The sequence below is a fragment of the Puma concolor genome, chromosome C1 (genome assembly GCF_028749965.1).
Source record: "Puma concolor isolate L17-30 chromosome C1, mPumCon1.1.hap2, whole genome shotgun sequence".
Taxonomy (NCBI): domain Eukaryota; kingdom Metazoa; phylum Chordata; class Mammalia; order Carnivora; family Felidae; genus Puma; species Puma concolor.
This window is the reverse complement of record NC_141674.1, coordinates 3,724,895-4,275,268: the sequence shown is the minus strand read 5'-3', so window position 1 is coordinate 4,275,268 and position 550,374 is coordinate 3,724,895. Positions and strand designations below refer to the sequence as shown.

General features: G+C 57.4%; 13 protein-coding genes and 3 long non-coding RNA genes across 57 annotated transcripts in view; 11 read left to right on the top strand and 5 right to left on the bottom strand.

Annotated features, from left to right (window-relative positions):
- The window catches only part of PLEKHG5 (pleckstrin homology and RhoGEF domain containing G5), a 36,175-nt gene extending 9,373 nt beyond the window's left edge, over window positions 1-26,802 (top strand). For 4 of the 9 annotated variants that reach the window (XM_086715526.1, XM_086715529.1, XM_086715530.1 and 1 more), the window contains exons 3-22: window positions 15,373-15,502; window positions 16,690-16,792; window positions 17,173-17,230; window positions 17,598-17,689; window positions 18,112-18,248; window positions 18,530-18,675; window positions 19,163-19,357; window positions 19,435-19,632; window positions 19,921-20,016; window positions 20,614-20,664; window positions 20,791-20,940; window positions 21,245-21,355; window positions 21,488-21,637; window positions 21,728-21,865; window positions 22,043-22,162; window positions 23,812-23,944; window positions 24,044-24,159; window positions 24,242-24,429; window positions 25,251-26,027; window positions 26,314-26,802. In XM_086715526.1, coding sequence (XP_086571652.1) covers window positions 15,373-15,502; window positions 16,690-16,792; window positions 17,173-17,230; window positions 17,598-17,689; window positions 18,112-18,248; window positions 18,530-18,675; window positions 19,163-19,357; window positions 19,435-19,632; window positions 19,921-20,016; window positions 20,614-20,664; window positions 20,791-20,940; window positions 21,245-21,355; window positions 21,488-21,637; window positions 21,728-21,865; window positions 22,043-22,162; window positions 23,812-23,944; window positions 24,044-24,159; window positions 24,242-24,429; window positions 25,251-26,027; window positions 26,314-26,323 — 3,099 coding nt within the window. In that variant the 3' untranslated portion in view covers window positions 26,324-26,802. Of the gene's footprint in view, window positions 1-3,954; window positions 4,247-5,087; window positions 5,197-9,473; window positions 9,622-13,955; window positions 14,302-15,372; window positions 15,503-16,689; window positions 16,793-17,172; window positions 17,231-17,597; window positions 17,690-18,111; window positions 18,249-18,529; window positions 18,676-19,162; window positions 19,358-19,434; window positions 19,633-19,920; window positions 20,017-20,613; window positions 20,665-20,790; window positions 20,941-21,244; window positions 21,356-21,487; window positions 21,638-21,727; window positions 21,866-22,042; window positions 22,163-23,811; window positions 23,945-24,043; window positions 24,160-24,241; window positions 24,430-25,250; window positions 26,032-26,313 lie in introns of those variants that run through there. The other 5 variants (XM_086715532.1, XM_086715531.1, XM_086715527.1 and 2 more) reach the window with 5 other exon arrangements.
- Window positions 2,071-9,823, bottom strand: LOC147577740 (uncharacterized). 3 transcript variants are annotated; one of them, XR_015254406.1, is made up of 4 exons: window positions 9,767-9,823; window positions 7,425-7,543; window positions 3,528-3,705; window positions 2,071-2,377 (listed from the first exon to the last, which is right to left on the bottom strand). It is a non-coding gene; the product is annotated as an uncharacterized LOC147577740 (long non-coding RNA). The 3 variants fall into 3 exon arrangements; XR_015254407.1 differs by lacking the exons at window positions 7,425-7,543; window positions 9,767-9,823 and adding an exon at window positions 4,933-4,989; XR_015254408.1 differs by lacking the exons at window positions 7,425-7,543; window positions 9,767-9,823 and adding an exon at window positions 4,193-4,898.
- Window positions 26,803-26,867: 65 nt separating the features above from the next.
- Window positions 26,868-32,044, top strand: TNFRSF25 (TNF receptor superfamily member 25). Of its 2 annotated transcripts, none has more exons than XM_086715539.1 (10): window positions 26,868-27,601; window positions 28,149-28,269; window positions 28,463-28,597; window positions 28,964-29,131; window positions 29,231-29,309; window positions 30,057-30,112; window positions 30,208-30,315; window positions 30,528-30,562; window positions 31,055-31,229; window positions 31,421-32,044. In XM_086715539.1, exons 1-10 carry the CDS (start codon window positions 27,560-27,562, stop codon window positions 31,750-31,752), a joined length of 1,251 nt encoding a protein of 416 aa, XP_086571665.1. In that variant the 5' UTR covers window positions 26,868-27,559; the 3' UTR covers window positions 31,753-32,044. The 2 variants fall into 2 exon arrangements, with proteins under 2 accessions (XP_086571665.1, XP_086571664.1); XM_086715538.1 differs by having other exon boundaries at window positions 30,525-30,562.
- Window positions 32,045-32,266: 222 nt separating this feature from the next.
- On the bottom strand, window positions 32,267-64,140 carry ESPN (espin). 4 transcript variants are annotated; one of them, XM_086715535.1, is made up of 15 exons: window positions 63,674-64,126; window positions 60,553-60,746; window positions 49,651-49,837; window positions 49,333-49,515; window positions 49,051-49,182; window positions 46,343-46,544; window positions 45,165-45,436; window positions 42,381-42,542; window positions 42,092-42,290; window positions 40,734-40,760; window positions 39,414-39,559; window positions 39,076-39,339; window positions 34,563-34,642; window positions 34,454-34,465; window positions 32,267-33,178 (listed from the first exon to the last, which is right to left on the bottom strand). In XM_086715535.1, the coding sequence occupies exons 1-15, from the start codon at window positions 63,965-63,967 to the stop codon at window positions 33,031-33,033; spliced, it is 2,502 nt and encodes an 833-aa protein (XP_086571661.1). In that variant the 5' UTR covers window positions 63,968-64,126; the 3' UTR covers window positions 32,267-33,030. The 4 variants fall into 4 exon arrangements, with proteins under 4 accessions (XP_086571661.1, XP_086571662.1, XP_086571660.1 ...); XM_086715536.1 differs by lacking the exon at window positions 40,734-40,760 and having other exon boundaries at window positions 63,674-64,125; XM_086715534.1 differs by lacking the exon at window positions 40,734-40,760 and having other exon boundaries at window positions 42,092-42,542.
- A 6,085-nt stretch (window positions 64,141-70,225) lies between these two features.
- On the top strand, window positions 70,226-71,989 carry HES2 (hes family bHLH transcription factor 2). Its single transcript, XM_086715524.1, has 4 exons — window positions 70,226-70,288; window positions 70,375-70,470; window positions 70,739-70,838; window positions 70,925-71,989. Exons 1-4 carry the CDS (start codon window positions 70,244-70,246, stop codon window positions 71,167-71,169), a joined length of 486 nt encoding a protein of 161 aa, XP_086571650.1. The 5' UTR covers window positions 70,226-70,243; the 3' UTR covers window positions 71,170-71,989.
- Window positions 71,990-92,531: 20,542 nt separating this feature from the next.
- Window positions 92,532-195,274, top strand: ACOT7 (acyl-CoA thioesterase 7). 5 transcript variants are annotated; one of them, XM_086715521.1, is made up of 9 exons: window positions 92,532-92,686; window positions 125,909-126,026; window positions 132,486-132,642; window positions 137,425-137,516; window positions 143,114-143,228; window positions 150,773-150,859; window positions 167,100-167,216; window positions 178,478-178,662; window positions 194,899-195,274. In XM_086715521.1, the coding sequence occupies exons 1-9, from the start codon at window positions 92,556-92,558 to the stop codon at window positions 194,995-194,997; spliced, it is 1,101 nt and encodes a 366-aa protein (XP_086571647.1). In that variant the 5' UTR covers window positions 92,532-92,555; the 3' UTR covers window positions 194,998-195,274. The 5 variants fall into 5 exon arrangements, with proteins under 5 accessions (XP_086571647.1, XP_086571648.1, XP_086571649.1 ...); XM_086715522.1 differs by lacking the exon at window positions 92,532-92,686 and adding an exon at window positions 98,947-99,017; XM_086715523.1 differs by lacking the exon at window positions 92,532-92,686 and adding an exon at window positions 107,141-107,298.
- A 2,984-nt stretch (window positions 195,275-198,258) lies between these two features.
- On the top strand, window positions 198,259-207,371 carry GPR153 (G protein-coupled receptor 153). Of its 2 annotated transcripts, none has more exons than XM_086715519.1 (6): window positions 198,259-198,500; window positions 202,498-202,965; window positions 203,409-203,838; window positions 205,316-205,508; window positions 205,837-206,021; window positions 206,175-207,371. In XM_086715519.1, the coding sequence occupies exons 2-6, from the start codon at window positions 202,610-202,612 to the stop codon at window positions 206,832-206,834; spliced, it is 1,824 nt and encodes a 607-aa protein (XP_086571645.1). In that variant the 5' UTR covers window positions 198,259-198,500; window positions 202,498-202,609; the 3' UTR covers window positions 206,835-207,371. The 2 variants fall into 2 exon arrangements, with proteins under 2 accessions (XP_086571645.1, XP_086571646.1); XM_086715520.1 differs by lacking the exon at window positions 198,259-198,500 and adding an exon at window positions 199,952-202,406.
- A 2,844-nt stretch (window positions 207,372-210,215) lies between these two features.
- On the bottom strand, window positions 210,216-212,996 carry HES3 (hes family bHLH transcription factor 3). Its single transcript, XM_086715235.1, has 5 exons — window positions 212,061-212,996; window positions 211,639-211,714; window positions 211,436-211,531; window positions 211,253-211,334; window positions 210,216-210,873 (listed from the first exon to the last, which is right to left on the bottom strand). The coding sequence occupies exons 2-5, from the start codon at window positions 211,696-211,698 to the stop codon at window positions 210,500-210,502; spliced, it is 612 nt and encodes a 203-aa protein (XP_086571361.1). The 5' UTR covers window positions 211,699-211,714; window positions 212,061-212,996; the 3' UTR covers window positions 210,216-210,499.
- A 6,737-nt stretch (window positions 212,997-219,733) lies between these two features.
- On the top strand, window positions 219,734-228,956 carry ICMT (isoprenylcysteine carboxyl methyltransferase). Its single transcript, XM_086715518.1, has 5 exons — window positions 219,734-220,036; window positions 220,920-221,008; window positions 221,899-222,068; window positions 222,847-223,064; window positions 225,531-228,956. The coding sequence occupies exons 1-5, from the start codon at window positions 219,842-219,844 to the stop codon at window positions 225,711-225,713; spliced, it is 855 nt and encodes a 284-aa protein (XP_086571644.1). The 5' UTR covers window positions 219,734-219,841; the 3' UTR covers window positions 225,714-228,956.
- A 321-nt stretch (window positions 228,957-229,277) lies between these two features.
- On the bottom strand, window positions 229,278-242,918 carry RNF207 (ring finger protein 207). 4 transcript variants are annotated; one of them, XM_086715517.1, is made up of 17 exons: window positions 241,854-242,831; window positions 241,094-241,226; window positions 239,923-240,067; window positions 239,746-239,827; window positions 239,593-239,668; window positions 239,393-239,518; window positions 238,934-238,980; window positions 238,610-238,682; window positions 238,464-238,532; window positions 237,937-238,005; window positions 237,745-237,842; window positions 236,846-237,093; window positions 236,581-236,810; window positions 236,270-236,321; window positions 235,826-235,943; window positions 231,310-231,390; window positions 229,278-230,491 (listed from the first exon to the last, which is right to left on the bottom strand). In XM_086715517.1, exons 1-17 carry the CDS (start codon window positions 242,042-242,044, stop codon window positions 230,323-230,325), a joined length of 2,007 nt encoding a protein of 668 aa, XP_086571643.1. In that variant the 5' UTR covers window positions 242,045-242,831; the 3' UTR covers window positions 229,278-230,322. The 4 variants fall into 4 exon arrangements, 3 of the variants coding, with proteins under 3 accessions (XP_086571643.1, XP_025768141.1, XP_086571642.1); XM_025912356.2 differs by having other exon boundaries at window positions 236,581-236,766; window positions 236,907-237,093; window positions 241,854-242,826; XR_015254404.1 differs by lacking the exon at window positions 229,278-230,491 and having other exon boundaries at window positions 236,263-236,321; window positions 236,581-236,766; window positions 236,907-237,093; window positions 241,854-242,918.
- Window positions 242,919-246,053: 3,135 nt separating this feature from the next.
- Window positions 246,054-253,717, top strand: RPL22 (ribosomal protein L22). The gene is made up of 4 exons (XM_025929232.2): window positions 246,054-246,160; window positions 247,965-248,069; window positions 250,467-250,591; window positions 253,516-253,717. The coding sequence occupies exons 1-4, from the start codon at window positions 246,149-246,151 to the stop codon at window positions 253,658-253,660; spliced, it is 387 nt and encodes a 128-aa protein (XP_025785017.1). The 5' UTR covers window positions 246,054-246,148; the 3' UTR covers window positions 253,661-253,717.
- Window positions 253,718-260,037: 6,320 nt separating this feature from the next.
- Window positions 260,038-321,244, top strand: CHD5 (chromodomain helicase DNA binding protein 5). 5 transcript variants are annotated; one of them, XM_086715495.1, is made up of 42 exons: window positions 260,038-260,212; window positions 269,882-270,006; window positions 275,216-275,395; window positions 277,942-278,060; window positions 278,586-278,824; window positions 280,494-280,618; window positions 281,823-281,946; window positions 282,471-282,637; window positions 282,781-283,002; window positions 284,136-284,342; window positions 284,557-284,768; window positions 287,099-287,230; window positions 287,313-287,418; window positions 288,470-288,661; window positions 288,756-288,956; window positions 292,252-292,389; window positions 292,510-292,631; window positions 293,464-293,637; window positions 294,087-294,228; window positions 295,218-295,349; window positions 297,572-297,689; window positions 298,946-299,070; window positions 300,141-300,372; window positions 300,539-300,649; window positions 300,990-301,162; window positions 301,987-302,161; window positions 302,536-302,628; window positions 302,845-302,933; window positions 303,214-303,347; window positions 303,750-303,894; window positions 304,279-304,438; window positions 306,249-306,328; window positions 306,582-306,699; window positions 314,429-314,518; window positions 315,304-315,441; window positions 315,710-315,818; window positions 318,027-318,159; window positions 318,548-318,743; window positions 319,497-319,660; window positions 319,783-319,897; window positions 319,998-320,051; window positions 320,914-320,983. In XM_086715495.1, exons 1-41 carry the CDS (start codon window positions 260,134-260,136, stop codon window positions 320,003-320,005), a joined length of 5,844 nt encoding a protein of 1,947 aa, XP_086571621.1. In that variant the 5' UTR covers window positions 260,038-260,133; the 3' UTR covers window positions 320,006-320,051; window positions 320,914-320,983. The 5 variants fall into 5 exon arrangements, with proteins under 5 accessions (XP_086571621.1, XP_086571620.1, XP_086571619.1 ...); XM_086715494.1 differs by having other exon boundaries at window positions 284,554-284,768; XM_086715493.1 differs by lacking the exon at window positions 319,783-319,897 and having other exon boundaries at window positions 320,914-321,244.
- Window positions 321,245-324,941: 3,697 nt separating this feature from the next.
- KCNAB2 (potassium voltage-gated channel subfamily A regulatory beta subunit 2) lies at window positions 324,942-410,950 on the bottom strand. 11 transcript variants are annotated; one of them, XM_086715509.1, is made up of 18 exons: window positions 387,453-387,467; window positions 386,338-386,427; window positions 376,527-376,655; window positions 375,320-375,361; window positions 350,372-350,415; window positions 349,529-349,566; window positions 342,768-342,847; window positions 339,998-340,042; window positions 338,003-338,047; window positions 337,253-337,296; window positions 336,259-336,345; window positions 335,459-335,503; window positions 332,452-332,537; window positions 330,557-330,677; window positions 330,290-330,384; window positions 329,226-329,346; window positions 328,805-328,893; window positions 324,942-327,706 (listed from the first exon to the last, which is right to left on the bottom strand). In XM_086715509.1, the coding sequence occupies exons 3-18, from the start codon at window positions 376,601-376,603 to the stop codon at window positions 327,617-327,619; spliced, it is 1,149 nt and encodes a 382-aa protein (XP_086571635.1). In that variant the 5' UTR covers window positions 376,604-376,655; window positions 386,338-386,427; window positions 387,453-387,467; the 3' UTR covers window positions 324,942-327,616. The 11 variants fall into 11 exon arrangements, with proteins under 11 accessions (XP_086571635.1, XP_086571633.1, XP_086571634.1 ...); XM_086715507.1 differs by lacking the exons at window positions 386,338-386,427; window positions 387,453-387,467 and adding an exon at window positions 410,836-410,950; XM_086715508.1 differs by lacking the exon at window positions 386,338-386,427 and having other exon boundaries at window positions 387,453-387,550.
- A 214-nt stretch (window positions 410,951-411,164) lies between these two features.
- Window positions 411,165-522,580, top strand: NPHP4 (nephrocystin 4). Of its 6 annotated transcripts, none has more exons than XM_086715500.1 (31): window positions 411,165-411,388; window positions 412,232-412,299; window positions 418,098-418,270; window positions 428,006-428,158; window positions 436,131-436,303; window positions 437,420-437,484; window positions 440,684-440,839; window positions 451,788-451,924; window positions 453,811-453,992; window positions 454,679-454,805; window positions 467,858-468,040; window positions 471,760-471,898; window positions 478,433-478,494; window positions 480,430-480,537; window positions 481,938-482,086; window positions 482,234-482,425; window positions 482,859-483,046; window positions 495,941-496,101; window positions 499,991-500,168; window positions 506,153-506,278; window positions 508,560-508,771; window positions 512,744-512,970; window positions 513,093-513,264; window positions 514,073-514,156; window positions 517,559-517,715; window positions 518,479-518,564; window positions 519,121-519,206; window positions 520,049-520,220; window positions 520,818-520,997; window positions 521,237-521,380; window positions 521,973-522,580. In XM_086715500.1, the coding sequence occupies exons 3-31, from the start codon at window positions 418,136-418,138 to the stop codon at window positions 522,111-522,113; spliced, it is 4,275 nt and encodes a 1,424-aa protein (XP_086571626.1). In that variant the 5' UTR covers window positions 411,165-411,388; window positions 412,232-412,299; window positions 418,098-418,135; the 3' UTR covers window positions 522,114-522,580. The 6 variants fall into 6 exon arrangements, with proteins under 6 accessions (XP_086571626.1, XP_086571627.1, XP_086571623.1 ...); XM_086715501.1 differs by having other exon boundaries at window positions 481,935-482,086; window positions 508,563-508,771; XM_086715497.1 differs by having other exon boundaries at window positions 481,935-482,086.
- Window positions 483,078-493,320, top strand: LOC147577736 (uncharacterized). The gene is made up of 2 exons (XR_015254403.1): window positions 483,078-484,682; window positions 491,446-493,320. It is a non-coding gene; the product is annotated as an uncharacterized LOC147577736 (long non-coding RNA).
- Window positions 522,581-544,695: 22,115 nt separating the features above from the next.
- LOC147577735 (uncharacterized) lies at window positions 544,696-548,561 on the top strand. Its single transcript, XR_015254402.1, has 2 exons — window positions 544,696-546,332; window positions 546,964-548,561. It is a non-coding gene; the product is annotated as an uncharacterized LOC147577735 (long non-coding RNA).
- Window positions 548,562-550,374: the final 1,813 nt, after the last annotated feature.

The window sequence follows — 550,374 nt, the reverse complement described above, 5'->3', positions numbered from 1 at the left end:
TTCCTGCACTGCAGTCCTTGTGGCCACCCTGAGGTGACAGGACCTGTGGCCCCATGTCACAGATGAGGAAGCTGAGACCCAGGAAGAGAAAGGACGCCCCGCCCCCCCTTCCCCCCCCCCCCCCCGCCCCCCAGCTCAGGCTGTGCTCCAGTGCCCAGCTGGCCCCCTTCCTGGAGCACTGGATCACTCTTCAGGCCTGGGCATGGGTCAGGGACACTTTGGGACTTGGTGAGAGTGAGGGTGCCATGGGAATGACAGAGGGAAGAAGGGACAAATTGGTCCTGAAGCGCCAGGCCTTGGGAGCCAGCAGCAGGGCAGAACAAGAGGGAGAATGATAAATATCGTCGCCGGGCACCTCTGTCCATTATGCGCCGGGCTTTGTGCCACATGCTCTCTGTGCCTTATGTGCTGTTTGTGGCAGCTCTGTTGGGCCGGCCTGCCTGCCCCCTTTTCCAGATGAAGATACCAAGGTTCAGAGAGGTCCTGTGACTTGGCTCAGGCCCCACAGCTCATGAGAGACCAAGCCAGGGCTCAAACCCAAGCGTGGCCCCTTCCAGCACGCATTTGAGTGACCATGGTAATGACTGCCAGCTCTTACTGTGTCAAGCTGGGGAGCTGAGGACTTGCTGTCTCCTCCTTCTGGCCTTCTGAGATCTGTCCTGTCGTTATTATTTATAGATGAGGAAACTGAGGCTCAGGGAGCTAATGGCTCACCCAAGGACACATGGCCAGGATACAGTAGAGCTGGGATTCGAACCCAGAGCCCAGCTCTGTGTAATGTCAGAACCTGTGTTCCTAACCACCGTGTAGCTCAGCTCTGCCAGCTGCAGGAAATTAAAAATGCCACCCTCCCACCCCCCCCCCCAGCTCCCTCTCCCACCCCCCCCAGCTCCCTCTCCCACCCCCCCCAGCTCCCTCTCCCACCCCCCCCCCAGCTCCCTCTCCCACCCCCCCCCAGCTCCCTCTCCCACCCCCCCCCAGCTCCCTCTCCCACCCCCCCCCCAGCTCCCTCTCCCACCCCCCCCCACCAGCTCCCTCTCCCACCCCCCTCCGCCCAGACACATGCTCATACATTCTGCACAGGAAGACCAGGTTAGAAGGAACACGGAGGACTGTTCTGGGGGCGGAGACAGGAGGGGGAGGCTTTCAGTTGCCGTGGTCACCGGGCAGGGGGGTGGCTGTGATGTCAGACACAATCTGCTGGCACGGATGGTGCCTGGCATTGGGGCTCTGGTGTTGGCTGGTTGCCTCTTTCCCAGATGGGGGCTCCTGGCAACAAACTGGCCTCAGCTACCCCCAACATACATCCTGCCAGGGGCCTGCAGAGCCCTGGGGCCCCTCCTTGGGTAGTTGCTCCTGGGGCAAGTCCCCGAGCTGCTGCAGGCAGGGGCAAGGGTAGGAGGGCTCGGACCACGTAGAGGTGAGGCCTGTGAGTTGAGAGCTGGTCTCAGCAAGTGGAGGCCCTCTGCAGCCTCCTGGTCCTAGCTCCAGCCCAGCCCCGCCCCGGCCTGCCTGGAACTCGGCATGACTGCCATGGGCCAGAGGGTCACCCAGACTGCCGTGGGAGACACGAGGCCCTGGCACTCGTAGGACCCACTTTAGGACAAATGGCACAGACTCACTTTGGGGCCAGGGATGCCTGAGTGATCAGAGAGGCAGGGGGGCCAGTCTTGCCAAGGGGTCGAGCAGGCTGAAGCAGAGAGCGAGAGAAGAGGCAAATGACATCCTGCTTTGCTGAGGAAGAGGAACAAAGAATGTCCTTGATGGTGACAATCACCACCACCGACCAAACGCACTTGTGCCCTAGGTGGGGTGTCGGGCCCTGATGCTTGTGTCACTGAACCCTCGAGAGCTCAGGAGGAAAGTGTTATTCTCGCATGACGTGAGGGAAATGAGGCTCAGAGAGGAAAGAGCTTTTGCCCACCTTGCACAGCATGGCCGGCAGAGCTGTTTCCGGAGGGGGATCAAGGGCCTCATTCTTGTTCTTCCCCAGCCACGCTCAGAAGGCTAGCAGGATAGGACTAGCTTTTTATTTATTTATTTATTTTATTTTTAAAATTTTTTTGATGTTTTTATTTATTTCTGAGACAGAGACAGAGCATGAGCAGGGGAGGGGCAGAGAGAGAGGGAGACACAGAATCCGAAGCAGGCTCCAGGCTCTGAGTTATTGGCACAGAGCCCGACGTGGGGCTCGAACTCACGAGCTGTGAGATCATGACCTGAGCTGAAGTCAGATGCCCAACCAACTGAGCCACCCAGGTGCCCCAGGACTAGCTTTTTAAAGGAGATGATGTCATTCATTCGTTCACCAAATGAGCTTGTAGCGTCTGCTGTGCAGGGCCCACTTCTAGGCCCAGGACCTCCTGGAGCGGACATCCTAGGAGGGGAGAAGTCAGCACTTGGGTTTGACAAGCCTGTCTCCAGGCTTTTTAAATTTCAGCCTGTCGTGGGTGCTGGGGCTTCTGAGATGAAGCAGCTGCCCCGCGCCTACCTCCTGCCCTGGAGGTTCCGGGGCACAGGCTCCTGGAGGAGGCTGCTGGCGTCCTGAGGAACGAGGAGGTGTGGAGATGGAGGGAAGCTGAGTGAGCAGAGGGGCAGGAGCCCCCCGAAGTCAGGGCCTCGGAGATCACAGGAGAGAAGTTGTACCCCTGCCCCTGCTCTGGATGAGGATGTGTAGAGTGGCTCCAAGGTCAAAGCCTACTCCTTTCCAGCTGTGTGACCCTGGGCAAGTCACTATACCTCTCTGATCTCCGTTTCTTCATCTGCAGACTGAGGCTTCTTGAGTTGTAGGTAGGATTAAACAGGGCTCAGATGTGAAGTGCTTGGCGTGGAGTGTGGCATGATGTAGGTTCAAGAGAATGCTAGCTGTTCATCCACCATGGAAGGGAAGAGAAACCCCTAGGCTTTGGGCGTGCCCTCCTTCCCCTCCCTGAGATCTGAGACCTCCCCAGATTCCAGCCCAGACCCCAGCCAACCCCACCCAGCATGGCAAATGTTTATGGCACATCTGTCCTGTCCCCGGGGCAGGTGGAGCTTGGAGTCTTGGGAGGGGTGGAGATGAAGGGAGTGTTTGTTCCCTCTCTCAAGGGGGGCCTGGTGATGATATAGTGAGTATCCAGCCCTCCTGCAGAGTAACCACAGGACAGATGGTGTCCGGACTCCCCAACTCCTCGCCGGGCCCCCTTGAGCTGGGTGATCTGGTCAAAGTCTGCAGGGCACTCCAGGTCACAAGGGGACATGGTAGAGGGCTTTCGCTGGCCCAGGGGACATTGGACCATCACTTCAGAGGGAACTGAAGACTCAAGGGTATTTATCCTGGAGATGGGACCCTCAGGGCATCATTCTCAAAGGTGATGCTTCTAGCAGCCACCACTCATGTATTCAGCACCTACTGTGTGCCAGGCCCTGCTTTCTATGCCTCCCCAAAGGGATCTCCTCTTGTCTTCACACCCTCCCTATGCCATAGGGACCACCCCATCTCCACATGAGCGATAGGATCCCATGAAGCAGGGGGGTAAGTGACTCACCAAGGCAAGGCCAGGACTTAAACCAGATCTGTCTGTCCTCAGAGCCTCCCATTTCTAAGGAGCTATCAGGAGGAAAGGGAGGTGACTTTTTCTGCTTGGCTCCAAGGGCCCAGGCAGGATGGGAAGTTTCCAACAGCTGAAGCTGCTCCCCAGTGTACAGGTTGTGAGCACCCCATTCCTAGAAGTATTCAAGCAGAGTGGACGTTGGATTTGATGACCTTAGAGTTCCCTGCCGGTTTAACAACAGGTTGTGAGGTGGCAGGGATGAGTCAGGGGGAGGTGTGTCTAGGGGAGTGGTGGCCAGCTGAAGACCAGCGGACACAGGGCAGAGGAAGGGGCGGATTTGAGATCCTTGTGGGGAAAGAATGGGCAGGATGTAGTGAATAATGGGAGAGGGAGTCACCTATTCTCCAGGGTGGTGCTCTGGGAGCGAGAGGTGGGAGGCCAGGGTGCCCTTGAGAATGGCCAGACTCTGGGGATTTCTGGGGGTGACTTTTAGATGCTGGTCAGCTGTAGGCAGGTGGCAGTCCAGTCTGCAGCTGGAGGAAGCGGCAGAACCAGAGTAGCAGGGCAAACGGAAGTCCTGGGCTTTGGCTAAGTCATTCTGGGGGCAGCGGGTGACGGCATGGGGCGCCAGGCCCGAGAGGCAGGGACGGAGGATCCACCATGTGTGATGTGGCCAAGATGAGCCGTCCTGGAGTGGACCCAGCCCCAGTGAGGTCAGTGCTGCCAAAGAGGGCAGAGCCTGCTAGGAAAGAGAACCGGCAGCCTAGAGGCCTTGGCCTGGTGACGGGCTTGTGGGAGGGGGTTCTAGGTTTGGAAAAACGCTGGTGGGCCTGAGCCCAAGATCGGCCCCAGGCCCACCCCGTAGTGATAGTTAGGGAAGGGGGTTGGTGTGCTGGGGCCAGTTCCTCTCGCAATACTCCTGTATCCTCGCCGGTATCGTCGTGCACTCCCCGCAACCCCCGTGCCCAGCGCGGAGTTATTCTGAACTTAGGCAGCCGGGAGAGGGAAGCTGGGAAGCACCAAAGGGCCGAATGGCCCCCTTTTCAGCCATGCCAGGCACGGGCTAGGGAAAAGGAGGGGGCACAGAGATAGGCGGGCCCGTTTCTCAGGCGCCGTGGACGGCACAGTTCAGAATCCAGCGGAAGCGAGCCTGGCTTGGGGCGATGCCCGGCCGGGCTCGGCCTGCGGGTCTCTGCGCCTGGACCCCCCGGGGCCTCCCTCTCTCAGGCCGGGACTGCTTCCCGCCGCGGGCCCTCGCCGGGGACCGGCGACCCCCCGTCTTCAAGCCCAGGTTAAAGCCTAGGGACTTGGAACTTCCCGCACATTTGTGAAGAGCCAGCCCCCTCGGGGACAGTGACGACCCCTCCCTCCCGGACCCGCAGCCCGGCCCCTAGATTACCCCCCAGCGCCGGCCGCGCTTCCTTCCCGGGCTCCCCGCGCTCCCCCTCGCCAGCCGGGCGCGCCGATGGTACGTCCCGGCCCGCCCAGGTGGTAGCGCCCGCGCCGGCCTACCGTAATTCCCCTACGTCCCGCGCCCCACGCCGGCTCAGAGCCGACTGAGCCCGCCCCGCGGCCCCGGTCCCCTTGGCTCTGCGCGCCCCTCGGGGCTTTGGCAGCCTTGGCCCGAGCCCCAGCCACAGGGGAGGAGACCCATGTCCCTAAGGTGAGTCTCAAGGGGAAGCTGGGGACGAGACGGGGCTGGGATCGGGACGGCTGTGGTTCCGGCGTCCAGGACTCCCCCCGAATTAATGGACAGAACCGGGAGTAAAGGGACCGACGCAGTCCCAGGGCTGCGGGGGGCGGGGGTGGGTATCGATGGGCTCCACTGGCTCTACCTCCATTTACTGAGGGTGGAATGGGCTCAAGCTCCCGCCCCCACCCCAGTGATTCTAGGGTGGGGTTGGCTCGGCGCTAGGGCAGTGTGGAGCCAATGGGGACCCCTCTCCGGTGTGAGGATTGTTGACTGGGCGAGAGGATCCTGGAGTGGGGCTTGGCGCGGGGTGGCTGGGAGGCTCGGGCGACCCTGCCCAATCTGGGCGTCCGAGAGTTGGTCCGAGGCGGAAAGTCGTTTCGAGGCCGGCAGGGGGCGCGCGAGTCTGAGCCTCAGGCAGCCTGGGCCGGCCGGGACCCGATTGGGGGAGGGGAGAGGGAGAAGACCCACGAACCTGGAGAGGCCTTGGCTTGCCTTGATGAAAGACGAAGAAATGGAGACCGAGGGGGTCCTGGGCCCTACAAATTCCCCAGTAACCTTCCCCAGGTTTGTGGGGCTGTAGGAGGATTTTACCGTTCTTCTGCCCTTTGACCAGGGTCCAGGCACATATTAAGGCCCAGGAGCCATCCCTAGGTAGAATATTCTAGAGAACTGGCCAGTGCCCTCTTTGCACAGATGGGCAAGGGCAGGGGTAGGTGGGACCCAGAAGCAGGTCTTCTGTAGCCCAGGCATGTGCCTTCTTCCTCATTCCCTCCCAGGGAGACTTTTATACAGTGCTGGAGAGAGAGGTATCAGGAGAAGGCACTGGCTTCGATGCTGGCATCTGAGGCTCCAGGACCTGGCACATTCGTGCAGGGACTGGGCAGGAGGTGAGGTTCACTGACCACAGCCTCTGCCTCTGTCCCTAAAACTGGGTCCCACCTGGACTGCTCCCTGGGGTGGTAGGGGCCTTGCTGACTTCTGGGGCCCACGTGGTTAGCCGGGCCTGCAGAGAGGTTCCCTGCATCCATCCAGCACAGGGCAGGGCCTCAGGGCAGGCTCTGCCTCCAGGTGGGCCCCAGAATCCAAGGACAAGGGGTGAGGCCCAGGCCTAGGGGAAGGGAGGGGCTGGGTGGGCTGTTTGGAGAGCAGCCTGGCAGAGTTGGCCCCACCCTGGCCGACCTGCTCAAACATGCAGCCTCCACCCTTGGATTTCCAAGGAGCTAGATGGGGCCTTGGGGCCAGTAGGCTCCCAGGGGAGCTCAGCCCGGATGGGGAGCCCCTGGGCAGTGGTGTCCCTCTAGCCAAGGTGCTCCAGGCTGGTTGTTGTGGGCAGAACATGGAGCTGGCCCCAGATCTATGGTCTCTCCTCCTAGACAGGGAGCTCCTCTGTCTCACCAAAGACCAGGCCGGGTCCCCCACCTGCTGTGGGGGTGGACTGCCCACAGTCCCCTGCTTTTCTGGGTTTGGGAGATGGTGCTGCCGCGGGGGAGCGGAAGGGGGGCTTCTGCCTTGGAGACTCCATTATTCATCAGCCCCAGCATCTGGTTTCTGGGTATCAGTTTCAACAAGCCAGTCCTGACTCATGAGCCTGGAGCTGGGGCTGGGCTGGAGAGGGGCCCCCTCCCCAGGGAACCAGGGCCGAGGACTCCTTTGTCCTGGGCATGGGCTATTTCAGCTCCCTCCTCTAGAGGAAGTGGGGACCCAGGAGTCTGTTGAGGCCTTCTCCCTCTCCTGGTGCGAGGGCCAGGGGCTCCTTTCCTCCCCTGACTCTGCAGCTTCCTTGACCCTCCTTCCCTCTCGGCCCTGGGGCACCAGGGCCCTGGCCTTCTGAGGAGCAGGCCCTCTGCCGTGGCTGGAGGAAGCAAGCAGCAGCATGACTGGGGAATGGCCAGGGCCTGGTCACTCAGGTGACCTCCGGTGACCTACCTGGCCCAGCCCCCGAGGTTTCTGCTTGATGTGACCTGCTAACCCCAGGCCAGTAGGATCCCCCTGAACTGGCTTTGGGACCTGCCCTGTTCCCAAGCCGGTAGAACTCAAGGCCCTGCTGTTAAACCACCACTTAGCTGGTCTCCATGCCCCCCACCCTGCCTGAGGCCCCTGGATAGTGGTCCAAAGCACAGGCATTCTTCTGTAGAAGACCTTTCTACAGAAGACCTTTGCACCTTTCCCCACTTTGCACCCGGGGCAAGCCACTTCACTTTTCCAAGCCTCAGTGTCCCCATCTGTTAAGTGGAGATGGTAACCATGCCTCTTCCTTTGAGAGTAGTGAGCAGGATACTGGCACAGGCCTGGCATTTGGGAGCGCTCAGCTGTCAGCCTGTAGGGCAGCAAGAACAGAGAATTTTTGGTAGAAACCACCGCCCAGGCCAGCAGGCCCGAGGTCACATTTGCTAGCAAAAAGCAGCAATCCTACGGTCAGGCAGCGGGGAGGGTTTTGTCGACCACTGGCAGCAGGAAGGGACACCCTGGCAGAGATCTTCCCTGCCCTCGTGGCCTTCTCTGGCATGAAGACCCTTCCTCTGCTTTCATCCATTTGTTCTCCTAGTCTACACTGAGCACCTGCTGGGTGGAGGGCGCCGTGTGGGCCAGACAGCTAAGGACCCTGGCCTCTGGAGAGGATATTCAAGTGGGGAGGGGTGGTCATCAAGAAGTGAACAAGGAAGTCAAACAATTTCAGGTAGTTTGAAATGCTTAGGAGGAAAGTTTAGTTCAAGAGGATTGGAAGTGAGACATGTATGTAAGGGGCTACTTATTTTGAGAGGAGGTTAAAGCCTTGTTGAGGAGGTGGCATTGAAGCCGGGATCCAGTGCCAGCCATGGCAAGATCAGGGGCACAGGGTTCCAGACAGAGAACACAGAGGTGCGGGTGCTGAGCTTGGTGAGTCGTGGGGATGGACGAGGCAGGAGACCACCATGAGGGACCTGCCGGGAGGTGAGGTCGGGGCTAGCCATATTGGGATTTTATTCTAAATTCCTGGAAGGTTTTAAGGGAGGAGCGAGGTGTCCAGGTTTTAGTTTTCAAAAGATCTATCTGCCTGTGGTGTGGACAGTGGATGGCTTGGGCTTTGGGAGTGGAGGTGGTCCTTGAAACTTCCTGATTGGAGTAAACTGCTGCCTCCTCACAGCCATCTTCAGAGACCCTGCCCTGTCCCCCCCCCCCCCCCATGGAGGAGGAGCTGTGTAGGGGATGGGTAGGGTGATGACATCATGTCCCCCCTGCAGCACCAGAGGTACTGAGATGGGGTCCCAAGGAGGCCATTCCAGAACAACAGAGTCAGGACTGGGTTTCAGTCCTGCCTGCAGTAGACTTTTGAGTCACTCCATAGTAGTGCCCGCCCCCCACCTCTTGGGAGTGAGTGTAATCTACAGCGGGGACCCCACCATCACCCCCCCCCCCCCAATCCTGGTCCCTCTAATCTAGTGCTCTGAAGAACGCCTCCCTGGCCGTGGGGCTGGTGGAAGGGACCCAGACCCAGCCTGGAGCAGCAGAGATCTGGGGGGAAAGCCGAGTTGGGCTCCCAGGTTTTCCCGATGCTCCGTCTCACCCAACTCCTGGGGGCTCCGGAAGATGTACCATCACTGCCCTTTGCACCCACGTGCCTGCCTATCGCTTGCCGCCTCCACCAGTGGTCGCCTGGAGCCCTCCGCTCCTCTGCCTTCACCGCTGGCCCGGGCAGTGGGAGCAGGGTCCCCCAGGCCCAGGCTCTGAGGCTGGGGTCTCCAGGACTGTGCCCGGGCGCCAGGGTGACGCTCCGGAGGGGCTCTGAGCGCTGGATGTGTGGCCCGGCCAGTTGGAGGTCAGAGCAGAGACAGGTGTCCCCGTTCTGCCCCCCACCCCCTTCTGCCACCAGCTTTCGGAGGGCTCCCTTGGGAGAGGGAGAAAGGGTCCCGGAGCTGAGGTTCTGAGGCGGGGTCTCCAGGACTGAAGGGAGGGGCCTTTGGGCCCCAGACGTCGGCGTTGGGGGTGGGGTGGAGGGCCGGGCGGAGCGGGGCGCCCGCGGGGCTGGGCGCGGGGTCGGGGCTCCGCAGCCGGGGCGGGCCCGGCCCGGGCGCCCTCGTCCTGGGAGCTCCCCGAGGCCCAGAGCAGGTCCGACGGGGACGCCCGAGCCCCGAACCTTTGCTCCGGGGGCGGGGCTGGGGTCGCAGCCGAGCCGCCCCGGGATGGCCGAGGCGGGCGGGGGCCCCGGGGTCCCGGCGCGCTCGGCCGGGGGCGGGCGCGGCCGCACAATGGCAGGAAGCGGAGCCCCGCGCTTTGTCCGGCGGGCGGCGCAGACCGCCGCTTCCTCCGGCCGCCATGGGGACGGGCCCCGGCGTCTCCGGGCGCCGCGCGGCCTCCAGGCCGGGCCCCGGGCTGCCCTGTCCGGCGGAGGGTCGCGCCCGCGACGGCGAAGGCCAGGTACGGGGTGTGGGCGGCGGGGCGGGGGTGCGCGCGACCGCCCGCCCCTGGGGATGTTTCCCCACCCTGCGACCGAAGGGCCCCGGGCGGCGAGGTGGCCCGCCAGCCCTTAGCCTTTTGTGTCTGGGGCTGCCTCCCGACTCACCTGTGGGTGCCAGGCCCTGCGCTGGGGCCCCAGCTCCCTGTCCTTCCTCCGTCCAGGCCCTGCCCACCCTCCCCCCATCCCCGCTCCAGCCTGTGGCTGGTGTGTGAGTGGGGAAGTCTGACTTCTGGTGCCCCATCCCCACCGTGCTCCCCAACGGGCCCCCTCTGTTATTCGTAAAGCTGGGGTCCATTCGCTGCCTTTGGAGGTGCTGGGTGATCCGGCTGTTCCCTCCGGTGGGCTCTCCTCTCGGTGGGTTGAGTCCCGGGAACTTTTTTCCTTGGACCCTGCTGCCCCTCCCCCACTGGCAGGGGTGGTGCCGCTCTCAGAGGGTGGCCGTGGTGGGCAACAAGGAGGTGGAGAATAGGCACCTCGGTCTGAGAGAAGGTCCAAGAGTCTGGCTTTGGGAAGGGGCTGCCCTGTTTTAGCGCAGGGGAGACCCTCGCTCCCAGAGGGAGCTGCGGACGTCCAGCAGTTTGGGGATGGAGGTACGAGAAGGGGCGGGGGAGCAGAGTCAGAGCAAGGGGCCTCTGCCCACCCCAGTCTGAGCCTCCCAGTTGGGCTTGTGGTTCTCTCTGGGGGCTCCTGGAAGCCGTCATCAACCAGACTCGTTGAATTAAGTAAAGAAACACCCACCTGGTTCAGATCCTGGGCCTGACCTCCACATGCCCCTGCTGTCCCTGAGCCTGGGGGCTGCTGGGGGGATGGAAGCAGAAGAGGTCACCACGGTGGAGGGGCACTGGCTCCCGTCACCATTAGTAGTGGTAGTAGTTACGGGTAGTAATGGCAGGAGGAGCAGTGGTGGTGTTCACCAGAGCCCAGCGCAGAGCGGGGAAGTGAGTCCTCCTGAGCGCCTCAGGGAGACCAGTGCCTCCACAGGGCGGGCGCCCAGTAGGTGCTCAATAAATGTTTGTGGAATGCTGAATCTGCTATCGGGAGTGACTCTGTGTACAATCTGCCGCCCGCACGTTAGATTGGTTTAAAAACAGGATTGTGGCAGAGAGCCAGGGACTTGGGCTGGAGGGGTCCCGGAGGCCCCCCGCAGGACCCTTCGAACCTAGCATGGCCCCTGCCATGTCACCTCCCACCCACTATGAGACTAGGGCCTGGGTAACCCGCAGGTCCGCAGTCCCACCGCTCTGTGCCTGGGCGCCAGCAAAATGAAGCCAGCGGGGAAATCACAAGAGGCCTGGAAGGGGTGGGAGGGGCCATCTGTGCCAGGCCGGCTGCCAGGCTGGATGCAGAGGCGGGGGATGGCCGCCTGGCTGGCAGACTGCGGGGCTCCTCGGGAGGAAGGGGCTGAAGTGGGGTGGGTGCCTTGCCCGGAGTCATTGTCAAGAGGAGATGCTTGCAGCTGGTGGGGGGAGGGGCGGGGGGGAGGGGGGTCCAGAATCTGCAAAGCCAGGGCTGATGTCTGTCAGCCGGGCAGGCAGAGCCATGGTGGAGGATAGCGGTTTTCACACTGTTTGGGAGTAGGTGAAGTGAAGGTAGAAGCAGCTGCGCTGGCTGAGGGGCGCCCCTCACCCCCGCCCAAAGCCCCACGGACACACTTGAAGACCGCTGAGAAGGGTGTGGGAGTTGGGCGCATGTGGCGCTCAGGCTGCCTTCGGGAGTCTGGGCCATCATGTCCACGCCCCGCCGCTCACCCAGGGCCCAGCCCTCGAAACGTCAGACCCCCTGGAGCCAGAGGAGTCCCCAGTCTGCCCCCTGCTGGCTGTCGTTTCTCTGCCCACGTTTTTGGGTGTTCTTGTTTTGTTTTGTTTTCTCTCTGACGGAGGCCTAGGAGGACACAGGAGCCCAAACAGGCAGCATCAAACTATGACTGCTTCCCTCTTCTCTCTATAGCACTCCCCCACTGGCTGCCCGACTGCTGCCCCCGGGCCAGCTTCCCCCGCTCCTCTCTCCCTTCTTAGCCACCCAAGAGATAGACGGTATGAATATGCTGGACATCTAGGCGCTGGAGCTACACACGCTGGGTTCAAGTCCTGGCTCCGCTGGCTGTGTGACGCCCAACAAGTTACTCGAAACCTCCCTGAGTCCCACTTGCCTCCTCTGTAAAATAGGGGCAGTCGTAGCTCCTGCCTCCTCGGGTGAGGGGCCCTCTGTGCGGCCCCAGGCACACGGTGACCCCGAGTTACAGCGATCAGACTTGTTCTTCCTCCCTTTGATTACTTTCTCTGCTGTCTGTCCTCACCCTGTCTGTCACCTTGAAAATCTCTGATGGGGCTCTCCCCAGACAAAACTCTTCAGTGACCCTGCATCACCCTGATTAGTAGACCGAACAAGTATTCCACTGAGTGGCTAGGACCTGAGCTAGGGCAGTGAGTCGGATAGACTAAAATCACTGTCCTTGCAGGGCTGGCGAGCTGGAGAGACACCAAAGTGAAACAGGCTGGTCCACCGCGGAAAGGACGCCGAGGGGACAGAGAGTGTGGAGGGGCATTGACTTTAAAGCGTTGTTGTTTCTTAAGTTTATTTTTTTATTTTTGAGAGAGAGAGAGAGAGAGTGCAAGAGCATTCCAGCCGAGGGAGTGGCAGATGGTCAGGGCTCGGAGGCAGCGAGTCAGGGTCACCAGGGGGCGGTGGGTGGAGCAGGGTGAGCCAGGACAGGAGGGCAGGGCAGGAGGGCCCCTGCAGTCACCATACGGGACTCTGCCCTTTCCTGGAGTGGGATGGGAAGCCGTCGAGGGTTCTGAGGAGGTGAATGTGACTCCTGGTTGAACAGGGGCCACTCTGGCTGCTCACGGAGATGATGCTCAGGGCAGGTGGAAGCAGGGAGACCGGTTATGAGGTCACTGTTGGAATCCCACTGGGAGGTGACCGGGACGGCCACCAGGGGGCAGCAGTGGGCTAGTGAGCCTGGCCGGGTTGAAGCCACAGCTATTGAAGGGAGAGCCGCAAGCGTCGTGTCATCGTCCCATCGACTGGATGGGGGTGTAACAGAACGGTCAGAGGTGACCCCAGGGATTTGGGCCTAACGTATTCATTCCCTGGAGCTGCGGTGACAGTGAACCCCGATTGCGTGGGAAGTTTATTCTCCACATACGGAGAGCCACACAGTGTAGTCTAAGCCGGTTGCCTCGTTCCCACGTGTCCCTGTTTCTGTCTCTCCGCTTCTTGTGTGAGGACCCCAGTCACAGGATTACCCCATACGCCACTTGGTGACAGACTCCAGCATGACCTCATCTTAACTAAAGGCATCTGCAATAACCCTATTTCTAAATAAGGTCACACCCTGAGGGACCCGGGGTTAGGCCTTGACCTGTCTGAGGGACGCAATTCAGCCCATACTCCCACACAGCTGGAAGGCACTGCCATTGACTGAGGTGCAGGGAGCTGCAGGGGGCAGTCCGGCAGCACACCAGAGGACGTGGGCAGTGGGAGGCGCTTCTCGGAACCCAAGGGGGGCATGGAGAAGGTTGGTCTGGTGTCCTGGGTGAGGACCTGACTGAAGATTTACCTCCGGGAGCCCCCGGCACGTAGATGGCTTTTTGGGTCACGAGACTGGCTGAGTCCCCAGGGGTATGGGATGCGGATAAACGTGAGCAGGAGGCAGGCAAGGGAGCCGAAAGCTGCGGGGGAAGCCGCAGAACATGGGGTCCTGGGGCCCGCGGAGGAGGCGGTGTGCAAGAGACCACCTGTGGCAGTGCTGGGTCCTACGCGTGGACTTAGAAACATGGTGGGGGGGAGGGAGTGCTCTTGGGTGTTGGTTAAGTGTCCAACTTCAGCTCAGGTCATGATCTCACGGTGTGTGGGTTTGAGCCCCGCGTCAGGCTCTGCGCCTGCTTGGGATTCTCTCTCAATCTCTCTCTCTCTCCCCCCACCCCAAATAAATAAATAAACTAAAAAAAAAAAAAAAAAAAAACAGTTATTAAAAAAAAGAAAACATGGTGGGGGCCCGAGATGGGAGAGGGTCTGAGAGAGATGGGGAGAATTAGAAAATCTTCAGTTGCAACCGTCGTAGTCATGTTTGATTTAGGCAGACGTCACCAGTGGATGTGAAAACCCTGGAGTGTGAGATTGCCAGGAACAGGATGTCTCGAAGTTATGTCCCCACGGGCTACTTATTCATTACAAAGAGGAAAAGGGCCTTTACGCCGTACCGCGAGGCCCCCAAGGGATCCAGCCGCACTGACGGGCACACTGAGGAGGGCACAGTCCACTCTCTAGGACATCTAGAAACCTCTCTCTCGTGTCGTTGCCCCAAATGCTCAGCCTGAAACCATCCAAGGACCTCCAGAAAGATCCCCGTGGAGGGGCTTTCTCCCAGACTGCTGGCTTGAATGCTTCAAAAACGTCAGTGTGATGAAAGAAAAAACAAAAAGGACAGAGAACTCTTTCTTAAAGGGATAAACGGATACAAACGAACGCATGCGCGAATCTTGAATTGGCTCCCGTATGGGGAAAGAAGCTATAAAGGCCATTGTTCAGAGAGCGGACCTTAGACGGATCATATACGAGCGTTCAGTTTCCCGAGGGTGCCCATTGTTTTGGGGGTTTGTAGGAGAACGCCCACGCCCTTCTGTGCCAGGGGAGAGGTAGGTGACAGAGAAGGCCAGTGTGACAAAATGCTCGTGACGGGGGAAGGTAGAAGGGTGTGTGGATGTCATTGTACCGTTCTTACAGTTTTCTGTAGGTTTGAAACATTTAAAAATGGAAAGCCAGGGAAAATAAGGTAACGAGTACTGGGAGGGAAAAGTAGGAAGTGGTCAGGATGGAGACCTGTTTCACCGGGCTTCGCAGAAAGGGAACGGGGAAAAGGGAGGCGCAGATGGGAAAGAACCTGTCTTGAGCCAATAGATGGGGAGCCTGACACTATAGGGGAGGGGAGGGCTCGCTGGGAGGTGGCTGGGACCGGAGCACGGTGACGCCCCCAGTGTGGGGCAGGTGGGTGGACGTGTTGGGCTGGGGTGGGGGCAGGGGACAAGGAAAGTAGGAAGCGGAGGGGTCAGAGGTAGGCTGTGGGAGCCGGAGGGCAGAGGAGAAAATGGGACAGTTATCCACAGGGATGGGGGAGAACGTGTACAGGGTGATACGGAAAATACAGTAAATACTGGTGTGTGCGGGGGGAAGGGTACTGCCTGATCACCCAGACTGCCAGCACCTGTCCCTAACTCCCCCAGAACCCCCTTCGTCCCATGCGAGTTTGGCCATGCAGGGGCCAGACAGGTCACAGAACTTAGAGCAGAGGGTCTGGAGGGGAGGACAGGAAGGGCTTGCCGGTTCCAACACTGAGCTGGCAGAAGCAAATGGCAGCCTTGAGCATTTTGGGGTGCCCTTCCTGCCTGCACCCCAGGAAGAGACCCTGGTAGCAACAGCCTCGTGGTTCCTTACAGGAAGTCTCCCCTCCACGATCTGTTCCTCGAGGGCAGGGATCTGCTTTTCTCTGCACCCCTCAGAATGGAACCACGGTGGAGTTTGGGAAAGGTCTGCAGAGTGAATTCATCAGCACAGGGCACCCTGTGGGGAATGGGTGGTTGGAAAGTGAAGAGCAGCCCTCGGACGGACCACAACCCCACTTGTGCACTGCAGTGGTCGGGCCACAGGCCCGCCTGCCTGACCCTCTATGGGGGCCCGGCCCGACCCACCTTTCCCTCCTTCCCCACAAGGTATGCCACCACGCTGACTGCCAGCAGCTGCACCGCCGGGGGCCCCTCAACCTCTGCGAGGCCTGTGACAGCAAGTTCCACAGCGCCATGCATTATGATGGGCACGTCCGCTTCGACCTGCCTCCCCAAGGTGAGCGTGGGTAGGGACTCCAGCTGGGCACGGAGGGTTCCCAGAGCAGCTCTGAACTCCCTGTTTAGGGGCATGGTGTCTTGGTAGCTGTTGGAGCTGTGACGGGCCATCAGAAGGACAAGAGTTGGGGCACCTGGGTGGCTCAGTTGGTTAAGCGGCCGACTTGACTCAGGTCATGACCTCACGGCCTGTGAGTTTGAGCCCCGCGTCCGGCTCTGTGCTGATGGCTCAGAGCCTGGCGCCTGCTTCGGATTCTGTGCCTCCCTCTCTCTCCACACCTCCCCTGCTCGCACTCTCTCTCTCTCTCTCTAAAATAAATAAACATAAGAAGAAGAAGAACAAGAGTTAACTGTAAATCATGAAACCCAAGTATATTGTGGCTCCTTTGTGCTACAAGGTTTTAAACAAGAGAAAAGGTTGGGGGACTGTGCCCCATGTTGAGAGCAGGCCTGTCTCTTCCGGGTTCTGGGTCCTTGTTGTTGGGTCTGCACATCCCATACCTGCTCCTGCCTTTCGCCCCGGGCCAGCATGGAAAAGGCCCCTTTCTTTTCCTCAGGGTAGGGGACTGCTGGGCAAATCCTCTAGCCAGGCTGCTGGCGAGCAGGGGCCGTGGGGGTGGGTGTGGGCAGGTCAGAAGGAGCTTGTGGAAAGGAACCAGAAACCCTCCTGCTGAGTGGGGACCTGGCCCAGGCCTAGCACCAACTGGCTGTGCTGGGGTGACTTACAGGCATCTGAGCCTGGCCAGAAATGCCAACCCTGTGTCTCCATTTTTAGCTGGTCAGATGGACAGAAGGACTCTCCCCCTCTGCCAAGGCCCCCTGGGACTCCGGGTGTGTTCACAGTGGTGGGGGGGTTGTGTGGAGAGGAGGCCTGAGAGAAGGAGCCATAGACTTTGGTTCCTTCCTACAAAAATCCCAGAGGCAGAGCTTCCTTATCCCTATTTTATAGAAGGGTAAACTGAGGCCACAGGTTTGGGGGCAGGGCATCACCTGGGGTGTCATCCCAGGGAGCTTGTGTCTTTTTGAGTCTAGGGATGGATGGGTGATCCGCAGTGACTGAGCCCCTCTCTGCACAGACCTGAAGGGCCCTAGTTTGTTGGGGGTGGGGGGTTCCCAGGACTGGTAGCAGGCTAAGAAGGCAGCCAGGGAGGGAATAGGCATGACCTTTCCTCCCACTTTACCCCAAAGGCTCTGTTCTGGCCAGAAACGTGTCTACCCGGTCATGCCCCCCACGCACCAGCCCTGCAGCGGACTTGGAGGAGGAAGAGGAAAGCTCTCTGGATGGCAAAGGGTAGGTGGGCAAAGCGGACACCTGAGGAATCCCAAGGCTGGACCTCAGATCAGAGATCCAGGGACGAGAGGCTTCAGAACACCCGACTGGAGACCCCTCCATGTCCCTGTGGATGCCCTGATTCCTGGAGGAAGCTGCCCAGCCTGGGCCAGCCTCCAGCCTGGCGCAGGCAGACTCCTGTCTAGGTACCACTGGGTGTGGCTCCTGGGTTGGCCACCAGAGGGCACTCAGCCCCTTGTGGGCCCTGGCCTGCCTGAGCTGCACCTGAGTTAGTTATCTGATCGCCTGGGGTGAGCAAAGAGTGGGCAGCCGGGGCCTGTTCACATCCCGCCCTGGTGAGGGCCTACCCGTGCCTCCAGCCTCTGCCCTCTGTCCTGCAGGGACCGGAAGAGCACAGGCCTGAAACTCTCCAAGAAGGCAAGGAGGAGACACACAGATGTAAGGAGCCCCCGGGCTGTCAGGGGGGCTCCTGTCAGCCCCTGCCCTTCCTGGGCCCTTTCCTTTCCATCCCCAAGACTGGGCCTGTCTGCTCTGAGCTCCAGGACCAGGAACGGGGCCTGGAGTGAGTGGGTCCCTCCCTGCCCACCCTGCCCTGCCGCCCCCACTACTATCCACCTTAGCTGGATGGGAGATACCACAGGAACACCTCCCTTGGGCAAGAGGGACACTGGGCACCTCCTTGGGACCGAGGCAGGCTGGGGAGATCCCTGGGTTCATTCCCATGCTGGGGTTCCCATCCTGCACCCTGGTAGGCGGGGAGGCGCCGAGACAAGGGGTGCAGAAGCTGAGACCCACACCCTTTCAGGACCCCAGCAAGGAGTGCTTCACCCTGAAGTTTGACCTGAATGTAGACATTGAGACAGAGATCGTACCAGCCATGAAGAAGAAGTCGCTGGGGTAGGGTTTGGTGGGGCCGAGGCAGGGGGAGTGGGGCCGGGGGTGTGGGTGGCTCCTTGCAGGCATAACTGTGTGTGTCTGTGTGGTGGCCGGTGAGTGAGCGGACCCACCCATGGATTCCAACACGTGTGCGCATGGCCCGGTTCCTGGATGTGGACCAGCATGTGACAGTGTCCACCCTGGTGGCAGACACGGAAGCGGGAGGGCATGGGAGCACTGGCTTGTGTGTCGACCCATGTGGGAGCGTGCAAACCTCTGTAGGCAGCTGTGTGTGCACGCACACCTGTATGTCCTCGTACCTGTGTGTGATCCTGCGGGTGGCTCCCTTTCCCACTGGTAAGGTGGGGTGGAACTGGGGCTGGGCATAGGGTGGGGGTTCGTGTGCCTGCCCCCTAACAGCCACCCCTCCCATCCTGGGGCAGGGAGGTGCTGCTGCCGGTATTTGAAAGGAAGGGCATCACGCTGGGCAAGGTGGATATCTACCTGGACCAATCCAACACGCCCCTGTCCCTCACCTTTGAGGCCTACAGGTTCGGGGGACACTACCTGCGGGTCAAAGGTGAGCAGTTAACCTGGCAGGTGGGGTGGCTGGGGCCTGACTGGGCCTCCCGGAGATGGCTGCTTCTTCCCAGGCTCAGATTCCCATTGGCCATGGCCCTGAGCTGGCTCATTACCATACAGGTGTCTCTGCTGGGCCCTGGCAATGGGTGCTGGCAGGGCGGGGCCTCACGGGAGGGCAGCTAGGCCTTGGTTGGGATCTAGGAGAGAGAGGTCTTGGGTTCCCTTCTCCACCGGGCCTGGATGCTGAGGACCTCTCCTTGCCCCCTACTGCTGCCCCAGCCAAACCGGGGGACGAGGGGAAGGTGGAACAGGGAGTAAAGGACTCCAAATCCCTGAGTCTGCCAATCCTGCGGCCAGCCAGGGCCGGGCCCCCCTCCTTGGAGCGCGTGGAACCCCAGAGCCGCCGGGAGAGCCTGGATATCCTGGTGAGGGGCTGTGTCAGGGCTGGGGGCGGGGAGGGACCTTAGAGGGAAGGTCAGCTGGGTCCCTCACCTCTTGGGATTTAATTTCCCCTTCTGGAAAATAGGGGTGGCTCTGAAGATAGGGAGCCCCAAGATAATGGGTCTTGTCTCTGAGAGTCTGCTAATGCCTGAGGAGTGTGTGTGTGTGTGTGTGTGTGTGTGTGTGTGTGTGTGTGTATCCATCTGGAGCTGTGCTTATAAGCTGTGCATCTAAGTGTGCCTGTGACTGTGTGGTGCTTGGGGCTGGGGGCTGGGCGGTGGTCCAGCTACACCTGTGCCTGGATCTTCAGCCCCCAGAGCATCTACGGGTCTTAGAAGAGGTGGCATCCCAGGGCGGGGGTGCAGAGACCCTCCCACGTCTCAGCTTCCCTGAGGTCCAGGAAACCCACCGTGGGGTAGGGGGGTGTGAGGGTCAAGGGGGCCCTGGCCTTGATCGCCCTCTCCCGGCCAGGCCCCTGGCCGCCGCCGAAAGAACATGTCGGAGTTCCTGGGGGAGACGAGCATCCCTGGGCAGGAGGCCCCCACGCCTTCCAGCTGCTCTCTGCCCAGTGGTAGCAGTGGTGGCAGCGACAGCTGGAAGAACCGGGCGGCCAGTCGCTTCAGTGGCTTCTTCAGCTCAGGCCCCAGCACCAGCGCTTTGGGCCGGGTATGTGGTCCCGTGGGCCCTGGGGCAGGGTGGCTGGCGGGCCCGTCCCCTGACACCAGCCGTGGGTCTCCTTCCAGGAGGTAGACAGGATGGAGCAGCTGGAGGGCAAGCTGCACGCCTACAGCCTCTTCGGGCTGCCGCGGCTGCCCCGCAGGCTGCGCTTCGACCACGACTCGTGGGAGGAGGAGGGGGACGAGGAGGAGGAGGAGGAGGAGGAGGAGGACGCCTGTCTGCGGCTGGAAGACAGCTGGCGGGAGCTCATTGATGGGCCTGAGGTGGGTACAGCCGCGGCCCTTCCTCCCTTCCCTTCAGGGAAAGGGGACACTTCCAAGGACCCAGTGACAAGGTGCTCTACAAGGTGTTCCCCACCAGGCTGTGGGGAAACTGAGGCGAGGAACACGCGGTGTGCCGCTTGGCTGTTTTAGTGGTGGAGGAGGGTGCAGAACTTGGGGGACCTCATGTTTCCACGGGGAAAAGGAGGTTGCCTGCAAGGTGGCTCACCCCCTCCCGGGTCATCCGGGCACACTCTGGGACTCCTGGCCAACCTCCTGCACTTCCCGCAGAAGCTGTCCCGGAGGCAGTGCCACCAGCAGGAGGCGGTGTGGGAGCTCCTGCACACAGAAGCCTCCTACATTAAGAAACTGAGGGTGATCACCAACGTGAGTGTGGGTCCGCACCCTGCCTCCCCGCCCCCCAGGGCCTCCCTCTGGGGGCCCCTGAACAGAGTTTGGGGCTTTGCAGAAGAACAGGGGAAAGAAAGCTTTGGGCAAGTTTGCCAAGTTAGCTGAGCACTAGGCTCACTCTTGCACTCGTTCATTCAGCCACTGTCTCTGAACACCTGCTGTGTGCCAGGTGCCCAGCAGCCCACACCCGGCCTGTGGAAGTGGAGTGTGAGTGTGTGTGTGTGTACTTCACCCTGGGGAGAGCACCTATCTTTGGCTTGGGGTTCAGGAAGAACTCCTTAGCTGAAACTTGGGGCCGAGCCAGGACAGAGCTGGAGGAGAGAGTTCCAGGTGTCACTGCAAGGCCAGTCTCCCTGAGCTTTCCCTCCAGGTGGGGACGAGGCAGGATGAACCCCCGGTGGGCCGTGGAGGTCGGGCCTTTTCTGAAGGGGTGAACCGTCTCTGTCCCAAGCTGCTTCAGGGCTTCCTGGGAGGGGTAAGGGGTAGAGGGGAGCCTAACAGCCTGAGGGCGGGGGGTGGGGGGGGCGTCGGGACTGGGACGCCCCCCAGCTGCAGCGCCCCCTGCCCCCACAGCTGTTCCTCTGCTGCCTCCTGAACCTGCAAGAATCGGGGCTGCTGTGTGAGGTGAGGTGTGGCCCCCGGGGGGCAGGGCCTGCCGCTGGGGGCGGGGCGAGGGCGGGACACAAGGATGGAGCCGGAGGGGCGGGGCCCGGCCGGGGGCGGGGCCGAGCGCACCTCCCGCCCCTTCAGGTGGAGGCCGAGCGCTTGTTCAGCAACATCCCCGAGATTGTGCGGCTGCACCGCGGACTGTGGGGCAGCGTGATGGTGCCGGTGCTGGAGAAGGCGCGGCGCACGCGGGCGCTGCTGCAGCCCGGGGACTTCCTCAGAGGCTTCAAGATGGTACGGGCCGGGCCGGACACGGGGTGGGGGACACCGCGGCAGGGCTAGGGCGCCGATCCCGTCTGCCCACCACCCCGGCCTCCCCCCGACCCTGGCGCCACGTGACCCCTAGTGGTCGGAGGCAAGGAATTCCGAGTTGGTCGCCCGGGTTTGAACCCCACCTGGCCATCTGCCCTTTCTGTCTGGCGGAAGTTCAGCCTGGAGTGGTCGCGAAAGTGCGGTGAGGGAGGGCTCGTGAGGCTCCCGGCGCAGGGCCTGGCCGCGGAGAGCGCGCAGTAACCGTGCCTGTTCCGTCCCGGGCCAGTTCGGCTCCCTCTTCAAGCCCTACATCCGATACTGCATGGAGGAGGAGGGCTGCATGGAGTACATGCGTGGCCTGCTGCGCGACAACGACCTCTTCCGGGCATACGTCACGGTGAGGAAGGGCCGGGGCGCAGGACAGTTGGGCCCACCCGGGCAGCAGGTGCACGGGGTGGGGGGGGGGCGGGCGTGGCCTGGGGCCCGGGGGTGGGGCGCGCCCTGAGCCGAGTCCCCGCTTGCGCCGTAGTGGGCCGAGAAGCATCAGCAGTGCCAGCGGCTGAAGCTGAGCGACATGCTGGCCAAGCCCCACCAGCGGCTCACCAAGTACCCGCTGCTGCTCAAGTCAGTGTTGAGGAAGACCGACGAGCCGCGCGCCAAGGAGGCCGTCGTCACCATGGTAACCGGGGAGGCGCGCGGGGTCCCTCCGCAGCTCGAGGCCGCCCCCAGACCCTGGCCCTGAACCTGCCATCGCCTGCCCGCCCTGCAGATCGACTCGGTGGAGCGCTTCATCCACCACGTGAACGCGTGCATGCGGCAGCGGCAAGAGCGGCAGCGGCTGGCGGCCGTGGTGAGCCGCATCGACGCCTACGAGGTGGTGGAGGGCAGCAACGACGAGGTGGACAAGGTGGGAGGCTGCCTGTGAGGGGGACCCTGGCCCCGCGGGAATGGAGGAGGGGCCACCCTGGCAGACAGGCGCCTAGGCCGGGAATCTTTCGCGCGGACTTCCAGCGGAGAAGGGGAGTCAGACCGTGACCTCCCTACACATGCCCCCCCCCCCCCCCGCCCCGCCCCCAATCACCAGCTCCTGAAGGAATTTCTGCATCTGGACCTGACAGCACCCATCCCTGGCGCCTCCCCCGAGGAGACACGACAGCTGCTGCTGGAGGGGAGCCTGAGGATGAAGGAGGGGAAGGACAGCAAGGTGAGTCTAGGGACCACCTCACGCCCGGGGCCCCTTCTGCACCCCCTCTTCCCCTGTGCGTTTGGACCACCCTTTCCTGGGGACCTTCTGGGCCCTATTTAGTGATTCTCAGCTGCCCTGGCAGTTGGGTGGCAATTCAAGAAGGGATGACTTTGTGGTCACACGAGGGCTGATGATCTGCCTGCCGTTTACTCTTTACAGATATGGCAGCAACCACACAGCCCATGGGGTGCTGGTCTTGCCCACTTGCTGGTGCCATGTGGGTTCCTGGTGGGAGGGAGGGGGCCCATTCCAAGAGCAGGCCAGGAACAACCCGGAGCCTCGCTCCTGAGCTATTAATCCCAGGTGCTTAACCCAGAGCCTGCAAATTGTGGTTTTAAAATCACTTCCCTCTTTCTCTTTAATGTAAACCTTTTTTTTTTTTTATAACTAAGGTACAGTTTATTGTAATAACACCTATAAACAAAAATAACAGACACATAGTATTGTTTTTGAGAGCAAAGTGAACTAATCTCTGAAAATACTTACAATCTAAACTACTACCATAGGAAATTCTAGAAAGTATAAAAATACACAAGCAGAAGTCCATTAGCCATCACAATGATATCATCACATGTCCTGTAGCCTCTGGAAAGCTCTGCTTTTTCACTTCTGAGGGGATCCAAGTGAAAATACAAATAATATCTTAATATTATCATAAACATAATTTTTTTAAAGGAATTATTTGGTACACCTGAGTGGCTCAGTCGGTTGAGCGTCTGACTCTTGATTTCAGCTCAGATCTTGATCCCTGAGTTGTGAGACCGAGCCCTGCACGGGACTCTGTGCTGACCCTAGAGCCTGCTTGGGATCCTCTCTCTTACTCTGCCCCTTCTTGTTTTCTCTCACACAGGCACACACTTTTTCTCTAAAATAATAATTAATATAAAAAAATAATTTGTTTTTATTACATTTCTTTATTTTTGAGAGGCAGAGAGAAATGGAGCGTAAGCGGGAGAGGGTCAGAGAGAGAAGGAGACATAGAATCCGAAGCAGGTTCCAGGCTCCGACCTGTTGGCACAGAGCCCGATGCGGGGCTCGAACCCACAGACCACGAGATCGTGACCTGAGCTGAAGTCGGACGCTCAACCGACTGAGCCACCCAGGCACCCCTTAAAAAGAATAATTTTTATATTGTGGACTATCTAAAAGTGAACACTTTCAGCACTGCTGCCCTGGACCCCTTAATTGTTGGCTGACAGTCACTTAAGCCTCAAAATCTTCAGGCATGCTTTGAACCACCCAAATGGAAGCAGTCTTTGAGCCTCGTTCAGTTATTCTCTATCATTTGAGAATATTATAATTTCTTGTGGTTTACCAATTTCTGGAATTATTTTTAAATTATAATGTAAACCTTTAATTGAAAGAAATGACAAGTATGTTAGCTCCACCTTGCTCTTCATCTTAATTGTATTCCCAGATTCATGGGGGGCAGGGAGCAGGGAAGGCGTTTGACCAAACCCGGGTGCCCCCAGCAACATCACCAAAGTGCAGGCAGGAAGGGGCCCAGCCCAGGAGAGGGCGTCGCGGCAGATAGGCTGAGGTCCCAAGACCCTGGCCCTGATCCCGGGCCTGGCCTGCTCCCCTTGCTCCCCCCACCCCCACTCCAGATGGACGTGTACTGCTTCCTCTTCACGGACCTACTCTTGGTGACCAAGGCGGTGAAGAAGGCCGAGAGGACCAAGGTCATCCGGCCGCCACTGCTGGTGGACAAGATTGTGTGCCGGGAGCTTCGAGACCCCGGTGAGGAGGCCGGCCCTGCTCCCGGTGGGGTGGGGAGGGGGCCGTGATGGGCAGGGGCTGTGGTCCTAGCTGGCACTGATGGGAGCCCCTCCTCACCAGGCTCCTTTCTCCTCATCTACCTGAACGAGTTCCACAGCGCTGTGGGGGCCTACACGTTCCAGGCCAGCGGCCAGGCTCTGTGCCGTGGCTGGGTGGACGCCATTTACAACGCCCAGGTGAGAGCCGAGTGGTGGGCGGGTGGGTGGCCAGGGTGGCCCGTCGGGGGGAGCCGCTCACCACCCCCTCCCCCACCTGCAGAACCAACTGCAGCAGCTGCGCACCCAGGAGCAGCCAGGCAGCCAGCCGCACCTGCAGAGCCTGGAAGAGGAGGAGGACGAAGAGGACGAGGACGAGGACGAGGAGGAAGCGGGGGAGAGTAGCGCTTCTGCCGCCAGCTCCCCCACCATCCTGCGCAGGAGCAGCAACAGTCTCAACTCCCAGCACTGGTATGCTCGCCCGGGGCCGCTCAGCGGGCCAGAGCAGGGCAAGTGCTGCGGCCCAGCCCTCCTGACCCCGAGCAGGGCCCTCTTGACGCCGAGCAGGGCCCTCTTGACCCTGAGCAGGGCCCTCCTGACCCCAGGGCCGCTGACCCTGAGCGGGGCCCTCCTGACCCCAGGGCTGCTGACACCGGGTAGGGCCCAGACTCCCCACCTTCCTCCGAATGGCTTCGTGCTGTGACCACAACATGAGGGAGAGGGCTCTGTCTCCCACCAGAGTCCCGGCGGGGATGGCAAAAGGTTTTGAACTTGAGCGCTGACTCTGATCCCCCAGTGCCAGTGGGGTGGAGCTGAGCGGAAGATCCTTTTTTTTTTTTTTTTTTAATTGTTTATTCTTGAGAGAGAGAGTGTGAGCGAGCAAGTGGGGGAGAGGCAGAGAGAGATGAAGACAGAGAATCCCAAGCAGGCTCCGCACTGCCAGTGCAGAGCCCGACACGGGGCTCAGACTCACGAGCCATGAGATCATGACCTCAGCCGAGATCAAGAGTCAGACGCTCAACCAACTGACCCACCCGGGCGCCCCTGAGCTGAGGATTGTTGCACTGTGTCCAGCTGGAGGGAGGAGTGTGATGGTGACAGACATCATCATGGGTATCTGTGTTGTGGGCCCAGGGTTGGGAGCTCTGGCTCACGGGCCACATGCTTTTGCCATCTCTGAGCCTCAAGTCGGGAGGGCGGAGGCTGTGGACCTCTGCGTTGCCAAGCACTGGCTGTACCAGGCCATCTGGGCTTCCTGAGGCTGGGCTGACTGTCCTCTCCCGGCCCCACAGTGCCTCAGATGGCTCCACGGAGACCCTGGCCATGGTTGTGGTGGAGCCTGGGGAGCCGCTGTCCTCTCCCGAGTTCGAGGGTGGCCCCTTCAGCTCCCAGTCGGACGAGACCTCTCTCAGCACCACTGCCTCATCTGTCACGCCCACCAGCGAGCTGCTGCCCCTGGGGCCCGTGGACGGCCGCTCCTGCTCCATGGACTCTGCCTACGGCACCCTCTCCCCCACCTCCCTGCAAGACTTTGTGGCCCCAGCCCCTGTGGTGGAGCCAGCGCCCCGGCCCCCAGAGTTACCACAGGCCCCTTCACCCCCACCCTCACCCCGTCTCCGCCGCCGCACCCCTGTCCAGCTGCTGCCCCGCCCGCCCCACCTGCTCAAGTCCAAATCTGAGGCTAGCCTCCTCCAGCTGCTATCAGGGGCCACTGCCCATGGAGCGCCCCCGGCCCCCAGCCGCAGTCTGTCAGAACTCTGCTTGGCCGTTACGGTCTCTGGCACAAGGACTCAGGGCTCCCCTCAGGAAGCCGGGCCCAGCTGGGTTCACCGGGGGGCACCTAGCCCTGGCAGTGGCCCCAAGCTATCAGAGCTGGAGGGCAGAACCAGCTGCCCAGCTGGGGCGCCCGAAAGACCCACCAGGAGGAGCAGAGAGCTGTCCTTGGGGGCCTCACCCAGGGTGCAGCCCGAGCCCCACCCAGGGATCTCTGCCCAGCACCGGAAGCTGACGCTGGCCCAACTGTACCGAATCAGGACCACCCTGCTGCTTAACTCCACGCTCACTGCCTCGTGAGTGGCCTGGGGTAGAGGGCTTGTGGCCCAGTGTGTTGGCCTTGGGGGCACTGAGCCCCGGGATGGGTAGGGGCACTGTCATGGCTGGGAGCAGATGGCATTAGGAGGTGGGGATGGGAGAAGGGAGCCCGAGACCTGCTTCAGAGCCTGAATGGCAGTGTCTACAGTGGGTGGTGCGGAAGGGGCCTTAAGGAGTCTGGTGGGGCAGGGAGGGTGACCAGAGCCCCCTCTGGAAGTGGCATCAGCCAAGGAAGGACTGTCTGTCCCTTCCCTTCTCTTGCAGGGAGGTCTGAGCAGAGGGAGGCCCCCGAGGGTGCCACTGACCGAGAGACAGCAAACAGCATGCCTCCTGGGGCATCCGGGTCCCTGCTCCGGCTGCTGCCCGCACAGTAGCCAGAGCGCCGGGCAGGACCCCCGATTTGCACTTTGCCAGACTGGATGGAAGTGGAGGAGGGCTCAGCAGAGCTCCAGGCCCAGGCCGCAGTACTTCCTCAGGACTCCCCCCAAGGCCACCCCCACTAACCTGTCCACCCGACCCCCGCAGGGTCCCTTGTTCGCTGCTCCCTGAAGTCACCAGCTCCAATCCTGGGGTGGGCTCCAGGGCGGCCTTTCCCACCTCCACCCTCATCCGGCCCCAAACGGGATGTTTGCTCTCCTGTCCTTGCCTCCCTCTCTCCCAGGCCCACTGGCCACCCCAGGCTCGGGTTGGGCTCTGTGTAAAGTTGCATATTTATTGAGCTTTTGATTCTTTTATAAAGACTTGTATATACTACCAGAAGAAGTTCTTTGCTTTTGGAACCAGCCCCTTTCCTGACTCAGGTGCACTTGAGCCGGGGGGCAGGGGCCTCTCACTCCTGTCGCCCTCTGTCTGTGGTAGGGCACCCCCGGAGGAGACTGAGGAGAAGCATTAGTGAATTAACAGGGCAGAGGTGACCAGACCAGCACCCCCAAGATCACCCCCCATCCCCTGCCTCAGCCACGAGGGCTACCCAGGAGCCCCCCATGAAGTTCTCCCTCCCACAAGGTGCCTCACGGGCCCTGCCCTGGGTGGTCCCCGTAAACTTATGCCAGGGCGGGCGATGCGTCTCAGGCTCTACTGAGAATGCCCGCTGGGACTCCCCTGCAGGGGCGGGGCCCCTGTACCCACACCCAGGCGGTATTGGGGAGGCTGGGTCTCCCAGCTGCGTCGCTGTCGCTGTGGCCCAACCTCTCATGGCTGAGGGAGGGCTCTGAGGCCCGAAGGAGGGAAGTCACTTCACCTGGAAGTTGTAGTCTCAGGGCCGGGGCCAGAACCCAGGCAGGGGGGACCTGGATGCTGCCCTGTCCTGTGTACGCCTTGCTGCCCCCAGGCCACCTCAGGTGAGCTCAGGTGCGCAGGGGCAGGCTGCGTGGGCTGGGGGCCCCGCCCTGGCCCCCACCCCTGAGGCGGGCTCCCCCGGGGCTGGCTTGGGGCAGAGCGGGCGGAGCGGGGGAAGCCCCCGGGCTGGCGCACGCCTGTCATCCGAGGGCCCAGCAAGGCGCCAGGAGCCATGGAGTTGCGGCTGGGGGGCTGCACGGCAGCGGTGGCTGCGGTGAGTGGGAGCACGGTGGAGGGGGGCGGGCAGCCTGGAGCCTGACCTCAGGCCTGGGTCGCTGCGCTAAGAACGATGGGGCCCCACTTCGCGGGGAAGTGTGCCAGCACCACCACCAACCCCTCTCCACTTAGACACTCCGCTAGTTAGAGCCTCAGCCGGGCGGGGCCCTTCCGCTGAGAGGAAACCCCCGCCCCGGGGGCCAGAAGGGTCTAGGGGCCCCAGGCAGAGAAGGATCCGGGTCCTCCACCTTACACAAACCAGGAGTGGGGACGGGGCCCCCCGGTGCCTGCCCTGGTGCCCTGGCAGAGGGAAACGTGTGGGGGGAGCCGGCTGGAGACCTCGCTCTGCCTCTCCCGAGCCTGCTCTGTGCACGGGGGGAGGGAAGCTCGTCTTACCCCACATCCATGGGGCACCTCCCGCCCAAGAACCTGAGAAGAGGGCCTCTCTGAGGGCAAACGCGGTGGGGGGCTCGGAAGGGGGGGGGGAGGCCGGGGAGGGCCCGCATGGCCAGCCCCGTCACAACCAACAGCCACCTGTCTTCCAGGTCCTGCTCCTTGCGCTGCTGGGCGCCCAGGGCCAGGGCGGCACACCCAGTCCAAAGTGTGACTGTGCCTCCAACTTCCAGAAGAGGAGCGGTCTGTTCTGTTGCAAGGGCTGTCCAGCCGGTGAGCAGCCGAAGGGGTGGGAGGGATGTGGAGGGGAAGTGAGGGCAGACAGAGGGAGATGGGGTTCAGGCGGGGTCAGGAGACAGGGGAGGTGGGCAGGGGTGGGGAGGAAGTAGGGAGCCAGAGATAGGAGAGGAGGGAGGGGAAAGAGGGAGCCCCCTTTGACTGTCTGACCCGGGTCTGGTTTCCACAGGGCACTACCTGAAGGCCCCCTGCCCAAAGCCTTGCGGTGCCTCTACCTGCCTCCCGTGCCCCCGCGGCACTTTCCTGGCCCGGGAGAACCACCATGAGACCCGCTGTACCCGCTGCCAGGCCTGTGATGAAGAGGGTGAGGGGCCTAGTGCTCAGTGGGGGACTCCTGAGGACAGGCCATGGCCAGGCTGTTTCTGAAGGAGGTGGCTGGCTTGGGCTTAACCTCTGGTGTGACAGCCCTGTGTCCACCCATCCCAGGCCCCTCCCCCCTCGATCCCACCCTAGGATTCCCTTGCCCCCTCACTTCCTGCTGACCCTCCCATCTCCATATATGCCTCAACCTCTGATCTGGGGCGATCTCCATGCTCCTCTCCCTTTGGGGGTGGCCCCGTCTTGGGCTGCCCCCATCTCCATTCTCCAGGGGATCTGCCCGGGGTCCCCGCGGGGGGTCTCCGGCCCTGATGGCCTCCACTCTCCCCATCTCCCTGAACACTCTTGCCAGTTTCCCAGGTGGCCCTGACGAACTGTTCAGCAGTGGCAGATGCCCACTGTGGCTGTGACCCGGGCTGGTTCCCCGAGTGCTTGGTCAAGTCCTGCAGGGACGGCTCCCCCTTCCGCTGCCACCCGTGCTCAGACTGCAGGGCCCTGCACCGCCACACACGGGTGCCCTGTGAGTACTCCCGCTCTGGGCTGTCTACCCCTCCACACCCCCCCTCTCCCTAACTCCCCCTCTCCCTTCCTGACACACAAGCCATCTCCTGGACTGCAGGTTCCGTCAGAGACACCGACTGTGGGACCTGCCTGCCTGGCTTCTATGAATATGGCAACAGCTGTGTGTCCTGCCCCACGTAATGTCCTGGCTGCCCTGGGACAGGGAGGGGGTTCTGGGAGCAGAGCGGGGATCCCGGGAAGGTGGAGGGAGCTCGGTCCCGTGGTGGGTGGGTGCCATTTCAGGCAGACATTGGATACTGAAGGGAAATCTGCATTCACCTTATGCCAGATAAATAAGGGGTTGTGTCCTTTAGTAATCTTTCCAGCTGTAGGTTAAGGAAGCATAGGGTTTGGCCGTTTATAGAGAGTCAAGTTGATACAATTTCAAAACTATGATCTGCCACTCATTCTCTGGGAGATCTTGGGCAAGTGACGTCACCACTCCGATCTGTGGCTTCTCCATGTGACGATGTTAGCAGGTTCTCCCCCCCGACCCCCGGGGCACAGGTTAAAGGGTAAAGCACTTTATCCATTCATTTGCTCTGCAAGTGTTTATTAAGCATCTACTATTTTCCAGAGATGTTCTAGGTGCTGGGGATCCAACAGGGAACAATGTAGGCAAATCCTGGTCCTCATGGAGCTGACATTCTAGTAACCCTCAATCTAGTCTAGAAAAAGCTCCATAAATAGCGGTTGCTGCTCTTGTTTCTGGGGACACCAGTGAAGTTTCAGCAGTCCTTTGGGAACATTCCAGGGTACTGTGGCGCCCAGGGAAGAGACCTGGGGAGGGCAGGGCCTCCAGGATGGAGAGGACGGGTAACCTCTCCTGGTGTCTACTCCCTCACGCCCCCCACCCCACTCCACCCCACCCCCTCTTCTTGCAGGAGCACCCTCGGGAGCTGTCCTGAGCCCTGTGTGACTGTCTGTGGCTGGAGGCAGAGTAGGTGGTGTGCTGGGAATTTGGGCAGGATTATTGGGATGGTTGGGGAGGCTGGGGTGTGGCTCCTATCCACCACTCACCCGCTGTTCTTTCAGTGTTCTGGGTGCAGGTGCTCCTGGCTGGCCTGGTGGTCCCGCTCCTGCTCGGTGCCACCCTGACCTACACATACCACCGCTGCCAGCCTTGCAAGCCCACGGTTCCTAGTAAGTACACGCACGCACTCGCACGCACATTTCTAGGGGCATCGGGTCAGCATGGGTAGCCCAGAGCCCACTCACCCCTGATGCAGAGGGGGGAAACTGAGGGAGAGAGTGCTGGGGGCAGGGGTGGCACAGGAACCCAAGAGGAGCTGGACCAGCACCCAGGTCTAGGAGTCTTGCCTGGTTGCTGATGAGATGCTCTTGTCTCTCAGCAGATGAAGCTGGGTTGGAGGCCCTGACTCCCCTGCAGGTAAGAATATTAGTAATATTCAGGGAAGAGAGTGAGCAAGAACCCAGGCCTCAGCCTTCTGGAGCTGAGAGGCTGGGCTGCATTATAACTCTTGGTCCCCCACACGGGGCACGGTGGCTGGCAGGCACAGAGTAGGCCTAATGAACGCATGTGAATTCCCTGAGTAGTTGGTGAATGAGAGTAGCAAGGCACCTGTCTCTAAGTGGCTTTCAGTCTGGTGGGATCCAGACAGGTAAACAGAAGACAGTTCAGTGGGATGTCACCATAGGGAGGCCTCCGGCAGGGTTGGGGCCATAGGGGAGGGCAGCCAGGATAGAGTTATTTCAGGCAGAGGAAATAGTTCTTCTGGGCCACCCAGTGAGAGATGAGGGGGGACTTCGGGAGGCAGCCTTGAAGAATGTTTGCTGACTGATCCAGGGAATGGCCACTCCCAGCCAGAGACCCCAGGAAGGGGTGACCCCAGGCTGACCTGGGGCCTCTCTTGGCTTCCAGGCCACCCACCTCTCACCCAGGGACAGCACCCTTCTAGCTCCAGCCAGCAGTATCGAGAAGGTCCGTGCCACGCATTTGGTAGGCAATGGCTGGGCCCTTGGCTCCCCTCAGATCCAGGAGGCGCCCTGCGCAGAGGTGACGTGGTCCTGGGACCAGCTGCGCAGCAGAGCCCTCGGTAAGAGACCTCACTGGCCTTGACCCCATTCTCCTGAGCCTGAGATGAGAAGTAATGGTTTCCTGAGGCACCACCTGCCCACTTCCCGTCCCAGACGGACGGGTGCACCCCCCTGGTCCCCCGCTCTGCCCGTGGTCCCGCCTCTGGCCTCCGTTCTTGTTCCCCACCGACTCTCTCTGGCCCGTCCCCAGACCCGCCGCCGCCCATGCCCACGCCTTCGCCAGCGCCCCCTGCGGGCTCCGCGGCAGCCACGCTCCAACCGGGCCCGCAGCTCTACGACGTAATGGACGCGGTGCCCGCGCGACGCTGGAAGGAGTTCGTGCGCACACTGGGGCTGCGCGAAGCGGAGATCGAGGCCGTGGAGGTGGAGGTCGGCCGCTTCCGCGACCAGCAGTACGAGATGCTCAAGCGCTGGCGTCAGCAACAGCCCGCCGGCTTGGGCGCCGTCTACGCGGCGCTGGAGCGCATGGGGCTGGACGGCTGCGCCGAGGACCTGCGCAGCCGCCTGCAGCGCGGCCCGTGACGCGGGGGACGCGGGGGGGGGGGGGGCCCACACCGGGCGCCTCTGGGCTCTGGCGGCCCTTGCAGAAGCCCTAAGTACGGTTACTTAATGCGTGTAGACATCTTATGTCACTTAAGCTCCTGGCATGGCCCTGCGTAGCAGCGCCAGCCGCCCTCCCTGCCGCGCGCCCCCTGGGGTTCTGGTTGAGGCCAAGCGGCATCGACGGATATCGGGAGGGGGCAGGAGATGGCTCAGCAGTGTCTCGGCCCGACTTTGGCCGAGGCCTGGGTATTAAATCTGTGAAGAAAAGCTACTGCTTGGTGCTTCCGAGGGGCTGTGGTGTTAAGTGGCCCCGGCTTCGTTTCCTGGGGGGCGTCGTCGAAAGGCCCGGAAGTCCTAGCGCCCCAGGGTCGGGGACCCACGGTGGAACCCAGTGTGGCCCCTGGCGCCCAGGCCGCCCCCGCGCCCCGCTCCCGCCCGGCCGCGGCCTAGTTACCCGACGGAGAGAGGAAGTCGTGGCGACAGCGCGAGAGAGTGCACGTCAGCCGCGGCGGCTGAGAGAGCTTTAATGGGGGTGCGGGGACGGGGAGGAAGCAGGTGGAGACACAAGCGCAGGGACCCTTGCCTCGCACTCACGCCACCAGCGTCGTGAAAGGGTCTGGGAATCGTGGGACCCGGGGGGAGGGGGGCGCGGACTTCACCAGGGGGAGGGGGAGGGGGGAGGCAGAGGTTGGGCCCCCGGAGCGGCAACTCGGTCCCGACGGGCAGGTTGCCGGTTTCATCGTTTCTGGTAAACAAATGACTGAGAGGAAACCCTCGGCGGGGATGGGAAATGCGGGCCGGGTGCAGATCTGGGTCACGACGGGAGGAAAACCCCTTCCCCGAGCGCGGGGCCTGCCTCCGCCCAGGATGCGCCCGCCGCGTGGGTTCCGGGGTGCGGGGGAGGGGGCTGCGGCCGGGCGCGCGCCCCGCAGGAAAACAAGGTCGCCACCCACGGGGCTGGGGAGCGCTCTGCGCGACCTCCACCGAACATGCAAATATATGTAAATAGGCATGCAAATAAGCAGCATCTTTTTGCGTCAACAGCTTGCTTGGGCACTTTTCCTGGGCGACGGCGGCGGGCGCGTTCCAGCGGCGCCCCGGGCTGGGCATGCGGGGGCCGGAGCGGGGTCAGGGAGAGGTTCCAGCGCGGGAGGGGAAAGGCAGCGCGGCTCCCAGCCCTTTCGGCCGGAGCCGGGCAGGCCGGGGCGGAGACTGGGGCCCCCAGAGCTCACGAGGCTGCGAGCAGGAGGGCGGCACCTAGTACTTAGCGATGTCCCCCTTCTTCAGGATGATCTGTCGCTGCCAGGGCGCCAGCTTGCTCTCGTCGTAGCCCAGCGTCCGCAGCTTCTCCGACTGCTCTTTCTCTCGCTGCAACTCCTCCTGCTTCTGTCGCTCCTCCTCTTTCCTAGGCATGGGGTGGGGGGCAGAGCCGCGGGCAAGCGTGAGACGGTGGGCCAGGCGCCGTAAGGGGCAAGTAAGGCGTTACTGGGGGCAGGGGCTGGGTGGCCAGGGCAATGGGTTCTAGGGGCAGAAGGGCTGGGGGACTGGGGACTGGGGTCGGGTCAGGAGCCACAAGGATAGGGTGGGAACAGGGAGGGGCTTGATTGGGGGTAGACTGGAGTCACGGGGGCACACATAGGAGCTGGGTGAGGGAGAGGCTGCGGCTCAGTTATTTCTGGCTGGGGTATTACTGGAAACAGGGGTGCTGGGTCAGGAGTGTGGCAGAGAGTGATCGGGGAGTGTCCTGGGGGCAGGACCCAAGTAGGAGGGACCACATTAGTGGGAGGCAGTGGTGGCTAATTAGGGACGGTTATTATAAAATAGGGGCTAGAGGGGCGCCCGGGTGGCTCAGTCGGTTAAGTGTCCGACTTCGGCTCAGGTCACGATCTCGCGGTCCGTGAGTTCGAGCCCCGCGTAGGGCTCTGTGCTGACAGCTCAGAGCCTGGAGCCTGTTTCAGATTCTGTGTCTCCCTCTCTCTCTGACCCTCCCCCGTTCATGCTCTGTCTCTGTCCCAAAAATAAATAAAAACGTTAAAAAAAATAAAAAATAAATAAATAAAATAGGGGCTAGAGCTGTGCTGCTGACAAGGCAGCCACTAAACTCAGGTGGTTACTAAGCATCTGAAGTGTCAGAACTGAGATGCAGGATACGTGTAAAATGCGCACGGCATCACGAAGACTGCTTTTTAAAAGACTAACGCATCTCGCTAATGACTTTTACACTGCTTATGTACTGAAATAGTATTTGGATATTTTGGGCTAAGTAAAATGTAAATGTTAAATTCACCTTTACCTTTTTATTTTTTCAAAGTGCCTACTAGAAAACTTTACACAGTGGCTCGTGTTATATTTCTGTAAGCACTGGGCTAGATTACTGGGCAGAAACCACGCTTCGAGGGACAGAGGTCAAGGTTATTGATACTGAAGTTTGGTTATAACTGAAGGCTAGGTTAGTGGGAGACAAGGGGCTCGGTAATCCAGGCCGAGGTTATCAGAGCATAAGATCTAGACTTTGGGGCAGGGGCTAAGTTGCTGGGGGAGAAGAGTCTGGTGGCATTAGTGGGGGCAGAGAGATTGTGCTACAAACCAGACAAGGGGGTGTGCTCAAGATGGGGCTGGAAGAAGGGGCAAAAGGACTGTGCCTAAGCCAGGCAGGGGCAGCAGGTTGGCCCACACTCACCGCTTCTGCTCCCTAGAGGAAAAAGAGACAGCATTATTTGGTGCCACCACCTCAGGGGCATGATCAAGACACCCTACCAGGCCCTGAAGCTTCCGGTCCCCCGGCTCACCTCTCCTCTTCTAGCTTCTTCCGCAGGAGGTCTCGCCTCCAGGCAGGCATGCTGGCCAGCCGGGCCTCCTCCTCTTCCTCCTGAAACACAAGCACAGAACTTCAGGACCAGCATGCGCTGGGAGGTGGGGTTTGGGGGAGGTGCACCCCCAACCCCGGGGGACCCGCACTAGTCAGGGACAATGGGATACAGACGTCCTTCTACAGAGCAAATAGATGAAGGTGCCTGGCCACAACCCCCTTAGAGGGGGCCTCCTGTGCCCTACCCCCTCATAACTCAGGCCCCCTGTGTTCTAGAGGTGGTGCCAGACAGGTCAGAGCTAAGGTGCAGGAGAGGAGCAGAGAATGAGATTTCCCACTAGGGCAGGCTGATGGATGGCTCCAGGGCCCTGACCTCGACTCTCTGGGCAGACCCATACTTGGGCCCCCACAGATCCAGCCAGCTCGGAGGGGCTCAAGCTGGCCTCCACTGCGAAGGACCTTCTGGCCTATGCACGTCCTGTTCCCAAGTGGAGTAGACACTACCTCTACAACTGTGTGGCTGCATCGACTTGGCAGGGGCGGAGGCGGGCATCCAACACAGGCAGCTTACAGCAAAGAGTTTTATTACGTGGATGTTACACAGGAGAACACGTCACACGGAACACTACACATGTGGCTCCCTTGACCTCAAAGAAGTAGCTGTGAATTCCAGTGCAAAACCAAAGAGAGGAGAGCCACACTGCCCCAGGGGGGACCCACGGTCCCTCACTCAGAGGGGCGGCTTCTTCTACCTGCCTACCATGCAGAGCCGGGCGAGACTGTAGGCCCAGAGGGGAACACCTGGTTTGCCCTGTGCCCTGCCCACTGCAGCCACTGCCCCACATCTGGTCATAGTGGGCTTCAAAGGCTCTGGCAGCCTGGTCCTGGATACTCCGGGTTTTCCAAGGCCACCCTGCTGGCTTCTGGGTTTTTCCTGTGGGCTTCTGGCCTCCAGAGGGCATCAGACGGGCATCCAAGCCTGGGTTAAGATGCTTGAGGGGGAAACTCTGATTTCTGCTGCTCAGATGTCAAAAAGCTCTGCCTCCTTCTCCTTCCAGAAGGAGAAGCTGCGGTCGATGTAGCGGCAGATGTCCTCGTTGCTGAACTCGCCCATCTCAGACACCAGCTCCAGGGGGTCTTCGACAGGGGCTTCGGAACCAGGAGGGTCCCACGTCGGGGGAGGCGCGGCTGGCGGAGGGGGGCTGGGGGGCTGCGGCGCAGGAGCTGGGGCCTCGGGCTGCCCCTCTGGCCAGTCCACCGTTTGACCCGGAGGGACCTTTTCTGCCGGCTCCCCCTCCTCCTCTTCCTCTTCTTTTTTCTCTTCTTGCTCCTTCTCCGCTTCTTCTTCCCGGGCTGGCTCAGCCTCCGGGCTGTCTCCAAAGAACTGGCGCCTGAGGTCCTCGAAGCCGTCGCTCCAGGTTCGTCGGCCAGCCTCCACCTCCTCGAGCACCACGCGGTGGAAGAGGCGGATGAGCTCCCACGGGTGGCTGCCCAGCCGGTCGAACATCTCGTAGCACAGCAGGTGGCGGAACTTGCGCTCCTCGCGGCTCAGGCCCATCTCCAGCAGCTGGAAGTAGCCGAGCATGAAGAGGTCGAGCGTGAGGCTGTCGTAGCGCGGGGGCGCGCCGCCGTCCAGGGGCGGCAGAAAGTGTTCGGGCCAGTACAGGCCGTGAGCCAGGCCCGAGCCACACGAAGGGCGTACCGGCACCTGCCGCAGCAGGCTCCGCCAGTGGCCCAGCAGCTTGCCCACCACCTGCCGCTGCTTCAGCAGGCGCAGCAGCCGCGCATCCGGGCCGTCGCCGGCCGGCGGCTGGAGAGCGTCGGCGGCCTCGGGGCCCGGGCCCGTGCCGGCGGCCACCACGCGGGGCAGCAGTCTACGCAGGCGCGCCTGGGCGTGGCGCCGGGGGCCTCGGAAGGTCCACTTGCGCCAGTGCTCCAGGAAGAGGTAGACGATGCGCTCCTTGCGCATATCTATGTAGTCCTGGACGCCGCGCAGCTCGGTGGAGAGCGACGGCTGGCGCGCCAGCTGCTGGGGCTCGGGCAGCGCCGCCTGGTGGTCCGGCGCGTCGGGCGGGCCCAGCGCGCCCACGGAGTCCCAGGGGGCCGGCAAGCCGTTGGCGACCGGGGCGCTTGGCTCCCCGGCGCCGGCAGCCACGTAGTCCTCCTCGAGGATGGGCTCTCGGCCCGAGGCGGCGGCGGGAAGCGAGAGCTTGCGGCGCGAGCCGCGCGCGGGCGCCGAGCCCTGGGCGCGTAGCTCGTAGACGGCGCGGAGATGCTGCACGGAGACGCCGCACTCGAGGATCTCGCGCGCCACGGCCTCGCGACACCAGCTGAGCGAGTGCGAGCGGCCGAGGCAGAGCGGACCCGGCCGCCAGGGCGCGTCGGGCAGCGGTGCCAGCGGCTGGCCGGTGTCGGCGGCCAGCAGCTCGGCCAGGTGCGCGGGCCGGCCGCCCAGCGCGGCCAGCAGCGTGGCCATGCTCTTGAGCAGCGTGGAGATCTTGCTGCACCAGGCAGGCAGACTGGCTGCGCGGCCTTGCATGCGGCGCGGATCGACGGTGAAGCGCGGCGCGGAAAGGGCGGCCGAAATCGGCAGCAGCTGCTCCAACTCCAGCTCCAGCTGCTCCAGGCGCGCCTCCAGCTTCTGCGCCTTGTGCAACACCTGCAGGTTCTCGATTTGCTGCTCGATGCGGAGGATGTCGGCTTCGGTCATGAGCTCGCCGAAGGGCCCGAGGATGGCGTTGTGCGCGCTGGAGTACCTCCAGCCCTCGCGGGGGTAGCAGCATGAGCTGGCGGACGTCAGCTAAGGCGGGGAAGACAAGAGAGGGGAGGGAGGCGCGTCTCCCTCTGGCCCGGCTCCCGCAGCGGCCGCCGGGGGGCGCCCTTTGCATGTCCTGGGTGGTGTAATGGCTCCGCGGGGCTCTGTTGGCAGGGATGGGCCACGCCCGGCCGGCGGGTGATTACACTGGGGCGAGACTTCGGCCCAGGCCGCTACTCCGGGCGCTGGGCAGTGTCCACTTTGGTCGCTGGCGGGGTCGTTGGGCGCTGTTGCAGAGACTGAGCGGGCAGAGGGAGTCTCCACACCTGGCTTGGTTGCTCATTACACCACCGAAGGAACATGCAAAAGGCGTTGAAGCTGCGACGCCAGGCTGCCCTTTCCCACCCCATCTCAGGGCTGCTGTTTGGAGGCCACATCCCAGAGGGACCTCGCGCATACTGATGACTTCTTGTCAGCTGTCCCCGCAGCCTGAGCCCTCCCTGTGCACGCTGTCAGTGTTTTACTGCTGAACCAGCTTGAAGCCTCAGCTCTCACCCCTTGTCCCCGGCACCAGGGATGATAATCAATTTTATGAGCTAGGTGTGCCAGGAACTTCTGAGAGTTTCGTTCATTCCTCACTTTAGTGCTGGGCTTCTGCAGCCTGGGCTGGGGGGGGGGGGGTCGTCCTCACATCCTCCCGGTTCATCTTGACCCACTACAATCAATCCATTCCCTCACAGACACACAGGATGATGCTAATTCCCTCACTTAACCCCTCTCCCAGGCTCCCTACTGCTGCAGGAGAAAGTCCATTTTCTTCAAGGCCAGGACTTGGTGATCTGCCCCCACTGATCTCTCCAGCTCCACCCCTGTACTGACAGGACAGTCACTGAGCCTGCTCTTTGCCCCACTCTGTTCCCAGCCCACCTCTTGCTCATCTTCCAAGTCCACCTTGGACTTCACTTCCTCCTTCATAACACTGGCCCCACCCCAAATAGGACGGTGGGTGCAGGGCAGCCCCAGGCCTCTGCATGCCCCATCCCAGTGAGGGCAGTGTTGTTAACAGCCCCGTCCCTGGCTTCCCTGCTCACTCAGGCTCTCATGTTACCTTGTTTTGTATTCTTGGGGGCACTTATCTCTCTACTAAGATGCTGTGTTTGCTTGTTGGTTGACCCCCTCCCGCCCCACTCCCCAAAGCCACCTTTGAAAAGGCCTTGAGATATTCATCGCGAATCCCTAGAGGCTACAACAGCGCACAGAACACAGCACCCAGGAAACACGTGCTGAGCCGGTCAGTGGCAAACCACCCTGCCAGCCAGACGGTCAATCATCTGACAGATAAGAAAACTGAGGCTGGATGAGGCTCGGTCTCGAAGGCTGGAAAGTGGCGGTGCAGGAAAGGGCCCACTGCAGTCTGACTGTTGGCCACGCAGAGGGCGGTCCCTGGACCAGCAGGTCAGTCTCACCAGGAGCTTCCCAGACACGCAGAGTCTCAGCCCCACCCACAGCTCCTGAATCAGATTCGGCATTTTTACAAGATCCCGGGCGACGTGAAGCACGTTCGCGTTTGATGAGCTTTGCCCGTCTCACGGAAGGACAGTCCCCAGGGCAGGGGAGGTCCTCCAACCCTGCTTCCCGCCCCCCAAGGACAACGGGAGCCGCCTGAGGTGGAAAGGCCCCCGCAGGCCGGCGGCGATGTGGGGGATGGGCCCGGGCGCAGAAGCCCCGCCCCACCCACCTTCCGTCTCTGCTCCTCCTCCTCCTGCATCTTCAGCTGCAGCTTCCGCACCATCACCTGGCGCTTCCACTCGGGGATGGGCCGGCCCTGCTCATCGTGCGTGGGGATGAGCGCCTCCACGTCGAGCTGCACGCCTGGCGCCGGGGTGGCGGGCGGCGCCGGCGCCACGCTGCCGTTGAGCAGTGGCTGGGGCCCCACGGCCGGCGGGGTGGGGCTGCGGGCCCGGGACAGCGCGGGCGACGCCTGCGGCAGCGGCGCTTCGGGCTGCGGGGAGAAGCGGCGAGGCTGAGTGACCGGCAGGCACGGGGGCGGGGCGGGGTACCTGTCGAGCCGCCTACCTGGGAGATCGGCTGCCCGCTGCCCGAGAACACCGTGGTCAGCCCCTTGCTCTGCGGCGTCGGCTTCAGACTCTTGCCGGCCTTGATCTCCGCCAGTAGCTCCGAGTTGTCACCCGTCGGGGACATCATGTTGAAAGACTTGGTGCCTGCACGGAGGCAGGAGAGGAGGTGCTGGCCAAGCGGGGGGGTGGGGGGGGTGCGAGGTCTGCATCCCCGCCGCCCCTAGCCTGCCCCTCTGCCTCCCCCTCCCCAAGTCGGGAGGGGCCGGGACCCAGATGACAGCTCTCCAGATCCCAGGCCCTGGGGGCGGCTCTTGGGTACCCCAGAGGCGGGCTCCCCGCTGACAGCTCACAGAGCCCCACCATCTTCCCGGCCCTACTCACGGGGCATGGGGGCCCTGCCTGGAGGCCCCTGGGAGTTCATGCTGGCTTTTGGGCCGGCCCTGGGGACTCCAGCGAATGTCTCCACCCAGGACACTGACTGACCTGCTCTAAGACACTACCTGTCTAAGGCCAGCCACCCGACCTTTGTCCTGGGTTCCCTGGCTCTGCCAGCCAGGGTGGAGTCTCCCTCCAGCCCTCTCTGCATCAGCAAAGCTCAGTGACCCTTGGACTGAGTTGCCTGGGGCCTCCGTGGCTATATGGGCTCAGGACCCTGGATACCAGAACCAAGCCAGTCCCCTCCCCACCTCCCACACAGACAGACAGACAGACATGGACGCAGACACACTGGTTGCATGCCCGTTGTGTAGCAAAGCGCTGCTCAGCTCTGGGGGACCTAGGAAAGCGGAGCCTTTACTAAGGATACGGGGTGAAGTCACCCAGGAAGAAGGGCCAGGTGAAAAGCATGCAAATAGGCAGGTGCACGGAGTTTGCATTTTCTGACAAGGCCCACGGAGGCGGCTGGGGTTTGGGAAGGGCTGTCTTTAGAGACCCAGGGAGGGGTGAGAGCTGGGTGAGGGGAACAAAACAGGCCAACAGCTCTTGGGTTCCCCAGGTTGGGGATCCCTGAGCGAGCAGCAGGAAGGGTAAAAGGGAAAGCTGCCAGGCAGGCACTGGCAACAGGCTCATTTATTTGGGCAAAACTGAAAGCCATGGGTAGAATTTATGGGTGTGTGTGTGGGTGTGGTGGAGGTAGGAAGGTAGCTGTGGGGCCAGTGGCCCCACCTGTAGTGTGGAGGACCCCTGGCCTGCCGGCCCTTGGCCCTGCCCCCTCCTTTTTTTTTTTTTTAAAGCCCCAGGTCCTTGGCCTTGCTTCCCCTGAGCGTGCCTTGCTCCCCGCCCCGCACCTCAGCCAGGAGCCCCGCACGCAGCTACTCACTCTTCCTGTGTCTCAGGACTCTCACTTCTAGGGATTGAGAGGAGAGAAGTGACAGCAAAGTTAGGACAAGGAGGAGGCCGGGGTGAGGCTAGGACAGTGGGGGGGGGGGGGTGTGTGGATAGAGAAGGGAGGGCAGGAAGAGGGGAGGGAGACATGCAGAGGAGGGGAGACAGGAGAGGAGGAATTTTCCAGCTCATCTGACCCTGGCTCAGGCTGCTCTGGGGCTCCACAAGGGTGGTCCACCCAGTTCCGGGCTTTACTGCTGTCCCTGAGGACTGGGTAGGGCTGCCACTGGCCCTGGTTCCCCCAGCAAGGGCCTCAAACTTGGCATTGGGTTGGGATAGGGCACCCAGCCCAGGCTCTGCTGAGAAGGGGTTTCTGGAGAAGCCCAAAGTCTATTTTTCTTCCGTTCCTAGCATCAGCCTTGCTCCAGAAAGAAAAAGCTAACCCCAGAGCTAGGGCCCTTTCTGGAGGCTCAGCTGGTGGTGGACAGGCTACGATGGGCCCTGGTCAGCAGGGGCTGAGGCTCCATAGGGATCTGAAGGGAACCCAGGCTGGCCCTACCCTGGACCCGGTTATACCCTTGCACTCCTAGTGAGGGACATGAAGCTTTGGGTGTCACTAAACATGGTCCCTGCACTGAGTGGCTGGGTGAAGAAGGCAGGCGTGTGTGCGCGCACACACACACACACACGCACACACACGAGGCACCACCTCCTGGGCCTTGCAGGAGCCCTGGCATGCGAGAGACTGCCCCACCTCACAGAAGAGAAGCCAGGCATCTTGTTCACCAGCCTAGACCTTAAAAGGATGCCCATGGGGGTCATCAGGAGGGAAAGGGCAGAGCATGATGGGTCACTGGCCTCGTCCCCATAGCCAGGTGGTAGCTGGCCTGGGGCCTCTGGGGTATCTGGCCAGGAAGAGCCCCTGAAGCATCTGAGAAAAGCTAGCTAGCTTGGAGGAACAAGAGATAGGGGTGAGGAGCAGAAGAGAAGCTCAGGATAGAGAAGGGGCAGGACGAAGGTTGGCCCCTGCCTCTTTGAATCCAGTTCTACTTAGAGCTGCCCGGTTAGCACCAGCCCATTAGAAACAGCAGCCGCCAGAGCTGGGAGGCCTTCCCTGCTGCATGGGACGTGGGCCCAGAGAGGTCACTGAGGTGCGCTAGATCACACTGAGGCAACCCAGAGCCTCCTCTTCGGGTTAGGTCCTCACTGGGGTGGGGGCTTGCCGCAGGAAGAACGAGTCGGAAAAGAGGGAGCACCGCGGCGGCAGCAGCAGCTGGGGAACGAGCGATGTCTAGGCTTCCCTCCCCTTCAGGGCTGGCACCGCCCCCCACCCCTCAACCCGCCCCTACTCACTGCCAGTGGACGAGGAGGAGCGACGCTGCCCGCAGCCAGGGCCAGCGCCCTCGAAGGGCAGAGGTGGAGCCGGCGGCGGCGAGCTATGGGCCTCCGGCAGGGGCGGCGGCGGCGGCGGGGGCGGCGGGGGCAGCTCCCTGGACGCCTTGGGGTCCGCGGCGCAGCCGTTATGCACGTGGTTCCCGGGGAGCAGCGCCGCCTGCGGGGGAGCGGAGGGGCTGGCGAGTGAGAAGCGGGCGGCCGGGCCGGGTCCCGGGCGGCCGGCGGGCGCGGGCTGGCAGGCACGCACCTCCTCGCTGTGCGCCATGCCCGGGCGTGTGGCCAGCGGCTCCCCGGGACAGCGGCCCAGCTGGCGGTAGTAGTCCCCCGTGCTGGGCTGCTTGCTGAAAGCGCGGGGCTTGCGGCTGGAGTCCTGCCTCCGCAGCCCGTTGTGGCCGTCGCGGGAGCTCAGCTGCGGGAAGACAGCGGCGGAGGGGCTTCAGGCGCTGGTCCCCGGGGCCTCCCACGCCCCGCCCCCCCAGCTCTTCACTTTCCCGGGGCTCATGGCCAGCGGCCGTCGAGGGGTGCAGGCAGCCGGGTTCCCAGGCCCTCCGGTCCTCCGAGCGGGGATGGGGCGAGGGTCCCGGGGAAGGGCAGGCTCGGTCGCCCCCCCAGGGAGGGGTTCTGGGCGCAGGCCAAGGGCAACAAGGGCCCCCAGTGAGGCTAGAAGGGGCGGGACCAGGGGCGGGTTGACCCAGCCCAGTCGCCAGGGGGAGCCGGAGAAGGGGCAGCTCGCAGTTTAAGCCAGCGCGAAGGCCTCTGCCTCACCCCACGCCTGGCTACCCGGCCGTCCCGCGCGTCCCCAAGGCTCTGCCGAACCCTCTCTTTCAGGGACCCCGACCCCGAGGGAGCCCTCTCAGAGCCCTTGTCCTGTTAGGCTCCTGGTTGCCCAAGGCTCTGAGCCGCGCGGTCCCGGGGCTGCTCCTACCTGCGCCAGTGCCGGTGGCCCCCGCTGTGCACCTGGCGGCGGGGGCGGCATGGACCCGACACCTGCGCCACCTGATCCTTCCTCTCGGGTTACAGCCCAGCCCTTGCCCGCCCGCGCCCAAGAGCGCCTATGAGCTCTGTCGCCCTGACATCACCCAGGGCCAGCCAATCCCGCGCCGACCCACTCCCAGCAAGGGGAGATGCCACGGGGGGCTCCACCTGCGTCGCCACGACCGGCCACAGCGCCTCGCCTGCCCCGTAAGCCAGATGTGGCCCCGCCCCTGCTCCGCTCTCCCTCCGCTAGGTGTCGAGCACCCCAGCCCTCGCCCCCCTCCTCCAACTTGTCCCCTCCATACCCCGTGGACGGAGTGCGGGAGCCACCCGAGCAGTGGAGCCCCGGGTGTTTGGTACCCCCGGGTTCCGGGTCACGCCCCCGCCCTTCCCCTCCCGCATCTGGAAACCATCGACATCCGCGTAAGCGACACCGACACCCGCGCCTAAGCCTCGGGTTTCAGGGGCGGCAAGGCGGGCTCGGATGACAGCGCGGTGGCCCGCCCCATCGCAGCTGCCCCCTGCTAAGCCTAGCCCAGGGAAAAGGACATGGGGCGGCGGGGCCAAAGGCCGAGTCCCTGTGCGGGGGCTGTCCCCTGATCCACCCCCCCCCCCACCCCCCGCCCGTGCGTCCCCGCGGTGGCCCCGGACCTCCCAGCCCCACCCGAACCGGCTCTCGTTGCAGGAAACCCGACACCACAGGATTTGTTTTCTGGGCCAGCCCGCCCCTCGGCGCCCCCTGCAGCCCCAAGGCGCGGACGCCGCGACCCTGCTCCCGCTGCGGTCAAGCAACGGCCAGGCCCAGGGGGCGGAGGCGGGGGCGCCAGGCGCAGTGGGCACACAAAGGGCCCTTTGTGGAGCTGCCTGTCGCCTGCGGCCCTGCACGCACACAGCGGGCAGGGGCACGGGACCTCAAGATCCTGGGGCTCAGGGGAGTGGAGGGGGCACAGGCTGTGCTTTGGCCAGAGCCCGCACGGCGGGCCAGGAAAGTCCGCCCGCCCTTGGCCCTCTGCAGTCCTCTCCTGGGCCCTCTCCACCTCACAGAGATGAAAGGGGAACCCGACTGACAGCCTGGCCGTAGATGGCATGAGGGGAGGGTGGAGTCGCTGTGGAAATTGCCCCTCCCCTCCCCCACCCAGTGGCCTTGTGACCTGGGACACCTGTGGGCAAATTGGTTACTCAGCTTGCCTCTGGAGTGGTTTGCCTTGGGCTTGAGGGAGAACTACAGGTCAGGGCTCCCACAGGACGCTCCGGAGCCTAGACCCCATACTCAGCCACCTGTGGTCTCAGGCTGCCCTCCATGTCCCAGACCAGCGGGCTCTGCCCTGTTGGCCAGCACCCCGGGGGCCCCCTGGGGGGCTCCCCGACTAGCATTCTCAGCCACCGAGACTAGCCCTCTGGCTCCAGAGCCTCAGCCAGGACCCCAGAGGCCCTGACATCCTGGGCACCTCACACTCAATGTGCCCACACTGGACACAGCCCCCCTCCCCACAGGCTGGCTTCTCCCCAACACCTCGCATCTCAGGACTGCCTCTTCCATCAGCACTCAAGCCTCAGACTGGGTAGCCAACCTCAGCTTTACCCTCCCTCAGCCCCCACTGAGTGCGGAGTCCCTCTCTCCCTTCCTCCACCCTCCTCCTGGCCCTCACCTTCCCTGCCCCCTCATCTCCCACCTGGAAGACAGCCCCTTGGGAGCCATTCCCCACCTGAGCCTGGGGCTCTGGGCACAGGTAGGTCTGCGGAGGGGGCAGTCTCTGCCAATTCCGTGACCGCCCCACCACGCTGTGCAAGAGGTCGGGGAGGACCCAGCTCCCTGAGAGGCCCGGCTGTCTGATTATATGTTCCTTCGCCCATCACCAGTTCCCGAGAGGGTAGTGGCTTCGTCTGACTCATCTCCCTGTCCCCAGTGCCCAGCCCTGAGTCCCCCACGGGGCTAGCCAGGAGTTTATACTCTTGAATAGGCCCGGGGCCCCCCCTGCCCTGTGTCCATGAGCCAGGCAGTCTCTTGGCCTCAGCCCAGCGCTGGGAGGCAGGCAGCTGGGAGAAGGTTCACTACCTCCTTCTTGAAGGCCTCCTTCTCCACATGGCGGAGTTTGCTCTTGGTCTGCACGTAGATGTCCGCGGCATGTGGCTCCACAGGGGGCTTGGGAGCCGGGTAGCCTGGTGGGGGTGGGGGCAGTTGGGTGCTTGGGGGTGGGGGCGGCGGAGGGAAGCTGGGTGGTGGTGGTGGTGGTGTGGTTCTCCCCATCTTGCCCTGGGGTCGGCCCAGCTCGGGGCTCAGCATGTCCATGTAGCTTTGTATGTCTGCAGCTCTGGAGCTGGCAAGGCCTGGGGAGGGAGGGAAGGCGGGGTGTGGGAGTTTGCAGAGTCCCCAAGACTGAGACCCCCTTCCACCCAGAAGCAACGCGCCAAGGGGTGAGGTGGGCTTAGGGATACGGCTTCTACGGCTCACTGGGAGCCCCAGCAGCGCAGGGCCCAACCGGAGGGTGAAGGCGTAGCTCCTGAGCTCAGACCTGACAGGGCCGGGCGGCAGGAGTCCGCATGGCCATGCCCCAAACTGCAGGGCCACCCCACCATCTCTGCGGCCACCACCTGGCAGCAGGAAGCAGGTATCACAGGTGGATGGCCACCTAGGCTCAGCGTGTGGTCAGCGCGTGAATACTCGCGTGCCCGCCTCTGCCTAACATTTGCACGTTGGTGTGTGCAGGTGTGCAAGCATCTGCGCATTTCTTTTGTATTTACAAATGTGTTTGCATCGGTCTGTGGACGTGGGGTGTGCGTGTGTTAACGTGCACACGTGCCCGGATATGGGGAACGGAGGGTTGTGTGTCTGTGCTGTAGTGTAGGTGCGTGCGTGCATCTGCATGGTGTGTGTGTGCGCATCCCTGTGTGCTGTGCAGACACATGTGCCCTCTTGAGGGCGCACAGGTGTGTGTCACATCTGGGGAACATCTGTGTGTGTGAGCGAGTGAGTCATCTGCAGGGGGCGCGTGGGGTTTGTCCCAGGGAGAGTACATGTGGGTGCACAGGTGTGCTTGGGAGCAGCACACACCAGGACAAGTGTCACCGGCCTCTCACCAGGACCAGCAGCCCTTCCTGGTGACCTGGGCAGCCTCCGGCGTCAGCTGTGGGCAGAGTGGGCCTGGGGCTGGCCCTCAGGGCCCGGTGGTCTGTCCCAGTCTGCGCCCCCTCCTCCCTCCTCCCTCCTCCCTCCTCCCGGCCTGGCCCGCTCACCACGTGGGGGGCGCCGGCCCTTGATGCTGGAGTGGCTGGAGGAGCAGGAGTCGTAGTTGGAGAGGGTGCTGGTGGGTGAGCTGAGGTCAAAGTTCAGCGGCTGGACCGACACGGTGGTATCGGGTGAAGACATGCCCGAGTCGGGCTGTTTGGTCTCCAGCTCAGCAGACGGATCCCGGGACAGCACGCGGTGCTCCACACTCTGAACAGGAGGGAAGGCAATGAGGTCGACAATGAAGACTGGTGCGCTCGGGCCAGGGTCCTGCTCCGGCATGTCCTTGCTGTGTGGCCCGGGCCGAGCCGCTTCCCTTTCTGGGCTCCCACCCCATAATGAGAATGTCTGTCGGGTTCTTCCCAGGCTAAGATTCAAGCCCAGCCCCCTCGCAGCAGGACCCGGGGTTCTTGGGAAACTCCCACCCCGGCCCCTCTTTGCTCAAGGGGGTGGAGAGATGGCCGGAAGAGGGGGCCCTGGTCTGGACCCCAAGGGCAAGACTGCCATGGCACCAGCCAGAGGGGTGGGCTCCAGTGTATCTGCGGGGAGGGGCTCAGGAGCTGCAGCTGATGGGAACACCTGGGGCAGGTGGGTTAGGGGAGGCAGGTGGGGCCCCACAACTTGCAGGGAAGACTGATTCCCCATTACCCAGCCAGCAGCCCTGGTCTCTCCCTGCCCTACTGGGGCAAATCCCAATACCAGCCCAGCCTGTCTCCTGATGGGGCCCTTGGAGAAAGGGCAGGGCCTGGGGTGGCCCGGCTGAGTCTGGAGGGCAGCCGGGCTCAGGGCTCAGGCCACAGGCATGCTGTCCCCACCACTGTCTATGCCCTGCCCATGGGCCTGACCCTCCCATGGGATGGGAGCGGGCTGGGGTGGGGGCTCGCTTACATTGCCCATGCTGGCCTTGCTGCTGGCAAGCCTGCTGGCTGGCTCCGTCTGCTGCCTCCTGCCCAGGCCTGCTCCTCCCTGCCCCGCGCCCCCTCCCCTGCCTGAGAAGTGTCACAGGCCCCCTGGGAGCGGGAGGCAAGCCTCGCACCAGGTAACAGCTCAGCAGCCCTGCTCATTGGCCCTGTAATTAGGGGCTCTGTGGGAGTGTTTGCCTTTTCTGGGCCAGCATTCTGCATGGCTTGGATCTGTCTCTGCTGCAGCTGGGCCTGTCTGGGTGAGGGGGCCGAGGGGCCCACAGCCCACCCAGTTCAGCGGGGCCGGGACGGGCCGGGCCCTGCTGCCTCTTCCATGAGCCAAGGGGAAGCATAGGGGCTGGGCTTCTGGTAGGGGGAAGATGAAAATGCTCTTTTCTTGGCCATCAGCAGTGGGCAATGGGGGTGCCCAGTCCTGACCCCACAGATAGCAGAGGTTAAGGGCCCAGGCTCTGCAGCCCGGAACGCTGGCTTCAATTTTCACCTCTCCCACCTACTAGCCAAGTGACTTGGGGCAAGTCACTTATCCTTCCTGTCGGTGGGGATAACAGTATCTCCTGCCCCATTAAGGTATGAGGAAGATTTTAACAGTTAGTGAAGGGCCAGGGTATGGTAGCCAGTACATGCTACACAATGTCAGCTGTTAGCATTAATTTACTGTGGAGGCTGAGATTATGCTAGAAAGTGCTGGCAGGCTGCGTGCCAGAGTGAGGATTCAAGGGATGGTGTTTATTGCTTATTTATTGCTTACTTAGAGACAGAAGGGCTGAGGCTTTGTGCCTCCTCCCACCCCACCCTCCAAACAGAATCGTACCCTCTCTCAGTGGGAAAGAGCCACCTGTGGTGCAGAAATGCCCCTCACAGCATCCACCCCTGTTTGTATACCCTGGTGACAGACCGTTACGCTCTCTGGGCGGCCCTTTTGGGGGGACATTCTTCCTTGGGTCCAGCTGCAGTTTCCGACTGCTGGGCCCAGCTGTGCTCTGGAGTACCCAGCACCAGGGTGCCCCTGTGTGCTTGCAGACAGGGCAGACGGTGCTGTGGGCAAAAGGCCATCCCACCTTCTCCCCTCCAGACCTCATTTCCTAGTCCCTCTTCTGGCCAGGCTGCCCCCTGGAGCTGAAAGGCACCTGGGAGGCCCACCCTCTGTCTTCCCTCCTGTCCCAAAGGCATTACACCAGATGAGGCAGTGCCCTGAACTTGGAACCAACCACACCTGAGCTCAAGTCCCAGTAGGTTACTTCCCAGCTGCACAACCATAATAAAATAATTTAAACAGAAGTTTCGTTATGAAGCAGCCATGAAGTGAGCAAACATACACTGTCGTGGTCGAGAGCAGTGGCTCCAGGCCATGCCTCTCAGACTCCACCACTTAACAGCTGTGTGACCTTGGGTGAGATGGGGACATTAACACCACCCACCTTAGAGGTGGTGGAGAGTTAAATGAGCTACTACTTGTGGGCTGTGGGCAGGTGAATGGACTTGACCATTCCCATTGGTATGTAAGTGTCTTGCGATTTCTCCAAGCCTTCCTTCTTACCAGGAGGACGCTGGTCCTCTTCCCCTTGACCCTTTTCCTTCACCCCGTCCCTCCTCAATGGTCAGTGGCTCTGGGCTGGGAAGGGTAATGGTCTAGGACACTTCCTCATTGTGTGACCTCGGACAAGGGACAAGGGGCTTCATGTCTGCGAACCTCAGCTTCCTCCACGGTAAAGGGGTAACAACACCTATCTCTGGGGGCAGGGAGAGGCGGGGTGGGGGACGAGATTAAGCAGGGGGCAGCGCCAAGGTCGTACCAGGTTCTCCACGGTGCGCAGGTAGCGGGTGCAGTGGCTGTGGCCATTATAGTCCGAGAGGTCGGCCGCCGTGTACCCGTCACGGTCGCGGACGTCCAGCTCCGCGCCGTTCACTACCAGGATCTGGCAGCACTGCGGGGGGTCGAGTACTGACGACCCCGGTCGCCAGCCCGGACCCCCCGCCCCCCCTCACCGCCCCGCGCCGGGGCAGGGTTGTGCTGAGAGCTCGGCGCCAGCAGAGGGCGCCCGTCCCACCCCCGTCCGCTCCGGCCCCGTCCCCACCTCCAGCTCCCCGTTTTCAGCGGCGTCGTGCAGAGGGGTCCCGCCCCACAGGTCGGCCGTGATCTCGCCGCCGTGCAGCAGGAGCCAGCTGAGCACTTTGGCGTGGCCGCGGCTGGCCGCGAAGTGCATGGCCGTGGCGCCGTCATTGTCCTGCTCCGAGAGGCTCACGTCGGTGCAGCTCACCTGGGCGGGAGGGGGCGGGGGAAAGACGGGCGGGGGCTGGGCGCCGGGCCCCTCCAGGCCCCGCCCCCGTCGGTGCCGGCGGCGGGGCGTGCAGACCCCGCCCTTCCCCGGGCCCCGCCCCGCCCCGGAGCTCACCAGCCACACGATGACCGGGCAGTGGCCCATCTGCGCCGCGGCATGCAGCGGGGTCATGCCGTCTTGGGCTCTCACGTGCGGGTCCGCGCCGCACTCCTGCACCAGGTACTGCGTCACCTCCAGGTGGCCCTCCTGGCACGCCAGGTACAGGGGCGTGGCACCGTTCTTGGTTTGCGCATTCACTCCCCTGTGGAGACACAGCACCCACCTCGGGCTCTCAGCGCCCACCTGCCTCCAGAGCTTCTTAACGCCCCTCGCCCTCTTTTGGGGAGCTCTGGAGGGCCGGGGGCGTGGGTTGGAGGAGGTTTAGTTACCGGGTCGCGCTGTACCTGGCTCCCTCTGGACTCGGTCCTGTGCCAGCCTCCCTCAGGGGGGCCCCCTCTGGCCTGGCCACTCCCCTCCAGCAGCCTCCCTGCTTCCGTGTACATCTGACCGAGTTAGTCCCTGTCCTCAGTAAATAGCTCAACCTCTTCACCAAGGTCTACAAGGATGTGGTGAGCTGGCCTCTTCTTACCTTTTCAGCCACACAGAACCACTGTCACCGTGAGCCCCCAAGTCCCCAAACCTTCTGTCTTACCTTTATGCCTTTGATCAAGTCCCTCTCTATCTGGAATGCACTTCCTTCCTCCTCCCTAGGACTCAGTCCAGATCCCTCCTCAGTGAGGCCTGCCCTGATTTCCCCAGGCAGAGCCTGCCTTTCCTACCTCTGTGCCCTGTACGGCCCTGGGCTCACTCCACGGACTGCCTATCATGCTTGATTGAACGTAACTGATTTTGGCCTCTGCCTCCCCTGGAAGACTTAATTCCCAGAGGGCAGAGTAGTAGGGTTGCCAGGTAAAACACAAGATGCCCTGTTAATTCTGAGTTGCGAAACAAGAAATCATCTTCTAGCATAAGTATGTCCCAAACAAAGCATGGGGCATACTTATACTAACACATTATTTGCCATGTATCTAAAGTTAAACTGGATATCCTGTTGTTAATCTGGCAACTGTACAGGAGGCCACCATTCACCAAGCACCTCTGGTGTGCTATATATTGGTGGGCGGGCTGGACTTCAAGCTGTATGACAAAGCTGTCATCATCAAGACAGTATGGGACCGGCACAATAACAGACACTCAGATCAATGGAACAGAATAGAGAACCCAGAAATGGACCCACAGACGTATGGTCAACTAATCTTCGACAAAGGAGGAAAGACTATTCAATGGAATAAAGAGTCTCTTCAGCAAGGAAGAGGGAAAGCCTGACAACTACATGCAGAAGAATGAACCTGGACCACCTTCTTACACCATACACAAAAATAAACTCAAAATGGATGAAGGACCTAAATGTACGACAGGAAGCCATCAAAATCCTCGAGGAGACAGCAGGTCAACCTCTTTGACCTTGGCCGCAGCAACTTCTTACTCAACACGATATTGGTGGGCAGGTTCTCATCGAATGCCCCAGCTTAGGTCCTATTGTCATTCCCGTTTTGCAGAGGGGCAATTGAGGCTCAGGGGCTTTGACTTGCCAAAGGTCACATAACTGGTAAATGGCATTGGAGCGTATGTTTGTGATGCAGAGCCTGATGCATGCAGTAGGTACACAGGGAGTGACGAGGCCGCTCCCTGTGCTCACTCCTGGGCTTCCCTGAGGCTCAGCTTGCGGGTGTCATTGCTCCTCGTGCCCGTTCCCCCAGCTGCTGAAGAAGAGTCCTAACCGGGGAACTGGGAGTCAACCCCATGAGGTGGAGTGCTGCTGGGAAACAGGGAAGCTGGCCCTGCCACTGACGGAGTCGGGGTGTGGACAGCCCAGATCACAGTTACCACAGTTGGGCACTAGGTGGAGCCACAACCCAGGACCAGACACAGGAGCTGTGTGCCCACCGCCCTCCCCAGCAAGTCTCAGAAGCTCCCTAGGGGCTGAGCCCCCCTGTGCTGGGTCAGCCCTCTGGGCCCCAGGAAGTGCAGTTCTTACCTGACTTCACATCTTCCCGCCCATCTGCCTCCCCGATCTATCTGCTGGCGACATCAGTCACACACTCCGCCAGTGTCTGTCCACGCCCTCCCTCCCTCATCCAAGTGCTCGCCCAGCTGTCCGTCAACATGGGCACCAGGCCACCCAGTCCTCTTCTCTCTGCCCTCTCACCCACCCTGTCATGACATGACTTGGTCCCTTTCCCAGCTGACTTCTCCCTGTCCCTAAAACCCTGGTCCCTGTCCACTTCCCGGACCCCTGACCCCAGGCCACCTGCAGCCCCACACTGGGCGCCTCCCTGCTCTCTCCTCACTCCTGACACGGGCACCTCCTCCCTAGACACAGAGCTGCCATTTTCTAGGGCTGATGCGGAGTGTGGCACTTCACACATTTGGGGTGGGACAGAGACCATGCCTGGCTGCCCTCCATGACCCAACCCGTGCCAGGGCAACGGTGCTCACGAGCCGACAGGGCACACGGCGACAGAGACTCACCCACACGCCTCTCCCCAGGAACAGTCTGGCTTGCGGCCACCAGCCTCCACGCCCCAGTGCCATCGTCACCCCCCACACATGCATTCACATACTGATGTGACAGTAACGGCCTGTTTAATATTTCATGACCGACACTCAGTGGCCTGAATTATTCACCCCGTAACCAAGGCACAGTGAGTGCTGGGGTCCTGGGGACCAGAGGCTGAGGGGGCCACCACCCAGGACCCACTGAGGCCTCTCTGGGGAGGTCTGAGGCAATGGCGACACCATGGGGCGCCAGATACACCAGGAGCCCTGCCCTCCCAGCACCCCCTGCTTGGCAGGTGTCCACCATCCAGGGGTGGCCAGCCAGCCTGGGAAGGTCTGAGAAGGTCTGAGAAGCTGGCACAGGGCAGGACCTGAGCAGGAGGGGGCAGTCCTGCGCACAACCTCCTGCCAGGCCAGTGGCTGACACTCCCCGCTGGAGTCCCTGGGCCAGAGTAAACACTCAATAAACGTTCCTGCCTACCAGCCTTCCAATTAGCATTTCAGCCTCTCCCGTCCTGGAGCCACAGCCTCCAGCCCAGGAGGCCCCAGCACAATGAGGCAGATATGCTGATGGGCGAGGGTGAGGGCAAGGGCGGGGAAAGGGGGTCCCTGGCCTTGTCACCTACTTCGGCCTGGAGGCAAGAAGGGCGGGGGCACCCTCATGCTCACTGGGGGAAGTCAGAAAAATATGGAGGAGCACAAGGAGCAAACTTAATTAATTTCAGTGGAATATATCATAGTAGCGACGATAATCGGTACCAGTGAAAGCAGGTCTGTTTCAGGCACCGTGATGAGCACAGAGCTTTCTCACCACGTCCTCTCAGCGACGGATGGGGGAGGTGCTGGCTTTGTTCCCATTTTCCAGATACTGCGCAAAGAAGCCTAGGACCGCTCGATGAGAGACAGGCAGAGAAAGACCTGGGCACAAGAGGGACTTAGGGGGACGCCTGGGTGGCTCAGTCGATTAAGCGTGTGACTTCGGCCCCCCCATCAGGCACGGAGCCTGATTGGGATTCTCTCTCTCCCCCTCTCTCTGCCCCTCCCCCACTCACACTGTCTCTTTTTCAAAATAAATAAATAAACTTTAAAAAATTTAAAAAAAAAAAAAGAGGAACTGGGGTATGAACCCCCCCAAGCTGTGTCAGCGTCTTGCCTCTTGTCTCTTTGATCTCAAAGAGGGGCAGTAATCGCCCAGGAAACATGCTTGGAGACCCCTCAGCACAGGCCTGTCACCTGGCATGAGCCTGAAACCATTGTTATATTTTGGGATTCCCTCCTCCCTGTACCTCTGTGGGGACACGGCTGGGCTGGGGTGTCCGGGCTCAGCCCAGCACAGGTCAGGCCAGGCATTGTTTCTGTTGTGGAGGGTCACCCAGAGGACAGGGCCAGGGTCCTGCGGGGGTACTTCTGGCCTCAGGATCCCACCTGCTCTAACCCATCGGGTTCTAGCCAAAGTGACACGAAGGGTAACCATTCCAGTCCCGGCCCCTGCCCTTGGCCCTGGCCCCCAGCCACCACCCTGACTCTGTAGCTCACTGGGTAGGACCCTAGTGGGTTATTAAGCTCCTGAGCCTCAGTTTCCAAATACGGCAAATGGGCATCATAATTGTCCGGCATCTCCTTGCCTCTTATGAGGGAATGGAAGAGGAAGCTTTGGAAGGTTGCACATTTCCTTGGAGGGAAGGCGGCTCTTTGCCTCCTGGTGTGGCAGCCGTATCCTGACCAGCCAACCCCCTCCCCCACCCACTGGGTCTCAACTGTCACTCCCTGTGACCAACCCCAGGGGTTTCCCCATGCTCCTCTGACTTGGCCATTCCCTAGCACGTGCCCCTCCTCCCTCTCCGGAACACCTGCTCCTCCTGGCTTCCTGTACCAGCAGCCGACTCTCACGCCAAGCCTCCTAAGTCTTCTTTGCTGGGCCCTGGCCTTCACCTGACCTCCAAATGTGGGGATACCCCAAGGCCTCCTTTATGAACACAGTCTCCCCACCGGTAAGGTCATCCACTTCCCAGGGTCAAAGGCCACCTGCACCCCCATGCTGCTCCTCTCTCTAGCTTGGACCTGGAGTCTCTATCTGGCCTTCACCTCCGCCCACCGGTCCTTGTGTGCATTGCCCAGGCCTCTGGAACTTTACGTGCCTAGAGCAGATCTCTTGCCTTTCTCCCTCAAACCCTCCCCGACCTGCCAACCCCATTTTGGCAAAGGACACCACACTACCCTCCCTTGAGCCCAAGCTCTAGGAGTCTTTGGAGACCCCCAACCCTTGACCTCTTTATACGCCTGAAACTCCCTAGCAACAATCACACGAACCATATTTTTCTCCCTCTTTGGAAAAAAGAGGACACGAGTGAACTGCGACAACACAGGAAACGTGGAATGCTTGCCGGAAATCTCCGACCAGGACCGGTGCCGGCTTGCTGTTGCCACTGCTGTGGGCAGCAAGGAGCGACCCGCCCACAGAACCAGATTCAGGTCAAAGAACAGCATTTCCGGTGGCCAACAATTTCTGCTCCAAGGGAGGTCGGGAAGGAGCTGATCCTATGAGGATCAGGGGTAAGGCCGCCTTGGATAAAATCATGGATCCTTTGGTGGCTCTACGTCTCTTAGCCTCCACTCACGCCTCCTGGCTCATTTGAAAAGATCCCAAATTAGGCTTGATGCAGGGAAGAAATGCAGTGATGATTTCAGGGAGGTTCTAGGACAGCTTTACGCCCAATCCATCCGGGCTGAATACCCTTCCCTGCAACTCCCCCAGCCTCCCAGGCCTTCCTTCTGGTCCTCAGCAAAGCCAAACTTGATCCCACCTCAACACCTGCCTCTGCTGGTTCTTCTCCCTGTGATGCTGCCACGCCGGGTTTCTGCAGGCCGGCCCTTCTTTTTATCCAGGTCTCCGATGAGCTCTCACCTGCTCTAGGAGGGCTTCCTTGACTCCCTCAATTTAAAAAAAAAATTTTTTTTTCCAACGTTTATTTATTTTTTGGGGGACAGAGAGAGACAGAGCATGAACGGGGGAGGGGCAGAGAGAGAGGGAGACACAGAATCGGAAGCAGGCTCCAGGCTCCGAGCCGTCAGCCCAGAGCCCGACGCGGGGCTCGAACTCGCGGACCGCGAGATCGCGAGATCCCGCGAGATCGCGACCTGGCTGAAGTCGGACGCTTAACCGACTGCGCCACCCAGGCGCCCTTGACTCCCTCAATTTATTTCTTGTGTGTGTGTGTGTGTGTGTGTGTGTGTGTGTGTGTGTTGAGATTTTTGTCTTTAAGTAATCTCTTCCCAACGTGGGGGCTCAAACTCACAACCGAGATCAAGAGTCACACACTCCACCAACTGAACCAGCCAGGTGCCCCTTGACCCCTGAATTTAAAGAAAACCCCATTGGTTTCTACCAAACTACCCTGTTTTGCTTCATGGCACTGGTCACTGGAGACGTCTTGTGTGCCTATTTGGTTCACTCCAGGGACACATGTCACCAGGCTGCCACATGCCAGGATGGGGCAGCGCCACGCAAAGAGCAGACCCCTGCTGTCAGAGTTTGGTTCCCCTGCAGCTCCCAGATGGCAAGCCAACACACATGCAAATAAATTTCTGTGAATGAGGCACGTGCTGTCCACCTGTCCCCTTGTTTGCCCTGGAGCCTCCCGGAAAGTCGGCTCCAAGAAGCTGCGAGGGCTCATGACACCCCAAGCTCTGACGGTGTGCCTAGTTGCTCGTTGTTAACTGTGGGGGTGAGTGAGACGGGCAGTCAGACAGGGAGCTCTGTGATGTCCCCTCGCACAGGGCCTCAGCTGGTCTGTTTGCCAGGTGGGCCCAGGGAGGCCCAGCTCGGGGTGCCATCTGAGGTCACTCAGTGAGCTGCACGCGGGGCCGGACAAGCCCCAGGGCTTCCGGCCTCCTCATGCTTTCGACCAATGTTTAGTGCGCATCAGGCACTGGGCCTCCAGGATGGGGAAGACAAGGTCCGCTCTCCCTGGCTAGGGAGCTGCGGCAAGAGAATGCCCCAAGATGCACAGAATGTAATATCAGGTGGTTACGAGGGTGCGAGGGAAAATAAAGCAGGCGAGGAATGTGCTGCTGGTCAAGTGACAACCTAAAGGAGGCCGTGGGCAGGCCTTGCGGAGGAGTGGGGGTGGAGGAGAGACTCCAAGTTAGGGAGAGGGTTCCAGGCGGCAGGAACAGACGGTGCAAGGCTGGAGCGTACCAGCCTGGTGGAGGAGCAGCAAGGAGGCCCGGGAGGTGGAACGGGGTGTGGAGGGGGGAGCGGCTGGCGGTGGGGCGTGCGGGCTGGGCCAGGGTGAGGAGGGCCCCTGGGCCGTTGTGGGGAAATGGCCTTCTCTATCAGTGATCAGGGAGACTGTGGCCAGTCCGGGCATCTGACTTGCATTCCCGAAGGCAGAAGAGCTGGACAGCAAGAGGGCCAGGGTGGGGAGACCTGAGAGATTAGGGACTGGACCAGGAGTGGGAGACAGACCTGGAAAGGGGATGTGGTTTGATCAAGGCCATACAGGGAACCGGGGAAATGGTGGGGCCTCGGCTGCTCAATTAGCCTCTCATGACTAACGCCATGTCTGATTCTGTCAACACTGTGTAGCAGGGACATTTGTTTAATTCACTGATGTATCCCTGGCACGTTAAAATATTACCTCGCACGGGGGCCCTGGGTGGCTCAGTCGGTTGAGCATCCAACTCTTGATTTAGGCTTAGGTCATGACCTCATGGTTCGTGGGATCGAGCCCTGTGTTGGGCTCCATGCTGAACATGGACTTTGCTTAGGATCCTCTGTCTCTCTCTCTCTCTCTTTCTCCGTCTGCCCCTCTCCTCCACTTGCATTCCCTCTCACTCTAGAAAGAAAGAGAGAGAGGGAGAAAGAGGGAGAGGGAGGGGGGAAAGGGAGGGAGAAGGAAGGAAGGAAGGAAAGAAAGAAAGAAAGAAAGAGGGAGGGAAGGAAGTAAGGAGGGAAGGAGAAAGAGAAAGAAAGAAAGAAAGAAAGAAAGAAAGAAAGAAAGAAAGAAAGAAAGAAGTAAGGAGGGAAGGAGAAAGAGAAAGAAAGAAAGAAAGAAAGAAAGAAAGAAAGAAAGAAAGAAAGAAAGAAAAAGAAAGAAAGAGAAAGAGGAATGAAGGGAGGGAGGAAGGAAGGAAGAAAAGAAAGAAAGAAAGAAAGAAAGAAAGAAAGAAAGAAAGAAAGAAAGAGAGAGAAAGAAAGAAAGAAAGAGAGGGAGGGAGGAAGGAAGGAAGGAAGGAAAGAAGAAAGGAAAGAAGGAAGGAAGGAAAGGATATTGCCCGGCACAGAGTAGATACTCAAAGAACATTAGCTGAATAACTCAAATGCTCTGCCACTGAGCTCAATCTGAATCTCAATCTACCCCTGAATAACTCAATCTGTAAACTGGGCTGTTTATAGAGCTATTGCCTGGGGTGGTTATAAGGCTCAGACTACCTGTGGGGGGGGGGGGGGGGGTGCTAGGCACTTAGTAACCACTCAGCAGGCCGGAGCTCATCCGGGTTTATCCTGACCCCTGGCCAGGGCACTTCCAGTCTCTGCCCCGGGGCAGGGGAGGCCTCAGGCAAAGGAGATACGTGCAAGGAGGTGGAATTGATGCAAATCTTTGGACAGACTGACTTTCCCGTTTGCTACGTCTGGCAGAGCACGGGGCCCCAAAGGAAGGAAGAGCCCAGAGCCCCGCCACCCTCCACTATTCTCCCCAGCCTCAAAACTCAAGCCCAAGGGTCCGAGTTGAGCCTGGGGCTCCCCTCCAGCTGCACAGACCCCAGGTGAGCAGATGGTTGAGGCCAAGCAAGCACGAGGTAGTTCCTGGGCCCCAGCACCCCGCTGGCAAGGTGGTCAGGAGCTCTGAGGCGATATATTGTCTGCCCCGACCGGAGGCCTGGATAGCTGGTTCCCCTCTACCAACCACTAGTGCTCCTGGCCAGGAGGGTCGGTGCTCCTGGCCATCGCCCTCAGACCCAGTTCCTGCCAGCCTCCATGCTGCCAGCTTAGGGACCCTCCTTCTGCGGGGAGGATCCCCACGGGAAAACAGCCCCAGAGGCCACTGTAGCAATTCCTCCACCTCTGGAAGAATTCGCCCAATGGATTGGGATACCCTGGAGGAGAGGCAGGTGGGCGCGGGGTGTCCCTGCAATCTGAAGCCTTTTCTAACACCCTAAGGTGCAGCCTGGCTCTAGCAAGGCCTCCCCCGAGGCTGTCCAGCCCGCCCGCTTCCCCGCAGCTCGGCACGGCCATGGCCCGCTGCTGCCCACAGCCTCCTTGGGCGGGATCGAGTTTCTCACCGGTAGGTCTGGGAGCCCTTCCTCCCTCACCAACCGCCAGGGAGAGCTGAGCCCTTGTGAATAATTCACTGTGCTTCACAGCAGGCCCGGGAGGCTCACGAGAGTGAAAAGCGTGGAGTCACAGCCTCCACAGCCAGGATGCCCCGGTCCCAGGTTAAGCCCTGTGGCTTGGGGGACAGCCTGGGCCTCTGCCCTCTCCATGCCCCGCCTTGGAGAGCAGGAGTCTCTATCCCCGAGATAGGAATCTAAATGGGCACTGACCTCCAACCCCCAGCAGGCCTCCCAATTCCCAGCCGCCCCCTCCTGCCTGAGGCAAGCACATAAAAGCATTTTCTTATCAGCCAGGTCACACGCTGCGGTGGGGAACGGACCCAAGTCCTCTGAACGCCTCTGTGAGATTCGTAGAGGCCTCTGAGGGGCTGACGGCTCATCAGCCCAGGCCACCTGGCCTCCGAGTTGGCCCCAGGACCCAATCACAGCCAGCATCTGGCATGGCCTGGGACAGGTCAGCGTTCCCAAGGCCCGGAGCCCGCGATGGTGCTCCATGGCCCGGCCAGTCTTCCCGAGGCTGGGATCGCAGCCCATGGAGGGCTCCAGCTCATCCCAGGCCCCAGGCTTTTCGGTGAGGAGGGGTTCAGGGGCCAGCCTGGGGCTCCACCCCTACCCCTCCCGCCCACGTTCCTCACCAGCGCTGCCAGGGCTGGGCTTGGAGCCCTCTCTCAGTTTACATCATTTGGGCTAAGTTGGCATTGCCATTAGCCTGGCTTTTGGGGGCCCATTACGTGTGCCGAAGGAGGCTTATGGGTGCAGAAGGGTGGCCACGGCCCACTCGTCCCCTTCTAGGGCCTCAGTGTCCTCTGTGTCACGTGACAGGGTAGAACAGAAGTGTCGGGACCAGGTCCCCCAGGGGTATTGCTGATGGTGCCAGGTGGGGAGCACTCAAGGGTCTCTGGGGCCCTCCCCTAAATCCCAAGGACTCTGATGTGACCCAAGCCTTAGCTTGTCCAGAGCAGAGAATTCATGCCGAAGTGACACCAAGCGGCCTCTGGCAGGGACGGCGGTGGGAAGTCCCGGCCGTGCACCTGCTGGGCTCCCACCCACCAAACCAGGCCATGCCTGCTTAGCAAGGCAACTGCAGGCTGAGCTGGGGGTCTTAGGACTGCCCAACGTCGCTCTGACGGGGCCATGGGGCCGGGCAGCCCTCCTGCCTCCTCTCTGGCAGCCAGCCGCCCTGCAGGCTCCCTCGGGTGTGGAACCAGTGGTAAGGATCGGCCCTCTGACTTCAGGGCTCATCTCCTCCTGAGACTCGGTCCTCTGTCAGTGCTTACACCCCAGGCACCCACTTGGACTGACAAAGGTCACTGAGCAGAGCCCCCATTTGTCAGGTCCCTGGGGCCACTGTTGTCCCACTCCCCTGAGACAATCCTCTAGGACCCTTGCTTCCCTCCAGATCCACCTAATACTGGCTCCCTCCCTTCCCCCAGGGACTTCCCAGGACTCCCCTGCTCTGCACTGAGCCCCATTCTTCCTCATGCTCCCACCCCACCCTGGGGAGCTCCCAGCTCACTGCTCAGCAGCTCTCTCAGACCTGCCATTCAGGCTGAGGACCCTGGGAGGATTGGGGGCCCCACCTCCCGTGGTGGTGGGAATGGGCTGAGGGGCCACAGGAAGTGACAGGTTGCTCTGCGGACAGCCTAATCAGGGGGCAGGAGGAGGCTCCTCCTCCTTCTTGAGTAGCGGTCTAGGAAGCTCTCCCATATCTTCACCCCTGTCCCCCATCCCCCCATTAGAATAGTCTCGCAAACTGGCACAGGCCAGAGCTCAAGAGAGCCACACGCGTAGGCTCCCTGGAGAGGAGCATGTGACCTTGGCCCACGTGCCCAGCCCCCCAGGGGCAGCTGTGCTGGGGGACACCTGCTTGCAAAGCTCTGGGGCAAGTGGCTGTGGGCGGCCCGCCAGGAAAGGAAACATTGCAGCCTGGGTAGGAGCTGTCTCCGGCCTGGCCCTCCGGCCACTGGAGTGGCCCAGAAGCGGTCACTCCCCTGGAACGCTGGAGGGGCGGATTCCAGGCAGTCCCTGGAGGCCTCGCCCACCCGCAGCACCCAGAAGACGGGCGAGGAGGGTTGTCCTTACTCAGGATAGTGCCCGATGAGGAGCCTCAGGGAGGGGAAGTCTCCTTTGGCGGCAGCATAGTGGATGGCCAGGGCGCCCGTGTCTGTGGTCGCGGTGGCCTCCCCACCGCCATGGCGCAGGAGCCATTCCACCAACTCGGGGTGGCCGAAGCGGGCGGCCAGGTGCAGGACTGTGGCACCAGAATTGTCTCTGTCCTGTGGGAGAAGAGCGCATTAGTCCCTATGCCTTGTCCTGCCCCACATCCCGCCGGCCACAGGGGCCCTTCTGTCCTCGGGCACCTAACCGGCCCCAGTTCATAAGTGGCACCCATACGGGCCGGGCTTCCTGAGGCTGCAGGTCACGGCTGGGAACTGCTTGCATATAGTAGACTTTCAGGACAGAGCACTCTCATCCTCCCTGCAGGAGAAACTGTCCCCCAGATGCTCTGGGGACACCTGAAGGAATGAGCAAGGGTGGCTGAGGCAGGAAGGGTGGGCTGTTGGGGCTCCACCAAGCTAGCATCAGGACTGTGGGGGGCAGCCCCTGCATCTAACCCTTGGTCCCTCCCTCTTCCTCTCCCCAAGTGTCACATGAGAAAAGGCCTCCAGCTTGGTGTACCTTCAATACCCCAACATCAGTGCAGAGAACTGCCCCCCCCCCCGGCCCCCCAGCAGACTCCCTGCTCCCGGCCCAGGGAACAGGCTGCGTTCTTGCTCTGTGGAGGAGGAAGCTTCTGGGTACTGGTGGCAGGGCCTGGACAGTCAGCCAACAGTGGTAGGTGTGGGCTCGAGGCAGCCCCTGGGAGGGGCTTGGGTAGGACACCTTCCCGGGCACCCCCGAGGGGGCAGGCTGATGATCATGGCCCGGAAGTACTAAATGTGTCATCCATGAACACCCATGTGTGTGCGTCTCTGTGGCAGGAGGGGGTTGGCAGGTGCCGCTGATGTTCACCTGGGCTGGAGGAGGAGAATCACAGAGAACCCAGAAGTCTGGACTCAAAGGCCGGCGAGTTTGGGAGCGTGGGCACTGGTTCGAGAACAGCACGAGCTCCCAGCACCAAGCACGTGGGATGATGGAGAAGCAGACAGGGAGGGGGTGCAGAAGCAGTGAGAGGTGGGCATGGTTTACTAGGATCAAGGAAGGGAAGCCCCTCTGCCCAGAGAGAGGCCCCGTGGGGACAGTTGTGGCCAAGGAGGCTTGAGGAAGGTATCTCAGAGGCTCTTATAAAACAGGCACAAGGAAAAGAGGGCACAGAGGGGACAGGGGCCACCACCAGTAAGTCACCAGTCAGCTTCTGGGGGTGGCTGTGGGTCTAGGAAGGAGGCAGGAGGAAGGTGAGCGGGACCAGGTGGCACAGAGGCGGCTGAGCACAACACTGAGAGCCCTCTGTGTGCTGGACCGCCCAGGCAGGGGCTGAAGATTGCTTCAGTCTGTCCCCCTGAGCCCGGACCTCTGCATGGGGAGGGGTGGGGGTGGACAGTAGGGAGAGAACCCGGGCCTATGGGCTCTGGCCTGTCCCCAAGCCTCCAACAGCTGTGTAGGCCCCAGGAGCCTCATGTGCTGCGGCCCACACCCTAAAGCTGCTTATCTCTCTGGGCTGAGGAGGGCCAGGGATCGAGGTCATCCTCCCCCCCCCACACACACACTTCCGTCCCCAGCACCCAAGCTGGCTGGGGCTCGAGGGAGGGAGACTTGATAAGCCAGGCACAAGGCCACTTGTTCCTCTACCTCCTCTGCAGTGGCCAGGGAGGCTTCCGGCCAAGGTTGGACCCTGGGATGAGGGAGGCGTGCCACCTCCCAAAAAAGTGGGTGTGGACCATGTGCCAGGAAGTCCTGATAACAGAGCCAGCCAGCAGATAAGCAATCCGTCCATCTCCCAGGAAGGGTAGGAAGGGGGGTCTTGCCATCCTGAAGTGGGGGGGCGGGGGGTTTGGTCATCCTTAGGGCACAACCAGCCAGCTCTGGGTCACCCCTGCCTTCTCTCCTTCTTACATTCAGTTAACCCAGTGGTCTTGCTAAGTGGGAAATCAGTTCTGGGTCCTCTCTCCAGTGGCTTTTCCCCACAACTAGAATATCATCCAGATTCCTAGCCCCGGCCTATGGTGGCTTCTCCCAGCACCCTCCCCTGCCCCCCCTGCCCCAAACATGCCCTCCTCCTGGCTGTTTCTGCAACAGGATAAGAATGTGTGTGCCTGAGGGCTTTGCACTCCTTGTTCCTTGCACTTAGAACTCTCTGATCGGCACCTGGTCACCTCCTTCTCATCATCCAGGACTCCCTGCAGAGGCCACTCACTCCTAGCCACCTCGCCCAAGCAGCTAGCTCCCTGACACCCCACTGCATGGCCCATTGCCCCCATGGACTGACAGTTCCAGGAGATCAGGAGCGTGACTGAATCCCCACGCCCGGTACCTGCTGGATGCTCTAATGCCAGCAGGAGCGAAATGCAGAGATACACTTAGGGCCCGGAGCTGCCTCCTCCTCCAGCCCAGGAGGGGCCAGGCTTATATCCGCCTGAGGGCCACTGAGTGAGACCAACCAGGTGGGGTCTTGGGGCAGGAAGACTCAGGCTGGGCTGGAGAAGCAACTCGAAGCTGGAAGGGAGGAAGGCGCTGGTGTCCCGGGGTCAGCTAAGGCCCTGGGGAGGCCCCATTTACCACGCCCATCACCCCTCCCCCACGCCCTGGCCTTGGGGACACCTGCATCTCTGCCTGGGGTGGCCTGCCGGGGGGGGGGGGGGCACTTTGCCCACCCTCTTCCAGACCTGCTCCCAGGAGACCCGGGCTTCTGATTCCGTGCCCCACCTACACTCCAGAACTCCCCTGGATCAGTGCTTTGCTCTCCTCCCCATCCTCCCCAGCCCTGTCCCAGATTATATACTGGCCCAGGTAAGCCCAATTCCCTCTGGCTCCCCATTACCCAGTGCTCTTCTAGGCAGTGGCCCTGGCTTACCGGGGCGTCTTCCCGGCGCGCTCTCCATCTGGGGAGCCCATCCCACCCCAAGCCCTCTGGAAGGAGCTCGGGAGCAAGCTCAGTCGGTAGGTGCCCAATCTCACCCACCCTGGAGCCAAGGCGGCTCTGGGCCAGAGCTCCCCCCCCTGGGGAGGAAGCCCCCAGGGCGCCCAGGGAGCCGCGCGGACCCACCTGCACTCCGCAGCCGCCCTCCGAGAGCAGCCACTGCAGGCAGGCGAGGTGGCCGGTGGCGGCGGCGTCGTGGGCCGGCGTGGCTCCGTTGCGCGCGCGGGCCGTGGCGGGCAGGGCGGCCTCCTCCACCAGGAAGCGCAGACAGTGCAGCTTGCCCGCGCGGGCAGCGTGGTGCACCGGCAGCGCGTCCAGCGGGTCCCGCTGCGAGGGTCTCAGCTGGCCGGCGGCGTGCAGGGACCTCAGCACTTCCATTTCGCCCTGCCGCGCCGCCTGCAGCGCCAGCGCCAGGGCCATGGTGCCGCCCGCGGCGCCGCGACCCGCTCAGCGCGTTCCCCCGGACGCCATGCACCGGTCCTGCCCGCGGCGCGGCCGTCGGGGCCCTGCGGCTCCGGGGGGGGCGGAGCGGCTGCCGGCCGGGTCTCGGCCCGCACTGCCTCGCCCGCTCCGCTCCGCCTCCGCCTCCGCCGCCGCCGCGCTCTGGGGCTGCGGGGCCCCCAGCGGGCGCCCGGCGTAAGGCTGGGGCCCGCCCCCCGCGCCGCCTCGCCCCGCCTCCGCCGCGCCGTCCCGCGGGCTGGCGACAAAGGCCAGTGCGCCCGGGGACTTCTCTCCTGATTTGGCTCACGTATAAATAGAGACCCCCGGAGGGCGGCCAAACTGGGTTCGAATCTGAGAGCCGTCCAGGCGCTGGCGAACAGAGCCCCCAAACGAATTAATTCATCAACCCAGTGCACACTACCTGCTGTTCCAAGCGCTGGAGACACAAGCCAGCAAATAATTACCACCATTCCAGAGAGTGACGAGTGTCGCCAGCACGGAAATATGGGGTTAGAGAGCGAGTTGTAGGGGCTACGTGGGTGGTCAGGGAAAGGTCCGTCTGAAGAGGTATGGTGGGCTGGGTTTTGAATGATAAGAAGGGTCATTCCAGGCAGGGATGGCTGCCAGGGCAAAGATCCTGCAGCAGGAACAGGCCATACGAGTCCTTGGGGGGCTCTGGGTCTGTTTCAAAGTGGGTGCAACAGGTGCTGGGCCCTCCAGGCCCCAAGAATTGTCCTCAGAGCCTCCTGGAGGCAGAAGAAAGAAGAGGAAGGGGCACGAATGCCCGGTACATTCAGGTTTCTGGGTCTGGAGGCTGTGGGCTTAGAGAGCCCCAGAGCCTCTGTCTGGGGTGTGTGTCGGGGGGTGGGGGCGGGTGGTCAACTGTGAGCTTGGGGGCCTGGGGCTGCCAAATAGGGAGAAAGGAAAGTAGGAATGCAAGGGCTGGGGGCAGTGGGGAGATCAGCAGAGCAGTCACCTGGGGAGCAGGGCCAGGACACTTCCCTGAGGGCTCAGGAAAGTTCCAGGAGGCAGGGGGCCAGAACACACGTGTGCCAAACCAGCCTGCCTGCATAGCCGGAAGCCTTTCGTGGGAGCTGGAGGGAGGCGTAGCCCCCTGGACAGGAGGACAAGCTGCCAGAAGGCGGGGGCTGCATAGTTGTGGGAGCGCAGTCAGCACGTCTTGTGAAGTTGAAACAGCCTGTGCCCTTCTTTTCCCAGCCCTCACCCCCCACCCCCTCCCCCTCCTCCACCCCCCACTGGAGCCCTGTGAGGGTTTGTTTCACCCAGCACCTAGCTAGGACCAGCTCAGGGATGCCCCGAGCTGCAGACATGCCGTAGAATGAACCTGCTTCCAGGAACAGTGGGAGTCCTCATGTGGGACTCTGGGGCTGACACCTGGTGGCGCTGTGCACCATTACCTGCAGGGCTCCCAGGTGCCGCGGGAAACCAGAGCTGCTGGGGCCTGAGTGGCCTGGTGGGTTTCCACTCGTTTCCGAACGGCCAGGACGACCTCACTCCCTCCGTGGGACCTGCGACAACTGGGGCCTGGGACCCCTACCCAGTGGTTTGCAGACAAGGGGAGGGAGGGGGGCGTCTTATCCTGCTTCAGCTGACTCGATGCCCACTAGAGCTGCCTTTCTCTAGCACAGCCAGTGGCAGGCACACCGTGGGGCCTGCAAGTGGCAGGGGGTGCTGTGAAGAGAGAGAGCTAAAACGGCTGGTCTTTGGGGCCCCCCGCCCCGAACCTCCTCCGTGACTAAAAATCCCTACCGTTCATGTTCTTCACTCCCAAGGTGGCTCCCCTGGTGCTGGACACCCTCACGTCTCACACGGTTTTGTCATTTGGGGGCCAGATGGGGGTGACGTGCTGTCGCCATAGCAGCAAGGCAGAGGAGACACCCTGAGCCTCTCTCACCGTGGACAGGGACAGCTCCATAAAGGTCGCCTGTGAGCAGCCGTGCTTGCTGGCCATCTCCTCAGACCCCTCTCAGAACACCGCCCAAACTCAGGCTGAGACCCAGGCCTTCCCTGTCCTTTCCGGGCTCCACCAGGTCCCGCCCGGCAGCCCCAGGGAGCCCACGCCAACAGGAACACATTTGTGGAAGCCCTTCTGCTTCCCAGGCACTATGCTAAGCTCCGCCTGCATATCAACTTTAACACAGAGACATTGATAGTTAGAAGGGACGAATCTTACCCTCAAATTGGTTTTTTATTTTTTAATTTTTTTAATGTTTATTTATTTTTGAGACAGAGAGAGACAGAGCATGAACGGGGGAGGGGCAGAGAGAGAGGGAGACACAGAATGGGAAGCAGGCTCCAGGCTCCGAGCCATCAGCCCAGAGCCCGACGCGGGGCTCGAACTCACGGACCGCGAGATCGTGACCTGAGCTGAAGTCGGACGCTTAACCGACTGAGCCACCCAGGCGCCCCTCAAATTGGTTTTAACATAAACGCATCAGAACAGAGATGCACTCGCCCCCACAGGTCTTTGGCTCCCTCCAGCGCAGGGCTCAGTTACACTGCTTTCAGGCGCCACCTGTCCCTCTTCTGCGCAAGAGAAGTTCAAGTTCCTCCCTGTTACCCGGCAGCTGGAGGGGACAGAGTATGACAGACTCTGGAATGCCGCCTGCCTGAGCCCCACCTATTCTCTAAGCTTCAGGGAAACCGGCAAGTGCATTTTCTGAAAAAGCTGGAGGGAGTTATGTGATATTCCTTTGCTTAACAAGCAAAACAAAAGCGATGGGTTTGGGGAGTAGATGCCCCAGCAGGATCTTGCAAGGGGCTGGGAGTCTTCCTGGGGAATTGGGGGGCACCGACAAAGCGCCAGGCACGGAAGACCACCTCAGAACCTCTGCTCAGAATTTGAGGAGGCAGAGGGGGGCCAAGCCAGCCAGAGAGCGGGGTCCCTCCCCGGTTGCCTTAGGATTGTCTCTGGTCTCCAGGCCCCAGAGAGGCCTCCCTCCTTGGTCACAGGTGAGGGAATGAGCTGCAGCTGCAAGTTCTCATTCTGGAAGGTGCTGTTAAAAAAAATTTTTTTTTTCAACGTTTATTTATTTTGGGACAGAGAGAGACAGAGCATGAACGGGGGAGGGGCAGAGAGAGAGGGAGACACAGAATCGGAAACAGTCTCCAGGCTCTGAACCATCAGCCCAGAGCCCGACGCGGGGCTCGAACTCACGGACCGCAAGATCGTGACCTGGCTGAAGTCGGACGCTTAACCGACTGCGCCACCCAGGCGCCCCTGGAAGGTACTGTTAAAAGCCAGTCCGGGAGCCTCCGAACAGCCCTATAGCTCCCACTGCTGTGATGCTGGGAGAGTTCTGTGGGGAGAACCCGCCAGGAACTTCCTTGGTAGAGATGGCCAAGCTGATCAAATGCTTGGGTTTGGGCATTTGGGTCCAGAAAACGTTCTAAGGCTGCCTTCTTAACAGCAGGATCTGCTTTGGGTGATAACAGGTGGAAGCATATATTTACCTGTGATGGGGTTCTCCTTCCCTTTTTATTTTTTTATTTTTTTTAAATTTTTTTTCAACATTTATTTATTTTTGGGACAGAGAGAGACAGAGCATGAACGGGGGAGGGGCAGAGAGAGAGGGAGACACAGAATCGGAAACAGGCTCCAGGCTCCGAGCCATTAGCCCAGAGCCTGACGCGGGGCTCGAACTCACGGACCGCGAGATCGTGACCTGGCTGAAGTCGGACGCTTAACCGACTGCGCCACCCAGGCGCCCCCCCCTTTTTATTTTTTTAAAGCAATTTGGTAGGGATTCTTTAATGTTTATTTATTTATGAGGTGGGGGGACAGAGAATCTCAAGAAGCCTCTGCACCGTGAGTGCGGAGCCCGATGTGGGGCTCCAGCCACTAACCATGAGATCACGACCTGAGCCAAAAGCAACAGTCGGACGCTCCGATGACTGACCACCCAGGCACCCCTGCTCTTCCCTTTTTAATTTCAGATGAATTTTCACTTAGTTTCCCTATTTTGTGGTTTGAGCTGTGTGTGTAGTGTGCCCATCTTGTGCACCCCATGGTTTTTGTGGGCCACACTTTGTTTGGCAGACAGGAGGGGTGATATAAATGGCCATGGCGAAAGGTGGTCATTTCACCTTCACCTGTATACCTAATCTCCACAGCGACACTTATGAGAGAGGTACAATCACTATCCCCATTTTACAGCTGGGGAAACTGAGGCACCAGGAGATTATTGTTGTTGTTTTTTCTTTTTTATGTATCTTGCCTGGGGTGACACAAATGCTCAGAGCACCTCCACTGTGCCCTCCAGATGTCAGCTCCCTCCCCACCAGGAGGCTTTTTCTCATCCCCCTTCTGGGCTCAGGCCAATCACCCACCCTGTTCACACCTCTCCCCCAGCCCAAGGGCAGGGAGCCAGGGCAGAGTGTGACCCCACTGTACCCTCCCCTAAAGCCTGCACCCCCATACTCTGCCTACTCAGTTGTCTTACTTGTTCCCCTGTTCATAAATAACTCCTGGCTCTAGGTAACCAGCGAAACCTCCAGAATCCTTTGGTTGAAGGGAACGGTGGGCCAACCTGGCCAAAGTCCATCACAGCAATGGGAGAATGGAGAAAAAAAACCTTAAAATCTGGAGTAGCTGAAAAGGGAGTTTGCTCCCCCACCTTCAGTCTTCCAGTGATCCACAGGCATGGAGGGGGGTGTTCTAGGAGCAATCTTCCTACTCTGTCCGCCCAGGAGCTACTGTCAGGGTCTGTCAGCAAAGATACAAATGTTGGGGTGGGGTGGGCTTGTGGGCACAGAGCTGAGTCAGGCAGTGTGTGTGTGGAGGGGTGCGTGGGGGGGGGTGGGACACGTGAGGCGTCAGTGATCCACTAAATGATCCACAAAATCATTTTCTGAGCCCTTAAAGAACAATTCATTAACTTGGAAGGGGCTGGTCCATAGATACCCTGGGCTCAATGATGCCAGGAGGACAGGGGCTCAGGCATTCCCAGGCCTTGCTGGGAATTTTGTTCTCATAATTACGACTGCTATGGAGGTTAATGGAGGGGGGGGGGCTAACAGGTGCTTGGCACACAGCACGTGGTCCATGAATGGTGACCAGTTGGTCCTTTGAGTGTCACAGATGAGGATGGGTGACCTGAGCTCCCCGGTCACCCCGACTGCTCCAGGCCCCTTCCTGATAGCCAAGTCGGTCTTCTCAGGCCCTGCTGGGGGGGATGGGCGGGGGGACTTGGAGCGAGCAGCGGGGGTAGGGGACAGAGACGGGGTTTGGGCAGCGAGGGAGGACATCCGTCTAGTACCCTGGACAGCGCCTATCGGTCCAGCCCGGGCGTACCTCTTCTTGGCCCTTGGTCTGTGGGTCTCGCCCCCCACTCGCCCACAGGTCGGCCGGCAGTCCCAGTCCGCAAGGCTGTCCGTTGCCCCGAGCAGATGGGCGGGGGACGCCCAGCCAGTTTGGCACAGCAACAGCCACGCGGCGCGGAGGCGGGCCCGGCGGACCCCCGGGGCCGAGGCGGACAGCGGGCAGGGGGCACCCAGGACCGCCCCGCCCCGCTCGTCACGTGAACTCCGACCGTCCCGCGGGTAGGAACCCGCCGCTGGAGCCAATTGAAATGAAAACGAGCCCAGGGCTCCTGGATTGCCTCGTCTTCTCCGGGCCTCAGTTTACCCATCCAAATCCGAGCACGGGAGAACCCAATGATCCCTAACTTGGTGAGCCGCTGGAAGATTCTGTGAGGTCGTTAGAGCGAGGGCAGGCCTCCAGCGACCGGCCAGTTCCCAGAGGCTAGCTGACACTTTACTCTGGGCCTCGGTTTCCCCTTCCAGCTCAGCCCTTCAGTCGGCAGAGCTACTCGTGGGGGGAGTCCCTCCCCTTGTTTCGAAACCTACGTGGGAACTCCTGCCGCCGCTAGGTCCCCCGCCCCGGCGTGGGGCGGGGCTCACAGGAGGTGCTGGGCGCGAATGAAGGAGCAAACTCAGGACCACGAAGGTTCCGATGGCGCCCACATACCCCCTGCAGGTGCTCGGGTGCGCCCCCCGCCCGCGACCGCGCCGCAGATGGGATGCGAAGGCCGCACGAGGGCAGCACCTTGGGGGGTCACCCGCTCGCTCCTACCCTGCGAAGGAACAAAGACGGGAGGTGGGACCCCGGGCCGCCAGACTCCTTGGGGCGGGGCGGGGCGGGGCGGGCGACACCGCCTCCTTAAAGCCTGGCGGCGGGCTCGGTGCGCCACCCTCCCGGGACTGCCCCCGCTGCGCGCCGCTTCTCCGCAGAGCATGGGGCTGCCTCGGAGGGCGGGGGACCCGGCGGAGCTGCGCAAGGTAGGGGCTGGGGACTGAGGGCTGGGCGGTCGGGGCGGGGACCTTGATGCGACCCGCCTGACCTCGGCCTGGGCGCCCTTCCGCAGAGCCTGAAGCCGCTGCTGGAGAAGCGCCGCCGCGCGCGCATCAACGCGAGCCTGAGGCAACTCAAGGGGCTCATCCTGCCGCTGCTGGGCAGGGAGGTGGGTGCCGGGGCTCTCGGGGGCCGGGGGTGGGGACTCCCGGGGCGCAGAGCGAGGAGGGCGGGTGGGCCGAGGGGCCCTTGTCCCCGGAGCCGGCGAGGGGCCTCCGCGCGGCGCCCGAGGCCGAGCCCGAGCGTGGCTGGCGCCGAGGGGCCGACCCACCCCCGGCCACGCGCGCCCCACACCCCGGCGCTCACGGCAGTCGGCCGGAGATGTGTCTCGTTTGTCCGTGTCTCTCTCTGCTCCTCTCCCTCGTGGCCGGGCGCAGAGCTCCCACTGCTCGAAGCTGGAGAAGGCGGACATCCTGGAAATGACCGTGCGCTTCCTGCAGGAGCTGCCCGCGTCCTCCGGCCCGGCGGCAGCGCCCGGTGAGTGACCCACCCCGCCCCGCCCCGCCCCGCCGCAGCCCTGCCCCACGCCCCACCGCGTGCCTCACGCCTCTCTCCGTCCGCAGCGCCCTCCGACGGCTACGGTGAGGGCTACCGCGCCTGCCTGGCGCGTCTGGCCCGTGTGCTGCCCGCCTGCCGCGTCCTGGAGCCCGCCGTGAGCGCTCGCCTGCTGGAGCACCTGCGGCGGAGGGCGGCCGGCACCACCCCCGACGGGGGGCGCGCTGGGGACTCCTGCGGCCCTTCCGCGCCTTCCCCGCCGGCCGCGCCCGCGCCCCCTGAACCTCCCCGCGGCCTCTGGAGGCCCTGGTAGCCCCCTAGCCAGTCCACGGACCCTGCTGGCTGCAAGAGACCTGGGGCGCTGGGCAGACAGAGGAAACCCGTGGTGCCAGCTGCTGTTCCCGTCACGAGGTAGCAGCCCAGCATCCACAGGCTGGAACCTGGATGTTTGTGATCTGTGTGGCGACTGAAGGCCATGCGGGCTCAGCTTAAGGCAATCAGTGGAGCAGCCCAGCCTCACCCCAACTTGGGTGCGTCTAGGTGGAGGCGAAGGGGGCAGGTGGCTGCAGAGGGAGGAAGGATCCCCCCACTGCAGCGACTGGAGGTGGGCCCTGGTACCAGGCCAGCCATGCTTGGGCAGCTGGCACCAGCCCAAAGACTGGGCCAGGAGCTCACGTCTATTCTGACTGGTCACTGCCCTCCCAGTTGGGCCTGGCTCCTTAACAGCTCAGCTTTGGAACCTCTGGACACACAATAGCAATGGCCTGAGGGGCTCTAAGGGCCGGGCAGCCATCACCTCTGCTCCTGGGCTCTCCTGTCCCATGCTTTCAGTTATAGAGACCGGGTGCAGCCAAGGCTCTGTGTTGCTGGGGTTGGGGGCATTGTAACAGAGCCTTGGACTTACTTCCCCAGCGTTGTTACCTCTAGGGGGTCTTGGGGTGTGAGGAAGGGGTGGGATAAGGAGGGTGCCTTGTGGCCTCAAGGAAGTTTGTCGCTTGGAGGGCCTGGGCCCAGCAGAGTCCATGCCAATGTGAGATGAGCAGGGCCTGTGTGTCACCCAGAGCGGCAGAAATTCAGGGGATAAGAACAAATAAAGGAGCGGGGAAACACCTTTCCTCATTTTCTCTTGCAAACTGCTCCCTGCTACTCCTTAGGACAAGTTACTGGAAGCAACTTGTTCTTTGGGCTTCTTTTCCCTCTGCATGGAAGCAAGGGGAGCCTGAGAAGACCCAGGGAGGGGACTGCGGTCCCCAGTCCTGCGTGCCCAGGAGGAGGGGGGGGGCAGCTGCAGCCTGCTGGGCATGTTCCTGTTTTACGAGGATTCACTGAGCATTCGAGGGAGGTTGGCAGTCCTCCCGGCCATCCCCAGTCCAACATCCCGAGCAAGGGACCAGGGCACTAGGGACAAGAGGAGCTGACTTGGCAGGCATGTTAACTAAGTCCAACTATGTCACAAACCCATGGTGGCCTGGGCACTGATTTGGGTGGGACGCTGTGGGCATTTTCGGAGGAGTCAGTGTTAAGACGACAGGTGAGGGGCGCCTGGGTGGCTCAGTCAGTTGAGTGTCCGACTTCGGCTCAGGCCATGATCCCACCATCCGTGGGTTCGAGCCCTGCATCGGGCTCTGTGCTGACAGCTCGGAGCCTGGAGCCTGCTTTGGATTCTGTGTCTCCCTCTCTCTCTCTCTGCACCTCCCCCACTCGCGCTCTCTCTCTCTCAAAAATAAAAACATTAAAAACACTTTTTTTAATTAAAAAAAAAAAGACAACAGGTGCGCCCCCAGCCAGGCGTGTTGTCCTGCCACCTGTCAGGCCCAGCTGGCTACACTGTAAGTTCCTAGAGGGCAGGGCGAGGGCTGAGTGCACCTCTGTGACCCCCAGGAACTCAGCACGTGGTGGCTGCCTAATAAACATCGCGAGCTAACGAACAGGCAGTGTGACTGGACCCCAGCTGTACGGAGTCCTTTTGCCCCGACTCCCACCCCTAGTCCCTGATGTCACTTTGCGTATCGGCTCCACCAAAACTTGTGCGTCCCGGGGACAAACGTGGGGGAGGGTGTGGAGAACGGAAAGAGCAGTTTCTGCTGGTTTTCCCTGGTCCTGAGAATGTAAGCCTGTTTTCCCGAGTCTCCAGGAGCAGGTGGATAAGGAGGGGCAGCCCACACCCACCACATGATGTCAGGTTTCCTCCTTGGGTTGAGGACTCCACGCTGGGTGCACAGTGAGCAGGGTCCTTGTTCCCAATACGTAATATCTTTTGACACAGGTTTGAAGACAGGAAGAACTGGCCGGCCAGAGGCCCCTTTCCCTCTTTGGGTCATATTTGCCACTTCTTGCTTCTGAGCCCCACCTGGGTCCTCGACCCTGTGACTCCCATTGACTTGACGCCAATCAAGCTATAAGACAAGCAGCCGGGAAGGAGGGGAGTGTAGACAGGCCTGTGACTCACGGGATCAGGCGTTCCGGGGAGCCTGGACCGGGTGGCTACCCGGGCCCTGGCAAGGAGTTGAGGCGTGCCCAGGCAGGTGAGGTTCTGGGCCTGCAGTGAGAAGCCGGTTTCCCAGTCGGAATAGGCAACAGCTGCCCACAAGTTCTCAGCTGGTCCTCTGAACTGGGCTTGTTGAAACAGGGATGATACCAGCCTCCTCCACAGGACCCCTTCAGGCTCCTCCCCAGGTGTTCCTAAAGGTGAACGAAGGGCAGTGCAGCCTTTTTCTACGTGGGGGAGGCTGCCTCACTCAGGGGGGCATTTAATGATCTTTAACGAGGCCCACATCGTGCCCGGTGACCAGCACTTATGACGTCCTCTCTGCTATGATCCCATGACTGAATCTAACTGTCTGGTTATCACGCTTGGTTGGACAAAAGTCTCCTGTGTCTCTCATAAACCACTGGGTGAAATGATCCAATGGCCCAAGGATAACCAGAGCACTGAGCTGTCTGGGAAACTCAGGCTGGGGCCAAACCCCCCACATCCCCCCTCCCCGGCACCAGTTACTTTGGAGAGGTCAAATCTCATTTCCATGAGGGAAGATAAAGAGCACGTTGCCAAGGAGGGATCCTCTAATAAACATTTACAAATTGCTCTGCTCTGCCTGTGAAGCCCAGACTCTTCCAATGAGTCTCCCACTGGTTTATCTGTAACAGGATCAGAATGAACATAGCCTGCGGGGAATGTCTGGAAAAAATCTACGGCTCTGCAGAACCTCCCCCAACCCCATGCTTTGGGGTGACCACTCTGGAGACAGCAGCAAGACAGAGGGGGGCTTCCCCATCATGGGCAACTATCTCCTATTTGAAACATCCATATGTGGCCATATTTTAAAATTTTTTTTAATGTTTATTTATTTTTGGGAGAGGGAGAGGCAGAGAGAGAGGGAGGCACAGAATCCAAAGCAGGCTCCAGGCTCTGAGCTGTCAGCACAGAGCTCGACTAGGGACTTGAACTCATAGACTGAGAGATCATGACCTGAGTTGAAGTCGGAGGCTTAACCAACTGAGCCATGCAGGAGTCCCTTTATGTGGCTATATATATATATATATATATATATATATATATATATATATTTTAAATATAATTTATTGTCAAATTGGTTTCCATACAACACCCAGTGCTCATCCCAACAAGTGCCCTCCTTCCTGCCCATCACCCACTTTCCCCTCTCCCCCACCCCCCCCATCTACCCTTAGTTTGTTCTCAGTCCTCAAGAGTCTCTTATAGTTTGCCTCCCTCCCTCTCTGTAACTTTTTTTCTCCCTTCCCCTCCCCCGTGGTCTTTGTTAAGTTTCTCAAGATCCACATATGAGTGAAAGCATATGGTATCTGTCTTTCTCTGCCTGGCTTATTTGACTTAGCATAATACCCTCCAGTTCCATCCACGTTGCTGCAAATTATGCGGCCTTTAAAAAAAAAAAAAACACAAAACATACTAGGTTGCTATAGACATCCCAGAAAAGAACTAACCCAGCCAATGGTGTTTTTTCCCTTGGTTTTACTTCTGGCCTGGCCGCTTACCAGTGTGGCTGTGTCTCTGGGGTACTGACTGCATGTGTGTGTGCGTGTGTGTGTGTGTGTGTGTGTGTGTGCATGTGTATCCCTCTGCACAGCCAAGTGACCGCCCTACAGGGAGCTGCCAGGGCATGTGATGTGCGAGAGAAGGCTGCCACCCACTGAGAGTTCCCAGTGAGCAACCAGTTTCGCTCTGGGTTTTGAGAGGCCCTGGCAAAGCCCCAGGCACTTTCAGCGGCGTGAGAAAGGCACTTAATGGGCACACCCAGTGTACAGATGGTGTCTTGTCACCTGAGATCCACTGGGGGGCAGTAGGGAGCAGGGGCCCCAGGGGCTGGTCACAGCTTTGTGAGGCTGGGTTCCCTGGTGAAGGAAGGAGATTCCCAGCCGTGTATGTGCTCACTGCTTGTTCTGTTGCGGAGGGTGGGCCCAGACCACCTGCCTTGGTGCTTGGCATACTACGAGCCTCAGGGAGAATGGGACCAAGTTATTAAAGAACAAAGAACCATTCTAGACCTCAGAAATCAGAGGCAGACCCAGGTTTTGTGGGGCTACATTCCAATATAAAATTGTAAATACAGGCTTAGTATGAAAATACTCAGTGAAAAAATAAATCACATCAGACGAGTGGCTCTTGCAGACTGATGTCTATGCTTTTGGTTTCTCTTCAAGCAATTTGTCAGACACACTTCCACAGAAAACCTTCCTGGTGACAACCCAGGCCTTTCCTCCGTTCCAGAACATTCTACTAGGTTATGCCCTTCCTTGGGAGCAGATCCAAGCTTGAGCTTCATCAGCTTCCTGCTAAATCCAGAGTAGACAGTCTGGTCAAATGTAAGAGTCCAGAATGCTCGATGACAATAACACGGTAAATGTCTTCCATTCACTGCATCCATTCATTATGGGCTATTATGTTACAAGCTATATATTTACACGAACATTTACAGTATTTACGGCATTTTTTTTCCTTTACACCTTTCTGGGAAGCTTGTGAAATGCAGATTTCCAGCTCCCACGTCCAGGGGTTCGGATGCCCTGTGTCTGAGTCAACAGCCTCACACCATACGCACCCGAGGCCAGGTTAGTCTCCTCGGGCAACGACACCACGTCTGAGGACTGTGGGTGCCTGGGGCTGGGGGGAAGGACAGAAGATGGAGTTAGTGTTCGGTGGAGACAGAGCTCCAGGATTGCAAGATGAAGAGTCCCGGGGACGGATGGTGATGCTGGTTGGCTAATTACGTGAATGTGCTTCCATGCCACTGGACTGCACACTTAAAGACGGTTAAGAGGGTGAATTTTCTGGGTATTTTACCACCAAAAACAAGAATGAAAAGAAGCGGCATCTGAAACTGGGGCTACCCCTTGATCGAGTTTGCAGTAGGATTAATTGAGTTTGCAGAAGATCCGTCCGGTTCTCATAGGAAGTAGACTGGTCAATTAAATTAAGCTGTGATAAACAGGGCGCCTGGCTGGCTCAGTGCATAAAGCTCATGACTCTTGATCTCAGGGTTGCGAGTTTGAACCTCGCATGGGGCATCCTGGAGATGACTTAAATGAAGCTATGATGCACACTTTAGGCCTTTTAAGAGTGGCATCAATTTTTGCCACTTTGGGAATCTAGACTGTTTTGATTTACTAGCCTATCCTGCTTGGGGGCAGAGCTTTGCACTTTTTTTCTTTTCTTTCCTTTTTTTTTTTTAACCATTTTTAAAAATTGAAGTATAATTGACCTACCGTGTTCTGTTAGTTTCAGGTGCACAATACACTGATTCAACAATTCTATACGTTATACAGTGTTCCCCATGATAAGCGGACTCTTAATCCCCTTTCCTCACATCCCCCACCCACCTCCCCTCTGGCGATCACCGGTTTGTTCTCTGTATTTAAGAGCGTGTGGTTTTTTTTGTCTCTTTTATTCTTTGTTTATTCATTTGTTTTGTTTTTAAGTTATTTTTAACGTTTATTTATTTTTGAAAGAGAGAGAGAGAGAGAGAGAGAGAGAGAGACAAAGCGTGAGCAAAGGAAGGGCAGAGAGAGGGAGACACAGAATTCGAAGCAGGCTCCAGGCTCCGAGCTGTCAGCACAGAGCTCGACGTGGGGCTCGAACTCGTGAACCTCGAGATCATGACCTGAGCCAAAGTCGGACACTTAACTGAGAGACTGAGCCACCCAGGTGTGCCTCATTTGTTTTGTTTTTTTTAGATTCTACATTATGAGTGAAATCATATTTGTGTTTCTCTGAGTGACTTATTTTGCTTAGCACGATACCTTCTCGGTCCACCCATGTTGTCGCAAATGGCAAGATCTCATTCTTTCTTATGGCTGAATAATATTCCATTTATATATATATGTGATATATCTCACATCTCCTTTATCCTTCTTTGTCGTCTTTATCTATGGGCACTTGGGTTGCTTCCATATCTTTGCTATTGCAAATAATGCTGTGATAAACATGGGGGTGCCTATGTCTTTTCAAATTAGAGTTTTGTTTTCTTTGGGTAGATCCCAGTAATGGAATCACTGGGTCATAATTCTATTTTTAATTTTTTGAGGAACCTCTGTACTCTTTTCCACAGTGGCTGCACCAGTTTGCATTCCCACCAACAGGGCAAGAAGGTTCCTTTCTCTCCACATCCTCACTGACACCTGTTGTTTCTGGGGTTGTTGATTTTAGCCGATCTGACAGGTGTGGGGTGATGCCTCGTCGTTTTGATTTGCATTTCCCTGCTGATGAGTGATGTTGAGCATCTTTTCATGCGTCTGTGGTCTTCTTTGGATAGATAGCTATTCATGTCTTCTGCCCATTTTAATCGAATTATTTGGCCTTTTGGTGTTGAGTTGTATAAGTTCTTTGTATATTTTGGATATTAATCCCTTATCACATATGCTGTTTGCAAATACCTTTTCCCATCTAGTACGTTTCCGTGTCGTTTTGTTGATGGTTTCCTTAACCGAGCAAAAGCTTTTTATTTTGATGTAATGCCAATAGTTTAATTTTGCTTTTGTTTCCCTTGCCTGAGGAGAATGTCGAGAAAGATGTTACGACTGATGTCAGAGAGATTACTGCTTGTGTTTTCTTCAAGGAGTTTTATGGTTTTAAGTGTCACATTTAGGTCTTTAATCCGTTGTGAGTTTATGTGTGTGTGTGGTGAGAAAGTGGTCCAGTCTCATTTTTTTCATGTGGCCGTCCAATTTTCTCAGAGGTTTGCACTTAAAAAAAAATTATAATTAAAGGGATGCCTGGGTGGCTCAGTCAGTTAGGCGTCCAACTTCAGCTCAGGTCACGATCTTGAGATTCCCGAATTCAAGACCAGCATTGGGCTCCTTGCTGACAGTGCAGAGCCTGCTTGGGATTCTCTCTCTCCTCTCTGACCCTCCCCCACTTGTGCGTGCTCTCTCTCTCAAATAAACTTAAAAAAAAAAGGAAGAAAGGGGGCGCGGGGTGACTCAGTCAGTTGAGCGTCCGCATTCCCCTCAGGTCATGACCTCGCGGTTAGTGAGTTCGAGCCCCGCATTGGGCTCTGGGCTGACAGCTCGGAGCCTGGAGCCTGCTTTGGATTCTGTGTCTCCCTCTCTCTCTCTCTCTGTCCCTCCCCTGCTCACTCTCTGTCTGTCTCTCTCTCAAAAATAAACATTTAAAAAATTTTAAAAAAGAAAGAATTCGTTAGTAACTTAATGATAAGTTTAGTAACTTATTAGTATACATACTGTTAACAGATGCTATCCTTCAATTCCAAAATTCACACCCTACTTAAGAAAATGATGTGAGCACACACACACACACACACACACACACACGGTAGTGCTTCACTTCTAAACAAAGAATTGTGTGGGAGGGGTTTAAATTAAGGGACAGATATTTTCCCACTATGCTTTCATTAATCTTTTTTTTTTTTTCCAACGTTTTTTATTATTTATTTTTGGGACAGAGAGAGACAGAGCATGAACGGGGGAGGGGCAGAGAGAGAGGGAGACACAGAATCGGAAACAGGCTCCAGGCTCCGAGCCATCAGCCCAGAGCCTGACGCGGGGCTCGAACTCACGGACCGCGAGATCGTGACCTGGCTGAAGTCGGACGCTTAACCGACTGCGCCACCCAGGCGCCCCAATCTTTTTTTTTTTTTAATGTTTATTTATTTTTGAGAGAGAGAGAGAACACAAGCAGGGGAGGGGAGAAAGACAGGGAGAAGCAGGCTCCAGGCTCTGAGCTGTCACCCCAGAGCCCAACGTGGGGCTTGAACCCACGAACCACGAGATCATGACCTGAGCGAAGTTGGACGTTCAACCTACAGAGCCACCCGGGCCCCCCAGTCTTGGTTGTCTCTGTTTCAGGTTTTTCTTTAGTTCCAGCTTAAAAGCATACTCTGCTGAGTCCTTCACTTTCCCAATCTCGTTAATATGACTTTGTCAAGTTTGGCTCAGGCACAGAGGATTCTATAATGTGTATATAGTTGTGCAAACAAAACCACAGTGACAAACTGTCCCGTGTCTCACCAGTCTATAACCATTAAATAAACTTAAACAAACAAAAAGAATATAGAATGCTGTTTATCACGTTTGTCACTTTGATTTTGTTTGCAGCAGGGAGGGGCAGAGAGAGAGGGAGGGAGAATCCCAAGCAGGCTCCACTGTCAGCGAATTCACGTGCCCGATGTGGGGCTCGATCCCACGAACCGTGAGATCCTGGCCTGAGCTGAAACCAAGAGTCATATGCTTAAGTGACTGAGCCACCCAGATGCCCCTCATCATTCTATATTCTTTCTTTATTTTAATGTGTATTTAGTTTTGAGAGAGAGAGCGTGTGAGCAGGGGAGGGGCAGAGAGAGAGGGGGACAGAGGATCTGAAGTGGGTCCGTGCTGACAGCAACGAGCCCGATTTGGGGTTCAAACTCATGAACCGAAGGATCACGACACGAGCCGAAGTCGGACAATCAACTGATTGAGCCACCTAGGCGCCCCTCACCATTCTATATTCTCCTGACCCACACATCCCTCCTAGATTAGATGTAATTTCCTAAAGCCCAGGAAGTTTCTGATTGAGAGGTTTACACCTGACCTTCCCCTCTATGATAGGTCTTACCCTACAGACCACAGAATTAATGTGGGGGTGGTGCCAAATATCAAGTTTCTGTATTCCAATTATACTTTGGGGGACCAGAGAAATGACACATGTGTGAAATGTTCACACATGTGTGAAATGTTCAGACACTCGGTGGACCCACTGTGAGCCCGACAGGACCAGGAAGGGCTCCATTAATGACCTGGCCTCCGTTACTCACGTTCCCATTCGAAGAGGGTATGTGACGACACTTTGGATCTTCAAGGATCCTTATGAACTTGGACTCTGTGTCCAATGGCTCAGGAAATGTTCACACATGCTACCTCCCCTAGGGCACGGTTAGCCACGTAAGGGCCATTGGTTCTTGGGGGGAAATCCAGGAGGAATCAGTATTATATACATTTACTTTGTGTTGCAAAGTCCTGGGGGCCCAGCCTTCCTTCAGTCAGTGGGTTCCACGCCCAAAAATTGTCTCAGGTAATGGAAGACAGGCAAGGAATCATTGCTTTTTATTGGGGCCGATGCCATAGGCCCCAGTAAGCATTCTTTATTTCCTCTAACTATACAGACGGAGCCACGCCCATGTTGGGACGCTGGGACGCTGTTTTCATGGCTATCACAACTCTCTGTGGCCCAGGCCTCCCTGGTGGCCACCTTGTCTCTGCCACTCAGTACAATCATCCCGAGCTCCCGGCTTCTGACGGTTAAGCGCTGCCATCTGGCCTCTGCTGTTTTGGAGTCCATCATCCTTGGATGACAGTGGTCCTGCTCCTGAAATGGCGTCTTCTGCTGTTGCCCGCTGCTCCGACTCTTCGTGACGCAGGTGCACCTTCGCTGTGCCTTCCTTACGAATGTGTGTCCTCCGGGTACTCCCAAGTAGCCTTCTCATCTGGGGGCTTGTCCAGCCTTACATGGCACGTCCGTGGTAACAGGGCCCCTCCTCTGAGCCTTTCAGGCACGGCCGGCCTCCCTTAGAGTGGGCCATCACCTCGTCATGCCACCGAGAGCCACCTTAGCCGCATGACCGCACCATCTCAAGGGGTAAATGCCGGTGTGATACAGCCAGTGTCCTGGGATGATGCTCCCAAAGCAATACATGCTCCCTTAACCAACTCTATTTTCCAACTCTTCGAGCAACCTCCGAATCCGGTCCTGTGTGTTCTCTCCAGGACCTGCAGCTCCTTGGGGGTGTGGTCCCTGTCCTCTGTCACCAGGTCCAGCACAGCCCAGCTAGGCTCTATAATAACTTAATCCTAGTTATTAACCTCATGGCCAGGTGGGGAGGCAGGCCGGGTCCTGAGGGGCTCCCGTCCCGCAGTGGTGAGGCCAGTCCCCCATCATTTCTAGTCCCCCCTCCCCCATATGACTTTACTTCCTGATATATCACCCAGCTCAGGGCATTTCTTTTCAGTAGTAAACTAGTTGGAGTGGGGTCAGTAAAAATAGACTAAAAATTCACATCTATCTGGAACCTCAGAATGTGACCTTATTTGGAAATAGGATCTTTGCTGATGGAATTAATTGAAGATGATGTCACACTGGATTAAGGTGGGCTCTACATCCAAACATTGCTAGGGGCGCCTGGGTGGCTCAGTCGGTTGAGCTTCTGGTCATGATCTCACAACTCAAGAGTTCGAGCCCTGCATTGGGCTCTGTTCTGACAGCCCAGAGCCTGAAGCCTACTTTGGATTCCGTGTCTCCCTCTCTCTGCCCCTCTACTGCTTGTGCTCTCTCTGTCTCTGTCTCTCTCTTTCTCTCTCTCGAAATAAATAAACATTAAAAAAAATGTAAATCCAAGGATCGGTGCCCTTATGAGAAGAGGAGAGGACAGGGGTGCCTGCGTGGCTCAGCTGTTTAAGTGTCCAACTCTTGATCTCAGCTCAGGTCTTGATCTCAGGGTTGTGAGTTCAAGCCCTGTGTTGGGCATGAAGCCTACTTAAAGGAAAAAGAAAAAGAGGAGAGGACAAGAGGACAGTAGGGCAGAGAGAAAATGGCCCTGTGAAGATGAGGCAGAGATTGGGGTGATGCAGCTTCAAGCCAAGGAGCACCAGGGGTCACCCGAAGCAAGAGGGGAAGGAAGGATTCTTCCCTATGGCCTTTAGAGGGAGCGTGGCCCTGCTGACATCTTAATTTGGGACTTCTGGCTTCAGAACTGTGAGAAAATAAATGTCTATTGTTTTAAGCCATTCAGTTTGTGCTACTTTGTTATAGAAGTCCTGGAAAGTTCATCCACTTGTGTTGTTAGCTCAGCCAAAGTGAGACACTCAATTTTATTTTATTTTATTTTATTTTATTTTATTTTATTTTATTTTATTTTAATGTTTATTTTTGAGAGGGGGAGGGGCAGAGAGAGAGGGAGACACAGAATCCGAAGCAGGGTCCAGGCTCCGAGCTGTCAGCACAGAGCCTGATGCAGGAATGGAACCCACAAGCTGTGAGATCATGACCTGAGCCAAAGTCGGACACTTAACCGACTGAGCCACCCACGCGCCCCTGGAAGACGTTTTAAAATCAACTTTATGGGGGCGCCTGGGTGGCGCAGTCGGTTAAGCGTCCGACTTCAGCCAGGTCACGATCTCGCAGTCCTTGAGTTCCAGCCCCGCGTCAGGCTCTGGGCTGATGGCTCGGAGCCTGGAGCCTGTTTCCGATTCTGTGTCTCCCTCTCTCTCTGCCCCTCCCCCGTTCATGCTCTGTCTCTCTCTGTCCCAAAAATAAATAAAAACGTTGGAAAAGAAAAAAAAATTTAAAAAAATAAAAATAAAATCAACTTTATGTAGATTATATCTATCAATATTTACTCTAGTAGAGATTAAAAAGAAATTTTAAAACTTTATGTGTTAATTCACTAGAAACAACAATACGTGCATTACTTGTCAGCATATGCATCTTTTCAATAATACATTTTTTCAAAACAAAACTATTTGGAGACAAGCGCGGTATGGTTTTTTATAGCTTTGCAAATCTCTTTGCTATCTGTATTACTAGAAGACAGATTCTCCTATCTCTTGCGCTCAGCGTGTTCTGATATGTTGTTCCCATGGAAGCGTATGAAAACACACACAAATATATCGTTGGGAAAAGGAGAAGTATTTAAAAAAATTTTTTTTCATATTTATTTTGGAGACAGCGCAAGCAGGGGAGGAGCAGAGAGAGGGGGACAGAGGGTCTGAAGCGGGCTCTACACTGTTAGGCTGACAGCAGCGAGCCTGATGTGGGGCTCGAACCCACAGACCACGAGATCACCACGGACCATCTGAGCCAAAGTTGGACGCTCAACCGACTGAGCCACCCAGGTGCCCCAAAGGAGGAGTATTTTAATGTTTTAATAGTCTTTTCAGAAACTTGTGGATACTTTTCTTTGCTACTACATCAAAACCCAACAGGTGCTAACTCCTTCAAGGTCAGCTGCAATGCAGAATCCAAAACCATATGGATATACTGCTTTGTCATGCTCTCTTACGTTAATTCCACTGATCTATCTGGCACTTTTTAATTAATGTATTTATTTTTAAATTTTTTGATGTTTATTTTCGAGGGAGACAGAGACAGAGCACCAGCTGTGAAGGGGCAGAGAGAGAGAGGGAGACACAGAATTAGAAGCAGGCTCCAGGCTCCGAGCTGTCAGCACAGAGCCTGATGTGGGGTTTGAACCCATGGACCGCGGGATCATGACCTGAGCCGAAGTCAGAGGCTTAACCAACTGAGCCACCCAGACGCCCCTATCTGGCACTTTTTAAAAAAGTAAGCTTTATGTCCGATGTGGGGTTTGAACTCACCACCCCGAAATCAAGACTCTCACGTTCCAGCCACTCAGCCAGCCAGGCGCCCTATCTGGCATTTTGAATGGGTCTTTTACCCACGTGTGATTATGTAACATCATGCATTAGTCATCTGAAAAATATCGCTTCCCTGAGTTATGCAGATCTTCGAAATACCGACTGATTTCATGATATAGTCTCACCACACATCAGGAAGCTTCTGAGAAAACCCTGTATATTTGTTAGACACGAGGACCGCCAGGGGTCCACGGAGCACGCACTGGGAACAGGCACAGTTAAGAAGACACGATGGGGAGATGATGTGGAACCATAAGGAACCCACAACCCGAAAGAGGGCAGGAAAAGAGGGCAAAAAGAGCAGAGGACACACAGAATGTGGGAGAATAAACGGTGCGGGGGCAGCTGAGCACTTTGACAAGGAATGTGGGGCCATGACCTCCCCGTGACCGCAAGACTACCACAGGGCAGTGATGGCCAGCAGGCTCAGAGGACTTGAGAGCCAGAGAACAGTGGTCTAGAAAGAGTGAGGAGTAAGGACACCGCTTTTGGAAACGCTGGGTCGGAAACGTAAGGAAGGCTTTGCTCATGCGATGGATGCTATGCAGTGACAAAAGCAAGCAGACCACTGCTCCCGGCAGCAGCCACGGCCACCTGTCACACTGACGTTGTACACAGCGATCGTCTGTACCAGGGAGGGGTGCCGTTTCTGGGAGAGCACAGGCGGGAGCCTTCTGGGGTGTTGGTGATGTCATCATTCGCGGTCTGGGGGGCTAATGGGTGTATTTATTTTGTGATAATCAACTGTACGATTATGATTGTGCATTTTCCTGCACGTATGCCTTATATATAAATATCTAGATGGTTTCTGGGGCGCCTGGGTGGCTCGGTAGGTTAAGCTTCCAACCCTTCATCTCAGCTCATGTCATGATCTCACGGTTTGTGAGTTCAAGCCCTGCGTCAGGCTTCTGTGCTGACACCACGGAGCCTGCTTACAATTAATTTCCCCCCCCTCTCTCCCTCTCTCTCTGCCCCTCCCCTGTTAGTGCACACGCTCTCTCAAAATATATCAGCTTAAAAAAATATCTAGACGGTTTCTGTGTGGTATCATAGGCATGATGGTGGTGCCCAGTACGCAGCCTGGCATGTATAAAATGCTCAATAAATTTTTGTTAAATGCATGACAATAATCTTCATTAACTAGTCATGCTGTCAACTACCATTTATTGAGCCCTCCCTATGCATCAGGCACTGCTCTCAATGACTTTTATGTATTAACTCACTGATACCTCATAAAAACCCTATGAGGTGTATACTGTTATTCTCATTTTGTAGATGAGGAGCCTGAAGCACAAAGAGGTCAAGGAACTTACCTGAAGCCACACAGCTAGGTGTGCCTGAAGGTGGGGCCCTGCTGCAGGGCTCTGCATCCTCCCCCCCCCCTTTCTTTTGTAATGTTTTATTTTATTTTTTGAGAGAGCATAAGCAGGGGAGGGGCAGAGAGAGAGGGAGACACAGAATCCAAAGCAGGCTCCAGGCTCCTAGCTGTCAGCACAGAGCCCTATGCCGGGCTCGAACCCATGAATGCGCGATCATGATCATCCAGGCGCCCCTGGATCCCTCCCTTTAACCTCTTCACCCAACTAGTCAGCCTTCCCAAGACCAGTTACGAAATGAACCCTCTTAAGGACACGAACACCAAATCCAACCTGTGTTACTGGACCGCTGAGGCATAAAAGCGGTTCTGTTCCCTCAGTGACCTGGGCATTTAGATGAGCATTTGGAGGGGTCACCCAAAGCCCTCGCCAGGCAAGGGTTTGGTTACACAGCAGCCGCTTCTCTGGGGAGCCTGTCACAGGCAGAGAACAGGGGGTGGGGCTGGGAGCCTGGGAGCTGTGCCCTGCAGGGTTCTTCGCGACTCACACAACCATGTGGGATCTGATTTAAGTATCTCTAGCAAATTAGGGCCCTTTGGTTCTTCAAACAGCAATTACTTGATGCATGAAACCAGCATCATTTTTCCCCCAGGGCCTTTGAGAAACTGTAATTATACCCCAGTTTTTTTAATTATCACGTGTGTGGGGGAAAAAAAATAGAATTTCTCTCACTCTGAGTGGTTTTTGTTGTAATCACAGGGTTCCTGGTATAAGTTTTAGTAAGGGGAAGTTTATTTTGATTTTTTAGCAGGATCTGAAGGCGGGTGGAGCCCAGGCTGGGGCCAGGGGCTAGGGAAGGATGCTGCGGTTTGGGGGCTCGGCCCCTAGGTGGAGCCACAGAGCTTCAGACACAGCGCCCAGGGGCCACCGGGCTTACAAAGGAAGGGAACTCCCACCTCTAAAGGCACTTTGAAGATCACCTCTCACCAACACTCTCATGCGGGCACCCGGACAAGGCTATAATTCTAGATTTACAATTTGACCTACTTACGAGTCGAAGGGATGATTTCTAAATGCTTCACTTGGAAAGTGCATCTCTTGTCTATTCTAAACCCTTGGGTGTTTTTCTTCTCCGTGTAAGGACCAATTTGTTTTTTGCTTGCCCTCTTGGATTATGGGTCCTGCTTTCAAACCGGTGGTTTATCAGGTCTGGGTTTCCTCAGAGTGGCTCACTGTGGGGTCAGAGCCCCAGGGCTTGATCTTACAGGTGTTAGGAGTGGGCTGGGTACCGGTGAGGTCTCTAAGCAGCCTCTGTAGTCCTCCCTGAGACGGAGGCCATGCTTCAGCCTTTGTAGGTTTCCTGCTGGCAACAGATGGAGGGGCTTGTCCACTCAATGCAGTAGACAAGATGCTACTGAATATAGACAAGTTGCTAGAATCACGAAGGGTCCAGCATCTCTTAGGAGGAAAAACAAATCTTTAGTAAAACAGCTAAATATTGGGGCACCTGGGTGGCCCAGTCGATTGAGTGTCTCACTTTGGCTCAGGTCATGAACTCGAGGTCCGTGAGTTCGAGCCCTGCTTCATATCCTTTTTTCTTCTCTCTCTGCCCCTCCCCTGCGTGTCCTCTCTTTCTCAAAAATAAATAAACATTAAGACAACAACAACAACAGCAGCTAGATGTCATTGACATTAGAAGGAGACAGAGGGCGCAGAGGGGCCAGGTGGCCCCTTCCAGGCTGCATCTGGTGCCTGACACCCAAAAGGACATGGTGAGCCCTGGAGAATCCAGCACTGTGCTTTTCTTGTACCGGTGCCTGCTTGAACTAATCGGGATCTTCTTCCGGAACCCCAGTTAGAGCGCTCTGGCACAAGGCAGACGGAATCCCATCTGGTCAAATCATCCCCGGAGCCCCCAGGACCTCAGGACAACTGGGCTTCACAAGCTGGTTCACGAAAACTTAAGCTGACCTTTTCTCTTGTGCCACATCCTATTCCAAGTGCCTTATGGTATCAACTTATTTCTTCCTTCCAACAACCAGCGGGGCAGTTGCTGTCGTTCCCCGTGTCTCCTAACAAATGAGCCACGGCACAGATGCATCAGGAGACAATGCGAGGCCGCACGGGGCTCATGCAGCACGGCCTGGGGCCCTTGCTCCTAAGCCTACATCCCTCTCTCTCTGATTGGCCTCCCTCCTCTGTCTGCAACTCATCTCCCACCCAGTCACAGAAGGTCCCTTGACTCTGGCAGTCTGCTGGGGCTCCCCAAGGGTGAGCTTCACGTGACTTCTGGACAAAGGCTCGCAGAAAGGTCTCTGCGTTTACTCACAGGGCCTGCTCTCCCATGTGAAGGAGGCAACGGCAGTGACACCGATACGTGGTGCTGAGTGCACTTCCCGGGAGCCCTTCTCTGGGCGTCTATAGCCAGCCCCCAGTCCGTTACCCCGCCTCTGCCTCACCCCTTTCCAGGCGCAGGTCAGGTGAATGGTGCTCAAGGACACACGGACAGTTTCAGGGGCATGCACCCGGTGTTTCTTTGGCCCCTTCTCTTTCACAGCTCTGAGTGATAAATTCATGCTTACACCGGAGTCAAATCTTCAGTTTAAGACATGGTATTCAGGGGCACCTGGGCGGCTCAGTCAGTTAAGCGTCCGACTCTTGACTTCTGCTCAGGTCGCGATCTCACGGTTCCTGTGATGGAGCCCTACATCGGGCTCTGTGCTGGCTGTGCAGAGCCTGCTTGGGATTCTCTCTCTCTGCCTCTCCCCGACTTGTGCTGTCTCTGTCTCTCTCAAGATAAATAAATGCATATTAAAAACAAAATATCAAACTTACATTTACAGCGTAAAAAAATAACGATCCCGTATGCCATCACCCCGGTCAGGAGAAGAAACGTGAATACCGCCCCCACTCACCTCGTTCCCTGTGACCCTCCTTGATGACAACAGTCTCTTACCACCTGTTTATATTTTCCTAACAGAGTTGTTTATTTATTCTTAGCAAATTCCCGTTATGCAATACAGCGTTTTCAACTACAGTCACCACGTTACGCGTTAGATTCTGAGACCTTATTCACCTTACAGATAAAAGCTGGCACCATTTTACCAACCTCTTCCCATTTCCCCTAAGCCCCAGCCCTGGCAACCACGTTCCTACTCTCTGTTCCTAAGAGTTCAACATTTTTTTTTTTTACAGGATTCTACCTGAATCGTACCGTGCGGTATTTATATTTCTCTGTCTGGCTTATTTCACTTAGCATAATGCTCTCCAGGTTCATCTATGTTGTTGCAAATGGCAAGATTTCCTTCATTTTAAAGGCTGAATAGTATCCCATCGTGTGTGTGTGTGTGTGTGTGTGTGTGTGTGTATAAAATTATATAATTTATATATATTGAATTTTCCTGATCCTGTCCATCCATTGATGGACACTTAGGCTGTTTCAATGTGAATCATGCTACAATGAGCACTACAACGCAGATACCTTTTCGAGTGGTGGTCTCATTTCCTTTGGACATATACCCAGAAGTGGGCTTGCTGGATTATAAGGTAGCTCTCTTTTTCACTTCTTGAGGAGCTGCCATATGGTTTTCCACAGTGGCTGTACCCATTTGCATTCCTAGTAACAGTGTCAAAGGTTTCCCTTTTCTCCACATCTTCGCCAACCCTTACCCTTTTGGGACTGGCGCGAATAGAGTATTCGCTGTTTGCATGAATGGCTTGATCCTATACGTTCCTTGGGATCTTTCTTCTTTCCCCCCACATCGTGATTCGTCGTGTGCAACTGAAGTTCGTGGGTTTCCACGGCTACTCAGTATGGCGCTGATGAGCGTGCTGCAATCCACTGATCTGGTGTACTGCTGACGGGCATTTGAGTTCCAGTTTGGGGTTATCACAAACAGTGCCGCTGTGAATCCTTTTTGAAGCCCTTCTGGGTGACCTCACACTCAATACACTGGAGATGTACCCAGTAGTAGAGTTTCTGGGTCAAAGACTATGGCAGTTTCAAGCTTTAGCAATTATTTTTGGTTGTTATTCCCCAAAGAGCCCGCCTAACTCACTTTTCCACCATTGGTGTATGAGGGTCCCCATTGCTTCATATCCAATACTCCCTACTGACTTGAAAAAAATAATAAAACAGTCGCGGGGCGCCTGGGTGGCTCAGTCGGTTAAGCGGCCGGCTTCGGCTCAGGTCATGATCTCGCAGTCCGTGAGTTCGAGCCCCGCATCGGGCTCTGTGCTGACAGCTCAGAGCCTGGAGCCTGTTTCAGATTCTGTGTCTCCCTCTCTCTGACCTCCCCCGTTCGTGCTCTGTCTCTCTCTGTCTCAAAAATAAATAAACGTTAAAAAAAAAATAGATGAGTAAAATATATATTAAGTGGCATTAAGAGCTAAGGGGAAAATTAAGCCAGGGAGAGAGTAGGGACTACTGAGGAACTCAGCTTTTGACAGGTGGCCAGGGAAGGCCTTATTTAAAGGTGATATTTTAGTAAAGACCAAGGAAGTGAGGGCTGAAGCTTGGGGGTGCCTGAGGAAAGAGGCATTAGGTGTAGTCAAGGACCCTCTGAGGGGTCACGGTGGTGGGGACCACGCAAGCACGGGGAGAGCGGAGATGAGGACATCTGGACGATGCTTGGAATGCTACAGGGAGACAGGGCACATTCTAGACTTACTTTCCTTGTTTAATGTTTTCTAATGTTTATTTTTGAGGCGAGACCGAGGGTGAGCGGGGGAGGGGCAGGAAGAATCTGAAGCAGGCTCCACGCTCTGAGCTGTCAGCACAGAGCCCGATACGGGGCTCGAACTCACTAACCATGAAATCATGACCTAAGACGAAGTCAGACGCTTAACCGGCTTGCCTAGACTTGCTCTGGATGCAGAGCTGGCAGGATTTGCGGATGGGTTGGATGAGGGATGGGAGAGAAACGAGTCACAGGTGACTCCCCAGTTGTTAGCTTGAACAATTGGAAAAAAGAAACTGTAATGGGGAAGACTGGGAGAAGCAGTCTCAGCGGGAGTGGGAGCTGCCTAGAACACCACTGGGGTGATGTGAGGTCCAGGCATGAGGAGTCTAGTGAGTCTAGGAGTCTAGGCGAGAGTCTAGAATTCGGGGGAGAGTTCTGGGCATCCCACATGGCAGAACTAGCAGGGCAGACCCAGCAAAGTGGCCAGAAAAGTAGTAGCGTGGGGTGTCTTGGAAGGCAAGGAGCTCACGTTTCGAGACAGATGACTTCTGACAACAGATCACTGGATTTAACAACTTGGGAAGGAATTAGTGACCTTGACAAACTGAGCTGTACAGACAAAACCCAGGGATGGAATGGGTTCAGAAGAGGATGGGAGGGGGGTATAGAGGACAGAGGGTGTATATATAAACAGCTTTTCTGAGAAGTTTTGCCCCGAAAGACAGGGACGGAAATGGCTCAACAGCTCGAGAAAATAGGGACAAACCTGACGTGGGAAGGACGGAGGCTGTAAGGTGAAAGACCAGGGTAAATCCACCAGCGCTGTAGTGAAGCTAACTGGTAATGGCTTTGCTAAGGGATTGCCCCCCCCCCCCCCCCCCCCCCCACTGCTGACCTTGAACACTGGGCAACAGCATAAACAACTGGCAATGACATACAAGTGGTTAATCCTGGAGCACCATTTTCTCTACAGAAGCAGGACACGGCAATATCTGGGCTGAAAGGTCATGTTCCCTGGCTCCCTCTGCTACAAGAAGAGCTGTCACATGGAGAGTGTTGACGGATGCTGTCTTTGGGCCAAAGCTTAGCCACACCCTTTTCCAAAGGTACAGATGTTGTCCCAGATCTCTTTTTTTGTCTCCCTCTGGGAGGGACCAGTCTATTTAATCCTGAACCATTCAGCCCATTCCCTAGTCTAGGAATATGGTTCAGCAGGTGGTCACAGTCAGGTTTCTTGTGTCCCGGATTTGTCTCCAAATGAGATTTTTTGAGGTTTTCGAAGAACAAAAGGTATCCAACTTCATGGGAATGCTCCCACCTATACAAAAAGGGCAGGGCCCCAGTAAAGACTTGTTCCATTGCATTGACCGTCTGGGAAGACTGGAGAGACAGGACATTTGAGTAGGAAAGGTGAGAACAAAAAGGAAGGAAGGCCCTAAATTATTGATGTGTTGGGCCCCTTACATTCATTACCTCATTTCTCCTGGGGAAGGTCAGGTAAATATTACCCCCAATTAACCGGTAAGGAAACTGCCTTGCCTAAGGCTCCAAATCTGGTTTGTTGCTGCTAGGTCCCATCCTAAGAAATCTATCCCCTTTGGGACCCATCCTGGGATGACGTGGTGGTTAAATAGGCTTGGTGACCCTTGGTGCTTGCATCAATTTAACTCACGCTAGAAAACAAAATTTCTAATGCAATCGTCTTAAAACATAGATGTGATCCGGACTGTCCCCTCTATTCCAAGGACTTAGACATGAGCTGGGCTGCCTCTAGCGTCTGATAATGCGGGACTGACCAGGATGAGACAGGATTCCTTCAGAGCTATTTAGTTTAGTATAAATGGGTTTTCAAATCTCACTGAAGAGCCTATTTTGTGGGTTTTATTTGATTTTTAAAAATCTGACTACAAAAGCAATTTATGTTCACGGTTAACAAATGTGGAAAAGTCATATCTTATACGGAGTAAAAAGCTCTCTGCAATTCTGGCACACAGATGTAATCACCTTTTCCCTCTTTGGTGTGTGTTAAGCCTATTTTGCAACCCAGACTTGACCTGGGCTGTGCAACAGAACAGCTCACCATCTTTAGGGCGCCCTACCGCCGCCCGCACGCACACCTCCAAGCAAAAGCTCAGGGCTTCCAGGAAATCCTGCACGAAGCTCGAGGCGGTCTGCAGCGGACCGCGTAGGCAGATTCCCTGCCTGCAGCCGGCGGTATAGGCCATCCCGGGTCCTTGGTCGTCTGCCGCCCAGCTCGCCGGCTCCTGACTCCGGGTTCTGCGCACCCACGTGCCCTCCCAGCACAATACCCAGCAGTTCCGCCATAAATGCTCGTTTACGGGGGGTGGGGGGACTTCCAATTTCCCGTCAGGGGCTGATTCGAGAGTGCAAGCCCCGGAGGCGGACCCCCGCAGGCCTTCCTGCCGCACTCCAGCCCCAGGGCCTCCGAGCCCGGGCTCGCCCACCTCGCGGGGCGCTGTATCCGCCACCGCCCAGCGTCTGCTGCCGGGACGGCCCCTCCCCTCCCCCCCCCCCCCCCCGCGGACACGCGCGGCGCGGGGCGAGGCTGATCCACGCGGCTGCCGCGCTCGGCACCGCCCAACAGTCGCCGAACCTTCTGGAAGCGGCTCCCCACCGCGCCCCACCGCCGCCAGAACCGGACGCCCCGGGCGCCGGCGGCGGCCCGAGGGGCGGGGCGCGCAGAGGCGGGGCCTGCGCAAGAGACCGCATTCGATTCGCCGCCGGCGCCTAGGTCCCGCCCCTCCGACGCGCAGGCCCCGCCTCCACCCTCCCCCTCCATGGCGCCGCCCGGGCTCATTCATTCCGCGCCAGGCCTGCCAGACACCTGCGTTCTCTTTCAGTCGTTCGCCGACGCCGCCAGCATGTCGGGCCCCGCCGCGGAGACCCCGTCCGCCATCCAGATCTGCCGGTAAGCGGGGCGCGCGGAGCGGCGAGCAGCCCGGACGCCGAGTCAGCGCCCGGGCCTCCCCGGCCCGCCCCAGCCCGCCCTGCCCCCCGCCCCAGCCCGCGGCCGGGCCCGGCTTCTCCGACTCGCCGCCCTCCCGCCGAGGCCTGGATGCTCCTCAAGGCCCGCAGCGCCGGCGGCCTGAGGCGCATCCCGGGGACGGCGCCGCGGCCACGCAGGCCGTTTGCGGGAGGAATCCGCGCGGCGCCGTCCCCGGGCGGGGTCGATGCGCATCCCTGGCGCTCCGCCCCGCCCCGCCCGGTGCCCGAGCGCGCCGGAGCCCCTGCCGGGGTCCCGCTGAGCCCCCTAATCCGAGGGCGTTCTCCGGGCGGTGGTGCATCGCCTGCCGGATCCCCTGAGAGGTGGGGTGCAGATTACCAGCTTGCCAGGCGAGCCCCTCGGTGGGTACCCGAGTGGGCGGAGGCTGCAGAGATACAGTCCCTTTCCTGTCTGCCTCTGCTTTTTCGGGGAGTCGGTGTTAACGGAGGAGCAGAAAATACCCATCCCCTCGAAAGGTTAATTGCTCCATTGAGCCTGGTAGCATCTTACACAATGGGGGCAACGGGTTGTTCTTCGCAGCGGACCACCCCCGGCCTTCCTTCCTCCACGGGCCATGGGTAGATAGAAGCCCCCAGAGGAAGCTGGAGATCGTGAGCTGGCTCGTTTCCCACTGGAGCGGGGAGGGCAGCCTCAAGGTTACTCTTCATTACCTTGGACAGAATCGGAAGCAGGCACGCTAGTATTTGAGCGTGAGCTGAGTAAGGGCCAGTCTGGGAAGGCCTCACTAGGACTGGGGCCTGCAGCCGGGCCTAGTCTGCCTGACACACCACTAAGAATGAGCTGCTTCCTGGTTTGGGGTAGGTTCCTCAGATTTGGAGGTTGGGCATCACACCGACCTTGGGTCCCACCCACCAGGTTGGCTTCCTGTGGATGGTGACATCTCCCTGGAAAAGACAACAACTGGATGTGTAGTAAGTGTTGGATTCTTGGGGTGCCTTGACTCCACCCCTACTTCTGACGCCATCAGAAGCCTTTCCTAACCTCAAGGTCAGTTTTGAGCGTTCTTAGGGAGAGGAGATCTTTAAGGGGAACCTTGCTCTGTTCCCTTTGTTATTGGCTGTGTGGCAGTCAAGGCCCCACTAACTGTAAGTTCCTGGCAAAATGATAGAAGCAACTGACTTTGGGAAACAGGCGAGCCTGGAGTCAGGGTCTTGGATCAGGCTCTGCCTCGTATTGGCCAAGTGACCTTGGCAATCATGGTTTACGAAGGGCTTGTGTATCTCTCTTCTCATTCGGTTTGCCCAACTTACCTGGGAGAAAGGATGGCAGGGGTCTCACCGCTGTGAAGAGAGGAAGGAAACTGAGGTTCTGGGAGACCCAATGTCTCTGTAAGGTCATCCAGCCACAAGAGCCTGAGGGCAGCCCCTGCCAGGTCTTCTGTCTCCAGACCCGTGTACTTTCCACTGCGCTCACCCCAAAAAGAAGATACCGATTTCAGTCTACACGTGGAAGGCCAGGCTTTTATTTACTTCATGAGGATGATGAATAGCCAGTCTATACATATCATCTTTCTTTAACCAGCTTCTAACAGTTAATAGTTCTTGGATAGTTTTAGACGCTTCCCGTGTGTGCACAAGCATGTGTGTGTGCTTTTTGTTACCCATGGTGTGTACAGGGCTGCCTGTGGCACATTCACAATCGCATATTGTCTCTGAGTAGTCTTGGGACAGGTGGGCAGGATGCCTGGCTGAGGTGAGCCTCAGGTGCCCAGCATGACTGCCAAAGGGAGTGTGGGTGGGGCTGTGACAACGGCCGTGGTCACAAGGGCTTGGCCCACAGAAACCCCAGGATTCTGGAGAGTGGACATACGAGGGTGGGGAGCCCTTTAAGGACATCTGAGCTGACACCCCATGTTGAAAGAGGAGCCTCCTGCCCTAGGACAGCCAAGCCCATGAATTTAACAAGTTTTACTGGATGCCTCCAAAGAGCAAAGTGCCACGGAGGGACACCCACATGGAAAATTCGGTCCTCATCTTCTGGGGTCCACAGTTCAGCAGAGAAGGAGGCCCAAACCTCTACCATCCTAGATAATTAAGAGTGGTCACATGCTCTTGGTGTGGAAGGCAATGTTGAAGAGATAGGGGCCCTGAAGGCTGGGGAAGGCAGTGGTTAGAACCAGCCCTGGAGTCCGACAAGGAAAACGTAATTTGCTAACTAAACGTTAATTGGCATTACTGAAATGAATTCAGCCTCTGCCCCTTTGGAAGCTGCCTGACCTTTCCGTGTCCCCATTTTCTCATGGGTTGTTCTGAGTGTTAAAGAAAGTGTATCCAGTGCTTGGCAGAGTGGCCGGCACCTTGTAAGTAAATGAAAGCTCTTTTTTGTCCAAAAAGTGGGACACTGGCCCAAGAGGCTAAGGGGCCTGGATTCGAATCTTAGCTCTGTCCCTTGTAGGTGAGCTGCTTTCGGCTTCTGCGTGTTCCTTAACCTCGCTGGGCCTCAGCTTCCTTATTTGTGAATTGAAGATGATAATGCCTGTGTCAGGGTGGCTGTAGGGATTACAATCTTTGCCATAGTGCTGGGCAGTTATAAAAGTGACCTCGTAAAGGGCATATGAGCTCACAAAGAGAACAGTTTATCTTTGAGGGCCTGAACTTTGGACAGTCAGGCCACGGTAGGGTGCTGTCCTCCTCCCGCCTTTGATCCGGCCCTAAGATGCAGGTTCCAGGACAGCATTTAAAGTTCAGAAGAACAGGGGTACCTGGGTGGCTCAGTCGGTTGAGCGTCTGACTTTGGCTCAGGTCATGATCTCATGGTCCGTGAGTTTGAGCCCCATGTCGGGCTGTGTGCTGACAGCTCAGAGCCTGGAGCCTGCTTCAGATTCTGTGTCTCCCTCTCTCTTTGACCCTCCCCCGTTCATGCTCTCTCTCTGTCTCAAAAATAAATAAACATTAAAAAAATTTTTTTTAAGTTCAGAAGAACATTTTTCCTATGACTATTTTGGTTATTTCCTTTTTTTTTTTTTTTTAATGTTTATTTATTTTGAGAGAAAGAGGGAGAGAGAGACTATCCCAAGCAGGCCCTGCACTGTCAGCATAGAGCCCAGCATGGGGCTCCATCTTGTGGAACATGACCTGAGCCCAAATCAAGAGTCAGAAGCCTAACCAACTGAGCCACCAAGGTGTCCTCTTTTGGCTTATTTTTAACTAATGTTAATTAAATTTTGCTTAAGTTACACTTTTCCTTGTTGGACTCAAGAGTTCTAGAATGTCAGACTCAGAAGGAGCCCCAGTCCAGCTGTGTCATGTTATAGATGCGGAAAATGAGGCTCTCAGGGGTTGAAGACTTGGTCAAGGGCACACCTCGGACCGTGACCAGGAGCTGAAGGCTGTTGGTAGAGTACTCCGTGCCAGGTGTCCCCACTGCTACGATTTGTCCAACGCTTACTCAAGCTTCAGTTTATATTTGGTTGTGAGGCTTAATCATGGCATCAGTGCAGGCCCCTAGTAGAAGCCTCCGAGGCTTTGTTGAAAAAATGGCTGAAGGACATGCCATGTAACAGGTTGTTGGAGAGCAGGACTTTGTGGAGCAGTGATGGAGATGCCCAGGTCTGTGCAATATGGTGGCACAGTATACCAGTCACTGGCCATTGAGTGCGTGGGATGTGGCCAGATGTGGACGAAGTGAATTTTTAATTGCATTCGTTTAGATGTATTTATTTATTTATTTTTTTTTAAATTTTTTTTTTTTCACGTTTATTCATTTTTGGGATAGAGAGAGACAGAGCATGAACGGGGGAGGGGCAGAGAGAGAGGGAGACACAGAATTGGAAACAGGCTCCAGGCTCTGAGCCATTAGCCCAGAGCCTGACGCGGGGCTTGAACTCACGGACCGCGAGATCGTGACCTGGCTGAAGTCGGACGCTTAACCGACTGCGCCACCCAGGCGCCCCTCGTTTAGATGTATTTAAATGTAAACGTAGATAGTCTCCTGTGACTGGTGGTTACACTGTGGGACAGTGTAGTATGGAGAGGGATTTAAAAACTGGAATTTATGGCAGGCCTGTGAGAGGAAGGATTTCCTAAGGGTTTCAGAAGCTCTCTGGGAACCGCCTAGCTAATGGAGGCGGACTTTGGTTTAGACTTTGCCCAGGGCGGATAATCCAGGAATCCTCTATTTGTAGGTAAGTGTGTGAGGTCTACAAGGTATTTTGTTTGCATGCTGTTAGATACAGATCTACTAGGAAATGTATTGAGATTAGCGATTGCTTTGTTCACTGTAGTACCGACAAAGGACCTGGATTTTAGCATGTTAAGGGGTTAGAATTTTTTCCCCTTGAGCTCTGTCTTTGGGTTTACAGTGGAATTAAGGAAAACATCGAATCTGATTTAGGGAAACCACACTCTGAGCTAATATTCTGGAACATTCCATAAAACAATGCACGGTGCTGACTCCTTTCTTGCTGGGATGTGGAGGCCCTAGGAAAAGGCACAGTTCTTGCAGCTCAGAGAGCCTGTGGTTGGGTCGGCTGTTCTCACCCACCATCCAGCCTCCCTCTGTAAGGGGGCCTGGCAGCTTGGCATTGCCCTGGACGTGGCACCACAGCCCATCAGCTCCCGGGTTTCACTCAGGCCAGAAGTTGCTTTCTCCTGTTAACGTTAAGAATGAAGCTGTCAGAGGGGGCACCTGGATGGCTGAGTCACTTGCGCGTCCGACTTCAGCTCAGGTCATGATCTTGCGGTTCATGAATTTGAGCCCCACATCGAGCTTGCTGCTGTCAGCCTGGAGCCCACTTTGGATCCTCTGTCCCCCTCTCTCTGCCCCTCCCCCGCCTGCACTCTCCCCCAAATAAATTAATATTAAAGAATGGAGCCGTCAGTCATTTTACCGGCAAAACTGGGTTTATTTAGGAATTGCAGGGCAAGGAAGCTTACAGCAAAACCCTCGGCGCCTGGAGAACAAAAGAGAGGAAAGCTCTTTTATAGAGGAGAGAGGGGACTTTCGGAAGGTTGTTACGAACACAAAGTCTGTGGGCGCAAACTGGGAGTTCAAAGGATAGTGGCTTCTCACTGGCCGAGTTGTGACTGTCTCTCACTGGCTCGGCTTGTTGCCGGAGCGAGGGGAAACCCTTCTTCCTCCTGCAGGAGCGGTAAGTAGTAGCTAAAGCCATGTGGACTTGAAAGGAGCCGATTTTCCTGACTGGCCTGCAACCGATGCAGTGTGAGTGCGCCCCCTGCTGGCCCTGTGGCGCTACCCTAGAGGAGGTCTTTTACTGGTCTTCACCGGGTGGCGTGGCTTCTGCAAGGGGAGCCCAGCCTCCCGAAGACAGGGGTCGGCTTCCAGGTCCACTGTGTCTCCAGGTGTCCCAGGGAGGGGGATGAATTACATGGTCAGCCCACCTGGGGACAACCTACACCTGAGTAACTGAGGAAGCTTGTTACAAATGCACATTTTCTGTATGCAAATTACACTTAGGTAGAAAATCGACAAAAGTGCAGACTTTAAAGCATTTATGAGATATTTGGGGGAACTTGAATAGTCCTTTGAAACTTAAAATATATTAAGGAATTTCTGTTTTTTTTTAAGGTGAGATCATTGTAGTTCTGCTTTTTTTTAAATTAAAAAAACTTTTTTTTTTTTTTCTAAATTTTGACAGAGCCTGCGGAGGTGGGGAGGGCTGGGGCAGAGAGAGGGAGAGAGAATCCCAAGCAGGCTCCACACTGTCAGCACTGAGCCGGACGCGGGGCTTGAACTCATGAACCGTGAGAGCATGATCTGAGCCGAAATCAAGAGTCAGGCGCTTAGCCAACTGAGTCACCCAGACACTTTTCAAAAAGCAATCTGATGAAGTATAATGAACACATAATAAAATGCATCTCTTTTAAGTGTCCAGTTCACTGAGTTTTAGCAAATGTGCGCATCCACGTAATGACCACGACAGCTGTGACCTAGAACATTTCCATCACCCCCAAAAGTTCCCTCCTGCTCCTTCTCAGTCAGTCCCTACCCACCCCCCGATCCCTATAAACAGGGCTGCTTTCTCTCACTCTAGTTTCTGCCTTTTCTAGACTCTCATACGGATGGAATCATACGCTTAGCGCTGCGCTTGTGAGCACCACTGCTGTGCCTGCAGGGCTCGCTGCTGTTGCATCCATTACCTGCAATATGTTTCTCTCTTCACCTGTCAGCGAACATCCGGGTCTTTCCGGCTCTTGGTGATTTGTGAATACAGTTCACAAATGCAGATTTCAAAACTTCCAGGACACCATGGAGGAAACTTGAGCACACTTCCTGGGTATTAATGATACTAAGGAATTGGTGTTGTGTGTCAGGTGGGATAATTGTTTTGTAGTTCTGTTTTGTGTGTGTGTGTGTGTTTTTTTTTTTTTTTGACATTTATTTTTGAGAGAAAGAGACAGAGCATGAGCGGGAGAGGGACAGAGAGAGAGCGAGACACAGAATCCACAGAATCGGAAGCAGGCTCCAGGCTCTGAGGCTGTCAGCACAGAGCCCGGCCGGCGCAGGGTTCGAACCCGTGAGTGGTGAGATTGTGATGCGAGCTGAAGTCGGATGCTCAACCAACCGAGCCACCCAGGCGCCCCTTGTAGTTCTGTTTTTAAATGGAGTCTTTATCTTTTTTTTTTTTTAATATTTTTGAGGGAGAGAGCGTGAGTAGGGAAGGGGTGAGAGAGAGACAGGGTGAGAGAGAGACAGAGAGAGAGAATCCTAAGCAGGTTCCACACTGTCAGCATAGAGCCCCACGGTGCCAGGGCTCGAACTAACAAACTGTGAGATCATGACCTGAGCCCAAACCAGAGTCTGGACACTTAACTGATTGAGCTCCCCAACCAGCTGAGCCACCCAGGCGCCCTGCCTGTAGTCTTTATCTTTCAGAGGCAATGCTAAGATATTTACGAATGCCAAGCTGTGATGTCACTCGTGTGGAGTGGAGGAGTGGGTGGGAACATATCATTTGAAACCAGAGTTGAGGGGCACCTGGATGACTCAGTGGGTTGAGAGTCCAGCTTCAGCTCAAGTCATGAACTCACCGTTCATGAGTTCGAGCCCTGTGTCGGGCTCTCCGCACAGAGCCCACTTTGGATCCTCTGTCCTCTCTCTACCCCTTCCCCGCTCTCAAAAATAAATAAAACGTTAAAAAAAAAACTAAAAAAATATATAGTACATATTCACCAAGGCCATAACCGTTGGAGATCATCTCTTGATTGGCTACATCATTTTTACAAAAGTTTGACGGGCAGCAAAACACAAAAATACAAACACAAGTAACCTAACAATTCCAAATTGTATAATGGGTCTAAACCAGGACTATAGGTCTGAAAGTAGCCAACTGAAAATATTTATTGGTACTTACTTTGACTTAGGGGAGAAAAATTCTCCCTACTGAGGCGAAGCCACAGTTACAATGCTTCCTGGGAGTCCCTGCTGAGTGGCCCTGAGAGCAGAGTTGTGGGTCCCTCTGGAGCATGTGGGAAGAATTGGCAATGGCCTCCCCAGGACACTGGGGAGGATACGGTGCCGGTCTGAGCAGGATGCGATAGCTGGTGAACTTTTTGCAAAAATAGCAAAACTTTAAAGATGTATGAGAACAGTATCGTTCTCTCAAAAGAACTGTTTGGAAAAACAAATGTTATCCAATAAGACAGTCTGTAAGTTTGCGAGTTCAGTGGCCATGGATTTGGATAAGAACCCAGAGTCAAATAATAGCCCAGGTCAAAGACTTTTGTGACTCCTGAACCTTTTACTTCTTTAGAAAAGGCAAGTGAAAAACTAATTTGCCTCGGGATCGTGATGAGGCTGTTTCTGAAAAGGGTCATAATCAAAAGGAGAGGTTTCCTCCTTTTGCAAGGGCTTGGGGGAATGTGGACAAGAGCATTTTCTTTCGAGAGAGAGAGTAGGAGCCAACGGCGAGGAAGAGGAACCCAGGCCTGGTCGGGACATCTCAGGAAAGCTGTCTCGGCGGATGTCCTCTGCTCCAACTCTGGGAAGTCTTTGCTTTCAGGCCATCAGGTGGCGTGCCAGGCTGGTCAGGGTGTGGTGCTTTCTCTAGATGAGTCGCGTGAGTCCAGGAGTCTATTCCTTGGCGTTTGGCGGCACAAGAGCATGTTAGCAGTACCTCGGAAGGGCTTTTCTAACAAGTTGGAAGAGGCTTTGTGGAGGTGTCTCTTCCAACAGAATCTCCAGGTTGCAAGGTGTGATGCCTGAGGTCTTCATCTCCTGGAAACAGATGTTGAAAAGATTGCTGTACCAAAGCATGGCTATTTATTTTTATTTTTATTTTTATTTTTATTTTTATTTTTATGTTATGTTATTTATTTATTTGCTATTATTTTTAAATTAATTAATTAATTTTTAAATGTTTTAATTTATTTTCGAGAGAGCACCAGCGGGGGAGGGGCAGAGAGAAAGGGACAGAGGATCTGACACAGGCTTCTTGCTGAAAGCAGTGAGCCTATGTGGGGCTTGAACTCATGAACTATGAGATCATGACCTGAGCCGAAGTCGGAGGCTCAACCGGCTGAGCCACCCAGGTGCCTCTATTTTTATGTTTTTTAAAAATTTTATTTAAAAAATGTTTATTTATTTATTTTGAGAGAGAGGGAGAGAGAATCTCAAGCAGGCTCCACACCGTCAGCACAGAGCTGGTCTTGGGGCTCGAACTCACAAACTGTGAGACGGTGACCTGAGCTGAAACCAGCAAGAGTCAGATGATCAACCGACTGAGCCACCCAGGTGCCCCTAAAGAATTTTTTTTTTTGAGTAATCTCTCCCACCAACACGGGACTTGAACCCACAATGACAAGATCAAGAGTTGGACGTTCCACCGACGTGCCAGCCGGGCGCCCCATACCAAAGCATGGTTATTTTTAATAGAAGCAATTAGACCTTTAAAATGTTGGAATGTGTTTCCTTTTGTCAGCTATGGGTCAGAGGAGGCAGGGGCCAAGTGCATTAGATGTCCTGTGACTACCATAGAGGGTGAGAGTCTACAAGTTCCAAAGGGGGTAGAGCTGGGATTTAGAAGGACTGATGGCAATGTTTTCAGCCAAGGACCTGGAAGGTCCATACAGATTTTTCCAGGTGAATCTTCGTGGTGTGGTTAGCGTGTTCAGCTAACCTTGAGGACTGAGGGTAGGATGCACGATAAAAGTGTGCTAAAACTAGCCAAACAACGCAGACTTTTTGAGGCACCTGACCAGAAAAATGGGTTTCCCCATCACTACAAAGTTTGAGAGGAGTTACCCAGGTAGGGATAATGTTTCTGAACAGGATTTCAAGGTGAGATGTATGAAATGCATAGTGCGAACAGATTTCCCTGGATTGCACTCTGGACAGGTGGGTAAGTGAAGTAGGCACTTTTTGCAGCCTTATTAATTTTTCTCCGCCAATGTTGGTTCACAAACACTATCATTTTGTCAGTAGACCAATGGTTCAATGCATGTATGGAGGCAAGCAGTGGGAAGTTTAGAATTTCTGGTAGGGCCAGATTGTTAATTCGGTTTGAACCAGAGTTCTCTCTCTTTATTGAGCCAACAATGAACAGATTTCCAGTCTTGTTTTGTTTTTCCCTCTCTGGGGCCAACTGTTGGGTATCTCTTGTCGAATTTTGCAAATTATCACTTGGGACGACATCCCTTGGGACCATGACGGATTTGGCTGTCGGTTTCCTTAAGAGCATCGTTTTTGGCAGAAATCCTGCAAGGTGGTTTCCTTTGGTCTCCGGGGATGCCCAGGAGCCTCACTCATAGGCAGAGCAGCCAGCAGCGCGGCACCTGATACATTTTGGAGCCGGGAGCCATTTTTTATCCCATTCCCAGTCGAGGTAAGGGAGCCTCACTGTTAGCCAACATTCCAAAGCCATGAGCTGCCCCAAAGGCGTGCTGTTGGCATAAATGTTTGTGGTTTCACCCTTGGCCAAAATACAAGGATGGCTGAAGTGGGTCCCCTGATTTTTTCTTCAGCGGCCTCAACTAACAGGGTAGTTAGTGGCAGGAATGGCCGTGAGGGGATATTCCCGTGCCGTAGGGTCTGGTTGTTGGCTCCATACCCTGTGGGTCGATAACGGTCCCTGTGTTTTTGTGGATGAGTATTCTAAGGCATTCCATTCCCTCTCATTACACAGAGGAAAAGGGGAGGTAACAATTAGGGTAGCTGGGGCGCCTGGGTGGTTCAGTTGGTTAAGCGTCTGACCCTCGATATATCGGTTCAGGTCATGATCTCATAGTTCGTGAGTTCCAGCCTGGTATTGGGCTCGTGATCTCATAGTTTGTGGAGTTGGGCTCCACGCTGACAGTCGGAGCTTGCCTGGGATGCTCTCTGCCCCTGCCCCACTCACACTCTCTTTCCCTCTCTCTCTCAAAGTAAATAAACTTTATAAAAAAAAGAGTTAGGATATCTGAGGGCAGGGGTCTTATTAAGCTTTTCCTTAAAGTCCCCAAAGCTATGTCTCCCTGACCTTTCATTTTTTCCTTTTCACTTTTATACATATAGCAAGCTCTGTGCCCAATGTGGGGCTTGAACTCATAATCCCAAGGTCAGGAGTCACGTGCTCTACCGACTCAGCCAGCTGGGAGCCCCTGATCTTTCATTTTTTAAGTAGGGCGTATAGAGATTGAGCTGTAAGAGAGATGTTTGGAACCCAATTTTGACTAGCCAGCCAATTCCAGAAAACTTTGTAATTGGTGCTTAGTTTTAGGTTTTGGGAAGTTCAGGAAAACTGCCTGATCCAAATGGAGTTCTTGTTCTGAGATCAGGTTTCCTAGAATCAAACCAGATTGGAGCAAACTGCAGTTTTTCTTCGGGGGATTTTCTGTCCCTTTAAGGCCAAAAGTTGTAGCAGGTAGATGCTGTCTTCTTGTGAAGAGGTTTGAGAAGGGCATCGGAGAACCAAATCATCTATGTATCATATTGAGTAGAGCCTACAGAAAACTTTATATCATCCAAGTCAGCTTTTAAGATCTTTGAAAAGTAAGGACCCGCTGGAACCCTGGGGCATTTCTGTCCAAGTGTGTTTATGCTCCCAAGTGAAAGTAAAGAGAATAGTGGCTATCCTTACCAACTGGAATACCAAAGATGCACCGCATGGATCAAATACGGTGAAAAACTAGCTTTCTCTGGGAACAGATGTCACTAGCGTGCAGTGGTGGGAGGGGCAGCAGGTGCCGAGGGATGACCACGTTACTTATTGCTCAGAAGTCCTAGACGAAAGTCCTGTAGAGGGCAAGTTGGAGTCCCTCATAGCAGCCAGTGGCTTGTGTCAAGAGCCCCTGTAGCTCCTTGGAACCCAACGTTGGGAATTAGGAGGACGTTGGAAAGACCGGCTGGAGGGATGCGGTGCCCACAGTGCTTAGCGTGATAGCAGTTTTAATGTTTGTTTATTTTTTTTTTAAATTTTTTTTCAACGTTTATTTATTTTTGGGACAGAGAGAGACAGAGCATGAACGGGGGAGGGGCAGAGAGAGAGGGAGATAGAATCGGAAACAGGCTCCAGGCTCTGAGCCATCAGCCCAGAGCCTGACGCGGGGCTTGAACTCACGGACCGCGAGATCGTGACCTGGCTGAAGTCGGACGCTTAACCGACTGCGCCACCCAGGCGCCCCGATGTTTGTTTATTTTTGAGAGAGAGAGAGAGAGAGAGACACACACACACACACACACACACACACACACACACACACACACGGAGTGCGAGTGGGGGAGGGGCAGAGAGAGAGGGAGACACAGAATCTGAAGGAGGCTCCAGGCTCCGAGGCATCAGCACAGAGCCTGACGTGGGGCTCAAACTCACGAACTGCGAGATCATCACCTGAGCCGAAGTGGGACGCTCAACCGACTGAGCCACCCAGGCGCCCCAACATGATAGCAGTTTTATCCCAATGTCCTGGCCCTTTGCAAAAATAGCCGAAACTAGGAGGCTTTGGTATTGTTCAGGGACTTCATTTGCTGGAATTGAAAACTGAGAATTTTAGTGGTTTATTAGGAGACTCATCACAGGTGTAAGTGAACGGGTTTGCCAGACTAACTCAGTTGGCAGTGGACATAGTTTCCCATTCCATCCTGGTCCTTTTAACTAAAAGAAAAAAAAAAATCCCAGTTCAGCCCATTCATAAACATAGTTAAATGCTTCCTGGGTGGATTCAACATCTAAGGGAAGACCAGAATTTTCTTTAAAGACAATTTGGAGTTGATTATAATAGTCATGAACAGGTTCATCAGGCTTTTGTGTGCAAGCCTGACTTTTGTTCCAACCAACAGTTTTAGGAAAGGCTACTATACTTGCTCCCTGGAGATTTCCGGGAAGTGTTCTAGCATCTTGCCAGAGTTAGGGGTCTGTTTCTCTATTTCCCTTTCAGGATGATCCCATTGGGCTAGTTTCATCCAGAGTTTGGCCTGGCCCTCACCTCTGAGCCATGTGGACTAATTGATAGAACTCTGAGAACTAGGTTGGCAAGTGTGAATACGTGTGTTAAATTCTTCAGCAAACCCGTGGGGGGGGGGTCCTTCGTCACTTTAGGAAACTCTTTAACTATGGCTCAAAATTCAGCCTTAGTCTAGGGAATGTAAGAAATGTGGGGTTTATTTGGATCCTTATAGGATCCAAAGGAGACTTAGCTTTAAAGAGGTGCATTTTATTTTATTGTTATTTTAAAATATATTTTAAAATGTTTATTTACTTATTTTGGAGGGGGAGGGGCAGAAAGAGAGAGAAAGAGAGAAAGAGAGAGAGAGAGAGAGAGAGAGAGAGAGGAGAATCCTAAGCAGGCTCCGTGCTGTCAGCACAGCCTAGTGTGGGGCTTGAACCCACAAACCTCAGCTGAAATCAGGAGTTGGACACTCAACCAACTGAGACACCCAGGCCCAAAGAGGCATGTTTGAATAGGTTCAGGATAGGAAGAAGCAGGCAGAGAGTCAAAGGAAAATGGAAAATCGGCAAGGGAATTGGAATGGGGAAACTGAGGATGTAGAGGAGGTGAAGGTGGTACAGAAGGGAAGGAGGACGGTGGGCCTGGAGCGCAAGGTGTCTGCCGTGTGCCCTGAGACAAAGAGGACGGGGGGGAGGGGAAGGAGGCCCCAGAAGCCTTTTTGTTTACACACACACACACACACACACACACACACACACACACACACACATATATAATTTAATTAATTTATGGAAACTGCACCCAGTGTGGGGCTTGAGCTCAGAACCCAGAGATCAAGAGTCGAAGGCTCCACTGAGCCAGCCAGGTGCCCTGAAGCCTCTTTGTCTTTAACTGTTCCTTTACCTCAGTCCAGAAAGTGTGTTTTGCAAAGGCAGTTCTGGATTCCTGATAATGGTTGGAACCTTCAGAATTCCAGTCCAGATAGACATCCCATTCAGTCATGACAGTTTTAGAGCCTGGCTATCCAGTTTAGTTTTGAGAAGCGTAAGTTTGTGGAACTGAGAAGTTCCTCATAATGGCCACTGATGTTCTAAATTACTTTTGGTTAAGTTGGTCCATTTAAGGGGCGCCTGGGTGGCTCAGTCGGTTGAGCATCCTACTCCAGCTTCGGTCATGATCTCACGGTCCATGGGTTTGAGCCCCCGCGTCAGGCTCTGTGCTGACAGCTCAGAGCCTGGAGCCTGCTTCGGATTCTGTGTCTCCCTCTCTCTCTGCCCCTCCCCTGCTCGAGCTCTGTCTCTCTCTCTCTTTCTCAAAAATAAATACACATTTAAAAAAAAATTTAAGGGGCGCCTGGGTGGCGCAGTCGGTTAAGCGTCCGACTTCAGCCAGGTCACGATCTCGCGGTCCGTGAGTTCGAGCCCCGCGTCGGGCTCTGGGCTGATGGCTCAGAGCCTGGAGCCTGTTTCCGATTCTGTGTCTCCCTCTCTCTCTGCCCCTCCCCCATTCATGCTCTGTCTCTCTCTGTCCCAAAAATAAATAAATGTTGAAAAAAAAAATTAAAAAAAAAATTAAAAAAAAAAGGTGGTCCATTTAATTAGAACTGTGCACGAGGAGGGACCATAGTTTCTATTTATTTATTTATTTTATTTATTTATTATTATTCTTTTTTTAAATTTTTTTGGGGGGGACCATAGTTTTTAAACATAAAACCAAGTGTATCCCAGAAACGGGGGATGGGCGTCCCCAGTTTTGATGCCTGGGATCCTGTTTCTTTTCTCTTTTCTTTTTTTTTTTTTAGTTTTTTTTTTTTAATGTTTATTTATTTTTAAGAGAGAGAGATACAGTGGGCGAGCAGGGAGGGCCAGAGAGAGAGGAAGACACAGAATCTGAAGCAGAAAGCAGAAAGCAAACGTCCTACACAGCACAGTTCCAAACAGAAGTCCGACCAAAGTCCAAGTGAGAACTCTGAAAGGGCAAAGCCTTAAAATAGATCCTGAATACAGCCAGGAGAGCTCACACCCAAAGAGAGTGGAGCTTGAAATCCAGGAGAAAACTTGCCCTTGCACTCCAGGGTCAGCAAGAAAGCCGTGACCCGTGTTGGCTTTGGGGGCACTGGCACCTTTGTGTCCACCAGCCCCGGAGTTGTTGGGGGGTCGCCTCTGGATCCCACTTCTGATCACCAAAAAAATGGTAACCTTAGAAATAAGAAAAGTCAGCTATTTTATCAGCAAAAATGGGCTTAATTGGGAAGAGCAGAGAGTTGCAAGTTGGGACAAGCAAGCTGTGGCAAAACCAACAAAGGCAAGTCCAACAGAGGAAAGGAATATTATGGGGAGGGGGGAGGAGGTGGAGGAGGAGGAAGTTGGGAGGGGGGTTCTGAGTGAAAGTCCACTGGAGAAAAGCCAGAGCCCAGGGGGATGAGGGTTTCTCATTGGCTGGGTTGCAGGGGTGGTCAAGTTCTTGTGGAAGATGCAAGGTACAGGGTTTTCCGTGGAGGCACTTAGCTGATCCTTCTGTTGGAATCTGTAATTGTCATTGACGCCAAGTGCTGTAGCTTCCCCTTCTAGCTTCCCGACTCCACTCTGTGCCTTTTTCCTTTGTGAATGGTCACGCGGCTATCCCGCAGACAGGTGGTGGGCCTGTTGTCGCCTTCCTCCTTTGCTCAGGAGACAGCCAGGCTCTATGACTTCAGGCCAAGTCATGAATTCCTTGCGTCACTGGGGTTGCAGAGAAGCATCCTGTGAGATGCTTCCGGAAGCAGAACTGCCAGTTTGACTGTGGACTCATGGGAGGAGGGGCAGCCCCAGGAGGAGGCTCCGGGGAGAGGGACATCTGCATTCCTGTCTGGAGGGCTCTGGGTGGGGTCAGGCCCCCTGGGGAGACGGGAGTGGGGGCTGCTAAGCCTTGTGCTGAGAACTGGGTGAACTGACGACTCGCTGCAAGATGAAGCCGCTAGTCTACACCCTCCGCCTCCGCCTCCGCCTCCGCGAGCTCAGCAGGCAGGCAGCCACCTGGGAGAATCTGGGGCCCAGGAGCTCCCAGGGTCCTGGGGAGAAATGCTGGGCTTCCGTCCAGGCTGTTGAAACCAGGTCTAATCTGCTGTCTCGACCCTGTATCACTGCAAGGTAGGATGACAAGGACATTTCTGTGCCCACAGCAGCGCCTTCTTCCCGCTGGTGTCCAGCGTGCAAGGCAGACTGGGCAGCCCGCCCTGGAGCCGTGGGCCACATGACTCAGGATTTATTGTTGACGGTTTGGAGGGGCCATTGGAGCACCGGGTGTTCAGTGAACTGCTTGACTGAGCATGCCCACTAATGTGTTCATCCAAGTGGAAACCTAGCATGCTTCCCTGCCGGGGCCCTGTTGAAGCCCCCCCCAGGCTTTGTTGGAGGAGGTAGGCTTTCGGGATTGGTGGGCTCTGGGCTCTGGGCAGCTGGCACCTTTGAGGGAAGGAGGCAGGTGTGGAAATTGAAGCACCGCACGTGCCAACAGCTGTGCGCGTTCATCCCTCCCTGGGCACCTGCTGCCGAGGAGTCTGGGGCCGTGGGGGCATCTGCTGTCTCCGGGGGCAGGGGCTCAAGCTGCGGTTTTTGGACCAGAAGCTTATGCAAGGCAGCAGAGCTGTCCTCGCACGATGGGCTCATCTTCAGCAGCACAACGTTGTGCTGTTACCGTGGCCTTCCTATGTTTATTTCAAACTTTACAGAAACTTTGTTCGGTGAGTATATCACCCTCTACTTCGTACCAGCTTTATTTATCGAAACGTAATCCGTGTTCCATAGGACTCATCCACTGAAGGGTACAGTTTAGCCAGCAAAAACGGGTTTCTTTGGGAATAGCAGAGAATTACAACTCCAGACAAGCAAGCTTCTGTGAAACCACTGGCAGGTCTGGAGAACAGAGTAACCTTTATAGAAGGAAGGGGTGGGCGGCCTGGGAGGGCTGTCCTTTGGAGCAAACTGGGAGTTGGAAGTGTAGCGGCTTCCCATTGGCTGAACTCTGACAATCCCTCCTTGGCTGGGCTGTTGCTGGAGCTGGAGGAGAGCCTTTCTGGGGCCTGCCTGTGGTCAAGCAGGAGGGGTGTGGTGGGACCTTAGGATACCTCTCCTCCTGCTGGGTCTGTGGGGTGTGAGACCTCCCCCTGCTGGCCTCCCGACTCCATTACAAACGAGGCTTATGAATTTTTTTATTTAAAAAAAATTTTTTATGTTTATTTTTTTATTTTTGAGAGAGAGAGAGAGAGAGACAGATCATGAGCAGGGGAAGGACAGAGAGAGAGGGAGACACAGAATCCAAAGCAGGCTCCAGGCCCCTAGCTGTCAGCACAGAGCCTGACGCAGGGCTCGAACCCACGAACCATGCGATCATGACCTGACCCGAATAAATATTTTTTTATTTTTTATTAATTCAATTTTTATTAATTTTTACACCGCCTCCATCTATTTTTCTTTCTGGGCAAGTTCGGCTCTTCTGGACATCCCAGATAAGTGGAATCATGCAACATGGTGTTTTGTATCTGGCTTCTCTCACATAGCATGATGTTTTCATCATGTGTGTATCCATGCTTCTTTCATAATAATTCACCGTGCGGGGACATACCGCATTTTGCATGTCCATTTGCCAGCTGATGGACCTTGCCGTGTTTCCACCTTTCATCTATTATGCGTAACGTTACTATGAATGTTCCTGTCCAAGCTGTTGTGTGGACGTGTGCGTTGATGTCTCTTGAATGTATACCTAGTGTGGCTTAATAAGACAAAGGTATTTAGTCTTTATCCCTGGGTCCTGGCACAGAGTTCCTCAGACACTTGAAATTCTTCCATTGAGAGTGTATCTTTGGTATGCTGATGAGATGCGAGGTGGCCGGGAGCCTTTTAGATAGCTTCTGGATGGGGACTGGTGGCCAGCCTGGCGCAGGCTGCCTTACAGGGGTGGAATTTTCAGCCCCACCTCCTATCTGGGGATGGTGGTGGGGGGAGGGAGGCCTGGAGGTTGAGTTAATCACCAATGCCTCCATCGTGACCGCCATAAAGACCCGGAACAGTGGAGTTGGGAGAGCTTCCGGGTTGCCGAACACATGGAGGTGTCGGAAGGGCAGCGTGCCTGACCCCACCCCACACCTTGTGCTTTGCGCCTCTTCCATCTGGCTGTTCCTGAGCTGAATCCTTTACAACAAACCGGTAAATGTGAATAAAGCAAAGTTTGCCTGAGTCCTGTGAGCTGCTCCAGCAAATGATCCAACCGGAGGAGATTTTTGTGGGAACCCCAAAGTCTAGAGCCAGTTTGTCAGAAGTTCAGGCGGCCTGGGACTTGAGAGGGGCGTGGAAGCAGGGACAGCCTGGAGCCCTTGAACTTTGGATGGGGTCTGCGCTACCTCTGGGCTGTTAGCGTCAGAACTGCGTTGAATTGTAGGACACCCAGCTGGTGGTGCAGAAGAGAAGAACCCGCACCTTGGGGGTCAGAGGCCGTGTGAGTAGGAGTAGAATTGCTGGGTCATGTGCTTACTCTGTTCAACTTCCGGGGTGTTTTCCAACTGGGCTGTTTCCCCCCTTCCCCCAGCAGTGCGGGGGCGGTCCACATCCCCCTCCGTGCTGGGTATTTGCCTTTTGGATTGCAGCCGCCTATCTCCTTGTGGCTTAGATTTGAATTTCTCTGTTGAGTAACGATGCTGAGTGCTTATCAGCCATTTGTACAGCTTGGCTGTTTTGTTTATTTACCTGTTTTTCATTTGGCATATTTGTCTTTCTGTTACTGAGTTGTTAAGACTTCCTTCTGTATTCTAGAGATAAGACCCTTCTCAGATACATGGTTTGCAGAGATTTTCTCCCGTTCAGTCTTTTCACTTTGGATGTTCTGTCTTAAAGCACAAACCTTTTTTTACTTTTGCATGTTTATTTAGAGAGAGAGCACACATGCTCGTGCATGAATGGGGGAGGGGCAGAGAGAGAGAGGGAGACAGAGAATCTCAAGCAGGCCTCATGCCATCAGCACAGAACCCGATGCGGGGATCAGCCTCACGAACCGTGAGATCATGACCTGAGCCAAAGTCACGAGCCAGACGCTCAACCGACTGAGCCACCCAGGTGTCCCTCGAAGCGCAGAACTTTTGACATTTTCATGTAGTCTAGTTTCGGTTTTTTTATTTTTTGGTTGCTTGTACTCTTATCGTCGTGCCTAAGAAACCGTTGCCAGACTCAGGGTCACAGAGCCTTACCTGTATGTTTTCGTTCAGCCTCAGCCCTTCTGTTCAGAGCTTTACCTATTTTGAATCTGTGAGATAAGGGTCCAGCTTTGTTCTTTTGAGGTGGACCCACCCCTTCTTCCGAGGTCCCAGGACTTGTCGGGGTCCCGGGACTTGTCGGGGTCCCAGGCTGGTAAGTGCAGGGCTGAAGCCACCCACCTGGCCCGCACCCCCGGGTTATCCCTGACCCTGAGGACAGAAGCAAAAGTCCACCGACAGTAAAAGTTGCACCCTGTAGAATGTGGAGTGTCCATCACACACGTGGTTTCATTTCAGGACTAGGCTGTGCTTCCTGGCGGCTGTGTGGGGTCTCAGCCTGGGTCTGTGGTTCCGCTTCCCCTCCCTGAATACCAACCCCGCCCCCTTCCGGCCTTCCCCGCCCCCTTGCAGCGTCGTGCTGTGACCAGCCTGTCCCAGGCAGGTGGCAGCCTCGTGTACAGGCCTCCCGTGCGGCAGGTCCCCGTTGGGGAACTTCCTGGGCTGTGCCAGACAGGCAGAACCCCCTGGTGCCCTGAATTTCCTCCCTTAGGCTTGGGCTTGCTGTGGGGCAGGTCCAGCAGGCGTGACTGCCCATCTAGAGGGTGTTTAAGGGGCACCTGGGTGGCTCAGTCAGTCGAGTGTCCAACTTCGGCTCAGGCCATGATCTCAAAGTTTGCGAGTTTGAGTCCCACATTGGGCTCGCTGCTGTCAGGGCTGAGCCTGCTTCTGATCCTCTGTCTCCTCTCTCTCTCTCTCTGCCCCTCCCCTGTTCATGTCTCTATCAAAAATAAACATTAATAAAAAATAATAAAGGGTGTTTATGGGGCGCCTGGGTGGCTCAGTCGGTGAAACATCTAACTTAGGCTCAGCTCATGATCTCACAGTTCATGAGTTTGAGCTCCGCATTGGACTCTGTGCTGACAGCTTGGAGCCTGGAGCCTGCTTCAGATTCTGTGTCTCCCTCCCTCTCTGCCCCTCCCCTGCTTGCGCTCTGTCTCTGCCTCTCTCTCAAAAATAAATAAACATTGGGGCGCCTGGGTGGCTCAGTCGGTTGGGCATTGGGCTTTGGCTCAGGTCATGATCTCATAGTCCGTGGGTTTGAGCCCCACGTCGGGCTCTGTGCTGACAGCTCGGGGCCTGGAGCCTGCTTCGGATTCTGTGTCTCCCTCTCTCTCTGCCCCTCCCCTGCTTGTGCTCTGTTTCTCTGTCTCAAAAGCAAATAAAAACATTAAAAAAATTTTTAATTAAAAAATAATTAAAAATAAATAAATAAACATAAAAAAATAATAAAGGGTGTTTAAAAACCCTGGGAGGTGGGAAGTTGCCTGTAGCAGTCATGGCCTTGAGTGTGCCCTGTGGCCCTGTGAGACATTTAATTGGACATTGGACATAACAAGCAAATCAGAATTTTAGGGCCTTTTTTTTTTTAAGTTTATTTATTTAGTTTGAGAGAGAGAGAGAGAGAGAGAGAGAGAGAAAACAAGCTGGGGAGGGGCAGAGAGAGAGGGAGACAGAGGATCCAAAGCGGGCTCTGTGCTGAGAGCAGACAGCTGAGAGCAGACAGCCCGATGCAATGAGGGGCTTGAACTCACGAACTAAGAGATCACGACCTGAGCCAAAGTCAGATGCTTAACTAACTGAGCTGCCCAGGTGCCCCAGGGAAATTAGAATTTTCTTTTTCATGTTTATTTATTTTTGAGAGGGAGACAGAGTGTGAGTGGGAGACAGAGGGAGACACAGAATCCAAAGCAGGCTCCAGGGTCTGAGCTGTCAGCACAGAGGCGGACATGGGGCCTGAACTCATGAACTGCGAGATCATGACCTGAGCCAAAGTCAGATGTTTCACCAACTGAGCCATCCAGGCGCCCTAGCAAATCAGAATTTTAATCCAGCCGGGGAGATAACATCAGACTGGGAGGTTGAAGTATCGGGAGAAAGAACTGCTTTTGTAAGAAAACTTATTTTCTCGCCGTCTTGATGTGGAGCAAAGCCTGACATCAGCTGACAGGGGAGCGGCCCTGTGTTCAGGGGCAAAACCTGCGTTCTGAGAGCTCGCCCCGGCTCCCATCTGCACCCTGCACCCTTCAAGCTCGCTTGCGTAGCTCTCAGCCCCGGGGGCGGGGGGGGGGGTGCACAGGAATCACCCTCATTTTACAGATGGGGTAAACCGAGTGCGGGAGTGACCAGTGGACACTGAAACCCAGGTCTCGACACCGAGTTCTCTGTACCTCATCGCCTGCCCTGACCAGGGGCAAATGCTACTGTAAAGGGAGGGGGCAGGTGGTGGAGACAGCTCCAGCCCGCCCGCTGCCCCAGAAATGGCCTGTTGTTTACTTTGGCTTATGAATGGGTAGGATTAAAAGTCTAAGGTGTGATGTGTCTCCCAAACTCAGCACGATGCTGAGGGCGTCTCTGAGCCTTAGGGAACATGCGTGTCCTGATGCCGCGAGGTCAGGGCGTTGCTCCCTGGGTCTGGGAGAAGACCCTGAAGTCCTCACCCCTGTAAGATTTGTCTGATGGGTCTTAGAAGGGCACCTGGTGTGAGTGCTTTGCTGTCATTCAGGGCACGGGACTGGAAAATGCTTGGGGTTCGTTTCTGATCCCTCAACCCCTGTCCTGGCCTGCCTTGGCACACCCCAGCTGGGGTCTGTAGGGGGCGTGCTGGAGACGTACCCTGCCCCTCTCTCCACCTATTGAAAGTCCCCAGGCTTCCAATTCAGTCTCTCTTCGAGCCAGCTAAATATTTCATTACCTTGTGGGCACTTAGCAGATGGAAATTGTAGCCTTGTAACTGATCAGGGTGAGCGAGCGTGGGTGGCCATCATTCTCAGTAAATGCCACACTTTTTGTGTGTGTTTTTGGCTGTGCTGGTGCTGTGTTCCCTCAGATGTGGCTTGTGTTTGGAATCCAGAGCTTTAACGGCGACACTGCTTTCTGGTGTCCTCCCGTGTCTCAGGAAACTGAGTCCTGTTTGATTGGTGCTCTGCCTCCGTTGATGACAGGCTGAGCCCACTATGTCGTGTGCCTTATGAAAGCTGAGGTGGTAACACTCACAAGCCAGCCTGAAGCTGCCTAATTGATCCCGTGGTATCTGAAACATGTTGCCAATATTCTTTTTTTTAATTGAGCGTAGTTGTCACACTATTGTATTAGTTTCAGGTGTACAACATAGTGGATGGACATTTATATACGTGACGAAATGTTCACCCTAAGTGCCGTGACCATCTGTTACCATACGGAGTTATTACACTATTCTTGATGATATTTGTCTCTATTTATGAGTCTGTTATCTTGTTGGTTTTTTGTTTTATTTTTTTAGATTCTACGCATAAGGAAAATCATACAGTATTTGTATGATTTGTTTTGGTCGATTTCACTTCTTCCTTCATTTTTTTGTTCTTGTGGTATGTCACGTTGATTGATTTGTAGGATATTGAATCATCCTTGAGTCTCTGGATCAAATCCCACTCGATCGTGGTTATTGATCCTTTTTTTAAATTTTTATTCTTTTTTTTTAAAGTTTGTTTTGAGAGAGAGAGAGTGCATGCGAGTGGGGGAGGGGAGAGAGAAGGAGAGAGAAAGAATCCCAAGCAGGCTGTGTGTTGTCAGTGTGGAGCCCGATGTGGGGCTCGAACTCACACACCGTGAGATCTGACCTGAGCTGCGATCAAGAGTGGGACGCTCAACTGAGCCACCCAGGCGCCCCACTAAGATTCTTAATTCAATAACCAACAATTCAAACCAACAATAGTTTTTTTTACTTGATTTTTCTTTAATTGCTTCCATGTACCTACTAAATTTTACATCATTAATGCAGTAGAGTAGAATATAGTTAGTTAAAATTAAAGGGTACAGTTCGGTTAAAAAAATTTTTTTTTAACATTTATTTGTTTTTGAAAGACACAGACAGAGCATGAGCAAGGGAGGGGCAGAGAGAGAGGGAGACACAGAATCTGAAGCAGGCTCCGGGCTCCAAGCTGTCAGCACAGGGCCCGACGCGGGGCTCGAACTCACAGACTTGAGAGATCATGACCTGAGCTGAAGTTGGACGCCTAACTGACTGAGCCCCCCCAGGCACCCCGGGTAGTTAGTTTTGTAGGAAATTGCCAAACCGTCTTCCAAAGCGTCCACACTGTGTTGCGTCCCCACCAGCAGTGAGAGAGGTCCTGCTGTTCCACTCCTGACAGTGGTGTCACTGCCGTGGTTCTAATTTGCAGTCCCCTGGTGGCCTGTGATGGTGCACATCTTCCCATATGCTTATTTACCGTCTGTGTGTCTTGTTTCATGAGGTGCCCATACCTTTTGCCCGTTTTCATATTGGTTGTTATCATAGAATTTTAAGAGCTCTTCGTTTATTTTGGATACAAGTCCTTCATCAGATACGTGTTTTGTAAACGTTTCCTCCCGGTCCGTGGCTTGCCTCTTACTCTTTTTTTTTTAAGTTTTTAAAAATTATTATTATTATGTTTTTATTTTTGAGAGAGAGAGACAGGGCGAGCAGGTGAGGGGCAGAGAGAGAGGGGGACCGAGGATCAGAAGCAGGCTTCAAGCTGACAGCAGAGAGCCTGATGCGTCTCTCGACCTTTGTCAGCTTCCAGATGCCTTTGAAAGCTGAACAAAAGGGTTGCCACTTAATTCCAGAGAAATGCACACCAGACGCGACCTCGCCCATGCCCAGGGCCCCCTGAGCTAGCTGGACTTTGTTTAGTATCAGAAACACTGTGGCTGCAGCCTGCCATGTCCAGCTGTGTGTGGTTTTCTTTGGGCTACATTCCTAGAGCGCTCTTCCTCGGCCAAGTGAGTCTTTGGAGGTCTGGCCAACGCAGAAAGTTCTGGAAGTGGAGGGATGGGCCTGTTTCTCCACAGCTGTCTGCAAACAGGTGTAACAGCTTTATCGTGATACAACTCATGTCCTGTAAGTTCATTTACTCTTGAGGACAGTTCAGCGTTTTCTGGTATATTCACCAGGTTGTACAACCATCACAGTTCTTGAATTCCAGAACATTTTATTCACCCCCAAAATAAATGCTGTGCCTGTTAGCTATTACTCCCCATTCACCTCTCCCAGGCCCTGGCAACCACCAGTCTGGATTTGCCTGTTCTGGACGTTTCCTGTGAATAGAATCAGGCCTTTTGTGACTGGCTTCTTGTGCTCAGCAGCACTTGTTCAAGATTCTTCCATGTGGTAGTATACATTACTACTTGATTCCTTCTTAGAGTCAAATCATATCCCATTGCTTGGAGAGACCACTTCTTATTTATCCGTTCATCTGTGATGGGCATCTGGGTCGTTCCCACCTTTTTTGGCTACGACGAATAATATTGCTGTGAACCTTTCCGGATGTCTGGTTGTATCGTTTAAAATAGTTCTTGGTTGGGGCGCCTGGGTGGCTCAGTCAGTTGAGTGTCCGACTTTGGCTCGGGTCATGATCTCACAGTTCGTGAGTTCGAGCTCCGCGTCAGGCTCTGTGCTGACAGCTCAGAGCCTGGAGCCTGCTTCGGATTCTGTCTCCTCCTCTCTCTGCCTCTCCCCTGCTCATGCTCTGTCTCTCTCTGTCTCTCAATAATAAATAAACGTTAAAAAAAATTTTTTTTAAATAGTTCTTGGTTAATTTAGAACATGAGGAACCACCTCATGGTTATTTAACTTTGAAATTATTTACTCATAAGGCTGACAACAAACGATTCCTTTCTGTGGAAAGGCCTGTTAATGGCTCGGTTGGTGTGGCCGTGGAGGCCTGCGGAGGTGAGGTATGGTCCTTGCTGATTTGACTGAGCCATGGTGGACTTTTAGATATTTCACTTGGTTGTGTCATTTAAAAAAAATTTTTTTATGTTTATTTTTAAGAGAGAGAGACAGAGAGCGAGACAGCATGAGCAGGGGAGGGACAGAGAGAGAGGGAGACACAGAACCCGAAGCAGGCTCCAGGCCCCGAGCGGTCAGCACAGAGCCCAACGCGGGGCTCAAAGTCACAGAGTAAGAGATTCTGACCTGAGCCGAAGTTGGACGCCCAACCGACTGAGCCACCCAGGTGCCCCCGGTTGTGTCACTTCCTGCAGATTTCCCTCATTCCCTTTCTGTGTTTTGGTTTTGTTTGTTTGTTTGTTTGTTTGTTTGTTTTTAAAATCTTGGTTCTTCTGGTTTAGGTTGTATCCCTGTATCCAGATGTTAAGTAATTGATCGTGCCTGTCATTAGTGGATCATTCCAAGTCTGAAAACTGTCTTCCCTCTAATGGTGACAATAGGGTCTTAACTCAGCGGCTTGTTTCAAAGCGTTTCCCGGTCGTGGATTTGGGTGCCTCTTCCTGCATGGCCAGCCCCGCGTCACAGCACCGTGTGCTCCGTCAGCCCAGCCCAGCCCAGCGAGGGCTGACTTCTCGATCCCAGATCCCTTGTTCAGGTGCCCGCTGGTTGCAGGACCCCCCCATGTGCTCCCGTGAGGACTGTTTCTCTTGTGTATCTTCATGATCTTTCCATAACTGAAAACGAACCTGGTGGGGCAAGTTGTGCCCGGTTCTCATCTGCATGTGCGTCGTCAACTGCGTCACCTGGGTGGTGTTTTGATGATAGGTCCGAAGCGTGCAGGAGGGTGCGTCTCCCTTGGCCCCGGGCCCAGCCCCCTCCCAGGACGCCATCGTGAAGGTGCCGAGTGCCCTGTCCCCCAGGTCTACCTGATGTGGGCCTGGGCAAGCCTCTGGCCTCCTGTGTGCCTGATTTCCTCACAGGTAAAAGTTGGGGCCTGAAGTGGGTGGTTTCCAGCGACTCTTTCGACTCAATTTCCTGTGATTGTAAGGGATTGGAAAAGGTCATGGGAGTGATGGGGTGGCCACCCGTCGCCTGGTGTGGGCAGTGTGCCCAGCACACCCAGGGTTGGGACCAAGGGGGAGAGAAGCCAGCGTTGCTTAGGGAGGCTGCGATGCCTGCATTGAGGAATGGGGCCAAGTCCAAAGGGCATAGCATCCAGGCCGAGGCCCCCCTCTGGTCCCATCTGGCCACAGCTCCAGAAGGGGCTAACAGAGACCATGCTTCTGCTTCGGCGAGGTGTGTCCCTAAAAGTGTTCAGGAAAGGAGCTGACGAGGCCTGTCTTAGGGAGAGAGCCAAGCTGTAAGAACCTGTGGGATGGCTGGGAGTGGTGCTACCTGGGGTGGGGGGGGTCCCTGGTTGCGGTTGTGGAGTGGGAAGGGCTGTGGTGCCTGGACACATGGCTGTGGGATGCCCCGAGGCCAGAGTGGGCACCTTTGGCCTTGGGGCCTTTTCTCTGACCTGAAGGTGACAGATGGGTTTGACCAGACCCAGCACACAGCTCTCTTAGGGGGCACCCAGAACCCACTATGGGAGTCTGCGTCCTTAGTGGCCTCGGGGAGCAACGCTTTTGACCTCTTGGTCCAGGCGAGGCGTGGGGCAGGCTGCTGGCCGGGTGCACGCAGGGCCTAAGCACCCAGCTGACTGGAGGGGAATAGGGCGATGGAGTGGGGGCCTCTGTCCATTCTGTGTCTCCCAGGCACTGGCTCACTCCCTGATTTGACACCTATTCATGGCACTTTGCTGTGTGCCTGGCCCGGTGCCAGCTGCACCGGCCCGGTGCCGGCCCAGGGACACAGCAGTGAGCAGGATGGCCCCAGGCCATGTCCTACAGGAATAGTCCTCGGACCTCCCTGCAAATGGGGTCATTTCTACTCAGGATCAAGCACCGTCAGGGACAGCCAGGAAGCCAAAGGAGGTCTGCCCTCCCACCAGGGCCCCCGTCAGGTGGTGTGGGCGGGGAAGGCTTTTGGGGAAGGTTTTCGGCCCAGATTCTGCCCTGACTCCCCCCTCCAGGTAGACATTTTGGGTGTGGTCGGCAGGTCCCCTTATCCCTTCAGGGGCCCTCTTGCCCGAGGACAGCCTTGCCACTTCCTGCCCCGGCCGGCCGGCCTCCCTCCCTGTGGAACCAGGCTCTGTGCTGTTGGTCAGTCTGGAGTTTTCCTTCTCTCTCTCTTCGCACAAACGTGGGAAGACTGGGGACAATGGTACCTGGACCTTTAGGCGTAATTTGTCTGCCCTTCAGGGAGGCCGCTGGGAGCCGGGAGCGTGCCGGGCCTCTGCTGAGGGCTGTGTGTGAGTGAGCAGCGGGCCCAGCTTGCTCTGTCCTCGCTTTACCCCTCGAGCACAAAACCTGCCAGAGTCGCCCTGCAGGTGAGGTGGACCGGTGCCCAGGAGCCGAGCCGGGATGACAGTTTTCAGGAAGGACTCTCTCAGGTGGCTTGCGGGCAGATTCATTCATTGGTGGTGGCCATCAGCCTGCCCGATGGATGGAGGCTGTGCTCTGCCCAGTGTCCTGGCTGCGGGATTCCGGGGAAAGTGGCCTTGTGTGGAGGTGCCCTGGGACGCGGGGGTAATAATTACACATCCGGCCTCCTCTCCCAGGACTGCCACTACGCGTGCTCCTCGGCCACTCTGACAGCTTGCCTGGCACCCAGCGGGAGGGGAGACGGAAGGTCTGTCCCTGGCAGCCTGGTACCGGAGAGGGGAGGAGGCAGGTCTGTGTGGGGGTGGGGGTGCCAGCCAGGGGAGTGCCGGGGCTGGCAGAGCCAGTGGGTCACCTGGATCCTCGACCTCCAGGAGGTAGCTTCGGGGACAGGTGTCAGATGCCAGCCCCTCTGAGCAGGATGTGGAGCTCTGCACCAACTGTGACCTCTTGCTGTGAGTCTCCCTCTGGCCCGAGACCCTCCTCTCCTGTCTGTGTCTTGGGAGGCTCAGAAGGCTTGCAGGGGATCCAGGCCCGGGGCCCGGCCTCTGCTGGGAAAAGTCTGGGTGGGCGTTTGCCCTCTCCTTGGGCCCCCTAGAGGCTTCTCAGAGAGGCACCTGTGACTTCTTGATCTCAGGGACAGCAGCGGGAGGGCTCGAAGATGTACTTCTCCGCTGTCATTATTTACAAAGCAAGGTTGCTATGACAGCTGGCCTTTGGTAGAGTCTTCGGATCAGATTGGGGAGGCAGCCTCTTCCTGGTTAGATTGGGCAGCCTGGTGTGGTGGGGAGTTGGGACGGTGCTTGTGGTGGGGAAGGGTGGGTGCTCTGGCCGCCGCTAGCCGCCTTGCCTCTCGGGACCCGGGATCTGGGGCGAACCAGCGGGTATGGCTTCCCAGATGAGCAGGTACCGCAAAATCACGCGCCGCCCCCTTCTCTTAGGGGCATCCATCTGGGGGCCCTTTGAAGGGGTCCGATGTAGAGGGGACACGGCCCCTTCGTGTGGCCAGGGACAGCTGTGCCTGGCCTGATTCTTGCTGAGTCCGATGTGAGGTGGTTAGCGGAGGCTGGGACGGGAAGTCCAGTCTCTGCGTGACACCTGGGGGCCTAGGGGCCCGGCAGGGTCAGACCCTGGGTTCCCAGAAGAGTGGGGCCATGGAGCTGTGGGGCTCAGCGGTCTCCCTCCTGGCTGGAGCCCCAGGAATGATGGCAACTGTGTTTCTTTCTCTTGCCAGCCGGTTCCCTGGTTGGGCAGGGCTCTGCTGAGCGTCCTGCCTGCTCAGCCCCTGAAGGTTCTGCATTCTCAGGATCAGTGGGTGCTGGTCTGCTACCCCCTGGAGCCTTCTCCTGGTTCATTTCCCTGTCCCAGCCAAAGTGTGAGCCTGGGTGTTCGGTGTGATTGGCACCCCCCACCCCATGCCTGCTCTGGGACCGGAAAGAGCCCCAGGGACTTTTTCCTGGCCCAGCCACTTCTCCTCCCTTGCCTCTTGTAGGGGATGGGGGGTGGGTGGGGGGCTCTGGGGCTGAAGGAACTTTCCTGGAACCTTCCTCGGCAGCAAATTAGAGGGGATAAGCAGTGTCACTTGGGCTTCTGGTTGGCAGAGGCCCCCATAGAAACATGAGGTTTCACATGTGCCATGGGCAAGGCCCGTGCCCACCCTGTGGGCACCAGGAATGGCACTCCCTATTCTTCCTTGTCTCCCTGCCAAGGCGACTGTTCCCTGCGCTGAGCACAAAGGAAGCTTGAAAGCTGCCGCTGTGGGTAAGGTCAGGGCAGAAGCTCCTGGGGGTTGTTCCTGCTCAGGACACCCATCATTGCCTCTCTATTTTGAGCCTCATTTAGAAAGGATGGGCCCGGGGACCTTCTGCACAGTCTGTGAGGTGTCCTTAGCCCTGGCTGCCCCGTGTGCCCCCACCTGAACCCCCCCAGAGGCTCTGCTGGTCTTTGGTGCAGGTGAAAAATCCGGGAGACTTTATCTGTCCCGGAAATCTGGCTGTGCGCGGAGCCGGCCTTCTCCCTCAGAGAGCTATTCTGGCTTCCACTATGGGAGATGGAAGCAGGCCTCTCCAGCCCAGTAACCATGGACTCCTGTAGCACTGTTACGTTGTAGCGCTGACACGTTTGGGTGAGAATCAGGCTGACCACAGCCCCCTGTGGTGCGGGCACCCCCTGGCCTGGGCTCCCCGCCTGGGGAGGCCGCCCCGCCCGCAGGTCCTGTGGGCTCGCCTGTCACTCCCTGCTGTTTTCTGTGCATGGGGCAAAGCCCCCCTGAGTGTGAATGTGAGTGTCAGTGTCCTGCCAGGACAAATGACCACACATAGGGTGGCTTTACAATAGAAATTTATGTTCTCACAGCCCGGAGGCCACAAGCCAGAAGCCCCGGAGCCTGCTGTCGGCAGGGCCACACTCCCTCCGAGGGCCCGAGGGGAGGATCCTTCCTTGCCTCTTCCAGCTTCTGGTGGCTCCTGGCGTCCTGCATTTCTGGGCTTCTGGATGTATCACTCCAGTCTCTGCCTGCTCCCCGGCGTGTGTCCATTTCCCTCTTTTCAAAAGGGTGCTGTGCACCCTGGATTAGGGCACACCCTAAAGACCTCATCTTAACTTGATGACATTTGCAAAGACCCTGTTCTGTATTTAAAAAAAATTTTTTTTAGGGGCGCCTGGGTGGCTCAGTCGGTTAAGCGTCCAACTTCGGCTCAGGTCATGATCTCGCCGTCCGTGAGTTCAAGCCCCACATCGGGCTCTGTGCTGACAGCTCAGAGCCCGGAGCCTGCTTCCGATTCTGTGTCTCGCTCTCTCTCTGCTCCTCCCCTGCTCACACTTTGTCTCTCTCTGTCTCAAAAATAAATTAAGAAACATTAAAAAAAAAATCTTGGGGCGCCTGGGTGGCTCAGTCGTTTAAGCATCCAACTTCGGCTCAGATCATGATCTCGCGGTTTGTGAGTTCAAGCCCCGCGTCGGGCTCTGTGCTGACAGCTCAGAGCCTGGAGCCTGCTTCAGATTCTATGTCTCCCTCTCCCTCTGACCCCCCCTGTTCGTGCTCTGTCTCTCTGTCTCAAAAATAAATGAACATTAAAAAAAAATTTTTTTTTTAATGTTTATTTATTTTTGAGAGAGAGGGAGAGCGAGCACGAGCAGAGGAGGGGCAGAGGGAGAGGGAGACACAGAATCTGAAGCAGGCTCCAGGCTCTGAGCTGTCAGCACAGAGCCCGACGCGGGGCTTGAACTCACAAACCGCGAGATCATGACCTGAGTCGAAGTCGATGCTTAACCGACTGAGCCACCAGGCACCCCCACTAAGACCCGTATCTAAATACGGCCCCATTCACAGGTTCCAGCGGCTAGAGCTTGAACGTATCTTTCGGGGGACACAGTTCAACCCAGTATAAAAGCTCTATGTGGGGCTAAGGAACAGGAGGACGGGGCTTGCCTTCAAGGTGTCTGCTGTGAGGCCGGCTACACGGAATGCAATGGGCAACAAACAGGTTTACTCACGTTTGGAAACATCCGCGGGACACACTCCTACAGCTGGAATTGCTGGGTCGGAGCCCGCCTGTGCATTTGGAGTTTGGGAATGCCGGGCTGTCCTCCATGAGGTTGTGTCTACTTATTCCCGCCCCCATTCGTGGATGAGTCCCCTTTCCTCCCAGACCGTAGGTCGGATGTTGCTGGGACAGGTGGATCCAGGTAGGGTGATAGGAAGGCCCTGGCCGATGCTCTGGTTTGGCCAGGGCGGTGGCTGATGATGACACAGGAGTAGTTCCAGATGCCTGAGGGCTTCAAGTTCCTCACTGGTGAGGTGAGTCTTTATTCTTTGGATGAGAGAGGTGATTGAGGACTAGATTCCTGCTTAAGATGACTCTCCAGGCAGTGGGATGAGTGGCTGGTTAAGTGCAGGAGGAGATGGGCAGGTGCAGAGATGCCTCCCCGACCAGGTGCTGTGGTCAGTGCCGTTTGCCTCACCGGGTTTTCTTTACTTGTTTTTTTAATAGTGAAGAGGAAAGAGAAGCCCTTGTCATACCCATGGCTGCATTAAACCTGGGAAAACAGGGGCTCCTGGGTGGCTCGGTCAGTTATAAGTGTCTGATCTCACAGTTCATGAGTTCAAGCCCCGCGTTGGGCTCTGCACTGATGGTGTGGAGCCTGCTTGGGATTCTGTCTCCCTCCTTCTCTGTTCCTCTCCCGCTTGCTCTCTCTCTGTCTCTCAAAATAAATAAATTTAATAAACTTAAAAAAATGGGAAAACAAAAGCTTGAATGAGGGACCACAGTTCTCCTGGCTTGCCCTCACTTGTGCCTGGGGAGGACCAGGGCGTGGGCAGGGAGAGCCCTGGGGAAGTGAACTGGGGAGCAAGGCCCTCACAGAGTGAATGGCCTTGAGCAGTGGGGGGCCACTGGGGACCCAGGGGACTGGGGAGTGAGCTGGGCTCAGGGTAACTGCAGAGTGCTGGGTCAGGATCAGGTCCAGTGGAGGGAGGTTTGTGTCTGAGTGGCCAGCTGGCCTGGGGAATTAGGTCGGTGCCCGGTGCAGGACCCAGGGTGACCAGGAAGGGTGGGGGGCAGCAAGTGTCCCAGTGAGCTTTCGTGCCTCAAGCGTGTGGTCTGGAGCTGCTGGCATTTACTCCCAGTTGCCCAGGATCCTGGGGCAGCCCGATGTTGATGGTGTGGGGTTTCTGGGGCCCCTCAGTCTGCAACTCCAGACACTATCTCCAGCCTCCTGTCTCACAGGCTGCTTCCTTATCAGCCCCTGACTCAGTGTCCCGCCGGATGTGAGCACTTCCTCCTCTGCCCTTCTCTCCCAGGTCGCACAGCATTGCTGTGAGTCAACCAACAGTGGCGGGCACAGCTGTGCTTTACAGACAGGCAAAGCGAGGCCCGAGGGGAAAGGCTGGATTCAAGTTTCCCCAGCGCTCTAGAGCCCAGGAGCTCAGCTCTCCCTGGCCAGCCCCTGCCCTACGGCAGCCTCTGTGGTACCTGTGCTCGCAGGAGGACCAGCTTCTCTGTGTGGAAATGACCGTCTGTCCTTCACGAAATTGCAAACAATTCCAAAGGAAAGAGGTTGATAACAATAGGGTTTTTTTTAAGTTTTTAAAAACATTTAAATTTTTAATAAACATTTATTAACTTAAATAACATTTCAAGTTTTTAATAAACATTTTTTTTAAAAACACCTGCTCTTTTTTTTTTTAATTTTTTTTTTTAACGTTTATTTATTTTTGAGACAGAGAGAGACAGAGCATGAACGGGGGAGGGGCAGAGAGAGAGGGAGACACAGAATCCGAAGCAGGCTCCGGGCTCTGAGCCATCAGCCCAGAGCCCGACGCGGGGCTCGAACTCACGGACCGCGAGATCGTGACCTGGCTGAAGTCGGACGCTTAACCGACTGAGCCACCCAGGCGCCCCTTTAATAAACATTTTTTAAAGTTTATTTATTTTTGAGAGAGAGAGACAGAGCGCAAGTGGGGGAGGGGCAGAGAGAGAGGGAGCCACAGAATCCAAAGCGGGCTCCAGGCTCCGAGCTGTCAGCACAGAGCCCGACGTGGGGCCTGAACTGACAGACCGTGAGATCATGACCTGAGCTGAAGTCAGACACTCAACCAATTGAGCCACCCCGGCGCCCCACGGTGATGGTTTGATGTGTGTACATTTTGCAAAACGATCACCGCCGTGAGTTTAGTTAACACACATCACCTGACAGGTGTTTTGTCCCCGTGGCGAGAGCTCTCACTGCGGCAACTTTCGTACAGTGCAGCGCTGTTAATGTGAGTCACCGTGCTGGGCGTGATGGCCCCAGGATTTATGTCTCTTACAGTGGAACTTTGTGCCTTTGTACCTAGAGCGGTGGCTTGTTTCCAGTTCTCAGGGCAGCCGGCCCCACTGGGACTCCTGATGGGGGGGGTCCTGTCCCGGGAATTTGTCTGCCGTCCAAGGGGGTCACAGCCTGTGTCCTCATGCTCATTCAGCCCTGCCCTGCTCATTCAACCCCAGGTCTTTGGGGAGCCTGGGAAGCAGGAAGGGCAGGAGTGCTGGGAACTCCCAACAGTCATGCCGCCACCTTGCTGCCTCTGCCAAAGGTCCCCGCTGTCACCCCTTCCCTGCTGGGTGCCTGTAGCTCTCGGGGACAACTTCCTGCCCTCTGCCCTCCTCCCTCCCGTGGAAACAGGACCCGGCGGCCTCTTGCCTGGGGCTGTCGGGTCAGCAGCCCACTGTGACCAAACTCATGGAAAGTTCTTTTTCCTTCTTTGGGAGCCAGTGGTCTCTTTGGAGGACCTTCTCCTCACCCTGGGTGGTCACTGTTGATGAGTGACGTCCTTCTCAGGAGCCTCATCCTGCTTCTCTCTCCTCTGCCTAGGATCATGAGGCCGGATGATGCCAATGTGGCTGGCAATGTCCACGGTGGAACCATCCTGAAGATGATCGAGGAGGCAGGGGCCATCATCAGCACCCGGCACTGTAACAGCCAGAATGGGGTAAGTGTCTGGGGGCCGTCATGCCGGCTGCATGGAAGGTTCCAGGGCCCAGGAGGCCTGGCATCCCTCTGTATGCAGCACTGCGCCACTCTTGGGTCAGGATAGGAGTTTGCTTGGAGTCTTCCCTTCCTTCATCCCCTGGGCCTTGGGGATTTCCAGAAGCCCTGGGTAGGTTGCTTGGTTTGGGGCCCAGCGAGGGAGGACAGGGGACAGCCAGAGACTGAGAGCTGCCTTTAAACTCCTCCTCCTTAAAGTCTTGGTTTCTAAACCCCCACCCCCACCCCCAGCCCCAGCCTGGCCACACTGGGTCTGACCCCTCCTCTTCCCCATCCACCCCCTGGCGGGGGGGAGCCAGGACAAGTACCGAGCCAGCAAAGCCCTGACCGCCTGGGTTGAGGGCCGGGCTTTCTGCTTTTGGGACTCCAAGGCAGCTGGGGGCTTTGGGACATCACCTCTCACCGTCCCTCCAGCCCCAAGGGACCTGACCTTTCTTCCAGAGGCCTGCCAGCCACCTTGCTTGGGGAAGGGGTTCTGTCTTGTGCCATGCTGCCACCTGGGGGTCAGCAGAGATGCGGCACCACAGGAAGCCGTGGCCTTTGTGTCCCTGTGTCCTGTGACCTGTGTCCCCATGGGCCTCTGCCAGCCACCTGCTGTGATGATAGGAATGCTGGCGGGGGCGGGGGTGGCTCGAGGAGAATACAACAGCAGCACCTGTGGGTGCGTGTAATAAACCAGGCCGGGGTGAATGTGTTACTTACTGGGTGCACATTGACACCCAGGAGGAGCTGGGTGTGAAGGAGAAGCTCGTCTGCCTGGCTAGGACTCTGGATTTGTTCAGGAGCCCTCGGAGTTCTGGGGCAAACCCAGCAGTGTCCAGAGCACGCCCTCTGCTGGCCGTGGGGAGGGTGGGCCTGAGCCTGTGGGGCCTGGGGGTTGAGAGAGACAGTGAGGGTCCCCCGCAGGCCTGGTGGGAGAGGCTGGACACTGGGAAGGAGAACCTCAGGGTAGGGGAGAGGAGGAGGGGGGCCTTGGGAGGCCACATGGGTGGTGAGGGGCTGTGTAACTGCTGTCAGTAAGTGCTTAATGTTCTGCAAAGCTGTGAAGTGCTCCCACTCATAATCCTCGCCACGCCCCATTGTCCCCATTGCACAAGTGAGGACGTAGAGAAGAGGTCGCCTACTTGCCCGAGGCCGCATGGGGGAGTGTGGGGTAGGTCTGGACCACAGATCGGCCTCAAACCTGTGCTTTGAGCCTCTGCTTCTCCTCTTGCGCTCCCTGGAGGGAGCCTGGGCGCAGGAGGGACAGTTGTGACGCGTTGGCTTGGAGATGCCTCTGGACTGGCGGACCCAGGATAGGGGTGTAGAAGTTCCAGGTTCAGGGGGGCATGTGAGCCCCAGGCAGCTCCAGGTAGATGCTGGCACGGGTGCTGATGCTGATCTCTGAGAGGCTTCTCGGGCTCTGAGTCGGGGAGGGCACCCCCACCCCACTCGCCTCGAGACCTCATCCAGTCTGTGCCTTTAGTACCGTCATGTAGGCCCGGGGCTCTGTTTCCAGCCGGGCCTCTTGTGGCTCCACCTGGATGCTTAACTGGCCCCTTGACCTTCACAAGGCCAAAAAGACACCCTGGGCCTTTCCCCGGGCCGCTCCTCCCACAGCCTCCCTCTCCTCCGTAAATGACCGCTGCGGCATTCAGTTACTTACACCCATTGACTCCCTTCTCACTGGCGGCTGATCCTGTTGGCTCTGCCTGCTGCGTGGTTCCAGATCTGAGCGCCGGCCAGTTCCTGGGTCTCCTCTACTGTGCCTTCCTCTCAACACTCGCCGGGGCCACACTGGCCCTCCTGCGGCTGTGTGAACTGGCCAGTGTGTTCTTACCCCTGGGCCTTTGCACTGCCTCTTCCCTCTGCCAGGGCTATTCTTCCTCCAGATATCTGCATGACTCGCCCCTCCTTCCGGTCTCTGTAAATACGACCTCCATCCAGGCCTTCCCTGATGACCAGCTCCCTCCTTGCTCCCAGGTATTCCCGGAACACTGTGTTTTGCTCCTGTGTCTTTGGTATGCTCGCCCCCTTTTGCACCCCGTTAGAGTGTAAGCCCCGCGAAGGGAGGGACTTTTGTTTGTCGGGTCCCTGCCGGATGCTCAACATGTGGGCGGAGGCCTGGAAAACTGTGGACTCCCGCTGGCCGTCTGCTCATTGCCAGAAGCGTGTGTGGAGCGGTCACCCAATGAGAGCCTCCGTTTCATAGGCGCTTATGCGCCAGTGATCACCCTGGGTGCTTGACCTTCTTTTCTTTGTGGAATCTTCCCAACCATCTTCTTAACCCCACTTTGTAGGTGAGGAGCGGAGGCCTAGAAAAGTTATATGGTCTCCTGAAGGTCACATAGAGCCGCGTCCTTGAAGCTGGCATCGGCAGGGGGCGGCCTGAGTGGGTGTAGGGGCAGGTGTGGCTCACACAACAGCAGTGATAAGAGCTAACCCTTTCTGGACCCACTCGCTCACACGTTTGATCCCCACCGGCCCATGAGAGGGGCGGCTCCCCCCTCTCTCCACGTATCATCCCCTTGAGTCCTGGCAGCAGTCTGCCGGCACCTTTCTTAATGTATTTCACAAGGTCAAGAGCTAATGAGTGACAGAGCTGGGAGTTGAGCCCAGGACCCAGCGCTATTCTTTCTGGCTCTGCTTCTGAAGCTGCTCTCCTGGCCCAAAGTCCTGTGGTCACTCAGGAGCCCAGCCCCTGTGGTTTTCTGGGTATCTGAGCCCAACAGGCGGTGTGATGCCGGCCGCCTTTGGGAGTGTGGCAGAGGGCAACTTCCTGGGGGTACATGCTAATCAGACTGTTCATGGCTGCTTCCCAGGGTGGGGCTGCCTCTCCCTCTCTCAGCAGGGAGTTACAGGGGTGCGTGCAGTTTGGAGAACCTTGTACCGAATACAGGTATTCATCGGTCCGTATTCTCAATGTTTGGGTCATGCCTGTTTTTTATGGAATGCCCGAGGCGGGCCCAGTGCCCTGCTAGGTCCCTGGACAGCAGCTCCCAGTCAAGTTGCCCCTGCCCTGGGTCCAGCCTGGCATAGAGTCCCCAGGCAGCACACCTGTCTCTTAGGCTGCCCTCCCTGCCCCGGTAAGACTCCTGAGTGGCTGCCCCATAAACATTCGTTCTGTCCTTTGGAACCGAGCTTAGGATTCATAACAAGTGGCCTTCCAACCCAGAAGAGCAGATCTGAGGCCACTGTCAGGCGTCCTATGCCAGGTGTGTGTTGAAAGCATTCCTGACCGCCTTTCTGTAGCCTCCTGGGCCACTCTGCCAGTGTTCCGGTTCATGGAAGGGAACATAAATGCCCCCTGCCGAAAGTTCACTCGGCCCTGAAGCGTGTGGACTAAACGTGAGCCCATCTGCGCGTCCCCTCTGTGTCTCCCACAGACTCCTGGACCTGCTCCTCACCTGGCGCTGCAGGCCCTGCTGACCTGTGTTTGCACCTTCTGCTGTGCTCCCCCACCCCGCCCCTGCACAGTCCAGCCTGCCCTCCCCTCCACCTGGGCTGGACACACTCCATACCTGCCTCGCGTTCTTGCCTCACCTCAGATGTGCCCTCTGTGGGGAGGCCGCCTCCACCCCCACCCCATCCCATGCTGCCCTCTTCAGAGCACCTGCCACTGTGAGGCATTGCCCTGTTTGTCATCCAAACCCAGGCCGAGGGCAGGTGCTCTGACTTACTCCCCCGAATGGCGCTCGAGGCGCAGCCTGGCTCCATGCGTCAGAGCCCGCCTGGTCTGCGGTCTCAGTTGCCCTGGTTTACCCGCGGTCTAGAAGCAGGTGACCCTTCCTCTGATGCACCGTCAGATATCGGCCTAACGCTGTGTCACCTGCCCACGTCACTCACCTCCTGCAGCTGTCACATAGGCATTTTCTCATCTCACATGGTCCCAGGAAGAAGTACACTAAGAGAGAGAGAGAGAGAGAGAGAGACCATGTTCACATGGCTTCTATTACAGCATGTTGTTACAGTTGGTATTATTAGTTAGTGTGCCTAACTTAGAACTTTGTCGTAGGTGTGTATGTAGGGGAGAAACAGTATCTATAGGGTTCGGGACTACCCATGGTGTCAGGCTTCCAGTGAGGGTCTTGGAAGGAATCCCCCGTGGACGGCGGGGGTGGGGGGGGCTGTACTGTGAATGAAGGAATGTTTTTGTGGCCGTGGGAAAGCTCAGGTCCATCCGAGGCTTAGACGTGGACAGATGTGAGAGTAAGCTGCATTTCCATTAGAAATTATTAATACATATGCATGCACGTTACCCGCGTGTGAGCGTAGCCATGCCAAAGCTCAGCCACTCTCCAGTGAAGATACCTGGGTCTCGGAGACAGTGCTCGGATAACCTCAACAAGCGGCCCAGAGGCAGGGCCTTAGTTTCTGTCCTGCTCCGCTTAGCGCGTGTCTTTCCAGCTTTCTACCAGTGGGTGGTGCTGCAGCCACAGAAGTCTCCTTCCGGGTGTCCGTGAGTCTTAGGGGGCGAGGGCAGATCAGAGTAGCCCCAGCTTAGCCCCAGGACCTTTCCCATCACCCTGGTCCCCTGTCTTGCTGACACCTGCCTCTGGCACGTTTACAGGAACAGACACCGGAGGAACCCCCGACCCCCGTGTTCCTGAGACTCACCTGGGAGGGGTGAAGGTGGAGGTTCCCTGACCGTCCCTCCAAAAGAGGCAGGTCCTGTGGGTTGAGGTGGGGCAGGGAGTCTGCACGTTTGCGAGGCAGCAGGCGGGTTCTGGCTCGGGCGCCGTGGGTGGTGTTGCCAGGGCTCAAAGTGACCGTTACCTACAAGCGTGGTATGGCCCACCCTGGGACGGGGGGCGCTGTGAGGAGCAACCGGGAAAGCGAGTCCCAGAGCGGGCAGGCCCTGAGGGCCAGGCTGTCAAAGTGAGCCCCATCTCACACTCCCTGCTCCCCGCCCGGCCTGGGGGCAGCCCGACGTGTGCTCAGCGTTCCAGAAGAGATGACTGGTTTCTGGCAGGAAACGGTAGAGGGTGCAGTGAGGGTCTGAAGTCCCACTCTTCAAACACCTGCATCCTTCGTGTCGTTCTGTTAGCACCGACGAGAAGCGAGCAGTCCTCCGTGCAAGCGCCGGGAGGTGCTGAGGCCGCGCGTCACACGCTGCTGTCCTCTTGAGAAGTACTCTGGGAGCAGGCACCAAGGTGTCTGTCCCTTCGGTCTGGGCAACAGTCCCCGGTACTGAAAATGACCTAAGGGAATCCATCACAGGGCTGTTTATAAGAAGAAGTACTTAGTGGGGGGGGAGGGGGGGGTGGAGGGCGGTGCCTGGGTGGCTCCAGTCAGTGAAGCTAAGCGTCTCTTGATTTTGGCTCAGGTCATGATCTCTTGGTTCGTGAGTTTGAGCCCCGCAGAGCCTGTTTGGGGTTCTTTCTCTTTCCCTTTCTTCCTGCCCCTCCCCAACTTGCGTTCTCTCTCTCTCTCTCTCAAATAAATAAACTTAAAAAAAAAAAATAAAAACTTCATTGGAGAAGAGTGAATTTAAACAAACAAACCAACAAACAATTGGTGTTGACCCAAATCTCTAATAACAGAGGAAAGAATATTCCATTCTATCCAGCCATAAACATACTTTTGCAGTGACATGGCGGGAAATATCAATCACGGGCAGTGCCGTGCACACGAATGAGGAAGTCTGTCACGTTTGATAGAGAGCGAGCCCCACAGTAGTCTTGTCGCGTGCCCTCCGGATGGCGCTCCAGGTGTGGGTGTATTCTGTGGCCGTGATGATCCATTACCCTGGGGTGTCCTGGGTGGCTAGGGACAGGTGACCTTAGGCAGCCCTGGTGCCCTGTATACCCTTTTGAATTTTGAGTTCTGCGAAGGGGGTGCCTATCTGAAGGATAAATAAAACTTAAATAAAAGAATAGTGATTGCAGGGCCCTGGTTGTAACGCAGCCAGGTTCTTTTCCCTTGTGTTGAGTGAAAAAAGGCAGTTTGTGGACACGCGTGTTTGTTTTCGCATGACCGTATAAGACTAACCGCACACGAACCAGTGAGATTCCATTCTTAAGGAGAAGAGCCTGGGAGGGAGGATCTCAAAATAGAAACCTGGCTTCTCTTCGGATGGCTGGGAGGAGTGATCTTCCCTCTTCTGTCTACTTCGCTGTATTTCCCAAATGTTCCATGAGGAGTATATCTTTTTTTTACCTTTCATTATGCAAGTAATACACGTCTTTTGTAGAAAAATTAGAAAAAAGAAACAAGCCACTCATAACCGTCACCACTCAGAGAATCCTGTTAGCGATCGCTTTGGAGTGTTTGTTCCCCTCGGGCATTCCCGCGTCCCCTGTGGTTTTGCAGTTCGGAATGTGGCGCTGCTTTCCCAGTGGGGGGACAAAGGAAGGCCGTTTTCAGGAGCGTCTCCAGGGTGGGGACTTGCCCTGCGGGTAACCTGTCTCTGGTCCCTCTGCAGGAGCGCTGTGTGGCCGCCCTGGCCCGGGTCGAGCGCACTGACTTCCTGTCGCCCATGTGCATCGGGGAGGTGGCGCACGTCAGCGCGGAGATCACCTATACCTCCAAGCACTCCGTGGAAGTCCAGGTCAACGTGATGTCTGAAAACATCCTCACAGGTAACTTCCGCATCGCGTCTCACCAGCGGTGACAGACGGCGGCGGCCGCAGCTCACATGCATGGAGGGCTGACCCTGCAGCAGGGGCCGGTCCTGACGCTGTCCGTGAATGACCTCCCTTAATTCCCACCCTGCCATCCTCGTTTCGCAGACAGGAAGGGGTTAAGCAGCGAGCCCGGGAGCGCGTGCCTGGACCAGGATTCGAGCTCTGGCTCTGGGGTTGCAGCCACCGCCCATCCTGCCTTCCGGGGGGGTGGTGGCCTGGTGATTGCTCCTCCTCGGGCGGGGGGGGGGGGGGCTGGGAGGGCACAGGCCCTCCCCCCTCCCTTCCTAAGCCTTCCTAAGTGAAGGTGGTGCCCTGCGCCTGCCCCCGGCCCTGCGTACCAGGCTTAGGCTGAAAGCTCACTGGGCCAACCTTTGACTCTGGTTTGATCTGAATATTCTCTTTCTCAGGGTGGTAACCATGGAAACCCCTTTTCATCCTCCCACTGGGCTCTGCAGGGGAGCGTGGCTCTGGTTTGCACCCGCTGCTGCTTTTTATAACCAGGCTGCTGACGACAACGAAGGCAGGGCCTTTTGTCCCCTTGCTGCCCCCTCCCTGTCCCAGACCACCCTGTCCTCCTGCGCAGAGGACAGTCCTCGCTGGTTCTGAAGGCAGGAGCTGCCTGGGTCCTGATGCCCCCTCGCCCCTTCCTCGGCCATCCCTGCAGGGTGCTGTGCTCAGAGATCTTTAAGGGGCTCAGGCTTCTCCCTTCCCTGGGCCCAGAGCACAGTTGTCCATCTGGAACATCCCGGTGACCCCGGCAGGCCCAGCCATGGCCCAGTGAAGGGTGCAGCGCGAGGCCTGGGATCAGGGAGTGGCCAGCACCCCTGTGCCCCATGTTTGTGGCCTAAGGCCTGTTGCAACTCTGGCATTAGAGGGACCTCGGATGCATCAGGTGATGGCACAGAAAGGGGTACCTAGGTACTGTCTTCTCACAGTAGGGCCTTGGGGTGTCTGTCATCACTCCCTGTGGCCTGTCCCTCTGTGGCCCAGGCTGTCTCTCCTGGGCAGTGCTGGGCATTGTCGGGGGACGTCACTGCCTCAGCTGCTCTCTGTCCTCATGCTTCCTTGTCGATGGCAGTCCCAGCAGTGCTGCTGTTCATCGTGATGGTCAGTGTCACCGAGCCAGGGACCAAAAATGGGGGAGGGGCATGCCTTCCGGATTTCTGTCATCAAAGCCCCCTTTCTGGCATGTCCCAAGCAGTGGCCCAGGAGGAAGCCCTGGGGAACAGCATCGCTGTTGGCGAATGGGGAAGAGGCCGGGGGACAGAGGCGCTCTTGACTTTGAAAGTGGAGCTCACCTCCCTGGCATTGGACCCCCGGCATGGTGCCTCTCAAGGGACATCGTTGGTTGTCACAATTGGAGCTAAGCTACTGGCATCCAGTGTGGGGAGGCCAGGGGTACGCGGGATGGTCTCCCCCACGAAAGGGTGATGCAGTGTCCTTGCGCCGAGGCAGAGAAACCCAGCCCTGGATCGAGAACCTCTGAGGGAAACGGCCGTGTCTTCCTCTCCCCAGCACTTTCCTCGTCTCCAAGCAAATGTGGAGCTGACAACCAGGGGGCAGAGAACAAGGGAGCGAACGAACCACCAAACCCGCAGAGGCTGCCGGGGAGATTTGTGTCTGTGCAGAGATGGGAAGCTGACGGAGGGTTTTGTCTAGAACGACACGCTCTGCCTGACTTCCAAGGGGTCCCTCCCACGGGGGGGGGGGGGGGGGGGCTGGAGGCTCTCGCCTGGGGCCGCGTTGGCGGGATAGCAGCCCCCCCCCACCAGTGAGGACGCACCTCCCCGGGCCCCTGGGCCCCCGTGGCCTCGTCTCTGCTCCTTCCCTGCAGGGTGGGCACTTGGGGCCTCATCTGCCCTGTGCAGGAGGGCACTGGCGGTGAGGAGAGGGCTGCACGTGTCCAGCTTGCCGGACGGAGGGGCAGGCTTGGTGATCCCACTGTGTTCTGAGAAGACACAGGCTCGGGAGAAGCAAGGGACGGGCCCCTGGCCCAGGTGTCCCCACTCCTGACCTCAGGCCTCCCCTGTAACACGGGAAGGGGTCAGTCACGCCTGGACCCTGAGGCCGCGGTTTCTCCACACGGCTTGGTCACCTTGCCCCAGAACGTCCTGCTGCCTCCTTTCTTGTTCTGTGACTTCTGGTCTCTCTCTCATTTCTTTTCTTTCTTGCTTTCTTTTTTTTTTGGAATGTTTATTTTGAGAGAGAGAGCACACACAAGCGGGGGAGGGGCAGAGAGCGAGGGAGACACCGAATCCGAAGCAGGCTGCGTGCTCTGAGCCGTCAGCACGGAGCTGAATGTGGGGCTCGAACCCATGAACCGTGAGATCATGACCTGAGCCGAAGTCAGATGCTCAACGACGTAGCTACCCAGGCGCCCCCTCTCTCTCATTTCTGGCTCTCTTTCTCCAATTGCCACGTCTGTGCATCCCTCTCTCTGTCTTTCCGTGTTTGTATCCGTGTGTCTCTCTCTTATTCTAGGGCCCTGTGTCCCCCGAGGCCTCCCGCTCTGTCTTGACGTGTGTCTGTCTGTCCACATGGCTAGGAGGGGAGGGCAGCGCTCGGCTGCCTTGTCCGTGCACTTGTGGCACCCCCCTACAGCAGTGTGTGGCCCAGCAGACCCGGGGGATTCTGACGGCGGAGGGAACTGAGACCCCAGCAGGCAGAGGTCCCCTGTCTTGTGGGTCCCCCTCCTTCGGGGGCTGTGCAGCCTGTCAGGAGGCAGCCGAGCGAGCACTGACCGAGGCAGACAACCAGCAAACCTTCGCCTTCGAGAAGGCTCATTCATCTCCGGCAACTGTCAAAATATTAAGCTAACTGGGGTGTGATTGTTGCAAACGCTCCAGGAAATAGCTGGGAGCCCTTAAGATTTTCAAATAGGTGTTTTTAATGCTGCAACTGTCTTTTGATGGTTTTATTAAATGATGGAGAAAGTGCAATTAGCATGTTTTGCCTCATTTGCCCTGCGGTGTTCATTTAGGTCCAGAGGCGGGCCACTGCGGGTTTCCATGGAAACCAGTTTGTCAGGCCGGCTCCAGCAGAGTCAGACAGGAAATCTTTATTCCCCAAAGCAGGTTGTCAGATTTACTCTCAGTCAAAGCTCAGTGAAAATAGTTTCCATGTGATTTGTCTGTGGTTCCCGTGCCGTGCTGATGGTACCGTCGTGTCGGGGCCGGGTGTCAGGACCAAGCCCGGGCACCTCGGGCTCACCCTCCTCCTACATGACCGCGGGGCTCGGCTTGGTCCTGAGGGCTGTGTGTAGAGGAGGAGACCAGAGCCCCGGCCCCCTTTGGGAAGGCAGGTCAGAAAGAACTGAGGTGAAGGGAGCTCCAAGAGGGGCTTTAGAGAGCAGGCCTCACTGCCCCCTGTCTGCTACGCTTGCTTCCTGCAGGTGTACTGGTCTCCACGTTGGGGATCTTCCATGTTGAGAAGCTACTCTTTGAAGGCATCCTTGCCAATAGTTCCCTGAAATTACTGGGATCCCGGAGGCCTGCCTGGGTCTGAGTGGCACCGAGTTGCTGTGCGACCCTCGGTAAATCCCTTGACCCCTCTGGGCTCCGGGGTCCTCCAGTACAGGTGAGGGGGAGTGGACTAAGTGACTCTCGACTTTTCTGGTCCAGGGTTCTCAGCCCAGACAGGCCTCTGTGGTAGCCCCATCAAGGGTTCTGTTCCCTGTCGTTCCGCCCAGAGTGGGGTCAGCGGCCCACTGACTGTCTCTCAGCACTCCACTCTGAAGTTTCTGGATGGGAGCTCTGAGTCAGCAGTGAATCCAAGCGTCCAGTGTGAAGGACCGGCCCCACCCGGCTGGCTGCGCACCTGTGCCGGGGTCTGTGGCCTGGCCAGCACCCCCCACCCCCTGGCTGCTCACGTGTGCCCTGGCTCGGCGACTCCCCGAGCCTCCCGCCCATGTGCCGCTGTCCTTCTGGCCCCTGTGTGGCGGGAGCTCTTCTCAGTGGTGTTGAGGCAGGTGGATGTCCCCTTGCTGAGCGCTGTGGCGTGAAGCTTCTCAGCAGAGCGTGCTTGACCAGAAGTTCAGGATCTGCCGGACCTGTTTGCGGGAACCCGAGCTCGGCCTGGGCTGAGTCCCCTGGCTTTGTCCCCTTTTCTCCGGGAGGTGCTGAGTGAGGGCCCCACCTGAGGCTGCTCAGGCTTCTGGGCGTGTTGGGGACCAAACTTCCCTTCCATCAAATACCCTCAAGGAGGCAGTGCCTGCAGGTGGCGCCCTCTGTGTCAGCAAATGCTGGAAAGCCGGGACCCCCAGGCTCAAGGTGTGTGTGAACTGAAGCCTCTCCAGCACCCTCCAGAGGGCAGCATTGTGGTGGGGATGGTGCTGGCTTCCGGTGCTCCAGACCCCCCCCCCCCCCCCCCCCGCTCGCACCTTGTGGCTAAAAAAGGCTTTGGGTGGGCGCCTGGGTGGCTCGGTCAGTTGAGCATCAAACTTGGGCCCAGGTCATGATCTCACGGTTCGTGGGTTCGAGGCCCACATCGGGCCCTGTGCTGACAGCTCAGAGCCTGGAACCTGCTTCGGATTCTGTGTCTCCCTCTCTTTCAGCCCTCCCCTGCTCACACTCTGTCTCTCTCTCAAGAATAAATACAAACGTTAAAATTTTTTTCAAAAAGGCCTTGGGGATTAGGGGCCCGAGAGAGGTGTGTTTCAGCCCCGCCTGCCCTGTGCCCTGAACTTCCTGTGGTCTCCCTGTGTCACCACTCATGTGTCGTTTTTTTTTTTCTCTGAAGGAACTAAAAAGCTGACCAACAAGGCCACCCTGTGGTACGTGCCCCTGTCACTGAAGAACGTGGACAAGGTCCTGGAGGTGCCTCCAGTCGTGGTAAGGAGACCCCCTTCCACTTCTCTCTGGGGACAGATGGCAGAGGCCTGGTCATCGGCCACACAGACGTCCCTGGAGAGCCGCAGGGGCTGGGCGCCGGCCGGCCTGCCAACAAGAAATGCCAGTGGAGGGGGTGTCCCTGCCTGGGATCTTCCCTGATGGGAACGTGAGTGAAGGCTGGCCCCGTGCAGCCAGATGCCCTTCCTGGAGGACCCTTCCTCGTGCCCCCGACCGGAGGAGAGGTGGGGGCCAGGATGGTGTCGGGTGACGGGTCTTTCTGCCGAGAGCCAGGACCTCCAGGCTGCCTGGCCCAGGCCAGCTGCTCCCCTTCGTGGTCCCTGAGGAAACAGACGCTAAGACATCTGTTTCAGCCTCTTCTCCCTCCACTTGCCCCTGCTGGTGCCTGCCACCACCCTTGCTTCTGTCCTTGTGGCTTTGCTGCAGACAGAGGCATCTTTGCATGGAGGGAGCCCGTCGTGTTCTGGTTGTTTCTGGGCCCGCTGTGGGAGCGCTGGGGTGGCAGGCTTTGGAGGGTGAACGTGGTGCCAGTGAAGGATTTCGTTCCTTCCCTGAGGCTGCCCCTCGCCTCCTCCCGTGACCCCAGTCCCTTCGTGTTTCCAGGACACGCATGACAGCTCCTCCGTGGACACCCGCAGCTCTCGGTTCCCACACCTAAGCTCTTCTCAGAGGGAAAGGTCCTGTGGCTGCAGTTAGCATTTCCCTGCCATCACGACATACAGAGAACGACATTTTTTTAAGTTTATTTATTTTGAAAGAGAGAGAGAGAAGGCGTGCGCACATGAGCAGGGAAGGGGCAGAGAGAGAGGGGGAGAGAGAGAATCCCACGCGGGCTCTGCACTGGTAGTGTGGAGCTGAGTCTCACAACTCGTCGCTCTATCTCACGAACTGCGAGATCGTGACCTGAGCTGAAATCAAGTCTGATGCTTAGCCACCTGAGCTCCCTGGTGCCCAGAGAACAACATTTTTTCAAGTAATGGAACCGAGAACCAGATAGGTGGGGACCGGTGTCTGCTCACATAGCTCGCAGAGAAGCCGGGCGATCCTGGCTGGGTCCAGCTGTCCCTGCCCTGCTCCTGGGGACTCCCTGGCACAGGCCCTTCCCGCTTAGGGGAGGCCCGCTCTGTCTCCCCTACAGGCTTTCTCACTCCCCTGCGCCCCTGCAGGGTAAGACTGGCCTCCCACCCTCTGCCCACCAGCTCAGTGTCTAACCATACACCCTGTCTGGGCCCCCGGGGACAGTCCAGGCCCAGGTGGCACATTTGCCCGGGTGGGGATGGCCGGCCGCGGGGCTCCGGCTGCCGTGTAGTCTAGATTTTTACAAAGAAAGACACCTTGGGGCAGGGGAGCCCTCTCCGCATTGAACAGGAAGGGTGCTTAGACCTTGGCCTGGGTCAGGTTGGTGGCCAGTCCTTTGGAACTGTGAGAGAAGGGAGGCAGTGCTCCCCCCACCCCCGACAGCACTGGTGTCACCCACCCCTGCACAAGTGAGGAGAGTGTGTGGACGCTCAGGGCCGGGGTGTGGGGCCGACGGCTCCTGCTGGTCATGTCTGTATGAGTGTCCTTGGGCTGCTGGATGGAGGCCCCAGGGAGGACCCTTCCTGCCTCTTCCAGCTTCTGGCGGCTGCGGGCTCTCCTTGGCTGGTGGGAGCACCCCTCCCACCTCTGCCTCAGACTTCCCCTTCGGGTGTCTGTGTGTGCCCCGCGTAGCCGAGCCCCAGCCGGTGGCACCGGGGTCCACATGCAGTATGTCCTCATCCCTGCTGATTACACCCGCGCAGACTCCGATGCTGTGAGAGGCCACTTGTACCGGTCCCGGGGGAGGCAGGAGCTTTGACAGGACCCTGTTCAAGCCAGAACACTGCCCTTCAGTCCAGCCCCACCCCGCCGCCTCTCTCCCTTTTCCTCCGTCTCTCCCGTCCCTGCACCACTGACTGGGGGGGCTTTAAGACCGAAGTCTGGGGGCGCCTGGGTGGCGCAGTCGGTTAAGCGTCCGACTTCAGCCAGGTCACGATCTCGCGGTCCGTGAGTTCGAGCCCCGCGTCAGGCTCTGGGCTGATGGCTCAGAGCCTGGAGCCTGTTTCCGATTCTGTGTCTCCCTCTCTCTCTGCCCCTCCCCTGTTCATGCTCTGTCTCTCTCTGTCCCAAAAATAAATAAACGTTGAAAAAAAAAAAAAAATTAAAAAAAAAAAAAAAAAAAAAAAAAAGACCGAAGTCTGCGGCACAGCGACTTTTTCTCTCTAGAAATTAACAGACGTACCTGCCTCTGCCTTCACCTTTCCCACTAAGCACTTGGCGTTAAATTAGCCATATCCGCATGTAAGTACAACATAATTACTAAACTGATTTAGTTTTCAGATGCCACAGAATTTAGAAGTCTCTGGCAGACCTTTTCTGTGGCTTCAGCGCCATCTGATATGTGTTACGGGGTTGATACCGAGGGAAGATTCTGGGGCTGAGCACATAAGCTTTTGCTTCCTCTGGCTCCTCAGGGCCCCGGGGGCTGAGAGCTTTGGGTCTTCAGCCAGCAGGACGGGGTGGGTGGCGTGCCGGTTCCTGTCCCCCCAGAGGGCCAGGGCAGCTCCTCCCCAGGGAGCACTCACCCCCACATCCCGGAGGGGCCCAGAGCTTTCCCAACCCCTTTGTTAAGCCGGCTTTGATAAGACATAAATACCAACTTTGCCCTTGTAGAGGCGGAAGCGGCGAGTTCTCCAGATGGGAGAAACCACCCAGCTCCCAGCTGCAGCCGCTGCTAATATTTATGGGAGCTTTTCTTCCCCCACGTGTGAGGCCCACATATAAGCCTTCAGTTGCTTTGAAATATAGGTCTGCTGTTTTCATTGTCCTGATTGATCCTGGAAAGCTCTGTGTCTCTCTGGCGTTTATGCTTATCTGCTGGTAGCTTAGCCACAAGGCTTCCTAATACCCCCCCTGAATCTTCCTGTCAACCTTTGACAGCTGTCATTTATCCGAGAACACACATCTCTGTCTTGGTGCGTGTGTATTACATGTCTCTTTCGCATGTATATACATATTACCTACGTGTATGTCACACATATCTCACAGATACACATGTAGATGTCACAGGCACACACATACCTTAGAACACACACGCTCACGTGCTCATGGATTTACTGCATGTGCACATTTCCCTGGAAGAAGCCCAGCCGTCAGCCGCGTGCAGTGTTAAATAACTCCACCTTCTTCTCCAGGAAACAGGGACCCCAGTATCCCTGTGACAGTAGAAAGATTCCTGCGGTGGCCGGGGGGGCAGCAAGGCCCGGGAGAGACCTGGTGGGTGGTGGAGAGTGGACGCTTGGGGCTTTTTCCAGTGTCCAAATGTGCACTTAAGAGTCTTGCACAGACGGTTGGGACATTGGGGCTGAGCTGGCTTCTGCTTCATTCACATCAGCTGGGCTTGACGAGCCCTTGGGGATGGGAGTGGGGTACCAGCCCATCACTGGGATGCTCTAGTGATTTTATCCCCAGATTTAAAGCCAGCAGGGCAACGGTTGTGAGGAGGCTGCGTTTCCTCTGCCTTTGTGGCCCAAGTCTGGATGGGGCCCCGCCAGGCCCCATGTGGCTGCACATAGCCAGGATTTATTAGGCTCTGGGCGGGGGCGGGGCGGGGGTTGGCTCTTTCTTAAAATCTCTTTAGGGGCGCCTGGGTGGCTCAGTCGGTTGAGCGTCCGACTTCGGCTCAGGTCACGGTCTCGTGGTCTGTGGGTTTGAGCCCCACGTCGGGCTCTGTGCTGACAGCTCGGAGCCTGGAGCCGCTCCGGATTCTGTGTCTCCCTCTCTCTCTCTGACCCTCCCCTGTTCATGCTCTGTCTCTCTCTGTCTTAAAAATAAATAAACATTAAACAAAATTTTGTTTTTCAAATCTCTTTAAAAGGCATTTCTTGAGGACAGTTGAGTTCAACCATGGATTTTTCCAGATAGGCACAGCACAGACTCTGCTCTTAGGGCCTTTACTCTGGACAGTGGGACGGGAAGCAACAATTTACTTATGGAGGAAAAGGGTAAATTATCCACTGCAACTTAAACACTCATGGTCTGTTTCTTTTGAACAAACCACTCAGCTCCTTTCTCAGCCTCCTTTGGAGACAGGCTCTCTGAGCCTCAGATAATGGTAATTAAGCCACAGAGTGGTGTTCAGACCCTGTGTGATTTGGGGCAGAGCCACGAGCAGGAAGATCAAGAAGTTTAAAAGTAGCTTTTGAAAGAAGCTCTAAAATTGCCACCTGAGATGAATTTGCCTAAGTCAGAGAGCCTTCATGGGGGGACAGAGAAGGGAACAAGGGGCCCTGAGCTTAGTAGCCACTCCGTGGGCTCAGCCAGGAATGCTGGCTGAGGGAATGAAGGGGCAGATGTTGGAACCAACCAAAGGAGGATGGCTGGGCCACAGTCGGCACAGGGGGCCTGGGCCGTGGCGGCGGGAAGGGAGAGGGCCGGGCCCCTGGGGGAAGCAGCTGTCAGAGGGCCCGTGGACCTGGTCCGGTCTTCTCATGTCCCACAGGAAGGGCGTGTGTACCCTACAGTGGGCCGGAGGATGGGGCCCTTGCTGTCACGTCAGGGAAACCCAGCATCTCTCTCTGTGCCCAAGGAACCCCAGTTTTTGTGCCAGTTGTATATTCATGTTTATTTCTTAACTTCCTGGGTCCAAACCCCTGTGATCCATTAAGAAAGCTCCAGTGGGGCTGTCTCTGCTCTGGGGAGCATTCCTTGCAAACCTGCAGCCTCTTGGACAGGCTGGGGGTCAGCAGAGTGAGGATGTCGAGGGCACGCAGAAAACCTGCTCTCTCCTCACCCTGTTGGGGCTCCCTGGACTCTGTAGTTCAGGGTCCAGGAATGAACCCCAGGAAGGGAAGGGCAAGTGTAAAACAAAATAAGTAACTGATTGTTGACGTGATGCTGTTTTAGCAGTGGGACATTGGGAGCAGGCTAAACGCTCACGCATATGAACCGGGCCTCTCCCCTAAGTCATGTTAGGTTAGTAAGTTCTGCTAATGCAGTGAAAGGAGGAAATATTGCTACTTTGACACTTTCCACAGGGGCATGTGGGTGGCTCAGTCGGTTGAGTGTCCGAATCTTGGACTCTTGGTTTTGGCTCAGGTCACGATCTCAGGGCTCGGGAGTCTGAGCCCTGCATTGGTCTCCCTGCTGACAGTGTGGGGCCTGCTTGGGATTCTCCGTGTCCCTCGCTCTCTGCCCCTCCCCGGCTTGCTCTCTCTTTCTCAAAAGAAACATTTTTTTTAAGTATACAGTGAAAAAAAAAAAAAAGAAACTTCTCACATAGCGTGGTAGAACTATCTATATAGACGTGGGCATAACAACAATTCTAAAAAGCACATGAAGCAAACATTTGACTGAGATTTCCACCTTCTGTGTATTTTGTTGTTTATATTAGACGTGTAGTATCGGGAAAACAATAGATGGCTCCAGTTACGTAAATGTAGGCCACCACACAAGGAAGCCTTGAGCCCAGGAGGCTGAGCCAGGCCTGGCCGGGGAGGCCGAGGGGAGGCAGGCCAGGCTCACTGCTGCCGGCCTGACCGTCTCTCCGCGCTTCTCCGCAGTATTCCCGACAGGAGCAGGAGGAGGAGGGCCGGAAGCGGTACGAGGCCCAGAAGCTGGAGCGCATGGAGACCAAGTGGAGGAACGGAGACATCGTGCAGCCCGTCCCGAACCCAGGTAAAGGCTGGGGTGCGGGATGGGGGGGCGAACCGCCGCCAGCCCGTGTGGAACGTTCTCCTCTCAGGGGCAGTGCAGCCCCCACACCTGGCGCTGTCGCCTGCGACCAGGCCCTCTGGGCTCCCTGGGGCCCTGTCCCCTGTCCGCGCACCATACAGAACCCTCCCCAGCAGCACAGTCAGCAACGAGGGGACAGGATGGCTCAGCGAGGCCCCGCAGCCCGTGGAGTGTTGGGGCGGAGGCCCTGCTACCTGGGCAGAGTGGAGGTGCCTGGGCGTGGAGTTGCTCTTGTGTCCTCCCCCGCGCCCCCCATGTGCTCAGGAGCACATTTCTTATGGGATTTCCAGTTCATAAAAAACACAAATGGCAACAGCTTTTCCTACGTCGTTCCTCGCCAGCCCGCCACTCATGTGTCGCCGTGGCAAATGGCCCCCCTGGCTGTGCAGGCGAGAACGCTCTGTGGGTGCACCGGCGCCTTCTCGGGCCGCGTCCGCCTGGTCTTTTGCCCCCTTGCCCGCACGTCCAGGTGGCCAGCTTTAACAGCGTGTCCATCCAGAATCCGAACACGTGGGTCCAGGGATGGTCCCCTGCAGATGGGACTTCCCCCACCGCGTCCTGAGCAGACGGCTTCCCCGGTGCCCAGACAGTTCAGGGCAGGGTCTCTGGGGCTGTCTGTTCCCATTGGGACACGGTGAGTGCTTGGGACGTGGGTCTTCCTGGTAACCTGTGTCTCCCCTGCACACGCAGTGACCACGTTTTATCTGCGTGGAGAGCGCTCTCCAGAACATGCTGTGTGTTGTTGCCGGGTTCCGTAGGTGACACCTCAGGGCACCCCAGACACAGGTAGTGTCTGAGTTCCTGGTTTGGTCCTTGACAGCTGAGGACCTGTCCCGAGGAATCCCTCTCCTCACTCTGAGCTGTGCCCCGACTTCCACTAACCAGGACCATGGCGAGCTCCAGGGCCCGGGCCAGACAAAGTTTCCGGCCACCCACCCACTTGCCCTGGCTGCAGGCCACGTCCAGCATCGGGGTAGGGGCGCTGGTGACGGCGCAGCAGGGTACACATGAGGACGGGACCTTCTGGGCTTCGAGTTGGGCCGTTCAGCCGGCATGTCCTGGCTTCCCCAGGCGGGGTCTATTTGCACAAGAGTCTGCAAACCTTTTGGTCCCTTCCTGTGCGTCTCCCCCTTATCCTTCTCATGTTCCAGCCTCAAACCCGCCCACAGGGAAGGCTGGTGGACTGTGCGTGGGTTGGTGTCTTTATTGTTCTTTTCACCTCTGCTTTCCAGCAAACGCCAAAATGACAAATTCCTCGTCTGAAATGTTGCTGCTCTGATGAAATTCTATGAAGCGGTAACTCTAAAGATAAAAAGTAAAGAGACGGTCTGTTGATAACACAGTAACCCACAAGACAGGCCTGGGGTCCCTCCTGATGACGAAGGTCTGCCCCAGGCCCTAAGACCTCTGCTGAGGGCGTCAGACCTGGGCTCTGCTTTTGGGAGGGCAAGCGCACAGGCTGGTCAGGCACAGATACGGAGGGCGACAAATGATGTGAGGGAGGCGAGGTGGGGGTTCTTAGGAGAGGTACACACTCGGCGCTGAGGGAATTCGGGGACAGAGAAACTGGAGGGGGCTGAGCGGCAGCCCTCCCCAGAAGACACGTCCGTGTCTGGACCCTTAGTTGCAGAAAGGGTGTTTGCAAGTGTAGTCAAGTGAAGGATCTCGAGATGAGGTCGTTCTGCTTTACCCAGGTGGGCCCCAAATCCAGTCATCATCAGTGTTCTTTTTTGGTTTTGTTTTTTTTAGAGAGAGAGAGAACGTGTATGAAGGAGGGGCAGAGGGAGGAAGAGAGTGAATCTTAAGCAGGCTCCATGCTCAATACAGAGCCCGACCTGGGGCTCGATCTCCCAAACTGAGATCATGACCTGTGTCAAAGTCAAGAGTTGGACTCTCAACTGACTGAGCCACCCAGGTGCCCCGTGACCAGTGTTCTCATTAGACAGGAGGGGGAGACAGTGTCAGGCCAGCAGCAAGGGCAGGGCTGGGGAGAAGTCGGGGAGGCACGTGGGGTCTGCTCGGGCGCTCCCCTCCGTGGGTGGTTTCTGGCGAGTGCTTGGGATGGAAGCTGGGCTGAGGGCCGAGTCCGGGGCTTTGAGAACCTGAGGTCGGTCCTGGTTTCCTCCTTTGACTGTCTGGGAAACTGAATATAAAGCTCACGGTTTCCAGGTTAAAGTCCCTTTGCGCATGGGGTTATTTTCTGTTTGCTATGGTGTTTGACTGTAAATCTGGTACATAATGTTTCTCGGAATCTGTTACTCTCCAAAGATATTAACCAAAGGTGGCCTTCTGAAGCTCGAGCTTTCTTGACAGACTTTTACAAGCTTTTATTTTTTACTTTTCTGTGTTCCAATAAAAATGCATCTTTCTCACAAGATTGGCTTGGGGGGACTGGCTTTTAAATGCTTCTTCAGGAAGTCATACGTCCGTTGCTTGTGTTTTTGAATGTCATCTGTGCTTCTGACCTCAGTTTCCCGGTAGAGCTGCCCTCGGCCTGGCAGGGCTCCCAGTGCCTGGAGTAGGACGGGCTCCCCGGGACCGGCCACCACCTCCTGCGTGGCTCGGCCCGGGCTGCGTCTGGGGGCTGTGCTTGAGCCAGCAGGACAGGAGCTCAGCAGGAAGGGCCGAGCGTGTGCTCAGCGCTGGGGGTCTTTCCAACACTTGAGCCCCTTCCTGTGGGGGGACCCCCGCCACCCCACGTGTCTGCGGCTCTCTGTCACTGTTGAGACCAGACCCAGATTTCAGCCAGCTGTTGCCTAGCAACCCCCTTCCAGGGCTGACCTCATCCTTGAGACGCCTTTTCAGAAAGTCTGGGAGCTCTTTAAAACCCAGCTTTTCTTATTGTTTTCTCCATCTGACGAGAGAAAATAGAATTACCTTGAACTCTTTGCTCCACGGCCATCAGATGTCCAGCTTTGACCATGTAGGGACTGTTTGGCCATCTGGAGCCTTTTGGGGGAGCTGTGAGGTTTAGGACAAAGTCAGCCTGGCTCTGGTTGTTGGCCTGGGCCCGGGCTCTGCCTCCCTGTGGCCGGCCTGTGACCGGCCACCCCTACGGGCACGTCCTCTCCAAGCCGTCCGTGAGAGTGCTTGGTGCCCGTCTCGGATCTGACCGGGATCTGACCAGGTCCCACCATCCTGTGCCCGTGAGCACTTGCTCTGGGGAGGGAGTGAGGTGTGGGGAGGCAGGGGCCGGGCAGCGAGGGAAAGATTGTGTAGAGTCAGACTGCCCTGGTCTGAATCCCACTTCTGCCTCCACGGGGGCTTAGTCTCCCTGTGCCTCTGTTTCCTTGGCTGCAAACACAGTAAAGGGGAATTTTGTGTTTGTTTATGGCCGTGTTGATCCTCTCCTGTCACTGCCCTGGGGACCTCACTCAGGTTCCGGATGTCATCGTATAGTTGAGGTTCAAAGAATTGGCTCTGTATTAGCCAAAGTCATGGTAGCTGCTGTAGCTTCTGAACCCTAAAATCCTACTGCCTAACTTACTAGAGGTTCATTTCCTATAAAGTCCAAACCGGGTGTTCCTAATCAGGGGGTGTCCTGCAGATGGTGTGGACTCTGTCTTGGGGCTCTGCCTCTTTAACAGGTAGCTTCCGGGGTTCTCTTGGAAGGGGAAAGAGCAGGCAGGCTCACACATCTGGGATTTTGATGGTCGGGCCCGGAAGCGGCAACGCCCCTGGGCAGCCTGCGAGGGGCCATGCGTGGAGAAGGCGAGGAGAAGGGACTGCCCCGTCCTGCCTGCTGTCCGCCTGTTCATTCCTTCGCACGTGTGGGTCACCTCACCCAGAAATCCTGCCCAGCTTGCGTCAGAGAGCAGTGTCTCGGGTTGTGTGTGGCCTCTTGTTGCATTTAGATGCAGTACTTTGGGGACAGGGGCCGGGAGCCAGTGAACTAACAATGGGCCCCCTGCACTGGCACTGTCTACACAGAGGCGGGACAGCAGGTGAGGGGCGGACACGCTCACCTGTTCCCAGGGCTGAGCCTCCTGGCCAGGGGAGGGCCTGCAGGAGACCCTGGTGCTGCCCTCGGGGTGAGGGTGGGTCCTCTCAGTCCCTTTCAGCTGTCCGGAAGGGTCTTTGTGTCCACTGTCCTCCTCGGCCTCACTGGAGTGGGCACCTGCTCATCTGCGATGGGGGACGTCAGAGGTTTTCCCCTCCTGAGCTTAGTGAGCATTGGATCTGTTGACTTCCTGTCGGCTGCTTGTGACAGTCACTCTGAGAGTCCTTTCCAGCATACTTCTCAAGCTCTCTGAGCTGGACGGTGGCTTCCTTGACACTCTCTCGCATGGACACATTCGTGGGCTGAGTGGTGATGGGCTTTGATCTCTGTGCCCCTTGGTCCCCAGAAGCAATAGGCTCTTCCCACCTTGATGCCCCAGGTCTCTGGGCTCCATTCACTCTCATTTCTGCTTCCAAACTGGCTGTTTCAAGGGTTTCCTTTGGGTGGGGCCCCAATTCTGATGCCCACTTACGTATTCATTAAGGCAGCATGGGCAGCAGTAACAGCCTCCGAGTCTCTGTGGCTCCACCTTGCACTTGGCAGTCTTTTCCCGTAGGTATCACTGTGGTTCACCTGAGGCGCAGAAATGAACAGAGGAGAGGCCGCTGAGGATGACCAGGGACCGGGAACCAAACACACAAAAAAATAGACACAGGCCCACGTGCGAAGAGCTCCGTGGGTGCCAAGTTCACGGCCGAGGGAAGCAGGACTGGGGTGTGGCCGGGGGGGGGGGGTGTTGTTTTTCCCCATCAGAATTTTGGTGCTTTCGCTTATTAAAAGCTTATCGGTTCAAGTTCTGAGAACATTAAATTATTAGACATGGCCTAACTGATAACTTTTGAATGCCATTCGAGAACAGGGGGGGCATCTCTTTGACTGGATCGTGGTCATTATTCAAATGGCTTGTCATTTGAGTAAATAGACATCTGACACGACAGAGCTTTTGTGTGCAGTTCTCCATGGTTTGATGTTTTAAAACCTTCACCTGCAGACCTCTTTGCTGGCCAGAGCAGTTCCTGAGATCGGGCCAGATTTGAGACTGAATTTTCATTTGTGCTGCAAGAGTGGCTTTCGTGTCTTTTATGAGTAGGACACGAACGCGGGCAGCAGAGCAGGCCCCCTTGGCTCTCGGGGCCTTTCTGCTGTCCGCTCGCGTGCTTTGCAGAGACAGGGCTCAAGGGAGTCGGTGTTTGAGATCAGCGTGTTGTGGACCGGACAGCGCTGACTGGGGGTGTTTCTCTGATAGGCGAGGAGAGGGTCGTCATCAGTGTGCTTTGTGGTTTCTCCGGCTGTCCCCAGGCAGGGACGCTCCAGGTGTCTGAGCCCCCAAGGCTGGCTGTAGGCGTGGCCCTGGCTGGGTGCACTCGCACCAGCAGGGACCGTTACCTGAACCTCCCATAGCACAACAGGGATTTGGGGGTGTGTCTTTGCCACTTCTCAGTGAAATTAGAAACCGGGGAGGGCAGAATCCTGGACACCCCTAGGGCCTGGGAGGCCTGCACTCAAGTGGCAGCTGAGAGGAGCATCTCCTCCCTGGAGTCAAAGCCACGGGCCGTCTGCACTACGTGCAGTCCCTGTGGCACCAGGGGACACCTGGAGCGCCTTTCCTGCTGCTTTTGATGTTACCTCATCCCCCCTCTCTTGGAGTTGTCCCTGTCGTCTGTTGGTTGGTTTTGGGTAGTGTCCTTGCCCACCAGCTCATGGAGGGGCCCCTTGTGATGACAGTCTGACCCACATCCAGACGGGTCGGCTGGATGGCCAAGTCCCCAGAATGTGGCCTCTCACGTGGGAACCCTTCACTAGCTCCTGACCCCGGGACGGGATGCTGCTTCCTACCCCCCAGCAGAGCCCAAGGCAGGAGCTGGGACCTCACGCGGGAGCCGGCCCCTGCCTCTGACCACACACAGTGAGCCAGGAAGGAAGGTGGGGGGAGCAGGGCCAGTCGCGGGACCCCCTAGAGGTGAGAACCGACTGCCCCTGAGAACCAGACACCCCCCCCCCTCCAGAGTTGGAGCCACTTCATGGCTTCCCACGCAGCCGAGGGCCTCTTCCGCCTTCCACGGGGGCCTCTCAGTGGACGGCACGTGACACAAGTGCTCGGAACTTGAGTCCGAATCACTCTAAGCTGTGAGGCTCGAGGACCAGTACAAAATGTCTTGAGTTTGGAGTTAAATACTTAACTGTCTCAGTTTCCACGGGCTCCAGTTTCCCTGCCTTGTGACCCCTTCAGGCCAGCAGGTGGTTTGAATTCCGTAGGGGGGCGCCTGGGTGGTGCAGTAGGTTAAGCCTCCGACTTCAGCCAGGTCACGATCTCGCGGTCCGTGAGTTCGAGCCCCGCGTCAGGCTCTGGGCTGATGGCTCAGAGCCTGGAGCCTGTTTCCGATTCTGTGTCTCCCTCTTTCTCTGCCCCTCCCCCGTTCATGCTCTGTCTCTCTCTGTCCCAAAAATAAATAAACGTTGAATTCCGTAGGGAGGAGCGTCAGACAGTCTTGGGAGGACGGGTGGTGCTGGGGAGACACGGGCGGGCGTGCCACCAGCTCTTGCCTGCAGGGCGACATCAGCGTTGGTGCAGGCTGTTCCGTGCACAGCCCCACGTAGAGAGGACCCCTGCTCATCTGCACTGCGTCCCCGTCACTCAGTGGCCCTGTGGGCCGGCTTCCTCAACAGCTCGGCTTTGCTGGGGCGGGAAGGGGTGCCCCTCCTGAACACCAGCCATCCAGGCAAGAGACAGATGAGGGTCATCCTTGCCCAGAAGGCTCCGGAAGGTGGGAGCAGCGGCTGGGTCTGCTCAGAAGACCTTATACCCGTGTTACCCGCACGTGTTAGAGGAGGCAGTGCCGCGGTATGACAACTGCCTTCTGGGGACAGGGTTTTATCACGTCTGTTTTTAAGCGTAGCCTCTTACAGCTATTTCGGCAGCATCATCAAGGGAGGGAGGGATGCCCCCCAGGGATTTGGTGAGCTGGGGCGGTGACTGGGAGGGAGAGGCTGGCATGCCTCTGGGTGCCGAGTCTTCCTGGGCAGACTGGGGGCTGGCGGGAGTCCCAGGGTGCTCCCAGGGAGGCCGAGTCTGTGGCGTCTCCCTCAGGTTCCTGGTTTCCACCTCGCCGTTGCGTTCGGTGAGCTATAAATGTACACGCTTGCGAGGTTGCATGGTAAGTTTCTGCGACATTGTCCACGATCGTTTACAAAATGGGAGTCGGAGCCAGACCGAACACCGTCCCGATGGAGGGTGCCCACAGCCCTGGGAGCGTGTAGCTGCGAGGTGTCTGCTGACTGCCTGTGGCTCGGGACAGGGCCTTGTTGGGGACACGGGGAGTGACCTCAGGACCCACCGACAGAGCGGCTGATCAGCCTCCGAGAAAGCCTTCCCCTTCCCCGGCCGGAGCATGTTGAGAAATCACCCCCGAGCCGTCCGCTCGGCGTAGCGCTCCGTCGCGGGCGGCGATCTGTCCCCAGGCCTAATCTCTCCCCTTTGCGATTCCAGAGCCGAACACGGTCAGCTACAGCCAGTCCAGCTTGATCCACCTGGTGGGGCCTTCCGACTGCACCCTGCACGGCTTCGTGCACGGAGGTAAGAAGACAGCGGCTCCCGTTTGCACGTCCCCGTTGATCCCCCGGGAGCCAGGCTGCCGTCTGACCCAGTTTAGGCTCTTGTGTTTAATGAAGGAGAAGTTTAAACTTTTAAGAGGCTGCATAATAAATCACCGAAATACAGTCGGCGCCTGTTTTTCAAATTGGAAATGAGAGTCAGATGGATGACTGTCCTGATGGAGGGTCACTCGCCACCCCGGGACCACGTAACCGTGAGCTGTTTGGTGGACGCCTGTGGGTCGGGCCAGGGCCTTCCCGGGGACAGTGATGTCACCAGGGAGTAACAGTGTGACCCGCCAACAAAGAGTGGCTACTTGAACATGGTTTTGCCACTGAGTTGTTCTTTCTTTCTTCCTTTGGTCAGACTCCACCTTAAACAAGGCTCGGGAAGTATGGCGGGACGTAGGGAGGACTTAGCTCCAGGTTCACAGGGGGCACTTTTTACCTTAGTGAAGTGTAATTGCTTTTTGTGATTTACAGAAAACAGTAGATATACAGGCACTGACACAATGCCCTTCCTTTATGTTCTCATTTCCAATTGCCCGGAGTACCCAGCTCTTCCGTTTTCGCCTCAGAAAACTCCTATTCATCCTTCAGAGCCCACCTCACGTGGTGCCACTCTGTGCAGGGTTACACTGATACTTCCACCAGGGGAGGCCTCAGGAGCGAGGCTTGATCTTACTGTTTGTGTGGCCTCCGGGGCCTCACAGAGTCAAAGAGCCGCTTTCCAGGGACCTGTTCCGTGAACAGGAGGCACAGATTACTTTCAGGATGAGAAGCATAGGGTAATGGGCTGTGGGATTTGAGATATATTTTTTAAGTTGCTTTTTTTTTTTTTTTTTAGCTAGTCCTCTTTTTGTGTATATATACGTGTATATTTTTAATTTCATGATTGTCTTCCTCTCTCAACTAAATGCTGGCGGCGGTGCCCTTAGATGTGATTCACTTAGATCCTACCCAGCGGAAGCTGTGCTTCGCAACCAACAGTACTTTCCAGGCGCGTGCGTGTGGTGGCAGGCAGGGCATCTCCGTACTCTGAGGACAGGGCGGTCTCATAAGCCGTCTCGTCTCCTCTTCTCCACCAGCCCTCGCCTGCCTCCTGGAAGTGGGGGGCGGCCCCTCTTCCGAGCCCAGGCTCCTGTAACTGCTGAGAACGGCCTTTCAGCCTGCCTGAGCTCCATCCCGCCGGGAATTAGTGAAACTCTGTGCTAGAACTTTTGCTTGTCTCGTCCACGTGTTGGAAGTTCGGGAAAGGTGGTGTTTCCTCCATCCGCTGTCTCCTTGTTGAAAAGCCTGGGCTCTGTCTTTGCGGGCAGGAGGGTGTGAGGGAGTTGTCGGAAATCTGGAATCCCACGGGTTATCGTGTTCACCCACGGGGCCTGGGCTGCTGCGTCCGTTCGATACCGGCACGATTTTTTAAGAAGCACATCGAAGGCATGTTTGCGATGGCTTTACAGTTTTTAATGCCTATTTTGGTAGGGGTTTTGTGCCCACAAGTTAAAAAAAAACACACCTAATATTTTTATCAAATGCGATCTCTGAACGGCGTCCGGGTAACTCACCAGGAGCGAATGAACAAAATTAACACTGTGCTGGAAACACCCGCGAGAGACCTGGGATTTTATGGTGTTTTCCTTCAGAGAGAAGGCTGTCGATAGATGGTGTCTAAACTCATTTGAATCAAAGTTGCCTCTAACCTGTAATTCAGTAGGTGCCAATCGCAGGGGAAGCTCTTGCGTGGAAATGGAGGCCAATTTGGCTTTTATTCAGTCATCCTGTACCGCGTATGTGTCTTTGAGAAACCATTCCCCCGTGCCATTTTCTGTGATTTTCACACCCGAGATAGTCTTAATCTTGTGAACCCGCTCCTGTCCCGCCACTTAGAAACACACAGCACAGACGCTGGCCGCTGGCTGTGCTAAAACCGGTGGGGGGCGTAGCGGGTGTGGGAGGAGGTCCCAGATGGAATACGGGACGCCAGTCAGATGCCCAGTCTTGCGTCCCGTCCTGGGTGCGTGGACGGGACCTCTGGTGACTCACTGAGGGAGACAGGAGCAGCAGGGAGCTGGCAGGAGGCTGTGCAGAGGAACTTGGCCCAGTGTGCCGGGAAGGACCGCCGTCTGTAGCCCCGTGCTTCTGACGTCAGGGCCTCCGCACAAACGTCAGCCTGGGGTTTGGCCTCTGCCTTCCCTGGGTCCTGGGTGAGGTCTCCCCTCGCCCACTGTCAGTTGTGGCCCCTGAGGGGGCGACTTGGCAGATATCTGTGGGGGGTTTAGGGTCATGCCACAGTGAGGACCTTTTCACAGACTCGCCCGACACCCATCCTTGCTGAAAACGCCCGGTAAGAATGGGAATTGACGTTACTTTGTGACAGGATAAAACACAGGTATCTGAGCCCGAAAGTAAGCATCTTACTCTGAGGCGGAGTCATGGGCTCGATCCCATGAGCTGTGAGGTCGTGACCTGAGCCGAAGTCAGACGTTTAACAAGTGAGCCCCTCAGGCGCCCCCTATGCCTCTTTCTTCCTCTGGGCTGCTCCCTGCCTGTGGCCCTCTGTGGGCCGTTCCCCAGGAGGGGGTGTCTCTGCTCGCCACCAGCCCGACCACGACCCTAGTGGGGGGCTCCCTGGGGGGTGGCCCAGCGTCCCGCTCAGGGCAGACTGGAGGTGTCCTCCACACGAATTCTGCACTTCTGAACTTCTGGCGGCCTTGGATTTTTTTCCTTTGGCACTTTAAAAAAACTTTTAATTAACTATTTGAAACCGAGGTATTCTGTGGAAGGGGGTCCAAGACGGCCTTTAACCAAACCCAGCTGCCCCTGCCCTCGCTTCACTTGAGCAGCTGCTCTGGCTGTGCTGCTCGGATGTCTGTGGCTCCATCTCCCCGGCGCCTCTCGGCGCATCATCCTCAGACTCCGCCGGCGTGAGTACCGCCCGCGCCACGCCAGGCAGAGCGCCACGACTGCGTCGCCGTGTGGCTTTGCCACCGCGGTCCCTCCTCGTCACCTCATCTTCCACCGACTTTGAACACCCAGCTAAGCCTCCGTGCCTCTGTAAAATGCTTCTCAGTACAGTTTTGCCCGCCAGGCAGTCGTTCGGTACGCGTTTCCCTGGAGAGAGCGCCCTCCCCCCACCCAAGCCGGCCCGCCCGTTCCCTGCACCTGCTGCACGGCTCCCCGGGGCCGGGCGCTCAGACTCCTAGAGCTTCCCGTTTCCTCTTTGCTGGTTTAGGTGGAACACGTCCTCCAGTGGCTTCCTGTGAAAGGTATGTATTAGCCAGATTAAAGGTTCAGGGGCGCCTGGGCGGCTCAGTCGGTTAAGCGTCCAACTTCGGCTCGGCTCATGATCTCACGGTTTGTGAGTTCCAGCCCCGCGTCGGGCTCTGTGCTGATGGCCCAGAGCTAGGAGCCTGCTTTGGATTCTGTGTCTCCCCGCCCCCCCACGCCCCTCCCCTGCTCACACTCTGTCTCTCTCTCTCTCTCTCTCTCTCTCTCTCTCTCTCCCCCTCTCAAAATGAATAAAACATTAAAAAAAATTTTAAAGATTCAGCTGCTGGGCTGAAGGCCCCAAATGGTGGCTTCCACAAGACAGAGGACTGTTGTGTCCTGTGTAATGATGCAGTTGTGAGAGGTCAGGGGCTCGCGTGGAGGCTCCCTCTGCCTCGGTCTGCTGTCCCTGGGGTGGCCCTGTTTCTGCCGGGCGGCAGCACAATGTGGCACCAGTGTTCCGCCCAGAGGCAGTGGGGCTCCCGGGAAACTGCACCCAACACTCACGTCCGCTGGTGGGTTTAGCTGGCCAGATGCGTCTGTCGAACACTAGAGTTGCTATAGAAGAAAGGGAGAACTGATGGGGGGCACTCTCTCGGGGGCTCAGTGGTTTATCTGCAGTTTGTGTCTGGCATGCTTTCCCAGGGACTTGGAGGCATTGGTGCATCACCTTACGGCTTCTGAGGTTCCCGTTCAGAAATCCAGGGAGTCTGGCCACACCTCTGCCTGTCCCCCTTCCCCGATGCTCACTGCTCATTCTAGCCTCTGCCCAGGGCCCTTCCACCATCTTCCTGCTGTCTGCTTTCCTGAATAACAAATTGTGTGGTCTGCAGTTTCCGGGCCCCCCTCCCCATGCTGTGCTTAACAAACCCTCTGCAGCCACTGCTCTGGATGGCTTTCCCCCCCCCCACCCCCCACCGGGTCCTGAGCACCCCAAGCACCCATAGGTCTGGGGACCTCTCTGGGGAGCCGCTGCTCCTGAGATGGAATCAGATGCCTGCAGCTCTGACCCTGCCCCTGCCAGGCCCCGCCCCTGCCAGGCCCCGCCCCTGCCAGCACAGCCTTTGCAGCTGGTCTTACCCGGCAGTCTCGCCAGCTTTTGTGGGGTCGGCCCTCCGTTTGGGCTTTGGACCCTCTTCCTGCCCCCTTCAGGGGTTTTGCCCCATTGGCCAGCTCATCCTTCCCACAGTGTTGGTCTGTCCACTATCCTGAGAGGTTGTGGATTGTGGTCTCATTCTTGCTGCCTGCGGGGATCACCAGGGCACTCAAAAATGCAGATGCCCGGGCCCCACCCGTAGGACCGGAGGCCATGGGGAGGCCCAGGTGTTCCAGTTGCTGGAGCTGCCCGGTGATTCGGTTGGTCGGGACAGCCTGGGGGAGAGCACACAGCCGGGAAGGGTGAACCTTGCTTGGATCCATCGCCCAGAGTGTGTTTCCTGCCTTTGAAAACCATTCCCAGCTCTGAAACCTTCTTTTGTCTGCCCAGGTGTCCCTACGACAGCCGCCCAGCACCCTGCTTCATGCTAACTACTTAAAAGCTGGAAGAGGGAGAACATTGTTCCTGCAGCCAATTATCGTTGTCCTCTGTTTTTGAGTTTATTTATTTATTTTGAGAGGGAGAGAGAAAATCCCAGGCAGGCTCCTCACTGCCAAGGTAGACCCGGACGTGGGGCACGTGAGATCGTGACCTGAGACCGGATCGAGTCAGACGCTTAACTGACAGAGCCCCCCGGGTCCCCCTATTTTTGTCCTCTTTATTCACCCTGTGAAAGACCCCAAAGCTGGGAGAGGAAGGGAGCTTCCAGGCTCTCAGTCCGGGGGGGGTCCTAAGCTATTGGCAGTTTTTCTCTGTTCGAATCGTAGGCAGTAAGTCAAACTGCGGATGGAGCCCCAGTGTCCCTAGACCAAGCTGCCGGGTTGGGTCCCACTTGGCAGGCTGGCGTCTTTCCCACTCGCAGGACAGGCCTGTGTGCAGGCCACGTCCAGTGGGGGAGCCACGCCTTCTGCCTCACCCCGCCTGGCACCTGGTTTTGAGGGTGGGGTGGTCACTGGCTGGAATGACGCTGCCTCTTCAGCTTCAGCCATGCCTGCACCCCGGCCCCGGGTGTCGTCAGAGCAGCGAATGGACGCCCCGCATGGTAAGGGTGAGCACTGATGGGCTCCGGGAGCCAATGCTGCTGTTTCCGAGAAGAAGGGGCCAGCACGAGGGGCTTTCTGTCCTGTGCTGTCGTGAGTCTGCAAGTGAGTGTACCGCTGGGGCCCCTACCCCTAGCTCCGATGCACTCTGGCGGTCTGGGGGAGGCGGGTGCGCACTGGCTGGGCTGGGGCCCCTGATTTCTAGAGTGACCTCACTGACCTGACAAGGCTCCCAGCTCTGCAGCTGGAAAAAGAGTGAATGATGGAGTCATGACTGCCATAAAACCTTTGTCTTCAGAGTCGCTGATGTTCCATTGTCACAGTGGCCTTGGTGTCCTCAGGCCAGCTGGAGGCCGGTCATCTCTTTCCTGGCAGAGTGGTGTCCCCAGCCCACCTGTGCCCCATGCCTCCACTGCCCCTTTCAGCTTGGTTTCTCGGCAAGCCGCTTGCGCTCCGTCCCTCCTGTCTCTCTCATCGTCCTCTCTCGAACCTGCTCCCAGCACCTCCCTCCTGTTGAGGAGCCCTCTGACCTGCCAGAGCCAAAGCCAGAGAGCCCTTCTCGGCACTCACAGTTCATCCGGCCCCTCTCAAGCTCCCTCCCCAGACCCCTTCCTCCCCTCCCTGCACCCTGAGCGCTCTCTCTCTCTCTCTCTCTCTCTCTCTCTCTCTCTCGCTCTCTGGGAATCCCTCTGGGACTCACCTGGACTCCAGCTGAGTCCTCAGGACCCCCCACCCTGGGATGGCTGCCGGGGTCCCTGGGTCCCCCAGACCCTGTTCCCAGGCGTCCCCCTGTAGTGGCAGCCAGGCCATCCCCTGGGTGATCTGGCCAGAATCCCCGTGATCTCCTGTGGCCTGGCTGGCTCTCTCGCGGACTCCCCACCTCATCTATCAACCCGTCCTTTGGGCTCCACCTTCAGAACATACCAGAATGTGAGCTCTCACCTCCTCCACCGCCCTCCCCCGCCAAGTCCCCATTACCAGGGAAATGGCCTCTTGCCTGGTCTCCCGACTTCCCTGAACCACTTCTTTTCCCAATGCTGCAGCCTCGCCGAGCCTGTTACACCAGAAATCCGGTCAAGCCGAGCCTGTTCCAGACCCTGTGGTGGCTCCTGTCTCACTCCCAGCAGACGCCAGATCTTTTTATTTGTGCCGCTTCTGTCCTTATGAGGCCTTCCAGGAGGGCCCTCCCCTGTGCCTCTCCGACCCCCCTTATCTTGTCCCCCCCTCTTGCCTTGCTCTCCCCCTTCACAGTCCCAGGACACCTGGGGCACTTCCAGCTGTGGACCCTGCCCACACCGCCCACCCCCCAAACCACCCCACCGCACCCTGTGTTAGGTAGACCCCACCCCCACCTGCTGTCTGTGTTCACAGGCGCTCACCACCCACCCCTCCCGGAGCGCAGGCTCACAGGGTGGGGACTTGGCGTGACGTGCTCACGGCTGCATCCCCAGCACTGAGTGCAGGGCCTGGAGCAGAGTAGACCTGCAAGGTGCAGAATGAACTGGAAAGAACGGAGGGGCCCCTGTGCGGGAAGCAGGGCCACAGCACGGCAGCAGAGGCGGCCCCGCAGGAGGAGCGCGGGAGGGGGTGTGAGGTCCAGGGTCGCGGCAGAGCACAACGCCGACGCCGCCCGCCTGAAGCGGCAGGAGACGGATCTCGTACACGCCACACGAGCATCAGGCAGCCAAGGGGCCACGCGTGGCTCCCGGAGGTCCCAAGGCTGGGGGACCACACAGCTTAGCTGGCACCTAAGGGAGAAGGCAGAAGGGAGGGAGGTGGGTGGTACACGGGCAGGGAGAAGCCTGGTGGCCCAAGCAGAGGACATCTGGGAGACGAGGTGCGGGAGGAGGCCTCCCGCCCGGATGCTCTTACCGCTTGGTTTCCATTGGGAAACAGCACCTGTGGGAGGAATTGATTTCACTGCAAAATCCAGAATAAGGCACAGATGCTCCTTTCCAGTTTTGTGGCCTCATTTAACTGGAGCCCCTGCTGCGTGGCAGACAGTGTGTCGAGGCCTTGGCTGGGGAGAAGGGAGAAAAGAGAGGAGTGAGGCACGTTTCCGACTCTTGGGGAACCGGCCTCGTGGGGCCCCGAGGTGAGCACGCGAATGCGGGTTTGGGTCTCAGTTTCGTCATCATGCGGCCAACCGGTGTGCCGGTGACGGCCGCATTCCTCCCCGTTCTCACTTTCTAAGAATCTTTGGTTTTGCGAAAGTCGTTCTCGGCGTCCGAAGCCGCAGAGAGCAGCTTTGTGTCCAGGCAGGCGGCCGTGGGGAGCGGGGCAGGAGACCCCGGGTGCCGCTCCTGCCGTCCGGGGCTGGCGGTGGTGAGGACCCTGCTGACGCCCACCCCGGGGACGGGTCTCCTCCGGCCGCCTGGCCCTCTCAGTGGCCTCCTCCAGCCTGGGAGACGTGTGTGGCTGGCCGGCGGTCCCGCTTTTCTTCCGGAAGTGAGAGCGTTTTGCTGGAGAAACCCGGTCAGCCACACAGCGTCAGAATGCTCTCCTCTGCCAGTGCACTGGGATCTTCTGTCTCTGGTGCCAGATTAATTAACTTTCGCTTCCTGTTTCGCTGCATCACTAGGGGCGCGGATATCCCCTAACAGTGGCTTTCCTGTTCAGTATCTTGAACATGGCTCTGACCTGACAAGGCTCCCAGCTCTGCAGCCCTTCACCCCGACTTGAGTGTTTCCTTTGAGGAAACCGACCTGCACTGGTGCCTGGCCTGCAGAGATGCGACCTTGCCCTGCGTGGACTCCAGGCCTCGGCCTGCCCTTCCTGAAGTGGGGAGCACCGAGGGGATTTATGCGCAGGACCGCCACCTTATCCCCAGTCTCCCTTGGCTGTTGGGGCAGGAGTCCGCCTGCCCCACTTTCCCTGCTGCCTTGTTCAGAACAGGGAAGCGTCGACTCTCAAACGGCAGGAGGCGCATTCGCTTGTGACCTTCTCGAGTCCCCTGACACCGAGGGTGAGGGGTAAAGCATGGCCGGGCAGCCCTTTCTCCTGACTCCCTGGGTCTGGGATGCTCCTGGGCTATGTCTGAGGCCCCCGCCAGAGCTCCCGCTTTTGACATTTTGGCATCAGAAACCCATCTTTACCACCTTGTGGGTCAGTTGCCAAAAAGAATCCTTATTAATTACCTCATTGAATAGTCCCCTGGCCCTGGCCCTGGTTCACAGAGATGACCACAGGTCCATTGGGAACCTGGGAGGGAGAAGCCAGACCGTCTCAGGAGGCTGTCACCCCACGGGCTCTCAGAATAACCCCTTGCCGTTACTGGGGGTGGGCCAGTGAAAATAGGATGAACTTACTATTGTTTTCTTAATATAGGAGGCTGGCACCCACACTCCGTCAGTTGGGATTAAATATAGAAACGGGGGCATCTCAAATCGCCACCCACAGCGCAGGCAGTGGCTCTGGGCGCTGAGCTGCTCACGGCTGCTGCGGGTTTGTAGGCGAGCGTGACCCAGTCCGCCAGTCGGGCCTGGGAAAATAAATTTAAGCCTCTGTTTTTAAGCCAGCCGACACGCTGTCGATACTTGAAAAACCCTTGAGCAGTTAAATGTTAGATTCAAAAATATCTCCGGTACCCGATGTTTATCTGTATGTTGGGGGCCGAGCGGGTCTCATTCTCTGCCTTCCCGTGATTCCTGCATGGATGTGGAGTCCAAGGACAGCACGTCTACAATTTTGTTGTCATTTTTTAAATGGCGAAGCTTGGGTAATGAGGACAGCACATGACAGACTGTAATTTGCCAGAGCGATTTTCCCATCACCGGGAGCACCTCTTGTACCTAAATGGGAAGACATTGACAAGCTTTTCCAGTGGGACCCTGGGCAGAGGCACTTTGGGGAAGCCTCGGGCACTTGGGAGTTTAAGTGTTGAAGAGCGAACAGGAGGTGGTGACAGTGTCAAGGTCGGCTGGTGGCTTTGGCTTCTCTGGCCAGACTGAGGGCCCAGTAGCAAAGTTAGGGGGACACCAGTCACGAACTGGTCAGGGGGGTTTCCACTGGGGAGGGTATTGTTTGGTTTTAACAAAATGTACTTTTCTCAGTGGACACATGGCTTGTGACCTATGGCATCTTCCATCATAGATACTGAGTGTTTTGTGGAAACAGGCCTTGCAAACGTTGTCAGGACGGGATGAGGCCTTTCGTGATCTTCTCTCTGCACGGGCCACGTGACCTCATCATTTTGCCTTAGCAGCAGGTAACGAGAATGTCCCAGAACCAGCCCCGCTCAGTGCTGTGTCCAGGGCTGTTCCTCACCCCACCAGGAAGAGGGGACAGGCAGCTTGAAATCAGCATCTTATTACAATCTCGACTCTTACGAGATCAGCTCTCTTCCCTCTAAGTGGACAGCAGAAGTCACTTGACACGCAGGACCCCAAAGGACCACGGCATCCTTGCCTTGTCTGGGAGGGGCTGAAGTACGCATTTGTAAGAACAGAGACGCTGGGGGCTGCCAGGAGCCGCGGGCAGGTTGCCAGCGAGGCCTGTCTTCTCTGGCAGACCTTTCTGCCTCCAGCTCTGATGCCACGCTTCCCTCGAACGCTGTGGGCACCAGGAGACCTCTCTTTTCAAGGCCAAACCCTTGAGCTGTGGACAGAGCTTTTCCATGTAGTGAGCCCTAGAGTCTGCCTCGCCGTCCCTTCTTGACGAGCCTGCCGTGGCCTCCCTTAGAGGCATGGGTTGACGGACGTGGGCAGAGTTGGTCCAGGTGACAGCCTTCCCAGAGCTTGGACCCTACCGCCCCCCTCGGCTGTCCCCCGCAGAGCAGACCTGTCCTGCAGTGTGGGTATTGCTGCCCACCCTGACTGCCCACTGCCTCTGTGAGTCACTGTTCCCAGTACCCGGGTTGAACCCCCAATTTGGGGCACAATCTCCTAAGAGACACGCGTGCTGCCACCATGCCTGTGCCCCAATCTGGGTCCTAGAATCTGTGGACTCCATCCATGAGCGGCCTTGGCTATAAAATGCCAGCATTCTGTGTGAGGTTTGCAGCTGTCCCAGCTCAGATATGTATGCTAGCTCTTGGGGTCAGGGGGAGGCTATCTTTTTAAATGTCACCCTCAACAGACGTAGCAGGTAGTTTTGAAGACCAGCCTTATCTGACAGATCCCCTGACACAGCTGGCTCTGGACCAGATAAGCAGGCCCTTGTGGTCTCAGCAGCGAGTGACTGTGGACCAGACTGTTACCCAAATACGGACCCTACGGCTCCGACTGGAGCAGTGTCCTTGAGTTGAATGTGATCCGTAGCTGGCGATCCTTCGTTCATTCATTCATTCGTTCATTCGTTCATTCATTCATTCATTCATTCAGCACGACCCTTTCCTGAGCACTCTACACCAGGTTCCGAATTGGGCGGGGACACTGTCAGGCACGTCCCCACCTGGTGCTGGCCTCCATGTCACATGTGATACAGATGGTCTGGGGATGCAGCTTGGGGGCTGACAGGGGCATCTGGGAGCAGGAGGTCACCCAGCTGCTCCTGTCTTTCTCCGGAGTCTGTCCCAGGCTCGGAGCCTCTCCTGGTCAACACATGCTCTGGATTCTGCAATATTTTTTTTTTTTAATTTTTTTTTTTTTTTTTACATTTTATTTATTTTTGGGAGACAGAGAGAGAGAGAGAGAGAGAGAGAGAGAGCAGAAGTGGGGGAGGGGCAGAGAGAGAGGGAGACACAGAATCGGAAGCAGGCTCCAGGCTCTGAGCCATCAGCACAGAGCCCGACACGGGGCTCGAACCCACGAACCGTGAGATCATGACCGGAGACGAAGTCGGACCCTTGACCGACTGAGCCACCCAGGCGCCCCTGGATCCTGCAATATTTTGAATAACCGCGAAGTCACTTGGGGAATCTCTACCTGCAAACTGGGCCAAAGCCCAGTTTGAAGGAGCTGAGTACGTCCTTTGTCCCTCTATTCTTTTATTCTTAACGGCTTCTGCTTTTCCGGACTCATAAACAAGAAGTTGGTTGTGGGTACTTCCTGCATTCCAGACATACTTCCAGTTCAGACTCTGCCTTTCCCGCCTCCCTACCATCCTCCCCGCCCCCCAGACCCTGAAGTTGATGCCACCGCCTGGTGGCTCACGGCTGGCAGCTTTGGTCTCGAGACCTTCCACACCCACAGCCACACCCGCTAATTTACTGCCACCCCCACCTGTCACCATGGTCTTGCTCTCTCTCCGTATCCCGCCTCGGTTGGGAATGCCGCCTCAAATCTCAGGGTTGCAGGTCCTGGATCGAGAGGCAGCGCGGCGTGGCCTCTGGCACCCCGTGACCAGGGGCTGGTCCCCACTCTACCCCAAGCGAGTGCTGTGTCTTTCGAAAATTGGCGGCCATGATGTGCCTACCTCACAGGGCTGCTGTCCAGGGAGCGTCGGTGTTCATTCATTCATTCCTGCGCTCAGTATTTACGGAGGGCTTACCAGGGAGCAAAACAGAGTTGGCTCCCTCCAGGGCCGACCCAGCCCATGGGACTGCGGCGTGCTGAGCGGGGGCTGCTTGCTGCCGCCATCGTTGTTTCTTCTCTGCTCTATTCCCACCTCCCGTGCCAGACTTCGGTGTCTCCTCCTCCGTTTCCTCCCAAAAAATCCTCCTCGTCCCTGGCTCCTCAGGAGGACCCCGGCAGTGGCGCCATCTGAGAAAAGGACAGCCACACATAATACACGTTCTGTTACAGACATCTGAAATCTCCTAGTTAAAATGCCCCAGGTGCCCCCCGCCCCAGTTTCTGCCAGGACCTTGCCTCTTCACCGTTCTTGGCTCCAACTCTTCCTAGACTCCGGGATCGGCATTTTCTGAGTGTAAATTTTTGCCGGTGCCCTGGTGTTTCATGGCGTATACAGCCTCTCTCAATAATACTTCACACTGAATGAGCTTTTGTTGGCTGCTCAAGGAAAGTTTACTTATTGTACTTAGAGTAAGTCTATGGAAAAATGCCTTCTGGATTCAAAACCAGGGAGCAGGGCCCCTTGTCCAGCTGTTGGAACAGCTCTATTCTTTTTTTTTTTTTTTTTTTAATGTTTATTTGTTTTTGAGACAGAGCATGAGTGGGGAAGGGGCAGAGAGAGAGCTCCCTCTCTGGAACGAGAACCCGGAGCAGCCTCCAGGCTGTGAGCCGTCAGCACAGAGCCCGACGTGGGGCTCGAACCCACAGACCGCGAGATCATGACCTAAGCCGAAGTCGGACACCCAGCCGACTGAGCCCCCCAGGCGCCCCGGAACAGCTCAGTTCTTTGTGAGGCAAACCGACCCAGGAGAACTCGGTCTGTGGGCTCTCCCTCCGCAAAACTGAATGCACATGCACACACACACACACACACACACACACACTCCCAGACACTCCTGCCCACACATGTGTAAACTCCCGCACACGCGTGCACATACACTCTCCTCCCCCATGTGCATACGTTCCCACACGTACACGCACGTGCACGCGTGCACACCCCGAAGCCACACCATGTCAGGAGGCGGTCCGTGGGTCTCAGACCTGCTTCGGTGCCCTCTGTGGTTCGCATATGTGAGGGGATGCTGTCACTTGGACTCCACCCTTGTCCCCTGAGCAAAGTGTGTGATTCTCACTCCGTTTCCTGACATTCTGGGACATTTCACTTCTCTTTCCTTTTCTGTGTCTCTTTCAGACCTCAGATCTCTAAAAAGTCTCCAATTAGGTAGGTGTTGAGTTTCACAGACCTTTACTAGTCCTGCGTCTCGTAGTGGTAGCTGCTTTGCCGGGCAGCACGGGGCTTGTCCAGCGTGAAGATGTCGTTGCCTCTTGTTCCTGCGGTAGCCGAACCCGGGACTCAGAGGGCGCTCTGCCCTCCCAGGGTCCCCACCAGGCAGGGGTGATGGGGCAGTCAGTCCCAGGCCATCTGAACCACCATGCAGGGCCACACTCACACTGCAGTTCGGTTCACGCAGAGGCTGAGTGATTCCCCCCCACAGGGACACGGTCCATGCTGAGAAGCACCGTGACTTCCCCGGGTTCCGTGTTGTGTTTTCCCTCCTTGGAGTGCTGGGCTGGGGACGCCTGGGCTTGCCCCACCTTCGCCGAGGCCCCTGGGATGGGTAGGAAAGCCCCAGAGCCTCGGGGTGGGCTTAGGGGAGGCGCCTGTGTCTGTTTCCAGTACTAACTCTACCCAGCGGAGACTCCTTGCAAAGCAAAGTATGACCCCTTGTCTCAGACCTTCTAGCCGAGCTGCTCGAAGGCCTGAGGCTCCCTGGCCTTGCTGGAGCCCCCAGCCCCAGTCGCGTGGAGATAAAACCTGGTGCTGGCAGTTCTTTCCTCTCAAAAGAGCCATTTCCCCAGCATTCTGTCTGCAGTCTTTGGCATCGGACCAATGTGTGTCTGAGCGTCTGTTGTTCATTTGAAAAATGAGGCTACCAATCCCTTCCTGCTTGGACTAACCAGATCGATGCACCGGTTATCTCTGAAGGCACCTTTAAAATGGCAGGCCGCAGCTCAGTCTCCACTCCTCATGGTCGTTCATCATTACCATCATATAGCAGTACCTTCTTTTAAAAACTCCTGGTAATAAAAGCATTGTTTTTCATCTGGAACACTAATGTATTTTTTTAAACCTTTGTGTTCTGGAAATGCTCAAATATGTACAGACGTGGAGAGAAGAGTATACGGGACCCCAGGTTTTCCTCTCCCAGGCAGAGGGCCCCTCTCTGTCTCCCACGTTCCTTTTAAATTTTTTTTTTCAACGTTTATTTATTTTTGAGACTGAGAGAGACAGAGCATGAACAGGGGAGGGGCAGAGAGAGAGGGAGACACAGAATCGGAAACAGGCTCCAGGCTCTGAGCCATCAGCCCAGAGCCCGACGCGGGGCTCGAACTCATGGACCGCGAGATCGTGACCTGGCTGAAGTCGGACGCTTAACCGACTGCGCCATCCAGGCGCCCCTCCCACGTTCCTTTTAAGTAGCGTCGTCTGTGTTGGTGCGAGGCCTCTGGTCCAGTACGGAAGGGACTTCTATTCTTTTTAGTTATGTCATATTTTGTTTTCCCCACACAGTAAAGAGAGTTTTAATTAGTCACCAATGTTTAAAAATTGGTGGATTCTTCATAAATGTGTGGGTTTGAGTCTTGCCTAGAAACATCAGGAGGCTGGTAGCATGGGCCCCTCATTCCTGGGGGTGGGAGGCAGTAGGCGGGTCTGGGCAGCGGCCTCCTCCCCTCCCCATATCGCCTGCCTGACCCCACTGGCATCCGAGTCTGTAAGCCTTACCCTAAACACGCTTCCCCTGTGAGCCTGGCTTTCGTGAGTGGGATAGAGTCTGTTTTCTGCCTCTCTCCGGGTTTTTAGAAGGCGTTCTGTATCCTAGGGTGAATGTACATAGCCTTCTAGGATTTCTGATAGATACCACTCTGCTGCTTTTGTAGGTCAAAAATGGTTGACTCTTGGCAATCTCCTGTAGCTCAGTCTAAGACAAGACACGGTTTAAATGTTTAAATAGGGGGCGCCTGGGCGGCTCAGTGGGTTAAGCATCTGACTCTTAATTTCGGCTCAGGTCGTGATCTCAGGGTCGTGGGATCGAGCCCCCCATCGACCTCTGCACTGACGGCATGGAGCCTGCTTGGGATTCTTTCTCTCTCTCTCTCTCTTTCTGCCCCTTCCCTGCTCTCTCTCTCTCTCTCTCTCAAAATAAAAAAAAAATCAACGTTTAAGTATGAAATAAGTATGATGTATCGTACGGGGGGTGGGGCAAGAGTTGGGGATGGGGAGACTAGCGGCTGTGCAGTCATGATCCCGTCAAGTTAAAGCATGGCAGTGAGCAAATGTCTGCAGCCTGAGGTTTTGAAGACAGCTTGACCTTCTGTGAGCCTGCTTTTCTTGTTTATTTTACGTAACAGCTTTATTGAGAATTCACATGCCATACAACTCCACAGTTACAAGTCGTAGATTTTTAGTGTGTTCCCAGCTACACAATCAAACCACAGTCAATTCTAGAACATTTTCATCCCCCCAAAGAGGAGCTCCATACCCATTAACAGTCCCTCCCCGCCTCCCCCCGATCCACCAGCCCTAGGCAAACGTTAATCCGTTTTCTGCCTCTCTGGATTTGCCCATTCTGGACCTTTCTTGTAAAGGGAATACTACAACATCTGGTCTTTTGGGACGGCTTCTTTCACTCGGCATCACGTTTTCAAAGCTCCTCTGTGATGTAGTGCGGGTCCGTGCTCGGGTTATTTTTCCTGCTGGATAATATTCCATCCTGTGGATGTGCCACATTGTCTTCATCCGGTCATCAGCTGATGCACATCTGAGCTGTTGTGAGTAACGCTGTCACGGAATCCGCGTACAGCTTTTGTGAGAACGCGAGCCTTGAGTTCTCTTGGGTGCATACCTGGGAGTGGAATTGCTGTGTCGTATGGTGACTCTTGTCAGCCTTTTGAGAAACTGCTGGCTGTGTCCAAAGCAGCTACGCTCTTTCCATCCCCATCAGCGATACGCGAGGGTCCTGATTTCTCCACGTTCTCACTTGGCATCTGACTCTGGGTGCGGCCATCCTGGTGGATTTGGTAACAAAACCTTGCCGAAGGAATGTGATCTCTGTAGAGGGTAGAGAAAGGATCGTCGTTTTGTCAGCGGCCTAGGCCATCAGCTGTGGTGATTTTCAAGAGCTCCCAAGGAAGCCAGGTTTACATCATGAGCTCAACATGCCCCGATCGTGCACCCCCGGCCCGGCCCAGCGCCGGCTGCGGGCCCTGCCCGTGGGTAGCGGGAGGGCTTTGTCTCTTATGACTTGTTCCCGGGGTGGGAAGTAGCCTCCCCCCGTCTCATCTGCCATGTGGCCATTCTCCATGCAGGTGTCACCATGAAGCTCATGGACGAGGTGGCTGGGATCGTGGCCGCACGTCATTGCAAGACCAACATAGTCACCGCTTCTGTGGACGCCATTAACTTTCACGACAAGATCAGAAAAGGTAACGGGACTCTGCTGACGGAAGGCAGGTGGCCTTTGGCTGTCGGGCTCCCTCTGCCGGTTCGCTTTTGGTTCGTGCCCCGTGTCGCCAGCGCCCTGGTGTCCGCCCATTTGCCATGAGAGACAGGAAGCCAGAGTTTTGTGCTTTGTTCCTGTAGTTGCATCCGTGAGGCTAGGATTTGCTCGTTCGACTTTTCAATCTGATAGACTTATTTATAACTCGTGTTGGGGGCCCTAATCCTACTCAAGCGCACCGTGAACCCATCTTCCGAAAATGCTCTGCGAGCGGAGCCCTCTGATCATCTTATGTGCACAGTCCTGGTGACGGTTGCCAGCAGAGTTTACGCCACTGTGCACGTTTCCTCTGGCGTTGGAATAACCCTTGATGTAAGTAGTGGCGGGATCCGCGCCGAGAAGCCCAGGGACCGCAGTCCTGGGCCAGTCCGCCTGTACCACCCGGGACAGCTGGGGTTCGTCCTGTCCCCAGGCCCAGCGACTCGGCCGCCACCCAGACGGCGCCTGCTGTCTCCCTGTGCATTTGCCACCACAGGAGACAGAGCCGGCTCATCTCGCTCGTCCCGCGTTGCTGCTGCAGGTGTGGAGCGGCCGTCCCCTCCCGAGACACGGTGATTTCAGTGTGTGTTGTCTTCCGAGGTGAGGCTCCGTGCCCCAGAAATGTAGCCCTTGGCTGCAGGGCTGCGAGAGCCTGGCATTGATGCTGGGTCAGCCCTGCTGTGACTGCAGCCTCGTGGGGAGAGCTGTCGGGTCAGACCGGTCCTGGGTGGGGGTGGGGGGTGATGACAGGCACGCCGCCGAGCGAGCGAAACAGTGCTTGTCGTGCCCGCCCCCCCCCGCCCCCCACCCCAGGCCTCACTGACCCTGAAGGGCCCCGGGCCAGCACGGCCACGCTCTGTCCCGCAGAACACGGCAAGCGAGTGAACGTCCTGGAATGGGGGGGCGGGGGCGGCGCGTGCCCGCCCTGCGTGCTGGGAGCACGTTAAGCATAGCCGAGTTGGATTTGGGTGCTCCCTCTCCTCTGCAGAATCCCTTCGTAACTGGTAGGTGTTTGCCACGGAGACCCCAGCGCCCTGTTAGAATTTACCCCAGGCGAGCAGCCTTGCCTGTCTTGGCTTGTCCTCCGTGGGCCGCGGGTGTGGTGTGCGGCCGTGCCTCCCTCTCTCGAGAACTCCTCCCTGCAACCAGAACCCCATTGTTGAATGCCGCTTCAAAATCCATGGTGGAAGACACCTTTACGGGCCGTGACCTTGCTCTGTTCAGTGTCTCCTGAGTGCCCTTTGAGAACCGCCGACCAGGAAGAGAGACTTTTCTAGAGAATCAGCCAGTTTGCTCAGCATCAGCCCGCTCGGCAGATGTGGTCCACAGCTAGGGAAGCCTCCGGAGAATGAAGGCTGACCCCCCCCCCCCCCTCCCCGACCACGTCTTCACCCTCAAGCCCTTATATGACCAGGGTTAACTTTGGGGGACGGAGAATGATTGGCATCTGGTCCGTAGGAATTAGCAATTTTCAGGGAACACCGTGGGCTCTACTTGGAGCAGAGAGTGCTTTCCGAGACTCACGTAGCAACGGCTGGGGCAGCGCGTGTGTGCGTTGCCTTGACGAACACTCTCCGTTTCTAAAAAGATACGCTTATTCCAAAACGCAGAGAAAACAGTCTTCATTTTCAGAAACTGTAGTTTCTGGCAGGACATTCTCCTCTGGACTGGTTTCCTCCAGCGGGCAGAGTGAGGGGTGGGCCGCGTGGGCTCTCCCGGCTGCACCCTCGGGTGCTGAGCCCCCACAGTCCCCGTCCGGGGCCCCTGGCTGGTGTCCCAGCCCTGGCCTGGAGCCCGTGCCGCCCCTGGGGAGCGGAGAGGTCACTCTGCTTTCTCGGGTCACGTCTCATTTGGCGCGTCAAGGACTGTGGGCCAAGCCAGCAGTGATGGAGTCTGGTCTGTTTCTGTGCCAATGTCCTCCAGGGGCTGTTAGACGCTGTCACACCTTATCTGTTGTTTTCCGGAGGAACGTCCCTGTGTGAAGCTGTGGGCTCCTCTGTGGGAGAGCCCGCAGCGATGTACCCAGGCAAGGTCTCCGTCCTGACAGCTCAGGGCCACACCCGCTTCAGGGACGGAATGGGCGCACGTTGTCTTCAGTTCCATGGGGCCGAGGTCGCTGCAGGTGCGGCCACTGTCACGGGCTCCCGTCCTCCCACGTTCTTTGCTCCTTTCTTGGGGACATGCAGCGTGAGGCTGGGGGGGCCCTGCTGGTTGTAGGCAATCCAGGGGTGCCAGGAGCTCGCTGTGGGGGACCGGAGACTGACATTCCCGCTCGTTCTGCGTTGATTTTCTGATGCAAACCTGCTGAGATTCCCGTGAAGTCCAAACGTGTGGGGCTCTAGCTCAGCCTCCAAGCTCCTGCTCTCCGTGATCCAACATCTCCTCCGCCCTACCAGGAGGGGGCCGGGAGAGCCAGGCCGGCCGGCAGCGTGGGACCCAGCCCTCTGCACCACGGCCAGGGCCGGGGCGGAGTTCAGTGCTCTGCACAGCGCTGTGTGTGTCCCAGGGCTGCACCACAAGGGACCACAGACCTGAGGCTTCAAACAGCAGACGTTCACTCTCTCACAGTCTGGAGGCCCCAAGTCCCCAGTCCTGGTGTGGGCAGGGCCCCTCCGGAGGGGCTAAGAGAGGACCCTTCCAGCCTCTGGTGGCTTGTGGCTCATGGCCACATCAATGTACCCTCTGCCTCCACCATCACGTGGCCTCTCTCTTCTGCCTGTTCTCTTCTGATGACTCTTGTCTCAGGATGTGAGGCTCACCCAGAGAATCCAGGAGGATTTCATCCTGAGATCCTTGACTCTGGGGCATCTGCAAAGACCCTTATTCCCAGCAAGGTCACATTGTGAGGTTCTGAATGGACTTACCTTTTGGGGTGCCACTGTTTGGCCCGTTACAATGCTTTCTCTCCTAACAGCTTGGTTCCGGGTAGATGCTAGCTCACTTCCCCTTTCACAAAATGGTGAGGTGGGTAAAATCTGTGCCCCACAATACCCCTTTCCCCACATGAATGTGAGTCCTTCCCTTGCGAGAGACGGCGGTAAAGTCAGCACACAGCCCGGGGACCTGACACCTGAGGGCAGCCCCCCGGAACAGAATTGAGGCCCCACGCTTCTCCGGCATGGGGGCACCGAGGAGGGACCAGCGACGTTCCCATGCGTGGCAGGAGGTGGGGTCAGGCCCAAGACCCAGACGTGTGGAAATGACAAAATGGCAACACTATAGTGCAGAACATGGAACCGCCCTCCTTCTTCTTGGGCATTGAACTAACTCGTTCCTGAGTCGAGTGTGAAATGAGATCAGCATAAGGACTATTTTTTTTTTTAAGTTTATTTTATTTTGAGAGAGAGAGAGAGTAAGCAGGGAGGGGCAGAGAGAGAGGGAGAGGGAATCCCAAGCAGTCTCTGCGATGTCAGCGCAGAGCCTGACGCGGGGCTCCATCTCGTGTACCGTGAGATCAGGACCTGAGCCAAAACTAAGAGTCGGACACTTAACGGGGCTCGGCCACCCAGGTGCCCCCAAGGACCATTTTTAAAGTACTGATATTTTACAGAAAAGGCGCATGTAGGCGACGGAGTCAGTGGACATCCCAGGCCTGTGGTCACGGTGTGGCCGCTGTCCACAGCCAGCGCCCAGCCCCCGGGGCCGTGCCACCGCGCATCTCTGCGACGCACAGCCCTGGAGGACGCAGCTGTAAGAGGCCGCCCCCCCCCCCCCACCGGGAGGGGCGTCCCCCACCCTCTGAAGGTTGATCTGACGCAGTGGAGAAAAGCCCAGAATTGTCGACACGTTGCCAGCCAGGCACGCGGCCTGTTTGTGAGCTCCCTGCAGCTGCTGTAATGTCTCACCACAGAACCAGTGGCTTAGAAGGTTCGCGCCCTCTCTTACGGTTCTGGAGGTCAGGCGTCTAAAAGCGGTCCCCGGGGACTTATTTTTATAGGGTCCCTTGCTCCATTGCTGATTTTTTTTTTTGTTTAAGTTGAGACGTTAGAATGCCAAGGCAGCTGTGAAGGGAAGTAAAAGAGGAACATCGTTACCTTTGATGCCATGGTCTGGGAAGCCGTGGGCAGGAAAGCCTGAAGCTGGAGCTGCGTTGTGCAGAAGCCACGTCCCCAGACTCTTGGGTGGGAAGTGAGGGATCGCCTAGAAAATGCTTTGGGATGCAAAGCGGTTATGTAAGAAATGCCAAAGTTACTTCGCCATGTCCGTGCTTTTCTGAGAAAGCTACACTGTCGCTGCTCTTTTTGGAGCTTGAGCGCTGAGCTGTTTGAAGTGCTTGGCAGCCCCGCAGCTGTGGTAAGAGCAACTTTGTATTATTCTGTTTTCTTATCCTCTGTTTTCTTTTCCGAATCCCCGCAGACCCCGCTGCGCTGGGGCCGCAGGGGCTCTGGGAGTTGGGGCCGGGCACCTGCTGGCCCCCTTGGGCCTCGCCACTCCGGGTGGCTCAGCCCTGCTCCGGGAACAGAGGAGCTGGGGTCGCAAGGGTGATTTACGCCACGCTTGGTGGGGCATATGCTGTGCCTGCCCCACGGCCCGGGAGCTATACTTATCCCCAGTTTTCTGATCCGGAAACCGCCCGTGCAGCAGGGCTGCTCCCTTCCAGAGCCGGGAGGGCAGGCGTCCGGGCGCAGGCATCACCTCGGCGGTGCTGAGCTTCCCCCCTGGACAGTCACGTGCAGCGCCGTTCACTGTTGACGCTCCCTCAGCCGCCCAAGTGGCAGCCGGCCCACACAGCTGTGTGTGGACCTCCTGGCTTTCTCCAGCCTCTCGAAAACGTGGCTGAGCGTCCTTGCTGTCAGGGGAGTCCGGCCCCTGGCACTGGCCTTGGCCTTGGCCTTGGCCCGGGGCCCTTTTCCCACTGAACTGAGACAGAGGCAGGCACCTTAGCCTCCTGCCTCCGGTGCCAGTCGGGCTTTGCCTGGGGGGCTTTGCCTTGAGTGTGGGGGGGGGAAGCGCCCACCTGTGCGTCCCCCGCAACAATTGCTGGCCACACATGGCTCTTTGCCTCCTAATTAAAGGTAAGCAAAATGGAAAATGGTCGCACCTGCCACATTTCCAGTGCTCAGTAGCCACGTGTGGCCGGCAGCCACCGCATCAGACGGCACAGAGCAAGGACATCCCACTATCGCCGAAAGTTCTGGGCAGTGCTGGTCTCTGGACCTTCTGGACTCCATCCCCGGTGTCTGACGTTATGGGGGGAATTTCCATCAACCCTACAGTCATATAGACAGTCAGCCCAAAGCCGGGTGCCCCAGAGCCCCCTTGAGCAGGGCCCCACGACCCCGCGGCTCACTACAGATCTGGGTGCAGAGCCTCCCCGCGAGGCCGCCTGTGGTCCCAGGGTGCTCTCTGCACGCCATCTGCAGGGACACCCGCTCAGACCTCAGGGGCCTGGTTGGGGTTCCCCGGGCAGGGCCCGCCTCTTGGTGGTACGCAGGGGGCTCCGCTTTATTCTGGGAATTCACAAGAGGAATTTCACAGAAGCTCCAGCTTCAGTTCGGTATCTATCCGATGGTTGCACCGCCACACGGACGGCCGAAACGTACAAACTACAAGACAGTCGACAGTCGTGACAGTCCCGTCCCTTCGTTTTGGATACTTTTTAGCAAACTAACGCAGGTATTGACTTCCCGGGCCCTGGATGCAACAGCAAACTGACTTCCCTTCAGAAGCCCACTGGGTCTGGGGCTGTGTGGCTGCCGGGACCCTGGCCCCATTGTCTTTGGGTTTCATTTGTTTTTACTTGGAACTTCGTTCACGTTTCTAGACTCTTTGTGTTGTCGTAGAATCCTGCTTCAAACATGGAAATGTCACGTTAAGTGCTAGAAATGTACGATAAGACCCTTTCAAAATAATACGCTCTCAGCTTTATAAGTGTCACCCTCCTGATTTTATAGTCACTAACGATGCAGTGTCAGTAGCGGCCCCAAGAAACTGGATTTTACATTCAAGTCACCCAGCGTAGCGTCTGCGTGGATAGCTGTATTAATTTTCCGTGGCTGCCGTGACTGCTTCTAGAAATGTGATGGCTGGGACAGCAAACCTGCTGTGTCCCAATTCTGGAGGTCCAAGTCCAACCCGGGTCTCTGGGATAACACCACGGAGCCGGCAGGGGGCAGGCCCGTTCCTTCCGGAGGCTCCGGGAGAGAATCCGTTTCTCGCCTGTTCACCTTCCAGAGGCCTCCTGCCTTCCGTGGCCTGTGGCCCCTCCACCATCTCCACAGTCACCAGGGTAGCATTTCTCTGACCCTCTGCTCCTGCCCCCTCGTCTGCTTAGGACGACCCTTGTGAGGACATCGGGCCCCCCCGGATAGTCCAGGCTGGTCGCCACATCTCAGCATCGTTAACCTAACCACATCTGTAAAGCCCCTTTGCCACGGACGGTCACATAGTTCACAGGCTCAGGGGCTTAAGACATCTTCCGGGGCCACTGCTGCACCTGCAGTCCAAGTCGGCTCATTCCACTTGACACAGGTCATTTCTGAGCTCTGCCTATGAGCTCTGTAGACAGGACTCTCAGAGAACACAGGGGAACGACAAGGGGGTCAGCTCTTGGGGGTTTCGGGGCAGCATGAGAGGACGTGACCCTCAGTCTGTCCCAAGCCCCCCAGCTGCTGCTACCAGGTACCTCTGAGGTTTGGGAGATTAGCAATGAGGCGACAGAGGCCACGAGCTTCCAGGCAAATCTCAGCCTCTTACAGGGAGTTGGTGCTGGAACTCGGGTCCGGAGGGGACTTTGTGTACCGATGTCCCGGGACCCGGTGAGCGCCGCTGAGTCCCGGCCTCTTGGCCCAAACTTGCGTGCTGGGGATGCTGAGCTGTGGCCCAGGCCTCCCTCTGCAGGGTCCATTCATGCTGCGGTCACATCTCAGTGTCAGGTCTGGCAGAGCTGCTGACGTCCTGGAACCCGGAGAGAAAGGGCAGGGTTCTAAGGCTCAGTTACCCTGGGCTCCCCACAGGCTGAAAACGTAAAATGTCTCTTGCTGATGCAGTAGCCCGTTGTATTTATTTAGACAGTGTTAGAAGTGGCATCTTGGCCAGTGTAAATGCGCCTGCTACAGAAAAAGAAGAACGCTATTTGTTTTAACCTTGACTTCTCATCGCCACGTTGGTACAAATCTCCACCCGAGACACTAACGGCGTTGTGTGGGCTCACTCTGTGCTTGGTTTGGGGTGGCTTTTCCTGGAGGACTGTTAGGGAAGGACACTCAGACCTTACCGGAAATTTCTGTCCCGGGCTTCCATCCCCATGACATACTTAACGTGGGGAGGTGACCTCCCCGTGGCCGCATTTGCAGCCCACCATTTCCTCAACTTCCCCGAGAGACATTACTCCTGTGCCTGTTTGCAGATGAGGCCACAGCACAGTGTGGCTCCCGGCTTGCTGCCTGCCCCCGGGGACCTCCCCAGCCACTGCAGCCTGTGGGGATGGCTGGCCACCCAGGGCTCACACCGGGCCTCAGAGAGCCTGCCTTTCATGGAGACGCTTTTTGAGAACGTCTGGCCGTTCCCACTTCAGCAGCTCAGAGGACTACTCCGTGCGCCCTCCTGGCCTCCGTCCCCCAGGCCAGGAGAGCGGCCCTGACACCAGGAGCCTGTCCTAGGTGGGCTTGTGACACCCAGCACCAGCAGCAGGTGCCGTCTTCCCCCTTGACCTGGTCATGCCTGGTCTTTTTTATTTTTTTGAGGGAGAGACCACCCACGTGTGTACGCGCATACACATACACGCACACATGAGAGGGAGAGGGACAGAGGGAGAGACAGAATCTCAAGCAGGCTCTGCACTGCCAGTGTAGAGCCTGACACGGGTCTCGAACTCACAAACCATAAGATCATGACCTGAGCTGAGACCCAGAGCCAGACACTTAACTGACTGAGCCACGCAGGTGCCCCATGCCTGGTCTTTTAAATAAACAAGCCACTCTCTGGGTGGATTTGGACGTGTGACCTAGTGGAAAAGTCCCCAGGCAATGTGTCAGTGCTTTGGATGCTCGGCCTCCGCTGTCCCCTACGGAGAGCCTTTGAGCATGTGACTGCTGCGCCCAGTAGGCCCCCCTCTCTGCAGTTTCCCAGGCAAGTTGAGGTGGACAGGAGCACAGGCTGGGGTCCTTCCCGGTCTCGGGTGGTCCTGCCCCTATACTGGGGGAGAGATGGAATGAGCCAGACCTTGTGGGAAAGAGCCTCGCCGCCCCATCTCCGTGAGATCTCTGGGCATCCTGGCCTCCACTCGGGCAGCATGCCTCTGGCTTTGTGTCCAAGCCCCATGCTCGCCAGTAAACCACGTCGACATGGTGGCTCTCCAGCCTTGCCCGGCCTCCACGTGGTGAAGGGGCCTCTAGGATCCAGTGAGAAACCACCCTGCATGAGCCTCGAGGAATCGGCAGGAAGGGGGAGCCAGCCCAGGCTGAGACTTGTGCTGGGTCTCCCAGTACCCTGCACATGATGGCTGCTGTCACCAAGCTCTGGGCTGTGAGCACCCTCCCTGGGTGACCTCTGGCCACATGAGATAGGAGTGGTGGTCCCTGGAGGTGAGCGGGTCCCCTTAAGTCACACAGCCCCTGGCTGGGTGTGGTAGACCCACAGACATGTCTGGGGTGCCTCCTTTGTGCTAGGTGCACTCAGGCATAGGGCGTGACCCTCCTCCAAACATGTGCACCTATGGGGTCGTTCAGTACACGTCCTTCTGGGGCGCCTGGGTGGCTCAGTCGGTTGGGCGTCAGGCTTTGGCTCAGGTCATGATCTCACTGTCCGTAGGTTCAAGCCCCGCGTCAGGCTCTGTGCTGACAGCTCAGAGCCTGGAGCCTGCTTCCGATTCTGTGTCTTCTTCTCTCTCTGCCCCTCCCCGGCTTGAGCTCTGTCTCTGTCTCTCTCAAAAATAAATAAACATTAAAAAAAAATTTTTTTTTTCATAAAAAATAAATTAAAAAAAAAAAAGGCCTTCTGGGGCGCCCAGGTGGCTCGGTCAGTTAAGCATAGGACTCTTGATTTCGGCTCAGGTCGTGATCTCACGGTCCGTGGGATCGAGGCCCAAGCCAGGCTCTGTGCTGACAACTCGGAGCCTGCTTGGGATCTTCTCTCTTCCTCTCCCTCTGCCCCTCCCCCTGCTCACATGCACATGTGTGCACATGTTCTCTCTCTCAAAAGAAGTAAATAAACTTTAAAAAAAAAACCCATGGCCTTCAACTTGGGGACGATAGGACACTTCAGGGGTCTCCTGAACCCCTGAAATCTTAAGCAAAATCAGTCTGTTCTGTTTCTCTCTGGAGAACACATGGCAAGCACAGATTCTCAGAGGGTGGAAGGGACATATGATAGAAGGGACCCCAGGAGAGGCATCTATACCCCCCCCCCCGACCTGCCCTGCATGTGCACTGGGTGCTGAGGCTCCCATAACTCAGGCAGGGCCTGGCGAGCCTATGGGTGGCCTGTCCCTGTTGGTCACATAGGCAGCTCCGTCTAGGGCAGGAGGACTTGCCCGCTGACGCTTGACCCTGACGTGCTGCTCCCTGGTCTCAGCCCAGCACAGGTGTATGCTGAGTGCTCTGTTCACGACTCTACCCTTGTAGCTCACATAGTGCCACTTGTTACTGACCACGTGGCCTTCCTTCCCTCCCGGAAATGGCTGTACACGGCATGAAGCACTCCCTGTAAGTATGAAACTGAATGTGGCATGGAACATTCTGGTACTTTATAACATGGAATAACTGCTCCTGCTTCTGGTCTGCCCACACACTCACCTCTAACAGTCACCACGCTGTCTTGACTTGTCCGTCTTCCTGGGTCTTTAAACATGTCTTGTGGGGCCTGTCTCCTTGGAGCTAGGATGTCGGGGCTCCCCCGGGGTTGTTCAAAGGTCCCCACAGCCAGCACTTCCAGGGAGCAGGACTCAGCATTACATGCCAGACCTGGGCAGGGATTTCCTTGAACCCAGCCTGGAATGAGGCCATGCTGGGGCGTGGGGGTCGGGGAGCCCTTGTGGCTACATGTTGGTGGAGGGGAAGCCATGCATATTCCCTTCGCCTGGATGTCCCCGAGGGTTAGCGCCGCCTCATGGTCCAGAGCACCACCACTGGCGATAATAACGACTGGGCACAAGGCCAGCATGTGGCCCGTCTCGTGCTTCCCCGTAGTTACCCTGTGAGGCAAGTCAAGTCTGTTCATAGGAAAAAGACTGGGCTCCAGGAGATACAGGGCCAAGGCTAGATGGTAGGTGAGGGCCCACGAACAAGAGAGCCACTGTAGGTTAGGAAGCAGCTGCCGGGGTGGATATTCGTGACCCAAGGGGCATGGGGAGCTCAGGGAGGTTGGGCTGAAGTCGAGAGAGAGGGACACCTGGCATGGTGTCATGGGAACGTATGACTTTGGACTTTATCACAGTCAACAGGCGAAACCACGCTGGTACAGGCAGGTGGTGAGCACCTGGGGACTCTGACCAGGGACAGAGCCATGGGTGTGTTGTGGGAAGGCAGTGGCTGCGGCTCGGGGGAGAACTCTGGTCCCGTGAGCAAGCCTCACGGAGAGACGGAGAGCCTGGCAGGGCAGATGTAGTTTTGCTGGACAGAAGGGTAGGAGGGCAGGGCCCGAAGTACGCACAGTGGCTCTGGGGGATGTAGGACCCCGGTCACCGTGACGGCTGGCCCTACCAAGCACTCGAGGCTGCCACTAGACCGGCATCAGGAACGATGGCTGGGGAGCACGGAAGGGACCAGGGGAGGTAGAAGGAGGTTCTTCGGTGGCGCTTGGCCCAACACGGGGAGGCAGCCGCGTGGCACCAGTAAGGCCACAGTGTAGACGGTGTGGGTTGACTCGGCCTCGACGCTCCTGCAAGAGGGACGGAGCCAGCTCACCGTGCAGCCACCTGAAAGCAGGTTGGGGCCTTGCCCTCGGGCAGGCGTGTCCCCAGCATCCTTCCAGCAGACGCCGCCCCTCCCAGGGCACAGACCCACGCTTGGGCAGGGGGCCGGCGACCCCTCAGCTCACTGCTCACCTAGATGCCAAAAGTGAACACCTGCTCCCAAGAAAAGTGACCGCAGGGGCCGCTACTAATGAGGCGCTGTGATGTCTCGTCATCTGTACGTCCTCGTAGCATTAGAGTGATGTCGCGTAACCAGGCGTCTTCTAACGCCCCCAGTAACCCCGGTGCCTGTGCCCTCCCCACCCGACCCGGCCGCCCCGCCTGTGCCCTCCGCTGACGCGCTGTGTGCTCTGCAGGGTGCGTCATCACCATCTCCGGGCGCATGACCTTCACGAGCAACAAGTCCATGGAAATCGAGGTGTTGGTGGACGCCGACCCCGTGGTGGACAACTCGCAGAAGCGCTACCGGGCAGCCAGCGCCTTCTTCACCTACGTGTCCCTAAGCCAGGAGGGCAAGTCGCTGCCCGTGCCCCAGCTCGTGGTGAGTGACCGCCTGCCCTGCTGGGCGCCCAGGAGAGACTGAGTCAAGGGAGCCCCTTCTGGGGAGCAGGGCCCCGGTCTGGCTGCCCCCTGGCCAGGCGTCCTTGGCTGCGCCGCCCCTCAAACGTGAGGGGCTTCCCCTGTCCATGCAGACGGGGCAGGGGCGGCCTCCTCACCATCTCTTTGCCCCGGGGGTGCTCTCTTGGGGGTGAGCACGGCGCCCCGGAGCTCCTAGTGCTGTGCACACAAGCTAAAATGGGGCCGAGGACCCTCCCGAGGGACAGGTTCTCAAGCCTGTGCATCCTGCTCGACGGGGACCGGGCCAGACCCCTACGCCACGGGGCTGGGCATCGGGGCCTCATGACCTTTTCCCTGCCTCGGCCACCTGGCCAGGCTCTGCCCTGGGCACGCAGAGAGAGATGGCAGGTGTCTGGGCTGGGCTGTTGTCACGCAACCCCACACGTGGGCTGCCACCGCAGCACCGAAGGGTCCGGAGCTGGAATCCCAGCACCTTGACCAGTGCTGACCACGGGGCTGCTTGAGAGTCAGGGAGCCAGAAGCAGCAGAGGTTCAAGGTGGGTGAATGGGGAAGGTGTGTGTGTGTGGTGAGGATGCTTGGCTGGGAGATGCTCGGTAATTGCGTATCGAACAAACGAACGGACGGGCGGACGATACTCCCAGAGTTCGTGGAGGACAGTGACGGTCTTACAGTAAGCCTCACGAATTCCTTAGCAATGCCAGTCACAGTGAGTGCCCTGCCTGGAGCGTGTCCAGGCACCTGCTAGCACACCCTCTGCGCCCCGTCACCAGCTGAGGACCGTCCCCCCTCCCCCCACCCCGGGGCCAGCAAGGCTGAGGCACCTGTGGAGGGTCGTACGTTCAGTCCCGCGGCACCTGGGTTTGGGTCCAGCACACGACTTGCCGTCATTCTGGGCGGGGAGCCTCTGCTCAGGCTGCTCCTGGTTTCTCCTGGGGCCACGGTCGGGGCTTCCTGCCCTCCGTGGGGTGAGGGTGAGGGGGCGGGGTGGGGTCTCCGAGCGCCTGGCACTTTGGCGGCCCCCACAGTCCCCGCTCGGGTGGCTCCTCCAGAAGAGCAGGTACCGGAAACCTCTGTGATGGACACGCTGCAGCCAAGACCTCACTTCCTCACGTGGGCTGGGAGTCAGGCTCCCGCATGCTTCCTCACCACCTGGCTGGTGGCCTGCCTGCGGCCCGCCCAAGGCCCCGTGGGGGTGGCACTCAGGCTTGGGGGTGGGGGGGGGGCTCGCCAAAGCCGCCGTGGCGGTGAGGCCCCTGGCGTGGCCGTGTCCTCAGGAGCCTCGGCTGCCTACAGGGCCCTGCTTCACCCTCTGCCTTTGCGCCTCCAGTGAGTCAGGTGGGGTCAAGAGATGGCTCCGATGACAGAGCAGAGATGGCTGCGAAGGGGAGGGCTGCGAACCTGGCCTTGAGGGGTAAGGGAGTTTAACCGGGCTGAAAGGAAGGAAGGCAAGAGCTGGGGCGGGAGCCCCCCTCAGGCAGACGGGCCCCAGCCCCCCATTTCCAGTGGGCCTCATCAGCTGGACGCTTCCCGCTCCGCCCGGCCAGCTGGGACACGCCTTCTGCTCTGCAGGCTCCCCCTCCAGGCTGGCAGGATGGCTTCCACCCCACCTGGCCCTTGGCCCACGTGCGTGATCCCCACTCCTGGCCACTTCTGGCCTTGACCTTTGCAGCCCCGTGTCTCTGGGTCTTGGGCCACGTCTCCTCAGAACCTTGCCTGCTCCTCGTGGCCCCCAAACGCAGGCCTTGCCCGCTGCTGGCCTAGACCCGTGTCCCACCTTTTCCATGTCTCACGGTGCCTTATCCTAAATGCCGAATTCCACCGCACGCGGGCGAATACTTGACGTCTCTTCTCTCTGGCCTCCGGGCTCCGCAGGGTGGCCAGATCCAGGGACACCACATTGTGTCTCCCCGACCTGACACACGCACCAGGCCTCGGTGAAGGCTGTGCTCCCTTGACACAGGACTGCCGTGTCCAGACCATCCATCCGTGGCCCCTAAACACCAGGCCCTGACGGGTCCCCGTGCCCGTCCCCATCCTTGGGCGGCGGGGTCCAGGCCCTATGCTGCAGGCATCGCTGTGGTCACCGCTCACTCCCCGGCTGACTTTGCCAGCTCCGCGTCTCTCTGGGGTCTCCACACACGCCTCCAATGTGATTTATCCTGAATTGAACTCATTAACTTTCCCCCCAAAACCCCACTCGTCCTCACGTGTTGTGGTCCCTTTCTCAGTGAGTCTGGGAACCCGCCTGGCCCCCCCGTCCACTGTCCTGCTCGGCCCCCCACACCCAACTGTCTCCGGGCCCCATCCCTGGCTGGATCCCTGCTCAGCCTTTGGCTCACCGGCTCCTCCATTCTTGCCGCCCTCGGTCTGACACCCTAGAGCCAAGTGGATTTGTTGAAACAAAATCAGATTTTCTCCCCTTCCTGCCTAATCTGCTCGGCAGCTCCTTGGCACCCTCAGCACGGGGTCCGGTGAGGCTCTGTCCTCAGCCCCCAGACTCATTCCTGCCTCGGGGCCTTCGTACCTGCTCTCGCCCTGCCTGGATGCCTTCCATCAGACCGGTGCAGAGCCAGCTCCTTCCACGGTTTCTCAGATAGTTCCTGCTTAGGTGGCCTTCCCTCCGCACCCTAGATAAAGCCTGACCACCCCACCTCCCCCACCCCCGCCCCACGGCCCGGTGACCCTCTCCCCTCCCCACACCACCTCCGGGCGCACGGCACCATCTCGGATCCTCTGGTGCACACGCATTCGTTCGGTATCCGGCCCCGGCCTCGGCCCCGATGTGTGACTCCAGGACGCCCGGCACAGACTGGGGCTCAGGAAGGTGCCTGTGGGGGCTCGTGGGCTTGCTGGCTTCTCCAGCCACATTCCTCCACCCCGCCGGTCAGTGCCCCGCTGGACACTTGGCAAGTGCCGGTCCCTTAAACACCACAGGGGCTCCCTCCCCTCACCGCTGCGGACGCACGCGCACCGTCAGGGCACGCGCGCGGGTGTGGGCATCCTGCTGCCAGGGTTCGGGGCAGGGACCCCGGCGCACTCCTACTTCCTGGGTGCCTCCGTTTCTTCCCCTGTACAATGGCGACGGCCCCAGCGCGCGCCACAGGGGGTGGGTGAGGGTCCTGCGCGCTAGTTGATACGAGGAGCTCCACACTTGGCAGCCGCTGTTTGCCGTCCTTTCCTGGAACCCTCTGGAGCCCCCCTGGCGGGGGTCATGAGGGAAGAAGCAGGAGGGGGGCGGTCAGCATTCACTGTTGTTCCCTAGGTAGGTTCCTTCCATGGCGGCCTTGTGGACGGGGGCCTGGGGTTGGGGGGGAGGGGAGCCATTCCCCAGAGACTATCTGGATAAAAGGAACCAGGGACCCGGAGGGCTGGGGGCAGTGGCCAGCTGCCTGTCACGGGAGAGAAGGGGCGGGAACACATCTAAGGCCACCCAGCGGGTCCCAGCCAGGCCCAGCCCCAGGACCACTGGGGCCCTTTCCTCCCCTGTCAGCTGAAGGGGTGGCCAGGGGCCCGTGGGGCTCCCCAAGTGAGTAGGAGAGTAAGGACAGGCAAGGAGTCGGCCCATCTTCATCTTGCAAAGGCTCATTCTGAGCAAGTGCAAATTGACAGGGTTTTCTGGCACAGTCCGAAGTGCCAGCTAGAGCCGATTTGTAAGGCTCGCCCGCTCCTGAGCCCGGCAGCTGCTGTGGGCTTGATGGGAGGTGCTGAGGCCGCCCCTGCTGCCCCCACGCCACATGCACCCCAGAACTCAGCCCGCTGGGGAGACCAGGGCTGCAGCCGGGAGGAGGGCCTCGGTTCCCCGGAGGTCCAGTCTGCCATGGAGAGTGGCCTGCCGTCAAGGAGGCCCCCTGGGTGGGTACCCAAGACCTTCGTGGACATAGGAAACAGTCCCGGGTCTGGGCCACCCTGTGTGCGCAGAAAGCTGCCTGTGCCCTTTCTAGAAACCTGTGACGGGGGACGGGGATGTCCGTCATCGGTGGGGGACCAGCCCAGAGGAGGAGGTGCTGGTGCCCGGCAGGGTTGCAGCGGGACGGTGGGGAAAGACACTTGCTTGAACAAAGAGCACGTGACCGAATCCCCTAAGTCTGAGGGGCCAGCAGCTAGCGATGGCCGTGTCTTCCTGCCTCACGTTGATCCAGGCTGTTATCTCTTCAGAATTAAAGATGGTCTTTGATTCTTCACTGAGGCGTCCTGGGGCCCACCCCGTGGCAGGGAGGGAGCCCCGGCCTGTCCTCCAGGGCGCGCACTCGAGGCCCGCTGACACAGTGCCGTCTGTCTCCCAGAACACGCGTGTGCTCCGCACAGCCTACGTGCCTGTGCCCGTGGTGGGCGCTCGGCCTCCTCCCCTCTCTGCACCCCCCCCCCCCCCGTCAGCTATTTTTAGCTTCCATCCCCAGGGACCGGCTGACACGGAAGGCAGCGCTGCCGTTTGGAGTTTTTCTTGATGAATATTTTATTCTGGGGCGGCTGTGCTCAGCAGCTGCCGGCACTTTCCAGGCTAATCATTAAAGAGGCAGATGTGGAGTATGGAGCTGGGCTGCCGGGCTGGACGCCAGGCCCAGGCCCCACTGCTGCCCTGCCTGCCTCTGAAGGCCCATCTGTGGCCATGCACCCTGACGTCAGGGGTGGAGGGCACGCCCCAGATGGCCCTGAGCAGGGCTGGAAAGGTGGCCTGTGCAGAGAGACACCGTGGCAACCGCTAGGGTGGCTTCCTGGGGACCTGACACCAGGTTGGTCCCAGAAGTTTCTTTTTAGAAACTGGAGAACCAAATTATTTCTGTGTGGAAGGGAGGGAGCGCTGTTCTGGGGCCCCCGCCTGCCTCCCATTCTCTGGTTCAGATGCGGATGCTGCCGCCCCCAAGGGCCCCGGGGAGACAGGAGGTGTGGCTGGAGAATGTGGAGGGCGGGGTGCCAGGGGTGCTGCGTGCTGGCCTGCGGTGACCGGGGTGTGTTGACACGGGGCAGAGTGGCAGGACAAGGGGGAACCCAGCCCGGCACACAGGCAGTGCACGTTTTGAGAGAACCCTCGAATACAGCTGCTTCGTAGATCATTTGGAAAGGACTCTTTTCTCTTTAAAAAAAAAACCTATTTTTAATGTTTATTGATTTTTGAAGGAGGGGGAGAGAGAGACAGAGAATGAGCAGGGGAGGGGCAGAGAGAGGGGGAGACACAGACTCCAAAGCAGGCTCCAGGCTCTGAGCTGTCAGCACAGAGCCCGACACAGAGCTCGAACTCACGGACCACGAGATCGTGACCTGAGCCGAAGTCGGACGCTTAACCGACTGAGCCACCCAGGCGCCCCTGGAAAAGGAACCTTTTCCCCAGCGAACTGAGGCCCGACTACAGAGCCATGTCACACGGGGCGGAGGGTATGAAGCCGGTTTGCTCTGCTCCCAGAAAGCCCAAGCCACCGACTGAGCCTGGCCCGCCGCAGACGGCCTTGGCTGGTGCTGGTGGATTCTCGCCTCCCGGCTCACCAGGCTGTCACTCAGCGTGCCGGGGCCTAGACGCAGAGGCCTCCGTCGTCAGCCACTGAAGTGACAAGAAAGTATTTTCTGGGTTGAAACGGGAGGCAGCGAGGCACAGTCTGCCTGTCTGCTTTCCGAGCGAGGCTCGCCCCAGCCGGAGAACGGGGAGAACGTGTGCTCAGGCGGGAGCCATTTCTGCGCCTACTGAGCGCCCACTCTAGGGGCCGGGGGTGCCCCCCTAGGCCAGTGTCCAGGTGGGGCCAGTCCCTGTCACCTGGGAAGGTGACAGCTGGAGCTCACGGAGTGCCGACTCACTTCTGGGCTGGCGGATCCCCACACTGGGGGTCAGGCTCGGTTGTTGCCATCCTGCAGACAGGTGACCGTGACAGAGGTGGGAGGTAACTTGACCGAAGTCACATGGCTGATCTGGTCCAAGGGACCTAGTGTAGGACCTTGAACCCCAGCCACGACTGCTCCCTTTCCGCCCCCGAGCCTCCATTTCCCCACTGGAGCCATCACGGGCTGAGCAGTTACTCTGCAGGACCTCTCTGAATTGTCCCAGAGATGACCTAACTGGGAGGCTCCCGGCTCCTTTGCCCTGAAGAGGACATCCGTGTCCTGCCAGACCCCAGGCACGTGGCATGCAGGCAGGGGGCTGGGGTCCTCCCGATGGCCCCATTCCTTGAGACGAAGCATCAACAGCTAAGGAGGCTAAGGAAGCTGCCACTCCTGACCGCGGCCGGGCCTGCTCTGCACAGCCCAACGCAGCAAGGGAACACACATCACTTCCCCAGGTTGTAGGAAAGTGGGTCTTTACCCAGGGACCGTCATGGGCAGGGTCCCCAGTGGCACAGCTTGGGGGGCCCCTCAGCGTCCTGGACACTCAACGTCCTGGAATGATGTTCCCTCGCTCCCTAATTGAAGAAACTCAGATGTACTGTAGTGCGGCGGGATCGGTGCTGTTCTGGAAGGGTGTGAGAAGCCACGTTATCGAGGGAACCTGTGCTCCCTGCTGCCTCTCCCTGCCCCTCCCTGCGCAGGGGTGAGTCAGGGACTGGACTTCATGAAGCTTCTTGATCCCTTGTCTCGCTTGGTTCCGGACGCTTCACAGGGACTCTGTCTCGTGGTGGGGAAATGCCCGCATCCCCAAGCCGTTCCTGTCACCTCAGTGGTTGGTGCTGGGAAATTCCTAGTGGCCTGTGAGGACCGGGGGTGTGGGTGAGAGGGGGCAGTCCCCGCCAGCGCAGCCTTCCCCTCTGCTCTTCCTCCAACCGCCTTTACCTGTGCCGCCTGCAGATGTCCCCTGAAGCCCCACCGTGTCCCTGCCGGTCCGCCTTGGGCCCTTTGCCGGAACAGCAAGTGTTTTGGAGACCACCCTCCCATTAACATTCAACAGCCAGCTGCCCGAAAGGAAGGGCCCACGGCACCAGTGATACACCTTTTCTTGTTAAAACGCCCGTAGGTTCTACTCTGGAAACATTGGTCTCGTTGCTTTGTTGTGATGTTTTCAGATCCGGGTGACCCCTGGCTGTTTTAATTTCTCTCGAGTGTGAGAACCCAGAAGCAGGCCCTCGGAGGGCACGGTGAGGCCTGACTCCGGTGGCACCAGGAAGGCGGCTGGAGGAGGGGAGGCCCGTGGGCGACAGTGGCCGAGGTGCAGTCTCCTGGGGAAAGGGGGGGGGACCCCCCGCTGGTCAGGGCGCCCCAGGTTCCACTGCGGCCACCTTGGAACGTAAGTGAGGGGAGAGGCCTGTGAAGGTGGTTGGGACCGGACGGGGGCCAGGGCTGGAGGACCGAGGAAGGGGATTTCAGCAGGACAAGCTCGTGGCCGGTCTGTCCCGCGGGGGAACACAGACCCGCCTGCCCCTGATGGTGTAAGAAACACTGCTTCTTACTGGCACCGTGCTTTCTCCGCAAGGTGGCAAAGACCCGCTGAATCCAGGGACACTCCTGAACCCTGTACTCAAAGGTCCAGGTGAGAAGCAGGCTCTGGAGCCCCCAGTGGTAGGAAGGATGCAGAGGGGCCTCCCTGCACGCGCGCGCGGCCTCGGACTACAGTGAGTCGGAACCGCCAGCCGGAGGGAGGTGCTTCTTCGGGGACTTTATCCACGCCCAGTTGCGCTGGACGCTCCCCGTCATGCCTTTGTCACCACCGGGGGCTCCTGTTGAGCCCCTCAGGGGTCTGAGCTCTTGAGTTGGTTGGGAACGGAAGGCGTCTGACTGCGTGTCATTGGAGCAAAGCCCCTGGTTTGAATCTTTAGCACAAACACCACGCCAGTTTGGAATCAAGGCTCTTTTGTTTCACTCTTCCATTTGTTCGATCATTCGTTCATTCATTCATTCGGCAAATGCCTCCTGGGCCAGGCCCGGCCTCAGCGAATGGCAGTTGCGATCTTTATCGTTGCTGTCCGGTGGGGACAGCCGTGTCAACGCATCTGGCTCAGGAGTGAGTGCTGTGACCACCGCCACCCCCCACCCCCCCCCACCACCCCTGTGTCTTGGGTGAAGCTGAGGAGAAGCCGCCCGATATGATCGAGTCCTGCTTTGCCTCCTGTACCAGAGCCGTCACCCTTCGCTGCCTTTCCCGATGTCCCCAGCTCCCGGGCCCTCTCAGAGGGGAGTCCACGGCCACTCTGCACAGCATAGCCGTCGTTCCCGAGGCTGAGCCGTGCCGCCGGGTGAGGGGCCCTGACACAGGCAATGTCACCGTTGGAGCCATCACTGGAGGCGGTCGTGGGGAGCCCCCCACGTGGGCCATCAGGCAGGGCGGTGAGGGACTCTGCTGCCCGCCCGGCCTGCTGAGGTCGCATCTGTGGGTGCAGCCGCGCTCTGGGGACACAGCTGCTTGCCAGGCTAGGGGCCCCGGATGCCAAGTTCATCCCTGCCTGGCCACACACGGGGCCCCCCACGAGGCCATGCTGAGTGGCCCCAGTCATCAGAAGACATCCTGACTGCCTGCACAATTGTCCCCAGAACACTCCTGTCTCCCATTATGAAGACGGGAGAGGGAGCGCGCGCGGCTTCCTAATTAAGAACGTCTGTGTCCCTCAGGCTCACAGGAAGCTGTTATGTCACCACTGGAAACCCTCTTCGCACCAGACATTCGTTAATTACAAAAAGGACAAGCTATTGATTTTACCGCGAGTGGAAGTTAGTCACTCGCCCTCCGTGCCAAGTTCCAAATGTGTGTGCTCGCGGCACAGAAAATTGCAAACTGGAAAACATTTGGTCTGCGCTGTTAGGCTCCAAGAGCCACAGGCTTTCCTCCGGTGGAAAGGAGCCCGGAAGACAGCGGCTGGCAGGAGGGAGAGGACGCAGATCTGCGGCCCCTGCAGCCAGCGGGCGGGGGCCGTTGGGGCTCCCTGAGCAGAGGGGCAGGGGCACTAATGACCCCCGTGTCTCTGGCTGGGTGTGAAGTTCCAAAGGGCCTGATGCCTTTAGGTGACCCCCGGAGCCGTCCGCCCTCCTCCCCGGGCAGTGCTGGGAGTTGGCGCATTCTGTCTCTGAGGCTGTGACACGAGTACCTCCCAGGCACGTGTACAGAGAACACCCGGCCGTGTCACCTCCTCAGGTCGCTGGTCGACAGGTGTGAGAACCTTGCCCTGGGAAGCTGGGGGCCATCCCTGCAGCCCAGAGCCTGGCTTCCTCACGACCCCTCCACCGTCCCCTCCACTAGGCAGGCACCTCCCCGCACCCATGGGAGAGGATGCACTGGGTCTGAGCCTCCCCCCTCCAAGGCGCGGGCGTGTGCTCGGGCTGTGGCGCTGCTGGCCTGTGGTCCTGCGCCCTTCTCCCGGCCGGCAGCTCCACGCCCTTGAAGGCAAATGTGGTTTCCCGCAGAGGAGCTTTTTCCTTCTCCCCGCCGCCCCCAGCCCTCCATTAAAAACAGCAACAGCCAACAACTTATGTATTTATTTACTCTGCCGGATGGAGGGAGACGGGATGCAGGGAGGCGGCAGCCGGGCCGTGGGCGGGGGCCGCGCAGGCAGCCATCTGTCTCGTTCTGTCAGCTTCACACCCGGCAGGGAAGCGGTGGCCCCTCTTAGTCACTTGGCTGGGAGGGCTGTTTGTTGGAACTCACGGCCTGGGGCGGCCGACCGTCCTCTGGCCCGCGGGGCCAGGGCGGTGCCGCCACAGAATGCCGAGCACTGCCCTGCCCACGTCTGTTTGCTTCCCTCTCCCCCTCGGATGGCCGTGAGGGGACTTGACCGTCTTTATAAATCCCTGCCCTGGCTGGACACCTTCCTGGGCAGCCGGGGGACAGGGCGCAGCGCTCACGGGGCGGGGGGGGGGGGGTGCTCGATGCCTGATGTCAGCCAGACACTGCCCCTAGGCCTGGTGGGGCTCTACAGAGCCCAGAACATTCAGCACATGCTGTCATCCCGAGACCAGAAGAGAGATGAGCCCTCAGCTGGCCCCTTCCTCTGAGGCCTCGCTGAGCTGGCCGGCTGCCCGCACATCCATCACGAGTCAGCGTTCGTTCTGTCTGAGGGCAGATCCCGGCTGATGACTTCGCTGCGGAATATTGAACGTTGGTGCTGTGCACTGGCCTCTCCCTCCACCGAGTGGACGCTAGAATTTGCCGTGTTTTGTGCCAGCAGCGTGGACGGGAATCATCTGCGCTTCGGCCTCTGCCCCTCCTCAGGGCACGCATTGACTGAACTAGTGAGAGAAGCGTCCAGAGCATCTGGCACACACATTCTGGAACCCCTGATGGCCTCTTGGCTGCTGAGGGGTAAGTAGCTGCAGTGGTCGGGGGCAGTCTGGTGGAGGGCGGGCTTCAGGCCTGACCGGAGCCGGAGCTCTAGAAAGCCTTGCTAGACTGGATCATCACAGCCGCACGTCGGGCCCAGGGGGGTGAGGGGAGGCCAGCAGGGTGCCACCCTGCACGTGCACGGCCCCAGGGGTGAGCGCCCCCTTGGGATTGGTGCCGGGGCGCCTGGCTCGCCTCCCGAGCCCTGGCCCTGAGGAGGACCCAACATGATGCTCCCCTGGCTCGCGACTCTGATGTGTCTGTACAGACGTTCCCGAAGTTGACGAACTAGAGAGAGGATTCCTCGTGAGTGCAGGGGAAGCATGGGGTGAAACATGGGACGACAGCCCCAACTCCGGCTTCCCCTGAATGTGACAGAAGGGCGGCACACTGCTCGTGTCTGTGGAAATCCGGAAGATGCCCTGGCTGCTTGTGGTGCCTCGGTAAACCCGGACCCCGTCAGCCCCGTGGGTTGGCCTCACCCTCACGGGAGCGACTGGGTGTTGGAACCTGAGCCGGACAAGGGAAAGTGCACCGCACCTCCGCCATCTCCCACAAGAGCTCGAGAAGCTTCTTGGGGAGGCGCCTAGCTCCGAGGCTGGAGTGAGGGGCTGGGCCAGGAGCACACCCCTGACCCTGGGCCCCCGGCAGGCTGGCAGGCTGGCACCAGCTAAAGAAGGGGCCTTCACCCTGGGGGCCTCCAGGTTCACTCTGGGCAACGTCGGAGGGTCACAATATTCCCCATTGCCTGCCGGGGAGCCCACGGATAAGCGCCCATTGGCATGGGATGGCCTGGCCCAGGCTCAAATCGAGGCAGCAGTGCCCAGGCTCAAATCGAGGCTCTGCGGCTTACCAGGTGCCATTTGGGCAAGCCACCCACTCCCTCTGGGGTCCTCGTTGGTGAAAGAGAAACCGCAATGACTTTGGTGCTCCTTGTGGGTTGCCGTGCAGACTGTATCGAGCTGGCGTGGTGCTGGCACGTGCCGGGGCTCAGTGTAGGCCGTTCCCTAGAAGCCGCTGCCCAGAGAACTTCTGAGAACTGCCCCAGGTTGGCCCCCTGTGCACAGCCCACGTGGGAGAAGGGGTGGGAGGGCTCCACGCTTGGTCACCGCACAAGGTTCACCTGGGCAGTTGGAGGGATATTGTCACAGACGCGTGGGTTAACTCGGGTCACCACGGATATGGTTCTGGGCCAGAGGAAGGTGCCAGGTGGGGAGGCGGGCAAGGGGGCCGCAGGGAGATAGAGCCTGGGGGGGAGGGGCAGCTCCCCTCCAACGCCAGACTCAGTCCCTCAACTGACTGCGTGTGACTTGAAGTTCTTTGTGCCCAGGGAAGGGAGAAGGGGTCCCTGCAGCTGCCCTCATGGGTCTAGTTGGTTTTCTTTTTTTATCTTTAATTATAGAAAAATAAATGCAAAAGTAAAGAGAAGAAAGAACCCTTAAGTGGCTATCGACACGGGGCCAGTCTTGCTCATGTATATACCCTGCCCACCCCACCACCCAGGCCGGTGGAGGCCAATCTGAGACGGCATCATCGCCTCTGAGTATTTCAGTGTGTATCCGGTTTGTCCTTTGTCACCGGCTTATTCTTACCAGTGGACTGGACTCTGGACAGCCACTTGCCCCACAGACACCTGGCCCGGGGGCCCGGCCTTCCTTCTCACAGTTTCTGCAGGACCAGTGGCCCCAGCAGCAGGCTCTTGAGCGTAACCCCAGCATTGCCCAGTGTTAGAAGGGCCTGGAAGGGCATCCAGATGGATGCCCACCCCAGCGGCAGGTTACCCGGGCAGCTCACGGGGGCCACTGTGTTGAGGCCTTGGGTTGGAGAGGGTATGGGTGCTGCCCCTGCTCCTTGTAACCACACAGACAGGAGGGTCTAGGAGCTTCCCACTCCACAGATGAGGTGCCCGAGGTGATCCGGGGACTCTGCCCCTGCTGTTCCCCAAGGAGGCCCTTCCCGTGTGGTGGCTCACTCTGCTGAGTGGGCCCTGTCACCGCCACTCGCCTGACCAGATGGGGAGGACAGCCACAGTTGCCGTTGGCAGGTGACCCGCACACCTCCGTGGATCGGGACCCTCCCAGCAACCCCCATGTGCCTTGGCACCCACTCGGCTGCTCCCCCCACTCTGGAGTCTCCCCGGCAGCACCTGGCCCTTGAGACCCCCTCGTGCTGCTTGACTTTGTAGTGCGGCCGTGTCACTGTCACTTCTCGGCGTACCGGATAATCTGCCTCGCCTTCTGTGTGTTGCCGGCTACTCCGTCGGCTCCCGAGACAGGGTCCGTGCACCCGGCCCAGAGCAGCGCACGAGGGAGGAATGAACGCATGAATGAATGAATGAATGCGTGCTGGCTCGGCCGCTGTAGGGAAAGCGCCGGGCTTAATTCAGTGAGCAAAAGTTTCCTCTGCGCCGCTCCCGCTCGTGTGCCAGGACTTGGGTGGGAGGCATCTCCGCGCCGGACCTTCTCCTTGATTTTCTGTGAACTGTGAGGAGGGTGTTCACCTCTGGTCGTCTGCAGATCTAATTACACGCCGTACGGTTTTCACGTACCGTAGACAGTCCGGTGGGTGTTAGTGCGTTCACAGAGACACACAGCCATCACCACAATCAAGTTTAGAACATCGTCATCCCCCCAAAAGAAACAGTGCACCCCTCAGCCGTCAGCCCTCCCCCAGCCCCTGGCACCACTAACCCGTGTTCTCTGCGTGGGCGTGATTATCCTAAAGGTTTCATGGAAATGGGACGCCTACGTGAAGTGGGCGGGGCTTCTGTCGCCCTCGCGTTGGGGACGGCTAGCAGGACTTTGGTGTCCCCAGCAACCCGGTAGGGTGGGTACGGGTCCATTACGGTGTAGGGGAGTCTGCGAGCCTTATGACGGGCAAGCGGCAAGCCAGATTCAAACCAGACTGGCCGGCCCCTCGCCCTGGCTCCAGAGAGGAGGCTGGGCGGGGTTTCGGGGCAGGATGAAGAGGCCACTCCAGGAAGGGTGTGCAGTGTGGTGGGGGTCCCGATGCGGGCCAGCCCATTCCACAGGCCGGGTGGCGCTGACCAGGGTCTATCTAGGCATCCTCCGGGGCTATGGGGACAGCTCTGAAGGCGCGTGCCACATGCTGGCAGCGGGAGAGCGTAGGCAGCACCCGGCCATTCGGCCAACCCCAGGTGGTCGTGCGGCTCCTGAGGAAGAGGGGTCCTTGGCCAGATCTGTCTGGGAGGTCGCCGATTCAACAAAGTCGAACAGATTTATGTAACGTCGAGATCTTCAAAGCCGCGGCCCTGTGCGCACGGTTTATTGTGAGCCGGCAGCTAGCATTCAGCTTCCCACACCCACTTGGCCAGCAACCCTCAAGAATGCTACATCTTCCTTCCAGAGGTGGGGACGTCAAGGCTGGGGGTGGGGCACAGAGGCTATGGAGACCCCACTCCCGCTACAGATTTGCAGCTAGCGCCATTAACACAAATGGAACCATGATGCGTGTCCTCGAGGGAAGGAACCGAAGTGCATGGTGTGGACGGCCCAGAGGGAGCTACAGAAAGACGGGCGGACAGATGGACAGAGAGATGGTTGCAGAGGGTGGTGCTGCTGCCCAGGGGCTTGACCTCGGTGGGCCATTTCTGCCCACCTTCTAGGACCCCCCAGAGGATGGCTCCGTTTGCCTCCCACCCCCCCCCCCCCCGGACCTCCCCCTACTCTTCTGAGCCCTGAGAGCCCTTGGCTGGTGACCCGGGCACTTGGGGACCAAGTTCCTCACGTGAATCCCACGCCCGCCAGTTTCCAGAAACGCTGGTGGGCTAGAGAAACGGGCCCCTCACATCAGGCAGGACCTGGCTCCATCGGGCTCTGCAAACGGCCCCGGGGCCATCCCTCTCCAGCCCGCTGCCTTGCTCGTGGCCTTTGCTTTTGAGAAGTTCTTTTCTTCCCAAGCCTCTTGCCTTCTTTCCCCTGCCCCAGGGATGGGAACTCTACCAGCTGGAGGGAGGGCCTTCGGCACATGGCCCAGCCCACCGCCTCTCCATCTGCTTTCCCCCTCATCCAGTCCCCTTTCCCAGCTCCAGGACCCAAACATACTGCCCATGAGCGGGTCCTCTGCAAGGCCGGTGGGAAACCTGACCGCAGTCCCTCCCCCGCGGGAGGGGCCCAGCCGTGCCGCCCTCCCAAGCCGTGGCCTTTGGCCACCGCAGATGGATGGGAGTCACAGGATTCCTCAGCCACGCCAAGCACGTTCCACAGCGGAGGGGAGCGGGGGGAAAGGCCCCCAACTGTTTCAGCCCAGTGGCCTTGACCTTGCATTCTTGGCCTCTTTGGCTGTCCCCCATCTGGTGCAGGGATGGATGGAGGGGGGCAGAGCGGGCCACAGGCCAGCGGCCACATATCACCTGGATGCTTATTAGAAATGCGTCTCAGCCCCTGGGCCCTAGACCCACCGGGTCAGAACCCGGGTGACCTACGCACACATAGGCGTTGGAGAAGCCCCCGACCGACACATCCCGCCTGGGCTGCACAGAAGCCGGGCTCAGCTGGATGCGGCCTTGTGTTTGTGGGGTGCCTTCAGGAACAGGGACGGGGCCCCCGGCCCTCCTGTCCCCAGGAAGCTCCCCGTTAGCACTGCCTGCTCTAACGGAGAGAACATTTTGTCTCCCTGGGCTCTTTCAGGTCAGATTGCATGGCCTCAAATTTCACTTTTAAAAAAAGTCAGCCAGAGAGAAAACCAGAGCCGCAGGGGCGCCTTCCTCAATAAAGTGTCTTGGAAAAGCCACTTTCCGTGTGTGCTTTTCAAACAGGCACCGGAACCACTCCGAGGAGCACGAGCCTAGTTCTTTAAATACCCGAAAGTTCCGCTGGCTCCAAGCCACAAGGTTTTGACAGTTTACACCTGGTGACATTTAGCGAACAATTTCAGAGGCGGCTGAGGGGGAGGAAGTATTTGGCTTAACCTGACACTCCATCCTCCAGCTGATTGTTCTCTCTTTTGCCAATATACCATTTGCCTGTAAAACACTTGGGCCTAAAAATAGCTGCTGGGGCTCCAGTCGTGGATGGAGGGCACCTGCCCCATTTCTTTGCCTTTCAGACACCCTCAGGGTACCGCAAGGAAATGTCCCGGGGGCATCCGCAGAGCGCTTTAAACCTGCATTCCTGACCGGGGCTGGGCCAGAGAGAACTCTGCAGGGGGACAGATGGGGTCCCGGGAAGTGACCGCCTGAGCTGCTGCGGTGGTCTCCGCGCCTAGCGGCCAGGCCACTCTCGAGAGCGGAAGGGGGCGCCGTTCCCAATCCTGCCACGTGGGCAGGCACGAACCGAGACTTCCCGGGCAAAGCCCAGCCTCCGGCCCGTTCCCTCTGGCCGGTGAGGGGGCTCTGCCCCCCGAGGAGGGGCACGTGGCCTCTTAGGTCGCTCAGAGGAAAGAAATGCAGAGAAGGGGCTACCAGGACCCGAGGCGCCTCTTCCTGTCATCTGTGCCGTCCAGGGCTTTTGCCCACCCAACCGTCACTACTGCTCCCGGCCCAGCGAAGTGGCCATCCCGAGGTCACCCAGCCGGCACAGCGCTTGTCTCCACTTCCCTTTGGGGACTGTGAGCAGCTGGCACTCCCTGGGACTGGACCCAGCGGGGACCCCCTTCCTTCCTCACACTCGGCCCTGCTCTAGGCCTTCCCTCCCAGGTTTTATCAAGTGCATTTCCAGCTAAGGTTCATTATCAAAGAGGCACTGGGCTTGGGATTCCACCTGCCATGTGGAGGGTGGCGGGGAGGCACCCGTGACGCTGGTATCCGTACGGGGACCCCTTCCCAGGGTCTTCTCGGCCGCCTGGCAGGAAGGCGGGGCCCCGGGTCAGTGCCTGGCCCCCGGGCAGCCCCAGGCCGCCAGCAGAGCCGGGGTGGGGTGTTCGGGGGGCCCCCCCCGGGGCAGGGCCCAGGCCATGGCCTGCATTTGGGGTGCCGTGGCGTCTCTAACCTGCCTGTGTCTGTGTGTGGTCCACAGCCCGAGACCGAGGACGAGAAGAAGCGCTTTGAGGAAGGCAAAGGGCGGTACCTGCAGATGAAGGCAAAACGGCAGGGCCAGGCGGAGCCCCAGCCCTAGGCGCCCCCTCCCGCGCCAGGTCTGCGGCGGCCCCGGTGTCTAGTCACTTAGAATTTACCCCCTTGGCCAAAAACCCAATCCACATTGAGAGCTGGTGTTGTGTGAAGTGTTCGTCTTGCAGTGTTAACCTGTGCTCTCTCCTGAAAACCTACACACCAAAGCTTTATTTATACCACTCCAGTGTCGTCCCTCCCGCTGGAGGCACTCCCGAGGGGATGCTCGCGTGCACGGTGTGTACGGAATCCAGCGTCACTAATAAAGCTGCTGTTTGACTGGACCTTGGCCCCGGGTCGTCATTTGTCTCGGGGGGCTGCTTTCCTGTGGGGCACGGGGTGGGGGGCCAGAGGCTTCCATGGGCCCTCCCGCACTCCCTTCTCGCCCGGGTGCCAATACCTGCGTGTACCCCAGCCCTCGGGTTCTCCTAATGACTTGCTGGCTGGAGGGAACACCCCTTCCCTCCCAGGGCCCGGGCTCCATGTCCTGGCCGGGAGACCCCAGCCAGCAGCCCGCTTGCCCTCTATCTGGCTCATGCAGGCTGCCAGCTCTAAGCCTCGAGTGGCCTTCCCATAGATGGGGGTGGGGGTGCTTGTGAGGACCCAGGGAGGTGATGTGCAGGGAGAACGGAGCCCAGCCTGACTGGGGCACGTTCAGCAAATGGGAGCCCTGCCCCGGCCTCCCTCTGCCTCTTCTCAGTGGGAGCAGCTCTGGCTCCTTAGCCCTCTGGAGGAAGAGGCAGGGATTCTTCTAGAAGGAGCCTCCCAGCCGGTGCCAGGGCCCCTGTGCCTGTTGTGGAAACCCCCAGCTGCTCAGGCCAGGGGGTTATTGGGAAGGCTTGTGGGGTGAGGGTCTGAGCAGCAGCGTGTGTGAATGGTGTCAGCGTGTAGCTGTGTGTGTGTGTGTGTGTGTGTGTGCGCACGCGCGTGCATGCACATCTGTAGCCCTGTCTGTGCATACGTGTGTGTGCATGTGTGAGATGTGAGGCTGTGCGTGTGCATCTCGGCCAGCAGCCTGCCAGGCACTACAGGGGTCAACCCTTCACCCCCACCCGTGACTGAGAAAGACACCACCAAGCACACCTGGTGATGGGAGAATGTTCCCAACCCAGGCTCATCGTGGAAGCCTGGAGATGGGGAGAGTGGCCACCAAACAGCTGCAGCCTCACACAGGGCTCCCCGGGGCCCAGAGAGAGGGAATGCGGCTCCAGATGTGCAGAAACACCCGCCGAGAGCTTCGGAATCTGTCTCAGGCCTCAGTCGCAGCTGCCAGGGTTATTTCCTACCTGGAAGCAGGAGGGAACAGGCCACTGGAGGCCACAGCACCAATCCCTTCTGCCCCCCCCCCCCCGCCCCTGGCTCCACCCAGGCCCCATTCAGACCTCCTGAAGGCAGCGGGTGGGTGCCCTGGGCTGGGAGTGACCAGGAGGCCTCCCCTACAGGTCCAGCAGAAAGCTCAACCCAGCCCAGGCCAGCCGAACCAATGTCCGTGAAGCCAGAGCCCAAGGGACAGAGGACATCAGGGCATCTACATCCTTCTCGGTCTTGACCACTCATCTATGTGGCTTTGGGCAAGCCAGGTGCTTAAAATCCACTTCCCAGGACAGCTGGGAGGAGCCCAGGCTAGCAAAGCATTTAGCACAAGGTCCCCAGGGTGGTCATGGGAAGCCCATCTCCCACCTGCCCCCAGAGCCAGCTGAGCCCAGGGCAGGGACACTAGTACAGGCAGCAGTGGGTGAGCTGGGCTGGTGGAGGGGCACTGGGGGCCATAGGCCTGGGGTGGGCTGTCCTCTGCCAGCAGGACAGCAGTGTGGCCAAAGACTCCGGATGACTGGGTCACCTGTGTTTGTCTTAGAAATGCCACACTTGGTTACCAGCCTCCCTGTGCCAGCCTCCCACTGCCGGTGGCCTATTTATAACCAGTGCCACCTGGGCAGGGAGCTGGCCCATCCATGGAGAGCTCACTAGGGGTCCTGGCTGCCCAGAAGCCATACATGGAGTATACGGTCCAAGGCCCCCCATTCACCAGCCCCACTTCATTGTGGAGGCTTTGGATACAAACACCTTCATTTTTGTCACAGAGCACTGACCCTACGGCCTGCCCTGGGTCTCCTAACAGCTGCCCCTAACTCCCCAGCTGCTCCTGGGATATAGAGGTGGTGTAGGGGCAGGCGGTGCGGGAGCCAGCTAGAGAGTGGTGTGGGCAGCACTGGATGCATTTGGTTGGGCCCGGTTCTATCTGGACAGGTGCCCCCTTCCTCCAGACACTGGGCTGCACACTCTTGGATGCTTCCCAGGTGCATGGGAAGGACAGTGACGTGCCAAGCAGCCCAGAATGACTTCGAGGCCTTGTGCCCAAGGGTGTGTGTGGTCATGGGTGTCCTTGAAGAGACAGGCAGGGTCCTCTGTAGGGATGGGAGACCAAGACTCCAGGAGTCTCCAGAGGCCCCCATCAAGGAGACTAATAGGATTCCTTCTGGATGCCTGTGCCCCCCGCTAGAAATGCTAAGGGGGGGGGGGGGTGGCGGCGGGGAGCTCCTGAGGCGGGGACCAGGAGTGCTGAGTTGCAGGCCTGGCCTCTCCCAGCCGCCACGTCCTCCAGTTTGAGAGAACATTCCTGAGCCCATGGGGTGAAGGGCAACAACCTGGCAGACCCGTGGTCCATTCACCATCCCACGGTGGACCTCCCCAGAACCCAGGAGAAGTTTGAATCCTTAGTTGGCCCGACCTCGCCTCTCCCTACCCCAGCCCCTGATCCTGACCGACTCCCCAGTTCCTGGAAGTCGCTAGTCCTCAGGCGCCCCAGGTCCCCTCCAGCCCCACCCTTATTGTTGACCGTAGATGTGGCTTCCTCCGGGAAGGCCTCCCTGAGCCCCACGCCCGGCCGTAGGTTCTCACTGTCCGTTCCAGTCCTAGGCCCCCTGGGCCCGCCACCCCCCAGAGCTCCAGGCCTTTCCTCTCCCCGGAGGCTCGGAGGCCGAATCGGGCCAGTGGACCGACCCGAGACGGCAGCGAGAAGCCGCTGCGTAGCGCAGACGTCCCAAGAGGCGCCGCCCTCCCGAGGGGCTTTGGCGCCCGCCGCGGCAGAGGCGGGGTGCAGGGCTGGAGGGAAACCAAGGACCCACAGATGCGCAGACCGACGGACGCGGCGGTGGGCCGCGCCTCCGGGGGCGGGGCGGTCCGAGGGGCGGCGCGGAGGCATGCGCCCTGCTCCGCCCCCCGCCCCCGGCCGCCCGAGCTCTGCCAGCCGAGCGGCGGGAGCCGAGCGCGGCGGCGGCGGCGGCGGCGGCGGCGGCGGTGGCGGCGGCGCGAGGGGAGGGAGGAGCGGCGGGCCGAGCGGAACGCGCGGGCCCCGGGCGGCGCCGCCAGGATGCCCCGGCCCGCGGGCCGCTCCGCCGCCAGCCACCCCCGCGGACCCCGGCGGCCCGCGCTCGGCCCGGGAGCGCGTGAGCCTCAGCCAGAGCCGGAGGCGGGAGCAGCGAGCAGGAGCCCCGGGCGCCCGAACGCAGGGTGAGCGCCGCCGCCGGGCCCGGGGACGGCCGGGTGGGAGGACCCTGGGCATGAGGCCCCCCCGGCGGGAGAGCTCTGGGCGGGGAGGGTCTGCCTGATGTCCGTTGGTCTCACGGTCTGTCCGCGGGGCGGCGGGCATCGCTGAGGGCCATGCACCGCCCCCCCAACTTGGGGACCTTCGGGGTAACTTCCCAGGGGCCGCTTCTTCCTTCGTCCCGCCTTCCCGCCCCTCCCCCCCCCCCCCCCCCCCCCCCCGCCTCCCGGCGCCAGCCGCTTGCTGGGAGCGGTGATGGCCAGTGTAGGGGTACTGGGCCCACCCCTGCCCAGCGTAATCCGTGGGGACGGCTGGTTCCCGGGCCGTAGCTCGGACGCGCCCTCGGGCTTGGGTAGGGCCGGGGGTTCCGCTTGGGACCGGCAGGCTGGGGCGCGCCGGGCCGGGCGGGAGTATCGAAGCGCCGAGAGGCAGGAACCGCTCGCTGGTTTGGGGGGCGGGCGGGGGGGGGGGGGGGGGCGTGCCGGAGATGCGGAGGCTCCGCGCTGAGAGCCCCGCCCTGGGCAGCAGCGGGGCCGGGTGTCGCGGGCAGTTGGGCGGCAGCGCGGGCGGGGCTGAGGCCCGCGCGAGCCGGGCGGGTGCAGCGGGAGCCCGGGGAATCCTTTCAAGTTCTGGGTTCTCTTTGTTGCGCAATAGAGCCCTGGGGCCACGAGGCTTCATTGGCCCGGGACCGTGACGTCACGCCGGGGCCCCGCCCGCAGACCCTGCGGAGGGAGTCTTCTGGGCCGGCGGGGACCCGGGCGGGTCACACCTGCGACGTGCTGTGGGGGGGAGGGGAGGAAGGAGGGGTTCCAGGATCTGAGGGAGGCAGGAAGCCCCAACCTGAAATGCTGGGGGGGACGCTCTGAGTGTGTCTCGGAAGAAACTTCCCAGCAGGGGGCGGCGACCCCTGAGTGCGGACCGCACTAGCTGGAGCCCAGCCTGGGGTCTGGCCCTCAGTGTCCGCTGCTCCCTGTGAAGAATGAACAGCAGGCGTGTGATCAGTGGGTCTTTGGTCATCAGCCTGGAGGAAGGGGTCTCCCAGTTTGTACACTGTTAAGCCCCCTCTCACTGTGAATTTGGAGACCTTGGAAATGCACTCCCCACCTTCACCCCAGTGACATTTCTCCCCTGTCCCCAGGACCACCACTGTCAGGAATCCTGGGCTGCAAACCCAGCCCTCATACTTCCTCCCTGTGTTGCTCCAGCTTCTGAGCCTCAGTGTTCCCATCTGCAGTGTGGGAAGAGTAGGATCCATCCTGCAGGGACAGAGGGTTGAAAGGCAGCCTCTTTTCAAGGACCAAACATGCCTGTTTCTGCTAGGGTTCAGGTTTGGGTTTGCACTTGGGTTTGAGAGGCCAGGATTTAGCTGCCAGCCAAGGTGGGGCGGGGGGGGGGGGGGGGTTGGGTCCTGATTCACGCACATGATAGCTTGGGGCTAATGTTTTAACCCCTGTCTTTGTTTGACTACCTTTAAAATGGGGATGCTGTTGGTATTTATTACGCAAAATCTCTGGGGGTGCTAACCAGGAGTGTGCCTGTTCACGGGAAGATGCTTCCTCCCTCTCCAGGCAAGGCACGTTCTGCCCACGGAACTAGAGCCTTTCCCTGCAGTGAGAGACGGTTAGGCCAGACAAGGGGAAGGCCTGGCACCGTGAAAGGTTGTGCCAACCTGTGGCACCTTCCCCACCACCCTGCCCAGTGATCCACAGGGCCCAGGGTTACAGGGGTCGGACAGAGCCTGTGGGCATCTGAGGGAAGGCCTCCCAATATGACAGCCAGGGAGACCCAATGTGGGTGGAAATAGATGCTGGCCCACCAGGTGCATGCTGAATCCAGCTTCCTACTTGACAATGTAAAGATCACTGGTTGTCTGTGGTCTCTGGCCCCCCAGCGGCGCCCACACCCTGCCTGCTCTAGACCCCTCGGTACACCCTATGCCCTCCTCACCCCAAAGCCGGGCTGTCTCAGGTTCCGGTTGGGGTGACTGTGTCTGCCCACACAGGTCTGAGGCTTACCCACACCTCCAAGCTCAGGGTCTTGGCCCTTAAGGGACAGCCGAGCTCAGTGAGCGAAGAGGGCTGTGGTATGGACTTCTACCTGTCAAGCATTTATCGAATGCTTACTGTGTGCTTGGCTGCATTCCTTGGCATAGTGTATCTACTGTCCGAGGTAGGTACTGTCGTGTCCAGCTTACAGATGAGAAAAATGAGGCTCAACTGAGTCAAGTAATTGGCCGGAGAGCTAGAGGCAGAGTCTAGCAGCTGTTTACCCCATCCCATGTGGCCTCATGGATGCTGATATCAAAGAGCTTTGCTGGACACTGGAATGGCTGGCTGGTCGGGGGTCCGACGGGGCCACCCCGTCTCCCACAATGGGTCTGGGGTGGGGAAGAGGAGGAAGCTCTGTACGCAGAAGCCTGATGTTTGGGAGGGAATTTCCCTGGCCCCAGAACTTCCCCAACCCCGTAGGAGGCCTTTAGGAGCACTGGTATGGTCGAGGACAGTCTCCTCCCCTGGGTCACGGGTCTGGGCAGGCCCACAGCAGGGGCGGATAAGATGCATCCCTCAGAGGTCCCTCAGTGTCCAGGGGGCTCAGGCCACAGATAGACCAAAAGAACCCCGGACAAGACAGGAAAGGGCCGAGTGGTATTGCCTACCCTGCCCTGAGGGCCAGGGGCCTGCAGTGTCCTGCCCATCCCAAGCTGGAAACAGTCCCCGGGGGATGGCATGGCTGTGTCTGGTACAGCAGCTGCTCAAAAGTGCTGGGGGCAAGAGAATTGCAACCGGTAAGATTAAACAGGCGCTTGAGTAAGAAGGGCCAAGTATAGGCAGAGGACACAGTAGGCTTTCACCTAGCATTGTACTTCTCCTCATGCTGCCTGCTCCAGGCTATGGCCGCATTGTCCTGTTGTCCCGGCCTCATATCAGAGGGACCAGCCAGTGCTCCACTCGAAGAAGTAGCTTAGGGCTGCCAGGCTTGGAAGGAGGAGGGAGAGACTCTGCCTGGCCGCCTGGCAGGATGGAGAGCCTCTCCAACATGTGCGTTCTGCCCAACTTCCTGTGTCCCTGGCTCGTGTCTGTCGGCTGTCAGCCGTTCCTCGTTGGGGTCAAGGTCTGGTCCCTGGGCTGTCTACAGACCCATGCTGTCCGAGGCATCCATAGCATAATACTGATCGCCTCCCCAGAGCACCACCGTGTGCAAGACCTGCTCCCAGAGCATGAATGTGACCACCACCCAGAGCGCCCACTGGGTGTGAGACCCGGCCCAGGGCTTTAGAGATACGGCGGCTGTCCGCCCCAGCCTCACCCCAGAGGAATCATCATCGCCCCGTTCCAGAGGACATGGGGGCAGGAGCCTTGCTCAAGCCACACAGCTGGTAGGCTGGAGCTTAGTTTGCACCCCTGGCCTGCGGTAGTATGGGGGGCTGACCCAGGCAAAGCAGGTTGCCCGTTCCCAAGCTGGCCATGGAAGTGGTCGCCAGATCACCCCTGCTGCGCAGGGAGCTTCAGGGGGCTCACCCTCTAAGGCATGCCCTCATTTGGCCAAACGAAGCGGGACTGATTAAGATAAGGGCCCCTGATGTGCGCCAGGGAGGCATCGTGCGGGCTGTGTGCGGGCTGGGGACATTTATGGTGAGTGCTGGTTCCTGGGCAGGGCCAGGGCACCAGGGGACAAGAGCGCCCAGCCGGGATGAACGCAGCTGTCCTGGAAGCAAACCCAGACCCAGACCTTGGCCAGGAGCAGGTGGAAGGGAGGGTGTTTGCACTTTATTGGGCACCCCTGGCCATGTCCCCTGGGTGCCAGGGACATGGGCTGGAGGCCTCAGAGTAGAGAAGAGGCAAAGCAGCCCAGCTCAAGCCAGGACCGTACAGGTAATGGTGCATCAGGAGACCCCTCCATCCCCCACTCTAAGGAGCCAGAGGGACAGTCCCCGCGCACTCATCGGCTTCTCCCCCACTGCAGATGCTCGCGGTCCCTGGTGTCTCCGAGCCACCACGTGTGAGGGCCGCTGCTCCCAGCTGAGGCCTGGCCCCGAGGAGGATGTCTCGGCTGCCGGCCGGCGCCCGTCTGCACCATGAGTGATGAGCGGCGGCTGCCTGGCAGTGCGGTGGGCTGGCTGGCATGCGGAGGCCTCTCCCTGCTGGCCAATGCCTGGGGCATCCTGAGTGTGGGTGCCAAACAGAAGAAGTGGAAGCCGCTGGAGTTTCTGCTGTGCACGCTCGCGGCCACCCACATGCTCAACGTCGCGGTGCCCATCACCACGTACGCCGTGGTGCAGTTGCGGCGGCAGCGCCCCGACTACGAGTGGAACGAGGGCCTCTGCAAGGTCTTTGTCTCCACCTTCTACACCCTCACCCTGGCCACCTGCTTCTCCGTCACCTCCCTCTCCTACCACCGCATGTGGATGGTCCGCTGGCCGGTCAACTACCGGTGAGCTCTCGGGCGTGTGCACGTGTGCACTTCCGGACCTGGCGTCGATAGAGGGGGGCTTGTGGGCAGTGCATAGAGGCCCGAGGGGCGTCTATATCCACAAACGGCCCCAGGGTGCTGACAACCCCCCCCCCCCAGCTGTGGTGCCACACCTGTGTTGCGCTGGGGGCAGACAGGGAGGCTCCGGAGGGGCTGTTCTGGGCCCCGGCTGGCATGCACGTGTAGCTGTGCCTGGGGGTACATGGTATCCAGTACAGAAATGCTTGGTGGGGGGACGTGTGACAACACACGAGGATCCCCCGTGCAAGGGACAAGGCCCCACTTTGCCGACTGTCATGACTGTGATGTACTGGGGGGGCCGGGGTGGTCGGGGATCCTCTGCGGTCGGGGCTCCGGGAAGACCCGGTGAGTGACACCTCGCTCCTGTCCCTACTCTGTGTCAGGCTGAGCAACGCCAAGAAACAGGCAGTGCATACGGTCATGGGCATCTGGATGGTGTCCTTCATCCTGTCAGCCCTGCCTGCCGTCGGCTGGCACGACACGACTGAGCGCTTCTATACCCACGGCTGCCGCTTCATTGTGGCAGAGATCGGCCTGGGCTTCGGCGTCTGTTTCCTGCTGTTGGTGGGTGGCAGTGTGGCCATGGGTGTGGTCTGCACAGCCATCGCCCTCTTCCAGACACTGGCTGTGCAGGTGGGGCCGCGGGCCGGCCGCCGCGCCTTCACCGTGCCCACCATCGTGGTGGAGGACGCCCAGGGCAAGCGCCGCTCCTCCATTGACGGCTCTGAGCCCGCCAAAACCTCGCTGCAGATCACGGGCCTGGTGGCCACCATCGTCATCATCTACGACTGCCTCATGGGCTTCCCCGTGCTGGTGGGTGAGACTGTCAGCTGGCGGGAGCCTGTCAGGGGGACTTGGGCTCCGGGACAGCCCTGGGGTCAGGCACGCTCCAGGCGTCAGGTGGTTGAATCCTCCCACCCAATCCGTGGCAGGGGGCGGGGGGGGGAGGCATTATCATCATCATCATCCCATTTTGCAGATTTGGAAACTGAGGTTCAGAGAGGTAAAATGACCCACCTAAAGTTAAGGCAGCTGTATTAGGACTTGAGCCCAAGTCAGATGACTGCAGACCCCAGGATCTTTCTGGCACACTGTAGGGACATTTCTTACCAGAGTGAGGCCCATTCAAGCAGAGGATGTAGAACGTGGAGTAACATGACCACCTGACCCCAAGAATAAAGTCTGGATTCAACAGCCATGGCCTCGCACCCACAGGGCTCCAGCCCAGCCCCCTGAAGGGTCTGGAGTGGGACAGGAAGGGGTCTAGGGGCAAGGACCAGCCCGAGACTTTGTCCAAGCAGCTAGGCAGGGCTGTGTCCCTGGAGTCATGGCAGAACACTAGCTCCCGAAGGTGACAAGTGGGGTGGCAGCCTCATAGGGGACAAACTCAGGATGTAGTCCCAGGTAACCTGTGGGCCCACCCTCAGTGGGCCCGCTACCCCCTCCCCCAGGGGCTGGGTTCTCCTGTGTGCAGTGGGGCCCTACATCTCCAGTCTGTGCTGATGGAGAGAAGGAGCGTGTGTAGAATTGCAGAGCCACAAGGGGACAGCAGTGGAGGAAGAGCGTCCCCCCACCTTCCCTTCAGGGCATGGAAAGGGGTGCTGTTTATGGAGCTCACTCCACACTGCAGGCCTGGTATGGTGTCTGAGATCTTTACTTCACACTGTGGGGTGTTCTTGGCCCATTTCATAGATGAAGAAACTGAGCCCCAGAGAGGTTCAGCACTCTTCCGAGGGTCACACAGCTCGCATAGTGGAACCAGTGTGATGAGTGTATCATACCCACTCTGCTCTGATGGGGGACTAATTAAATGTCACTCTGGGTGGGGGAAGGAACTCTCCTGGGGGGAGAGTTCCCTGCATCCACCACCATGCAGGGGAAGAGCGAGGAGGCCACTGGCCGCGGAGGAGTGAGGATGGCAAAAGTCCCTGAACTGGGAAGCTTGGGACCTGGTTCTCCAAACCTCGGTTTCCTCTTCCCAAAAAGGGATTGGTAAAGCACACCCCCACCTCTCTCCTTGGGCAGTCATGAGGCCGACGTGAGGCAAGGCCCGCCCCGTGCTGCCCGGCGTCATGTGAAGGACCATCTGTGCACTCGGTGGGTTCTGGCCGTGCATCTGGGCAGCCAGCGGCTCTTGCCGGACACGGACTTCTACCCTCACACTCTGGCTCCTTCCGGCCCAAGAGCCCATAGCTGCGTCTGCTGCCTCTTCCTCCTGCACGTGGGAGAAGTGAGGGGCGAGGGGAGAGGGGGGTCCTGCCAGGTGCCAGGCCGAGCCCTGTGCCCACAGGTGGTGAGCTTCAGCAGCCTTCGGGCGGACGCCTCGGCGCCCTGGATGGCGCTGTGTGTGCTGTGGTGCTCCGTGGCCCAGGCGCTCCTGCTGCCCGCGTTCCTCTGGGCCTGCGACCGTTACCGCGCCGACCTCAAGGCCGTCTGGGAGAAGTGCGTGGCCCTCATGGCTAACGACGAGGACTCGGACAATGGTGAGGATGACCTGGGAGAGGCCCCAGGGAGAAGGGGGCCTGGACGAGGTCAGCAGGGTGACAGCTGTCAGGTGACCACCCCATGGCACCGAGGGGACCCCTTGCTCAAATGGCCTTGAACCCCTAAGGGACCTAAGTGTCTCCTGGGGTGTTCTCCTCTCAGGTGAGTCCCCCAGCCCCACAGCCAAAAGGTGGCAGAGCCAGGATTTGAACTCAGGACTCTGCCCTGTGTGTGTGTGTGTGTCTGAGTGTGTCTGAGGGTCCCTGGAACTCACTCTCCGATGCCCCCAGGTTTCCGTGGCCCCTAAGCTTTTGCCCCACCCTGCAGATACCAGCCTGGAGGGTGGCATCCCCCCGGACCTGGTGCTGGAGCACTCTCTCGACTACAGCTATGGAGGTGACTTTGTGGCCCTGGACAGGATGGCTAAGTATGAGCTCTCTGCCCTGGAGGGGGGCCTGCCCCAGTTCTACCCGCTGCGGCCCTTGCAGGAGGACAAGACACAGTACCTGCAGGTAGGGCACCGGGCAGGGCCCGAGACCCCCAAAATGCGGGTGTGTGTTGGGGGGGAAGTATCGTGATCTCCCCAAGGCCTTTCCTCTCTGAGCCGCGCGTCGGTCCCCGTTTTCCAGGAGGGCAGCCCGGGTTAACCCCGCCCGTCCTGACAGGTCCCGCCCACGCGACGCTTCTCACACGACGACGCCGAAGTGTGGGCCGCCGTCCCGCTGCCCGCCTTCCTGCCGCGCTGGGGCTCGGGCGAGGACCTGGCCGCCCTGGTGCTGCCCTCTGGGTCTGACCGGCGCCGCGGCAGCATGCTGGCCTTCGCCGAGGACGCGCCCCCGTTCCGCCCGCGCCGCCGCTCGGCCGAGAGCCTGCTGTCGCTGCGCCCCCCCGCCCCCGACGGCGGCCCGCGCCGCGCCCGCGACTCGCCCCCCGGCAGCCCTCGCCTCCGCCCCGGGCCCGGCGCCCGCTCCGCCTCGGCCTCGCTGCTGCCCGACGCCTTCGCGCTGACCGCCTTCGAGAGCGAGCCGCAGGCCCTGCGCCGCCCGCCCGCCCCGCAGGGGCCCCTCCTCGACGGCGCCCAGCCCGGCGAAGACGCGGCGCCCCCTGGCGGCGGCGGCGCGCAGCGGAGCCCCGGGCCGCGCCCGGCCGTGCACGCGCGCGCGGGGCCCCTGCGGACCGGCCTGAGCGCGTCGTGGGGCGAGCCCGGGGGCCTGCGCGCGGCGGGGGACGGCGGCGGCGGCAGCACCAGCAGCTTCCTGAGCTCGCCCTCCGAGTCCTCGGGCTACGTCACGCTGCACTCGGACTCGCTGGGCTCCGCGTCCTAGGGCCTACCGGCGCCTCCCCACGCGCGCCCGGCGGGCCGGGCCGCCCGCAGGGACCAAAGCACCAAAGATGCCGCGCTGACCTAGGCCGGGCTCCGGGCAGCGCCACGCGGGGCTGGCCGCGTGGCCAGCTCTCCCTGCGTGACGCCTGGCCGTGGGCCAGCTCTCCCTGCGTGACTGAGCCGCGGGCATTTCCTGGAGTGACGGCGGCTGCCCTGGACGACCGCCGGGCACGGACCAGCTGCTGGGTACCGCATCTCGGGGCAGAGCGAGCCTGGCTTGGGTAAAGGCCCTGATGCACCTCGCGCAGCCCCGGGGCAGCTGGGTTGGGGGGATGGGGGTGGCGGCCGGGAGCCCAGGGACAGGGCCACCACTAGACGGAGCAAAACCCAGCCCTGCAGGAGCCACCGGGCTACACCCTACTTTCCACTTTGCACTGTAACTGTCTCACCCCCGTGGGGGGCAGTGTACAGAGGGTCTCTAAGCACAGGGGTCTTCAAAGCCCAAACAAGCTCTCTGAGCAGGTGTTCCTGCTGACCAGTTCTGCCTCGGTTTCCCCATCTGTTTTGAGCAGGTGACCATGTTAACTCTCAGGACTGTTGGGAGAAGTCTCCTGGTCCCTGTGCCCTGGCTCCTCAATGGACAGGGTGTGAGAGCATCTAGGGCCCTCTGTGGGCCCTTTGCGGGGCGTCAGTCTTCAGTGTGTGGCCCGGTGTGGCCTCTGCACCTGAGGCCTCCCACTCTCAGTGCCCCTGGCCCCCCAGGGACACACCCCAGCTAAAGCACAGCACTTTTCCTCCACCACCCACCTTGACCACTGTTAGTGTCCCCCCACCCTCATCACCCTGCCATCATGAAAGTCATGGGTCCGTGATGAGAAAGAAATGAAGAAAGGGAAAAGGGGCTTCCTTATCCTGATGCCCCAGGGAAGGAATCCTGGCTTAGAGTCCTCCCAGGTTGTGGGCCTTAGGGTCCTCCCTCACCCATGGACAGGGCTCTTGGCTTTGCCATGGGTCTTGGGGAAGGGCCTGCTGGGTATTCTTTGGAGAAAGACCCTAGGCTCAGGCTAAGGAGAAGCCCAGGAACAGCTGTGACCTTGAGCTGAAAGGACAAGGGCAAATGCAGAGGCTGTGTCATCCCGGCCCCTGCCTCCACACAATGGCCCCTACACCTCAGCCCCAGCCCCAGCCCCTCCCCCAGCAGATTCCAGGGCCAGCACAGAGCCTGTTGGCCCTGTGTTCCCTCCTGCTCTGTCACCTGGGATTGCAACGCTGCCCCGGACCCTCTGGTGGTCAGGCCCATTTCCTCACCCCCCTGACAAGGTCTTGGCCCCAGAGGAGGCCCTGGGAGGGGCGAGGATAGGGGGCTACCTGGCTCCATCTATGCTTTGGAGGCCACTGGTCCTAGGCTGTGGGGTAACTGGGCAGGGAGGAGCCAGCCACAGGTGAGCAGGACAGAAAACCACAGTAGAGCCCCAGCCATGGGAGGGGCCACCTCTGGCCAATGCTGCTGTGCCTTCAAGGACCCACATGTCCAGTGGGGGCAGAGATCGTCAGCTAGCCACTGTGTCATCCCCCCACCCCACCCCTTGCTCAGGCCGGCCCACTTGTCACATTGGGTTTTTACTCTGTATTTCATATCCAATGGCAATACTTGCAGGGAGACATGATACCCCCAAATCCCTCCAGTTATGGTTTTTACAAAAACAAAAAGGAGGGAGGACCCCAGACGGAGGACCCTGGGGCCTGGGTCTCCCCCTCGCGCTTTGTGCAGCCGCCAGGCCTATTTGCTGCGTTGAGAAGCAGCTTGGCCCCAGGCTCGCAGGGGAGGGAGCTCTGTCCTTATACCACCACCCACCCAGAGCCAGGAATCTGTTTGTAGTTTTTTGACGACTGGGCATTTCTCTTCTGTACAGAATACAATAAAAACTTCCTATGATTTGCACCTGGCATTCCTAGGGTGGTTTCATGGAAACACCTTTCCAGAATAGAGCAGCACTGCTAGCCAGCTGTCCCCAAGTGTCTCTCCCTCTGGGTCCAGAAGTCCTCCTAGTGCGCCATCCTTTGGGCCAGTGCCCCTTTTCTATGCCAGCGTTGCAGCCCCACCCAGGGAGCCAGGATGGCCTGGACCAGCGGCAGGACAGAGCAGTGGGGTGGGCACCACAGCGCTAATAGCAGGAGAAGCACTATGAGCGCAGTTGGCAGCCTCCGCACCAGGAGTGGCTTCAGGGACGTTTAGCCTCTGTGAGGTCGGTTCGGGAGAGCAAGAAGGGCAGGGCCTGGGGGCGCCAGACCTATCGTGCCTGGTGGTGACCCGCTCCAGCCCGGGTACGAGTTTGGAGGCCGCTCCCTGGGCCCGCGGTATAAGGTCGCCACCTAGTGGCTGGCAGAGGGATTAGTGCGGCTGCTCCTGTCCCCCACTCGCCCCCAACGCAGCAGGAGGCCGAGACCCCAGGGGCCGCCGCCCCCCCCCCCCCGACCGCCATAGCCGAGACCCCCTCCCCGCCTGCGCTCCAGAGAGACTGATGGGCGGAGTGGGGGAGCCGGGCCGCTCTCTCCCCGCACTCTAACCAGAACGGGCTTAGCACACATAAGCAAAGCAGGGGTATCCCTAAATGGGAAATGTTTTATAGAAAGTCAGTATTTGTAGTTCAAAAGATGCACCCCAGTAGGCATCGTGGGAGAAATTTGGACTTCCGTGGTCTCTTTGTACCCATCTCACAGGTTCGCCACTGTCTGTATTCTGAATTTCAAGCTGGAAATGCCAGGATCCCTCCCAGGGCTTGGCGCAGGATTCTCATCCCCCAGCCCCAGGCTGCCCCTCGAACACCGGGACCCCGAGCTAGGGTCGGAGCACAGCAATGACCTCGTTTTCGGAAGAATAAACAGGCGCAGAGCGCTCGGAGGGCTGTCGAGGGTCGCGGGTTCTGTGGCGGCAACAAGAAGTCCGGCGGCCGGAACCCTCAGGAGCCGCGCGCTGCGGGATGTGGGGTGACCCGAGCGGTGGGCGGAGCATCTGGCGGCAGGGCGGGCTGCTGAGCTGGGGCAGCTCGGGGCAGGTCTTCTGAGATGGGCGGGCCTCAGAGAGCGCGCCGGCAGGGTGGGCTGTGCTGCGTGCGGAGGGGGTGGGGACCCGTGGAAGCCGAGAAGCTCCAAGGTGGGGGTGGGCTGGGGGCCCCTCGCCGGCGGGGCGGGACCCGGCGAGCTTTGTGCCGGTGGGAACCGGGCGTCCTCGGCTGGCTGAATGGGCCGGGGCGGGGCAGCGATTCTCCTCGCTGCGAGGGGTCCGCTCTGCGCCGCTGCCGACGGCGACCTTCCCACAGCGGCGAGGCTGCGGGGCGGGGGCGGGGGCGGGGGCGGGCTGCCCGCCGGGGGCCCTGGGAAAGAGGAGCAGCCTGGGACATCCCCTCCCAGCCCCGCGAGAAGGTGGGACGAGGAGAGAGCGGGTCCAGCTTGAGTAGGTGGGGCTGGGGGGGGGGGCCACAGGTCCCCCTCGAGGCTCCGTGTATTTCCTCGCGTTCGCGGGCACGCGGCACCCTCCCAGCCACCCCTGCCACGGGACCAAGACGGAAGACTGGGGTCCCGGCCATCACCGCAGGCGCGCTCTAAACAGTCTCTGCGTCCCGGGGCCAGAAGGGGGCCCCCTTGAGTCTGAGGCGGCGCCGGGACTCACCAGGGCCGCCAAACCCCCAGACTCGGCCCCGGGCTCTCGGCGCAGCGGCGAGGGGCCGGCTGCGGCCCCGGGACGCTGGAGGACGGGCCGGGGAGACCTCCAGGGAAGAGGAGCCGGGGTGGCTGGGACCTCGAGGCGCCGATGGCTGGAGCAGGGGCCCAAATGGCGGGGACGCAGGAGCCAAGCGGCGCGGGCGCCTCCGGGCTCGGGCTGGCGCTGTCCATGGTGCTGCCACCTGCGCGCTCAAGCGCCAGGGGGCAGCGCAGGCCGCCGCCGCCGTCCTCTCCGCGCACCAGAAGCTGGCTAACTTCCGGCAGACAGCTGCGGAAGCCAGACGGGAACTCGGCTCCGCTGGGGACCCGCCAGAGCCCTGGGGGGAGGGGACCGGACAGGAGAAATGTGAAGGGGAGGGAAGAATAGGAGAGGGGAGGAGGAAAGGAGAGGTGTAGAGAGAGAAAAGGAGGGGAGAAATGTGGCGGGGAAGGGAGGGGAGGGGCTAGGCAACCTGAATTTCTTTCCCAGGGTCCAGACCCTCGCTCACCCGGATTGCGACTGCACTAGCCTGCAGGGTCTTCGCAGCCTCCTGCCTCCAGCAATCTGGGGCCCTCTCCTCACCCAGCTGCCCACTGCCCCGAGCTCTCTTCTCATCCATCCCTCCTTTATCTGGCCTTGTGATATCCACGGGTCTGACGCCACAAGTGCCCCCCCTCCTCAGATCCTTGCCCTATCCCCTCCAGACTCCCTCCCACCTTGAGCCGAGTTCTGAAGGCTTTTCATGTACTTGACGCTCAGCTCCAGTATATCCGCCTTCTCCAACTTGCGTTTCCGGATCTGCAGATCCGTGGAAAGGGCTCTTAGCTGCACAGTCCGACTTGGAAGGGATGAGGTTGGGGATCGTATCACCCCCACCTCACCACATCCCCACGTCTCACCTGGTGGGAGTAGTGTTTTTCCAGCAACGACTTCAGCTGCTCCAGCGATACATTGATGCGTGCCCGTCGCTTCTTCTCCATCAGTGGCTTGGAGATCTGTAGAGGGGTGGCATTATAGGACAGGGCCAGGGTCCTCTTGCCCTTTGCCCCACCGCACCCCCGGCTTGGCAGGCCCACACCCTGAGCCCTTCAGGACCCCAGACCTTGCGGAAGCCGCCGGGTTGGCCACCGGAGCTGCCCTGGGTCCCAGGCTTAGTGCCCATGTTGTCGTATCTGCTCCTGTGGGAGGCAGTGCCGCCTTTATAGGGGCTCCTCGTTTACATGTCAATGAGGCTCTCCTGGACTCGAGGAACCCCGAGGGGGAGGAGATGAGAGGGGGATGCACTGGGAAATTCCCCACCTCTCTGTGTGACCCCCCTCTCAAAGCCCAGGCTTCAGCCTTACCTCCAGGAACCCTCCTTTCTTCCAAGGGGCCCTCCTCTTCCCCTTTCTCAGTCTTTCCCATATCCCTTTTGCCCCCACTACTTCCCGAGTCTGGGGTCCCCTCCCATGCACATCCCTCCGTGCCCTGTTCTGTCCCAGTGTTTAGTATCCCTAGGGAACGAGCCTCACTAGTCCCACTTACCTAGTGCTTGCCGTCCCTTGCCTCCAAGCATTCTGGGGGGCACCCACTGAGGAAGGTCCATGGGTCCAGCTGGTTCTGAGCCCCGCTAATGACTATGACAACACACCAGGCCACCGTGTGTCTGATGAAGATGCGGAGGCAGGGAGGACCCGCCAGCAAGGCCTTTCTGCGGGTTTCACGCTCTGGCCACGCTGGCAACGCCACATTAGTCGTCCTAATGTTGGGACAATGCAGCGATTTTCTGCCTGTGTCTGCTCAAAGCCGGGCACAGGCTGGGCTTGAGGGGGCCACACAGCGACATGTGTCCCATTAAAGCGTGCAGCCCGCCCTCGGGGCCACAGCCAGTCTCCTCCTAGCTGGGGTCTTGGACTGGGAGCATTCCTGTGCTCAGGTGTGTGTCCTGACCCCAAGTGCCCTCTGGCCCTGTTAGGCCCCAACCCACACTCTTCCAGCTGGGCTAGTTTCAGTCCTGAGTTTCCAGGCTAGACAACTCAGGCTCTGCCACTTGCCCTCACAGCCGGGGAGTTTATTCCCACCGGCCTTCTCTTGCTCCCAACAAATGAAAGGTGAGGGTGAGAAAGATCACTGGTCATATGGCGAGAGCATCGTTCTGTGCTCTTGGAGGTCTGGGACCCCCAAACACTGTTCATTATTCGGGCTGTGGTTGGAGACCCAGGGAGCTCAGAGGAAGAGACACCCACCCCAGGACCTGTTAGGCCCTACAGCAGGACTGCTGCAGTCCCGGGTTGGGCCCCAGGAGCAGGACTCCAGTAGCTGTGGCTGACAGGATGACGCCCCTGGACTCATCTCCAGTTACCTCCCTGTCCTGGGTTCGCAGGGTCCCAGGTTCAAGGTTTATAAAATGGGGCTCCGAACAATGCTGGCTCCCACGGCTACTTGCGAGGGCAAGGAAGTAGCTTCGACGCAAAAGTTCTGCAGTTGAGCCCTGCGGCAGAGGAATAAACAAATCGGCCTTTGCGAGGGACCCACCGCGAGGGAGAGGGGAGATTGTTGGGTCCCGGATGGGCCCCCTGGCTCCCTGGAGAGGGGCTATCTTCTTCCCCCACACCCGCCCCTGCCCGGAGTATTGATGGGCCCTGCCTGGGGCAGAGGCTTCTCAGGCGCCTAGCAGCGTGGAGAATCGCGCTCCGCCCTCCTTTCAAGGCCCAGGCTGCGTCGGCCGGGGTTCCGAGGTGCTCTTCCGCCCCGGCCGCAGGACCCCGGGCCAGATCGGGCCGGGCTGGGCCCGGGGCGGGCGGCGGGGACGAGGCCGGCCGGCCAGAGTTGGCACGCGCCGGGCAGCTTTGAAACACCGGGGGCTGAGCGGGCCCCACTGGCCTCCGTGCGCTCCCCCGGCTTGGGGCGGTGGCGGCTCGGTACAAAGGCGCCGCGGGGCAGGCGGGCGGCGGGGCCGGGCACAAAGGGGGCAGCCGAGTGTTAAGGGCTTTGTGCCGGCCCCACAAAGCCCGCCCGCGCCCGCCCCCTCGGGGCCAAACTCCGGGCGCCCCGCTGCGCGCGGGCTTCCAGCGGCCGCACATCTGCACGGAAGCTGGGCGCGCGCCTCGCTCCGGCGGTCGCCCTCCGCCCCCGCCCCCGCTCTCAGCCGCGCGGGCTGCGGGGCAATTTGTCCTCTAATTATGATCCCTCCCCATAAACCGCCGCCCGCGCCTTTCAACTCGGGCGCATTAGCAAACCAATGGCCCTCGGCGCAGCCCTCGCGGCCCGCCCCCTCTCCAGAGTTAGGGCCGCCATAAAGGGGCCCGCGGCCCGCCCCTGCCCGCACCCTAGCATCCGCAGCTCCTGGGGCCGTCACTCCTCTCGAGCCCGAGCAGAAGGCTCCCGGTCGCGCTAGGTGGGGCCGCTCACGTGGGTGGCTTAGTGTGTTCTTAAGCAGTGGAAAATTGACCGCAAAACGAGCTAATTCGCAATGTTCTGCTTTGGCTGCGGGCGGCGAGCCTGGTGGGGCGGCCTGGGCTGGACTCGCATCCGTCAAATTCTGCCTCCGCCCACTTAATGGGCCTCCGCCTCGCTGCCCCCTACCCCTACCCCGGCACCCCCCCCCCCCCCCATCCCGGGACAAGTCCCCGGGCTGGCGTCCCCGCGACTCCCCGCCTAGGCTGATTTTCTCTCTGCTTTCCGGGTTTCCCCACTCCCAGCGCGGCTTGCCCGCCGAGAACCGCCCTTAAGTCGGGCGAGGGTCGGGCAGGACTCAGGGCTGAAACAGATCCTGGTGAGGATTCCACCCTCCCTTTTCCCCGCGCGCGGAGAAATCCCCACTTTACGCGCAATTCGGGCTCCTGGGCGGCCACGTCCCCACTAAGACCCAGGTCCCCTCCTCCCCCACTCTGTGAGTCCTGAGCTAGACCACCCTCAGCACACTCACAGGCAGGCGGGGTGGGGGGGGGGGGCTCCGAAGGTGTGAGTAAAGGTTGGGCGGGTGCGTTTTCCGAGGTGGGGTGGGAGGGGCGGCACACCCTCCCCCCCACCCCCCCTTATCTAAGAGCAAGCAGGGCGAAGCCTCTCCGGCTGCTGGGAAGGACGTGGACTATCTTAGAAGCCGGGCTTATGCAAACTGGGATGTAGGCCACCGACTCCCTTTCCATCTTTAGCATCTGGGCTCCCCAGGGGGCCTGGAAAGGAGCACGAGTTGGGGAGACCCAGGTTGCCCTTTGCTCATTCAAGGGAAAAAAAAAAATCCTTCTGTAGTTCTGGAGACCTCGGGGGGATTCAAGGAACACTCAGTCCTCTGCTTCCTCGGGCTTGGGAATTGAAGGCAGAAAGTGGCCTGTGCCTTCGTTCTCCCTTTCCCCTTTGGTTTTCTCGACTTTGTCTAAAGAAAAACTGTTACAGAGCAACTAAGGTCTGGAAAGGAGGTAAGCAGGGGGGTTGCAGGCCCCAGGACAAGAGCCGCACCAGATAGTCCACCGACCCTCCCAGGCGATGACCCTGTGTAACCTCTCCGCCCTGGGTGAGAGCCCCTTTCCCTCCGGCAGCACCCAGGGATTGAAAGCAATGCTAGTTTACTGGGGAGTGCCGCAGAGGCCACCGCCCGCGAGGTGACTTCGGGGAAGAAATACGCCAGCCGGCCGTCTCTGCAGATGCATTTCAAAGGGGAATGAAGTGATTGCTTCGTGTAATTAACTATTGGGACACAGCAAAAGCTCTGAAATGACTCAGCCATTTGTCTCCAGATGGGGTTGGAGTGGCTGCGATTGTTTAACTCTCTTTAGCTGTGTTGGAACTCCGAATGGCCTGGCAGCCGAGGGCCCTCCAGGGGACAAAGGCTGGGACTCCGGTGAGTGCATCAACACTGAACCGGGCTGGCCCAGCTGAGGGAGAGTGAATTCCGAGAGACCCCCATTGTCCCAGGCCTTTGTGTTTCTCCCCAGCTGGCTCTAATCTTTAAATATTTACCCGGCCCTTTTGTGCACTTGTGACTTAGGCACTTCAGGTTGATGTGCTCATAAATTCACATCATTTACCCGTTTCCAGACTAGAGAGAGGAGGCTTTCATGCCTGGAGCCCAGAATGGTCAGAGGAGGGAGAAGAAAACTGTTGGAGGATCAGGGTTCCCTCCCAGGGAGATGAACAGACCCTTCCTGGCCTCCATGTGGGAAGTGGATGAGACGGAGGGCCTGTGAGTGACAAGGAGCCCCAGAGGCCCCTCCGGCAATAACTGACCAGAGACCCACCGGCAGAGGGAGGGGAGAGGCCAGTTCTCAGACCTTTTCTTACTTGGTGTCAAGCTTGGACAAGAGCCAACTTTTCATCCTGGGAAGCTGGTGTGGGTTGAGGTGTTTGGTTCACACCTCACGCTAGCACCTGCGTCTTGCGTGCTTCGCACTTGCTACATTCTCTCTTGCTCCATAAAGCAACCCCGTTTAAGAAAAAGGGTAGGGGCGCCTAGGTGGCTCAGTCGGTTAAGTGCCTGACTCTTGATTGCGGCTCAGGTCATGATCTCATGGTTCGGCTCAGGTCATGATCTCATGGTTCGCGAGATTGAGCGCCCCCCCCCCCCCCCGCCCCGCCCCGCCCCAGTCCTGCTCTTTGCTGACAGCAGGAACCTGCTTGGTATTCTCTCTCTGCCCCTCTCCCACACACTCTTTTTCAAAATAAATAATCATAAAGAAAAGAGAGAGAGAAAAAAAATTAAAAAAAAAAGAGAGAGAGGCTAATTTCATCTCAGCCTACAGTTTCACTTGGAAAAGTCAAGCTGGTTCTTAGGACTCTTTAAGCAGGAGGAAACTGCACTTAGACCCAAGATGGAAAACCACCTCAGCTGGTGGGTGAATAGCAGGATGGGGGCGGGGGGGGGGGAGGGGGATGTGTAGGGGAGACCCTGCAGAGGGACCTTCCTGCATGAGAAAGGGCTCCCTTTCGCCTTGCCTCCCAGCTCCAAGAACAAAACACATTCAAATGCTTCTTTACAAAAGAAGGCAAGTAAGGCATCCCAGGGCTGAGTAGTTTTCCTTTTATTTTCTTATATTTTTACGGGTTTGTTGTTCTCCTGCCTGGGGATGAGAGACAGATGCAGAGTGGATTTCTTTGATCAGATTGCTTTTCTCTGGTAGGAAAGCAGGACTCATTGTGTGTTTCTGTCCCTATCGCTGGTTGAATTACTGTTACTCTGTGCATCTCTGTATCTGTGTGTGTGACTTTGTTTCTCTGGGTCTATGCTAGTGTGTGCATATATTTGCTCACTTGCCTGTTTCCTCCCTTACTGCTCTGTGAGCCCTGGGTCCTGACAGATTCAGCAACTCCAGTCACTTCTAAAGATCCCCCTTCCCTCAGGTCTGGCCATACCTGGGAAGAGACTGCTTCCCCTTCCTTTCTTCCTTCTCCAAGATGAGGCTTGATGAGGTTTTGGGGTGATGGTGGGGGGTTGGAGCCCACAGCCAAGAAAGGACTCTCAAAGATGTCTTTGGTGCAAAAAAGGTGATTTTATTAAAGCACGGGACGGGACCCGTGGCAAGAAAGAGCTGCACTGGGGTTGCAAAGAGTAACTGATTTATATACCTTCAGGTTGGGAGGGGGTTAGGGACAGAGTAAGTCTCTAAGAAATTTTAGAAGAAAGGTTTCCAGGACCTTGAGGGTCTAGCTGTTGTTAGCAAAACGTCATTTATTACTGCTTAGTAAAACCTCAGTCATGAGACCCTTCAGATGTGTATCAGGAGTCATATACTTGGAGTTTAATTGCCAACATATACTTGGGGATTAAAGATAAATAAGGTTTGCAAAATAATTTTTATGTGTTTAAGGAGACTCACAGGATCCTGGGGGGGGGGGGTGTCAGGATAATGTTAAGCCAAGATTCCCTTTTGCCCCTAGCAAAGTGTCATCGTCCAGGCAGCTGAGCTCCTTGAGGGAGGTTGCTCACTCTGCCCCTTTCAAGGACTCATCACTGGGCTGTGGGCAGTAAGGGAATTCAATTTTTCATTTGCCTTTGTTTCCCACATCACCATGGCAAGCACTTAAACCCCCTTCCATCTTGGTGAGGGTGCTATTAGGGCTCCAGGAAACGGAGTCTATAGGTTTCTGGAGATTATGGAGAAGATTGCTTTTTACTTGCAGTTCACTAAGTTATCCGTAGACTGAAGGAGACTCCTGTTCTGTATGACTGGGATCTCCATCAGTCAGACATTTGCTTTCTTTCTTTTCCCCTGTTCTTGAGCAGTCAGGAGTGTCGGAGGAAGACACAGATATCCCACCTGGGGTGGGGTGGGGGTGCTGTTAGCCTGTACTTTGTCCTCAGCTTGCCCCATGTTCCCTAATCAGGGCTGATGGAGAAGGATGGTCTGAAGTGATGGGCAAAGGAGAGGGGGTTGCCTGGACTGGCTGAACTGGATTTCATGTTACTCTTTGCCCCCAAAAGGGAGCCAGTCCCGGGGGGGGGGGGGTAGATCAAGGCCCTAAGTCAGTGTGGACAGCAGATGCCAATGGCCAAAGGCACCCTGGAGATTTAATGTTTTAAAACACAAAGTTGGGGCGCTTGCGTGGCTCACTTGGTTACACATCCGACTCTTGGTTTCAGCTCAGCTCATGATCTCACGGTTTGTGAGTTCGAGCCCCATGTCCAGCTCTGTGCTGCCAGTATGGAGTCGAGTTGAGATTCTCTCTCTCTCTGCCCCTCCCCACTTATGCTCTTTCCCTCTCTCTCAAAATAAATAAATAAAACTTTTTAAAAGAGTTAAACAGACTTAAAAACAACAAAAACATTACATCTCCTTTCAATTCCCATGAACCCAGTTTAGCAAATGTCTCCTGAGCACCATTTAAACACGGTACAAGGCTTGGGAGAACACAGTCAATACCTGATGGTGAAATCAGGATCCCTGTTTCACAGGACGCTGAGACTTGGGAGTTGATTTGCCCGAGGTTACAAAGCTGGGCCACGGCAGTCCTCAGACCAGGATTCAATCCCAGGCTCTCCATCCTTCCCTGAGCTCAGCTGCTCAGACCTCAGGTCTCCTGCCAGGTCCTGCAGGGACAGACGAGAGAGTGGGGCAGCCAGAGGCTCATATGCAGGCCTGGCTGACTGCAGCTCAGTCTGGTCTCGTGCTCTCTGACCCACTACCCTGGGCTCCAGCCTCCCCGGGGGCCTGTCCCCTATCCCAACTCAGGCTTCCTTTCTCCTGCCTCTGTGTCTGCAAACTCAGTGCCAACCCTCCCTCCCTCCCTCCCCACAGACGTCCTTGCTCTCATTTCCAGCCTAACGCTGCGGGTCCCCGAGTGCCCCAAGACCTAGCTCCAGCATCTCTTCCAAGCTGCCCCCCAGCCCTCTGCCCGCCCATCCGCAGGCCCCTCCTTGGAGCCCCTCCCTCTCCTCCACTCTTACTTGGCTCCTGTCCACTCCCACCCGCCATACTCCATTCTGGTCACTTGCTCACTTGCTTTTCTCCTTCATCATCCGTCTGTGAGCTCCCCAGAAGAGGACATTAACCCTTTCAAAAAAAAGAGCAATTTCCGATTCAAAAAGTGATGTATGTTGACTGTGGGCAATGTGGAAAACACAAAAACATACAACATATAAAGAAGACAATGAATGCCACCCCGCGTCCCATCACCTGAAGGTGACCGCTGTTAAATAATTCCAATCTTTTCCCCATGCTCACACGTCTGCTTGTGCTTTTCCCCAGCGAAGCCAAAGTCGCACGGTAAACTTTTGGACTCTGCCTTTTGGAAAACGCGGTGTAGCCTCCTGCGCCTTTTCGCTATTGGCCAACATGCTCCCTCACCACGAAGTGGGCGGTCGTCCCGCGCGCGGTTGCCCAGTCCGGGGTGTTCCGGCTGCCTCCAGGGCAGGGTCCCCGCGCGGTCGCAGCCTGGGTACCTGGCGGGCCGCCCCGCTCGCGCCTGCGCGCCGAGGGGTGTCGGCTTCGCCGGGGCACCGCGCGGGGCCGTCCGCGGGCAGGGTCGCTTCAGACTGATTTCTTGGGACAGGGGCGTTCTTGAGTTTGGGGCTGCTTTCTGGCAGCCGCCGGCAGCCGCCTCTCGGCCTGGGACACAGGGGCCCCGCCCGCCGTCCGCCGCTCGGCTGGGGTCAGAGGATTTCCCCCGGGGGCTGACGGGGCGGGGTGGGGCGGGGCCGTGGGCGGGGCGCTCCCGCCAAAGCCGGGTCCCCGCCCCGCTGCGCGGCGGTATCGCGAGAGCTCTCGGGCGGCGCGGGGCTCCAGGTGGCGGCGCTTCCCAGCCGGCGTCGGCGGCGCAGTACGCAGGCGCGGCGGGCGGGTTTCCCCGGGCTACAGCCGGCGCCGTCGCCCGCTCGTCGGCCGCCCGGCGCCATGGCGGGCTGCGCGGCGCGGGCTCCGCCGGGCTCCGAGGCGCGCCTCAGCCTGGCCACCTTCCTGCTGGGCGCCTCGGTGCTCGCGCTGCCGCTGCTCACGCGCGCCGGCCTGCAGGGCCGCACCGGGCTGGCGCTCTACGTGGCTGGGCTCAACGCGCTGCTGCTGCTGCTCTACCGGCCGCCGCGCTACCAGGTGCGGGCCGGGCGGGGGTGGTCCGGGGCCGGGGCCGGGGCCGGGGCGAGGGCGGGACCCGGGTGGGTTGGGCGCAGCGCGCGGGCTCCGTCCCCCTCGGGGTCGGGGTGGGCCGGGAGCTGGGCCTGTGGGAGGGACCGCCTCCCCCGGGCGTGTTCTTTCTCCGGAAGTTCAGTTGGCAGGAGGGACCCCGCCTCACTAGGCTGGTTGGGGGGGGGGGGGCGGGGCGGGGCGTGGGTCGCGGGCCCTCTCTCTCCCGCGGAGTGGGTGGGAAGTTGCAGTTGGTGCGGTTCAGCAGCTGCGCTTGGCGTGGGGAGGAAGCGGGCCCACGAGTTCTTTTATGTCATTTAAGTTGTGGAGACACACTTAACCTGCCGCCAAGTCAGGTCAGAAGCCCCCGCAGTGTTACTCGGAGGGGGTTGGGCACAGAGCCCCGCACGTCCCCGACTAGACTTACTGCGTGGACTTGGGAGAGTCTGGCCAGTAAACGAGGTTCATGCGGTGTTCCCACTGCTCTGAATCCTAATAGCAGTAATAATAGCAATGGTAGCTCGAACTTGCAGCACTCTTAAGTGCTTTATGCGGGTACTCTTCACAGCAGTCCTAGAAGGTAGGTACCATTGTTGTCCCCGTTGTGTATAGGGGGGAAACGGAGGTCCAGAGAGGTTAAGTAACTTGTCCAAGGCCACACAACCAGGGAGCGGTGGATGCGGGATTTGAACCCCAGGCACGTCTGCCTTACCCTCTTAGTCTCTGAGCAGATCAGCTCTAAGTGTTTCCCAGTAGCCTACTTGTCCCAAGGAAGTGGGGTGTGTGCTCTTGCAGCCCGGATGTGTGCTCAGGGAACAGCCCGGTGACTGAGCTTCTTTTGGGTCCATTTCAGATAGCCATCCGAGCTTGCTTCCTTGGCTTTGTGTTCGGCTGCGGCATGTTGCTAAGTTTTAGCCAGTCTTCTTGGAGTCACTTTGGCTGGTAAGATGTATTTGGGGGAAGAGTGGTTTTGAGGCGAGGGTGGGAGGATCAGAGGGTCAGAAGTGGTATATCCTCATCCCTGTGTCTCCTCTCTGACTGGCTGAAGGCAGTTGAGGATTCTGTACGGTCTCTGATGTCCAGCTAGATCCCTATGTCTCGGACGTCAAGAACTTGTGCCCATCGGTCGCTTCTGTTGCAGGCAGAAACAGGTCTCCCTGGCACCCTCCCCATAGGCGCCTTCATCAGTAATGTGACGAGCCCTTCCCAGAAGAGGGTACAGGTCCTCAGTGACAGGAAGGGGCAAGGCTCTGGCTCATCTTCACAGGCCTTTTCCGTCTCTAATTTCTATTAGGTCACATCTAGCGCCTCCCCCACGGCCACTGTAGGATTTTCCCCTACACTATGATTTCATTCCCTTGAGCCTTCTAGTCCCTGACCTGGATATGAACCAGTGGCTTCAAGGTAAAAGGCTTTATCTCCTGTTATCAGTTCTCTAAGCCATCTAATCCTTCTTTGCTGGAGTTATTTGTTTTGCTGAATTTTTTGTATTCAACATACATCACTGCTTTGTTTTGACTGTGTTCCACTTTCATATTTTACTGTGTGTGGTATCCTTTCTAAAAGACTGAAGGGCCCATAATGCCTTCATGACCCTAGTCTGTTTGTGGGGTCTGTTACATTCAAAAGTAGTCTTTTCAAAGCCCCACCTTCTGCAGACCCGAAGAGTAACGTTACATGTGGGTGCCTGATGTCCACTCTCAGGTAGGTGACAGCAGGACCTCCTCAGAGAATTCAGGGACAGTTTGGCAGACCCAGATCTGCACTTGGACTTACGGCCAACTTGATTCCCTTGCCCCAACTTACCTCTCTTTCTTTTTGTTTTTAAATAGGTATATGTGCTCCTTGTCACTATTCCATTATTCTGAATATTTGGTCACAGCAGTCAATAACCCCAAAAGTCTGTCCTTGGATTCCTTTCTCCTGAATCACAGTCTGGAGTACACAGTAGCCGCTCTTTCTTCTTGGATAGAGTTCACACTCGAAAATATCTTTTGGCCAGGTCAGTGTGTCCCACGTTTCCCTCTGGAGGGGAGAAGGGTGGCTTCTGTGCAGGCCTGAGGGTGGTGACGTGGGCTCGCCTCCCAGGTGTAATCTCCACGAGTGACTTTCCCCAGCTCTCCGTCCTCACTAAGCTCTTTATAAAGGACAAGCACAGCTTGTGGGTTCCGCTTCCGGATTTTGAACGGAGGACATGTTGACCGTTTGCTTTAAGCCTTCCACGACGTACCGCACTACCTCATGTGAAGTCCCGACCTTCGATAGCTATAATTCTAATTTTACAGTCAGAGATTTGCATCTGTTCATTTTCTGTGACTTGAGACTTTTCGTGTCAAGATGTTATTAGCAAAAACCTCTGCACCTGAAACCTACTCTCAAATGGAACTTTCCACAGCAAATTAAGTAAAATATATGTGGTTCCCAGGATTTGGTAAAGGGCCAGAATGGGAAACATTGGATCCCTCTCTGCTTCACTTAGCTGTCCTTGTCCCCAAGGGAAGGAGGGGCATGTGACAGAGGGACACGGATGGAGAGCTCATCAGGTCTTTGCCATGATGCTCTAATTGGGTTGTTGGCACTTGAAGCAAATGAACAGCACGACTTAGGGGAATGTGTTTTGCTTATAATTAAATTTTAATGTGATGACAAATGCTAATTGCCCACTAGCATGTTTCCTAATGTTGCTGGCCTTGGAGAAATAGGTTCATTTTAAGCATCTGCAGGGGGAGCTCCATGGGCCCATGTCTTTACTTCCTGTGTGTCACACGTCTCTCCTCCAGAACTGAAGCAGATCACCTGGCTCAGTGCCTTGGGGTTGCTGATGGTGGTCTTTGGAGAATGTCTGAGGAAAGCGGCCATGTTCACAGCTGGTTCCAATTTCAATCACGTGGTGCAGAATGAAAAATCAGAGACTCATACCCTGGTGACAAGCGGAGTGTATGCTTGGTTTCGGCATCCTTCTTACGTCGGGTGGTTTTACTGGAGCATTGGAACCCAGGTACGGTATCAGAAATGACAGTGGTCGCCTTGGATGTTTTTTACATTTTAAAAAATCTAACGCCATAAGATGTACCATTTTGAAAGGTACAGTTCATTGGATCTGCAAGGTTATTGGTCTCCTTCAAATAGGTGCACGTGCCCTCTGTTGTGTTTCAGGTGGTAATGAAATAAAACCCAAAAGAACGGATTTAGTCCTTAACGGTTTTTGGGGTTTTTTTTTTGTTTTTTGTTATTTTGTTTGTTTGTTTTCACTGTGTACCTAAAATCTGGGTGTCCTAAACTTGTAAACTGCTGGCGATTCTAGGTGCTGTGACCCCATCTGCCCTACCCCTTCCCTGCTTCTTCACCTTAGATCTGGAGCGCCCTTGTGGGATGAGAACAGAGATGGGGCTTCAGGGAGAGAGAGAGCCTTCTGCTACTCAAGTGGATTCTGATTTTCATCAGAAGCTGCTCTGGTTGAGGCCTGGGTCGTGTATTAGGTTTAACGTGAGCTACCGAGGTTGGCTGTGTCTCGGGTTGCAGACTGAGCCTTGCTTCCTGACCATTGCCTCTTGAATCTGTTTTCTTGGTCCTAGAAAGACTTGGCCAGAGAATATGAACAGAGCTCAGGAAACTCCTCATCTCCTTGAGAAAATCCATTCTGGGCCCCCAAGCATTCCATTGGCAATACATGGTCCTTTGGGGACTCCCTGGTGAACCACCCCCCCCACCCATGGTGTAGAAGGGGCAGGTTACCACACAGGGTTTCTTTTCTCTTTTCTTTTCTTTTCTTTTCTTTTCTTTTCTTTTCTTTTCTTTTCTTTTCTTTTCTTTTCTTTTCTTTTCTCTTTTCTTTTCCTTTCCTTTCCTCTTTCCTTTTTTCTCTTTTCTTTTCATTTATTTTTTTAAAGTTTGTTTTGAGAGAGACCACGCATGAGCATGAGTGGGGAGGGGCTGGGAGCCAGGGAGAGAGAATCCAAAGCAGACTCCACCCTATCAGCACACAGCCTGACTCGGGGCTCAGTCTCACGAATGGTGAGTTCATGACCTGAGCCAAAATTGAGTCGGACGCTTAACTGACTGAGCCACCCAGGCGCCCCAGGATTTATTTTAAAACTTTCATTTCTGAAACTTAAGACTGCTGCATTAACGATCATACTCCCTGGGAACAAGTTGATTATAGTTGAATCGTGTAATTTACCATAAATGCTACCTATGTATTTAAGTGCTCTAGGACTAAAGAGTTTTCGTACCTCTTTGACCATAGGTCTTTTTACACTGTGGCCCGGCACACAGACATGCATGAAAACGGAACAGGTCTTTCCCAGAGCAATATTTGTTCTTACTAGTACAAAATACTCCTGTTTTCTATCTTGTTATTTGTGATGCTGTGATGCACTAAATGGATTTCGGGGCTCAGTAACAGGTTGTGGGCTGCAGTTGGGAAACCCTAGTATAGGGTGTGTTGGGAAGCCACATGTGGTTGCTGGCTGTGAGGGCACAGGCTCTGGGGCACTGACAGGGCCAGTCCTGGCTCTCATGTTGGCTGCTTGGCCTCTCTGTCCTCACACACTGAGGACAGCAGTGCCGCCCCAGAGGTTCAGTGTAGGGGCTTATTGGTCGTAAAGGGCTTAACTTGTGCCTGGAATACGGTTAAATGCCCAGTAAGTAGTGATGGGAATAAGAAGTCAAGGGCATGTGCCTGGCTCTTGGTGGAAATCGCCCACTGGGGGAAGACATGTGTCCGTAGGGGTCCATCAGAAGGGGCAGGGGTGGAGTAGTGGGTTTCCCACACAGCACAGGAAGTTCCTGAGAGCCGGGAGGTGTTCTTGGCCTGGAGGGACTGTTTGGCTGTGGATCAGTGGGGAAGACATTCTTAAGAGTGGGGAAAACACATGAGTAAGGAAGTGAGAGGCAGTCAGAGTGGGTACAGCCCAGAGAAAAGGGGCCAGAGGAGGTGGCCGAGGTGCTGCTTTTCTGGGTTGGGGCAGGGGAGTGGTTTGAAGAAAGAAGTGATTTCATAAGCTCAGGTAGCAGTGGATCTGGTACAGGGATGGGCTGGGGCGGCAGGGGGGTGGGGGGGTGCGGGGCGGGGGCCGGGGACCAGGCAGCTGCAGGCTGGAGGGGGTGCCTGGAACAGGAAGGGACAGGCTAGGAGCCCCACGGGGAGCTGCCGTCAGCCTGAGGACTGAAATCTGAGAAGTTGATGTTTTAATTTTTAGGTACCTCTCACATAAGAGGAACAACAGAAAAGCGTATGAAAGAAAACTGCCGTGATGAGCGTTTAGCTCTAATGTGAAAGCGGTGGGGTGGTTTCAGTGCGTGTGCCCTGGCCGCTGCTCTCAAAGACCCCGATAGTATTTGAGAATCTCTGGGGCCCTTCCCTTGACAGGAAGTCGTCCGCGGGTGTTCAGGAGAAGCAGTGCTGCTGACGTTCGTGGTGTCGGAACACTCTGACCCCGATCGACTTTGTGTCCCCTGTCAGGTGATGCTGTGCAACCCCATCTGTGGCGTTGGCTACGCTCTGACGGTGTGGCGATTCTTCCGAGATCGGACAGAAGAAGAGGAGATCTCATTAATTCACTTTTTTGGAGACGAGTACCTGGAGTATAAGAAGCGGGTGCCCACAGGCCTGCCTTTTATAAAAGGGGTCAAGGTGGAGCTATAACACAGCCGGAGCAGGCCAGGCTGGGCCGAGGGGCCTCCCCCCTCCACACAGCCCGGGACAGAACTGCCCCCGGCAGCCACGCCGCAGGATGGATTTTCTGAATCATTTTACGCGTCACCAGTTACTCTTCTGGAATATCACTCAAGACCAAACGGTCAGAAGGCCTTAGGACCAAAGGACCCCATACCCTAGAGCAATCTGTTCTTGGGCTCAATCAAGGTAGGACATAGATTAAAGGTGGGCAAGGAGCAAATAACAGCAATATTCACCAGTGCCCCTCCAGAAGGGCCCTGGCGAGAGCCCATGGCCCACGAGGTATTTAGTGTAACCAAGACCCCTCGGGAGAGGTGGGCTCACTCATGATGTCGAGTAAGGCTTCTTCTGCAGGAAGGGGTATGTGGGCATCAGTGCTTAGTGTTAGAAATTCGTTCAGAATCTTTAACCGAAAAACACAAACAGCACAGCTTCGACCTCCTTCTTTCTGTGCTTAAGTGCATGAGCATCTATACAGTTTTAAGATAATTCTTTATAAGGCACTTTGGCTCTTAATATATTTAATCGTATTTACATATCTATTTTTTATAAATAGCAGTATAGATTCCGAGGGGACTCACTTGGTGTTTATAGCCCCAACTTTTATCTGGCAGAATGGACACCTCCAGACAACTTGGCTGAGTGGCTTTGTGTTCACAAGGGCACCCCTGGCCAGGGAGACTGGACCCCTGTGGCTTTCCCCGGGGTCCTGGCTCCCACTCTTCTCCCCAGAGGGGGCTGTTATCAGTGACACAGGCATGTCAAAGGGGTGTCGTTTTTCCTTTAACAGAGAAATGCTCACTGAGCACGTGCTCTGTGTAAGGCGTCGTCAGACACCGGGAAGTATTGCTCTCCGTTGGTTTGGGATTTCAGTCTTTCACCATAGCTTATACTTTTCTGTTTCATTTGAAATCTCTCAACTGTTGATTTCTGTGTTCTGTTCTCAGAACTTCACCATCTCTAACATCATCTCACACTATCTTTCCCAAGGGGGTTTACGCACACACCACTGCAACATTCAAGCAAGTCAGTGTACGAGAGTCTTAAATAGAGCAAATGGTCCCGACGGAGATGTAGTCGGTATTTTTGTTTTTCAAGTTTGGGGAAAGTGGTTGGCTTTAAGTACGTAAGCTTTAGGACCCTTGTTTAATTCTGGACCAGAGAGGGCCTTGGTCTCCGCGTGGAATCCTTCCTGCAGTTCCGCAGTGGCGCTAACGGAGCCTGATTACGACGGCCGCGGCGGCCCCGGCTGGAGGGCTGCTGTGCTGCCACGCCGTGCCGGGCGGCTTCGAGGAGCCACTTAACCTTTCCGTGCCTAGACTCCCCATCCGTAGAATGGGGTCAGTACCACCTACCTCATAGGGGTGTTGTGAAAACTTAGAAGAACAACGTCAAACGTTTTTAATACTTAGATGAGAGAGAATGGCGTAAATGAAATCTATCCTGTGTCAGAGTCACACAGACGTGGACGTTGCTTAGCTGTACCAGACGCTGGAAACGTGTGTTCGGAAGAGCATTTTACCAACTCAGAAACATCACTTGTTTCTAGATTTCATGGCCTAATTAATTTTTTTGTTATTATGTATACCAAAGAGGTTTACGGGTTTGTTGATTCCTGGGATGCCGCTCGCCCGTGTGAGCGGACTCTACCATCGGCCCTCGTGAGGGCCTTGCAGCCAGGCCGGCCGAGGCCGCCGCTGGAGCACTCAGCAGCAGGTCCTTCTGGCACGAACACTCCCCAGTGGGACTCAACATGCACTTACTCTGGGAACTCCAGTTGACTCACTTCTGACTTGTTCTCCAGACCACGCTTAGCAAAGTCAGCTCCGCTCATTGGGACTGCAGAATGGAGGAGGGTGTGGCTGGGGTTTTGGCAGCCATCCCCAGCTGCTTGAGGGAAAGTGCTGTGCTGTATCTACCGGGATTGGACCCAACTTTCATTCCCACTGAGGGCTGTGAAGCTGTCTTTAATAGATGGAGAACAGCTAATGATGGCCCCCTGGCTTTGTGGACAGAAAGTCTAAAGGTGTTGGCGTTTGGTGATCTCATCTTGCCCCACCTGCTAGAATTCTCAAAGCCCACCTTCCTGCCGGGCCCCTGAGCCCAGAACGTGGGCCTGGTGTTTTGTGGCGAGGTGCTGCTGTTACATCACCTGGGCTTTAAAGAGCTCTTCCAGGGGCGGGACTAGGGGGGCGCCCTCACCCCGACTTGTACACCCAGGGCAGAAGTCAGCAGTTACTTAGGGAGAAAAGATGAACTGCTTAGGGGCAGGATTTGGCAAGTGATTGACTTTCATCTAGTACTGACATTTTCAGATTATTTTTAACTTTATAAATTTAGCAGTGACAGTGTGCATGCAGAGAATCAGGTTAATGAAGTGCAGGCTTTTGGGGTATTCCCAAAAGCTTTTGGGTAAAGGCCACGTCACCAGTTCCCTCAAATTAAGAAACTGTCAAGAGATTACTTACTTTTTCCATTGCAGGTTTTAAAGTGGAGATTCTTAAATGGAAAAAAAGGCACTGCACAGAACAAAGCTACTTTGAAGCAGCGTAAAGTGAGACGTTTTATGAGGATTTGCAGGCTGTGGCCGAGAATAGCAGCTCGCAGAAAAGAGGTAGTGAGTGGGGTGAGCCTGGCCGAAAGCGAAAGGCAGCGTACCCCACTGCCCCTTCATCTGTATGAACTGCTTCTTGAGCCTCAAAACTAAACTTGATTAGTCCCTTCCGTTTATTTAACACTCTGAGTGATGGATACGATAGGGAAGTATTCCTAAACCAATACACGTGTTCATAGCTTAGGCTCAGGAGGGCCGGCCACAGCTCCAGCTTTTTGGTAGCAGCCCCTCCGTAATAGGCACAGTGACCCCCACTGTCCCTTCTCTGCACTTTCTTACTGCCTTAGATAGTTGCAATCTCCCACCACATCTTGCTCCTGTAGTGGCTCGATGAGGTTGGTGGGAGAGGCTTGCTCTCTGCGCCCTGCTGTGAGAGCTTGACGCCTTGTCCTGGGCTTGGAGGGCCAGCCGGCAGGGGTGGTCCCAAGCGCTTGCTCTAGAGGAAGCCGTCCCATAGCTAGGAGAGTAATTTAATGGAGTAATTATTTTACTCTTCTTTTTACATGCAGAAATGTTTATTTAAATATTTTAAATTGGATTTTCTTTCACAGATACTGATTATTTCCAATTCTTAAATAAAACTGTACTTGATTTCACTATGAGCGGTAGCGTGATTGTGTGGGATGTAGGAACTCTAAGATCACGTCGTCACTGGCTAAGGAATGTCCGGGACCTACAGCATAAAACCAGATGTGTTTTGCCCCTTCAATTCAGTCTTGAATTCTAATTTGTAGCCAGTTTGTTGTGACGAGTTCCTCCTGCCTTTTAGGCTCCCATGGGTTTAGGCTTTGGAATGAGGAAATCAGTGCTCTGAACGCAGGGGCAGAACGGTGGATGTTGACGTGACATTTTCACGGATTGATGTGCTGCCCTACCTGGCACATGGAAGCCATTTGCTGTTTGTTTTTTGGTGGTTGTTTTTTTTTTTTTTTTTTTTTTTTTAAAGTTTATTTATCTATTTTGAGAGAGAGAGGGAGAGTGCAGGTGGGGAAGGGGCAGAGAGAAAGGGAAAGAGAGAACCCCAGGCATGCTCCATACCACCGAATGCACAGCCCAATGCAGGACTTGAGCTCATGAACTGCAAGATCATGACCTGAGCCAAACCAAAGTTGGACACTTAACTGACTGAGCCAGCCAGGCGCCCCATCCGTTTGCTGTTTGAACCACCACATCGAGCTGGATATTTCCTTCAAATGTGACTGTGTGGACATTTTAACTCAAAAACTTAAAATTTTAGGTCATCTGGGTTAATTTTCCTCTTTAAAGCATTTATGAAATTACGCTTGATAGAAAGGACACCATGTAGGAGTAGGAATTTCTGGAGAAAGGATTCTGAGTCGTCCTTTAGTAATACCAGTAGAAGGTGAACACGAGAGTGACCGTTGTCTGGAGAAGCAGCAGAAAGTTGTGGGGAAGTTGTACTGACCCTCTCCTGCAGCCCGTGCCACTGGCCGCCTCTCCTTTGCCCTGGCAGCTCAGTCCTCCTTGACAGGAGAAAACGGGAGTGACAGTTTTCCCTTTTGCTGAGTCAGTGCTCAGATTACCGGCTGGAACTTCCCAGCGGGGCCATGGCTCAGGACACCCTGAATTCTTGGGAGGCAGGCACGGCAGGGCTGTCTGAGCACGGCCCCTGACGGGGGCAGGGCCTGGCGCTCCCGCGAAGGAGGTGCCAGGCCAGCGAGGGGCTCGCACGGCACGTTCACGTGTTCACTCTTTCCAGGCGGACTGGGGCGTCGCCCCCAGTCCCCATGAGGAGGACTGAGACTTCATGCAGTGCAAACACAGGGAAGAGTGAAACTTAAGCCAAAGAATCTGAGATTAGGACTGGTCGGAGTGTCTGGGTTTTTCCGCTGATTGGTGATTACCCCTTAAGACATACCTGGTGGGAATAACCTTTCTTAAATATCCCAGTCTTGACCTGCGTGCTGTGAAATGCCCACCCCTCCGGACCAGTCCCGTTTGCTAAGTCGGGCGCTCTCTCTGTGTTGGGCCCTCGCCCCCATTTTTCGGTTTGGGTCTGTGAGGGTCTTTGTTTTTCAGTGGAGGCTCTTCTTTGAGGCTGTTTGGAGTCCGGCTGTTCCCTCTGGGTTCTGACATCTCTCTCTTCTCTGCGACACTCACCGGGTCATTCCTAAAGGGACACTTGGCATGAGTGCTGCCTGGCACCCCCCATTTCACTGTGTGCCAGCACCAGCATGGCTCCTGGGATGGGAAGCCTTTCTGGACGACACCAGTGGGTGAACCGGAACCTTCTCTCCTAAAGGATTCTCCTCTCGTCTCTAATGGTTTTTAGTTGCCAAACATCGGCTCAGGCTATGTCTGTGGCTCGCGACAACAGCTTTGAATGGACAGTCCTCTGACGCATCTGAGCCGAGCGTGGTGCCCAGGAGGGTGAGACTAGTTTCTGCTCTGTCACCAGCCACTCTAGACCGTGGCAGGTGCTCTGTGCCCTCCAAGCTCTCTTAGCTCTGGTCTCCTGCAGCCCTGGTCTCTGCCCCGTGCGCAGCAGGCTTAACTGAGAGCAAAATACTACAAGATCAGCTCGTGACGGTGACGGATCTGTTACCATACATTCTTCTCTTTCTCTGGCAAGGATTTTGGCAAACCCCGTGGTTCCAGTGACTAGTGATGCTCCCACTTGGAGGAGAGAACCCTCAGTTACTTTTCCTCATTCAAGTGAATCTGACTCACTTGGTGTAAATGCCTATGAGCCAGCAGCCCTCAGTGGCATGAGTGGTGCAGGCAGCAGCCGTGGCCATCTGCAATTCTGGAGTGCGGGTCACGTCTCCTCTATGAAGCCGCCATTCGGGTTCAGAACCCCTCTGACCCGTGTTTTACAAACAGACCCAGCCAAGGCTCTAGAGCTGGTCAGCGGCAAGCCTGGACCAAATGGGATAGAAAACCGGGACCTGTCTCTGAGATCAAATCGGCTGGAAAGACTCGCCTTACCTGGCCTGGGTCTCAGCACTGACGTCCTCCTCGTGTGTGTTCTGTAGGTGGTCCAGCTGTTCCCCCGCGGGCACCTGAAGCCTGTGCGGGAGAGACCGTTCCTGGGAGGCTTGAAGGCAGCAGAGCCAGTCACTGTCCTTCAGCCCCCTCTTCGGACAAGACCAAACTGAATGAGGCACTCGGGCCTGCCTAGGGCTTGGGTCTCAGCTGTTTACTGAGGGCCAGAGCTGCTCCCGGGGACGGCAGCTGTGCTGTGGTTGGGAAGAAGGCACCGCGGGGCCAGGTGGTGGGGAATGGCAGGAACGGACACCTGCGTGTCCCAGGATCCCTGGGACAATCTGGGAAGGGGGATCCGGTCTGGCTTCTCTGGGGAACTGAAAGGCCATTATGACTGGGGTGTGGCCAGGGGCTGCCGTGGTCAGAGGTGGACAGGGAGGGTCCCAAAAGGGCTGTTGGGCCCCGGAGTGATGGGAACTCTAGGCTCTAAGAAGGCCACTAGCTGTGGAACACCCTAGAAGGGCCAGAGAGGGTCAGTGACGGTGGCGTGGCCTGGGGCTGCCGTGGGGACAGTGGGCAGAGACAGTTACGTCAGCAGGATTCAGGGTATGTAGGAAATGGGGCGAAGGAAGGAAAGGAATCAGAAGGCCCCCTGGCCTTCTCACTTGGGCGGATGTGATGCCACTCCCGAGGGGTACAAACAATGGCACGTTTGGGGGAGGAAATGGGGTTCTGCCATTGTGGGATCTGAGGCCCCCATGACCTGTCCAAGTGGAGACATACCCCGCCCCAGGAGGAGGCAGCTAGAGAGGGGTCTGGAACCCAGGGGGGCCTATACTGGGGAGGGCTCGGGGGTGGTCAGTGGCACACTGGAGTTTTAAAGTGGGGGGACCAGATGGAGCCCCTTAAGCATAGGGTGTGGGATGGGGAGAGGCTCTAGGACTGAGCCCTGCGGAAAGCTGACACTTGGGCACTGAGCAGAGGTGGCAGAGCGGCCAGTCTGTAAAGGGACAGCCTGAAGGGCAGGAGGCAAACAGGTGTGGGCTGCCTCAGAAGCAAGACAGGAGCCTGGTGAAGACAGTGGCCTGCTCTTGAGCGCCAGGAGAGGCCAAGGGCTGCAGCCAGAGGTCGCGGAGGACAACAGGCCACAGGAGCGGGCTCAGTGGGGACGGGGGTGGCGGGGGCGGGTTGCGGGCACTGGGAGAGGAGGAAGCAGAGGCAGCAACGCCAGATGCTGGAAAATGGTGCCATGAAAAAGGACAGAGGCAGCCAGCCTCCCCCGCCCCCCCAAACCTCCAGGAGCTGGGCTCCAGCCTGAGCTCCTCCTTTCCCTTTGCCAAAACCCACCGCTGGCGCCACGTCCCCAGAGACAGGCGGGCAGGAGCACGTCCTTGAAGCTAGTTCCTCGCCGAAGCAGCACACAGAAGGAAACGTGCGCAAACTCTAAGAACGAGGCTCGGGACAGGCACGTGGCTTGCACAAATGGGGCAGTGGCACCCGGAACGTCTCCTCCTTCCAGAGCCCCCCACCCCCACCCGGGGATGACCACCATCCCGACTGCTAATGCCAGAGGTGGTTCTGTCTGGTTTTGACGTTTCATAAACGTCTCATAAACGGAATCACGCCGTCTGCGGAGCAAGCGACTCGGAACGGCAGCTTCGGAGCCGACGCGGCAACTGGTCCCGGGTAGACAGGGATTTCAGCGCAATTGTGCAGAGGCCAGGCTGCGTTTCGCCTCTCCGTGCGCATGTCAGAATAGTCACCGGAGAGGTGGCTTGGCAGTTCTGGAGGAACACGGTCACCGCACACTAGTTTTCCTTCTTCCTCAAACTCACGAAATCTCCAGGAAAGGGGCCAAAACAACAGGGGAAGGAGCCTCTCCAGGTTGAGGAGAGAAAAGGGTAACACCACAGTTTTGGAAGCTGGAGGGTCAGTGGTAACCTCAGCAGCCGGGAGAAACCCGAGCTTGGAACGGACGCGGGACACGCCCGACCCTACTGCCTTCACACCACGGAATCGCCTCTACCAGGGAGGACGGGACAGAAATAGGGAGGGGGCCGCCTCAAGCTCCCCACGGCCAAGCGGCCTCCCCTCCCCCACCCCAGCCCCCTGAAGGGTTGGTCTCTGCGAAGGTACCAGGGTACAACACGGGTGGGAAACGAAAACCAGGGCTGCCTGCAAATGCTCCACATAGCGGCCGCCAGGAGGGACACTGGGGAATGACAGGAAAAAAGCACTGCCCACCCTGGTCCCCCCACCCCCCTGCAGTGAAGCTCTGAGTTTCTGGCCTGCCCCCTCTGCCCCCCACCCCTAATATGAGCACACGATCAAGGATGGCCTGAGAAAAGTCCTTAAAATGGAAGACAGAGAGAGGGGCGCCTGGGTGACTCGGTTGGTTAAGCGTCTGAGGTCATGATCTCACGGCTTGTGAGTTCGAGCCCCGAGTCGGGCTGTGCACTCAGAGCCTAGAGCCTGCTTTGGATTCTGTGTCCCTCTCTCACTCTGCCCCTCCCCCCACTCTCTCTCTCTCTCTCTCAAGAATAAACATTAAAAAAAATAATAAAATAATCCAAAAATAATAAAAATAAAATAAAACAGAAGACGGAAACCTAAACAAAAACTTGGAGGAAAGAGACTTAAGGGAGAAAGAAACAACAAACACTTGTCAGCCTTGGAGGGGTAAGAGACTGTCCATAAAACAACAGAATGCTGTGTGTTGGGGGTGGGGGGGGGAAGACCATGTTACAAAACAAGGGCTCTTGGAAATGGAAAACAAATTTTAAACATTTTTATTTGTTTTTGAGAGAGCACGAGCAGGGGAGGGGCAGAGAGAGAGGGAGACACAGAATCCAAAGCAGGCTCCAGGCTCTAAACTGTCAGCACAGAGCCTGACGTGGGGCTCAAACCCACAGGCCGTGAAATCGTGACCTGAGCCGAAGTCAGACGCTTAACCGACTGAGCCACCCAGGCGCCCCCCAAAACAATGAAATTTTAAAAAGAGCTCTTGGGAATTTTCTTCAAAAATGAACTCAACAGAAGGGCTGGAAGAAAAGAAATCTCTCAGTGCAGCAGAAAGACAAAGAAGAAAGTACCCAGGAGGTACATCAGCCCAGGAAAGCCAATGGTCCAATAATAGGGATTCCAGGAAGAGAAGAAGTGAAGAAATCAACTAATTCAAGAAGACATGTCAAAACTGAAGGACATGGGGGCACCTGGGTGGCTTGGTTGGTTAGATTGGTCATGATCTCACAGTTCCTGAATTCAAATGCCACATTGGGCTCTGCACAAGGAGCTGAGCGTCTTTGGGATTCTCTCTCCGTCTCTGCCCCTCCCTGGCTTGCTCTCTCTCTCTCTCTCTCAAAATGAACAAAACAAAACAAAACAAAAAACCTGAAGCACATGAACTTACAGACTGAAAGGTCCTTCCTAATGGATGGAAGTAGACCCTCACCAGTGTGAAGTTTCAGAATGCTGGGACCAGAGAAAATTCCAGAAGCTTCGAAAGAGAATAAGTAGATCTCATCACAAAGATTAGGAGTCAGAATGCCTTCAAACTTCTCAAAGACAATCTCGGAAGCAAGGAAATACAGTGATGCCTTCAAAGGACAATCATTTCCAATCTAGAATTTCATGACTTATTTGTTTGTTTGAGAGAGGGAGACGGCAAGCACGGGCAGGGAAGAGGGGCAGAGGGAGAGAGAGAGAGAGATAAGAGAAGAGAGAAGAGAACCTCAAGCAGCCTCCACACTCAGCCAGGAGCTTGGTGAGGGGCTCAGTCCCACAACCCTGGAATCATGACCTGAGCCAAAATTGAGTCAGATGCTCAACCAACTGAGCACCCCAGGCACCCCTCCAGCCTAGAATTCGATACCCAGCAAAACCATCAGCCAAGTGCAAAGGCAGAATATAGACATTTCAGACTTGTGCTGTCCAAAATGTGTACCTCCTGTGCACCCTTTTCCAAAGAGTCACGGAAGGGTGCAGGGGCAAGGCAACGGGAGTCCCCCAGAGGGTGGTGGAGAAAGACTTCAGGCTGACCGCGGTCAGACCTACAGGGCAACCAGCCCACCCTGGAACCAGGTGATGCAAGAGACAAGCACATTGAGAACCTGCCACCAACATCCCTCTGCCACTGTAACACCTTTTGATGCCCAAGTATGGTGCTGAGAGCCTAGACTTGGCTTAACCATGTAGTGAGGCAGTTCTGCCCTCTCCTCCGTGTCCTGCTGCCTGGATCTGTTGAGGGCCCTCATTTCACCCCTAAGAAGTGTCTTCTGCTTTGGCCTGTTCCTGAGGACTAGAGGTGGGCAATGTTGTGCCTCAAAGCAGAAACTCCGAGCAGCCAACTCATTCTGTGTCTTTGAGAGATGTCCAGCACCTGGTCTGCCCAGATGCCCTGAGTAAACCCTCGTGACCTGGCCCACTGACTTCCTAAAAGGAGCTCTTCTGCACGTATGGCACCTTGTCCACACACATTCAGAAGTGTCTTGGCTCCCCTGTGAACAACCCCTGCTCTCACCTGGGCTCCAGTCGCTCCTTCACCTTGGCAATGGAGCGGACGTAGGGCGTGATCTGCTTGGTGATGCTGGTCAGGTAGGCATTCTCCTGCTTCAGCTGGAGAAGGTCACGGAGCTGGGCTGTGGGGGCCAATGCCAGAGCGTTGGGTCTTGTTGGCTTCAGGTTCTTCTTGTCAGGCTCACACCTTCTACGTATCTATCCCAACTACGTCATCGATTGCCTCTTTAATTAAAGAGCATCGTGAGACTTGTGGAGGTATTCTGTTTACTGAATCCTGACCTCACATGAATCATTTTGGGGCATTAGCAATCGTGAGGCAAAGTCAAGGGCTAAGGGGAGGAGCCTGGGAGTCTGTATCTGGTTAGTGGGTAACTGACTTCCTGCCCCTGCTAACACGTGGGTTAGCTCCAGGATGGGGGTGCACCCAGCAGCAGTTGCCTGGGACCTTCGTAGATCTCCTGCTCGTTAGCTACCCGCTGGTAGGATTCCTCCCAAATCTGAAAGAGAAAGGGAGTTGGACGTTGCACATGGTCATCAGCTGGAATTTCCACTGGTGGCATTTCTGTCCTGTAGCTACTCAGGTCCACAGGGCACCCCCAGCTAGGTCACGGGGTTCCAGGCAGCAAAGAGCCTCATTCCAGAGCCTGCCACACGAGGGCCTCATGCTGGACCAGGCCAAGCTCCTCCTCCTCTCTCCTTCCCCTGTTTGCCTGACAGGTGGGGCTGCAAGGGGCTCAGCGCCCGGGGAGGGTCTACCTCCTGGAAGACCGCTCTCATCCCCTCCAGGGAGGCGTACTCCAAGGCGATCTGCGCGTCCACCCGTGCGGACTTGTGCAGGATGTCTCCCATGATCTCCGCCTTGATGAGCGAGTGGTGTTTGGTGAGGTCCCGGTGCAGTTCCTGTACCTGGTCCTTCAAGTTCTGCATCTCTGCCTGCAGGCGCTGTGCACAGACACCTAGTGAGCGTGCCTCAGCAGAGGCACAGCCTCCAGGCCAGGTGGTCAGGACTCGATTTGGCCACTGCACTTTGGGCAGGCAGGGGTGGGGACATTCCCAGCCTGCAGGTCCCTGGCCCCACTCACCCGGTAGGAGTCCTCATAGTGGCGGCAGTGCTCCACAAAGGGTGTATCCTCACCCTCGGCCAGCAGCACCTTGGTGCTGATGGACCGGTGCAGCGTGGGCTTTTGGATTAGTGACCCCAGCATCTTTCCCGCTGGGGAAGGGCAGCTGGGCCCCATCAGCACGTTGGGGCCTGAGCTCGCTGCTAGCCTGAGGGGGAGAGAGCCAGTGTGGATGCAGATGTGGGGGGTTGGGAGGGTCTCCCCTTCTCCAGGCTCTCAGCCTCTCCCCGGGACTGCACCCCAGAACCACCTAGGAACTTTGAAAAAGTCTGCGCAAGGCGCACCCAAGACCAAGGACATCAGCATGGTGTTTTAAAAAATCCAGGGTAATGTCGATGTACAGGAAAAGGTCCATCCAGATGTGTCAGGGCTGGTGCATAATAAACTTTGTTCACTCACCCGCGGGACTCTGGGCATTTCACCTGACGCCCAGTCTCCCCTGACCGGGTCCCCAGGGTCCCTGGCACATACATCCAGCTCAGGCATTTCTCCTAAGTCCTCCTGGGTGTCTGGCTCTCCAGACTAAGGCCCGGAAGTCAGGCCTTACCCCAAGCTGCCCCTCCCCTTCAGTCCCTAGGCGCCGGGGGCCGAGTGGCGGAGGAAATGAGCGGCAATTGGGGACAGTCCCGGGTCCTCTCTGTCCTTCCCTAACCAGGCTCTGCTCTGCCAGGTCTGCCCGGGGCTTCCGGTCCCTCCGTCTGGGGAGGGCGGCAGGCAGCCTGTCCCTACCGCGACCGGGTACCTCGTGTCGCCCCCACACCCCGCCCCGGCTGCAGGGAGGGCGCCCCCAGCTGCTCACGTGTTGGGGGCGGCCCCGGCCCCCGGCGCCCGGCGTGGCCCCAGCAGCAGCAGCGGCTCCAGGCAGCGCGCGAACTCGGCGCGGTAGTCGCTGGCGATCTGGGCGGCGGGACCGGCTGGTGAGGCGGCTTCCTCGCCCCCTCCGGCCCCGCCCCGGCCCCCCCAGCCCGCGCCGCCCCGCACCGCCCCGCACCTTGCTATTCTGCGCTGGCCGGAGGCGCTGCGGCCGCGTGACGATGCCCTGCAGCCTCTCCAACAGCTCCTGCAGCGGGAGGAGGGCGCTCAGGCCCCCGGGAGCGGGGGAGGGGGGCTGGCGGGGCAGGACAGTGAGGCCCCGCGCCGCGAGGGCAAGGCTGACTTTGGCACTCACCTGGTACGTGTTGGAGTCCCTTCCCTGGGACTGTCCCAGAACCCCCACGCCACCCCAGCCCCCAAATCCACAGGCAAGTTGGGGGGAGCCGGACTTCAGTAGACACCCCACACTGTGGGCGGAGTGGAGGCTCCCGCTCCCCTCCAGGCTTCGCCGTCCTTTTAAAAGGGACTCAGCTGGCCCCTGAATGGTTTGCAGATGATGGTGCGGAGGAGGAGGAGGTCAGCCGCAGAGAGCCCTGGTCCAGACCCCGGGTGGCAGGCTGCCAGGCCTCGAGGTGGGAGTCTTGGGTGTGCAGGGTGGGCTTCTGATGGGGAGAGGGAGACCCCTCAGGAGCCAGGGGGACTCACATAGCCCAGGTCCAGGAACTCAGCCTTATTGGCCAGGCTGAGGAAGGATGAACAGTTGACCAGGTGAACCTGCGGGAGGGACACTGCTCTGTAAATGGCGGGGTGGGGGGGTGAGTGCCCAGCCCTGTACCCCCAGCTCCCCTTACCTGCAGGGTGGGCAAGAGAGTGGCCAGGTGGGAGAGCTGCTCCTTGAAGGCCTTGTCCTTCTCTTCGTATTGGCTGGGGGAGGGGCAGGCAGCCTCAACTCCTAGGGGAGTGCCACCCACCCCCACCTGGGGGGGGGGCTCAGAACAGGGAGGTTCTATCTCCCCACCAGCTCTGTGCATCCTTCCCCGGCGCCCTGAGCCACCCGGCCCTCCTCGCCCAGATGTCTTGCTCCCCAGGGTGGGGCAGGGTCTGCCTAGGTCCAGGCGGGGAGATAGGTGTATGGAGGCCAAGGGACGGGGAGTGGAGACCCCACCACCACTCACCTCTGCACCGCCTGCAGCAAGAGCGCTTTCCTCTCGGCCAGTTTGTCCTGGGAGGGATGGCCTGCTTCTGACTGGGTGCGGTCAGCCCGCCACCTCCCGGCCCAGCACTCCCCCACGCCTGGGGCCCAGCCACACACCTGGTTCCGCTGCTGTCCCTCCAACCTCCTGGCTCTTCCTGCCTGCCCCCTACTGCCTGGGAGTCCTGGTGCCCTCACCCTAAATGTCAGCAGCTCCCCCGGGGGTGGGGGGTGGGGCGGGGAGTGTTCCCTCACCACCCCGCACCTCTGGCACCAGCCTGGGGCTGGAACTCTCCTGGCCACTGTCATTAAGTAACTCCATGCGCGGCTGCCCTGCTACACCGGAAACTCCACGCGGGCGGGAGGTGGGGTGTTGTGGGTACCGGGTCGTGGCTGATGAGGATGCTCAGCCTGTGGCTGTCGGGTCCCCACTACCCCTCACCTGCATGCTGCCGAAGAGGGCATGAATGGCGGCCTCCTCCTCCGCCGCGCTGCGCCGCACCTCCTCCACCATCGCCTGCAGCTGCGCGATGGCCTCCCGTGTGGCCGTCTGCAGGGCCTTCACGGCCTGGGAACAGGGCGGCCTCAGCCCGGCAGGCGCGCACCTCCCCTGCCCCGGCGCGCTGGGCACCCCGCGCTCACCAGCACCGCCTGCTCCAGCCGCTCGCAGCCCTGCACGTAGGCTGACTCGAGGTCCACGCAGTGCGCCCGGCTCTCCCTGCGGGGACCCCGCGCGTCAGCCCCGCTCCCGGCTGCCCTCCGGCACCCCCTCGCCTCCCGCTCCCCCCTACCCACCCCTGCATGTCCCGGAAGCAGCGGATGCACAGCAGCGACTTCTTGTCGGTGGAGAACATGATGTAGGGCTCGGCGTGCAGCGCTGCGGCCGGGGCGGCGGGGACGGAGGTGAGGGCTCCGGGCAGACCCGCCCGGCCCGGCCCCGGCCCCGGCCCCCACCCGACACGCCGCACTCACTGCACTTCTGGAGCACGTCGCGGCTGCGCTGGCCCAGGGCCACGATGTCGTGGCGCGCGAACATGCGTGCCCGGTGCGTCTCATCGCGGCAGCGTGCGCACAGCGGCTGCCCACACGTGTTGCAGAAGTACGTGGTCTCTGCGTCCTAAGGACAGAGGACCGAGCGCAGCCTCAGCCTGCCCACGGGCCAAGGAGCCTGAGTCCCTGAGCACGCACGTGTCAGAGAGTGTCAGTCTGAGCCTGGGGCAGGCACGCGGCTAAATGCAGCCCTTCCGGGTAATCATGACGCTTGAATATACCCAGTTTACAGATGAGGGGTGGGGGGAGCAGAAACATTTTACCTACAACAAAATTTCGTGTTTGAAGGCTTCTCAAGCCCTCCTTGGCACCCTCAACAGTGGCCAAGTAACGGTGCCCACCCTGGCCATCTGTGTCACAACTTGGCTGGGAGAGGGAAGGAGGGCCCATTGGTTCCTTCCCCTACGCAACACCTAGGGCTGAGAGGCCAGGTCTCCCACTGTCACTGTGGCTTTGACCCCAACAATGGCTGTGTAAGCACAGACCCAACTCCTTACTTTGGCATTCAAGGCCGTTGCCTTCCATGCTGTCCCTACCTCCAACCCCTAACCTCCTGAACTGTCGGCTCTCACTTGCCCAGCACATCCCGAGCTTTTGGCCCCACAGGGCTGTCCTCCCGGGGCTTGGAATACCTTATCCAACCTTCACAAGCCAGAGTCCCTCGTGCCATTCACGTTCACAGCCCAGCCTGAAGCCTGGCCTCTGCTCCTCTTTCTTAGACTGGGGGAGGGGGGCAGGAACACCCCTCTCCAACAGCACATTGTCCTCACTTCCCCTTGGGTACAGGTAGCTTGGTCAGCTCCCCAGGTAGGAGCCCTCAAGGGCCATCCCAACTCCACCCCAAGTTTGGGGACTGGTAAGCCCTCCCCCAATGGAATGATGTTAACCTCTGCCACTATCTGGCTAGTGCCTCAGGTCACTTGTCCTGGACCTCAGTCTTCCCACCTGTAAAACGGGGCCCACATTTGGGATCCAGGGTGACTTAGGTTTTGGAAAATCCAGGGAGGGAATACTCCTCTAAGGACATGTGGGGCACTCCTCCTCTCCACCCCCAGGCACTCCCCCTCCCCCCCCCACCCCCAGGCCTCCCTGCCTGCTTGCCGCACTCCAGGTCACAGTTGGCACACTGCACCACCTCCATGCCATCCCCTGAGCTGTCCACCAGGAACTGCAGCAGCCGATCCACAGGAGGGAGCCCGCTGGGGCCCTTCACCACCGTCTGGTGTCTGTGGAGAAGCTGCAGCCAAGATCCAGATGCCCCTTCCCCATGGCTCCTTATCTCCTTTCCCACCCCCCCCCCCCACGTTTCAGGCTGGAACTAAAAATAGGAGCTGGCATCTGCTATAAATATCTCACCCAGTGCTCATTCTGACCCTGTCCCCCACTCTGCCCCATCCTGGGCGAATCATGGGGGCCCATGGGGTTGGTGACCTGGGGTTTCAGAGGTGGACACCTCCCCTCTACCCTTTCTCATCGCATTGCACAAACTTAGGGCTAGCCCTTGTAACTTGAGCCAACATAACCTGCTTCTGTTGATCTAATACTCAAGGGATCCCCCAAGTGAATTACTGTCAGTGTTAGATTGCTGTGCTGAGATCCTGCACAGCCTTCCTCTTGCCTCCTGGCTTTCTAGGGGAGGGCTTCTGCCAGTTACTCCGGGCCTCGGTTAACCTGCTCTGTACAATGGGCGGGAGCCCGCATTCTGGGGCTGAGAGGTGCGGGCTGGGGGCAGCCTCTCCCAGCGGCCTCTGCCGGGAGTCAGAGCCCTGCCCTCCCTGCACCTAGCCCCGCATCTAGACGGGGCCAGTCTCCCCGGGGGGTGGGGGGCGACCACTGGGCTTTGGGGCACTCACTGGCACAGCGGGCAGGCGAGGCGGCCGTCGGTGGCGCGGCCCCGCAGGCAGCCGGCACAAAAGTCGTGGAAGCAGTCCAGCAGGCACGGGCGCTCGAACTGTGCGTGGCACAGCGGGCACACCAGCGGGTGGCCGCTCGCGGCGTCCGGGGCCCCCAGGCCCTCCAGGGGCACGAAGATGGCTCCCGACATCTTCTGGAAAAGCTCAGGAAGGCGGCGGCGCGTGCACGGTGCGGGGAGCCGGCCGCGGAGCCCGCGCGTCCCCTCTGCCCGCGCGCGGCTCCCTCCCGTCTACCCCGCCCCGCCCCGCCCCGACGGGGCGTCCAGCGGTCGTGGGGCGGGGACCACCTAGGCCCGGGCTGGGGTCTGGAGCGCCCGGGGCGGGGAGAACCGGCAGCAGGCGTGCGGAGGGGTCGCGCCCTTTGCGCGCTCCCCGCCTCTCCAGCACCCCCTTGGTGGCCCCGGAAGGTCAGGCCGCAGGACCGAGCAATGCGTCCTACTCAACGTCTACCCTCCCCTGCCTCCACGTCGCCCACCTCGCCTCACTCCCACCCCAGGAATTCCCCTCCCGGTGTCCTCTGGGTGACCTGCAGGCGACACCCCTTCCGCGCTGGACCGCAGCACTGCTCGGGCACGGTGCTCCCGTGCACCCTTCCCAGGCCGGCCGCTGAGCCGCGACGAGGGCTCCCGCCACGGCCACGGTCACTCCGCGTCTCGCCCCGAGGGCAGAGGCGGGAACGCGGGGGCTGGAAAGGACCAAGCGGCGCGAGGGCCCGAGGCTCTGACTGGCTCCCGCCCGGTACCCGAGCCCGGAGCCCGGAACCGCAGGAGCGCCGCGCAGGGCTAGGCCGGAGGACCCCGACTGTGGGCTCCGCAGGGGTGCCGAGGCGCTCTGGCTAGGCCGGCTCTCTCCCGGACGACGGGGGCTGGGACACGAGTGGGTGTGCGGGTCCCCAGTTCCTCCACAGCCAATTGGGGGCGCCAGAGAGCAGCGGCCGCCGCTCCGCAGACAGCGCGTGGGAGGGCCTGGAATCCCAGGCGGGCCTCTGGCTGGTTGGAGTCTCTCGGCCAAGAGACTGACCTCTCAGAGCCTCTCTGCTTGGGTGAAACAGAGCCTGCCCCTCGGTGATGCGCGAGAGTTTAATGAACTGAAATGAGCCTACTAGGCTTCTAAGTAATGAAGGCCTCAAACCCCATCACCAGCCGAGTTCCCCAAAGAAGGGGTGGGTTGGGGAGGGAGAGGAGTTTCTGAGCCTTTCCGGCAGAGCTCCCTCTGCTGTTCACGGCCAGGCCGGTCCTTGTTTATCCCAGTGTTATTTTCTCCAGAGTGCGGGCCATGCTTGGGTCATTTGCTACCTTCTCTGCACATGTTATCCTGAGCTCTGGGAAGGCAGCCTCTGTCTCTGCCCCTCCTGAAATCAGAATCAAGCCCAGAGACTGACCCACAGAAGGTGCTGGATAAAATCTTATCAGTTAGGATGTAATATTTTAAAGCTAGGAGATAATATTTAAAGCTGGGTTTTGAAGGATGAATAGGAGTTTGACAATGGGAGAAAGGAAAAGAATTCTAGGTATAAACTACCTGTTCTTTCTCTCTCTCTCTCTCTTTTAAGTTATTTATCTGTTTGTTTATTTATTTAGAGACAGAGAGAGCTCGAGCAGGAGATGGGCAGAGAGAGAGAGAGAGAGAGAGAGAGAGAGAGAATTCCAAGCAGGCTCTGGGCACAGTCATCCAAGAAACCAAGAGATCATGACCAAAATCAAGAATCGGACACTCAGCTGACTGAGTCACACAGGTGCCCCTAAACGACCTGTTCTACCCCTCTCTACCCCTGGTTCTATTTGTGCTCTAAGCCACAAGAACTGTAATAACAATAGCTAATGTTGTGGACAAGATACTATTGAAAGTTCTTTTACTTGTATGAACTCATCCAGACAACAGCCTTAGAAGGTGGAAAATGTTACCCTAGTAAGTGATAGAACTGATATACAGAACTACAGGATACTTCATAAGCGAATTATGCAGGAGTTTCCTTCTGGAGGGGCTGTAGGAAATGGAAGTCCCTTCCTAATACTTGGGCTTATTTAATCCATTGATTCGTGTCTTCATCTGTTAGTAAGCAGCTGCCATAGGTCATACACATGGGAGGGACCACAGTAGCCACGGTTAGCCAAGTATAAACATGGACAAGTACAATTATGACAGACAATAATGACAGTGCTAAGTGCTCCAAAGAAAATTATCAGGATGATGTGAAGGAGGGCAGCTGGGAGGGGTGGAGCTGAGGGTACACTGGGTAATCCCGGGCAGAGACAGGCACTGAGCCCGAGACCTTGCAGGATGAGAAGCGATCAGACACAAGAAAAGCCAGAAAGAGTTCAAAGTGGAGGGAGCAGCAAGCATATGGTCTCAGAAGTTGGAATAAATGTCAAGCAAAGAAAAGTAGACCAATGTGCGTGGAGACTCAGGAACTCAGGGGTTAGGTGGGGCTGAGGACGGAGGTGGGTGTAAGGGTTACGGGGTTGGGGGGGGGAGGGGGAGGGGGAGGGGGAGGGGGGTCATGGGGGTGAGGGTGGTCCACTCCACACTCTAGACTAGAGATATCAAGGAGGTCACTGGTTGTGAGTCAGGAGTCCAGGGAGGGGTGGAAGCTGCACACAGAGACTTGGGGAGTTGTATTCAAAGGCATGATCTTGGGTCACACCAAAGGTCAAGTGCAGATAAAGATGAAGGGAGCTCTGTGTCCTGCAGCCCTTCAGTCCAGGGAAGAGGAGGGAGCAGTAAGGAGATGGAGAAGGAGTGGCCAGTGAAGTGGGAGGAGAACCAGGAGACCCTAAGTCCTGCCCACCCCCCAAGAAACGTCAGCAAGGAGGAGGGAGTGACCCACGGTGTCAGATGCTGCTAAGGAAGCAAGAAGAGGAGGACAGAAACCTGACCCCAGTCCCTAGCAGGGGGACATCACCAGTGACCTTGATGAGAGCTGTCCTGATAGCTGGGGGCCAAAAGCCTGACCAGAGTGGGTTTAACGGACAATGGGAGGACAGTCCACGGAGAGGCAACTCTTCCAAGAAAATTGGTGTGAAGAGATTGTCTTTCTCTGTCTCCCTCTCTCTCTCTGCCCTCCCCCCACTTGCACATTCTCTCTCAAAAGGAAATGAACATTAAAAAAAAAAAAAAAAAAAGAATAAAAGGGTGGGTTTGGTATGTGGTTAACTGGCACAACAGGCCTGAGTTTAAACCTAGACCAGTCACCAGTCAGTGCACTGGGTTTCCTCCAAGCCCTTGTAAGCCAGGATGGGATTTCTGCCAGGGGAGGCCACTGCAACCAGGTGGAAGGGAGAGGAGGGTGTATGCAGCTGGGTGATTACAACGAAGGACCCTAGGATGTAACTGGTGAGGACAAGAGTGGGGTGAGGGTGGGTGGAAAGCAGTCCTGTCAATGGATCTTAGTTCGGGGGTTGCAGATCCCTGCTACTCAGCTTGGGGTGCATAGACCACCACCGGCAGCAGCATCTTCTGGGAGTTTGTGGGAAATGCACAATCTCAAACCAGTGAGACCCACTGAATTGGAATCTGCATTTTGAGGAGATCCCCAGGTGATTCCTGTCTACGTGCCAGTTTGAGAAGTGTTGGCACAGAATTTTTGGAACTGGGAAACTAGAAGGCACGCGCTGGAAAGCTAGGTGGTGATGATCGGAGGGTGGACGGCTTGTATTTGAGATGGCGAAGGGGTCAAACTGGAGAGTGTACCTGACTGCAGCATGGAGGGCTAGCCCTGGGAGACACAGCCCCTGGGCACCAGCTTCAAGGCTGGGCACTTCAAGTAGGAAGAAGCCAAAGTGCTCTTGGGCATTAGGACCCCAGGACCAGAAAGGCCTCAACTCCCCAAGTTGGTGGGTTCTACTCCCATACCACTAGCTGGTGATCTATGGGTTAGTGAATTTCCTTATTTCTTTTCTCTTTCCAAAACTTTCCAAAGTAGAGCGAACCCTCTATTTCTCTTTGGGCTCATCCAGTCTAGCTCCCCCCTCCGATCATTTGCAGTGGGACAGGCCACAGGGCCTCCTTCCTCAGCACGCCCCCCCCCCCCCCCCCCGCCCAAGGCCTGCGATAGGACGGGCTTTGCATTCAGGGAAAAGCAATCGCTCCCCGATCGTACAAAACAGGGCGAAATCGTGGCGGCCGAGGGGCGTGGCCGAGCGATTGGTACGGCCTGAGGCCTGCGTGCTCTGCGCGCTGCGAGCTCTTTGCGTCTGCGTAGAGCGCCCACCTCCCTTTCTGCCTCCGCTGCCGCCATGGCGCCCGTGGTTAGTATGGCTCCGCGCGAGGCCTCGGCTCTGGGGCAAGCACGTGGGCTTCGCTGGCCCGGCTCCTGCCCGGCTCGCGCGGGACGGCGCTCTGCAGAGCCCGGCCCAGGCTGGGCTGGCAGGCCGGCGGGAGCGGGCCAGGGCCGCCCCGGGCCCAGCACGTTGTGGGCGGAGGAGGCCGCGGCCTGGGGCGCGAGAGGAGCCCCGGAGTTTGCGGAGCCCGCGGCTCGGGCTCGGGCCCCTGTCTGCGGCCAGCCGGGAGCTGGGGCGCACAGGCTACAGCCTGGGCCGGCCAGGGCCCTGGGGAGCCCGGCTGGCGTGAGGCAGCCAGGGTCTGGGCCTGGTTACCTGGGCGGAGGGCGGGGAAGAGGAAGGGGACCTGCCACTGTCGGGAGTCGCATATCCGGGTAACCTACACCCGGGACTTGGAGACGAGTGGGAATGTCCACGGAAGGTGTCAGGCCGGCTTGCTTTCAGAGCGGGGCCTGGGTTTGAGGACCCTCGTAGTGTTCACGGAGGAAGCAGTTCCTCAGGGCGCACCTGTAGAGACTTTTTTTGGTCGAGGGCAGGGCCCACCTCCATTCAGCCCCGGCCGGGCTGGGACCGGCCGTGTGGCGCCCTCGTGTCACTCGGCCTGCAGCTCGCCCTCCTCACATGTTGCCTCGAGCAAGTCGTTTTCCTGCCTCCCTTTTGTTGGGACACCGTTAACATTTTCGGCTTACCTGCTCTTTTCTGCCGGGGCAGGCTTTTAATACCTCTCTGCATTTGTATGCCTTTGATTTAAAACCTTGATGGGAGGTGTGGATCCCATTGTGGGTAGGTCTTTTACTTGCTGATTGTGTATGTCCGGGACTGGATCTTAAAGCATCCCTTTAGGTTACCAGGAAGAGACGTCTTAAAGAGAAATCCGTGGTTTTTGGAGTAGCTAAAATGTTGGACAAGTTGAACCAATCAAACGGTAGATGAAATTTTTTTAAACGTGAAGGGGGACCAGGTGTGTTCTTGGAAAAGTCTTTTTAGAGTCTGTAAAACTTTTAGAGTGGAGCTGCAAGTAGTTAGGTAAGGTCGTACAGGTGCTTTTCTTAGTGATGTTGGAGTTTGCAGAGGGAGAAGACTGAGCTTTGTGAGAGTAAACGGACTGGATCCTTGCAGGATGTGCTCAGACTGATGATTTAAATCAAAACCTAGAAATCGACAGTAGTGTTGTAATTAGAACCAAAGTTTGAGTCTTTTTCTTGTCCCTGCTGGGGTGGATGCGCTGCTGGGACGTGCAGTTCCCACTGTGGTCTTCAAGAAGGTAGGTGAGCAGTTAAACGGATCAGGACCCTAGTCTGGAGAGTTAGGACAAGTACTCATTTCGGATTCAATGTGTCTTAGATATGCAAGGCATACTTTGTACGCTTGCCCTAGTCCTGGAATAAAGTATGCACTGTTTCTTGAAACCGTATTTCTAAAGTTTTATGGTAAATAAAAGAAAATGTTCCTTTTATTGTGGTTCATAAGGTAGCAGACTTTTCATGCCCAGAGAGACGGGGGAGGCTGGAAAGGGCAAGTAAGAGTAACAGAATTTCCCCCTCAAAAGGGCATGACTCCCGGCCCCTAAGCTTACAGAGCAGCCTTCTGGGTATCACCCCTCAGGGCAGGTCTCTTGCGACCCCCGCAAGCAAGCGAGCACAGCTTCGCGGATTTTGGATTTGTGTGGGCTTTTCCATCTCAGGCATTTTCGGTTCGGTTATGTTTTTGGTGGTTGGGGGGAGGGGCATACCGGTTGTGCCTTCATCTGTGTGTCGTTTGCACACCTTAGAAAAAGCTTGTGGCGAAGGGGGGCAAAAAAAAGAAGCAAGTTCTGAAGTTTACTCTGGACTGCACCCACCCTGTAGAAGACGGAATCATGGACGCTGCCAATTTCGTAAGTGACACCCTTGCTGCCACTCAGGACAGGGAGGGACCTTCTGAGATGTTGCTGAGAAAACCTGCTGGAGCACGTTTGTGTTCTCCTGCTCGTGGGCATCTCTGGTTCTGGCTCCACACAGCCCGGAAGTTGGTCTAGTTACTTGTTTTTAAGTCTCGCTTTCTTTGGTGTGTATCGGTGGTGAGGAGTAAACATCAATGGTAGGGAACTGCCTCAGTTTCTTTTGCCTCTTTCCTTTTGTTTCCAAAAGTGGTTTTATTTACTTCCGAGTTCCCAGGAAACGGCCAACTCCACTGGATCCGGTACCCGCTTGGCACCTTGGTGTGTTGAAGCATAAGCACTGGGCCCTGATCCGCACAGAGTAAGGGGCTGTCTCCACCCGGCCTGACTGCTGGGCTATGGGTATTGGACAGATGGCAGCGTTTCTTTGGGCTTTCCTTTTTATCAGATATCAGGGCTTCAGTATTTACATTAAAATATCCTGTTTGCTGATTTGTAATTGGAGCTTGTTTTTTCTCCATATCCCGCTTTGTATTGATATTTTACCCCACATATTTGGCCCTAGAAAAATTAACCTCATTGCCATATTTTGACTGTGCAACTTGGCAGTTTACTCTTTACCTGTTCAGTAGCCTTGTCTGGGGAATTCAGACTTATTTATTTATTTATCTATCTATCTATCTATTTATTTATTTAGAATGTTTACTTATTTTTGAGAGAGAAAATGTACCTGCGAGCAGGGGAGGGGCAGAGAGGGTGTGCGTGTGTCGGGGGGAGACAGGATCCAAAGCAGGTTCTACGCTGTCAGCACAGAGCCCGACTCGGGGCTCGAAATCACAACCCGAGAGATCATGACCTGAGCCAGAGTCAGACGCTTAAGCCACTGAGCCACCCGGGCGTCCCAGAATTCAGACTTCTTGTGCAGAGGCTCTTAAATTCCCATTTGCTCTTCTCTTTGCCAAAAGATAATGTTACAACAAGAATAATTTTCAGGTGAAAAAATCTAGAGGTTCAGCCTATGGCCACTAACAACAGTGAATGCCCGTAACTTCTTGTGTGTCCCTGCCTTGTGTGATGTGATGCCTTTTGTGTCTCTGTTGCTGCGGGAAGTCCCTTAATTGGCTCCTCAGTCTCTGTGTAACACTTTTCTCTTCCCTGTGGCCACCTTTCCCTCCTAACCTTTGTGGCCTCTTCCAGCTTGTGTCTGTGTTGGCCCTTCCCTGGCATCGCTTCTCTCTCCCTGCCTTTACACTCACTTGTGTGTAATTGTTTTCTTCTAGAACCTTCTTAGGATAAAAAAACAAACGAGTCTAAGATGCAGAAATCAAGATTTCTGACTTAGTCACTCTATTCTGTCCTCAGTTAATGTACAGTGTATTGGAGTATGTATGTATGTATTTTAAAATTTATTTTTGAGAGAGTGCGTGTGTGCATGCTGGGCAGAGACAGGAGGAGACAATCCCAAGCAGGCTCCACTCCATCAGAGCAGAGCCCGATGTGGGTCTCTAACCCATGAAACATGAGATCATGACCCAGACTGACATCAAGGGTCAGACACTCAACTGACTGAGCTGTCCAGGCACCCCCCACCTTGGAGTTTTTAAATAGAGGATTGTAGGGATTTGGGGCTGGAGGGATTTCATATCATTTGTAACAGCAAGAGAACCAGAGTTGTCCCTTTTTTTTTTTTTTTTAAAGAGGTAGGCTCTAAGCCCAATGTGGGTCTTGACCCCACAACCAAGAGTTGCACACTCCACTGACTGAGCCAGCCAGGCACCCCCGGAGTCCTCCTTTTTGACCAAGACCCCTGAATTCACCCCATGGAGGTGGGTCCCAGGCTTCCAAGGGGTTTTGCCAAGAGTGCCATTTCTGGGCTCCTGGGCTGTTGCCCTTCTGCTGTGCCATGCAAACGGCCCCTGAGCTGATGTAGAGTTGTTTTGGTCTGTGTTATGTTTTGCTCCTACTACTAGGTTGAAGACTGACTTATGTCCTCTCATGGTACTGAGAGCACTGTTTTTATACTCCTTAGATTCAGAATTGTCTGTACTTTGTAACAGTTTGGCCCTAGGTTTCCTGTCTATTCTTTACTTTTGACTCATCAGTCAAGCCTTTTGTGTAGAGGCACATTTGTTTGACCTTGTGTGGAAGCAGTCACATGTGTTCATGCGGGGATGTTTTCATGTCCCACATGTAAATAAAGTTGAGTAGTGCTGTCTTCTAATTTCCATTCTTAGATTTCAGACCTCATATTAATAGCTAAATATGTGCTGTAATTTTTTTTTTTTTTTTGAAGACTGAACATAGGAGAAACAAGTCTTCATTCAGTATTAAGAGCATAAAACAAGTGGGCAAAGCTGTCGCTTCACTTATTGATCGGTTTGACGATTTCCACAGGAGCAGTTTCTTCAAGAGAGAATTAAAGTGAATGGAAAAGCCGGGAATCTTGGTGGAGGGGTTGTAACCATCGAACGGAGCAAGAGCAAGATTACGGTCACTTCTGAGGTGCCTTTTTCCAAAAGGTATGGGACAGAAAAGTGCTACCTGCCAGCCTCCCATCTCTGAGTCCCGCCCCCACACCCCCCTCCCCCCGCCCCCGTTTGTTTTTCGCTTGCATCCCTTAATTCCTGGAACAGGGTCCAGTGCAAGGAGGCACTGAATGAATGTTCCTGTGGGGGTTGAAAGCATTCAATTTTGGTAGTTTTAAAAATTTTGTTTTTCACGGGCTAACGTATTTCAAGCAATAAAGATGCTCAGACTTGCTTAGACAGTACTGAAAATGAGAATATTGCCTCCTTTCCCTGTAGATCAGTGGAGAGCTTTCGTTTTTCTTTTATTGAGGTATAGTTGACACGCAGTGTTGTACTGGGCTCAGGTGCACAGCACAGCGATAGGACAGTTCTCTACCTTCTTCGGTGTTCACGATCAGTGTGCTTTCATTTTTAATTCTACTTTTAGTTCCCTGTAAGTGCCAGTATCGTTGGCTGAGGACTCCGAGATCTCAGTTTAGACTGAAGCCATTGTGGGCCCATTTTTCTAAGTCGGAGACCCCAGTTCGCTTGCGCTGCAGTATTGTATGGTGGTTGTAAGGAATTGAACCGCTTTATACCTAGCTCCTAGGCCAGAGCCTGGCATGTTCTTAGGAGCTTTCAATCAGACTGAATCAAGTAATGGGAAATTTGAAGGTGTGTTAGGACGAATTTGGTATAATTCAGCTTTTGCATTTAGCTTTAATTATTATCAGTCAAGAGGTGACTTCCTACTCTGCCTGGTTCAGTTACTTGTGCAGAAGGAGATTTTTTTTTTTTAATGTTTGTTTATTTATTTTTGAGAAAGAGCACAAGCAGGGGAAGAGCAGAGAGACAGGGAGACACAGAATCCAAAGCAGGCTCCAGGCTCTGAGCTGTCAGCACAGAGCCTGATGTGGGGCTCGAACTCACAAACTGTGAGACTAGGACCCGAGCCAAAGTTGGACGCTTAACCGACCGAGTCACCCGGGCACCCCCAGAAGGAGGTTTGATAACACGAGAGATGGGTGCAACCATAGGGCCTCCAGGCTGTACAAAGCCTGCAACACACTGGGCTTTTGCAGAGCTCCTGGGGGTGATGCTATGATCTGTGACCTGTCCCCAACGTTTACCAGGCTGGCTGTGAGAATGGCTCCTGACACCTTTTCCATTTGCACAGATTGTTCATCCCCAGTGCAGGAGGACAGGGGCCCTGTCTTCATCGCTTTCCTTTCTGGATGGTAATAGTTTTCTTGAAGTGTTCTAGGTATTCCTAATCTAGGACTTTTTCTTGTTTCCGCACTTCTGTAGCTTTTTACCTAGTTTTCCAACATCCTATTGTAAGAAAAGGAAAAAGAAAATTTAAAAAAAAATTTTTATTTATATTGAGAGAGAGAACATGTGCGCACATGCACGGGTGGGGGAGGGGCAGAAAGAGGAGAATCCCACGCGGGCTCTGCCTTCACAGTGGAGGTCATCACCTGAGCCGAAATCAAGAGTCGGACACTAACTCAGCCACCCAGGCGGTTTAATTTAAAAATCATGAAAAATTTTAAGCCACCTGGACTTTCAAATTAAGCACCTCACCTGAATACAATATGGTAGAAACAGTAAATGGCAGAAAAGAATACTTTAAAAAATTTTTTTTTTTTCAACGTTTATTTATTTTTGGGACAGAGAGAGACAGAGCATGAACGGGGGAGGGGCAGAGAGAGAGAGGGAGACACAGAATCGGAAACAGGCTCCAGGCTCTGAGCCATCAGCCCAGAGCCTGACGCGGGGCTCAAACTCACGGACCGCGAGATCGTGACCTGGCTGAAGTCGGACGCTTAACCGACTGCGCCACCCAGGCGCCCCAGAAAAGAATACTTTTTAGATGGAACGACCAAATTGATTTATTTTTATGTAGGGGAAAGTGGATAGGATTGAACTGAGATCTTCACATCCTTGTGAAGATTGCTTTGTTGGCGTAAGTAACGCTGTTGAGCGGTACTCATCTCCTGGAGGTGGTGAGTTTGTTGGTTCGTTCCTATCTGGGTCCTTGCCGGTCTGCCTGTGTGTCTCACGTAGTCTTGTGACAGCCTGAAGAGATGGTAAGTATCAGGAGTCTCATTTCATGGAGGGGGAGAGTGGGGCTTGGAAAGGTAAATTTGCCCAGCCGGGACTTAGTTTGGTGTTCTGTTCCCTCTTCTCCTTTTGGGTTTGGGAAGATGCCCGAGGGCCTCCTAAGTAAACAAGTGAGAGAAGAAACACGATTGCAGGCTTTGGGCAGTTGGGATGTTGAGCACAGAAGCCGGTTGCTGCCTTTATAAAAATAGCCAGTTTTTTAAGCAGTTTGCTGTGGTGACTGCTTAGCTGTCCCCCAGGCCACGCCAGCAGTCAGGCTGACAGGTTGAAAGGACTGAGTGCCGTCACTTGCAGAGGCGGAGCAAGGGCAGTGGCAGGGTGGCGTCCTGTTTCCCAGGAGTTGGGTGGTGAGCATCTCCTGGCGGGAGTGAGTGTGTGTGACAAACAATCCCCGTCATCCGAACAACCTCAGAAAGAGGTTAGAATCCGTGAGGTGAGATGCGGGAAGTACTTGGAGCTCATTAGGAACCCCGTGATTTCTCCGTAAAAGGTACTAAGATCGGGTGCTTAACTGTGTCATTACTACCATGGTATCTTTCTCCAGTGGTCACTAAGAACCACTTCATAGGCGTTTTGCTGTGTTTAACCGACAACTGTGACCTCTCCTTGTCTGTCCTCATTGCCAGTGTAGATGAAATGTGGCTGATGCTTGTTTTAGAAACTTGGCTGGGTATATCGGCCTTACCTTTGCCCTTTTTGGATGCTGGGAGAACACCCTGAATGGTGATGGTTTGAATGCACAGGTTTTATACAGGTGACTGTTGGAGATGCCGGAGCCCTGTGGTGAGTTCTCAAGTGTTCTCTCTCTGCAGGTATTTGAAATATCTCACCAAAAAATATTTGAAGAAGAATAATCTACGTGATTGGTTGCGCGTAGTTGCTAACAGCAAAGAGAGTTACGAATTGCGTTACTTCCAGATAAACCAAGATGAGGAAGAGGAGGAAGATGAGGATTAAAACTCCTTTATCTGAAATATTTTGTATAAGTTCTTCAATAAAACTTGGGAACCAAAATGGTGGTTTTCCTTGTATCACTGCAGTGTGGATTGACCAGAAAATTGGAAATCATAGTAAAAGGGCTTCATTTGGGCTGCCATTCACTTATTTGTAATTAGACCTTTTTTTCCTGCTTAAAAACTTTAGTTATTGTGGCAATAATACCAAAATAGAAATAACCTCCTTTAAGGGAACTGCCCGTGAATTGACCTTGAGCAGGTGGTAAAAGGGTGTGGAGGTGTGTGCACTTCAGTTAGTCACTATTTTACTTCAAAAGGTGTGACCGTTTTACCTGGTGCTTTTCTTAAAAGATTCAGGTATACAAACATTGGGACGTCTAATCCACTGAGAGCAAAACCAGTGACTTCTCTGAGGTTCGCTTCCTGCAGGAACAGGGCAGCGTCGATAAAAATGCAAGGTTCTGGGGCATTTACTTCACCTTTTGATTACAAATTACTCGATGCACACAATTATATGTACATCCTTTTTCTTCCTGTAGAAATAGGATGTCCTTTTCCACCGCTGCGTATTCTCTTCAGGAAAGAATTTGGAGAGTGCTTATAAAAGTCCCAGGTTTTAAAAGTAAAAGTGCACAAAAATGAATTTGTAAATAAAAACTGTTCCCACAACTCTTTGCAACAAACTGTCCCTTTGGCCCCCAGCAGGGGGAGCTGGAGCTGAGCGGTGGTAGAGCTTCCAGAGATGGACCTGTGCATCTGGCCGGGATTGGAGCCTTGTCACGGGGGTGGGGCGCGAAGGAGAAGCGATTGAGAGACAGTTCGAGCCGAGGAGACGGGGAAACACGTGTGGACGTGCCAAGGGAATGGTCACTTCTGAGCCACCTAGGCCATGCCTGGATTTAATGTCCAGTCCTACAAACTTGCATTAAGCAGGACCAGACTGAAAGTGGGATTTCGTTGCCTTGTGTGCAGAGGCTGGAGATCTGAGCAAGGTTATTAAGTTGTAAAGATGTGTTGTTGCCAACTGAGAATCCAGAGTATTTGGGAGTGACTTTGAAAAGAGACCCTGATGCCTTATGGTGCCCTTCTAAAATCTAAACAATTCTGCAGAAATGTCTGCATTGTCTTAAAACTACAGTGTAAAATGTTCTTAAAGAGTTTCCCTCAGCTAATTTCTACACCTGACATTCTTGGGCTCTGCTGGTTGGGGAGCTGGAAATTAGAATCCTACCTTTGCTCCAATTTAACATTTGGTGCTCCTTGGATTGAATTTAACATGTTGCATCTTTGCAATTTCATTTGTGGTAAAGGCTCTAGCATTTTCTATTTCTATGCAAATTTCGTGAAGCAGAATTGTTTGCATGTGTGAAGGCGAGGTTTCTTTCTGATGTAACTGAGGCTTCAGCTGGGTTTTGGCCACAGTCCCTACCATGATCTGTCCCTACCGTGATCGTGATCGTTAACTGTTAGTAAGTTTATGACCTGGGTTTGCAAATTGTACTTGTTTGTTGCATTGATGTTCGCCTGTAGTGATTCTTAGTTTGGTTGTAAAAAATTAACCCTGGGCTAAAATTAGCATATATAGTTTTTTTTTTTTTCCCCAAACTGCTCCCAAATTTTAAAACTTGTAATAAAATTGAAACTCATTGGTTTTTCTATGCCTTTTTGAACTCTTGTAATTGAGTTTTGATCACATTTTATATTAAAGTGGCTAACACATGGCTACTATTACTGTGCAAGCCTTTTTTTTTTTTTTTAAGGATTGGCATGTTAATCTATTTAGCAACAGATTGTTTTTCCTGCTAATTGCTGTACCAACAATGACCTTGGTCTTCATTAAGCTTGAGAAGAAAATGTGTCCTTTATTTCCATTTTCTTTACCTCAGCTGTGCCTCGGTGAGAGTCTGGAGTTGGTCGTGACCCAACTCTCCGGGTCAGATCCAGAGCCGAGAGGATAAATTTGCAAACGACTTTTTCTGATGGAGGATATGTCCTGGGAACCTGAATCACTACGCCTGTTACGCCAGCTGTGTCCAGACCACCTTTAGACCACTTTCCTTTTCATCTCTTGACTGATGACCTACCTGCTCCATGGGAAATACAGCCCAGGAATGGGGGGGGAGGGGGGTCATGGAGAGTTTCAGGCCAAGATTTTCGTTCATAAAAGCAATGGAATAGGAAGCTGGCACAATCCTGTTCTTAGCTGATTCTGGTCACCAGTACCATTTCTGGGCTAAAGGTTGAGTATTTGGTTTTCTTTCAAAAGCGTCAGTGACACCCACCTTTTCCTGTGAGTTTCAGTGGTTAAAGGTGATTTTTTTCTGAGTAGTGTTCTCTTCCTATCTTTTTGGGAAGAACCAAGTGTTGAGATACATGGACCCTAACTTCACCAGTGGCTCCTGCCAGACGGAAACAACTTGTGCGTAAGACATGGAACAAAGTGGGGGAGTTTGATCACACCAAATACTTTTAGAGACAAACTGATCAAAATTATGGAATGTTCAGGGGGCATTTAGACCACAGCCTTTTCAGAGGATACTTGATGACCTGGGAGGTGAGCAGGATTCCAGTGAGGTGATAGACTGGCCTGTCCCCTGGTTGTCACTTTAACCTCAGGAGAGCCTAGAAATTGGCTTTGGCAACCTGGCTTTCACTTCCTTCCTCCTGCTGCCACAGTCCTTCCCGTGGCTTTGCTCCAAGCTTATCCAGCGTTGGAAGCAGAGTGTGGTGCTGGCCGCTCCCTTTGAGGGGGGGCATACGCCTAGGATGTGTGGGTCATTGGCCAGATGACAGATTCTGCAGTACCATGGGGACATGTCCTCTTGGTAACCCTGGACAGAGAGTGGGGCTGGCCAGAGTCAGAAGCTGGGGAGAGCCTGGGTGGGGTCCTGCTGGAGGTGTTGACTGCCTTGTCGGGTGCCTCTTCTTTGGGGTAATAGGTTGTAGAGGTTGCGTCCCTTTCTGGAAGGGAGGAAGGTGAGGAAGAGGCCTGGTGGGTGAGGAGGAGGTGCCGAAGGAAGCCGGTGAAGGGCTGCCTTTTAAAGGATGCCACCATGCTGCTTGTCTCGGGGAGCAAAAACCTAAGAATTTGTAATCTAGACATTTTCCTATCTTGCCTCTCTTTGGGAGGATCTGAGAATTCACATTCTTTTTTTCTAGGCTATTTCTGGCCAAGCTAAAACTGTCTGTTAATGCTGTGCTGACCGGCTGAGTTGGCTGCTACCGTACCTAGAACCCAGAAAGAACCCCTAAGATGATTTAAGTCTTAAGACAACCCCTTCCTCCGGCCGAGGGCCATGGGGCCCAGAAGTCTGCCTTATCGAGAAACACCCCCAGCAACTCTAAGTGATTTGGGTTCAGGCAGTGCAAGACTCCCGTCTTGAGAAACAGGCTCCAGGTACAAGGGAGATCTTGGTGCATTAGGGACATTTACCCTTCATTTTATTTTTATTTATTGTTTTATTAGGGCGAGAGAGCGTGCACAGGTCGGGGAGGGGCAGAGAGAGAGGGACAGAGAGAACCCCAAGCAGGCTGTGCGGTCAGCCCAGAGCCTGGCACAGGGCCGACTGAGCCACCCGGGGGCCCCTGCCATTCATTTTAGAAGACACTGCGATGCCAGTGATGCAGCTCAGCCGCTAAGAGGAGGCCGGGGCGGAACTGCATGGCTCGCGTGAGGGGTGTAGGGACAGGGGCTTCACGGGGCCGTCAGGTGGTCACGAGTAGGATATGTTGGTAAAGAACTGTCCTCAGGCAGCGCTTGAGAGCCGCCTGTATGAGGAGTCCACGCAGCCTGGGGACGGAGACTGATCGGGGTGTTTGCTGAAGGTGCCTCATAAGCAGTATAGTTAAAATGATTTTGATTTTGAATTGTCCCTCAGGTGTAATTCTAGGCTCTCATCAGCCAACAGGAGGACCTTGTCTCCTGAAACTGTCACCTTATGGATAGGCTTATTCTCAGAATTGCGGTCTTTATGGAATTGTCACCTTTTTAGGGATTGTTTTTGACATCAGACATTTGTGGTCCATTGTCACGGCTGCTAATAGTTTGACAATAATCGGAGCTCTCCTTTAAATATTCTCGGAGATTTCTAGTCAAAAATCCCTTTGTCTCTGCCATTCCAGTCTTTGCTTAGTTTTGCTTTTGGTGGGTAAGTAACTTGACCGAGCCACAGCCCTCTGCAAGATGGGATGGCCAGGGGGCTGGGGGAGGACTAGGAATGTGAGCATTTGGACTCTTTGTTGCCAAATTCGGCAGGTGGAACTGTCCTTGAATGATGTCTTGACTGTCTCAGCCTCGCCTTGGGAATGGGACCCAAGATTAGCGGTGTGTGCCCGAGGTGGGGGCTTTCTGGTGATAGGAGGTCCTGTAAGCCCACGTTTCTCTCAAGTGGGACAGAGAACCTTTGGAAGGGTCCCGACCTCCTCTGCCATCCTGGAGGGGTTGGGGGCGGGGCTGCTGAGGGGCGGACAGGTTTGATGGTGCTTCGGGCTTTTCCCTGGATAGTTAACATTCCGAAAGACTGGAGGTCTGGAAAGAGCAAGGCAGCCTTGCCAGGGAAAACGGAGGCTGGCTAAAGCATTGGCGATGTGGGGCCTCTGAGCTAGATGCTCAGTGACGTGAAATGCAGCCTTAGACCAGAGAAGCCCTTTGCTTTCTTAGCCCAACTCCCCGCTGCCTTTCCCTCTGCCCTTGCAGGCCACCTGCTCTGGGATGCTTCAACCTCCCTCTCTAGTGTGGCTTACAAGTGACCCGGCAGATGAAGGGGATCCCCAGCACCCTGCACTTTGACCCGGGAGGCTGGACAGACCCGCCTGTATCCAGGAGTAAATGATGAGGAGCTTTTCTTCAGGGCTTGCTCCCAATTCGTTTGGATCGGAAGGGGGAGGAAAAATTGCCTACACATTTTCCCAACTCCCCCGGGCCATCCATCGCCTTCTGGTCACAGCTTGGATTCATGGCTTGGGCTGTGGCCACCCCCCCCCCCCCCCCCCCCGCCGAGAGGTTTTGCATGGGGGTGCCCTCACCAGGCAGTCACAACTTTCCTGGTTCCCCAAAGGCCCCAGGGAAAAGAGCCCTTTTGTTAATGCCAGCGTGCCAGGGGTTACTGGTCAATCCCTGCCAGGATGGGGCAGGTGTTCAGTCAAGGCCAGAGGGGTTGGTGCGAGAGAGGAGACAACACTACCTCTCTCTCTTGCTTCCCAAGTCGGGCAGATCCTGTGGGTCCCTGGCAGCCACATGGGTTTCCAGTGGGTTCCCCCAAACGTGTCTGGCCTGAGGCAGCGAGATAAGGGTACCCTCCCTTTACTGGCTCTTCTAGGGTTGGAGAACTGACCATCCTAAGGGCCGCTGCAACTTTGGCCTTCTCTGAGTAGCTTTTACACCTCTGGCAGCCCAGACTGGCCGCGCTCGTTTAAAATTCCAGCCTTGCTCCCAAGGGCTTCGGCCTTCATGTTCACCTTTAACTGAGGGCTGTTGGCGGCGCCTCCTTACCGCCCAGCGACAGGTGTCGCTTCTGAGCGGGAGTTTTGGGCACAGACAACGAAGATCAGCACCACCCCCAGGGGCTCTGGAGGTGTTTAGACCGGACCTCGCCTGGAGGGGCGTTTTGGAAGAGGGCACGTGGGCGGTGGGAGCGTGGTGCCATGGGGTGAGGGAGGAGCCAGCCTGCATGCATTTTTCTGGAGGAGTCGCACCCGGTCTCCAGAGCGACCCTTCCCCAAGTGCGGAACACATTTTTCTTCCGATCTTCCTTCCAAAGGGCCGAGCCAGGTTCTCGGTGCATGTGAGTGAAAGTGCGGGAGCTCGACGCTCGCCGCCCAGGGCACCCCGCCCCTGCGCCCTTGGGGACTCGGGGGTGGGGGGGCAGGGCGCCGTCCCGGGCGGCGGCGACGGTGGTGGCGGATCTTCCAGGGGTGCGCGGGGGCGAGTTCCCCGCCTCCCAACGGGCCCGGCTCGCCCGAGTCGCCGCGGCCCGCTCGGCCGTCGGGTCCCTGGGCGCGCGGGCGCCTCGACGGCTCCCCCTGCCGGAGAGCCGGGTGCGCCCCCCTGCACCCGGGGCTCAGGACTAGTCCCCCCAACTTGTTCTCGGCTGTTAACTAGTCGCGCTGCCGGAACGATGGGATGGGGTTGCCACAGCAACAGACTGGACGTCACAATCCGGGCATGTGTGCCGCCCCCCCGCCGTGCAGCCGGCGCTGCCGCCGCCACCCTCGGCCGGCTGCGGGACTCAGGCTGCGGGGCGCGGTGGGCGGAGCGGCCCGGGCTTTGCGGGGAGCGGGGCGAGGGCGGCCGAGAGGAAGGGGGTCGAGACGGGGGGGTGGAGGTTTGGGGGGGTGGGGGGGCAGGCGGCCGCCATCTTCTCGCCGAGGCCGCTTCGCCCGCCGCGCGCGCCCATCCGGCCGCGCACGGGTTAAGGCTGGCACCGCGCCCGGCGGGAGGGGGGGCGCCCACCTCCCCTCCCCCCCGCGCCGGGCATGCGGGGCCCGCTGGGCACCGAGGAGGAGCTGCCGCGGCTGTTCGCGGACGAGATGGAGAACGAGGACGAGATGTCAGGTGAGCGGGGCGCCGGCTGCGCCCGGGGCCGGGCGGCGCGGGGCGCGGGGCCCGGCGGGGGCCCGGGGCCGGACCGGCGGCGCGCAGGAGGGGAGCCCGGGCCGCGGGGCTGCGCTCCCGCCCTGCTGGCGCCGCGCGGCCAAGGGCGCGGGGCCGGGCGAGCGCCGGGGCGCGGCGCGCGGGCGGGCCAAGGGCGGGGTGCGGTCGGGGGCCCCCGGGCCGCGGCGCGGGCCGGGCGCGGGCGGAGGAGCGCGGGGGGCTGCGCTGGGCGCCCCCGGGCGGGGAGGGGGCGCGGCGACGCCGGCTCAGCCCCGCGTGCCCTTGAAGGGGGCGGGAATCGCGCTCGGCTCCCGGCGCCGCGCACCCCGCGCTGTGGACCCGCGCCGCGCGCCTCTGGCCTCGCGGGGGCAGGCGGGACCCGGCCGCCACCCGCCTCGGCCCCCTCCCTCCCCGGGGCGCGCTGGGTGGGGCCCGGAGCGGCTCGAGGACCGGCCGTGCTGGGGGACCCGGCGAGCACCTTGGCTGGGGCGGGCTTCCCTCACCCCCCGGGCCCGCGAGGGCTCCGGGCCGGGGCGCTCGGGCACTGACTGCCGCTCCCCTTTCCCGGCCGTGGGCTGCTGGGGCCGTCGCTCCTGACACTTTGCCCGGGCCGCCGGCGCCTCCAGCCCATCCAGCTTTGGCCACGGGCCTGACGCCCAGGGCCGCCGCCCCAGCCCTGGCGGGCCCCTCTCAGGGTTCAGCATGAGCAGGGCTTGTGCGTCCGGGGTAACCTTGCTGGATCGTCCTTTAGTTAACAGCTCACCGTTTGTTTGGGACGGTTCTCCCCCTGGCACAGCTGGGCAGGGCCTCACCCTGTCAGCCAGCCTCCCTCCCTCCCTCCCTTTTGGTGGACTCTTCTCAGCTGCCCGGCGCCAAGCCCATGGCCCTTTTTGGGCTCCCGAGAGACTTGGGGGAGGCCCAGGGGCCCTCCCGAGCCCAAGAGTGTGCTGTCTGGCCCCAAGAGTGCCTTGCAGGGAGGGCGGATGGGACATTCTACACGTCGTCGTCTGGTCCCCAGACTCTTGTGTGCGGGGGGCGGGAAGGGGAGGGCCCTGCAAGCAGCAGCTCCCCCGGCTGCTAGGAGGCTTCCTGGAGAGGGGATTCCCACCAGGTGGCCCCGCCCACTGGGGGGCCTCCTCCCCACCCCCCACTTGTTGGCTTGCTTTAACACAGACTGGGCCCCTACGGGAGCCTGGCCTCACTCCGCCTTTCAGACCGCCGGCCAAGTTTGCGAAGGGCCTGCCAGCCTTAGGGGAGTGGGGGTGAGGGGGCGCCTTCCGGGCGGGGCTGCTTGGACAATCATTGTTTTGCCCCTGGGTGCAAAGAATTAGGCCCATTTTCTGGGAGGGAACACAGAGGCCCAGCACAGGCACTGAAACCCCATGGCTGCTTTCTCCCCGGGAGGCGGGCACCTCCCTAAGCTGTCCTCCTCAGTAATTCCCAGCGGTGCTTGGGGCGGGGCCCCTTTGTGGCACTGATGGGGCAGTGGACAGCTGAACTTGCACCAACAGGTCTATTTCCAGGACTTCACGGAACCCCTGGTGGGGGGTCCCCTGTTCCCTTTCCCCCCATACTCTGCCTCTTCCTGGTTGTGTTAGGGCTCAGAGCGTGGGGAGGGTTGATGGGCTCCTGCCTCACTCTGTTTGGGCCAGAGGGGTTGGGTCCCTGTCAGAGTCCCCTGCCCACCACCTGTTCTCCCTGCTTGTGCCCATTGCTCTGGGGCAGGGCGAGGTGGAGGGGTGAGGTGGTCCCCAGGGGCCCTGCAGGGAAGAGGTCCTGCTCTGGGCCCCTCTGGCCTGGGGATTGCAGCCCCGTCTTTCTGCAAGACGTGATGCCCTGAGCCTTCCCAAGCTCCCAGCTCCCTCTCTGTGTCCCTGGCCCCAGGCACCGTCCTGGTCCACTTCGTAGCCTCCTAAGCAGTCCTCCCTGCCCGCCCTCCCCTCAGCAGCCAGGGTCACCTTTGTAAGCACAGATCAGACCCAGACTCCCGCTGCTTGGGTAGATCAATGTGCTCCTGGTCTATACCACCTTCGTCTCCCCCCTCATTCCCCAGCCGCAGCCACACTGGGCTGCTGGATGCTTCTGGAACGCCACCTCCAACTCCAGACTCCGTCCTGCCCTTGAGTACTGGCTGTGACCTCTGTCTGACCTGCTCTTTTCTCTGCTCATGGCGGCCTCCTCGCTGACACGTCAGTCCCAGGATGCGCAAATGTCTCCGCGGGGAGGCCCTCCTTGGGCCTGGCCCAAGCACGGCCCCACCCCTGTCCCTCTCAGGGACCATTTTATTTTAATTTTATTTTTAATTTTAACGCTTTATTTTCTTGGCCGCACCAGGTTACTTCTGTGTCAGTGGGCTCCCCGTCTCGAGGGCGACTCCTCTGATCACCTGCCGTGCTTGGCATCCGGCACCCTGGGTGCTCAAGAGATGCCTGTGGTCTCGGCGTCTGAGGGCTGGGAGTCCCTAGCTCACGCCTGGCCTCTGGACACGGCGTCGGCTTCAGCCCGGGCCTCGCGTCTCTCCTGAAGTGCCAGCCAGTTGGCCCCCTAGCCCTCCATTACAGCTGCCCCGTGGCCCTCGGCCTGGGCTCATGGTTGTGACCCGCTCGGACCTGGGGCCGGCTGCTTCCATAACGTCACAGCTTTGGCAGGGAGGAGCCAGTGTGTGGGGCGCAGTGGCGCTAATTTTTCAAATCTGCAGCGGTTGGACGCGTCTCTTGTCAAATCTTTCTTTCCATTGTGCCTCACCTTCCCCTCCCCCTCAGCCGTGTTCTTGTTTCTCACACAGGGCTCTGCGCCACCAGTGCTCTGGCACCGAGGCAGGTGGGCGAGCCTGTGTCCAGGAGGAGGCGGGGCGGGTCCCTGCCTTTCTGGCTCGGGCCCTGGCGGCTGCCACATTCTGCCGGGAGAGCGGAGGGCTCAAGGGTCAGGTGCAGCCTGGCTCTGCTTGTTAGCTGACTGACCCCGGGCAAACTCCCCAGCCCCTGTGCCTCGGTGTCCCCACTTGTGGAATGGGGATATGGCGCTAGCTACCTCATAGAGGGTTATTGTGAGGGCTGGTGAGACAGTGCACGTGGAACATTTAGGTCACAGTGCCCAGCACATAATAGGTGCCCCATAAACTGTGACCACTGTAATTGGCACCATCCAAAGGGGGGCAGTTGACCTACCTTCCCCGAGGAAATGCTTCTGAGACTTGCACCCTCATCTAGTAAGCTGGGGAGGGGGGGGCACGGGGGCCTGGGCTGCAGGAGGGCTGGGAGTGTGAGGCCATGGTGGGGTTGGAGGGAGAGAGGGAGTGGCTCCCTGGCCTTTTCCTTTAAAGTTCCCAGCCTGCTCAACCCCAGTCAATCCCTTACAGCCAGAGGGGTGGGTTTCTCAGGGCTGGTGAGCCCAGCCTCTCCGCCAGCCAAGCAGTGTGACCACTCTGGCCGCAAAGACACTTGACTGGCCCGTGTCCCCATGCCCACAGGGCTGACCCCAGTCATGTGAGCATCTTAGGCTTCTTGGAGCCCAGGATCCAAGAAGGAGTGATGGCCATGATTCCCAAGGTTCATACTTTCCTAGCTTACTGCACCCCCCCTGGGGACATGTGGGTTTTGGGGGCCCCACGGAGCCTGTATGTAATACCATTTGCTGGGGGGAGGGAGGGAAAATGACCAGTGTGCTTTGCCCAGTGCCTTGGCCTGTGAGATAGTCACTTCCTTCCGAGTTGTCTATCATTTCTTCGGTTTATTCAGTCAACAACCCTCCTATTAATCCACCCACCCATGTGTGCACTTTCCCACCGAGCATCTGTTTATCCAACCATGAAACCAGCCAACCGGCCGTACAACCACCACTCACCAGCCAGCCATCCTGCCCACATCATCCATCCATCCTAGCCACTCTCCATCCACCACCCACCACCATCCGTCCATCCATCCATCCATCCATCCTACCCACTCTCCATCTACCCATCCACAATTCATCTGTCCATCCATCCATCCACCATCCATTCATGTATCTGTCCATCCATCCATCCATCCATCCATCCAATCCATTCTCCATGCACCATCCACCATCTATCCATCCATCCCTCCTACCCATTGTTCATCCATCCATCCATCCATCCATCCTTCCATTATCCATCCATCCTATCCATTCTCCATCCACCATCCATTCATCTGCCCATCCATCAATCCGTCTGTCCATCCATCATCTAGCCATCCATCCATCCTACCCACTCTCCATCCACCATCCACCATCTATTCATCCATCCATCCTACCCATCCATCCATCCATCCATCCATCCGCCATCCATCCGCTTGTCCATCCTTCATCCATCCGCTTGTCCATCCTTCATCCATCCATCTGCCTCCCCAACATAGATTTATTGAATATCTTCTCCGAACACAGTATGTGGTATCTAACTTTCTGGGGCTTTTGCAGGTACAACTTTTGAGACTTTCTGCCTTGCCTTTGGCTCTGTCCTTATTTCTCTCTCCCTGTCTCTTTTTCCCACTCTGTCCCCATGTCTGTCTCACTGTCTTCGCTGAGTGCTTGCCTCTGCTTCTCTCTCTCTCTGGCTATCCCTCTCTTTCCCTGTTTTGTCCGTGTCTGTCCCTGACCCTCAGGTGCGTCTCTCTATCCTCTCCCTCCTTGTCTCTCTTTCCTCCTACCTGCCTGTGCTCTGGCTTTGCATGGGGTCCTATCCCTGCTTGCCCTGGGTCCCTGTCCTCTCTTCTTTGATCTCTTCCTGTCCCCAGTCCCTTAGGGTAAAAGCTTCACCTCTTCCCCCTGCTTGCCTGCCCAGACTGCTCAGAACTGACACTCTCTTTGATGAGATGCCTGTGAGGTGATGTCTAGGTTTTGGTAAAGGTCATAAATAAATTATCAATCCTCTCTTGGACAGGAGTACTGACCCCCCCCCCCCATTATCAGCAGAGGGCCTGTGGTGTGGGGGTGCTCCAAAGACCGATGGGAACCTTGGTCTTGGTGCCCTGTCCCTTGGCTAGCCTCAGAGTGGCCTTGGGAACCCCTGGCTTGGCAATGCCCAAACTGGAGACCCGCTCTCTGCCACCCGCTTTGGGGCCCCGGGCTCCGCCTGCTGTCACTGAGCACTTACTGTGTGTCTCACGACGTCTAAGTCTCCACCCCACGAGAACGGCGCCGTGAGGCCCATCTAAGGATGAAGAAGTAGGTTCATCTGGAAAGGGATTGGGGGCAACCTGCCAGGAAGGGGTGGTAGCTGGAAACCTGCACTCCCCTGGCCACCAGCTCTTGTCCCCTGCCTGGTGGTGGGTCGGGGGTGGAGAACAGAAGGAGCCTCCTTCCCAAGCCCCAGAGACGATGGTGGATGTTGAGCTGGGTCCCCATCGCTGGCAGATTTGACTGCCTTTCTGGACCCTGGCAGTGGAGCTTTTGTCCCTGCACCCGGCTTGGGCCCCCGAATCCTTCGACCATCCTCAGATCAGATGACCTAACTTTTCCCTCCATAATCTGATCACCTTGCATTTGCAAACCTCCCCGGGGGGCTGCGTTCTTGCCCAGAGGAGGGGGCAGGAGCTGGGCAAAGCATAACCCACCGGGGGGGGGGGGGGTGAGCGTGTGGACCAGCTCTGACCCTGTGGGACCCTGAGGGACACTGTGGGACCTTCCAGACCAAGGGCTGATCTGAGTCACCTTGGTCCCAGGGTGAGGCCCGAGCTTGGCACAAAGGCCTTGCTACATAAATATGAGGAAAGTCTGAATTCTGGAGTGGGGGTGGGGGGTTGGGGGAGGCTCCGGTGCCCGGAGAGGGGCCGGGGTGAGGACCACGCATGGTGGTGGGAGCCACCCATCTGAGTTCCTTCCTGGCTGTACCACCTGCTGGCTGTGAAGCTATGTGGGTAAGTCGTGAGATCTCTGAGCCTCAGTGTCCTCATCTGCAAACGGGGGTAATGATAGTACCATCTCTCAGGGTTCCTGTGTGGAGTAGACAAATTGGTTCCAATTAGCACATGTGACCTTCCTCAAGCCCAGTGCAGGTGGCGTCAGGTGGCACGTAGTTACTTGCACTGTTACACCGGGTTACCCCCGAGAATGGCCCACCCAGCTTGCCTGGGCTGCAGCCTTAAATGGCTCAGTGAGGGCAGCCTGGGGGGCACCGGAGCATGTGCCCAGGGAACTGGTGAGAGGGCTGTGGGTGAGCTTAGGAAAAAGCAGCAGACGTACCTCTCTTTGCCCCGCTGTCTCCGCCCCGCTGCCTGTCTCCGTCTCTCTGTCTCTGGAGCAGCATCCACCCGCCCCCCCCCCCGCCCCCTCCCCTGCCCCCCAGCCTGCTCCCGACCTGGAAGCTCAGGAGGTAGCAGAGATAACAAGGCTAATGGGTCCTAATTATAGCCCAAGTTGGATCGATGGAGCCTCGGCCCTGGAGGGGCAGGGCTGGTGCGGGAGGGCACAGCCCAGCGGGGCCAGAGGGCTGTGGGGGCTGCCAGGAAGGGCAGGAAGGAGCTGGCGGGGCACGGAGTCCCGGGGCTGGTCTTTCCTGGACCCTCACCCCAGGGCGAGTGGGATCCCCCCCGAGGAGGGTACAAGGCTGGGGGCTTGGGGAGCAGCAGATGGGCCCAGGAAAGGGTGCTTGGATATAACTCGGAGGGTCTGGCTTTCGGAAGCTCGCCTGATGTTGCAGAAGAAGGAGGGCGGGGAGATGAGGCTGGGGTGAGATTGGGGTGCCGGGGAGTCATGAGGTGTTGGCGGGGAATGTCACAGAGCTCAGCCCTGGGGTGTCCTCAGGGCTACCAGAATCTGTGCAGGGAGAGGAAGGGTCTGTCAGAGATGGGGGTGGGCAGGGCGGGGCCCTGATCCTGGTGCTCCAGCTCTGGAACCTTCCTGGAGGAGGGGTTTAATCAGGCAGATGGCCCTGGGCCGTGAGGTCTTCTGGGAGTGGAGGAGGGGCTCTGTCCATGGGCAGAGGGTCTGGGGCCTTGTCCTCTGAGGCTCATTCTGGGCGTGGATTAGGGCTGGAGTGTGGGGCATCCCCCGACCCCCTGCCCTCCGTCCCGGGCAGATAACCTCCCGCAGCCACCTGTTCATCCCCTTGTCTGCTCTGCTGGCCACTTGGCCAGTCGGTGACTGTGTGCTGAGCTGGCCTTCCCGGGCTGGGGACCACCCTGCTGAGGGAACAGGGGACTCAGGGAGGTGGCAGGAGGGAGAGAGAGCCCCTCCCGATTGCATCAGCCTGAGCCTGTTACATAACTGGCGCTGGGCACTGCAAGGGTGCAGGGGTGGCTCTGCCCAGGCAGTCTCCCCGCGGCTCCAGAGGAGGTGGGGGCAGGTGGGGGTGGGCAGGTGTCGACGGACACCTGTGTCACTACCTCCAGACCCCCCACTTCAGGACGCTTCTGGGGGTCCCCGTGCGCGTTTTCAAGCGGTCTGAAAAATCCCTGCCCCTCCCCTGCCAGGGCTAAGAGGGACAAAACGGGACAGGGTCAGCTTGTGCAGCCTTGCCTCGGCCTGGCTCCACTCAAGACCTGGCCCACATCAAACCCAGCCCTGGGCTGGCCCCCCTGCTGCTCTCCCCTGTGTGCCATGGCCCCGGCCAAAGGCCCGGCAGCTATGCCCCCCCTGTGCCAGCCAGGACCACTGAGCTGGCCCTCGGGGGCGGCTGGTACAGTGACCACGAGCAGCAGCTTGAGGTCCTGCCTGGAGTCTGCCTCTCTGCACGCCCGTGTTTGCCCAGCGGGATGGGAAGGGCTCTAGGACTCGGGCCTGCCCTGCTGCCTATCCCCGCGGACTCCAGGGGCCCCGGCCACCCCAGAGGGGGGCCTTGGGGCAGATGGGTGGCCAGACAGTGGTGCAACCCCCACTTGCCCCTGGTGGGGAGGTGGTGCGTGTGGGAATGGGTCCTGTAGGGCACCGGGGTGGGAGGGCGTCCGCTTGGCCACTGGAGTCACCAGTGCCCTCTAGCCGCACCCACACGACCCTGGGGACTCTGGGGGACTGGGGTCCCAGGCAGGGGGTGAAGGGAGACCCGTGTGGAGGACAGGAGGCCGGATGTGGGTGTGTCCTGGGTGTGCACACGCGTGTCTGAGCATCTGATGTCGAGCAGCTGGTGGGGTCAAACGCCACGCCAAGCGGTCCAGGCTTCCTGGGCCGGGTGGGTGCGAGCTCTGTTTCTATTAACTTATTTCAGTGGGGACGCCCTATCGTCTTTCCCGATGAGAGTCCCCTGGGCACCTTCCTCGGGGTCATGGGGTGGCAGACCCGCCCTGTCTGAGATCCCCTGTCGTGTGTCCCGCCCCAGCCCCCGCACGGCCAGAATCCCGGGGGGCTCTTCTCTTTGCTCCCCTGGGCACACTTGGCGGTAGGGGGGCGGGTAGGAGAGCCTGACTGGGGGTGCTCAGGCCCCCGGGCTGGCATGCAGCACCCCTTTTGTGGACTCTGGACACTCCGTGGCTTCCTTCTGGATGTATCTCTACTCTGGGGGGTTCGTTTCTTGTCGCTGTTTGCTCCCAAGAGGACCCTCGCCACTGTCCCCTTCATGGCCCACGTCTGACTCTCCATCCCCCCACTGGGGACTCGGGGCTCGCTGCCCTTTTCTCGCTGCTGATCTCCTGGGTGGGAGTGAGGCCCTGGGGCCACACGTCAAGCCCCCTCCTTTTTGGCAGGGGTGGGGATGGAGGGGTGGCATGAAGCTGGAAGCCAGCTGCTTCTTCAAAGATATCCCGCTGCGCACACACCTGTCCTGCTCCCCTTTTGGCCTTTTAAGTTCACGAGGGAGGGAGGGAGGGAAGGAGGGAGGGAGGGAGGGAGGGAGGGAGGGAGGGAAGCGTGGCCGCTTGTGGAAAGCCCACGTGTGGCGGATGCAGCATCTCTCTGTGGAATTTCACGTCTTCCTGGGTGCCCAGCCGGAATGTGCTTGGCATCCTGCATGTGTGACTGGGGGTGTGTGCACCGTGTGGGGGTGCGCGTGCCGGTTCGGGCGGGAGACACGATGTGGTCTTCGAGCCTCATCAAGGGAGGGTTCTGGCTTCCTCCTTGTTGGTCTCCCTCCCAACTCCGGACACTTGTTGTGTGGCTTCACGTGGTCCTGGGGTGATGTGACCCGTGCGTCCCCACCATCCAGCATTCACAAGCCGTCTCCTGGCCACACTGTGGGCCTCTGGAGGGCGCAGGTAGGCCCCGACCCCTCCCTGGGGCCAGCTGGAGGGGGTTTGTGATTCTCTGGGTCTGCTTCTGCCCTGGAGGGGGTCGTGTCAACGAGGACTCATGATTAATCACTCACTTGTGCTCAGAACACTGTTCTATCGTATCGGGGGGGGGTTCTATCGGGGGGGGGTTCTTTACGGTCCCATTTTACAGTGAGGGGAGGAGAGGTCTGGAGAAGTGGGGACATGGGGCACAGCCTGCCTGAGGCCTGGGACTCCATGCACCAGGTGTGGGATGGTGGCTCTGAGGTCTTGGGAGGAGCCTGGGGCAGGGGCAAGGTCTGCAGGGAAGGGGTGGGTGCTGGGGAGGCCGGTGGCCGTGACCTGGCAGGTGGCCGTGACCCAGCAGGTGGGTGCCTGTGGAGCTGCCCGTCTCACTGGGCCCTGCCTCTTCTTCTGCGTCCCTGGGGGCCACCCTGAGGGAAGAGGCGGAGTAACCCCCTCCTACTTCTTACTCCTCCAGAAGAAGAAGATGGTCTTGGGGGCTTCGATGACTGCTTCCCTGAGGAGCCTGTGGGCCTTCCCAAGAAGAAGAAATCCAAGAAGCTCAAGGAGAACAGGTCCAAAGGGAAACGGAAGAAGAAGGAGGTGCGTGGGTGGGTGGTCCTGCTGGGGTCGGGGTGGCTGGGGCCCCAAGGGGGTCTTGGCTGCTCTGCCTGGGCCTGCGGAGAACCTTCCCGGGCGGTGTCCTGAGAGCTGGGTTTGAGTGCGAGGCACCAAAAGCAGTGTGTACAGAGCTTCACAGGCCGGGTCTGAAATGCCCTGTCCTCATAAACGGGATGATCCAGGGTCGTGGTCTGTATGTCCCAGAGCACTGGTGGTTTGGGGCTGGTAGGACGCCGGGATGCAGGGACCGACCCCCATCCTGGCCGCGGCCACTGCCCTCACCCCACAAGACCTGAGGCTCTGTGGACGATGTCCGGGGAGGTGGAATCTAGGATCCTGGGGCCTCGTGCTTTCTGTACATGCCCCCCCCCCCCCCCCAGCTGCTTTCATGGGCAGCAGACCTGGGTGGGAGGCCCGATGCTCTCTGTTCCTTGGTTGCAGGCTTTTAGGTTGAGTCTGCCCAGTCCCCAAGTGCAGATGAAAGACCACCAGAGGTGCCCCAGGCAGGGCTGAATTCTCTCTCTCCCTCCGGGGCACAGGGTGCAGCAGGAACCCCCCCTCCCCCAACCCCAGGCCAGGAAGGAGGCTGGAGGTGGGCAGTGTCTTTGCAGTGGTGAGGCCGGGGCAGGGCTGGGGGGGTAGTTCGGCAGCTGGAGGGGCGAGGGGCCTTCAGAGCCTGGGAAGGCTGGCGCTTGCCTCCCCCATACCCACTGCCGCTCCCTCGGGTCTCGCCCTCCCTTCTTCCTCTGGACCCGCTTTCATATGTTTGCGTTTGTCCAGGCCGGTCTCCGTCTCCCTCCGCTGTTTAGGCCTGAGCTTGGCCTCTGCCTCACCCTCTCTCTCCCTCCCTCTCCCTTCTCTCCACCTCTCCTTCTCCTTCAGCCTCATTTCCCACCCCCCTTCCCACCCCTCACTTCCTCACCCTCTCTCCTTCCTTCTGCTTCTCAAAAGGGGCGGAGGGCCGGGTGGATGGGAGGCCTGTGCATGACCAGCCGCTGCCTGGCAGGCCCCCAAGGTGACCCTTAGGTCATTGCTGCCCCCTCCCCTGTACTTCTGAGAGCCTGGCTCAGCCGGCTGTCAGATCCTAGAGTCCAGAGCAGGGTGCAGCAGCCAGAGAGCAGTGTCTTGGCAGCCATGTGCCCCCCACCCAACCACCCGCCTGCCTGGGTCCCCAGGACACGGGGAGGGGGATTTCAGCCTGTGCTCCTCGTCATCTCCAACCTGGTGGCTCCAAGATAAGTCAGTGGGTGGAGGCAGAAGAGGGGCGGCGGATTTTTTTTTTTTTTTTTTGGCCAGGGGTGGGGGGTGGGGACAGGCAGCAAGTCATGGATCCTGATTTACATAAAACAACCGGGCTGCGGCCAGAACCTGAGCATATGTAGATGAAGCTCCTTGTCAGACCCAGCGCAGGAGGGAGAAATGATTTCAACCTGTACTGCAGCGGTTACCATAGCAACCAATTATTCAGTGCTAAATTATAACTGTTTATAACACTCGTGAATGGGAAGGCTCATATTTCATTCTTTCTTTTTCCCTCTCAATCTTGAAGGACCCCAAATTGAGAATGACCAACTCTCTGAATCTTTCCTTTTGAGTGTAAATGCCTCCTTTATCGAGAGATGCGGGGCGTGTGTGTTGTGCGCTGGGCGCTGGGCGCAGAAGGAAGGGAGAGGGAGATGGAAAGCCTGGATAAAAGGCATCCGCAGAGCTGGGGAAGAGGAAGGGCGGGTGGGGACTGCCTGCTTGGGGTCCCCGGGGCCTGCATTGGTGGCCTGCTGTGCCCTCAGGGGGCCAGGGGGGTCGGGGCAGGGAGCCCTCCCACTTACCCCCAGCTTCTCACACACACAGCCTGGGCATGGTGTTTATTAAGGAAGTCAATGGATTCCGTTGGGGACTCCGAGTCCACTAAGATTCTTCCACTACCAGGTGTCTCCCCTGTAGTTATGTCTGGGGCTGCCACAGCCCAAAGGACAGCATCAAGGTCAAAGCCCTGACTATGACGGTCATACTGATGTTCGCACATCACTATGGCTTGGGGCTGAGGTTGGCTCCGGGCTTTATTAGGACATTATCGCTCCATGCCTGTGTCTCTTCCCCTGAACATGGCTTGGCCCAAAACCCCTTCTGTAAGTTCCAAGATACTGAACCGGCTGGTCTACCCCTGGTTCTCGGTCACTCCTTCCTTCTCACCACTGGCTGGTGCTGCTCATGGATCACTCCTTTTTGTATTGTTTTCAGAACCCCTTGCTGCCCTTCCTCTTGCCCGTTTCTCTGCAAGGAAAGATTTTGGGGGAAGAAACAGGAGGCCTGGGTCTTGAAGGGGCCAAACAGCTGGATGCAGAGATAGGCTGTGGATACAGGCTTCTTGTGCCAGTGGGAAACCAGTCTTCAAAGACCTGTCCTGTACCTCCACCCTCAGCCAGCACCCTGCCCCACCCTGGGCAGGCAGGAGGGCCTGGATGACATCGGGGTGCAAGTCGGGGTGGGCCCAGGCGCCATGAACTTCATTTGGTTGGGGGGATAAGGCACGGCCTGGGGAGGATGAAGGAACAGGTGGTGAGTCAGAAGAATTGGGGGACCAGAGCTTTCTTTCTGACAGAACTTTCCCCAGTGCAAGTAGACCGTGGAGGGAGAAGTCTCCCCTCTCCCTGCCACCACTGCTGTCACCCCGGGGGGTGACTAGGGCACTGATGAGTGGCATATGTGCCCTGCCTTAGCACTAACTCATTCCTCAAGGAGGATCTTGGCCCTCCTGCTGTGCCACTTAGCCCTGGAATGGACGCTGGGCCAGCCCTCTGGCAGTGCTCAGCTTGGGGCCTTGCGCCAGGCCTGGCCTCCAGGGCACACACAGACAGTGGAATCTGCTGGAGGTGCTTTCCCCCACTCCCTCCCTCCCTGCCTCCCTCCTGCCTGCTCCCTCTGGGCCCCACATTTGGAGCTGTGCTGGCCACTCCTGGACCTGGCAATGCTGGCTTCCCATCAGATGCCCAGGTCCATGCACCCTTGGATGTTGCCACAACAGCCTCTTCTGTAATTGCCACCCAGCTGCAGACACTGGCTTTGCATTTGGCTTAGCCGGGTCCTCACGTGCAGAAATGAGAAGGGTGAGGCTGGTGATGTCCTCAAGTCTGTCATCTGGCCTGCATCTCTGGCTTCCAAGTAGAGTTGGAGTCATGGGTGCTTGGATCTCTCCCATTTCAAAATGGTTACAGCCCCCTCTCACACCCTCTCCTTTGTTCCTCTTGAATCCCCCTTTCACTGATGGTGAAGCTGAGGTCAGGCCGCAGTGACTTGCCTAGTTCTGTGCTAGCGAGGGACAGTGATCCTAGGCATTCTGTGTCCTGCAACCTCCCTAGGGAGCCCCAGGACCCACGGTCAGGCCACTGGGGCCTCACCTGAGTGGGTATTAGTCATGGGTCCACCCCAGGGCAGCTTGGGGACCAGCCCCATGCCCCGCCCCCGGCAGCCCCACAGCCCCACAGCCTCTGTCCGAGGTGCTGAAATCCATGGCAGGCTCCTCCTTCCATGCTTACCTTTGCTGGGGTGAGGGCTGGGGTAGAGCCTGTCTCTCAGGTCTCTGGAAGGGTGGTCTCTTGCAACTGGCTGAACTCTACACCCATGGGGAAAATTGATGTCCTTATCTGACCTCTGCCTCTCCAAAGGACTGTGGCAGAGCTGGGAGCTGTGGTCCCAGGGCTCTGCATTGGCATCTGCCCTGGGAGCACCAGCAGCCAGGACCGGCTTTGCCCCTCGGCCCCGCATGGCGCATGGCGAGTCAGTATTCTGGGAAACACCCAGTTCCGGAAAGGCGCAGAGGCCCTGCTTGCTGTCTGGCACCCGCCAGCCAGCAGACTGACTCAGCGGCTTAATGAGCATAAAAGGTTTGGGAGCAGGGATCCCAGTGGGAGAGAGTTGGGAAGTGCAGGGAGCCCGTGGGGGAGTCCTTTCCCAGCTGTATCTTGGGAAGAGCCTTCCTCCTGGGAAAAGACTCTTAGCTCTTTACAGGGTGCCTGGAAGGGGCAGAGATCAGGTTGGGCCCTCCCAAGAGCCTCCAGACAGACCCCCTACCCTTGCTCCCCCTGCTTCCCTTCTCCCACCTGCTCTCCTTCCTCCTCTCCTTTCCGACCCCCTCCCCACCTTCTCTTAGGCCTCCCCACCCCCCCCCCCCGTGCTGTTTCTCAAGCTCATTTTTCACCTCTCCAGTTCTCTCCTCATCTTTTCCGTGCCTCTCTTTGCTCACCTTGAAAACAGTAAACAGCCAGCTCGAAAATGACAAGCCCCGCGCTGGTAATTGGAACGTCAGTGCCCAGCCTCTCCTGCAGACCCAGGCCAGGAGGGGGCTGGGAAGGGCTTTGCCAGTGCACTTGCATCTGGAAAGGCGGAGAGTAAACAGCTTTCTCAGAGTAAACAGCCTTCTCGGAGGGGCAGTGCCTTTCTGGTGGGGATGCTCTGGCTGTAAACGCCCTTATCTCCATATAAATGGGCCATTTTCTGCCTGTACAGACGGGGAAACTAAATCAAGGAAGCCAAGCTTAAGAGCTGCCTAAATTACCTTGTCTCATATCGAGGCAAAACGGCCAGGGTGGGGGTGGTGGAGAAGGTGGGCTCGTGCCATAGCAGCTTCTGGAGAGCCCACGGACAGATGAAACTGGGATGTGCGTGCTACATTAATTACAGGTTTCACCTGACGCACGCAGCTCCATAGGATGCATGCAGCTCCAACAGAGGTTGGGTGCTGGCTCACACCCCTGGCTCTTCACCCGCCCGTTTGCTGGTGCGCTTTGTATTTTGGCTCTGGACATCACGTCCTGTCCAAATTCCTGGATCCAGGCACTCTCACCAAACACTCGTTAAATCCTAAAGTCCAGAGAAACCTGATTCTGATGGACACAGAGCCTGAGCCCTCACCCCAGGGCAGTCCAAGCAGGCTACCCTGGCTTCCCCAGGAGGGGAAGTGTGGCTTCACGAGGCCTCGTCTTTCCCTGCACGCTCCACCATTTGCTGTGGCCCCAGCACTGGGGACAAGGCCCTTCCTTGCCCAGTGCTGCCCCGAGCCAGCCCCTCTGGCTGGGCTTTGGTGCTGAGCTGTGGGCAGAGGAACGCTGAATGATCCAGAAAGCAGTACTGCTGCCCGGGACTCTGGATTTTCTTGGGGCCCCTGTTGCCGTCACCACCCCCCTTTCTCTTCCAGGGGAGCAATGACGAGCTGACGGAAAATGAAGAAGATCTGGAAGAGAAGTCGGAGAGTGAGGGCAGTGACTACTCCCCTAATAAGAAGAAGAAAAAGAAACTCAAGGACAAGAAGGAGAAAAAAGCCAAGCGAAAGAGGAAAGACGATGACGAGGATGATAACGATGACGGGTGCCTGAAGGTAACCCCCGGGGCCCGGCTGCAGGGACCTGGGCTCCACCAGGACGCGCCAGCCTGGACGGGCCGCGGCTTCAAGGCGGTTCTTCTGCCTTCTGGCGCCTGTGCGAAAAGGGCCAGAGCTTCCTCCCCGCTCCCCCCCCCCCCCCCCCCCCCCCCCCCCCCCGCCTCATGGCTGTCGGGGGCGGATGGGTATGTGGGTGTGCACATGCGCGTGTACGTGTGCCTGCACGTGGAGGTTGGACACAGCGTGTGAGGAACACCGTGCCCCAAGTCCCGGGGACACAGTTGAAGTAAGGATGGCTGACGTTCAGAAGTAGCCTCCTGCTCGGGAATTTTCTGCTCCTCCGCCTGCTGGAGTAGGAGAGCGGTGTTCTCTCTTGAGCTTCCAGTTCGGAGCCTCTCCCTTGGAGCACTCTCGGAAAATAAACCGACAAACGGGGCCTCTGCCAGCAAGAAGCGGCTGGACAGCTCCACTTCGGGCAGGGGGAGCTTTGGCGCTCAGCGTGTGCTCTGGATTTCTGGCCGCCAGGGCATCCCAGAGAGGGTCCCAGTGAGCGGAGTCAGGGCGGCTGCAGGGGCGGGCCTGCAGCTCTCCCTGGGGGACAGCAGCGTCTCTGTGTGGGTGCGGAGGAATGATGTGAACCAGGCCACGGCCCCTCGGGTCTCCGAGGCCACTGCAGGGCTCCTCGGGGAGGGGAAGGGCGCTGGGCCCCCCTGCTCTGGGATAGTGGCAGAGGTCAGCGAGCCGCCCCAGACAGAGCACTCTGCTTCCTTTGTTCTCCCCTTAAGGCACCCAGACTCAGTTTGGGCTAGCCATGAGTTAAAAAAAAAAAGAAAAAAAAGTGCCCCGTAAATATCAGTGGAGTGGCTGTTGGGTGAGGCAGAAATGGTGGCTGTCAACGGCTCGAGTTAGGAAGCACCGTGGTGTCCCGACACCCAGAGGGATTTCATTAGTCGGCAGGTGTGTGGCGAGTCATCTGTGACTGATAATAGCTGAGGGCTGACAGCTTGAAAGGTGAACTTGTGGGCACGGTCCAGGGTTGTCCTGTAGCCATGTCACCCGCTCATGCCGTTCCGCTTCCTGCTGTGGGAGCAAGGTCAGAGGCGCCTCCAGGGATGGATGCGTGTCGTGGGGGCAGGTCAGCCACGGGAGGGGGTCCCACACGGGAGATTAGGAGGCCAGGAAGCAGGTTCCCCAGCCTCCCTGTTGCACTGTGCTGGAAGGCCTGCTTCTCAGCGCTCGGGTTGGAGGGAGGCTGAGCGCACGTCCCGGGGTGGCCTACTGTTGTGGGGGAGACAGCCCAGCTCGGAGGGGCTCGGGCATCGATAGGGCTTGTTGGGTCAGTGCCCAGGAGTTGAGAGGCCAGGGGACTTCCGGCTTGCGGTATTACCCAAGGCCTGTTTTCACATCTTTCGCCCTTGGTGGGGTCAGCGCCAGGCTCAGGCCACACACACCCTTGTGGCTGAGAATGAATGTCTCTGCAGCTCAGGGCTTCCTGGCCACCCCGGCCCCCTCTGGTAGCGGGGGAAGCAGGCCTGCGTCCTAGATCGTTGTCCACACGGGAGACCCAGTGGCGCCCTGGACTGGACTCCCGCCTGGGCCGGTGACTGTGGCCTGGGTGTGGCATGTGCCGACTGGCTGAGTGGGTCAGCGGGGTGCCTTGGACCAATGCAAAATGGGGCGAGGGCCCCGTTCCAAGTGGTTGTGCTAACTTGTCCCTCCTGGGAACGTTTTGCAGGCGGAAGACAGGCATAGAGGGGCGAGGTAGCTTGTCCAGCTCTCACTGCCAGGATCAGAACTGCCGTCTGAGCCTGGCTCTAGGGCCCGAGCTCACGGCCAGCACCTCCACCCCCCAGCCGACCCCCGCAGGCCCGGGTTAGGCCAGAGATCGGACCCCTGGGCTGGCTGTCTTGAGGCCGCACTGTGTGCCCTTAGGGAATCACACACCTTGGGTCTCGGTGCCCCATCTGGAAAGTGAAGCAGTGGCCAAGGGACCCTCTCCCGCGTCTGCCTTCAGCTGGGCCATTTGTCCCGTGCCCCTACCCTGGCCAGGGCACACCTTCCTGGCCCTGGAAGCAAGAGAGCAGTGGTCTGTCGTTTCATGGCGTCCATGTGTGACTCTACCAGGCGACGTCCTGAGGCGGCCTCCTTTCTTCCCGACATGCCTCAGGCAGCCCTTCAGCCCTGCTCCCTTCTCAGGGACACCTGTCCCCTTAAAACCCACCTTCAGGCTGCTGTTCCCTCCCAGTGCCCAAATTTCCAGAACATATTCCTCCCAGAGAGTGAGTTCTTTTACTGTTCCTGCCTTGGGTGTGCATATAGCCTCCCCCAGCCCCCGCCCCTCCCACTAAACCCCCAGGCTTGACCCCACACCCCCTCATGAGCTGGTGCCTGAGCCCTTCCCTCTGATCAAGGGGCAGGCGGGCTGGGGGTCGGGGGTGGGTAGGAAGGCTGTGGGTAGACACTCCTGGGACGGGGCCCCAGGGGTGGGGGTACGGGTTAGAAGGACCCTGCTCTGACCCCACCTCTGGCCTGGGTGTCCCTAGGAGCCCAAGTCCTCGGGGCAGCTCATGGCCGAGTGGGGCCTGGACGATGTGGAGTACCTGTTCTCAGAGGCCGACTACCACACACTGACCAACTACAAGGCCTTCAGTCAGTTCCTCAGGTGGGCGCGCCGCCGGCTGCCGTGGCCGGGCATCCATGGGAATGACAAGTTGGAGGACAGAGCCCCAGGCCCCTGGGGTGCTGGGTGCTTTCAGGCCGATGCCAACCCCGGGCAGAGCCATTTTACCCGGTGGTCCCGCCTTCCCCTGCTTGCCCGGAGCCCCAGGATGGCGGTCTCGGTCAATCCCGAGGGCCACAGACCTCATGGGCTCTCTCAGCTCTGGAAGAACTGGGGCTGGGCACCCAGTGGCTCACTGCGGGCTCGTCCCTCTGGTCTCTCGGGTCATACAGGGTCTGGGAACCTCATTAGAAGATGGCCGACCACATAGACAGGGAATCAGGAATGTCTGGGGCTGGACTGCTGTCGAAAGCTTTGTCCTCTTCCCTGCTTCCTGCCCAGTTTCTCAGCCTGGAACGCGGGGCTTCTTATCCCAGGCTCAGGAGAGGAAGGGCTGCCTGGGTCTCGTGGGGGGTCTCATCCCCTCCGTGGTGGAGCCCTCACCTGCCTGCCTTTCACCCCACACAGGCCGCTCATTGCCAAGAAGAACCCGAAGATCCCCATGTCCAAAATGATGACCGTCCTGGGTGCCAAGTGGCGGGAATTCAGCGCCAACAACCCTTTCAAGGGCAGCTCGGCAGCGGCTGCCGCGGCAGCAGTGGCCGCGGCCGTGGAGACAGTCACCATCGCCCCTCCGCTGGCTGTCAGCCCCCAGCAGGCACCCCAGCCTGTACCTATCCGCAAGGCCAAGACCAAGGAGGGCAAGGGTAAGGCTGTGGGTGGATGGGCACCTGGACCTGCTGGCAGGGTCCTACCCCAGACCCCATAGCCTCGGGCAGGTGGGACAGGTGGGGCAGTCTTCTTCAAGGACCCAGGGCCGTGGTTGACCTTGGACCCACTCGCCCTTTCTCTGCTGTACTGTGGCATTATAGCTTCTGCCTGCCTCCCTTTCGGGCTGGGGTGAAGCAGAGGGGATAGTGTGCTTGGAGCTTTGGGACTTTTGCACTGGCACCCTCCGACATAGTATGGAGGTAGGGAGAGGGCAGGTCCACGCTGCTGGGAGTGGGGGGGCTCTTGAGTTCTCATTTTCAGGGAGAAGGGGTCCCAAGGTTAGCCCGTTGACCCCTCTTGTCTGAGCACCCAGCCCTCGGGGTAATGCACGTGCATAGGTGTGGTTGTGGTCAGGACTGGCTGCTCTGGGAGACCTGGAAGGAGGTCCAGAAACAAAATCAGACTCAGTGCTGGGTGTCTGGGTCTCTCTGGGGGAGAATAGAGACAGCAGAAGCTCTCTGTGACTTCAAGTCCTGGGGGAGGGACCTCCCCTAGGTGGAGGATTTCTGGCCCCATTGGGGTAGAGACCCACATCTCCCCAGGGCTCTCAAAGATGGGGTCACTAGCAGCTCAGCCTTTCTGGGTACTCAGGACTTTGGTGGGCAGCTAAGGGGGCCCTGGGGCCCACCGTTTCAGCCCTAAGGAGCTTTGGTTTCTGGGATGATGTACCCCTTTTCCAGGTCTCTGCAGGGGCCTGGTGGGCAGAGTGACATGGGGTTTAGAGCCTGCCCCTGCTCTCCTCCCTCACTGTCCTCCATCCTGGGCCTCCCCAGCCTGCCTTACCTTCTCATTTCCTCTTGGGCTCCAGCCACTGAGCTATTCCCTGAGCTGCCCATTCAGAGCCTGAAAAATTGAGATAGATTTTCCGTGGCGCCACGGAGGTTACAGCTGGGCTCCTAGTCCCATCTCAGCTGTGTGATGGAGCTGGAGGAGGGTCCAGGTCAAGGCCACCTGCTGCCAAGGGCTCCATGTTCCCTGCTCAGCCGGTGGGAGAGGCTGCTGGGGGGGGGGCGGTCATGACTCCCAGGTGGCTAATTGTCCTGTGGCCAGTTCCATAAAAATAGCCTCAACCCTGCTGGCCACCAGGGAGCTAGTGTTTCCTGGGGGTGATTGGCAGAGGTGGGGCAGTGTTGAGTGGTGCCACTGTTGGCCGGGCCTGGGGACAATCTGGAGGCTGGCGGCTGGCGGCTGGGGAAAGGGCTTCCTGCCCAGCATGTCCCTCCAGGGCCCAGGTATGGACCACAGGTGGGTGGGTGTGCCCTCAGTGGCCCTGCTAACTGTGGGGGCCCACGGCTTCACTGGGGACAGCTCCTTCCTGGGGAGAGGGGAGAGGACAGGGCTGTTCCCATGATGGCCGGCATTTCTACTACTCATGGAACAGGGGCCGTGGTGGCCAGAGCAGAGACCAGGTCGGGTCCTCCTTGCTGTTTCACTTTACACAAGGACCTCACCGCTCTGAGTCCCCTGCCTTCTCATCTGGAAAGGGATGGCGGCCGAACCATCCTTCCCTTATGGAGCCCCTGGGAGGGCTGACCCAAGTCATGGCTCTGGGTGAGTGAGCCGCCGCGGCTCTGGGTTATTGGGTTATCTGCGGTCACTCTTCAGGGCCAGGAGTGAGGAAGAAGATCAAAGCCTCCAAGGACTCGAAGAAAAAGGGCAAAGGGAGAAAGGTAGCCGGGCTCAAGTTCCGCTTTGGAGGGATCAGCAACAAGAGGAAGAAAGGCTCCTCGGTGAGCGTGTGCATGAGACAAGGTGGACTGGAATGTGTGTGTGTGAGTAGGAGTGTGGGTTTGGGAGCAGGAGCGTGCGAGTGTGTAAGCATGTGAATGTGTGAGGGTGGGCCGGGATGGGTGGGTGTGAGGCATCGAGACCGCATGTACTTGGCCGTGTGTGTGGGTGTGTGAGCAGCCTTCAGATGCACTCTGCACGAGTGTGAGCGTGCTCGTGTGCTTGTGTGCCGTGAAGGCAGGGGGACTGGAATGCAGGGCTGTCAGTCCACTCTCTTGAGTCAGGACTCTGGGACGGAGAGCGCCCTGCTGAGCTGGGGGCTCACTTCCGGCTCTGCGCCATCTGGGTAGCAGGTGGGAGCATCAGCTGGCCCTTAAGAGTCCTGACGGGGCCTGCGAAGCCAGGTCTGCTGGGAGGCTGGACCCCAGGAAGGTGGCATGTAGGCAGGATCAGGTGGGCCGGAGCTCTGACCCTTCCTTGCCCTGCTGGGGCCAGCTCTGGCACCCGGTTCAGACTGACCATAAGTCCCCACCGGAGCCTCTGGCCCTCCCTTCTCTGGGAGGAGGGCATTCACACTCTCCTCTACCCCCGCAGCGCACCCATTTCCCTCACCTTGCCCCACCTCTGTAGAGGGGCAGAGTTGGAAGCCATTTCTCTGTCCCTTGGTAGAGGCAAGTGACAGGTCTTGAGTTTAGCTGCTCTAAGAGGGGAGCACGGGGCAGCAGGTGTGGCCCAGCCCAGCGCTGGTGGTCCAGCTCAGCTCAGCAAGTATCTGTGGTGGGACTTTCTCCAGAGGTGTTCACAGTCTGGAGGGTGTTTGGGAGATATAGTGGGAGAGAGCCAAAGACAGGCAGATGATACAGGCCAGACCTGGCACACAGGCTGTGCAACAGGTCCAATTAAGGAGGGATCTGGGAAGGCTCCTTGGAGGAGGTGTCCTTAGGGCTTTCCCTTGAGGGATGTATAGGAGTTCGGCAGGGTGGAAAGCAGGGCTCAGGGAGGGTGGTGGGACATCGGGTTGGCCTGGTGGGTGGGGCCTTGGGGTTCCTAGCCAGAGGGAGATGAGACGAACCACAGAGCACGCAGTGCCTCTGGAGCCTCCACCATGCCCTGCACCACCTCGTCCTCTGCCCGGGCCAGTGAGACCCTCAGGATGAGCCCCCAGGGCAGGCTGTGGGCTCACAGGGCCCTCCCCCACCCCCGCAGAGCGAGGAAGATGAGCGGGAGGAGTCGGACTTCGACAGCGCCAGCATCCACAGCTCCTCCGTGCGCTCCGAGGGCTCGGCAGCCCTGGGGAAGAAAAGCAAGAGGCGGCGCAAGAAGAGGAGGAGTAGGACTTCCTGGGGCTCCTGGTGGAAGGGGGTGCAGAGCCCCCCTTGGCTGGCAGGGGAGGGCATCCTCCTGTCTGGGCCTTTGCCGGCCTCAGCCAGACGGTTCGCCTGTGCTCCCTCGCCCACTTGGTCTCCATGGTCAGGAGAGGGGTCCCGTCCCAGTGAGGCTAAGCTAGGGACTTCTGAGCCACTCGGGGCATTTGCACTAGCAGAGGGGACACCGGAGAAGGCAGTGCTTTCTAACCTCCTGCACATCCACCCCTTCAGTCACCCACCCATCCGTCTGTCACCTTCAGTTACCCCCTTAGGCCTGGTCCCCACCCATGCCCCCTCCCTTTATCCATCTTCCGCCCACCTCTCCACCCCTTTCTTCCACATTTGTACACTCCACCTGTCCGTCCACCATCCATTCATCCAACATCTGTTAAACACCTACTGTGTACCGGTCCAGTCTGGGGTGGAGATTGGTTGGGCACTGGGAGTGGGCACCAGGCCCTCCACTACCGCCTCTGCCCCTCCCCAGTTGACGATGGTGATGGCTATGAGACGGACCACCAGGACTACTGTGAGGTGTGCCAGCAGGGCGGGGAGATCATCCTGTGCGACACCTGCCCGCGGGCCTACCACCTAGTCTGCCTCGACCCAGAGCTGGAGAAGGCTCCGGAGGGCAAGTGGAGCTGTCCTCACTGTGTAAGCCTTTGGCAGAGGCCCCGGGGGCAGGGGCGCGGGGAGGTGCAGAGTGTGGAGGGGCGCGCGCGGGAGGGAGGAGGGAGGCGCACCCTGCCGGAAGCGGGGCCTGGCCCAAGGTGTCTCCACGCGGATTGTCCCTCCAGGAAAAGGAGGGGATCCAGTGGGAGCCGAAGGACGACGAGGACGACGAGGAGGAGGGCGGCTGCGAGGAGGAGGAGGACGACCACATGGAGTTCTGCCGCGTGTGCAAAGACGGCGGCGAACTGCTCTGCTGCGACGCCTGCCCGTCCTCCTACCACCTGCATTGCCTCAACCCGCCGCTGCCCGAGATCCCAAACGGTGAATGGCTCTGCCCGCGCTGTACTGTGAGTGTTACGCCCGCCCCGCGCCGCCCTGCGCCGCCCCGCGCCGCCCCGCCAGCCAAGCCCCACCCCCTGATCTGGCCCCTCCCCGACCAAGCCCCGCCCCGGCCAGGTCCCTCCCCCCCGGCCAGGCCGTGCCCACGAAGGCCCCTCGTCCACGGGCCCAGGCCACGCCTACCCACAAGCCCTGCCTGCGGCGCTCCAGGCCACGCCCCGCCGGCGGAGCCCCGTCCACCAAAGGCTCCGCCTCTGTTGGGCCAGGCCACGCCCACCCAGTATAGCCCCGTCCGCGGAGGACCCCCCCCCTCACCCAGCTCTGCTGGCGCAGGCCCGGCCCACCTAGGCCGGCCCCGCGATGCCACAGGCCTACTAGCCAAGGCCCCGCCCCCTCCAGGTCCGCCCAGCCGGCCACCATCCCATGCTCGAGTCCCCGCCCACCACGGGTACCCCCACCCACCCACCTCCGAGGCCCGCCCACCGCCTTTTCCCACCGGAAACCCGAGCCCTTCTGAAGAAACAAGTGGCCTCCATGACCTACCATCACCCTACCGTCTGTCCGTTGTGCACCCCTTTACCGCGTACCGAGTTTTCCAGTACAGGCCTTTTGTTATTCCCAGTTTTAGATGACAAAACTGAGGCTCAGGGAGGTAAAGTGACTTGTCTAAGGCCAAACAACAGAACTGAGCACTCAGACCCTGCCAGGACTCAGGGCTGGGGGTGATGAGAGGGCAGGAGGCAGGGAGAGAAGAGCGCCTCCCACCCCGCCCCCAGTCGCTTTGTGCATTTGAAGGCCCCCCTGCTCTGAGTTGTCCCCCAGGCCCACCCCCAGTGCTGGATTCTCCACCCTCCGGATCCTGGGCTGTGCTGTGGCCAGCCCCAGTTACCCTGTGTGCATCTGGGCTTCTGGTGTGTGCGTGCGTGCGTGGGCGTGAGTGTGCACAGACTCATGTTGCCTATCTCGTGTGTGCACAGCATGTGCCCTGAGGACAGGGCAGCATTGTGGGGTCAAGGTGGTGCCTACTTGGGGGTCACTGCAACTTGTTGGAGAGAGCCTTGTGACGGCCTGATGTCACTGGAGCCTCAGGGTGGGGCCCTGTGGCTAAGCCCTGAACTTGGGGACCCTCCTCTGTCCACAGTGTCCCCCACTGAAGGGCAAAGTCCAGCGGATCCTGCACTGGAGGTGGACGGAGCCCCCGGCTCCCTTCATGGTGGGGCTGCCGGGGCCCGACGTGGAGCCTGGTGTTCCCCCACCCAAGCCCCTGGAGGGCATTCCGGAGAGGGAGTTCTTTGTCAAGTGGGCTGGACTCTCCTACTGGCACTGCTCCTGGGTGAAAGAGTTACAGGTGAGCGCCCCCGGGGAAGGTGTGGCTGTGCTGGGGCGCCGCTCCTGAGGGCGCTGGCCAGCACCCCGAGCGAGGCACGCTGCTGGGAGTCCGGGAGCGGGAGGCTGCACGTGGGGGCCGTCCTGCCTGGGACCCAGGCTGGGGGAGCTGGATTGGGGACCTGGGGGGGCCATGGCCCATCTCCCTCCCATAACCTCTGCCCCTGTGTCAGCAGCTGGAGCTGTACCACACGGTGATGTATCGCAACTACCAAAGAAAGAACGACATGGATGAGCCGCCGCCCTTTGACTACGGCTCTGGCGACGAGGACGGCAAAAGCGAGAAGAGGAAGAACAAGGACCCTCTCTATGCCAAGATGGAGGAGCGCTTCTACCGCTACGGCATCAAGCCCGAGTGGATGATGATCCACCGTATCCTGAACCACAGGTGTGTGCCCGGGGGGGTGCGGCCCCGGGTCTCACTGGAGGGGTGCCCGCAGGGCCGGGACACATGGCTCCTTCACCCTGTGGAACGGACACAGGACTGCACGCGGGTGCGGAAGGGGCAGGAGGAAGGGGTGGAGGGCCCCCACTGGCAGCGATTCGACCGCCCAGCTGGAGGGGCCGTCGTGTGCTCGCAGGTCTGTGTGCGCGCACGCGTTCTGGCTCACATGTGCGCACGTGTCCCACTCACGGTGGGAGCACGGTTCCAAAGTCTTACATATAAAGGGGCAACTTGACCAGCCCGTGGCGCTTGCACGGAGCGGGACCGTCATTGGGTCAGGATGCTTGTGCTCCTGGGCTTCTGCCAGAGCTAGTGCTTGGTACCTGGGGTAGGGTCCTGGGGACCGAGGTGGCCTGAGTGTGGGGGTGTATACACGCGTGATCTTCCTTTATAACAGCAGCTAACACAGCTGAGCGCTATCTACCTGAGAGACAGGCGTTTTATTTCTCTCTGTTATGGATGTGTGAGTAGGCACAGCAAGGTTAAGTTACTTGCCCGAAGTCACACAGCCTAGAGGGGGTGGAGCTGGGATTTGAACCTGGTGAGTTTTGACGGGAGGGCTTGCTGTCTTGGCCACTATTCCAACCTCTGTTGAATGGTCTGGAAATCCCCCAGGGACAGCGATCGGAGGCTGCAGAAATTTGGACAAAGAGATCAGGGCGGGAAGCCTGTGGACCCCCTGAGTTTGGCTTTGGTTTGCAGAGCCAGTGGGAGCTCTTGTGAGTCCTGAGCTCAGGTGCTTGAGAACTGGCAGTGGCCGACAGGTGGGCGCAGGGTGGGGGTCAAAGCCTTGTCCTTGCCTCCCTGCGTCCACCTGATGGGCTCTGCCCTGGAGGGGCTTAGGGCCCAGCCAACCACAGGCGTCCTGAGAAGCGGGAGTTGGGTACTGCAGAGGTTAAGAACCAGAGCCAGACCCAGATTCTAATCCTGGCTCCCATTTTCTGGGCCGTGTGCCCCGTGTTTCTCATGTGAAGTAGGATCTGGAGAGTACCCCGCAGGGCTGTTGTGAGGGCCGGACGAGCATGCCGGGGCTGCGAGTGCAGCCTTCAGTGAGAGGGGAAGCCCTGCCTGGAGGAGCCGCCCGCCTCTTCCCATCCCCAGTCCTCACTGAGAACAGCTCTTAAAGAGAGGGTTAGTTACTATGCGAACCTGAGCCCCCCACTGAACTGACCCACGGGTTTTTGCCTTTATTAAATTGCATTTTATTCATTTATTTTTTAAAGTTTATTTACTTATTTTGAGGGGAAGAGGGGCAGAGAGAGGGGGAGAGAGAGAATCCCAAACAGACGCGGGGCTCGATCCCATGACCTTGAGATCATGAACCAAGCCGAAATCAAGTCGGTCGCTCAACCGACTGAGCCACCCAGGTGCCCCTTAAATTGTATTTTAAAAGCATAAATGACAGTCTTGCTCCCTGTCTCCAAGGCAGGGCTGATGACTTTTCCCCACATTTATTACCCCACGCCTGAGTAACAGCTAATTATTTATTTTCAAAAATATCAGTTTCCATGGTGCCCGGGGACTGGACTTTCTCTTAATGGTTCCCAGGCTAGTTGCAGCCACAGGCTTTTTGGGGGGCCGAGACTCCCCCACCCCGCTGCACTCCCCAAGCCTGGCTGCCCGCTCAGCTCAGTTGGGTGGCAGGCCTCTAGGACCCTCCCAGCAGCCGGAGTCAAGCTGGTGTAAGGTGCTTCCCTGGCACAGCCCTCTGTGCTGCTGGCTTGGTCACCAGGTCCCTGCGTCCCCAGGGGTCTTCGGAAGAGGTCATCCCACTTGCACCCGCGGGAATCAGCCCTTGTTTACTTTGCAGAGATGGGACCAGGATGGGCATGGCTCTGGTCCTTTGAAGTTTTTTTTTTTAAGTTAGAAAACAAAGGCCTGTGGTCAGGGGAGAGGCCTGCCCAACTCAGAAATGCCGAATTCCGGTGTCCACACCCCCGGCCCGGATGGGATTCGTCACTGTGACGGGAGGATGGAAATGTGGCTGGCTCTTTGCTCCTCCGTGAGCGTGCCCTCCCACCTCTCCCTCTCCGGCTCTGCCACTCAGCCCGCGCCCTCCTCCCTGTCACCAGCCGTGTGGCCTCAGGCAAGCCGCTTCACCTCTCTGGAGTCACAGCCCTGGTGCTCTGCCCTCCCTGCTGGGCCCAGGATGTCAGGGGACTGCGGGCGCGGGCGCGGCGGGGTCTGCATCCTGAGAGAGCCCTCCTGGACTCTCCCGAGGCCACGGGCCCGGTGGCCCGCCCCTCCCCCACCACCCGTGTGCTGTGTTGCAGCTTCGACAAAAAGGGGGACGTGCACTACCTGATCAAGTGGAAAGACCTGCCCTATGACCAGTGCACCTGGGAGATCGACGACATCGACATCCCCTACTACGACAACCTGAAGCAGGCCTACTGGGGTCACAGGTGGGCTGGCCGCCGGGCTGTCCCCGGGCTGTGGCCTCCGGCGGGCTGGAGCTTTGCCCATCTGCACCCCCCTCTTCCGCAGGGAGCTGATGCTGGGTGAGGATGCCAGGCTGCCCAAGAGGCTGGTCAAGAAGGGCAAGAAGCCAAAGGAGGATAAACAGAAGCCGCCAGACACACCCATCGTGGATGTGAGCAGGGAGGCGGGTGACGGGTGGGGTTGCCAAGGCCCGCCACCCCGGGCGTGGCCACAGACGATGGCCCGTCCTACAGAGGCGGGACAAGGTGATCAAGACCCAGGACCGCCCAGGTCCCCCAGCCTGTGCGGCCCCCCCAGGGACAGAGACGGCTTCCTGTGAGATTTGCACCGTGGGTTATCTGTGCACAACCGGGTGGGGGTGGGGGGCAAATAGTCCCTGCTCAGCACACAAATTTACATTACTTTAGGTGAGCTAATTCCAAGCATTTAAGTCAACTTTAAGCTGACATGGTAATTATACACCTTTCTTACCTGTTCAGGGAGAGGAGACCCTCAACTTGCCCCACCCCCAGCTTTGAGCCCATCAGGGAGGGGAAGGGTTGACCTTTATTCCTTTAGCAAACTTCCCTGGGGTGTCTGCCAGCTGCTGGCCCTGTGGGAACAAGGACTCTGGCCCCATTTCAAAAAGTGCCCATCTCCCAGGGGCCTGTGGCGTGAACACACAGAACATAGGGGTTCGACCTGGGACGGTGGGATGCCAGGGAAAGGCAAACGGGCCTGGTCCATCTGGAGGACTTCATGGGGGAGGCGGCTCTGAGCTGTAGGATAAAAGAGACAGAGGGTGATGTTTAGGATCGAGTGGATGGAGCACCTCAGGCACGCACCAAACACATGTTGACTGAGTGCCCACCGCAGCCCAGGTACTATGTGGGGCTCAGAGGAAGCAATGGTGTACAGGATTAAGTGTGGCAACCACAACCTGGGCTCAAAGTCAGAGAATCCAGCCATCAGGAAACTGCCCCGATAGCAGAAATACAGGGCTGCTGCAGGAGGACAGGGGAACACCTGAGCCAGAGTGGGAGTCAGGGAGGGCTTCTTGAAGGAAGAGGCGTTCCAGCCAAAACATGAAGGATAAATAAGTTAGCAGGGATGAGAGAGTGGGGAGGGTATTCCAGGCAGAAGGAATGGTGTGTGCAAAGGCCCCGGGGTGGGCTCCGGTGCCCAGGATTCAGGGTGTATCTGAACCTCTGCCTCCCCTGCAGCCCACGGTCAAGTTTGACAAGCAGCCTTGGTACATTGACTCCACGGGTGGCACACTGCACCCGTACCAGCTGGAGGGCCTCAACTGGCTGCGCTTCTCCTGGGCCCAGGGCACAGACACCATCCTGGCCGACGAGATGGGCCTGGGCAAGACTGTGCAGACCATCGTCTTCCTCTACTCCCTGTACAAGGAGGTGCGCGGGCCGGGGCAGGGGCCCGGGAGTGGTGGCCGGTGCTGGCCGGGGTGGGGTGGGCAGCCTCACTGCTTCTGTCTCCCTCGGTCCCCAGGGGCACTCCAAGGGGCCCTACCTGGTCAGTGCGCCCCTGTCCACCATCATCAACTGGGAGCGGGAGTTTGAGATGTGGGCGCCCGACTTCTACGTGGTCACCTACACGGGGGACAAGGAGAGCCGCTCTGTGATCCGGGAAAATGAGTTTTCTTTCGAGGACAACGCCATTCGGAGTGGAAAGAAGGTGTTCCGCATGAAGGTGAGCACCCCTCATCCGCAGGGAGGGCCCCGGAGAGGCTCCGGGTCTGTCCCTGGGGCCGCAGGGGCCCTGCGTTCTGGCGGGGGTCCCTCAGCTCCTTTGGAGGCCTGTGGCCAGCAAAGGGCTTCTCTGCAGGCAGAGTTACCCGCGTCTTGCGGCTGCTGTCATAAAGCACCACAAGCCGGGCGGCTGACAACAGACTTACTTTCTCCTGGTTCCGGAGGCTCGGAATCTGGGGTCGAGGTGTCAGCAGGGCCACGTGCCTCTGAGGGCACCAGGGGAGGGTCCTTCCTGCCTCCTCTGGCTTCTGGCGGCTGTTGGCGTTCCTTGGCTCACAGCTTGGCTCACAACTAATCACACCTGCAAAGACCCTAGTTTCTGGAAGGGCCACATTCCGAGGTGCTGGGTGGACACGGATTTTGGGGGGAACACAGTTCCCCCTAGTACACCAGCTGGGCGACCTCTCTGTGCCTCAGATTCTTCTCAGCAGAATGAGCTCACGGACCCCGCAGGGTCATGGAGGGGCGACCGAGTGAGCCAGGCAGGGTCTGTCCCACTTGATTGTGCCCACGGGTCACCAGGGCTCTTGCTGAAGGGCAGGTTCTGATCCAGCAGCTCTGGGGTGGGGCCTGAGACTCCGCATTTCCGACGAAGTCCCAGGAGGTGTGGATGCCTCTGGTCCCCAGACTCCCCCAGAGCACTCAGAACAGTGCCTGGTGCATGGGAGGCCCTCAACGAATCTCAGCACTTACGCTGGGGGCTGGGGCTCCCCTCCCAGGATCCTGGGGGGGGGGGTTCTTACCCCAGCTTGCTGCAGCATCTTGGAGCCTCTGTGGCCCCAGGGGATGCCCAGTAACTATTTGCTGAATGAGGGGATGACTCAGATGATGGGCCTGTGGGCCAATTAGTCACAGAAAACTTCTCCTGAGCTCACACTGGGGTCCTGTGCCGTGCTGGGCACTCTATAGACTCACCTCTTTTACTTTAGTTTTTAAAATCGTGGGGGGCGCCTGGCTGGCTCAGTTGGTTAAGCGTCCGACTTTTGATCTCAGCTCGGGTCTTGATCTCAGGGTTGTGAGTTTAAGCCCCACATTGGACTCCATGCCGGGCACGGAGCCTGCTTAAAACAAATTGTGCTAAAATACACAGACATAAAATTTACTGTTGTGACCATTTTGAAGCGTGCGGTTCAGGGGCACCGAGTATCCTCCACCATCGGGCAACCATCCCCCATTATTCGTCTCCAGAACTTTCTCCTCTTGCAGAACCAAAACTCGGTCGCCATCAAGCAGTAACTCCGCCAGCCCCTGGCACCCGCCCCGTGATTACCGATCAGTGCCTCATTTGCGTAGACTAGCACAGTGTATGCTTTTTTTGTGACTGGCTTATCTCACTTAGCAAAGTGCCCTCAATCTCACCCTTGTCGTAACATGGGTCAGAATGTTCTCCCTTTTTCTTCTTCTTCTTTTTTTTAGTGTTTATTTATTTTGAGAGAGAGAGAGAGAGAGAGAGAGAGAGAGAGAGAACGCACGGGTGCGTGAGCAGGGGAGGGGCAGAGAGAGAGAGGGAGAGAATCCCAAGCAGGCTCTGCACTGTCAGCAAAGAGCCCAATTCGGGGCTTAATTCCATGAACTGTGAGATCATGGTCTGAGGCAAGATCAAGGGTCGGACACTAAAGTGACTGAGCCACCCAGGCACCCCTGGAGTGTCGTCTCTTCTTAGACCGAATAGCACTCCATTGGCGAACTGCATTTCCTTTTTCATTCATCCATCCAGACCCTTGGGTGGTTTCCACCTTTTGGCTCTTGTGAAAATGCTATAAACATGGATGTGCTGACATTTACTCCGAGTCCCTGCTTCACTTCTGTTCGGCCTTTGGGTCTGTATCCAGAAGCGGAATACTTGGATCCTGTAGTGATTCCATGTGCGTTTAATTATTTTAAGGGACAGCTTTTGCCCTCTGGATTCTCATGGCGTTCCTCACGCAGACAGGATCTCTCCTTTTTTTTTTTTTTTTTTTTACCAAAGGGGATACTGAGGCTCAGGAGGCTAATTAGCTTGACTTGGGTCTAGCTGGAAAGGGTAGGGCCGGGTGCAAACCCAGGGGCCACCTGCAGGCAGAGCCCGTGCAATGAGATGCCCCTCTGCCCCTCTCTGGCCCCTTCACAAGGGACGTCGGTCGCTGGGAGATCCGGGCTTGGATTGGCCAGGACTGGCTACCTCCTTTGTGGGGCCCAGTGGAGACTGAAGACGCAGGGCCCCTGGTTCAAATGCAAGAAACAGCGTTTTCCTTTTTTTAGTAGTCTCTCGACCTGTGGGTGGTGGTTTTTATTGGCTATTTAATGTCCTGTTTCCTCAGCACGGGGCTACTCTCAGGGGGAATGCCCCCCATGCCCGGGCTTGGCCCCCACAAGGGTGTGAGGCGTTGGTGTTTGCTGGGTGGGGACAGGGAAGCTGGGGGCTGCATCATTCCATAGATCTCCTCTTACAAAACACAAATTCGGGGCGCCTGGGTGGCGCAGTCGGTTAAGCGTCCGACTTCAACCAGGTCACTATCTCACGGTCCGTGAGTTCGAGCCCCGCGTCGGGCTCTGGGCTGATGGCTCAGAGCCTGGAGCCTGTTTCCGATTCTGTGTCTCCCTCTCTCTCTGCCCCTCCCCCGTTCATGCTCTGTCTCTCTCTGTCCCAAAAATAAATAAACGTTGAAAAAAAAAAATTAAAAAAAAAAAAAAACAACACAAATTCAACAACGTAATTATCAAGAATTTCAAGTCCGTGGGGGCACCTGGGTGGCTCAGTCGGTTGAACTTCGGCTCAGGTCATGGTTTCTCGGTTTGACAGTTTGAGCCCTGCGTCAGGCTGGCTGCTGTCCGTGTAGAGCCCGCTTCGGATCCTCCTGGCCTCCCTCTCTCTCTGCCCTCCCCCCACTCTCTTTCTCAAAAATAAAATAAAACTTAAAAGACAAAAAAGAATCTCAAATCAGCGACGGCAGAGCATTTAACCACACGTGCAGGGATCACCTCCCTGTGCGAATCCTGGTTCTGCCATCCATTGGTCTTGGGGACCAGCCAGAGATCCTGTGAGCTGTAAATGGGGACAATGACAGCGTGGGGTGGGGGGGCGGCTTGTGAGGATGAGGGGGCTTGCCAGGATGAGGGGGCTTGCCCCCGCGGCCCTTCCTGTCAGTCCCAGAGCCTCCCTGGGCCCTCCGGAGTCCTGTCCACCCCTCCTCCACGTCTCCTTATCTCTGGAGACCCTACCTGCTCCCCTCCCAGACGCTCCTCTTCCCCTCCAGAAAGAAGTGCAGATCAAATTCCACGTCCTGCTCACCTCCTACGAGCTCATCACCATCGACCAGGCCATCCTGGGCTCCATCGAGTGGGCCTGCCTTGTGGTGGACGAGGCCCACCGGCTCAAGAACAACCAGTCCAAGGTAGGCGGTGCTGGCTGCTGGCCCCTGGAGCCACCCCTTCCACCCCGGTGGAGGGGTGGGGTGGGGAGGGGTGCCGGCTGGCCGCCCCGCTCCCCCTAACTGGCCGCCTCCTCCCCGAAGTTCTTCAGGGTCTTGAACAGCTACAAGATCGATTACAAGCTGCTGCTGACGGGGACCCCGCTTCAGAACAACCTGGAGGAGCTTTTCCACCTCCTCAACTTCCTGACTCCAGAGAGGTTCAAGTGAGCCAGGGGGTGTGGCTGGGGAGGCAGGCTGGCGGGCAGCCAGGGAAGACCAGTTCAGTGCGAGCTGGAGCTCAGCTTCCTTGTCAGTAAAATGGGAGCATTAGCAGCAGCCTGCCCCAAATGACCTGTGCGGGAGGGGCCGCGGCCCTGGCGTGTGCAGGGTGCTCAGTGGACGTGAGCTGCCCCGAATACCGTGACTGTTCCCCGGCTCTGCCCCAGGAGACCCCTGGGGCATCCTCTGGGGCTGCTGTCCTTGCCCCCCATGCCCTGCCTCCTTCCTTCCCCTCCACTAACACCTAAGTGACCACCTGGGTGACAGTGATGAGGGCAGAAGGCTGGGGGTGGTGGTGGATATGGGGCGAACACGGAGCCCCTGCCAGTGGGGGGCCTGGGCTCTCCTTCCCCGGCCTCCTTGCCTTCACCTACCCCATTCCCCGGCTCGGAATGGGGGGTTCAGGGTGGAGGGTGCGGACTTCAGAATCAGGAGATACAGATTGGAGGGCAGGCTGGACCATACAACCTTGGGCCCCCATCAGCCTCAGTTTCCTTTTCTGTAACAGGGGTAAAAGTCTTAGAGACTTTGTTTCCAGGACAGCTTTGAGGAGAGGAAGTTATCCTATGTGGCCGAGCTATACTGGAGGGGTGGGGACACGGGCTTAGGTGGACACTGAAGGGACACTTAGGGCAGGGCTAAGGCTCCCAGGCCCACCAGCTAACCGGCCTGCCCTTGACCCTCTGGTCCCCCACCCCGATCCTGGCTTCCTCTGCAGAGGGCTTTGGCCTGTTCCAGTCCCCTGCTCCTGGCTCTGATCCTGGTTCTCTCTCGCAGCAATCTGGAAGGCTTCCTGGAGGAGTTTGCCGATATCTCCAAGGAAGACCAGATCAAAAAGCTCCATGACCTGCTGGGGCCGCACATGCTGAGGCGGCTCAAGGCCGATGTGTTCAAGAACATGCCGGCCAAGACCGAGCTGATCGTTCGCGTGGAGCTGAGCCAGATGCAGAAGTGAGTGGATGCTCCGCCTTCTGGGGCCCCGCCACAGAGCGGCCTGCCTCACGCCCCCTGGGCTTGCCTTCTCCCAGAAGGTCTGACTGAGCCTTCCAGCAACGCTTCCCCGGGTGATGGGAAGGCTCTGCGCCCCACACCCCTGCTCCCCCCCCGCCCAGCCCCCCCCCCCCCCCCCCCAGCTGACCCCTTGACTCACCTTTTGCACACGCTTCCTTCTTTGACCTCTTTCACTGGCCTGGGTTGGGGCTGCCTGAGGCTTTTCAATGTCCTCAGTAACTTGCTGGGTGACTCGGGGCCTGGGGCTTCACCCAGCAGGGCTCCTCTGGTCTCTGTAAGTGGTGCTCGGCCGGCAGGCAGCGCCGTCTCCCTGCAGAGCAGAGAGTGTCCTCTCAGAGGTCGGGGCGGCCCTGGTGTCCAGCCTGCCTTTGCTCCTCGCCCTGCTGCAGGAAGTACTACAAGTTCATCCTCACGCGGAACTTCGAGGCACTGAACTCCAAGGGGGGCGGGAACCAGGTGTCGCTGCTCAACATCATGATGGACCTGAAGAAGTGTTGCAACCACCCCTACCTCTTCCCCGTGGCTGCCGTGGTAGGTCCCCATGGCCGCCCTGTGGCCACTGTAGTGGGTGCCCGTGACCGTCACGGTAAGGGCCCGAGGCTGCCGCGGTAGGTTCCCTTTGCCCGTTGCGGTGCCTGTCCGTGGCTGCCGTGGCACCCTCAGCCCCCCAGCCCTCCCCGCACGTGTGGACTTACAGGTGATGTGGCCCCGTTACACCCGGTTTATGAAAACTTACCTCCGTCCATTGCTCAGGCAGGCCCTCTCCTTCCCTTGACCCCTCCTTGTGCCCACAAAGCAGTGGGGGGCATCAGGGCACCCCAGGCTGATCTGGCTGTGCTCGGTCACTGGGGGAGTCAGGAAGGCCTGCGTGGGGCCCCAGGTAGTCCTGAAGTGAGAGACTGGACCCGGGTCAGGCACCAGCTCCAACCCTGTGGTCTCAGGAAAGCCAGTGGTCCTGCTCCGAGCCTCAGCTTTATCTTCTATAAAATGGGACAGTAACAGCATCTGCCTGAAAGGGTGAGGGCCGGGTGAGAAAGTGCCCTCAGAGAGAGCCCGGCACGGCCGTTCTTGTCACCGTCACTACTGTTCTGGTTCTTGCTGAAACCCTCCGCGGTGTCTGCCTCCTGCCCCCAGACAGCCAGACACGTGCAGAGGGAGCCGTGGGGGGCCGTGCTGTGGGTGATCTGCCCCCCAGATCTCTCTCACCTCCCTGGCACGGCAGGGCCCTTGGGCTGATGTCCTGCCCAGCTGGGGTTCAGGGCTTGGCCTTGCCAGGATGCGCCCTACCGTGACCACAGAGACCAGGCATAATTCCTTCTGGGAAGGCCGGCTTAGCTTAAGACCCTGTCATCGCCTGTTGGCTGATGTCCCCGGTGTCCTGGTGGAGTGCCAGCAGGGGGAGACGGAGGGCTCTGCCTGGGAGTGCCGTGTGCCCGGAGGGGCCCCGTGGGATGAGTGGCCTGTCTGCCCGGTCCGACCCGGGAAGCCCCCCAATGCCCCACCTTCTGCCGTGTCTACAGGAGGCCCCCGTCTTGCCCAATGGCTCCTATGACGGCAGCTCCCTGGTCAAGTCCTCGGGCAAGCTCATGCTGCTACAGAAGATGCTCAAGAAACTGAGGGATGAAGGGCACCGCGTGCTCATTTTCTCCCAGGTGAGCTGACCTCCCTGCTTCCCCCCCGCAGCCCCCACTCCACATCCTGCAGAGGGCACCCCTGCCAGCTGAGGGCGCCGCCTGCTGGTGGCCCTCCAGGCCTGGTGCTCTTTCCCGGTGGACTGCACGTCAGAGGTTGTTCGTGTGCGCCCTGGCTGGGCACAGCCCAGAAAGCTGGCTGGGTGCCAAGCTCCAGGAGCTCAGGGCATGTTGGCCATAAAGCCCAGCGTCTTCCCCACCACCTGCCCCTTCTGGCCTGCCCCGCCCCAAGCAGCGGAGCCTTCCCCGGTGTCCAGGCTGGGACGACAGCCCCTGGCCCTCACCCCTGCAGCCTGACTTGTCACAGGCGGGCCCTGAGGCTGGTTTGGGCAGAGCCTGTACGGGGGCAGCTCCTCCTGAAATGGCACTCGTACCACTGCCTCTTGGGTGGTCAGAGGCAGGCTGTGCAGCCTCGGGGGTCTGCTGGTCTGTGCACCCCTTGTTCCCTCACCCCTCTGGTTGCATCTGCCCTCTGTCAGGCTCTGTGGGAGGCACGGGGCCAGTCCCTGTCCTTGAGACACGCCCAGTCTAGTGTGGGAGACGGATGTGGGCGACGGACGTAAAGAGACATTTAGTTCCGGGGTCGTCTTTGTGATGGGAGTCAGCAATGGTCCTGCGGGTCCTGGTGCTAAAAATGCTCCTGTATTCTGGGACGGAGCCAGGCCCCTTGCTCAAAGCCAGAGAGGAGGATGTGGCTCTTCTGTGTACTGAAGTCAGCTGGTGACCGCGGCTCCTGCCTGCAGCCCTGACCCCACCATGGGCCTGCAGGAGGCCCAGAGACGTTGGGGAAATCTGACCAAGCCTGGCACTGTGGACTGGCTTGGAGACTGGACCCACAATGCCCCCAACCCCCTGCCAACATAAGATATGATTCTGGGACCAAAGAGAAGGGACTGCGCAACTCCTAGAAATGGGCACAGAGGGAAAGGGACGGAGACAGAGCACCTAAAACGGGCCCACAAACCCCACTTCCAAACCTCATGACAAAACCGGATATTAGGACATCCCACAAAACAGTACGTACACTCCAAACGAAAAGAATAATAGAAAAGCCTGAAAAAGACTTCAGACAAGCATGTTTAGGATCCCCAAAATTAATGGAGTAACAACCCATAAATCAAGAAGAAATCAGTTAAGCACAAGCAGGAAGAAATGAACAAGAATAATTGGATAGGAAAAGGGTCTGCATGGAACTAAAATAAAACATTTCAACACCTTGGATAAACTCTCAGCACTGGTGAGGGCAATGCTGATGAATGGGACCTGGTGCTGAGAATCTCCCCAGAATGGAGCAGAGAGACACAAAGATCAGAAAGGAGAAAGTGCACGAAGGACACCTTGAGAGGCTCCAGTAATCATCTAACAGGAGTTGCAGAGGAAGAAATAGAGAAAATGGCGAAGAAGCTGGAATCCGTGAGAGTTTGCAGACCTGGGGGAAGACGTGAGGTCTCAGATCTGAAACGTACTCTGGAATACCAAGCAGGATAAATATAAAGAAACGAATCCCTAGGCACCTTACAGGGAAATCACAGCACTTCAGACCTAGTACCTACAAAGGAATGATGATCAGACTGTCCTTAGGCTTCTCATTGGCAACAACAGGTGGCAGGAGGCAGTCGGAAAATCTTCAGTATCCTGCGGGAATGGATCATTTTATATCCAGCTCAACTATCTCTCAAGAATGAAGGGAGATACACGGTGTAATGGGAGCCCAGAAGGGACTGCTATTCTCTTCTTATAGGGAGCAGTGAAATCAGGGAAAACCTCACAGAAGAGGTGCTGTTTGAGTTCCCTAGGCAGTAAGGGGGTGGGCTTTCCAGGAGGAGAGGCCAGGTCATTTGGGGTAGCTGAGGGTATGGTGGAAGCATTGAGACATGAAGCCCATATAGAATGCCAGGGTGAGGAGCTGGGATTTTGTGCTGTGAGGTAAGGGCAGGGCTGCTCAGAGCTGTGCTTTAGACAGATGGCTGTGGGGCTGGTGTGGGTGATGCAGTGACTCTGGGGGTCAAGGCTGGAGGCTGCATTCTTCTCCAGAGAGCCCCGAGTCAGGTCTGCCTGGGTCCCACCTCTCTCCCCACTCAACAGGCAGCTCTGTCTTCCCCAAACTCTTGGGGACCATGTCCGTGGCCCCATGGGGTTCCTTGCTCTGGGGCAGCCCCTCAGGCATATCATGTCCCCTGCAGATGACGAAGATGTTGGACCTTCTGGAGGACTTCCTGGAGTATGAGGGCTACAAGTATGAGCGGATTGATGGCGGCATCACTGGGGGCCTCCGACAAGAGGCGATCGACAGATTCAACGGTACCCTGCCTTACCCATGCATTCTTGACTGGGACCCTATATCTGCCCTTCCTCCCAGGCTGGGGTCTCAGCCAGGCCACCCGACTGATGTTCAGATTAGTTTCCCCTCACGTGGCTGCAGAAAGCAGATTGGTGTCTAAATCCTAACAGCTGTCCCTTTTAAATGCTAAAAGGAATGAATTCCATGGAACCTCTGGGGGCTGTGTGGGGTGCTGAGGGCCCAGTAGGGAACACCTGCTTGGAACTGAGACCCAGACCAGGAGAAAGAGAGGAAATTACCACCTCTGTTACTAAATGAACCTGGGGCTGAGGGTCTGGCTGGCACCTGTGGGCTTCTGATACCCCAGATAAGCCACCGGTTACCAGCAGTGTGGGACAGAAGCTGCCACCTGAAAACAGACCACGGGAGGGGTGGAGCTGAGCGCCTGCTCCCTGTGGGCTGCTTCCTAGCGACAGAGAGGAAGAAGCAGAGCCCTACGCATCCAAACTCAATGTACTCTCTTCCTGGCCCGGGAAGGAGAGACCGGAGCTTGCTGGGCAGTGAAGGAGACCTCCGGAGTGGGGGAGAGGTCAGGTGACCCAGTGGCCCTTTATAGTGGCAAGGTTTGCAGCAGTGATGATGAGCTGTTTCCCTGGGGCTTGTGGCTTTCTGCTGGCCTCCACCCTCAAAACAGGGCTGGGGCCCCACTGCCCGATCGCCCAGGGGAGGGGTTCCTGTTGTCCACTCGTGTTTGAGGTGAAGCAAGTCCAGAGTTGCAAGATCTAGACGGAGGTGGGAGTGGCCGAGGCCCCGGGAGGATCGGGAACCTGTTTGCAGCTCTCTCGGGCGCACAGGTCAGACCCCGTCACTTATGAAGGGCTCAGGTGGGCCTGAGAACCAGCTGTCCTGCGACAGTGGGAGCTGCCCGGTGGGGTGGCCGGGGCCCTGTAGTTTGGTCTTTGCTCATCTAGGCTTTGAACATAACTTCCTTCTCGCTCTGGCTCTCTCCTGTAGAGTCAGGACTCAGAGCACAGCTGGGGGCTGAGTGGGGCTCAAGGGGGCTGCTCTGTCCCCACCCTGGGCCCTGGGCCTCCTCAGGCTTACCCTGAACACAGCTGCGGCTGATGTCATCTGTGACGGGGCCACGGTGTCCCAGCACCCCCCTCCCCCTCTCCCGTCCTCTCCAGCCCTCCTATCTGCTGTCCACCTGTGCCCACCCTCACCTCTCTGGGCAGCCCCTCACTGACCCCACTGGACACCTGCCTCTCTTCCTCAGCCCCCGGGGCCCAGCAGTTCTGCTTCCTCCTCTCGACCCGGGCGGGTGGCCTGGGCATCAACCTGGCTACAGCAGACACGGTCATCATCTACGACTCGGACTGGAATCCACACAATGACATCCAGGTCTGTGGCCCTGACACCGCAACCCTGTCAGAGAGCCCCCTTGCCACCACTGGTTCTGTGGGCTTTCCACCCCTCCCCCTCAGACTCTGTGTCCGGATGTCACCTCCCCCTGGGCCACCCTCATGGAATCCTAGCCCCAAGAGGGGACCTGGGAGGTGAGTGGAGGCTATGCCCTGCCCCTCCAGCTTCCTCACTGTACAAAAGAGGAAATGCCCAGAGAGGGCAGGCAATGTGCCCAAGGACACACAGCAGTCTGTGTGGCTGATAACTCTTAGTCTGTCCCATCACTCTTAGGATCAAGCCCATGGGGGGAGTCAAAAGGAGGGAATCCTGGGACCCAGACGGGGGGCAATTTGGGGGGGAAACCAAGGAAATACTGGGGGGACCAGCCTGTGGGAGAAGAGATGGAGGAGGGGCAGGTGGGGTTGGTGAGGAAGGATGGAAGGGCTGAGGGGGTAGGGGTGTGGGAACGAAGACACACGCTCTTGTCCCTGGCCACCTGGGGCAGGGATGGACACACTGAGTACATACTGTTAGGGGCACACACAAACTCATGTCTCACACGTGTGTGCGCCCAAGCAGAGTCACCCACACAGATAGTCACGCTAGGGTCGCCTCACGCAGACGCCTGATGCACAGAGCCTCGGGCACGTCCTCATACCACTGGGCAGCTTCCTGGCCTTGCTGCCCTCCCAGGGTGGCCGAGTGTCTCCAACAGGAGCTCCTGCGGTCACGAGCGGCTCGCTTCAAGGGAGGTGCCACCCCACCTCCCCAGGACTGCCGTCAGAGCCCCGTGTGGCTTTCTCAGGGGCACACACTGGCTCCACCGCCCCTGCACACACCCCTGCCCACCTGCAGTTATGCCTAGTTCCACCTGTGCGGGCGCCCAGGCCCGCCCGAGACCACCCATGGTCAGGAAGCCAGCACAGCCCCATGCAGAACATGCCCCTGAGCACGCGTGCACGCCCCTCCCACCTTGCGGAGCCCGGCCCTGCGCCACACCCCGCCCCCCCCCCCCCCCCCCCCGCCCTTGGCTGAACCCCCAGCACTGAGCTGCGGCTTGCCCCCAGGCCTTCAGCCGCGCCCACCGCATTGGACAGAACAAGAAGGTAATGATCTACCGCTTTGTGACTCGGGCCTCGGTGGAGGAGCGCATCACGCAGGTGGCCAAGCGCAAGATGATGCTCACCCACCTGGTGGTGCGGCCTGGCCTCGGTTCCAAGTCTGGCTCCATGACCAAGCAGGAGCTGGACGACATTCTCAAGTTCGGCACCGAGGAGCTCTTCAAGGACGACGTGGAGGGTGGGCGTCTAGGGCGGCTGGTGGGTGGGGGTGATGCTCCATCCGGCCGGGGCCCACAGGCTTTCTCCTCTGCCCCCGTCTCTTGGCCACGGAGGGTAGGTTCAGGGCGGCACTGGGGCTAGGGGTTGCCCCCCAGCCCTGCAACCCCTCTGACTCTGTCCTACAGGCATGATGTCTCAGGGCCAGAGGCCTGTCACGCCCATCCCGGATGTCCAGTCCTCTAAAGGGGGAGCCCTGGCTGCCAGCGCCAAGAAAAAGCATGGCAGTACCCCGCCAGGTAGGGGCTAAGTCAGCCTAGCTCCCAGCTCCTCTTGTGTTTCGAGGGGTGTCCCTGGAGAGGAAGGGTTTCGCCCCGCCCCGCCACCCCTTTCTGTGTTTTGTCGGGCTCCCGTGCTCGCCCCCACTGGCCCCTCACTTGGGTGCCCGCAGACTGTCCGGTGAGCAGGCAGCCGCGCTGATACGGTGCAGGTTCCGCTCTCTGATCACCATGCCCCTCTGCTGCCGCCCCTGCTGGAGGGTGGGAAGGGCCATGGTCGGGAGTCTGTTCCTGTGAGGTCCCCACACTTGGACCTGGGCACCCCATCTGTCCCTTCACTCTGCACCCTGTCTGCTCCCAGGCGACAACAAGGACGTGGAGGACAGCAGTGTGATCCACTATGACGATGCGGCCATCTCCAAGCTGCTGGACAGAAACCAGGACGCCACGGACGACACGGAGCTGCAGAATATGAACGAATACCTGAGCTCCTTCAAGGTGGCGCAGTACGTGGTGCGCGAGGAGGATGGCGTGGTAAGCCCGCGGCCCCGCCCCGCCGCGGCCCCGCCCCGCCGCGGCCCCGCCCCGCCGCGGCCCCGCCCCGCCGCGGCCCCGCCCCGCCGCGGCCCCGCCCCGCCGCGGCCCCGCCCCGCCGCGGCCCCGCCCCGCCGCGGCCCCGCCCCGCCGCGGCCCCGCCCCGCCGCGGCCCCGCCCCGCCGCGGCCCCGCCCCGCCGCGGCCCCGCCCCGCCGCGGCCCCGCCCCGCCGCGGCCCCGCCCCGCCGCGGCCCCGCCCCGCCGCGGCCCCGCCCCGCCGCGGCCCCGCCCCCGCCGCGGCCCCGCCCCCGCCGCGGCCCCGCCCCCGCCGCGGCCCCGCCCCCGCCGCGGCGGCCCTTCTCTCACAGCAAACTTTTAACCCTGGGGTCTCTCCTGGGTGGCGTCTCCGCTTCCTCCTTCTCCGCTTCCTCCTCAACTCCCATCACCCTCCATGCAGACCCTGGGTGCTAATTATCCTTCAGGAACCAGGAGCCTCCTGAGGGCAAGGCTGCGGCTTATTCACTTCTGTACCCCAGTGCCTGGCACACGGCCAGGAAATACTTTTGGAGTGAATGAATGAATGAACGAACGAACGAACGAACGAATGACTGTGTCAGGGGCAGGAGGAAGACCTGTTGGGGCTGGGGTGATCAAGGTGGCTTCCTGGAGTAGGCAGGCTTTCCGATTCATCTTGGGCTCTTGGAGGGTGGGGAGTGGCGGAAGCCGCTGGGAGGCTCCCTGGGGTAGCTGTTGGTCCCACCTCCGAGCATCCGGGGCCTGCACCTGCGGGGCCTGCCCTCACGGGCCCTGCGCCTGTGTCCAGGAGGAGGTGGAGCGGGAGATCATCAAGCAGGAGGAGAACGTGGACCCCGACTACTGGGAGAAGCTGCTTCGGCACCACTACGAGCAGCAGCAGGAGGACCTGGCCCGCAATCTGGGCAAGGGCAAGCGCATCCGCAAGCAGGTCAACTACAACGACGCCTCCCAGGAGGACCAGGGTGCGTGGCCCCAGGAGGGCAAGAAGCCCGCGGTCAGAGGGCTGGCGGGGGTGGGGGGGGGGCTTGGAGAAAGAGGGCTGGGAGCAGGGGTGGGTGCCGGCTGTTTGGGGAGCTTGGTGGCTAGGGGTCCAGTGACTTCACCACTGCTCCTGGTGTGGCCTTGGGGAAGCCTCAGTTTCCGCATCTGTGAGAGAGGGATGATGATGGTGTCATGCCTTAGGATACAGTGCAGGGCTGTTGGGGTTCAGTGAGCTCCCAGGAAGTACACCGTGCTTGTTTCGTTGTCCCTCACCCCTGGGCTGGGTTTTGGGGGCTTGGCATGGCCCTGGGCATGGGGGAGCTCACTCTGTGCCTCTGCACGTGGCCCCTCACAGAGTGGCAGGACGAGCTCTCGGATAACCAGTCCGAATATTCCATCGGCTCCGAGGACGAGGATGAGGACTTTGAGGAAAGGCCAGAAGGGCAGAGTGAGTCTCAGGACTGGTGACCCTGGACTGGGGCCCAGACACTTGTCAGGGAGCTGCTGGTCAGCCTGGGGTCCCCTGGGGACACCAGGACAGCCGTCCATCCTTTGGAGGATGTCCTGAGGGGTTCTGCTGTCCTGGGGTGAGTTGCTGGAAGGGATGCGGGCGGTCGGGACACCCCGGGCTCCGGTGAGGTGTCGCGGTGGGTCTGCTTCCCAGGTGGACGGCGACAATCCAGGAGGCAGCTGAAAAGCGACAGGGACAAGCCCCTGCCACCTCTTCTCGCCCGTGTGGGCGGCAATATTGAGGTGGGGCCCGCCTGCACCCCACTTTCCCAGCTCCCCTTCCCCCCTCCTCAGAACAAAGAGCTCATCCCTGCTGCACCTCTGGGGGTGTGGAGCAGGGATAGAGGCGGGGGGGGGGCGAGGGGCCTGCCCAGCGTCACGGCCAAGTAGAGGTGGGGCCAGGACAGACCCCTGGGTCTCCGGGTCCTGCCTCCTCTGTGTTTCTCCCAGCTTGTCCCCTCCGTCCGCCTCTCTGCCCATCCCTGAGTTCTCTGCTCCTCCGCCCCACTCCCCGCCTGCCCAGGTGCTGGGCTTCAACGCCCGGCAGCGGAAGGCCTTTCTGAACGCCATCATGCGCTGGGGCATGCCCCCCCAGGACGCCTTCAACTCCCACTGGCTGGTGCGGGACCTTCGAGGGAAGAGCGAGAAGGAGTTTAGGTAAAGGGGCTGAGGTGGTGGCCCGGGGCGTGGCTGCCCACCCCAGAGCGGGCAGGCTCCACTGAGGGCACCTGCCCACCGGGCTGTGTTTGTGTTCCCGCCCTGGCTTACTGTCTGGAGGATTCCTGTTGTCTGGCCTTTGGGTGGGCAGGGCTCAGGTGCAGAAAACCCTGAGCAGCCGCCTCTGCTAGACCAGATCCAGGGCAAGGGCTGTCATGGGGGGGCTCCCTTCTGGGCCCCCCGCCCCCAGTCCTTCCCTAGGGGCCTGACCCAGCAGGCCTGACTGGGAGGCAGTTGATGGATGATGGCTCCAGCCAGGGGGTTGCCTGGGGGTCCTGCCAGCCCTCTCAGAGGGTCCTTGCTGGCCCCTCACTCCCTGAGCCCCAGTCCCCCCCACCCCAGAGCCTATGTGTCCCTCTTCATGCGGCACCTGTGTGAGCCGGGGGCGGACGGTGCAGAGACCTTTGCGGACGGCGTGCCCCGTGAGGGCCTCTCAAGGCAGCACGTGCTTACCCGCATCGGGGTCATGTCACTAGTTAGGAAGAAGGTGGGTGAGTAAGCCTTGCCTGGGCCTTTCCTGGCGGCCCCCCCGTGGCCCTTGTGTGCCCTCTGGGGGTCAGCGGGCAGAGGGCAGGTGCCTGGCTCCGGGCACTGAGTCAGGCTAGAGGGACCCCTCTGAATGCCTCTCTGGGCGGGGGGGTGGGGAGGCTGGAGGTGGGGACGGTAGGTCAAGGGGCAGAGCACACACTGGGGTGGGGGTGGGGCCTGGCGTAGAGGCTTGTGGTCAGAAGTGCATTCGGCTTGGCCGGCCTCGGTGGGGAGGTGGCATTTATCCCAAGCCCGGGACACCCCCTGTCCCTCCAGCCGCCCTGAGGCCCTTAGCTCTGGGCTGAGACCACTTCCCTCTCTCCTTCCGTGTCTCCTGCCTCAGGTTCAGGAGTTTGAACACGTTAACGGGAAGTACAGCACCCCGGACTTGATCCCCGAGGGGCCCGAGGGCAAGAAGCCAAGCGAAGTCATCTCCTCGGACCCCAACACGCCAGTGCCCGCCAGCCCTGCCCACCTCCTGCCCGCCCCACTGGGCCTGCCAGGTCTGGGCTCCGATGTGCGGGGGAGGGCACCTGGGTCACGGGAGGTGGCAAGGCCCCGGGAGACGCCGGGTCCTCTGCACAACCCAGGACGGACAGCCTCCCTTCCCTTGCTGCGAGCTTCTGCCTGCAGAAATGTCGCTGTCCTGAGAGGTTATCTTTCTAATGGCTATTTACTCACCACAACGTTCAGTCCTTGCAAATCTTACTATTCGGTAGTTTCTCGTGTGTTCACAGGGGTGAGTTGCCTCTAATTCTAGAGCATTTTCATCCCCCTGTGAGAATCACGTACTCGTTACCAGTCATTCCTTACTCTTTCTCCCCCGAGCCCCTGGCAACCACTAATGTACTCTGTGCATTTGCCTGTTCTGGACGTTCCATGTACGGGAAGCCACATAACACCTGGCCTTTTGTGTCCGGCTTCATTCTCTAGCATGTTTTTTATTTTCTTAATTTTTTAATGTTTATTTAATATTTGGGAGCGAGAGAGAAAGAGTGCCAGCGGGGGATGGGCAGAGAGACAGGGAGACACAGAGTCCAAAGCAGGCTCCAGGCTCCGAGCTCTCAGCACAGAGCCCGACGGGGGGGTCAAACCCACGAACTGCGAGATTGTGACCTGAGCCGAAGTCGGACGCTTCACCGACTGAGCCCCCCAGGCGCCCCCGTCTAGCGTGTTTCTGAGGTTCATCCACGTTGTAGGGCGTGTCCCGCTTCCTTCCTGTTTTTGGCCGAGTGATACCCCATTGTGTGGGATGTGCCGTGTTTCTGTTTGCTCGGCCGTCAGCTGGTGGATTTGGGGCCATCGTGAATAAGGTGGGGGGTGCCATGAGTCACGTGGCTGTGAGCGTGGCTAGGAGTGGCACTGCTGGATCACGTGGCCTGACATTCTGAGGAACTGCTGGACTTTTTCAGAGTGGCCATGCCATTTGACGTTCTCAACCAGCAACGTGTGATGCTTCCCGGCTTCCCCACCCCCTCCCCGAACATTTGTTTTCTGACTTTTTGCTTACGGCTGTCCCAGTGGATACCAAGTGGTGTCTCCCGAGGTTTTGATTTGTGTCTCTCTGACGGCTGAAGACGTTGAGAATCTTTTCACGTGCTTCTGGGCCATTCGCGTGTCTTTGGCGAAATGTCTTTTCAGATCTTTTGTTCCTCGTTAATTGTCTGTCTTTGAGTGTCTTTTGGTGACCCATGTGTTTATTTGGGCAAAGTGTCGTCTTCCCTCCGTTGGACCTCGAAGGCCCCGTCCTGACCTACCTATGCCTGGGTGAGGCGTGAATCCCTGAGAGGCTCAGTGCCTCCAAGGACATCTATCCTGCTCCTGTGCAAAAGTGTGCCCTCTGGAGGTGGACACACCTGGTCCTATGTGAGCCCCGTTTTCTCCCTTGTGATGTGGGACCGGACAGTGGTCACCTCCCAGGGCTGCTCTGAGCACTGGGCAGGGTGTCAGGAATTGGCTCAGTAAGGGGAGGCACACAGCCTGTCAGCCAGCCTGAAGGCGGGAAGCACATCCAGCTGTCCCGGCTTCTAGGCTGGCCTCCGCCAACCTCCCCTCCCTGCCATGGGCAGCCCTGTACCATCAGCCTGTGGCTTGGGCCTCACTGGGCCCAAGGTCCTCCAAGGATCCCCATGTCTGCAGGCCTGGCTTGAGGTCTCTGGCTCACCTGGTTCACCTGTCCTTCTTCTGGAGGGGCCAGGCCCAGAGGAGCCTCCTGAAGGCCAGCCTAGCTCTCCCCTGTGGCGCCCCATTTCCTGCTTTTCACCCCTTGCCTGCCCAAGCCCACCGTCTCACCTCTTCCCTTTGATCTTTCAGACAAAATGGAAGCCCAGCTGGGCTACATGGATGAGAAGGAGCTGGGGGTGCAGAAGCCAAAGAAGCCCCCAGAAATCCAGGTGTGGAGGATGCTGGTGCCTGGGCCCCTGGTGGGTACAGGGTGGGGGTTGGGTCTAGGGACCTTTTCAGCCCTTGCTTGGACAGCTGAAACCCAGACCTGGCTCCACGCTCGGGCTTCTGGGTCCGGGGGGAGCAGTTTGGGAGCACGGACGGGAACCAGGAGGGAGTAGATTCCCAGCCGAGTGCCTGTCCTCTGCCCTCCATGCTGTTGAGGCCTCAGGCCCTGAAGCATCCCTGGCCTGTCCTCCCCAGGCCCTGCCAACTGCCCTGGACAGAGTGGAGGGCGAGGACAAGCATGAGAACTCAGATGGCCAGGAGCGACTGGAGGACGCAGAGAAGGCCCCGCCGTCCCCAGAGCAGCCGCCAAAAGGTGAGGCTTCCCACGGTCCCCCACCTCTGCCAATGCAGTCTCTGGCTCCCGCCAAGCTTTGTTCCGCGCTGGCTCTCCCTGGCCGAGCGGCAGACTCTGTCCTACCACGACAGGATCCGCAGGAGGAGAGAGCCAGGGGCTCGGGTCTCTATAGTGGACTTAGCTTTCCCTACCAAGCAGAGTTTGGGGGTTACTGGGCTGTCTTTTTATTAGTGATTTCTAACTCCGTTGTATCGTGGTTGGGGCACGTGGGTCCGTGTGATATTGTTTCTACATTATGTTCATGAAACCTGCTTTTTGGCTTAATACGGTCAGATTTGGAAGTGGTCACGTGTGCCTGGAAAGAATGCATATTCTCTTCATTACTGGGTGTGAGGTTCTGAACATACGTGTTAGGTCATTATGTTGTTCAAATTTCTTTTTTTTTTTTTTTTAAGTTTATTTACTTGAGAGAGAGTGGGAGTGAGTGGGGGAGGAGCAGAGAGAGAGAGAGAGAGGGAGAGAGAGAATTGTAAGCAGGCTCTGTGCTGCCAGCCCGGAGCCAGACGTGGGGCTCGAGCTGTAAAATCATGACCTGAGCCGAGATCAAGAGTTGGATGCTCATCTGCCTGAGCCCCCCAGGTGCCCCCCTCAAACTCCTTACATCCTTACTCAGTTTTGGTTTGCTTTAATCCGTCAAGTCTGAGAGACTTGTGTTAAAATCTCTCACTACGATTGTGGGTCAGTCCCTTTTTCCTTGTAAGGCCAGAGTTTGCCTCGTATCATTTGAGACTGGGTTGACAGATGCATATCGGTTTAGGGTTTTTATATCTTTCTGGTGAAGTGTGCCTCTTATATGATCCTTTTATCTCTCCTGATGCTTTTTGCTTTAAGGTTTATTTAAGCTGATTTGGATGGATCGTACTTTTGTTCAGAATGTATTTGGTGTATATGGTTTTCTATACTTTCACTTCAAAAAATACACGTAGGGGCGCCTGGGTGGCGCAGTCGGTTAAGCGTCCGACTTCAGCCAGGTCACGATCTCGCGGTCCGGGAGTTCGAGCCCCGCGTCAGGCTCTGGGCTGATGGCTCAGAGCCTGGAGCCTGTTTCCGATTCTGTGTCTCCCTCTCTCTCTGCCCCTCCCCTGTTCATGCTCTGTCTCTCTCTGTCGCAAAAATAAATAAATGTTGAAAAAAAATTAAAAAAAAAAATACACGTATACATGCACACTCTTCGCATGATGTAATCACATGGGTACAGTTTACCCATTTACAGTGTACAAGTCAGTGATTTTTGGCATATTCGTAGAGTTTTGCAACCATCAGCGCCATTAATTTTTAGAATATTTTCATCACTCCAAAAAGAAACCCCATGTCCATTAGCATTTACTTTAACCTGTTTCCTTCTCTCCTTAACCCCCGGCAATCACTAAATGTGCTTTCTGTCTCTGTGGATTTGTCTGTTCTGGACGCTTCAGGTAAATGGAATCATAAAACGGATGCCCTTCTGTGTCTCGCTTCTCTCACTCGGCATAATGTTTTTGAGGTTCATTTATCTTGTGGCGTGGATCAGCACGTCACTCCTTTTTATGGCTGGATAACATCCTGTTGTAGAAATACGCTGCCTTGGATTGTCATCAGTTGATGGGCGCTTGGGCTGTTTTCAATCTTTGGCTGCTGTGAACATTTCTGTAGCTTTTTGTGTGGACGTAGGTTTCCATTCTCTTGGGTATATACCTAGGGGTGAGATTGCTGGATTGTATGGTAACTCCGTGTTTACTATTTTGAGGAAATGCCAGATTGTTTTCTCCAGTGGCTGCACCGTTTTGCATTCCCATCAGCAATGTCTGAGGGTTCCAGTTTCTCCGTGTCTTTGACCACGCTTGTGTTTTTTTTTTAATGTGTATTAAAAAAAAATTTTTTTTTTAACGTTTATTTATTTTTGAGACAGAGAGAGACAGAGCATGAACCGGGGAGGGTCAGAGAGAGGGAGACACAGCATCTGAAACAGGCTCCAGGCTCTGAGCTGTCAGCATAGAGCCCGGCGCGGGGCTCAAACTCACGGACCGTGAGATCGTGACCTGAGCCGAAGTCGGCCGCTTAACCGACTGAGCCACCCAGGCGCCCCTTAATGTGTATTTTTTAATATTTTATTTTTAAGTAATCTCTACACCCAACGTGGGGCTCGAACTCACAATCCTGAGATCAAGAGTCGCAATACTCCACCATCCAAGCCAGCCAGGAGCCCTGCTTGTCTTTTGATTATGGTCATCCTAGAGGGTGAGAAGTGGTATCTCAAGTGGTCTTGATTTGTATTTCTCTTATGCACAAAGATGTTGAGTTTCTCTTCATGTGCTGATTGGCCATTTGTATATCTTGGAGAAATGTCTGCTCAGATCTTCAATTGGATTGTTTTTTTATTACTGAGTTCTAGGAGTTCCTTATACATACATATATCGTATCATATATGTGATTGGCAAACATCTTCTTCCATTCTTGTACTTTAAAAAGTTTGTTTCCTTTACGTGTAATTGGAGTAACTATGTCTTATAAATAGTGTACAGAGGGATTTGTTATTTTAAGTCCAATTACGGAATCTCTGTCTTTTAGCTGGCAAGTTTGATGTCTTTTCATTTAGTGTAATAGCTAGATATTTGCAGGGATTTCTACTCTCTTACTTTGTGCTTTATATTACCCTTGCCTTTTTTTTTTTCTCCTTTCCTATTGTCTCTTGGATGGATTAAATTTTTTTTTTATTGCCTCCCTCAGCTCCTTCGGAAAGTGTATAGTCAATCCTATTTGATACTCTTAAGCTGTTAACATGTATCCCTCCTGAATAAGAGAAGGATGGGGGACAGTTCCACTCCCTTAACATCTTCAACGTGCTGCTGCTCAGTGTTTTAGTTTCAACGTGTTTTAATTTCTCAAATTTGTTATGGTGCTTCTTTCTAAATCTTTTTTTTTAAAAGCTTATTTTATTTTGAGAGACAGAGAAAGAGAAGGGCAGAGAGAGAGAGAGGGAGAGAGAAAGAATCCCAAACAAGCTCCATACTGTCAGCTCAGAGCCCAACGCAGGTTTTGAATCCACAAACCTTGAGATCATGACCTGAGCCGAAATCAAGAGTCGGACACTTAACTGATTGAGCCACCCAGGTGCCCCTTGTTTCTAAATGTTTAATCTTTATTTAGACCTGACCATTCTTAGCAGTTTTATGTTTGCTTCCTCGTTCATCATTGCTTCGTTCAATGTCTTTCTTCCTAAATTACCCCCTTTAATGGTGCCTTCAGCAGATTTCTGTGCACGGAAAATTCTCTCATTGCGTGTTGTTTTCTCCTTTACTCTTGAATAATAGTTAACAAAGCACAAGACGGGAGAGGGGTTTTCCCTCAGTGCTTTGAAGATGTTTATTCCCTGTGTGTTTTGGCTTCCACTGTGCTGAGAAGGCTGCTCTCAGGGTAACGGTTGCTCCTTTGTCGGAAACCTGCCTCTTCTGACTTTCCTAACATGGAAAGACCACTTTTAAGATGCTCTGTTTGTGGGGGCGCCTGGATGGCTCAGTTGGTGAAGCATCCGTCCAACTCTTGATCTCAGCCCAGGTCCTGATCTCAGGCTTGTGGGTTTAAGCCCCGCATTGGGCTCCATGCTGTGCATGAAGACTACTTAAAAACAAAAAAGGAAAAGATATTCATGTGCGTTTTCGCTACGATGAAATTTTTATTTACCTTGCTTGTGACCGACTGTGATTCTTAAAGCTAAGTATTGTGTCTTTCATTGATCATGAGCAAGTTCTCAGTCATTCTCTCTTTGAGGATTGCCTTTGTCCCTATTATGTTTATTTTCTCCTGGCATTCCTGCTACTCACAGATTCTTTCATTCATCCAACAAACATGTATTGAAGGCCTGCTGTGTGTTGGGTGCTGTCCTGAGTACTGGGGACACAAGCAAGAAACCGGAATAGCCAAAACCTTCACGTGGAATTGCATTCCAGTGGGGGAGGCAGGCCGTCAGCAGGAAACAGAAATACGTCTTGTTCAACAGCAGATCCCAAGCGCGATGAGGAAAAGAAAGCAGATACAAGGTTAACCAGAAACAGGGGCTGGTGTATCTTTCACTTCTTTGTCTCTCTGCAAGCCTTTTTCATTTTTTTTTTAAGTTTATTTATTTATTTATTTATTTTTTATTTATTTATTTTTTTTTCAACGTTTATTTTTGGGACAGAGAGAGACAGAGCATGAATGGGGGAGGGGCAGAGAGAGAGGGAGACACAGAATCGGAAACAGGCTCCAGGCTCTGAGCCATCAGCCCAGAGCCCGACGCGGGGCTTGAACTCACGGACCGCGAGATCGTGACCTGGCTGAAGTCGGACGCTTAACCGACTGCGCCACCCAGGCGCCCCTAAGTTTATTTATTTTTGAGAGAGAGAGAGAGAGAGAGCGAGCCGGGGAGGGGCAGAGAGAGAGGGAGAGAGAGGATCCAAAGCAGGCTCTGCACTGACAGCAGAGAGCCCAACATGGGACTCGAACTCAAGAACCAGGAGATCATGACCTGAGCCAAAGTCAGACACTTAATTGACTGAGCCACCCAGGCGCCCCTCTCTGCAAGGCTTTTTGAGTCATCTTTAGATCTAGCTTCCGCCTCTCTTTTTTTTTTTTAATTTTTTTTTTCAACGTTTATTTATTTTTGGGACAGAGAGACAGAGCATGAACGGGGGAGGGGCAGAGAGAGAGGGAGACACAGAATCGGAAACAGGCTCCAGGCTCCGAGTCGTCAGCCCAGAGCCCGACGCGGGGCTCGAAAACATGAACAGCGAGATCATGACCTGAGCCGAAGTCAGACGCTTAACCGACTGAGCCACCCAGGCGCCCCTCATCTGTGCCTTTTTATTTATTTAAAAAAATTTTTTTTTCAACGTTTTTTATTTATTTTTGGGACAGAGAGAGACAGAGCATGAACGGGGGAGGGGCAGAGAGAGAGGGAGACACAGAATCGAAAACAGGCTCCAGGCTCTGAGCCATCAGCCCAGAGCCCGACGCGGGGCTCGAACTCACGGACCGCGAGATCGTGACCTGGCTGAAGTCGGACGCCTAACTGACTGTGCCACCCAGGCGCCCCTCCGCCTCTTTCTTTATACTGTTTCCTTTATACTGTTTTGTTTCTTTATACCACCCATTTGTACTATTCTCTGTGGCTATGAAACAGATGATTACAACCTCAGTTCTTTTTTTTTTTTTTAACACTTATTTTTTAGAGACAGAGACAGAGCATGAGCAGGGGAGGGGCAGAGCGAGAGAGGGAGACACAGAATCCGAAGCAGGCTCCAGGCTCCGAGCCGTCAGCAGAGAGCCCGATGTGGGGCTCGAACCCACAAACCGTGAGATCATGACCTGAGCTGAAGTCGGACGCTCAACCGACTGAGCCACCCAGGCGCCCCTACAACCTCAGTTCTTAAAGCAACACCCATTTTACGAGCCCATGGTTCTGGGGGTCAGAAGTCTGGGTCGGTGTGGCTGGATTCCCTGCCGAGAGTCTTGAAAGACTGACATCAAGGTGTTGGCTGGGCCGAGTTCCCGAGTTCCCGACTGGCAGCTTAGGGGAAAAATCTGCTTCCAAGCCCATTCTTGTTGTTGGCTTTCGTCAGCTCCTTGGGGGTGGGGGACCGAGGCCCCGTTTCCTTGCTGGCTGTCAGATGGCCGTTCTCTGCACCTAGAGGCCGCCCACATTCCTTTCCACGGGGCCCGCTTCATCTTCAAGCTCCAAAATAGCACTTGTGTGCTGAGTCCCCCTCCTGCTTCAAATCTATGATGTCCTTTTCTGTGACTGGTTGGAGAAAGCCTGCTTTTTAAAGGGCTGGTATGATGAGGTCAGGCCCACCCCAATAATTTCCGTCTTTTAAGGTCACCTGGGCCTCATCACAAGCTCTGCTCCCACTCTAGGGCGCAGAAGCCTTGGAGGACATCTCAGATTTCTGCAGTGAAAATGTTTAATTTTAATTTTTTATGTTTATTTATTTTGAGAGAGAGAGAGAGCGAGAGCGAGAGAGAGCGAGAGAGTGCACGCACACGAGCAGAGGAGGGGCAGAGAGGGAGGGAGACAGAGGCTCCGTAGCAGGCTCTATACTGACAGCAGAGAGCCTGACTCAGGGCTCAAACTCGTGAACCGTGAGATCGTGACCTGAGCCGAAGTCAGACAGTTGCCAGACTGAGCCACCCAGGGGCCCCATGACTGTGTATTTAATTTCTAGAAGTTTCATCTGGCTTTTTCCAATTTCCCTTTATTTTTTGGACTTGCCTTATTATGGATGCTCATCACTTTTGTCTCTCTTTCTCTCTCTCTCTCTCTCTGTGGTGGATCTCTGGATTTGGGTGGGTACATCTTTCTGCTCATGGGGATCCTGGGTCACCTGAGTAAGCAGGAATGTCCCCGCTTTATTTCCAGAAGCCCCGGGCCCCGTGGTCTTGCTGGTGGCCTGGCTGGTCTGGGACCAGTCTTTTAAAACAATTTTTTTTTTTTAACGTTTATTTATTTTTGAGACAGAGAGAGACAGAGCATGGAGGGGGGAGGGGCAGAGAGAGAAGGAGACACAGAATCGGAAGCAGGCTCCAGGCTCCGAGCCATCAGCCCAGAGCCTGACGCGGGGCTCGAACTCACGGACCGTGAGATCATGACCTGAGCTGAAGTCGGACGCTCAACCGACTGCGCCACCAAGGCGCCCCACGGGACCAGTCTTTAGGGCACGGTCTGTGCTGGGCCACACAGCTCGGGTTCCACGGTCCGCACGGACTTCGTGTTGGGTTTGGGTCTCTTCCCGGAGACTTTCTGCCTCTAGAGTCCACGCTGGAGCCAGGCTTCCTCCGCTCGGCCGTGGGGCGCCGGACGGAACTTTCTCTCTTTTGCTGAGTGTGTGGCAGTTGGAGGGTGTCGTGAGAGGGTGTTGGGTTCCGGTTCCTGGGTCTTCGCGGCTTTTGCCGCCTCATCCTCCGGGTCTGGGTGTGGAGACGTAACCCAAACCCCCCGGGCCTCCTCCCGGCACCTGCTCATCCCACGCCTTGTGCTTCTCAAGTTCGAGTTTCTCTTCGTTTATGGCGCCAACGGTTTCCTTTGCTTCTTGTGAGCTCACTGTTGTGTTTTTCCAAGGTGATAGATTTTGCCTGACATTTCCGGGTGTTTATAAGAGGGTTTTGTGTTACTGAAGTCCTGCTGTGTCGCCAGAAATTGGAGTCCTCTGGTTATCATTGCAGTCGGGAAGATTTTTTTTTTTTTAAATTTTTTTTTTCAACGTTTATTTATTTTTGGGACAGAGAGAGACAGAGCATGAACAGGGGAGGGGCAGAGAGAGAGGGAGACACAGAATCGGAAACAGGCTCCAGGCTCTGAGCCATCAGCCCAGAGCCCGATGCGGGGCTCGAACTCCCGGACCGCGAGATCGTGACCCGGCTGAAGTCGGACGCTTAACCGACTGCGCCACCCACGCGCCCCAAGTCGGGAAGATTTTTGAGGCTGCACCTTGAGGAGTTTGGGGCTGGGGTGCTGCTGGGGGTGGGGGGTGAGAGGGAAGGGGCAAGCTGATGGGTGTGGGGGGTCTGCGCCCCCATGCCCCCCTTCCCAGAGGACCGCTCCTCAGTGGCACCTGTTGGACCCTTGGTAAAGTGGTGGATGGGGTTGTGTGTATGGCTGAAATGGAGGTGGAAAGCCACCAGCCCAGAGTGCCCTCGACCCCTCCCCACTCGACAAACACCCCTTGTCTTGCAGAAGAAGTGCTTCCTGAGAAGGAGAAAATTCTGGACAAGCTGGAGCTAAGCTTGATTCACAGCAGAGGGGATGGCAACGATTTCAGGCCAGGTCTGGGCCTCTTGTGTGCTCTGTCTTGTGTCCCTTGGTCTCTGGAGGGCACCATCTGGACCCCGTTGGGCCTCCTGCAGCTGCCTGGGTGCCGCCTCCAGGCCCGACTGGTGCTGGTGGGCGGGAGCCTGGGCTCACCAGCTTTGGAGGGGGGGAGATCCCACCCCCTCTCCGAATCTTTCCTGTGGCCCCAGCCACCACCGGGAGAAAGGAGAGTGGTCACGGAGCTTGGCCTGGGGCATTTGGGGCTCAGTTGGAGGCTTTGTGTACCTGTAGGTGCTGGAATATTCTGGAACACCCATCCTCAGACTAATGTGCACTTTTTTAAAAAAAAATTATTTTGAGAGAGAGAGAGCGCGCACATGAGTTGCGGAGGGGCAGAGAGAGAGAGGGAGACAGAGGATCCCAAGCAGGCTCCAGACTGCCAGCATACAGCCCAATGCTGGGCTCAATCTCACGAACTGTGAGCCAAAATCAAGAGTTGGACACTCATCCGACTGAGCCACCCAGGCGCCCCTTAATGTGCACTTTTCCCGCTGCTCTGCCCCGTGTTTTCAGGTGGTCCTGCCTTGGTGGGGGAGGAGCATCTGGGCTGGAGCCCACCCTCCCTGCTCAGGACAGAAGAAGGAGCTGCTGGTCTGTTTAAAATCCCTCTTGGCAGTGAGCTCCTTGAGGATGAGGAGATACGTTTCCCACTTGCCTTTGGGTCCCCAGTGCTTGGCAGAGAGAGGCCCCTGGCCAGTACCTTTAGGATGGGTGGTGAATACGCGTCTATCCTCCCATAGATGACACCAAAGTGGAGGAGAAGGAGCCCATTGAAACACAGCAAAATGGTGACAAAGAGGAAGATGAGGAGGGGAAGAAGGAGGACAAGAATGGGAAGTTCAAATTCATGTTCAACATTGCAGATGGGGGCTTCACAGGTATCGGGGTGAGGTGGTGCCCAGAGGGCTAGGGTGGTTGTGTCATTCCTAACCATGTGGGCCCTGGGAGTCTGGGCAGATGGTTATTTTATACTAAAGTGTGAATGGTTGATATAAGTGCATTTTATAACCTTTCCTAATAACCCTGGAACACTGAACTTCTAGGGGTGGGAGCATGGTGGGTGGTGAGGAAGAGACTCTCCTGTGCCTACCTCTGTGAAGGACTTGGGGGGGGCACCTCATTCTGCTCCCTTGGCTGGCTTCCCAGAGCTGCACACGTTGTGGCAGAATGAGGAACGTGCTGCCGTGTCCTCGGGGAAAATCTACGACATCTGGCACCGGCGTCATGACTACTGGCTGCTGGCGGGCATCGTGACGTATCCTTGGCCAAGCCAGGCCGGGCAGGAATGTGGCCTGTTCCTCTCTGGGCCTCAGGGAGGGGCATGGGGTGTGTAGGAGTCAGGAGCCAGCGCTTTGGATCAGGTGCCAAAGACCCTTTCCTGGTGGTGGCAGTGACGATGACATGATGATGACCATAGCTGCGGCTCGTCCCTTTATGCCCAGTGCTCACTCCGTCCTCACAGCAGCCTTTCAAGGGGGCGCTACCATGATTCCTATCATGCCGAGTAGGACACGGTGCTCAGAGAGGCCACACAGCTGGTGAGTCCCAGCCCATCCACCTGACGCCACGGCAAATCCCCGTAAGTCCTGCCTGGTGCATACCTCACCCCCTCCCAGGAATGATGCCTGAGGGGCGCAGCACCATTTACGGTGGGCTGGTATTCGTTCGTTCCGGCTCGGTTGATCATCTCCTGTGTGCCAGGCTTGGAAGGTACATCCGTGGACAACATTCCCAAATCCCTGTCGACCTGGGGCTCACCTCCTACCGGGGACAGATGGCAAACACCCTAAGTGGGCAAAGTGTGGCATTCAGCACATGATGAAGCAGGGAAGGAGCAAAGAGAGCTTTGGGGAAGGAGGGGGGTGCGTTTTCTAATGGGACGGTCAGAGGTGACATCTGAGCACAGACCTCCCAGAGGCAAGGAGAGGATCACACAGCTGCCCTTCCGCAAAGCTGAGACAGCCTGGAATGGGCTGGTTACTATGAGGGGAGAGTGTTCTGGAATGGGGCTCAGCAAACCTTGCTGGTAAGGGGCCAGAGAGTGAATATTTCAGGTCCTACGCTCTGTGATTATAGCAAAAGCAGCCACGGACTTTAATACTAACCCAGCGAGTGTGACTGTGTTCCAATAAAACTTCGTTTAAAAAAATAGGGTGGGGAGCTCGGGGGGCTCAGTCAGTTAAGCATCTGACTTCGGCTCAGGTCACGATCTCACAGTTCGTGAGTTCGAGCCCCGCGCCGGGCTCTGTGCTGACAGCTTAGACTCCGGAGCCTGCTTCGGATTCTGTGTCTCCTCCTCTCTCTGTCCTTCCCCCGCTCACGCTCTCTCTCTCAGTAATAATAAATAAATAAACTTAAAAAAATTTTAACAAATAGGCTGTAGGCCATAGTTTACAGATTCCTGTTGTAGAGGTTAAGGTGTTTGGAGCCAGCCTGCGGGGCTTCAGATCCTGACTCTGCCCCTCACTAACTGTGGGACTTTGGGCAAGATAATTTTATTGTGTCTCCTTGTTCCCTCGAAGGCTCTGGGGGGGAGGATCTGTTGCCAGCTTCTGGTGGCGGCCGTCAGTCCTTGACATCTCTCGGCTGACGGCTCTGCCTCCCGTCCCGTGGCCTTCTTCTGTGGCTGCCTGTGTCCCAATTTCCTTTCCTTTTTTGTTTCGAAAATTTTTTTATTTTTTAAAAATGTTTATTTATTTTTAATGTTTATTTATTTTTGAGACAGACACAGAGCACGAGTGAGGGAGGGGCAGAGAGGGAGACCCAGAATCCGAAGCAGGCTCCAGGCTCCGAGCTGTCAGCCCAGAGCCTGATGTGGGGCTGGAACCCACGAAGCATGAGATCGTGACCTGAGCTGAAGTCAGACGCTCAACCGACTGAGTCACCCAGGTGTCCCCAATGTTTATTTTTCAGAGAGAGACAGAGAGAGACAGAGCACGAGGAGGGGAGGGGCAGAGAGAGAAGGAGACAGAGGGTCTGAAACAGGCTCCAGGCTCCGAGCTGTCAGCACAGAGCCTGACACGGGGCTCAGACACATGAACCGCCAAATCATGACCTGAGCCAAAGTTGGATTCTTAACCGAGTGAACCACCCAGGCGCCCCCCCAATTTCCTTTTCTTATAAGGATACCAGTCAGGGTTAGTGCCTGCCCTAATCTAGTATGACCCCTCCTTAACTTGATTGCATCTACAAACACCCCATTGCCAAGTGAGGTCACGGCCACAAGTGTAGGGGTGGGGGCTTGAGGGTTCTGCCCTCCAGGTTGTTAGGGTGAGGAGTTAAGCCCGTGCAGCCTCAGTGTTGTCTGGGCCTCTGAGGGCGCCTGTCGCATGATCATCAACCTGCTCACCCTGCAGCCAAGGTTAATGGCATGTCCCAAGCTCACAGCCAGGATGCTGAACCTGGGCTGGGCCCCCCCGCCCCCCACCGTGGCCAGGTTTGCCCTTAACAGTGCTGCACCCAGGCACGGCTACGCCCGCTGGCAGGACATCCAGAATGACCCGAGGTACATGATCCTCAACGAGCCCTTCAAGTCTGAGATCCACAAGGGCAACTATCTGGAGATGAAGAACAAGTTCCTGGCCCGCAGGTTCAAGGTCAGTGCCAGCAGGGCCAGAGCCTGCAAGGGAGGGGGGCTGCAGGCGGGCGAGTTACACGAGGGCCTGGGCCAAGGGAGCGGTGCTCCCTCCCCATATACCCGGACGTGGGCCGGGCTGTCCGCCAGGGGAGTCATGCAGTCAGTCAACCAACAGGGCTCTGGGCCCTTGATCTGCGTCTAGCCCCATCGGGTGAGTGTCCCAGCCCCAGGCGATGGGTGCAGAGAACGCGGCTTGGTGACAGTTCCAAGGGGGTGCTAAGATCAGACAAAGGTGGACAGCGTGTCCTCCCTCCTTCCTTTCTGCCAGATCCCAGGCATGCGGGGGTGGGTGCTGGTGGAGGAGGGGCCGGGCCAGCGCTCAGATCTCGCCTTGCCCCATCCCCCAGCTGCTGGAGCAGGCCCTGGTCATCGAGGAGCAGCTCCGGAGGGCCGCGTACCTTAACATGACCCAGGACCCCAACCACCCAGCCATGGCCCTCAACGCCCGCCTGGCCGAGGTGGAGTGCCTTGCTGAGAGCCACCAGCACCTGTCCAAGGAGTCCCTTGCCGGGAACAAGCCAGCCAATGCTGTCCTGCACAAGGGTGAGTGAGCCCCCTTCCCAGAGGCCGGCCTGCCAGCCTTCCGCCTGCCGGTGCAGATCCTTAGCCATCGACGAGGGCACCGATGGGACAGGGGCCTGGGGACCAAACGTCAGTCCAGAGGGCGTCCCAGCCGGGATGGGACAATCCATCATCCGGTCCATGGAAATTTAAGCCCTCTGTGCTCTGGACTTTTCCTCAGGGTGGGCTCCGTGCAGGCCCTGGTCTGGGCATTGCCCTGGTCTGCGCATTAAAGAGATAAGCACGTTATCTCTTCAATGCTCACGATACCGGGAAGCGGTAAGGTGTATTACCCCATTTTAAAGTCAGAGACACTGACGGGCGGTGGAGTCAGTGCCCCAGATCTCCTGGGATTCAGACCTTTGACTCCTGTGCTCCAGAACTTCAGGAAGCTCCCGGGCCAGTTAGAGGGCGGGGGCAGCCAAGGCCAAGCTTAAACCAGAGCCCCCGGTCTTGCCGGTCCCTGCTCTGTCTGGGAGACGTCTCCTGAGTGGTGGGCTAGGGCGGGGGCCTCCCTGGGAGCCGGGACTCTAGCTGAGGGCCTGGGGGAAGCCCAGTGTTGGGTCAGAGTGTCTGGCTCGGCCCTCGGGCCCCTGGGGACGCCTGCTCTTGGCCCAGGTGGCATCTCTCTGCTCCGTGGGCCTGGAGGGCCGGGTGAGGAGCGCCCGCCCACCGTGCCCCCGGCCTGGGGGGTGCTGGCCCCCGGCAGCTTTTCCACCTGCCCCTCCTCTGCAGTCCTGAACCAGCTGGAGGAGCTGCTGAGTGATATGAAGGCGGACGTGACGCGCCTGCCCTCCATGCTGTCGCGCATCCCCCCCGTGGCTGCCCGTCTCCAGATGTCAGAGCGCAGCATCCTGAGCCGCCTGACCAACCGAGCTGGTGACCCCACCACTCAGCAGGTCAGGTTTGGCCCACATGCCCTGGGCCTGGTCCCCGTCACGCGAGTCCTGGGTGCCCCGGGGCTGGGGCTTGGGGTGGGGTGTTGGGACTACGACCTTTAAACCCGAGTCCTTGCCTCCAGGGCGCTTTCGGCAACTCCCAGATGTACAGCAACAACTTTGGGCCCAACTTCCGGGGCCCTGGACCGGGAGGGATTGTCAACTACAACCAGATGCCCCTGGGGCCCTATGTGACCGGTAGGTGCCCATCGCTTCTGGGCGGCATGTGCAGGGGTGCTCCACGGGGCCAGCCTGCCCGCCGCCACCCCAGGCAAGCAAGCTTCTCTCTCTCTGACAGATATCTAGCTGTCCCCGCGATGTCCCTCTGTTGCAGTGCTCATTTCCAGCTGAGGTAAGCCTGCACCTGGGTCCTCCACTGTCCCTTGTCCCCTCCTCGGACTGGCAGGTCCGGTCCGGCCAGAATGGACCCTGATTCGCTCGGGCGTGCCCCTTGGTGTCCACAAGCATGGCTGTGTGCACACGTGTCCACGGCAGTGACTCAGCCCCAAACCCGGCCTCCACAGCTCCGCCTCCATTGCCCAGCTGGGTGCTGGGCACCCCAGGACATTGGCCCCCTGCCCGGGACGAGGAGGGTGGCTCAGGGACTGAAGGGGTTAAGTGTTAATGGCTATGAGAGGGGAGCTTATTCCTGAGAAATGGCCAGTTCACTCAGGCCTCCTCCCCCCAGGTCCCCCCAAGCCCTGTCTGTCCCCGTGAGAACTGCCACTTTAGGGTTGGGATGCTGGGGGTTTCCAGACTGGCCGCTCTTCCTCAGGCCTCTTTGGCACTGCAGGTGTGGTAGGGAGGTCTTGACTCTGGAGCTCTTTCTTTCTTTTTCTTTCTTTCTTTCTTTCTTTCTTTCTTTCTTTCTTTCTTTTTTTCAAATTTAAATTTATTTATCTATTTTGAGAGAGAGAGAGAGAAAGTGGAGGGGTAGAGAGAGAGAGAGAGAGACAGAATCCCAAGCAGGCTCTGCACTGTTAGCACAGAGCCCGGTGCGGGGCTGGAACCCACGACCCTGAGATCACGACCTGAGCTGAAACCAAGAGTCGGACTTGGTTTGACTGAGCCACCCAGGCGCCCCTTGGGAGGCCCTTCTGGTGGTGGCTGTGTGTGGTTGGCTGTGACAGGCGGCGGTAGGTGGCGGCAGGGTGCTGGGTGTCCCAGTCTAGCCCTGGCGCTCAGCCGTGTCACCCGTGATCTGCCTCTTGCAGCCACGCCTGCTGGGCCACCTGCCCGACCGCCACAGGAGAGAAAAGCTACCGCCTTTTCGGGAGCCATGCCACCTTGGGACAGAAAGGGAAACTGAGTAATGCCATCACATGGGGGACGAGGCCCAGCCTGGCTGGGCCAGAGCCCAGAAGTGCCACCTCATCATAATGCAAGCGTCCCACCCAGCGTCACACCCACCCAACACTGGGACGTGCCCCGTGGCGGCCTTTGCCGGACAACTTCTTAGAAGAGATTTCATTTATTTGTACATCTTTTGCACTTTCCTATTGAAGACTTGAAAAGTTTGTCTTGATAAAAGTTGAGTGACGCGTGGAGGGGGTCTGACCTGCTACACTTAACGTCTCTCTCTGTCAACGGGCTCCAGACTGCAAGGGAAGATTCTAGAAGCCCTGCTGTTGCCCCATGGACTTGGTCTGCCTGGGCAGCCCTCATTGTGCTCCCGCCCACCCCATCCCGTCCACACTGCCCGACCACCCGTGTCCTGGCCCCCTGCTCCCCGGGGCTCTCCAGTGCTGGGTGGGTCAGGACTGGGGAGCAGCTGCCCAGCCCGAGGGTGGAGACCTCGGCTGATGCCCAGGGCAGGGGGTTATTCCACCCCCTTCCTCCCAGGGCTGGAGACCACCAGGTATGTGCTATCTGTGTGGGGGAGGGGGCCGGTCAGCAGGCGTCTGGCCCTGGCCCAGAGTGGCTTGCGGGCCCCGGACTCTTATCTGAGCAAGGCAGGCCTAGCATGTGCTCCTGGGAGGGAGGGGAAGAGCCTCCTAGAGCTTTTTTCTCGGCCTGTGTGGGAAGGGGCTTGCTCTCTGCCGGGATGTGGTTAGCATCCTAGCGGGGAAGGTCACAGTGGCACTGAGGGTGGCCCAGGAGACCCTGGTCCTGCCCTGTGCCCTGGGAGGCCCATCACACCCACCTCCAGGTAAACTCTCCCTGTTCGGTGTCATGGCCACAGATGCAAGAAAACAGGGCCACCCCTTGGAGCCTGGGCTTCTCCCTGCCATCCTGTCCCCAGAGAGGCCTCAATGTGGTGGGCCTGTATCACAGCCGCCCTTGCTGTGTTATCAGATGGCCTGGGGAAAGAAAGCTCTGCTTGGAGATGGGGGACTGGGTGCGATGACCCTCGAGCATCCCGGGCTTCCTGCCGGGAACACCCCCTGTCTCCTGCAAGGGCCCCAGCAGACGGGGAGGAGCAGCCAGGCCGGGCCTGTCTGTGTCTGATGCTTCCTCTGCGCTCGCTCGGCCTGGAAGGAGGTTTCCCAGCCGTGGGTGGGTGGCTTCCTGGGGAAGTGCCCTGGGTGTAGAATCCAGGATGGGGCCAGGATTTGGGGGCTTGTCTTGGGGCCTCTTGGGCAGCCAGCCAGCCCTCACAGGGTCTCAGGACCCAGGTGTCCTCTGTAAGTGGCTCTCTGTGCACCCCGGGAGGGCTGGGCCCCAAAGCCTCTCCCATCTTGGTGTCCCCTCGCTTCAGCGTCTCTGAAAGCCCCCAAGGCTGATGCAGCGCAAGCACCGAGGTGGGGGCAGTGGGGAGCATCCGGAAGGTGGCCCGCCGGCTTCCAGGACACGTGCGCAGCAGCACTGGCCTCGCCTTCTGGGGAGGGCAGGGTCATCCCTGTCCGCTGTGGTTCCTCCAATGCCACGTGCACGTGCTTGTGTCTTGTGGTCAGTGCCTCCTGCAAAGGCTCCTGGCTTGGGCCACGGACGAGGTGAGCACCCCTCCCCCGCAAGCCCTGTGATGCTCCCCTCCCAGACCTCTGGTCGGCCCTGTGGCTGGCCTCACTGGAACAGTGCTGACCTTCCCTGGCCGCAGTGGATGGGCCCGGAGTGTCCAGCCGGGAGGCACACGGGGGCGGGGCAGGGGTCTGCATCTCTAATGTCTGGCCCCAAAGGCTGGTGGTCCCCCCTGCTGTCAGCCCTTCCTCCCCAGGAAGCCTCCCTCTGTGCCCCCCATCTTTGCCTCCATCCCAGACCTCCCCCTTGCCCCTGTCCCCGGGCCAGAGCCAGGCACCCACAGATGGCCAGATCCGGGAAGGGCTCAGCTCTCCGCAACCAGCGCCCCCTAGAGGCCCGGGATCCGGGGCTTTGGACGGTTGGGGAGTGGCTGTCTGGTCAGCTGGTTTGGGAGAGGAAAATGGATCTCAGACTGTTTTCTTCTTAGTTTATCAGTTCTCTCCAGCCAAGAGTGGTGGCGAGCGGGTGCGGTGTCCCCTGTCTTTGGCATCTTCCGGCTGGGTTTGGTTTTTGCTGCTGGCAGAATGAGGGTCTTTGTGTACAAGCAGAATCCTAAAGTGCCAGCCCGCATTTTTGTTTCCAGCCACCCTATTATTTAAACCAGTGCTGAGTAGGCTTTCTGTCAAACCACCTTTGGGCCACGGGGGCTCCCAGGTGATAAGGGGAGCTTGGGCTGGACTGACCACGTCCGGAAGGGCCCCCCTCACCGCCCCCCCCCCGCCCCCCCCCCCCCGCACATGCCTGCCCCAGGAAGTGTGTCCCATGTGAGGAGACCCTCCCTGTAAGCCACCTTTGGGAGTTCCTTTGTTTTCTCCAACTTATGATCAAGGTCCTGCTGATACCCACAAGGGGTGCAGGTGCCTGCCCTCCTGCTCTCTGGGGGATCCTTCCCAGGGTCCTCTGGGGCCTCCCCAGCCCAGATTGTGGCTGGATGAGCCTTGCCCCAGTGACACGGTAGCTCTTGCTCTCGTGTCAGGTCCTGGAGCTCTTGAGGGCTTGGGGGGGGCGGTTCACGTAAAGGGTTGGCTCAGGGACAGGAGCGCCTCCAAGCTTGGGGCAGGAGTGGGGGACTTGGCCGAGAGGCGGGGGTCAGGTCATGGCCTGGCCATGGCCTCGGGTCCCCCCCCCAACACCTGCGGCTATTCTGTGCCCACTACCGCCTCCGTCGAGGAAGCTGGCTCCTGCCCCATTTTCTCTTTCTGGAAGTTTACAGGTCGTGGTGCATCAGCCCAAAGTCATTGGCGTTGTGTTTTGGGTTTTTTTCTTAGTTTTCAGATTTTTTTTAAACAAAGTATTTTTTTAGGTGCGATAACCCAGAAAGGGCCCGTTGGGTGTGTGTGTATGTCCTGAACCCCTGACGTGGACAGGGGGGCCCCAGCCCCCCTCGGCTCCTGTGTGCGGAGATGAGGGGGGGTCCTGCTCCCTGTGTGTTGGAGCCATGAGGGTATGAGGGAGCAGTTCCCGCGCAGGCTGGCATCTGGCCCAGCTAAGGGGGCCGGGCCCCTTGCCCTGGGTACACCCCCAGGCCAGCAAAGGAGCCTGGGTGAGTTGGTAGGGTCCCAGCCAGGGGGCTGGAGCTGGAAGCTGAGCCCCCGTGAGTGGCGACCCGTCCGGTCCCTGGCAGGACACGGGAGAGGCTGGACAGAGCCTGCAGCCGACACAATCCCCTTTACTTTGTACTCTGTGTGTATGTCTTTGTTTTCTGTGTTTTAATAAATCCTTTGGGAAAGGATAGAATCCGTGTTTTCTTAGATTCCCAATGATCTAGGATGGGGGTGGGGGCTGGAGGCGGCAGAGGAATGTGGGGGATGGGGTGTCACCGGAAGCCAAACCACTGCCCCCCTGGGAAGACATGGCCTCATGAGGCTGAGGGGCTTGCTGGGAAAGGGGGGGCAAGGAGGTGTGGTGCCTGTCTCTCCCACTTGGAACCCAAACACAGACACAACGTGGCGTCAGGGCAACATGGAGCCCCCAGTGGCACCTTGTGGACCTTCCTGGACCCCGATGTCTCTGCACCCAGAGGGCACAGCAGCCTCCCAGCAGCAGAGAATGTGTTGAGGGTAGTGGGGGGCACCCTTATCCCCAAATCACTTGGGATATGGGGTGCCTCAGAGTCCCCAGTCTCTGCCTCTTCCCCAGGGCCCTTTTTCCCCATCCCTACCCTTTGCCCCAAGGTCAAGATTGGGGGGGGCGGGGGGCGAGTGTGCCGGCCCCTGCAGGTGGCAGCCTTTTCCTCCCCTCCCCACTGCCCTCGGCCGGCCCCTGGAAAGGAGAGGAGCAGAAAGCCGCAGACCCCGACAGGCTGGGGTTTTATTTGTCATTCCATAAATACGGTGGCTGTGTCTCGCTGACTGTCGTCTGGAAGCGCGAGGCATGAGGCAGTCTCTGCCTACGTAGGGAGTGCAGTTAGCTGAGGAGCCACAGTCATTAAAAAAAAAAAAAGGGGGAGAGAAGAAAAGCACATTATTTACATGACAGAAGACCAGCAAGCCCCTCTGTCATTCCTCCGGACCTCGGATTTGCACTGGATCTGGGATGAGAAATGGGGGGGGGGGGGACTCCGTGTGTCAGCAAGGGAGAAGGATCCCACCCCTGCTCCCAGAGTGGACCTCCTTCCGGTGCTGGGCATTCCCGGAGGGGGTCCCCTGGGGCAAACTGCCTCAAGGGTTGGGCCAGAGGCTGGGAGGCTTCCCTCGACCAGGCGGCCAGCGTAAACCCGTGCTGGGTCCCAGGCCACACTCCTCCAGGCCCCAACTCTGCCCAGCTTGTTTCCAGACTCTCTCCCTCCCCGACCGCCGCCCCACCAGACCCCTTCTAAGTCAGGGGCCCTCCCCCAGGAAGCAGAGCCGGGTCCTCCCTGCAAGTGGGTGTGGGAGAAATGACAGCTCAGGATCAGGCTGTGGACAGTGCCCCAGGACGGGGAGGCTGCCTGGGTCCTTGCCATGGGTATTTCGGCCTTGGCCCAGCTCAACTCTGGGGGCAAACGTGGCCAACAGGGGACTGCCTTCCCAGGTGTGGCTCCCCATGAAGGGGGGCAGCAGTGTGAAGGGGGCCCAGCAGCTCTCCCCAGCGAGGGGTGGGCAATCTGGTCCCTCAGTACGGGGGGCTGCCTGGCCCAGAGCACCTGGTCCCTGCCTGTCCTGGGAGCTAGACACCCATCCCGTGTGGTGGTGGGCAGTGGCCACAGGCCAGGGGCCCCTGCCAGGATAGGCTCACCCCCTCCCCACACCCACAGTGTGCAGCTTATAGATTCGGTGATGAGCCCAGGGGCCTGGGCTGGGAGGGGGGGAAGGTTCTAGACTCCAGGGTCAGCATAAAGGTCAGGAAGTTTGTGGCTTTCTCAGGCCTCAGCCCAGCCAGGGCTGGCCAGGAGGCTCTCTGAGGATGGCAGGGCAAAGCAGGACCGGGCATACCGGCTGCAGTGAGGGTGAGACCGTTGGCGGGGGAGGGGGAGGGGTGTCGAGGTGGGGCCAGCTGCTACCTGCTGGGACCGGAGACACAGAGGCACCCTAGAGTGGGCTCCTGCCTCCAAATAGCCAGCAGAGGCTGGTACCTCAGGACTCCCGGCTGCAGGCCTGTGCCTTCATGCTCCCCGGGGGGCTGACGGTTCTGTCCTGTTCCAGGCTGGGGGGCGGGGGGTGGATGCATCGCCAGGAATGACTGGCTCCAGCCATCCTGACCTCCTCACAGGGTGCATGTGGTGGTTCCGGGGTTGGTACTGCTGCCCGTTTGCCCGGGTAACCTGCTCTGGGCACCTAGGCTTAGCACCCTAATGTGGGGTGCCTCACCCTGACCCGATCTGAGGCCTTAAAGAAGGCACTGCTCCAGGGGGAGGCTCCTGGGGCGTTTTCCTAGATCGTGGGGGCTTCTGCGGGATGTTCAGCCTCCCCAGCTCCCCCGCGCATGCAGCACGGAAAACCCCAGGGGCCTAAGTGTGTTCTCTCTGCAGACCCTGAGGCCACTACCCAGGCAGAGCAGAGGTGGGCCGCCTGGCATGTGGCCAGCCAGCGACCACAGTCTAGCTAAGTATGCATGACCTCAGGGCATTCTGGGGCAAGGACAGAGGGGCAGTGGGCAGGGCACCTGGAGAGGAGGGTAGGTGGGGCCCTGGAGGGACCTGGGCTGGAGCCTGCTCCTCAGGCCCCTCCCGAATGCTCAGGGCTGCTCTGGGCACGGGGATCGTCCACTGTGTGCAGGGAGGAAGCTGCCAGGGCGATGAGCGTGGTTAGAAACCCTCCCCCCCCAACTTCCTGTGGACCCCAAACTGATAAGGAATCCCCCCGGATCTCTGCCCCTGCCAGCAAGGGTGGGGGTGGGGGTCAAGGGACAGCTTGGAAGGCCCCTTGGAGACCCGCTGGGGCAGGGGGTGGTGGAGAAGCGGGTGCAGAATGAATCTGAGGTCGGGCCCATGGTAAAGTATCGGGAGCCCTTGGCAAGGAGGGAGGTTGAGGGCCCCACCTGGGAGGCCCTGCCCAATGTCCAGTGTCCTGGCAGAGGGGCCACGGGAGGAGCCAGACCTGGTTTCCTCTTTCCCACCCCCAACACCAGGTGGGGGTGCTCAGCAGAGGAGAGGCCAGCCCTGCTGCCCCCAGCACCCGACCGGGTCTCGGCCTGGCCTGGACTCGGGGCGTCTCTGGGAAAGGCCGAGGCTGGGAGAAAACGTGGTGGTCTCTTCCAGGAGGGTGAGCAGGGCTGCAGGCGAGCTTGGACGGGACCGCGCCAACACCCTTCCCAGTCAGCGTGGTCTCCCCAGCACGGGTCAGAATTCCGTCCCGCGAAGCGGCGAATGGTGTCTTAGCAGCGACTTTTGAGATCTTTTCCCCACAACATCTCGTGCCGCGTGATGTTTTCTTTTTGATGCAAACCACACCCCTGACTTGGCTTCAAAACAGCTTAAGCGAGCGAACAGAGAGACTGGGAGGGAAACAGAAACTGTCCGGGCAAGCGGCCGGGGGCTTCTTAGGATCTGTAGTCCTTTTTGCTGTAGGGTTTATTGCCCAAAATACTATCAATCTCGTGGATAATGGAAGACGACAGTTTTGGAAGGACCTGCGGGCAAGGACAAGGGCTAATCAGAATCCCGCCAAGGAGACAGGACGGGCCTGTGGAGGAGGCTGGGTGACAATCTTCCGGCCACTGCTGGCCCAGGCTTGTCCTGCCTCATCACATCAGCGTCCCGCTGAAGCCGATGGGGGCTATGCTGCTTTTGGGTTCCAGAAGGTCTGGGGCAGAGAGGAAACCTGCCCTGGTACACGCTCTGCACCTCAAATGCCAGAACATGCTAGAACTATGTCTGGCAGGCATAAAATACAGATTCCAGGGCCAGACACCGGATCTCCGCACCCCTAACCTACTTTTCCCAGCCTTCCCTATTTCAACCAACAGCAAGGCCACCCTTCCAGGTAACAAAACCCCACGGGCTAACTCTGACTGGACTCTCCCTCACCCTCAACCCATCCTGAACATCTAGGAGCCAAGCAGCTGAGCTCGAGACCATCAACAGCCCTCTCCCAGGGGGCCTGCCGTCACTTCCCTGTGGGTCTTTCTGTTTCACCCCCTCCTGCTCCCTAAAGCCCTTCCCCCACTCAGCAGCCGGGGAGAGAGGGGTCCTGCCCCTCCTGTGCTCTTGGGGACTCCCGTCTCACCCAACAACCTCCCAAGTCCTTAGTGCCCCAGGCGCTGCCCCACCCCCTCTGCTCCAGCCCATGCCCACCTGTGCCTCCTTTGCTCCCAGAATGCTTTTCCTCCAGGTAATTTGCACATCGCACTCCTCACCTTTCAAGCCTTTGCTCACGCGGCACTTTCTCAACAAGTCTACCCCCACGGCCCCCTTCAAACCTGGGCCCACGGCACCCCCACCCTGTTCTGTGCCCACTGATGCCCCGGACCTTGCTCAATTTTTTCCCCACAGTGCTTGTCACCCTCATGTTCTAATTTCCTCATTTTACTGTCCACTGTGTGCTCTGAATTCAAGAGCAGGGCTTTTAGTGGCTCAGTGACGTAGCCCAGATGCCCAGCACGGTGCCTGGCACATTGCAGGTGCCCGGCGAACATGTGCTGGACAAATGACTGAGCGGTACCTTGCGTTCAGCCCAAGGGCCGGGGGGTGGGGGGGGGACACACCCAGCAACCCCCTCCCCGACCCACCTGTATCGCTCCAATGTTCTCCATTAGCTGGTCTGCGCTGGAAGCACCCAGGAGCACGGAGCTGACTCCCTCATTCCTTAGGCACCAGGCTGGGGCAGGAAGACCAGAGGTGAGGGGGACACACCCAGTGCAGGGGCCCTTTCTGGCTCTGCCCTGTCCCTAACTGGGCCACACAGATCCAGCCTCTCGGTCATGGGGCTGAGGGTGCCCAGGAGGGTCCCCATAAGCCTACAGCTCTGCATGCTGGGTTCTGCGGAAGCCCAGGCACCAACTGCTTGCGGGGGGGGGGGGGGGGGCCCAAGTGCTCAGGGACCACCCCCCATTCTCTCCCCATGAATGTAAGGGCCCCATGGCTGCCTGATGGAGGGGTGGCCCCGGGGACCACGGTCAACCCTCCCCCCCTTCCCCCCAGCACGGTTACCTATGGCCAGCTGGGGGAGGGTGCAGCCCAGGCGCTCAGCTATGGCCTGCAGCTCCTTCAGCTTGGCCTGCTGGCGCCGGCCCTCCTCGCTCAGGATCTTGTCTTTCAGCCACTGGTAGCCCTGGTTGTGGTGGGGAGAAAGCACAGCCCACTGGTGAGGGCAGGTCACCTGGACCTCTGCATGCAGAGAGCTGGTGATTTGTGCCAAGGTAGCACCCCCACCCCTGCCTAACAGACCTGGGCAGGTGGAAGGATGGGGCCTGCTGAATCTGAAGCCAGAAGCTTCAGGGTCGCTGAGGCGGGGCCCCTGAGCCAGGACCGGGGGCCTGGCAAGCCCGGGGCGAAGTGGGGTTGGGGGAAGAGGAATGCTTTGGCCGTTGGCTCAGAGGACCCCTTCCCCAGGCTCTGGGGGAGCTGTGGTCTTACCTGCCCCCACCCCTGGGATTGCAATGCCTTCCAGGGAATCCCTGATCTCGGTGTGGATTGGGCAGGAGTGGGTGGGACAGGCCTTCCTGTCTTTGAACCACAGGCAGGGGGGCTCCAGTGCTGGATCTGCCCTGACCTGAGTAGGCCTTTCTCTGCCTGCTTCTCATCCCCCAAACCCTGCATTTGGGAGACCCTCCTGAGTCCCCACTCCAGAGGTTTGTCTGTGTGGGGGGGAACTTGTCCCAGGGGGTGGCCTCTGAGGAACAAATGAAGCACTCTGCAGCCCCCAGCCCAGAGGTCTCAGAGTTGGCCTAGAGAGTGTGTAGGTGGGTATCCGTCGTGGGAGGGGCCATCCCAAATAGCACAGGTGGTCCGCCCAGCCCACGTTGTCAATGCTGAACCCAGCTGGGGGTGGCGAGGGAGTGAAGGGGACCTTTCACCGGGGGCGCATCCCAAGAAGAGGATGGCCTTTCCGGAGGTGGGATCCCGCCAGCAGGGGCTCCAAGTTCGCTTGTCCTGGAACCGCCCCCACAAGGGCCCAGGGAAGCCCCGCCCAGACCCATCAATCCAAATGCCTGTCAATCCAAAATGCCTGTCACCTGCCCGTCCCCTCCTCCCAGCCTGGCAGCTCTTTTCACCTTTAAGGAGGCTCTTGAGTAGGGCGGGATGCCACTGTCGTACTTTCCGGAAACGATGCCGCAGGCCAGAGGGGACCAGGTCATGGCGCCCACTCCTGGGAGAGGAAAGCCAGGCGAGGTCAGGCCCGGGGTGGGCGGGGCCAGGGAGCGAGGAGGAGGGGGAGGGGCGGAGCGAGAAGAGGGGCGGGGCTAGGGAGCGAGGAGGGGCGGGGCGAGAGGAAGGGGCGGGGCAGGGGAGAAACGACGGGACCAGGCGGGGGAGCCCACCTATCTTGTGGAAGAGCTCGGGCAGCTGGACCTCCACCTTCTCGCGCTGGAACATGTGGTACTCGGCCTGCTCGCAGATGGGCGGGATCAGGTTGAACTGTCGGGCCACGGAATAGGCCTCCTATGAACGCAAATAGGACCGTGGATGGTCCCTGTCCGTCAGTGGGTCTGGGGGCTGCTCGGGCAGCATGGAGGAGACACAAAGACATCCCCAGGAAACAGCCGGCTCACCTGCTCTCCCCCCACACTCCCCCCCGGGGAAATTCACCGCTTTCCTGGGAAACCGGTAGCCTGTCCCCCTACGGTCTCTGCTGGGAAAACGGGATGGGACCCCAAGGTTGAAGGCATGGGGAGGATTCTGGCACTTGTTGGCCAGGTGGCCTTGGGCAAGGAGCTCACCCCTCTGTGCCTCAGTTTCCCTGTATGTTGTGAGGGTCAAGTGGGCCAACGGCGTTCACAGCCTTCAGGAGGGCAGTGCCTGCCTGCCACGGTGTTAACTGTTTTTATCATGATCATTATTCCAGGGCCCTGGCCCTGGGATGATGGTGGCAGTGGCAGGAAAACGCTACGTCAGGAGGAAACGTAGCATCAGCCCATTTCTGGGACTTGGAGCTCAAGGCCTGGACTCTGCAGACTCTCCCTCTGCTCCTACTGGATGGGTGTGAGCCAGGGCAGATGTCTCCTGACAAGATTCCTGGGGAAGCCCTGCCTGCCAGCACGAGAGGTCCTTTCCTCTTCGGTGTCAGACTCAGTTTTTGCATCTGTAAAATGGGAACAGGACACTGACACCTCAGAGAGCCCTGTTCTGGCTCCAGGCAGCTTCAGAGAAATAGCAAGTACTCATTAATGCTGTGAGTGCCAAAGGCTGATTAAAATCACAGGCTCCTAGAGTTGTGTTGAACTTGAAGATTCTGCTTAATTTTTGTGATGAAGTAGAAATCTGGGGCTCACTAGAGGAGAACCCCCCCCCCCAAGGATACCGGGATGTGGGGAATTCTGGGAGGAGGGGCACGGGAAGGGCTGAGGCCGGGAGGGCCCTGGAGGCAGGGGTGGCAAGTCAGCCTCAGAGCCAGTCCTGGGAAGACCTGATCCCCAGGCCTCTGCTCTCCAACCTCTGAGGAGCACAGCGCCACCCCGCTGACCCTTCTGGGATACCCTGATACCAAGAGACATCTGCAGTCCTCTGTCCCTGATGGCTGCTGGAGGGAAATGACAAGGAAGGGGATGCTTTCCTGAAAGTATGGGAAACGTGACGGATTAGGAGATGGAAGCCGGGCTCCCAACAGCAGCGCACATTCTGAGGCAGCCCAGGCCGGGCGCTACGCAGCCTGGGGACCCACCTCAGAGTGAGCTGGCTGACCTTGGGTGTGTTACTGAACTTCTCTGTGCCTCAGTATCCACACCTGAGAAACAGGATGACAGTAACGCTTCCTCCTAGGGCATTGGGAGGTTTCAATGGGAGTCAGTCCGCATGAGGCCCTCAAGTCTAACGGCAGCTGGGGCATCATGAGAGCCGGGTGCAAGTGGCTGGTACTGTTACTGCTGCTGAGCGCTGGCTGAGCTCTAGGTTCTCTGCTAAGAGCTTCGCAACTGTTCTCTCGGTCCTCAGAACAGCCTCCTGGGGGGTCATGCTAGCGGTCTTGTTCTACAGGTGCGAAAACCAAGGCTCAGAGAGGTGAAGCCATCTGTCCAGGGCCACACAGTGCTGGGATCCAAGTTAAGAGCACTGCCTACAGATGTGGCTGCCACAGGTTACCATACTGTCCCTCCCTGTAGTACCCAGTTGTCTGTGCCATCGGGACCAATGGCACTGAACGAGCCAGAGTCCTGGGTGTTCATCCCTAGAATGGGGCAGGGAACCCCATGGACGCACATATGCCGAGAGGTCGCCGTACCATGATCTCCATGGAGCTCCAGCGTGACGTGCCCCAGTACATGGCCATCCCCTGGTTAATGACGTGGGTCATGGCGCGCACGGTCTCTGTCGGGAGAGAAGGGGACACTGCGGGTCGGGGGTGGGGTGACTGGGGGCATGGGGCCCAGCCTGGGGACATTCTGCAAAGACAGGTGGAGCAGGAGGTGGGGGGCTGCAAAGATGTCTTGCAAGCAATGTACTTCCTGGCTCCAGAGTCGGGTGTGGCTGGGGTTTCCAGGGACCGCAGGAAAAAGGGAACCATAGCCCAAGCAGCTGGCCTTGAAAACAATTTCCCCCAGTAGTTACGAGTCTTATGGAATCTTTGAAAAATGGGTTCTAGATGGACGGTGGCATTTCTATGGCGGATTGGAGAGAGGAGGGAAAGGTGAGATCAGAGGATGTCATTCTAGACGGTGGAATGGTGGGGGGGGGGGCGCGTCTCTAGTCTGGGGACGAATCACATTGGCAGAGGGCAACAGGAAGTTGCCTGTTTCGAGTCCCCCCCCGCTTCGGGGTGTCCCAGGTTCTCCCTGGGATCTGGAGGACTGAATAGAGAGGTAATAATGGCATCCGTCCGGACAGCGGGCAGGGTGGGGCCCTGGACGGTTCCAGATGTGTCCCCAAGAGCCAGAAGTGGACATGGAAAGCCCCGTTTGTATCCGTCCCGGATTCTCAAACCAGCCCAGGAGCAGGCAAGGGACCCTCGCCCCAGCTACACGATACACTCTTCCTAGTACTCAAAAAAGTTTTTGAGAGACGAAAATCTGCCACTTACAGTCTCGCTACTGCTCCCGCACCAGGCTGTTTCAGCCCACGGGGATGCTGTGGTGTTAACAACATACTTGGCCTCGAATTTAAAGACCTCAAATGTCTCTCAGCTTTGCGGGGAGAAGGGCTGCGTCGTCAGACTCCTCGCTGGTCCCATACAGTGCTTGCAAGTCTCACTCCCACAGGCAGGGCAGGAAGGGGGCTCAAGGACAAGTGTCTGTCAAAACGAAGCGGCAACCTTGACCCCTGGAAGTCCTGTCTCTCCCCAGGTGGCTTGCTCATCTGCTGCCGACATGGCGGGGGGCTGGGGGGCCCCTGAAGATGGCAGGGGGGTGGGAGAGCCGGAGGAAGGAAGGAGAATGCGGGCTTTGTTCACCCAAGCTCCCCCTTGAATGGCACAGACCCTCGGGCACCTTCTCCCGCAGAGAACGGCACCTCTGTTTTGGATGTCATCCCGCCCCCATCCCGGGTCCCTGAGGGCCCCTTCGGCCGAGGTCCCCTCTTTCGGTAGAAAGCTAAGGTAGCTGGGGCTTCTGGGGTGTTGGTCTTGGGGCAGGTATGCCCAGGGCCCCCGAAAAATCACACCTCGGCTTCCAGGCCTTCAGGCCGACCCCTGCCCTCTCCTTCCTTCCAAGGTCGGGGACTGGGCTCCTCTCTGCCCATCCTCGGGAGGAGGCTGGCAGGGAGGCCCGAAGCCCCGCCCCAACCCCCAGGGACCACCGACAGGCCGCCCAGTTTGACTGCCCACACCACTCGATGCCAAGGGGGACAGCTCTTGTAGGAAAGCCCAGGGAGGCCCGGGAAGATATCTGCCCACACCCAAGGCCAAGCTCAGGCTTCTGGCCGCTGTCCTTGTCGGCTTCCTCAGAAACGCTCCTAGGGTCCCCTGTGACCATGCAGCATAACGGCTGATTCTTTTCAGCCACGGCCTCGGCCCACATGCCGGAGAGGGAAGCGGACACCCTCGTTCCCCAGCCTGGCTCCCTCTCATCCCTCAGCACAGCTGTCTCCCCACCCGGGAAATGGCACGATACACTGCAGCACCCCTTCTTCCATGCAGAGAGGGGGTCCGCCGGGTGTCTGGGGGGCGGGGCGGGCCACCGGGGCAGGAGCCCGCTGGAGCCCGCGACCAGCTTGAGAGAGAAGGGGTCCCGGGCACGGCTGGCTGGGTGGACGGCCCACGCATGGGAGTCCGGCACTCTGCGCTTCTGCCCAAGCCAATGTCAGCGGCCCCAGACGCAGGGACCACTGGGGACAACTGTCCTGCACCTCGATATTTAATGCTGGCCGGCAGCAGCAGGAGGGCCCGATCCTTCCAGCTGCTGCCAGAACCCACAGTACCTCCTGCCTCGTCACAAATAATACATGGGAGGGGTCAGGTGGCAGCACCAGTTGGCAGGCAGGCGCCCTCCCACTGTGGAACACAGCCCGGCTCCCAGGGAGACCACGGCCTGCCCTGGGGCGGCCCTTAGCTCGGGGGCAGGCAGAGCCCACGCCAGGTCTCAGGGTTTGGCCTGCTCGCGTAGGTATCGTGCAAGGAGGCCGGTGACCGCGTTTTGATGGAGGGGTAGGGCTGCGTGGCAGGGGGCGAGAGCGGCAGGTGGCCCAGCCCGCCCAGGGGACGTGAGCACCACGCGCAACCACGATGCTCGTGGAGGAGCCCGCGTGCCGTGACGGGGCAGCTGGCCACCGGTGTGTTTTGCTTCCGCTTGACGCAGGAGCTTAGCAGACGTGACCTACAACGTTAAGACGCGCTGGAGGCTGCTCGTTCTAGGGATCCCCCCGGTGTTGACTCCTGTGGGCCCCTGGTCTCCCCAACCCTCTCCCAGACCATCCAGGGTCAAGGTTTCAGGCGCCCATCCCAGCATCCTCAAATCAAGAGGAGCCCTGGTGGACAGACAGCCGGCCTCGAGGATCACGGCAGTGCAAGGCGGGGGGAGGGGTGGGGGGGGCAGGGCGGGGGGGGGGTCATGCATGGGGCGGGGGGGGCAGGAGAAATGAAATGGCAGCGCTGGCCAGGCGGGGGTGAGGGCGGGGGCTCCACACTGCTTTGCTTTTCCTTCACTTGCAAGATGTTCTCATAGGGCGTTATTTTTCCTTTATGCATTTTATGGAGAAGTTTGTCTTGGGGGGAAAGAGAGTAGTGTAAATAAAAACACTGTCTCATAAAATGCAGCTCGGACACAGGAGTCAATAGTCGGGCTAAGGGTACTGTGTACCTTCTATGATGAATGTCCTTGACTTGGAGGAACTAAATGGGTCCCCTGGTGATAAAGAAAGATTTAAAGAGACCAGAGTTTATAGCTGTGGGAACACGGACAGGCGCGGTATGACAGAGAGCGTGGGGAGGGGACGCACAAATCTTCCCAGAATACTCGTTTTGTTTAAAGACAAAAAAACGAAAAGACAAAAACCAAACAGACCACACAGACCCCACACGCAAATATATACACGCACGCGTGCTCGGTATATATAGAAACAAATGAAGAAAAAATAACTTGAACGCAACTTCATTTTCCAAATCCCTGAAGCAGCAAAGCACAAATGAGGAGCCTGAAGCAGGAATGGGGCGGGGGGGGGGGGGGGGTGGGGGTGATGGGAGGGCGGAGATGGCGGGAGAGGAAAGAATAAATACGCGGCAAAGAAACCAAAACTGCTTTTCAAAGCACCGCGCTGTTTTTTTTTTTTCTCCTCTAAGTAACAATTTATCTCTCAGAGCAGGAGGCCCCTAAAACCTCCTGGCAGAACGGGAGTATGACTGAAAAGAACACAGCAGTTGCAAACAGCCATCATATCGTGACTTCATTTAGCTACGAAATAGCAAGAGCTGAGAGGAGAGAACATTCCACTCGGTTCTGAACCCGGGAGGGGGCGTAGAGCCCGCACAGATCAGGTGCATATGGACCCAAGGCCAGGACGGGGACTCGGGGACTCGGGGACTCCGCCTGGAGGTGCCAGGCCCCCCCGCCCCGCCCGCCCCCAGCAGCCGGGAGGCCTGGGTGCCCTGTGGAGAACCCACCTTCCATGGGCGTGTTGGGGTCCGGGCGGTTGGCAAACACCACATCCACGTACTCCAACTGCAGCCGCTCCAGCGAGGCTTTCAGACCTGGTGGGAGGAGTCAGGAGGGGTGGTCACCATCTTCACTGACACTGCTGGGCCCTCACCCGCGCACCTGCGTGCGGCACAGGGAGCAAGAGGTCCCAGGCACCCGGAGCCGTCACACGGCGTGGGGACACATGTGGGCAGGTGCCACCGGAGGTGAAGAAGAGCCAGGACCTAAGTGGGTGCACGCCCCAAAGCGGGGGGTCGTGTGGTCGGGTCCACAGGCCAATGCTCTGTGCACGAAGGGGTGCCCTCCTGCACGCCCTGGGGGCCCACGTGGTGACGGGGAGAGCCAGGTTCTCCGGCACGGAGTGGGAGCTGCATCCCTGTCCACGCACCAAAGGCACAGATCACCAGTGAGCGCTGAGCAAGGGCTCAGAGCAGAGCCGCACAGAGAAGTGCTGGGGCTGCGGGGGCCGCAGCAAAGCCCCCCTAATCGTGTGATTCTTAAAGGGACGGGTGTATCATCTGGGAGCCCAGGTGGAAAAAGGCACAAAGATGACACAAGTATAGGATAAGCGGGACAGCCTACCCGACCCCTCTCTCTCCCTCCCCCCCTCCCTGCCTCTCTCTCTCTCTCTTTCTCTCCCTTGTGCACAGAGCGCCTGGCTGTGTCTGACACGCACCTTTCCTGGGTTCTTCCCAGTCCTCCCCCAAATCCCAGAGGTGGCCACTCTTCCCACACCCATTTTACAGATGTTGCCACAGAGGCTTGGGGAAGTGATGTCCCTTGCTCAGGACCACCAGTCAGCATGGGGCCCGGCCCAGGCCTGTCTTGTCTTCCCCAGGACCACAATGCCCATCTGAAGGCGGTGGTGCCCTGCTCTGGTGACGCGGAGGCTGGGTGGAAGGAGAGGGTGGGACCAGAGCGCGGGGCATCTCCAGGCCTAGGCCTGCGCGCCTCCCTCACCTTCTATTATGTGCTTCCTGGAAAGGCCCCTCTCGGTCTCCGCTCTGAAAAACAGCACAACAGCGTGTGTGATGTTGCAAGCGGTTTTGGGGGAAATGTTCATGGTGCAACGTTAGGCCAAGAAAAGTAGGTCAGTGAGTGCCACGCGCATCTGATTCCACTTGGGAGACAAACCACAGGCTCCAGGGGTGCGTTCATGCAGCCAGGAGGAGGGGCGCTGCCCGGCCGGCCTGGGGGAGCGGGGGTGGATGCAGGGGGAGGGGTCTCTGGGTTCCAATAGGCCCTTCTGTTTTGCTTAGATTTTTTTTTTTTTTTAAGTGAAGAATGAATCGTATTTATAATTCCTAGGAAGCCGATTTGGTCCGGCCCTAGAGACAATGAGGGGCCAGACCGCTGGAAACGGGCAGGCGTGGTCTGTGGCCAGGGAAGGTGGCACGTGGTTGAGACAGTTCACGAATTTTCTGGGTTTCCCAGAGTTTTGGGGATGTTACCCCTGTAATCAGAAAAAGAAAAAAAAAAAAAAACACAAACAAACAAAAACCAAGCCCACGAAGGTAAAAAATACAAATGAAACAAGGTCTGAGTAAAAGGCAGCTCAGCCGAAGCTGCTTTTCCGGGACTTGATGTCCCTCAGTGGGGCTGGGCACCGGCCGGGGCAGACGGCTGCGCGGACACCCCCCGCCCCGGGAGAGCCTCCCGATTCTGGGCGGTGGCTGCTGACCCCTGACCCCGGCCGGGACCTGCACCTACTTTCCTCCCCAGAAGATCTTGGTGGTGATGACCAGGCTGGACCGTCTGCGAACAGAGGAAGAGGGGTGTTACTGGACGCAGCTGGGGTGGGGAGGGGTGTGTTCAGCTTACAAAGAGGGTCCTAAACACCCTTCCCATCTGGGAGCACGGGGTGTGAAATGGGTGCTTCGACATCATTTCATGTTTGCCGTGTGCGAGCCCGGGGTCCTGGGGCTCCCCGTCGAGCCAGGAGACAAGCCCCAGACGCCACGAACTCATCTCGAAGTTGGGCAGTGGGGGCCGGCGGGGGGATGGAGTCTCACGCACCAGACCGGAGCCCAGAGCAGGACACACACTGGGGGGTGCAGGGAGCAGGCTCCCAGGAGGTCAATGCAGGGGCTGCAGCAGAAGGAGGGGCTCCAGTGGGGATGCCGAAGGCGAAGGCGAGGGGGCCAAGCAGCCTGGCTCTTCCCCTACAGGCCGGAGACAGGCTTTCAGAAAGCGGTCTGCGGGACGGCCTTGGGGAGAGCCTGGGGCATCCGGAGGGAGAGACAGGCGGGTGGCGCGGGACCCGGGGTGTGAGGGAGCTGGTGTGTGGGGTGATGGAAAGCCCCGAGGGAAAGGAATAGATTCGGGCCTCCCGCTGTGAATCCACAAGACGCAGGAGCTGACACCTGTTTGGTCCTAGAGGGATGAGCAGGGATAAGGATGGCCCCTCCAGGCCACATCTCATCAAGACCCTTCCCAGGGCAGGGGGTGCCCGTGTCCCCTGTGGCTGTGCTTTCCTCCCTTGGAAGCAGGGGGGCTGCTCAGGACATAGCTCCTCAAAGTCAGAAGCTGTGGCCCCCTTGAGCTCCGTCTCCAGGCGGGGGGTGACCGGATATGCATTTCCCGAGTATTCACCTAAGACCTATTCAGGGGACCCACTAATACATGCGATTTCCTTTATGACGGCGTGAGGAGGAATTCTGTGATGAATTAGAGCCGAGAAGAAACAAACAGCTCGGTTGGGACAAGAGGAAGGGTGTCTGTCATCTGTCCCCAGGGGGTTTTGCACTCGCTGGGTGGGGGGGTGGGGTGGGGGGGGGCAGCTTTACAACAGCTTCTGCTCTTTCTGAAAATAAACACATGCAGGCCTCAAGGGGCCCCCAAGTGCAGGCGAGGGCCCAGCCCCGTCTGTCCTGGGGAGGGTGGAACCCTCAGGCTTCTGAACGCCTTGTGGGGGGACCCCAGCCACAAGGGCCACCACTCCCCAGACAAGTGTGATGTGCAGCCCTTAGCTGGCCAGCCGTTTGACAGACTCAGGCCCTCGAGCCTCAGGACAGCCCTGCCAGGGAGGCCAGACGTGGTCCCTTTACAGGTAGGGCCAGTGGCAAAGGGTGGAGTCCAAGTCCGGAGAAGGATGTCCCTCTTCTCAGTGGCTATACCCTCTGCCTTACCCGGGCCATCTGGGAAGTCCTCATGTCCAGATCTTTTTGGCCTGACACAAATCAGAGTGCAACCTAGCTCCCTGGCCCCTGAATCCCTGCTGGACCAGAGGTAGAGATCAGAGGCAGAGGGGCAGAGTCAGGGGCACAAGGACCCCCCCACCCCCCCACCCCGCTCAACTCCCCCTTCAAGCAGAGATGCCTCTGGTCTTGGGGAACGGAGTTTGGCACCTCACTTGGCGACTCAGCCGAAGCTTCCCGCCTCACCGCAGCAGCCCCCACCACAGTGTGAATGCTCTCTACCCCTGGAGGCAGCCCGGGGCTGGAATATTCTCCCCTGCCCAGTGAGAACAGTTCTGAGAAGTTCCAGGCTTTCGAAGGACTGGCTGGCTGCCCAAGGGCCAGTGAGGCCTCACTGAGCACTCCACTGGGCAATAGGAAAGAGCAGCTTCGGGGCCCTAGTCGGAGCTCGCCCAGGACCCAGCACGCATCTGTCCCTCACGGTGCCCTCCTCCCTCCCACCTGCCTTTTCCACGCTTTTCCCCGTGTGCACCCTGGACACTGACCACAGAGAGAACAGGGTAATTACCTCCATCCCTTCTTCTTGATGATGTTTCCTAATACCACTTCAGCCCTGCAAGAAAGACCGAGATACGGGGATTTCATTACAGTGCGACAAAAACGTTAAACCTTGCCCCTACCATGACAATGGGCCACTTGGTCCCCTCTGTGGAAATGCCACTGGGGCCAGAGAGCCAGGCTGTTCATGCTCGCCTTGCCTTGGACACTTCATTCCGGAACGAGGAGAGAGCCTGCGAGCGGCTGTCACCCCCCATGAAGGTGGCCGTGAGCAGTGCCCCTGCAGGAGCCTGTACGAGCAGACGGCTCCAGCTCTCACAGAGAAGGAAGGAGCTGATGTCCTGTTGGCGAGGCCTGCCGTATCCCGTTTCCCTGGCCTGCTGGAAATTCACCAGGGAAGATGTTTGGCAACGTTCCGTGGGTGAAGTTTCCAGAGAAGTGTATATATATTTTTTAAAAAGGTAAATTATTCATCAAGTGCATCCTCTCTTTTCAGAGACGATCAACATGTATTCAGGGCCAGGGGCTGAATTTCCAGCAGGGTGCACGCGTGTGTGTGTGCTCACGTGTGTGGGTGCGTGCATCTCTCTTGTTTCTTGCTTTTGAACACTAAAGAGACAAACGCCATGAGGACTGCTCTCTGTTCTTTTTGGCGTCACTCTGGCCCTGCACCAAACCTGGGCTAGCGGGGGTCACGGGCGGGGCTGTTCCAGCCTTGCCTGGCACTGTAGCGCTGGCTTAACTTTTAAGAACTTTCTGCTTGTAGCGAAATGTTTCTGAGTAAAAACAACAGACGGAGAATGATCCATACCCAGTGCTACATTCCAATTATAAAAGCGCCTGAGTCATCCACTCAGAAATAATGGGCTCTAATTTGCAAGCTGTTCAGCATACATTCTGAATGCTCGTCATTCATGGTCAAGATGTACAGAAATTCACTCAGCCCTGGGCCTCTTCCTTTTATTCCTTGGCCCCTCGTTTGTGGGACAAAAGATGAGGAAAGGAGGAAGGGAGAAAAATGAGGAGTGGTCCTGGGGTTGCAGGAGCTGTAGAGCATCGGCTAATCAAAGCCTGTTGCTTGTGGCTGTGAATTGTTGTGGCCCTGCATTTGGGAAGCCTGACATCTGCTTGGGGCTGGGGTGGGGTGGGGGGGGGGCGGTGGTGGAGCGGGTACAGAAATCCTGCAGCTCTCTGGTAAGCGCCCAAATTAGCATCAGCATAAGAAGCAGGGGGCTCAGCAAAATATGTGCTTGGCATTCTGGTTAGCAAGAGGGACAGTGCCGGGCCCAGAAGCCACCGGAGGAGCCCGGCAGCCCCCCCACTCCCCCCCAGAACAGCTTCTTCTGGCCTGTCCCTTGCTTCCCGTGTGGGTCACTGCTGGCACCATGCCACTGATGGGACTGAGGGCTGGACTGGGAAGGAGCCGCAGAGGCGTGCGGAGGAGAGGAGGACAGGATGAGGGCAGTGGGCTCCAGGGGTAACAATAACCCACCGGAAGCTGCTCTGAGTCCCTGGCTGCCAGCAAGGGGCTCCGATAGGCCCTGAGGCTGCCAGATACCCAGTGCGTTTGCTCTGCTATGCCAGCCCTGGGTGTCCAGTTCTCTGGGGGGAGTGAAGACAGGGACACAGGGAGTGTGGCGGCTGTGGAGTGGGGCATGCAAGGCTTGTACACGGGGGCCAGGCCATCTGGAGCCCGAGAAGGCTGCCTGGAGCTGTCTCCCGCGTGCTCTCATGGGCAGCAAAACCAAGACAGGAGCAGGGCCAGGGAACGCCTGCGGGCCTGGCATCCGCATCGGGCTTTTCTACCTCTGACCCTTTGCTTGGTTCATCTGTCTGGAAAGCATTTCACTTTGATGGGAAGAAGCTGCCAGCGGGGGGGGGGGGGGGGGGGGGGGGGGGGGTTGGGCAGAGAGCTGCTGACAGGGACTGAGGAGATCTGGGGGTCCCAGTGCAGGTTCCTGGGGCTGTCAGATCCTCAGACCCTGGGTTGAGACTTGAGAAAACGCCCTGCTGGGTCCCTGATTCTCAGAGCTCTGGGCCCCAACTCAAGCCGCAGGTAACAACCCAGAGCCCTCAAGGCAGGTGCTGGCCCCGCAGCAGCCACGGTGCACAGCCAGCCAGGCTGCAGCCGACCCAGCTGATGGGAACTTGCCTCGCCCCAGGCAGGAGGGGCCAGAGGGAGGACGAACAGAGAGCCAACAGATGACTTCACAAACAAAAGCTGACTTTTGGAAACCCGATGCAGGAGAGTGGATGATTTGATTACAGCTAGTCTTTAAAACTGAAGCCAGCAGCCTTGGCTGAAGAGGGCTTTTACATAATTGAGTAGGGAAGTTCACTGCCAAGATGGGAAGTGCTTCCTACAGTGCTCGGCTGGCCAGACTCTGCTCCCCCCAGCTCGAGAGGCCCTGCTGTTCCCTGCAGCCCTCACTGTACCATTAAGACGTGGGAATGTCAGGCATGTGGCGCTGGCCGCAGGAGCGCGGGGGACGGACGACAGCTTAATCAGGCTCTGGCCCAGCACAGCATCTCAGGCACCAGAGGGACTGTGGTCCTCTCTGTGTTTGGATACATGGGGAGTTTAGTAAGTGACCGGTGTCCCAGTGTTCTGCAATTCTGGCCCCATGAAAACAACACCTTCTGAAGCCACTTAGACTTTAGAAAAGCAGGCAGAGTGGGAGGCCCATTTGTGGACGTTTGGGAACAAGGACCGGAGTACCAGCAGCTCTGGCTCTTCCCAGGGAAGCCACGGCCTGCACCACACGAGAAAAGACACGTACTTGCCCGCCGCGTAGACTTCTGCAGTATCGAAGAGGTTGATGCCATTGTCGTAGGCCAAGGTCATCAGCTGCTCTGCTATCTGAAATGAGAAAACCAGGCTGCTAGTGCACAGCCCTGTCCTGCCAGGCTGGGGGGCGTGCCTGGGGTTCCAGGGCATCGCCTCGTGGCTGGGGGGTCCCCTGGGCGTCCACGCCCTGCACCCGGGGCTCCGCTCGGCCTCTCCTGCCGCGGGACAGGCGTGGAGGCAGCTCTCAGCAGCGGACCCACAAGAAGGAACAGCTTATGGGTTGCGAGTTTCAGGCAAGCGGGACTCTTATCTGTTGGGTCATCACAAAGCTTAGCACCTATACTGGGTTGAACACAGCCCCCCGATAGGAGGGCGGTAGATCTGGCGGGGGGGGGGGGGCGGGAAATGAATAGGTTTTTAAAGGTGTCCTGTGGCCGCATGCCCGATTCCTTCCCAGCAACCGCACGAGGATGCTGTTACTACTGTTTGCAGGTGGAGGAAATGCCACCCTGAGCCGGCAGGCACGCTGGCCTCACGGGAGGCCAGAGTTTGCTGTCCAGGCTGGTCTAAGTATGAGCTTGCGCTTCAGCAGCAGTGACCCACTGGGAGTGGGGGTGAGGCTCGAGCAGCCGGGGGAGGCCCCCCTGCCATCAGCAGCCCCCCCACGCTGCAGCGGAGAACTCTGCCGGTCCTCTGGACAGCGCAGGTGTCCCTTTGAGAGTCGTGGAGGCGAACTCCCCCGCCCCTCACTCCTCAAAGCTCAGCTTGGGTGCCGAGCCTGCGTCCCCAGCTGCCCAGGGTGGGCTCGGTAACACTCCACAACCCTCAAAACCCGTAGGACGAACAGCCAGCCACATTCGGGTTCGCAGAGATTCTCTCCATACCGGACTCAGAAGCCCCACGGGCCGGACAGGTATGGAGGGTGAGGCCGGTGGCCGGTGGGGAACCCACACTCCGTCTCTGCCCCTGGGAAGGCAGCTCAGCGTGACCACACTCCTTGATTTTTTTCAAGAGAAGCCAGAGATCCAGGGAATTTGGGGGTGGTAAAAATTTCCTGATTTTTCAAACGTGGGCAAGGAACCCCAAATATTTCTGATACTGAGCAGGCCAAAGCTAACTCCCATCAGTCAGCAGCTGTCGTTTGAGTCAGAAAGCCCAGGGGGTGGTCAGGCTGTCCGCGGAGGATTTTTTGGATCCACCTGCAGGGCTGACGGCTTCACTGGCACTTAAGTGTGATCACGCTGTCGGGAGGCGTCCGGGCGCCCTCCCGGAGCCTCCCCCAAACCCCCATGCGTCTCTCTCCACCTCGGGGGTCCCTTTCTTGCTCTTCAGCGCTCCAGGCACAGCAGGCTCCCTCACCAGTTCGTCTTGTCTTCATCCAGACTTTTCCGGGGTGCGTCCCACCAAGCTGCCCGAGCTCTGCCCGGGAGAGCACCCAGCGCTGGGCCCCGGCAGGGTTATACAGACGGTTTGGGGGTGACGCTGCCTCCTGGGGAGGGTTCTGAGCCGAGGTGACTCAGGGCCAGGGCTTTTATTTTGATACTTCAGACACTGCCCACTGTGGATATTCTGCTCTCTGCTCTTCTCACGCTACATCTTGGAAATCAACCCAAATTAGTTAAAACGATTTAAAAACTGTAGTCAAATATGCATAACATAAAATTTACCACTTTAACCTTTTTAGTATACAGTTCTGTGACATTAAGTACTTGCATGTTGTACGGCCATCACCCCCGCCCACTTCCAGAACTTTCTCATCTCCCCAAACAGAAACTCTGTTCTCTGACACACTAACTTTCCATGCCTCCCTCCCCACCAGCCCCTTGGTGCCCACCCATCTATTCTCCGTTTCTATAATTTTGACTCCCCTAGTCACCCCATATGAGTGGAGTCTCACAGTGTTTGTCTTTCTGTGACTGGCTGGCTTATCTCATTAGCTTGGTGCCTTTAAGGTTCCTCCATGTTGTAGTGTGGGTCAGGATTTACACGGCTGGGTTTTGAAGGATGGTTAGGAGTTTGTCAGGCAGGAAGGGGGAGAGTAGGTGGAGGGGGGTGGGTAGAAGGAGGGTAGCTTGCTGTGTCTTGTCCTTCCTGTGCGCAGGTCCAACACCTGGGCCTCCTCCTTGCCCAGCTTTCTCTTACTCCAGCATCAGAACTTTGGCCGGTCCTTCCAGCTCCCCCTTGAAGCTGATCTAAAATTGGACCCCCCTGCCCACCTCCACTGCAGCCATCTGGTCCAAGCCAGAATGCCCTCGGCTGGGTTTCTGTGGTAGCCCCTGACTCTCTCCACTTCTGTCCTTGCCTCCAACACTCTACCTGAGCAAAGTGCGGTCCACAGACCAGCAGCATCAGCATCACAAATGCAGAATCCCAGGCTCTGGCCCAGACCTGTCACAGCAGAACCTGCATTTTAACTGGATTTCCGGGAGGTACATGCATACATTACAACTTGAGAAGCAGCCCCCACCATCTGGCGGGAGGGACTGGCTGTCCTCAGTGGAGCAGCCAGAGTGAGCCTTTTGAGTTAAGTCAGGTCAAATTTCCTCTGTCCAAAAGTCTCCAGTGGCTTCTCTGCCACGGATGGTCAAAGCCAAAGTCCTCACCAGATCTGCTCCCTCACCTCTGATCCCATCTCTTGAACTGAGGCTCCTCCTGTGGCCTCTTGGAGGCTGGGGACAGTCCTGTTCCCTTGGCCTGGAATGCTCTCTCTCTGAATCACCACATGGCTCACGCTCACTCCAGCTTTCCTGATCGTCCTGCATAAATTGGGAGCCCACATCCCAGAACTCCTTTCTCTGCTTTCTTGTTCTCTGTGGTTGACTAAGTAACGGCTCCTGGAGCCTGTGAATGGTCCTTTGGGTAGAAAAAGGGTCTCTGTAGATGTGACTACATTAAGGGTCTTGAGATAGGCGATGCTCTCAGATTGTCATGTGGGCCCTGAATGCTACAGGTGTCCTTGTAGGAGGGAGGCAGAGGAAGGATCCGACACAGACGAGCGTGAACGTAACCACAGAGGCCGAGGCTGGAGTGATGTGGTCACAAACAGAGGACTGTGAGAAAAGAAACTTCTGTAGTTCTAAAACCATGCAGTTGGTGGTAATTCGTTAATGCAGCCACAGGACACATCTCGCCCTCAGAGATAAGATGTGCTTACGGTCTGTCCCCCTCCCCAGAAAGATAGCAGCCGATGACAGGGACCTGGCACTCTGCGGGTGGCCACCAGGCACGAGCTGGGTGGAGACCGTCCTCAGCTGGCCCCGGTGGCCTCCTGACCGCCCTCCCCCACCACCTCCTCACTGTCCCTGTCTACGCCTTGCTCCTCCGTTCCTGTGCCAGGGAGACCTCCTCCTGTTCACTGAGCTAGAGCACAAGTGCTGTGAACACGCCTAGATCCCACCCCCACGGAGGACGGAAGCTGGGCAAATTCGCACAAACCAGGCCCTGGCCTCCATGCATGGAAGATTAGCAGGCTCTGACTCGGAGGACACCCGTCCCATTTCACCTGTCGCTTAGCAGAAGGACATAAACACGATCCTAACCACACCAGGACGATGAGAAAGAGAATGAGGGCACAGGAATTTTCAGGGCTGGGCTTTTTATTTTTGTCAATGCTAGGATTTTGGTATAATTCCTCTTCAGGTTTTTCTATGTGAATATATGCTTTTTCCCTGCAAAACTACGGCTCTAACACACAGACCGCTGCAGGTGCTGTTATCCACGCACCCTCTCTGGGCCTGTTCCCGTCATTCTTCAAAATGTGACTTCTGAAGACTTCTGCTCTGTGGGTGTTGTCCTACTTTATGTGATGGGGCCTCTATTTTGTGAGTGGCTATTTCCAACATCAGAAACTAATGGCAGGAGGAACTTTAGGAGACACGTGGGCCTCCTCCCTTCTGCTCCTACTCAGGGGACCAGGAACCCATCCCATCCCAGACCTCGGCCCCCCTCCAGGATTCTCCAGGTAGACCTCGGGCACCTGACGTGTCTCTGGAGCTCTGTGTCCTCGGAATAGGGCTAACACTACCTCCCTGGGTCGATGGAGGATGGAGTGTCATGATAAATGTCAAGTTTAGGGGTGCCTGGGCGGCTCAGTTGGTTGAGCGTCCAACTTCGGCTCCGGTCATGATCTCACGGTTCGAGGGTTCGAGCCCCGCGTCGGGCTTTGTGCGGACGGCTCAGAGCCTGGAGCCTGCTTCGGATTCTGTGTCTCCCTCTCTCTCTGACCCTCCCCTGCTCACACTCTCTTTCTCTCTCAAAAATAAACATTAAACAAGTTAAAAAAATAAATAAATGTGAAGATTTTAGCTACTATCCTTATTAGATTTTTAATGCCCGGGCCGCTTTGAACGCATGCTCTGAAGAGGAGTTTTTCACCTGAGCAGCCGTGTCAGGTCACAGGAAGGGCACCAGACTAGAGTTTGGAAACCTGACTCTGACCAGGGCGGCCCCCACACCAGGCCACATGATCAGAGCTTTACTAACACTCTGCCAGGCTCCCCGGGGCCACAGCCCCACAGACATTTGCAGCGAGCTGCTGTGAACCCAGAAGGCAGGGAACGGCAGACCTTTTCTGGGAAGGACCAGAGAGTAAAGACTGTGGGCGGTGGAGCTCTGGGAAAGTGGCCATTACAATATGTAAATGAGTGGGCGTGCCCACCAGTCAATAAAACTTTATTTATAAACACCTGGTTGTGGAATTCATAGAGATAGTAGAATAGAGGCTCCCCAGGGGCTGGGGGATTATTCCCTCATGGTTCCAGAGTTTTGTTTAGGGCGATGCAAAATTCTGGAAATAGACAGTGGTGATGGTTGCACGGCAAAGGGGATGTACTTAATGCCCCCGAACTGTATGCTTATAAACGGTTAACGTGGTAAATTTTATATTATGCACACTTAACCACAATAAAAACGATGCAAATAGCAAATCTTATGTTTCATATACTTAATTAAAAGAAAAAAAAAAAAAAGGACCAAAACTGGGCTGGGGGCCAGAGGGCCATGCTGCTCACTGCCGTTTGCGGAGTCCTGCCGGGGAACACCACTTTGCCACAGAAAATCCACCGGCTCCTTGTTTCTGTATCTCCCCGGCATCACGGCGTCTCGTGTACAAAAGAGAGCTCTAAAAACAGGACCCTGTTTCTGGATTCTTTGGCAGGGCAAGCACCTTCCTCTGGACACACCGTGCTCCAGGTGGGGCACCCGTCTGGGATGCGCAGTGGCCCGTGGCCACCCTGGTCTGGGCAGGAAGCCAGCCAGCTAGAGAATAAAACCCGGCCATTCATCTGAACCGCGGCGAGGTGGGCCCCTCATCCTTGACGTATTGATCTTGTTGGACACTAAATGTAGGATTTAATACGAAAATTCTGTTTGCTCCCTCGCTCAATCACTTTCGCCTGCCAGGACCTTTTAGAACCCCAAATCTGTCATCTATTGTGTCCGCTGTCCTCCCAGCTTTGTGTCATCTGGAAACGACTTCTGGTATCTTCACACGTGTCACTATATACAGGACGGAGACGCGGCGGAGGCTGGAACCAGCGAGGCCGCCATTGGATCGTTAATCAATACTCAGGGTGCAATGTATCTGTTGGTGAAGACGTCACCTAACTGGATGGTTATGATTTCGCCACTTCTCTGTATCTTTCTCACAAAGACGTCACACGTGGGGGAAAATAAGTCCTTTCCCTCCACGTCAAAAGGGAAACAGGTGAGTCACCCACTACTTCCTTAGGGTGAACCACATGGGCTCCGGGGCTCCGACTTTATATTCTAAGTGCTCTGAACCAATCTGGTAGCTGAAGGCGAAACAATTCCATGCACCTTAAAAACCCCTCACTTTACCCTGAGATAGTCCAGAGCCAGAACCCCCAAAGCAAGGGCAAGGGACTTCGAGGGCCAGCGACTGCCGCAAAACCAAAACGGAACAAAAGCACAAGTTAAATACATTTCGATTTTGACGGAAGCAAAGCTTTTCCTTTGAAAACGAACCGAGCAATCACAGCTAACACGGTCTCAGATGAACTCACTGATTAATTTTTAAACGTGACCTTTCTGAGAGTAAGTAGGGCAGACATGAGGAAAGCTTCTTGTGCAGATGTCCAGGACTCTCTAAGCAAATGCCACTGTTCTCATTTCCAGGATATTCACTCACTGGCCCGACGTGCACAGCAGCCCGGGGTGCACCCGCCTCTCCACGGCAGACGCCGCGTGGCAGTGGGAAGCCAGAAGCCCCAGCAAGTACCGTCACGGCAGCTCCGGGAAACGCAGTTAGGAGCTCGGTGAAATGGGGAGCCACTCAGAGTCCTCACCTTGCGGTCAAATTTGCCGAATCTGCATTTGGAATGACCTCCACGGATACTTACTGAAGTTCCAGATCCGCGTGGGTGTTCTCTGTCGGAGCAGCTTAGAAATCCATCAGGCTTTGTAATTTGGAAAGCATGCGCTGCCTGCATTTTCCTGGCTAGTGGTGGAATAGGTGTGCAGGTGAGAAGCCGGAGTTTCTGTGCCTTTAGGGGACTCATGGACGCCCCAAGGCACCCAGCCGCTAAGCACAGGCACAAGACCGTTCGATATTGCCGTGGCTCACCTCACCGTTCCCGCTACCCAAAGGGTCAAGGCACCCTTGAAGAACAGAAAGAGGGAGGCTGCGGTGGCCACTGTGAGCACAGGCCCAGTGGTTCATGTGGTGGACTTTACCATGTGCCCGGAGTGGGCAGCCCTTGCTGGGACCTGGGGGCCGAGGGAGCCCCGTCTTACCTCATCGGTGATCTGGCCTCCGAAGGTCACCCATGTTCCTGGAAGGAGACACACAGACTCAAGTCAGAGAGCCTCCCCAGGGAGCTTGGACCTCCCCCACAGTGCTCAGTCCTCAGACTGCAGGGCCGGGGGGGGGGGGGGGGCAGCCACAGGCCACCGTGCCCCTCTGCTCTGCAGTGAGCATGTCCTCGGCACATGTGGACACCTGGCCTTCAGGGCAAGTCTTCCTCTCTTGGGGCCACCAACCTGGGGGACAGGACGTGCCTGGAGCAGGCAGCCGGGTGCAGATCTTTGAGCTGCTCGTTGGGGCTCACGCTGACGCGGCTCCCATTCTGGTGACCGGCCACACGGAGCAGGATGAGGGGTATCTCCCTGAAAACAGGCTACGTCTGACAGCCACACCCGCACTCTTGCTGGACGGCATACACGTGTATGTGTGTGGAGGGGTGTGGCGGGAGCATACTGGGTGTTCCATGGAGGTGGAGGGACAGTGTATTCTGGGAGCAGAACTCACATCCGGGCAAAAAAATCCACCTGCCCTTTATGAGGACTCTGCCACGTGAGGAACGAAGATGGTCTCCAGACACACCTGGGGCCAGCGTGCTTCTCTAATATTCTGGCACGAGGCAGGGGGCTGTGTGGGCACAGGGCTCTGATAACTTGCCTTGTCTCCCCCCTCTCTCCCCTAGGACACCCCCACCTCCTGGTTGCCATGGCAACAGCCTCACCAGAGCCCCCCCCCATCCTGGCTCCCTACCCTTACCCCCAGGAGTGGCCCCTTGAGTCCCCCCCAAAGCCCCTGCTCCCTTGGGGGGCACTGGACCAAGGGGGCCCCACACTCACCGAGCCCCAGGCAGGAGACCCGCAGGCCCGACTTGCCCAGGTTCCTGGAAAACAAACTTGGTGTGAGTTCTCAGGAGTGGCACAGGACCTGGCAGCCAGGCGCAGGCCCCCCCCATTCCCAGTGCCCTATTCCTTGAGCCCCCCACCCTAGTCAATGCATCTTTTGAGGCTCTGAAGGCCACGGGTCCTTTGGAGAGAGTCCTACTGTAGCTCACCTGCCTCCTGGGGGTCAAGAGCCAACTGTCCACTTCCCGCCCCCCTCCCCCCACCCCTGCCACACACACACCACAGTTTGGCCATGGCCTGGGCCTTGCTGGTGCCCATGGTGGGGCCTGGAGAGCGCCCCAGAGAGAGGCTGGCAGAGTGGACAGTGTCTTGTTTCACGGGTGAAACAAGGCTGATGTAGGCGTGGCAGTGTTCTGCTGAGGACTGGATGCCCATCTGTCCCGGCACAGGCTGGCTGGGGGCCTGCGGGGGCAGCGACTCGTCGAGGATCCTCCACAGCTCTGTGGGTCAGGCACCTTCCTTTTCCCAATATTCCCACTTGACCTGAGAGCATGCCGGACCCGCCCAGGAGCGGCGAAGCCAGGAGTCCACCCAGGCGGTCAGCTCCAAGAGCATGCTCCCCACCACGATGGCATGACCCTGTCCGCATTTACGGGGGACACAGGATGCGAGCTGCCCAGATGGGGAAGTTGGCCGGGGCAGGGTCGGAGTCCACTACCCTCAGGGGGACCCCACTGCCAGCATCTCAGTCCTGGGACCGGCCCCCGGTTGCAACACCCAGCCAGGCACCGGGCAGTCAGAGAGTTGTGACAGACCCAGAGGGTGAACCCCAGCCTCCGTCCCCGAGGGCCCCAGATTTTCCCTGGGGGTACCCCACTTCCAACTTTAGTGGATGCTGTGTCCTCAGTTTCTCCACCCAAACGTGGCCCCCTCGGGCCCTCTGAAGCTTCGGTTTCCTGCTTCCAAGATACACAGGTGGTTGTGGGAGGTGGGGAGGGGGTATGATAAACTTGTAAGCGGTTTGAAAACAGTTTCACGTGTCTCCAAATTTAAAGTAGTTCTGGAATACGCAGGCTTCTGTTCAAATTTCCCATTAAAAAACCAGCCCGGCTGCCAGCCCACAGTTCCTGCAGGGAGGGCTGGGATTTTCCCTAAATAAAGTACAGAACAGAACAGCAGCTGGTTTCTCTTTCGGGGAGGGGGGCAGATGGAGCAGAGGCTCTGAAGCCAGAGCTCAAACCCTGGCTATGCGTCTTTGGGTGTGCGATGTAACCTCGTGATGCCTCAGTGTGCCCCTCTGTAGAATGGGCTCACAGTGCCGGCCGAGAGGATGACACGAGATAACACGTGTTCCCCCGGGGCACAGAGTCACAGAACACGGACTCTGCATGTGTCCCACTTCCAAGAGACAGGGCACAGAACACAGAGGCCTTTTTTCCTCACGTGAGAAGCAATGGACCAGTCAAGTACTTTTTTTTCCCCCTAGGAATCAGTGAAATAACCTGAGGGTGCCCTCAGCATGTCTCATATGTTCTGGCTGCTCTCAAGGAAGGCACGATGTGTGAGGTGAGGGACAGTCGCCATACGTATCGTGGTGACCCTTTCATAGTGCACAGACACATGTCAGATCTTTATGTGGTATACCTTAGCCTTACACAGTGTTACCACATTTCCAGAAGCCTGTGGGAAAATACTTGATTTAACTTCAGATCTGCTATGACAAATTTAAAATAGAGTATGTATGAAATCCAAGGGCTGAGTGGTCAAAAGACGTGACTTGAGAGTTCTCTTACATTCTTTAAGCCGTGTGTGAATTGCTGTTGCTTGCTAGGCAGGAAGGTAATTTTTGTTTTGTTGTCTGTAAATAAACTGGAATTAAAAAGTAATTAAAAAAAAAAAGAAAGAAAGAAAGGCAAAACACATCGCCTGTAGACCATGCATCAGGCCGGGCCGATTTAACGGTGCAGACAATTTTCCCCACGCTAGTTGGAAGGGACCCGTGGCGAGAAATCAGAGCATTGTTTAAAAGCAGTCTGGTAACGAAGCAAAAAGGATAGAGGACTCTGATCAGTGGTTCTTAACTGTTGGGAGGTCACAGGCCCCTTTGAGAAACTGATAAAGGCTACAGACCCCTTCCCTGGAAATGTGCAAGGACACGAAAACCCCCAGAACCCCGTTAGCAATGCCCGGCGGGCAGCGGGGGGAGCGGTTCACAGGGCCCCGGGCACCTGCTCTCAATAAATCCAGGTGCTGGAAGGGAGGCTGAGCTCCCGACTCTGCAAAACCGGCTCCCACCTGTGACCGTGGGAAGCAATTTCCCGGCCAGGCTCTGAGGAAGGCTAAGCGTTAGGTATGTCCTCTCGGAGTTCCCTTTTACCAGCATGGAACCAAATGCCTGAACGTGCTGCGCGTTCAGGGAGACGAGCGGCGTTAGCAACAGGCAGATGAGGGTACAGAACGCCTGGCTGTGTCCACCTGGGCCTGTGGCTGAAACTCGCCCACCAGAAGGGGCTCCTCGCCTCCGACCCAGGCTCTCCAGCTGCTTTTCCACCCACTGCCCACAGGAATAATCGAATGAAACTAGGACACCGCGTGATGCTGCAATTACCCCGCTCAAGTTGTCTCCCTGATAAAATGATGGTATTAGTTTTGCCATCGCTGCCAGGCCTCGGGAGAAGGGATGAGAAGGGACAGGGTACCTCCGGGCGAAAAGCTTTACAAACATGACTGCTCCGTGACGGGGGTGGGGGGGGGAGCCCCAGACATCTCAGCCTCAGCTGGACCGGGGCTGGGGACCAGGCCACTTTCTGATCAGCTGTCATACAGAGGAGGGAGGAGGGAACATACCTGTTCACAGGTCTGCTGCACTCACAGACTCCAGGCTCCCTAAGAACAGGCCTGGATTTCTGGGCCTTCGTCCTCAGACTGCAGCTGACCTTCGCAGGGTCTCAGGGCTGCTTGTTGGGAAACTGGGGGGTGGGAAGCCCAGGCCCTGAGGCCAGGCCCCGCCGCTTACTCACAGGGCTTGGCATCACGCCTCTCCCACCACGGAGCCCCTCTTGGGCCCTCCGGCAAGAATGTGACGCTCTGGCCACCCACCTTTTGTTCCCTCGGCACCAAAGGGTGTGGCTGGGGGCCTCCCCCACCTCTGGCCAGCTTCCTAAGGTGATCGGAGTTGGGGGCAAATAACCAGGCCCCCTGCAGCCCTCATCTGCACCCAAGCCATGGCGCTGGGACAGTCACTATGCAGCAACCCCAGGAGGGGCAGGTATCTACCTGTAAGGCAGGTGCCCTGTGCTCACCGAGGGTAGGTACCCAATGGTTTGGACTCTGGCTCCCACTTCAGCTTCTAGGCAACTACGTTTCCTTTAGAGGTAGAACCCGCCTTCCTCCCCCGACCACTGTAGTCCAGAAAAGCTCACCAGGCCACATGTAAGGACAGATGTGGGGGGGTCCCATAATTAGGAAGTGCTGGGGCTGGGATCCGAACCCAGCCTCTTGGACTGCAAACCCCCTTATCATCTGTCTCGCCCTCCCTGCCTCCAGCATGTGTCATACCTGAACACACAAGTACACACACACACACACGCATGTGCAAATATATGCATACATGTGCCCACGTGTGTACTCACACAGATATGCACACACACATACATATGCACACGCGGTAATCCTGAGCGACCAGGCTCTTTGAGATTTACTCCTTAATCGACCACAGGATCTTAGGAGGGAAACCATGTGAATAGCCATATTTTCCATTTACACAGCGCTTTACATTTTAAGAAATGATCTCACTCATATTAACTCCTTTAATGATCCCGGGACTGACTTAAAAGTATCAGCCGGTAACAGGTACCTAGCTTGAAACATATAGTCTGTTTACTCTTAGCTTTTGATCCCAACTTAACAAAAGGAGATAAGCCGGCTGGGCTCCAAGACTGGAGAATTCCAATCTGGATGGTCCTCCTCAAGCTTGGAGGCTGGGAACACAAGCCTTTTTACACCAAAGGCTCATAAAGAATATCAAACACCCCCAAGGACCCAGGGAAGGAAGGGATACAGGCAGAGGCGCAAAAGAAATCAGAGTTACTCCAAAATTCATCTCCGGGAGGCATGGAACTCCACACGGTTCTTTCACGCGAGGTCTGACTTTAGGCATTGGTTTTGGGGGAGGTTCAAGCTAAACATCTCAGGTGTTAGGAGTGAATCTCTCATTACTTTTCAAGTTGTCAGCACCACCAGCTAGACACTCAGACACTCTCCTCAAATACAACTAGAATCTTCTGTGGCTCTTTTTGAGCCTATGTGACTCTTTTGGGTCCAGCCGCGGCAGATTATTTGCTGTAACATCATCTCCCAGGAATATCATTCTAGAAAGGCCTAAGGGTGGACATACAGAAACACTCATAGTAAGATAGGCCAGACTGCCAAGCAAGGTGCCCTCCGACCTTGACCCCAGGGGTCCTTGGTACAAAGCGGGGACTCTCCTCTTCCACCTGGGTGCATGTGCCCAGCATCTGAGCAAGGCCCAGGGTGGGACAAGGGGTGACATCCAAGGAGGGGGAGGAAGGTCCCTGCCCCTGACACTCATGCTCTGCACCCTTTCCACGTACCGGCGGACTGAGCCCAGGCAGACGTACACAGTGCAATCTGGGCTAAGCCACCAGCAGGAGGGTCCAGATGCCGCTCTGTGCCCTGCCGAGTGGTGGTCCTGCCTGTGGAGGACCCCGGCCTGGGGTCTGGAAGATGAATTTCATCACATGGTTCACCCAGTGGTCCCTGAATAGCAAACCAACGCTTGTCATGAGGGCCTAACTGCAAAGACCACCTAGGGGAGGGCATGGAGGCAGGAGGCCCTCTGGCAGGTGTTGGTGGTGGTCCCCAGGAAGAGAAAGCATCCCTGAGTCTTGGAAACCATCACATGGATGGTTTGGCTACTGTTACCACCGCCCACTGCCCCCACTCCCCAACAAAGGAAACAAACGGGCAGAAGGAAGAGAAACCATCAGACATCTTAGCCCTGTGGTGGTGAAGAAAGAAATTTGGGGCTGAACGTGAGCCAAGTCTCGATGTTGTTTCTCACCCAGTCCACCCAGTGCTAGGAGCTCTTCCCCCCGCCCCCTCTGCCACCTCTTAGCACGCAGAGTGTCCAAATCTGACAATGGACTGCAGATTTCCCCGGCTCTCCCTGATGGGGGTGGTGGGGAGGCAGCCTCGACCCTGAGAAGCCACCCCCGGAGCCCGTACCTATATTTCATCCCTGGCTGCTTCACGCTGGCGTCACCGGCACACGGGAGGCTCTGCATTGACAGGTGTCCCAGGCTCCGGGCCACCATGGCCACGGCGCGGAAGCGGCCACGGGAGCCCAGGCTGGGGCTGCTGGCAGCCGGCCGGCCCAGCCGCTCCTCGGGGCCCCGGCCCTTGAGGCTGTGCTCCGAGCACACAAAAGACACCTGCATGCCAAGGCTGGGGCCCAGCTCCTGGCTGTGTCCCCCTCCTTCTGGGCTCTGAAGTCAACTGCCCCTAGAAGTCCTCCTGTTCTCAAGACAAGGCTTTATCCCAGAAAGCCAGGAAGCTGCGAGGCGCTCCTTCCGGAAGCGAGGATTTCCCAAGGCAACGAGAGAAAAATCCTGTGCGGTGTCCGAGAGAAGGGAATCGAATGTCCAGAAGCACGCGAGGAAAGACCTTATCGGAGGGAACTCAGAAATCCAGGTGGGGGCGGTGCCATTTTTTCTCCGCTCACACCCTTCTCGGCTCTACTGGTCCTTCCCCTGCACTCACTCTGGTCTGGCTCTGGCTGCCAGAGTCCCCAGGCCGGCGGTGTCCGGCAGGGCTGGGCTGCAGGTTACTCCCGACCTCCGCGTGACATCGCCCTCCTCCAGGGGAGAGGGGAGAAGGGAGGGCGCCTCCCGTCAGGGTGGTGGCCTGGGGGCTGCCGGGGGCGGGGTGGGGGTTCAGGGGAGCAGCTGTTTCCCCAGGCTTCCCAGAGTCCAACTCCTGGCTCTACACACCACGGGCCGTCGGGCGCCCCCGCCAAGTAAATTAGGTGACCGGTGGGAAGCACAGGAGGCATCTAGCGATTCATTATTAATGACGCGGATGCTCCGCCGCCCGCCCTGGCCGATCCCCGGGAGGCTGGCCCTGGCTGCTCCAGGCTGACAGCCGCTGGGCCGGGACGGGGACAGGCAGCCAGCCGTGGGCCACCCCCCCCACCCCCCCAGCTGCCTCTGGTTCTCGCCCCGCAAAGTGGGGCTTCCACCAGCACGAGGAGAAGGAGAATCACCCGAAATGTGGAGAAAAGACCTCTCCGTCTAGACGACCCGAGGAGAGAAGCCTGGGGGTCGTGGGGCCAGAGATCTGAGAAGTTCTGGCACTCCACAGTTCTTAGCTCACAGCAGACACTCAGTAAATGCCTCTGGAACGTATGCGTGAATGCATGAGTGAATGAGGACACCCATCCCCGTGACCCCAGCCTTCTTTCCCACACTCATGGGTTCAGGATGGACTTGGGAGCAAGGCTCTCCTCCTGGAACAAAGCTCATGGGGTTTCCTGAAACCCAAGGAGATTTCCTCCCTCCCCCCCCCCCCCATGGCAGGAGGGACTGGCTTTGTCCTCTGACCCCAAACATGCCACCTTCACCCTGTGAGGTGAGCCCTGGACAAAGCTGCCTTTTGGGGTCTTTCTTGCCATGCAGGAGGGGGCAGAGAAAGAGCTAGATGGGAGACAGGTGATCAGGGTCTAGTTCAGGCTCTGCTGTTAATTTGCTGTGTGATCGCAGGCAAGGGGCCTGCCCTCTCTGGGCCTCCACTGACAAAGTGACAGACGTGGTCTGAGAAGCCTCTCTGTCTCTCTCGGCTTGGACCCACAGGGCCCTTCCCAACCAGCTGACTGTCCAAAGATGAATCCGCCTAAAGATGTCCACGATGGATGGTGCCTGAACTCGCTCTCAGCCTCGGCCCTGCCTTTTTGACACAGAAGTTAAGAATAAAACCTTGCTCCTGTCTGGCCTCCCTGCTCCTGAGCTGGGCATCCTCGGGCAAGAGACCTCGTCTCTGGGCCTCAGTGTTCTCAGTGTCCAATGCAGAACACAGAGCACGGTCAGATCACAAATGGTATGGAATGATCCCTCAGCAGGAAGGAAGGGCTTTTTGTAAGTTTTTTAAAAATTTATTTTATTTTTTATTTTAGAGAGAGAGAGAGCATGAATGGGGGAGAGGGGCAGAGGCAGACAGAGAGAGAGAATCTCAAGCAGACTTCACACTCAGCAGAGTGCCTGATGTCCGGCTTGATCCCAAGACCCTGGGATCATGGCCTGAGCCGAAATCAAGAGTCAGACCCTCAACTGACTGAGCCACCTGAGCGCCCCGAAGGAAGGGCTTTTTGGAGGTGGCAGTTGGTACAGGCCCGTGTGCAAGACTCTACCTCCACCTCTGCACTGGTCACTGTACCCCTTTTGACCCCCTCAGGGCCACAGGCCTGACGCAGCAGCAGGAGACACACCCTGAGGGTGATACCTGGACCAGGGATGGGGTTGGGGCCTTCGCCAAGGCAGCCCTGGCAGGTCACAGACACCACTTACACAGGCCAGCAGGGGGCCCTCAGGACCCAGAGGCCCAGCTCTGCCTTAGTCTCTTACCTGCCCACATAAGCCACAGGCCTGCTTGGCCCTCCCTGAGCCTCTCGAATGGGCAGGGCCTGAGAAGATCAAAGGGCAACCTATAGTGCCGAGCCCCTCCACGAGCGGGGCCCTGGCCTTCAGGGAGCCCACAGGCCTGCCAAAGAGGCTGCAGGGGCAAAGCCTGCCTCTGTTCCTCCTGGGAGGGGAGTTTGTTACAAATACAGATGCCTGGGTCCCCCCTGATCTACTGAATCAGCAGCTTTGGGGCTGGGCTTGGGAAGCTGTGTTTCATCAAGAGCTTCTGGTTGTGCTGTGTACCTGGTCTAGGGGATGTGGAAACCCTCTACTTCTTTCTTCCTTATATATTTCATCTCTCTGCACTCTGGCAAACTATCAGATCTGGCATCTTACCATTCCTCAGAGGTGCCTCAGATGGTGTGCTTTAGGCAGCACCAAGTTAAGTGAGAATCACAATGACTTAGTCACCACAGTGGGTAAAATATCATCTGCTCCACCATGCAACTCAGCAATTCCACTCCTAGGTATGTGCTCAGAGAACCGAAAACATATGCCCACACAAACACTTGAACACAAATGTCCACAGCAGCATTATTCATCATTGCCCCAAAGTGGAAATAACCAACATGTTCATCCACTGACAAACTGATAAACACAATATGGTCTGCCTGCCAATACAACAGAATGTTACTCAGCCATACAAAGGAATAAAGCACCGATATATGCTACAACACAGATGAACCTTGAAAACATTATGCTGAGTGAGATAAGCCAGTCACAAAGGCCATATAGTATATGATTCCATTTATATGAAATGTTCAGAATAGGCCAATTCACAGCTATCATAGAAATCTGAGACATAGCTTTCTGTCTCAGAAAGTAGCTTAGTGGTTGCCAGGAGCTGGGGGGCAGGAATTGGGAATTGGGGAGTGATAGCTAATGTGGGTATAGTGTTTCTTTTTGGGGTGCTTAAGATGTTCTAAAGTTGATTGTGGTGAGTTTTCCACAACTCTAGGAATATACTAAAATCACTGAACTGTATACTTTATTGTTATTTTTTAAAAGTTTATTTATTTTGAGAGAGAGAGAGACTGAAGGGGAGGGCAGAGAGAGGGGGAGAGAGAATCCAAGCAGGCTCCACACTGTCAGTGCAGAGCCTGATTCAGGGCTCAAACTCACAAACCGTGAGATCATGACCTGAGCTGAAACCAAGAGTCAGATGCTTAACTGACTGAGCCACCCAGATGCCCCCTGAACTGTACACTTTAAACATATGTATGGTATATGAATTATATCCCCATAAAGCTGTTGCCCCCCAAAATGCCACCTGCCTCAAAAGTCTCTGGGCCTCAGTCCCACTCTTGCTCCCTGTGAGAGCATCCTTCCTGTTTGTCTGCCTTTGAAGTCCTCCTTGCCCTCTGATATCACCTCAGAGAAGCCAGCTCCCTAAGCACATGTAACCCTTTCCTTCTCCAAGTGCCAACGACGCTCTACCCAGCGACACATCAGGGGGCTGGGAACCACTTGCCGGTTCCTCTCTGCAAGACGCACTCCTTTCAGACGTCAGCAGGACTCCTGAGCAGGGCTTGGTGATAGAGCCCCAGCCCTCACTCCATCCCATTGTAGTGTGTCATAGAAATGATGAATATTTGACCTCAGCACTCCCCTGGGGAAACCCAGGGCAAACAGGTGCTGTCCTCAGCAGAGAACTGCCAGGCGGAGCAGGTAGGTTTTTAAAAGCTGGCCAGAATCTGTAACTTTCCACTTGTCCCAAACAGGGGTCATGACTTGCAATACTCCTAGGATGTCGCAAGAATTAGGCAAGAGGGGAAAAGCTGGAAGCTTAAACCCTTGACCAGAATTTGCCATGGTTAAATGTCAGCCCCAAAGGGCTGCTCCTTTCGAACGTGTTTAGGTCAAGAGGGTGAATTCCAGACCTGCGTTGCTCGACTTGAAATGGGCTTTGAGCAGAAGCATCAGTGTGGCTGGTGGATTTGGATACAGAACCGTTTCTGTGGTGCTTTTTCTGCCCCTGTGGTACCTGCTGTTGTGAAAACAAGGCAGCTAGTTCCTGCTGTGATTAGAGGCAGGGCCACCCCAACTCAAAGCTCTCCTCTTTGTCCACAGAATGCCACTATAGAGAGCTTCTGAGAATAGAAGCTTCTGGCTCAGCCACCTGGGATCCACCCTGTGCCCCACCTGCCCCGGGAGCTCATGGAGACACAGGAAAGCTGGGGCCCAGGCAGCCTGTTCCTCCGAAATGGTGACAGCCTCACAGTGGGGAGGTGATGGGCACTCTCCCCATGCAGAGTGAGGCCCACGGAGGCCTCGAGGTCTGGAGCAAAAGTTTTAAAGATGGCTTTTAAAAGCCCAGACGGCTGGGGCGCCTGGGTGGCTCAGCCGGTTAAGCATCTGACTTCGGCTCAGGTCATGATCTCCCAGTTTATGGGTTCGAGCCCCGCGTCGGACTCTGTGCTGACAGCCTGGAGCCTGCTTCAGATTCTGTGTCTCCCTCTCTCTCTGCCCCTCTCCTCCTCCTGCTCTGTCTCTGTCTCAAAAAGAAATAAACATTGAAAAAATAAAAATAAATAAAATAAAAGCGCAGACTGCAATAATCACTCAAGAGTGAGGACGAGCAGCTGCGTCCTGTAGAGGCCCGGGTGCCTCCCCTGTACCAGCGAGGCTGCCTGGACCGTGCCGAATGGAGGATGTTTTGCACCCAAAGGTGACTTCTTGCCCAAGGAGGTGGGGGGGGGGGATGCTGACAAGTTGGGGGCTGCTCCAGTGGGGCAGTGGGATGGGAGGTCCTTGGCCCCTGAAGTTTCTAAGAGCAAAAGGTGGCAGACCGGTGACCTTCCTGGAGGAGGTGTCGTCTGGCAGGTAAGAGCCGAAGACCCCTCGGGGGCTTCCTTCAGGACCTCATACCCCAGTCACCAGAAGGGGAAAAGGGCTAAGTGGCTTCCAATCAGCTCCTTTTGCTTCTTAGTTGATGCGTGTACAAAGCGGTTGTGCAAGCCCTGAGTAAGTGTTTCTGGTACGTTTCTGCCTCATCGCCAGGAGCACCTCCGAGGCACCAACAATGGCCACCGCACTATCAATGAAACGGTGCTCACTGAGCCGTCCTGCCAAGCCTTTTTTGTGTAGCTGAACTCCCACCACACCCTGCCACACCCGGGGAAACTGAGGCACAGAGGGGTCAAGCAAGGAAGGCAGACGCTGGCTCCGCCCTCATTCACAGGGGTGGCAAGGTGGGAGGTGAGCGGGGTGAGCAGGGCCCCTCCCATGGAGCGCCTCCCGCTCTCAGAGCCCCGGATTAAAGGGTGAGGGCTGGGGGGCAGTCCCGGGGGGCTGCCTGGTGCTGTCTGTGGATTGGATCGGGCTGTGCTGACCCTGCCTTTCTAGGTGGACAATACAGAACCAAGCATCCTGGTCCCCATCCTTGTCCAACGAGAGGGGTGGATCCCCTCAGACCTCGGGGTGGAGGCCTGGGGGTCTGGACTGCTAACAGCTAGGCCCCTGATTCCCGAGGCCAGGCGGGCTGTGCTGTCAGCTGGTTACAGCACAATCCACTGGTGGAGGTGTTAGGCCCGCCGCGGCCCTTCCTATTCCGTGGCGGGGGCGGTGGCTGCTATGCCGACCCCGTGGCCCGGTCGGCCCTCCACGGAGACCCACAAGTCACCCACGCCGGCCATCCTCCCAGCTCCTGGTGGCGTCGGAGCGGCTCTTCCCTAAGACCGGCTGGTCTCGCCTCCTCCCTCCTCTTTCCCTTCCCTCCCTTCCACATCTGCTCCTTGTCCGCACAGGACAGGGGAGCCACATCCCCAGGACCAGAGTTTCTCTCCCACCCGCAGCCAAGCCTGGAGCTCTCAGTGATGTCACTGCCTAATGCAGTCCTCCAGACGATTCCGTGAGGAATGCCTGTGGTCTCCACTCTCCAGACTGGGAACTGAGACACAGAGAGGCCAGGTGACTCATCCAAGGTCACAAAGGTACCTGCAGGGAGCCCGGATTCCTCCCGGGACACTCCCCCGGGCCCCTGTAGCCTCAAGGAGTTGACTTAGCCCTTGGGACCTGTTGTGGGTGGGAATGCGTCCCCCAAAACATGCTGAGGTCCTGACTCCTGTATCTGTGACCTTATTTGGAAGTAGGGTCTTTGTAGAAGTAGTCAGGTAAAGGTGAGGTTGTCCCGGAGCAGCGTGGGCCCGAAATCCAATGCCTGGTGTCCTTGTGAGGAGATGGGCAGATACACACAGACGGAAAATAGCCACGTGAAGACAGAGGCAGAGACCGGAGCGTCTATGAGCCAAGGGACACCGGGGACACTGGCAGCCACCACGAGCTGGACGAGGCAGGGAGGGGTTGTCTCCTGGAGCCCTCAGAGGGCATGGGGTCCTGCCCTCACCTGGATTTCAGACTTTTGGCCTCTAGAGCTGTGAGAGAATGTTGTTTTAGGCCACCACTTGTGGTATTTCATTGTGGCAGATGCAGGAATGCAGTATAGGACATTTTTCAAGGTGGACTTGTCCCCCACTTAGCTTCTGAGATTGGTTCACATGTCATCCCTCTCTGCTCTTTTTCTCCTGCCCCCCCCCCCCCACCGGGTCCTCTGAATCACACCTGTCCTGCCCACCTGCCCTCTGAGGCACACCTGGATTCTCAGCTCTTTCAGGAAGCCCTCTCTGATGGCCCACCTGCAAGGGATCTCCTAGGAATAACTGAGCAGCTACGTAGAATCCGCTCTGGGAACCGGACCACAAATCAAATAGTGCCTGGTGACAAGTGCTGACTCGTGGCAAGAGCCCATGGTCTAGGGTCCGAACCCGCAGGTGTACCAGGGGCTGATGACCAAGCTTCACTGCCCAGGGCTCCCCCCACCCCCCTCCACATCTGGGCTGCAACAGAGACGCAGACCCAGCCTCCAGAACCGTGGTCGAGGAAGCAGCAGGAAGGAGACACATTTTACAGGGGAATATTCTAGAAAGGGGGTTAAGGCCAGCAGCATTCAATACCACCCAGGCCATACCCATAGAGGCTCCGGATGTTCTAGGTGCTGGGAACAGACAAAAGCCCTGCTCTTAGGGAGTGCAGATAAGAGGGACAGCAGGGGGATGTGAGGATGACCACAGGACAGGACAGTGCACTCGAGGACCGCCTGCGAGGATGTTATTAGACGAGGCACTTGGGGAAGTCTCCCAGAGGACCAAGATGTGACTGACGGAGGGAGCCAGCTGTGAGAAGATCTGGGGGACGAGAATGTGCAAGGGCCCTGAGGATGGACGGAGCTTAGCATCTTCGAGATACAGAAGGAAGGAGCCTCCTGAGTGGGAGGGAGAGGGGTCTAAGCTGAAATCAGAGCAGGCAAGGGACCGCGTGGGTCTGGGGGGATTTGGGGTTCATTCCCGGTGCCACATCTCTGAGGCCACATCTCTGGACCTTCCCGTTGCTACCACCAGGTGGGTGTGGGGAGGGGAGCTTACACATGCACTGTGCGGATTTAAAAATTCGATGCATTTTTTTTTTTTTTTTTTTTTTTTTTTTTTTTTAATCACAAGAGTTGAGGAAAGCTAAAAAGCGGAGGAAGTTAACACGAAGGCTTTTCCCAAGCTGCAGGCTCGGTTCGGCAGATAAAACGCCCGGGCCTGGGGCACAGCTGTCCCCTTGCTTATCTGAAGGCATTATCTTTTTTACATTAATATTTAAGAACCGAGTTTAACAGAGTCGCAGCCCTACTGCTGGTGGGGACTTTAACTGTGGAACGGCATTTATCTGGGATCTTTAATAACTGCTGGTGTTAGTTGTGGAGACCCCTGTTTCCAGATAACTGCAACCCCCCTGGATGCAGCAAGATCAAATCCGCCAGATAAAGAAAGGGCCGCGTGGGTGTGACAGCCTTTGGCCCATCAACTGCTAAAGACACGGTGGTTTTCTCGTCTCCTCTGCAACTTGGGAAGCGAGTTTTCCCTGGGTACTTAGCTCCCTGGTCAGTTCCCCACATTTCAGATATGGCCCAGATTTTCTGGTGGCTGAGTGGGGGGGGGTCAGGCAAATAAGATTTGTCCTTGTCCCCGTACCCACCCATGTTAGTGTCCCGGGGCTCCCATAACAGAGCACCACAAACGGGGATTCAAAGAACAGAAATGGATTCTCTCCCAGTTCTGAAGGCCAGACGTCTGAGAGCCAGATGTGGGCAGGGCCGTCTCCCTCCAGAGGCTCCAGGGGACCACGCTCCCGGCCTCTTCCAGCTTCTGGTGGCTGCAGGCATTCCCAGGTTCGTGGCCACGACACTCTACTCTCTGCCTCCACCACCACGTGGCTTCTTCCCTGTGTGTCTTCACATGGTATTCTTACAAGGACGCCTGTCATTGGAGTTAGGGTCCACCCTATTCCAGCTGGGCCTTGTCTTTTTTTCTTTTTTTAATGTTCATTTATTTATTTTGAGAGACAGAGAGTGAGCCAGGGAGAGGCAGAGAGAGAGAGGGAGACAGAGAATCCCAAGCAGGCTCCGCAGCTGTCAGCACAGCACCCGGCGTGGGTCTTGAACCCACGAACTGTGAGATCATGACCCAAGCTGAAACCAAGAGCCAGACGTTTAACCGACTGAGCCACCGAGGCCCCCCCAGTAGGGCCTCATCTTAACTGATCACATCGGCAATGGCCTATTGGCAAACAAGGTCACATTCTGAGGTTCAGGGTTCAGGTTCAGGTTCATGAAATTTTGGGGACACGATGCACTCCACTGCAACCGCCATCATAAACTGTATCCACAGTGGAGGGGGCTGGGGTCTTCCCAGGGGAGGAGGCCGAGCTCCAGCCGCCCCACCTCACCCTACAGCCCTCTACCTTCCTTGCTCTGGCCCAGCCACCCGGGCCTTCTCTTTGCTCCTCAGACGTCCCCCTGTCTCCTTGGCCTGGAAGGTTCTACCCCACGTCTTCAAATGTCTCCCTTTCAGATGGTTAAGGTCTGGGCTGTGCCTGGCCTCTCTCACGCCCTTGGGTGGTGGCTTGCTTTTTTCTCTGCTTCCCCACATGAGGACGCACCAGCTGTGAGGGTGGGGACCCTGTCCATCTTGTTTGTGTGGCTTCTGGCCGGTTGCCTGGAGCTAACAGACCCTTAACAAACGTCTCCTGAATTAAGGACAAATATTAACGGCCAGTGCTCCTCCCTGCCCCCCATTTCTCAGTCTGGAGAAATTTCCATTAGAATTAGGACTTACTGGGGCCAAAGTAGCTGACGCTTTGTCCCTCCCACACAGCTGGATTCAGAATACAAAACCTTATGAATTCTGCCACCTAATGGACTCCGAGAAGAAGTGTTTTGTTTCTCTAAATGGCAACCACGCGTTCAAACAATGAACCGAAGGTCCAGACACACTGTCCACAGGAGAAAACGTTAAGCAACAGGTCTCTACTCTCCTCCCCACAGAACAGCCAGAAAAACCCCGGGAGGCCTGTGTTAGATGGAAGCCAAGGGTCTAGGGCTGCCAGATCAACCACGGGACACCCAGTTCAGTCTGAACTTCAGATAAACAACGTTTTAGCATAAGTATGACCCAGATATTGTGTGGGATATACTTATACTAAAAAAAGGAAACGTTTATTTGAAATTCAAATTTAACAAAGGAGCAAAGCTGCATATACGTAAGGTATGAATGCAAACACCAGCTCTGGGGTTCTTTGGCCATTTCTCCGAGGCTTTCACAGGAGAAAGTGGGCCGGCCGCCGGAGCTCTGCCCCAGATGCTGAATTCAAAGATGAGCCAGCTAAAGGGAATGTCCTTCTGAAGTTCCAAGGAGAGTGAGCCCGACGTGCCTATCACCCAGAGAACACAGGGGACATGAAGCCACAGCCTTTGCTCTGGACCCAAGCGTAGGTGCTAATTCAGAGGCTGCCTGTTGAAAGCCGCTTCCCACGAGGACAGCCCAGCTTAAGGTCAGATGGGGGGCGGGGGAGCACATCTTTGCCCCCAGGACCCAGCCTGGGATTCTGATACCAGGATGAATTTGTTGTTAGAGATGACCAGAGACGTTCTCGTTAATTCATGTCTAGCCAACCCCTCATGATTAATTTGTCCCAGTGGTGCCTCAAGAAAAATGAAACGATGCATCTAACCCCTGCTGCAAAGCGTTTTCAGGAAACCACGTTCTCCCACAGAGGATAAATCAAACCGGTAACAGTGCTTATCTTTGAGGGCAGGACTACCCTTTGGAGAAAAGACTTTTGTTTTCTTCTTCGTACATTTCGGTATGGCTGGACTTTAAAAAAATTTTTGGGGGGTTTATTTATTTTTGAGAGAGAGGGAGAGTGAGGGAGGGGCAGAGAGAGAGGGAGACACAGAATCCGAAGCCGGCTCCAGGCTCTGAGCTGTCAGCACAGAGCCCGACGCAGGGCTCGACCCCACGAACCACGAGATCATGACCTGAGCTGAAGCCGGACGCTTAACTGACTGGGCCCCCCAGGCGCCCCTGGTTGGACTTTTCACACACAAACTAGTTACCCCGACATCCGATAACGTCACGATCGATCCCCGTCTCCCGGGCTGCAGCTCCGGCCTTGTGCAGAGTCCTTCCCGCCCGGCCCCAGCCCGGCCCTTACCGGTACTTCATGCCCGTGCGCTGGGCGGTGCAGCCGTCCAGGGAGAGGCCGTGCATGCGGAGGAAGCTCTCCATGTTCCTGGCCTGGGCCGCCGCCCGCACCTCCCGTAGCCGCTGCAGCTCCAGCGTGTCGGTCTGGCGCACGGGGTGCAGGGCCCAGTCCGAGTGACACCTGCTGCTCACGCTCCTCAGGCTCTCGCTGTACGTCATGGACAACATGGTACCGCCCGGCCCGGCAGCCGCCGCTGTCCAGACGGGAAACGCCGAGTGGCCGTGAGTTAGCGAAGGTGCCGCTGCCCTGCCCCGGTGCCCCGCGGGACGCCGGCCCCGGGGCAGGGGTGCCGCAGAGACGCCTCCTCCAACTAGAGCGGCAGGAATGGGTCTCGGCGCCTGGGGCCGGGGCCCCTGGGTGTAAACGCCTCCTGGCACGACACTGTCAGCCCTTGACTCTGCACGGGCCGGGGACTCTGGCTAAGCTGCCCTCCCCCGCCCCGCGCGGCCCCGAGACAAGCACTGGCGAAGCCACATTCCAGGCGTGAGAACTCAAAGCGGGGACTCCGAATGCAAACAGAGGCAAGAGAACATGCAGGGAGCCCGGGCCCCCGCAGCGAAGGCACCACGTCACAGTGCTCCCCAGAGGTGCTCGCAAGGTAAAACCAGGTTCGGGGCTGTCTCCCGGAAGGGGCAGGAGCACATCCGTCATGGAAGCAAACGCCGGTGTGATTTTGCTAGGGGAGCCCACCCCAGGAACGCCCTATTTGTTTGCTCGCAAGCCTCATCAAGGGAAACGATATCCACACACACGTTCTCTGCTCGCAGGCACCGTGGCACCTGCAGACTCTTTGGGCTCCGTCCTCCATGAGGATTAAGTATGTCACAATCCACAAATTTTGCAGTAAAAAGACTGAACGGGATGCACGTAAGGAGCGGGGTGACAAGGGGGGGACAGGGGTTCAGTACAGACAGGGAGAGAGCAAGGCTAAAATGGGAGGAACCATCACTAAATAGTCATCCTGGGGGCGGCTGGGTGGCTCAGTCGGTTGGGCGTCCGAGTTCGGCTCAGGTTATGGTCTCACCGTCAGTGAGTTTGAGCCCCGCATGGGGCTCTATGCTGACGGCTCAGAGCCTGGAGCCTGCTTCGGATTCTGTGTCTCCCTCTCTCTCTGCTCCTTTCCCACTCATGCGCTGTCTCTCAAAAATGAGGAAACGTTAAAAAAGAAAACAGTCGTTCTGAGTGATGGCTACACTCTCTTAGAAACTAAGAGCAGCACAGATGTCCATCAACGGGAGACAGGTTACATAAATGATAGTCCGTCCCAATGATGGGACTTGTGCGGCCTTCAGTGAGGTTTCTCTACATGGGCTGATAATGCAATGAATCCTAGGAGACAGTAGTAAAGGAAGAGAGGAAGACGCGTGTGCAAGGAATGCTACCATCTGTGTTAATGGATGTACATGAGTGAGTGAATCAAGGAACGTGGCACCATGGCTACGTGCCGAGGACACGGTCGTGGGGCAGGGGGGCTCTATGATCCGGGGACTCCTGTCGGCACTTGACCGCAGCCCTCGGGCTCAGATGCCTGCAGGACGACCCCCGCCTCATCACCGAGCACAGAAAGTGACATGGAAGTCATCATTTCAGTTGGGTCAGCAAAGCAGGGTCCCGGAGCCCAGCCCTGGCAGCTGGAGGAACCAGCGTGGTCCCCACCTCTGCCCCAAGAAAGAACAAGCCCGATTATCCCTGGGAAGGGCAAGGAAAGCTGTCCTGGGAGCCGAGGCAGCTGCAAAGGCTGCAGCCCCACCCCCCTCCTTGGGGAAGCTCTCCACCAGCACCCGACACTTCATAGCCCCCTTTCCCGCTGCAACTGTTCTCCACAGCTGTGTCCTCACCTGACCTGCTAGAGTCTTCTCTAATCATCTTGTTTGTTTGTTGCATTTGAGCCCCTGAAGGTCAGGTCCAGGAGGGCCAGGACCTTTCTGTCCGCTTTTACCACTGAGGCTCAGTGCCCACAGCGGAGACCGGGCCTTCCCACTGGGCTGGCGGTGTGGACAGCACCTGGCAGGGGTGGGCTGGCCCCCTGACTCAGGTCCAAGGCACCAAGAAGGATGCCTTATCCTGGAGGGTGTGGTGGGGGGCTCTGGGGCCAGGACTCCCATTCACTATGGCTCGGATCCACAGGGAGGGGGCCTGCAGGGCCCAGGACCTCTGGCCTCCCCCAAGGGTTTGGACTAAGCTCTCTGATGGATGCTAAAGCAGGTGAGGATGTCCCTGGCATGAAAATCCCCATGTTCCAGGAGAATCACTCTGGAGGCAGAGGAGGGGTGCAGGGCTCCAGGAGGGGGGTTGTCTTAGGAAATGGAGCCACGGATGCCTCCAGGGAGCAGGGCTGCCCCTCCTTCCCTCCCTGCCTGCTGGCCCCTGGCCCCCTCCAAGCACCGCCCGGGGTGGGGGCAGGGCAGCGTCGGGCAGCTGCTTTAGATGTGGCAGTGTGGCCGGCTGCCCGTCCTGCAGGGGGCAAAGGCAGGCCAGTTCTGGCTTCCCTGGGGGTCCGTCCTCAGAGAGAAGAGCCTGGCAGGCCGGAGCTGCAGGGAGCAGGAAGCAGGCACACAGGCCCAGCCAGGCAGAGATCAATAACCATTAGCTTTCAAGACACCACCCACAAACAGCAATCCGGGCTGGTGTGGCTCTGGAGGTCCAGCCAGGGTCCCGGGGCTGGGGTGACAGTGTGGCTGAGCACCTGGCTGTCACCCAGTTAGCGCAACACAAGCAGGCACCCTGACGGCTTCGAGGCTCAGTCTCCATGTCTGTGAAGTGGGCCCAGCAGGGGCTGGTTGCACCCGCTGTCTAGACAACCAGGCGGGGCTGTGGGTGCGGCTGGGCGCATGCCATGTGCGGGGAAGTGGCCGTCAACAGTGTTGCAGCGTGGTGTGGGATACCAGCTAGGATAATCGGGGTGGTGGCAGACATACACAAAGCGAGGTGGAGGGGACAGAGGCTGGAAGGCAGGGTGGGCCTCTGGAGAGGGCACACGTGAGCGTGGGCTTCTGTGATACGAGGGAGTGGTGTAGATACCAGTTATTACTAGAAAAGGTTGAATAGGATCAACGTAGACCTTAATAAACGAGCCGGGTCTCGCAGAGAACACACATTCCTTATGAGACGGGGGCAGGGCAGGGTGCACCGTCTCTGTGGGGGCTGGGGTCTCCCCTGCTTGTGATCTCTCCTTACAGCGCCGGGGGCATGGAAGGCACGGAGAGTGTCCCCATGATGCCAGGCAGGCTCCGGCTGAGGGACGCAGAGAGGTGGGGCGTGGGAGAGCACGGTGGCCCTGCTGGGGGGCCGCAGGGGTGAGCACCTGGTGCCTACGAGCAGGTTTGTGGCCAGATGGCCACGCACAGTGCGAGAGGAGCTAGGACACGTTCCTCCTCGCCTCCGGGGAGGCAAGACCCCACCGAGGAGGAAGGACACAGAAGGCACAGAGGGGCTCTGACGGTCAGCAGTGGAGCCCATGGGAGAGGACAGAGTCCAGCTCCTGGACAGCCTCACGCTGGGGCTTATTCCCAGCCTCCTCCCGGGATGACTGGGGGCAGGCTGGGGTCATTGGACGAAGGGGCCACGGGGAGACACTGCCAGAAGGCAGCGCCCACTGCCGGGGCTCCTGCCTCAGGCCCTTTGCTTCCTAGGGCTCAAAGGCGCAGTGACCCTGACCTCGTGTTCCTCCTCCTCGAGATCCAGCCCCCACCCCATCTCAAGAGAAGCCTGCCCCCTCCTCGATAGCCATTGCTAATTACGAGGCGCCTATAGGTTCGTCCCTGAGCCGGGGCCTGCCTTTTGCAAATCTATTCTTGTGGAGGGAGGGCTCAGGGGGATTCCAGTAAACGAACACCGTGACACGGAAAAACCGAACTGAAGGCATCGACCTCATTAAGTCAGTGGGGACCACGACCGCCCCGAAGGGCCTTCCACCTGGAATTTCTGAACTGTGGTCTGTTTACGGAAAGCCACCAAGGCATGAAATGTGAGGTTCGGAAGGAATCCTGAACAGCTCTTTTAAACGGTGACATTTGTCTCGATCTTAGAGAAACCAGCCCGAGTTCCTGAAAGCGGGGTTGCAAAGGAATACGGCATCATTCCGGAGCGCAGCTTTAAAATGCACAGCAGCGCATCAGGGCAAAAACAAAACCACCTTTGCGGGAGAACAATCAGCGAGCCAAGGCCCAGACAAGCGCCCTGCCTCCCCCATCCCAGACCCTGCCCCAGCTCCCTAGGCCATGTGTTTCCAGACAGACCTTCCTGACAGCCGCCAAACCTCCCTGCTGTCATTCTCGGGGCAACCTTGACAATGCCAAATCCTAATGATGACCCCAACAAGGTGTGGCTGGATGTCTGGGTCTCCCCCAGGCAGGAAGACGGACGGTCCCAGCCGGCAGGTCTGGGAGGCAAGCTCACTGAAGCGGGAGAAAGCCCACCATCCTGCCTCCCACTGTCACCTTGCAGTTACTCAGGGCTGGCTTTTTTTTTTTTTTTTTTTTTTTTAAGGTTTTCTGCTTTGAAAAAAATATAGAGGATCTGATTTCGGATCAGCCAAATGCACCCCCAATACTGTCCCTCTGTGGCTTCCATTCCTGGGCCACGTGTCCCCAAGCAGCAACACCCCCCCTCCCGCCCCCCACCGCCGGAGACAGCAGCTGCCCCTGGACTCCTGGAGCTGAGGGGGCCACTCACCTGCCTTCCTGGCGTCTGCTCGTTAAAAAGGACACAGTCTAGTTTATAGGGTTCACCAGCCGCTGCACGGATCTGGCGCGGCAGCTGGTTCATTAGGGAGTGTCACTGTAGGACGTCAGAAGCAATTGGTGAATGAGAAGCGCCCCACGAGGGTCGAGTTTGGAGGCAGGGAGTCCATTAGTCTATTAGGGCGTTTTCAGCTCAGTGAAAGGCTGAATTATTCACGAGCAGCGTCTCTTTCCCCTAAAAGCCCGGGAAGTGCAGTCCCGCGGTGCAGCCTGGCTGAGGCCAGCTCCTGGCTTGTGGGGCTGGGAGGGGGCACCCACTGGGGTCCTGGCATTGCCTGAGGCTCATTCGCCCAGCAGGCCTCCCGTGCCCCCGAGGGCCAGGGACACCACCCACAGGTGGAGAGCGGCAGGCCCTGCTTTCCGGTGATCTGAGGCCAGGACCCGTGCTTGCAGCTCGGGACCCCCACCACATTCGCATGTCTGCAGTAAGGGGTCCCACAGCGCGTGACCACCACCCACAGTGAAGGGGCTGGGGGTCTGGCGAGACCCTCAGCAAGGCAGACGGATGTCCCTCCACCCTTCTGCTGGGACATGCCCCAGTCAAGGGTACTTACCCTGTCAGTACCTTTACATGGCCAGAAAGTTCTGGAAGTCTGCTATTTGAACACCACGCTACCACTCCCTGCAGTCAGGGGTGCAGGGACCCCTCCTCACGGCACACATTCCGATCTGGGGTTTGAGGCTGAGCTCTGGGCAGTAGCCATGCCGAGCCCCTGTTCCAGAGTCACGACCCCGGGGGCGTTTCTTGTCATCCTAGGATCCCAAAGAAGTCTCAGCATGACACGACCCTCCAGCACGAGGGATCCTGGATGGAGGCTGAGTGGCTGTCCGAGGACAAACCTACATCTGTCTACGACCCTGCTGGGGAAATGCTGCTCGGGACCCGGAGTAGAAAGCAAACAAAACGGGAAGCAGGCTGCGGAAGCCAGGCAAACGCCAGCAGGTATCTACCTGGAGAGGCCCCAGCGACGGGGCCGGGTGGTCCCTCTCAAAGGCGCCCACCTGCCACGTCAGCTCCCTGGCCTCTCTGTCACAGGGCCCGCCGCTGGGTGGTGGCATCAGCCTGCCATACCCTGACACACCCCGCCTCCTTCCCCCCAGGCCCCGCACCCCTCTGTCAACTCAACATCCTTCTCAGCACCAGCCATCAGTCACCTGGAGGACATGGTTCCTGACTCCCCGTCCTCCTGCCCTGCTGCCCTTCACTCCATCGTTCCTGGGCTCCCCCACCCAGCCTTTCCACCTGTCATCTCATTCCCTGCCGCAGCAGAGCTCTGATCCCTGCTCAGACACCGTTGATGGCTCCCCATTGCCCACGGAATGCAGTCCAAGCTCCTTTGCTAGGCACTCACGGCCCTTCCCCCTCTGACCTCCATCTTCCTCTATAGTCTGGCCTCCTGTCCCTCCTGTCCCTCTCCATCCCGTCCCTCACGGCCGGTCTGTGTCACCACCACCTCCTGTTCTTGGCACCTCTCCAAGCTGTGGCTCAGGCATCTCCTGGAAGGTTCCTCCTGGGCTCTATGTAGGAGCCTGCCCAGCCCCCAAGGCCCCGCTCAAAGCCATGATGCTGTCTCCTCCATGAAGATTTCCCCGACTCTCAGTGGGCTGTGCCCACGCCTGGCCTTCCTCGGAACGCCAACAGCTGTTTAGACTTCCCCCACGACACGTTCTGCCTTCTAGATATTTTAGTTATTTGGGGTCTGGGGTAGACTGCATTATGATGCCGGGTCCTCTACCCGCCTCTGCATCACATGACTGTAGTTCTCCTGGGGTGGGAGGGCGGGAGAATATCTTCCTGCCCTCGGACATCTGGCGTGGTCGTGGGCTTTGCTTTGGCCAAAAGAACGAGCAGTGTGCCGGTTCCAACCGTGGGCCTTCGAAGACATTACATGATCCTGCTCTTCCTCTCGCACTTTTGCCGGGAATAGCCTCTGGTTAAAAACAATGGGAGGATGAACACCTGGGCCCCACCTGCGGCTCAGACCAAACCCAGCCGAGCCCACATGAACTGACACAGACACATAAACAAGAAATACACGCTTCTCCTTGTAAGGTGCTGAGTTTGGGGCCTGTTTGTTACGAGGCACTCTCTGGGAGAGCTGACAGATACAGGGTCTCACCTCCCTTACTAGTCCGTGAGCCGCCCCAAGGCAGGGCGCACACCTTGAACACCTGTGCCCCGTTCGGGGAGGGGTGGTCAGTCGGCAGGATGCTGCCGATGGACTTAACCCTCTGGTAGCTGTGTCAGGGCCCAGGTGACAAGGATGCCCCACTGCGAGTGGCACCCAGTACATTAAACACAGATGCAGCCTCTTTAGAGGTCATAGTCGGAGACCCCACAGGAGACACCTCGGTGTCTGTGAGAAGCAACCACATTGGAGCTGCAAAGGGCAGGACGGTCAGAGCCTGTGGGCATCAGGGACAGAGGTCGGCGGATCTGGGGTGCAATTCTCCATCAGGGCTCGCCTCAGGGTAAGACAGCCTCTTGGGCATGGGTGGGGGAGTCAACCAGAAGGCTCCCCAGGGAGTGGACAACAGGTTGGATCTGTGGGGCCCCGAGGGCCAGCAAGGGGAGTGGGACCCTCCTTCACTTTGGCTCTGTGATACCTGGCAATCTACTCGTCCCGTCCCGCGGCGGGGCCCCTTAGGCGGCAGTCTGTGCCACGGCCCCGCCACCCACCCTGTCACGCCTCTCCTCCGGGGTCTCAGAGGATGCAGCTCGAAGGCCTGTTTGGTCCCAGTGGTCAAGTCCTTCCGGGACGAATGTCTCGCACTCGCCCTGATACACCACGCCGTCATACGTACGTGATGGCAAAAGTGTCATCCGAAAAAAGCATCTGCAAGCCCAGGTTCAGATCTAACTATTTCAGGCAAAATCTCATCGAGCAACAATTCCAGTCACCATTTTAGGGTTCTCCGTAAGGAGTGAGACCCCACGGGAGGCACCGGAGTAGTGGCGAAATCAGCCCGAGGACCCAGACCCTCTGTCACGCTCAGAGGTGCGGGGGGGCTGTGGGAATCCAGGTCCCCGCGTCCTCCGGGGGGTGTCGGCGGCGACCGCCCCCTGGCTCTGCGCTGGTGGGTGTGTGCGACCCTGGGGAGCTGCTCCTGGACACAGACCTCGCAGGCCCGAATGCCAGGACAAACACTGTGCACCAGGGTCCTGCCCCCAAGAGCCACGTGGTCCTGAGGCTGGCGGGGCTGACCCGGGGCTCCCGAAATGTCAATCAAAGTAAATTTCTGGAGTTATAGCCTTCCCGAGGAGCACCCACCTCGGTGGCTCCCCTCCCCACTGCACAGGTGAGCTACAGGCTGCCGAAGGGACTCGCCCGGGAGGACTCTGCTGGCTGACCTGCCTTGGACGCACCTGGACGCCCTGTCCCTCTGGGGCACAGCCTCTGACCCAAGAACACGCTGTGCTGATTCAGCAACGGGGACGCGCACCAGACAAACACCAGCAGGTCCGCCCCTGACCCGGGTCGCGCCAGAGCCACACGCCCCTGAGGCGGTATCGGCCTCTGATTACAAGTCAGCTCACATCCAAAGAAAAGGGGAGAACAGTTGGGTTCGCCCCGTCTCTTTGGCTCCAATCACCCAAGAAGCACAAACCCACGAGAGACAACAGGAGACAGCCACATCCGCCGCCCCACAAGTGAGATTTTAAGGTGGATCTGGCGAGGGCTAAGCAGGTATCACAAGTCCGTTTGCTCAAACGCAAGCAAACTCTAGAGATCAGCTCACACACGGAAGCGGCTTCACGCTGCTCATCAGAGCCTTCCACGGTGCCGTGTGGGAGGCCACCGGAGCCCGTGTCTTACTGGAGAGGTCACCGGCACACCCGACCTGCACAGGGCGTGGCCCTCCCACCCGCTCCCCTGCCTTCAGCGTGCGGGTCTTAGGGAAAACGGAGGGCTCGTTACCTGTAAAACTGGAGCTGTCTTTTGGGGCTCCCATACCGAGTACTGCGGACAGCGATGGAGGACAGAGCAAAAGGAGAGAAAGAGAGAGAGAGAGTCCACAATTGGCATCAGCCACAGGGAGGTGCAGGCGACGGCCCCGCGGGACACACCAGCGACGGCCCCGCGGCCCGGCCCCTCCCCGCTCAGCTCCGGGCTGTGGGTCGGGAGGACGCGCGCCCGCGTACCAAGTGCTCGGTGGCAGCGCCACCTAGTGGCACAGGGAGGCGGAGGCCCCGCCTGGGCGGACGCGGGGTCCTCGGGCGCCCAGGCTCCTTCCCCCCACACGGGGCGGGCGGGGAAGCGAAGACGAGAGGTAAACCTCTGGGTGACGGTCTGGGTTTTAACGAAACCTGCTTTAGAACGACAGTACAAAACCCTCAAGCCGAGAAGCTGCCGGCCACCCCACGTGCTGGCGCATCTGCATGTGACCATGCGGTTCTTTTTAGGACTTGGATGAAGGCGAGACGCCCCCTTTCCCTGTGGGCTCTACAGATACTTGCTCTGGATCAGGCCCTAACAATTTTTGACAAAGGCCCAATCCATCGGGACCGATGGGCCCCCCTGGTGTCCCTCCCGGGCCCCAATCTTTCAGGACAACCACTGCCATCTGGGTTCTGTGCTCTGTGCCTGGGACAGCAGCCTTCACCCAATGCCTTGGCGTGCCCTCCCTGTGGTTCAGCCTGGGCTACTTTCCAAACAGAAAGACCCAGAGCTGGTTTTGGGAGGCGGCCCCCACATTAGAGAGGTAAGGGTGCCTGGTGAGCAGCTGGATGCCTCCACCCTCCCGGTGCAAGGCTCTGAGCCCCCCTCAAAGGGGGCTGCACGGCCTGTGATGTGTAAGAAAGAAACAGGAACTGGGGAGGGTCCCCCACTCGCTTCCGGGGCTGCCACCTCCAAGATTTCAGGGGAGTCAGGGCCAAGTCTAATCCTGGCTTCACCTCTCTGGGAAAATCGCGGGCTTTTCTGTCCCACTTTGGTTTTAAAAGTTTCCATTCCTTTCCTTGGAGAAAGAGCTTGCCTACATGCACCTCAGAGTCCTGTGGGCCTCCCTTGATCTTTCCCTCTGGGCCAAGGGGTGGGGCTGGCCTCAGGGACCCCCCCAACCAGACGCAGGACTGACCCCGAGAGTGGCCCAGGTGGCTGGGGTGGGGGGGGGCGGGGGAATCACCTGTAGATCATGCCGGGGGAGCCCGTCTGCCGCAGAGAGAGCCGCGCTGGGGAGCCCGTTGTCGATTCCGGATACATGGAGCCGGCCTCACTTGTGCTGACCTGCCCTCTTCTTCACGGACGGAAGATTCTGGAGGAAAAGCAGAGTAGAGGGGAGGTGGTTCAAAAAGGGCAGTCTGGTTTGCCCAGAAAGCTCTGTGATACTGAAGGCCCTGTATGTCGGGCACCTGTACCCCCCACACCAGATGGACAGACCAGCCCATGGGGGCTCAGACAAGGTGGGTGGTTGGGTTCAGTAGTTCTCCCTTCCGCCTCCCCAGCTGCCTTCCTGAGGGTCCGGGAGCCCTTTCCCGGTGGTGCCAGGGGAAATCTGTGGACTTAGAACTCTGGGCTGTCTCCCCTGTCCCAGGAAGTGGCACCACCACCACCCAGGCTCATCCCTGAGCCTGCAGATTCCCAGGTGCCCCGGGGCAGCTTCCAGGAAGGCAGCCAGTCGGATAACCCCGGCTCCAGAGACTCACGCCCTCCCCGTGGGTGTGCGCCGGACCTAGTGACCTGCTCCCACCCTAGAGGACATGGCACAGGTCACAGGATGTCACTTCCATCATCAGGTGATACAGGTCGTGCCTTCTGTCTTGCTCGCAGACTCTCTCCCTTGCTGGCTGTGACGACGCGGGCTGCCGTGCTGGAGAGGCCTGTGAGGCCGGGAACTGAGGCCCTCAGTCCAACCACCCACAGAGAAGTGAATCCTTCGAACTGCGTGAGTTTGGAAGAGTATCCTTCCCCAGTTGAGCCTTCAAATGAGACCCCGGCCCTGGCCAAACACCTTGGCTGCAGGCTTGTGAGGCCCTGAAGCAGAGGACCCTGGTAAGCTGTGCTCTGCCGGACTCCTGACTCACAGAAACTGAGTTTTCAGGCCCTACGCTTCCAGCAGTATTTTTATGTAGCAACACATAATGAATGCAACAGACATGTCTGTCCATTCACTCTTCCCCCTGCTACCCGCAGGCTGAGCCACCAACATGTCACCTGGACCTCCTGACTGCTCTCCCTCCTTCCATTTCTACTTTAAAAGGAGATTAGGTCATGCACCCCTTTCTTCTCTTCTCCGACAGGCAAAGGGCACATCTACCACAGGGCCTTTGCACTTACAGCTCCTTTTGCCTGAAATACCCTTATGACCGACCTTCTCAGCATGGGTCTCCTCTGGGAGCCCGCCCCTGACTATCATGCTCAGAGGTTCTCTCCCAGCAGCCTGCCTGCTGTCCTGTGTCGTCAGCACCAGGGACCTTCTTGATGGTCTGTCCCTGAGTTATGAGGTCTTAACTCTCTCTGGAGTGTGAGCCCCACCAGCACAGAAAGTTTGCTGGTTTTGTTCACTGTTACATCCTCTGTGCCTCAAACAGGGCTTGGTACTCAGCAGGGATGTCATACAGGGTTTCCAAAAGAGTGATGGTCCTCTGATCCAAAATCACCACGCCGATGGGCTTTAAAAGGATAGTCTGGGCTCAAAATGCAGCCCCGCCTGCTCCCAGCGGGGCCTCTCAGTGAATGCCCATCACTCTTCCTTCTGCCGGGACGTGACCCTCCTGCCAGCAGGAAGCAGGCTTTCTCTGGACACGTTCCAACCCCGGCAGAGGGCTCGTACGTAGTGCAGGTTAGGTCTCACTCATCACTCAGCTCTCCTCTGAGTGAGGGGCATGCGCATGTGTGTGAACATGCTGGAAAAATGGGGAGAGAAAATGCAAATCAGAGGTTATCTCACTACAGAGATAGCCTCACGGAAATGACAGAAATGATGCAGACAGCGAAGGTCCCCAAAGTTTTCTTCTTTTCCTTTCTTTTAAAAAAAAATTTTTTTTTAACGTTTATTTATTTTTGAGACAGAGAGAGACAGAGCATGAACAGGGGAGGGGCAGAGGGAGAGGGAGACACAGAATCCGAAACAGGCTCCAGGCTCTGAGCTGTCAGCACAGAGCCCGACGCGGGGCTCGAACTCACGGACCGTGAGATCATGACCTGAGCTGAAGTCGGACGCTTAACCGACCGAGCCACCCAGGGGCCCCTTTTCCTTTCTTTTAAGTAGGCTCCGCGCCCAGAGCTGAGCCCAATGTGGGGCCCAAACTCACGAACCATGAGATCAAGACCTGAGCCGAGATCAAGAGTTGGATGCTTAACTGACTGAGCCATGAAGGTGCCCCCGCCCCCTGCAAAGTTTCATTCTTAAGAAATCTCATTCAGAAAGAAATGACAAAATGAAAAAAAAAATGCACTTAAATCCTTAAAAGAAATGCAGTAGATCCTTGGCTGATGCCGAATCCAGTCTTCAGGCTTATCAGCTGATACCTCATGACCTGCGATGCTGTGACCCAGGCTTACCTCTCCCCAGGCCCCAGACCCCTTGTCTGCTTGGCCCTGTCCATCCACACCTGGTGGATGGCTCCGGGCAGACCCTGAGGGCCTCCTGGTGACCTATTCTTTTACTCTGGGGTCCATCAGGGTCACTGTCACCAGATGGACCAGCCTGACTGCCCCCACCCAAATCTATGCAAGAAAGAGGCACAGTGCCTCTCCCGCAGAAAGAGGTCAGTTACACAGCTCCAGGGGAATGGAGTCCTGCAGCTTTGGGGGTGGGAGGCCTCAGAGGCAGGCTCCCCTCTGTGCCCATCAGGTGCTCCTGGGGTTTGCTCTGCCAGGTGGCTCAGGGCACGAAAGCCAACCTTCTCATGAAAGTCGTTAACCTTAAGTCATTTACCGGTGCACAGAATGTCTGTCGAGGTCCTACTGTGTGCAGGTGCCGGTGGCTGCCTGTACAACACGGAGCCCTGTCCGTGGACAGGAAACCACAGCCACAGAACTGGGGGTCCCCAGAGTGGCAGGCATTGCGTCCAAACACGGTGGTCCAGAGGTCACCGGGGAGGAGGGATGGCCACAGGGGTGGGGGACGCAGCATGTCCTCACAGGGTCTTGTGGAAGGGGATGGGGCCAGGCAGCCCATAGCAGGCGGGATGCCTGTGCCCTTCACTGGGGGATGTGACCCAGCCCACACCCCACTCTCTCCTGTCTGGCTTTCCCTGGGTCCAGGTGCTAAGCGGTGGTGTCTCAACCCCCAGCCTGGGCACTCAGGGGTACTTAACTCCCAGGATTCCAGAATCACAAGCTCCGTCTGAATTGGAGATTGTTGTGGGGACCAAGAGTCTCAGGTTCCACAGATATGGGGTGCGCCCAGGAATCTGCATTTCTAACTAGTCCCCCGGGTGATGCTCGTGCTCCTGGCCCAGGGACCACGCTTTGAGGACTGCTGGCCCACAGCCTGGGTCCCGGACCAGGACCTGGCAAATTAGCAACAACAGACCAGATGCAGCCTGCCGCCTGTCTCTGTAAGGTGTTACCGGAACACCTCTGTGCCTGTCAGCTCACGAGCCGCACCTGTGTCTGTGCTACACTGTGACACCGGGCCACCACAACATACTGTCTGGCCTCCAAAGCCTAAAATATTTACCACCTGCCCCTTTACACAGCAGGTTGCTGACCCCGCTGTAGGCCCCACCCCCGCCTCCATCATGACGCTGGCACGCCTCTCCCCTGAAGTCCCCAACGCGTCCTCTGCCACGTGACTTAGAACCTTCTGTTTCCCCTCCTATTGCCACCTGGACGCCTGGCCACGGCCACGGCGCCCGCTTGAGCACACACCCCGTTCCCGCCCCCACTCAAGAGCATCTCGACTCTCAACGCGGATTCTTTGTCCTCTATGGAGCACTGCCCTCCTCACGCAGTCGCTCATTACTTCTCTCATCTTTTTTAAAAAAAATTTTTTTTTTCAACGTTTATTTATTTTTGGGACAGAGAGAGACAGAGCATGAACGGGGGAGGGGCAGAGAGAGAGGGAGACACAGAATCGGAAACAGGCTCCAGGCTCTGAGCCATCAGCCCAGAGCCTGACGCGGGGCTCGAACTCACGGACCGCGAGATCGTGACCTGGCTGAAGTCAGACGCCTAACCGACTGCGCCACCCAGGCGCCCCTACTTCTCTCATCTTAAACAACAAAAAGCACAGCTTCTTGGATCCCCTTCCTTCTCCACCAACCGTCCTGCTTCCCTTCTTCCATTCACGGGAAGACTCCTCAAAAGAGCTGTCCTTTCTGGTCCGCAATTCTCCCTTCTGCCTCCGCCGCTCTGAGGAAGCTACTCTTGCCAAGGTCACGTTCCTGTTGCTAAGTCTGATGGTGCCCACGGCTTGGGGGTGACGGCGGGGCTGCCCCCACCCTCCGGCTCCTGGGACGCACGCTTTCTTCCTGTCTCCCCGTTGCTGCTTCTCAGTCTCCTTGGCTGCCCCGTTCACCTCTGCGACCATGAATCTCTTTTCTTTTGCATCACAAGAAGCGCCTCGTATTTCCACCTGTCTCCTGGCTCTGAATCGTGTGCTTACACTGGAACCCGTGCGACTGTACCTCCAGGTCCCAGCTTCCCCCCCGGACCCCAGACTCATCTATTCAACTGCCCTTTGGGCATCTCTATAGGGTGCGGAGCAAGCGTCTCAGATTCACTTGTCCCACGTGGAGCCCCTGGCCGCCGCTACCCCGGCTCCCCCATTATACAGGCATCTTCAGAAACATCCAGAATCCCATGCTTGCCCCAGTGGCCCCTACCACCTCCTCTCCGGTCCAGGCCACCACCTTCCCTCTTACAGTCCTCACAACAGCCTCCTGATGGGTCTCAGCTTCCACCTTTATGCCTCATGGTCTACTTTATTTAAAAAAAAAAATTTTTTTTTTCAACGTTTATTTATTTTTGGGACAGAGAGAGACAGAGCATGAACGGGGGAGGGGCAGAGAAAGAAGGAGACACAGAATCGGAAACAGGCTCCAGGCTCTGAGCCATCAGCCCAGAGCCTGACGCGGGGCTCGAACTCACGGACCGCGAGATCGTGACCTGGCTGAAGTCGGACGCTTAACTGACTGCGCCACCCAGGCGCCCCTCTCATGGTCTACTTTACAGGAGCCAGAGCGATCCTACTAGAACATCAATCAGATGCCATTACTTTGCTCAAAACCTTCCAGTGGCTGCCCATTCTGTCGAGAGGGAAGGCCTGAAGTTCACCAGTGGCCTCGGTGTCTCATGAACCCACAGACACTCCAACCTTCGGGCTTCCTTCTGCCGGAAGCTCTCTGACCCCCCGTGAACCACCCAAGGCCCCCTCTCCGACCTCTGCCTCTTTGTACAAAGGTCACTTTTTTGCTGAGTCTTCTTTGGACGCCTTGTCTTAAATTGCAAACCCCATCTCCCCGTGTTCCTCTAATCCTCTCCTGGTCATTTTTCTCCTTAGCACTGTCACCTTCCAACATACCTTCTACTTCACCTAATGTCCCAGTTGTGGGCTGTGTCTCCCTCCCCTTAAGACACCAGCTCCATGAATCTGTCTGCTGTGTTCACACCTGTGCCTGGGAAACACTCAAATATTTGTTGAACGAATGAATGAATGAATGAATGAATGAATGAGTCTGACTCAGCCTGCTGAAGGCTCATCCAGGGAAGGCAGAGGGGAAGGGGCCAGGCGTCTGCATTAAGGGCAAACAGACTGCCCGCTGTGCTGGGTGGGCCTGGGGACCCTGGCCGCATGAGGGACAAGGGCAGTCTTCTCTGGAGGGTGCAATGCTCTGTTGGTCCCAGGTGTGGTACTCAGGGCAGCTACAGGGACAGGGACAATATGGGCTGCACTCAGGGAGGTGCCCCTGAGTAGGCCGCCTGTCACACTCCTCTCCACCTCACCTGGACTCTGAAGGTCAGGCTCCCCTTGGAGCCAGCAGCCAGCTCCCCGACCTGCAGCCAGGCACTGGCCACGCCCTCGTGCCCACTTCACGAGAACAACAGGCCTCATTCCTCCTGGGGGGCAGGTGCCTTTGCCACCTCCTGGGGAGGGAGGGGGACCGGTGAGGTTTTCCCCTGCCCCCTGCCTTGCATTCGGCTGGCCTGCCCAGAGCCCTCCTCCTCGTTTGCAGCTGCCACAGTCCAGGTAGGAGAGACCGCGTCTGTCCCGCGGCCATCCCGAGGGGCCAGTGTGCTAGCGGGAGGCTGCTGATCCCAGGGATCACGGAGGAAGGGAGGCTGGGAGAAAGGCTTCAGAAGCCATTTGAGAGCCTACCTGGCCCAGGGTGCAGCCTGGAGGTCCGCAATCTGGGCCCCTCCGTCCCCTGCACTTCCATCCACTTTTTCTGGATGTGACCTTGAGCAAGCCGCCTGACTCATTCTCGGAGAAACTGAGGCATGAAACACTCACAAAGCCCTGCCTGTACTTTCTCACGGAAGCAGAGGGAAGGAGTGAAAATGCTTTGAGCTCAGGAGGCAAGAAAATGGGTAAGTCCCAGCTCTCAGACAGTATGGGAGGGGGGCTGAAAACGACGGCAGGGCCCCCCAAAGCCCAGGGCTCCATCTATGGGCACTGCCTTTCTTCTCCTCAGCTTACTATTCTGCCAACTTTCAAACATCATTGAGGTTGTAAAGAATCAGCACAGCAAGGAACGCCCATATGCCCTCCGTTCTATTCCGATTGTCTGTATTTTGTCTGGTTTGTACACCTGCTCTCTGTCCTCTCTCTGCTCCTCCTCTCCCTCCCTCGCTCTCTCACTCGCACGCAGGGCTCGCGCACAGTCACATGTGCACGCACACACGGCCGCACGTACTTTGGCTAATGGTGAGCAGTGAGGCCGAGTCAGCTCCAGCCTGAGCCTCGGCAGACTTGCCTCCACCATCGCCACGGATGAACGCACCCCCTGGTCCCCCAGGACTGTCGCACGGAAGGTGAATGGAGCTGTGATTTCAGCCCTCCTGGGAGTATGTTCTACTGGCTTCGGCCTTCAGGCCCATCCTCGTTACATGAAGTTATGACTCATGAGTCACGGGAGGGACCTCCAGTTGGCGGAAAAAGCCTCCGCTCGTCTCACCGCCGTAGATTCTGGAGCGCAAGAAAACCGGGCAGTGGGAAACGTCATTTAGCACAAGCTCCTGAGCCCTGGGTCACAGTTCCTGACTCGAAGCCTCACCAGAGCCACCACACACGCTTCTATCCTCCTCCAGGGCTGGTCTGATGACACAATCCCACCTTGTGGGTGACCCGAGGAGACCATTCCAGGTGTCAGGGAGGGAGGCAAGGTCCGGTTGGGCTCAGATCTGCTGTCTGACCTGGGGCAGCTCTTTCAACCTTCCTAAATGTCAGTTTCTCCATCTGTGAAATGGGATAATGGGAGTTGAGGAGGATCTGACGTGCTAACGGGTGGGGGTGCGCTGGGAGGGCCGCGGGCTGGGATCCACCTGTGCCTGGCCCTGGTGGACAGAAGGTGCCGGTCCAGGACCTGGGAGCCCCTGATCATACCTCCTTCCTCAAGGAGGTGTGCACCACGGGGCACAGATGTGCCGCCGCCTCCTCCCAGGCGGTGGTCTCATCTTCTTACGGTCCTCGGATTTGCTACCACATCTGCTTTTCCCTCGCCGCCTCTTTGCTTTGCCCGTGGGGGCTGCTCGTCTTTTCCCCAGAAAAAGACGAACCCCTTGTGGATGTGGCCAGCCACATGCAGAGATGATTCAGCGTCATAGTGGGACCTGTGTTTCTTGGGCCGTCTGTGGCTGCATCCCAATTCCTGATCATCCTGGAAGCTCCAAGCTTCCCGAAGGCTTGTCCCCACCTAGTGGAGGATTTAAGAATTACAACACTGGGGGCCCCTGGGTGGCTCCGTGGATTAAACATCCAACCTCGGCTCAGGTCATGATCTCGCGGTTTGTGGGTTCGAACCCCACGTCGGGCTCTGTGCCGACAGCTCGGAGCCTGGAGCCTGCTTCGGAGTCTGTGTCTCCCTCTCTCTCTGCCCCTCCCCTGCTCGCACTCTGTCTCTGTCTCTGTCTCTCAAAAATAAACTTAAAAACAAAAAGAATTCTAACACTGCATGAGTTCACCTATTGCCATGTGACCCGGGTTAGGGCTGGAAACAACAAAGAATTCTCACGTGGCTTTGGAAAGTCAGGGATTGGGGGTTGTCCCGGCCGGGTAGCTCTGGCCCAGGGTCTCTCCTGAGGTTGCGGTGAGGGTGTCCGCTGGGCTGGGGCTGGAGACGCTAGATGTTTCACACACAGGGGTGAGCAGGGGTCCCCTTCCCACCACTGGGTCTCTCATGCCGAGGCAGCTGGCTTCCTCCAGAGGGAGGGGTGGAGAGAGAGAAGCTTCGATGTCTTTTATGCCAGGGGCTCAGGACTTTTGTTCTCTTGGCTGCAGAGGCCAGCCCTCATAAGGGGGTGGGGGCGAGGACCCGGAGGTCTGGCGCGGGTCATTACCGAGACACCAACAATGGATGATTCCCCATGTTTACTCCTTCCCCATCTCCTGTGAGACCCCTGGACGTCGGCTCCGCCAGGGCAGGGAGCTCTGTCTCTTTTGTTCCCCGGTGGGTCCGAGTGCCCAGAGCAGCACCAGGCACACGCTGGGCGCTCGTGAACACTGCCCGAGGGGGAGAAGACAGGAGAGGTTCGTGCTGTTGGGGGTGGTGGACGTCGGGGGGCTCTTCCCAGAAGCCTCGGGGCTCGGGGCTGGGACTCAAGCTCCTGTCTGTCGAGCTCACCTTACTTTGCGTGTTGCTACCCCGTCCCTGGAAATCCTTCCTGCCAAAGCCCCGAAGAACCACTGTGACTATGACATGGCGTGAAACCACCGCCTTTTATGGGTCCAAAGCTGCAGCAGCCACGGCAGCCAGTGTGCACCCCACAAAGAGACAGGAAGAGGTGTAACTGCTCAAAACCACCAGATCCGGAAGGCTGCTTGCATAACACACCCTTCCTCTCTCTCCCACAAGCGGGGTGCCGCGAGACGCAAGCCCACTCCTCCCTGTGAGCAGGGGTGGCGGGCAACAGTGAGCCCGCCCGCGGAGGCACTGCCAGTCCGAGCGCACTCGGGGGATCGGCTCTGCCTGTGGGGCATCTTGGGCATGAGCAGAGAGGCCCAGGGGCTGGAAGGATGGCCCAGGGGCCCGGTGGGGAGGCGGTCCGGGGATCCACAACCCCATTTCCAAGCAGTACCCCCAGGCCATGCTCAGCCTTGGATGGGGGGCAGGGAGAACGGTGAAAACACTACTGGGGGCAGGGGGCCCCGGCCAGGACCCCCTGCTCTTTGCCACAGAGAAACCTCTGTCTGTCCTCCAAGCTCCTGAGCCAGGAGCGGCATGGCCATCAGCCCACCTGACAGAAGCACCGTGGATGTCACGTGTTCGGACAGCAGCAGACACAGAGGGACCAAGCTGCAGAGTCCCAGTGAGAATTTCTTAAAAAGACGACAGGCTAGAAACTGTTTTCAAAGCAACACTCGGGTGCCTGTCTCCTGATGACACACAGGCCACCCCAGCATGGGGCTCCGGCTACACTCTTGCAGGGAGAGGCCCCATTCATATCTCATTAGTGCCACGATGCAAAAAAAAAACCAACCAAACAAAAAAAAAAAAACCATCATGGCCCCAAACTTTCAACTTTCCCAGAGCGACAGTGAAATGCCTCTGCCCTCATGCAGCCCACCCAGATCCACACCACCCGTCATGCACCTGCAGGCTGAGCGCCTCCCGACTGAAGCAGGAGCCCTGCTGTGGCCCCCAGTCACACCCAGGGGATGCACAGCGACTGACAGGGGTCCGCCAGGGTCAGGGGCCAAAGACCCCCAGTCTTGGGAACTGCCCCCCGCCCTCCCTGAGAGTAAGTGGAAGCTTGGACCACCCCTGGCGCCGAGGAGCACCACCCCGTCCATCCGGGTCGCGCCAACCACAAGCGGGACGGGCCCTCACCTGGAGCCAGGGCAGAGGGGGCCTCAGAGCTGCAGCTAGTCAGGGCAAGAAGTAGGACGCGAGCCCCCGCGTGCTCTGTGCTCCGGAACCCTGTAACCACGGCATCCCCTCTGTCATTCATTCAGCAAAGCTTGGTGGCCCTCCTGCCCCACCTCGGGAAGCTGGCAGGCCCCTCCTGCCGCCTCCTTCTGGCCACCCCCGCCTCACCCTCCTACGGTGACCACACCCTGGCACAGAAGTGGAGAAGAGAAGTCGGTGGGGGAGGGAGGGAACACCGTCCCAGAGGCACTTGGCTTTTCTGGTCAGGGAGGAAGCCCCTTGGGCAGCAGGGAACTCCCTGACCACCCCTGCCCTCCTCTCCCGCATGGGGGCCATGGGCTGCCTCCCCAAGACAGAGCCGCCAGGTGGGGAGTGGCTTCAGGGTCCCCCCTATCCTCCCCCCCCCCACTACCCTGCTGTTGGCCCTGTGCTCAGCTCTGCGGGAGACACGAGGGGTGGGGACCCACTCATTTCTTTCTAAGGCAGGGACCCTCCCTTCTTCTGCCTGTGAAACTACTTTCCTCTCAGAGACGGGAACTCCCCGGAGAGGGGTTCGGGAGAAGCAGATGGGCAGGGATCCCTCCAGGAGCTTGTGGGAGCGCCTGGCAGCTGGCGCTCCCTCTCCCCCAAGGGCAGGACAGAGGTGGCCCCACAGCGCTTCTGATCTCCAGGCAGCTCCTGTCTTGTTGCCCCAGGGATGAAAGCAGACGCCAGGCAGAACTGTGTCCCGTGTCCCAGTCAGACACCTCTGCTGGGTGCCAGCCTGCTCGGCCCCACCCGCCTGCCCTGGCTGTTGTCGTCGGGTTGTGGGGGGCCTGCGGTGTCCCCGTGCAGGCAGGACGCCTGTAGCTGCTCTGCTGTGACAGATGGCCACACGGGCTGTGCCTGGGTCCAGCAGGGACAGCTCTCCCGGCTGCAGCCAGCCCCGTGCGGGCACGGGGCCCCAGGGCAGTGGCCGGCCCGATTAACCCTGGATGTCAGGGGAGCGCTAAGCCCCGCTCAGGGAGCTGGGGTGCCCACCCCCCTCGAGCACAAACCCCATTCGGCAAACAGGATCCCTGAAACACCCCAGGTACCTGTTCCTGAGACAAGACCATTTTCGTGCCTATGAGGTGGAAGGCACGGGACCACAGGGCCAAGCAGGAAGTGGGTGGCAGCTCATGTGGGAGGGTTCCTGGCGAGCCAGGGGCCCCCGAGGCGCTGGGGTGGGGCCTCCGCTCCCGGGCGGACACCCCAACCTTCCTGGCTGGCAGCACAGCCGCCTCTCCGGGGGAGGAGGCAGGGGACGAGAAGGGGAAGGACACTGGGCGTGTCCCCTCCCTCCAGAACAGGAGCGGACCCTGGCAGGCAAGCAGTGGGCCCCTTTCCCGGAGGGGGAGAGGGACACACGTGCAGCTCCCGGCTGCTCCCGGGGATGTCACAGACTTCCGCTTCTCGGTGCCAGCTTGGTACCGGGGCTGGGCTGCACGACTTCCACCTGTTTCCCCTTATCCGGTCATCCCCACAGCCCTCAGAGGGTACTGCTGCCCTCCTCATTCTACAGATGATGACACTGAGGGTCAAAGGTCAGGCCCATGGCGGGGATTCAGACCCAGCTCCCAAGCTGTGCTCTGAGCTCCGCACGGCTCGGCCTCGCCCACTTCCCATCCCAGTGGTCCCAACACGGTGCCAGGGCACAGCAGGTGCAAGCAAACTGTGTGCAGGTGGGGCGGCCCCCGGGGGGAGGACGGGGGAGGGGACTGTTTTTCCTCATAGCCTCTCCCTGCTCTACCCTTCCTTCCTGGGGAGGCCCCTCAGCTGGGGGAGAGCGAGGCCAAGGGAGGATCCGGATGGAGCATCCCCTCTGTCCCTGTGCCGGCCAGGGGCCTCTGCCCCTGTGCTGTGCCACCGCAGCCCTGGCCGTCCCCTTCCCCACGGTTCCGGGGAGCAGAGCGGGCTCCCCTTCCCCCAGGGGTGGGCACAGGGAGTCGGCCAGCTCAGCCCCTGTGCCTCAGATCAGGGGTGGCGCTACGTGTCCCCAGCAGGGTTAAGACACGGACGGGGTGACGGGGAAAAGAGGGAAGAGAAGTGAACGGTTTGGGGCGCTCAGATGTCCCAAGTGATGGGAGGTGAACAGGAGGCAGAAGAGAGGAGAGCAAATGGGACAATGGAAGAGAGAGACCATGAGGCAGTGGGGGAGGGGAGCCCCTCTGGGCCGCACCCCAGACTCTCCCCCCCCCCCGCCCTGTAGCCCCCACAGGCCGGAGCGCTTTATAGATGAGAAAGCCAAGGCTCGCTATATGAAATCGTATCCCAGGGCACTCAGTCGTCAGTGGCAGAGCTGGGAGGGGAACCAGGAGGGTGTGACTCTGGACCGGGGCTCTTTCCTCTTGCTGGTCTGAAGCGGCCCCTCGGGCCTGACTCGGGACCCCGCCAGCGCCCGCCGGCCCCGTGACCCTGTGCCCTGAGAAGGCAGGCTTAATTCAGTGCTATCACAGACCTCCAGGAAGCAGGCAAAAGTCGAACATTTCACATGACCATCTGCAGCCCTCACACCCCAGCATCATCCCTGGCCCTTACGTGGCTATTGCATCCGCCGACTCTTTGTAAACAGTTACCTTAGACCAGGAGGGCTGGCGAGTGCGCAAATGCGGGGCAGCAACGTTGGAGGCACCCCACAGGAGGGGCTCCTCTCTGGCATCGATGAGTCTGAGCCCCACGTTCAGGCTGGATCAGTAAACATGGAGGTAGGGTTGCTGGCCCAGTCGCCACTCCTGAATTATCTCCCAGCTACTGTGGCCTGGGACGAGGTCTGCGGCAGAGTCCTGGTGGGTGGGGCTTCCAGGAAAGTTTCGCTTTCCTGATGGAAAGGGAGTCTTCCGGTACATTCTTCCTCATGGAGGAGGCTGCTGACCACGTTCTACCTCCATTTTCAGCAGAAGGAGTGACGCTGGGAGTTTAGGGCCGGGCAGGGGTGTCTCAGGGAGGTTCAGGGGCCAGGAGGTGGCACTACAAAGGCCCAAGTGGGGCGACAAGCAGCGAGCAGAGTCTACTGCTGTCCCCCACGACTCGGCCAGAGAACAAGATCGTGTCCCAGACTGGTCTTGAGACCACCCCCAAACATCTTCCTGCTAGGTGGGGAACCTCACAGCGGTTCTGGATATTTCCAAATTTAAGAAGCAAGTACTGCCTTGATGTAACTCGTGTTCCTCCGGCTGAGACCCGGTGGGGGGTGCGGCGGGGAGGGGGCGTGTTCCCCGGGCGTATGTAGCCAGAGAACTGGTCTCGCACGTGCTGGACTCCCCCAGGGTGAGGGGCAGAGGCCCAGGTCCAGGGCGCTGGAGACACCGCTTTCCTCTGCAAGATTCCCTCGCAGGCAGATCTCGAAAATCACCCAGATGAGTCCCCTGGGGACAGATGATTCCCCCCCCAGGACAACCGAAATGATGAAAAAGGTCCTTTTTATGTTGATTTGAAATCCCTGTCCTTGTAACTATACCCGCTAGGCCCACTTCTGCTCCCCAGAGGCAAATCCTGTCTCTACGTCTCACGGCGCTCCTGTCCGTCTCGCAGATCCTCACACATCCCGCGCCGCTCCCCTGCCGCGTCTTTCAACGTTTCCCCCCGAGGTTTCCGACTTAAATTTCATTTGGGCCAACGGCACGCGATGTGCATTGCTTCTCTGTCACACGGAACCCTTACAGAACCGTAAAGGTGGCTGGGAGACTCCGTCATGCTGTGGAGGACACTGGGCCCGGGTCAGCTGGCCGCTAAGTGCAGGGGCAGAGATTTGACGCTTGAGGGGCTGACTTCAGAGCCTGGGCACATAATTAGCCACCCCTGGGTACGGCCTCTTTCTGGAACATCAACACTGAGGTCACGTCCTCCAGTCTGCTGTTGGCGGAGATTCTCTGGAAAACGACAAGGCACCCGGAGCCAGGAACAGTATCTCAGGCCTTGGTCAGCAGTCAAGGAGGGAGGGGGTCTCCTTCCTTGCTCTGGGACAGGGTTTGGCAAGGGCCCGGGGGCCCAATCCAGCCTATCACCTGTGTTTGCGTGGCCTGCGAGCGAAGAGTGGCTTTTAAGTGGTTGGAAGAAAAACAAAAGAAGACTGTTCCATGGGAATGAAAATTACATAAACTTCAAGTTTCAGCATCCATAAATAAAGTTTTATTGGCACAGGGCCATGCTCATTTGTTGTGCTGTTCTGCTCTGGCTGTCATAACAAAATGCCACAGACTGGGGGAGCTTCGGCAACAGACATGGGCTTCTCACGGTTCTGGAAGCTGGAAGTCCAAGATCAAGGTGCCGGCAGACTCAGTGTCTGCTGAGGGCCCGAGAGTCCTAGTTCACAGTCGGGCTGTGTCCTCAAATGGCAGACAGCGAGCCTGCTAGGGTCTCATCATCTTCTTACGAGGGCACCAATCCCATCAGAGGGCCCCGGGCTCACGACCTCGTCAAATCCTAATCACCTCCCAAAGGCCCCGCCTCCAAACACTATTGCACTGGGGGTCAGCACATGTGAATTTGGAGCCGGGGGGGTGGCGGGGGTGTGTGTCACATTCAGACCACAGCACTTAGTCACATATTGTTCACGACTGTGTTCATGCTACATGGCAGGGCCGGGGGGGTTTCGACAGCGACCGCATTACCTGCACACCAGAAACATGTGCTCTCTAGTCCTTCGTACAAGAGGTTTGCAGAGCCCTGACCCAGGACGACACTGCTCGTCACCACGCCTCATTAGACAGCCTGGCCTCCCTCCTGGAGAAACGAACCCCCCACCACCCGCCTGCTTCACACGAGCCTCCCTGTCCCACACCCCTCTCCGCCCTGTGCCCACACTTGCTTCTGGACCCAGGTCTGGGTCTTTACCTCTCTCTGCATGGTGCTCAGCGCTGAGCCACAAGCATGCTCTTGGACTCTGTTATTTGTCTCTCGCATTTGGGGGCATGGTGGGGGGTTTGGTGTCTTTCAAGCCAACCCTGGGAGTCGGCTGGGGGTTTTCGTCTCATGAGATCACAACCTCCCCTCTGGGGATTGGACATGCTAATCCACGCTAAGAACCCCTATCCAGAAGGCAGACCCGTTTCGGGGGCGGTGTGACCTCTAGGGTTCTGCTCATCCTCGTCCAAAACGTCACCACGAAGAGGCGAGCAACATCAGGGGGAGCCCTTGTTGACGCGGGGGGCCATGCGTCCCCACGCGGCGAGTTATTGTTGGCACGTGCTCAGTAATGCCACCGCCATCCCGCCTACACTCCCCACCTGTCACGCCATGTGTGAGGGGTCCCCCGGAGCCTTCGCAGCAACGCGAGCCTTCACGGTTGAAAAGCTCCCTGCATTTCTTTCCTGGGGGACGCCTCCCCAGGGAACATGCCGTGCAGATTTCCCAAGCATTCAGGACAGGCCAAGTCAAAACACCTGATTGAATTCAGGACTTGGCTCTGTGGTCTGTTGAAAGGATCCCCTCCCCAGAAGGCCCCAGAATGGGTGGACGCAGGGCCACAGGCCCAGCTCGAGGTTTGAAAGGGCTCCACGATGACTCATGGAAGCCAGAGGGACAGGCCAGACAACGTTGCAGGGAAAGGGACGCCCCAAGGGCAAGGTCCCTCCCGGCCCTGCCCAGCAGGGTTCTACCTGCTCCTTCTCCGATGCCTGGGGAACAGAGCAGGGAGGGAGGCCAGCAGGTGGGCGTGGGGACCCCGCCTGGCCCTCGGGGGCCAGTGGGACACCTGTAGCTGTCCATAGGTGGCGGCACATATGCTCTCCCTTCACAGGGGCGTGCCGGGGGGCGGGGGTCTGAGTCTAGTTGTGTGGCTCAAATATCCCTGCCCCAAAGATGTTCCTGACGCAAGAGAAACCTAATTATTGCAGAATCTTCTTTTCTTTGTTCGCCCCCAGCAACACGTCTAAAGCTCCAGTCAACATCAGCACAGACACAGCCCCAAACCGAACCCTGTCACCAATGGTTGTCTTTAGGTGGACAGGATGCTTGCCTAGGATGCTTAGGCATATGATGAAAAACATCTAGGGCGGGAGACCTGCCAAGATTGGGCGGGTAAGGGCCAGGGCGTCAATATTTTAGGCTTTGTGGGCCAGGTGGTCTCGGCAGCAAGGCTGTGCGAAAGCCAGCAGAGACAGTGTGTGACTGGACGGGGGTGGCTGTGTTCTAATAAAACTTTATTTACAGAAGCAGGTGGTGGGCTGGAGTGGGTCCTTGTAGTTTGTAAAACCCTGATCAATGACATAAAAAAAATAAAGGCGACGTCCACCATAATGAGATCAAGACAAAAGTGTGGGCCCTCGTGAGGTCCACAGCATCTGCTTCGCAGGGGGCTGGGGCCTGTCCTGTGTGAACATTCTGCCAGGAAGGTCAGAGGTGACCCCACCCTGCCTGCTGGCCGCACCCTGGCCCGCTGCTTGGCGGGGGTGCAGGGCTGGAGGGGAGGACGTACAGGGGCCCTGTGCGCCCCGAGTAATTATCCTGCTCTTACTTTGCTAGTAATTCTGATCTATCATCGGATTGCAGGCCTGATTAATCTGTTCCGGAATAAGCACGCAAAGCCGTCCTCCTGGCCGCTCTCTGCGATGCCGCTCGCCGGGGACAGCTGGCCGAGGGACACAGGCTGCTGCCTCCGATGCCGTACTATTTTTGGTTACTCTTTTTGCCTCATTTATTTTTGATGTGAGTTGCTCATACAGGCTGTACGTTCTCTTTCTCGCTCCTGCACTGAAATGAAATAAGCATAGTATTTTTAAACCCTGCTTGTGATGCTCCTGATTAGTGCGGAGGAGCGATGCACCTGGAGAGCGTCCTCCGCCGTAAGGCCACCTGCCCTCGCACGCCGGCAGAGCCTCTACCTGATGAAAACAGCAGGCCAGAGATGCCACACCTCACTCTCCTGGACACGGTGACCTGTGCAGTCCCGGAGAAAAGGCTGGGCCTTCAAGGTCCTGCCCTGAAGTTGGACTTTGAATGGATGGGGTACAATGTGTCCTCTTAGTGGCGTGGATAGAGGAAGCGCCACTGGGGCGCCTGGGGGGCTCCCTCGGTTGGGTGTACCACTCTTGATTTCTGCCCACTGGACATCCAGGTGAGAGGCTGGTGGTGTCCTCTCCTGCTCCTCAGTCCCTGGCCGGAGCGGTTTCCTCTCTTGTACCGCAGGGCCTTTGCAGGTGCTGTCTCTCTGCCTGGCACGCTCTTCCTTTGTGTCCCTGCTCAAACGTCACATCTCTAGAGGCAGTGTCCTGGAGCGCTCTCTCCAAAGTGACCCGTCTGTCATATGTCAGCGCGTGCCTCTCCTTCAGAGCTCGTGATTGTTCCCCTGGCTGTCTCCCAACTCGATGGCGAGCCCCCCGTGGCGGGACCGGGGCTGCCTCCTTCCCTGTGGAGACCCTCCTGCCAGGACAGGCTGAACGCACGAGGCATGTCCTGCTGCTCCGATCGGGCGGTGCTTTCCTTCTAGTTAACACGGACTCCCCACGAGGCCGAAACGAGCAGGGTGGTGAGTGGTGAGGTGAGAGCACATCCTCTTCCAGCTGCTCCTCCGAGGGGCCGCCCGGTGCCACAGTGCAGCCTGCACGGGCCCTGGTCAGCATCTCAGGCTGTAGCCGGACTCGAGTCTCCACCAGGTCTGGACCCCCAGCAGGACGATGCTGGGTTCCTGAAGCGTGCGGAGAGCCGGGCGCCTCAGGGGCACGCGTGCACGGGCGTGAAGACACACGTATACACACGCGCACACACATCCGCATCACCTCTGCCCCCTGCACCTGTATCACCTCCATCACCTCCCCAACTCTGTCACCTCCACCTGCACCCCAGGCTGCTCCTCTTCCTCCAAGCACTCTTGCTTCCAGTGTTCTACTCGTGGAGCCTTTCCCCTGAACGACCCTCCAGGACGCTACTTTGCCCCTCCCCCCACCCCCCCACCCCCACCCCGCGAGCTTCAGCTCTGGCCGCCACCATGAGCCCCACGGCTAGCCGTGCCTCCATGTCACCCCTCTGCCCTGAGCACAGGTTCCTACTCTCAGCTCTGTGGGCTCTGTCCACATGAGCATCCCTTGGAACATTCCCTCTCTTGCCCATTTCCACCGCTGGCCTTGGGAGTGCCTGCCTGGACTATGGTCATTCCCCTGTCACCAGAGTCCCGTTCCTGCTGCCCACCCAGGGACCTATCACATCATGCCTTTCCCTAAAGGCCTCAATGGCTGCCCAGGGCCTTCTCTGTCAGGTCCAAGCACCTCAGCTTTGCATGCTGAACCACTCACGGCCAGCCCTGCCTACTTTTCCAGTCTTCTCTCTCCTCTCTGAGCCTCCTGCACACCTGACCTTGGGCCCACCTGCCTGCGCCTCTTTTCTGGCACACCTGACCTTGGGGCCAACTGCTTGCCTCTCCCCTCATGCCCCTGTGCCCATGGCACTCCCGTCCTCGTTCTTGCTGTTGCCTCGGGGGACCGCTACGTCTCCCCATCTGCCAGGGCCTTCACCAGCCTCAGGGTCCAACGGTAGGTCCCCAGGCCTAGACGGGTCACCCCGGGGGTGGGAAACAGTGGGGAGGCAGCTCGCACTTTCCATTTCTAACTCCTGTACCATCTGCGTCCTCTCAGAGACCTACCTAGAGTCACACAAGTCTAAGAGGCAAAGAGCTAGGACGGGTCTGCCTAACTGCAAAGCCAACACTCTGAATGACAACCTTATGCCATTTTGCCCCCAAATCCACGATGACTTCTGGAGAACGCTCCCTATAGTTTTCTCGTCTAAGTCTTCAACACTTGAATGCCAGCCCTGCCCCTGGGCACCCCCTCCCCAATAACTGCCCTCTGCCCCGGAGCCTAAATCCAACAAGGAGATATATATATATATATATGGGGCTGATGCCCCAAGGCTTCCCCATCTCTCATATTCACCAGAGCAGGGGCAGGAGGGACTCCTCAGCTCGCCCTTGAGAACATGAGTAGCCTGCCTGTGACCTAGGGGATGAGGTGACTGGAACACCCCCGAATCTCCAGAAGGCAAGCAAGGGCTCATCCCACATCCCCTAAGGCAGAGACAGTCAAAGTCTGCATGTCCTGATCACACTTGAGATTAAAAAAAATGGTTTTTAAACGTTTATTTATTCTTGAAAGAGAGAGAGAGCAAGCAGGGTAGGGGCAGAGAGAAAGGGAGACACGGAATCTGAAGCAGACTCCAGGCTGCGAGCTGTCAGCACAGAGCCCGACGCGGGGCTCGAACTCATGGACCGTGAGATCATGACCTGAGCCAAAGTTGGACACTCAACCAACTGAGCCACCCAGGTGCCCCTTGAGATCGTTCTTGAATCCAACATCTACCTACTTCTTTTCTAGTTATCTCCAAACTATGACAAGTAATGCTGGATTTCTCTTTTTTGCAGGAGCAGCAAAATTCATTTCAAAATAAGCTTATTTAAAAAAAAAAAAGCTTAAGGGAAAAATATAAACGCAGAAACGGGCTCGGAAGTGTGCACGTATAACCCAGATCCTGAGATGGCTGGCCAGTGACTGAAGCGTGGGAAATCTTGCCAAAGAGAGACAGACAGAGAGCCGAGTGCAAGAGAGTGTCTCTGACATCCCAGCAAAATCTCATCCCAGCAGTCCCAGGAGAGGGCGTGTGGACTCCACAGCAGAAGCCCAGGGCGAATGTGAGTTCCAGGACATCGTGCGGTTCTCGCTTGCCTTTGAAACTAATTTTACATCCGCTTTTGGGAAAGTGTGTCAGGGGTTTCTCATCTTACAGGAAGTTTATGAAGAGAATCTAGGGAGAGACCAGAACACCACCACCCCCCCCCCCCCCACCCCCCGCACTGCCCTGGTGGACGGCGTGTTCCAGGCCAGCCCTGGTGAGAAGCTCGGGGAGGGGGGTGTAGGCACAGGAAGCAGAAAGCAGATCTGAAGGGGTGTGTGCATGTGCGTGCGCACACACACTCACACGTACATGCACACACATGGGCCCACGCCACCCAGTAGCCAAGTGGCCCATAGCCTGCTGGTGCTTGGGTACCCAGAGATGCCGGGAAAAGGCCTCGCCTTCCAGAGGCCAGACACTCCACCCCGCGCAGGCCAGACGGGTAGTGCTGACCTTCCCACGTGTAGAAGGCACTGATGTCCTAGGCCACCCCGTGGGCAGCCTCCTTCTGCTCTAAAAAGTAGATGCCAACGGGGCAGGTAAAGACCGAGGGCCCAGGGTCCCCACAGGGGTGTGGGGTGGCCAGAAGGACTTGAGAAGCACACGATGCCACCTAGACCCTCGGGCTCGTCTTCAGGGGAAGTGCACATTCAGCCACGGCGCATTTCAAACAGACTCAGCGTGTCCCACACTTCTGGAGGGAGGCAGAGGGGGTTGGATCTGCTCCTACCTCCCTGGGGATGAAGCACACCCAGGGGCGCTGTTGCTTTCTTCCTTCTGGGCCCTGGCCAAGGCCAATTTCCTGTCTCTACAGCTCCAGCTGCACCCGCTCCCAGAGGAATGGCAGGGCTGCCCCAGTGCCTCCCTCAGGGGAACCAGACCATGATCGAGGCCACAGGCATCTCCCCAAGAGGCAGCCCAAGGCCTGAGTTCCCAAGGGGCAGCCCCTCCTGGGTGGGAGTTACACGCAGTGTGAGATCATGGGGCTGGGCAAGGAGGGTTCTCACCAATTCTGGGGTCAGGACCAGCTGATCTGGTCCTTCCGAGAGGAGAGGCTTAAAGATTATGCACGGGGAACACGGGAGATCTGTCCCTGGTGCTGGCAGTCCTGCAAGGGGTGGGGGCTGGGGGGGGGGTGCAGCTTCCTACAGCAGGACCAGACTAGGGGGTCATTTCCCTTGCAAAACCCAAGCCCTGCCCTTCACGCCAAGTAGAAAGCCTGCAGGTCTCAATGGCTCCCCTTCAGGATTCCCTCCTCACCGGTGCTAGAGTGGGGATCCGGGGTGAGGCAGCGGCCCCCTTGGGGGTGGCCGGGCAACCCACAGACTGCATCGAGCTAAGGACACCCTATGGCCATCACGGCCGTAGCATCTCCAGCCCCTCTAGGCCGCGGCTGCAGCTGCAGGGTTGCGAGGACCTGGCTGGCGCGCGTCCACCTCTCAGCAGGGTAATCAATGAATCAAGGGGCTGCTCAAGGTAGGGGAGGGGCTCGGAGGCCCCCCCCCCCCCCCAGCCCCGTCCCCTGCGATGGCAAGAGTAACGGTGTTGCACAGTGTCCTTGGGAGGGCCTGGCTTCCCCCTCTCTTTTGGGGGTATCCATGATAAGAGACCATAAAGAAAACATCTCTCACAAACGGCTCAAGTCCTAACTGAGCGGAGGCAGGAAAACAGAGTTCCAGGGACGGGAAGGAAACAGGCAATTCTGCTGGTGGTTACAGCCATGAGCACTGATTACTGCGTCTCAGAGCCTGACTCAGCAGTCAGAGCAGCTGACACAGGAGGGAGCCGAGGTGGCATCCACCGATGGATGGAGCTGCTCCAAGCTTCGTGGCACAGGGGTGCGTTTTAACCGCTTACACCCCAGGACGGGAGGAGGAGGGACCCCAGCTTCCTGGTGTTCCCAGATGGGCAATTTCACAGTCTGTCCACATGAAGTGGCCATGCTGGCATTGTCTTGTGTTCCCAAGCAGTCCCTGGGCACCTGGCCCTCCCCCAGGTGGGGCTGAGGTCTCTTCCCCTCTGGAGCCCTGCAGGAAGCCACCCCCTGTGCAGCCTGTTTGGGGAGCAGTGGCTGTTGCCATCTTGCTCACTGATGTGAGTTTCTGCAGCAACATTGGAGGTGGGGAGGCTGGTCCTGGGCTGTGGGGACCGGAGCCACCTACTCTGGGCCAGCCCCGCACTGGGACACTCTGGCCATCATGTCCAGCCAGTCCCCCTCCCTTGTGCTTAGCACAGTGCCTGGCGCAGCTCCAGGCTGGCCGGCTGCACTGACCGTGTGCCGATTTCACACACAGTGGGGGTCGGATCCCTGGACGGTAGCTCTTAACCTCACTCTCAGGTGCATCTCGATAGTGACCCTTGGAAGTTGGGGGCCAGATCCTGGTTCCAGCTGCAGAGGGGAAGCAGGATCCTGAGAAGCAGAATTCTGGCTGAGCAGCATGTCTGACAGATCCAGGGCCCCCTCACAGGCTGGCATCCTGTAAAGGGGGTTTACCTGAGTGCCTCCCATCCACCGTCAATGAGACACACGGCCCTGTCTTACCTGCTCACCTTGTCACCCTCAGGTCAGCTCTAGAAGGAGGGCCTGGGCTTCCCACAGCCTCTCCGGGCTGCTGAGCCAAACCTGGTTGGGCGGGGGGGGGGGGGGGGGGGGGGTTCTGCCTTCCCAGTAAGCCGGCAGATGCAGCTGGGGAAGACCCCATTCTTGACAGCATGAAGCCCTAGTTCCGGTGTAACCGTGGGCCTTTGACACAACCCCCTCTCCCCCGTGCCCCCACTCCGGGGTCCTCGTGAACTCTCACCCCCAGCCAGCAACACCTGACATGTGATCTTCGCCAAGGGGAAAATAAACAGGAGGCTAGAAAGAAAGTCATAGAACCCTCTGTAGGGCACTGGGGGTGCGGGTGGACATTGGGGGCAGAACCCCACTGCAGCAGGTTGAGGTGTGTACCCGCCCCCCCCCCCCAAAAGGTCAAAGTATTAATTCCAGAGTATGATCTTATATGACAACAGGGTCTTTGCAGACGTAATTAAGGTAGGGATCCAGTGATGAGGTCACTCTGGATTGGGAGGGTGGGGGGAGCCCTTAATCCAGTGACAGGTGTCTTTGTAAGAAGAGAAGAAGATTCAGACACAGAAAGAAGGAGATGTGAAGGTGGGGGCAGATGACACATCTAGAAACCTGGGAACGTCACTGGCAGCACCAGGAGCTGGGAGACAGGCCTGGAGCAGGCGCTTCCTTGGGGCCTCCAAAGGGAATGAGCCCTGCCCACACCCTGGTTGCAGACTTGTAGCTTTCAGATCTGCGAGAGAGTAAATACGGCTATTTTGAGCCTCCATATTTGTGGTAATTTGTTCTGGGAGCCCTAGGAAACTGACATACCCACCACCAAACCCTTTAAGCCTTGGGATCTCAGTAGGCTGTACGGGAGGCAGAGGAACAGCCTTCTCTTGGGGGAGGCGAGACCACTTGGGGGGGGGGTGCTGGAGCCCCGTGTCCCCAGCCCTGGCTTAGCTCCACACCCTGGTCAGGAGTGGGGGCGGGGAGTCTACAGGGATATTTCTGCAGCTCTCCCTGCATTAGCATCTGTGAGAGGGCTCCTGGGGCTCTCCCCGCTCTCCAGGGGGCTGTAGGAATAAATAACAAATGGTTTCAAAGAGGATTACGGTCCTAGCACCACATGACGGAGGCATGGAAGATTAATATCTTGCCCATGCAGCACCACACTAGCAATTTGAAAGCCAGCTTTACCCCAGCACATCCATTAAAGGCTCTGCTGAATTAAGAGCTATGCAGAAGACAGTCACCAGGCGCCGTGCCTTGGTGATCATAATTCACAGGGAAAAATAGTTTTAAATGAGAATACCCATTGTTGGTGAGGCTACGATGAAGCTACTCCATTCAGATGTTGCTACTTCTGGGCTACACGGCACAATCTTCTGGTGAAACAACCGGGGTATTACAGATCTATAGCCTGGGATCCAGAAATCCGACTTCTAAATATATCCTAGAGGTTCAAGACAGCAAATAAACCTAGACACACACAAACCTCACTACAGCCGCTAAACCCCTAAGGAAATCATGTTTAAGTGAATGATGGAAACCCAATAGGGTGTAACGCAGTCACTGGCAGTGAGCGTCCCCCATAATTGGGTGAGGACTGTGGAGAGCTCCCACGTCTCCGCTGGCAGAAGGGAAAGCAGACAGGTGACAGGGGAGGGGTCCCTCTTCCCAGCCACCCTGTTGCTGCTTCAGATTCAGTCCCCTCTCTGGTGAGGACGGCCTGGGTGCACAACGCAGGGAAAGGCTCCGGTGGCAGCCTGGGAATCCCACAGGGTCGGGGGTGGGGGTGGTGCTCTGCCAGGGCCAGTTCTCACCTCCTCATCAATGGAGCTGGAGCAAGGGTGGCCAGCTGGGGGCCGGGCGGCGCCTTCCTGGGGTTTCCCTGTATGCTGACCTGGACCAGGGATCCCGATGACCCTAGACCGGGAGTGAGGCCAGGGGCGTGCACCTGCCCCGTCACGAGGTTGGTCTGGGACACAGGATCGGGAGTCCTCTGAGGTCATATCCTACCTCCGTCCTCTGGTTGCATGACCCGAGCGAGGCATGGTGCCTATTCTCCCCCGTGAGGCGCAGAGAATCATATTACCCACTCCTGGGGTGGCGGGAGGATTAAGAGCAAATGCGTGCCAGGTTTAACCAGGGGCCTGACAAAGAGCAGGGCTGTTATTGGACAAAGGCAGCTCTGGTACAAATAATGACAGTGACAGCGATCGTTGCTGCCATCATCCTCACCATTAACCCCATCGTCATGACCACCATCACTATCTTCATAACCACCATCCCCATTACCACCGCCACCATCACCATCCCCATCACCACTGTTATCCCCACCATCACCCCATCACCCCCATTATCATCCTCCCCATCACCACCATCAGCATCCCCATCGCCACTGTTATCCCCACCATCACCTCTATCACCACTGCCATCCCCACCATCACCCCCATTATCATCCTCCCCATCACCACCATTGCCATCCCCATCACCACTGTTATCCCCACCATCACCCCCATCATCATCCTCCCCATCACCACCATCACCATCCCCATGACCACTGTTATCCCCACCATCACCCCCATCATCATCCTCCCCATCACCACCATCACCATCCCCATCGCCACTGTTATCCCCACCATCACCCCCATCATCATCCTCCCCAGCACCACCATCATCACCCCCATCACCACTGCCATCCCCACCATCACCTCCATTATCGTCCTCCCCATCACCACCATCACCATCCCCATTGCCACTGTTATCCCCACCATCACCCCCATCACCACTGCCATCCCCACCATCACCCCCATTATCATCCTCCCCATCACCACCATTGCCATCCCCATCGCCACTGTTATCCCCACCATCACCCCCATCATCATCCTCCCCAGCACCACCATCATCACCCCCATCACCACTGCCATCCCCACCATCACCCCCATTATCGTCCTCCCCATCACCACCATCACTATCCCCATCACCACTGTTATCCCCACCATCACCCCCATCATCATCCTCCCCAGCACCACCATCATCACCCCCATCACCACTGCCATCCCCACCATCACCCCCATTATCGTCCTCCCTATCACCACCATCATTATCCCCATCGCCACTGTTATCCCCACCATCACCCCCATCCCCACCGCCATCCCCACTATCACCATCACCACCACCATCATCCCCATCATCACCATGTCACCATCAACATCATCTTCCAACATCCAGATGAAGTGCCAGCTCTTTCTCACAGCACAACAAAAGGCGTTCAGCTATTCAGGTCCCCCCCCCCCCCAAACTGCCGGGCCCTCAGCTCCCCTGCAAATCTGCTGGTGGGGCCATGGCCTTCTCTACCTGCCACCTGGGACCACTCAATCCGGATGCTCTGGGACAGTGTCTGCAGTTAGGAGGAATTATCTCCGCATAATTAAGTGGCTTGGCTGTAAAAACACGAGGCGCATCCTGGCTGCTGGGCACTGAACATGTGGTCTGTTCCGGGAGGCTGAGGGGCTGCAGGACAGAGGCCGTCCGTTCAGACGCCAGGCGGCTGGGAGGCTGTGGCCATCAGCCGGTGCTGCCGGCCCCAGGACCGCAGCTGTCTCAGCATGCAGGTTCAGTCCCCACGTGCCGCCGTCTCTGGCTGGGTGCCAGGCCCAGAGGCCGTGGCTGCCCTGACCCCCCCTGGGGCACTGCCTGGTGTTCAGGGTGTGCCAGGATCGTGCCCTGGATCCGGTGGTGGGTAAGACACTTTGGGGGAGGATCTGCTGGCGGGTAGCCAGTATGGGGGAGAAGAAACGAGGGAGCCTGCGGTGGGGGTGGCCTCTGCCCGCCCCCAGGGAACCCAGGCTTGGTCCCATGGTTTCAGCTTAAGGACCCAGAGCCCATGAGGTGGGGAGCGTGCCGCAGCTCAGCTCCTCCAAGTGGAGCCTCTGGAGGTTCCTGGGGTGGAGGAGTGGGCAGAAGGGGAGCCCCAAAAGCAGTCCTGGTGGAGGGCAGTGCCAGGGTGGGAGGCGCGACTTCATTCCTGAGCCACAGGGAACTCACGGACTCATCTGGACGGTGGCATTTACCTGTCTCTGCAGCTCTGAGCCCTGGGCATGAATGCCGTGAGGGAGTTGGGTGGTGAGTCTGGCCTCCGAGGCACGGAGTGTGCTGCTTCAAGGGACTGTGGGCACTCGGGAGACTGTGAGGTCAGCCCAGGGCAGGCGAGTGCGCTTGGGGCCCGTGTGGGGGGAGCGGGGGGCGATGCCCTGGCACCAGGCAATTTCACCAACACATACAGGGAAACGAGCATTTCCCTGGAGAACGAGGCACAGGCTGTCTGGCTCAGGAAGTGGGAAGGCCTGGGCTGGGGTTGCAAGAGTAGCCCCCACAATGGGTGGGCCCCTCCTCTAAGGACGGTCCAATGCATGGAGCGGGGTCCCAGGGACCATGGCACAGGTTCGGTTTCTGCCCAGAGGGTTCCCTTCTCTGACTGTTCTAGGTCCGTGGGCCACGCTTTTGCACCCGTGCCCAGCTCGGCAGAGGGTGCCTCCAGCTGGGCGAACGGGAGCTCCGTGTGCCACTGTCCACCCTGCCCTGCCCTCTGGGAGTGTCCACTGTTCCTGACGGTCGCTGACAGCCTGCTTTGGCGCGTCCCCCCTGAGGGCTGAGCTGGGGGCTGCAGCGGTGATGACACAGACATGCCCTGTCCTCGTGGGCACACGGTCTAGGAGGGCCCAGACACCAGCCACAATGGCCACTATGGAGTGCAGAGGCATACAGGAGGCTAGCGAGGCGGCTCAGGGACCCAACACAGGTCAGCGGTCAGGAGCCAACAGGTAGGATTCCTCCCTGAGCCTTGGTTCCTTCTTCCTAAAGTGGGGTCGCTGGACTACAGGGCACCAGACTGAGGGGCCTGAAGGGACTTTGCTGACGCCCACTGGCTGGAGGAGCAATGCTGAGTGAAATAAAGCCCTGTATTAGTTAAAGTGCCTGCTCACACTGGGGCTGTGTTAGAGACCAGGGATTCTGGCCGAGCGGGGGGACAGGTGCCCTCGTCTCTGTGAGGGGCTGGGGGAAGGGCCCCCTGGCTCGTGATGCCTTTGCGTGCAGAGTGCTGGGTGAGAGCCTGGGCTGCACCTGCCGCCCCCTCTCCTACTGTTCACACAGGCTGCTACCCCGGGACCCACGTGGGCATACCATGGGGCCCAGCCAGGCCCTCACACCCATACAGCCCAGCAGGTGGCTGGGCACCTCCAGCGGTTACCATGGTTACCAGCCTGCAGGAGGGTGGGGAGAAACCCTCTTTTCTGCAGCCCTCCCAGGGGCACTCTGTGGGCTTTGCCAGAACCTTCTAAGCATGGGTGAGATGCAGCCTGGGCTGTGTGAATGTGCGTGTTTGGGAAGGTGGTAGTACCTGAGGGACCCTCAAGGCAGGGCTGGGGGCGCTCATGGGACCTGGTCAGCTTCCCTCTCCCCACACTGTATGAATGACCCAGCTCAGCCCCACAGAAGAGGCAGGAAACATCTTCTAAAGATGAGCAGCCCCCTAGACGCTTCCTCGCTTGGCCCAGTGTCCTTTCCCTGAGGTCATGCCAGTACCTCTCGCTGTCCCTGCACTTTTTTTTTTTAAGTTTCTTTATTTTGAAAGAGAGTGAGTGAGTGGGGGGGGGGGCACAGAGAGAGAGGGAGAGAGAGACAACCCCAAGCAGGCTCTGTACTGTCAGCCCAGACCCTGATGTGGGGCTAGAACTCACGAACCGTGAGATCATGACCTGAGTGGAAAACGAGAGCCGGGCACTTAACCAACTGAGCCCCCCAGGCACCCCGTCCCTCATCTTTCTGTATGCAGCTCTCCCTGCCCAGAATGGTGCCCCGTCCTATGTCCCCCTGACACTCTGGCTTCAGCCTCACGTCTCTTCCTGACCACATAGGATGCACGCTGTCTGGTGGCACCTGCCCGGCCTGAAGACACTTCTGTTGTGGCCCAAGGGGCACCCATGTGTCCCGGACCCCACGTCTTCTCCCCCAGCCGATGTGGCCTCATCCACACCTTTTTGGGACAGCGAAGGAACGGGTAACTTCCCGGCACAGGCCTCAACTGCACAGAGCCGGGGTTGGGAGCACAACATCTCCTACGGGCAAGCACAGCTGCTCGGGCTGTGACATCAGGCCTGGGATGGTTGACGCATCTCATGCAAACAAATCCTTTTGTTAGGACAGTGGGTGCACGTCCCCCAGCAGATGCCCCGCGTGCCCTGGTGGCCTCTCCTAAACCCACCTTTCAGCATGAAGGGGAAGCACAGTGAGGGGGCAACCCGGTGCCTCCAAAGTGCCCTGGCTGGGGCAGCTGGGACCCCCTACTCCCCCCCCCGCCCCAGTCACCCCTGGCTCCCTTCTCCAACAGGTGTAAACGGGGAGGGGTCTGCTGCTCCAGGAAAGTCAAAGCTTGCCTGTGGCCCTGAAGAAAGGTGGCCGTTTTGGGTTGGGATTTGCAATTCTGTTCCGGGTATCATGTGTCCTTTGTAGGAGCAAAGGGACAGAGATGGCTCCGGGCCTGCTGTCCCTGACACCTGAACACCTCCTGGCCAGGGTGACTAAAAATACCTTCTTCTCATTGAGAGGGAAAGGCAATACCCCCGGGGCTGGGGGGACGGGGAGAAGAAGCCAGGAGCAGAGGTGGGAGACAGGCTACCGAGATGGGGGAGGCGAGATGCCACAGGATGAGACCAGAGGGACAGAGCCCGCTCCTCTGTAGAGCCTGGCTTCCATCAGACAAGTGCACGGACCGTCAGCATCCCCAACCAACAAACCTCATTCCGAGAGGACCACGACGCTACTGACAATGACACCCTGTCACGCTTGTCAAGATAAAAGCAGGATTTGAGGTCACAGATGACACAGGTGTAGCAGGTCACTCCTGGAGAAGTGGGCTTCACGCATTCCTGAGACTCGAGGAAGCCCCAGGGTGCCCTTGGCATCGGAGCCTCCAATGACCGAAGCTTCCCTGTGAGCTGCCTTAGGGAGAAGCGAGAGCCGCAAGTTCACCGATAAACACAACAAGCTGGGAGTGTTTCTCAAAGTGAGGTCTCAGAACCCCTGGACCAGTGCTGGCGAAAGATGGAGCCTCATCAGGACCCTTGGGGGACTGTTTCCGGGTGCTCCTCCCTGCGGTTCTGGCGTGTGCGCCCATGGCCCTTGGCACATCTGGAGCCCTGGGACCCCCGGAGCCCCCTGCTTCCCCGCTCTGCAGTCACACTGTGTGCACAGCTACCAGTGAAGCTGGAGAATCAGAATCTCCTTGCTCGTGCCTTCTAGTATAGCCGATTTTCTTCCATCTAGAAGGGGCGGGAAGGGCACTGTTCCCAGGGAGGCCCTGCCACCACAGAGCGTTCAGGAAAGCATGGCTCGCAGGCAGAATTCTAGATCCTTCTGCCCTTGGCTGCATTTGACAGCTTGTGGGCATCAGGGCTGGAGTTTGCTCCGAAGGATCCCCCAGCTGCCGAGGGAACATGGAAACATGCTGCGGTGACGGGAGTGGGTACGCTCAGACAGCGGCTCAGCAGCCCCCCCAGTGCCCACTGCAAGGGTGTGCGGGCGTGCAGACAGTCGCCGGGCAGACTGGCCTGGCCCTCCAGGAGGCCTGAGGTAAGGGAGGGCAGGACGAGGTGCGTCCCTCCATTCACAGAGAGGCTCTTCTCTGCAATGGCAACGGGACGGCACCCCCTCCCCATGGAAGTGGCTGGCTGGGCCCATTCTGAGCAGCCCTGGGGGGGATCATGAAGTCACTCAAAAGGGGACCCGAGTCACTGCTCAAGCCTTCCAGGGAGCCCCCTGGGCTCCAGGTAGGGCGATCATTTGGAAGGTGGCAGGGTAGCCGACATTGACCGGACACCCTGCTATGAGACATGGATCGTCCCTATGCTTTTACTCACATAGTCTCGTTTCGCCAATCCAGAAAGAGTGTGAAGCCAGATGGCTGAGAAGGCGAGAGCCAGAGACTGAGGGAGATGCGGAGCTAACTTCCCACCAGGGTCCACGGGCCAGACTGGTGACCGAGGGCCCTGTGGACAAGACCCGGTATTTAGGGGTCTTTATGGGCTCGGTATTTATGTGCTCATTTACTGGGGAAACTGGCCTAGTGACGAACACTTTGCTGCTCTGTCTTGAACTCAGGGCAGGGATCTGAGAAGTAGGGCATTGCCTAGCTTTCAGCCTCCAGGTAGATGACTGCCCAGCAGCCAGGGCCCAAGATTTCCGTGGAGAAAATGACCAAACTGAGTCTGCAGCATGGGTACGAAGCTGGAGGAGATAGTCCCCCCTTTCCGCTTCTTCTCTTGCCCCAATCTTATCTGTACCTCGCACGACATCGAGAGCCAAGTCTGCAGGTGCCTGTGTGCTGGGGTGAGAGAGAAGCAGGCTGGCTGCAAGGGGGACGGCAAGGGAGGCAGGGGCCAGGGATGTGGGCAAGACAGGTGTTGGGGGACTGGCTGTGCTATGAGGGACACACACAAGCCCACATGCATGCCAGGGTCTCCAGGGTTAAGTACGTGGCGATGATTTGGCAGAGCAGGGAGAGCCTCCTGAGACCACATCCTGTGGGGCTATGAGTTAGAAAGCTGGGTGTGGCTGTGGGGCACCCTCATGGCTGTGGGGCACTGGGCCCAGAGCTCATCCTTGGGATACAGGGAGAGGAAGGCCAGCTCTCAGCTGAGCCCCACAGGAAGTGGTAAAGTGTAAGAAGGCACGGCAGCTGTTCACGCCCACCCGGCAGGGAGACTCTCCTACCTGCCAAGGGCAGGCTGAATGGAAGCCTCAAGCTACCCCACAGAGACAGTATGACCAGGTGGGTCACCATCTGGTCCCAGGGGTGCTCTCTCTCCTGGGGAGGCCCTGTTCCCTCTTCCTCCCCTGAAGTGGCTGAGCCAAGAGAGGTCGGCCAAGGACCACCTCTGTTCACAGAGTGCTCCAGAGAAAGGCAGGACCTGGAGTGAATGGAGGGCAGAGTGTGTTAGGCTCCCCTTCCTGAAAAGGGTGGGTTTCCATGTCCCTTGGGAGCTGGGATTGAACCCTGGCCCTGCTGTGGATCTGAGACCCATCTGTGTGTGTGAGCTCGGGGCGGGGGGGGGGGGGGGGGGGGGGGGGGGGGCGGGGGGGGGGGGGGGGGGGGCGGGGATTTCCGGCATTTCCGGAGCTTGGTGGGAAGGGGGAGGGGTGGTACCTGTCTCAGAGTCTTGGCACAGCAGGAACAGAATCAAGGTTTCCTTAGGAGTTAGGAGGCTGGATCAGTCTTTCCACCCTTCTGTGCCTCAGTTTCCCCATCCTGGCTAACCAGCCCACCTTGTAGGGTGATTTACAAAGATCTGTCACAGAGCAAGGTCCAAAGTGCAGGCCCAGGATGACCTAAGACTCTTCTCTCTTTTCATCTTGCCAGGTGCCTTGGCCCCTTGCCTTCTCTTTGATGACCTCTTTGGAACCATGGCGCCCTGGCTCTGGGGACCTGCCAGGCCAAGCAGGATGGTATCACTAGAATTCTCTGTGGTTGATGACATTCCCCCCTGCCCCCCACAACAGCTCCCCAGTGACTCAGACACACCCCAGGGCACTGGTTTCCTCTATACATGTCAGCAACATCTCAGAGTGGCCTAACCAAAGGGCAGCTGAATCCAATGGTTGGGCACATCACAGGGTGCTGGCTTCTTCCGATTGGGAGAGGGTAAGATGACCTGGGCTTCCATTAGTGGGGTGTGAAGGGTCTGGATCCACCCCTGCCTTCGGTGACCTTGGAGAAGTCTCTGCCTCTGGGCTTCCGTGGACTCCCTTAGGGGGGAAGATGGCCAAGACCTTTCGCCTCTATGAGGTGAGACCCCCTGGCTGCTGGGAGAGGGGATGGAGGGAGGCTCAGTGTTTCTGGCCCCCCACACCTTCTGAGATGGTCCTCCCCAAGTGCCACCTGCAGCTGCCACTGCCCTGCCCTGTTATTCAGGGACTCCAGGAAATCACTCTTCTCTGGGACCTTTGGTGACATGAAGGTCACTGAGAATGTCGTCAAGGACTAAACACGTGCTGCTTTCAGCCGGAGTCCCCGGAAACGAAACGCGTGACACAGGTTCCAACAAAGAGGAGGCCTTCCTTCGCCACTCTGAGGTGTCCGGTTGCCTTGGACCCAGCACCAACTAACAGAAAGTCTGGAGGAGCCCCCCCCACTCCCTCTGAGCCCCTACCGGAAACTGCCAAATCAAAATTTGTGCCACTCACTTCCTCCTGAATCATTTGGAGATCGTTGGCAAAGAAAGCCAGCCTCTCAGGCTGTCCCTGTCCACAGAGCTCACTCATCCCTCAGGCTCCCAGAGCGCATGGCCGGCTGGGACCCTCGCAAGGCAGGAAGTGGTATCCCGTTTCGCCACACCTGTGGTGTGCAATCACTTTTGTGCCCAATTCTTCCCAACCAGGCTCCACATTCAGACCCAAAGGGTTTTGAGCACAAGACCTGGGTTTCACATTTTTCATAACCCCCCTCCCATCCCCCACGGCCTGGCTCAGTCCTGGGCGGGGGGGGGGGGGGGGGGGGGTTGCCGAGGAGTGTCTACAGACTCTGGCAACTGGCAGGGGAGAGAGAAACACAACAGCTGAACCTCAGTTGTATAGGGGAGGCCTCCCCCAGGGTTGCTTTCCAGGCAGGAACAAGCTGCAGCCCAAACACCATCACTGCCACTGAGGCTGGGTGTGGATCTGGAGTGTTCCCATGGACGCAACCTGGGGAGCCAATGCCCTCTGGGCCCCTCACTGAGACAGCACATGGGCAGGAGCCCAGGAACTGCACATAAGCCTGGCTCTGCAGGTGGATGCTTTTCCAAGCAACAACCAGGAGGGCAGATGGGACTCTCCACACGCAGGTCCCCCAACCCTGCAATGTGTTAGCAGAGTGGGAGCTTGCTCTTGGCACTGGAAGGGGGATGGCATTTTTGAGGGGGAGGAGAAGTTGCAGAGAAAGAAGAAACCCCGAAACGACAGACCCTGGGACAGCTGTGGCCTGAACTTGGTGTTCTCACTCTTCAGATGTGGATGTATTAATTTCCATAAATGCTAATAGCCCATTTCCCCAAGAGCTATTACTTATGTCATCTCCCCTTGGATGCGGTTCAACACAGGACAGACAAATGAAGGGGAGAGAAGGCAGCCCTCACTGGCGGGTCCCCTGCTCCCCACCCATGTCCCCACCAGGCAGCTCGGGTCTCTTTCCTAAGGTGGCCCTTGTAACTAACTGCAAGGTCAAGACCCCCAGCCTTCAGCCCCGCAGTGGAGTTCTGTCAGGCCAGGAGGCAAAGAAAGTTACCAACCCCGAAAATGCTGAATCACAAAGTGAGGCTGAACAGGAAAGTGGGGGTGGGGTGGGGAGGGAGATGGTGGCCAGGGAGGAAGGCAGGAAAGGGTGCTAAGGGGCTTCCCACCTGGAGCCCCCCAGGATGCTCTAGGTGAAGTGCAGTCCTCCCGCGGGATCCCCCAGGATAAGCGCCAGGAGGAGCGGAGCCAGGGTGTGACTGGGTGGGAGGGTGGCAAGGTGGGCAGGTACTCTGGCTGCTGCTACCGCAGCACGAAACGGTGCAGCTTCTGGGTCTCTGCATCCTGCGGGAGCAGCAGCAGGTAGGGAGGTAGGGAAAGAAGAGAAGCTGAAGATGGGGAAGGGGCTTAGGCACGGGGTGGAGTGGGGTGGGGTGGGGTTGGGTGTGTAGGTAGCCCGAGGAACTGGTGCAGGAAGGAAGTGCCAAGGACCTGGGGACCTGAAAGGTGGGGGGAGAGCGCCCACCGAGAGAGATGTAGGGGCTGGGAGCAGACTGGATGGGAGGATGGGAACAAGGATCGGGAGAGAGAGGCAGGATGAGCCTTCAGAAGCAATAAGGAGAAGAGATGGGGAGGTCCGTGGCCAGGCGCGCTCGGATGGGGCTGCGCAGAGGCCGCGGGAAGGGATGGGAAGGAAGGCTGGGGACAGGGGGAGGCGAGGCTGCAGGAAGGGGAGGGGGCAGAGGTGGGGAGGAGGGCACCCGGACGAGGGGAGGGATGAAGTTTGGGGCAGGGGTCGAGGATGGGAGCTGAAAGGTCGGGCGGGATGGGGGAAGGGAGATGATGGAGAAGGAGGTGAGCCGGCTGGAGAGGAGGTGAGGACGGAGGCGGGCGCGGGGACGCGCTGTGGAAGAGGAGATGGAGAATCAGCGCGGGCCTCGCGGGTGCCCGCCGCTGCTCTCCCGGCGCACGGCGGTGGCCAGCGCGGCCCGCCGGGGTCCCCCTGCACTCACCTGGGGGCTCCAGCTCCGAATCCTGTGCCCCGCTCCGGATCTTCCTTCCCGCCCTGCCCCGGCGACTTTAGCGCCCCCGAATCCCGCTCGCTCGGCCAGGTTCCGCCTGCAGCATCCACACCTCGTGGGACGCCCTGGGCCACGCCTCTGCTGTCTTCTCATTGGTTGGCCTTCACGTCAGTCATATTCCAATTGGCTGAAGGGGTCGTCGGCCATGCAAATCAGGACGGGCCCGCGGCTGCGCCGATTGGCTGGCGCTACGGGAGCGGAGCTCCTGGACTGGGGCTCTGATTGGTCCCTCGGGCCTGCCAGCAATGCTGACGCGGGGCGGGCTCCGGGCGCGAGCGCGCGGCGCGCCGCCTGCCGAGGCTACTCCCGCGGTGGTGGCGGACTGGGCGACCCTCTGCCGGTCCTCTGTCCTCTAGGCCTGCGGCTCCGGCGGGCTCCCGAGGGCACCGGCGGGGCTCTGGGTCGGTCGTGGGGGCACTTCCTCAATAGCTTGGGCCTCGGCGCGCCGGGCACGGCCGCGGCGGGCGGCGGGCCCGTCTCCTAGGTAACGCAGTCCGCGGCGGGCTGAACCACGCTGGCTGGCGCCGCGGGGGAGGTTGGACGGGGCCCGGGGCGTTGCGGGCGGCGGAGCGGGCTGGGGCCCGGGCTAGGGGTGCTCCGTGCGTCCCTCCGCGGGGACAGGGAGCCCGCGTCAGTGGCATCCCGCCCCCTGTCTTGACCCTTGGTGCGGCCCGGGGTTCCAGTGGGGCTCCTTGGGGCTCACCCTGCGCGCCCTCTGCCCTTGGCCCTGGCGTCCGTCAGCAGCCGCTCGGCTTAAGACGAGAGCGCGGTGCGGACGACTTGGGCTTTGCTGAGACCCTGATGAACGTAGGCCCACTGCACTCGGCATCCCGCTGCCCTTCCCCGGCCGGACAGCAGTGGGGGACTCCTGCAGGGTGTTTGTTCCCGGGTCGGGCCCTCATCCCCTGCTGGTGCATCCCAGAGCCGCCGCCCAGCGGAGATTGCGAGACTCTGGCTCTTGCAGGAGGTTCTGTCTGCCCTGCTGGTCCTGCCTTCCCTTCCGCTGTCCGTGTCGCTGACTTCCTGACCGACTTAAGAGCTGACCACCTGGGCCCCTCCCGCATGCTTGCTCTCCTAAGCGCTCCTAATGAGTCAGAGGCCCCACCTGTGCACATGTCTCCACCGCCTGTCTCCGTAGAAGACCGCTGCATTCTCAGAGGGGTTGGGTCTCCGTGTTGCATGTGTCCTGTGATTGTGGACAGCCGGCTCCACTTCCAACCCAGTCTCCATCCCAGCTCGCTACACCCTCACCACCTCTGTCATTTTCATAGATCACACCCTGCCTTCGTTGTGTGCTAACTTATCTCCTCTTTCTGCTTTACACCAGATCCATCCCGTGAGGGCAGGGAGCTGGTCTGCTACCTTCAGGGCGGTGTCTCCAGGCCCTGGCGCGTGGTAGGTATGCAAAGAAGATTGCTTGAATGAGCAAATTCAAGGCAGCGCTTAACTAGGCCTCACTTGCTCCCAGAAAACCTTCCCAAAGCTTTTTGGTCTCAGGCACCCCAAATCTTGTTCACTTCTTGGAAAGAAGCTTCCCTCAGCCTGCACAGCACCTCGTGGCTCCTGCCCGTCTTTCTCTGGTAAACCATTGGGAAACTCTGTCCCAGCTTGCCCTGTTCAGCACCCAAGCCCCCTTTTCTGTCCCCTCACCCCCCTCTCCCCAACAAAAACAGAGACTTGATTAGGCTCATCTTCTGTGTGCTGCTCACTCTTGCTCCCACTGGATTTTTAGATTTTTTTTTTTAAGTTTATTTTTGAGAGAGAGAGAGACAGAGAGACAGAGAGACAGGGTGGGGGAGGGGCAGAGAGAGAATCCCAAGCAGGCCCCATGCTGTCAGTGCCTGGACATGGGGTTCAAACTCACGAACTGCGAGATCATGACCTGAGCTGAAATCAAGAATCAGATGCTCAACTGACTGAGCCACCCAGGTGCCCCGGATTTTTAGATTCTTAACAACAGGGCACTTGGCGGGTCTTCACCATTGCATGCACTGGAACGGAATAGGTGAGCAGAAGCAGAGCCCTCTAGGAAACCTCCCAGCCCTCTCATCTTACAGGTGGGAGACAGATGCAGGGAGGGCAGGAGACTTCCCTGAAGCCTGAGGGCAGTGGGGGTAAGCCTGGGTCCTCGGCTGGTGTCTCATTGGCTTCGATTGTAATGGTCATATACGACCAGCTGTGTGACTTTGGCCTGGCCCTTTAACCTGAGTCTCACTGTCCTCGTCAGGGACATTTATCTACACAGTTGCTGGAATAACACACGTGGAAAGGCTTGAGAGGGCCCAGCTCACTGTGGGAACTCGTGAAAACTGGTGCGTTTTCTTGTATGGTTTTTCCCCCAGAGAGCCCTTTCCCTAGGCTCGAAGCACAGAGCCCTCGATGTTTTCTCTTTATTGTTTCCTCCAACCCCAGAGGTCCTTCTGTCTTTCCTCTGTAGCCGCCTTGATTCCTGCACGGCACAATTTAATTATACTTCGTCATTGGAAAGGTTTTCACTGAGGACCTAGCCCTGACCTCACTGAGCTCAGTCTTGCAGGACAAGAGAGATGGGGAGCCTCAGGGAGCCTGGTGACTTCTGTGACAGGCTCCCTTGTGGGGGAGCCACTGGAGGGGGCTGGGGGTGCCCACCCTGCGGAAGTGGCATCGGATCTGACTTCTAAGGATGTGTGTGGGTTTTCTAGGGGCCTTGTGTATGTGTGTTGAGGGGAGCAGAGAGGTCATGGTATCTATGAGGGACTGTAGCAAAGGCAGAGGGGTGGTGGAGTGGGGGAGGGTCAGGTGGCAGCTGTTCTGTGGGGGTTGGGAGGAAGGGGAGAGTTCTGTGCCTGCCTGGTCTCCACCCCCAGGAGCCTGTGTCTCCGGTGTCCTCTCTCCCTCCACCGCCCACTCGGACTGTCGCTGTCTACCTCCACCTGCCCAGCTCACTGTTTTGGTTGGGTGGCTGTTCCCTTCAGAGCAGATGCCTTTCTGCCCGGTGTGGGTCCTGCTGTGCCGGGGGCACTCCCGTGGATGCGCATTCCCTGCCAGGTGGACCAGAACGCGAGTGTTCCTCGGCACCTGCCGGCCAAGTGCGGTCGCCGGCAGGAGGGGAAGGAGGTGCCCGGTCAGGAATCTGGGCCAAGTGGGCAGGGTCTTCAGTGGCCTGCAAGGGGGCACGGCCCCAGAGCTGGGCAGACACTACAGGCAGCGTGCAGAGGCCCCATTCAGAGGCGACGCTTTACCTGAGGCAGGAAGGCCTTCCTACACGGCGAGCTTCAGGCTGTTGCGGCGCTTGCTCGGTATGAATTAATGTCCCGGTTTTTTTTTTATTTTTTTTTTAACGTTTATTGTTTTTGAGACAGAGAGAGACAGAGTATGAATGGAGGAGGGTCAGAGAGAGAGGGAGACACAGAATCTGAAACAGGCTCCAGGCTCTGAGCTGTCAGCACAGAGCCCAACGCAGGGCTCGAACTCACGGATTGTGATATCATGACCTGACCCGAAGTCAGACACTTAACCGACTGAGCCACCCAGGCGCCCCAATGTCCCAGTTTTATAACAAGTGCATGGGAAGACGTTTTCCCTAAAAAAAAAAAAAAAAAAGGGAGTCAACTTTATTGAGACTTCAGTTAGATTTTATGAAAATTTTTTGAGTTCTGATGATGAGCCAGGTACCAAGGACACGGGAAAATAGATCCCTTTATGCAGGTGGCTGGCCAGTACAGGGCAGGTGGCAGCCGTGCCCGTGGGAAGCCCAGCAGCTGGCCCTGGGAGCCTCCCAGGTCTCTTGGGCAGGTGGCCCTCCTGCTGGGTGTCAGGCCTCCGCTGCTCGCTGCTCGGAAGCGCACCTGTGTGTCCTGTGGCTTTTGTAATGGTACCACGTGCTGGGTGGCTCAGGACGACACAGAGTTCTTCTCTTTCAGTTCTGGAGGTCGGAAGTCCACGGTCCGTCTCACTGGGCCGAAGTCGAGGTGTGGGCAGGGCTGCGTGGGGGAGGATCTGTTTTGCTTTGTGGTCACCTGAGCTTCCCTCTGACACTCCTGGGTCCCCCACCAGGCCCGCCTATGGAGTCCAGGGCACTTTCCTCACCTGAAGGTCCTTAGCTTAATTAATCATGCCCCCAAAGTCCCTCTTGCCATGTGAAGTCACACATTTCTCAGGTTCTGGGGATTAGGACAGGGACAGCTTTGGGGGCAATTCTTTAGCACAGAAAGCCTTCAAGGGCTTTTCCTGACAACTCAGCTCCGGTGGGAGTGGGGCTGCCTTCCGTCAGCCTGTCTCCACCTGGAGGTCTGGGTCCTCCCCACCCCCATCTCCGCCAGTCTCCCCTGGGCTGGCCTTGACCTCGGGCTCTCCCTGGAGCGGCAGGCGGCCCCTGGGGCTCCCGGCTGGCTTGGGCAGCTCCTGTCTTCTGAGCAGAGACAACCTCTCCAGAGGGAACCATGGCCGGAGTCCCAGGGGAGACGGTGGTTTGCACACCGTGGGTCACATGTCATCTGTGAGTGCGCCACTAGAGCGCTCTGCCCGTAATCGTGGGCGGCCTTCCCACACATGGGGTCGGGAGGGTCATTCCTTAAAACGGGGTATCGTGCAGACCAAAGTAACGCAGGACAAGGACCCCAATGCATGCATGCTGTCCTGCTCGGGAACCGCCCAGATTTGGATGCTGGGGTGGATGCCTGCCTGTGGGGGGGGGGGGGGACTCCGGGGTGGGGGGCACTCCCATGGAGGGACAGGGCTCTGTTCCCCGGGCCCTCTGGTGTGGGAGAGCATCTCAGGCCAGTCACATCTGTGCTCTGTGGGCTCTGCTCCCCACACGCTGCACAAAAGCCCTCGTCCTTTGGGTCCCGCTAGAACAGCCCTTCATGCTTTACAAAATCGTTGAGGACTCCAAGGAGCTTAACATCTACCAGGATTTACCATGTTAGGAATGAAAACTGAGAAATGTCAACAATGTTATTCATTTAAAGATAACGATAGACCTGTTACGTGTTAGCCTAAAGTGTTATTTTTTTTTTTTTTTTACGAAAGCCAACTGTTTCCCAGAACAAAAAAATTAGCAGGAAGAGGGGTGTTTTTGCGTTTTCGTAAGTTTTTTTTAACGTCTGGCTTAGTAGGCAGCTGGGTCTCATACAGATTTCTGTTTTGAACCTGTTGAGCTATGTTGTTTTGGTCGCAGTCGTTGAAAGAAACTTGGCCTCACTCAGAAGGGAGGAGTGTTTGGGTACAAATTAGGGATGTTCTCCTCTGGTGCTTCACCAAAAAGCAGCAGTTTCTTGAACGTTTGTTGCCAAGTAGAGTTTGACACTCTGCCAGTGAACTTGTCATACTCTGGTACTTACAGTCTTTTGATCTGTCCTGCACTTTGGGTGGGTCTTTTACACATGCAGGCTTTTATATCGTTAGGCCCTGCACGCTAGGAGAATACTGGTTCTAAGGTAGGCTCCTCTTCTAAACAGTGCAGATTTAATCCTACAATTTCAAAAGATCCCTTTCCTTACCGTCACCATCCATCTCAGGAAAACCTTCAAGGAGCTGGAAGCTGTCAGGTTCCCGGGGGAGGATACCGATTTCCCCGATTCTGATTTTTGCCTGAAAGCTCAATTCTTACAAGTTTTCCTTGAAGTGACAGACTCATTTTGTTCACGTCTGTCTGTCTGCAAGGTGCCCAAGTTCAAACGAGCACGGTTTGTCTCTGAGCTGGTCTTTTAGTAAAAACGGTGCTGCTGAGTGACAGAAGCAGCGGGTCCCCCGCACAGTGCACAGATCATGCCCAGCTGACCCCGAGCCAACCATCACCCTTCATTTTGTAGCAGAAGGGCTTTTTTGTGGATTTCCCACATCATCACAAAATATTAGAAATGTGTGTACTCAAGGGCCAAGAAGTGGTGGTTTTCACAGCTTTACCAAAGACATTTAAAAAAATTTTTATTTTTTTAACATTTTTATTTCTGAGACAGAGAGAGAGGGAGACACGGAATCTGAAGCAGGTTCCAGGCTCCGAGCAGTCAGCACAGAGCCCTATGTGGGGCTCAAACTCGCGAACTGCGAGATCATGACCTGAGCCAAAGCCGGCCGGCCGCTTAACCGACTGAGTCCCCCAGGCCCCCCAACCAAAGACGTTCTTAAGTGAAGCTTCTGAGTCTTCTGCTGTGAGTGGTGAAGAACACCCAGCGGCCCGAAGGGTTTGGTGCCGTTGCCTTGGGGCGCCCTGAGGCCCCGGCAGCTTCGCCCACTGTTGCCGTGGCTTCATCAGCACAAATTGTCCATACAGAGAAAAAGGCCCGTGACATCTGAATATTGTGGAAATATTTTTGACCTTGTGGAGCCCTTGGCAACCCCAGGGAACCGCAGCGTCTGGGGACCACATTTAGAGAACCGCTGTCTTAGGAGACCAGATCACTGCCCTATCTTGCTTGTCATTTGAGTGTACAGGATTGAGCCTCTTATCAAAGCCAAGATTGTGTGTCAGCTGGAAGGTTGACAGTTCTAGAGAAGGTTCAGATCCCTGTCTGCCCGGAAGGCGGATGACATCCTCGATGAGCCAGGTCCCCAAGAAGCTCTTAGCACTCAAAACCTGTCCCAAATCGGCTTTGGCAACAAGGGACTGCCCATGTAGCTGAGCTGTCCTGGGTGGCTTTAGGGTCTCTTACCATGACACCTAGACCCACTGGTCCTTTTGCTCTGCTTGCTTTTTCCACGTGTGTCTCACGGAAGCTGCTCCCGTGGTGGCCCCTGACAGCTTCACACTGATGACCTCTCTGCTTTAAGGGCTCCAGAAATGAGTATTTCCTTCTCTCAATAGGAGCAGCAGAAGCTGTGAGATTTGCATCTCGTCGGCTCTGACTGGGTCATGCCTCCTAGTCCCTTCCAAGACGGCCCTAGTCCCCAAGGCCCAAGGCCTGGCACTCTTGTGCAGTGCTCAACCTCCACAACTGTACAAAGCAGCCCTGCATGTGCCTGTCTCTGTACCGGTCACTGGGCTGAGGCCAGCCTAGTCATGCTGTAGTTGGGTCAGGACAGCAAGGACGGAGAGGCTATCCGGAGCAAGACGGGGCACGTTAACCCTGGGGAAAGCAGCATGGGATTCGGAGGGAGGAGTGGCGGAGGGTGGGTTCTGGGGATGGTGTGGTGGGAGGTAGGAGACTTTCAGAATTGCTCTGAGCACCGTGGCCCTTAAAACTTCTTTATTTATTTGAACACAAATCACGCAGGTAATCCTAGAGGCCCGAGTCATCCTCAGACTGGCAGAATGAAAGACTGGCTCAGGATTTTTGACCAAAACGTGCTGGTCCCTCCCCACCCACAGAGAGCACGCCAGCCTGTAAAGGAATCGACTGCGTTTCAGTGCGTCCTGAAGTGGCTTGATGGGCCGCTAATTAAGCAGGTAAAGAAATTTGCTATTTGTTGTCAACTGCATGTCGTTACTGTTCCAGCTGAGAGGATATTGATTTTCACTTACTTATCTGAGTCTTACCACTGTACCCATTACCTCGGGCTTTGGCAGTATTTGGAGGCAAAGTGGCCCATCAGCAAAGAGAATACCTGATTCAGCGACTCGGTCAGCACTTTTGACACCGGGTGAAGGTTTCTTCTGCCCACAGTGGAGCAGTTTTAAAACCCCGGTAATCTGATTTTTCTTGGGTCCCTTGAGCCGGCATATTTGCAGGAGGTGGGCTCGTGCACGATTCAACACCGCCTGCTTGCGGCCTGGCACTTAGAGCTGCCGGGGCAGAGCTCTGGGCATCCTGGCAGAAGCCGTGTGCCTGGACGTACCACGGCCGTCTGCACACTCGGGCCCTTGCTCCGTGGCTCTGCAGGCGTCCGTGTCCTTCCGGGGCAGGGAACCTGGGGAGAAGCTGGTGCTTCTGCGCTGCCCGCGGGACAGTCACGTGATTGGAGGCTTCCAGTGAGGCCCAGTGGGGTGCATGGGAAGGATCCAGACCTGCCAGTGCGAGCATGTGACTTTTTGTAGGGTTTGGCCTGGCAAGGCCGTGTCCTCCTCTGCAGGTGGTCCTAGAGCTGGTAGGGCGATGCTCCATGTCCAAGTCGTTGGGGAGCTGGGTCTGTAAGAGCTCACTGCCGGGAAGGCGCCCACACCCTCCGGCTCCAAGCCCTTTGGTCCAGTGCCTGCTGTGTGCGGCCTCCGCGTTGGCCCCGCGGTAGTTGCTGTTCCCCCAGCTGTACCGCCCAGCACTCTCCTGTACCGGCCTGCTTTGTCCCGAAGCCGGGGCCGTCAGAAGAGGAGGCGGTCGGAGACCAGCGGAGCCGGTTGTGAGGGACGCCCGGCTCTAGGCGGCCGGCGGGGCAGACAGCCAGGGGGCTGTGCCTCATAGGAGCGCACGAGTCAGTGACGGCACTGTCTCTCTCCTAGGAGTTTTACGAAGGAGATTTTATTCATTGTCCCATTTTATTTCGTTTATTTGTATTTATTTTGGAAAAGGTGATTACCGTTGTTCAGAATTCACTAGGGTACGCCAGCAAAGTGTATCGTTCGACGGAGTCCCTAAGGCCCCAGTGTCCCTCCCTGGACACAGCCGGCACGACCTGTTTTTTGGTATAGCTTTCCAGAAATTGTAAGCAAATGCAACAAATAAATACATTTGTATTTTATGCTTTAAAAATATACTTAGCAAGGTCTTACAGATGTTCATGTCATCACGTGAAGAATTTCATTCTCTCTTATGACAACATAGTATTTCTTTGGATGATTCTGCGTTTATTTATTCAGACCCTTATTGATGAACACATAGAGTTTTTTTTCAGTTGTTTGCTGTCACAGATACAGCTGTAATGAATAACTTCATTTACGTGTTTTTTTTTCATGTACACATGTGTCTGTAGAATGAGTCCTATAAGTGGGATTCCTGATTCAGAGTCACGTGTCAGAAGTTATTGTTTAAGACCTTTATAAAAAAAGCGTGCTTTAAACAGAAAGACGTGAACTGTATGTGTAACGATAAAAGGATGGAGAAAATATAGGCCATGTAAACCCTGTAAGAAATCTTTGTGTTGTACTGATGTCAGATAAAGTCAATTTCAAGGTGAGGAGTATTACCAGAGATAAAGGGGCATTTCTTCCTTCCTTCCTTCCTTCCTTCCTTCCTTCCTTCCTTCCTTCCTTCCTTCCTTCCTTCCTTCTATTTTGAGAGAGAGAGAGAGAGAGAGAAAGAGAGAGAGATTCCCACACAGGCTCTGCACTGTCAGAAAGGGCCAGATGCGGGGCTTGAACTGATGAACTGTGAGATGTGTATGTGTATGTGCCTCTCTTGGGGCCTGTAAGACCACCCTCAGGTTCAGTGATTCATTGGGAGGACTCCCATGGCTCGGCACGTGGTCCGTCTCCCAGGAAAGATTTACTACAGCGAGAGGATACAGAGCAGGATCAGCCATGGGAGAGGCATGTGGGGGGAAGTGTGGGGGCAGGCACATGCTTCAGGGGTGCTCTGCCAGTGGAGCCCCACAGGGTGCATTCAGTTCTTCCAACAACAGTAATGACAACACGTGTGAAACGTTCCCAGCCAAGGAAGCTTGTTAGAGGCTCCGGACGTTTTGGGGACTGGTCAGGTGGGCATCTTCTGCCTAGCGGGTTCCCAGATCACAGACTCCCAGCAGGAAAGCAGGTGTTCAGCATAAACCACTTTGTACAGCTTAGACAAAGTACGCAGTGATCGGTAGAGTGACGGGAACCCCCAGCCTCCAGCCAAGGGCCAGCCTCGTGGACCCACCTTTCAGAGCACACAGTTGGGCCAGCCGTGCTAGCTCTTCTGTGCACGGTACCCGGTAACACAGCTTCCAAACACGTGAAGCAAAATCGTGTAGAACTAAAGGGAACACTGTTCAGATTCGCTGTCACCACTGGAGACTTTTAACTCTCCTTTCTCACTAACTGATAGAGCAAATAAACCAAAAACCAAAAACCAAAACAGGGGCGCCTGGGTGGCTCAGTCCGTTAAGCGTCCGACTTCAGCGCAGGTCATGATCTCACCATTTGTGAGTTCGAGCCCCGTGGCGGGCTCTGTGCTGACAGCTTGGAGCCTGGAGCCTGCTTCGGATTCTGTGTCTCCCTGTCTGTCTTTGCCCCTCCCCTGCTTGCACTCTATCTCTCTGTCTCAAAAATAAATAAACATAAAAACATTTAAAAAACAAAAACAAGCCAAAAACCAAAAAACACCCCATAATGATTTGGAAGATCTAAACACCACCAACCACCTAGACCTGTCTGTTATCTCTAAAACACTAGAATATGCGTTTTTCTCAAGTGTGGAAACTTCACTGAGATAGGCCATATGCTGGGACATAAAAATAAGTCTCCATGGATTTAAAATGATTGAAATTTATAGAGTATACATACGTCAACTGACTAGTATGGTATTAAGTTAGAAATGAGCAACGAGATATCTAGAAAATCTTCAAATAGCAGAAAATTAACACACTACCAACTAACCCATGAGTCAAAGAAGAAATCATGGGGAAATTAGAAAATATTTTGAAGTGAGGAATGGAAGAACATCCCAAAATTTATGAGGTGTAACTATTTGAGTCCTTTGAAGGAAATTTATAGCTTCATATGACTATGTTAGAGGAGAAGAAAGGTATGAAATCAATGATCTCTTTCCTCCATCAGAATCTACATAAGAAGAAGTTAAACCCAAAGAAAATAGAAGGAGGAAATGGTAGATTTCTGTTTATTTAGCAGAAATCAATAAATTAAAAAGGCAAATAGTAGAGAAAATCAGCAAAGTTAGAAGTTGGTTCTTTGAAAAACTTAATAAAATTGACAAACTCCTGTAAGTCTGGTCATGAGCAAAGAGAGAGAAAACACAGATTACCAATATTAGGAAGGAAGGGAGTATTACAGTATATCTTACAGACGTTAAAATGATAGTCAAGGGAGAGGCACCTGGGTGGCTCAGCTGGTTAAGCTTTCGATTTCGGCTCAGGTCATGATTTCACATTCATGAGTTGGAGCCCCGCATTGGGCTCTGTGCTGACAGCTCAGAGTCTGGAGCCTGCTTCGGATTCTGTATTTCCCTCTCTCTGCCCTTCCCCTGCTCACTCTGTCTCTGTCTCTCAAAAAAATGAATAAATGTTAAAAAATTAAAAAAGATAATCAAGAGATATTATGAATAACTTGTGTGCCAAGAAATTTGATAACTTAGTTGAGATGGAGAAATGTCTTTTTTTTTTTTTTAAATTTTTTTTTTTCAACGTTTATTTATTTTTGGGACAGAGAGAGACAGAGCATGAACGGGGGAGGGGCAGAGAGAGAGGGAGACACAGAATCGGAAACAGGCTCCAGGCTCCGAGCCATCAGCCCAGAGCCCGACGCGGGGCTCGAACTCACGGACCGCGAGATCGTGACCTGGCTGAAGTCGGACGCTTAACCGACTGCGCCACCCAGGCGCCCCAGAGATGGAGAAATGTCTTGAAAAGCACAATTTACCAAAAGTTACACTAGAGGAAATAGAAGATCTATTAAAAAAAAATTATTTTTGAGACAGAGACAGAGTATGAGCGAGGGAGGGGCAGAGAGAATGTGGGAGACATAGAATCTGAAGCAGGCTTGAGGCTCTGAGCTGTCAGCACAGAGCCTGACATGGGGTTCAAACCCACGAACTGTGAGATCATGACCTGAGCTGAAGTTGGACACTCAACTTACTGAGCCACCCAGGTGCCCTGAGGAAATAGAAAATCTAAATAGTCCTATATTCATTAAAGAAACAATTCATAAGCAAACATCTTCCTCCAAAGAAAACTCCAGACTTAAATGACTTCACTGTTGGATTTTATAAAATATTAAAAGAAGCAATAATATGAATTCTAGAACAAACTCTATCAGAAAAAAGAAGAGAGAGGATGCTTTCCAGTGTCGGTTTTTTTTTTTTTTTGAGCCCCCATAACTGATAACTAAATCAGGCGAGGATATCACAAGTACAGACTAACGTCCCTCATGAATATTAACACAAAAAACCTTAAAATATTGGGACATAGGATCTAGTTAGTACCTTACAATCAGATGGGGTTTAACACAGGAACCCAAAGTTTTACAGTTTTTACAGTTGATTCTTGAACAGTATGCGGGTTGGGGTGCTGACCCCCTCAAAATCAAAAATCTGCATATAACTTTTGACTCCTCCAAAACCTAATTACTAATAGCCTGCTGTTGACCAGAAGCCTTCCCAATAATGTAAACAATTGATTAATACGTATTTTGTATGCTATATGTGTTAGGTACTGTGTTCTTACAATAAAGTCAGCTAGTGGAGAGAAAATGCTATTAAGAAAATCACAAGGAGGGGCGCCTGGGTGGCGCAGTCGGTTAAGCGTCCGACTTCAGCCAGGTCACGATCTCGCGGTCCGTGAGTTCGAGCCCCGCGTCGGGCTCTGGGCTGATGGCTCGGAGCCTGGAGCCTGTTTCCGATTCTGTGTCTCCCTCTCTCTCTGCCCCTCCCCCGTTCATGCTCTGTCTCTCTCTGTCCCAAAAACAAATAAAAAACGTTGAAAAAAAAAAAAGAAAATCACAAGGAAGAGAAAACACATCTACAGTCCTATAATGTGTTTATAAAACAAAAAAACGTATAGGTGGACCTGTACGGTTCAAATCTGTGTTGTTCAAGGGTCGGCTGTACATACAAGAAATCAGTGAAAAGACAGCATTTGAAAGAAGACTGGGGTGCCTGGGTGGCTAAGCATCCAACTTGATCTCAGCTCAGGTCTTGATCTTGGGGCTGTGAGTTCAAGCCCTGTGTTGGGCTCTATGCTGGACGTGAAGCCTCCTTAAACATAAAAAAAATTATAATAATAGTAAATAAAAGAACACCAAGTAGGAAACAAACGTAAAAAGCATAGTCGTACAAAGTTTATACGATTTGAGTTATTTTGGGAATTGACAGCTTTAGATGACAGCAAACTTCCCTGTGAAAGGTGTTGGCTAAAAATATTAACGTATTTTTGAACTCAGGATACTTTCTTAATAATTTTAGTATGTCTTTCTTGCTGTCCCACTTACCTTTTCCATTGAGTTTAACTTTACCATGAACGTTGATTGTTCTTTGCTTTGGCTATTCCGATTCAGTTTGATGTTTCTTGGGCACCATTGTATATTTGCAGCTGCGTGGGGGACACAGATGACCATCCCACATTCTGTCTTCACACACCAGCAGAGACTGTTTAGAAACCTACCTGATTAGAAATGGGTACGGAGTCACATAGAGGTGGAAGGGTGGTTAGGGTCTGGGTTCTGGGAAGAGGGCTAGGTCAGCAGGAAAGGTTTGGGAATTAGCAGGTTGTGGCTGGTGCTTACATCTCTGAGAACGGGAGGAAGAGGAGGGAGAGAGGAGGAGGGGGGGAGAGAAAGGGGAGGGGGAGGAGGATGGAGAGGAAGAAGAGGAGGGGGAAGGATTAGGAAGAGGGAGGGGGGAGGAAGAAGAGGAGGGGGAAGGATTAGGAAGGGGGGGGAGGGAGGAGGAGGGGAAGGGGCAGGAGGGGAGGGGGAGGAGTGGCAGGGAGGAGGGAGAACAGGGAATGGGGAGGAGGGAGGAGGGGAAAGGAGGAGGAGGGAGGGGGTGGGGGGGAGGAGCGAGAGGAGGAGGGAAGGGGAGAAGACGAATGGGGAAGAGAAGGAGGGTTAAGAGGCTGCTGGTGGCACCCTGCGCAGCATCAGCAGTGAGGGGAAGCTTAGGATCAGGCCCCTGGGGACAAGTGCACTGAGTATGGGGCAAGGTCTCGTTCTAGGCCCTAAGGATGGGGCAGGGAAGAGTATCCGGGAGGATACTCTGGGCCCTTATCCTCCCAGAGCTCACACTTGGTTGGGGGCAGCAGAGAACTGGATGAACCCCAGGGAAAGGGAAAGCAAGGCCAGAGGACCGGCAGGGGTCTAGATGGTGGAGGTCAGGGAAGGCACGGGAATGAGGTTCCTGAGAAGAGGTAGCTGGGGTGAATAGGAGGAGGGGAGGGGATGTGGCTAGAGAGACAGGGGCCATGCTGAGAGAGGTGTGTGGAGGCCTGGGGAGTGGGGAGGTCCCCACAACTCCGTGATTGAAACCAGGCTTGGCTGCCTCCTCCCTACCTGTTTGCTGTCTTCCTGCTTCCTCGCTCCCAGCTTCCAGGGACAGAAAACACTGCCATCATCCTTTGCTAGGGACTAGGGACGTGGGACTCACGAGCGCTAGACCCAGGAGAAGCCTGGGCACCGTGAGGCAGCTGGCCACCCCATCCTTACCTGTTCTGTGGTTCTGTCCCTCACATCCGCATCCAGCCCATCCTGGCTGAGCTCCTGGTGCTGGCTGGAGGGAGATGAAATTGACAAAATAATTGTGAGCTATTTAAGGTGCCCAGTGGGGGGTTTGATACACTGTACATTGTGAGGACCCCCACTGAGTTAAATGACACATCCGGCCCCTCCCTCTTCCCTCACGGTTGCTGCAGTTACACAGGGGGACCTTGATTTATTTATTTATTTATTTATTTATTTATTTATTTATTATTAAATGTTTGTTTATTTTTGAGAGAGAGAGATAGAGAGCTTGAGCAGGGGAGGGGCAGAGAGAGAGGGAGACACAGAATCTGAAGCAGGCCCCAGGCTCCCAGCTGTCAGCACAGAGCCCTACACGGGTCTCGAACCCATGAACCGCAAGTTCATGACCTGAGCTGAAGTCGATGCTTAACTGACTGAGCCCCCCAGGCGCCTCAGGGAATATTCTTATACACATATTTTTATGGGTTTGTCTAAGGGTATCCAGAGGACAAATTCTAGCTATGTTGCTAGAGCAAAGCGTGCATCTGATCAGATTTTCAGTATTGCCAGATGCCCTCTGTGGAGATGGTAACATTTTATATGCCCATGAAAATTGTACAAGAATACCTATTTCCCCCATCCTGTGGCAGAAGTTGTCAAAGTTTTTGATTGTTGCTAACCTGAGAGGTTAGAGGTGGTATATCATTATTTAAAAAAAAATTTTTTTGGGGCACCTGGGTGGCGCAGTCGGTTAAGCGTCCGACTTCAGCCAGGTCACGATCTCGCGGTCCGTGAGTTCGAGCCCCGTGTCAGGCTCTGGGCTGATGGCTCGGAGCCTGGAGTCTGTTTCCGATTCTGTGTCTCCCTCTCTCTCTGCCCCTCCCCCGTTCATGCTCTGTCTCTCTCTGTCCCAAAAATAAATAAACGTTGAAAAAAAAAAATTAAAAAAAAAATTTTTTTTTTTTAACATTTATTTATTATTGAGAGACAGAGCATGAGTCGGGGAGGGGCAGAGAGAGAGGGAGACACAGAATCCGAAGCAGGCTCCAGGCTGTCAGCACAGAACCCAATGTGGGGCTCGAACACACAGACTGAGAGATCATGACCTGAGCTGAAGTCAGACACTTAACTGACTCAGCCACCCAGGCGCCCCATGGGGGGTTTAGTTTTAAAACCCATGTCATGAGAGGTGCCTGGGTGGCTCAGTCGGTTGAGCATCTACCTCTTGGTTTTGGTTCAGGTCATGTGGGATCGAGCCCCATGTTGGGCTCTGTGCTGACAGTGTGGAGCCTGCTTGAGATTCTCTCTCTCTGTCCCTCCCCCATTCTTGCTTTTGCATGCTCTCTCTCTCTCAAGTAAACTTAAAAAAAAAAAAAAACAAACCTATGTGGGGTGAGGGCAACATTGAGAAGACAGTTTATTACTGTTCCTAAGAGGCGGGGTATGCCAGGCCACATAGGGCCATGCGGGGTGGCACCAGGGTGTCATGGGGTCTGTCAGGAGGCGGAGCAGCCGGGGAGACCATAACCAAGAGTCTTCACCTTGGCTTTCATGGGAGGGAAGGCACAAGGCAGGGTGAGCACTTGACCAGGTTTAGGATTGGCGGGTGTGAATCATTTCAGAGGCCTCCTGGAGGCTAGGAGCCAGATAGGGGACCAGGTGGGAGTCTGGACTCTGGATGGGCCGGTTTGCATATCAGAGATGTTCTGGAAGGCAAGTCATTTACTCTGTGTAGGAGTTAGCTGGTCCTGGCGGGGGGGGGGGGGGGGGGGGGGCGCGGTTAGTCTCCTGTGGTGAGGCCCCAGGTGCCAGAGCACCAAGAACACAGTGTCAGAAAAACTAGTTAACACAGTTGAGTATGGTTGGTGCAGGCTCTCCAGGGTCGCTGAGAACCCCGGCTCTCCTCTGCCCCAGGGCCTTTGGTTTGCTGCTCCTTCTGCCTGGTGTCTCCCCTCCCCTTAGTTCTCAGCTCAAACATCGTCTTTCCTGACCTCCCCTGGCCATCCTGTTAAAATGCACACCCACCGTCTCCCCCACTCTTACTGTTCTTTACATGAGCCCTGTTCCCTGTTGTCTCACTAGTGCCTGGAACAGTGCCTGGCACAGAGTAGATGCGTAGAGTAGATGCTTAATGAATGTTTGATGAATGAATGAGTGAATGAATGAATGAATGAAAACCATTTCTTGGTTCCAGGGCAGACGATAAGAGCACAAAGGAGAGCCTCACTGTAGGTTGTGTGGCTCTGGGAAGATGGCTTGTGTTTACAGTCCCTGGGTGTTTTCGTCTGTGTTGGCAGCCATGACTTCTCAGTCCTCAAAGATCTGCTTTTCCTTTGCTAATACCACCCCAGAATAATTCTGACAAGTTGAGGATTTAGAGTTTGTGATTATATCAAGAAGGACTCATTTGTTTGCAAATAATAAGGACAACCCCATTCAAAACAGCTAAAGTTAGAGAAAGGTCACACAACAGACAAATCCATAGTTAGGACAAACTTCAGGTGTGGCTTGATCTAGGGTCTCAAGTGCCATAACCTGGGCTTGTTGTCTCTCGGGCCCGTGTGGTGTCAGATGCCTGTGTCTCTTCAGCCGTGGCCTCTTGTGTCTCAGTGGCACTGGGTGAGTCTTTTGCCCGTGTTGTCTGTACCTTGGGACTTTAGTGCTTGGATTGGCCAGGGGAGGGCCAAGCCCTTTGACGCATAACCCCCCCCCCCCAACACCCCAAGAGCACTAGCCACGGGAGAGGCAGTTCCCCCAGAGGATATTGACCCCTAAAACCGGTGGATTCTGAGTGCCCCAGTTCTCCCAGGCTGGCCAGTCAGCACATGTGGCATGGCTCGTGACATCGGGAAGCCTTCAGGGCCGGCACCTTCTGTCTCGCAGGGAGTGCTGGAGGTGCTCTCGGAGGTGGGCTGCTGTCTGCGTGTGTCCCTCTTTGATGTCACCTACCGACACTTTTTCGGGAGGACGTGGAAGACCGCCGTGAGGCCCGTGGAGCAGCTCTCCAGGCAGCCGTCCAGGATCGTCTTCGATGAGGTGGGCCTTGGCGGTGGGCGGGGCTGCTCTGGGGCCAAGCACATGCCCTGTGCATCTCAGACCCCAGGCACGCGGCGGCCGCAAAGCTGGTCTTAGCCCTGGGGCACTCCATTTCCAGACCCAACCTGTGCGGGAGCCACGTGTCCCGGGCAGACGAGAGCGTGTGGCTCTGGCCAAGCAGTGGGGCGGGGGACACTCGCGGGTCTTGTCACCTTCAAGGAACCCTGGAGTTCGTGGAGCGAAGTTAGGAGGTTATCGGTCTCACTGACTCCCCCGTTTTCTCTCACCCTCCTTGTCCCCCTTCTTCTTTCAGTTTGGTTTCCTTCTTTGTCTTCAAGACGGGTGTTTGAGACTTAGCAGGAGGGAAGGCGACTTACCCAGGTGGCAGGGGGCAGAACCTGGTCTGGGACCCACGCCTTCTGTGTCCACACTGGGTGCTTGCGTTGGCACTGCTGATAACGTGATTGCCCCTGCCCCGCGGGCCGGTGGTTTCTGGCTTTGTCCGGCTGCCCCCAATACAAGCATGTATTCGGGCCTTGGGCTGGGTGCCGGGGGTGAGGGTGGACGGCACGGTCACGGCGCTCACCGCGCAGAAGGGGGGTGACGCGCAGAAGCAGGTAACAGAGTCATTGTAAGTTGCGGTGAGCTTCCAAAGGAGGCCAGTACGCTGCTGTCCCGGGGGGACGGGGAGACCTCTGCGGGGAGGGGAAGAAGGAGGGGCTCCCCTGAGTGAACGTTGAAGCCGACGCTGCAGGCAGAGCAGGGTCACACCCGCACCAGCTTCCCGACGCGGCCCGTCTGCTTGATTGGGCTCCTGTGGGGACGTCACAGGTGTGGAGAGGGCCGGTGCCCTGTTGACTTGATCCTTCTCGGGTGTCGAGCGGGGCTCAGGGGAGCCTGGTGCTGTAGCCGTAGTGCAGTGAATGGTGAAGCTGGCAGTGACCATAGCCGTCCTTGGAGGCGTCACCGCATGTGACCGCAGCCCGAGTGCCCCTTTGCTGCTGGGGACCGTCCCGGCTCAGTCCTGAAGCTGCGGGGGGCCAGCTGAGCATGCCGCTCCCTGCATTTGGCTGCCACCCAGGGTTCGGGCTGTGGTCGGGGCGCGGATCCATCCGCTGGAGCCCTGCCTTCCCAGGGTAGGAGGGCGCTCATGCCCCCAGAGGTCAGGAAGGTTAAATGAGGCCTTGGGAAAGCATGTGTCCTAGGGACGAAAGATGTGTCTGATATTCAGGTTGTCACACAGCCTATGCAAATGCTACTGAAGAGTCTGGCTGGCTGCATCGTATGTGAGCCACGTGTGGGTCTGTGGACAACTCCTTATAGGGCTGTGTCAGCATGGGCGATGAATGGCCTTCTCGCCCCTGACATGGCTGGAAGAGGTTCGCCAGGAGCAGCGTGGTCCTGGGGTCGTGGATCACCTGGCCGGGCTCGGCCTCCACTGCCATCGGGGGTGGCCTCCGAGGGCCAGGCTGCTCGGATTTCTCTTTGTCGTGTGTCCGGTCAGGCCCACGGAAGCCTGGTTTGTGACATGACCACAGCGAATGATGGAGGTGTGGACGTGAATGAGGAATGGTGGACGTGGGAGTTCACTGTGGGCTGGGCTGTGGGCCGGGCCTTGGCTTACAGCACGTTATGTGATTCCGTCCCCCCAGTCCTCCTCCAGAGGATGGTGTTATATGTCCCTCCTTACAGAGTCATCAGCAGGTCAGGAGGCCGGGAGTGCCCGCTCCCAGGCCCCTCGTGTCACTGGGTGGAGGTGAGCCCTGAAATCAGCGCCTGAGTGCTTTGCAGTCGTGGGTTGGGAATGAGTCCCTCTCCCATGTCCTCCCCTTGGCACCCCTGTCCCTGACCAGTGCCGAGTGGTGGGACTTCCCTGTAGTGGCGGGGTCACGTCCCCCAGGCCACGCTCTGCCCAGAGTGGCTCGGCACTGGTGGCCTACGGAACTGGCCACACCGTAGAAAACAGCCTCCGGAACTGCCCTTCTCCTGCTGGACCTGTCCAGGCTCAGCACTGCTTCCCCCAGAGGCCTCTGCTGCCACACCGGCCGCGGGATGCGTCAGATGTCACCCGGTCCTGGGCCCTCCACGTCTGCTCAGCTTCCCTCGCTGTTTGTCTCCTGCTGAGTCGGCCATGCGGCGGGGGACGGTGCGTTAGTGAGGATACAGTGTTTAAAGTTTCTGGAAAATTCTGCACCCTCCAGTCTTGCAGTTGCTGAAGTGGAGCGTGCAGCAGGGCCAGTGGGTGAGCAGAGGGTTTTTGGGGGGCGGTGATGCCAGAGGAGTTGCTCAGGAAGCGGCTGCTGTCCAGCTGCTATGCCCAAGGCGAGCAGCAGAGGCCAGTGGCACCCCAGGAACCGGCTGGCCTGCTGTGCCCTTGAGCACAGTCCTCCCAGCCCAGCACTTCCTCTCTGATTCTGATGATCAGAATACGGGAAAATCAGCTCCTTTCGAGTTAGTTAAGGAAAGAATACCCCGTGCGGAGTGTGTGTGTGTGTGCGTGTGCGCGTATACGTGTTTCCATGCACGCGAGCCGTGGAAATGTGGAGTACTCCCGTGGTGGCACCCACAGACAGGAGGCTCTGCACCTTCTGCCCGCACACCTCTGGAAATAAGTACAACTTGCCCTTTTTAGAGGGGATTCGGAATTTGGCGAAGATTTTTTTCTGGTTTTATTAATTGTTTTTGTTTTCTGGTTTTACCGGTCGGCAGTGGTGTGGGGAGATCTGATTGGAGGTGGGCAGCCACCAGTAGCGGGCCCCCATCCTTGGAATCACCATGGCCATCCAGTCTAAATGTGGATTAATGAGCAAAGCCCGTGTGCTCAGGGTTTTTACTGAGTTGTCAGTGTCATATGGGTCTCGACTTTATTGCTTGGCAAATAACGTCTTGGAGAAAGACATTGAAGAAAGAAGTCTTGCCTTGAACCTGAGCTGGTATTTCTGTCTGTGAGTGATGAATTCCTCAGGCTCAGCCTCCCCCCTCAGGCTTGCCTGCCTCCCCCGCTGAGGCTCAGCCTCCCCACTCGGGCTTGCCTGCCTCCCCCGCTGAGGCTCAGCCTACGCCCTCAGGCTTGCCTGCCTCCCCGGCTGAGGCTCAGCCTCCCCCCTCAGGCTTGCCTGCCTCCCCCGCTGAGGCTCAGCCTACGCCCTCAGGCTTGCCTGCCTCCCCTGCTGAGGCTCAGCCTCCTGACCTCAGGCTCGGCCACCCGGGCGCTGCCTGGCGGAGCCTCTTAGCTCAGAGACCAGAGTTCTGTGCTGTCCTTTGAGACCCTCCTGGTGCAGAGGAATCGCCTTTCACTTCTACTGAGATGGTTGATAATTTGTTCCACCTCTCAAAAAAGTATCGTCTGAAAAATAATCTGGGAAGCCAAAGTACCGTGCGGTTTCTGCATTTTCCTTCTGAGACGTATGTCGTTCTCCTTTAAACTCTCCCCCTAACAAAGCACATGCAGGCTTTCAGTGACAGCATCCTGTTTCCTTCTCCTCGTATATTTTTTAAGTTATTTATTTCAAGAGAGAGAGAGCTGGAGAGCTGCAGGGAGAGTGAGAGGGAGAGAATCCCAAGCAGGTGCCACACTGTCAGCACGGAGCCTGCTGCGGGGCTCGATCCCGTGAACCGTGAGATCATGACCTGAGCCGAGATCAAGGGTCGGACGCTTAACTGATCGAGCCACCCAGGTGTCTCTCCTCCTCCTTGTGTTTTATGGGAGTGACCAGACAGGACCGCCACCACACAGGCCGGGCTGGCTGTCTCCAGGGCTCCCCTCAGCCCCTGGTGTTGCTACAGGGGTAGGTACACCAGCGGCCTGAGCTCAAGGTTCAGCTAGTGGGGTAGCCTCTGCTACCGTGCCAGTGCCACGAGAATCCACTCTCACATGGTCTTATTCGTCAGGTGGTGACAGCCATGTGATTTCCTCTTTAAAAGTGGACACTCTAGGGGTGCCTGAAGTGTTCAGCTTCAGCTCAGGTCATGATCTCCCGGTCTGTGAGTTCGAGCCCCACGTCGGGCTCTGTGCTGACAGCTTGGAGCCTGGAGCTGCTTCGGATCCTGTGTCTCCCTCCCTCTCTGCCCCTCCCCTGCTCTTGCTGTGTCTCTGTCTTTCAAAAATGAATAAATGTTAAAAAAAATTAAAAAGTGGACACTCTGGCCCTGGGCGTGGGGGTGGTATAAGGCGGGCGCTCACTTAGTCCTGGGGGGCTTTGGGCCAGGCACCTAGACTCTTGGCTCCGAATTCCCTCGTGTGTGCCTGAGAGAGAATGGTGTGCATCTCGTAAGGCTGCGGGGGTACCAGATACGTTCTCGAGCACGCACGCGGTGAGCAGCGGGCACTCCTCCATACACACTTGGTGCCAGGCCCTGTCCAGGAGCCGCACAGACCACGATGGAGAAGACCGTGTGTCCCCACGCTGGCCGGGGTTGACGCTTACGTTGTCCCTCTGGAGCAGGGCCTCTCAGCCTGGGTGGGCTGACCCCTGGGGCTGGCCCTGTTGTGTGTTGTGTGCTGTGGGTGATGGCGGGCTCTGCCCTGGGTGCACAGAAGCCTCTGACTTTGGAGCTGGAGACTTTGCGTTTCCCAGAGGAGAGTTTTGTGTCACAGAGTCCCCGGGTTTGGGGCACTCGGGCTCATGGTGGCAAGTGCACAGGAAACCATCTGAGCCTCAAGTGGGAGGCCACAGGAAGTGTTGGTAAGCCATCTGCCTTCCTGAAGATTCTCTGTTAAAGGCTTGTTGGGAAAGAATTGCTCGAAGACACTGTTGCCATCTCTGCTCCTCTCTTCCCTGGCCTCGCCGCCCAGCCTTCCGCTTGCGACTGAAGCGAGCGGGTCGAGTGGCAGTGCAGTTGGGGACACGTGGCCGCGGCCTCTCCATCACGGCGCGTCATCAGACGCCCCATTTCAGTTCTGTCATGTGGGTGAGAAATGAGGACCTGGCCCCTGGGCAAAATGGTGTCCATGTTTTGGAAGATGAAGGCGTTAAGACAGGAGCATTTCCATGATTTATTAACCTGTTTACCCCATCAGGGAGGAATCCTGTCAAGTGTAGATGAGTGGGGATGTGACTGGAGTGAACGAGAGCCCCCCTCTTCAGTCCCGAGAGTTCTTCTCTTGCAGGTAATTTGATGGGCTTGACTCAAACTTTTAATCACGCGGTTTTAGTTGACGCACAGGATTTTCCTCTCGCAGCCTGCCGCGTGGTGTTAATTAGACATTCTTACACTGAAGGGCTTATTTGCAGTTTTGGCTCAGCTGAGTGTTGGCGGGAGTGCTGGCGGAGTCCAATCACGTGCTGCAAGGTGGGAATGGCACCTCGGTACCTGGTGAGCCGGGCTGGCCCCACTTTGCCCTCCTGGGGACGGTCCCCGCAAGGCGACCAGAGGATTAAAGCTTGTTAGAAAACAAAAATCAGGGGCCGTGGGGGCTCAGTTGGTTAAGTGTCTGACTCTGGATTTCTGCTCGGGTCACCATCTCGTGGATTGAGTCCGAGCTCTGTGTTGGCTCTGTGCTGATGGTGTGGAGCCTGCTTGGGATTCTCTCTCCCTCTCTCTGCCCCTCGCCTGCTTGAGTGTTCTCTCTCTCTCTCTCAAAATAAGTAACTAAGCTAAAAAAAAACACCAACAAACCCCAAAAACCAAAAATCAGCTGTGTAAATTTGACAATCTAATTTGCTGTATTCACGACTCATGAATGAGGCGACATCCCATCCGGCAAATAGAAAGGAGCTCCGGGGAGCTGGACAGAGTGCAGGGCTAGAACAGGGTGGGAAAAAGTCGTTTCTGCAGAGAGAACATTGTTCTCGGGTGAGGTCCCCTTCCTGTGGGGGGAAGGCAGGGGTCAACCAGGTGGTCTGTGTCACCAGCACCGACCAGGGAGTCCCAGGTTGCCGGGTTAAAGGTTATGTGCCCGAGAGGTGGAGACCGCACTAGGTCAGGCGTGGCCTTGTTTGCTGACCGGGGCTCGGCACAGGTGACCCTGGGGCCTGTTGTGTTCTTTCTGAGAAGCTCCACGGCTGCCTTGTGCTCTCAACCCCTGGGAGCCTTTTTACTTCCACAGGCTTCTGGGGGGTTCTGCACTGGGTTTGTGTTTTATACCTGCCGAGGCTGGCCTTACCTTTGAGCTCTGAACTTGGGGGTGGGGTCGTGTCTTCAGGTTCCTTAGAGATTCTTCAGCACGGTGCTCTCCCCACACTGAAGGCTCCGTAAATGACGTTTGGAAAAGAGCACGCGCCCTTCACGGTCAGTAGTGACAGGGTAACACCCTTCAGGCCTCGGGTCACGGTCGGCATGCTGTGCTCCCGGCGGCCGACGCTCCTGGTTGAAGGTGGGGTCTTTGGGGACAGACAGCAGCGGGGCTCTGCTGTCGTCGTTTCCGGTCTCAAATCACCGTCTTCGGGGGCAGATGGCAGGGAAGGGCCGCGGCCCTAAATTCGAACTTGGGCCTGCTGAACAGCTGGTGCTACTGCTCCAGGCAGAGCAGTGTCAGGGTGACCTCCGAGTGGGGGACCTTCGTGGCTTTGCATCGGAGCATCTGTTTCGCTGCCGGAAGGAGAAGCGGGCGGTGTTGCTAACACGGACGTACCCAGGTATTGATAGGACAGGTGAGATGGTGACAAACCGACGCTGCGGCCGGCCGTTCAAAAACAGTTCTTGAGTCTCGGAAACAGAAACATAATTCTGTCTTGGTCCCACCACCTGTCAGCTGTGAGTGGCCATTATTTCATCATTTTGCCATAAAAGATAATAGAATAACGATTTATATCTCACGGCTGATGTTTTAATGTGTCTCTCTGTTATTCTGGGCTGACAGTCTGTGATTACAGGAAACGTTTTCTCGGTGACACCCTGGTAATGACTCGTTAATGGGGGATTAGTCCACGGTTAAATCACATTGAAGCTGCCCAGCGTGGCCTTGCCTTACCGCTCCCTGGCTGGGGTGGGGGGGTCTATGTGTGCAAGGGGGTGACCTCTCACCCGTCACTCTCCCCCAGTGCGGATGCAGTTCCGGGGACGCTCCCAGTGCAGAGCCACAGCTCAGCACCTCTGTCTAGGTTTGACCTGCGAAGCCCGGCCGCGATCCTGTCTGCATCCTCGGTGCCGACGACGTTTATTAGCTTTAAACAGAGGTGACTGCGCTGGGCTCACGAAATAAAAGAACCACAGAGCCCACAGAGCGGAGGCGCGTTCTCTTCTGTGCCAACGGAGAACGCCACCGTGCAGCCAGGCGCAGAGGCAGGTGGCTCTGACTCCCCTCTGTTGTCTTTCCCTTAAGGCTACCACCAGGACGACCCCCAGGATGGGTGGGGCGGGGCGGGACAGGGCCCAGCTGGGGCTCTGTTTGCATAGGATGGAGCGGAAAGGTGACAGGTGGGAAACCTTTTAGGAGCCACCTGAATACCGTCTACTTGGCTTAGGTCCAAAAACAGTCTTGTAAGAAAATGCTGTCGAGGTGATTTTTGTCGTAAAAAGATGTTAGTTGGGCTCTGAACTGGGGATGATTACATAGCGTCTCAAGAAACCTAAGGATCCTGCTTAGTTGAAACAAGTGGTTTGGTGGAACTTCTTAACGGCTGCACAGAAAACAGACTAGGGCCGACGTTGGCAAGCTGGGTTGAAGTTTTAGGCGGTGAGTGTTCTGTGGGACGGGTCGGCAGGCGTGTGTGTTTGCAATGACTGGTTCCCACGAGGTGACGGGGGCGTGAAGTCGCTCCTGCCTTTAGGTGCAGGGCCTGCGGCACGTTCCGTGGATGGGAGTGGATGGGAGTGGCTGGGAGCTCCTGGAACAGAACAGCTTCATTCATTCCCGTCCGAATGAAAAGTCGTGATACCAGCTTCTGACTCCGACTCCGACTCCCGACTCCGACGGAGCTATTCTGCTCCAACGCCCTAGAAGGAGGTGTGTCCCAGGAGGAGACACGTTTGCGGCATTTTAGGACCTGCAGGACAGTCCATCACCTACGTTCTGGTTTCTGTTTTGCAGTCCTTGTATTTTCACACGTCCTTAAACCACCCTAACATCGTGGCTGTGGTCGAAGTGGTCACCGAGGGCAGGAGGCCGGATGGCTCCCTCCAGGCTTTGTCATGTGGGTTCGGAATTCTTCGCATCTTCGGCAACAAGCTGGAGTCTCCTACCTCAGCCTCCCAGGACAAGCGGTATCTGCCTCGTTTTCTTTATCCTTGGGATTTTCCAGCCTCACTCTGGGGAGAGTTAACTGCTCATCATCCCCCACACGGAAAGCTTTCCCTTTGTCCACTTGTGTTGTGGTCTGTTCCCAACGGTGTGTACTCTGGGAGGTCTTTGCTTTGGAGTAGCTGGGTTTGCCATTTCTGAGTAAGCCAGGGAGTTGTCCTTTAGATGGGGGTGGGGCCAGGTCTGGCCCTGGGCGTGGGGGTGGTATAAGGCGGGCGCAGGCGCTCACTTAGTCCTGGGGGGCTTTGGGCCAGGCACCTAGACTCTTGGCTCCGAATTCCCTCGTGTGTGCCTGAGAGAGAACGGTGTGCATCTCGTAAGGCTGCGGGGGTACCAGATACGTTCTCGAGCACGCACGCGGTGAGCAGCGGGCACTCCTCCATACACACTTGGTGCCAGGCCCTGTCCAGGAGCCGCACAGACCCCGATGGAGAAGACCGTGTGTCCCCACGCTGGCCGGGGTTGACGCTTACGTTGTCCCTCTGGAGCAGGGCTTCTCAGCCTGGGCGGGCTGACGCCTGGGGCTGGATAAGTCTTTGCCGGGGGGCATCCTGTGTGCTGCAGGATCTCTGAGAACATCCCTGGCCTTACCCACTAGATGCCAGAAACCTCCCAGCCTCCTCCCCCCACTTGTGACCATTGGAAATACCTGTGGACGCTACCAAATATCAGGCAGTCTCACCCCTGGTTGAGAAAACCAGTGGTCTGGATACACAACCATGGCACTTCCTCAGACGTTGTCTTTGCTGGGACATTTCAGAGCGTTATAAATTTCCCTGGCGTAGTTTTCTAGCACCTGGGTGCATGGGGGCGGGCTGTCCGTGTGCTGGAAGTGTGTGGCCAGGGGCACGGGGGGGTGTGGGGGGCGCCAGGGGCGTGGGTGGCACGGGGGGGCTGCTGCTCCGCTTGGCCATCTCTCTTCTCTGTGGAAGGTGTGATTTTCTGGTGTGTAGAAAGCTCTAGTAGGTGTGGGGCGGTTGGTGAGTTGCGTGCTTTCCTTCCGAGACGTGTGGCTGACGTCTGGTGACTGGAAGCAAGATGCGGAGAGTTGACGTGCACCCCCTGGACGTGTCTTGCAGGTTGAAGCTGTACCACGGCACCCCCCGCGCCCTCCTGCACCCGCTTCTCCACGACCCCGTAGAACGTAAGTGACGAGGCGTGGCCCGGCCTGGCCCGCGGTGTTGCCGCGGAAGGTCCTGCCGTCCTCAGCAGCACTGGTTCACCCTGTAACTCTGAGTGCTCTCTGCCCTCAGTCCATCTTGGGATCTTTCTCCGTGGAAACCTATCAGCTTAGCGGATTTATTTAGTGAATTAGGGCAAAACTTCTCACGGGTCTGGAGTTTGGACACAACTGAAGGAACTCTAACGTGCCAGCCTGAGAGGAGGGCATTGCTTCCTGCGGATGTCCTTGGGACAGCAGCCCCGGAGCCTCCTGGCCGCCGGGGCGGCAGCCTTGCCCACCAGACGGGGTAGTTGCTGTCGGTCACCGGCCGCGCGGGCACCAGAGACCTTTCGCCGTGAGGCCCGCTGGTTCCGCTCGGCACGGCACGGCCTTCCAGCTGTGCCTGACCGCAGAGGAGCGTCCCGCGGGGCCTCCCGCCGTCCCCCACGAGGCCCAGCAGCTGTGTGGAGGATGGACAGATGGATGGGGGCGCCTGGCAGAACATCTCCAAGGCCCAGGGTGGGGGTGTGGAGGGGTCAGGTGGTCGGAGGTGGATCCGTTTGGGAGGATGGCTTTTCTTGTCTTAGACTTGTTGCCGGATTCTGTGACAGGAACTTTGAGCCTGCCCCGTGGCCTGAGTTAAAAATTGAGCCAATCCCACGCCTTCCACTGCCCACTGAATCTGGCGAAAATTTCATTACAGAGGAGCAATCAGTCCAAAACTTTATTTTATTTTTTAAAGTATTCAAAAAATTTTTTTAAATGTTTATTTATTTTTGAGACAGAGAGAGACAGAGCGTGAGTGGGGAGGGGGCAGAGGGAGAGGGAGACACAGAATCCGAAGCAGGCTCCAGGCTGTGAGCTGTCAGCCCAGAGCCTGACACGGGGCTGGAACTCACGGAATGGGAGATCGTGACCTGAACCGAAGTTGGATGCTTAACCCACTGAGCCACCCAGGCGACCTAAGATATTTTTTTAAAAGTTTACTTATTTTAGAGAGAGGGTGAGAGAGAGAGAGAGCTCATGTACATCCATGCGTGTGAGTGAGCACGGGAGGGGCAGAGAGAGAGAATCCCAAGCAGCCTCTGTGGTGTCAGTGCAGAGCCCGACTCGGGGCTCTAACTCGCGAGGAACCCTGAGATCATGATGTGAGCTGAAATCAAGAGTTGGATGCCTAACCGGCTGAGCCACCCAGGTGCCCCTGAAACTTAATTTTATTGATAGAAATTGACTTTTAGGTTATTTCTTAATTGAGTCTAATCATTACTTTGCTGGCATTTTGTGTCCTGGAGCATCCTTAGGATCAAGACTTTTTTTTTTTTTTTTAATTTAATTTTAAATAGGCTCCATGCCCAACGGTGGGGCTCGAATCATGATCCTGAGATCGAGTCACATGCTCCATCGACTGAGCCAGCCGGGCATCCCAGGATCAGGACCTTTAGACGGATGTGCACAGCCAGAGGCTTGTCCTGGGGCAGCAGTGGAAGGTTGTGTGCTGGGAGCGGAGAGCATGAGGGTCACCTTCTCGTGGGCGTTTCCCGAAATGTACCGATTTCTTGCTCGAATGGGCAACCCATTCACATGATTGAGAATTAAAACAGCATAAAAAAGTTTAAAAAGGTCCAGTGAGGCCTTACCCCACTGCTCTGCTCCCTCCCTTGCACCCCTAGGTGTCTCTAGGACCCTCGTGTGGGACAGAGGCAAGAGCACATTTCCAGGCTCTCATTTTTGCCTCCTCTTTTCCCCTTGACAGTTTGCCTTAGTGAAGTCTTCCTGTTGGTGCCTGGAGCGCCCCCCATTCTTCCTACGGCCGCGTGCTGTCGTTGAGGTCGCGATCCGTGCTTTACTGAGTGGTCCTGCGAGCCAACCTTGGGGGACCCAGGGAACAGAGTTTGGGAACGTTACTGGTGTGGACAGCTGCCGTTTTGCACGCGTGCCTGCACAGCTAGGGGTTGAACTCCCGGAAGCTGGGGTGCTGGGTCTGAGGACTAGTTTGTAACATTTCTCCTGATTTCCCTCCATGGAGGCCCGGCCAGCGTCTTTCCAACCAGCCATACGGAGAGTGCCTTTCAGGGCATTTAAATCTTAAAGTAGGCAGCAGACCCTGTGTCTGTGGTGGTTAGGTATTAAATATATAGTTTTCGTTCATTTTGTTTTCTAACGAATGCAGTAGGTCATATTTAGCTCATTTCTTATGAAATCGTGTAGCACGTTGTAGTAGGTGCTTAGGCTCCTGTCAGTGGAAGAAATCAAGTCCCAGCAAGACTTTTTTGGGGGGCTGTGTAGAGGGGCTGTCTCTGGTCCGTCTCAACTCCAGGGCCCTGTGGTTTTGGGCGCCGCCCTTCCTTGAACCTCAGTTTCTGTTGATGCTGTTCCCTCCATCTTCCCGAGCTCTGTGTCCGAACCCTTTTTAGCCGTCGCTTTCTCCAGGATGCTCTCCCTCTTCACTTTCCCTGGTCCGCTATCTGCTGTCCACACCTACATGGGGTTCAGTCCCGTTCTCCCTTGTGCTGCAGGTATCGTGGTGTTTGTGTCTTGGTCTGTCCTTGAGGGCTGGGCTCTATTCAGAGGCTGCTGCTCCCAGGTCCCAGTCCTGCTGCTCCGTGGGCTCGATGATGCAGGTGCTGAGTGGGGAAGGGAGGCAGGCTGGGGCCCAGGGTGCCTTCTGGACCCCTGGTGATAATGGGGACCGGGCGGTTTCTGGACTTCGTGACTCGGTGGGGAGGGGTGAGCAGGAGGGATTTTGTTGTGTTGCATTAAAAACGAGTATCTGGGAGGGCGCCTGAGTGGCCCAGTCGGTTAAGCGTCCAACTTCCGCTCAGGTCATGATCTCACGGTTCGTAAGTTCGAGCCCCACATCGGGCTCTCTGCTGTCAGCACAGAGCCCACTTCTGATCCTCTGACCCCCTTTTCTGCCTGCTTGTGGCATGCATGGTCTTTCTCAGAAATAAACAAACATTAAAAAAAAAAAAAAAGCAGGTATGTGTGTTTGTAGTTTCACCAGAGAGTTCTTAAGGATCAATTCTTTTTGCTTTTTAGGCTGAACAGAGCATTTCCCCTGCCTTCGTGGAAAAATGCGTTTCCTGCTTGCCGTGTTTCTTTCTTAGATGCTCAGTTTATCGACTGGTTTGACCCAAAGGGCCTTTGGTCACAGCTGTCACATGGGTATTTTCTCCCCCAGAAAACAAGCATATGACCCTCATGGAGAGCTGCAGCCTGCAGTACATGCTGAGGCCACACCCGCTCCTGGAGCCCGTGTTCCATCTTCTTCCCGAGAACCTTCTGGTGTCTGGTCTGCAGCACATTCCTGGCCTCCTTCCCGCTCACGGAGAAAAGGGTAAGGGCTGCTCGTCTCTCTCCATTTGGTGTGTCTGTATTATTGACGGCTGATGGCTAGACCTCATAGGAATTGGGCTCTACAGAGGGGTCTGGGTGTGGCTAGGCACCCTCAGCAAGTGGCCTGGTGGAGGTGGTGGTGGGAGAGGGAAGGGGGGAGGGGGGAGGGGGAGGTGGTGATGTGGGGCGAGGGGGAAGGACAGGGACGGGGCGGGGGGGAAGGAGGGGATGAGAGGGAGGAGGAGGGAGGGGCAGTGCCCTGTCTGCCTGTCATCCCTTCTGAGCGGTGTCTCGTGTCCCTCAGATCACTTCTGTTTTCTTTCCTGGGGAAACGCTTTCGTAAGACATGTAGTTCACATCTTTATGACCAAGGTCAGGAAAACCACTTGCTAGATCTCTCGGCCTTCCTGGACGCCCCTGTCCGTGGCTCGATTATTAATTACTTTTAAATTGTGGTGAAATAGACACGACACAGAATTTACTATTCTGACCCTCTTCAAGTGTGCAGTTCGGTAGCGTTAAGCACATTCTTGTGGTTGTGCAGCCGCCACCACCACCATCCACATCCAGAACCTTCTCATCGGCCCAACCTGAAGCCCTGTCCCCACTAAATACACACTCCCCATATCCCCTCCCCCAGCCCCTGGCCACCACCGTTCTTTCTGTCCCTGAATTTGACTCCTCTGAGGTCTTCCTAGAAGTGGAATCATCAGGATTCCACTTCTGTGACCAGCTTATTTCGCTTGGCATCGTGTCCTCAAGGGTCATCGTGTTGAATCACATTTTGGGATTTCCTTCCCTTTTTAAGGCTGAATAATATTCCATTGAACGGATGGACCACGTTGTATTCATCCATTTACCTTTGGATGGACACCTGGGTCGTTCCGCCTTTTGGCTGTTGTGCCTAATGCTGTTATGAACGTGGTGTGCAGTGGGTTGGTAATCTTTGAACGCTGGAATCCACGTGGAAGCCTCAGGACTCCGTCTTGGTGTGATTTAGAAGTAGGTTCTCCAGCGGTGGATTTGGGACAACCCCTTCATGCCTCGGAGATCACTGCAGAGATGTGCTCTGCTCTGGGGTCCTGCTGACGGGCCTTGACCTGGGCCTCATGCTCCTTCTGGGTACTTCCAGGGGTTTTTAGTCCGGCTGCGTGAGGAATCCAGGAGAAGGGACCACCCCAGTTCTTTCCCGCCCGCATGGCAGAACCTCTTGTCCTGGGTGGTCTGGCTCCTTGTTCTGGCCCAGGGAGAGCAGGATGGGGCGTGAGTGTGAGTTGTGATGTGCCGAGTTTTGACTTAGAACAGCGACTCTCAAGAACCCAAAGAAAAGGTGTAGTTCAGCTCCAGTATGAGAATGTTTCCAGTAACGGTGTCCCTGCACGTGGCTTGGTGTTCGGGTCCGTGCTGGGATGCAGACGTTGTTATCTGAGTTCATGAGTTTCTTGGATGGGTCCGTGGGGGTCATCTCATCACGAGGTCACTGTTTTTCCTGAGAAGAGATAACGATGCGTGAAAAACGATAAATTAACTATGAACAGAAGCAAGTCCTAGGACTGGTCCCGGCTTTGGGTCTGCCGTGGCTCGCTGAGCTTCAACCCCCCACCCCCCAGCCCCATATGGGAAGTCTTACCGCCCTCTGTAATCCTCTTGTGTCCCCTCGAGAGGGAGGAGGGGACAGACAGGGAGACAGAGAAAATGCCACAGGGTCTCTGCTGTCGAGATTGAAAGCAACGTGACAACCTGCATCTGCTTGGAGACCCTGGCCCCGTCGGTCACGGAGGGCCCTGTAAGTGCCGCTGTGCCGTGTGCTGATGTCAAGAACCTAGGTGCACACCTGCCGTAGAGTCCCTTACGTAAGTCTTACCCGACCTGGGGTTCTGGGAAAGCAGCCTTTCGTTGGGGCCCGAGGCGGCTCCATCACTTTGAGACTCGCCAGCGGGTGTCAGCAGAGCTGCAGGGAAAACCTGGCAATACCCACAGCTCATCGGGGGCCTGTGTCTGTGTCACTACGGCTGGGGCAAGAGGGCAGCTCCGACGGCCCCGGGTCTGTTCTCAGTATCTCGTGGCAGTCCGAGGGGTCGGGGGGCCGCTACAGAGTCCTCCAAGGTCGTGTCTTCTGAAGGGATCTGAACCCCAGTGGCTTCCCATTTGCCCCCTTCGTGTGGGCAGCCAGCTGGTCACTGGGGCACTTACCGGATGCAGGCGGTGCCTGTGAAATTGCAAAACTGATGACAGTTTAGGTTGTTGTTTTCTTAAAAGTTTATTTATTTTGAGAGAGAGAGAGCGAGCGCTTGTACACAAGTGAGTGAGGGAGGGACAGCGAGAGGGAGAGAGAGAGTCCTAAGCAGTCTCCACGCTGGCAGCACAGAGCCCAATCTCGAGCCACAGGGCTCGATCTCGTGACCCTGAGGCCATGACCTGACCTGAGATCGAGAGTCCGATGCTTACCCAACTGAGCCCCCCGGGCGCCTCTGTGTCATATTTAAAAACCAATGACCAGGATGGGGTGCCTGGGTGGCTCGGTCGGTGGAGCGTCCAACTTCGGCTCAGGTCATGATCTCCCGGTCTGTGAGTTCGAGCCTCGCGTCGGGCTCTGTGCTGACAGCTCGGAGCCTGGAGCCTGCTTCGGATTCTGTCTCTCTCTCTCTCTGCCCCTCCTGCTCATGCTCTGTCTCTCTCTCTCTCTCTCTGTCAAAAATAAATAACATTAAAAAAAATTTAAAAAATAAAAACCAATGACCAGGGACTGTGGAGTGGAGCCTGAATATGCTTGGGTGGGCAGGCAGGCACATTCCCCCTTCTCGGGGAGAAAGGACCAGAATGCAGCTTCTCACCAAGGCCCCCGGTGACCACCTGAGACTCTGAGAAAGGAAACCCGTTGTGCTCAGCCTTTGCCTCGCGTGCAGGATGCCAGGTTGAAAATCTAGCTCACGGCCTTGCGGCCCTCAGCTTGCGTCCTGACAGCGGTTACGGTCTGTGTTATAAATCCTGCCCAGGGTCTTCTGGGCTTTTGTGACTCAGTCTTGGAAAAGGGTTTCTTTGCTGGGTGACGTTTTATCACCCTGAAAGGGCCAAGGCAGGGACTGGGACCGGCTTCCGTGGTGGAATTCACGTGCAGTTTGCAGCCGGTCTGACTTTATTTTGCTGTCATGGGGGGACGTGGATATTTGTTTGCTTGGGAAATGCCACAGTACAGGAGGATTGAGACTTGTTTAGCGGAAATTTTTATTGAGGTCATTCCAGATTCACATGTGGTTTTAACAAATAATGCAGGGAGAGTCCGTGTGTCCTTTGCCCAGTTTGCCCCAAATTGTCGCACGACGTCACGACCAGGATATGGCGACACAGTCAGCGACCTTCTCCCCATTTCCCTAGTTTGACTCCCCGCTTTGTGTGAGGACTGACTTTTGAAGAGTGGTTTTCAGCCTGGGAGGGACTGGAAACGACAGGTTTTAATTGTGGTTGTTCTGGTGGCTCCTCGTCACTCCCTGGAAGAAAGGCAGGCCTTCCCTTCGAGGGACGCTTTCAGAATCTGTGCAGATTAGCAGGTGCTGTCGGTCTGTCGTTTCTTCTCTGCAACTAGGAAATCCATGCAGCCTCCCTCGCTCTGTCTTCTGTTCTTTGCTTGGTTCTGACCTTTCCCTTGCTTCTGTGTGACAGGCCTGGACAGCCGCATCAGCACCAGGCTGACTGTTCACGTGCCCCTGAAAGCTGCTGCTTGCAAGGAGAGCCCCCACACCCTGGCTTCGAGCGAGTCTCTGCCCTGGGGCTCCTTGGCCTGCTCTCGTGGCCGCAGAGCTGTGAGCCGGTCATGGGCCCGGTGCCGTGCGGCTGCCTCTCTCGGCGTGGGAGGTGGTCTCTGGAGATGGGTTTGGGAGAGGGCTCGGGTCGCTCATCCGGCCCTGGAGCAGATGCAGAGCTTTGCATAAAGTGGCTGAGTGCAGTGGAAGCTGGTCATCAATGTAAGTGGGAAGCCCGTTTTCTAGAACTGGGCCCGAAGGCCACGGGCCCACGCCAGGACGGAACGGAGTCCCGAGCGAGGCTTCCTCGCCAGGTGCTCAGGGAGGTGTGGGGGTCCTGGGCCCACGTCCCATGGTGCTTCTAGCTGGAGGAAAGCGGAGGGCCTCCCGCTCCCCCCACACCCAGCGAGCTGCCACCACGGCAGCGTCTGGAGCAGAGCACTTGACCATGGACCTCTGCCAGGGGCTCAGTGGGAGTGAGCTGTGACTCTGCGGCATCTGGGTGGGGGTGGGGGGGGTGGGGGGGTGGGGCGGCGGCATCTGGGCTGGTGGGGGCGGGGCCTCCGGGGAGACCTGTGTGGAAGTCACAGAGGTAGTCTGGATGCCGTGAGTCCCGGGAATGTGTGCGTGGCAGGGAGGCCGAGGAAGACTGCCGCTGAGGTGTCCCTGCTGCGTGCGCCTCCCCCACGGCCGTCCTCACAGTGAGCCTTCGTCCTCCCTGACCCGCAGACCAGTGGCTCTCTGACCCCTTCATCCGCTCTGAACACCCGCTTTGGTGATCTGCCTCCCACCTTTCCTTCCTCACTGCCTTCCTCCTTCGTCCCTCCCTTTGGTTTCACTGAGTGGCCGCTCTGTACTGGGAAGGCCCTGCCCCGCCCTCCTGCGTGTCCGCTCCTGTAGACATGCCCTGCAAGCGGCCTTTTCCCGCGGACCCTCCCTCGGCTGCCACATGGTGGCCCGCTCTGGTTGGTGTCTCCACTCAGGAATGCCCTGAGGTGCTCCTTAAGGATGCACCGCCCCCTGACCTGCTGATGGTGCATTTCAGCAGACGGCATCCAGGCACCTCAGAGGCTGCGGGGTTCTTCTCCCAGGCTCCCAGACCACTCAGATCCTTGTGAGGAGGGGATTCGGCTTCTGGATTGCCCCATGTGAGCGCGGGGCGCCGGTGGGCAGGGGTGGTGCCAGCAGAGCAGGCTCCTGCCCTGTGTGAGCTCCAGTTTTAACACGACAAAGGTAGTCTTCCTTCCGGCCTCAGTCCCCAGGGAACCGCCCCAGAGAAAGCCACCGCCCCCAGTGTGGTGTGCACCTTTATACCTTTTCTGGCCACCGATGCTCTGGTTTGTCTGGGATTCAGGAAGGCTCACTGGGTGCATCTGTGTGCACAGGCCCTGAGCAGGGGTGAGGGCACGGCGCGCGCCTCTTAGTGGAGTGCTCATGTCTTGGGTGGATTTCAGCAGGGGCAGACCCCACGCCTCACCACGGCCATCGGAGGCAGCAGGTGTTGTAGAAGCGCCATGTCTCAGCCTCCTTTCTTCCCGTTGCCTCTCTTGCAGCGCTGTTCGTGTGGTAGGGTGCGTTCTGATGAATCCAGTATCCTTCCAGGAGAGCTGTGTCCCCGGGAGGTTGTGGACCCTGTTGGGACCTCGTGGGGAGCTCCTTGGGCACCTGGGGGTGTTTCCGAGCACCTCCCCAAAGGATGTCACTAGGAGGGAATTCTTGCTTGTTCAGCACCTGTAACCCCCATTTTCTCGGCAATGCGTGCGTGGGAATCCCTGAGGGAAATGGGTCTGTTTCCCATAGGAGCAGTGCTATTTTGGGGAAATAGATTTGTACCCAAAGGCTTGGCAACAGACACATGAAAGCTAGGCCCAGTTACAGAGCATGAGGGCCAAGAGCTGCCCCCTGGGGAGGTCGGTTCTGCCGAGGCTCCATCTATCCTGGCCGCTGAGGTGGGTGGTGCACTGAGCAAGTACATACAGACGGTGGTGTTGGAGCCGTCCAGTGGGGCCGACAGACCTTGGTGAGCATGGCTCCACTCCTGGCTGTGGGGGTGAGCCCTGAGTTTCCTAAGCTCTCCCAGTCTCTGCTGCTGCGTTTTCTCCATAAAATGGGGGACATTCTTGGGACCTGTCCCGGAGATGCCTTTGGGAGCAGATGACCGGGCTGGTGGAGCCCAGTGCCAAGGACTTGGAAAGGGCTCAGCCCAGGACCTCTTGTCCTTTCTCCATGGGACACTGTCCTCTGCTGTGGCTGCCCTGGGGCTGCCTTCTGCGGTACAGCATCCGGGGAGGCCTGCTTTGCTGAGAGCCCTTCTCTGGAGCCTGTGCCTTTCACAAGACGTGGCCGGGGGACAGCTTGCCGGATGCCAGCCAGCCCTGCCTCCCGGGTCCTTCAGGCTGTAGAAGGTTCTATGTGGCCAGTGCAGATACGGCTCTTCAGCCTGGTGTCCTGATGGAAGAGGTGTCCTTCCTCCCTCCTCCCCCCCTTCTGTGCCTGGGACGCTCTTCCTCACTGTGAGACCAGGGTCATGGCTCTTATTTTTTTTTTAATTTATTTTTAATGTTTATATATTTTTGAGAGAGAGAGAGAGAGCGCGCGAGCGAGCATGAGCGGGGGAGGGGCAGTGTGAGGGAGGCACAGAATCTGAAGCAGGCTCCAGGCTCTGAGCTGTCAGCACAGAGCCTGACACGGGGCTTGAACTCATGAACTGTGAGATCGTGACCTGAGTCGAAGTTGGACACTCAACCGACGGAGCCACCTAGGCGCCCCGGGTCATGGCTCTTCTTGTTGTCGCTGATGGCTCTTGTCATGGGGAGGCTGTGCAGAGCCTGCTTCCTGCTGGACCGGGTCCTTTCCAGAAGCGCTGGGCCCTGCCCCCTTCCTAACACCCGGGGCTCGCCCCCGCTGCCGCGCTGTCACCCCTAGAGCTGTGGTACCAGAAGGACTCATCCCAGGGGAGATCTGTCTGGGAAATGGCCCGCGCCCCCCACCGATTTAGTTCATTTCAGTTTACGTACGTGGGCGACTGGCGAGGGGGAGCGGGTTCGCCGCGGGATGGGCCGTGGCGGCAGCACACAGCGTGAGTCTGTCCGTTCGTCTGTGCTGCCGGCCCGTCTCTGCAAGGGCTGGCTTCAGCCAGCGCCCCAAGTTCTGCCTGAGTCCACTGCTCCCAGCACTCCCCGCCCTGGTTACTCACGGATTCTGCATCTGCGAATCCACTCGTTCCCTGAAGTCCTCACGGTACTTGCTTGGCCCTTCGTGGACGTGTGCTCAGCAGCTTGAGTATTTGAGTCTCCCTCATGCACGTTCCTGTGAGTGGGGTGGCCTCGGGCCAGTCACTTAGCTGTCCAAGCCCCGTTTGCCTTTGTAAGATAAAGAGAATAGACTCTTCCCGGGATGAGCCGTGCTGAGGCTTTAAGATGACAGTCTGGGAGATACGTACACATATGTGTGCGCCCTTTCCCAGGAGCCCGTGACTCCGAGCTCGTGGCTCCTCTCCAGGGCACAGCGTTGACGTATTAGCTCGGTCCCCGCAGCGCCGTCCTGCAGTGGGCGCTGTCACCTTGCTTTCGCAGCTGAGGAGGCTGAGGATTAGAACTGGGGTTCACACCCGGCCCCCGGCCCCGGAGCGCACGTAACCTCCCCGCTACCCTCCCTGGTTCCAGGAGGCGCACAGTTCATTCTGACTGCCGGGAAGACACACGAGCCCTCCCCGGAGGGCGGTGGCGTCGGCCCAGGGAAATGGAGACCCCGCTGCCAGCCTGTCCTCTTCCTGCTGACGGGCCCTGGTTTGGTGACCGTCCCCTGTGCTTCGCAGGGCCCAGCCCGTCCCCATCTGCTGCGTCTCGGATGTGGCTCCGCGCCTGCTGTGGCCTGCTGGTGGCCTGCTGGTGGCCGGCCTGTCCTTGGTCTGTTGTCGCCGTCGCGTGTTACGTTGGGCCCTGGAGCTGTTGTGTCGCTGCCGGTGTGCCTCTCCACCCTGTTCTTCTGTCTCCTGCTCCCCGCTGCCTCCTGTACTTCTGCCTTCCTGCCGAGCCGCTTGGCTGTCGTGCTCTGAGCGACCGCTGCACGCGTGGCTCTGTCCTGGCTGTGATGCCCCTGGTCCTGGGCCAAGGTTTTGCGTTTGGTTGCAGCCTGCAGACAGTGGGCTGTCTTTCCACGGTCAGTGGTGCTTTTGGAACCCCGGAAGGACCTGTGGCCCGGGGGCTGCCCAGGAGTAGCTCGGGGAGAAGCGGGTCGTGGTGGGCGGGCCCCGGGGCTTCCCCTTTGTGTTTCTGCAGAAACAAGGCTTAGCACTTGGGAGAGGTGGGCACCGAGGGCATGTTATTCTCCGCACCTAGAAGGTGACCGGCGGGCTGTGTCGTGCGGTGTGGCTGCTCCCTTCCTCCCTGCCCGCGGGCCGTGTCGTGCAGGGTGACGGCGCCCTTCTTCATTGCTGGCACAGGATCATCAGGCGGGAGGGCGCTGGGCACAGCTGGTTGTCCCCCCGCCCCAGGGTGCCTCGGGCCAGTGACCAGAGCCCAGGTCGGGGGCAGGGGGAAGTGGTCCCACTGCATTAAGGCCAGTAGTGGGGGGTCTCGCCGGGAGCTTGAGGGCCACTGTGCCCCCTTGGAGCCCTCAAGACTGGCCCCTGTCTCTGGCCAGCTGTGTTGGCCGACAGTTCAGCCACAGTCAAGAGCGGAGGGATTGTTCGGTGACCCGCGAAGGAGTTGCTTGTGCTCCGAGGCAGCATGCGTGTGCGGGCAATGTGTTCCTTCTGGTGACTGTGGGAGAAGGGCGCCGGCCGTGTGCTGAGGGTGCCACCAGGGCCGCTAGAGGACTGAGCCTATTTGCCCACCGTGTGGGCGAGTGACTAACGTGCCCTTGCTCTCTACTTGACGGGAAGCGTGGAGCCTATAAAAAGAACGAGATAACAGACTCGCTTTTACGTTGTCCTCCTTTTCCTCAACTTCCTGCTGCATCCGCGTGCTCGCTTCCCGGTCTGCGTCGCCGCTGGTGCTCTCTCGTTCACCTGCGCCACCTGCCCGGGTCCGACTGGCCAGGGATCGGTCCCGGCTCCTCCTTTCTCTGCCTCCGGAGGGCCGTGGCCTCCCTGCCTCGTCTTCTGTGAAATCCTGTGTGAGCAATCCCATGTGGCCCGTCGGCCTGTGTGGGGGGAGGCCCTGGGGCTGTGGTTTCTGCTCCTCAGGGCCAGGCTGTGCAAACATGCGGTTCTTCCTCCTCTGACGGAAGGTCTCCATTCAGGATGTGCCTCAGACACTTGCTGGACCATTTCGAGAAAGGTTGGACTCTAAAGAAAAATTGTGGGAAAGTCGATATGGCATGAGATTTGCCACGTGAGCAGCTTAAAACGTGTACTTTTGTGGCATTAAGTACATTCACGTTGCTGTGTACCCACCCCCACCATCCACGGCCAGAACTTCCTTGTCTACACTCTCCACCCCCACCCCCTAGCCCCTGGCGCCCACCCTTCTGCGTTCTGTCTCTGACTTTGACTGTTTCTGGTACTTCGCGTGACTGGAATCACCCAGGATTCGCCCTTTTTGTGACTGTCTTGTTTCATTTAGCATAACATCTTCAAGGGTCATCCGTGTGTCAGAATTTCCTTCCCTCTGAAGGCTGGAGAATATTCCACGTGTGGGTTGACCACGTTTTTCTCATCCGTTCATCTGCTGTTGGACGCTGGGTTATTTTTACCTTCTGGCCATTGTGAGTAATTATACCTGCACTTTTAATGGGTTCTGACTCATCAACCGACCGGCTTCAGATGCTCCTTTTTAAGTTACAGAGGAATGCAGAAAATTTCTCAGAAGCATCAAATCTGATGCGTGTTTGTGACGGGGAAGGTGTAGAAAAACCGTAAAGAAGGAAATGGAATAATCTGCGACTACTGCCCCCAGGTGTCTGTGTCCTTGTACGAGCATAGATTTTTAAGAAAAACTGGCACTAAAGGGTCTGATGCACAATTTTATGTGGATTATTTTCACCTACGATGCTATGATTGCTTTTCAGTCATGAAGTCATCCTTGGCGATATGAGTTCATTCTCATTTTAAATGGACACACAGTAGTTTATTCAGCATCCCCCACTAGTGAGTGCTAGGTAGTTTCTTATTTTTTTTCTGTTATAAATCAGGTTTCATGAGTATTCTCGCACATAAAGCTTTGCTTCTACATTTGATTAATTTTGCTGAATAGGATGAAAAAGTGGAATCACCGAGGCCGAAGGTGGCTGTGGATATTTTTAAGGGTCTTGGTACACGTGGGGGCAACGACGGGGTCCCTCTGGCTGTGCTGATTGACCTTCTGCAGGACGTCGGGGGGATCTCACTGCGCTCTCCTCCGCCAGTGTCACATCGATTGTTTTCGTTCTCTGACTTCGGAATCGGCTCTGAAAGTCTGACTTTGCACCTTAATTCTTACTTGTAGAAGCTCGGGAAGAGACAAAGAGGGCGGCAGGGCAGGAAGATCGAATGCAGGGATTGGGGCCATGGTGCCAGAGCCTGGGCTGTGGGCTCGTGGGGAAGCAGTGGGCTTAGCCTTTGTCCTGCTGCCCTGGTCTTTGCGCCACAGCCCAGAGGGGAGGGCTCTGCACAGATCTGACTGCGCCCCTTGAGGCCGAGGGTTTATGCACCTGTTCTGAGCCGGGCACCGAGCTAGATGCCAGGATCCACCGTCCCCTTCTGTCCTCACGGAGCTCCTAGTCTGGGGCTGCTTCCTGACCAGGACAGGGGCTCTTGCCTGGTGGTGCCAGCCCAGACAGTGTTTTTGCTTGTTGCCTTAACGTGCTCGTGAGTATTTCTGCATGTTTCCAAATGGTTCAAGGTAAATGTACAAAAATAAGAAACGGCATCGTTGGCTGGGTTCTCGCTAGAGAGGAAGTCAGTGACAAAGGGAAACCAAACCGAAAGGAACAGATGTTAGCCTGTATTCTGTAGTCTGCGTTCTTTGGATTGCTGAATTATAAAACGTGTGTCTGGAGGAGGGTGGAGGGAGAAATTGGGCCGTAAATGAAATCTGGGTTTGTTGAATCAGCTTGGTGTCTCCGTGTGAATGGAGGTGGGTTCTGATTCGGTCTGAGTGCCGTGCCCGTGGTCTCTCCTCTGCCCGGAGGGCGGGCACCACGGCCTGGCCCTCAGTGGGGGAGAGCCCTGGACCCCCTCGTGGCCTCCCCGCGGATACTCTACACGAGCCCCCTCATTGTTTTCAGGGGATGCCCTCCGAAAGCCTCGCCTTCAGAAGTCTGTCACGTGGGACTTGGATGATTTGTTCTTCACGCTCTATCCTTCCCTGGAGAAATTTGAGGAAGAGCTTCTGGAACTCCTCGTCAGTGATCGCTTCCGGGAGGTACTGTCTTCCATCAGGGAACTTTATCTGATCAGCAGAGACGCGGGCAGGGCAGGGCAGAGATGGGGATGCTGCCGGCCTCTGATGCCACTAGGGTGGACGGCTCAGCCCCTGATGACACGGTCCCGTGTGCTCCCTCTTTGTGGCTGAAGAGGGACATCTAGCCTGTCGTCTTAACTTCGGTGTGACAAAGGTGTTGTTACCGTAAGCTGCTAACGTTGGTTTTGTTATATCTTAAAACAGTCTTCATTTAAAAATAAATTAAACCTCCAAATGAGCATAGGGAAACCAGTAAAACATTCTGCACTTACAAAGGCCGTTTTCGAGATTCTTGGCTCATTCCAAGGAGAAGACTAGAAATCTGTCATTTTATCCCAGTGGAGCCGCGTTCTGTGAACGGGGCTTCCTCTCACAGTGTCCAGTTCCACCTGCCCGTGTGACACATTCCCATAAACTCCGGGCAGTCACGGGCCATAGCTCGTCCCTACGGTGACCTTTGGACACGTAGCCCACGTTCCTGGACATTCTGTGTCCAGACTCTCACGTGGCTCCTCTCAGGCTTCAGGTCTCTGTGCGAACCCAGCTGTCCTGACCGGCCACCTGAGCGTGCTGCTGAGGCCGCGGCCCCTCCCGCCCCCTGGCTCATTTCTCCGGGTGCCTGGCCCTCCCCGAGAGCACCCGGTCTCCTTACCTGTCTGCTCCTCTGTCGTCGTCCCCTCGGTGGGGTATTTGCACCCGGAGGACAGGGACTTGGCTGGTTCGCCGCTGCAGCCGAGGTGCGTCACACCGTGCCGTCCCGTCACGGACCTTCAGTCTTCACGTGCCGTGACGGTGGGTGATGCCACCAGCGGGTGCCCCCCCGGCACTCTGTGGCAGTACGGCGCGCACGGGTGAGACGGACTCTGTGCTCACTACCCGTCCTCGAAAAGGCAGCTCCCTGTGATGTGTCGCATGACACGGAAACGCAAGCAGAGAACGGGGTGGAACCATAGCAGCACACATTTTCTTGCTGTGGTTCCCGCTGTGTTCTTGCTGCTCGGAGTGGACTGCGTGAGGGGAGAGCTGCTTTAGGAGCATCAGCATTGAATTCTATGTGTTCCCATAAAAATCACTTTCTCACGTGGTTTACTGCTTTGTATTTTTGTTCCTACCCAACTGGTAGCTGGTCTCTTACCTCCATCGCTTTATTTTCATTACTCATAGGCTGAGTTTAGGTCTGTTCAGCTTGATTAATGGGCAGTGAAGAAAACTTGAAAATTCAGGGACCGTTCTGCAACGATCACACAATTTAATAAACAGTAATAGCCTGGAGGACTATCCTTGCTCATTTGTTAAAGTGCCTGTACATTTTTTGTTAAGATGAAACACTTTAATATCCAGCGATCACTTTGGGGCAGAGTCCATGTTTATTGGTTTATGACTTCCCACGTAAACATGCTCCCTGTTCCTGCTGCCCCCTGTGCCCAAGTCTCCGGTGTCTGAGTGTCGGGGGGGGGGGAGGCGCCTCGGGGGCGGTGGGCTCCTGCACCCTGGGGCCTGGGTCCCTGCTTGCTTGTTTGGTGCGCCTTGAGAATTGAGCTCCGCCACAGAAGCCTGAGCAAGAGTTCAACGATTCGGGCGTCTTTGGGGAGGTGGTGTCGGGGTGCATTGCTCCCAGAAGGCTGTCCTTGTGAGAAAAGCTAAAACTACCTAGAAAATGGCCTAGGGCCAGTAGTTTCGATGGCCTTATTTGCCTGTCATTTGCTTGGACTCCTGTTCACTCAGCACCATCTGATCTGCAAACTCCTGCAACTTCTGTTGAACGTTCTTCTCTCTGCTTGCCCCTCCCCCGGGAGCTTCTGCCAGCCCGCGCAGGGACTTACTCTGTCTCCTGCGTACTTTCCCAGGAGGGCATTCCGCGGGACAGCGGCACGCTGGAGATCCTGGAGCGGCGCCTGTGCGTGGGTGTGCACAACGGTCTGGGCTTCGTGCAGAGGCCGCAGGTCGTGGTGCTGGTGCCCGAGATGGACGTGGCCTTGACGCGCTCTGCCAGTTTCAGCAGGAAAGTTGGCTCTTCTTCAAAGGCCAGGTATTCTTCCTGGGGATGTGAGGTCTGGTCCTGCGGAGGTAGGAGGTATGAGTGTGCATGTAACCCGGGATCAGAGCGAAATGCAATTTGTTTTTGCACGAGAAGTGTGCACCGCCCGCCTGGGGTTCTTCCTGGCTGACTTTGTTTTGTCTTGGCGACTTGTACCCATCAGGAGCAGACCTCAGTGTTATAAGCTTGGGAAAATCCTCATTTGTGCTATTAGAGATGCCTCCCGCTATGGCTGCTTAGGGTCTGAGGAGACCCTGGCACGCTTTCCCCCAGCTGTGCCTGTGATCCATTTCTCCCATGATGGAGAACCAGCAGGCAGGACGGTCTGCATCCCGTTGAGTCCTGTGCCTCCCAGGTCAGAACCTGAGACCTCTCCGAGGAGTGCCGCGTGAGAATCCGGGCAGAGGCGGGCGCCCTGGAGGACGAGCCTCCCTGGAGACCCGGCCGTACCGTTCTGTCCTCCTCACATATGCTCTGGCAATTTGGAAATTGTTTAGGTGTTGACTGAGGCACCTGAAAAGGCTCTGATTTGGGAACTGCCTTGGGGGCCGGACACACAGAAGATCCCAGTGGCCTTGCTGGGAGGGGGGGACTCTGCACCAGCAGCGCCCGGCGCCCAGGTGGGTGCAGGGCAGCGGGGCACAGCCTGACGTGCCTCTGCCCTGTTCTTGACCCAGCTCTGGAAACCAGGCTCTAGTTTTGAGAAGCCGCCTCCGACTCCGTGAGCTGGTCCGTCACCCTGCGTTCGCCATCGTCTTTCAGCTGGAGTACGTGTTCAACAGCCCTTCAGGGGCAGACGGCAAGGTGAGAACCCGGCCCTGGGCTCCGTGCCCCGAGAGTCAACAAAGTCGCCACTAATGTTGTTTCTGTTAAGAGCCGCGTAATATTAGCAGTGTGGGTGACAGGTGTAGATTGCGATCGTGAGCCTACAAAACACTTCTCCCTAGCGATTGCTTTGTCACTGTCATTTCCCGTCTCTGTGGTGATAGGACGCTCTGCCAGCCGGTGGTAATAAAGAGTGCAACAGGTGGGCATGACCACAGCGTTAATTCACAATTACCAGATTGATACTTATTTTGGAAACTGAGTTCATCTTAATGTATTTTTCATATGATATTAAGTGTAGTAAAGCTTGAATCTGGACAAGTGATAAATGTCTTACAGTGACTTGATAATGTGCTTATGTCATAACTAAGAGCAAGGATTTGTAGGGTTCAGTTGGAAGAAATACGGTTGACCCTTGAGCAACACAGGATCCACTTCTAACAGGTGTTTTTTGGTAAATACAGTCGAGTACTGTACGTGTATTTTTTTCTTAATATTTTCTTTTTTTTGTTACGATTTTCTTAATGACGTTTTTTTTTTTCTCCAGCCGATTTTACTGTAAGAATACAGCATATAATACGTACCCATACAAAACATGTGTTAATCGACTGTTTCTGTTATTGGTAAGGCTTTTGGTCAGCTGTAGGCTTTTGGCAGTTATGTTTTTGGAGAGTCAAAAGTTCCACGCAGGTTTTTGACCATGTGGGGGTCGGTACCCACACCCCTGCCTTATTCAGAGGTCACGGTATAGCATATAGACATCATTTACATCATGGAGGTCGATTCTTTGGAAAACCCAGATCATGCCACACTTAAGATTCCGGTTTCCATTTGAAAAAGCAAGTTATCAATTTAACAAGTAGGTCAAAAACAAAACCAGGATGACCGGGTACCTTCCATGGTGGCCAGTCTGAGGAGCGGGACTGAGCACGGCCCCCGGGGTGCGCCTTAGGAAGGGGACAGGGTGCTGAGCGGAGGGGCGGTTGTATCTTCTCATGTTCTCTGGCAGCAGTGAGCTGACCTCTCTGCCATCCACACCTCAGATCAGCATAATCGCGAGTCCTGATCAGGTGAGCAAATCTGGAGGCAGGTGTTGTGATTGTAGCTGGACACACGGTCACACTGTGTCCTTCCCAGGTTGCTTTTCTTTATTTATTACCAGGAACTGTATCTAAGATGCAGCCGTGTGTGAGCATGCCTGGCTGCCTGGGGTGGGCATCCTGGGCCTGGGTGGGGGGGGGCTCTGCGGGGAGGGAGGGCCTTCTGGGGCTGGAACCCCAGAGCTGCCCTTGGGAGGACGTGGGTGGCGGTGGGAGACGCGGCGCCCTCTGTGTCCCATACGTAGATGGTGTCCCGCCAGAATGTTGACTGTGGTCATACCACGTAATGATGTAACATATGGTGTCGCATACAGTGTCGATTTGCTTGTGATTACAAAGCACCTAAGCAGGAAGGGATGTGTCTCACGTGACACTTTATTATTTTGTTAACTCTTCATGGAAATGCTTAACCCGTGGCAGGTGGTGGGGTGTGGCCCGGGCGGGTGGGGGGGACAGGCCGCAGCCAGCTCGCCCTGGGACCCTCTCTGGGCCGTCGTGGGGCACACTCTTCACTTGCGTTCCACCTGTAGGTCTCCCCTTCCTTCCCTGAGTTAGAGCTTCGTATGGCGGATGCTTCAGACACGAACTAAGGCAGACGGCGAACAGTGAAACGAACCGGGTGGCCCAGTGGTGTTACACCTGTGTGCACTGCCCTCTGCTGTCTGCACTGACTCCCACAGTCCGTTTTGATTTATTTTCAAGCAAAATCCAGTCACGACCTGCTTTCGTTACCGTGAACGTCGTGGCACGTACGTTTCTTTTCTTCCTTTAACCCTTTCGTTGTGGAAGATTTCAAATACGATGGCAGAGAGAAGCCTGTGGTGGACCCAGAAGTTACCTGCTCACGGCCAGACGCGTAGGTTCCAGACAGCCCATCGCTGCCTCTCTGAACGGTTCGGTACGTGTCTCCCAACGGTGGGGCTTAAAAACACCACTGCAAAACCGTTGACGCGCCTAAACGCCTAACGCGGGTTTCTCCAGTATCACCCGATCGATGCCCAGGCAGCCCGCGTGCACATTCTTCGCCTCCTTTCCTGAATCGGAACTGGCAGAGCCAGAAAGCTAACTGTACTTTTCTTTGGAAAACGGTTTCTGAAGCAGGTCTTCCTGCACGACTGGGGCAGCCACGGTCGTCTCCCTCACGGATGCTGCCTTTCGTGCTGCGACCTGTTGTCAGGATGGCCTGGCCGCGTCCCTTAACCCCGTGTTCCGTTACTCCTCCCGCTTTGGACCGGGAGCTATGGGCCTCGGTCTCCTGAGGCCCTTTGTGAGACAGGTCACTTTTACCTGGTTTATCCGGATGGGGAGACACCATCTGGGCTGGAGTGTGTCCAGCTTACACCCAGTCACCTGTGTCTGAGAGAAGTTTTTGGTCCTGAGTGTTTTGTTCGGTCACTAAAAACAAACTAGAGAAACGGTTTTGAGAAGACACGCCCCTTGGTGGCGGTCCGCTGTGGGGCTTTCGCATCTTGTGTTTAGCCAGCACAGCTGAAGCCTGGGTGGTTTGTCTTGGGCTGGCGGTGAAGAGCCGGAGGGGTACTTGTTCCCACCAGACAGCTTCCTTCCCGGGAATCTGAGTGCGTGGGGACAGTGTGCCCGCACGGGGCGGCGCGTTTTGGAACGCTGGCAGCTACGGGAGTGTGGGCTCCCTCAGCGTTTGCCGAGAAAGCAGACTTCCCAGGACCTGAGAGACAGACACAGAACGAAGGCAGCCGTAAAAACAATCGGGCCCAAGGTCCTCTGTTGCATTTTTATGTCAGAAGTGCCAGCCCCCACAGGCTGCCAGGGATCAAAACAGCCCTTCTTTTTGGAGTCACATGGCAGAATACTTCCCGGATGTCTAGAAGGGGAAGGTGAGCTGGTCTGTTATTTACGTGTTTGCTGGTATTCTCTGGACAAGACAAGTCCCTGTAACAAAGATCTGGGTGCTCGCCAGGTGCCTGGGATTCCTCAGAGCCAAACATTTTGACGATCTGTATTGGGCATGTGCGAATCATGCCTTGATTTATTCTGAAATGATGTGAATTTGCACTTGTAGAACTTGGAAATAGAGGCGTCTTGAGGGTTTCCTGGAAATGTTTCAGGATAACCTGGCTCGTCCCTTGCAGCGAGCCGGGTGTCCCAGCATCACCATGGCGCCCTCCATATGGCGTAGCCACACCTCCACCTGCTCAACCTGGGCCTCTGCCCTCCATCTGCCCAGAGTGCCCACTGTGTGTGTGTGGGGGGGGGGAGGGGCGCCCGCCGAGTGCGCCCTGTGTGTGCAGCGGAGGGGGAGATGGGCGGGGGGAGCGCTGAATGAGGGGATCTGCTGCCGGCTCTTCTGTTTTGTCCTGAATGTTGGGGTTCCCTCGGGGCTTTAAGAAAGATATCCACTCACTTATCTTTTGAAAATTGTTTGTTTGGTTTGTCTTTTTAAAAAATATTTCACTGAGAAATTCACAAGGCCTAAAAGAATTTTAAAGTGTACAGTTCAGTGGTATTCTGACTTTTATTTTTTAATGTCTTTTTTCTCTTGTAGTAAAAATACACAACATAAACTTGGCCATCTTCACTGGTTTTAAGCGCTGTGGTTTGGTGGCATTAAGCATGTTCACACTCTTGGGCAGTGGTCACCCCCATCCATCCCCAGAACCCTTCACCTCTTGTAAAGCTGAAACCCCGGCCCCAGGAAGTACTATCTCCTCCTTGGCCCCACTCTCCAGCCCCGGGCACCACCATATGCTTTCTGTCTTTATGACTTTGACAACCCTGGGGACCTCACGTATGTGGAATCGTTCAGTATTTGTACTTCGTGACTGGTCTCCTTCACTCAGCATAATGTCCTCATGGCTCATCCATGTTGCTGCATGTTGGAGAATTTCCTTCCTTCTTACGGCTGAAGGACAGCTATCCCACATTTTACTGATCCAGCCATCTGTTGAGGGGCCTGGGTGGCTGCTCTGTTTTAGACATTGTGAATAATGCTAATACGAACATGGGAAAACCCGTGTCTCTTCGAGACCCTACCCTCCTTTCAATTCCTTTGGGTGTATACCCAGAAGCAGAATTACTGAAGTGTGTGGAAATTCTACTTTTAATTTTTTGAGGAACCCCTACACTTTTCCACATCGGTTGCACCACGTTACGTTCCCCGCCAACAGTGCAACAGTGCTTGAGGGCTCTGGTTTCACCACACCCTCGCCAGCACTCATAGTTTTCATGAGGTGGTGTCTCTCTGTGGTTTTGATTCGCATTTTCCTGATGGTCAGTGATGCTGAACAGATATCTTCTCACATGCTTGTGGGCCTGTATTTTCGTTGGAGGATGTCTGTTCAAGTCCGTTGCCCATTTCTGAGTCGGGTGGTCTCTTGTATTGTTGCGGGGTTTAGGAGTTCTCTCCGTGTTCTGGGTGTTAATCTTTTATCAGGTAATGGTGTTTGCAAATTTGTGTTTTCATTTTACTGTTGGTTGGCTTTTCCAGCTAATAAATAAAGCTGCTCTAAGCATTCTTGGGCAAGTCTTTGTGGACGTATGTTTTCATTTCTTTTTGGTGAATGCCACGGAACAGAGTTCTGGGTCCTAGGTAGATACAGGTTACCTTTCCAAGCAATGCCTGTTTTTCCAAAGTGGTTGTGCCAGTGCTGTTTGGGAATTACAGTTGTTCCACATCCTCACCAGCTTCTGGTTTCATCTTTTTAATTTCAGCCTTTCTAGTGGGCATTAATTTGCCTTTCCTTGGTCACCAGTGATGAGTCCTGTTCCTGTGTTTGTTGGCCATTCTAATCGTCCTTTGTGAAGTGGCTGTTCCATTGTTTAGGATTATGTGTCTTTTTTATTATTGGGTAGATAGGAGTCTGTCTGATGTATTTTTGCTAAAAGTCTTCTGTCACATACACAGATTGTGAATATGTTCTCACAGTCTGTCACTTGCCTTTCCGTATTCTTAACACTGTTCTTGGGGAAAAAAGGCATAGTAGGACTTTATGTAATTTCTTTAAAAACTTTTTCTTTGGATGCTAAAGAAAATCACAGTCTCCATATGTGCCTTGGTCCCTACTGTTGGAACACAGAACGTTGGATATCCCAGAATGACTGTGCATTTCAGCACACCGGGAGAAGGTGGGCGTGGATGGTGGCAGCCTCTGTACCCACCCACACCAGCCCACTTAGTTCCATGCTAGAGAAGATACTCTCCTTTGGTCGTCCCTTAAACAGATCAGGAATGTGCCCTAAACCTGTTGGCCTGCTACGAAACTCTTTGTAGATTTTTCTTGTAAATTACGTTTCTATCATTGGTGCTTAGGAAAGCAAATTTCATACATGTTTCATTTACTCTGTAGAGCAATACTGCTTTGCATTTGTCTCAAACTTCTTTCTTTTTTAACTATCCATGGGCTAAGCCTTCATGCTCAAACAATAAAGCGTTCAAATACAAAAGAAAAAAAAACCATTTTATCTGGACATGATTTTAAGCTTACAGACAAGTTACAGAAGTACCAGGAATATTAGTCCACTCTTAACCCAGATTCACCTGTTCTCATTTGCCACACTTGCTTTATTTCATGATTTTATTTTTATAGGACAGTCTCCCTTCTTTAAGAAACATTTTGAAGTGAGTGTTCCTTGTGTTAGATTTGGTGGTGTTTCCTCCTGATGGAGTTGGCTTCTGCATCCCTGCCGGAACACTGCAGAGGGGTAGGGGTGCAGTGTGTCCCTCAGGGTCCCACGGCAGAGATGCGGGAGGTCCCTCCCATCTCATTGGCCTAGTTAGTTTCTTTTTTAAGATTTTATTATTTTTTATTTTCTAATGTTTTAATTTTTTTTTGAGAGAGAGAGGGAGAGAGAGATAAAACGAGTCGGGGCGGGGGACGGGCAGAGTTAGAGGGAGATGCAACCCGAAGCAGGTTCCAAGCTCTTAGCTGTCAGCACAGAGCCTGACCCAGGGCTCAAACTCATGAACCTCGAGATCATGACCTGAGCTAAAGTTGGACACTCAACCGGCTGAGCCACCCAGGCGCCTCTAAGATTTTGTTTTTTTTTTTAATTTTCAAAAAATGTTTATTTTGAGAGAGAGAAAGAGTGTGTACATGAGTGAGGGAGGGGCAGAGAGAGAGAGAGAGAGAGAGTCCTAAGCAGGTTCCAAGCTGTCAGCACAGAACCCAGCGTGGGGCTCAATCTCATAAACAGTGAGATCATGACCTGAGCTGAAATCAGCAGCCTGACGCCCAACTGACTGAGCCACCCAGGCGCCCCTAAAGATTTTTTTTTTTTTAAGTAATCTCTACCCCCAACGTGGGGCTTGAACCCACGACCCCGAGATCAAGGGTTGTGCACTCAACTGACTGAGCACCCCAGCATCCCTGGTCAGGTCTTGTGTGATGTCCCCACTGGGCAGTTGCTGTCTTCCTCCTTGCAGCTGAGAAGCAATCTGTGGGGAGACCTTTATGCTACACAGACCTCCGCCCCTCATCTAGCCGTGAGGGTTTCCAGCTCCCTATGGGGAGGGACTCACGGACACCTTTAAAAAAAACCCAGAAGCCGAAAGCTGCCATCCCTGATTATTTTGGTGTTCACAGTGTCCCAGAGTGTGCACGGTGCCTTCGGGCTGTGTCCTTGTGACGTCCTCCATCATGTCTTTCAGTTTCCTACTTCCTGGCATAACGAGAGGCCCCAGGCTCACCTTGTGTCCTCCCTGTTCCAGCCCCGGAATCAGCCATTTCTGTGAGGGGCTGTGGTTTCCCGTCCCTGCCGCCTGCTTTTTTTTTTTTTTTAAGAATTTTTTTTTTTTTTTTAATTTTTTTCAACGTTTTTATTTATTTTTGGGACAGAGAGAGACAGAGCATGAACGGGGGAGGGGCAGAGAGAGAGGGAGACACAGAATCGGAAACAGGCTCCAGGCTCTGAGCCATCAGCCCAGAGCCTGACACGGGGCTCGAACTCACGGACCGCGAGATCGTGACCTGGCTGAAGCCGGACGCTTAACCGACTGCGCCACCCAGGCGCCCCAAGAATTTTTTTTTTTTTAATGCTTGTTTATTTTTGAGAGAGAGAGTGGGGAGGGGGCAGAGAGAGAGGGCAACACAGAGTCCGAAGCAGGCTCCAGACTCTGAGCTGTCGGCACAGAGCCCATCGCAGGGCTCGAACTCACAGACTGCGAGATCACGACCTGAGCCGAAGTTGGATGCTTAACTGACTGAGCCACCCAGGTGCCCCTACAACGTAGCTTTTAAACAGTTGAACAGTTGCTTATTATGTTTATTGATAGGTACTTGATTTCTGTGCTGCTGTTGTAAATAGGGCCTTTTCCTCCATTGATGGCACCTTCTCGCTTACCACTGTGGGTGTTTTTTTTCTGGAGAGTCATTTACAAACTTATCAGCGGTTCCCATGACTCTTACCCTATACCACACACTGGTTTTAAAATTGCACTGTATTTTGAGGTGAGTCCCACTGTAAGGAGTACGCAGAGGGCTCCGTGTCCCTCTCCCACCGTCCCCAGGGAGAAGCCTGTCTCTGGACAAGCAGAAGCTGTGTTGTCACATCCCCTGGTTGGCTTTTCCTTCGGGTGTGACGCCTGGCGAGTGCTCTCCTGGACCGTCTGCAGCCTTGTCAGCCCCTCGTCCTTCCCTGTCCCCCTCCCCCTCCCACTGGGAGGAGCTCACTTCTTCCCCCGATGCTGACTCTGGAAGAGAGCTGCCTTCTCTCGAGGCCCCTGGGGGTCCCCTCACCCAGGGATGAGCCCTGGCCTCCCATGCACCCCTTCCCTGGAGCGGTGGCTGTTTCAAAGCATGCAGTCCCCTGTTGACCTGTGTGTGTGGGGGGGCTGGCCCTGAGAGGTGGAGGGGCTGTGCCCACAGGAAGGCATGCCAGGCCGCCAAGCCTGGGCCCTGCCATCCATGGGCCCAGTGCAAGGAGGGGGCGGGAAGAAGAACAAGGCAAGGGGCCGGTTCTCCCGCAGACGCACGTGCAAAGGCGGCTGGCTGGGGACTTGGTGTCCAGAGGGTCCAGGCACAGCTCTGGGCTTAGGGCCGTTTCACCTTTGCTTCTTTCCTTCACTGTCAAGTGACACCTTTTTTGCAGAGAGGTCCAAAGTGTTATGATCCCTTTAGTCAGCATGAAGACTTGTCCCAGGTTATGGAACTTTCTTAAAACCACGGTCCTGTTGATTTTCACTGCTCATGTGTATGTTCAGAAATGATTCCTTTATTCCACAGAATGAAATGAATATGTTGCCTGCCGAAGATTCCTATGCTTTTAAGTGATGTATACTGTGTCCTACAAGGGGAGACTAAGTGACTTTCATTCTGTGTTGTTGGGTTTCCTCTTCCACCGTGAATGCGTGTGAAGGAAATTAGCCTGCAGCCACTGCCAAGCTCACCTCACTGTCTGTCAGATTTGCAAAGGGCTTTGGCATCTAAACGATCCGTTTTTGGAAGCACGACTCCGGGCCGGTGACACCTGTTGTGCGAGCCTGTGCTTTGCCCGGTGGGCGTCACCCAGGCTCTGGGTGTCTGTCTGCCTCCCGATTCCTCACCTCCGGTGGCCTTGTGCAGTCTGCCTCCGGGATCAAGGACTTGGCGTCCTTCGAGGAGAATGCCGGGAAGAGAGCAACTTACAGGCGGCCTTGCTCCTTGTCGGGCTCTGGCTGCTCCCGTGTGCCCCTCTGGAGGCCGTTCCCTGGTCCCTGCCACCCGCGTTGGTGGGGGGCGTTCTCGGGGCACAGCCCACCTGCTCTCAGCCCAGGGCCCGGCCTCTCGCCCCTCCTTCAGCTGTGATGTCTCTCTGGTCTCGTTTCTTCTGGCTTCCTTGTCCCTCTGTGATGTGGCTGACACTGGGGACACCGGGAGGCACTTTGACACACATTTGTTTCCTCATTCCGGTTCACCCAAGCATGTCCCCCGACAGGCGCTGCTGTCACCTCTATGGTGTGGCCAGGCCCTGAGTCTGGTGCTGGCCAGGAGCCTGGAGCAGGAAGAGAAAGGTCTCCCCGAAATGCTGGAGAAAATCACCCTCATGAAATGACGTGAACTTTTTACCTGCGTCTAGATGACTTTCAAGTTGGTCTGAGGATGGAAGCCAAGGGGACTTTGCTCATTTCCTGGGGCGTCCGGCCCAAATTGCCACCAACTGTGTGTGTCTCAAGTGATTGACATTTATTCTCTCACGGTCTGGAGGCCTCGGATTTAAAGTCAGTTGCCCTGGGCCGAAGCCAGTGCAGGCAGGGCGGCGGCCTTCCCTTCGGAGGCTGCGGGGGAGGGTCCTTCCCGCCTCTTCCGGGTTGGTGGCTGCTGGTGGCCCTTATCTGATGGCGCAGCTCCTGCCTTCACCTGCACACAGCCTTCCCTCTGCGCGTCCCCCTCTGTCTCTCTGTCTGTCCTGCTTTGTAAGGATGCTTGTCATTGGATTTAGGGTCCAGCTGGATAATCCAGATCTCCTGATCTCATAATAATTAATTCCATGGGCATGGACCCTTTTTCCAAATAAGGTCACAGTCACAACACTCAAGGCTTAGGATGTGAACGTGTGTTTTTTTTTTTTTTTTAAATTTTTTTTTTTTTCAACGTTTATTTATTTTTGGGACAGAGAGAGACAGAGCATGAACAGGGGAGGGGCAGAGAGAGAGGGAGACACAGAATCGGAAACAGGCTCCAGGCTCTGAGCCATCAGCCCAGAGCCCGACGCGGGGCTCGAATTCACAGACCGTGAGATCGTGACCTGGCTGAAGTCGGACGCTTAACCGACTGCGCCACCCAGGCGCCCCTGAACATGTGTTTTTGAGGCCACCGTCGAGCCCACCTCAGGGAGCCCAGAGTGCGGCATTCCTGGAGTCAGGTGTCTGTTTTCTGTCTGTTTGGGCTTTGCCTGGTGAATGTTGGCGTGGCTCTTCTGTTCCACGACAAACCTGGCTCACATTCCAAGTGTGTTCCTTTGGCCTCCCGTATGTTGTTTGCTGTTACAATTAAAAGTCTTAGTGGGAGCAATGTGATGTATTTTTTTTTCTTCTTTTCATGAAGTCAAACCTGATTGGAGAGGATAAGACGTTCTACAGTAACCAATCTTCTCTCGACCACTAGAATTCACCGACAGGAGGAGCCTTGTCATGTTGGCCAGCTAAATAGCTGCTCTCACTCTGCCCACCTGCTTGGATGCACCTGACCTTCTCCTCAGAGCCTGGGGCTGGGGCTGGGGCTGGGGGGATTTGAGGGGCGTGGGGTGGGGGAGGTTCCTGCCTGCAGCTGTCACCCTGGCCTGGTGAGAGGGAGCACAGGCTAATAAATGGCAATTGAATTGCCATCGAGCCCTAATTGTCGCAGAAATCTTTGCAAAGGAGCGATCAGTGACTTGCTAACTGTCTCCTCTCGTCGGAGCTGTTGGAGACATGAGCGAGGGAAGCTGGATACGCTGTGCAGAGGAGAGCTCTATTGATCGAGGACTGGGAAACCAAAGGAACCATGAAATTGGAAGATTGCATATCAGAATCACCTAATTTGAAAGATTAAACCACAAGGACTTGCACAGAGAGCATGAAAAGTTGGACACATATTTCATTTTATTTTTGATCCCATAATAAACTGGATTTTATAGATGACTGTTTAGAAAAGTAGTCTAGAAATGATTGGGTCTGTGTAGTTTTTATAGTGGCCTTTTTTGCCGGTACATGTATAGTCATTTTTTAAAAATATTTTTAAAATTTTTAATGTTTATTTCTGAGAGAGACGGTTGAGTGGGGGAGGGGCAGAGAGAGAGGTGGAGACCCAGAATCCAAAGCAGACTCCAGGCTCCGAGCTGTCAGCACAGAGCCTCGAACTCACAAACTGTGAGATCATGACCGAGCTGAAGTCGGACGCCCAACCGACTGAGCCACCCAGGCGCCCCAATAGTAATTTTGTTTTTAAAGGGCAGTGGATTTATAGTTGCTTGGTGCTGGTTTGTGTCCCTGTCATCGGCTAACGGGATGGGGAGCCGCAGGCATTGTCTTCATGTTCGACACGCGTTGGAAGTGTCGCACAGGGTCATGTGCTTCGGCTTCTCGCTTTGCTGGTTCCTTGTACTTCCAGGATGTGAGTGTTTTTCTCGTTGATCTGGCGGGGACCCAAATCCCCGGTCACCCCTGTAGCCAGGGCAGAGGTGGTGGTAGCCCAGCTGTTATCTGAAGTTTAGCTCCGTTAAAGGGTCAGAACGGGCCCCCCTGAAGTGAGGTCGGTCCCCTAACGATGGGCCTCAGGAAGAGATTAATTCAAGACCAGATGCTGACTCTGGACATTTATCCCCACGTGACTGAGGGAAACAGCAGGAAGGAAGAGCCTCTGGCAAAGGAACAGTCTGGAGAGACTGACTGAGGAGACGAATGTGCTTCCTTTTCCATGTTGGGTGCTGTTTGCACCTATGCTCGGCTATGGTGTGGCCTCGCTGACTGTCAAGCCATCCGCGTGGGGCTTCAGCCAGAGTCCTTTTGTGCGTGTGTGACCTTGGACCCGAGCACAGTCGACTCCTGGCCAGGACAAGGGCGTGGCAGCTGACCCGTGTCCAGCAAGTAGGCGGGGTCTGCTGGGAGCCCCAGCCATTCTGCTGGACGCAGCCCGTGTCAGCGGGCGCCTTGGCTCTCCTCTCCTTGGGGACGATGTCCTTCACCATCACAGATGGGGCGTGGGCTTCGGTTCCTTTCCGAGAGTGTGAGGCCCCGTCCACGCAGGCTGTCCGCCCTCCCTGTCACCGTGGCCCGAACCGGGCTGCCTGGGTTAGCGCGTGCGGCTGGTGGTCTAGAGCGTCGGAGGCCCTCGGCTCCCTCGGCTGCCCAGGGACCACATGGCTCACCGTCCTCATGCCAGACGGGTGCAGATGGCCCTCTGCTGCCTCTGAGGACAGCGTCAGGAGGTGGGGTGCTGTGCTCATGCTCCAGTTACTGCCCGCCACCTTCGGGGTTTGCTCCTCCCATGTCACCAGCCGGGCCTGGAGTCGGGGCAGAGGAGGTGTGGCTGCGGCCCGGGTCTGGACTGTGTCACTGTGACCCTGGTTAGGGCCGCTGTGCTCTTGGGCCGGAAGGGCCCTCTTGGGCTCCCAGTCTGACCTCCTTGCCAGTGTCCCGTGGCCCCTGGTCGAGAATTTGCCTTCCTGGGATCCCGATGTGCTGCCTCCCAGGGAGCCTGCTGCGTCTGCCTGTCGGGCTCGGTCAGAGCTGGAGTTCCTGACCTTGCCTTCTGCCTTGCATCACTGCCCAGCTGATGAGGGGTTTTCCCACCCGCCCGGGGCCTGGAATGTGGTTTTATTCTTACTTCTCAGTGAATGGATGAAAGTGTGCCATTGAAACACTGCTGACTCAAGCCCTCGAACCACATTGGAGAAAATGACTCTTCCCTAATCCTAGGTTTTCCTTAGTGTCCTCACTGCTTTCACTTGGCCAGTGATAGAGAAAAGCAGGAGAAGGACCTGGCTGATTTCCCAGGTACACGGAGTCACATGGATGAAACGTGCCATTCATTCTGAGCTGGGACTTAGCTGCAGAAACTGTGTGTAAATAATCCTGATTTGAATTCCCATGTGCGTTCCTCATTATCTTACAAAGTTTCCTATCACGAACACAAGTGTCATTCCTGGTGTTTTCCTAATGGATTTGTGCAGACGTGGGCGAGGTACAGCCTGTTTACAAACCTGCAGAAAGAGCCTTATGGGACCAGGAAAGGTCAGAAGGATGATGTCGGTCTTTGAAAGAAAAGCCGCCGCTGCTTTGAGCCAGAAAGGGAGACCTGGACGGAGGAGGGTGCTGGTTAGCTTGAGGGGGGCTCCTCAAAGTGGGCGGCTGCTTCCCTGTCCCCCGAGCTTCTGTGTTGTGCTCTCCTCCTGCTACACAGGCCCCTCTTGCACGGTCCCTGCCTGGGGGCCCTGCTCCCTGGTGTTTGCCAGCCGGTTTGCTGGTAACTCACACACCGCTGTGCTTTGTCTCCCTTCCAGGCAACGTCGGTCACCTCTCTGTCCAGCGTGGCATGCATGCACATGGTCCGCTGGGCTGTGTGGAACCCCTTGCCGGAAGCCGGCTCCGGAAAGGTGGTCTTACCTCTGCAGGGTGGGATCCGGCCCAACCCATCGCACCGTCTGGTCTATAAAGTGCCCCCAGCCTGCATGAGCTCCAAAGAGGTAAATTGTTGAGGTGCTTTTGTAAGTATGAGTCCTGGCTCGTAAGCTTTTAGCAAGCTCATATGTTTTCAGAACCAGAAGTTGACAGATCTGTTTGTGGATGTGTCATGAGCAGAGTGTCTCGCGTCACGGATATGCCCTGAAAAGACAGGTGTGACTGCTGAGTCACAGTTGGCTGCGAACTCACTGAGGCTGGTTTCACCTCGGGGCTTATGATGTGCTGTTCACACATCAGTCTCGCAAGGTGGCCTGTGACCCTTATTTGTACACTCTGTGTAACAAGATCCACTTCTGTGCTCTCCGTGTCTTTTTTTTTTTTTTTTTTTAAATGTTTCTTTATTTTTGAGGGAGAAACAGACAGAGTGTGAGCAGGGGAGGGGCAGAGAGAGAGGGAGACACAGAATCTGAAGCGGGCTCCAGGCTCCGAGCCGTCAGCACAGAGCCCGACGCGGGGCTTGAACTCACAAACCGTGAGATCGTGACCTGAGCCGAAGTCAGCCGCTTCACCGACTGAGCCACCCAGGCGCCCCTGTCCATGCCTTTTTATTTTTATTTTTTTATTTAAAAAAAATTTTTTTTAACATTTATTTATTTTTGAGACAGAGACAGACAGAGCATGAACGGGGGAGGGTCAGAGAGAGGGAGACACAGAATCTGAAACAGGCTCCAGGCTCTGAGCTGTCAGCACAGGGCCCGATGCAGGGCTCGAACTCACGGACCGCAAGATTATGACCTGAGCCGAAGTCGGACGCCCAGTCAACTGAGCCACCCAGGCGCCCCTGTCCATGCCTTTTTAAAAAGGACTCTTGGAGCGTTTTGCCATGGAGGGTGGGCTTCAGGGCTGTGGTCGGAGCCGGGCCGTCCACGTCCAGCCCGGCCCATCCGTGTGACTTGTCACTCGTGCCCGCTGGCCCTTGGCTCCCTCCAGCTTTGTGTGGAGGGCAGGCCACAGCAGTAGTTTTGAAAATCCATGTTTGGAACGAAGCTTTCTCTGAACCCCAGTAGAGGAGTCAGGTAAAAGTGGGGGGCAGGGCCAGCTGACGTGTGTGTTGTGAGGGGTCTCGTTCCCCCGCCTCCCCCACCCCACCGGCAGCCTCGCAGGGTGGATGGCAGGGACCTGGGGTGTCACAGACACCGCGTGACCCCGTGGCCCCGGCCGATGGCTGGAGTCTCTCCCGATGCGTGTGTCGAGGAAACGCTCTCCGTTCTCCCGCTCACGTTCCTGAAACGTGTTCTCCTTGTGTCAGTGGTGCGGCCGGGAACCTTTTAGAGCTCAACTGTGTCATTTTTCTTAGGTGAAGGGGCCACTGTGTTATTTCAGCATGCCGTCTGTGTGCTGACTCAGGCGACAAACATCATTTTCTGTGTTGTTATTTATGATGCTTTGGGGACCTGGATGAGGGAGCGGCTGACTGTGCGGCTTTTCTTGTTCCAGGAGCGTCTCATTATGGGGCCACATTTTGCTGCATCCCCCCCACGGACTAGTCTGAGCCCTTGTTATAAAATTGCCACTGGAAATCCTGAGGCCATCACCTCTCTCTCCCCCTCTCTCTCTGCGTGGGTGTATGTATGTGTTTAAATAAATATTTATCGGATCTAATTTTAGCCTGTCGTGCCACTACGTTTCCTTCACTTTCTACGTGCGTACGTAAGCTGTACTGGGGGGTAAGCGTTTGGAAGTTTCGACTGTCGTGAGGACACAGATACCTCCAGTACTGCCGTTTTTTCACCAGGAATATCACTTTTTTTTTTTTTTTTTTTTTACATTTATTTATTTTTGGGACAGAGAGAGACAGAGCATGAACGGGGGAGGGGCAGAGAGAGAGGGCGACACAGAATCGGAAGCAGGCTCCAGGCTCTGAGCCATCAGCCCAGAGCCCGACGCGGGGCTCGAACTCACGGACCGCGAGATCGTGACCTGGCTGAAGTCGGAGGCTTAACCGACTGCGCCACCCAGGCGCCCCAGGAATATCACTTCTAATTGGCTTTTCTCCACCTTCGCGCTGCTGACATTTTGGGCCTGATAATGCTGTGCTGCGGGGTTGTCCTGCACAGCGGGGACGTTCGCCACCAGCCCTGGCCTCTGCCCTCTAGATGCCAGGAGCGTGCCCCCAGCTGTGGGCACAGGGGCTGCGGACGTCGCCAGATGTCTCCTGGGAGCAGAATTGCACCTGGTAGGACCACTGTGCTAAACACGTGTAACTACCTGACACAGTGGGCCCCAGCTGGTCACAGCCGCGATTCTGTACCCTCTTCCGCTTCCTCCCGTGTTTGTCCTCTACAGCCGTGCCGGCGTCTGGCAGGCAGAGAGCTTGCGGGCCGGCGTGTGCCTAGTCTCCACCCCTACGCCAGGCCACTCTTTATCTTACTCTTCTATTCAGTGAACTTCTTTTTTTTTTAATTTTTAAATTTTTAAAAATTTGCTTATTTTGAGAGAGAGAGAGAGAGTGTGTGTGTGTGAGCAGGGGAGGGGCAGAGAGAGAGAGAGAGAGAGAGAGAGAATCCCAAGCAGTCTGCACTGTCAGCACAGAGTCCGATGTGGGGCTTGAACTCACGAACTGTGTGATCGTGACCTGAACCAAAACCGAGAATCAGACACTCAACCGACTGAGTTACTCAGGCGCCCCATTCAGTGAACTGCTATTGAGCACCTGTATACATTCTTGGAAACTATCCCTGATCCCGTGAGCTTACAGTTAAGGGGAAGTGGCAGATGTTACTTGGAGGAAAATACAAAGATTGTAAACATCCCATAGTTTTGGACTAAGTAAATCTGAGGGCTTCTGTTATGATTATTTCAGTGTTATTTACTGTGAAGGTAAGAACAGTATGTTATGATTATGTTTTCTTTCCTAAACAACTCTTGTACTTTTCCTATGAGCAAATTACTGTCTTTTAAAAAAAATGTCCATCTCCAGAGGCGGCCACTTCCAACTCTTAGTGGTGACTTCTGGCATTTACTTTGTTTCCAAATATTAATGCTTCTACTTCTATTTCTTAGTTGATTAATTTTAGACGTTATATATTGACCTCCAGTAATGACAGATGAGAACGTTAGCTCTTTGATGCACTCCCGCACTGTTTAAAGAAACCACTCTGTCCTCCCACTTTGTGGCCTCGGATTCAGGGACTATTTCTTGCCAGAAGTGTGCAGCACAGTGAGGTCTGGCCTAGAGGATGGTAAAGGGGACTGGGCAGTACGGATGGGGGGGCCATGAAGAGGGAGGGGCTTGGAAAGCAAGCCCCTAACGTTGCTTAAGAAATGCCGGGTTAACCCTCAGGTGCATGTGCCCGAGTCTGACCCTGAACAGCATACCAAAGACCTTGAGAACTGACTGTGGCACTCACACTATGCACCAAAATTTAAAAGGTCGGCTTTGCATAGATTCGTTAAAAAACACATTAGAAACTGGGGAGGTGTGATTTCTACTTGTGTAGGGGCCATTCTGTGCTCGTGTGGGCATCTGGGATTTGAATGCTGCTGGACGCTGATCTTTTTCTGCTTGGCAAGTGACTCGATTATAACCTCAGACCATGTGGCTTCAGACATCGCTGGTTTTACGCGGACTTCGGGCCGGGGGGCTCGCTCCCGGGTCAAGGTGACAGGAAGGGGGGCTCGCTCCCGGGTCAAGGTGACAGGAAGGGGGGCTCGCTCCCGGGTCGATTCGACACGAAGGCATGACTAAGGGAGGCGGCTGCTGTTTGCTCTCCCCTCGCAGGTGGAGCAGGTGGCGTCGGGGACGGTCCAGTTCCAGTACTCGCTGAGCCCCAAGGGACACCTGGACACGCTGCCAGGGCACGGCCACAGCCCGGAGGCAGAGCAACAGCCCTCCAGGAAGCCACCCGCGTCCCCTGCAAGTAAGTGTTTGCAGGGCACTGATTTTGGAGCACACAGCGTGACTCCCGCCTGTTCTCGAGGAGACGTACTTGGGCCGGTACAATAACGTTCATCCGCGAATCGTCACAGATTGCTGTCATTTGAGCCAGTGGGCTGAGCTTCTGCTTGATGTGGAGGTGTAGGATTGGACGGTGACAGGGGTGGCCTGGCGCGGTGTCACCTGTCACCCGGAGCTCCCTGACCAGAAGCCCGCGGAAGGCTGTGCCAGTGACGAGTAACGGGGCCCTTGGCACGGGGGTCCTGCGGACGCGGGCCCAAGAGCCGGAGCCGCGCTGAGCGCCATGGGCGCGCCTCTGCGTTGTGCTGTTAGCGTGTCGTGGGTTTGCCCTTCTGACGAGGCGCTTCCCACCCGCTTCAAGTCCGAGAGTGGGGCGTCTGCTCTCAGCTCCGGCCTGTGAGGAAGGGAGTGAGGGCTACCAGCAGAGCAGCGTCCTTCCCGTGGGCGGGGACGTGTCTGCACGTGTGCAGGTGGTGAAGCAGTGACCGCGGCTGCCGGCCTTGTGTCCGGCCAGCCCAGCACCTGGTGGTCGGGGCCTCTTGGCTTCTGCCTAGGGACGCCCAGGGCAGCGTCTGACCGAGAACCGCACCAGTGGTGGAGAGCAGGGCTGAAGTCAGAGGGAAGTTCACTCTGCAGGGCATTGAGCCCGAGCCTGGGGCTTCTAGAGGTCATGCCCGCTGAAAGAATGTTCTAGATCACAGGAGGCTAGTCTCTTAGAAAGCTGGGAATGAACAAATGTGTCAGCCTGCAGAGGGGAGCTTAGCCCTTGTCCGTGCTCCTGACAGATGCCGCTCCGTGTCACCCTGTCACCAACAAGGCCTGCTGTGATGGCGTCGGGCCTACCCGGTCATCCAGGATGGTCTCCCCGATCAGCGGCCATGATTCCTTGCCGTGGAGCATCACAGTGATGGGCTCTGGGGACTAGGATGTGGGTACTTGGGGGGCGAGGGGAGGAGCATCACTCTGCTGAAGAGGTGCAGATCGTCGGTGTGGGCGTTTGTTCGATGCCGAAGACGTCCTGGGAACATCTCATGCGAGGGGCTGCGTGTCCTCCTCTGTGTCTTGCCCAGTAAAGCACTCAGCACACGTTTGCAGAGCTGATGTGAGACCTGGCTGTGTTCTGGCTCTCGAGTGATGTCCGTCTGTCTGTCTGCCTCCCACACCTCATCCCCTCGCCCCTGAGCTCTCTTGTTGTTGGCTTCCTTCCGGGAAGAGTTTCTCCACGTAGTGACCCCGGAAGCTCTGGGGAATCCCAGCAGAAAGAACCTCCGTTCACACGCTCCATAGAAGTCCTGACCGGGGCCCCTGCTGCGTCCCCTGCCTTTGTCCGCGTGGTTCCCGACTGGCAGCCATCGGTGCTGCTCTCGGAAGAGAGTGTGGAGTCAGGGTGGGGCCGGCAGACGTGTCACCCACGGACCCAAGTCCCCGCTTGGTCCCTGCACTCTGCCACTTCTGCTGTGGGGCGGCCTCCCAGCTTGGGCCAGCTTTGCCTGCGTTTCGAGATGTTCGAATGAACAGATATCAGCAGTCCTGCCCCTGTTGTGCCATGAGAGGATGGAGACTGGAGGGAGCTGGCCTGTCCCTCGGACCCCAGTCTCTCCAGCTCTCCGCATGTAGCCAGGCACAGAGCAGTGCCCATGGGAAGCCAGACACTCCTGGGCTCCAGGCATGTTGTGGAGGTTCAGGGGTAAGGGGATCCTCCCTCCCCACAGACGCCACTGGCTTTGGGCTCGAGATGATCATGTTAGTCAGTGGGACGGACATCTCTCTGGATGACTGGCTGGGGGTGTGTGCTCCCCCTGCGGGGCTCACCGAGCCCTAGTTGGGCATGCAGGGTTCGCGCCCTCTGAGTTCTTTACTAGGAGAGTTATGGTTCACATCATGGCAGACAGATGCTGGAAGGATCCAGACCTAGTACAGACGTGTGGTGGCAGTGCCATCCATTCTCCACCACCATCTGGGGACCAGCAGGTCCGCCCGGATGGAACCTGATTGCATTTGGTTTATTTAATTGGGATTTATCGCTGCATTCACGTCACATTGAGAGGATTGCCTTCATCCCAGATTCCAAGCATTTGAAGGCCTGGCCTCCCAGGACCCGACGCAAGAGACTCAAATATCTCTCGTGCTTAAGCGGTGATGGAAACCTTTCCTCCTCCGATATTTTACCAACTTACCCGGTTCTGTGGGAAATCTTGACGCCACGCGGCTGTCACGTTAAGTGAGGGACTTTGGCTCTCTGTTATGAATTATCTTTTTTATGTCCTCTGGAGAATTACGAGGGAGCAGAGGCCCACTCATCACCGTCCGGGAATGAGTGCACGGAGCCACTAGAGGGCACTCGCTCTTGGTTTTTGGAACTTGGCATTTCCCTGACCCATATTTTACTTTTGAATATTCTGGCGGTCTCAGAATGTCCGTGTGTTCGCTTCACGGATTTGAAAAACAGCCGGGTAGAAGGGGTCGTGGGAAACCTGTCCTCATGGTGTTTCCCAGGATACCCTGGGTTGGGTTCTTGCCATGGTTGTGACCCTTTGTGTGTTGGCACTGCAGGGACATCCTCTCCGACAGGCGGCTCCCTGCCCTGGGTTGTGTCATCAGGGCAGTTATTCAGGAAGGGGCGTTTGAGCTGTCCAGCTGGAGTGACGTGAGCCAGCAGATTTCAAGGGATCCCAGGTGTGCGCTCTGGGGGAGGACGTTAGCGGGTGGCCCAGAGCAGAGGCCTTGGCAAGGGGCAGGTCCCTGCAGTGGCCAGCCCCTGATGCTGACCCCGGCCTCAGGCTCTGGGCACCCCTTGGCTCTCCCCACTCCTCTGGGGCCTGGTTGGGGCACTCGTGCACCTCCAGCAGCAGGATGGACAGACATTAGACGTGACACCTTTGTGGTGACACCCCCTCATCAGCCCTTGGAGCATGCGTCTTCTCCCGTGTCCTCTGTGCTTAGGGGACATCTGGGTTGGGGCATCTCTACCAGGTGCACGCATCTCTCGCACAAAGAGCCCGGCTGCTCCCGCAGGTGCAGAGCCGCTTCCCAGGTGCTTAGGTGCATGTTGGACCCTGGGCCCTAACTTAGCAGCATTGTGGCAGCTGCTGGCGCAGGCAGGACCCTAGGACCCCCAGGTGTGCTCGGGATGCGTGTCCCTCTCTGTCCCTGACTGCCCGGCCTGCCTGAGCAATGGCGGTGGCTGCGGCGGGGGGTGGAGGGGGGCTTGTGCAGCTGTGGACAGCCCCAGCCCCTCCCCCGCAGCACCCCCAGGTGTGCTGGGCCTCCCCAGGCATCCGGTGTGCAGGAGCCCCTCGGCCACCCTCATGCACCCTGGGTGCAGCACCAAGCCCCATAGCCACGCCATCTCTGAGCTGGCTGTCCCTAATCTCTGCGGTTTGTTCATTGTCCCCATTTCCTGTGGTTAGAGTCTCAGGGAGGATGGCTGTTTACCCCCAAATAATTAGGAATGAGGGCCTTTCAAATGGGTTTGCCGTATGAATTCTTGGTGTCTGAATAACCATCAGATACTGATTATTATCCTTTATTTTCAAGGCCCAGTGAGGAAATCTGTTTCTCTAGGTCTTTCTTTAAATCACGGTGACGCTGTCTTTAGCAGTGTTGACCCTTCCTTGGCCATGCTTTTGGTGTCTGCTGTTCTAATCCTGTAATGTTGCCAGACCCTCCACCCCCACCTCCCGGTCCGAGACCTGAGCTAGTCAATGACTGACCCCTCAGCTGGACACAGGTGGGTTTGTTCCCCCGTACAGCATTTTCCTCTGTGAACACCCCTCATTCGGCCCGCCTGCTGACTCCTTCCCTCAGTTTCCCCCCAGAACGCACAGCGGTGTTTAAGAAAAGCATTCCCGGAAGACAGCTTTCATTTTGGGACAAAGGGCTTTGGTGGTACCTGCTGTACGGGGCTGGCCCCTGGTTGGGGACGGGCAGGGAGGTGGTTGTGCTGTGGGCCCCCCAGCATTTCCGGAGAGGCCTCTGCTCCCTCCAGCCTGGAGGAAGCCTCCACGAACGCCTGGTCTTCCATTGACCCGTGCACTTGTTTGCCTAACTCTCTGTGACCCCTGCCCAGTCCCCTCACCAAAGGCCTGGTCTGTGGAGCGTTGACGTTTCAGATTTGCGTGATCCTGCACACGCGTCCCCCAGGCAGAGGAGGTGCCGGGACATAGGTCTTTGCGTGACCTAGGGGTCTGTGTCCACAGTTTGGGCTTCTAGAAGCCAAACTGACAGAGGGCGGCTTGGATGGGGAGCTTCTGTTGACGGTGGTTTTCAGCAAGTGGAGGCTAACCAGTGGGTGGCAAGGTGTCGGGGAGATGCATCTTCACTCAGGTGGCCGACCTGCTGTCCTCTGTCTCGGGCGGTCGGTGGGGATGCTGTCCGCACAGCACTCAGCCCCGGTGGCGGGGGAACCACCTGGGTAGGCCCTTCCCACTGTCCTCTGTGCCACCTCCGAGGCCTAGGTGCACGTGGCTTCCCAGGCTGCGTGGCCCCTGAGCCGCCCAGAGCGCGTGTCGGGCTGCTGGTCCTCTCGGCATTTCCGTGTTCTTCAGGAGACCAGAGCCCTGTGGCTGCTCAGCCAGATGCTGGTGCTGCTCCCGGAAGGGGCGCGTGCGGGGGACAAACCGTGAAATCATGACCTGAGCTGAAACCAAGAGTTGGACGCCTAACCAGCTGAGCCGCCCAGGCGCCCCGAAGTTCTTTGTAATTTCACCACCGACCCGTGAATGTGCACGCTTACCCTGGCGCATCAAGGGGGAGGTGATAGCCCTTCGCCCTCGCACCCCGTTGCTTGGATTTCAGTGGGCTTATCTACGCTCCTGCATCCACGGCGCTCTTTTCCAACTTTTCCCCCTTGAATGTGGATGAGATGACATATACAGGTTGTTTGGGGACTGGCTTTTCCCACGCCATGACCTCTCTTGGTCCCCTTTCCACATCAGGACCTCCCCCCGCCCCAGTTGTTACCAGGCCGCACACGTGACCACGGCCGCTCTTCCCTCCGTGTGTCCGTGTTGTGTGCACGTGGCTCTTTCTGATGTGCCGTCACCACACACGTGCTGCCCGGTGGCTCCCGGCCCAGCTGTGCCCTGTGCTGGAGCTCAGGCCTCCCATCCTGGGTCCGGCCTTGTGGCCTCAGGGAGCCTCTTGGAGGCACTGAAGTGGCCACGCTCCGGAGGACACGTTCTCTGGCTGTGGCTGGTAGGTGGTCTTGTTTGGGAAGCAACATGGCCAGCGATCACCGATTACCGCCCAGAGCGTTGGAACAAAAAGCTGGAGCCGGGATGTTTTGTGGTTTTGGTGTGTTTTCGCCCAGGTCCTGCCCCCCGGGCGTCCCGGCCCTGGGGTCACCGGCAGGCATCTTTTTAATCTGCCTCCAAAGTCTTCCTTGTGCTGATTTATTCTCTAGGAAGATAAGATTGCATAAGTCCCAATGTAAAGACTTACCTCAAGGAACGTAGCGCACAGCACCCAGCTTTGAGAAGGTGGGTGAACAAGGGTGTGTGGAGGGGGTCTTGGACACCAGGCTCCGGTTTTTCTTAGTGGAGGGCCACGGAGGCGTTTCCTGCAGTTTTATGCTTGTTGCCAAAGTCAGGCTGTGGGGCTTCCCAGGGTCCCCGTTCCGGGTGGGACAAAAGCAAGACTCGGTGGCTGGACAGTTTCGGGGAGGAGGGTGGCTGAAATGGAGCGGAGGTCCCCTGGCTGGCCGAATCCTCATGTGCATTTGCTTCTGGCGAGGTGACACCTTTCCCCGGAGGCACAGCTTGATCAGTGACTTGCCACGAGCTAGTTTGGGGCACTGAAGTTTCTGGGACTCAAGTGTTTCTAAGTTCCTGGGAAGCACCTGCCTTGGCCTGTTAGCAAGGGGCAGGCAGGCCACTGACGGGGGTGCCCTCTGGACTCCGAGGTGGATGCAGGTTGGAGCCTGTGGGAGCCTGCCTTGGCATCCCTGAGGTCAAAGGACACACGTGGCCCCTTGCTCTGGGGGCCTCTACCCCTCCCGGTCTCATCACGTCCGCACCTGGAGTGAGCGGGCATCAGCAGGGCTGGGAGACGGAAAGTGGGGTGTTTAGAAGTTCCTTACCTGACGTCAAGTCCACCCCAGCTGGGGAGATGCCAGGCCCGCCGACACGGGACCCCAGCTCTTTGAAGTCAGGTGTGTGTGAGCGGCGGGAAGATGGAAATACCCTGGGCAGGCACGCAAGGACTTTCACGGTCACGAAGCCCACCCTTGGTGAGACCACACGATCGGAGAGCGCGAGGCCAGGCAGAGAAGCTGGAGCCCCAGCACACCTGGCTCAGGCTCCATCCTCTGCTGTCACCCGCAGAGCGATCCTCACTCTTGCCCAGGCCAAGTCTGCTCCAAAGTGCTGGGCCCCCGGACTCTGCCCAGTAGCTGCTGCCTGGCACCTCGGGCAGCACCGGTCACAGCCAGGGGGCAGACGGGGCAGGTCCTGGCTGACTCGGGCTCCCTCCCCACCTCCATCTGTTTCCCCCCCAGGCCCACCAGCGCTGCCAGCCCGGGGACACGCTGCCCCCCAGGACTCGCCCGTGGGACCAGGGGTAAGTCCAGGCCCGAGAGGCCTGTTTCAGAATTACAAATTCAGTTACCCGAAGGTTGCAGCTACATTTCTCTGTGTCTTGAAGGACAGTGGTGTCCCGCCTGGTGGGCTGGGGCTGGGGAAGGGGGGGGGCCGAGGTGCTGCGTCCCGTCCCTGCCCTGCCCCCGCTGTGCCCCCACCCTCCTGGCTGCGCGGCTCTCCGTGCATCCGGCGGCCACCAGTGTTATTAGTGATCCTGCGGTGCCCCCACCCTCCTGGCTGCGCGGCTCTCCGTGCATCCGGCGGCCACCAGTGTTATTAGTGATCCTGCGGTCAGCCATCAAAGGCACATTTCAATACTTTTGAGAAATGACGTCTTCTCCCCGGCAGTTATGTCTAGCGGCTGAGAGTCTCTCGGGACCAAACAGCCTTGGTTGCTTTTCTGAGGCTCCATAGTATGGTCTTCATCTCCTTCCTCCCCACCGTCTCTGCCAGGAGAGGGGGCCTGGCAGTGACCAGTGTCCTGGCCAGTGAGGTCATGGCCGCCTGGGGCACCAGCCAGGCCCAGCGGCTGAGCAGCTGGTGCTGGTGGAGACAGGCTGCGGCCGGCAGAGACCGCCCGTCAGCAGATGGCTCTGCGTTTGAGGGTTTCCTGCGTAGGAAGAGAAGGCCCTGCCTTGCTCTGGCCTCTGGAAACCCGAGTGGTTGTGGTGCTCGCCCGCGGTTCCAGCTGCGCCATTTTGTACAGGGCCAGGGTTGGCTTGTCTTCCAGCCAACGTCGTCTGCCAGCAGCACCCTAGGAACTGACTTCCTAGAAAAGTCGAATAATTCGGTATCAGACTGTCCCCACAGAAGCAGCTTGTAAACTGGCTCAGTAGTGAGCATTGTATTTGCCAGAAGACACGTGTGTGGGGACAGCCTCCCAGGCTTCCCTGCTGGCCTGTTCAAGCACTTTCCTTCCAGAAGTTTCCATGTCACCCTAAATGTTCGGGACTCACAGGACAGCGCTGTCTGCAGCCAGAGGCAGGAGAGGCTCAAGACAGCTTGTGGGGTCTGAGGGGAGCTGAACAGACCCTGCAGCTCTCCTCTGCCCCCTCGAGGGCTCTGGGGTCCCCTGTTGCCACACGCCCCCACTCGGTCGGATGCCCTTACCACCTCTTCATGTGTCGAGTCCTTCTGCACGAGCACCTCCTCGAGCCGGCTGTGGCTGTGCGTGACAGAGTCCGGGATTTGAGAGGGGGGTCTCCAGTGGACGGTGGGCCCCCTTGACAGCTGCACTCAGCTTCCGAACGCCTGTGATGTTTACGGAAGGCTAGCCACGTGCTGGGTTCCCTGCCACCCCCTCCCCGCGGGTTCTCGCTTCATTCCCAGCTGGCCCTGTGATTTAGGTGCTCTCTTCGTCGTACAGACAGGACACCGAGGGGGAAAAAAAAAGGTGTTTGGTGACCTGCCCACGGTCGCGTGATCCTGGTGATGATGTGGGGACTCCATCCCAGCGGTCTGTCTCCAGAGCCCGCCTGGGCCGCCATGGCAGTCGTTGCCCTCGTGCCAGGCTCATGTCACGGGAGCACAGGTGCTGGGACTCGAAGGGTCTCGAGATGTTCAGTCCCCGGCTAGAAGCGAAACCCCGCCAGGCTCAGAGACCAGCCCGCCCTGCAGCCCGCGAGTGGCAGAGACCCTGGCTTCCCCGGCCCTCCCTTTCTCCACTTGCTCTTTTGTGTTAGTAAGATTTTGTAAGCAAACGTTACCATCTGGGAGAGGGCACGGCCTTGTGCGTCCACAGCTAAACTGAAGGAAGTCAGGAGCGGTCTTGGGCTCCAGAGCAGCCACCGAGCACGAGGTCGCATTCCCACTGCCCTCTCTGCCACGCTTACCGGGTCTGTGCCAGCGTGGGTGGGGGGCGCCGTGACATGACGGGGGTGCGTCTCACGTCTCGTCCACGCTTCCTCCCCTTCAGCTGTCTCTCTCCCAGCTGGCGGCTTCCCCACGGTCCGCCGCCCGGTGCCGCTCGGCCACGCTGTCGTCCCCGCAACCTGCCGGCTCTGAGCCCTCCCCGGCCCAGGCGGTAAGTACGCCCTCCCTTCCTTCCTCCAGGGAGTGGCTCCGAACCCTGACTTCTGCTGAGGCCTCTGGCTTTGCGAGCTGTGCCGGGCCTTGGTGAGGCGGCCGAGACCCTCATGGGCTCTCCGTGATACGGGCACGGTGACGGTCGCGGGACGGGGGGGGGGGGGGGTGGGAGCGGAGGGGTGGAGGGGAGGGGGAGGGTGTGTGTGTGGACATGGCTTAACAGTTCTTGCTTCCGGTATTTGCTGCCGTTCTGTCCTGCTGACCAAGAAGCATTAGGTGTGGGAGCTCTTCCTGCCACAGGGCTTAATCAGGCTTTTGCTCCACCTGACCAGACAGAGCTAGACCACCCTCAGGTCTCTGTGCCTGAAAGAGAAGGACAGTTTTGCCAGAGGTAGACATAGAGGCCGACCCAAGCCTGCAGCACTCAGGGACACTCTCCTCGCTGTCAGCAGCTGAAGGAGAAGCAGCCGAACCCGCCGTCCTGGATTCTGGTGCGTTCTGGGCTCAGACAGGCCTGTGCTGCCGCTGACCTTGGGGAGCGCACGTGAAGTCTGATTCCAAAAGCTGGCTGGCGCTCCTGTAAACCGCATCTTCAGTCCTATACTGGGAGTCTGTTGAGGAAAAGTAGTGCCGTTCCCTTATCTATTTGAGAACACGCCCAGGACCGTGAAATGCCTTGGTCTAAAGTCTGTCCGGGGGCTCGTGTGTTTATGAAAAGCCTGAATCTCTTAGTGTTGACAGCTGAGATGTGTGAGAGTCCTCCCTGGTTCTGTGGTGTTCCTTTCAGCTGGAACGGAAAGCTGGGGAAGCAGGCTCGAAGGAGAGTATTCCGGTCCCCAGACAAGCTCTTCATTTAGACACGCCTTCTACTCTGGAGGGACGTGGGAGGTGGGATACAAGGGGATGACTAGAATACCCCAGTGACATGGGATGAGAGGAAGGTCTGCACGCGCCAGCCGGGGGCTGGGGACCAGTGCGTCTTGCGGTTTGAAGGAGGGCTTGTTTTTCTGGTCTATAAATGCGGTTTTTATGTTAATTGAGCTTCTCAGACAGCACATCTCTCCCACAGTACCTGTTCATAAAATTGATGCTACCTTTCTCGTTGCTTCCCGACTCACACAAAATACGAGATGCCCAGATAAACCCGAGTTTCAGATAAACGGTGACTTTTTAGTATAAGTCAGTCGTGGATATTTCACGGGACGTACTTACATTATACCGAGATTATTCATTGTTTACCTGATGTTAAAAGGCAGCTGGGCCTCCTGTGTTTTCATTTGCTGAAGCTGGCAGTCCGACAGAGGTGGTTCGTCCGCGAACCCCCACACCCCAGCATCCTTGGTTGTTACAGGCTGGGATCCTGGCTGGCCTCACCCGGGCCCACATTTTGCTCAGCAGGGGCTCCCTTTGGAGGGCAGGATCTGTCACCTGGAAGCCGAGCTGAGCCAGGCGTCCTTGGTCCTGGGAGCATCTGTTGCCGAACACTTGCAGGAGCTGCCTTTCACACCGGTGCACGTCCCGATTGTCGCGGGCGTCCAGGCCAGGAGGTGAGGGGCGGCCGTGGGAGGGCCCGGTGTGTGCTGTGCCGTGAAGACGGACCCTGAACAACAGGCTGTCCCCAGAGGTGGGGCCACAGGTCCTGCCCCTCCCTGTCTCTTTCCTGGAGGCCGGCTGCGGGGGTCTTTCTGTTTCAGCTCTGGAAGTAAGCTCTCGCGGGCCTCGATGGTGCTCCTGCAGGCCTCCGGTTTTCCTGAGATTCTGGATGCCAATAAGCAACCAGCCGAGACTGTAAATCCCGCAGAACCCGTGCAATTCAACCCTCAGAAGGAAGAATCCGATTGTCTACAAGGCAACGAAATAGTACTGCAGTTTCTTGCCTTTAGCAGGTACGTTCTTAAGTGTTCTGTGTTCCTCTTTCTGGCTCTCGCTTTCCTTGCGTTGAAGAAACACTTCTGTGTGGTTCTGAGCTGGGAGAACCCTCCATGCTGAGATCTTACCAGGGACGCTGTCTGTTTTTATTTTCATCTTACTACGACGCCCACTCAGCCATTTCTGAACGCGGTCAAACCTGCTTTTGCCTGGTCTTCTGTGATTGAATGTGTTGTGTTGGTCAATTCTTCGGTATTCGTGTGACTACGTGGGCAGGTTCTCCAGCTGGGGCTGAAGTGGGTTGCTGTCCAGCGGGCTCCCCGAGTTCCCGGTGGAGCCGCCTGGTGGGCGGACCCTAACCCTAACCCTAACCCTAACAGCACTGGGCTGTTGAAAGCCCAGGTTCTCTGCTCTGGAGGCTCGATTAATTTGGGCTCTTATTGGATTCAGAGTGTCCCAAGACAGCCGGGCAGCGCCGTGGCCAAAGACCGTGTATTTCACCTTCCAGTTCTACCGTTTCCCGCCCGTGACAACGCCGCGGCTGCAGCTGGTCAGGCTGGACGAGGCGGGCAGGACGCTCCCCGGTTCTCCGCTGCATCTCCTGGTTCTTGCCGACAGAGATGATTCCTCCGATGCTGGTAAGTGCTCGTGCGTCTGGTGGGCGTGAGAAGCCCGGCACCGAGCCTTGTCTGCAAGTTCTATTATTTTCAAATGACGCGTGATGAAACATTTCCAGCACGTGCAGAATTGGAAGGAACGGTGTAGGGAACCAGTGTGTCCGCCGGCGGGCCCCCACCCCAGACCCCTCCCCGAGCCAGGGTCGCTTCGAAGCAAACCCCAGACGTCGTCTGATCTCATCCGCGAGTATTTCCTTACATGTGTCTAAAAACTAAGGAGTCCTTTCTGAACACTGTAAACTCAGTATATCCTGCTTGAAATGAATAATAATCCCATGATGCCATCAAATAGCTGATGTTAACATTTTCCCAGTAACTTCATGCATTTTTTTTTTGAGGTTGAAGAAGGGTTTTTTTTTTTTTTTTTTTTTTTTTTAGGATGATAACATTTTTAAAGGTTTTCTCAGGTACGTTTCCCTGGACGTTGCAGTGGCGTCGCTCTTGTGTCCGTCTGCGGTCCCCCTGCCGTCCCCAGTCTCTGCTTCCGATTTGTTTGTTGAAGTAGCCACGTTGCTTGTCCCGTGGAGCTCCCCTCAGTCTGCACTGGGGTTTTGCTTCCCAGTGATGACATTTAGCATGTCCCTCTCTGTCCCCTGTTTTTTCTGTACATTGGGAGTGAGATCTATATGCGTGGCCAGAGGCATGTTTTTGTTTTGGGCAGGAATTCTCCGGGGCCGGGGTTGCATTCACTACCTCTGGCAGCTGCATAGGGCCCGGTTGCTTCTGTCTGTGCCGTGTCAGTGGCCACTAGGTCCGTTGCTGATGGGCGGATAATTATGCTCAGGGTTTAAGTGGTGGCATTCTCCTTCTGGAACCCCTCTTCATTTGTCAGTTGGAATGCCTCCATGAAGAGAAACTTTCTGAGGTACAGTTCACGTAGGAAAGGCAGAATAATGCTCAGTTCTTCCCTTTTATTTACTAATTTTCACAATAATTAGCCAGTTCCCTAGCATCCTTTGAGAGTGGGGCCGAAGTTTGTTTCTGGTATCATTATAAACCAGTGGATTTAAACTGCAGTAGATCAAAACAGATCAAAAGTGTTGTTTTTATTGATGGTCAGTCACATGGTAAGGGACAGAGCTGGGTACCTTGTGTCTCTTAAGTAGAAAGGGCAGGTGGAAAACGATGTGTTAAAATGCTAATCAAATGAGGGTAGTTTAACGACATTAGCACAGACAAAAGAGGCAAAAGGCAAATGCGGTGCTAGGGATAAAGAAACCTATGAAATATAATCGAGGGAATAATCACTAAGAAAATAAATAATTCTGTATCTGTTGAACTTCCAGAAAACATAGCCTCAAAATATAAAAGAAAAATTGATAGACTTTATGCAGAAATTGACAAACCTGCAGTCACAGAAGATTGGACCGACCTGTCAGTGAGTTGACATATCAGGCAGAAAATAATGGGGGAAATTGTAAAATACAGTCTGAAAAGATGATCTTACAAAACCTGCAGGACCAGTTTAGAGAATATGTGTTCTTTTCAAGCATACTTTGAGACTTATGGAAACTGATCATTCACAGACATGTGTGTATGTTTTAGGCCATCACGCAGGCATCACCTTGTACCAGGAGACTCCGTATCCGATCTAAAGGTGTGGCATTCTCTGACCGAAACGCTGCAGATCAGAAATCAACCATTCCCTCGCCCAAAAAAGGCTCTGAACTGCCGGGTTTTTTGTTTTTTTAATTTTAAAATATATTTGTAATTATTCCATAGGTTAATGAAGAAATAAAAATAGAAATGACTTTATTTACTTATTTATTTATTTTTAAATGTTTTTATATTTATTTTCGAGAGAGAGAGCGAGCAAGAGGGGGGCAGAGGGAGAGGGAGACAGAGGATCTGAAGTATGCTCTATGTTTAGAGTGCAGAGCCTGATGTGGGGCTTGAACTCACAAATCGTGAGACCATGATCGGAGTCAAAGTTGGATGCTTAACCAACTGAGTCACCCAGGTGCCCCAGGGGAAATTTACAGCTTTAAATGCTTGTATTGGGAAAGAAGAAAGCATTTTTTAAAATGCTGATCTAATTGTTCAACTCATGAAGTTTGGGGAAAAACCAGAACAAATCCAAAAAAAGTGGAGGGAGAGAAATTTGAAAATAAGCATAAATGCTTAGAAAACAGCAGACAGGGTCAGCCAAGTTGCTGGGCCGGGGGGTGGGGGGAGGTCACAAGGTCAGAATCGGTCGAGAGGGTCAGAGCTGTTGCTGGCGTTGGTGGGTCCGAGAGCCGGGCGTCTTGCTGGTGGTCCTCTCCATCCGATGGGCTTTGCTGCCGGCAGAGGTAGCTGCACAGCTGACGCCAGCCGCGGACGCCAGGGCAGAGCCCTCGCCCCCTGCTTGTCTGAGGCCCCTGGCATCCTCTCTCCCTGCAGGCAAGTCTGAAAAGACAGAGGGGAAGGGGGTGCAGCTCAGGTCTGCTCCTTCTCCAAAACCCTCCGGCTGATGAGCTGTCTTTGGCCTGGGGAGGAGCCTGCACTGGGCAGAGGGTGGGCGCAGGAGGTCCCTCTGCTTGGAAGCACATGGGCCAGGAAAGGACCTTTGCCACATTCCCAGGTTTTGTTCTCTCAGCTCCCTGGGTTTCCCAGCCTTCTTGGGACCACTTCTCCCAAACCGACTGCCTTCTCTTTGCCCATCCTCCCGGGACCATTGGTGGACAGTTGAGCTCATGTCCCCAGAAGGCTCTGAGCTGGATCAGAATAGTGCATTGATTTCAAGGCTCCCATGCACCTGTTGCCGAGAACGTGTCTCCTCTTCCATTTCCTGTTTTGAGCCCCATCTGGCCACGTTCTCTAGGGCAGCTCTTGGAGGTTCTGCGGTGAGGTTAAAGGGATATTGTTTAGGCGATTCCGTACAGAAGTCCTGATTGGAATATAAACTCCTTTACCGTATGAATTTCTCAGAGAGAAATTAGTTCAAAAATTAAATTTCCTGGGGTGCCTGGGTGGCTCAGTCGGGTAAGTGTCCGACTTTTGGTTTTGGCTCAGGTCATTATCTCACAGTTCATGAGTTTGAGCCCCCATCGGGCCCTGCTCTGATGGTGCAGAGCCTGCTTGGGATTCTGTCTCTCTCCTTCTCTCTCTGCCCCTCCCGTACTTGTGCTGTTTCACCCACAAAATAACATAAAACTTTAAAAAAACTTAAAAAAAAAAGAAATTTCTTTGCAGGTTGAGGTCCAAAGAAGTTAAACTCCAAAATCAAAATTTGTCATTATGAATTAGAATTCAAAGTCCAGAATTCTTAAGTTCAAGTCCAAAAAAAAAGTTCCTTTCTGTGTCTTACCCAGCTGACTTAGCCAATGTTGCCCCTGCCTGGGTGGGTCTGGGCTCCCTCCAGCAGCTCCAGCTTGGGGTCCTTCCTCGCGGCCCAGCTTGGGGTCCTCATGGCCCAGCTTGGGGTCCTTCCTTGTGGCCCAGCTTGGGGTCCTCGCAGTCTAGCACCTAGCCTCTCTTGAGCCTCACTTAGGATATGTTTTTTTCTGTTGTTGAGATAGAACATGTGTGTAACAAAGCGTTCAGTTGCACCAGCCTTTGAAAATTAATAGGTTTTATTTTTTAGAGAAGTTTTAGTTTTATGGAGGAACTGAGCTGGTCGTCCAGAGTTCCCAAATACCCGCTGCTCCCAGAGTCTCCCCAGTTAGCAGCCTTTCGTATCAGGTGTGGACGTTTGTCACAGTCGATGGACGAGTGTTGACGCTTTATTGTTAACTAAAGCTCAGAGTTCACACGAAGGCTTGCTCCTGGTGGTGTACATTCTGCGGGTTTTGACAAACACAGAACATCTAGATCCCCGTACAGTATCGTGCAGAATAACTTCACCCCTCACATATGCCCCGTGCTCCACGTCTTCAACCCTCCCTCTCCCCACCCCCCCTCCCCCCTCCCCCCTCCCCACCACTGATCTTTCTCCTGTCCCCACGGTCTCCTGTTTCCAGGGTGTCGTATGCTTGGAATTGTATAGGACGTAGCCTTCTCGGACTGGCTTCTTTCACTTAGTAGTATGCATTTAAGATTCCTCCATCACTTCTTGGGGCTCGGTAGCTCATTTCTTTTTAGCGCTGCGTCCCGTTCCATCGTCTGGAGGGACCACCGTGTATTTCTCCGTTCCCCTACTGAAGGGCATGTTGACGGCTTCCAGGTTTTGCCTTTACGAATAAAGCAGTTATAGACATCTTCGCTCAGATTCTGTGTGGACATAAATTTTCAGCGCTCTTGGGTGACACCTGGGAGCACATTTGCTGGGTTGCAAGGTAAGGGTATGTTTGCTGTTGAAGGACTGTCTTTCCGAGTGGCTGCACCGTGTTGCGTCCCCGCCAGCCACGAGCGCGGGCCTGCTCCACGCCCTCTCGGCATTGGCGTTGTCGGTGTTGTGGGTTTTAGCCGTTCTCACACGTACACGGTGGTATCTCGCTGCCGGTTGGCTTGCGTTTCCCCGATGGCGTGCGATGGGGAGCCTGTCCGCAAAGAGTGACTTGCCACGTGCCCGTCTCTCTGGGGAGCTGTCTGCCCGTTCCTTTTGCGTATTTGTAGACTAGGTTTTCTTACTGTTGTGTTTTAAGAGTTCCTTGTTTATTTTGCACAAAAGACTGTCATCAGATGTGTGTTTTGCGGATGTTTTCTCTGCGCCTGCGGCTCCCCTTGTTCGTGGTCTCACCAGTGTCTTTGGGAAGGCAGACGTTTTTGATTTGAATGGAGTCCGGTTTATCAGTTATTTCTGTCATGGGTGCCTTGTGTCTTTGGTATTAGAGCGAAAAACCTGTCACCACACCCAAGGTCACCTGGATTTGTGTCCCCTGTCTTCCCGGGTACCAGAGTTTTGTGTTTCAAGTTTAGGTCTGTGATCCGTTTTGAGTTAATGTTTATAAACGTTGTAGTGTTCACGAAGTGAACACCGCTGTGTGACCACGATCCCAGCCACCCCGATAGGACTGCAGACTGGTACCTGGGCCTCCCCCGCCCCCCCATCCTTGGCTTCTCCAGGGGTGAACGCCCCTCAGAGTCTGTCACTGTAGACCAGCGCACCTGTGGTTTTGGACTGGAGCCGGATCATGTTGTGCGTGCCCTTCTGAGTCTCACTTCTGCTGGACGTGTCCGCGAGGTCCATCCAGGTTGCCGCGTGGAGCGGTGGTTCGGCCTTTATCTTGGCTGTATGGAAATTCTTCCTCTGAGTATTCCACACCATTTATCCATTCGGTTGCCCACAGACATGTGACTCGTTTCCGGCTTTTGCGCCTTCTTTGGGTGCATATGTATGCGCGTGCACTGGTGTTGGGTGTGCACCCACGAGTGAAACTGCTCTAGGGCACACGTGGTCATCTTTAGTTGATTTGCCAAGCAGTTTTCCCCAATGCCCATCCATTAGAGTAGATTTGATCCAGCGGGAGACGTGGCAGCCTCCCGGACAGAAGTTTCCAGAACCCACGGCCCTGGACCTGGTGGCTGCCTCTGCCCCAGGCTCCCGTTTCTCAGTGTTCTGGCTCGTGAGGAGAATTGTGTTTTGTTGCCTCCTTTCCTCAGGACAGAGCTCCCTTGCCAACTGCTGTCCCTGTTCTTTTCAGGAGGGCTCAGCCATTTGTGGTCCTATCCTCCCGCACACATGCAACGCCTTCTTCCCCTTATTTCCTTTGCTTTCTGGCCTGGAGTTGGGTGTCTCTAACACGTTCCTCCCGATGTCTAGGCCAGTGGGACCTTTCTTAGCACGGGAGCTGGAGCTCTGGGTCAGCTGGGAGCCCCCTGGTCTGGAGAACTCTCGTGCTGGCGTTTGCCAGCCCCGCTCTGGGCCCATTGGGTGCTGCCTCTTCCTTGGTGGCTCTCCTGTGTCCTGTGCCTTCTCTGCATACAATCTCACGTCCCCACCTACCAAAACCGTGTCTGTGTACTGTGACACGCTTGCATTCGCTGTTCATCTGTTTCCCTTGATCATTTGAAAGCCAGTATCAGGGGAGGTGACACTTCACTTCTAAACACAGTGTCAGGCTTTACTGAGAAATGGTTCCACCGTTGTCCTGGAATGGACAGGAGTCTCACTGCCCCATCCCCGTTTTCCCTCATAATGTTTGTTGTGGCTGCTTTTTCTCTGTGACATGCAGTCTGGGACCTGTGTGGTATTGGGGGTTACCTCCTTAATGGCCTTTCCTCTGGAATAGTCCCCTGCCTTCTCTTTCCAGCGACAGTGGCTGTTTGAAGGGCCCAGGCGAGTGGTCCTGGAGAACGTCCCTCATCCTGCATGCATGTGATGGTTTCCGCACACTGTTACTGACTCTGGTCCTCGGTAGGTCTTGCGCACGGAGGGTCAGGGCTTACGCGCTCCGTCAGGGTCTGGATGTGGCACCAACGTTCCACGTGCCTCATGTGACATCCCATCTGCAGTGTCGAGGTCAGGGCTCATGGTGAGGGTGCTGGTTTGGTCCCTTGGGTGAGGCACCGCCCCACGTGCCTCTGGGGGAAGGGAGGTGGCTCCCCTTGGCACTCAGCACGGAGTTCTCAGGCCATTCTTGGGCTCCACGTGAGTACCCACCCAACAACTTTCACCCACTCTTCTAACATCCTTGGTGGAGCTTTGCCTGGGTCAAGTCTTTCACTGGAATTTTGTCGGGGCGCCTGGTGGCTCACTGAGTTAAGCGTCCTGACTCTTGGTTTCTGCTCAGGTCATGATGTCATGGTTCATGCGATCGAGCCCCAAATTGGGCTCCACGCTGACAGCGTGGAGCCTGCTTGGGACTCTCTTTCTCTCTCCGCCTCTTCTCTGCTCGTGCATACTCGCTCAGTCTCTCTCAAAAATAAATAAATAAACTTGAGTTGGAATTTTGTAAGTGGTAGTTTTTCTGATTTTATCATTTGGTTTCCCTCCATTAACTGACATTCTTCTATTAACAAAAAATTTTTCCTTATCAACCAAGGGTGAACTACATATACATCCTCCAAAACAGAACAAAAGCTTGATACTTTCCCTTGAATTTCCAGTTTGCAGAGTAAGAAGTTGTAACAGCTACTCCAGTAGGGACAGTCCACAGTTGATATATGTCCTGTCCGTGTTCTTGTTTTGTTTTTAGAACATCACTCTGATATTTATTCAGTGTGTTAAATTCATCGTTACTACTTTTTTTGTTGTTTATTTTTGAGAGTGAGAGAGGCAGGATGTGAGTGGGGGAGGGGCAGAGAGAGAGAGGGAGACACAGAATCCGAAGCAGGCTCCAGGCTCTGAGCCGTCAGCACAGAGCCCGACATGGGGCTTGAACCCACAGACCCTCAGATCATGACCTGAGTCAAAGTTGGAGGCTTAACCACCTGAGCCACCCAGGCACCCCCAATCGTTACTACTTTCTGATGCTCAGGCTTCCCTATGTTTGGCCGGTAGGAGACCTCCCAGTGGGCCAGGAGCCCTGACGCAGCCTCGCTTTCTGGAACGGCCCCATGTCCTGGGCTCCCCATGTGCCTTCTCTGCCTCCGACCTGGACCAGCTGCTTCTCCTGTGTGGGGCTCGCTTAGAGACCCAGGGCTGGGGTGCTTTTGATTCTGGGTCACATTGCTTCTAAGCCTTTCCCTGGGTAGAGCTGGAGAGTATATTGTAGCATGAGTTCACACTGGTATTCCTCATTGAGATTTAGTTTTTTCCTCAAAGGAATTTATTTGTATCTTTTTATACTGGGAATCGTGTTTCCTGATAATGTATTTACTTACTTTTCCTTAGAATTTCTATCATGTATTTTCAGAATTATATTGCTACTGGGGCACCTGGGTGGCTCAGTCAGTTGGGCGTCTGACTTCGGCTCAGGTCATGATCTCATGGTTTGCGAATTTGAGCTCTGCGTTGGGCTCTGTGCTGACAGCTAGGAGCGTGGAGCTGCTTCGGATTCTGTGTCTCCCTCTCTCTCTGCTTCTCTCTCTCTCTCTCTGCTTCTCTCTCTCTCTCTCTCTCTCAAAAAATAAATAATAAACATTAAAAAAAAGAAGAATTACATTGCTACTGTTAATGCTAAGGGCACAGACACTGAGTGGAGGGCTCAGATTTCTGGCGTTCTCCCTTCCTGGGCCACGTCCCGCTGAGGACAGACCTGGAGACGATTCTGGGGAGCTGGTACCAATTTGATATTCAGTCAGATTCATTGGTTTCCATTTGTTTTTAATTTTATGTTGGAATATTTACATGGCTCAAAATATAAACCCCTTGTCCTCTCCAGACCATCCACACCCCACTCAGCCTCCTAGAGGTAACCAGCCTTTTAGTTTCCAGCTTCTCCTTCTGATGTTTTTGTTTGTTTTAAAAAGTAAGCAACGATATTTCTATTTCTCCTGGTTTCTTTGTTCAACAGGTAGCATAGCAAATAACACTCTTTCTCACTTGCTTTTTTCAGTTCACCTTACGCCCTGAACCTGACTCCACACGGAGCCCCTGTGTGCTGGTTTCCACGCCGCATCGAACTGCTCTGGGCGCCTGCCCTGTGCTTCACTCGGCCTGGTCTCCTGCTGAGGGACACTCGGGCTGGTTCCAGGGCTTTGCCTTTCAGAGAAGGTGGCAGTTAGTTACCGGGGTCAACGTGTTCTCTGCGCCTGGCACTGTGCGTTTAGGGTGCGTTGGCAAGCTGTCAGGTTACAGATGTGCCAGCACCCGCCCCCCACCGGGTTAGCCCCTCCCACTGGGTTACCCACGCTCCCTGCCCCCCCCACCGGCTTAGCCCATGACCTTCCTGTGATTCACTGGCAGTGCCTGGGGCTGCCTCTTTCCTCAGGGCCTTGCCCGCAAAATGGGTTGTTTACCTTTGGGAGTTTTACAGTCTGATCATGTGAGATGGATCTTTGTGAAGTTTTAATTTGCATTTCTGTTATAACGAGTGAAGTGGAGTGTCTTTTAGATTTGTCCTTGTCTGCAAACTTCTATTCCTATCTTTTTCCATTTCTCTCCCTGAGTTTTTGTCCGTTCTGTCCTCTGTTTTGGGAACTCTGTTTATTAGGGGGATTAACTGTTGCCTGTGACGTCAGTTGCAGATACGGTCTCCTGCTTTGTCTTTACTTTGCTTCTGGTGGGTTTTCCAAAGTAAAGTTTTGTTTTCGTCCCGTCTAATGTGCCAGTCTTCCTTTGTATTGCTTCTGAGTTTTCCCGAGTCCTGGATACGAGGGCGTCCTCCTCGCCAGCTCGTAGAGAGAAGCACACGTTTTCTTGGAGGGTTTGTAGGTTTCGTATTTCACATGAGATTTCTGGTTTATTTGCAGTTTATTCTATTGTGTGATGGGAGATAGGGATCCAAGTTTATCTTTTTTCAAATGTCTCTCCTTTTGACCCAGTGCTGTTTATTAAAAAGGACATCTTTTTTTTTTTTCAGGGACTTGAGGGCCACCCCTATCACGTACCAACATTTTTTTATTAAGTGGATTTATTTCTGGATTTTATATTTTGCTCCATTGGACCAGAGGTTGGCAAACTGATTTCTGTTAAGGACCAGATAGTAAATATTTTAGACTTTCTGGGTTACATATGTTTCCTCTGGAATCTTCTTTTTTTTTTCTTTTCTTTTCTTTTTTTTTTTTTTTTTAACAACTCTTTAAAAAGATGAAAGCCATTCTTAGCTCCCAGCTAGATCGGCCTGTGGGCTGTGGTTTGTCAGACTCTGCATTAGATTATCTGACCACGAAAGGCAGGCATGCTATTTGGTCAGAGGTGCTACTTGGCTGTGCTTTGTATTTATAGCAGCCCCGCCCCTCCCCGTCCCCCACCTCTCTGTACATTCTGGCTGGGCTGGTTTTCCAAATGAACTTGTTAGACCCTTTTTAGGGGTTCTGGGGAATCCATAGGTTAACATGAAGAGAACGGCCCTCATGGGGCAGGAGCAGACTTGCCTGGCACAGGGACATTTCCTCACTTGCTTATTTCTATTTACCCGTCTTTCCAAAGACTCAGAAGTGTACCTCATGGTGGGTTTTGCTGTTTATTTGTTTTCAAACCAACGAAATCTTACCTTTATCTTTATTACTTTTTTTTGGGGGGGGGGCGGGCGTTCTTTACTGTTGTTTTTCTAATTTGAGTTATTTAACTCATTTATTTTAATTCTGTCTTTATGGATGCAGAGTATTCAGGGCTATGAATTTTCCTTTGGTTGCTGCATTATGTTTTGGTGATTCAGATAAGTAGAATTTTCATTCTTTTCTAGAAAATCTATTTCAATTTTGTTTCCCCTTTGACATTGAATTATTTAAAAGTAAGTTGTAAATTTGGTTTTAAAAGTTGTTTCCAATTTCTGGTTTGTTGCATTGTGATCAGAGAATATCATTTGTAATATTTTTACCTTATGGAGTATAGTTAGGTTTTCTTTGTGGCCTAACACATAATTAACTTTTATTAACGTCCCAAATACATTCCAAAGATGTATTCTGTTGTTGGGGAGCGGTGTCGTACGTATATGCACACGTTCCACCTCAGGGATTAGCTGGTCTGGTCTTTCATATCCTTATTTATTGTGGACTTGACCTGCCTTGAAAACAAAGTGATTAGTTGTTCTCTACTATTATTATGTTTTTATCTGTTTCTCCTCGTGTCTCTAGATTTTTGCGTTGTCATTTGGTGCCTAGATATTCCTAGCTGCCGTATGTTCATTGGTGATTGTAGACTGTAGTCTTAGAACATGCCTGTCATCTGTGGGAGTTGTGGATGCCTTCACGGAGCAGGGGTGTTTGTGAGTCAGGAAGGAGGGGCAGAGGCTGAGGACCGTCCAGCCAGAGGAAGAGCCTCCGCGAGACTTGGACACAGGGGTGTGGCTGGACTGAGGCTCAGGAAGGAGCCCGGGGGTGGGGGTGGGGGGCTGGGGCTCGGTGTTTGTGAGGGTGGAGAGGGAGGTAAGCTTGGGAGCCTGAGCGGACCTTGGGGAGGTGCCACTGCCCCTGGGGTCTGTCTTGGTTAAGTAGATGGTCAGCAGCATCGCAGACTTCTGAGGGTGGTGGAGATGGCACAGGGCTCCCTTTGTGGATGCTGTGGCAGTGATGTGGGATGGACCACAGGGAGTGGAGGCCTCGGGGGAGGCCGCCGAGGAGCCGGTCGGAGGAGCTGGTCGGAGGAGCCGGTCGTTTGAGCCGGACAGAGTGAAGGGACCCAAGCCTGCGAGGGGCGGGGGGACTGGGCGGCTCCCGCATGAGAGCCCTGAGGCTGGGCCCAGACCAGGAGGGCCCCCACAGCCCCACAGGCCTCCTCCAGGTGCTCAGCACACCATCAGCTCTGGGCTCAGTGTGTTGTCCTGAGACCGTGAGCTCCATCAGGCTGGGACCCATTCATCCTCTTCTCCCATGTGATCCCCACGCGGTGTTTGGTGCGTGGTGGGGGGGCCCCAGTTATTATGTTGCATCAAGAAGACCGGGCAGCTGATAGGAGGTAGCGATGGGGAGGGGGAAGGAGCCAGCCTCGCAGGCTGGAAAGGAGCCAGGGTGGGAAGGAGCGTCGAGGGTCCAGCGGGGACATTGGCGAGCAAGTAGAACCCGGGTGGAGAGTCTGGGCCTGGGGGACCCTGGGGTGGAGCATGGCGCCCCCAGGGCCAGGTGTCTGTGGGTGTCGTTTGGGAAGTTGGCCCACAGGGTTCAGATCTATTCTGCCTCTTTGAGTCGGAAGCCGGACCGGCGTGGAAGCCGGTGCCCGAGCTGTTCCTTCTCCGCAGTGCAGGTGCACCTGGCGGGTGGAGCTGTGGCATCGGTGCCTTGAGCTGGGGCTGGGCTGGTCACAGGTCTTTGTTCCAGTGTCCACCATGCCTCTGAGCCACCCATTGTGGAGGGGTGTCCAGAGAGCACCGGATGTCTCAGCTGGCTGGTGGCACTGGGGCAGGGGTGGTGGGTGTCCTTGGCCTCCATTCAGGCTGTGACTCTGTCTGGTCACTGGAGATGTGATGCTCAGGACTGGCCTGCATGGTGTCACGGCCGGCCCTCCCTGAGCCTTTGTCCTGACTCCTAACTGCTCCCCCGCTCCAGGAGGTGCCCCTGTGACCTCCCTCGCTGTGGCCGGTGCCAGGCCGTTGGCAGCTGGGCCCGGCTCTGTATCCCTTGGGCCCGTGCGAGGCCCTCTGCCCCCAACCGCTCTCAGCCCCCAGTGCTGTGTCCTGTCCCGACCGGCTTCCCTCCTTCCACAGGGAGCACTGTCCTGGTCCTGAGAGCAGACGGGGCGTTACTGTGTGGCCCCCCCTGGGGTGGGGAGAGGACCCTGGAACCCGTTCCCCCTGCTGAGTAAACACGTGGCCCTTCCTCCCGAGACTTAGTACTGGGCTCACCAGGGGCTCCGTGAGCGTTACAGCTCGCTGTCTCTGCCGATGTAGAACGGATGGTGTTGCCGCTTCGAGAGGCTGAAGGCCTGGGCTGCCGTCTGCTCCCTTGTCAGTAATAAGCCTGGCGGCCGGGACAGCCCCGAGGAGGCCCCGTGCTGGGGCGGAGGCTGGGCCTCGCGAGCCCCGTGTGCTCAGCTCGACCTCAGCGCGAGCTCCCACGGCTGTCTGCCGGCCCCGCTCTGACAGCAGACGCAGACCACAGACTGCGATGCTCCTTAAACTCTGCACACGGAATCACGGCCTCCCCCGGCAGCCCCACCGGGACGCCTGTCCCCGTTCGGGAGGGACTGTTCCACGAGGGTTCGGTGAAAACCCTAAATCGTGTTTTGGGAGGAGTTCATTGTATGTATTGGGAAGAAATGCAGACTTCCGGACACGACTCTTTGTTTTGTAAATTTGGATATTTTATGACGTTTTTGATTAATGTGTTTATTAAACTGTAGTTACGACGGAAGCAGAAATTAGTGATTGTGACCAGAGCAGAAATCTCTTCAAAGTGTGAAGATGATAGATGGCTCTAATTACCTGTGGACTCATTTGGGGCCTCTTTGCACAGGCTCTCCTGGCTTTCAGCTCAAGTTCTTGGCGGAGCCTGGATTCCTGAGGCCCGGAGAGCAGAGTCGGTTCAGCCACTACCTGGCCGCGCAGGCCCTCCAGGTGGACGTCTGGGATGGAGACTCTCTGCTCCTCGTTGGATCTGCAGCCGTCCCGATGAAGGTGGCTGCGCTCTGCAGGCCGAGCCCGGCCCGGGTTGGGTGGCCCTTCTGGGAGGCTCCGCCCGCTCGGTGGTCATCATCCAGTGCGGGACCGGGGTCTGACTTCTTTGTTCACAAATCCTGTCCCGCCCCAAGGAGAAGGTTTTCACGGGGTCTCAGCTATGCAACACCAGGTTCTAGTTTCTCAGCCATCGGTCCGCTCCCCCCAAAACTGACCCCTGGTGAGGTCCCCTCCCGCCCCCTCGATGTGAGGATGCGCCTTCCCCGGGGGCAGCGGCCTGGCCTGCGGGAGTCCCCCCTTCAGCCCGGAGGTAGGAGCTGGGGCACCAAGTGGAGTGTGCCAAGATCACCTGGTGCCTGCTCTCGGTTACTCGAGTCGTGCTTTCCTCACTGTAATGGAACCTGATTCTGTCTCTAAGCTTTCCCTCCTCCTCGTATACTAAGACCTGTGTCCGTGGGTGAATTTAAGCCTCTTCCCCAGAGTTGCCCCCAGAGGGTCAGTGTAGTTGCACTGTGCTCCTGGGCCAGGGACTGAGGACACGACGTCCCAGCGGTGGCACGGAGGTGCGAGAGGACACGGCTCCACGGCTGCAGCCCCCCTGGCTCTGAGAGTCACCCACTAGCTGACCTCCTTCCAGATTCAGCCTCGGGGGCCCTCGGTTCCCCCCCCACCCCCCGCTGTGAGCCCTGCTCCTGCAGCAGCCCCGTCACTCCTTGCTGCTGGGTGGCCCTCACTGCGAGCTCACGGCTGCCATCCCGTGGTGCCCCTGGCTATGCGTGTGGCTCCCCTGGCGCCACGCTCCCCTTTCTCCTCCTAAGGGCTGACGGGGCTGCGTCCCCCCTCCACCCGCCTCGGTGTCCATCTCTGCCCCCAGGGGAACAGGGTCGCCCGCAGCGTGCACTCGCAGGTGTCAGCTCATGTTCTCGGTCCTCACTCGGTCTTCACTCCGGTCCCTTGGGCCTTCCTGGGTCATTGTCCGGTGCGGCCCCAAGGGATCATCGTGGCCACTGTGTGTTTCCCACACTGGCTGGTGATGTCCTGGAGGGGGGGCTTGGGACGGTTACCCCATCTCCAGCACAGTCGTGACCCACAGTAGGCATGGAGCTGTGTGGCTGAGAATGAGCAAACGGAGGGAGCAATGGGGGAAGGGGGGAGGAGGGATGAGGAATGAGGATGGGAGGAGGGATGAGGAAGTAGGGGGAGGAGGGAAGAGGGGTGAGGGGATGGATGGGGGAGGAAGGGAGTGGGAGGAGGGGAGGAGGAGGAGGGAGTGAGGGAGGAGGGAAGAGGGGTGGGGGAATGGATGGAGGGAGGAGGGAGTGGAGGAAGGGAGGAGGGAATGGGAGGAGGGGAGTGGGAGGAGGGGAGGAGGGAGTGAGGGAGGAGGGAAGAGGGGTGAGGGAATGGAGGGAGGAGGGAGTGGAGGAAGGGAGGAGGGAATGGGAGGAGGGGAGTGGGAGGAGGGGAGGAGGAAGACGGAGTGAGGGAGGAGATGGAGGGAGGAGGGAGTGGAGGAAGGGAGGAGGGAATGGGAGGAGGGGAGTAGGAGGAGGGGAGGAGGGAGTGAGGGAGGAGGGAAGAGGGGTGAGGGAATGGATGGAGGGAGGAGGGAGTGGAGGAAAGGAGGAGGAAATGGGAGGAGGGGAGGAGGAAGACGGAGTGAGGGAAGAGGGAAGGGGGTGGTGGAATGGATGGAGGGAGGAGGGAGTGGAGGAAGGGAGGAGGGAATGGGAGGAGGGGAGGAGGAAGACGGAGTGAGGGGGGAGGGAAGAAGGGTGGAGAATGGATGGAGAGAGGAGGGGTGAGGGAGTGGGGGAAGAGGGAGAATGGAGTGGGGGGAGGACGGAGCAGGGGGTAGAGGGATAAGGGAAGGGAGGAGGGATGAGGAGTTGGGGGAGGAGGGAGGAAAGGAGGAGGCTTGAGGGAAGGAGGGAGTAGGGGAGGAGGAAGGAGCGGAGGGAGGAGGGAGGAGGAGTGGAGGGAGGAGGGAATGGTGAGAGGAGAGATGAATGCAGGGAAGAGGGAGGGGTGAGGGAATGGGGAAGGAGGAAGGAGGGAGTGGACGAATGTGGGGAGGAATACTCATGGCGGTACTGGGGCCGCGCTGGAGGGGCAGAGAGGAGCCCCTGTGGATTTGGGCCCCACTGTGGCTCCTACCTCATCCCCAGCTGAGCCCTGTGTCCCTGGGTGCCGTCACCTGGAGAGGAAGTTATTGTCCTCTAGGAATAGCCTCTTAAACAAACACTGTTGTGATTATTGACACTTACTTGGATAAATTCAGGTTAAATTTTACTTTTTAAAAATAAAGTCTTTAAAAGTTGTGAGATGGGAAATGTGGCCGAGAGGAGAGAATCCCCTGGATTCTGAGATGCTGAGCTAGTTAGGAGCCGGGCCTGCGGGAGGGGTGCTCTGCAAGGCGTGGGCGTGGCTGCCCTCACCTGCTGCTGGTGTGGGGCGGGGACTGTCCCTTCGAGCCAGCGAGCGAGCGAGCGACAGTGCAGGCAGCATCTTCAGTTCCTGAGAATACGACCATGTAGTTAGGGTGATGGTGACAGTGGCTCCCGTGCTTCACTGACTGTGTCCCCACCCGGCCCTGAGCTCACGCTGCGTTATCCTCATGTCCGGCTGAGAAACCGAGGCCCCAGGTCACACCGACGAGAGCAGCGCCAGGCTTTTCACGCAGTTCTGACTCGGAACTCGTGCTCCTTGCTCTTACGCTCGCTGTCCACAGATGAGAACTTGCCAGAAGCATGCTTTTGAGTCAGAGGTGTGCATGTGCGAAAGCCTCGGCCTGCAGAGCCAGCCGGGCGTGCCGCCCGGGAGCCTGGTGGGGCCGCTCCTCCTGGATGAGGACGAGGGCGCCTGCTGGTCCCATACACCCACCTTTAAGGGTGTTAGCTTAAAGACTGTCTTTCCAATCTCAGAGTGAGAAGTGATAGCTCTTGTTTTTTGTTTTGTTTTGCTTTGGGTTTTTGGCACTTCTGCTTCCCGGTGTGGCAGGGTGTGGTTCCTGCAACGGAGATCGGTTGGCCGTTCTCCAGGGGGGTCCTGGCTGTGAACATGTGTGTGGTTATGTGGGGGCTCTGTGGACCCGCGCTGCTAAACAGGCAGGGTCTGAAGCACCTGGAAGCCGCCAGACCCACTAAGGAGGGGTCATTTTGGACACCTCTGCTCCCAGAGCCGGTCACGCCTGGTGCCGTAGACACAGAAGAATTCCAAAAGTCGGGACCTTCGTCTGGTCCCACGCGCCTGTTTGGGTGTGAGAAGCACTAGTTGAGAGGGCAGGTGACTTTACCACGGCCTCCGAGGCCCAGCTGGGCCTGGGGGTGGCTGTGGTCCCACCATCCCCCTGACGGCCTCACTGGTGCTTGGGCTCAGGCAGAGCACCGAGGGGTGAGCTGGGTTGGCAGAGGGAACCGGGTCAGGAAGGTCCTGGTGCTGGGTCTCACCAGCCCGGTCCTGGTGTGGACCCTCACAGTCAGGCCTCAGCCACCCCGTGACCCTGCTCCCACCCGCCACCTGTCTTCCAGCCACGCTGAAGCGCGATGTTCCCAGCCCCGGCTGTGTGTGGGGGTCTGTACTCTGCGTTCTGGGCCTGCTGTGCCTCCAGCCTTCCCTGCCTGGTTTACACCTCCTTCCTGAAGCTCTCGCCGGGGACGGGGTCCGCTCTGTGTCCCCAGCCTTGTTCCGTTGTTCATTTTCTATCGTTCTTCCCACAGAAGGGGGGGCTCCAGGAGGGTGGCTGCCGGGCCTGTTTGTGAATCCGTGGCGTTTACTTGGTGAATCGGGTGCACTTTATTAAAGAATTTGCGGGAAAACCCGAGAGGACTTAGGTTTTCAGCAGGTGAGCTCTGCCTTGGCCGCCCTCTGACTGCCGCTTTCTCTGCAGCATCTCCTTCGCCAGGGGCGGCCGGCCGTGCAGGTCTCGCACGAGCTCGAGGTCGTGGCGACCGAATATGAACAGGACGTGGTGGTGAGTGGGGACGTGACCAGGCTTGGCAGCATCCAGCCCATCGGCGTCTACGCGGTGGTGAAGGGCTGGCTACACCTGACCCTGGCCAACATAGGTAAGAGGCCCCATAGCTTTGCCTGGCCTTGTGCCGTCTCCCGGGTGGACACTCATTTTCCCAGGGCGCATGAGCTCCCTCGTGGCCGTATCGTGGGCATCACGTAATCAGTAGGAATTGAGAAAATCTCTCACGTCTGACCACTGAGTCTGCCCTCAACCCCTGGGCATTTGTCCTTGACTACTCACTGAGCATCTGACCATGAGCCTCTGTCCTTGACTGTGCGTATCTGTCCTTGACCACTGAGCACCTGTCCTTGACTATGAGCCTCTGTCCTTGACCATGAGCCTCTGTCCTTGACCATGAGCCTCTGTCCTTGACCGTGAGTATCTGTCCTTGACCACTGAGCACCTGTCCTTGACCATGAGCATCTGTCCCTGACCATAAGCATCTGTCCTTGACCACCGGGCATCTGCCCTTGACCATGATCATCTGTTCCTGACCACTGGACTTCTGTCCTTGACCACTGGGCACCTGTCCCTGACCACTGGACACCTGATCTTGACCACTGGGAATATGTCCTTGATTACTGGGCATCTGTCCTTGACCCCTGAGCCTGTCCTCGACCACTAGGTCTGCTCTTGACCCCCGAGCCTGTCCTGGCACCAGTTGTTTGGTGTTCCTGATTTCTTTCTTTTTAAACCTATTTTTTTAAACGTTTATTTATTTTTAAGAGAGAGCACGTGCACGCATATGTGAGCGGGGGAGGGGCAGAGAGAGGGGGACAGAGGTTCCAAAGTGGGCTGTGTGCTGACAGCAGAGAGCCTGACACGGGGCTCAGACTCCTGAGCCGTGAGATCGTGACCTGAGCTGGAGTCAGACGCTCAACCGACTGAGCCCCCCAGGCACCCCTGGTGTCCCCGATTTCTGATCATCTCAGCCTTGGCCATGTTTTGTTTCTTGGTGCTGTCTATGGGGCATCCCTGTCACAGAGATGAAATGCCTGGTTTCAGGAGAGATTTTCATCTAGAGCATCAGCCCGTAGAATTACCTCATCACGAGAGAGGCAAGAAGTGTTCCTCGACCTCCATGCAGCTTGGGGATGAAGGAACAGAGAAACACACTTCTTTAGAGCCTAGTGCCCCGACCTTCTTCTGACGGTGTCCCGAGGGTTGCTCCCCAGAGACCCTGAGCGCAGCCCGGATGCTCCTCCGTCCTCGTGTGGGTAGCAGGGCGCTGGGCTGTGCTGGGCGGGGCTACGGTGGTCCCGCCTGGACGTTCTGGAGGCTCCACCGAGGCCCTGATGGACAGGATGTTGGGCCGGGCACGCCTACCTGTGCCCCCCGCAGGGAAGAGGGCCGGAGTGAGGCCTGTGGGGCCAGAGGGCAAGCCCACGCGGTCTCCCTTGAGGGGCCTGTGGAAGGATTGGGGTTTTTTGGGGTGAAATGGCGAGCAGGATGGAAGCAAGCCATTTGAGGTTTCTGGAGCCGTGTCTATCTAGATGAGACTCAAACCTCTCTCGTTTTATTGGGGAATTTTCCATTCCTCAAAGCCCAGCCCGACTTTAAAGCCTGGAGCCCCATGGGCCCCATCCGGCCGTGCGGGCGGTGCAGAGGCGGGCGGGCTGGGGCAGCCGCAGCAGGAGGAGGGCACAGCTCATTAAGTCAGGTTGGAGGTTTCTGCCTGCTTGTTTACAAATGTAGGATCCGAGGCAGCCTTGAAAACAGACAATATGGAAACAGCAAAACTCAATTAGGTTCTGGAGAAATAAATGAGCCTCATGTGAGAAGCAGACATCATTCAGAAGCTCACACGAGCGAGGGAGCTGCGAGAGGCACTCTGTTTCTGAGATTGCGTTGGTTATTTTTATATTTATTCACCAGCCCACAAATGTGCAGTGACTCCGGGTTTTAAATCTTATCTTCAGAAGAAAGATTAGCTCCATTATATGTTATCTTAAATTGTCATTTCCCTACTTTGCCTGCAAGAGAGCGATAGCGCCTGAGGGGAGAGAGCTGGAGACGCTGCCGTGAGGCCGGGGCGAGGACGCAGAGGGGGGCTGACAAAGGACAGATGCCGAGCAGCACACTTGTGTCCGTGTGGCCGCGCTGTGGTTGCCTGTGTAAATTTTGCATTTTTCGGATAAAACAAAGAAGTGTCGTAGCTTTTGTTTCTTTATAAAACCGATTGTTCCGTGCCGAGCTGCAGGCACAGGCCTGCAGATCGAATGAGGGCCGTGTGAGCCTCCGGGGGACGGGAGCGGGGTCATTGCCGGTGTCACAGTGCCCGCTTGGCCTCTCCCAGATGGTGCTCCGTGGCTCTGCATTCCCAGTGCGTGGGGTGAAGCGCGAGGCCACGGGACGAGGGGCCCGTTCCGCGCCCAGGCCTCCCGTGAACCTTCCCGTGGTGGGGGTGGTGCTCCTGCCGGCGGCCTCTCGGCTCTGACGGGCTCCGTGATGGTCTCTGTGGCCTCGTTTGCCGTGTCTCTCGGTGATCGTGGGTCACGTAGGGATCGCGAGAGCCATGCTGTCCCGTCCCAGCGGTCCTGGCTGTGCGGTGTGGGTGTGGCTGTGGCTCATCGGGAAGCTCAGTTATCACTTGTATCTGCAGCCCTTCCTGGGGGCACCCCGGGAGAGTGAGGGGCTGCCCCGATCCCCAGCCCCGTGGGTGGATCCCCGGGTTGTCAGGGCCGAAGGAGGACCAGGTGGTGTGCGCTTTGACAGAGAGCCTGGACTTGGGGCCGGACAGTGGTGACATGCTCTGCGGCCGCCACGTCGGGAGCCCTGCCCACCTGGAGGCTGTTTCTGCTCCCACAGCAAACATGTGGGTCCTCAGCTTAACCCAGTCTCCCTGAAGGGAAAGAAAACCCGCAGCAGTTTGAGATTGCAGACCGTGCCCGGAGGAGGCCTGTGTCTTTGCTGCGTCCGGGCCTTGAGGAAGCACGTGTACGTTCAGCTTATCCGGTTTATTGTCCCGCTTCCGAATGAATCACCGATGTGAGCACAGATACCGTCAGAGGAAACGGTGGAGCTCAGGGAAGGCCCTTGTCCGTCCGGAGGTGATCACGTGGTCCTGCTGGTCCCACCCGCACGCTCTGGTGACCGTCGTCCCTCCTCCTGAGAGGCGGGGCTCCAAGGACGCCGGCAGCCCCCGCGAGCTGTCTGCACCAGACCCCGCCCTGCGTGTGCTCCCCGGGTTTCCGTGCGTCCCTCCCAGTGGAGCTGTCACCAGTGTGCGCGTTTCAGCAAGACTGCGGTGAAGGCCGCCTGGCCTGTGCTTCAGGGAGGGTCACAGACGGTTCCCAGCTTCCCTCAGGAGTGGCGTGAATCCACTGCCAGGTGACTGACAGAGCGGGTCCTCGGGGTGGGGTGGGGAGCTTGCGAGACCCTCTGGCCCCATGCCGCCCTCCTCACCAGGAAGAAACCGCGCTGAGAGCCAGGAGCCCCAGCTGGCGGCAGGAACTGGGCACCTGTGGCTGGCTGGCACCAGGGCGTTGAGGGTCAGACTTGGGGCTTGTGCTCCTGGGAGCAGGAGCTTGGCCCTGCTTGACCAGGCTGTGTGTCCCTGCCCATCTGTCCCCCTAGGGGCCCCGGGGCTTCTTGGGGACACTGCTGGTTCTGCCTTGTGGGGGTGTTCGACCAGCACCGGCCATGGTGACCTGGCCTGGTGGTGAGAGATTCACGAACGGGTGGAGAGCAAGCGGGGGGCCCGTCTTGCCTCGACTTCTGTTCTTCTTGGACTTGAGGGGACAAAGCAGCCCTGAGGCGTCAGCAGCCGCCGATCCCAGCAAAGGGATGTTGACACCAGGTTCTGTTCTTGGGGACAAGCATCACGAGCCTGTGACACTGGGGTAAACAGACCCCCGGGAGATGAGAGGAGTGTGTTTGGCAGGAGACTCACAGCTTCTGTCACAGAGGGTGGGCGGTGGGTGGACCCCTGTGGGCAAGTTCTCAGCTTCCCAGCAGAGCAGAGATGGAGAACATTCGGGGCTCCAGAAGCGCGTTCTCAGGACACAGGGCCGGCACGAGTGGGATTGTCACCTTAGCGGCCGCCTTAGTGGCCGGACGAGTGAGGGGCCTGCTGCAGAGGAGGCAGTCCTGCTGTCCGGCGTGTCACAGTGACTTGGCATGCACCCGGCAGGCGGCGCCTGGGCTCCGGGACTGCTCTCTGCCTGCTGTGGGCAGGTGGCTTGACCCCTCGCTCCCCAGGCCTGAAGTGAGGTGCTGTGTCAGAGGAGGCTCCGCCCCTGCCCCAGGCGGTGGTCTCCCTAATGGAGCGTGGGAGGCCGCGGACGCGTCACTCACGCCTGCCGGGGCTGCTTGTGGAGCTGTGAGCACCTGTGGGCAGTAGGGCGGGTGACCAGGAGCGGCTCCTGTCGCAGGAAGGCTTGGGGGAAGGCCAGTCTGGTTTGGGATGCTCAGAAGACGCTCAAGACGACTGAAGAATTTGCAAACGAGAAGGATGAAAGTCACCAGAGGGGAGGACCCTGCTTACCGTTTATCGCCGGCCTCTCAACCACCCCGAGTGAGTCACTCCTTGATTTGGCCAGAGCTGGTGATCTGTCATTTTTGAATCGAGCATTTTCCTCCACGCCCAGGTTAGAGCCTTTGTCCTCGCTGGCCTCCTGAGAGTGGTCTGCTGTCACACCCACATCTTTGGGGTCCCCGGCTGCGCTTGCAGGGTCCAGCTGCTAATCCCCGGGGTCTGCAGGGGCGGCTGCAGCGGTGGCCCCATTGGTGGCCGGCAGAGACCACGTGACCTGCCTTGAAGGACAGGCGTTTCCTCCCCAGCCTCAGCTCTGAACCCGTCGAGAAGGAGACCATCTGTCAGGCAGCTGGAGATGAAAATGTCACTTTTGTCACCACTGCTGAGGACCTGCGCACACCGTGGTCACGGGCGTGCTCGTATGCCCGGCGCCGGGATCGCCCTTGAGAGCGGCCGCCTCTGGCAGAACAGAGGCAGAGGAGGGCAGAGTGGAGCCGGGAAGCCACTCTGTCCTGTCCTCCCCTGGGCAGAGTGGAGGCAGGGAGGGGGTACTCCCAGAGAGATCGCCAGGACGCCCCACACCTGCAGGTGTTACGCCCTGGCCAGTGGGATTCAGGGAAGCCAGCCGCACGAGTGTTTCGTTGGAAATCTGACGTCGTCAGCTGTGCTCTGCCTCCTTGCGGTGGGAGTCGTGTCCGGGCACCGAGGCTCCGTCCTCCCTCCCGGGAGAGATGTTTCTGCAGGCAAACACTCCTTGTCCCTGGGCCTCGCAGACATCGGCCAATTAGCAGCCTGGGCAGCTGTGCGGTGCCCTATGCCTCTGGGCTCGTGCCCCATCCCTCTGAAGCTCATGCTTCTGTCTGAGGCTTCTTTATGGGAACAGCTCCAGAAGATTCTAGCTTGTGGAGGCTCTTTTACCTTCAGAGTGTTGTCAGAGTTTTGCGGACGTGCACAGAGGCCTTCCTTGAGCAGGGTGACATTGGAAAGGCTGGCGCCGGGGTGTGACAGCCGTCCCACATCACGGGGCTGCTGGGAGATCACGACCAGAGTCTGAGCAGGCGCCCTGAGTACCTGCAGCTTGAGCTCGCTGTGGGGAAGCGGACGCGTCTCGCCCACCAAGCAGATTCGGGACCCAGCGTGCCATTTTGGGGTGTTAGCAGGCTGGGGGTGTGGACAGGCCCTTTGCAAACCAGAACTTCCTGCAGGGAATATTGATGTGTCTCATCAGACTCCTTTTCAGTGTTAATACCTTATGCTGGGGTGTTTTTTTTTTTTTTTTTAATGAAATTTATTGTCAAATCGGTTTCCATACAACACCCGGTGTTCATCCCAGCAGGTGCCCTCCTCAATGCCCATCACCCACTTTCCCCTCTCCCCCACCCCCCATCTACCCTTAGTTTGTTCTCAGTCCTCAAGAGTCTCTTATGGTTTGGCTCCCTCCCTCTCTAACTTTTTTCCCCCTTCCCCTCCCCCATGGTCTTCTGTTAAGTTTCTCAGGATCCACATAGGAGTGAAAACATATGGTATCTGTTTTTCTCTGTATGACTTACTTCATTTAGGTCACGTGTGTGAGCAGAGAGGAAGGGATTCCAGCACGTTGCCACCCTCCAGGTCACGGGTCATCTCGAATGACAGAACCGGCCACTTCGAGGGAGGCAGCCTGCTTAGGCGCGGGGCGCCGAGACGTGAGTGGGGAGTGGGTGGGGGCAGCTGGGTCACTTGTACGTGAGATTGGTGTGGGGGTGGGGTGGAGTGAGGGCTGTGTGTGTGCGTGCATGCGCGCAGGTGCACGTGTGGGCCCGGGTGGGGCTTTGCCGTCCCTCTGGATCTGGGGCAGCGCAGTGGCTGTCGTGTCCAGCTCAGTGCCTGCCTGAGTGGCCGGCAGGCCGCCCCAGCACCCAGCACGCTGGAGATCGCACTCTGTGGAGGCTGTCTGCGCTGTTCTGTAGTCAGATTCCAATCCTGTGAGTAGCATGTGTTTTTGGATAGCTGCCCATCTGCAGGGGAAGCGGAAACGAAGAAAAGGTCAGGATGCACGGAGACTGAGTTTTAAAAAGCAAATTTGAAAACCCCACATCGGGGAGAGGAATAAAGCATTATGGAGCCCAGGAGTAAGGCTGCACTTGCTGAGAATGTTGTTCACAGCAGGGAGCGTCCAGGGTTTTCCGTCCCCTTAGATAACCCGCAGACCTGGAAGCAAAGTAGGTGTCAGTGGGACGAAAAGCGGGGTGCGCCCTCTGGGCAGTGTCCCCATGTTGTAGGCCACCGGGTGTGGATCCACAACTGCCCTGCGCTTCCCTTGTGGACAGTCCTCTGATGCTGTTGGCCTTGAACTCGTGCCCCAGGATGAAGCCCCCGCTCCTCGAGGCCTCTGGGACCCCACGAGCTCCCTGAAACTCCAGCCAAGACTTTGTGGGTGTTTGTACGCTTTCCTGGGAGAGGGGCCCCAGGGCTCCAGATGCTCAGAGGGGTCTGAGAGCTGTGATCCAGTCAGGCTGAGAGGCGTTCCAGGCTTCCTGGTTGTAGTGTTGAAGAAACCGAGGCAGAGGAGGTCTTGTGATGTGGCCCGTTGAGTGGGTAAGGGTGGTGAACTTGGGTGGGGATCCAGACTTCCCACTTAGGGGCTGGTATTTCTCCATCCCTGGCCGGTCCAAGAACAGGCTAGGAGTATTTGTGAAAGGCACGGCCTTGGGACCCAGCAGGTCAGGGGCTCTGCCAGACAGCGCAGGCAGCTGTGACCGGTGAGGGTTTGTTGAGCGAATTGAGAGTCTCTGGAGTCATTGGTTCCTGACCTGGGGCCTGTTTGATCAAAGCCAGAGGATGGGGCGCTTCATCGGACAGCCTGTCTTCCCCCACCGGGCAAGGCTCAGGAAGTGGGACGTTGTGCAGAGTTTGAGGAAGTGCTTCTAGGCTCTCTGCAGTGCTGGAATCCCATTTCTGGTTTCTTCGGGACTGGGTGACGCAGTCTGATACGTGAGCCCGTGGATTAACCCCCAGCCTTGCTTGTCTCTTGCCCGTTTCCTCCCCTCGGGACTGTGGGCCTCAGGCCGCTCCAACCCTGCCCGGGTGGGGTCGCCCCCCGCACATGCCTGTACCGCAGACGTGAGAAACATTGTTTTGGGGTGGACATTTTACTAGTCTAAACCAACTCATGGCGTCTGCAAAGCAGCTAAACACCTTTAAAATAGATACTCACTTCCCGTGGGGTCTGCTGGTCCCAGGAGTCAGGGAGGGCCCAGTCCTAAGCTGGGTGCTCCTTCTCATCTGCCCACCTGCGCCAGCTGAGTGGTGGTCCGGGAACCTCGTGTGTCAGCTTGTGACCTGGTGTGAGCCACGTGTGGCTTTGTCACCTGAGGGAGTGCAGCGCCCTCAGGCTCCTGCTGGTGCCTGGCCTATTTCGGCTTCCATTTGTCTGCGAACATGGCTTTCGTGTACATCCGTGGTTTGAGCAGGGGCCCCCAAAGGAGTCGGTGCCCTGGGGGCCCGGCTGTCTGGAGGCAGCCAGGTGCAGAGTCAAGGGCATGAGCTCTAGAGCCGGGTCTGGTCCGAGCCCCACCCACTCCTGAGCCACCTGGGGCTTCAGTCCAAGTGGGCAACTCCTCAGAGCCCCTGATTCCTGATGGGAGCTCACAGGTGGGTCTGAGGACCTGAGAGCGCAGAGTGGTGGATGTCCTGGGTGAGGGTGTCGGCAGCCCTTGAGAATCCAGGGAGCATCATCTTCTAGAACGCTGATCTTTTTCTCCTCTGGAAGATCATCTAATAGTGTATTAATTTGTCGGTAAGGACCAAGATCAGTTCCTTCATTTGAAAGGCTAGTAAAGGGAGGGAGGCAGGGAGGGACACCGTGGAGACCAGGTTATAGGATTACCATCTCCGTCCGTATCGCTGGGCTCCCTCCCTGGGTGAGGTGGCTTAAAGAACGTAAACTCTACACTTTAACTTCTTGCTCCCTGTTGAACCTTCCAGCAGTAAAAAACGTGGTCCAAGCACAGAAGCTGGCTGATGTGGACTGTGAATTGGCCGCCATGCTGTTTGTGCCCACGCAGCGCAGGAGCAAAGGGCCCCAGGGCGCCGGCCGCGAGGGGGACGCCGTCCGCAGGCGCAAGCTGGAGCGGATGAGATCCGTGCGCCTTCAGGAGTCCCGAGGAGAGCTCAGCTGCTGGGGGGCCAGCATGTTGGTGAGGGCTTCGTCCGTCCCCCGCTGCCCCCGGGGTGTCCCCGTGCAGGGTAGGGGGTGGGGGGCAAAGTCATTGTGAGCGAAAGCAGCCTTGTCCTTTGTCCCCTCTTCCCCCGCGTGGTTCTCTCTCTCCCTCCCAAATCCTACTTGTAGAATGTAGGGGAGATGCCCCTCTCAGCCATCAAGGGAGGTTTTCGAGCCAGAATTACCTGGAGAGCTTTGACAGAAGCCGATTCCTGGGTGGCACGGGCCGGGGGTCCTGGGAACCGGGGCTCTTCGGAAGCTCCGTGGGGGGTCCTGAGGGTCCCCCAGGTTTGGGGTCAGAGCTGCGAACGGTTTCCGTGTCTTGGGCTGTCAGTGCAAATCAACTGGTCATCCCGACCAGAAAACTTCCCTTTTTGGGCTAAAAATCTCAAGAAGAGCCTGGTGTAAAATCGTGTGGCACCAAAATGACGGGAGGGTGGTTGTACCTGAAGGATTTCTGGAGTCAAGAAGCCGCAGGGATCTCGAGAAAGATGTTTGAGGGTCACCGTCTACATCAAGGCAGGCAGGTGTCTGGAGAGATGTGTCTTCTCCAGGGGCAAAGCCTGCTCGGCCCTTGGTGCTCCCAGAAGCTGGGGAAGAGGGCTCCCCGCCCTTAGGCGGGGGCTGTAGGGAGAGAGGTGCAAACAGCTCAGCGAGCAAGATGTAGAGTGTGGTGGGAGAGAGGCCCGGAGTGAGCTGGCGCGGCTGGGGTCTGGATGGGCCTCCTCCCCTACGGCAGCTGCTGAGGGGCTTGGTGGCTCCGAGGCCCCTTGGCTCTGTCGGTAGCCACCTGGGCTCTCCAGCTGCCCTGCCCCGGAGGGCGGTGGGCCTGGCGCACTGCACGTGCTCAGTGAGGCAGCTGCCAGGGTCGGCGCTGGTGTCGTTGTTCTTCTTATATCGGGGGCGGGGGAAGCGTCTCCCTCCTATTTGACACGTTCTGGTAGAGATTCAGCAGCTCGGAGCCCTCATTCTGAATACAGCAGTGAATTTGGAAGTAATTGGATTTCTAAGTATGAGGAAACGTTACAACAAATTCTCATGATCTTGAGAGTGACTTGGCTTGTCGGGTGCGCGGCACTTTCCCTCGCATCTAGAACCGTCTCCGGGAGAGAGGGTAGGAGCTCAGGGCATCCGCCGTCCTCTGGGCGAGGAGCGCTGGAAGTGGAGAGGCTGTCACGGCAGAGGCGCTGAGCCCCTGGCCTGGTCCTTGGCGCCTGACGGGTTCATGCCGCCTGGTGGTCTTGGGCCCCGGAGGCTGCACCTCGGGAGGCGGAGAACAGCGCTGGGTGTGGTGTTCTTCCCCGGCAGTCGTGACAGACTCGAGGGATGCTGATGGCCTGGGGGCTTCTTGGGCCAGTGGGAGAGTGTGGAGAGAGGCCAGATGCCCGTGTTCGCGTCCTGGCTGTTGCTTGGGACAGTCACTGCCTCCACCTGCGGGTGGCCCCCCTTCATCTGTGTCCGGTGCCCGGGGCAGCGGCCGGCCCTGCCCTCTGGTGTCGGTCAGCCTCAGCTGCTGTGTGCTGTGTGCGAGTCCCAGGCTGCGGGAAGACCTCGGTCTGGGCGCCTTCTCCACAAATGCCCCTTCTCCGCCCCCTGAGCCTGGGGAGGAGGGCTGGCAGTCTCCTTGTGTGTGTGTGTGGGGGGGGGGGGGGTCCTCTGAGGCGGCAGTGACAAAGCCCAGTGCACGCAGGTCTGTGCAGCAGTGGGGTCCCCAGGGCTCCCCGCCTGGGCTCCAGACCGGCTGTTCCGTGTTTGAGCAGGTGCCCAGCACTGTGAGCCTGGTGTTGCCAGGCGGTCCTAGGTTGCTGCTGTCAGCCCCTGGGACCCGCCCCCGCCTCTTCCCGCTCCCGCAGCCCCCGGATCGTCCCTCACGGTAGCCGTCTGGCAGCACTACCCCCATTTCACGTGGCCATCCCGTGCCAAGTGCCACGGAGGAGAGCTGCCCAACCAGAGCAGGGTAACGCGCTCGCCCTTGACCTGGTCACTGGGACATGCAGGGAGGGGCTCTGCTGCCTGTTGGGACCCGAGGGATCCGGTAAGTGTCCTCACCCTTTGCCTGCCTGGATCTTGAATTGAGAAGTCAGGAGTATGGCAGAGGGAGACCAAAGTGTCACCTCTGGTACTGATGACTCTAGTGACCGTAAAGCAGATCCTGGAGACTTGGCACGGTGCTCGAGCCACGGAGTATGGAGCTAAGGCCAGACCCAAGCCGCCCAGGCAAGGCCATACGGCGGCACCTTCTCCCCGCCACCCTGCACCGCGGGCGAGGACCAGAGTGAGCACCTGATGCTGTGTCCAGGCAGGCGGGTCCCAAGAGGAAGAGGCAAGGGAGGGCAGGGCTGTGGCTGTCTGGCTCCTACTCCAGAACTTTCTATCAGAGAAGTCGCCCGTGTCAGTGGGGTGGAGGGAGGCCCGGGCCGCCTGCTAATAGCCGCCTCTGTGGTATGGATGGAAGGGCGCGGGACCGGCGAGGAGCCCTCCTCACAACCCGCAGGGTCATGCCAACTCCGCCTGTGGCCTTTCACCGTGTGGTCTGTGCTAAACCAGGCAGTGATGTCGTGGTGCCCTGCCCCGGCCTCTCCCCTCGAGCCTGCCGTGTGTCATCCACTGGGGGGCAGTTCAGATTTTGTCCCCACAACTTGGGAGTGGGTCAGAATAGTGCACTGCCTCAATTTGGTTAGAAAGCCGCTCTGTGTTCTGTTTCTCGGCCTAAATTTTGTCGGGCCGTGCTGCCCGTACTCTGTGAAGAAGCGCTAATCATCGGTGTCCATGTAGGGAAGCCTCCAGTGTGGACACAACCCTCCTCCTGTTTCTAGATCCACAGGATCTGGAAGGCTCCCCTTGCCAGGGGCGGGGGGCAAAGGATGTTGGAAAGTCAATATCCAAATAATTTTTTTTTTTTTTTTTTTTTTAAATTTTTTTTCAACGTTTATTTATTTTTGGGACAGAGAGAGACAGAGCATGAACGGGGGAGGGGCAGAGAGAGAGGGAGACACAGAATCGGAAACAGGCTCCAGGCTCTGAGCCATCAGCCCAGAGCCCGACGCGGGGCTCGAACTCACGGACCGCGAGATCGTGACCTGGCTGAAGTCGGACGCTTAACTGACTGCGCCACCCAGGCGCCCCTATATCCAAATAATTTACACCAAATTTTGTCCTTACCTCTTGAGGTGAAGTCCACAGGCGTCCAAGCGGCCCTGCCTTCTGATGCCTGGGCCTCCCTGGTGTTCAGAGGTCTCAGCACGGGGCCTCCCCAGTGTGGGGGTCCCCTTCTAGGTCTTAGATCTTGTGGGGCAGCCTCCACGGGCCTCACTCCTTAGTAAGTCACACAAAAGATGCAGGCCGGCCTCTGGCCTCTAGAACACCCCATTTTGGCCAAGCCCAAGGAGTCAGGGCATCGAGGGAGGAGGTGGATGAGGGACCCGTGGCTGAGCCCCACTGAGTTAGTGTGCCCACTGTCTGGACTCTGGCCCAGCTCAGGTCATTCGGGCCCCTGCTCGCAGAGTAGGCTCCTGCTGCCACGCTGGAGACCTGCGCAGCCAGCCTGTCCCGTCTTCGTTCTGAGGCCGTTCTTTCCTCTTTTGTTGACAACCTCTGCTTCTACTCAACTCCCCACTACGCCCAGACGCCAGCCTCGAGGCCCTGGGGGGAGTTGGCCTCACAGGCGGTTGTGGTCTCTTAGGAACACGCAGGGCAGACCCTGCCTCCCCGGGGGTTGACCTCGACAGGGCACCGAGGAGCCTGGAGTGCTGTGTAGACCCGTTGTTCTCTGTCCTCTGGAGCTGGGGCGGGCCAGTCCCATCCAACCCAGGTGGCTGAGGAGGGGGGTGGTGGTGATTCCAGAAGAAATTTGGTATTTGGGGCGGGAGGGGGGGAGGTGGCCACATAGTCCTTGAGAGGGAGAGTGAGGCCAGGACTGTGGCCCGGTTGGGCACCCGTGTCCCTGCAGGCTCAGCAGAGCATCCGCGCACAGCACGCACGCGACCTGCAGGTCATTGCCGCCTATCGGGAGCGCACGAAGGCGGAGAGCATCACCAGCGCGCTGAGCCTGGCCATCACCACGAAGCACACCGTGCACGTCACGCTGGGCACCGCCGAGTTCTTCGAGTTCGCCCTTCGGAACCCCCACAACACGCAGCACACGGTGACCATCGAGGTGGACAGCCCTGAGCTGAGGTGCGTGTGAGCGGCGGCCCCGACGGGGTCCTCCGTCCCCGGTGCCATCTCTGAGCGGGAGGGCAGGGGACTCGCCAGGAAGCACGTTTCTGCCTCAGCAGCGCGTCTCCCCCACCTTCTAGCATCATCTCGGACAGTCGGGAGTGGAGGTTCTTCAAAGACGCGGCCAAGCTGCACACGCCGGTGGAAGAGGACATGTTCCGTCTGCGGGGCGGCCTCGCCCCACAGCTCTTCCTGCGCCCCCGGGAGACCGCCCACATCCCCTTCAAATACCAGACCTTCTCCGTGGGGCAGGTGGGGAGGCCGCCCTTCCAGGGCCGGCCGGGCTGGACAGGCATGCGGGGGAATCGCGCCAGGCTGAGTAGCGGTGGCCCGTTTCTGCCTGTCCCTCCGTGCTGCAGGCCGATTAGCCTTCGGGTGTCACCTGCTCCACCGGCCCCTGCGCGTGCGTGTCCACGGCGGGCCTCGGGAAGGGCCGGCCCGTCGTCCCCTCTGAATGCTCTTATCCTCGTGGGCACAGAACCGCCCCCTTCCCTCAGAAGAGCGAACGGGTTGAAAGTTCCCAGCACTTTGTGTTCTCTAGTTAATGCTGTTTGCCCACGTCTTCCGTGGCGTGTGCGCTGCTGAGGGAAATGCGGGCGTGGGGGTTTCCAGTGAGGGATGTGAGCGCTACGTGCCCGTGTGATTGGGGGGGCGGGCGGTGTGAGGCGCGCGGTTCGTCCATTTTACTGACTTTTGAGGTCAGTTCTGTAGGACAGGGCTCCTCACTTAAAGGGGCCTGAGGGACTCTCGGAGGCACACAGATCCCTATGCAGGTTCTTTGGGTGCACTTTTGGGACGAGAGGTCGTAGGGACAGTGAAGATCAGGCCTTTGGCTTCAGGCGGAGCGGGGTCGTGTGTCTGGTGGCCTGCACGGCTCATGGCAGCTCCTGCTTCCTTTTTGGGGTAGCGAGGCTGGTTCGTGACAGCGGCCGCCTGGATGGTTATCGTGAGAGCAAAGGACACCGTGCACGGGGGCCCCAAGGGGACAGCTGTTTCTACGGTGCCTGTCAGCCTCTGACTCCCATCCCGTGACTCACTGGCGCCAATTGGTGTTTCACAGGACCCTGCTGAGCCGAGCTCTGAGAAGGGCATGGACCCCGGATCGCCCCAGAAGCGCAGTGCAACGCCGACCAAGCACGCCAAGGTAAGGGGGCGGGAGGCCTCTGGTCCCCGACATTCGCAGGGTCTTGCGGTGAGAGCCAGGTGTCCTCTGAGCTGACCCGGTGAGGTGTTCACGATTTCTGTTGTTACTCGGCCGCTGGGTCCCGGCCTCGGCCCTTCCCTGCCCCTGCTGCCAGGGAGGGTGGTGGTGGGGCAGGGCCCCCAGAGGTAGACTTTCGTGTCCTGACGGGGCAGTGGCAGCTTCAGCCGATACCGGTACAGCCTCCGGGTGGGCGTCTGGGGTGGAAGCGTCTCCCTGGCCGCTTGGCACCTTGCAGCTCTTGGTTTGTGTGTGCCACCCCACGGCCCTGCAAGTGCAGCTGTCCCAGCATGCGGCCACCACACACGGGGGTCAGACGGGCCCCGCGACCCTCGTCCGCGGCGTTCCCGCGTCCCCTAGAGTCAGCGCAGGGGGTGGGGGAGGGCTACTTCTGGGGATCCTCTTGCCACCTCTAAGGGAAGCGTGTTTGCACACACAGCTGCCTGCCTTCAGAATGTTCTCAGTGAGAGCTTTGGACGCTTGTCGTTAGGAGTTTCTGAAGCTTTTCTGGGGGAGACAAATGCCCGTTTGAAGTAGTTTGAAAGTAAAAACAGAAGCGACAAGGTTTTGCCCCATCGCTGCTGAGGACAGAGGATTCCAGTGAGTCCCAGATGAGGAGCCGGCTCCCAATGGCAGGCCTGTGTCCCCGTCTCACCGTGGTGGCAGCTGGTGCCCACGGCCCCATCACCAGTGCAAATGGCTGTATTTTACCTAGACGTGGAGGCACAGCTTTGCCTTGTTTAAGGAATACGTCAGCGCTTTATTAGGGCTGTCTATGAAATCCGAGAGGCTGATACCTTTTCCTTACGTGAATTTGGAGTTTGAAAGCAAACCCCAGAAATCTTAGGAGTTCACCCACGATTGCCTCAGTCTGTGTGCCTGACACGTGAGGACGGTGCCACTGTCCCTGCCGTGCCGCCAGCGGTCCACTCTGTGCTCGCCTGTCTCTGGTCTGTGTGAGTCCAGGCCAGTGATCCCCTGCCCTACCTCTGCTGTCCACCTCGGACTCATTGCCCACGCTCGTTTTCAGGGTGGAAAACGGGGAGATTCAACTTTTCTCCTTCTCCCTGTGCTTGTTTGCTGTGATTCTGCTGGAAATAAGCATTTCCCACCAGCAGTGTGGTTGCCCTGAAATGTCGTCTTCTTTTTTTAAATTAAAAAAAAAAATGTTTATTTTTGACGGGGAGAGAGAGAGAGAGAGAAAGGGACGGAGAAGACAGCATGAGTGGGTGAGGGGCAGAGAGAGAGGGAGATCCAGAATCTGAAGCAGGCTCCAAGCTCTGAGCTGTCAGCACAGAGCCCGACGCGGGGCTCGAACTCATGAACTGTGAGATCATGACCTGAGCCGAAGTCGGACGCCCGACCGACTGAGCCCCCCAGGCGCCCTGCGCCTGAAAGATACTTTACACCAGAAAGTCAGGGTACATGTTGGACTCTTTCATTTTATGTATCAGTTTTCAAAATAATGAATTGTGCCCTAGCAACCTCCAGGGATGGCCCAGTTTTTGGAGTCTCAATTGTGAACGCAGGTTTATATTTGCTGCTTCTCGGCTGTGGCCGGCCTCGGACGCTGGACCTGCCCTCCCTCTGGCACCGCCCTCCCTTTCAAAGCACCGTTAACTAGGCTAACTCCTGATGTTACCAAGTCACTGGAAGGGTAAAACCAGAATTCGAAGCCTTCAAGGAGGCAGAAGTGGCAGAAAGCGGCTACTCGCCCCCACTTGTGCTAGGGAACAGAGGGAAGAAGCCAGAGATCCTAAGACTCGGGGGCTCAGCGTGGGCGGTGAGCCTGAGACTTGTCTCGAGGAGGGTGCCATTCAGGGTCTGCGGTGTGGACGGTCGCACTCTGGATCCAAGCCCCGCTGTAGGGAGGGCTCCTGTTGGGTGAGGCTGACCGGAAGTTTCCCTTCTCCGGAGCCTGGCTGTCCTCTGTGCTTCCAGGAGCCGCGTGGGGAGCAGAGACCTGGTGTGGGGGGGCCCAGCCGCGAGAGTGGGGGGCAGAGACCTGGCGTGTTATGAGCACGGGCAGCTGGGTCCCTGCATGGAGGTGTTTGGCTTGAAGTCTCAGTGTTGGGTGCAGTTCTGGCCAGAGGGTACGGGCACAGATGATGGGCCCATGGGAGCTGCTCTCGCAGCCGGGTGAGCACGCGTGAGGCAGGGAAGGAGACCTTTCGGGTGAAGGTCCGAACAGGCACAACCACGCGCAGCTCTGCTCGAGGGGCCGAAGGTGGGGAACCGGCAAAGAAAAGCCAGGATGGCGCCCCTGGAGTCTGGAAGGGCGGCTTCTTCGGGCGGGGCTGGCGGGGCACCCAGAGCTCAGCGGTGTGGATGGCGGGGCTGTCCCCGCGGGGATGTGGGCTCTTGGTGGCCGTCCTGTTACGATTTGTGACTTGAACGTAGTTTTACACGGACAGCTTTCTATGTGTGTACATCTGAGGGATTCCACGATCAAACATGCCCGCACGGAACGTCTGTCCCGTGTGTGGAGGGTTTGAATGGAGGCCCAGGTTCTCTGGGGATGTGGGAAGGTTGCCTGCCTGCCCGCCCCCGTTCAGGGGCCTGGAGGGCTCGGGGAAGGAAGACACCTGTCAGTCGTCCACAGCAGTGCCTCTTTGGGATAGAGAAGTTAGGTAACTTTTTTTTTTTTTTTTTTTAATTTTTTTTTTTTTTCAACGTTTATTTTTGGGACAGAGAGAGACAGAGCATGAACGGGGGAGGAGCAGAGAGAGAGGGAGACACAGAATCGGAAACAGGCTCCAGGCTCTGAGCCATCAGCCCAGAGCCCGACGCAGGGCTCGAACTCACGGACCGTGAGATCGTGACCTGGTTGAAGTCGGACGCTTAACTGACTGCGCCACCCAGGCGCCCCGGTAACTTTTTTTTTAAAGGAAGTTTATGTTTGTAGCTATTCTGCTTTAGGTACAGCCCCCTTTTACCGCCCGGAATCAAACAGCCCGTGCTCCGCTGCCCTCCGCGAGCGTCAGGCCCCCGAGCGCCTTCCCGGGGCGCACGCCTGGTGGAGGGGGATGAGGCTGACGTTGGGCCGCAAACCTTCGTCAGCGGCGCTTGAGGGGCGTGGCTGGCTGATGAGAAGTGGCAGTCGCGGCAGCCCCGCGTGACCCGTGTGTCCCAGGGGCGTGCCCGCGTGCAGCCACGTGCCGGGTGCCGCCCCTTCGGCGTGGGCACACGTCGCCGTGGACTCTGCCCCGTTTCTGATGCGGCCGCCCCTCCCCCGCCCCCGGGGGCGAGCGGGCCCGCGGAGACCAGACCGGCGTGGGGTGTGGCGCGTGCGGCTCTCCGGAGCCCGCGGGCCGGTCCTGACGCCGGCGCCTCCCGCTCCCGCAGGTCGTGTTCCGGGGCGGCGGCGGCAAGCCCATCGCCGTGCTCTGCCTGACCGTGGAGACCCAGCCCCCCGCGGCGGACCAGGTCTTCCGCTTCTACCACCCGGAGCTCACCTTCCTGAAGAAGGCCATCCGCCTGCCCCCCTGGCACACGCTCCCAGGCAGGTCCCAGCTGTCCCCGCGGCGCGCGTCTGCCAGGTTCCACGGACGGGAAGGGGCCTTTCCCCGAGGGGCACGAGTGGCATCATCGTGTTATCCCCCGATGCTCGGACTCCAACCTGTGACCCGTCAGTACATTCTGCCGTTTTGAATTTTGGATTCTGGATTTTGAAACGGCCACCTTCCCGCATGCTCTGAGATGTCAGGGCGTGTCCTTGGCCGGCTGCTGGTGCCTCCTCGGCCCCGAGGGCTGTGCGGGGAGGACACGCGTGCCTCCCGCTCCCGACTCACTTGCGTGGCTCTGGCCCGGTGCCTTCAGAGCACGACGGCGCCTTGTTCCGTCGTCTCCCCCTTGCCCCCCGTTTACTTTGGTCCTTCCCTTTGGAGAAGGCCCCGAGGCCGCGGCTCCCAGCGGAGGTGCCGGTGCCCCAGCAGGCGGGACTGGGGTAGGGTGGCGTTGCCCACCGCCCAGCGGGCATCTGTTGAGCCCCTGTGACGGGCCAGGCCTATCTAGAAAAGATTTTTTTTTTTAATGTTTATTCATTTTTGAGAGAGACAGAGACAGAGCATGAGCAGGGGAGGGGCAGAGAGAGAGGGAGACACAGAATCCACAGCAGGCTCCAGGCTCTGAGGCATCAGCACAGAGCCCGACACGGGTCTACAACTCACAGAGCTGTGAGTTCATGACCTGAGCTGGTTAGACGCTCAACCGGCCAAGCCACCCGGGCTCCCCAAGATGTTTGTTTGGATGATCCCCCTCACCAGGTGCTCCTGTGGGAAGACCTGGCGAGGAACCCCAGGTCCATGTCCGATGTAGTGACCCGAATGTCATTTGTGAGACCCAGAATGTGGTAAGTCCCGCTTAGCCCATCTCCCAGCCAGCCCTCCTCCTGTCGTCCAAGCCCCTGACCTCCTGCGGCCTCTTCATTGTGAGGTTTCCATTAAGTGGTGTGTTTCTCAGGTGCTCAAGGGCTATTTGGACATCCTTGTGGGAGCTTTATGCATGAATTCTCATCTCTTCTGCTAGTAGATCAGCTCTTTGATGATCTGAATTTAAATGAAAGAAAAAAGGCGTGAAGCAGAGTGAATAGATTGAGTGGTAATTAAACCACTTATTAATTGCCATTGTGTAAAGAATAATGGCAATAATTGTATTATGACTGGTTAGGAAACTGGATAAAGTCTCCTGCAGAATATAATTATTGAACTCAATATGAAATCGAGAAGTTAATGATTTTCTTTTTGGCAGTAAAAAAAGATAGCGAATTCTGACTAATACTGAAAATTAAACACCTGTTGGGGGGAAGGGAGCCTGGTTCATGCCTGTTTTCACTTCGTGTGGCTCAGGGGGCTGGGCTCGGAGTGGGCAGGCAGGCGGTGTCCTTAGGGTGTGCCCGTGTCTGGCAGGGCCCTGGGGAGCCACGGGACGTGTTCTTGAAGGTGGCTAGTGGTCGGAGCCCAGAGAGCAAAGACTTCTTTGTCCTCGTTTACACGTAAGTCCGAGAACCTGAACCCCGGAGGTCTGGAGGGGCGGGCGTGGGTGAGAAACTTCTGGCTTTGGCATTGGAAGGGCCGGCCCAGGCCTTCCTGAGCTCCTGACGGGGGTCGTTGTCGGGTCTTTGGTCACGGGAGGTGAGACTCCAGGACTGGCAGGAGCCTCACAAAGGGCGCCCTCTGCTCAGAGAGGCACCGGCAGCCTGGGGGACGCACAGAGAGCCCTCCAAGGTGCTCTCTGCGCTAGAACGGTGCCTGGTTCCAACGAGGGGAGACGGGAGGTGGCGGCCATTGTCCTTCGATGCCTGAGATGGTGATCACACCACCTCCTGCTTCTCTCACTCAGTCGAAATGACCCTTTTCCTTTACCTTTTCTTTGGAAGTCTCCTATCCCAACCCCTTGAGGACCTTTTAAAACTGGGGCCGGCTGGGGGCTTTCGAATAGCACGTCCGGGACTGGGGCAGGGCTAACTGAGCTCAGGGCCCGTCTCGGGCTGTGTGGACAAGGGGCAGCGCTCCTGAGCCCCACTCACAGGAAGGGCCCGTGTCCTGTAGCCCCAGGCAGCTGGGATGGGGCCCTCGAGCCCAGGCCCGCGTGGCCTCTAGGCCCACATGCACTTCCATGTTACACGCTTCGCCCCAGACCCCCTGGTTTGGGATTGTTGATTTCTGGCAGAAGCCCACGTCGTCATTCGTGCAGGGTGTCGTGGTGGAGAGTCCAAGTGGTGTGAACGTGACAGCGGCCGGGCTCCACCCTGTCCCCTTGGCCCCTGTCCTCCTGGCCACCTTGTCGGCCTCCTACTGGCTTCCCTCTCACGCTTGGTGCTTCCGTCCCGCACAGGGATCGCTGGCTGGCGACACCTGTCCAAATATGGCAGATCCACCTCCACTCCTTACAGCGCGTGGACGTGTCCTGCGTCACAGGCCAGCGGACCCGCCTGTCCCTTGTCCTTCGGGGGACACAGGCGGTTAGGAGAGTGCGAGCTTTCACCTCACACCCCCAGGAGCTGACAGTAGGTCGCTGGGTGTTCTCTGGCCTCTCCTCACCCTCACCCCACCCTGGGAACGGACGGCATGGGGACTGGCTGCAGCCAGCCTGAGTCCCGAGAACAGGCTTGGGGCTTGGCCGTCTTCATTCAGGTTGGTAGATACGCCATCCTGGATGAGTGACCTAGAAACCCCAAAGGCCGATATTTAGGATTGGTGGAAGGTAAATGTTAAAAGCGACTCTGCAGTTAATTTAGAATCTGGGTCACGGGGGCTGTGCGGACTCCCTGCCTCTTGCCAGGGTGGAGAGAGGAGCTCGTTGAGGTCTCCCCTGCCGGGGCAGCCCTGGTGCTCAGGGGACCGTCACACACGGGGGCACTTGCCCACATGGGTGGCGATGTGGACCGTGCCGCACCGTGATGCCGAGGGCGAGGCTGGCATTGTCCCTCGGGCCCCTGCTGACCTCGTGCAGGGCACATGGGCCCCCCACCCCGGAACGGCTGGGGTTCCCTTGGGATTCCCTTCGGATTCCCTTCGTTCCCTGCGCCGCGGGCGTCCAGGAAGCCCTGGTCTGCACAGCGCGAGGGGCCGTGTCCTGACCCGGTTCTCTTCTGCTCTCGAAGACTGACCCCAGAGGTGTGTTCGTGCTGCCCCCTCGCGGGGTGCAGGACCTGCATGTGGGCGTGACGCCCCGGAGGGCGGGGACCCGGTTCATCCACCTCAACCTGGTCGATGTGGACTACCACCAGCTGGTGGCCTCGTGGCTCGTGTGCCTCTCGTGCCGCCCTCCTCTCATTTCCAAGGTCAGTGGGGGAGGGGGCAATGTGCTGGGCCACAGGGTATGGGTGGTTCGTCACCTGTCACCTGGTCCTACGACCCGCTCTCAGGCGGGGGTTGCCTTCTCTGTTGCCTGTGGCCTGGGGGTGGCGGTGGGGCTGCTCCTGTACGGTGAGCCCCCATCTGTCGTATTCGTGGACGTGCCCTAAGTTGGGCCGCACGAGCTGAGCCGGGTCGGGAAGGGTGACTGTCCTCGCCCCCACAGGCCTTCGAGATCACGCTGGCCGCAGGGGAAGGCAAGGGCGCCAACAAGCGCATCACCTACACCAACCCCTACCCCACCCCGAGGACCTACCGCCTGCTCAGCGACCGCCCGGACCTGCTGCAGTTCAGGGAGGAGTCCTTCCAGGTGCGCAACGCCGGGCGCGGGGCGGGGGGCTGTGTGGGGGCCCCTCGGACCCTGCGGTGTGAGGTGAGCACCGCGTTTAGGAGCATTTCTATCCAGTGACGGTCTTGAGAGCCCGGGAGGAAGCAGAGCCGTTCTGAACTGGGGTGGGGGGAGTGGACACCCCTCATTGAGCTCTTCTGCCTGTGCGTCTAGGGCCCCCCTATCTGGGCACCGTTGTGGGGGTTCTGGTGGCCAGCCTGCCCTCAGTTTATCAGCGCTTTCATCTGTAAGTGCCCTGCAAATTAGCCTTTCCTCCGTTGTGGGTATTTCAAGGCAAGTACGGCGCTGGCAGCCTGGCGGCCAGGGGAGGGTGTTTCCTCAGTCGGGAAGCGTCCCCCGGGACGTGGGAAGAGCAGGTGTGGCTGGGGACGCTGGGAAAGGAGTTCGGAACATCTGGTGCCTGGGGGCCCCGCACGCGCCCTGCACCCGGGGCTGGAGCCTCAGCTTAACATCCTCCGTCAGCCTGGGGTTGCGCATGTAGAACTTGCCGGAATAGAGAGAGTAGTGGCTGGGGTGGGGCTAGGATTTGATGCTTACCTGCGTGTGCGTCTAGGTTGGGGGAGGAGAGACCTACACCATCGGCCTGCGGTTTGCATCTCGCCAGAGCACCGGGGAAGAAGAGATTCTGATTTACATCAACGACCACGAAGACAAAAACGAAGAGGCCTTCTGCGTGAAGGTCACCTACCAGTGAAGTGGTGGCCGGAGGGGCCGGCACGGCCCTCCTGCCGCAGCACGGGGACAGACTCACGTGCTCTGGCCCCTCCTCCCCTCGTGCCCTGCCTCGGGCCCTCCTCCCCTCGTGCCTTGCCGGGGCCACTGGTGAGCATGGCCGAGGGTGGAGGGGGCGCCGTGCTCCTGACCGCTCTTACTTCGGCGCCAGCCACACGCGGCGAGCCCTGCGGGCGTCCTCAGCGAGGGCACGGTGCCGAGAAGCGCGGGGCTCGTGTCTCTCTGCTGTGCTCGGGAGATCGTCACTGTTTATGATGTTGATTTGCTTCTCAGCAAAGTGTATTTTATGAATCATCTTAAATGATAAAATTATGTTTTCTTACTGGATTTTGTACAAACGTGATTTGCTATGCAATGTTTTATATTGGTATTATTTCATATCTTTTTTTAAGTTGTGGTGGAATACTAAACCTTCTCTGGTTTTCTCTGTTGACGGTTTTCTTGAGTGCTTTCTGCTGTTTTCACTGTTGTCAGAGGCTCTGGCATCATCAGGCATAAGCCTGTATTGACCTTGAGGACAACATGGCTGAGGGGCAGTGGGGTGGCCTGGGGCCTCTGGCCTCCTGGGGAATCGGCTTGGACCTGGCCGAGGCGGGTGGGGTGCCTGACCTCTGGTTCTGGTCCCTGCCTCCCCCTTTCAAGGACCCTTATGATTACATTGGGTCCCCCCATGAAAATCCAGGGTGGCCGTCCCGTCTCAAGATCCTTTCCTTAATCCCACCCACAAAGTCCCCTTTTGCATGTTGGGTCACTTAGTCATAGCTTCTAAGGATTAGGATGGGGTCACCCTGGGCCTTTTTCTGTCCACCGGAATCCGCTTGGCCAGAACCTAGTCACGTGGCTGTACCCAGCTCCGCAGGGTCTGGGAACTGCCCTTCTGTTGGGTGTCGTGTGTCCAGATAACTGGGGGTGTTTCGACTGAGCCGGTGGAGCGGGTTTTGGGGGACGACTGCGGCCTTTGCCACAGTTGCTGGTGGAGAAGCTGTGACCTGGGTGGGCTGGGAGCACACTCGGAGGTGGGGGGACAGGACAGAGGATGGAACATAACCAGGGGGCAGAGCATCGTGCGGTTTGACCGCAAAAACTTCACTTTCAGTTCATTGCAAACACAGATGAGCAGGAAGCGGGGGACCCTGAGCCCTGGCAGGTAGTGACCAGGCTGTTCCTAATTTGGGGTGATGAGAAGGCAGCAGAGTGGCGGCCAGCCGTCCGAGTGTGCAGACGGGTAGCCGAGGCCACCGAGAGAGGAAGCCTGTGGGGGTGGGTCTCTGGGGCACCCTGCGCTAGGGGCGGGGGTCCTCCTGCAGTTAGGAGCAAGACCCAGGGCACGGGTGTGCTCACAAACGGCTGTGAACAGACGCTGGAGAGACGGTCCTCAAGGCAGCCCAGCGGTGAGGGGCAGGATGTCAGATGCCCTCGAGGACCCTGATTTAGAGCTGGGCTCTGTTGGCGGGGTTAGAGAATCATCTGTGCTGGAGCCGGCCTGCTGCCCATGTGCCCTGCCTGGGCACGGGTCCCGAGCCCTGCCCCCGAGCGTGCACCGCAGCGTGGAGGTCGGATTCTGGGGCAAGTTCGGCAGGTGTGCTTATGGGTCTTTCTACCGTGCGTCAACGTACCAAAGTTCATCTCCGTCTCTGTTGTTGTTTGTGCGCCCCATGCTGTGTTTTCCTAAAGGGTGGCCTCTAAGTTTGCACTTGGGTCACAGGGCAAGAGCTCAGCTTGTCTGCACCCTTTGCCGGGCCCAGCACGTGTAGCCAGATCCAGGCAGCCGGCCCCGAGCCTGCAGGGAGACCTCCAGGCTTTGGTTTGCGGTGCCACCTGCCGAGCGCCGCGTGGCGAAGCTGTGGCAGCGGTTGCAGGGTCTCGTCGCTCACAGCCGCCATCCGGGCAGCCTTGTCGCTCTCGCCCACAGAGGCGTTGGGGGGAGACGGCCTTGCTCCGTCGGCCTCGCCTCATGAGTCTCCTGCCGTTCCCGCAAGGCTGCGCGGCTGCGATCAAGGCTCGTGAGTCGCTACCGCCCGTGACCGGCAGGGAGACGAGCTGCTCGGGTTGTCTCCTGCCAGATGACTTCGGTGTTGGTGGATGTGATCGTGAAGCCACTACGTTCCGTTTCTCTCCTTCTCTCTCGCTGGGGAGGGGGGTTGGGACCACTTCCTCCTCCTCTCGGAGAAGACCTCGGCCAGATGCACGGAGGTCTCTCCGGACACGGCGTCCGCGCTGGGGGTGGGCGACAGACGACTGGGGCCGCGGGAGAATCAGGTGAGAGACGGACAGGAGAGTCGGGGGGCCCCTTTCTCGGGGCCCGCTGGGCTGCAAGGTGGCGGTCGGTGGGCCCCCGTGGTACAGAAGCAGGCCAGCTCCGCGATTCCAGGACTGCAGGTCCTCAGTCCCATGGCCATGCGGGGGCAGGGGGGTGGGAGGAGGGGGTCTCTGAGGGCAGACGCACGGGTGGGTGTGTCTTTGAGGGGGGAGGGTGGCCTCCCTGGGGGCAGCCGACGCCGTGGGTGACGGAAGCAGGCTGGCTTCTCAAGGGAGCAGAGAGGGCGGTCGTTCTTCTGTTGTGCCCCTAAGGGACCTGCACACCCTGTGAAACGGGGGTGCCTTCGGGGCTCTTTACAGAGAAGCCCTCCCTGACAACCCCCGCTCCCCACTGCTTGTGGCTTGTGCCCCTCAGTGCCCGTGCTGTGTGGCTCCCGGTGGAAGGTCAGGATTTTGGGTCTGTCTTCCCAGTGGCCGGGGGTTGAGGACTTGGGTTCCCACACCTCCCGGCTTCACAGGCTGGGACTGGCCGAGCGGACAACGCCCCGACTTTACTCTCACACCTGACGCGCTGCCGAGCCCCGGGCAGAAGATCTGGTCACTGTGCCCGCTCGCTGTCCTGGCGAGACAGGGTGAGGAGGGGTCGCCCGTGGGGGAGGGGGGGCGCTGGACCCTTTCGCCTCCGTCTCCTCTCGCTTCCAGATGCTTCCAAGAGCCGGGAAGTCACAGGACTACTGCTCTTCCCAGAGAGGCGGATCGACCTCGAGTCCATTTTGTCCTTGTGCAACGGTGGGGTCATGGACCTTGCTTACCCCACGTGTAGGCTATAAGACCAAGACTGAAAGGGGTCATTTGGGGCCCTTCTGTGCTGGGTGCCCAGGTAGGAGGCTGTGGAAACCTGGCCAAGTTGTCTTGGCAGTGCTCTGAAGTGTGCCGTCACACCACACCGGTGTGCCTAGTGCAGGGGGCACGCCTCTGCCCAGCTGTGCCCCTGCCGTGTGGAGGCAGGAAGACGGTGCCGCCCCTGGTGGCAGGCAGTGGCTGGTGGGTGCCCCTCCTGGGCTTGCCCGGGTTGGCCTGTAGGCGGCTCATTCACTGGTACCCCAGGAGCGCCCCAGGGCCTTTGGCAAGACGGATGCAATCAGCCAGAGCTGACCTGGGTTCATGAAGGACAGGTCGGAGAATTCCGTCACTTATTCGCCCCTCCCTCCCTCCCTCCGTCCCTTCCTTCCTTCCTTCCTTCCTTCCTTCCTTCCTTCCTTCCTTCCTTCCTTCCTTCCTTCCTTCTTTCCTCCCTCCCTCCCTCCCTCCCTCCCTCCCTCCCTCCCTCCCTCCCTCCCTCTCTCCCTCCCTTCCTTCCTTCTTCCCTCCCTCCCTTCCCCCAACTTGGACTCATGGGCACCCGTCTATGCTGGGCACCGTGCAGGGGCAGGGGTCTGTGGTGCTTCGAGACAGACATGGTCCCTGCCCCAGGTCAGGAACTCCTCCTGGGGCCCAGACGATAAAAAATGGCACATCCTACATGGTTAGTTAGCCACAGAGTCTGTGAAGGGGAAACGCGGTGACAGGGCTTTTGTTTTGAGAGACAGAAAGAAAGAGCAGGGTAGGGGCAGAGAGAGAGGGAGAGAAAATCCCAAGCAGGCTCTGCGCTGTCAGCACAGAGCCCGACACACGGGGCTCGATCTCACAGACCTCGAGATCGTACCTGAGCTGAAACTGAGAGTTGATGCTCATCCCACTGAGCCCCCCCAGACACCCCGGGGTTTTCTAGTTCAGAAAGGAGGCTGAGGCCTGAGGAGCAAAATACGGGATGAAAAGGAGGAGCCAGGAGTCGAGGGTCTGGGCCGGCTCACGGGCCTTTGGGCTGCAGGGAGGGGGTGGACAGACGCCCTGCCCTGGCACCGGCACCTGGGGCCGAATTAGTGACCTGCTCTAACCCAGTGACCTGGCCCAGCGTCCACCCGAGGGCGTGTGCCATCTGCACGGACAGGCTGCCCGCGGCCTCGGTGCATACAGGGCTGGGGTGCTGGGCTCGGCTGGCAAGGAGGGTGCAGCTGCGCTTGGTTACATCAGAAAAGCAGGTTGTCTACACCCAGCCGTTCTTTTCCTCTTCCCTGCCCCTTCCCCAGTGGGACCGTGGCCTCTAGTCCCTGTGGGGGACAGAGCCCTCTCCTGGGTACAGGTGGGGACCTGGAGCCCCTCCAGGAAGTGAGCATTGGGCACAAGGTGGGGCTCATGCTTCTCGAAACTTGACGCTGTTCTGAGCCTTTTCCTCCCTCCCCTTCCTTCCTTCCTTCCTTCCTTCCTTCCTTCCTTCCTTCCTTCCTTCCTTTCTTCCTTCCTTCCTTCCTTCGTCTTTTCTCACAAAGAACAGAGATTTCTCTTATGACAGAATTCCAGTGTCAGATAAAGGTTAGCACCGTGGCCTTGATCTGGCCACTCAGGCTCTTCTGCTGGGGCCGGGGCTCCAGGTCTGGTTTGCTGTGCGGTCCAGGCTGTGAAGGGTGGGCCTTCTCCCCTCCTTCGTGAACCCAGAGCCTTCTGCCCTAGACGAGGACTGGCACTGGGACTCTCTGTGTGGTTTCCGGTCCCAGGGTGCAGCTGGCTTCCCAGGCAGCGGGGCATTTGCATGAGAAAGCCTTGCGGGCGGCTTTCTTCACGTGAGAACCTTATCATTTCCATCAAGGGCATTTTTTGGGTATTATTATATTCCTTCCCTCCTGCCCCTCCTCCTCCCACTCCTGTTGAAAGCCACTTTTAACTAAATGGAGTCAAATGAAAGCCAGATTAGCTGCTTTGCTTTTCTCGTGTCTGATAATGATTTAATGCTATGTTTGTCTCGATTTAGAAATAAATTAAGGCGCCTTTTAAAATTGTTGCTTCAGGTTCTAAGAGGTTGGCGAAAACAACCATTACGTTTCCCTTAACAACCTTTCCTACCTCCTCCTGTACGCGGTCGAGGTACAGTTGTTGGTCTGACCCCCAGCAGTCTGAGCGTAGTGGCATCGGTGATATTTTCAGGCATGTGCACAGAGAGCTTCACAGAGAGACAGGAGAGGGAGGAGGGACTGGCCAAGGACACCAAGGATTGCCGGAAGGCACCAGAATCTAGGACGGAGGCCTGGGACCCATTCTCCGTCAGAGCCTCTGGAAGGAAGCAGCCCCGCCCCCACACACCTGCCATTGGGACTTGTGGCCTCCAGGGCGGTGGGAGAGTGAAAGTGCCTTGTTCCAGGGCCACTGACCCCGTGGTAGTCGGTTGTGGCAGCCCCGGGACACGAACACGGAAGGAGTTCTGGGGCCCACACGGCCCGGGGGGTCCAGATTTCTGGTCCCTGGGTGGGGGGAGGGGTGGTGTGGATCTGAGGAGTGGCCCACGGGCAGGGGGCACTTTGGTGCGTGGGGAGAAGCCCCGGCGTGGCCGTCCTCCCCGCAGAGGCGGCCCTGGCAGGAGCAGCCTCCACTTGTCTGTCCCCGTTTGTCAGCCGTCCCAAGCTCATCTGTGCCTCAAGGATTTCTGACATTTCTCTGCCAGACTTCAACCGTGAGATAACCGCGTGCTGGAGCGACACGCTCCTCCCTGGGAGGGAGGGTCTCCAGGACCAGGGTTCTGACCACATTTAAGGGAAGAGAGAAGGAAGAGCCTCCTTTCGTGCTGACGTTCAGACGTGCAGGGAGAGGAGGCCTGGATCTGCGCTTCCTCCTCTCTCCCTCCTGGGCCCGGCCAGACACCGCCTCCTGGCTGCTCTGCTTGCTTACACATGGCCCGCCAGCTCATGGCCCCGGCGGGCAGCAAGACCCTAGGAAACCCAAACCTAGTCCCAGGGCCTCCCTTGTACACCCGTCAGTGGGGAGGACGGCAACGCTGTCTCAGGCCCGAAGTCTCTGAACTCCCTCCCACGTCATCCACACTTTCCCTCACCCCTTGGCTTCCCTCTGGAGGTGCGAGGACCACGGACCAACCCTGCCCATATGTCTGCTCAGCAGACCCTCCTTTGGGGGCCTCTCTGGGCATGCTCAGTCCTTGCTGTCAGGTGGGGTCCTCTGTCCTCCCTTTGAGGTGGGGTCCCCCATCCTCCCTTTGAGGCGGGGTCCCCCGTCCTCCCTTTGAGGCGGGATCCCCCATCCTCCTTTTGAGGCGGGGTCCCCCGTCCTCTCTTTGAGGTGGGGTCCCCTGTCCTCCCTTTGAGGTGGGGTCCTCCGTCCTCCCTGTGCGGTGAGGGTACTTGCATAGGTGAGGCCAGGGTCAGACATTCACCTTCACCGGAGGAAGGTCAGGTCTGTGGCCTCAGGTGCTTTAGGGGATCTGACGCGTCAGGGCCGTGGGTGCTTTTCCTGGTTGGCCCCCTGGGCTGTGTGTGAGCCCACCTGCGCGTCCTGGCTAGGTGCCCCCTTTGGGGCGTCTTGGAGCAGGTCTGTGTCCTGCCAGTCTGTGTCCCAAGGGAGCAGGCATGGGGGACGGCAGGGAAGGCCTGCCCACAGCTGCCCTCCTGGGCGCCGCCCTCTGAGAGCCCCCTGCATCCCGGTAGGACTGTGACCGGTGGATCCCACAGAACAAACAGTGGACACGCTGCCACTTTGTCGCAAAGGCCCCCTGACAGCCTCCTCGTGTCCTGGTCCGGCTGCTCTGCTTCCGGAATAGTGGCCAACACCAAACCCCTCCAAACCCCTGGCCTCGTTCACTCATCGACTGACAGATCACAGAGCCCGGCTTCCCTCCACGCCTTCTCTCTGGACTCGCTGTCTGGGCTTCAGGGACCCCTCCCCCCCCCCCCCCCCCCAGGGAACCGTACTTAACGGGCTGGGAAACTGAGGCTCAGTGGCCTAGGTGCCTTGTCAGAAGCCTAGGCCACCCACCCACGTCCACGTCCTGGGTCCTTCCCCCGGCGCTGGGTTACAACGGGACGCACGGCGCCAGCGACCGGAAGGCGTGGGAGGGGAGGGAGTGCCCCGTTGACGTCACCAGGTGCTGGTGCTCTGGACCTTGCAGCCCGCCACCCCCTGTCTCTGCTTCAGGTGCTGCTGGCAGGATGCGGTCCCTGCTGGGTCAGCCTGGCCCTTACCCCGGTCCTGCCTCTGAGCCTCCTCCATGGCAGCTTTGGGCCTCACTGGGGGTCTGGATGCGTGTGGTGCCCACTGGTAGGAAGGGGCCTGTCTCCCTCCAGCCGCCCCGTCCCCCACTCCTGGTCCCCGCTCTCCGCCGACGGTCACGCTTGGCTGTGCCCCAAGAGGCCCGGACTCGGGGACGTCCACTGTGTTGCCAACCCGCTCTGTCCTCTCGCGTGGCTGCGCTTGGCGGTGGGTGGCCAAGAACGTGTAGGAACCTTCCGTATGAACCAGATGTGGAAAACTGAGGCTCAGAGAGGCTCCGTCCCCTCAGCCTCGGGGCCTGCCTGCTCCCCGCACCCAGGGCAGAGCTTTCTGTGTGGAGCCAGGCCCCAGGGTCCAGGAGGGAGGTGACCAGCCAGTCTCTCTGTGTCCTGGGGAGGCCCTGCTGGGTCCCCCCTCCGTCTTGCACTGGCTGGCATGTCTGCTCACTTCCCACGCACGAGGAGGTGCCGGGCCTCCGAGGCCTCCTGACACTCACTGGTTCCAGCTCGAAGCCCCCTCATTGTGTCCCGATAGCTCCAAGCTGATGTGGCTGCCACTGTCTGGGACGTGTGGCCCAGGGACACTCCCCTCTCTCTTTAGAGTTATTACCAGTGTGTGGATCTGGTCTTGGGGAAGATGCTCACGCCTGCCTGCCTGGGTCAGGGTGGCCCCGCTCCCTGCTGTCCCCACGGCCAGTGCGTAGAGCAGGTCCCTCGGAGGCAGAGGAGAAGCAGCCTGCCCTACTGGTCTGAAAGGTCCCCAGTGTGGAGCAGGGAGGGGGCGGGCGACCCTGGCCACTGCACTTGAATGTCCCCTCCTCACCCCGGCCCAGGGGACTGGCCAACCTCTGAGCCCCAGCTTCCAGGTCAGCAAGCCCTGATGAGCCCTTCCCGGACAATAGTAGCATCTTCGTCACTAGGCAGGTCTCTGTCCCCTCAGTGCCCACCCCTCACCTGTCTGAGCCTTGACTTTCTCACCTGTAAGGTGGGACAATAGCAGTGCCTGCTCACAGGGGCTCTGAGGACATGTGTTTGGTGCTGTGTCCAGCACAAGAGAAGGAGAGGCTGGCCAGGCAGGGCAGTGCCGGGAGGTGGCAGGTGCCACGCAGGAGGGGAGGCCGAACTGCCCCTGCAACCTGTTGCAGTGGGGAGTGGGGACAGGACAGATGGGTCAGCTGGGCCTCCCAGAATACCAGCTGTGCTTCCCAGGCTCCCCCCACCCCCGGGGTAGGAAGGGGAGAGGCCTTCGCACACCCCGGCAGGCCAGAGCTTTGAGGAGGCGGGTTAATGCAGGGTGAGTTCCCATCCGTCACCTGCAATGACCCGTTGTGAGAGGACGCTGAGAAAACAGAGACAAAAATCAATGAGGATTTGGAAACAGACATTGCTGGAAACAGTTTATTTCCAGAAGCAGCGTGGTCTGGAAGAGATCTGAAGTGTCGGCCCCGAGGGGGGCCTGGGACAGACTGGAGAGAGGGGCCCCGGTCCCCAGGGAGGGGCTACCTCACCCGGAGCCTCTCCCTGACCCGCTCTGGGCCCCGGGCAGGGCCTGGTCTTCAGCCAGGAGGTCGCTGCTGCAGGTGTCCTAGGCTGGGGGCCTCTAGGCAGAGACGACTGTAGGCTTTAGGATGCGGGGGGCAGATGGGAGGGTGGGGAGCTCCCAGCGCCTGCCAATCTCCCCGGGCGTGTGGGCCGGCAGGGCATCAGGTGGTATTTATGACTCTGCCGGGAGGCTGTGTGAGTTGATCGGTTCGTTCGTTCGTTTGTTCATTCGTTCATTTGTTCATTCACTCATTCATTCAACAGCTGTGTCTCAGGGATCTCTGATGTGCTGGGTGACGTCCGTCTGCCCCAGACACTCCGTTCTATTTCTGTATCCCTGGAACACAGCCCAGTCATCGCTGCTCACTTACAGTCCCTGAGGTCACTGTGCTGATGGAGGTGAGCCCTGGGTTCCCCAAGTGTCAGGCAGAGGGTGGCCCTGGTCTGCCTGGGGTGCTGTTAGGAGCCGCTCACTGCTCTTCCTGTCTGCACCCCAAACCCTCCCTAGGCTCGGGGAGATGATGCCCTGCGGGGAGGAATGTCAGCCGAGAAGTGGGCACCCCCGTCAGGACCAATGCCGGGTGCCTCTGTAGCTCTGTGGATGGAAAGTGACAGCTAGTATTTCTGAAAAGAATTCTGTTAAGACCACAGTACATCAAGGGCCCTACACAGGGTTATTAAAGTGGAGCCATTGAATAATTTTCCCAGAATAATAACATTTCTTAAGGATTGTGAATGAGCCCTGGTCTCTCCTTAGCTGCCACGAGCCAGAAATGTCCGGGGGTGGCTCCAGGGCACCATTTCAAGCTGCAGGGCCCGTTAGGTTCCCCTGGGAACACGGAGGCGTGTGCGGGCATCAGAGTTACCCTGGCAGGCTCTGGGGTCGTGTGGAGATTAAACGCGATCGGAGACTGCCGTTTCCAGGTGCTCGCTCACAGGTATCTTTAAGACGCCCCGTGCGCAACAGCTGAGGAAGCGGCAGGTGCCGGGGCTGCGGTACTGAGGAGACTGGAAAAGATTTATCCCGCTGGGTCTTTGGATTTGTCGGCTTGGCCAGGGGCCTGGGCACTTCTGAGATTCTGATCAGCTTTCTCCAGGGTGTGGGGGCTGGAGCTGCGGGGGGGTGGCACAGCTGTCTGACTCCAGTCACCCTTTCCAGGTAGAGGGAGGAGCTGAGCTGGGTCCCCAGCACCTGCAGGAGACGTTAGCTGCCTGGTGTGGGAAAGTTTAATGCCCCCCCTCCCCGCCTTTGAGGATGTGCACCTGCCGGGGCGACAGGAATAGCTCCTTCTCCCCCAAGCCCAGGCACTTGAACCCAGGTCAGCGAGAGGCTAAACCCTGAGCTCGTCAGCCTCTGAGAGCCTGTGGTTCTGAGACCCCCTCTGTGCAGGGAGAAAGTCAGCCAGTCATTGTCAGGCCCAGGCTGGACGTGTGTGGAGGCGGGGACATTTCTTCCCCGTCACAGATGGCTCTGTGGGTGTGTGACTATCCAGTCGCACGGGGCTCCCTGCTTAGGGGGGGCTCTCTGCTTAGGGGGGGCTCTGCACTCGGTTTAATGCTCTGTTGCTGTTTTGAAATGTGGAATAATTGTTCCGCAAGGGGTTCCAGGCTTTCAGTCTGCACAGGGCCCTGCAAACTCCCTAGCCAGTCCTCCCTCTCACTCCCCTGGGGTGGGGGTGGGGGCAGGGCTCCCCCAGGCGGGTGTCGTGAACCCCTGATGGGAGCGTTTGGGAGGAGCTGCGGGCCCGTGCAGCTCAGCCTGTCCCCGCTGCCCTCTCTTCTCAGGAGCACCGGCCTGATGCTTCCTTTATCCCAGTTGGTTCAGAGCGTGGTGGGCGTAGGAGGCACATGAGGCAGCTCCGGGCGGTAATAATGCTGCGAAACAAACATCTCCCGAGCTCAGTGGCTTCCAGCAGAGCATTTCTTCTTTGCTCATGGTTCTCTGGTCACAGTGGCGGCTCCACTTTGGGCTTCAGGTCAGGCAGGGTCAGCTTGGCCCTGCGTGAATCTCGTGCTGGGACCAGCAGCCTCCCGGGGCCCGTTCTCACGGGTAGCAGAAGCAAGGCGGGGGGGGCAGAGCGCCAGGTGGGTGAGAGCCTGGCTCGCTCACACCCGCTCACGTTCTGTCGGCCAAAGCAGGCCCCGTGGCCAGGCCCGCCAGGCTCACCCTCCCAGGAGGTACTGCAAAGCCACACCCCAAAGGGCATGCAGTGATGTCCCCTGCAGTGACGGAGGCGGGACTTTGAACTGTAATCCGGTGCGCCCCCAAGGATCTTGTGTGGTGACCCCCCGCTCCGACCCCAGCATGAGGGTCAAGATTGGGTTTTTGGAAGATCTTTGAGCTCTGAGGCCAGCCACCTGGTGAACAAACTCTTGGAAGATGCAGCTGTGCTGGGTGACTGAGGGAGCAGGGCTTTGAGAACCCTCGCCACGGGGAATCTGGTGGGACAGCATGACCTACAGTGCTGGCTTTGGCCAGGACCACTCAGGGGAAACTTCCGGCGCCCCCGGGATGCTCTGTGCTTGCGGCTGAGGGGACAGAGCAGTAGGAGAGATGCTTCCTGGACGTGGGCGTGTGGCTCTCAAGGTGACCATGGGGCTGGGGGAACCCAGAGAGAGGGGCTGCTCACCCGGCTTCAGGCCTGGGGCTGGCAGGGGTCTTTCCAGAGGGAAAAAAGCCTGTGCTGAGATTTAAGAGGGGAGAATGGTGTGTGGGTGGGTAGGAAAGAGCATTTGAGGCAGACGGGCGGGGGTGGGGAGAACACAGCGGGGTCCGCCCACCCTTGGGCTCACTGTCCAGCACAGGCAGGCGCTGGGGGACTGGGTGTGTCCTGAATCGGAGAGGGTGGGGCCCAGAGTGCTTGAGCCCCACCGTCCGCCGGGCAGGGGGTGGGGTGTAAGGACCCCCACTCTACCGACCGCAGCTGGGCGGGGGTGGGGCTGGAGTCTGGAGCAGGGAGAGGACGCGCTCTGGGTGCTGTGTTGGCCCGAGTCTTGGCGTCAGGGGTTTGTTACCTGGGGGAGCCGGAGGGGAGGGGGTGCTGTTCAGTGCAGTCGGCTTCCTGTGAAAGTTCAGCCACCTTAGCAGGTAATTAAGGCCCGGCTGTACTCAGCCTGGGTGAGATCCATAAAGCGATGATGTGACAGCCTTAATTAGCGAGGCCTTTTCTTCATAAATACATATGGCACTTAATGAGCATCAGAATGGAGCCTGGATTTGCAGCCGCTGCTGGCCGTGAATCTCGCGCACAGGAGGAAGCAAGGCGACTCTCCTGGGAAGCGCGTCTCCCTTCAGCAGCCCCGCCTGTGCCCGGGATCCTGGGCCAGACGGCTCACTACATACAGACTCCTGGCCTCGGGGTCCTGAGCTCCCGAGACCCGGCCCTCTCATCTGCCAGAAAGTGAGGCAACAAGCGAGTGGATCGGCAGGAGCCAGCTTGGCCCCTCTGGGTGCTGCCCGTGGTCATTTCCTGCCGTCTCGCAGCATGGGGACCTGGGGAGCAGGGTCGGTGTCACTCACGGTGGTGGGCAGTGAGCGCCGGTCTGCTGATGTCACTGGTGTCGGGGGTGAGGAGGCACAGTCCAGGCGTGAAGGCCTTTCTGGTGGCTGGCATCTCGGTCCGGACCCCCTTCCGGCCAGGCCCAGCACTGTCCTGCCTGAAACCCCAGCCTCTCTGTGCGGGAGGCGCCCCATACCTACGAGGGGCCGCCCGCCTGTCTTGCCTCCAGGATCCCGGGCGAGCCTGGTAGTCTGTCCTCACGACATCAGCTTCGACTAAACCGTGAACTTCCGTGCCATCAGAGGTGCAGCCTGATGGGGACCATGTCCGGGAGCTGCCTCATTCATCAGCGGGTACAGCAAGGTGGCCCTTCCGTCCCGTGGAAAGACAGACAAGGCGCTCACATGAGCTACAGCACGGAAGAGTCTTGAAAACGTGGTGCCGAGTGAGAGAAGCCAGACCCACAAGGCCACGTAGCACCTGATTCCCTCCACGTAAATGTCCAGAATAGGCAAATCCAGAGACAGAAAGCAGATTAGTTGTTGCCTAGAATTTGGGGGAAGTGGGGAGCACTGCCAAGGCCTTTTTGAGGATTAAGTGTTCCGGAACTAGGTACAGGTGATATTGTACCCCGTTGTGAATGTGCTGAAAACCACCTTAAAAGGGTGAGTTTTACGTGTGTGAATTCTGTCTGTTGAGAGAAACCGTGCAGGGGTGTGGGGCGGGGACCCCAGCTGGGCCGGGGAGAGGCCTGGTTTTTCTGGGAGGGAGAGGCCAGGATGCTGGGCCTGAGCCTGGTGGCCCCGGCCTTGCTCGACCTTGGCTACAAGGGGTCCTGGCTGGGGTCTCTCGGGCCGTGGCCCCCAGAATAAAATTCAGTGGAGAGAGTGCAGGGCAGCGGCCCCAGAGGCCTGGAGCGTCCCCGTCTCTTCACAGGCAGACTGGACCCCCGGACACATCCCCCCGCCCCAGAATGCAGGGACCAGCCAGCTTGACTGGGGGGAAGCCAGGGTCTCCCACGGGCACCCACGTGGAGGGAGCCAGTGTGATCTTTGTGCTGTCCGGGCTGGCTGATGGGGTTGTCCCCGGTAGCGACACTGTGCACATCACTCCCGCTTGTCATTCTCCTACTGTCCCCTCCCCAGCAGGAGGAAAATCAGCTTCTGGCGACTGTGAGATGAACTCACGGGCAGGATGTTCGCCCCCTACCTCCCCAGGATGGACGGGACTGGGAGTCTCTGGAATCATCCACGCTGGAGTCGCCTCGGTGAGCTCTCTGTCCCCAGTGCCTCTGCGCAGGGCTCAGAGCCTCTGGTAAATGTCCCCCCTGGCTGTGTCCTACCTGGCCACCCGTGTCCATGTGTCCGCAGAGACACATCAGTGGTCCAGACTTAATGAAATGTAATGGGGTGGGCTTGACTCTGGCTTGCTTCTGAAGAGAATTTTTCTAATTTTATTTTTAATTCTCTAACACGCATGAGCTCAGCTCATGGAAATTACAACCGTGGCTTCCCCCTGTGCTACCCAGCCACTGCCTTGTGTGACCACTTAGGACAGAATTGATGGCAGCAGCCTGGTCCTGCTCAACTAACTGGCTCTTTGGAAGCCAGTGATTAAGCTTGGTAGCCAGGCAGACGCCACGGCTAGGCCGCTGAGGGGCTCCTGGGTGGGCCATTCTCGGGGCGGGGTGGGGGGAGATGTTTCACCACCTGAACTGCTAACTTTTGGATGTCATGGGTCAATAAAAATAACTTAGAAACATGCCAGAGAGTCAGTTTGGAATTTCTAACTTATTTGCTAAGTAAGGGCATTGAAAGAATTCCTTCTAAACCTGGACTATTCTGGCCACACTCATTTTGTAGAGGAAAGAATATGTAAGTGCTCAGAATGAGGACAGACACACTCTGGAAAAAGGTCCTGTAGATAGGGCACGCTAATCGGAACGGAGAACTGCCCTCCGCCACTCCCATGCCCCTGCCTAGCTGGGCTGCCGTGACGACAACCCCACACGGGGCTGATTGACAACAGACTCGCATCTCTCACAGCCTGGGCTACCGCTGCCCTCACCCCTTCCCTCACCTTGTCCCGCTGGCCCTGCTGCAGTCAAGTCCCAGGGAACCTGGGGTCTGATGGCAGGGGCAGGCTGAGGAGGGAGGAGAGGGCTGCGAGGCTCCCCCAGGACTTCTGCAGGGGTGGGGAGGACAGAGCTGTCCTCTCTGGTTCCGAAAGCGAATTGATTTTCTGTGTGGTTTTAGCCTGTTTTCTGCCCTCGTGCTGAAAGGTGGGGGCCCAGACTTGGCTTTCTGGGCCCCAGGCAGGCTGCAAGCCCAGGGAAAGAAATGAGACATCAAACAAGGCTCAAAGAGGAACCTGGCTTCCCTGGGCCAAGCTCTCAGTTGGGATGCGGGATGTGGGGGCTGGATGTGGGGGCTGGAAGCTGGCTCTCACTGACAGACAGCCTGGCTGGGTGCATCTGTCTGAACCCACAGCAACAAGGGGCTTATCAATACTGCATCTCGGGATCTGCTCAGCTGCCTGCGGGGAGAAGAGGGGGCCGGTTAGAGATCCTCTCCTAAGTGGGTGGGGGGAAGGAGTGGGGCAGATCCTTCCAGAAAGGGGCTCGACAGGAAGGGGCTAAGCAGAGGAACAGCTCTCCTTGCTCCCAGGAGTAAAGCAGAGGCTTGGCTTAAAAATGTGTTTGGTGCCTGTTTTCTCCTGTAGGATTCCGATGGTTTCCTGTCTCACATTTAGGTCTTTCATCCATCTTGAATTTATCGTTGCGGACGGTGGAAGAAAGCGTCCCAGTTTCATTCTTCTGCCTGTCACTGTTCACTTTCCCCAGCAACGCTTTCTCAAGAGACTGTCTTTTTTTTCCATTGGGTGTTCTTTCCTGCTTTGTCGAAGATTAGTTGGCCGTACACTTGTGGGTCCGTTTCTGGGTTCTCTATTCTGTTCCATTGATCTGACTGTCTGTTCTTGTGCCAGGACCATATTGTCTCGATAAGTCGGTCAGAGAAAGGCAGATATCCTATGCTTTCACTTGTGTGGAATCTGAGAAACTCAGCTGATGAACACAGGGGAAGGGAAGGGAAACTAAGATAGAAACAGGGAGGCAGGGGCGCCTGGGTGGCGCAGTCGGTTAAGCGTCCGACTTCAGCCAGGTCACGATCTCGCGGTCTGTGAGTTCGAGCCCCGCGTCGGGCTCTGGGCTGATGGCTCGGAGCCTGGAGCCTGCTTCCGATTCTGTGTCTCCCTCTCTCTCTCTGCCCCTCCCCCGTTCATGCTCTGTCTCTCTCTGTCCCAAAAATAAATAAAAAACGTTGAAAAAAAAAAAAAAAAAAAAAAAAGAAACAGGGAGGCAAACCATAAGAGACTCTTAAATACAGAGAACAAACTCAGGGTTGCTGGAGGGGAGGTGGTGGGGGGATGGGCTAGATGGGTGGTGGGCAATTTTCAAAAAATTTTTATGTATTTTTGAGAGAGGGAGACGAGCGTGAGCGGTGGAGGGGCAGAGAGAGAGGGAGACACAGAATCCGAAGCGGGCTCCAGGCTCGGAGCTGTCAGCACAGAGCCTGACGCGGGGCTCGAGCTCATGGACCGTGAGATCGTGACCTGAGCCGAAGTCGGAGGCTTAACCGACTGAGCCACCCAGGCGCCCTGGGTGATGGGCATTAAGGAGGGCACTTGCTGGGATGAGCACTGGGTGTCATATGTAAGAGATGAATCACTGGGTTCTACTCCTGAAGCCAAGACTACGCTGTATGTTAACTTACTTGAATATAAATAAAATGAAATAAGAAAGTTTTGGGGAGGTGTTGCAGGGCGGGAGGCCGCGGGCATGCTGGAGCTGGGGTAAGCTCCAGTAAGGGGTATTGGAGTGGGCAGAAGGCATGTGTGTGAAGAGGATCTTGCTGAGGCTTTGGGGGAGGAAACCCCACACGTGAGCCTCAGGGACTCAAGGGCCAGGGCCGCGACCCCGTGCTTGGCTCCCCCTCCCCTGGGCTCTGCTTCCCTTTCCCGCCCCCGCTTGAGGCCAGGGCCTGATCCAGCCCCCTGGAAGCTGACGGGGACAGGTCTGGCAGAAGGGTGAGGCTGCACCAGTCGGGGACATCCCGCCCCCGCTGGGCACAGACCCGGCTCTCAGAGCTCCCTGAGGCCCTGCCGCCTCGCCTGGCAGTCAGGGAATCTGAGCAAATGGCTCAGCTCGGCTCGGCTGCCGAGGGGACAAGGGCTTGCCAGTGCCCTCGGGGACAGTGACGTCCTCGGTGGCTCCCCAGAGCCTGGCCAGTGCCTGGGGTTGGAAATGGAGCTGAGTGTCCAGGACCCCACGGTAGGGGCCCCAGGGCGGAGCCAGGCTGCCTTTCCAGGGGCGTTGTGTCACTGTGGGAACCCTCCCGTTCTTGCGGAGGCTCCCGCGTCTGTCTCCTGGAGGGAGGGCTGTCATGCACACGGTCGGGGACTCCATCTGGGCAGGCCAGCTGGCCCTTCACAGCTCGGGCCTGGGGGGCCACTAGTTTTCCGAGAAGACAGAGTGGGGGCGTTCTCCCTGGCCTGGCGGGGAATTGTAAGTAGCCAGTTCCCGCGGAGGCCTTTCCTTGCCGCAGACGGCCAGAGGTCACGCCATAGCACCCAGCCGGCGTGTGCACCTCTTCTCCTCTGGGAGCTGACCGTTCCTGCACCACTGTGCACCTGCGTGTTTCGGAAGCCGTGTCCCCAGGGAGACTTGTCTGTTCCCTTCAATCACTGAGTGATGTCTGAATGCCTCTTCTGTGCCAGGTGCCACTCTGGGCCCTGGACATCGGGGACACCGCAGACCAAAGATCTTGTCCCCACTCGGTGAGTGCCGTGTGCGTCCTGCCTCCACATCCCTCCCCCTCGTCCCCAGCCCCATCGTCGTGAGCTCACAGCCTGAGACGCAGCTTTGTGATGCCCACGCCGAGTGGGACTCGGGGCTGGGCTGCTTGGGAGAAAGCAAACAGCTAAGTGTTGGCAGGAAGGAGCGGGCATTCGCTTCTAAACTTGGGGTTCTCCGTGCCAAGTTGCGGCTTGGCGTGCCTTCAGGCATTCTACGTTCCCAAAGGTTTGGTTAAAAAAAATTACGCAGTGACACTAGTTAAAGAACAAAGTAAGGCAGGCTTTGCTCCGGGGGCGGGCTACCGCGATAGGTTCGGTGGGGTTTTGCGGTGGGGGAGAGGTGGGGCTCAATTCAGAGCACAAAATGGGCACGTGGGGATTTTTAGCCACCGAGAAGGGTGGGGGCAGTGGATGGAAAATCACCAGGAGGAAACAGCAGGAGTGAGGGAGATGCGGGCTACACCCGGGTGATCAGACACCCCCTGGGGATGGTGGGCGATGAGGGACCCTGTCAGATATAGAGGGTAGGGGATTCCTGCTAGACTGACCCAGCAGGATTCGTACTCAGACGGTGGGGAGGTGAACATGGAAAGTCAAAATCAAGGCCTGGTTGAAAAGGGCTCAGAGGAGGGTCGCCCGGGTGGCTCAGTCTGTTAAGCGTCCGACTTCGGCTCAGGTCATGATCTTATGGGTTGTGAGTTCGAGCCCTGCATTGGGCTCTGTGTTGACAGCTCAGAGCCTGGAGGCTGCTTTGGATTCTGTGTCTTCCTCTTTCTCCCTTCCTTGCTCTCTCTCTGTCTCTCTCTCTCTCTCAAATAAACATTAAAAAAAATTAAAAAAAAAAAAAAGTAAAGGGCTCAGAGGAGCCTGTAGAATTTGGTCAAAGACAGAATCTTTGTCATGTTAACAAAATGGTGGTTGTGCAAGGATGTTGAGACCTTCTTCCTGTCCTCTTGTACCTGAGGCTACCTCTGTCATCCTGGTCTGGATGTGGACTTGGGGCATGGTATGGGGACACCCCTTCTCTCTGCACCGGCCCCAGCTGTTGGTTTCTGACAGGTCTGGCTGGATTGTGGATCGAGTCTGTGATCTGGGGGAAAAAGCAATGTCGTCGGCCCATTCAGACATCACACACCATCCACCGCAGCCCAGGCAGGAGCCGGGAGGCGGAGGGACAAGGTTGGGGTGCTGCCCAGGCTCCGGGTTTCACTTGCTCAGTGTGTGTGTTGGGGGAGGAACTTCGGGGTGGGTAACGACGCAGGAGGAGGGCTGTGTTTGAGCTGAAACGAGCAGACATATGGGGTGATGCCCGCCTCCCCTGGGCTCAGAAGTGGTCCTTGCTAAGCCCGGTGTTTCCCTCGTGCGGCGGAGCCGAGGGCAGGGGAGACCCAGCGGGAAAGCCCTCAAACCTCAGGCCCATCCTCCCTGGTGCCCCCACGGGGATGTTCCCGTGGGACACTGGCAAACGCGTTTGAAACTGAATTTCCGACACGGCCGTCCCGAACCCTGGGCGACATGGGTGCCACCTGGAGGGAGCTGTCAGTGGGTCAGGGGACTCCGAATCGGGCTTGCCTACCGGCCATGTCAGCATTCTGAAGCAATCCGTCTGATTCTCCGGCCCCAGCCGGGTGTCCAAGGATTCTGTTCAATTCTGACGCGGACTTACCTGGAATTAGACCCCACAGTGTAAGAGGTCAGTCCCACAGACTGCCCCCTCTTCCAGAGGCCAGTCACACGGCCCAGACCACCTGTACTTCTGACCAACTGGCTATAAACTGGGGGTTCCCACGACCCCCTCTTCAGGTTCGATAATTTGCTTGAAGAGGTCACAACACCGAGGAAAGTGCTTTACGTGGGTTTACTGGTTTGTCCTGAAGGATACAGCTCAGAACAGTCAGATGGGAGAGACGCATAGGGCGAGGTGGGGTGGGGGGTGTGGACACCACCTTCCCCACACCTGCACGGGCTCCCCACCTTGGAAGCTTGCCAAACCTCATCATTTAGGGTTGTTATGGAGATTCCACGATGAAGCCATGCTTGATTAGATCATTGGTCGCTGGTGATTGAACCCAAAGGTCAGGGGGTGGGGTGTAAATTCCAACCCTCTAATCCCTGGGTTGGTTTCCCTGGCAACCGGCCCCCACCCAGAAGCTCCTAGAGGTCCACCAAGAGTCACCTCATTAGGGTAAACTCGTGTAGGGTTGAAAGGGGCTCATCATGAAGAGTAAAACATGGTTCTATTACTCAGGGAATTCCAAATTCTACCACAGCCGATTAAGGTGGTCGTTCTGCAGTCCAGTGACTCAGGATCCCCGGCGTCGCCTGAGCCACGAACTCTCATTGTGCTGTGTTGTGGCATTTGCCTCTGTGTGGGCCTGTAGGATTTCCGTTCGCCTCTGCGAAGCCCCAGGGGAGCCCGAGGCAGCCCTCTTTGGGACTAGAGGGACCCATCGTGCAGCGTGGTCACGTTGGGTGTTTCCACGTGCTAGACCCTGTGCTGGTTGCCACTTTACCAGGCCCTCTTACCGTCACCTCTGGGAAAACCTAGGATTTGGTCATCTTGGGCGGGGCTTAGCCACATGTTACCTCAAAATGGATTCATCCAGGGTTATTCCCTGGAAGGGCCTGTGTGAGACTAGCTTGGTCCTGACAGGTGCATGCACCCCTGATCTTCTCTGGGCACCCTGGGGTCACCGGGAATGACCCCAGGGCACATCTGAAGGCCAAAGCAGGGGGAGATATTAAAATCTTCCTTCTCTCTGAGCAGCAGCTGCCAATCCAGACGTCCCTCGTGACTGGGGTCCAGGTGGCAGAGCAACCTTGTGAGAGCTTCCCCTCCGCCCCCGTGTGGCTTTGCCAGCTCTGGGATGATGCCAGGAGCGCCCTTGACACCTCCGAGCCTCAATCCCTCTTGTGGGCCCAGGGAACAAGACCGTGGCTGCCTCGGATGTGGGTGTCCAGGGAGGATCCCTAATATCAAGCCGGCAGCCCAGGCAACGTTCCTGATTCTTTTTACTGTCATTGCCCGCAGGCCGGTGTCTGTCCGCCTTCGTCTCTGCTGGGCCTGCGGTGCCTGGAGATGGCCTGGCTTGTTATCCTCAGCCCCAGCATGGTCGCCCCAGCCCGAGAACCGCTGAGGGAGAGGACGGATGTGATCTTTCAGGCTCCCCAGTAGCTCTCCACACACACTTGGACAGGAAGGCCCTCACTCCATCACGGCTCTGGTTCCCGAGGCACAGGCAAGCTGTTGGTGCTGAGCCTCTGTTCAAAGGGTGGGTCTTGGTGGAGGGGGAGGGAGGATTTCCCAGCTGGCATCTGATGGTGGCGCTGTTGGCTCACACCAGGCAGCGGGCCAGCCAGCTCTGCAGGCTCCTGGGCCGGGGCCAGTGAGGGAGGGGGGGAGGCTAGGGCAGCCGGTTGGGCAGTAAGTCCTCTCTTTAACAGACAGCCCTGCAGGTTTCCTGGCCTGAGTCCACCACTGAGTTTTGTTGAGGTCTCTGGACTTCCTCGGTGGCAGAGAGGACGGTGGCTGGACAGTGGACAGGGGAGGGCCTGGAGACCAGGACAGGGGCAGGGAAGGAGCAGCTGGGCGGCCCTGGCTAGGGAGCCAGCGTCGCCGGCCTTGACCACCCCCCAGCCTCCTGGCTTTTCTGCAGCCTACGGTCTTCCTTGTGCTGGCTTCCTGGCACCCTGGGGATAGCTTAAGACCTCTCCGTAGCTGGAAAGGGGGTCTGCAGTCAGCAGCTGATGGGTGGGGAGGGCAGCGGATCAGGTCAGCAGCTATGGTTTGATGGTTGGCCTAGCCCAGCTCTGGGTGGCCTGACATTCACTCCCCATTCCTGAGACGGTACCTGTGGTTGTCAGAAAAGCTCTGTTGGGGTATTCTGCCTCTTGCCAGGATCTTTCTGGGGCCCTAGAGGACCCCTCAGTCTTCCCTAGAAGCAAGACTGGGTACTCTGCTGGCTGCATGCCTGGCATCTTCCAGATTTCTGGTGCATGCTGGGAACTTTTGTAAGTCAGTGGGAATTCAACAAATATGAATAGAAGCCCACCCATGACCCGGTACCGTGTTGGCACTCAGCTCTTTGTGGAAAGGCTGGGTGATTAACTCCTCACTAGGAGCTAGGATATGGGGCTTGGGCCTGATCACTGATGCAGACTAGTAACCTTGGACCAGTCGGTTTTCTTTCTAGGCTTTGGTCTGGTCATCTGGGAAGTGGAAGAGTTGAACACGATTCATTTCTTTTCTGCCTTGGGTTTCTGTTCCCCTTGTTAAGTTTCCTAATTTTACCCGTTACCTTGGTCTCCTGCCTAACATTTCCTCTAACTTCTGGTCATCTTGGCCTAAGAGCCCACCCCTGTCTTGGGACCTTGTCTTTTCCCCTGCTTCATTAACACCCTTACCACCACTGTCATCATCACGATCAGCCAGGTTCTGCCCCAGGCCACCAAGTTTGCATCACCATCACATCATCATCATCGCCATTATCATCACCACCACCGCCATCATCACGGTCATCCCCAACATCAACATCATGATCACCATGATCACCATCATCACCACCATATCACCATCATCATCACTGTTGGGCAGGTTCTTCCCCAGGCTACCACGTTTTCATCCCCATCATCACCATCACCATCATCACCATCATCCCCATCATCCCCATCATCCCCATCATCCCCATCATCACCATCATGATCATCACCCTCTTCAACATCATCATCAGCAGCAGCAGCATCAGCATCATCACCATCATCACCATCATGATCATCACCCTCTTCAACATCATCATCATCATCATCATCAGCAGCAGCATCAGCTATCATGTTTGCATCACCATCATCAGCATCATCACCATAATCACCATCACCATCTTTACCATCATCATCACCACCACCATCATCATCACCACAACCACCATCATGATAATCACTATCAGGCAGGTCCTGCCTCAGGCTACCATGTTTGCATCACCATCATCACCATCATCACCATCACCATCGTCACCATCATCACCATCATGATCATCACCCTCTTCAACATCATCATCATCAGCATCAGCATCAGCTATCATGTTTGCATCACCAGCCATCATCATCATCACCATCCTCACCATCATCACCACCATCATCACCACTATCATCGTCATCACTATCAGGCAGGTTCTTCCCCAGGCTACCACGTTTGCATCACCATCACCATCATCACCATCATCACCATCATCACCATCATCACCATCACCATCATCACCATCATCACCATCATCACCATCATCACCATCATCACCATCACGTTTGCATCCCTACCCACCACATCATTAGCAGCAGCAGCACCATTACCGTCTTTATCACAGCCTCGGGGCTCATTTGGTGATGAATGAATGACTCAGGTTCTGGAATCAGACTTCTTGGTTTCATTTCTGGCTCTGCCATTTGCAAACGTGGTGGCCTTGAGCGTAACCTGCCTCTCCTCATTCTACCCTCTTGTAAAATGGGGCTGATGCCAGGGGTCAGAGGAGGTGGAACACGTCAGGGACTTGGGAAGGGGCTGGGCATGTAATAACAATTCATTTTTCTTATTAAAATGATCCCCAACGACCTTGAGAGGACACAAGGTGACTCATGGAGGTTGAGGCACTTGCCCTATACATATCGCCAGTGACATTGGGCCCGCTGTCAGAAGTCAGACCTACCACCTCCAAGGCCATGCTTGTCACTATGGAGCTTACGGCCCTCCTCTCAGGGAGCTGCATATAGACATCCCTACATCTTTGCCTTGAAGCCTGTCTTGAAACCGCAGAGATGCTCTGACGGGAGAGAGGGCCGTTGACTTTTCTGGGACGTGCCGGGATGAGTGGAAGGTGTGTGGGTGACTTGCTCTGGGGCAGTGAGGGGGCTGACGGGAGAGATGGGAGAATAAGACCGACATTTCCTCGTCCCTCTTCCACCCTGTTCTTAGTCACCTGCTGGAGATGGGACAGGTCAGGAGAGAATGTACGCTCCCATTTCTAGCCACTGTCACTTTTCCTGTTGGTTCCATTTCTGAAGGAAGCAGAGGGGGTCCTTGGTAGCAACAGACCCCTGGAACTCAAGATTTGAAGGACACCCTTTTGAGGTGTCAGGGCCTTTTTGAGACTGACGAAAGCAACGGGAGCCAGCCCCTGAGTTGGCCTTCTCTGATATCCACACCCCCGTGCGGTCCCCGCCCACACTACCTAGAGCTAGCCTCTGCAGACTGTAATGTAACATACTGAAGGCGTGATAGACGGTGACTTTTGAGGCCGGGTCACAGAAATCATCTGGCTTCTGCCTCGCTCTCTCTTGGATCACTCTGGGAAAAGCCAGTTGCCATGCCGCGAGGACACTCGTGCAGTCCCTACTCAAGTGGATCCAGATTGTATAAGACCAGGTCTCCTGCCAGAAGCCGGTGAGAACGGAGATCTGCTAACAGCCGTGTGAGTGAGCCAGCTTGGCCGCTCTCAGCCCAGCCCCAGGCCGGCCTTCGGATGCTGCTGCCCCAGCCGACAGCCCCACTGCAGCCTCGAGAGAGATTCTGAGCCAGAACCACTCAGCTAAGCCACTCCCAGATTGCTGACCCACAGAAACTGTGACATAATAAGTGTTCATAGCTGTTAAATTCAGACGATTTGTTAACGCTGTCTTAGATAACTAATAAATGTGGCCCCCTCTCCCAGAAATGCACTTAACACCCACTTTTGCCAACACTTTCAGGACATTCAAGGAGTTTCTGACATCCAGGAAAATCAGGCTAAAATTCTCTGCCCTCTCGCAATCCCTCCAGGCGTGGAAGCAGACACACACACAGCGTGGCAGCTGGGTTCCAAGAGTGAGCTTCCGGAAGGACCAAACACGGGTCCTGCGCATTTCAGGTATCCAGGAAGTTCGTGAAATGCACGGCTAAAGTGAAATGAGGTACCTGATCGTTTAAACATTACTGAAACAGCCCTACCTGGGTAGTTGCTGTTTGGGCCGGAGCATAGCTAATAAACTTCATCTCTTTTGGACAAAACATTGTGAGCTTGAAGAGTCTCAAGTCACATTCGTTATCAGCAAAGTGGAAGTCGCCTCATGGTCGCCATTGCGAGCTGTCCCCCGCGTCACTGCCCGCACCATCATCGTCACCACCATCACCACGCTCTTGACATCACTCTCCCCATCACCCGCCATTGCTACCATATCACTACTACCCCGGCCACCACCACCACAATCGTCACCACCATCACCACCTCCCCAGCCACTGCCGCCCAGCACAACCCTGTCACCCTAACCGTCCACATCCCTACCACTGCCACCAGCACGGCCACCCTCTATCAGGATCTCTCTGAGCTTCAGATGGCATAAAAGCCCCTGGTGTGACCAACAAAAGATGATATTACTTGGCAACGATGATTTTTTATAGTAAAGGGAGCCCCACTTGGGAAACGAATCCTTTTCACAGAGACTGATAGGGGTGACTTCTCACAGCACAAACTAATTTGCAAAAGGAGTTCTTTCAGCAAGCAGCCTGACCTATGCGTTTCTACTGCATTTCTCTCACCCCAAGGGTCTTCTTGTGGGAACTCTGGAGAAGCGAGCCATGCCTCCAGCCTCCGACATCGGGTGCTGAGCAGACCCCCACTTCCCCCCGCCTTCCGTGGCCTGTGTCACCCTGCGCCGGGCCCTGTGCCTGGGCCTTTGCACTCAAGCTCCCTGAAGAGGACGGACTGGAGGGGGGGCGGTGGCTGAGTGCCCGGCCGGCCCCACTCTTGGGAAGAGAAGCCAAAAGGAGACCCGTCCAGGAGCAGGTCAAGAAGGACATCTTTGCCTGGGAAGAAGAAGGTGATCTGTTGGTCTTCCTTCTGGGGAACGTTTTATTTGATGCCATTTTCCCTGTTGAGTGGCCTCTGCAGCGTTCACTTCGAGCAGCGGAGCTTTGTAGAGTTGTCTGTTCTTGTAGGCACTGGACTGTTTCCTCTGGCCCTGCTCACAGAGCGGGCACCACGTGCTGGAGAGGTCTTGGATGTGTCCTGCCCTGCAGAGTCGCCGTCCTCCTCTCAGAGGCTACCCAGACTAGCTTGTTCTTTGGGATGCTTGCCCTGCACTGACCGGCCTGCCGCCACTTTGTGTGGAGTTCTGGCTTCCTGCTGTCCCTTCTGAAGGAGAGCTGGTCCACTCCGGCCAGCCAGAGGCGGCACATCTGTTGTTCTGCTCGTCTGGCATTTACTCCCCTCCCTCCATTTATTTTTTCTTTCGGCGGGGAGAATACCTTTCTCTACTCTGCGTGTGGGGGGTCGTACGGACCAGACGCCCCCTCTCTGCTTCGTGACCCTGTTCTAGGAGTAAAGATGGCATCCAGACCTAATCGGTTGGACTTTTCCTTTGGGCTTTGGGCTCTCAGAATAACGGAATGCATGACTCCCCTTGACTCAAGGAGCTTTAATCCCGGCACTCTTGCTAGAATTGTTCGCAAAGAGAAAACCTCTTTATCCTGATCTTGAACCCAGCTGAATGCAGGCTTACATCGTCACGGGCTAGATTCAGGAGCAGGCCTGCCTGGGAGCGAAACCGGTGGGGAGGGCAGAAGTGAGCAATACGGAGGGAAACTGAGTCCCGATGATGTCATTCCAATGCGAGGCGTCAGCTGTTTCGGACACGTCCTGGAATTGTCAGTGACACGAGCCAAAAAGGTCCCCTGGGATGGTTGAGCAAGTTTAAGTTGTGTTTCTATCCAACTGAGAAGGTCTTTAATTCAGCCAGGATCCCTGTCTGAAGAAAATCACTGTCATTTGGAGGAAAAGCCTCTAGGCATCGAGGAAACCATCCTCTGTGTTTCGAAAGATGTCAGAATAGTTTCTGTCATGGCCCACGAGCGCTGGTGTTTTCCTTCTCTTCGTTCTCTGGGACTTGGGCTCCTGCCCAGCCCTGGCCATCCTCTGGGCAGGACTTCAGAGGACAGTGGCAGTGGCCAAGTGTAGATGAGGCCTGGTTCAGGGAGGCGGATCCTGTGGCACCTGTGGTGGGTGCTGGGAGGTGACAGGTGGGGGAGGAGGAGTAGAGAAGACCACTTATTTGCTTCTCAATTTAACCTTTGATCTGGTTTGTGAATCTGATGCCCAAAGAGCCTGTACATCAAGGACTCAAAGATTTCTTTGTTAGAACCTAGTGTCCGTGTCTTTTCTAAGCTGATAATTTGCCATTACAATATTCGTAGGGAGCCCAAAGGAAGGAACCCTAAGTAGGGAAACAAGAATTAAATATCTAAATCCACACGTGCCTTTTCTTTCTCAGGACCCTAAATCTATCATCACCCCTCAATTAACTCAAACTCTCAATTTCTTCTTCCTCCTCTTCTTCTTCTTCTTCTTCTTCTTCTTCTTCTTCTTCTTCTCCTTCTGTTTATTTATTGCTGAGAGACAGAGAGAGACAGAGGGTGAGCCGGGGAGGGGCAGAGAGAGACACACACACAGAATCTGAAGCAGGCTCCAGGCTCCGAGCAGTCAGCACAGAGCCCGATACGGGGCTCGAATTCACAAACTGCGAGACCATGACCTGAGCCGAAGTCAGACGCTTAACCGACTGAGCCACCTGGGCGCCCCCACCTCTCAATTCTGAGCAGCACACTAGTGTGGGAAGATCCCAGAGATTTGTGGGGTCCACTCACAGAGAAGGAATTTTACCCCAGGAGTGTCGCGGAAAGAGGTTTATTATGGAGTACTACATGGCTTCTTAAACTGTTGGGGCGGGGAGTGGGGCGCTAAAGAAACAGATTCCAGTGTGAGCTCTGAGGTATGATCAGGAAGTTGTTTCCATTAAACTGGGGCCCCCTGATACTACTGCAGGCTCTGGCACCCAGAGGCCCCTGCTCTGAGCCCCACCAGCGGAGCACATCCCTGCACCCTTCCCCAGAGCTCGGGTCCACGCGCCCGCCTTGTGGGAGCGCATTCCACTGACGGTAGAGCCTAGACCACACCTGGGGGTGGGCCGCAGGGGATTCTGGGAGAGGTAGTTTTACCCCCCCCTCCCCCCCAGCCTCTGCAGAATAAGACAGCCCTGAGGAGGCCGAAACAGACACCAGCAGGCGGGCCTCAGGCATCTCATGGTCTACCCTCTGCAGCCAAGATCCCCTGACCCTACTCCTTCCCAAATGCCAACTCCAGAGCAAACAACATGAGCGACCAGCTGCTCCCGCGTGATGGAATGCAGACGTCCGTCATAAAAGTCAACTGTCCACATCCTTCCCCGAAAGGAGGACCCAAGTTCCACCAAATTCTAAAATCGGCCACTGACCACCCACCCAATTTGAAGTAGTAGGGCAAAGAGAGGGAAAAAGGAAACCCAAGACACCTTCTCTGTATGCAACTGGCCCGTCAGCCATCTCGTCGGTGTTCGTAACTTTTCCTTCCACTGCTGTTCCCTGTTCTTTGATCCTCAGTGAGCGCCTCTGCAGGGCTGGGCTCCCAACCCGGAGGCTGGCTCACAGCTCTATCCCTGCTGGCTCTGAGCTCCTGGTGGTCCCACCACGGTGGGGCTCCTGTAGACTCGATCAACCCCATCACAAGACACTCCAGTAACAGGAAGCAGCTCCCCCAAATCGTGTGGCATCTAGAACACTCCCTCTACCTCCATTGAGGTGAGCAGCCTTGAGTTTCAGGATCAGTTTCCCGGACAACGTTGTCTCTTGATCCAGTGGCACGATGAGCCCCAGATGGCCAAGGGGTCCTTTTTCTTCATCGGATGCATTGCTGTGTCCTCCAGTTAGGTCTTCCCTAGGGCACCAAGGCCTCTAAACTGGCAGAGCCTGGAGTTGTGCAGACACGAAACAAACAGTCATCGGGTGCCTACACCCAGTGTTTCCCTGGGGGAGTGTTGCAGGGTACTTGCCGGCTCAGAGTTCACCCCGCATCCCACAAGATGGCGCTCACCCTGATGTGTCGTCACCGGCTTCTATCCAGCACCATGACTGAGTCTTTGGAAG

What these genes read in the sequence shown, in the direction of transcription:
- TNFRSF25 (XM_086715538.1), top strand. Translation starts at nt 27,560, where the DNA reads ATGGAGTTGCGGCTGGGGGGCTGCACGGCAGCGGTGGCTGCG. An exon ending in TTGCAAGGGCTGTCCAGCCG is followed by an intron (nt 28,270 to 28,462) that starts GTGAGCAGCCGA and finishes TGGTTTCCACAG; the next exon opens with GGCACTACCTGAAGGCCCCC. An exon ending in TGTCTGTGGCTGGAGGCAGA is followed by an intron (nt 30,113 to 30,207) that starts GTAGGTGGTGTG and finishes CTGTTCTTTCAG; the next exon opens with TGTTCTGGGTGCAGGTGCTC.
- ESPN (XM_086715537.1), bottom strand. Translation starts at nt 63,967, where the DNA reads ATGGCCCTGGCGCTGGCGCTGCAGGCGGCGCGGCAGGGCGAAATGGAA. An exon ending in GGGCCGGCGCCCCCCACGTG is followed by an intron (nt 45,437 to 46,342) that starts GTGAGCGGGCCA and finishes CTCCCTCCCCAG; the next exon opens with GCCTTGCCAGCTCCAGAGCT. An exon ending in CTCCTCCTCGTCCACTGGCA is followed by an intron (nt 40,761 to 42,091) that starts GTGAGTAGGGGC and finishes CTCAATCCCTAG; the next exon opens with AAGTGAGAGTCCTGAGACAC.
- HES2 (XM_086715524.1), top strand. Translation starts at nt 70,244, where the DNA reads ATGGGGCTGCCTCGGAGGGCGGGGGACCCGGCGGAGCTGCGCAAG. An exon ending in ACCCGGCGGAGCTGCGCAAG is followed by an intron (nt 70,289 to 70,374) that starts GTAGGGGCTGGG and finishes GCCCTTCCGCAG; the next exon opens with AGCCTGAAGCCGCTGCTGGA. An exon ending in TGCCGCTGCTGGGCAGGGAG is followed by an intron (nt 70,471 to 70,738) that starts GTGGGTGCCGGG and finishes GGCCGGGCGCAG; the next exon opens with AGCTCCCACTGCTCGAAGCT.
- ACOT7 (XM_025931022.2), top strand. Translation starts at nt 108,052, where the DNA reads ATGAAGCCGCTAGTCTACACCCTCCGCCTCCGCCTCCGCCTCCGCGAG. An exon ending in ACTGTAACAGCCAGAATGGG is followed by an intron (nt 126,027 to 132,485) that starts GTAAGTGTCTGG and finishes GTCCCTCTGCAG; the next exon opens with GAGCGCTGTGTGGCCGCCCT. An exon ending in GCACGGCTTCGTGCACGGAG is followed by an intron (nt 150,860 to 167,099) that starts GTAAGAAGACAG and finishes TTCTCCATGCAG; the next exon opens with GTGTCACCATGAAGCTCATG.
- GPR153 (XM_086715519.1), top strand. Translation starts at nt 202,610, where the DNA reads ATGAGTGATGAGCGGCGGCTGCCTGGCAGTGCGGTGGGCTGGCTGGCA. An exon ending in TCATGGGCTTCCCCGTGCTG is followed by an intron (nt 203,839 to 205,315) that starts GTGGGTGAGACT and finishes CTGTGCCCACAG; the next exon opens with GTGGTGAGCTTCAGCAGCCT. An exon ending in CGACGAGGACTCGGACAATG is followed by an intron (nt 205,509 to 205,836) that starts GTGAGGATGACC and finishes CCCACCCTGCAG; the next exon opens with ATACCAGCCTGGAGGGTGGC.
- HES3 (XM_086715235.1), bottom strand. Translation starts at nt 211,698, where the DNA reads ATGGGCACTAAGCCTGGGACCCAGGGCAGCTCCGGTGGCCAACCCGGC. An exon ending in AACCCGGCGGCTTCCGCAAG is followed by an intron (nt 211,532 to 211,638) that starts GTCTGGGGTCCT and finishes ACCCCTCTACAG; the next exon opens with ATCTCCAAGCCACTGATGGA. An exon ending in CCTTCAGAACTCGGCTCAAG is followed by an intron (nt 210,874 to 211,252) that starts GTGGGAGGGAGT and finishes CCCTCCCCCCAG; the next exon opens with GGCTCTGGCGGGTCCCCAGC.
- ICMT (XM_086715518.1), top strand. Translation starts at nt 219,842, where the DNA reads ATGGCGGGCTGCGCGGCGCGGGCTCCGCCGGGCTCCGAGGCGCGCCTC. An exon ending in CGAAAATATCTTTTGGCCAG is followed by an intron (nt 222,069 to 222,846) that starts GTCAGTGTGTCC and finishes TCTCTCCTCCAG; the next exon opens with AACTGAAGCAGATCACCTGG. An exon ending in ACTGGAGCATTGGAACCCAG is followed by an intron (nt 223,065 to 225,530) that starts GTACGGTATCAG and finishes GTCCCCTGTCAG; the next exon opens with GTGATGCTGTGCAACCCCAT.
- RNF207 (XM_086715517.1), bottom strand. Translation starts at nt 242,044, where the DNA reads ATGTCGGGAGCCATCTTCGTGCCCCTGGAGGGCCTGGGGGCCCCGGAC. An exon ending in CCCTGCCTGCCCAAAGTGCA is followed by an intron (nt 236,811 to 236,845) that starts GTGGCCAAATCG and finishes CCTGGCCTGGAG; the next exon opens with GCTGTGCCTCTGCTGAGGCA. An exon ending in TGAGAGCGGTCTTCCAGGAG is followed by an intron (nt 236,322 to 236,580) that starts GTAGACCCTCCC and finishes TTTCTCTTTCAG; the next exon opens with ATTTGGGAGGAATCCTACCA.
- RPL22 (XM_025929232.2), top strand. An exon ending in TCATGGACGCTGCCAATTTC is followed by an intron (nt 248,070 to 250,466) that starts GTAAGTGACACC and finishes CGATTTCCACAG; the next exon opens with GAGCAGTTTCTTCAAGAGAG. An exon ending in GAGGTGCCTTTTTCCAAAAG is followed by an intron (nt 250,592 to 253,515) that starts GTATGGGACAGA and finishes CTCTCTCTGCAG; the next exon opens with GTATTTGAAATATCTCACCA.
- CHD5 (XM_086715492.1), top strand. Translation starts at nt 260,134, where the DNA reads ATGCGGGGCCCGCTGGGCACCGAGGAGGAGCTGCCGCGGCTGTTCGCG. An exon ending in CAGGCCTACTGGGGTCACAG is followed by an intron (nt 287,231 to 287,312) that starts GTGGGCTGGCCG and finishes CCTCTTCCGCAG; the next exon opens with GGAGCTGATGCTGGGTGAGG. An exon ending in TCAAGAACAACCAGTCCAAG is followed by an intron (nt 292,390 to 292,509) that starts GTAGGCGGTGCT and finishes TCCTCCCCGAAG; the next exon opens with TTCTTCAGGGTCTTGAACAG.
- KCNAB2 (XM_086715503.1), bottom strand. Translation starts at nt 366,824, where the DNA reads ATGTTGTCCATGACGTACAGCGAGAGCCTGAGGAGCGTGAGCAGCAGG. An exon ending in CGCACGGGCATGAAGTACCG is followed by an intron (nt 350,416 to 366,606) that starts GTAAGGGCCGGG and finishes TTTGTTTTCCAG; the next exon opens with GAACCTGGGCAAGTCGGGCC. An exon ending in ATCAAGAAGAAGGGATGGAG is followed by an intron (nt 338,048 to 339,997) that starts GTAATTACCCTG and finishes CTCTGTTCGCAG; the next exon opens with ACGGTCCAGCCTGGTCATCA.
- NPHP4 (XM_086715499.1), top strand. Translation starts at nt 418,136, where the DNA reads ATGAAAGACTGGCTCAGGATTTTTGACCAAAACGTGCTGGTCCCTCCC. An exon ending in GCTGGGGGGCCAGCATGTTG is followed by an intron (nt 508,772 to 512,743) that starts GTGAGGGCTTCG and finishes GTGTCCCTGCAG; the next exon opens with GCTCAGCAGAGCATCCGCGC. An exon ending in CGCCGACCAAGCACGCCAAG is followed by an intron (nt 514,157 to 517,558) that starts GTAAGGGGGCGG and finishes CCGCTCCCGCAG; the next exon opens with GTCGTGTTCCGGGGCGGCGG.